The sequence below is a fragment of the Cryptomeria japonica genome, chromosome 2 (genome assembly GCF_030272615.1).
Source record: "Cryptomeria japonica chromosome 2, Sugi_1.0, whole genome shotgun sequence".
Taxonomy (NCBI): domain Eukaryota; kingdom Viridiplantae; phylum Streptophyta; class Pinopsida; order Cupressales; family Cupressaceae; genus Cryptomeria; species Cryptomeria japonica.
This window is the reverse complement of record NC_081406.1, coordinates 479,909,295-480,486,010: the sequence shown is the minus strand read 5'-3', so window position 1 is coordinate 480,486,010 and position 576,716 is coordinate 479,909,295. Positions and strand designations below refer to the sequence as shown.

The window sequence follows — 576,716 nt, the reverse complement described above, 5'->3', positions numbered from 1 at the left end:
TCTCAATAAATGGTAGAGAGTGCGTGATGGGTTATTAGCTTCTAGAAGCGACAAAGAATGAATGATGGAGAACGTCTTGAGATTTGTTCAAGATCATTTTACACTATGCAATGTGATTGAATAGTCAGGATTGGACCGACTATGTTAATAACCTAAATGTTTAGGGTTTATGCCACCGACCTATCTATTTCCTATAAGTTCGATGATGATTTGCATTATGAAATTGTTGGCAAATGTTATGTGTGTATCCAAGTGAAGAGATAATTGATTCTTTCCAAACCAGAGAAGTGTGTTGATACCTGTAGAGTGTGATTACAGATGTAAAGGAACTAAAATGGATCTGTCTTGGCATTGAGTGTTGTTATCAGATCAGTGTATTACCTGTTGACTTCTAACCATTTCAGTAGTTGGAAAATCCCTTAACCGGGTAGCTTTAACAGGCTGTCTGTAAATCCTTTAATAGGGTGACTCAAATTCATTGAGTTCTTCAAATCCTCTTGCGAGGTAAACTTTAGCAGGGTTCTAACCTTTAACCGGGTATTTAGCCATCCCTCAACCGAGTGATCCCTAGCAGGATCGGTTCCTAGTAAAACCTATTGTAAAGTCCTTAACCGGACTAGGCTCCTAACAGAGCGGACTTCAGAAGAGTTCAAAGAAAAACTTGTGGGTATTCATCCCCACCATGGTTTTTCCCAATTGGGTTTCCACATGAAAAATCAGTGTGTCATGTGTGATGCTTTTTCATGTGATGATTAGTGTTTTATGTTAAGTGGTAATGCATGCTGATGTAGTGGTCTATATATTTCTGAGGTATTACTTGTTTATGCATATGGGTGAAGTGGAAAGGAGAGATTAAGTTTTGTGAAGATCTAAGTGTTAGTGGTTTATGTGTTTCACAGTCTCACTGTGTTTTACCAGTAGTGCCCTATTTTAGATCAGTGATATTGTTTACCAGTTAGTGCGGTCTTTGCAGTCAAAGTGGTTTAAGGAAGTTTTTGTCTATACTGATTCACCCCCCCTTCTCAGTATCTATTGAGTACTTATTGTTCATAATTATTCATCATACTTCATTGTCGGTGTAATCTGGATGCCAATGAATATGCCTGCCAGTGTCGGTAGATGGTATCAATGTGGACACTGTTGTTGGTGTGTGTGTAGAGACCTAATATCGGTTGGTTGCCATCAATTACAACATCAACCATTCTCATATGAGTGTAGAATGCCAACAAAATCAACCCAATCATGAAATTTTTGACCCTTATAAATGTATGTATGTTCCCAAATCCTAAAGTCGACCCAGATTTTTACTGGTCTAAAACAAGACGAAGATAACTCAAACACTTTTTATCCCTAAGGTCATGTCCAATTGCAATATTTTCAGCCATCTTGATATTTCTTCAAATTTGGTACTACATACCTTATGTATCCTTTCGTGACAAGTAAGGATATGATATACTAAGTCTTGTGCAAGCATAATAGATAGATGATCCCTGTGATGGGGGAGTCACCACTTTCATAAAGCTACAAGTAGCCTTTCAAAAAGCCCTATTTCTACTCAAGGAAATATGTATGGTGAGTATCTTGGGAGCAAAACCATCTATTCTCTTGCACTGAACTTTTCACAAATATCCTCAATCAATAGGACGGGTTGGCTTCTAGAATAAAAGGTGTCTAGTAATGTTCGATGTCTTTGGATGTAAGTTCATTATGCAGTGACTCACTTAAGAGATTTGTAACTCATAGTGGGGCCCATATGTCCTTTCGACAAGTTACACTACAGGAACAGCTACACCCAAGGCTATGGGTTTCACTCTCATCTGATTTCTATAGCGGCTTGAAGGATTTACTGTACAAGGTCATCCCAAGAGTGATGTGTCTCTTGGCAGGCCTCTCTTAAAAATAGAAAATTTAGAGCATTACTAACACTTTTCTCTTGCACCTAGGACCACGAGAGCCAAGGGAGAGGATAGTGTGTGTTAGAACAGGGACCACTCTACAGATTTGCACAAGTGTGCCAAAAACAAAAGACACTTGTTCTTTTTCACCTTTTATTGTAATGTGATCTATTTGCTACTTGGATATGTTGCTCCAATAGACATGGTGTTCTTTTTATCCCACAAAGAAATTTGTTTTCTAAGTAGGAAAGTGAAATAATGGTCAACAAATTGAAAGCACGTTTGCTTGAAAGTAAATCTCTTTTGTAAGTAAATGGACAAGTTGAATGTTCTTTTTATAGCCCAAATTTGAAGTGTGAATTTGCAAAAAGAAATGTTAAGGTTGTTGTAAATTTTAGCTTTGCAAATGATGTTATTTTTAATCCCAAAAGACAAGTTTTGATTTGTTTAAAAGCACCAAAAACTAAAATGTGAGGTTCTTTTTATCAAAAAAGAGAAAATATGAATTCATTTTAACCAATTTTTGAAAAGAAGCTAAAACAAAATCAAAATCCTAAATTAAACTCCTCCAACCTGCAAGAAATCATTAAAAACCTGCAAAATAAAGAAGTTAGTAAAATCCAAAATCTTATGTGGGCTTCCACAAGCCTAAATTCAACTTTTCGGTTACAATTTTGAACTCTCTGGAACAAAACCGCTACTCTGTGAGAACACCTAAGTGCTACTTGTAACAAAAGTGCCAAAGTAATAATAAAAGTGCAACACTATAAACAACAACACTATACCAATAACAAAAGTGTTATATTAACATATTTGATAGAATTAAAAACTGACAGACAAAGAGATCAAAAGCGCTATATCATTACAAAAGCATCGATTAATATGCAAAAGTGCTAAAACACTAAATAAAGCACTAAAACTCTCTAATAAAGGCACCAAAGCGTGGAACAAAGGCGCTAAAGCTCAACCTGTGCATGAACATTCAAGAAAATCACAAAAAACTAAAGTCAAGATCAGAAGGTTTTGTGTTTGATTCACATCGGGTTCACCAAATGATGCAATGCAAAAGGGGCACAAGGCACAAAACACAAGTTCAAATGTTAGTATATTAGTTACAACCAAAATGAAATACAAATGAACTTAAAAACCTTAAGATTCATATCAAGAGAGATATAAAGCACACAATAAAGAGCATACATAAACAAAAAAGGGAAAGAAAACCCCCCAAGATGCTCTCCAAAATGCTCATAGATGTTCCTCCCTTGTTCCTCTCCTCTCCAAGTCCCACATGAGTGTAGCTCTTAGCTTTTAGCACTATCCATGGATCTCATATGAATATTCAAGATGGTTGTAAAAATGAAAACAAATGCTTATGCAAGTGTGAATGATTTACTATGAGAAAGCTCCTAATTAGTCTATGTGAATCTTAGTATAATAACAATGCAAATGCTTCTTAATGCTCTCTAAAATGACTATAAGTTTGATACACACAAGACTTCTGCTTTTGAAAATGAAGAATGAGAGCTCTATTTATAGGGGAAATATGGCAATGGATGATCAAGATTGAATAATCTTAACAAGGGCCAGGATTAAAAGTTAATCAATCCAGGTGATGGCTTTCACCCCAATCCCATGATGACAAATTTCAATAGGAGATAGCTTGAGAGGAGAGGGAAGAAGCATTAAATGCTTGAGATGACATGAAGGTTTCCCTGGGAGGGTTTGGTTAGGCTTGAGTTAGTGAATAAAGCTTTTATCCAATGAATAATGCCTTTATCCAATGGATAAACTCTTGTGCAAGAATTAATGGAGATAACCATGGTCAAAGCAATGAATGCTTGAAGAGACCCATGAGTTAAATGAGGGTTGAGTTAGAGGAAAAGTCTCTAACCATTGGGTGAGTTGAGTTAACCATTAATGTTTATGTAAGAGCCATAAATGGTTATGTAAGAGCCATAAATGGTTTAGAAGACTTTGGGGGTTAACTTGTTGAAGGATAAAAAACCTTTAATGCATTTCAAAGACTTTGGAGGCTTTGAGAAGTGAATTCTCTTTTCTTAGGAATGTGACAATAATTAGGAGATGAATTAGGCTAAATTGGAATGGATTAGAAGAATCTAGAAGGGGTTTAGGAGGCAACTGAGTTTGGTGGGTGAGAGAAAATAGGATTTTATTTAGAAATAAAATCTATTTATTGGTGCAACTTGCATCTGTAGGAGAATGCAAGTGGGAGGGTTTTAGAGATTTTATATAAATATTTATTTATTTTCAATGTGAAGAGGGGTTAATTAAACAAATATGCTTTATTCATTTAATTAATTGTTAGAGTATGGTTTTATGAATTAATTTACATAAATTGAACAATTTATTTAATTAATAGAAGAAGAGGTTTAAGATGAATTAATTAAATATCAATTTAATTAACTGTTGACTGATGGTTAAATAATCAAATAAATACTAAATAATCATTTAATTAAGTGGATAGATTTATGTGTCTACATTTACCTGTAATCAATCAATCCATGCAAAACTCCAAATGCAACATAATACTATCATGAAGTAATCAAGAAAATGATCATGTACTAAATACAAAGAGAAACATCAATATCAATGTCAAAGCTCCAATCACAGAATCGAGAACATAAAAATGACAATATGATCTTACCATCCCCTCTTTCTCCATATGAACATAACAAATCATTGTAATATTCTAAAACTCTAAGCATGCAATCAAAAGTGTACCATGACATAATAGAAAAACCATCCTATCAAACAAGGATAACATATCAAATGAAAGCATAAACTACATCTCAACCAAGCAATCCACGAGTCCTCCAAGATGTCAACATCCTCAAATATCATGATCACCATCTCCTACAAGTGAAATTGAAAATATGAAAGAACCTTCTGCAACAACCGGATCTAAGGAATCCTCCAACATCTACAAAATGAGAAGATCATCCACCATCCAATGGTGAATACACATCACTACCACAAGCTCCCACTAAATTGTGATATCAAGCTCTCCATAGCATCATGATAACCATCTCATAAATCAAGGGCATCTATATCTATACACACACAATTGAAATATCAATAACATAAAATAAATAAAGATCTCCAAGCCAAGAAGATACCAAAATACCAACAAACAAATAAGAACCAATCCTATGCTACCACATCATCATTATCAAAAGATCTCACAAAAAGTGTAAACAAGATATCCATGACATCATGATAAACAATTCTCTACATGAGAATCATAAAAAGTGCTCACATAAACAAAGAACTCAACAATGCATATCATGAGCTCTCAAAAGACAAAGTAACCATGATCCTCAAACAAGAAGATACACCACTATAACAAATCAATAATCCATAATTATCATCACCAATAAAGCACTTGCAAATCCAATCATGTCATGCCAAAATCCTTAAAAATAAGTAACATCCATGGTATCGTGATCACCTCCACTAAACAAGAATCTAACTCCTAATGTGTCCAACCTATAAGCATCACATTGTCAACAACATAGGTCCTCTTTCATGAGTGTACTTCATAACTCCATCTCTCATATTTAAAATGACAATTAAATCAGAAAACCAAGTGACTAAACCAAGACACTAATCTAAATATGCATCAACAATGAAAGGTCTATGGGCATAGACAACTCACATCCGAGTCATAAATGAAACATATAATTACATACCATCTACAACACTGCACAACTTGTAGACCCAACAATAGAACATACACATCTAAATTAAATATTGATAACCATGTCAACATGAGAGCAATCTAAGATAAAATATTGAGTATACAATAACATAAACTCCAAATCTCCAATATGTAACATGTCATAAACACATAATGTCACCATAACCAACAGGACCCATAAACAACTTAGATCAAAATATTAGAAAATAAATCTTGTCAAACTTGATCCATTGTGTGGTTCTCTGAATGAGCTTTCCATCGACTATTGGAAGTGAAAAATCTGACTTTGTTTGCTCAAGTTATAACCTCTCAAAGTCATAAAGGTACCTCTAACTTTCAGCTAACATTTCATTGTCAAAAAAGAAAAATATGAAAAAATTGATTATAACACAGTGTAATTCTCTAAGTTACCTTTCCAACAACTATAAAAAGTCAAAACAATTACACTCATGGCCCAAGTTATTCTCAATTGAATGAAAACAATCATTTAAGCTATATTCAAGCAATAGGTGTACATGGATTCCAAATAATTATCCAGTTTGATTAAATTTTCCTTTTCAATTTATTTTTAAATAAATAAATGGGGGTCAACTTGAACCCCACCCCCATTAGTTTTGGTTTAATATTTAATGGATAACATTAAGGTTTCAAAGTTTTGTTTATATTAAAAATAATAATAAAAAGAGGTGATAAAATTTTAAAAAATTGTTTGTTTATTTTAACAACTTTTAACCTGACGATGGTGAGTAGGTATTGGGAAGCCCACCCATCTAGGGGCTGGTGTAACCCACTAGCTAGGGTTTCCCCACTAGTGTGATTGATGTGGGTCAGCTAGCCCATACAATGCACTTGTGGGTGCATAGTACAGTGGGGTTGCGAACCCCCCACCTTTACCAAAATAATTTTTTTTTTTTGTTATTTGTTTTAAAAACAAACACCACCACCCCCAATAAATTGCAATGTATTTTAATTTTTAATTTTAAATGACTTTAATTTAAAAAACTACTGTGTTTTTTACTAATATGTACGCAATAATTTTATTTTTTTTAATGATATTTTCACGTGTTGTACAACTATATTACCAAAAAAAATTGCATCTCGGTTCATCATCACCAAAAGGGATAATTTTTTTTATCAAAATTTGTCTCTCAAGCCTCTTACATCCAACTATGGGGTTTGTTTTATCCCATAGGGTCAAATGTAAAGCCGCACTCCCAAAACCCTCACAGTGAATGTCTTAATCGCTCAAAAATACTTCAAGCCACCTGTTAGCCCCAAAATAGATTTCATTGAAGAACATCAAAGTTCAAAATAAAATTTTGAACAAAATTTGGTGGGTATGTTCTTTCTGTTTGTTGACTTTCTATCCTGGTCATCGGTAGGATAAGTTATAATTTGAGGGGGCTAGCATTGTTCAAAAATGGAAACCGACCCCGAACCCCTTGCCTACATGGTCCAATCGATAATATGTCAAAGGGTCAAAATCTTTCAAAGGGATGAATAAGTTTTGAAATATGATGACAAGGCGACACCTTGAGAATAAACTCGGTGCTCAGCCAAGGCTTCTCCTCGGCTTGGTAGAGTCCCAAGTTATCTCATGTGGACCGGGAGATCGGTCCTCAATGAGTTTCTCTTTTAATCTATGTGAGTGATGAGAGGAGTAATTTGTTGGCACTTTGAAATGGGACCACTTGAGACTCGATGAAGGCATTTTTTTTACTTCAGCGCGCCCAAAGTAAGAAGAAGATGCACATTGTGTAGTGGCCACCTGTATGTCCAAGTTGTCAGCTTGACACTCGACAAGGTTGATTAAAGGGCTTCAATGAGTCCCGAGTAGAGGGAGAATCCCTCGCAATTTGAATAGCTATCATGAAGAGAGCACAAACATAAAAGATAGTGTCCAATAAAATATAGACTCGATAATTAAAAAGGAAGGTTGGAACGAGTGAATCAAAAGATAGGAAGATTTGAGGCTCGGGCCTTGTGATGTAAAGACAATAAAATTATGACAAAAAGTGTCTGTTTGGAGTAAAATTGAGATGACTGACAGAAAATTTTGTGTTAGCCTCAGGCATAGGGATTTTAAAGTATTGACAAATCAGATTGCATGAGTATGGGTGGTTAAAACTTTTTGAATTGGTGGTTGGGAAGTATGAGGGGAGTTTTAAAGCATAAAGTAGAAAAGATAGTTTGCATGTGTGAATAACTTAGGATAGACCATTTTTAGAACTCTCGAGTGTTCTTATAAATTCAATATTTTGTTTTTCAACCAGTGGAGATTATGGAGATTATTCTACAGGGTTGTTTGAGAATAATTTTAGAGATGAGGAAAGTATCCATTGAACAAGACTATGCATTCATTACATACAAATTCTATGATATAGGGTGGAGAACATTCCATTGAGTGGTTTTATAACCATGGGGGTTTTGAAAATTTGTTGGATAGCTAGGGGGTCTTGAAAGGCCTTTTTAGTTGCCAGAATCCTTTCAAGGGTTATCCAATTATTCCCCTTCATCACCAAATGACAATGAGGTAGTGGAAGAGGGGACAAGAGTGATAAGAGAATGAGGTGGATGGTTTAGATGCAACATTTTGTTGATTCTGAGAGATTATGGAAGTTGCAAACCCCTATCTGATTAGAATACTTCTCTTTGAGATCCTCTTTCGACTTGAATGGCTTCCAGTCTAGAAGTATGACCTCCTCCTTTAGTTTTAGAGATGCTCCACTTCTTTTGTTGTGGAACTCCTCTTTAAGGGTGTAGAGTTCCTCTTCTAGTTGGAATGGTATGAATCACGGCTCCACTGAGACATCTGCAATGTGATGGTGGCATGACTCAAAATGGTTTATTCACAACAACAAATATTCTCCACCATAATAATTTTGTACGCACGTGATCTTTTTGTCTTGTTTGTACTAGTAGAAATTTCCTTTTTCCATGTATGGTTGAATGATGTTTCAAAAGGGAGGATAGCCAAATGTAAACAACCTATAGCTTGTGCATTCCTTGTTTTCTATAAAAGGAATACTAGGGTTGTAATTAAGGGTTCTGAGATTTTTGCATCTTTGGGGTGGGTAATTGCAATCCTTTGTTAATTTAGGGTTCTAGAGTAATAATGCAGAGAAAAGAGACATGACTTATACATTGTAAACATCAACTAGCAATGAAATAATATTTCTAGTTATTACATATTTTGTTTCCTATGTATTTTTCTAAATTCATGTAGGCTAATATATTAAGGATGTATTGGTTTACCATGATAATTTCTACTATTGTGTAATTTTGCTTATGGGTATCCTTCAAGGACGAAATTAAATTTTGTGTGCAAGTTACAGTGAATTTATGAAAGGTTTACAGGATTAACAAGAATGGGAGTGTAATAGATTAATGGATTCATGTTAATGTCAGGCATTAGCACAATACAGGTTTCGTAATTTGAATTATTTTATAGTTGTGGGTGTGTTTGTACTTATTTTTGGTGTGACTTTGTTCCCGAAAGTAGGCACTAGACTATGGTTTATCCTAGAGATATCTCAAGTTCTTTTCAATTAATCAAAGTCCTTTCCCTCTCCTTTCTCTCTCAATAAGAAAGGGGTTATGTTTTAGATGTGTTCTTGATGTTATCTTGCATCCATGAGCACCGCATGTGTCAATTTCTCAGTCAAATTTAATGGTAATGAGATTAGGGATATATGTAAGTTATATACATAAAGGATCCCCTGCATTTTAAAGAAATATCTACCATATTGTTGAAGTATGAAGCCATGAACTATTGGATATAGTTAAATGTTTTGATCTTGAATGGGAATACCCTCCTAAGTTAAGTAGAGCTTGAAGTGAAGTTGGCTTAGAAAAAGGCCTTGTCTCTATTGTATTTTCTTGTCCTTGACTAGTTGATAGCTTAGAACAATGTTGAAGGTCCTTTCTCTAACACAAATCATAGTGAATTCCTTAGGTTAAGGGGAGAAAGAAAAATCACCAAAATAAATGGCAAATCCTCTGGGGACTCTATGCTAAATCCATTGAAAGAAGAGTCTAGAAGTTGAAGAATCATAAATTTATTTCAAATCTAAAGTTTTAAAACCTGTAGAAACTTTTATTTTCACCCTATATGAAAAGAAGAGTGTGACTCTACTATTGAAAGAAACCCAAAATGAAGATATGTTTCAAATGGCTTTCAGATGTTCAAAAAAAATTCCTATGTTAAGGAGGTGGCAACTCAAAGTAAAGAACTTGATATTTGAAGGATATCTTCAAAAGTTTTAGTCAAAAAGAAGATAAACAACAGTTGCAATGCTCCAGGTATTCTCCAAAATTTATATGAAGATGTCAGGTCTTCCCTTCAAGTGAGTTGAGCACTAAGTTAGGGAAAGAATAAAAGTAGTTTTAGCATACTTCTCAATTGTCATTTGCATTCTTTGTGTGAAGAAGTATGTATGTTTTGTTTTGATCTATGCTCTTGAGTGAGGTTTCAAATTCCTATTGTAATAGGTCATGCTTTATATATCATGTGAATTTAAGACTTCTTGATTATGTGAAAATTGTAAGGGCATTGGTTTAGGATGTTTCAGTGCATGTATCCCAACATGGTTCCATGTGCAACCATGGTTTGTAATCAACATCCATTATCTTATTTGAAAAGATATTTCAAAGTGGAAATATATAAGCCCCTAAATTTTAGTGGTATTTATGGTTTTCCAAATGTCATACCATCTGGAATTAGAGATAAGATAACCAAGTTTAATGGAAAAAAGAATGAATCAGTAGACAAGCACCTTCAAAGATTCAGTGGCCTAATGGACAATTATGAAATTGATCTTGAGCATGTGATCATCAGACTATTTGTGCAATCCCTAAAGGATGATGCTAGGGAATGGTTTTTAATTTTTCCATTAGGATCAATCAGTACTTGGGATGAAATCAAGTTAGTTTTCAATAATCAATTTGTTGAAAGAATATGTGAGTTTTTCAGTCATTAGTGAGTTCATGGATATTCATATCAGGAATGGTGAAATGGTTCCTGAGTTTAACTTCAGATTCATGAAGGTATTGAAGAAGATCCCTAAGAATTATAGACCTTAGGATGCAATGGTGTTAGTGGTATATCTGGGTGCATTTGATAAAAAGATGAGTTGAAGATTGAGAAATGAGAACCCAGAAGATTTGCATGAAGGCTTTCAGATTGCCATGAACATTGAAAAGGTCTCAAAGTGCGGAATGAGTATAAGATTAAAGCCTGGTAAGAGAGCCCTGAGAGAAAGTGAAAAGTGTGTACCAAATAATGATAATGGTGTTTTAAGTAGTGGCCAACTTGCTGCCCCAAAGTGTAGATCTCATCCCAAAATATTGTTGATATTCCCTCAAATACTATTCAAACACCATTAAATGATGGAATAAATAGAACCAAAACATGTATGTTTCAGTCAAAGGTTATTCCTCATATTCAAGTATCAGATGCATGTGAGCAGCCTTAAGATCAAGTTGAGTTTTAGATCATTGATCAGCAACATGAAATGAATCTTGACTCATTAGAATATCTCCAAGTGTTAATTGATATCAAAACAAAAGGGATTGCCAAGAATGGAGAAGTTACACCAGAAGAAGTTCATTTGAAACTATGTGGTGTGACTTCATTGCATGACATGATGGAGACTATTTGTTATCCTAGTGTCCATTATCATTTATCTGAGATGGAATCGTTTGAAATATCTAACTCTAATGGTGATTCTTATAATATTCAGGAGGAATTAAAGGATACTAATCCTTGTGTTGTCCCTATTTGTGGAGAATGTCAATTTCTATGAAAATTTTTAGTACTTTGGAGGAGTCATCTGATATTGATGTTTTTGACTTGCGTGGAGATGATGCTAATATAAGAATGTTTGATAATGCATACTCAATAGTGGCTGATCCAAATGAACATTATGTTGATCATACAGATCAAGAATCTATGTAATTATTCATGGGATATCACAATAATTCTGAGAAAATTTCAAATCCTGAGTTTTCAAATTTATATAAGCCAACTTATGAAAGTCTTCATGAAGAAATGCCTTATGAGTTGGGAGAGAAACTTGATTACATGTTGGAATCGGAGATGGAGATATTCATATGTGATATGAACATTGATGACATAGTTGTGACATCCTGTTCAAAAACATGTAAGTGTTTCTAACCATTAGAAGTTGATGTCCAGTCAGGTGGAGACCAATGACACTGATAGAGTTGCTTGTAGAAGAGGTTCACACTAGGAAGAGTATTGTGATAAAGAGATATGTAATGGGTTGTTTTCAGAATTATTTGAGCCATCCTATGAATTTATGGATGTGGTGATAAATTTTGATGGGAAAGTTGAATTAGTTATTGGTAGTAAACCAGAGATGCATGTATTTTTGCAAGAGTGTGATGTTGAGGATTTGTTGTGTGCCTTACAGACTGATAGTCATCAAATTTCCATAAGACACAAACATGACAATCAAGAGGTCAGATATGATGACATTGGTAGCATGATGGAAAATAAGTGGTTCATTTTTTCATCCCAATTGGAGGAGATGCTTGTGGGGTGTGATGAAGGTATTGGTGATGAAGAATACCACATTGAAGATGAACGTGCACTATTTTTTTCACACAATAAGTACGTCTCAAATTGTGAGATATTTTAATATGTGCATAATCTATTGAAGACCTTGAAGACTGAATATGAGGAAAATATTGAATATAGTAAATGGATTGATGATACCAATAAAATTATGTATGATCACACACTTTTCAACAATCCTCATAATTTGATTATACTTTGGTGTGATGTGAATTACATATATGACAAGGGAAATTTTCAATTCTACCTTTTTGGTGGCCTAGGGCCACCAAGCATGGTTGAAATTTTAAATATTGAAAAAATTCAGCATTGCAGTGACTCTAAACCTAATGGTGTAAGCACCTAGTCTGCTTCCTAGAGATCTTGATTCTTGCCATACCCATAGGAGGCACACATCCCCAATTAGAGCCACTATTAGCCCTAGATTGGATTTCATTAAAGAACATCAAAGCTCAAAATAAAATTTTGAACCAAATCTGGTGGGTATGTTATTTTTGTTTGTTGACCTGCAATCCTGGTCATCGATGGGATAAGTTATAATTTGAGAGGACTAGCATCATTTAGAAATCAACACCAAACCCCTTGCCTACACGGTCCAACTGGTAATATGCCTAAGGGTCAACATCTTTCAAAGGGATGAATGTTTTGAAATATGATGACAAGGTGACACCTTGAGAAGAAACTCGGTGCTTGACCAAGGCTTTTCCTCAACTTGGTCGACTCCCGAGTTGTCTCGCATAGACTGGGAGCTCGGTCCTCAGTGAGTTTCTCTTTTAATCTAGGTGAGTGATGAGAGGGGTAATTTGTTGATGCTTTGAGGTGGGACCTTTCGAGACTTGGAGAAGGAATTTCTTCGACTTCAGAGATCCTCGAGTAAGAAGAAGATGTGTGATGTGCAGTCACCACCTAGATGTTCAAGTTACCATCTCAGTACTTGGAAAGGTTGATTAAAGGGCTTAAACGAGCCTCGAGTAGAGGGACAATCCCTCACAATTTGAATAGTTGTCATGAAGAGAAGACAAACATAAAAGATAGTGTCCAATCAAATGTAGAACTGATAATCAAAAAGGAAGGTTGGCACAAGTGAATCAGAAGATAGGAAGCTTTGAGGCTCTAGCCTTGTGATGTAAGGATGATAAAATCATGACAAAAAGTGTCTATTTAGAGTAAACTTGAGATGAGTCACTGAAAAGTTTGTGCTAGCCTCAGGCATAGGGATTTCAAAGTGGCGGCGAATCAGATTACATGAGTATGGGTGGTTAAAACTTTCTGAATTGGTTGTTGGGAATTATGAGGGGAGTTTTAAAGCATAAAGACGAAAAGACAGTTTGCATTGTGAATAACTCAGGATAGACTATTTTTAGAACTCAACAATTTGCATTTCAACCAGTGGAGATTATGGAGATTATTCTATAGGGTTGTTTGAGAATAATTTTAGAGATGAGGAAAACATTCATTGAACAAGATTGTGTGTTCATTATGTACAAATTCTATGATACAGGGTGGAGAACATTCCATTGAGTTGTTTAATAACCAAGGGGGTTTTGAAAATTTGTTGGATAACCAAGGGGGTCTTGAAAGGCCTTTTCAGTTGCAAGTAACCTTTCAAGGGTTATCCAATTCTTCCCCTTCACCATCAATTGACAACGATGCAGAGGAAGAGGGGACAAGAATGATAAGAGCACAAGCTGGATGGTTCAAATGCAACATTTTGTTGATTCTAAGATATTATGGAAGTTGTGAACCCCCCTCTAATTAGAGTACTACTCTTTGAGCTTCTCTTTCAACTTGAATGGCTTCTAGTCTAGAAGTATGACCTCCTCCATTAGTTTTAGGGATGCCCCACTTCTTTTTCTATGGAACTCCTCTTCAGTTGGAACTATGTGAATCACGCCTCCACTGAGACATCCACAACGCGATGGCGGCATGATTCAAAAGAGTTTAATCATTGCAACAAATATTCTCCACCAGAATAATTTTGGATGTGCATGATCTTTTTGTCTTGTTTGTATTGGTAGAAATTTCCTTTTTCCATGTATGGTTGAATGGCATGTCAAAAGGGTGCATTCCTTGTTTTCTATAAAAGGAATACCAGGGTTTTTATTAAGGATCCTAAGATTTTTGCATCTTTAGGGTGGATAATTGTAATCCTTTGTTAATTTAGGATTTTGGAGTAATAATGCAGAGAAAAGAGACACAACTCATACATTGTAAACATCAATTAGCAATAAAATAATACTTCCAATTATTACATATTATGTCTCCTATGTATTTTTCTAAATTCATGTAGGTTAATGTATTAAGGATGTATTGGTTTACTGTGATATTTTTTAATATTGTGTAATTTTGCTTATGGGTATCCTTCAAGGAAGGAATTAAATTTTATGTGCAAGTTGCAGTGAATCTATGAAAGGTTTACATGATTAACAAGAATGGAAGTGTAATAGATTTATGGAATCATGTTAATGTCAGGCATTAGAACAATACAGGTTCCCTAATTTGAATTTTTTTACAGGTATGGGTGTGTTTGTACTTCATTTTGGTGTGACTCTGTTCCTGAAAGTAGGCACTAGACTATGATTTATCCCAGAGATATCTCAGAGTATTTTAAATTAATCAAAGTCCTTTATCTCTTCTTTCTCTCTCAATAAGAAATGGGATATGTTTTAGATACATGCTTGATGTTCCCTTACATCCATAAGAACTGCATGTGTCAATTTCTTAGTCGAATTTAATGGTAACGAGATTAGGGATATATGTAAGTTATATTCATAAAGGATCCCCTACATTACTAAGAAATATCTACCATATTGTTGAACTATGAAGCTGTGAAGCATTGGATATAGTTAAATGTTTTGATCTTGAATGGGAATACCCTCCTGATTTAGGTAGAGCTCAAAGTGAAGAAGGCTTAGAATAGGCCTTGTCTTTATTGTATTTTATTGTCCTTGACCTGTCAATAGCTCAGACTAATGCTGAAGGTCCTTTCTCTGACATGAAGCATAGTGAAGTCCCAAGGGTTAAGGGGAGCAAGAAAAAGAACCAACAGCACCTATCACATTTATGACAAATCTATTTTGAAAGCTGAATAAAGTTCTTTATGTGTGGAACTTCTAGTTCTATTGTTGTGTAGTGAAAGATTCTGAGTAGAAGAACTAGTTCTAAGTCTTTTGTTTGTAATAGCCACTGAGTCATCTAAATTGGTGCTATTTGTATTTGAATTTTAAATAAGGGTATATTTACCCATTGCTAAAGCAAGATCAGGAGTTAGTCAAAGTTAACCCAATTATTCTATTATTTTTAGTATTATTTTTTGTAAACTCGTAGTAGACATTTTGTTGTACTCTCCTTTAGGGGCCCATTTTAATTCAAGTTTGAAGGAGTTGATCTAGATGGAGTGTTCTAAGTCCCTCTAGAGGTAGAGATGGGCCCACTCTTCTAAAGGAAGATGATCTCCCTATTGGCAAGAGACACTATATCGGTAAAGATTTGTGCATGAGAAATGTTTTTGGGTTGTCATTGATGGCAACTCAGATCAGAGATCGCATCCAGTATATGCATATTTGTTCTACCAGAAGTTTGATATTCATTTATGCTTAAGTCTGGAAGGTGGAATACAGTATGCAGCAGAGTATAAGCACATTGTGTAGATCTCAATTCTGGTTGCATAGTTTTTGTTGTTGTGAAAGAGGTAGTTGATTGGATGTTAGAGGCAACTTATTTTCCAATCCTAGTCTCTGGTATTGATTCTTGTGCAAAATAGAAGATTTGGTATCCAGTAATTCAAGAAGAAAAGAGTCATTTTGGTGTAATGTGTTGTGTGGAATCTTTGGGATGATTTTGGTGATTGGTTTTGAGTTCGAGGTGATTAAGATGACATGTGTGAAGCTTATTATAAATTTGTTTTGGTCTGCATATGGATTTGTAATCAGATTGAGCCGACTTTTTGTTACATGTTTCATGTTGTGTGTTATGCAATTTATTTTGAGCCGACATGAAAATTGATTTAATTTGTTAATGCGAATATATAAGACCGATTCACTTAAGTATTTTGGTATGAGATGTGAGTTTGCAAAGATTTTATGAGTGATTGTGCAAAGTTTTGTGTGTGTGATTGAAGGTTTTTGTGCTCTGATATATGACAGAGCAACATAACAGAGCAGAGAGACATAATAGAGGAAGAAGACCTTTTGCGCTTAGCCAAACTGCAATTTGGCATTCATAGATGCTATTGGCCAGTTCATACATTCTTGTTATCATTTGTAAGGTAGTGAGCCTTCCTCTGAGTTGTAGCCCTCTATTGTAATTGAGCAATGAGTTCTAGGCAGTGTGCTTGAACTGATGTGGATTCCCCTCTTGTAATATTATTATACTCCTGATCATAGTATTATAATATTGTGGGTTCCAATAGCACTGTGGTTTTTCCCTTTCTGGGTTTCCACATAAAAGAATTAGTGCTATGGTTTTGTGCTTGTTTGCATTCAGTTTCTGCACTTTGCTTTTATTCATTTGTATCTGGTGGTTAAAGAATCAGTTTAAGAAAGTTGTTAATTGTAGAACACTAATTCGCCCCCCTTCTCAGTGTTCATTGATTCCAACACTCCTTTCAGTTTATTATTTTCTTTTTCATGCATATTATTTTTAATATTTTCATCTTAGTACTTTTAGAAATGCATAGATCAATTGTTGTTTTGTTCTCATGATCCCAGGTTAATTGAATTATTCTTCATTGCATGTTTAGAGTAATTATCACTGTTAGAATAGATTTTGCTTCAAAAAATTTTATATATTCATTTTTTTAGTAAGCGTTAGAGTAGATTGCATAAGTAAAGAATAGATAAAAGCTTTATTGTGCTCACTCATAGAATCAATTTACTTTCTGCAGTGTGTGTTTTAAACGAAGTATGTTTATTTCCTTAATTCATTTGCATAATCTAGTAGAATAGGTGATTATGTGAATTGTTCATTAGAAGTCTTGTTTGGTATGAGCTAAGCAATTAATAAATTCTTAGGATATAATTGTTGGTTTGGTAGAAGTTGTGGAATATAGGAAATAGAGACCATTAAGAATTTTGTATTGAAAGTTTACAATTGATATCTCTTGACAAGGCTTGACTAAGAAAGAATTTTGTGCTCTAAGCAAAAACCACCCATAAATAGAAACAACCCTCATCGCATATAACTCTAGACACACCCAGTTTGACAAATATAAGTAAAATGATGTGAGTATTGTGAAAATAATAACCTCACTCATTACCATAGATTCAACTTCTAGGGTTATAACATCACAAACATGACTTTGATACCAAATGAAAGGAAACTTGCAAGCATACGAATGATAATTTCCACATAACCCAAATGACAAATCAACAAAAATAAGCTCTTATAATCCATATTCAAATAATATAAAACATACCCATCAAAGATGACACAATATATACCTTGAGAAATCCTTCGTGATGGAAAAAAATAGCCTCCAAAAGAATTCATCCACCATGTATTAATCATTAATGAAATGTTACAATACATCCATGGAAGCCTTTGAACCACGAGCCACCATCAAGCAATCCATGTGAACAAGTATGTAACCTCAAATCCCATGGCATGCTTCCAACCTCCACAATTCCTAATCCGACTAACCTACCAACCTTAAAAAAATATCTTTTGTTTTCTTTTATAGAGTCAAGATCCCACCAAACCGCCAAATGGTATTACATCAAAACCATGTCCTGAAACCATGTGACTAAAACCATGGGCTACCTAACCATTGACCCCAGATCTAATATTGGGTATTTTGTTAATTTACTTTCTCCAATATTAAATGATCACAATCTAATATCCCAATATTACAATACAACTCATCAAGTGACCCCGAGAATATCCCAAGGGAATCTTTACACATTACACTTCCATGTGCAACTCAAATGATAAAATAAATATTACAATTATAAACATTATTATGCAATGTGTACAACACCTATTTTCCTAACAATCAAGCATTCATTATCTTCATTTATACTATTCAATTTTTTCTTATTCATATTCTTCCACTATTGATCCTTTCATCATTCATTATTCAAGAGCTCACCCCCATCACTTTTGCATGAATTATTTTCTCCACATCAGCTCATAATCTTCTCTTCATACCACATTTGTTTATTCTTTCAATATTTACTCCACAAGACTAGGTCATATAATGGGGTTGATGCCATAATGTGATGGTTAAGTTATGAATTGTTAATTGTTCCGCCAAGATTCTATAAGGACCACCATAATTTCAAAATAACATAATTCACAAAATACACACAATTAAGAATAAATCATTGCCATGTGTCTAGATATACAAGGTTAGAGACAAGAAATTACATTTCAACATATAAAGTCAAATTACATAATTTGACATCAAGATAGACATAAGGAAACATATACCTTTACAATAGACCACAAGGTCAAATATAATAAATGTACAAGGACCAAATCATGATGATCACCTTGACAGAAACTCTTGACATCTATCTCCCTCAAGAACATCATGGGTGAGAACATTGTCAGAGTGTGTTTCCACCCTACCACGAAGTAGTTACACTTCCTCAGAATATTTCATGACATGAAAGATACCCATCCTAGCACAAGGAAGACTAACAATGTGATACTGATAGTGTAGCATCCTAAAATTGTGACACTTGCAATTTCGACTGCATTTGGGTCTTCACGATGGCGTCGCAACGTTGAACCTGAATGGAGACCGCGAAACCTGTTTACGACACCAAAAACTGCATTTTTCTGCACCCTGGCCTGATCCCTCCTTGCACCCTGATGTCCCAGGAGGTGGGACCATGGTGCCCAGCACCCTGGTCCTTCAGGACTAGGGCGCCCAGCGCCCTGGTCCCCCAGGACCATGGCGCCCAGCGCCTTGGTCCCTGGCCCTATTTTGGGCCCGGTCTCTTGTGGGCATCAGGTCTTTAAGTTTGCAATTCGGGAAATAATGTTTCCTGGTCGGCCTAAGGTTAGGAAAATCAGTCTATCAACCCTAATTGACAAGTATATAAACTACATTTCCTCTTCCAAAAAAAAGGAGGGAAGAAGACATATGTGGGCAAGACGCGGAAGCGATATTCAAACATCCAAGCATTCAAGCATTCCTTCAAGCAATTGAGCATTCTAAGTCTCCATTCAAGGCTAAGTGTTGCATTCAAGACAAGGATTCAACCATTGAAGAGGAGATCACTTACAACATACAACATACTACATACATTACACCTTCGCATGTAAGAATACAAACATTCTTACAACAAGGTATCAGTACTTGTTTACATTACAAACATTTACATTTACAACATTCTCATTTCTTGGTTAATTCCAAAACCGGGGTTTGACCTAAAGGCAAACGCCTCATCCCTAACCCCCCAATCATCCTCTCTTTTATGTGTGTAGGTTGCAAGTACGCGGCTGTAATTGAAGATCTGGAATCCTTGTGCAGAGACGAACAGATCCCCCTTTGTTTCACGGATTTTTCAGAGGACCGTGTGCATGCTAGGCGCCATCGTCCCATCAACTTTCGTTCAAATTTGCAGAACAGCACCGTCTTGACATTTTACTGCTAATTCCAGGTCCGCAGCTTCATCCCATATCCCTATCTCTGTTTATAAGTGAATCTTTCTTGCTTCTACATGCATTCCTAGTTCAATCTTCCTAGCTATATTCTTTACAAAAGAGGGTATCCTTGATGTCTTAACCCTTGAAACTCATTTAGAATCTAATCTTGCATTGCGTGGGATTGGATCTTGTGGGTTTCAACCCCTCTTTTGAATGTAAAGTCTCCCCTAAGTGAAAACCATCAACCCTAGTGACTCTCCCTTCTCTCTCCTTGGAGTTGGGGAGGGGAGAATGAATAGGGTTCGATTTTTCCGCTTTACAGATAGGAGTAATGGAATTGTGCAACTAACATGATATATCCACATTCTACACTAATGTAATGATGTCATGACACACAAGATGCATATAAAATATATATGAAGGTAGAAGCAACACTCCTTGCTTGACTATCTAAAAAACATACTAAATTAGAGTCTCATCTCAATCACAATCGATCCATGAGGTACACATAACATGATTTTATTACAACATTAAGAAAGCATCAGAAGGTATATAAAAGCACCTCAAAAACAAACATGAGCATTTATGGAAATACAAGAGCACATAAGTGCATATAAGTACTATAGTCTAGGCATATCCACAAGTCCTTAAAAGTACCCACAAAAGCATCTATGTATGCATCTATGTATGCATTACCTTCTTGATATCATTTTATATATTTGAGATCTATTTAAACCACATGTTAAATAAAATATATTCCAGATTACACTTAGTGAGTCAAATGTCATTAATATGAAAAGGGAAATTCAACCTCTTATTAATGTCAAAAGATACTAATTTAACATTTCATTTTCCAATCTAAAGTCACCATCACTATTAGTCAACCAATATAACACATGTACCAAGCTTATAATATTGATGTTTCACATATTAATTCAAAATCATGTCAACCTATTTCAGTGAATATTTTTTTTCCTCTTTGAGCCAACTGTATTCCTCCTAACCTTTGATTTAACAAGATATGCTTTGATTTCCATTGATTCTTCAAAAACTTGTGATATTACTATGAAACTTATAGTAATATCTTGAAGGAGTAATAGGGTATTGTTTTGATTAATTAAAAATAGGTTTTTGGAAGGAACCCAGAACCTTGATTACATAACAGGAGGAAGATAAAGCATTAAAGCAGCAAGAAAAAATAGTGCCTGGACACCCTTACAAAGATCAAATCTGAGAAAAACAAAGAGGGATCACAAGACAAAGAGAACATAAAAAAATAGCCAAAGGACATCACAAAGATAGGAACAACTAGATGTTTCTTATGATTTCTTCCGCATGAACCACCATCCACTTCATATTGACCACTTCTTCATATCATAGAGCTCTTTTTCATTGATGCCCACCTGCTTTTGGGTGTTGGCCCTTGTTCTTTTTTCATGACCCATCTTCTCCGTCTGATCCTTCTCATCTTCCCTGCCTTTAATCTATTTAAATTTATTTATCAGTATGTTAACATGGTTGACAGTGGCCTTAAGGATCTGGAAATTTTGCTAAGCAATATTCTTCACAGTAAGCTCCATTTTATCCACTCTATTGACCAGGTTGTTCAGGTTAATTCCCAAACCTTTTTCATCTCTGATTCCTTCCAACTCCTTCACCTTCTTTTCTGTTTCTAGAATAGTACTAACCATTGCTTCAATAGCCTCAACCTTATTAATAACAACCATTAATTCTTTGACGTTCATAGATAGAGGCTTCTCACCTATGGTTGCCCTTTTGATCATATTGAGTTCAGTATTCAAATCACCAATCTCTTTCACCATTTTGATAATGACCTCATAGAAACCCTTGATTCTATCATTACCTATGGCACCTTGGCAAACATTTTGATTGCCCATGTTGGTCACCTGACCCTCATTATGCATTCTCTATGTGTAGTAATAGGGTATTGTTAAAAGAACTAAATTAGATAATAATTCCCATTTTATGACAAGATATTTTAGCCATATTATTTTTTTGGTTTAGTGTAATATGAAATCATGTTTGTCTTTTAACTATGGGAAAAAATAATACTTCTATGATCGTCAAAATGATATAAAGTAAATCTATTTGAAGACTAGACGATGTGGAGATTAGATTATTCGGCTAGGAGTACAATCAATGCAAATCTTACACAAGGCATCTCAGAAAAACTAATAAGAATTGCTATTAGTATTATTCGGTTCTGTGATGGTCATTTCTAACTTGAATACTGCATCATATGTGCAAGACGTTGGTTCACAATTGGGAAAAGTGCAAAACTATCTCCATCTTTGATACTCATCATCAACAAGGAACATATGTTTCAAAGGTTGGGGTTTATGATGACACTGAAACAAAATTAGTGAATCTATACTTACATCTAGACTTGAACAAAATTCTTTCTTATAGCCTGCCTAGATCATGCATGATTTGTTTCTAAAACCAGTTTAAATATAACAAAATCATGAATGAATCCGAGCATGAGTTAAGGGTTACGTCCTATAGCTTATTTTTTATCAAATATACTAGAGGCGAGAGTCAAAACATGGTTATACTTGTATAAACAAATCTTAGGTATGGTTTACAGAATTCAAAACAACCCAAAAGAAAACCACTCTAATCACAAATAAGGTGAATTTAGCTTATGATTTTAGTGATCTAGAGGTTTGATCCTTTATGTAATAGATTACTTAGAAGAACTAATATGAAATCTACATCACAACTTAATTCAAGCAATTTATAAAAAATGATGAATTTACAGGCAATTTCTATCGTTGTTGTCTTCCCTTGTCTGTGGAACCTAGTTCTCCATTCCATGCTTCCTTCATAGTCTCTTGTTCCTAGTGGTTGCCTCTCATAAATTTTGAAGGATAGAAAAATAAAATCCATATACTCTTTTGGTTTGTTGTTCCCATTCAAAACTATTTTCTATCCCATGTGTGGCTTTCTGGTGATCACACCCTCTTCAAATCCACATTACTTCCTTCTTTTCATCACATTGAAACTTTTCATAAGATACCATAAGTGTATCCCATAATCATTCAAGAGTGATCCAAAGAAAATTCTTATGTCTATCAAAAAGGTTCCACCGTATTCCCCTCATAGTGGAAAATTAATTTATTTCTCGTGCATTTTACAATTAATGTCCACACATTTTCATATATATATATATATATATATACACGTATGTATGTATGTATGTAATGTCCCCATTTTTGTGAGCATCAGAGATTGAGGGATTAGCCTATTATTTGGACACTCGTATGCTAATATGTTTGGATAGAGAGACTCAGTAGTAGTTACTGGAGATTGTTGTCATTCCATGTCTTCAGTTTAGTCTTAGTTTTAATTCCAGACCTTTGCATACCAATGTTTGAGATTAGTTAAGGAGCTTACTATTTATAGTAAGTCAATCTGGCAGTGGAGCTATTTTTAGTCAGGGCACCTGGACACATGGGAGTTATACAATGTTGACCCCAACTTTAGATGGCTCGTCAAAAGACTAAATATTGAGGGAGTTATTAATATTTTAGTGGTTAAGTTATTTAATTAACTTATATGGATATTATAAAGTCATAAAGTGACTTTATATAAATTAAAAAGCCACTTAAATATTATAAAGTGACTTTAAAAATCACTTAAATGAATAATTTCGACCAAATTCATTTTATAACTATGTAAAGTAATTAAAATATATTTAATGTATTTTAAAAGGCAATTGGGAATACTTTCTTGGAATTCATGCCATTTGGGGTTATAAGGGAAAAAAGCAATTGAACCTCAATTCATTATTGATTATTTGACATTGCTTGCTTTTTGCTTTGTGGATTTTTTGAGACAAGGGTTTCATAGGGTTTTCTATTGAAGAACAATAACTCTTCATGGATGAGTGATTTTGAGGCTATGAAAGATCAGTTGAATTATTGCAATTGAGAGGGCTTCATTTAGGATTCTTATTGTGCTTCATCAAAGGTTTATTCCTTCAGTTGTTTGCTGATTTTCCAATAAGGAAAGGGCTTCCTGGTTTAGATGCGCTTATTAGCAAGAATTTTCATTCAATAAAGCAGTCATACTATTCTCTCTTGCTAGTCGTACATTTTCTAGCTTGGCACGTGGGGTCCAAAATAGGGGTGTTTTATTCTGAAGGGTTGAAACGCCTTCCTTCTTACAATATGGTTGCACCATTCACAACACCTAGCACATATAGGTTATTCCATCTATTTTCTGGCTTGGAGAATTTGCATTCTAGACTTGTGCAACTTGTTTTGTCAGTTTCACAGTTTTGGCTGGCAAGTTCTAGATTTTCTTATTTAAATAATCTGATGACCTTTAGGTATGTTTTATGTATTAGTTTCAATTGTAATAGTTACCTGATACTCAATATAGTTGCAGTTGCTCTATACTTTTTGTCAATTCAGTTTTATGTGCATTTCTTGCCTAGCACACTTGTTATTTTTTTCTTAAAATCCCTCAAACCCTTTGAAAATACAAAAAAAAGACAACATTTGCATCAATAGAAGAGTTAGAACCAACAGGGTTCTTACAATGGTAGCAGAGCTCTGATCCTACCTTCCTGGAGGGTTAGAAGTTCTTATGCATCAACGTCATTTTGGGCCTCACAAGTTTTACACACGCAAGAGGCTTGGTTTACAAGGAAACCAAGATCAATTTTAAGAGATACCATTGGGAATCATTGAGCTCACACGGTTGATATTGTAGTGACCAACACTCTTGCATTGTTATAGTATGGGTAAAATGAATTCTATATACAAGGACTCATCCCAAAGCTCATGCAGGCCTTCCAAAACTATGATAGGAGTTTTTTAACAAGGTTTGTACAACATCTGGAGATATTGGATCCTTTGTTTGCAAAAGAAAGGAAAACACATGCTAATGCAAATAATTTTACCAATACAAAAGATGCATTAGGGAAGGAGGAAGTCCTTGGAGATGTTGAAAACAAGACATAAAGGTATGACAATAATTCTGATTTTTGCAACTACAGCCAAACTATTGAGCATAATCATGATGTAGATGTGATGGTACATGAGGAAAATGATGAGGAAGGATCTACAAATATTGGCACACAAAATGGAAGTGTCAAAGTTGAAGAATGTGCAGAAAATATAAGTCCTAATAATTCTGATTTTATGAACAACAGTCAATTACCTTCACAAAATCATAAGGTGACAAATAAATCACATGAAGATGACCATACTATGGAGTCTTCTAACATTAGCATTGAAGTTTTGCATGTTGAATGTGAAGGTTCTATTATGGATTCAAGCCACAAATAGTCTGATGTTGTATATCAGACCTTAGAAAATGAGCTAGAAGGTTCATATGTTGACATCAAAATGGAAGTGTATGAAGATATTGCCATATCAGCAGCTTCTACCTTGCTAGTTAAGCCATTCGATGAGGTTCTTAGTAGTCATACCTTGGATTTTGATGTGTACATTGATGATAGCACACAAGTTGCTTCTAATCATGAGGTGAGTTATCTGGATACAACCTCATATCACAATGTAGATTTTGGGTTAGAACACTTGACTAGGAGTCATTGGTTTCAGATTCCTCATCATTAGGTTGGGAAACTTAAGGTTAATGATGGCATGATTGCCATAGCCTTAGAGAACTTTTATGTTTCTTGTTAGATGTTGGCCCTACATTTTGTTGGGGTACTCCTCTATCAGATGAGCATGGTGATAGTGGCCTTTCCCCTGCAGAGTTCCATTCACTATGCGAATCCATTGGGATAATTAAACATAATTACTTGCAACTACTTACTGATAGGGACTTTCTTCTCAAGTAGGATTGTATTTGCTACGATGTGTTGGGTGAATATTTTGTCACTAGCGTACCAATGACAAAATATATGATTCACACACATCTATGTTGAGAAATTAATCTCTCCTCTCATCAAGGGGAGGTTCCCTTTGAAATCTCTTCTCTAATTAATAAAAAATTAAAGTCCGTGGGTTAGTGTTTGGAATATAACTCTCTTTTTTCAGAGTTAATGTATTCTCCCTTCACTTTGTTACAATTTCCCTATCACTTTGATACTTAAGGAAATTAATGAATTTATCCAACAAACTATATCAATATTTAATAAACAAGAAGCACAAAATCTTTCTTGAATATAACACTAACTAAACTAATTATCACAATAATAAGGAATTCAACTTGCATCTCAAAGTCTTCAAGTATAATTCCTTAATCCTAAAAACTACAAGAAATAGTAGTAATACACAGTCTACTACCAATCACTTAACAATAGAAAATTTCTCAAATATTCAAGGAGCACAAAGTCTACTTTCACAATTCAAGAGCTCTTTAATCCACTTAACAATACTTCCTATATCAAGAAATTAAAGAACGCATATAAGTCATGAACATAAGAACATCAACGCATACAAGAAACTTTTTTTTAAACACAACACAAAGTTTGGGATCAAATAAAATCACTTTCTATATTTGCTTGATCAAATTTTCACAACAAAAGCTCAAAGTCTTAGTTGAGGCAAAAATTTAGCAGAGTTTTGCTTAGCATAATCCAAGATAAAAATATAAAAATGAGGGTCCCCCTTATATATAAGAAGAGTGGATAAAAATTTGGGCATAGTTGACTAATTCAACTGCACAGTCCCACTTGACTACAACTACAATAGAAAGAAAATATATAGCTACGAGAAAACTTGCAACATCTAATAATGCAACTACATGAAAAGAAAATGTCAAAAAGGGATATTTTATTCATTTTTCTCCTCCTCATTTGATTTGTGGAATTCTTTGAAATTAGTCAAGATGGCCCCAATATCTGCTTGTCTCGACATTGGGGTAGAATCTTCTATTACGCGAACACAAGAAATCATATCTTCAGCCTCTACATATTTCTTTTTCCCATCCTTTAGCACGGATGCGAGAACCTCAAAACTGACTTGGATCTCCAATAACTTATTGAATGCACCAAGTGAGAAATCATGTCCCATGCAGTGATCCATTAAGGAAAGAAATTCCTATGTGATGGCATCACTAGTAACGAGATTCTGATTGTCATCATATAGATAAAAAGGAAGGTCGGCAATTCTGGCAGAAATGAAATCAATCTCATCATCACCTTCCTTTTGTTCTCGATCCAGCTTTTCTATCATCAACCTTATTGTCTCTTTCTTATAAGACAATAGCGACAAGTTTTGGATATATTTTTCCCTTGAAGGAACCACTTTATTTTGAAACAAGGATGTCTATTTTGAATTCCTCCATTTTGCTCCAAAAGTTTGTACTTTTCTCAATATTTTCACTCTCTTGAGATAATGAATTTTTGACACTTTGTATCTAGCTTTGGATCACTTCAAAATTGGTCAATAACCCAACTATTGAACTTAGGAGATGATACCCTTCTGACTTCAGCCATGCAATCCACTCATCCACCACTCGGCCCTTGGCTCCTACCTATTCAATTTTATTAAGAGCTTCAATGTCCATTGAGGATCCTATGGGCTCAACTTTCTGGGAGGATTGTGTAACTTTCAGAAGAACACTAGTCAATTGTTCACATTTCTATTTTAATTCATTCTTCTCATCCCTCTCTTAATCAAGTCTCTATATCAAAGAGTTAAAAGTCATCTAAGAATCCATCTTAACACTCTCATGCGTCTCCTCCCCAAGCTCTACGGTTTGCATGGTGTAATCCTCAAGTTCTATATCATCTTTATTCTTATCCGATGATGGCACCATGACCTTAGCATACTTCCTTTTAGATTTCGGGTTTACTAACACCCGGGAAATAGTCTTCGGCTTCTTTGTACCCTTAGGCTTTGGAGGAACCAACTGCTCAAAATCAAACTCATCAGGCAAAATCACCTGTTTCTTCCTCTTAGGTGCTACTACCTCCATCCAAGGTGGTAATTCTAGATTGGTAGGTGGAGTAGTAGCTTCTTACTAAGTCTCACTTGGTATTTCAGGAGCATACTGGCTTGAACTTGCAGCAGTTGTAGATGTTGTTATTAATATCAATGCTGAAGTATCCAGTGATATACCTATCGATGTAGTAATAGTTGTTGATGCTAACCTTTCTTCAATTAAAGCCACAGAGGAGAGAGTGGAAGGTGCAATGGAAATAATTTGAGTAGTAACCAGAGATGGAATTTTTGTTATAACTGTTGTAGTAGAAATAACTTCAGTGCTTATCAGAGATGGAATCTCTATTATGACCACCATAGAAGGTAAATTCATCATTTGTTGTTCCGTGAATGCTTGCCCCATAGCTTTAGGAAAATCCAACATTGAAGATTCAATGGTGGTTGAAGGAATATCATCCAAGATGGAAAAGTTGGATAGTGCGAAAAATTGTTGAGCAATTTTTGACTGAGTCATGCCCATGCCCAGGTCCTCATTATCAAATTCATCTTCTTCTTGATCAAAATCAGAATTGATGGAATGGATAATCACTTTTGAATGAGTTGGTTCCTATGAAGTGGCTAGAACATCAACTTCACCATGATGTGGTGTTTCTTCAACCTGTGCTTCCTCTTGTTGAGGAATCTCACCTTCTTCTGTCTCCTTCTCTTTTTTAGTATCTCTAGCAGTCTGTTGTTTTGGTTCCTTTGTGGTTGTCTCCTGTGCTTCTAAAGATGATTCAACTTTCTTGGACCCTTTAGTTGTGAACTTGATTTTGGGTCCTTTCCCCTTGGATTGTGTTGTAGGGGCCAAGGATAATGCTTGTGAATCTACTTTGCCCTTGATTCTTGTTTTAGCCATAGTTGTCTTACCAACTAGGCTATCACTATTATCGTCATCTCCAGAAATAGAAGGAAACTATTTCATTCTAAGATTATTTTTAACAACCATGCATTGGTGTTTGCCAAAATAGGAGAGATTCTTTGAGTGATAGACTTTCTTTCCTTTTTTGACCATTGCACTGGTGGAAGTGGAGAGTCGTCAATCTTCTTTTCATAATATATTGGGTCTATTATGTCATCAGTGTCCTCCATGGTCATTGGGATCTTTTCCAAATCCAAGTTTTCAATCTGTTCTAGGGTAAGATGACTGAAATCCATCCTTCTTATATCTTCTTCATCTTTTCAGTTCGCCCATAGATCCTCAAACCTATAGACATGGGTGTAACTCCTCTTGAGCTTGTTCTTCATGCCATGAAAATCAAAATTATTTCATGCCTTGAATCTTCTCATAGTATTCCATTTCATTTCTTCCTCCATGTTCTTGGCCTTGGGGTTAGTTAGAACTGAGTACCTACCAATAGATTCTGGGAACTTCAATCCGATCTTATGTGCTTGCAATTTATTTTCATGCACATAGATTAGTTTCTAACACAACTCCATGAGAATGATCTTATCAAAAGGATACCTTGGTAGAATGAAGGGTTCACTTGAGAAACATCTGATCTGGATGTAAGTGAATTTTGGGAACTAAAGAAAAACACATCCAAAATGAGACACCCTGTTATATGCAACCTCTAATAATATTTTCTTCTGTAGGATTTTATCAAACATGCACTTCCACATAGTAAAGAAAGCATCATTGACTCCTCTAAAGTGGCTACCTTGATTCTTGATTATGAGTTGATCATAGTATTCCTAGACAAGCACTAATCTTATGTCACCTTTAGTACACAAACTTGTATATTGCCTCATGGAAGAGGCTGCATAAATTAGGTAAGACGTCATATAAAATTTCAATGTCACTTTGACTTCTTTCAACTGTGTGCAGAGTGCATCACTGATCTGCTCACCCCAATCAATCCTAGCAGCCCCTTTCTTGATTATATTTATGCAATAACACATCCAACTTTGAAAGTAATGAGAGTCCTTTAAACCCTTCACTCTTTCCAACATGGTGACCATATCATTGTACTCCTCATTGAAGTCACTCCTATGAAAATACTTAGGCCATCGTGAGGTGGTAGAATTTCTGGTAGCAGAGAGGTACATAGTATTGATCACTTTCTTGCATTTGACCTTATTTTTCTCATAGTACTCCTGAGCACTTTCTTGAGAAATGTTGGCTACTTCCTCAACTAAAGAACCTTTGAAAACACTGTTGAGGAAAACACTATCCAGAGTCATGATCATATTTTGATCAGCATCCCAAACCTGTCTTGTATTTGGATCTAAGTGATCTGCTACTACAAGTAAAAAATCTAGATCATGAGCTGCAACTGGGAAGGAAGCATATTTATGCAACTCAAATTTGATCAGGTTTGTTAGGCGGGCAGGAGCTTTCTCAACTTGATCAATAAACTCTTGCATACTGACATGTCCAATTTCTATATGTTTGAATCTACTTAACTTTCTGAGTACAAATTCAAGTACTTATCATACTTGTACTTCATCTTCTTTGCTAATGTTTTACCTAGAGGATTAGCTTGTTTGATAGTTATCATCATTAATAAAATCAAATTTTATTAATTGGATCAGAAAATCAGACTTAGAATAGGCTTGGGAGCAAAATTGTTAAAAATGACAGGTCGGGGAAAAAAGTATGATCTGCACCTTAGGAGTCAAAATTTGCAAGTCCGATGTGCAAAGATAAAACATTTTTACTTGCATATCAAACTTTAAAGTCCGATGTGCAAATTTTGTAAGGTTATCGGCACATCAGACTTTAAAGTTCGATGTGCAAGTTGGGGAAGGTTATCGGTACATAGGACTTTAAAGTCCGATGTGCAAGTTATGAAAAATCATTAGCACATCGGACTTTAAAGTCCGATGTGCTAGGGAAGGGAAACTAATTGACATGTTGGGTTTTAAAGCCCGACATGTCAATCGGATAATATCCTCTCACATATTGGACTTTAAAGTCTGATATGTGAGATTTACCCTCCTGCATATCGGACTTTAAAGTCCGATATGCGGAGAGATCTCCGCACACAGCCTGCAGATTAGGTTTTAAAACCCGTCATGCAAGCGAGGGAAGAGGGAAAAACAAATGGATTTTAATGTCTGATATGCCTCTAATCGATAGAAAACCTAAAGGAAAATGGCAGAGAAAAAGAAAATAGAAAATGATGCAAAGGGGAAAAAACCTGAAATAAATAAAAATAGAGCTAGAAGCCTACCTCGATCTGCAATGACAAAATAAAAATATGATGAAAATCCTACAAATCGACAAGGATGGTGAGCGAAATTGGAGGAGGGAGGAAGAGAGCACATGTAGAGGAGAATTCACAAAATGTAAATGAAGAAATAATCTCCAAAATTTAATAAATAATCTCCAAATTTAGCAATAAATGAGACATTAATTGCTAATTACGCAGTGCATGTAGGACTTTAAAGCCTGACATGCAGGACTAAAACCCTTGCAAGTCAAACTTTAAAGTCCAACATGCAACTTTTGACCAATCGACTTGCAGATCAGACTTTAAAGTCCGAACTCCAAGGGAAGGATTACCTGCAGGTCGGACTTTAAAGTCTGATCTGCAGGGATAAAACCAAACCTTTGTACATCGGACTTTAAAGTTCGATGTGTAATTACCTTTAAAAATAAGGAACCCTGCAGGTCGGACTTTAAAGTCTAACCTGCAGGAAAAACTGCAAATCTAAAGAACTTAGAAAACAATAAAAACCAAAAGCGAAAAGCTAAATGAGCTAACTGACGAGGTCGATCAAGCTCTCTCAGAGGTTGTAAGGTATGATATAGACCAGTTTTGTAGGGTTTCCTCATGATTTTGGTCATGCTGAAATTGAGGACAACATGATGCACTAAAGGGGAAGGAAGAGGAGGTTGACCAGCTCACTCATGAGCTTGAGGTGACTACAAACTCATTGGAGAGCACCTAGTTGGCCCTTTAGGAGGCACAGTCATGGTTAGAGGACTTTACCATGCAATTGACAGTCTTCACCATCTACAGTTATAGTACAGTTTCCTATAGTAGCAGTTGGCGATGATTTGATATCCACGGGTTGTAGTGGGGATGTGGCTACATCCTATTGGCATTTGCATGAAGATTTCATTAATGATATGTTATGTTGTCATTGATGTTAATTAACCAGTAATGATATTGTTGTAATGTTATTTTGTAACCGGTAGAAAGAGTTAGTGAAAGGAAACTGTAACCGGTAGGTAAGTTTGTGGAGTGAACCGGTATTGCTATGTATTGGAGAGTTGAACCAATAAACCCTACTTGTTTTTTTGATAAACCCTAACTGATTAATTTTGGTGAATTGGTTATATTGGTTGATGATCTGATGATGAGCGGTAATTATTATGACGCATATGCATATTGTATGAAGAGAGTTTCAAAGTGTATTTGGCGTGTTGAGGTAATGGTTTTTGTCTTGGGAATGAGAAAGTATACTGCATGTAATGCAAAGCGCATCATGAGTTACTAAGTTGGATGAAGTGGTGATCAAGGAGTGATCGAGGCTTTCCTGAATGATGTGTAGAGATTATTATGTAATCCAACGGTCATACTTGAACCGACTTGTTTGTAATCTCTATGTGAATTAGGTTTTTGTTATGTTACCGACCTAGTTGATTTGTTTATAAGGTTGATGAGTTGTTTAGTTTCAGTGTTAGAAAATTTTTAGTTGAGTGTGTGGTTGTCGAACCGGATGATGTATCTTTATTTTGAGTAAAGATAGATAGGAGCATGAAAAGGATCTGAACAAGCAAGTGTAGTGCTATTCAAACAAATCAGCAAACTCCTTTTATTTTCTAACAATTACAATAGATTGAAATCCCCTAACCAGTTAAGCTCTAACAAGCTTGGTGCTATTAAAATCCTCTAACAAGGTGATCCATTAGCTTGGATTCTAAATCCTTTACAAAGGTTACTCCTCATAGGGTATTGCTTCTAACAAGGCATTATAGTTGATCCCTTATTCGGGTGGTCCCTAACAACATCTATTTTTAACAGAGCTTTTTGCAAAAGCTTTAACAGGATTGGCTCCTAATAGAGAAGACTTCAGATGAGTTCAAATAGTTATCTTGTGAGTCTCATCTCACTGTGGTTTTTCCCATTTGGGTTTTCACGTCAAAAATATTGTGTCAAGTGGTGAATGTTTTTTGTGGTTATGTTTTCTATGGTTGATTTGCTTAACTACTTAATCCACTTTGATATGTCATGATAACTAGAAGCAACATGAAATGAAGCTTTATTTATGTTCAGTAAAAGTATTTGGATGTTTATGAGTTACAAGTTGTTTACTATTAACCCGTTGTAACAGTCAACCAGTTTAGCTTGACAGTTTTATCTTGACAGTGATATTGAATTGATAGTTCTAAGTTTACTTTGAGAGATTGATTTTGAGATTGGTGAATTTTATCATTTTTTCTATCTATTGATTCACCCCCTCTCAGTAGTTGACCAGATCCTTGTTATTTCATCATACCATCAATTGGTATCAGAGCATCTCAGGTCCTCTAAGGTCTAATCCTAATAGCTTGAGGTAAAGATCTTGTAGATCATGATGAAGAAAGAAGGTCTGAATTTTAATAGAGACAACTATAGGATATGGAGTGATAGAATAAAAATTTATATCAAGAGTCTTGGAAATCAATACTGAGAACATGTTAATACTCAATATGTTGCACCTAGTGGGATTATGATTGATGATAAAAAAAAAGAGCAACAAGAAAATAATCAAGCACTAGAGGCTATTATCAGTTATTTGTCTGATGCAGAGTATGCAGATGTCCATGGTCTGGAGACTGCATATGAGGTATGGAAGAAACTTGAAGAGATTTATAGCGGTGATGAACATGTAAATATTTCCAAGGAAGAGAGTCTAAGAGGAAAGTTTGATGACATGCAGATGGCTAAAGGTGATAATATCAAACAGTATGGTCAGAGTATAAAAGAGATAGTTGATGAGATCAAGAGTGTTGGTGGTAAAATGGATGATGCCACAGTAGTTAGTAAGGTGTTGAGAACCCTTCTACTGGTCTACGCTATCCGAGTTGCAGCCATTCAAGAGTTGAAATCTATTAAAAAAACCAAGGTAACCCTTGACTCCATCATTGGTAAGCTTACTGCTTTTGAATTAAATGGTTATGATGGTAGTATTCAGAAATCTAAATCAACATTTAGATCTTTAGTTTCTAACCCATCTATGAGGAAAAGTAGAGATGTCAGTCATAGTTATGAATCTAGATCCAGTAGAGAAGTTGATGATGAAGACAGTTTGGTTGAGCTTGAAGCATTATTGGCCAAGCGGTTTCCCAGAGGTACCGACAAATATAGAGGTAAATTACCTTTAAAATGTTTTGCATGCAACAAGATTGGACACATAACTACTAACTGTCCTAATGGTGATAATGAGCACAAGTGAGAGAAATTCAAGAAGTACAAGGGAAAAGGCAAAATATATTGTCTTATTGCAATTGATGGTGGTATCACTGATGAAGAATCTGATGGTGATGTTAATGAAGACATCATGTTTTCATCCATTAAAGAGGAAACATCTGATCAAAAGGCTTTAGTTTCACGAATGGATAATTCTGATGATTGGATCATTGATAGTGGTTGTTCACATCACATGACTGGTGATCAGAGAAAATTTCTCTCTAAAGGAATTTGATGGCAGAGTTGTAAGATTTGGTAATGACTCACCCTACATGCAGGTTAAAGGTAAGGGAACTATTTCTCTTAATGGAAAGAGCAGTGCAGATGATGTCTACTAGGTTGAAGGTCTAATGCACAATTTGTTAAGTTTTAGCCAACTCAATGACAAAGGATATTCATTGGAGTTTAAAAATGGTATGTGTAAAATATATGGGAGCAAAGGTGAACTGATTGCAACTAGCAAGCAGACTAAAGGTAACTTGTTTCACCTGAATCCTAAAATCGACAACTATTGAATTTCTAAAGTAGATGATAGTTGGCTTTGTCATAGGATATTTTGTCATATAAATTTTGATAACATTGTTAAAGTGAGTAAGTCAAAGACAGTGAGAGGCTTGCCTCAGTTGGACAAACCGGTTAATGCTCTCTATAAGGAATGTCAGTTGGGAAAGATGACATCCTCAACTTTCAAGAGAAAATCTTTTTCAGCGAAACATCTGTTATATTTGGTTCATACAGACCTCTATGGACCAATAAGGACTAAAAGTATTCAAGGTGATAGATATTTCATGATATTCACTACCGATTGCTCAATGATCATGTGGGTCACATTCTTGAAGGATAAAACATAGGCATTTAGTAAGTTCAAGGCATTCAGGGCCTTAGCTAAAAAGGAGAGTGGTAAGAAGACAAAGTGTCTGAGGACTGATCAAGGAGGAGAATTCACTTCTGAGGAATTCACTAGATATTGTGAAGAGAATGGTATCAAGCAGAAACTTTCTGCACCGAGGAAACCACAGTAGAATGGTATTACAAAGAGAAACAATTGGTCAGTTGTTGAAGCTGCTAGGACAATGTTGATACAAGGAGGTGTAGCGAAGACTTTTTGGAGAGAAGCTATCAGCACAACTATCTACACAATGAACATGATTTTGGTATAAAGAGGTAAGGACAAGACTCCTTATTAATACTAATATGGTATATCACCTAATGTTAGTTATTTCAAGATATTTGGTAGCAAATATTTTATTAAGAGAGGTGACTATATTAGCAAGTTTGAGGCTAAAAGTGATGAAGGTATATTTCTTGGTTATTCCACCAAGAGTAAGGCCTACAAATGTTATAACAACCAGACACAAAGAATCATTGAGAGTGATGATATTCGAGTGGATGAGTATCCTAAAGTCTCAAAGGAAACCAGTGTGGAGAAAAAAGATGAAGATCCTTGCATTTTGTTTTTCGAACCATAACCTGTGAAACCTTAAACTGGTAAAGAGAATGTTGTTGTACCGGTTCAATTAGAACAAGTAGATTCAGAAGAAGATGATGCTAACAATGAAGAAGAACCTTAAGATAATGATCATGTTATTTTGAGGTATGTGAGACTCAATCACAATCCTGAACAGATTATTGGAGATAAGGATGCTGGAGTATTGACCAGAAGAAGAATCAAAGAGAATTCTTGCATGATCTCCACTATTGAACCTAGAACTGCTAAGTAAGCATTTGGAGATGTTCATTGGGTTCAAGCTATGGAGGAGGAGCTTAAACAAATTAAGAAGAACAACACTTGGAATCTAGTACCCCAACCAGTAAATAAAAATGTAATAGGTACTAAGTGGGTTTTCAGGAACAAGTTGAATGAAGATGGTTTTGTTGTTCGCAACAAAGCTAGACTGGTTTGCAAAGATTATGCACAAGAAGAAGGAGAAGATTATGGTGAGAATTTTTCACTAGTGGCTAGAATGGAAGGTGTCAGAACTTTACTTGCATTTGCAGCACATAAGAGATTAAAAGTATACCAGATGGATGTAAAGTCAACATTTTTGAATGGAATACTGGAAGAGGAAGTATACATTGAGTAGTCAGATGGTTACGCTCTGACTAATGAGAAAGACATGGTATGTAAGTTTCATAAGGAATTATATGGATTAAAACAAGCACTGAGAGCATGGTATGAAAGGCTTCATTCACACCTGATGAAGATAGGTTTTCAGAGAACTAGTGAAGATAGCAACATATATCTCAAATTTGAAGCAGATAAGATACTAGTTAATGAAGTGTTTGTAGATGATATCATATTTGGAAGGAATGATGACATGAGCAATGAACTTGAAAATGAAATGAAAAGTGAGTTTTAAATGTCTCTAATGGGTGAGATAAAAAATTTCATAGGTTTGCAAATACAGCAAATGAAGAGTGGTATTTTCATTACACACTCTAAGTATGTGAAGGAGGTATTAAAGACATTTGGTATGAGTGACTATAAACCAGTAGGGACACCAACGGTTACAGGTTGTAAGCTATCTAAGGAAGATGAGGCCACATTTGTTGATGAGAAGGAATACATGTCAATGATTGGAAAATTGTACTATGTTGTTCACAGCAGACCAGATATAGCTCATGCAATTGGTCTAGTTGTAAGATTTTAGAAGAATCCAAAGGAAACACATTTGATAGAAACCAAGAGGATATTTTGAAATTTGAAAGGTATTGTTGACTATGGATTATGGTATCCATATGAAGGAAATTTTGATTTGAAGGTATACACGGATGTAGACTGGGCAGGTAATGTTAATGATGAGAAAAGAACAACCGGTGGAGCATTCTTTCTGGAAGGAAGACTTGTTTCATGGAGTAGAAAGAAGCAGAGTTGTATTTCACAGTCTACTGCTAAAGCTGAGTATTTTGTAGCTTATATGAATTGTACCCAAGCTATCTAGATGAGGCACATTTGAGAAGGTTTCAAGATTAAGTTTACAGAACCTATAAAGATCTTATCTGACAATACCAGAGCCATAAATATTTGAAAGAACCCTATCTTGCATGCACGAACCAAGCATATTGAATTGAAGTATAATTTCTTGAGGGAAAAAGTGCAAAGTAAAGATGTGATCTTGGAGCATGTTTCTACCAAGGAGTAGCTTGCAGATATCTTTACTAAACCTCTGTCTAAGACTGCTTTTGAGTATCTTAGAAGTCAGCTAGGGGTTGTACCCCTTCATGAGGTTAATTGAGCATGATGTAGAGTACATCAGTCTTGGAGCTACTTGCAAAATTTTATAGCAGGATTGGTATAGAAGTGGAGTTATTCCACAAGGGGAGCATCAAGTTGCAGGTTGTTGATGCTGAACTGTGAAGTTTTACATTGCATGTTTTACTTTCAATTTGGCATTGTTGTCAAAGGGGGAGAATAACTATGTGATTATGGGAGAAGAACCAGTGACAAGCTGAAGACATGGTAAAATGTAAACCAGGATTCCTATTCACAATCACATCAATGCCAAAGGGGGAAATTGTTGGCATTTGCATTAAGATTGCATTAATGATATGTTATGTTGTCATTAATGTCAATTAACTGGTAATGATATTGTTGTAATGTTGTTTTGTAATCGGTAGAAAGAGCTAGTGAAAGGAAACTGTAATCGGTAGGTAAGTTTGTGGAGTGAACTGGTATTGCTATGTATTGGGGAGTTGAACCGGTAAACCCTACTTGTTGTTTTGATAAACCCTAACCGATTAAGTTTGGTGAATTGGCTATATTGGTTTATGATCTGATGATGAGTGGTAATGATTATGACACGTATGCATATTGTATGAAGAGAGTTTCAAAGTGTATTTGGCGCATTGAGGTAACAATTTTTGTCTTGGGAATGAGCAAGTATACTGCATGTAATGAAAAGCACGTGATGAGTTACTAAGTTCGGTGAAGCGGTGATCAAGGAGCGGTCGAGGATTTCTTGAATGCTGTGTAGAGATTGTTATGTAATTCAATGGTCATACTTGAACTCACTTGTTTGTAATCTCTATGTGAATTAGGTTTTTATTGTGTTACTGACCTAGTTGATTGTTTATAAGGTTGATGAGTTGTTTAGTTTTAGTATTGACAAAGTTTTAGTTGAGTGTATGGTTGTTGAACTGGATGATGTATCTGTAGTTTGAGTAAAGGCGGATAGGAGCATGAAAAAGATCTGAACAAGCAAGTGTAATGTTATTCAAACAGATCAACAAACTCTTGTTGTTTTCTAACAATTACAATAGATTGAAATCCCCTAACCGGGTAAGCTTTAACAAGCTTGGTGCTATTCAAATCCTCTAACAAAGTGATCCATTAGCTTGGATTCTAAAACCTTTACAAAGGTTACTCCTCATAGGGTATTTCTTATAACAAGGCATTATAGTCAATCCCTTAACCAGGTGGTCCCTAATAGGATCTATTCTTAACAGAACTTTTTGTAAAAGCTTTAACAGGATTGGCTCCTAACGGGGAGAACTTCAGAAGAGTTCAGATAGTTATCTTGTGAGTCTCATCTCACCATGGTTTTTCCCATTTGGGTTTCCATGTCAAAAATATTGTGTCAAGTTGTGAATGCTTGTGTGGTTATGTTTTCTATGGTCGATTTTCTTAACTACTTAATCCACTTTGATATGTCATGATAACTGGCAACAATATGAAATGAAGTTTTACTTATGTTTAGTAAAAGTATTTGGATTTTGTGAGTTACAAGTTATTTATTGTTAACCTATTGTAGCAATCAACTGGTTTAGCTTGTCTGTTTTATCTTGATACTGATATTGCATTGATAGTTCTAAGTTTACTTTGAGAGATTGATTTAGAGATTGGTGAAGTTTATCAAATTTTCTATCTACTAATTCACCTTCCCCTCTCAGTAGTTGACCGGATCCTTATTCTTTCATCATACCATCACATCTATCATCGATACAGGTGCACTAGTCTCAAATGGGATGAGTATTTTGGTTGAGAGCAGCAGAGAACCACATGTTGCATTAGGTTCTCTCGGGGTTAGTACTATGAGAGATGATGTTGGTCAGATTGTTGATAGCTCTTGTATGGTAGTGGTACTAGATTCTCCTTAGATTTGTGTGTTAATTCACGATGTTACTCCATCATCTTCATAGGAGACTCATAGAGTATCATCTGGTTGGGAGTATGTTCCTCATGTAGATTTGTTTCCCTCTCTTGGAAGCAAATCTATTACTTCATCCCATTCAGCTGATTCTAAACACCAACTTGTTATGTTGTAGAGTCGGTGTGATCAGCTTAAGGTTGCAGAAGAAAAGGTTGATTCTGCCTCATATTATTTTTAGTACACAAATTTTTTATTGAGTACTTGCTTGAGAGTCTAGAGTTTCAGGAGGGGCCATTTGGAGTCACTAAGGATGCTCTCATCTGAGGTTCATGCAACATTCAACATTTGGTGGGAGTCATTGTAGATACTTTGAATACAATGCTTCCTCATAGAAAGTTTGTGGTTGGGATTGTAGTGAGGGTTACCAGAGCCCCTGCCCAATCACCTATTCAGAGTCAGAGATTTGAGCCATCTCCTAATTCTAGAGTTGTTAGTGATGAGCCATTGACAGAGGTTGGAGATTTCTACCATAACTACAGAGTGAGGAGTTCTCATCATTTTTCTTTTTCTCCACATGTGGAGGATTTGATGATGCATCAATGCAGATTGGCTCTAAGATTATACCATCCTTGGTGGGATGGGTATTCACCATCTTTAGTAGCTGGAATCGACAACTGCAAGCTAGTAGGGAACTACTTACAGAGTCAGCACATCCATGACAGTCTAGTTGAGTATGGAGATAGTGGTTATGATACAGACACCTTCAAGAGTTCTTATCTCCATAATACGGATGGATGTGACTCTCAGTTGCATTGGGACATAGGTGGTGACAAGATTAGCACTTTAGTTTAGGTGGGTCCTATTGGTTGGCTTCACCACTTTTGGTATGGTGAAGTTGGGATCAGTGTTGAGTAGCAGAAGTTTGAGGATGTTCATTTTGGCTATCTTCTATTAAGGATTTGGGATTCTAGCATTAAGTTAAGCATTGAGTATAGAGTTTGGAATTCTTTGGGTACATTGGGATTCCAAATAGGGTTTATAGTTGAGCATTGCAGCATGTTCAGTGTGCTGAGAGTATACCAAATCATCCTTGGCCTTCTTGAACATGTTTTGATGTTGAAGCACTATACTTGTGCGCATGGGTTGGGTAGTAGGCATGATGTTTTTCCTTGCACAATTGTGTTTATGTTGGTGCTACAAGGGTCAGTTGGAGATGTGTTGGACATTTCACAAATCATCTTTTGGACCTCTGGTGGAGTGGAATTTTTTTGCAGTAGAGATTGCTTGAGCACAAGAAATTTCAGGGTGGGAGGACTGTAATGTCCCTATTTTATTGAGCATTGGAGATCAAGGGATTGGCCTATTATTTTGACTCTTGTAGGATCATGTGTTTGGATAAAGAGTCTCAGTGGTAGTTACTAAAGATTTTTGTCACTCCATGTCTTCATTTCAGTCTCAGTTTCAATTCCAAGCCATTCTATATCCATGTTTGAGCTTAGTTGAGGAACCTTCTATTTATAGTAAGTGAATCTGGTAGTGAAGCTATTTTTAACATGAAAGTTTGCACCCCTGGTGATCAAGCTTGACCACCAACCTTGTGAAACATTGAATCAACCTCTCAAGTGTGGGACCTTGCATTGTTGTGAGGTTGAATCTCCGGAGAAGGTCATATTCCTCTTCAATCTGAATGCAGAGTGTTGGATCAACCCAACATTGATAAAACTAATCTATAGTTTGACAAGGAAAATGGAGAAGGAGGAAAGGGAGAAGGAGGAAAGAAAAACTGAAAGAGAGGGAAAGGGGTTTGCACCCAAACTGAAATGATGATCTCTCCTTCCTATAACTGCATAGAAAATGAATAAGACTACCCAAGTATGCACAATTTCCTATCTTAACTAGTCCCTAAAGTGTAGAGTGAAGGTTGGAATTCGTAAGATACCAGGAAGAACTGATCCAGTTCACAAATGATATCCACAATTAATCAACACATTCATCTATACTCAGGAAACAAATTAAAATGAAGTCAAACAAAGAGGTAAAATAAATACACAAATTGTCAAAACTGAAAGGAGGCAAAACAGGTGAATTCTATTCATGTAAGGGCAAGGTAGAACTTTACAAGTACAGAGAAACATAAGAGTTCTACATGAGAAAAGAAGGGAGAAGATCCTGATAAAAATGTACAAAATTGCCTTGATAGTTTAGGCATAACTCAAATGGTTACATTGAGAAAACCCTAACCCTACCCGGGTTAGGTTACAAAAAAAATTAAAGAGGAGGAGAAGAGATCAGATCAATATATTTGATGGTGTACTGTAACAGCTCTACAAGCTATTCCTCTGTCTCTAGAAGCCCAAAACAAAACCCCGCGATGAACTAATCCCTACCAACATTCATGGCTAAAAGTCTCTATTCTACATTATAGAGGGCATGGTGGCATCTTAAAATGGCCTACAGGGTCACGTCTGAAGTAATGACGAGCAAATCTAGTGGTTGGAGGGTGATCAAAACAGTTATGAGGTGTCAACCTGAGCAAGAAGAACATCTTGATAGTTGGGTCGACAACAACCCACCTACAAAAGTTCAAATGGCAATGGCCTCTATGAATTCAAATGTTGACCGTTGATTTGAGAGATTCATGCGAAGATGGATGCATGAGATCTCTCCATCTAGGCATCCAACAGGCTCAATCGATGATTAAAACATGGCAGTCGGATCAGGCATTATGAAGATCCAACGGTCGTGGGTGGTTGACATGGCACCTCGGGTCCATGCTTCCTTGGCTATTTTGATTATTGAATACACTGTATTCTTACCCCGCAACATCTCTACGGGTCCCTTTTAACCTCGCGGGATAAGAATATTGCTTTGATTTTGCTTTGCTTTTGTTATCCCGCGGGACAACTTGTGTCTTTATTTCCTCCTGCAGGATAAGGGAAAGCCTTTTATTCACTCTTGTTTTCTTATCCTACATGGCCTTTGATACCTTTTCTCGACCTCATGGGATAAGGCCTTAATATCTTTGCTTGCTTTTTTCTTATCATACGGGCTATTTGTGTCCTCGAATTTACCCTATGAGATAAGAAAAATGCTTGGTAGTTTATGTTTGCTCCTTATCCCACGAACTCTCTCATCTTTGTTTTCCTTCACAGGATAAGAGAAAGCCTTTCACTTTACTTCATCTTCTTTCTTTCTTATCCCACGGGATAAGGTTTTCTCTTTGTTTCACCTCATGGGATAAGCCAAAAGTCTACCCATCTTTGACTTCTCTTATCTTGCAGCCTCTTCGATGCATTTGTTCCAATTCACGGGATAAGAGAGGAGATACTCCTTTCCTTTGAAAATTCTTATCCCATGGCCTCTTTTCTATGTCTAAAAATCCAGCGACTAGTAAGAGAAAAGGGGAAATTGACCCATTGACAACCAGAAGCCCTTCCATCTGATTGAACCTAAGTGAGTTGACCGGCTAACCCAGTCAACTCAGAAAAAGAACTGGGGCCTGCCTTGCACTTTTCATTGTTACTTTTCTTCTCCCGCACGATCTCAACTATCTCCATTTATCTCTGTGAGATAAGTGATCCAAGCTTAGGTTTGTTTCTTATCCCACAGAACCTTATCCCATGAGACACCGCTATCTCCATGTTGTTCTTTGATGCCAACTAGGGCTTGCCTTGGTGGTCAATAACATGACCCGGTCAGTGGTCAATAACATGACCTGATCGATAACATGATTTTTTATTGACACATTAGTTGTCGATATAGCATATTAGGCATGAGGTCAATAACACAACCTGTTATTGACACACCATATAACCCTTGTGTTATATGACCCTGCAAAACTATGAAGGAGCAACTAACTCAACTGAGACTGATAACATGACATGTTATCGATATTGACTAACATGAAATGTTAGCCAGAGTAAAATCCCAAATCAGAGCTCTGCTAAGGTTGGCACAAAAATTCCCAACATTTCTGGCGACTTGGAGGGGATGGCAAGTCTTCTTGGCACATTGATTAGTAGCCTTAGATGCCCATTGGGTGCAGAGTCAAAACCTGAAGAAAAATAATAATCTTTTCCCTTGTAAAAGGTCAAAAAAATTTCATTCTGGAGAATAGCTTGTGCATGCGCACTTCTTGGAAATTAGAAGAACATAAATTATAGATATATACAAATTGAATTTTCCTTAAGCACATTCTTTAAGGTGAATGCCATTCACTACAATGGGAAGGTCTTTGCCACTTAGTCTGGCCAAATTGAAAGCATTAGCCTCCTTGTGACCTATGTTCACATAGGGACCAATCCATATTGCATCAAATTTGGAATGTTTCCTAGGCTTTGCCTTGTCAACATCCCACTTTAGGACAAGCTCTCCAACCCTAAAAGTCCTAAAAGTGGCCTTCCTGTCAAAACATCTCTTTACCTACCCTTGATTGACATTTAAATCTTGCCTGGCTTTCTCCCTGACATCTTCAAGATCTGTAAGTTTAGCATACCTCACTAATAAGGCATCATTTTCTAGGAGCTCCAACTAATGTGCTAGGTCCAGGGATGGCAATTCAAGGGATAAGGAAAGCCTTTCTTCCCTTCCATACACTAGCATGAAAGGTGAGATGCTCAAATATCTCTTGGGAGTAATCCTAACAACCCACAAGGTTGTTCCCAATTTGAGGTGACACGACCTTTGATTGTCTTCAAGAGTCCTCTTGATGATTCTAATGAGATTTTTGTTGGAGGAATCAACTAAGCTATTGCCTTGGGGATTGTAATTTGATGATGTTTTCAGAAAAAAAATCATGTTAGACTACCCATAGATTGATCAGAGATCCCATAAAGGCCTTGGCATTGTCTGATATGATGGTGGAAGGGGCTCCAAATCTGGTTGCAATCCCCTCAAGAAATTGAACCACTGAATTCTCAATTGCATCCTTCAAAGCAAAAGCCTTTGTCCACCTTGTGAAATAGTCTGTGGCAGCCAAAATCCACTTGTGGCTTGCACTTGACATTGGTTTGATGGGGCCAATGAAATCAAACCCCCATTATGCAAAGGGATGATAAATTGAAATGGGATGAAGGGGCAGGGCTGCTAATATTTGTTTTCTTGCCAAAAGTGCACACTCCTTGCACCTCCTGGCCCACTTGCGAGCATCATAAAATAGAGAAGGCCAATAATATCCTTCTCTCATGATCTTCATAGCTGTAGTTCTTTCTGATAAATGGCCACCAGAGGGCCCTTTATGAAATTCTTCTAACAACCTATTGGTCTAATCTCCCTAGATGAATCTCGGCAAGACACCATCCTGACCACTTTTCAATAATATGCCATCCTCTGAGGCATAAGGGTTGGATCATAATCTGAGATGTCTTCTCATAGTTCTATCAAAGTGATAAGGATAGCTACCATCCCTTAAGAAGGCAGACATAACTTACAACCAATCAGTTTGTGCATCTCTTTCATTATCAACCAGTTCTTCTTCCTACAACAAGAGCAAGGTCTCTGACTCTTTCTTAAAAGATGAATTGAACTGCTCATAGAGTTCTCTTCCTCTCACTAACCTGGTAATTTTTATGTCAAGGCCATACTCCATAACCTTAGTGATCCATCCATCTCTCTTCTCACCTATATCCTTGTTTAGAAGGAAATCCTTAACGCTGGCATGTGGAACTAGGAGTTGGATCCTGTTGTTTGAGAGCATGTGCTTGAACTTTTTTAGTGCTCACACAACTATGATGACTTTTTTTTCCACATAGTTGTACCTGAGTTCATATTCTTTTAGGCCTTCACTGAAAAAGGATATGGGTTTCTCCAAATCATCCTGATTTAACTGTGTTAGAAAAATAGATATACTTGCATCTCCTCCCAATGTATAAAAGATGAAATCCTTCTCATAGTTAGGATTTACTAAGGTAGGAGCCTAAGCAATGGCCTACTTGATCTGATCAAAGCCCTCCTTCCCTTTAGTGGTCCATTTGAAGGGTAAATCCTTCTTTACCATGGTTGTGAGAGGCTTAACCAAAGCTACAAGGTTTGGGATAAACCTTCCAACAAATTTGATTCTTTCAAGGAAGCTTTGAAGTCCTTTCTTGTGATGTGGAAGTGGAAGAGACACAATGGCTTCCACTCTCTCTAGATCTATGACCATATCATCTTTAGATACAATATGTCCAAGTAATTTGTCCTAATCAGTGGAAAATACACATTTGTTGGGATTCAAGGATACGCCATATTCCCTACACCTTTTGAATACTTGCTCAAGGTGAGTGAAGTAATCTACTACATGCTTGGAGTATACAGTAATATCATCAAGATATACTAGCACAAATTTTGCTAATACTCCCTTAAAATTCATATCCATGGCCCTTTGAAAATTTGCACTTGCATTGGTTAGTCCAAAAGGCACCTTACAGTAGGCATAAGAGCCCCATTTAGTAGTGAATGCAGTCTTGTATTGGTCAGATTCTTGGACTAAAATTTGGCTATACCCCGAGTATCCATCCAAGAATGAAAATCTTTCAGAGCCACTAAATTTGGCTAAAATTTATTCCATGCAAGGGAGGGGGTAATGATCCTTAAGGGAGACTCTGTTGAGGTCCCTAAAGTCCACACACAGTCTATTTCTCATTTTTCTTCCTAACTGGAACAAGATTGGCTACCCAAGAGGAATGCTTGATTGGAAAAATAATGTTAGAATCTATAAGCTTGGATAGCTCTCTCCTCATCAAAGGCTTAGTTTTGGGATTTACGGGCCTTTTATTTTGTCTAATTGGTTTAGCATTGAGATCTAACTCTATGGTATGCTGAGCTAAACTAGGATCAAAACCTTTTAGATCCTCATATGTAAAAGAAAAAATATCACTATACTCTTGATAGAGATTTACAAAAGTATTTTGATCTAATTGGGAACATACCTTCAACAAATTGAGAGCTTTTCCTTCTACCATGGCTATTGATTTGTAGTCTCCTTTCTTCGCGGCTAGGTTCATTACTTTCCCTTTCATTTGATCATCACAGTTGAAGATCTCCTCCAAGGTGATCAGCCCCTTGGGTAGCTTGTTATTGTCAAGTTGCATGATTTGATCTCCATATTGGTCCTCTAGCATGCCTTGCTTCCTATGGGATAACTCTACTTCATCTTGCAAGAAGTTCACAATTTGTTGATCAGATTCAAAGACCTACCAATTTACTTGGTTATCAGGCACTACAGGTCTCACCACAAGTCTGATATGTTGTTCTTTCTCAATTGCAACATGATATGGAATGTCATGTTGGGCACCAATTGCTGCTAATCAGTCAGCATGTTTATTCTGATTTCTAGGGATAATAGAAATATTGAAGGCTTAAAATCCATCAAATAGGTCCCATGCTCTATGCTTGTAAAACTTCATAAGGTTGTTCTTGGTGGTTTTTTGAGCTGTAATCTGATTTACAACCAACTTGTTGTCTCCATGCACTTTTAAGGATTTGATCCCTATCTTTTGTTCCATTTAGAGACCCAAAATCAGGGCTTCATACTCAGCTACATTGTTACTGCAACTAAAATAAAGTCTTAAAGAAAAGTAATATTCCCCCCCTTGGGGGAGGTCAGAAATACATCGGCCCCTAAACCATTCTTGTTCCTTGAACCATCAAAGATCATGTCCCATATCCCCTACATATCATTGTCTTCCTTTGAGATATTGGGAATGGGGGTGTCTTGCTTATGTATACAATATGTGCTCAAGCTGATATTATTGACATCATCAATGAGATCAAATTGAAATGCATTTTCCCACTCATAAAGTAGGCAATCAAGAACCTCATCCAATAGAGTTGTAGGCTCTCTTACTAAAATTTCTTCTTTCTCCTCATGGAGAGTACAATTCATGTTGATGGGACTTGGGGTATAGGGTTCTATATGATTATTGGAACTAGGTTAAGTCCTAATAGTTACTTTGGTACCATATCTTGTCCTAAACAACATGTGAGACCAATCAAAAGATAGGTAGGCACCTATCTTGGCAGTGAAATCCCTAGATAGACAAATAGCAAAATAAGAAGGGAGTTCAATCACTAAGATATCTTGTAACACACTACAACCCAGGTAGGCATGCAAGGTTACATTTAAATCTTTAATGACTCCCATAGTCTAAATTGATGTGCCATCAAGCTACACCACCCCTCTTGTTATAGGTTCATACTTGATACCTAGGCGACCAGCTATCCCCTTAGACATAACTGAACTACTAGCTCCACTATCTATCATGCAATTATGAACACACTTATCTCCTATGATTAATGACAAATAAAAAGGGGGAGGATTATTGATTTTCTTTGAACTCTCTACCTCCAAAGGTTGCACCAAGCTTGTGGAAGTTGAAGAACTGCAATGATAACTGGTACCTTCTGCAACATCCATCCCCTTTAGGGCCTCCTGAACTAGGTCTCTTTGAGATGGGATAGCAAGATCATCCCACATAGATACATTGAGGTTGGACCTCTTCATTTGTTCAACAATATTAAAGGGGATGACAGCCTTAGCAGGGACTTTTTCAACAGCAAGGTTTGGTTTTCATATTATAAGAGCCTTAGGTGTCTCTCTCTCCTTGACATTTTATGTCAAGTCATGCTCTTTGTTTACAACAGTCTCCTTATCAAATGAATTTGGCATTGAAGATTGAAAAATTGGTTGTGAAGCTTGATTTACATATGGAGTCTGAGCTATTGTTGTAGAATTGTCACTAGGATCTATGGCCCTCCTTTTTGATCTTGTGTTGTTGGCCACACTATCCCCTCATGTCCGATTCATTCTACAAAAATCAGCCTCCTGCCAATTCATAAAAGTTATATCTCCCTATGTATGAATGAGATAGTTAGGGATTTGTTATTTCCTTAATGTTGTTGGCTCCTCTTGTGCTACTAGGGCCTGAGAAAACTCACCATTCTAACATGAGGCCTGATTATGGGGTTGATTGCATGGAACACACCAATCTTGTTCTTGAGAAAGATTGTTCTAAACCGACACTATAGCCTTTGAGGATCTTGCAACTGTGGGATTCAAAATGTTCAAAGGCCTAGCATTGCTCCATTGGTTATGCCCTTGAAAATTTGATCTCAGTTGTCGATAATTATGGTTTTGTGACTAATAAGGCCTTTTGTTAGCCTGTGGTAATTGTTTCTTGATTGAGACCAATTCATTTCCATGTCCCTACAGTTGTTGTTGTAATGGACTGATCATCTTCTGCATCGATGTCTCAATAGAGGCCTACAGTTCCTTAATTTCAAAAGATAAGGAAGAGGGTGCAAGTGTAAGAAAATGGCTTGTGGAAGCCACTGGGATAGGAGCTAAAACAGGTTGTTTGGTAGGATCCTCCAAAAATAAGGGCATTGGAGGCCTAGGAGACAACTTTCCTGCCTGTATTAAGCAATTTTCTGCCCTTATAGTAGTTTCATAATCTAATGGGAGATTATTGTTATACAATTCAAATAACCAGAAAACAACTGAGAGGGGGGGGGGGTGAATTAGTTGTCACAGATTACTAGAATATTTAGCAATTAAAACTTTAATAGCGGAACCCAAAACATTAATACTAGAATGCTTAAACCAAATACTAGAATAGCAGTTAAACCAGTTAAGTATAAACAATAATCATAGAATAAATACCATCCACATGACACCAAGATTTATATGTGGAAAACCCGGTAAAGGGAAAAACCATGGTGGGAAGCCTACCCACAGTTAGATAATAGTTTTGCAGTAAGTACGTGAATTAAAATTGAGGGGCCTACACTTGCAGGAAGTCCAACAACCTAGAGCGCACTGCTCATCATAAAAGGAGTCTCATTGACTACATATAAATCCATACTACAATCCGGAGAAGTGTTTGAACTGCAAAGATAGCATCTCCTATGCCTGAGTATAGTTCTGATTAAGCTCTATACCAAAGGACAAAATCCTCTTACATCAACCCAATTCGATCTCCAATGATTGACTAAATCCTCTTCCTAAATGATATTACATTGTTTGCACATTACATATCCATATCCCTGACCATGATATCTACCATATGATCTACAATAAGATCTTACATCTATATATACAAACCCTCGACCATAAACAATCAACTCAACCACCAGATAATAAACCAATTATGTAATTACAAAACATGTCGGCCTTAGACCAAACAAATAATATCCAATACATAAGACATCCTGGAAACACATCGAGAGGTCCAATCCACACGTTACATTAAGTTGGTCCATAACCTAGATCAAACAAGACCCAATATAGGTCCACATGCTACAATAATGATGTCCATCAACCAAGTCTTGAACATGAACACCAATAGCATCTTGAAACTCCACCAGAAGTTTCACCAACACCACTTATGCAATTCATCAAATATCTTCATTAAAAGCTCTACCGGTGGAACCCTCATCGGAACTAGAAGCCAAGCTTCCAAGCAAACAGGATAGCATCCGATCACCAGACCAAAATGAGATGACTGAATATGATCATGAGTATCATGAATAAGCCAATTCCATAACTGAATCATATTGGAGCCTACCGGATCATGTCAGATCCAAACCAACCAAAAACAGCTTAACCTACCAGGACTAGAAGGGTGTCGGTAAAGCATCCAAATAGCTTGTGTTGGCATCAATGAAAAAATATCAATACAACACATAATTAATTCCTCCAAATGGCCAACAATCTCTCCCTTTGGCATTGATGGCAACACTAGATGTGAAAAACATCTAAGTACCAATAAATTCCAAACAAATCTCCCCCAATGGAAGATAGCCAACAATCTCCCACATAAAGATATAGCAATGAAATTATGAAACAAGGACCAAACTGCCCCTGTGAATAGTATCTTTGTAAAGATCTAAAATATACATATATCTCTCTCGCTGATGTATACAACCAACACCTTAAGTTTCTTTTTCACATCAATATCTCTCCCCCTTTAACATCAATGCCAGAAATCTAACAAAAATATCAAAGCAAAAACATAAACCACTGAGTCACAAAGTTGACTACTCCCTCTAAGTAGTAGCATCCCTACATCAGTGTGAGAATGAAAAATATCTTTGATAATGCATACCAGACTGATGCCAAATCACATCAATCAAGTCTCTACCAGGCAAAAACCCCTAATCTGTCTCTCGTGTACTCAAATGATTCTTTAGGAAAATGTTTAGTGAAAATATCTGCAATCTGCTCTTTAGTGTTCACATAAACCAATCTCACTTCATTTTCTTTCACCTTTTCCTTCAAACAGATATACTTGATAGATATGTATTTTGTCTTAGAGTGAAATATTGGATTCTTTGATATATCAATAGTAGCAGAGTTATCACAGTGAATAATTACCGGTGCATCACAATTCACCTTTATATCCTTCAGCATTTGCTTCATCCATAAAACTTGTGTACAGTTAGTAGCAGCAACAACATACTCAGCTTCAGCAGTAGATAAAGAATTACATGATTGTTTCTTGTTGATCCATAAAACCAACTTCTTTCCAAGAAAGAAAGCTCCACCAGAAGTATTTTTCCGGTCATTAAATTCTCTAGCCCAATCAACATCTATATATGCACATAAAGTAAAGTCATCATCCTTAGGGTACCACAAACAATATTTTGATGTACCTTGCAAGTATCTAAAAATGTTTTCACCACACTCTCATGATTTTCTTTAGGATCCCTTTGAAATATTGATACAATACAAACAACATTCATTATATCAAGCCTAGTTTGAGTAAAATAAAATAGACCTTCAATCATAGATTTGTATCTAGTAGGATTTACTAGTGCAAAAACATCTTTTCTTGTCAATTTCTCACTTGTAACCAAAGGAGTACTTACCGGTTTAGAATCTCCCATACCAAATTTCTTCAACACTTCCCTGGCATACTTAGTTTGATAGATGAAAATACCTTTATCAGTCTGAGTAATCTGTAAACCTTAGAAAAATTTCATTTCCCCAATCATAGACATTTTAAATTCATTCTTCATATTGTTAGAAAATTCCTTACACAACTTATCTTCACCTCCAAAAAAATTATCATCAAATACTTCAATAATCAGTATATCATCATCAATAATTTTATAATATAAATTACTGTCAGCATTACCCTTAGTAAAACCAAGCTTCAAAAGATATTTATCCAACCTTGCATACCAATCTTTGGGCACTTGTTTCAATCAATATAAAGCTTTCCATAACCTGCAAACCATGTTTGTATCATCTGATAGTGAAAAACCATCAAGTTGCTCAATATAAACTTCCTCATCAAGATCCCCATTCAAAAATGCACACTTAACATCCATCTGATAAACCTTGTAGTTTTTATGGGCAACATAGGCAAGAAATAATCTTACAACTTCAATCCTAGCTACACATCTAAATGTCTCTCCATAATAAATTGCTTCCTTCTGAGAATATCCTTTACAAACCAATCTAGCCTTATTCCTTATAACTTGACCATCCTCATTCAATTTATTCCTAAAAACCCATTTAGTTCCAATAACATTCTTATTTTTAGGTCAAGGAACCAAAGTCCATGTGTTATTTTTCTCAATCTGATCTAATTCTTCTTCCATAGCTTTCAACCAATATTCATCTTTATATGCCTCAATTACTGATACCAGTTCAACTTGTGAAATTAAACATACCTTATTAGTTGTCAGTCTTCTTCTTGTCATCACTCCATTGCTTTTGTCCCCAATGATCAGATCTTTTGAATGATTCAATCTCACATACCTAGGAGTCCTCTGACTCTCTGTTCCTTTTCCTTGTTCTTCAGTTACTGTAGAATTTTCCGATACTACCAAAGTGTGAGGCCCTACCCTGAATCATCCTAGCATTTTAGTGATTTTCATGTTGAGACTATTATGGATGCTTTATTTTTATGCATTATGGATTTAGAACTTATATGATTCCATGATTTGGATAACATTGATATATATTGATGCTTCATTTCTATGCATTATAGATATGGAACTCTATATGATTCTAAAATAGGATAAATTTGAGATGATGTATGTCATTATTGGATTTGTAGGACTTTACTATGATGATAGAAATAGGATGCATGTTTTATGTATGGATCAAAATTATGAGGATTATGATAATTACTTATGTGGATTTATTTGGATATAAGATATATTGATTTGTTTAATGTCAATTATATGTAGAGTGTTTGATGTGTATTCTTATTCATGTGTTTAATATTATGTGAGTTTAACTGGAATTACTAATGTGTAATTGAGTTGTGCAGGAAAATTATCCATGTGACCATGGAAACATTATGGAGAACCAAACCTAGACCTATGTACGTTCGTAGAACCAGGGGTTGTCTATTTGGAGAGACAACATCCCGTATGTATTGTATTTTATTTGTAATAGTAAATGATGCATGTGTGTTAAATTTTATTTATTGATTTATTTAAATCCAACAAGAGACAAAATTCATGTGTAATTTTGTAATGTATTTTATTGTGTCACTTGACACATGTGCTGATTAGTGTCATTGATTTTAACTTGTCTCTTGGAGGGAGTTGTTTTAACCAAATCCCTTTCTAATATTTAAATGTGGTCTCAAATTTTCCTTGGGTAGAGAGTCTTTGGAGTGGTCAACTCAAGTTTGACCCGAAAGTTAACTTTAGATGGGTTTCTAAGGGGTCAAATGGACTCCTAGGGGTAGTTTAAAGGTTTTTACTAAAGTCCATAAGGTATACCTATGGGTTAGGAGTAATTTTAGGCATGTGACTACTCCCATGTGACTGTTTAGTCACCTCAAAAAGTGATTTTCCTAAGGTGAGCGAAAATTCAATTTAGAAGGTTCCATCTAGGCTAGATAACCTTCCTTTTTGATGTGAGATCTTTTTCCCCACTTTCTCTTACTTTTTCCTTTTTCAGTTTTAGTAACCTGTGAGAACTCTCACTGAGGCCTTTTTAGGCAAGGATTAGAGATTTTGTGGGTAATCACCCACTCTCCATTTTTGGAGATCATTCAATTTTGAAAAGAATAGTTTTGGGATAGAAATTTGGCTAAGTGTAGAAGAAAGGATTGTGGAATTGGGTTGCTCATCCTCAAACTAGTTCTAGCAAACCTTTGGGCAGATTGAAGGTTGGATTCATATTCTCCCTTTCATGTTGCATGTTTATGTTGGAAAGATTGTTTGTATGTATAAGTTGTTTTCTTGTATTTTCCTTTGTGAAATTATTATGTGACCTATCTGTTATTTCTTTTATGCATTTTCTTGTGATTTGGGAGTAACCAAGGCCTCCTACTCTTGGGAGAGTAGGATGGCCTTGAGGGTGGAAGGAGTTTGATAGCCATTGAGTGAGAGGCTCTCTTTATGAGAGTGATCTCAAGGGTTGTATATGTGACCCTTGCTGCATAGCCTTGTGTATGCATTTGGGGGTCATAAGTAGAGAAAGTATGACATGGATACCTTGGGGGGCATAAGGATGTGGGGTTAATGTACTTATGATATATCTTTGTTTGCCATGAGATGGCTTTGTGATCTACCATTCTTGTAGTCTCCTCAGGGTATTTGGTCCACTTCCACCCATGTAAAAACATCACATTTTGTGATGAAGTGTAGCCTTGGTTGGGAAAGTGTTGTTGTGTGTTTTTCCCTTGCTTGTTGTGTTTGCATGTGTGTAACCTGTCTAGGGCTTGGTTCTCCAAGCTCGACAGTGGATTCTAGTAAGCCTAGGCTGGGAGGTGAGCTCTCCATGGTAATAGCCTTGTGATTTATTTGTAGGTTGCTTGGAAAGAAAAGAAAAAGACAAGCTAGGAGTTGCTGGTTTTTACTTGATTTGCAGAAAAAGATTAAGGAATGGAATACCATATTTTAGTTGCAGCAATATAAAGGAAGAACTATATGTTATATTTATTTTGAGAAAGAAATGCATTCATTTTATTTAAAGTCCTAATTTAATAGAAATGAGAGACTAGTTGGGTATTTCACCCATTTGTATTGTTGGCTATATTGTATTTTAAATACACTTTAAAGAAATGCATTATTTTTATTAAGTATTATTTTGTTGCAAAATGAAATATTTATGTTGGGTTTAAGTTATGTATTGTTCTTGAAATAATGTTGGTTGTATACATGGTATTTTGAAAATAAAAGTTCATTTTATCTCCTTATGCATATTGAAATAATGGAAATGAGTAAAGTAGAAAGCTTGCATGTTAGTAAGAGAAAATTAAGCATTAGTCCTAATTATTTATTCCCAAATACAAATCATGGTTTAATAGATTTAACATGTCTATCTCTAAGGTTAATTTAAATGATTCTAGACTAATGTAGTTGTTGAATATAGTTTAATTAATTCTGTCACTTTCTCCTTATTTATTGCAGAATTAAAATCTAATATTTGCACTATAGATTTATGCCTAGATTTAAAAGAAGAAATATAAATATTTGACTATTGCTATGCTGCCCTTTATTTTATTAATTTCCTACAAGTTAAAAATATGAAAATCCATATTAAACCTACCCATGATTCAACCAATGATAGATTTTACACACACACACACATATATATATGATTCTATATATATGTGTGTGTGTGTGTGTGTGTGTGTGTGTGTGTGTGTACACTTACAAAGATGAATATATATATATAAATATATATTTATATTGTTATTTATATAACAAAAAAAAAAGAATTTTTAAATTTTTTTTTTAACATATAAAAAAACAGGGGGGTTTCGGGAAGAGCCGAACCCACTGTGTAAGCACATAGTGGTCAGCGTGGCTCGGGCCACCACTATGGGCAATCATAGTGGTCGGCACGGGGCCTCCCACTGTGGGTAACCATAGTGGAAGGACTCCTGACCGCCACTGTGTTTACCCACAGTGGGCAGCGCCCGACTGCCACTATGGGGAAACACAGTGGCATCTAGGAACGCCCCCGCCCGGTGCTCATACAACCCTCCTCTGCTCCTCCCTCCATGGCCGCCGGTGATAACCATGGTCGCTGCCTCCTTTTCCCTGCAACAAACACACACACACACACACCCTACACACACAAAAAAGAATAACATAGTTAAGCCCTAGCCCAAAAATAGGGTTAGGGCAAGACAATAAGGTGAAAGAGAAAAATAGGGTAGAGGGTGGGGTTATTTTATAATATTTTAGTTAGGTTATATGGTGCTTTCTTTTTATAATAAAGATTGTTTAGGAAAATAAACATCCACATGTACAAATATATATGTGTTTAATAAAAAAAAATATATAGTTAAAAATATGAATGTATAAATTTAACTTTAATTTAATTAGTTTATTTAAACATTCATATTTTATAAATGATGAATATGATGTTTTAAATTTTAATTATTTTGGAGTTTAATCTTTTAGAAAATTTATAATGACTTTGTAAGTTATTTTGGCCATAGGGGATTATTTTTTTTAGTTCACCTAAATTTAGGCTTGTCGAGATTAAGCTTTATAGGGCAAATTTTATTATGGATTTATTTAACCCTTTAGTCAAATTTTTGACACATTATAAATATTGTTAAAATAATTCATGGGATTTAAAAATCCAATTGCTAGAGTTGATTTAATTAAATCCTACTATAATTAAAAAGATTAATTGAGAGTAATAATATCTCTAGGTAATTAATTTAGGGGTTTTTGCTTAAATGAATTTATTATTTATTAAACGATGAGATAATAATAAATTCTTTGGAGAGTTAATTTTCCACATGTAATTTAGATTATCCCGCTTACTTAATATAGTTGTTTAGATTAACTTTAGTTGGAGAAGAATTCAAACGTAGTTAAGACAAGACTTGATACTACGTTATTTTAATAAATTTAGCTTCATTAGGTTATGTTTTAAAAAAAAATTATTCCATTCGTGCCCAAAAGTTTGGGCATGACACATAGTAACATGTTCAACACTATGTTCCAGTAAAGATGCTACCGATTCAGATATAATCATTTCCACTATTGATTCCTTCTCATAAACTCTGATTTGACCTCTATTCAACTCATCCACTTTGACATTAGCACTTTCCACAATTCTTGGCAATCTCTTGTTATAACATCTATATGTCTTGCTTTCATTAGAATAACCAAGAAATATGCCGTCATCACATCTAGGATCAAATTTTCCAATGATATCATCTCTCCTGGTATAACATTTACTACCAAAGATTCTGAAATACTTAACTGTAGGTGTATTGCCAAACCATAATTCATAAGGTGTCTTACCAGTTTCTCCTTTGATATGTACTTTGTTGAATGTATAAACCGTTGTGCTCACTACTTCTCTCCAGTAGATATGAGGTAGACTAGATTCCATCATCATTGCTCTAGCAGCATCCAAGATAGTTATGTTCTTCCTTTCCACAACTCCATTTTGCTGAGGTGTCTGGGGAGAAAAAAATTGTCTTCTTATACCATGCTTTTCACAAAAGTTATTAAACTCACCGGATGTGAATTCTCCACCATGATCTGATCTCAAACATTTAATCTTCAATCCTCTCTCAGTTTCCACTTTAGGCTTAAAGATTTTAAACTTTTCAAATGCTTAAGATTTTTCTTTTAGAAAAGTAACCCACATCATTCTAGAATAATCATTAATGATTAACATGAAATATTTATCACCTTGAAAACTTTTAACTCTAGTAGGGCCACACAAATCAGTATGAATAAGATCAATAACATCATTAGATTTATCTTGTATGCTCCTAGAAGAAGTTCTGACCTGTTTACCCATTTGACATTCTTTACATACAGGATTATAGGGCTTCATAATCTTAGGTATATCTCTAACTACCTTAGTTGAACTGACCTTCACAATGCAATCAACATTCACATGACACAACCTTTTAAGTCATAGCCAACTCTCATCAATCTATGTAATCAAACATGTCTTCTAACCAGAGTTCAAATCAAATATATTACCTTTTGTCTGTGTACCGGTTGCAATATCCAAACCAGATCTATTAATGATTTTACATTTTCCATCCTTAAACTGTAATTGAAATCCCTTGTCCACCAGTTGTCCTACATTCAAAAGATTATGCCTTAAACCTTCAACATAATAAACATTGTCAGTATTGTTCTTATCATCCAATGATATAGTTCCTTTTCCTTTGATCATAATTACTTTATCATCTCCAAATCTAACTAGACCACCATCAAATTCTTGCAAAGATAAAAAATTCCCTTTATCTCCAGTCATATGATGTGAACAACCACTATCAATTACCCATTCATCCTTATCTTCAATTTTAGTAGCAAGTACCTTCTCTTTAGGTACATTCTCTTCCCATGTCGGAACATCTTCAGCTTGATAGCCAAGAACACTCATTCCTTCCCATTTCCAGAACCACTAGCATTGTCTTCTATTAGTTCATCATCACAATCAGTAATGCCTTCCTCATCTGCTATGTAGCATTACATGTCTTTTTTTTCCTATACTTATACTTGTTCTGATATCCAGGGTTGGGCTTAAATTATCTTCTATCTCTTTCTTCAAATCTTGAATTCCTTTCAGGACATCTAGATGCAAAATGACCAATCTTATTACATGAAAAACATTTAAAAGGTGCTTTTCCTTCATACTTACTTTCCTACCAGTCCTTTAGGTACTCTTCTAGAAAATAGTGCTTCAAGTTTCTCAAACTCTTCATCTTATATTTTTATCTCATCCAATTCCTTTGCATATAAAGATTTCCAATCTTTCTTACCGATTGCTGATGCAGATGCATGAAAAGTAGGTTCAGTCTTCACAGCTCCAGAGGGTCCAAATTCTTCAAGCTCAAAAGAAGATAGTTTCCCAACCAAAGTATTTGTATTAACAAATGTATTATTCATTATTCTCAACTCATTAATAGAAGTAGCCTTCATATTGTAAGATGGTGGTCAGGATCTCAAAACTTTAGAAATAATTTCATCTTCACTAAGAGTTCCACCACAACATTGAATTCCCATAACAATCTCATTTACCATTTCCATGAAAGCAGTAATCCTTTCATCTTCTTCCATTTTCAAGTTTTCATATCACCTGGTAACCATCAAGTTTTACAATTTTTACTATAGGGTCACCTTCATTAAGAGTCTCCAACTTATCCCATATAGCCTTTTCAGATAATTTGTCATTTAATCCCATTATTTGCTGATCAAAAAGTGCACACAAGAGGGCTTCTCATTCTCTACAATCATTCTCAAACTCCTTATCTAGGTTTGCCAAAGGAGGATTTCCAGATGCCAAATTATGAGGTATGACACCATTCTGTGTGATTTCCCAAATCTTTGTGCCAAGATATCTCAAATGAATCTCCATCTGAATCTTCCATACTATGTAATTTCTTCCATCAAGCCTAGGAATGTCTCTCTGAAAGATAGCTCCAGATGAACTGGATGAACTTGAACTATTAGATGCCATAGGATCTTCCTCAAGTGGTTAAACTTTCTATAGAGAGGACCAAAGATTTGATACCAATTGTTAGATAGTTCAAATAACCGGAAGACAACTAAGGGGGGGGGGGGGGGGGGGGTGAATCAATTGTCATGGATTACTAGAACATTTAGCATTTAAAACATTAATACCGAAACCCAAAACATTAATACCAAAATGCTTAAACCAAATACCAGAATAGAAGTTAAACCAATTAAGCATAAACAATAATCACAGAATAAATACCATCCACATGACACTAGGATTTATACATGGAAAACCCGGTAAAGGGAAAAACCACGGTGGGAATCCTACCCACAGTTATATAATACTTTTGCAGTAAGTATGTGAATTACAATTTAGGGGTCTACACTTGTAGGAAGGCCAACAACCTAGAGTGCACTGCTCATCACAAAAGATGTCTTACTGACTACATAGAAATCCATAATACAATCTGGAGAAGTGTTTGAACTACAAAGAAGCATCTCCTATGCCTGAGTACAGTTACGGTTAATCTCTATATTGGAGGACTAAATCCGCTTACATAAACCCAATTTGATCTCCAATGATCGACCAAATCCTCTGTCTAAATGATATTACATTATTTGTACATTACATATCCATATGCCTGACCACAATATCTACCATATGATCTACAATAAGATCTTACATCTATATATACAAACCCTCGACCATAAACAATCAGGTCAGCCACCAGATAATAAACCAATTACATAATTACAAAACATGTCGACCTTAGACCAAACAAATAATATCCAACACATAAGACATCCCAAAAACACATTGAGAGGTCCAATCCACATGTTACATTAAGTCGGTCCATAACCTAGATCAACTGGGACCCAATATAGGTCCACACACTATAGAAATGATCTCCATCCACCAAGTCTCAAACATGAACACCAAAAACATCCTGAAACTCCACCAGAAGCTGCACTAACACCACTTATGCAATTCATCAAATATCTTCATTAAAAGATCTCTTGGTGAAACCCTCGCCGGAACTAGAAGCCAAGCTTCCAAGCAAACAGGATAGCATCCGATCACCAGACCAAAACCAGATGACTGAATATAACCATGAGTATCATGAATAAGCCAATTCCATAACCAAATCATACCAGAGCCTACCGGATCATGCTGCATCCAAACCAACTAGAAACTGCTCAATCTACCAGGACCAGAAGGGTGTCATTAAAGCATCCAAATAGCTAGTGTTGGCATCAATGACAAAACATCAATGAAACACATAATCAATTCCTCCAAATGGACAACAATTATCTCCTCCCATAGATTGAACCATTGCAGCTATGTCATTGTTTAAATCCCTAAGAAAATATAAGAAAGCATGGTTTGATGAATTCTTTACTAATGATGGGATTCTACCCCATCTCTTTTGGAATCTATAGTTAAAATCACCCATGAAATCATGGGGTGCTCTTTTGATTGTAGTTAGCTACTCCATAAGTGACAAATCGTCACCTTTATCTTCAAAATGCTTGCACAATTTCTCCCCTAACTCATCCCAATCATGAATAGAGTTAGGAGCTAGTCCTCTGTACCACTGAAGGGCCTTTCCCTTGAATGAGGCAATAAGAATCCTCATTGCAACATTGTCCTTAGTGACATCAAATACCATTCAAATGCTTGCCATATCTTGTATATGCTCCTTCGAGGAGGTAGATGTCTCTCCAGTGAAAAATGGTATAGCCTTCAAGGCTACTACTGGAATGTCATTCTTTTGGGCTAGGACTAAAGGAATGCCACCATTTAAGGTGACAAAGGTATGTGCTCTTGAGATTTCCATATGAAATAAGAGCCTATTGATGTGAATAGAAGGGCCTCTAGGCCGTGTTAATCTTGTAATAGGAGGGGTAGACTAAGATGTAGGGGGTGTAGATGTATTTGCTTGAGTTCCCCTAACCAGTGACAAAGAAAGCCTACCTCTTCTACTCTTGTAATTTGAATAAGGAAGCTAGATAAATTGAAAAATACCTCTAGATGATGATCTGATGTGTCTGCTTGGCATAAAGCTGCAACTGGTATCACCGAGAGTCTGAATTACTTCTTAAGAGAGGCATCAAGTGCTTGATTGATTGCCTCTAGAGGTTGAATTGCTGAGGAAAAGCACTAAATCCTCAATAAGAATGTTAAAATTATGTCCCATCGGGCATGCCAAAAACTGTTAACACAAATTTTTGTACCCCTGGTGATCAGGCTTGACCACCAACCTTGTGAAACATTGAATCAACCTCTCAAGTGTGGGACCTTGTGCTATTGTGAGGTTGAATCTTCGAAGAAGGTCATCTTTCTCTTCAATTTGAATGGAGAGTTTTGGACACACCTAGCACTAATAAAACTAATCTATGGTCTAACAAGGAAAAGGGGAAAAGAGGAAAGAGAAACTGAAAGAGAGGGAAACGGGTTTGCACCCAAATTGAAATGATGATCTCTCCTAATGAGCACTAAGAAGGGGGATGAATTAGTATACCAAAAAATATTAAACTTGAACTCTTAAATAGTTTAGCAATTAACCGATATAACAAATTTACTAACAAACCAGTTCAGACAAATGCAAACCAAACAAAAAATAAAGCATTCACCCACAAGAGCACAATCACCATAATATGAGGTTTTGACATGGAAACCCAAAGGGGAAAAATGATGGTGAGTAGAAACTCACAAGTAACTATCTGCAGAATAGAAACCATATAGGTTAAGGTCAGACCAATTAAGGTCATACAATGTTCTTCACCAGAACAAATCCTATTAGGAATCTAGATCTATGTTAGGAGATAAGTCTTGTTAAAGACTACCTTGTGAGAGGATTTTAGATTCATAGTTGTGAACCACCTTGTTAGAGGATTTACAAAGGCTTTGTTGGGCCTACCCAGTTAAGGGTTTCAGACTTGTCGAAGATATGAGTAATCAACAAGTAGATGATATAGATACTAGCACAATATGCTTGGTTAGATCCTTGATAGCTCGTTGTTAATGCACATTTAGCATTACTTTAGTCTTCAATATCTCCACACTCTTTTTCTTCACACAGACCTAATCTTCTCTTCTATAATTGCACATGCAAAACCCTCATCAACACCTAAAACCCTAGGCATGATGTCCTTATAAGGAGTCTGATTTCATGTTGGTCCAATAGGATTACATTACAAGTTCCTAGGTTCAGTGCATCTAGACACATTTGGTAACATGGCACAAAATCGCCGCCAAAGTGTCGGTGGATGATAACTCATCACAAAAATACTGGTTGGTAACTCATCACAGAGTAGTACCAGTTCATTAACGATTACCGGTTCATACATTTTACCAATTACCGGTTGTCACAATGAAGAGTAGAAAAATGTTAGCTACAACTTTGTTCCTTCGTACCGCTTTGGGATCCTCAAACCGCTTGAGTTCTTCATACCGCTTTGGGTCTTCAGTCAATTTGTGACCGGTAAACACCTTCTGCAAAACACCAATATTCTAAAAGACTATAATACATAATACTGGTTGGAACAATTACCGATTGAGCATAACTCATACATAAGGAAGTGGTCATAAAACAAGTGTGTGTCCATCAATGACAATCACAACATCATAAAAAATGCCAACAATCTCCCCCTTTGGCATTGATGGCAACACTTAGGAAAATTTTGACATCTAAGTTTTTTACAACAAAAATATGCCATAATCAAAATTACTCCCCCTAAGCATATACACTATCCCTTTTTTCAAAAAATATGTATACTACTCCCTTAAAGAAATAACATAACATTCACCAAAATTTTAGATACTACCATCTCCCCCTTTGGCATTGATGGCAACACTTAGGAAAATTTTGACATCTAAGTGTTTTACAATAAAAATATGCCATAATCAAAATTACTCCCCCTAAGTATATACACTATCCTTTTTTGCAGAAAATACAATGTATACTACTCCCTTGAAGAAATAACATAACATTCACCAAAATTTTAGATACTACTCCCCCTTTGCCAACAATGACAAAGTACTGCAGAATAACCCCTGTTTCTCATTATCATTAAAATAAATAAGTGTTTATGACAATAATGAGTGAAACTTATCAAAAACTGATTTAAAATCCTACATAAAAGTCTTCATGGATAATGACCATGACTCAAGTAATGAGGTAGCCACCTCACTTTGCGTCTGCATCTGTGATACCTGTTTTTCCATGGCATCAATTGTACTCATCTCTTGAGTTACCGTTAAAGCTTCTAGATTGAGAAAGCACTTCTGAAGAATTTGCAGTCTGGGTAATAAAACTAGTTGAAGCTCATGCAAATCTCTTGTCTGGCTGCTAATCTCCAATTCTATCCTGATAGACTAAAGCTAATACCAATGAACAGTTTTCCCATATGTAGTGAAAGAATCATACAGGGTCTTAAAGTTGCTTATGTATGCCTGCAAATCAGATTGCAGTTTATCCTTTTCTGCAAGCACATCATCACAAAATAGATGGGGTTGGATTATTTTTCTCAACATTAGTTTTCTCTCATCCATAAAATCTCTTATATCCTTCTGCTCTTTCTGAAATTGAGACCGGAGCTCATTCAGTTTCTTTACTAAGGCAATGTTAAGTGCCTTTTGATGCTTCTTCTGTGCATTAGCTTCAACAACTTCCTCCAGGCATTGTACCTGGTCCTCTACCACTGTACAAAGAAGTTTTAGTTTGGCCAGAGAGGAATTCATACCAGGGAGGTTGGTACCTGGGATCAAACTAGTAAGGGTGTCAATCGCAGTGTGAATGACATCCTGCTCCTTTTTCCTTCTCAATGCTTCCATTCTTTCCTGTGCAAGCTTTATGCCTTGCAGCAGCTCTGATTCATCTGTAGATAGGAGGTCAAGAGGACTGGTGATGTTGGCCAGTTTGGCTTGACCACTAGTTTCCTTTGGAGTCTTTGTTTGTTTTCTCTTTTCCGCTTCCTTCTTCTCTTCCGCTCTTTTCTTTTCCTCTTCTTTTTCCCTTTGTTCCACTTCATGCATTTTCTTCTCTTCCTCCTTCTTTCATTCTTCTTCTTTTTGCTTCTCCTCTTCTTGTTTCTTCTTCTCCTCATCTTTCCGCTTCTCCTCTTCTTTATTTTCCTCCTCTTCTTTCCTCTTCTCCTCTTCTTTTCTCTTCTCTTCTTCTTGTTTCCTCTTCTCCTCTTCTTTTCTCTTCTCTTCTTCTTGTTTCCTCTTCTCTTCCTCTTGTTTCTTCTTCTCCTCTTCTTGTTTCCTCTTCTCTTCCTCTTGTTTCTTCTTCTCCTCCTCTTTCCTTTTCTCTTCCTCTTTCTCCACTTTCTCTTTGTCAACCTTTTCCTTGTCCAGATTCTCCTTGTCTGCTTTTTCTTTGTCCTATTTCGCATTGTCTAATTTTTTCTTTTCAGCCTTTTCATTTTCTGTGTCTAGAGTGATATCTTCAACATCCAAGGCATCAACATCAATAGTGTCCACCTATTTTGTAACTAGTTCTCCTTCGCCATCAAATACCTCATCTAGTTTAGCTAAAGATAGGTCAGGGTCTTGATCGGCCTTCTTGCTGGCCTCAGACACTTGATGCAACTAGACAACAACTCTGGCATGCAGATGAGTGTCCTTCTCTACTTCAGAGGTTTTCCCTTCTAGCAGCTTGAGTCTTCTTCTTCTCATGAAGAAGAGACTTTTATGCGTGTCCATAATCTCAAATAATTCAGAATTGGAGGCTTCAGGAAAGTACTGAGCAAATACTTTCTCCCTTATTTCTTGTTCTTTTTCTATGGAAATGCGCCATTTGTTGTCCAAAGAATTGTTGTATAAAGAATCAGGTGCCTCAGATCTAATTTATGATGGCATCTGATCATTCATACACAAATAATTAATGACTTCCCGCTCTGTTTCCTCTTTCTCACTATCGATAAAATCATCAAAACACTCCTTTAGATCACTAAGCAATTTTATTCTTATATTCTTGATAGTCCTTTGACAATGTGTCATTGGCTTATAAGAAGAGACGTCAATATTTACCGGTGCTGATGATGTAGGTGTATTGCCGGTAGTTTTTGTCTTCCTCCTTGTTTGCCTAGTCTTTTTAGGCTGCACATCTGATTTTGTATCTACAGATTCCAGTGAGTTTCTTTTGGTCTTCCGCTTTCTTTCAAATACTTTAGCGGGTGCAACTTTTGGTTTCTTCTTGGCAGGTGACCACTTGGTCACTTTTGGCCTGGCTGAGGTAACCGGTGCCGATGCCGCTGGCACTACCTTTCCCTTTTTCACAGAAGGTTCTACAACTGGTGTTACCCTTTCCAAGTAGGTGTCGGTTCACTTTTTCTTTGCATTTAAAGGAGAGGCAATTAGGGTGGAGGCATACCCATACAACATGTCATACATCACCTCATATCCCATAGGTTCTACTTCTTCTTGTCAAGGCTCTACCGCTTCCATTACACACTCATCTACTCTAATGGTAAAGTAAACGTCCTCTTCATATTTCTTAACAATGTCTCCAGATATCCTTATCCTTTGACTCATCTTCCACTTGAATTCATCAAAGTATTTTTTCAAGACTTCAGGATATCTAGTTCCCACTACTTGGAGACTTTCCCTAATTTTTTTGGTGACCGGTTGGTCAGTAGACCATTGAATATCACCGACTCCTGGGAAATAGCCTTGAAAGTAGAAAAATAGACCCACCAAAAGTTGTCCAAATTTGAATCTTAGGGCACTGTCCTGTTTGACGAACTTTAAGTTTAATAGAATTTTCTTCTGCAAATAGGTGCATAGATCAAATGAGGCGTCCTCCACGATCATTTTGTAGGCAGCATTAACCGCAGCAGCAGAGATAGAGTTTAATCTGTTGGCATAAAACATTCGGTATCCAATCACCATGCAAGCATACTTGAGCAACTCATCTTTGATGGTGTTGATGTTCATTCCCCATTGATCACTCAGAGAACCAGTGAGCTTAGTCATTTCTATCTTGATGACCTTCCTTAGGGCTAGCACCTCACCAATGTTGCAGAAACTGGTGATGGCATGAATTGCTTCAGGCGTAATGTCATGCGTCCTCTCGAGATACATCTTGTCACCATGTACTCTGCTTAGGATGATGCGGATGTGGTCTACCATGAACTCTTCAAGGAAGTAAAGAGAATTGTGAAGTTTCTTCCTCTCTAGAATGTTGTATTCCGGTTTGATCTTCTTGTCATCCCCACAAAAAAGACTTAGCTGGGAATGAATCGCTAAGGATCCTAGGTCTTCTAATTTGCAGTTGATGTACCATGAAATGTCTCCTTCGACAATGACTCCGACAGGTATTTGGGACAGGGAATTATATTTCATTTTTCTTTGAATGAATTCAGCTGAGTCCATAGGTGCACTAGAACTGGAGTGTGATGTAGAAGCCATGATTTAACTGATAAACAAAATTTTGAGAAATACCTTCACAATTTTGAAATTTAGGGTTTAACAAATGCAGCTCACACCACACCACTTTGGTTGCTTGATTAGTGTTTGATGTTCTTCACTTGATTGATTGTAAATATCTCCGTATACTTTTGCAAGATTTGAAATCTTTTTGAATCGCAAGTTGAATCTCCTTTTGTCACTCTGCTCTTGAGAAATTCTTCGCTCAAAAATTGATAATTGAAAATAACTTTGAAAATTCCTTTTAAACGAATTCTTCACCTACCATAATAAATGCTCCACTGCTAGGGTACAAACCCTAATTTTGCCTTTTACCACTTCACAATCTTCTATCGATTGATAGGTAACATATACCGATTAAGGTCTTTTACTGGTATAAATCAGGGGTTCGAAACATTTCACCGATTTGTTCCCCCTAAGCTTTTCTGAAGCCCAGTTTGTTAGTTCAGAGACTTCCACACTAGGTGCAGAAACCGGTTCATCTTGTGACACTTCTTCAGGTTTCTTTTTCCATGTTTTATTCATTCCTGCTTGAATGGTTTCAACATCAATCTTCCCTTCTGGAGTGACCGATATATCATCTGATAGGTTCTTTCTCATTCTGCAGGTTCTAGCAGGGTGTCCCGATTTGTTGCAATGATAGCATACCATTCCAGGTGTTCTCCATGGTCCATTGTTCATTCTACCATTCTTCCTCCTACATGTTGCAGCAGTGTGACTACTACCATGGCAGATCAAATAGGTTGTTCTCCAACCGGTTGCCACTTGATAACCACCACCACCTGATTGATGGTAATAGGTATTATACCGGTTTGGATTCCGATTCACAGATGATTCAAGAAAAACTCCTTGAGTCCTTTGAGGATATCTCCCAGTGTTGTGAATAACAGACCTGCATTCAAATTCTCTATGCCCAAACTTGTTGCATGCATAACAGTTTCCATTGAATCTATTGGATCTAAGCTTATTGTTTAGAAAATAAGGAAAATTATTGTAGGCCTTATTTCTACACACATTAGTAGTATGTCCTTCCTTGAGACAATTAAAGCAAATAGGTTTAAACTTTTGCTTACCTTTATCCTTTGATGTCGGTTGCTTCTTTGATGCTCCATCTTTTGTTCCAGAGGTCTCACCTTCCACATAACCAAAAAAACCAAGTCCAGTGGTATTCTTCACCGGTTTTGCTGATTCAAGCTTTTGTTCTAGCTTAACAGTACTCTTATTGAATTTGGCAAGTACTTCCTTTGACTTAGTGAGTTCCTTGGAAATAGCAGCATTGGATTCCTTCAAGGTTACATTCTCAAAAATAGCCATGTTTAGTTCACCTTGCATTTCTTCTTTTTCCACTTTACCCTCTTGGAGATGAGCGGTAAGGGTACTAATTTCTTGCTTCAGCTTGGAGAACTCATTATCTTTGTCTTTTACCAGGTCTTCAGCTTTCGTCCAATTCTCAAGATCTTGACACATTCTGATAGTCGGTCCTTCCAGTTCCCTTCTTAGGTTGGCATTAGATTCATTCAGTTTTTCAACTTCTTCAACTAGGGCTTCCAAGTCCTACTTCATCAGAAGAACTATTTTTAGTAAGCTCCATCAGTTTCTTAGCATGCTCTCTTCTTTTGCCAGAGAGGCCTTATATTTGACTTTGAGTTCATCAAGGGCTTTCTCAGTCTGAGTGAGACGATGAGTAAGTTCCCTCATAGTTTATTCCCCCATATCTCCTTCCAAGTGGTTAGACTTATAGAAAGGTTGGCTCTGATACCAATTGATGAGTACTAAGAGGGGGGGTGAATTAGTATACCAAAAAATACTGAACTTAAACTCTTAAACAGTTTAGTAGTTAACTGATATAACAAATTTACTAACAAGTCAGTTAAGACAAATGCAAACCAAACAACAAATAAAGCATTCACCCACAAGAGCACAATCACCATAACACAATAGGTTTTGACATGGAAACCCAAATGGGAAAAACCACGGTGAGCATAAACTCACAAGTAACTATCTGCAGAACAGAAACTAGACCGGTTAAGGTCATACAATGTTCTTCACTAGAATAGATCCTGTTAGGAATCTAGATCTCTGTTAGGAGATAAGTCCTATTAAAGACTACCTTGTGAGAGGATTTTAGATTCATAGTTGTGAACCACCTTGTTAGAGGATTTACAAAGGCTTTGATGGGCCTACCCGGTTAAGGGTTTCAGACTTGTCGAAGACATGAGTAATCAACAAGTAGATGATCTAGATACTAGCACAATATGCTTGGTTAGATCCTTGATAGCTCATTGTTAATGCACATTTAGCATTACTTTAGTCTTCAATATCTCCATGCTCTATTTCTTCACACAGACCTAATCTTCTCTTCTATAATTGCACATGCAAAACCCTCATCAACACTTAAAATCCTAGACATGATGTCCTTATAAGGAATCTGATTTCATGTCGGTCCAATAGGATTACATTACAAGTTCCTAGGTTCAATGCATCTAGACACAATTGGTAACACGACACAAAATCACCGCCAAAGTGTTAGTGGATGATAATTCATCACAAAAATACCAGTTGGTAACTCATCACAGAGTAATACCGGTTCATTATCAATTACCAGTTCATACATTTTACCAATTACCAGTTGTCACAATGAAGACTAGAAAAATGTTAACTATCACTTTGTTCCTTTGTACCACTTTGGGATCCTCAAACCGTTTGAGGTCTTCATACCGCTTTGGGTCTTCAGTCAGTTTGTGACTGGTAAACACCTTCTGCAAAACACCGATAGTCTAAAAGACTATAATACATAATACTAGTTGGAAAAATTACCGGTTGAGCATAACTCATACATAAGGAAGTGATCATAAAACAAGTGTGTGTCCATCAATGACAATCACAACATCATCAAAAATGCCAACACTCTCCTACCTATAACTGTGTAGCGTCCTAAAATTGCGACACTTGCAATTTCGACTGCATTTCGGTCTTCACGATGGCGACGCAACACGCAACCTGAATGGAGACCCCAAAACTTGCTCACGACACTGAAAACTGCATTTTTCAAGCACCCTGGCCTGAACCTCCTTGCACCCTGCTGTCCCGGGAGGTGGGACCAGAGCGCCCAGCGCCCTGGTCCCTAGGACCATGGCGCCCAGCGCCCTGGTCCCTGGGTCCTATTTTGGGCCCGGTCTCCTAAGGGGCTCGGGTCTTTTTGTTTGCAATTTGGAAATTACATTTCCTGGTCGGCCTAAGGTCGGGAAAATCAGTCTATCAGCCCTAAATGACAAGTATATAAACTACATTTTCCTCTCTCATTCGATATGATGGAAAAGGTGTGGAAACTATACTCAAGCATTCAAGCATTCAAGCATTCCTTCAAGCAATTGATCATTTCAAGTCTCCATTCAAGGCTAAGTGTTGCATTTAAGTCAAGGATTCAACCATTGAAGAGGAGATCACTTACTACATGCTACTACAATATACAACATCTAAACCTTCGCACATAAGGATACAAACATCCTTAGAACAAGGTATTAGTACTTGTTTCACATTACAGTCATTTACATTTACAGCACTTGCTCATTTCTTGGTTAATTCCAAAACCGGGGTTTGACCTAAAGGCAAACCCCTAATCCCTAACCCCCCAATCGTCTTCGCTTTTCTGTGTGTAGGTTGCAGGTACGCGGCTGAGATTGAAGATCTGGAATCCTTGTGCAGAGACAAACAGATCCCCCTTCGTTTCACGGATTTTTCGGAGGACCGTGGCGCTGGGCACCATCGTCCCGACAACTTTTGCTCAAATTTGTAGGACAGCGCCGTATCGACATTCTACTACTAATTCCAGGTCTGCAGCTTCATCCTATAACCCGAACTCAGTTTATAAGCGAATCTTTATGACTTTCTATGTATTCTTAGCTTAATTTCCTTAACAACATTTTTTACAAAAGAGGGTAGCCTTGCTTTCCTAACCCTTGAAATTCATTTAGCATCCAATCTTACATTGCGTGGGATTGGATCTTATGAGTTTCAACCCCTCTTTTGAATGTAAAGTCTCTCCCCTAAGTGAAAAACCATCGAATCCTAGCGAACCTCCCTTCTCTCTCCTCGGAGTTGGAAGAGGGGAGAACAACTAGGGTTCGATCGCGATTTTTCGCTTTACATTTTGGTGAACCCGACGTGAACATCCTTTCTGATTTTTCATGCTTAGATCTGAAAATTGATTCCTTGATTACATTTCCATGTTTGATCTTTTGCAAAATTTTAGAGGTGATTGCATAAAAACCCTAAAATTTCTTTTTAGTAATTAAACTTGCGAAATGTTTAATTATTAATGCTTGCTTCAGATCTGCTTTTCTATTATAAATTATCAATTCATATCTGTACTTTAATTTTGAAAATTAAGTGGTTAAATGTCAAAACCCTAATTTTTGAAACCCTCTTAATTCAACCTTTGTTTGACAATTTGACCGATCAAAACATCTCCAAATCAGCTGTAACTTTGGATTCTGTAATAAAATCACAATATCTTTCATCCCTGAAAATTTGGAAAAAAGTTGTAAGGACCGTGTTGCACTCCGAGCGCCATCGTCCCCGACATTTTTTCCAAAATTTCGGGAGCGAGATCTTGCTGTATTTTCCTGCTAAAATCCAGAATTTTGGCTGATTTTGTCAATTATAACACTTTCAAAATTACAGTCAAAGTTGGTCTTGCGATTACTTGGTCTAAGGCTTCTAATCATTCAAAAATTGTTGAAATTGAAATTTTGTGTCAAAATTGTGTTCTTACTATCATAAATCTGAAAAGTGTGTCTACATTCATTCGAAATTTCAATGCTTTATTCAAATTCTTGCATTTTGTGACTTTTGAAATTAAGTGCTTAATTACAACAACCTTGATTTCCGCTTTCAAAATTGAATTTTGTGTGAAATTGAGTCAATTTTTAAATTTCAAAACTTGCACTGCTTTTGACATTCCCTCTAAAATCATAAAATTCAAAATTTCAGTTTCCCTCTCTTTTTCAAAATTCAAAATTTTGCATTTTTCGACAATCTTGATAGGGTTCAATTTTGAGATTGCAACTTTAATTTGGCCTATCTACAGATCGTAAAATCACTCAATTTTTTCAGATTAGCTCTAAAATCATCATACCTTTTATCCCTGCAAATTTTGAAAAAAGTTGCAAGGACCGTGTTGCACTCCGAGCGCCACGGTCCCGAACATTTTTTCCGAAATTTCGGGAGACTGTTGTGATTGCATTTAACAGCTTAAATCTGGAAGATTGGCTGTTTTTACTGAAAACTGCTACCTCTAAATTCAAAATCTTCTCTCTCTCTCTAGTGCATGAGTTTTACAACAGTGAGCCCTACTTACACTATTCCCGTTAGACGAAGCCGTAGAATTAAGTCCTTCCGAGGTTTAACTACCGAGGAGATGGAACCTAATTTGAGTAGCCTTTTTAATGAGGACATGGGTAATTCCTCTAATCCTCCGAATGATGAAGAAGCTCTCCATGAAATTTCTGTTGAACAACTTTCGAAATTGGATAACCAATTTGACGATTTTCACCAATGGATGTCTCATGAGTATCCCGATAGTCAAGCTCTTCCTTTAATTGAGGGTCTAAAACGCATGCTTCAAAGTGATAAGAATGGAATTGATGTTTTACGTGGTATCGCACATATTGTGGATTCGAATGTGATGCCTATGAAGAGTTGTGCTGAATCTTTAGGTTATACACAACCTCCTACACAAGTCAATCATTCTATTCCTTTGACCACTCCTATTGCTAGTATACCTACCTTTACATCAAACATCATGGCTACCTCTATACAAGACATTCCTCCTGTGATTACCAGTCATGGGGGCAATCCTCCTTCTTTAATTAATCCTCTTCCTTCATTCAATCCAACTTCTTCGTACATTCCTTCAATGAGTGTTCCTATTACATCTTCACAAATGAACATGACGAGAGGGGGCAATTCATTTAACCATTCCATCCCTCCTTGTAGTGTTCCTCTTGTCCAATCATCCCCTATGATTGATTATCATAGAGTCCCACCACCTTATTCTCTACCTTCTTTCAATAACATAACACCTCCATCTCAATCTAACACACCTAATATGAATTCTTCGACTGAAGCGACCATTAACAATCTTGCACAAACTGTCTCTTCTTTACAGCAACAAATTGCCTCTATGAATCAATCTAAGTTTAGTGTGCCTACATTTGATGTTGTGAGCCCACTTTCTCTTGATATTGTTCGAGCTATTCCTCCTAAACATGTTGAAATCCCGCATTTGGAGCTCTATAATGGTAAAGGAGATCCTCTAACACATGTTAAGACTTTTCAAACAATATGTACTGATTTTGCTTATGACTCAAGGTTGCTTGCGAAACTGTTCACTAGAACATTAAGAGACAAAGCCCTACAATGGTATTGCTCGTTGCCTTCTTATTCTATTACTTCTTTCGAACAACTTGCAAATGCTTTCATTCAACAATTTCAAAACAATATAAGTCCTAAAGTTACTTTGATTGATTTAATGCATTGTAAACAAGGTGTTAAAGAAAAAGTGACTGATTTCATTGGTAGATATAAGCATTTGTATGCTCAAATTTCTTTTCCAGTGCCTGATAATGATATTCAAAGAATCTTTATTTCTAATTTGCAAAAAGATATTCGAGGCAAACTTCTATTTTCTGAGTTTACTTCTTTCCAACAGTTGTGTGCCACTCTTCACAATTATCAACTGACTGTGAATCAAATGGAACAATCACATCCTATGGCTCCGAGTGATAAGGGTGATAGCAGTCAACAACCATTTGGGAAGTTTAAACCGAACAGAGATTCCATCAAATTCAATGAAAACATCATCAACAACAATGTGAATGTAGCATCAGGTGTGCCTCCTATTTCTAAATTTTTCAAGAAAGAAAGAAAGTATACTCCTTTGAATGAATCATTGCATGGTATTATGAATAAGTTATTGGAACAAAATGTGCTTAGTCTTCCTCCTATAAGACAAATTGATCCTGCAAAGATTACTTCACCTTATTTTGATCACAAAGCTTTTTGTCATTTTCATCATCAGCCTGGTCATGATACTGAAAAATGTTTTTCTTTAAAGGGTAAAATTCAGGATTTGATTGATAATAATACTATCTCTGTTTCTGGAGTGAATGATAAAGGCAACACATCTGTAGCTCCTCCTAACCAAAATCTTTAGATTTTCATTGATCCATTACCTTCTCATACCTCTAATGCAATTGAGACTAATGATTCCTCTCTTTCATCTGATGGTCTCGTGTCTATGACTCCGAATGTGATTAACTTTGTAGAGCAGCAAGAAAACCCTAAAGAACCTTCCATCACATTTGATTCCAGTGAAACCATTAGGGCACCTGATGGTCCTTTATACATAGTTGCAAAAGTCAAGAATACACCTTGCCGTGGAGTGCTTATTGATCCTTCGTGCATGGTTAATGTTATTACTGAAGAGTTTCTTTTTACTTTGCAATTGAATCAAGTAATCTATGACAAAACAGATGTGGTTGTGAAATTATTTGATGCATTTTCTTCTCCTGCAATTGGTTCTATTACATTGCCTATTGAAGTCCATAACAAATCCCTTGATGTGAACTTTGCTATTATTCCATCTTCCGAACAATTTCGTGTGAAGCTTGGCTATCCTTGGCTATCTTCCATGAAGGCTATTGCTTCCCCTATTCATAAGTGTTTGAAATTTCCCTCTAATAGTGAAATTGTTACTGTTAATCATAGTCTCTTTAAACCAGCTGAAAGAACCTCTAGTGTTCCTATTGATTACTTTTGGCCTAAACAATTCCAATCTCTTCCTCCGCGAAGTGATCATCTTTTTAAATATTATCAAAAGTGGAAAACAGATATGATCTTATCTCTAAGTGAACCTAGAACACCTAAACTTGGCATTCCTATCATTCTTGAGAAGGAAATTCTTCCTTTGAAAGATAAAACTAATGTATTTCCTCAAGAAGATTCCCAACCCATCCCCATGGATGTGACTATGTCTATGCCTAATAAATCTTCTAAAAGTAGACTTATCCCTCCTCGTCATGATGGACTTGGTCTTCTTCCTAAACCAAAAATTCCTCCTTTATATGGAGCAGTTCCTCCTCTTGCCTTTTATAGAGAAAAGAGACCTTCTTCTTCTCCTATTATCCAGCCTAAGAGACCACAACCTAAACACCCAAGTGATAAGGATGAGAACATTCCTCCTCCTCTATCTTCTACACTTCCTACTAAGACTAGACGTAATCATTCTGCACGCGAATGCCGACGAAAGCGTCGTCTTAGGGCTCAAGCAGCTGCTTCTCAAAATTTACAATCTCCAAAAACACCTTCAACAAGCATTATTCCATTTTCTCCTCAGCCGGATATTGAGCCTAAATCTCCTACACACAAGATACATGATGGTCTTGATCCTGTGCGAGTTAAAGATCCTATTTTTATAAATCTTGATGATGATATAGATGAAAATGTTATGCATGATGAAAATGTTATTCCTCTTGCTTCTGATAGTGAATATGAACTTGTTGGTGTTGATAACCATTTATCTAATGAATTTTCTAAAGCACTTATCCTAGCTCCTAGACAAGAACAACGTTGCTTGGAACATGAACATAGCCCTTGTTTGGATCTTGTGATAGCTCCATCTGCTGTGTTGGATATTCCTCCTCTAGCGTGTTCCCTACCTTCCCGAAACATTGATCAGCAAGATCGGGGGGTAGATGACGTGCTAGACTAGTTACATTAGCATAGCAGATTCTCTCCTCCTCTCTTGTGTTACTTCTTCTATATGTTATTCTCATTCTTCTATTTGTCATCCTTAGTGTTGTCTACTTGAGGACGATGCAAAGCATTGAGATCTCTTTTGGTCTCTCTCATGTTGACTCAAAAGACACATGTGTTCCCTTCTTCTAGGTGACCTTCCTTGATTGGAGAATGAAGAACAATTATGCATACATACATATGATATATACATGACTTATCATACAGCATACTGACCCCGAGGAAAGCGAAGTCACCTCGTGCTTTGTGTTTGTGTTTATTATCCTTGGGTTTATCTCACACTTGGGGGCTAAATCCTTGCGATAACATGCTCCTTTCCTTTCTCATTTCTTATGTGTATCACTACGTTAAAACAATCACCCCCGTTGAGGCGTGTGCGATCGCTTTAACGTAGGGGGGCATACACCCTGTCTATCCCTTCACGATACTTGAAAATTTCTTGGCAAATTTAGCTTTGCCTCGAAAATTTTTGATATCTTTCTTGCATGACTCATAGTGAGGGAACCTTACTACTGACAGTCATGGTTCTCCCTCGTGATCTTCCCTTTTACTTTGTCAATCGAAGTCGTAAGATCTTTAGTCCACTGGGGGCTTGGTGTATCTTGCCTCCTTGACGTGGTGAAAGTCTTTCAATGTTGTTTCCTTGTACTTTACCGGAAGTATGAGCATACATACTCCCGCTAAAGTGGGGGCTAAATGTAGCATCCTAAAATTGCGACACTTGCAATTTCAACTGCATTTTGATCTTCACGATGGCGACGCAACACGCAACCTGAATGGAGACCCCAAAACTTGCTCACGACACTGAAAACTGCATTTTTCAAGCACCCTGGCCTGAACCTCCTTGCACCCTGCTGTCTCGGGAGGTGGGACCAGAGCGCCCAGCGCCCTGGTCCTTCAGGACTAGGGCGCCCAGCGCCCTGGTCCCTGGGTCCTATTTTGGGCCCGGTCTCCTAAGGGGCTCGGGTCTTTTTGTTTGCAATTTGGAAATTACATTTCCTGGTCAGCCTAAGGTCGGGAAAATCAGTCTATCAGCCCTAAATGACAAGTATATAAACTACATTTTCCTCTCTCATTTGATATGATGGAAAAGGCGTGGAAACTATACTCAAGCATTCAAGCATTCAAGCATTCCTTCAAGCAATTGATCATTTCAAGTCTCCATTCAAGGCTAAGTGTTGCATTTAAGTCAAGGATTCAACCATTGAAGAGGAGATCACTTACTACATGCTACTACAATATACAACATCTAAACCTTCGCACATAAGGATACAAACATCCTTAGAACAAGGTATTAGTACTTGTTTCACATTACAGTCATTTACATTTACAGCACTTGCTCATTTCTTGGTTAATTCCAAAACCAGGGTTTGACCTAAAGGCAAACCCCTAATCCCTAACCCCCCAATCATCTTCGCTTTTCTGTGTGTAGGTTGCAGGTACGCGGCTGAGATTGAAGATCTGGAATCCTTGTGCAGAGACGAACAGATCCCCCTTCGTTTCGCGGATTTTTCGGAGGACCGTGGCGCCGGGCGCCATCGTCCCGACAACTTTTGCTCAAATTTGCAGGACAGCGTCGTATCGACATTCTACTGCTAATTCCAGGTCCGCAGCTTCATCCTATAACCCGAACTCAGTTTATAAGTGAATCTTTATGACTTTCTATGTATTCTTAGCTTAATTTCCTTAACAACATTCTTTACAAAAGAGGGTAGCCTTGCTTTCCTAACCCTTGAAATTCATTTAGCATCCAATCTTACATTGTGTGGGATTGGATCTTATGAGTTTCAACCCCTCTTTTGAATGTAAAGTCTCTCCCCTAAGTGAAAAACCATCGAATCCTAGCGAACCTCCCTTCTCTCTCCTCGAAGTTGGAAGAGGGGAGAACAACTAGGGTTCGATCGCGATTTTCCGCTTTACAAACTGCACAGAAAATGAATAAGACTACCCAAGTATGCATAATTTCCTATCTTAACTATCCCCTAAAGTGCAGAGTGAAGGTTGGAATTTCTAAGATAGCGGGAGGAACTGATCCAGTTCACAGATGATATCCACAAGGAATCAACACAGTCATCTATACTCAGGAAATAAATTAAAATGCACTCAGACAAAGAGGTAAAAGAAATACATAGATTGTCAAAACTGAAAGGAGGCAAAACAGGTGAATTCTATTCATGTAAGAGGAAGGCAGAACTTTACAAGTGTAGAGAAACATAAGAATTCTGCATGAGAAAAGAAGGCAGAAGATCTTGAGAAAAATATACAAAATAGCCTTTATAGTTCAGGCATAACTCAGATGGTTACATTGAGAAAACCCTAACCCTACCCAGGTTAGGTTACAAAAAAAAAATCAAAGAGGAGGAGAAGAGATCAGATCGACAGATCTGATGGCATACTGTAACAACTCTACAAGGTGGTCCTTTGTCTCTGGAAGCACGAAAAACCCCCCTCGACAAGTATCCCTCCCAACAAGCATGGTTGAGCACACTTGCAGGGACAAAAAGTCTTTGTTCTACAATAAAGAGGGTATGGTGGCGTCTAAAAATGGCCAACAGGTCATGTCTAAAGTAATGATGAGAAAATTTGGTTGTTGGAGGTCGATCGGATCAGATATGAGGTGTTGACCTCAGCAAGAAGAACATCTCGTCAGTTGGGTCGACAACAACCTGCCTGCAAAAGTTCAAATGCCAATGACCTCTGTGAATTCAAATGTTGACCATTGATCTGAGAGATTTGTGCAAAGATGGATGCGTGAGATCTCTCCATCTAGGCCTCCAAGCAGCTTAATCGATGATTAGAACATGGTCATCAGATAAGACATTATGAAGATCCAATGACCGTGGGTGGCTGACATGGCACATCGGGTCCATGCTTAGATGATTGTGTTGATTCCTTGTGGATATCATCTATGAACTAGATCACTTCCTCCTACAATCTTACAAATTCCAACCTCCACTCTACACTTTAGGGGTTGATTAAGATAGGAAATTGTGCATACTTGGGTAGTCTTATTCATTTTCTATGCAACTATAGGTAGGGGAGATCATCATTTCAGTTTGGGTGCAAACCCTATTTCTCTCCTTTCATGCAACTCTTCTCTCTCTTTGTTTTCCCTATCAGACCATAGATTAGTTTTACTAGTGTTGGGTTGGTCCAACACTCTACATTCAGATTGAAGAGGAAGCTGACCTTCTCCAAAGATTCAACCTCACAATAGTGCAAGGTCCCACACTTGAGAGGTTGATTCAATGTTTCGAGTTGATAGCTCAACAAGGGTGCAAAATTTTGTGTTAACATCTATTTTTAGTCAGGGCACCTTGACACATGGGGGTTATATAGTGTTGACCCTAGCTTCAAATGACTCGTCAAAAGAATGAATATTGAGGGAGCTATTAATATTTTAGTGGTTAAGTTATTTAATTAACTTATATGGATATTATAAAATCATAAAGTAACTTTATATAAATTAAAAATCTACTTAAATATTATAAAGTGACTTTAAAAATCACTTAAATGAAACATTTTGCCCAAATTCATTTTATAACTATGTAAAGTAATTGAAATACATTTAATGTATTATAAAAGGAAATTGGCCATACTTTCTTGGATTTCATGCCACTCAGAGTTATAAGGGAAAAAAGCATTTCAACCTCAATTCATTGATTATTTGACATTGCTTGGTTTTTGCTCTGTGGATTTTTTGAGACAAGGGTTTCACAGGGTTTGCTATTGAAGAACAATAACTCTTCATGGATCAATGATTTTGAGGTTGTGAAAGATCAGCTAAATTATTACAATTGAGAGGGCTTCATTTAGGAGTCTTACTATGCTTCATCAAAGGTTTATTCCTTTAGTTATTTACAAATTTTTCAATAAGAAAAGGGCTTCTTGGTTTAGACACCCTTATTAGAAACAATTTGAATTTAATAAAGTAGTCGTACTATCCTCTCTTGCTGGCTATACATTTTCCAGCTTTGCACATCGGGCCCAGAATAGGAACATTTTTTTTGGGAGGACTAAAATGCCTTCCTTCTTGCATTTTGGTTGCACCATTCCCAATGGCTAGCACATACAAGTTATTCCATCTATTTTATGGCTTGGAGAAATTGTATTCTAGACTTGTGCACTTGGTTTTGTCTGTTTCACAGTTTTGGTTGGCAAGTTCCAAAATTTTCTTATTTAAATAATCTGAGGACCTCTAGATATGTTTTATGTATTAGTTTCAATTATAGAAGCTACCTAATACTTAATATAGTTATAGTTTCTCTATACTTGTCAATTCAGTTTTATGTGCATTTCTTGCCTAGCGCACTTTTTATTTTTTGCTTAAAATCCTTCAAACCCTTTAAAAATACAAAAATAAGACAGCATTTTCATCAGTAGATATATATGTACATATATATACATATATACACAAAGATGAACACTATTAAATTGTTAAAAATTATGAACACGATAGGGAAAACTATTTGAAGACCCATCACACACTAACAACTCGGGGTCTTCTTGCAACCCTCTCTCCAAATGATGCAGATGATAAAATCCTAACTTATCTCCATGAATCTTACCCCTTGTCACATTCAACAAATCCCCCCATAGAATGACCAGTTCACATCCCATTTCCACGTATTCAAGAACAACAACAATGGATTGTCAAGCATGCTCATAATTGTTGACCAGCTCTTTGTTTGTCCATACCCCTGTGATGATCATCTATTTCCAACCAGATCTCATTTCTACTCAAAATTATTCAAGGTCAATCTATAATCATGACAAACCAACTATTTGAATAGATTTTTCTTAGAAAACTATGGTCCAAAAGTTCATCAAAGCTCCAAAAATTTGTCATGGTAATAGAGGCTTCGAAGAGTAGTTAATAAACAAATCCCATCTTGGATTTTACCAAAGTATACATTCAACCTCATTGTGGACAAACTGGGTTGTCTTCTAATTTTCCTTGCCGACTATACAATCAACAAATTCTTTGGAAGGAACCCATTCTAGCTACACCAAAACATCTAGTTGACCTAGAAGGTTTCGACCATGAATCCTTGCCAAAGTAAGTGCTACGTTTTCACTGATGTAACTATTCTAAATCCCTAATGTATAAGTGTCTAATCAACTATTAAAAAAAATAGTTCCAGGCATAAATTTCCATATAAGATTATCTTTTATATAGGGAACTGTACTTCTACTATTTAAGCAATATTTTCATCTTACACTATCTTCTCATCAACTCCTTAAATACACAATAGCTCTATAACAAGCATCAATGTTAAAATCGATCAAAAAGCATTAGTCTAGAACATCACTTGGTTAGTTGGTTCCATCTCAATGTTACCCATGTTGTATTGTATTTCACTTTTCAGGTGACATATTAAATTAAACATATGTTTCATACGTACTATACAATACGTATTGATTTGTAAATTTGACATGGAAATACAACTTACATGTTATTCTTGTTGTCTCTAGATGAGGAAGACATATAAGATGAGTACTCGTGGTGGAAAGAAAAGAGCATCAACAAGTTGACCATCACATAAAAGATGTGTCAAGTTCCTAGTTGAGCCATAAACCCCACCTCCTAATGTGACCAAACTAGACCCTATACCCCCACTAGTGGAGGATCATGATCCAAAACCTATCCTACCCATAGTAGATGTTACTTCACCTTCAACTGCAAGAAAATTTAAAATGCCACAAAAGTTGTGGCCGACATCTACCATGGGCGATGTAGAGGAAAATGACATGTTCATTGGGTCTACATCAAAGAAATGGGGCATCCCAACTATGAAGACAACCACATCCAAGAAAGGGCACCCAACCATCCTCATCAATGAAGAGGAGGAACAAATTGTTGAGTGGTGCCAACAGATGGTAGCAGTTGGTTATGGCCTAGAGATCATCAACTTGAAGGCAGATGTGGCGTAGATATGTGAGGGTAGACCCAACCCTTTCAAGAATGGCATGCCTAGGAAGTCATGGTGGTCTGGATTTAAGGCTCAACATCCATAACTCATCTTGTGGATAACTGAAGGCCTTGACAAAGACAAGAAACTCAATCTCAGACTAGCAGTTGTTGTTTCTTTCTATGACACATTATCAATAACATTTACAACAAATCCATATGGTCCTGCTCGGATATGGAATTGTGATGAAACTAGTGTTATGAGGGGTAGAAATGGGGTTATGAGGGTACTTGCTAGGAGAGGAAGCCGAAATATGTCTTACATAATTTCAAAGAGTCATGAGTGTATTACCATTCTTTATTGCCTGAACGCTTTTGGGCAAAGCATTCCAAGCTTCTACTTGTTCAAAGGCAAGAAGCACTTACACAATTACATCTACAAATGTGAACTGGGTGCTTGCCTGGAAGCATAGAAACATACATGGATGACCAAGGAACTATTCCTTAATTGGTTGCACCACTTTGCATGATTTATTTTAGGAGGTGTATCACCCACCAACATGCACTTGTTGATATTTGATGACCATGGTAGCCATGTTGCAATGACAACCATCCAAGAGGCAAGGATGCTAGGTATAGACTTGCTCACATTGTCGGCTCACACCACTCACAAACTATACCCACTGGATGTGAGTGTCTTCTCTCCATTAAGGACCTACTTCAAATCAAAAAGAGCATCGTGGTTGGAAAGGTTTCCAAATGTAGAGATTAGGAGGGCAGAACTGGTAGAAATAGGCACCAAGTCTTTGATGAAGGTGTTGATTGTTTCTAACATTGTAACGGGATTCAAAAGGACACATATATGGCCCCTGAATCCCAATACCTTCACGGAGGACATACAACCCAACAAAAAATTTGATATTAACGATGGATAGGATATTTCAATAGTGGAAAACGTGCTTAGCCTATCGGGTGTTGTTTCAATTGAAGTTTTTGCAGAAAACATTGTTGAAATCTGTTAATTTGATTCCAATGCACAAGTGGACTATGATAGACTATCCAACAACATTGTTGAAAGAGTGAGTGAGAGTGTGGAGGATATTCTTTCTCTTCCATTTGAGTGAATACCACCGACATTGGTGGTTGAAGGGGAAATGGATGTAGGAGTTGACTTGCAAGGGCAAGAAGAAGACAAAATTTTCCCTTTCCCCTCATCATCCGCAACTGTCATGGTTGATGTTGTGCATTACTATGTCGATTGTGGCATATCAGATAGTCAACCTGATGTAGATTTGAAATAAGATATAACAGAATCTGGTAATGAGGATGAGGAAATCCTACTATCACAAGTCAGTGAGATGCCTGCCTCTCAACAGGAAACAAGACTTTCAAGATTCCTAAAGTTGCATGTTCACATTATCAACAAGAAACACGGGAAGGGTATTGATAATGGAATCCACTTGAGTTGTGATTCATAGTTGTTGACATCTGATGACTACATGGAAATGGTAATGGCTCGAGAGGTGAGGAGGAAAGAAGTGGAGGATATCAAAGAAAGAAAGAAAGAATATGCCAAAGAGAGTAAGGCACCATGCATATTGGCAAAGCAAAAGAAGTATCAAGAGAGAAAAGAAAAGGAGATACTACATAAGGAAAAGGAAAGGTTGAAAGAGATAGAGAAGAAGGAAAAGGAGGAAAGATAGAACCAAGAGAAGGCAATGATGGAGCATGAGGAAGAGGAAAGGGTCATCGAGGAGAAGAGAGTGATTCTGGCAAGAAAGAGGATGTTAAATATCCCATCCACTCCATCTAGACCCTAGCCTGAATGACATCCCATAATGTAGGATTTGATGAACACAATCATCCTGAACTTTCTAGCAACTTAAAATTGTCCACCAACTTCCCCATCCATGACCTTTTCTAGTCCTATAAGTTATATGGCAAGGTTGGTAGCATTTGTCGATAGCCTTGGGTATTGCAGCATAAGAGCAAGTCATTTGAACACCACTTAACCAAGAGAAGGTGACAAGAACATGTCACTTGTCACAGCCTCAGGGGTAGCACCCGCATTGCGAAGAACTTATTTTCCCCCTAGGTTTAACTGGCCTCTAAAAAGACATATCTGATTAATTTTTTGGCTTTCTAATTGAGAAAGATAGACCAAAACTGCAAATATATCTTATGAAGACATGGATTTGACATTATTTTTGTTTTGAATTATGCTTATTTGGTATCTTTTTAATATCTTTATGCAATACACAACAAGTAATGGGATGATTGAGAAAGATGTCAACTAGTACATGCTTTTTGTTTCCAATTATGTGCATTTCATTTCTTTTATATGTTGGTGCAATTTAGAACATGTAATGGGATGATTGAGCAAATATGTTAACAACTACATGCTTTTTATTTCTAATTGGGTGCATTTCAATTCTTTAATATTTTGATGTGATTCAGGACATGTAATGGGATGATTAAGCAAAGATGTCAACAACTATATGCTTTAGTTTTCATCAATTTGATTGATTCAGTATTCAGTTATCCACAATTGTCTCGCTAGCCAAGTAGATCGCCGAGTTGGCAACCCCAAATAAAAATTATGGATGTTGACTCATCTATTTGCCATGTGTCTGGTGACTTGTCCTCCAATTGGTCAAAATTATGCTTCGATGCATCGACCGAAATGTGGTTGGGCCCACACCCGAAACCTATTGTGCTTTCCATCCATATGGAATGAGGTGGCCGCATGGCAACCACTTCATCCATCAAAAAATCTTGTCGCCGCCTTCAAACTTCTAGTGCAATTACATTAAGTATGTGTCACCTCTACTTACTTGCACCTAAAGGCTCGCATTGATCAAGCAATATGCCTAACTCATCATGGATGGAGCGAAGGATCATTCCTTTCTATCCCACAAGTGCTTTCACCCATGAATGTATTTAATGTGGGAGTGTGCAAGCTGAGTTGTAAATCAAAGGCATGATTTCCATCTTACAAGTATTGATCTCCATAATCGACTATAATGAGAACACAACCATTTGAAGACCTTTATACTTGTGAATTATGTTGCACAAACCATTCAATATGAAGTTTTAAGTGCAACATAATTCACAAGTACAAAAGTTTTAAATGACAACATGTCCTCATTGTGTAGAATTATGATGATGGCAATCAAAAGACAAAGGAGATTTTGTGCATGCAACACATGGTTGATTGCAGAAGTGTGAGGGAAATTGCATTCACTCGGTGTGTATATGATCCATATATATTTTCTAATATGTGTAGGTCGATTAGAAGATACTAATATCCATGGGTACTTGTTCCAATTGTTGACACCTTGGCCCAATCATCATATTACATTTGAATGGATAGGATATTACACAATAGTCTTGTTAGAAATTAGTTTGTGGACATTTCAAGTTAGGGTGTGCATGTTATGGCCCCCACCCCTATCAGTTTTTTATTTCTGTTAGTTCTAGTCTCCTCAAATATATGCACACTAATATGTCAAACTTGGGTTGAAGGGTTTCAATTGTTTTGTTAAAGGGATTCAGTCTCATATATGTACACATAGATATGTACATACATATATGCATACATGTACATACATATGTAGAAATACATATACATACATATAGAGAATTTTGATTTGGGGTAGCCAACTCAATGGTCTACATGGGTAGTAGTCAAAGTTGGTCTGCCACATGGACCCTCGAAGTTAGGTTGCACACGTTTTGGCTCTTCTCCACTAGCCAACTCCAAAAACATATACATATGTACATGTATATGCATACTTATATATATATATATATATATATATATATATATATATATATATATATATATATATATATATATATATATATATATATGTACATACATACTTCTATATAAACAACTACTACATACAAACATATATGAAGTATTGGTATGTCAAACTTGGGTTTAAGGGTTTCACTATATAAGGGATTCATATATATATATATATATATGAATGTATATATTCTAGCATCCTGGTTTATATGCACAAGTGATAAGGAAGGAGAAGGGACACGTAGTTAATGATACTGAAAGAGTGTACTGTATACCCTTAAATCAATGCAAGGAATGATATATTGAATTGTGTTTAAGGGTTTAAGGATCTCAATTTGACAATTGTAGGGATTAAATTTCATACATACATACATACATACATACATACATACAATCACAAATAAATAAATATAGGCATACTCACAAATTCGTAAATAGACATATGTAATGGGTTTAATGTTTTTAATTTCATAGTTAATGTTAAAAGGTTTGAAGGTTTTCAATTTCACAACTGTGTTTATTTGGGTTTGAAGTTTACTGTTTGACTTTTAAGGGTGACGCCCATATAATGGGTGTAATGTGTGCAATTTCAGTGTTTAATCATTAAACATGTATTGAAGGATCTTGACTAGTATACAAGAAACTTGGAAACTATTTATAAAACTAAGAAACAGAGAAGTTCAACAAGGAATCTAAGTATGAAATAAACCCTTTTCATAATATTAAAGGCCTTTGGTCGTACAATTGAATGAATGTAAAGGATAGTAAGTGAATACAACATTGGTAAAATATGCAAATATATTTAATTGAATCCCTTATATTACATAAATTGAGCCCCTAAAACACGTCAATTGGAATTGAAACACTTTAACATTAAAATTAGAAATGCATATCAATGAAAATGAAATTGAAACCCTCAACCTCTTAAAATTCTAAGGTGAAATTGTAAACTCTTAAACATTAACTATGGAATTGAATTCCTAAACATGTTGAGTATAATCAGTGAAGAATACATAAATTGATTCCATGAAACATGTAAAGTGATTGCAACTAAGTAAAATGTGCAAATATATAATGGAACGGGGGAAGATTTCATAAATTGAACCCCTAAAACATGTTTCAAATTGTTCACCTAGAATCGAGGACTAGTTTTGAGTTGTTCACCAAGAACCATAAAGTAGGGGAAATGTAAACCCTTGTACAATGAAATTGAAACCTTTGATGCTAATTGAAACAGTGATTTTGAAGCCCTTGAACCCTTAAACAATTAAAGTGAAATTGTGAACCCTGAAACATTAACAATAGAAGTGAATCCATCAATCAATTGACATTGAAATCCTTCAACCCAAGGAGTATTTTCAAATTGTTCACCTAAAAGCATAAAATGATGGAAATGTAAACCCTCGGACAATGAAAATGAAACCATTGATGCCAACTGAAACAATAATTTAGAAGCCCTCAAACCCTTAAACAACAACAGATGAAGTGAATCCCTAAATCAATTGACATTGAACCCCTTAAACCCAAGGACTAGTTTTGAATTTTTCACCTTGAACCATAGAACACTGGAAATCTAAACCCTTGGACAAACAGATTGAAACCATTATTGCCAATCGAAACAATCAACTTTGAAGCCCTCAAACCCTTGTACAATAAAAGTGAATTTGTGAACCCTTATACATCAACAGTGAAACATTGAATTGGAAACCCTTAAACCCTTAAACAAGAAGGGTGATTTTGACAATGCACAAATGGAAACAAGTAAACCCAACATGAACAATTCATTTTAAACCCCTATGTAGATTAATTTTGCAATTGTAAACCCTTAAACATGAACAATGTAATTAAATCCCACACATAGTGACAATGAAACCCTAAACCAGTTTAATTGAAATTATGTGAAACTCTTGAACTCTTCAACCTTTAAACATTAAAGGTGAAATTAAAAATCATTAAACCATTAAACCACAATGATACTTGAAATTGTAACCAATAATCCCAATACTATCAATGATGCACGAAATGAAAAAAAGTATTCACAGCTCACCATTAAAATGATAGTAAAGCTAGAACAGAGGAGTATGATTCCCTTTTTTATGTATTTGTGTTTATGAACATATAATTTAGTGTTAAAAAACACAAAGACATGTAGAAACCTTGCAGGCCAAGCAAAAATAAGTTTGAGGAGGAAACGAGAGTTAGAGCACCACCATATCAAATAATAAACTAAAAGGATTAATGGCATAAAAAATAAATACAACACAAAAGAATAGACATGGTGAAATTCGTGAGCCTTAGTGAGGATAAATCCTCACCTGGGTTGAAGGGGAAAAGATCCATTTCGTCATCTGCAAATGAGGGTCTATTGTCCTCGTCATTTGTCTCCAAACCTGCAAAACGGAGCTCGCGAGGGAGTAATGCACATCAACACAGAAAATGAAACCCCAAAAACTTATTTAACCCCAACAAAAAACCAATGAATGTGCAGAGGTATGCATGCATTACCTAATTTGTAGTGTGCACATTCTGGTGGGAATTCGGTTTCAATGTGCCCCATGGCGAGTGGTTTGTGGCATGCAAGAAAACCAACAATAGTCATCACATAGGAAAGAAATGAACCAACATTAGCTCAATCCACAAGGAGTCGGGTGTATTGAATGCTGAAAGGCTTGAAAAATGCAAGCCAATAGGAGCAAGGAAGGCGAGGTGACACATAGTTAATGTCACTACATTGGAAGTTTGAATGTGGTAGCTAGACTTTATGACGAACAAGGTGGTGGATTGGGTGTGCATGTGGTTGATTTCCATGTGGCCACCCCGTTCCATGCAGATGGAAAGCATGGCAGGTTTCAGTTGTGGGCTTGGCCACATTTTGGTCGACTAACCAAAGTGGCATAATTTTGACCAATCACCGATGATGTGGAAAAAAGCCGAGTTAGCATGTTGAATTTTGATTTGGGGTAGCCAACTCAGCGGTCAAAGTTGGACCCCCAAAGTTAAGGTATGTACGTTCTAGCTCCTTTGGTGTACTCTTCTCTTCCATGCGCTTTATTTTCTTCATTTATTTCTAAAATCTGAAACTCTTATTTGAATACATAGAATCTCATAAAAATACTCCTAAAATAAGGTGGACTTAGTTAGTTTCTTTGTTTGTTTTTTATCAACACACATGCCTTTAAGAATCATTCCACTTATAATTTAAATATTAATTTTTCTTAGTTTAACTCAAATTTTAACTTGTACTTTATAAAGAACATGGGCTCCTCCTATATTGGGATTTCCTAATTTATTATTATTTTACTAGGCTTAGTTTCAAAAATAAAAAATAAAAAAGTCATGCATAAGATATTTATTATTTCTTTAATAAACTTTTGTTTTATTTAGACTCAACATGCATTAAAATAAACAAGTAAATCATTCATAGTTTTTGTCTTTTTTTCTTAAGAACATTTTTGTTTTATTTGATTTATTTATATTAAATTTAGTTTTTCTTTAACTAAAATTATATTCTTTTCATCTAAACTCTATTACGATTTTTTTTTTATAGTATTAATATAATTTTTTATTTATTATATTTAAGATCTAAAAGAAAAATCAATATACATATTAGTTAAAATACTAAATTCATATAATAAGAAATCACATTTTTTAATTAAATAAATATACAATTATTTTATTTATTAAATAATAATTATAAAAAAATAATAAGTGTCATGACATATTCAAATCTTTTGTATGCTGATTGTTAATTGTTGTGGCATTAATGTTGGTTGATAGGTGTTAAGGCATGTGCCAAGTCCCTTGTTGGGGGCTCATTGGTCTTGGTTGTTGTTATTGCATTAATGTCGGGGATGAGGTCCCCTATTTAAGGTCTCAGTGGTTCATAACTCCTATTGAAAAGCGTTCTCCAACCCATAAAAAGACTAGGTCATATCGTCGCTTTCTTGATATCCCATCCATTTCATAATCATTACTTTTTGTTATTTGAAATAATGGTACTCCTAATATTGTCTCAAATAGATGTAAAATATAAACACCTAAAAATAATTAACATATTTTCATCTAACACTTTATCATTTATCATCAATGCTTTTTCTAACTTTTCAAAAAAAAAATTATTTAATAAAATTAACATCATTTCCCTTCTATTGCCTTCTAAGGGAGATTCTAGAACTTTCAACTTATTTCTAAAATTAATTTCCTCGGGTGGATGGTGATGCACAACAAAATTGTAATGCAAGACAATCTCATCAAGTGTGGCTTCTTGCTACCATATAGATGCGCCCTTTATAATGATAATGAAGAAATGCCCCCCTCACCTTCTCCTACATTACACCTTTTCCCACAAATTATAGGGGTAATTGTTGTAGAATCTTCAGATTAGCTAGTTTCTAAACAAAGTGATACCTTCAATAATTGATTACTGGGTCAGCCCCTTACATCACCCCCTCATTAAATAATTATGGAATAAAATCCCACCTCACCTTGGCCTATTCCTTTGGAAGGAAATGAATAATCAAATCTTTAGAGAGGAGTAAATGAGCTCGAAGGAGGTGTTCTCATTTTTTTATAAGCTCCTGAGAGATAACATATTTGTTTTCCACTGGTCCTGCCTGACTTATCCCCCCACCTCCCTTGAGGCCAACATATCTTCTAACTAGGGCCTATCTCAAACCTTTTTAAAATTTGAAATCTCTAAGAAGATTGCCTAACTAAATAATGATTGGTTACCCCCTATTAGTTGGTGCAAAATTAATTTTGATGGGGCAACTTGTGGTAACCCTAGCCCTACTAGTGGGGGAGGGGAATTCTAATATCCCCCTTAGGGGCTATTGCGGCTAGATATGTTGGAGGCCTGAGTGTTAGCACTAATAATGTGCCAGAGGCTATGGCTCTTATTTGGGGGGTCAATATTGCCCTATCCATTGGTACACTAATGCATTTGAGCTCAAAATCCGACGAAAGTGAATGAATTTGTTGTTTTGTAGAATTCCTTTTAATTTTTTTAAATTTATGCATGATGTTCATCGGAATTTAGATGAAAGTTTCTGACGAACATTTCCGACGAAATTTCGTTGGAAAAGATTTTTGATAAATTTTTTATTTTTTTATTTTTTTGTACATACCTCACCCCCCTTTTGGGATTTGAACTTTTGACCTTTCTTTTAAGAGCACAAGTTCTCTACCATTAGGCCAACTTAGGCTGTACAAATTTTTCAAATTTTTTTAATTTTTTTATTATTTTCTAAAAGCATTGAGAGTTTTTTTATACATGATGGCATATTAATATATATATATATATATATATATATTAAGTAAATATATATGTATTGTGTGAGCTTGAATTTCATCCTCAGAATGTTACCTGTAATAAGTTAGTTTCACAAAATACAAATGGAAATGTATACATGAAATCCAAATTCCACCAATGAAACTACATGAAATACATACTAAAATAAAGCATTTTTTTACCTTCATGGCTTATGTCTCATTGTGTCCTAACTCCACTGTTCCTGGTTGCAGATGGTGTGCTCTCAGACAATGCACTATTGGCTTCCAAGATGGCATATGAAGAATGGACTGATAACTTGTAGTTAACTGATGCTATGATATGAAAAATGCTACATGGTTATGCTAAAATGCTATATGATATTTTCTATTACTATTTGCTAATTGCTTCAAAAACTCACGGATGCATATGATTAGCTTGCAAAATGCACTTGAAGTCTCTTGAAGTCTAAATCTCTCTCAATTGAAGCTCTTGATATTATAAACTTTGAGAGGATGAGATGATGTGGCTTAGATCAACGATCATGATCAGATCTGCAGATTTGAATGGTTGTGAGCAAAGGTGAAGGTTGAGAGAAAGGGGGAAGGAGAAGACAAGTGTCACTCATCTCACCTTGACTAGGTTGCTGATTGAGGGAATCTAGGGATGGTTGGAGGAAATTTAGGCATGAGAGGACAAGTGGACTCAAGTCCTTTCTAAGATGTAGGGAGTGTTGGAGAGAATATAGGAAATGGTTATGAAATATGTGTACATACACAATTTTCATTAAGTTTGGAGGTTGGAGATAAATGATGAATTAATATTAAGAAATATTGATTTCCTAAGCCACATGTTTGATGAGTTGGCGAAGGGAAGATGAAATGGAGATGGAGGGTGAGTTGGATAAGAAAGATTAAATAATTTAGGAATTATTTAATATTTGAGACTATAGGATAGGAGAATAACTATTAAATATTGGATATTTAGTTGTTTGGAGGAGATAATTAAATATTAGATATTTAATTAACTTGGTTAGATGAATAATTAAATATTAGATATTCAATTAATTAGAAGAACAGGAAAAATGAATTAATGAATAAAATATTAATTAATAGAAAGACATGAAAATGAATTAAATAAATTAATCTTTTCAAATTAACTATTTAATAGAAGAATAATTATTAAATAAATATAAAATATTTATTTAATTGCTCATAGCCAATTTTTATGTGTATACATTTTGCCCCCGTTTGAAATAATGTCAAGACAACATTGTTTCAAAGATTAAATCAAGTCTCAACAGTGCACCCGATAGAGATTGAAAATCCTATTTGTGTGCACCCTCAGGAGATTGATCGTGAAATTGTCAAAAATTCTAGTTTGAACAATTGATCTCATGATAATTGATAAAAATTTGGTCAATTAAATTCATTTGGAAAAAACAAATTAAATTGCCCAATTGAAATTAATTACTCTTCAAATAGTAAATATAAAATTAACCAAGGCTAATTTTAATTTCATTGTTATCCTTGTCAGCTTGTTTTGAAAATATTCTTTCTGAGGTGGCAAAATGGCAATTCCGGTGGAGTGTCATCGATTTGAGCGTGTTCGGCGATATCAGCAACCTGTCGAGCATGGATATCCGGTATGTATCTTATCCCGAACCTTGTTTCCAAGTTTTCGTTCAAATTTTCATATTTTAGGTGCGTTTTTGAATTTTCCAATTTTTTTTGAATTTTTTTGGCATTAGGTTAGCGCAAATGCAATTTGTTTTAGCGCATATGCAGTTAGGATTAGCGCAAATAAATAGATTAGCGCATATGTTAAAAATTTTAGCGCTTATGCATAGGATAGTGCAAATGCATCGTTTGTTAGAGCTTTTGCTAGAAAAGGTAGCACTTTTGCATGGGTTAGCACATATGCATTTGATGTAGTTTAGCACAAATGCTCAATAAGATAACGCTTTTGCTCAAATTTGATGTTTTTGATAAGTGCAAAGGCTAAAAATCATTTTGATGATTAGATTTAACATGTTTAATATGCATTGATGATGAGATAGGGTCTTGATTTAGCGATTGCATGATTGATAGATAGCTTTGATTAGCTTGATTGATAGATAGCTTTGATTAGCTTGATTGATTGATAGCTTTGATTAGCTTGATTGATTGATAGCTTTGATTCAGTTTTGATTTGATTGATAGATAGTGTAGTTTGCTTCAGTTTGATTGATAGATAGATATATAGATGATGATTCAGTTTTGATTTGATTGATTGATAGATTTGATGATTCAGTTTTGATTTGATAGATAGATAGATTTAATGATTCAGTTTTGATTTGATTGATTTCTCTTGACAAAATAGGAGAAACTTGATGTTCTCCAATGTCGGGAGAAATTACCCGCAATGCATCATTTAGTTTCGGAGTTGACCCAGGATGAGATTAAACATGTGGTTTACGCCATTTATTATATATGCCTGAGATTACGCATAATAGAGGATTATTGACAGCATTGGCCAAGAGATGGCACAATGAGCATAGCACTTTCCTCCTACCAACGGGTGAGATTAGTGTGACTCTTGAGGATGTATATAGGATTCTGCATATCCCAGTGACTAGTGAGCTTGTACAGTATGATTATCGGGATTGGGTTGGGATAGAGGCTTGCAAAGTTGTGTTTGTTGATGATAGCATTGGTAGAGGAGAGATCAGATGCGTTGATATGGTGATGTATTATGAGGCTCTTCCTGTTATTCTTGCTGGTTTGATTGGAGGATTTATATATCCTGATAGAAGATCATGAGGTTTTTCAGTTGGATGGGGTAAGATTCTCCTAAGTATGATGCAACATCATACTCGATATGCTTGGGGTGTTTGCATGCTGGCACATTTATATCATGATCTTCACCAAGTAGTGTATGATGAGAGTGTGAGTTTGTCTATTGGATGCACTTTATTGCAAATCTGGTGTTAGGAGCACATTGTTGTTATGCGGCCTATCCATCACAGAGTGCATAGAGAGAGGCAACCATATGTATATTTTTATGTAGGTATCCTTACTCAGCATAAGATGGGTAAGATGGAGTATTGGTGTTGGGTGTTGGATTCATTGGAAAACATTACTTGGAGACCATATCTTGATTGTGAGCCATGGATGGATGATGCAAAGACATTACCATTTATCATGCAGAGTAGATATCTCATTGGTCGGACACCTTTCATTATTGAGCGATAGTTGATTGGTCAGATTTTGAGACAGTTTGGTATCATCTAGCCTATGCCTACTAGTGTGACTATATATGCTCGACGTTATAGAGATAGATGAGATTGGGGACCTTCCTTGTCATTTGAGATTGCTCATGCAGAGTTTGTTGCTACTCTGAGAGTGGCTTATAATATGAGATTACACATTCTTGATCCTAGGGTTACTGCAGATTATGCCCAGTATATATTAGCTCATCCATTTCCTCGCATTACTGATCCAACAGATCCTCCTCCTAGTTCAGGAGATGATGAGGATGACTCAGATGATCCAGTTTTTAGGAGATGAAAATAGAGATGAGAGCTTAGAGCTACTCATGAGGCTGGGGGAGGTGGAGATGATGGTGGGGATGGAGGTGGTGGTGGTAGGAGACCTGGACGGAGGGGAGGTCGATTGAGAGTCCGTGGAGGATCGTTTGGACTAGCTGGTAGGATTGAGAGAGTGCATCCTATGGGTGGGAGAGATGTTGGATGGATTGGGAGAGAGCATGGCAGGATAGGCATGACATCACCAAGAGGGTTGCCATTGACAGGAGGCAGGGTGATTGGACTGGATGGGGGTTGCAGGAGAGGCATTGATTTTGGATAGATTCAGTCAGATCCAAGGGTTATTGCAGCACATGGTGGAGATGATGAGAATCCTGAGGATCATGTTCCCCTAATTAGATGATGGGTTTGGAGAGTTACTCAGACTGAGATTCCAGTAGTTGGACAGGTTGCTGGTGAGGGGATTGGGGTTCATGCACCATAGCAAGATGCAGCAGTTCATGATATGCCAGAGCAGGATGCACCAGAGCATGATGTGTCAGGGCAGGATACTATTGATAGTTTGAGAGCATAGATTGATCAGCTTTGAGCATAGGTGCATACTCTTATTACTGAGCGGGATAGAGCTATTAGGAGACAATAGGATACTCAGGGTCTTATTGATCATATTCAGCAGGTTGGATCAGGTACTCTCTTGGTGGATACTATTAGAGCACTAGTTCGAGCCAGGAAGGAGACTTCCCACTGGCGACGATGATATGAGGAGGCAGTTGCAGAGAGCCAAAGAGAAGGTAGTTATCATACCACCATGCTGATGGATACTAGCAGTGGTGGGGTCATGGGACCTCCTCAGAGGAGTGGTGAGCATGGGAGACAGGAATCTAGAGGATCTTCTCACCCACAACCACAGAGACAGACAGAGTCAGGTGGTAGTGGTACAGGACAGCCGTGACTTGATTTGTATTTGATGAGGCATTTATATTGTTTATTGGATATCATTGTATACTTGGACTTTTATTGTTTTTATGACGATCTATATGCAGACATGGATTCTATATAATGATGATCTTTATTATGCATGTTACTCTATTTGATGATGATATTTATGCTTTGATTATATGGATGCAGTGATTATATGTATGATGTTATGTATGTTATTCTATTTGATGATGATACTTCATATGATGATGCAATGATAAATGCTTTTGTATTTTCAATTTTGATGACCTTGGATGCAAATGGAAATGATTTCTAACTTAAATGATATGAATGCAATGATCTATATGGATTTGCACATGAATGATTGATTTGCTTTTGATTTATGATGATGTAAATGTAAATGATCTATATGAAAATGTTTTTGAGTTTTTATTTAATGTTTATAATGATTATGATTCTAAGTGCAAAAATGCAACTAAATGATCATAAATTAAATAATAACGTAAACTATAATGATGATACACTATATGATGACTAAAATGCACTTAATTGAATGCAAACTAATGCAATTTTTGAAATACAACTAAATGAGATGGAATGATTCTGAAGAGGAATGCATCTAAAATGAGCAAATGCAAATTTGTTTTTGTTTGTCCAAATATACTCAATCATGATTTATGACTATTGATCTGTTAATGAAATGATATGCTTATAATGCAACTAACAAATGAATGCGTATAATGCAACTGAATAATGAGCTAACTAAAAATTGTACTGCCATTCTTCATATGTGATCTTGTAACAGTGCTTGATTTCATCATTGAGCATTAAATGTTGTAAGAAAATACAAGCAACTTGACATAATGATTCAAGATGACCTAAGTATTCCTTACATGGATTTTGATATAGCAAGTTAATACAAGCAACTTGATATAATGGATCAAGTTGACATGAGTATTGCTTGCAGAACAGACAAGGATTATTTCCTTTCATGCATGACTTGGAATGTCCTCCTTGATCTTTTGCCGATCATATCCTGAGACAAGTTCATACTGTAGTAAGAGATAAACCACAGACAGCAATCAAAGAAAATAATCATGCCCCATCATAGCTTCTCTATTCATGGACTGTAATGCCTCACCAAGAAACCCCGAAGGGATAAAGCTAAAACACTCAAATGGAGTGTAAATATTTTTATTTTTTTTTAATAATATATTCATAAGACACAACATTAAGATGCATTGGAGTTATCTAACACTTAGATAACACAGCGGACGACTAAACGAACCTAAGGATTTTCCCAACGTGATTACGTAACCTAACACCTAACTCAACTCGCAACATCTGATCCAATTTAGCAGGATATCTTAATTACATGTTATTACTTGAAACATGGATATACTTTATTCAGTGGATTAACATTATAGAAATTAGGAAGCGTTCATCTATTATGGTTGAAGATGAGGCTAACATGAGGAATTTTACCCATAGAAGTTAAAACATAGAACACATGCAAATTCATCCATTAAGGATAAAATATGGTAATCTTGATGAGTCCATCCATTTTAGTTACAATATAGCTAATAAAATGAAGTTCATTTATTAAGGCTAAAATGTACATAACCAAATGGGTTCATCCATTATAGTTAAAATATAGTTAATAAGGTGAAGTTAATTTATTTACATTGAAATGTAAATAACCAATGAGTTCATCCATTATAGATAAAGTGTAGGTATTAGATGGAATGATTTTGAAGATGAATGCATCTAAAATGAGCAAATGCAAATTTGTTTTTGTTTGTCCAAATATACTCAATCATGATTTATGACTGTTGATCTGTTAATAAAATGATATGCTTATAATGCAACTGACAAATGAATGCATATAATGCAACTGAATAATGAGCTAACTAAAAATTGTACTAGGTTGAAGTTCATTTATTAAGGTTATAATGTGGATAATCCAATTGAGTTCATCCAATTATAGTTAGAATGAAGCTAATTTGATGAAGTTCATTTATTTAGAATAATACGTAAATAACTAAATGAATTCATCCAATTTAGTTAAAATATAGCTATTATGATGATGTTCATTTATTGAGATTAAAATGTAAGTAACTAAATGAAGTTCATCCATTAGAATTACAATTTAGGTAATATGACAAGTTCATCCAATAATTGTTATCCATTCATTTCGTTCAAATTTTTCCTTAACCATATACCATGCATCTAATTTCATTACATGCTTTATTTTCATCATAACCTAGTGTGTCTTTCCATGGTTACTTATTTTCATTAACATTAACAAAATACTTTCCATAATCATATCTACAATCTTTTATGATCCTAATTACTGCATTTAACAAGATGACTATATACATGCATTCCAAAAATTATCTTCATCTAATCCCCATTACACACTTCATAATGCATCCATACATTCCAACACTAACTATGAAACATGAGAGACAAAAGCATCACATAACATAGAAATGATCTCGGAGTTCACCCCTAGAGGGCTACATCTCCGGGTCTGCTCAACTGCAAGACCCCTCTGGCAATTAATTAAGTTAAGATTACATAAGGTTCATGTCATTTACATTCCTGCCTTTTAGGCGAACAACAACCAATATACAAACAACCACTTCGGTCGATAAATCCTAAATGATCCCTACATAGAAATGACTCCCACTAAGCATATTCAAAGCTAATACAAAGGTCTCTTGTCTGACCATACTCTAACTAGGATACTGACCAACCTAGGGCCAACCACAATTCAACCAGATGACAGGGTCTAAACATACATATCCGGGTATTGCCATGACTTTAAACAAAAGAAAATAAAAAAATTAGAAACTTACAACCGCAATAACAACAAAGAACAATCTTTTCCCATACTGATCCAAACATTTAAAGGTTGATCCAGTTTTCTAAAAGATCTAAGTTCTCAAAATACAATAACACAAAACACAAAACACCATTACAAGGTAATTTCAATACCACAATTGCACTAGTTCAATCTTACCTATTTCCCAATTCGGAGAAAAACATAAATTAACAATTTATTCTACTAAATGAAAATATCATTTACTTGCCAAATTTTCCTAACGATACTTTAATTAAATTCCTAATATTTCCAAAAGTATATTATCTATGTTTCTAAAAATACCCAATGATATAATATTCCTATTTTCCAATTATCCAAAATAATTATTAACTAGCACATATTTATTAACCCCTGGATAATAATACATAACCATTAATAATTTACTAATACACAATTCCAAATTTAAAATTCAATTAATATACATTTATATTAATCCACATTAATAAAATATATATATTAAAATAATTTAATAGTTCACCGCTTCCAAATTAATTATTATTTAATACATATTTATTTTTTTAATTTTTTAATTTTTTTTTTTTAATAAACTATATATTAATAATAATTAATAATAAGAGAGAATAAATTAAAAAAACTATTAAACTAAGTCATTATTATTATTTTTCTAAATAATAATAAATAAGTAAATAATACTTTTAAAAAGGCAAAACTGGGGAGGCCACTACGGGGCCCACCACCCATCACAGGAGTGGCCCGTAGCTCCCCCCTACGGCCACCGCGACGCCGCTCACTGCGACCATCACGGGCAGCCACCACGGGCGCCGCTCCCTGCAGCCACCGCGGGCAGCCACCATAGGAGTAGGGGAACCCTGCGGAATCTCTCGCGGGGAGGAGGGGAAAAGCACGGCGGCGCGAGCCGAGCTTCGGCTCCTCCGCCCACCAAACCCTAACCCCAAGAAATTTTCATCCCCTTTTTTTTTGTTTATTAGATTTTAAAAATAAAAAAAAACAATAACCCAAAAAAAATTAAAACAGTAATAAACGAAAACCCCAAACTTTCTTTCATTCACAGTCACTCAAACACATTTTTCCAAAATGTTTAAAACAACAACATGGGATTATTATTTGTTTTTTTGCAAGATCATGATTTTCCAATACACAATAACTTTCAAATGGGCAAGATTTGCTCAACCACAAAACAAATTTGGCTTCCTCAGATGGATTTACTCCCATTTATCCACTCCATTTTAACAATCTTGACCCAAAAATAATCAATATTCTCAAAACTAAAAACTTAAATCTTAAGAACATTCATGGATTTTTAAACCAAAATTTCATGAGGGAGAATCAAACACAATTTTTTTTTTATTTACAATAAAATGACAGGGCAAACAAGAACCCTACCTCTTTTAGCATTCCTAGCAAGATCTTGAAGAAGAGACCAACCTGGAGCTGTAGAAAAATCCATCCTTTTCCAAAACCCCCAATCTCCATCCAAGAAAAAAAAGAATTTCCCAAAAATTCAACAACCCCAAAAATATTTTCCAACCTAGGTTAAATAGAATGAATTTTGACCTAATTCCCAATTTTGAATTTTAAACATCTTTTAAATTAAAATGAGAAATCATTCTTTTCAACTATTCAAAAATCTTACTTGCTTTTCTAATTAAAATTAAAATGCTTCTCTCTCATTTAATTTAATTTTCTCAATATTAACAAGCTAACATTTCTATTTCGCAATATTGATGAGGGAAAAATATTTTGATTACATTAATTTCCCAAAATCAATCTTTCACACTAAATCAAAATATATATGAATAAAACTTACTTTTCTAATCAAAATTGATTTTCTTAAAAGGGTAAAATTAACCTTTCCTTACCAAAACGCAAAAGAGATTAAATTATTTATATTTCAAATAACTTTAAATCTTTCCCTTTTAAAATGCATAAACTAAATAAATTCACGATTTTAAATTAACCATTAAATTAAACTTGCTACAAACATAAATAGAGCGATCTTTTTTAATTAATGATTAATCACATAAAAGAAACTTATTTATTTTAATTCCTCAATTACTAATGCGTAAATGAACACATTAAATTAAATTAAATACTTAAACTTGCTACAACCATAAATATAGCGATCCTTTTTAATTAATGATTAATCACCTAAAAGAAACCTATTTATTCTGATTTCTCAATTACTAATGCATAAATGAACACATTAAATACTTAGGATAAAGCACTCCATTTTACCACATGCAAGGCACACCAACCAAGATAGCCCACCAATCATGTGACACGCAAACCCAAATGAAAAAGGAACCCAACGGACCATGCACGACGCTCACCTGATCATGGCTAAGGCAAGACGAGGGTTTTATGACCACCTAATCCAAATTCTAAGGATGAAAGAGGTATACTCAACCCTAGAAATCCTAATGGAGACGAACCTTGCACCTAGGTGATACTATACCTGCAATCTCCTGCACCCATGAGTCACGCAAGCATACATATATATACATATTCAATGAAGGCATTAGCTCGAGATTTATAACAAGAATTAGGGAGACAATTAAACTTACCTAAGAATCAATGCTAAAGCACATTAACAGGTATGCACAATATTCGTATTATCTAATCTACAACATTACACCATGGTAAATCAACCATTCAAGAATGCCACATAGGAAGTCAACCAAGGTCAAACTGGTTTTGCAAGGCTGACTAGGGTAGGGGCACTACATTCTCCCCCCTTAGGCTCTGACTTACTCCTGGAAGTCGCAAGGCTAGACAGAAAACATGCAACACGTATTAGCCCTGAATCTCATTTAACAATTATAAATTTGCACATATGAATCTTTCAATAAATAAATGAAACATTATTGCTAAAACCTCTATGATTGTCATTATCGATAGGCAAGATACATCTAAAGCCATACACTTCTTTAAAATATTCTAGGTATTATCCATAATCACAACAGAAAAACAAGAATTTTCTTCCTTTCATCACACCCATCAAAGCATTAAAAGAGGTAAGCATCAATTACCATACTCATTCTACCAAGTAGGTCAAGAAAACATGTTATCATGATCAATCTCTTTTACCATTACATCTTTTTACAAAACTTTATCACATAGAACTAGCTTCCAATATAAATTTCTACAACCAATTTAACTTTCAATGATTAAGAGCAATGCAAATAACTCAATTGTTTACACTTTCCAATGACTACGTCCCATAACATAGTGACAAGTTAACGCCATTTAATCTATGATTTCACATAATAACCATCCACATAACTGGAATTGCACAACACAAAAGGCCACCTGTGAGCATGTCTAATGCTCGGTCAAAGATAACATGCATGATCAACATCTCTATGCCTGATCTCAGAACAAATAACCTGATCATAAATATCCAACAACTCACTCAAGGGCTTGATGGTGCTAGGGTACACCATAGTAGTGCTACCTTCCATACAAGACGCTCGTGAACATCCCTTGTTGCGTAAGGTGTTTAGCCTCCAAGAGATAGTCACCACACATAGGTAGGTAGTGGATCCTAGCTGTCTCACAGCCTCACATACCCCCATCCTCAAGGTTCCCTACATCTACTTCCTCGTATACACTCAACCAAGACCGTCTCCTATGTTCTTGGAGAGGAATTCACATTTCAACACAAGACCAGCATACGAAAACAACAAGGATAAACCAGTTTAGCCACCAAAGTACAGAAGAGTAAAGATAATAATCGTCAATTCCAACAGTAAGGCAAGAAAATAATTCCAAAATTGCAACATCAAATCAAGTAAGAACAAGATTGCAAGATAGTGGCTAAACCTTCAAGGTCAAAATAAAATAAATTTCTGGCCCACAAGGGAATAAATAAATAAACAAATAATAAAAGAAAATCATAAGTGCACATTACATCACTATGTGACTAGCAGCTAGCCACCAACGAGGAAGGAAGGAACAATCGTCTAGCTATCGCAGTAGCTCATCATGTGGTGTGGCCTTGTCACACATCTGCATGGCATGGTAGTGTGCACCTCGACATCACCCCGCATCACATCGTCACGCGACATGGCTCTACCCTAAACCTATCAGTAGGTCGCAAGGCGATGTCTACTACATCTCGCATCGTGTCTCAGCACGACATGACAATACTCCAAGTAGAAAGGACACGCAATGGACGTATCCCCCATGGTAGTGTACCTCACGGAAAAGGGCACGCGCAAGTCACACCCCGCATAGCAACGTTCCTTTCAGGATACTCATCATAAGCCAAAGGTATACATGGCTAAGGTCTACCCACAAGTCCACCAACACTAGTCAATTGGTAGCTCATGTGAAAAATAACATGCCTCCCATGAAGACAAGGCAAAATATGCTCCCATAAAATCCATCATTATGCTCAAGAACTGTCATCTATATGCTCAAAATAAAGGATAGGAATTAGGCTAGCACACATGAACCTCATAAATCGGTTCATCACAAGGGAAAGTATTGAATACACCTATAATACAGTTTCATTATAGAACTATATTTTTCCTCGAAATAGGGAAGCTAAATTTGCTTTGCGTCGACATTACTCGTACGTCGTTCCATACTATTCAAGGAATGGTGACTTCTAATACTACCCCTTCACATACTGACTTATCAACAACCTGTGGGTTGGCACTCAGTAAGGGAAACAAATAAGCAACACCACATAAAAAGTATGGTCTCCCATACCCATAAGCAAACATATCCTCCATGGTTGATTACTTCACCATCCCATGGGCACACATAGAAAGCATGGGTTTCTTACAACACACAAGGTATAGCACCATTACTAGTTTAGTCACATTTACGGGGGTAATTTTCAATACGTTATCATCTACTCAAGAAGGGTTTTACCTATGTTTTCCACATGAATCACTAAATAAAGTTTACCCTAGTTACACGTACTGAAATTCTTAACAATTCAAATTTACACAAGGAAATAACGTCATTCTGATATATTTCTCAAATTTCACTAAGCATTTGCATTCACATTACTAACTATGCAATTTTCTTTTCCAAAGTGAAAACTTTCCTCTTTCAATTAGAAGCCAAAAGCAAACATACAATTTCACATGCGTTATAAAAATTCTTCTTAAATCACTGCATTCTTAGTAGCATTTCTAAAAAAAAGCCTTATGATCCTAGGCAAGGAGAAGGGGAAAGAGAGTTTGAAAATTAAACTATTTCCTACGAATACATAAGATCCACAAGGTTACACTATATGCTCAGATATAATTCTATCATTTTAGTTGCACGGTTTTCATTTCGCTATCTTTTAGGAGGATGTCAAAACAACCTAACATGACATTTCCAATTATTATGGTTGCAATAGAATGTTCTAGTTTTCCGAACAAGAATCAAGTCAAATAATCTTTCTATAGTACAAGACCTCTTGAGAACACTCACTATTCTAAATTTAATACGAAAACATATCAAAACCTGCAACCTATCATTGAAAATCAAAATACGACAAGAAATTAAATGAGGAGCTATCAACTAAATGATACACTTTTATGCATACACATCAAACAAGCTTTTCGTTAGCCCTTTCTAAACATAATAAGGCAATTATCTATATCCAAAGGCAAGTTCAAAGGAGCATTGCTAAAAATAGGTCCTCAATCAATCTGGGTGAAGAAGCACATAACCAATCTTTCATGGAACATCTTAAGACACTCTCAAAGTTACTATAACATGTTCCCTTTTGATACTTCCTTTTACAACTAAAGCAATTTCACAAAATCAACTATTCACATATTAATGCACATTACTTAAGATAGAATTTAATTGTGTTACTCCTATGAGACACATGGTGAATTCCTTAATGTAAACATACAATTTTTCTCAATAACCAATATTAACTTCCAAACCCAAAGCCCTTTATAATCTAAATACACATAAGCGTTATAAGGCTCACACAAGGGCTCAAGAAGTCACAACCTTCTCTCGCAAAAAGAAAACTCAAATAAGAGATAATTACACATATCAAAATGGTTTTACTTTCTAGAGAGAGAGACAGGAGGAAGGGTGATAATTATTCAATTTACTACATAATAGGCATTCAAAATCTACCACACTAGTCCTTCAAGCGAACAACACTACGCTACATCACAACCTTAAATAAGCACATTTCCTACTTTTAGATCCAAGACAACACTAACCAACCCAAATGGTCTAGTCAAAAGAGTACAATGAATCAAGAGGAAGGTACATACGACTTTCCTTCAAAATAAGAGAAATTGTAGACCAAGACCTCCAGAAGCAGACAAAGCACATACAATCACTCCGACACACCCACATCAAGAAGGTGAGGACAAGGTGTGAACACACAAGTTAAGGTCTGCTAAATCACACTCTTACAACAAGGAGGACAAGAATACAACATAAGGTTGATACACCACACAACAACTAAGGGCACAAGCAAAACCAGAGATCCTGATGTTGCAACATGGGCTCTGATACCAAGTGTAATGCCCCGCCAGGAAACCCTGAAGGGATAAAGCTAAAACAATCAAATGGAGTGTAAATATTTTTATTTATTTTTAATAATATATTCATAAGACACAACATTAAGATGCATTGGAGTTATCTAATGATTAGATAACATAGCGGAAGACTAAACGAACCTAAGGAGTTTCCCAACGTCATTACGTAACCTAACACCTAACTCAACTCGCGACATTTGATCCAATTTAGCAGGATATCTTAATTACATGTTATTACTTGAAACATGGATATACTTTTTTCAGTGGATTAACATTATAGAAATTAGGAAGCATTCATCTATTATGGTTGAAGATGAGGCTAACATGAGGAATTTTACCCATAGAAGTTAAAACATAGATCACACGCAAATTCATCCATTAAGGATAAAATATGGTAATCTTGACGAGTCCATCCAATTTAGTTACAATATAGCTAATAAAATGAAGTTCGTTTATTAAGGCTAAAATGTACATAACCAAATGGGTTCATCCATTATAGTTAAAATATAGTTAATAAGGTGAAGTTCATTTATTTAGATTGAAATGTAAATAACCAATGAGTTCATCCATTATAGATAAAGTGTAGCTATTAGGATGAAGTTCATTTATTAAGGTTATAATGTGGATAATCCAATTGAGTTCATCCAATTATAGTTAGAATGAAGCTAATTTGATGAAGTTCATTTATTTAGAATAATACGTAAATAACTAAATGAATTCATCCAATTTAGTTAAAATATAGCTATTATGATGATGTTCATTTATTGAGATTAAAATGTAAGTAACTAAATGAAGTTCATCCATTAGAATTACAATTTAGGTAATATGACAAGTTCATCCAATAATTGTTATCCATTCATTTCATTCAAATTTTTCCTTAACCATATACCATGCATCTAATTTCATTACATGCTTTATTTTCATCATAGCCTAGTGAGTTCTTTCCATGCTTACTTATTTTCATTAACATTAACAAAATACTTTCCATAATCATATTTGCGATCTTTTATGATCCTAATTATTGCATTTAACAAGATGACTATATACATGCATTCCAAAAATTATCTTCATTTAATCCCCATTACACACTTAACATAGTGCATCCATACATGTCAACACTAACTATGAAAAATGAGAGACAAAAGCATCACATAACATAGAAATGATCTCGGAGTTCACCCCTAGAGGGCTACATCTCCGGGTCTGCTCAACTGCAAGACCCCTCTGGCAATTAAGTTAAGATTACATAAGGTTCATGTCATTTACATTCCTGTCTTTTAGGCGAACAACAACCAATATACAAATGACCACTTCGATCGATAAATCCTAAATGATCCCTACATAGAAATGACTCCCACTAAGCATATTAAAAGCTAATACAAAGGTCTCTTGTCTGACCGTACTCTAACTAGGATACTGACCAACCTAGGGCCAACCACAATTCAGCTAGATGACAGGGTCTAAACATACATATCCGAGTATTGCCATGACTTTAAACAAAAGCGAATACAAAAATTAGAAACTTGCAACTGCAATAACAACAAAGAACAATCTTTTCCCATACCGATCCAAACATTTAAAGGTTGATCTAGTTTTCTAAAAGAGATAAGTTCTCAAAATACAATAACAGAAAACAGAAAACACCATTACAAGGTAATTTCAATACCACAATTGCACTAGTTCAATCTTGCCTATTTCCCAATTTGGAGAAAAACATAAATTAACAATTTATTCTACTAAATGAAAATATCATTTACTTGCCAAATTTTCCTAACGATTTTTTATTTAAATTCCTAATATTTCCAAAAGTATGTTATTTATGTTTCCAAAAATACCCAATGATATAATATTCCTATTTTCCAATTATCCAAAATAATTATTAACTAGCACATATTTATTAACTCCTGGATAATAACACATAACCATTAATAATTTACTAATACACAATTCCAAATTTAAAATTCAATTAATATACATTTATATTCATCCCCATTAATAAAATATATATATTAAAATAATTTAATAGTTCACCGCTTCCAAATTAATTATTATTTAATACATATTTATTAATCCTCATTAATAAACTATATATTAATAATAATTAATAATAAGAGAGAATAAATAAAAAAAACTATTAAACTAAGTCATTATTATTATTTTTCTAAATAATAATAAATAAATAAAAAATAGTTTTAAAAAGGCAAAACTGGAGAGGCCACTGCGGGGCCCACCTCCCAACATGGGAGTGGCCCGCAGCTCCCCCCCCCCCGCGGCCACCGCAGTGCCGCTCACTGGGACCACCTCCTTGCGGCCACCGCAGGGGCCACTCCCTGCAGCCACCACGGGCGCCGCTCACTGCAATCACCACGGGCAGCCACCGCGGGAGTAGGGGGACCCTGCGGAATCTCCCGCGAGGAGGAGGGGAAGGGCGTGGCGGCACGAGCCGAGTTTCGGCTCCTCCGCCCACCAAACCCTAACCCCAAGAAATTTTCATCCTCTTTTTTTTTGTTTATTAGATTTTAAAAATAAAAAAAAACAATAACCCAAAAAAAATTAAAACAGTAATAAACGAAAGCCCCAAACTTTCTTTCATTCACAGTCACTCAAACACATTTTTTCAGAATTTTTAAAACAACAACATGGGATTATTATTATTTTTTTTTTTGCAAGATCATGATTTTCCAATACACAATAACTTTCAAATGGGCAAGATTTGCTCAACCACAAAACAAATCTGGCTTCCTCAGATGGATTTACTCCCATTTATCCACTCCATTTTAACAATCTTGACCCAAAAACAATCAATATTCTCAAAACTAAAAACTTAAATCTTAAGAACATTCATGGATTTTTAAACCAAAATTTCATGAGGGAGAATCAAACACTTTTTTTTTTTTATTTACAATGAAATAACAAGGCAAACAAGAACCCTACCTCTTTTAGCATTCTTGGCAAGACCTTGAAGAAGAGCCCAACCTGCAGCTGTAGAAAAATCCATCCTTGCCCAAAAATTCAACAACCCCAAAAATATTTTCCAACCTAGGTTAAATAGAATGAATTTTGACCTAATTCCCAATTTTGAATTTTAAACATCTTTTAAATTAAAATGAGAAATCATTCTTTTCAACTATTCAAAAATCTAACTTGCTTTTCTAATTAAAATTAAAATGCTTCTCTCTCATTTAATTTAATTTTCTCAATATTAACAAGCTAACATTTCTATTTCGCAATATTGATGAGGGTAAAATATTTTAATTAAATTAATTTCCCAAAATCAATCTTTCACACTAAATCAAAATATATATGAATAAAACTTACTTTTCTAATCAAAATTGATTTTCTTAAAAGGGTAAAATTGACCTTTCCTTACCAAAATGCAAAAGAGATTAAATTATTTATATTTCAAATAACTTTAAATCTTTCCCTTTTAAAATGCATAAACTAGATAAATTCACGATTTTAAATTAACCATTAAATTAAACTTGCTACAAACATAAATAGAGCGATCTTTTTTAATTAATGATTAATCACATAAAAGAAACTTATTTATTTTAATTCCTCAATTACTAATGCGTAAATGAACACATTAAATTAAATTAAATACTTAAACTTGCTACAACCATAAATATAGCGATCCTTTTTAATTAATGATTAATCACCTAAAAGAAACCTATTTATTCTGATTTTTCAATTACTAATGAGTAAATGAACACATTAAATACTTAGGATAAAGCACTCCATTTTACCACACGCAAGGCATGCAAACCAAGATAGTCCACCAATCACGCGACACGCAAACCCAAATGAAAAAGGAACCCGACGGACCATGCACGATGCTCACCTGATCATGGCTAAGGCAAGACGAGGGTTTTACGACCACCTAATCCAAATTCTAAGGATGAAAGAGGTATGCTCAACCCTGCGAATCTTGATGGAGATGAACCTCCCACCTAGGCGGTACTGTACCTGCAATCTCCTGCACCCATGAGTCACGCAAGCATACATATATATACATATTCAATGAAGGCGTTAGCTCGAGATTTATAACAAGAATTAGGGAGACAATTAAACTTACATAAGAATCGATCCTAAAGCACCTTAACAGGTATGCACAATATTCATATTATCTAATCTACAACATTACATCATGGTAAATCAACCATTCAAGAATGCCACATAGGAAGTCAACCAAGGTCAAACTGGTTTTGCAAGGCTGACTAGGGTAGGGGCACTACATGGACATCCTTGAGTTGCATAGAGTACATGATTAGCAATAAAATCAAGATATAAACATTGAATCTTGTATGTCATTCACATGTTCTTATGGTCATTAATTGATATAATCATCTTGACAAATGATCTTTGATAATCCTTTATTACCTGCTGATTGATTCTTCAGTTTTTAAGTTTCATGATTCAGTTGTTGATGAAATGCCTTGATTTTTGTTGCTTTGTTGCTCGTTATCTATTTCAAAACCCTAGGTGTTTTTGGTTTTTTCTAAGTTTTCTAAATGTTTTGGATTTTTCAAAGATTTCAAAAGATCACCTTAGCAAAAAGGAATCAGGATTTTGCCCCCAATGGAAACAAAAATTTATTATGGATATATGAATTGATCAAGATTCAAACCATGGCGGGATACAAATGCAGATATGATTGATTCTGATAAAATCTAAGACAGTGACTGCAACAAGTATGTCAAAGATTTATAACTATTGGTAACCTGCATATTTCTTGCTAAATGATTCAGAGAAATAGGTGCGAAAAATAAAATGGATGAGCTAAGATAGATGGAAGTGATAAACGTGATAGGATGGAGTGGATAGGTGCGCAAAGCGATCTTCATAGATGGAGGAACTCACTTTTTAGATAGCACCTGTTTACCAGGTTTTCACTATCTAAATTTATTGCATTTTTTTTGGATTTTATATGCTTTTTATTGATTTTCTCAGGACTTTATATGCTTTTTATTGATTTTCTCAGGACTTTATATGCTTTTTATTGATTTTCTCAAGACTTTATATGCTTTTTATTGATTTTCTCAGGACTTTATATGTTTTTTATTGATTTTCTCAGGACTTTTTATCTCAAGCATAGAATTTATTGAGATGGATAGAATTTATAGGTTCATCAAACCAATCACCTTTAGGGGTAGATAACTTGTATGCTCCTGATCCATATGTTGCTACTATGACAAAAGGCCCTAGCCAATTCGGTTCAAATTTTCCCTTCTTTTCCCGGTCTTGCTGATTTCTTGGATTCTCCCTTAGAACTATATCCCCAATCTAGAAAATACACGGCTTGACTCTGTGGTTATAGCTTCTTGTCATTCTTTGTTGATATACCTTCAAATGTTATGTTGCAATTTGGCGACGTTCCTGAATTAATTCTAGTTCCTGGAGTCAAGAGACTCGTTGTTCTTCTTCTGGTATAAGACCGTGCAAGGATACTCATAGAGAAGGTATCTCTACTTCTATAGGTAATATAGCTTCTGATCCATAGACCAGACAATATGGAGTTGCCCCTGTTGGAGTGCAGACACTAGTTCAGTATGCCCACAGAACAAGATTTAGCTGAATGTGGCAGTCTTTTCCAGCTTCATTGACTGTTTTCTTCAAGATTTTCAAGATAGTTTTGTTTGATGCCTCAGCTTGACCATTACCTTGTGGATAATATGGAGTAAAGAACCTATGTTGGATATGAAACTGTTCACATAGCTCTTTCACATCTTGATTTTTGAATGGTCTTCCATTATCAGTGATAATGGTCATAGGAACTCCATAGCGATAGATTATGTAATTCAAGATGAATGATGATATTTTTTTTCTTGTCACTGTTGTTAAAGGCACTGCTTCAATCCACTTAGTAAAATATTCAGTAGCAATCAAAATGAACTTATGTCCATTAGAAGATGAGGGATTGATCTTTCCCACCAAATCAAGGCCCCATTGTGAAAATGGCCATGATCCTGTCATAGGATATAACTCTTGTGTTGGTGCATGAATTAGATTTCCATGGATCTGACATTGTTTACATTTTCTTGCATAGGTGAATGAATCGCTTTCCATAGTAGGCCAAAAGTAACCCATACAAATAAGTTTCTTAGCCAACGTTAAACCACTTGAGTGTGTACCACAAATACCTGCATGAATGCCATTAAGAACTCTCTCAGATTCATCTTTTTCAAGACATCTCAACAAAGTACCATCTAGACCACGCCTATATAGGATATCAGCAATAATAGTATAGCGAGAGGACTGATGGATAAAGTTTCTTTGTTGATTACGAGATAATTCAAGAGGAAGGATATGATCTTTCAAATATTGGTAGGTTTGACCATATAAGGATTGATTGGTTCCTGATATATGGCAAATTCAATAGGTATGTTGGGATTGAATGGTAGGGGTTAAGATATCTTCCATGAGAAATTCATAACGCTGTTGATTCTCCTTATTTTGCAAGAGAGATGCTATTGTAGTCATTGCATCTGATTATTTATTCTCATTTCTTGGAATTTGGGTGAATGTGATTTCTTTAAAGTGTTCTTTAAATTCCTCCACTAGATGTTTGTATGGCATAAGCTTATCATCCTTTGTTTGATATTCATCATTTATTTGATTAATGATAAGTTGTGAATCACCATAGACATGTAGTTCTTTGACATTCCATTCAATAGCCATTTTAAGCCCTATAGCCAATGCTTCATACTCTGCAGTATTATTGGTGCATGGAAATCGCAGTCTATACAATTTCAGAATTGTGTGTCCTTGAGGTGTGATGAAAAAGATTCCTGCACCTGATCCATGTTTAGTATAAGAACCATCAAAGTACAATTCCCAAAAGTTTGTACTTACTCTCAAGATATCTGCATCAGGAAATTCAATATGCAAAGGCATGTTATTGTGTAGAGGTGCATCAGCCAATTGATCAGCGATGACTTGTCCCTTAATAGCTTTCCAGTCAACATATTCTATGTCAAATTCACTTAGTATCATAACCCATTTGGCTAATCTCCTTGTCAATGTTGACTTTCTCAATAGATATTTGAGAGGATCTATCTTTGCTATTATTTTTACAGAATGAATCAACATATAATGTCACAGCTTCTGAGTTGCAAATACAACTACTAGACATATATTTTCAATTGAGGAATAATTTAACTCATAGCCAACAAGTGTTGTGCTAATATAATAAATTGTTGTTTCCTTTCCTTCATCATCATGTTGAGATAGGAGAGCGCCTAATGATACACTTGTTGTTGATACATAGAGTAACAATGGTTTCCCTTTGGTTGGTGATATTAGTACTGGAGGACTCATAAGATATTCTTTTATTTGTAAAAACGCTTCTTCACATTTTGTATCCCATTTGAATGGAACATTTTTATGTAGAAGATGGGTAAATGGAAGACATCTATCAGCCAATTGAGAAACAAATCTCCTTATTGATTGCAACCTTCCTTGTAAAGATCACAATTGACTTATGTTCTTGGGTGACTCCATCTCCATGATAGCTTTAACTTTTCCAGGATCTACTTCAATGCCACGAGCTGATATAATGTACCCAAGGAGCTTTCCATAGGTTACCCCAAATGCACATTTCTTTGGATTTAATCTCAATTGATATCTTTCTAGCCTATCAAAAATCTTGCTTAGAATGTTCAAATTTTCTTTTCTTGTGTGAGATTTTGCAAGTATGTCATCAACATAATCTTCCATGAATGTATGCATCATGTCATGGAAAATTGTCATCATAGCCCTTTGATAAGTCGCTCCTGCATTCTTAAGCCCAAATGGCATAACATTCCAGCAATATGTTCCCCATGCACAGGTGAAAGTTGTTTTATCTTGATCTTCAGGTGTGATTCTTATTTGATTATATCCTAAGAAGCCATCCATTAATGAAAACATCTCATGTCCGACTGATAAGTCTACTATGATATCAATGTTTGGTAGCGAGAAATCATCTTTTGGACATGCTTTATTCAAATCTCTAAAATCTGTGCAGACTCTTATGCTCTTGTCTTGTTTTGATACTGGTACAATACTTGAAACCCATTCTGGATAGGTCTTATGAAACCCACTTCTAATAGTTTCTTGAGCTCGGTTTGGACAAGGAGAGCAATATGCGGATGCATCTTTCTTAGTTTCTGCTTAACAGGTTTTGCTTTTAAATCCACATTAAGATGATGCATGATAAGATCTAGGTTAAGTCCTAGCATATCTGCATAAGACCAAGCAAAATTTATTTGTCTTTTCTTAAAGAATTCCATGTATTCTTTCCTCTCTCTTTCTGATAATGAGGCAGCAAAATGAAGTAATTTAGGATCTTTTGATGTATGAATGTTTACTGCTTCTGTTGGTTCTATCAAGATAGCAGATCTCTCTTGAAAATATGCTGGAAAAATGTCAAACTTTCCATCTTCTGGCACCTCAAGGAGGTTTTCACCATTAGATACGCCCTTTGTTTTCTCTTTTGATTGATCTAATGTTGCCATGAAATGGTTTTCAACAATAGGTCTCTTTCCTTGTTTTATTTCTCTTTTGCGACTGGAAAGTTTGGCATTCTCCTGACTATGAGAAACATCACTTGATTCTACAATGGAAGATATCTTAGGATGGATGGGTTTGACAATGTTAAGGTACATGACTAAGTCATGATCATTGGAAAAAACATTTAGTTCGGGGTTGTCTAAATTATCCCAATCAATTAGTTCAGGATGTAGAAGGGGTAAATCATAATCACTGTCATCATTAGGTGTTTCCATGTTCATGACATAATGGTCATAAATTGGCGTAGAATAGGTATTGTCATAGATTAAATGTTTTTGAGAATTGTCTTTCTCAAGCATTTCCGAATTAGTCAACAAAATTAATATTAGAATTTTGTAGTTCACACTCAAGTGGTTCTTCAACTGACGTTTGTCCCTTAAATGAATGGATTATATCCACACACACATCTTTGATACTACAAATCCTTTCTTGATTGATCTCATTTTCATTTTGGAGTTGACATATTTGTTCACATGGTAAAGTGGATTCTTTTAATAGATTTTGTCTTCTTTCAAACTCAACTTCTTCTGGACTAATAGTTAGTCCAACTTGACTATTTCTTAGCTCTTCCATGGTTCTTCCATATCTGATCTGTGTTTGTGCTTCCTATGGCATTGCTTCTTTGTCTTTGTCATTTCCTTTCCTTTTTGCATACACCTCTTTTCTCTGAATTCTCAGTTTTTCTTGCCTTCTTTCTAACTTCATCTTTTGTTCTGCTATAGACAAGTGTTCTTTCGTGATAGCTGCTTGATCTTCATTATGTTCTTTACTTGATGTAGTGGATAAGACATCTGGACTCCATTCATGTTCATTAGAATTTGTTTCTGAATCCTAATCTAAGATTACTCCACTATACCATACTGGAATGTTGTATGGTGCAAAAAGTTCTCTGATTTCTGTCATCTCTATTTTTACTGCTTCTGGAATATCTTGTTCAGACTTTGCCTTTGTTTGTATTTTCAGAACTTGTTGACAAGATTTTTCTTTGTCTTGGATGGTAATCTCCTCTTCTTTCTTTTCATGTTCTTCTTGCTTCTTTTGTTTATTAGTTACTATTTCGGCCACTTGATGTAACTTTTCTTGCCAGTTTTCTTCTTTAGACACTGATTTATTTCTCTATTTTTGTTGTTGATTATTATGTTGCTTTTGATTGGATTTTAGCTATCCCAGCTCAGATTTATCTTCTGTGGATTGTGAGTGCGGACAAATAGGTTCTGAAATACCTTGATATTGTTTACCAATTGGTCCTTTTCCTTCATATCCCATCTTTTGCATGATTTCATATCCTTTGCCATATTGTTTTATGAGAATATTGACTTCTGCTATTGTTGCTATAGTTTTATCTTCATCTTTGTATAACCAACCAAGAATATCTTTGTCTTCATTTTCCTCTTCAAGAGTTCCAGCACTAACAAAGGTTCCTTTAAACATAGGTTTTGATTTTCTTGATGTCTTTGATTGAATATATGTAGGCTTTCCATATGACTTAGGGGAAAGTGGAAAATTTTGCAAAGAATATTTTCCCATTCCTTCATCATTTAACTTGAGCTTTTCTTGAAAATTTTCCCATAGCTTTGTTTGAATTCTTTAGTAGGATATACTGATTCTCTATTATGTGGAACTCTTGCAATATTGACTGGAATCTGCAATTATAGTGATTTATTTTCCTTCATGAGGAAATTTTACACATTGATGATATGTAGAAGGAACTGCTTGCATCTTGTGAATCCATGGTCTTCCCAGAATAATATTGTAGAAGAGGTTCAAATCTAAAACTTGAAACAATGTATCCTTTTCTGTGGGTCCTATCTTTATTGGTAGCACAACAATTCCTTTAGAAGAACATTTTGCTTCATCATAAGCCTTGATGGTTATTTTCTTTTTTGGGTCTACTGCATTCTCTGAATATCCCAAAGCTTTTATCAAACTTAATGCACAAATATTTAAGCTAGCTCCCCCATCTATGAGCACATGTTTGACATGAGTTTTATTTATGGAGACTTCAACATGTAAGGGAGCATTTTGAGGATGTTGTAAGGACGCATCATCATTTTTAGAAAATGATAAGCAATGAGGAGCTATGAGGTGTCCTACCATATTTTAGAACTGATCTATATCCAAATCTTTTGAAATTATTGTTTCCACTAAAGCTTTCTCCAAAATGTCCTTATGCATAGGTGAAATCTTGAGAAGTTCCAGAATTGATATTTGAGCGGGTATTTGTTGTAATTGCTCTACTAAATTGTATTGTTGTGGATTGGGTGTTGGATCTTTTGCTATACCTGGAAAGGTAACCTTTGCTTTGCTTCTCATGATAACATTGATTGGCTCTGAAGATGGATTTTCGTTAATAATAATCACATTTACTACATCATCGTAGGTATAAGTGTAATTAACCTTGGTTTTTCCTTTGTCATATTTTAATTGGGATGATTCACCTTTGTCATAATTCAAAAGTGGTGTTTTAAAAGCCAAGTGTGATTCATTTGTCTTATGGCTATCCACTGCAATGGCTCCGTTATCAATTAGATCTTGGATAAGGTGTTTCAATCTCTGACAATCATTTGTTAGGTGTCCTTTATTCTGATGGTAATTGCAAAAACGATTGGCATTCCACCAATTGGGCTTGATTGGTGGTTCATAACTTCTTGCTTCTGGCAAAACAATCAATTTGTTAGCAAGTAAAGTTTTTTAGACCTGATTCCAAAGATTCTCCAATGTTTGTAAATTTCCTCCATGGATTGGAGAAAAAGGACTTAGCTTTATAGTTTTCTGGATTGTTATTGCTTGGGATTTGACTTGGTAGATTGAAAATTGGTTGTTGTTGTTGTTTTGTAGTACTATTATCGTCATTCCCTTCATTGCTGACATTCCTATTCTTTGACCAAAACTTGGGTTTGCCATAGCTTTTGTTGTTGTTGTTGTTGTATGTATTATTATAAAATTTTAGTTCTCCTTTCTTTACCATTGCATTCTCTATTTTCAGACCATTCTCGATCATTTTGGCAAAAGAGGGAGGACATTGCATCCTTAGTCGATAACTCATTTCACTAATAAGATTATCAATGAATATGTCCATTTTTTCTTGATCAGGTACATCTCTAGGATACCTATTAAACATGTGTTTCCATCGTTACAATAAAATCATAAAGGATTCACCATTCTTTTGTTTAACATTGCAAAGATCCAGCATTGTTATTTCATTCCTTATATTATAGGAGTATTGTGAAATAAACCTATTCACAAGTTCTTCAAAGGATTTGATTCTGGATGGTAATCTTGAAAACCACTCCATTGATTGTCCATTTAAACTCCTAGGAAAAAGATGCATAAGATAAGTTTCATCATGAGAAAATTCCATGCTCATAGTACAAAGCTCCCTAATGTGATCTTGAGGATCAGATTTTCCATCGTATTTGTCATATTTAGGAATCTCATAATGTTGCAGAAATGGTATCATATTCAGATTTTTATCAAAAGGATATGGGCATATATCCTCTAATTAATATTTCTTGGAGAATGTCCCATTTTGCATGTCTTGTATCTGTTGTTGTAGAGTTTGTATTTGTTGAGTAAGGTTTGATAATGGATTATCCACATAGTTTCTCCTTGTTTCTTCGTGAGCTTTCTTATCACTATGCTCTTTTCTTTTGTCATCCTTCTCTTTCCTTATTTCTTCATTGCTTTCTTTGTTCACATCTTTGTTATTTGGCTCATCTGTGTTTTGGGTGTTACTTGCCTCTACATCTTGTTTCAAGCTTTCTATGTTAAAGTCTTGTGGTAGTTTAGCTCCAGATTTTGCCAACATCAAGAGATATTTTTCTTTTTATTTTGCCAACAATTTTTCCATTAGCCTATCAAATTTGAAATATTGCTCAAGGTCTCTAATGGTGCTATTGACTACTTCTTCATCAACAATGGTAAATCCAAAAGTGTGGAATATAGGAGCATCTTCTTCCTCCATTTGTTGTTTCTTTCTAAGTTGCTCATGTTGGGCTCTAGTCCAAACTGGCATGTGATTATTTCAAAAGTTGTTGAAAGTTCCAAAGGACAAAGTCAATAGGTGATTATTGGTTTAGGAAGATATGCTTTGTTGATCTTACCACTATTGTTTGTTCGTTGGGATAAAGTGTCTCTTTGTTGAAAGGCACATCTTTGTAGAGTTTCACCATCAAATTTTGTACAAAAGCCACGTAGGTAGTGACAAAAATAGTGTAGGAATGTCCTATGTTTCAATAAGATCTTGCGATTAATATACAAGAATCTTATCTTTTTCTGAGTAGCTTTATAACTGTGTTTTCTTTTCTTAAGATGATACTTAAGAGTCATATAAGCCTTTGACAATTTACAAGTTTGTTTGATTCCAATGTTGGTGCAATTTTGGTTTTGATAGACCTAAGTTCAAAATAGGAAAGATATATCCAATATTAGGAACCTGGTATAGATTTGATCAAGCTTCGTGATAGAGGATTTGATTATCCTAATGAGAAACTTGACAAAGATGTTGATTTTTTTGCACTTAAGATGGTTGAATCGATAGCTTGTTAAATGTTGATGTTTATAGAACCTTTTGAGTATAACCTGTTCGGTTAGTAACCTAGTTGTTTGAGCTAGTTTGAAAATACATGATAGTTTAGAGACAAACCTACTTCAAGAATTATTTTGATATTGATGTTTTGATATTTTGATTTTGATCTGGCATTTCAAGTGTTGGAAAGTTTTTGTATTCCTCTTTTCAATCAAACTTTTTCAGAAATTTGTTGGATTTTTGCTCACTTGTAGATGATAATCTTTTTCAATTTTTGACCATTTGGAACATGTTACAGACATAGAAGACACAATGTTTAATAAACAAAATGCACAAGCAAGTACAAATCCCTATGGCAAGTCGAGACAATAGTTGTTGAATCTCACGTGGGGTTTCCCCTGAGGTTACGCTATTCAAAGCGGATATTTAGATGCTTGACCCCACTGGCTCCACCCTCGGCACTCACTTCTTTGGGGCAGCCAAGCACCAATTTCCATGAAAACTCCCCATGGCAAACTTTATATCTCTACTGTTTGAACTCCTATGCCAACAGCTAAAAGGATTTTGGCAACTAGTACAAGGTTTTTAGTAAAGGCTTCCGGTCATGTGGCCATACATGCGGCACTTTCAGCTTTGTAAATACAGAAGGTTCCCAGCCTATAGAGGTTATGCTCCATAGGGTTTATGGGGAAACATAGTGTCGGTATGAACTTATCAGCACATGTTATTTGAGACTTTCATCACAAACATGATTTATTTAGAGTGGATTGGAAGGACTCAGTATTAGCCCGTTTCCACTTTGGGTCATTCCCCTCTCACTGGCCCCCTCAAGGCAGCTCAGGAAGGTAGGCCCTCTAAAGGATTTAATTGCTTGAAAGTAAAGAAAGCGTAAAAGAGTGGGTTTGGCTTTTTGGTCACCCAATTAAGGGGAGAGCATATACCTATCACTTTTGAGACATGGAATACAAGCATTCTTTTTATCCTTTTCAAAGAAAATATTGGCTAAGTCCTATTTGGAGATGTTGCTCCAACAAGCATGGTGTTCATTTTAGCCTTTTTAAAAGTCTATGTGTAACTTTTTTTTTTTTAAGAGAAAATACTAAAAATGGAAGTTGCATGCTGTCAATTCATCCTGTTAGTTAAACTAGATGAACAAGATATGATATATTACTTCCAAAATGAAGACTTTTAATTAACTAAATGATGAAATGCATAAAATTTTCCTTAAATTTCATCCTGCACACGCACGTTAGTAATCTGAAAAATCTGATTTCTTGGACATTCGGACCTGCAAGAAAATTTTGTCAGTTTTATGAACAGAAGCACTAATCTAACATATGCGCTATTTTTTTTCTCAAAAGCACTAACCTGCAGATCATAAGTGCTAACCTAGACTACACAAGCGTTGTTTTGTGGTCACAAAAGCACTATTTCTTTGACATATGTGCTAACCAAGGGCACAAATGTGCGAACCTATAATGCAAATATGTAGATTCTAAGACAAAAGCGCTAACCTAGAATTCTCATGCGCTAACCTATGTTGCAAATGCGCTAACATAAAAGGCAAATGCGCTAACCTGCAGAACAAAAGCATCGTCAGAATTCACACATGCATGAATCTGCATTACAAATGCATTAATTTAACTATTTGCAATATTTTTAAAAGTATATGCGAGGCTTATGAGCCCCATGGTGGGCACCAAAATGTGTGAGCTTGAATTTCATCCTCAGAATGTTACATGTAATAAGTTAGTTTCATAAAATACAAATGGAAATGCATACAGGAAATCCAAATTCCACCAATGAAACTACATGAAATACATACTAAAATAAATCATTATTTTACCTTCATGGCATATGTCTCATTGTGTCCTAACTCCACTATTCCTGGTTGCAAATGGTGTGCTCTTAGACAATGCATTGTTGGCTTCCAAGATGGCATATGAAGAATGGACTGATAACTTGTAGTTAACTGATGCTATGATATGCAAAATGCTACATGGTTATGCTAAAATGATTATACTAAAATGCTATATGATATTTGCTATTACTATTTTATATTTGCTTCAAAAACTCACGGATGCATATGATTAGCTTGCAAAATGCACTTGAAGTCTCTTGACGTCTAACTCTCTCTCAATTGAAGCTCTTGATTTTATAGACTTTGAGAGGATGAGATGATGTGGCTTAGATCAACGGTCATGATCAGATCTACACATTTGAATGGCTGTGAGAAAAGGTGAAGGTTGAGAGAAAGGGGGAAGGAGAAGACAAGTGACACTCATCTCACCTTGACTGGGTTGCTGATTGAGGGAATCTAGGGATGGTTGGAGGAAATTTAGGCATGAGAGGACAAGTAGACTCAAGTCCTTCCTAAGATGTAGGGGGTGTTGGAGAGAATATAGGAAATGGTTATGAAATATGTGTATGTACACAATTTTCATTAAGTTTGGAGGTTGGAGATAAATGATGAATTAATATTAAAAAATATTAATTTCCTAAGCCACATGTTTGATGAGTTGGCAAAGGGAAGATGAAGTGGAGATGGAGGGTGAGTTGGATAAGAAAGATTAAATAATTTAGGAATTATTTAATATTTGAGACTATAGGATAGGAGAATAACTATTAAATATTGGATATTTAATTGTTTGGAGGAGATAATTAAATATTAGATATTCAATTAATTAGAAGAATAGGACAAATGAATTAATTAATAAAATATTAATTAACAGAAAGATAAGAAAATGAATTAAATAAATTAATCTTTTCAAATTAATTATTTAATAGAAGAATAATTATTAAATAAATATAAAATATTTATTTAATTGCTCATAGCCAATTTTTATGTGTATACATGTATATTTAATTAATATATATATATTAATTAAATATATATATATATATATATATATATATATGTTAGTTAAATAAACATATATATACACATACATACATATTTAATTTATATATATAATTATCTCAAAGGTTACATTTTATTTGTTTCAAATACATTATGCTTTTAACAATTTTCCCACTAATTTTTCCATTAAATTTTTCCACTAAATTTTTCCACTAATGGGATGTGCATTGAATCTCATCCATAAGATGAATTCAATCTCCACCGTGTTGGTTGAAAATTTTGTACACTTGGGGAAATATACAAAATTGTGGTTTCAACCACAGTGTATGAGTAAAACTCTCCTAATTAAGGGAAGGCTCCCCCTATCTATCTAATACTAAAACTAAAATAGGATGGAACATCAGTATTTCTTCTTTTTTCAAGAATGTCAATATCCTTTTCTCCTTTTACTTCATGCCAAACAAATGGGATACACTAAAATTCATGTAAAGGGGGATTCCTCTATTATTATTAATGCTTTTAAGTGCAGAAGCTCTTTTAATTGGCACATTCATTATGTTCTCACTCAAGTATGGAATCTATTAGACTCTTTTGAGTAAGTTCATCTGTCACACACATATAGGGAAGGAAATAGGCTCGTGAATAGGCTAGCCAACCTGGGCTACGATGGTGTAGTTGATGACTCAGCAAAAGATGGGTTTAATTTAAACTTTATCATTTTTTACCTGGATGATACATTAAAGTCGAATTCAGTCTTTGTAGGAAAAGAGTAGCCGCTTAAAAAAATACTCTAATCATTATTTCAAGTTTGTTTGGTTTCCATTGATATGATTTTTTGTAGGAAATATATTATGCGTACCGGGATATTATTCATAATCCATATGGTCGCATGTGCAAATAGTTATTAATTGGCCTATTGGCAACAACTCCCATGGAAAAAATCTTGATTTGTTATCTTCGAGCATGAGAAAACATTGCTCCATGTGCCAGTATTTACTACCCTCAAAATCCAAGGCTTGAGTAGACACATTGCTATTATTATTGTCTCCGCCAATTTTCTGGCAGGTTTATCCTAGTTTTAATCGGCGAGCTTTTTCGCTTGGAAAGCTAACATTTTTTTAATGTAGCTAGATAGGGACATTAAAGGGATGAGTGACATGCAAAATTATCCAGTATGTCATACATGTCAAAGAGATAATCTTGAATACATGCCTCATAATTACAAGGTTAATATTTCGGTGCAAGAATGGGAGCAACCTTTTTCCGAACACATAACAAATGAACATCTTGGCTTGGTTTTTCTTTCCCATAGTTATCAAGTGTGAAAGAGTATCAAAAGGATAATTGGGGAGCATATTCTATTTCCCCAATCAAGGAGAGTCATTTTACCCTCTCATTTGGTGTCAATTTTCCTTTCTAATGCTCTCGACCTTCTTAAATTCATGCATCTTCTAGAGATTATAGCTGCTAAAGTGTTTAGAGATGTTTTCCTTCTAGACAATAAGATTTTCCTCGCAGTGTAGAGGTATGACTTATGGGATGGAGCAACTCACATAAGTGGTATCTTTACATGGTAATCCCTCCTTAATAGACATTATAGGGACATTGGGCATGAAATGATGGTTCAAATTAAATAAAAAGTTAACGCCCATCATATTCTCCTTCATGCTCCTTTTGGTGTTACAAGAGACCTGATTGCTCAATCGGTTGCTCTGCATAATCCTATGCTAGACCTCAATGCTCCTCCTCAGCATGGCCTTATTTTGGATGGTGGCAAAATTGGTTCTACTTCACTTCAGCAGGTCACTGGGGGTATGATCTTACCTGTTGATTTACATGATGACTTGGAAAGGTATCCAGTGGTTATGGAAGAATAGATATCTGAAGGGCTCTGTTTTTAAAAAAAATGCTATGGTAGAAACTCGACATTTCCTTCAGCGGATTTTGGAATTTTTTGATTGGCCGACTTCTAAAAGTTTGCAATTAATATATGTCGGGATCACTTGGGCTTACTTAGCATTCTATGATAATTACTGATTATCATCTTTGTAAAAGGGTCATTGGCCTTGTTTTGGGAATGACCCCTTTTTTTTTATCTAGCCTCGGTATTTAGATATTAGGATTTAGGCTTTAGTCTTTAGTTTTTTTTTTGTTTTTTTTTAGGTCTCTGTTTTGTCGAGTCGAGCTATAACCAGAGCTTTTCTCCCCTGGCTCTTTCATGTTGGTATGCTCGTCGAGCCAGGTTTTTTGTAACATCTTTATTATTATATTAATATATTTAAGTGGTCTTCCACTATTGCAAAAAAAAAATATATCATTTTCTTTCCACAGAAAAGTGATAGCAATTTAACATAAAACAATAATAACAACTTTTTGAAATGAAATGAGAGAAAGGAAATGAAGTTTCCTGAAAGTTCAAAGACTTCTGTCACTTCCTTCAGGACTGGATAGCTATATCAAGCTCAAATTCTTGACTATGTGAAGTCCTATCTACCCTTTTCTATTCTAATGATATCAAGAACAAATTATCATAGCACAAAGTATGAAATAACTTATTTCTTTCTACACAACATAGCAAGAACTAGTGTGAGCTCAAAGTTTCACAGCTATTTTTTATTATAAAATCTACCTCTAATCTCTCTTAAGAATGAGTGTAAGCACAAAGTCTTACAACTTTTCTCAATAGAACTTCTACTTTAACTAAATTAATCTCCAATACTTGCAGCACAAAGTCTACAAATCAAATTTGATTAAGCCCTTTAAGAAACACTTGCAAGAAAGGTAATATTGAACATAAACTCAAGAATATAGCACAAAGTCTCAACACTCGAGTAATTTTCATCTATTCCTTTCAATTCTTCAATTTACAAATAAAAGCTCAAAGTCTTCTTTGCTGCAAATTTGGTAGAGTTTTTGCTTTCTTTTCAAAAAGATAAAGATTACAATAGACCCCCTCAAGTATTTATAGGAGAAGAGTCTTGAGAAAAAGGTGGGAGGATCCTAACTAACTTGAGAAATTCTCTCAACCACCATGACTTATTCAATAACTAACTGTAGTCACCTAAATATCTTCATTTAATTAAATGAATATTTACTATTTATTTGATTCATAAACCATCAATCACCATTTAATTAAATTAATATTTAATTAATTCATCCTCAAACTCTTCTCCTATTAATTAAATAAATTATTCAATTTATTTAAATTAATTCATTGAGCCACACCTCGGTAACATATATCAGTCATATAATCAAAAACTGTCAAACATCCAAACTCAAAAGCATATGAACAATATAAACCTCATAACACCAGATTTAACATGGAAACCCAAATAGGGAAAAACCACTGTGGGATTTTGGACCCACTAAGAAATATACTCTTCTAGAGTGTGCTCAGTTAAAAGCAAATCATGTTAAAGATTACAAAACACATTGCTAGATGTGACCCGGTTAAGGGATTTCCCTCAGATCTGTTAGGATCTTCACTTTGTTAGAAGTGACCTTGTCAAAGGATTTCAAACACTCAATCAGAATGTCACCTTGTTAGAGGATTTACATATAAGATTGTTAAGTCCACTCGGTTAAGATATTTCCTGTCACTTTCACAAAATAACAGTAATACAATCTATCTGCAACTTCACATCTAAAATGCTAAAGCAGATTCCTATTTGTTCAATACAATCTAGACATAGAACTAATCTTGTCTATCTGCTGGGCATCAATACTCTGTTATTATAACAGGTCTTCAAGCTTCTGTGCTCGGTAATCACTATGTAACATCCCTGTGTATACACTTGCCTGCATACATTGTTTATGAACAGTTCCTTAGGTATAAACAATCTTCTAACCACTTAATCTCCTTGATCACATTTCCCATGATCAATCATAGCCATCAGATCTTCAATCTTGTCTCGGTTCATTGTATCTTTCGATCTGAAAATGTTTTACCCCACCTCGGAACTTATACATTCACCTTGGAACTTGTGTTAGGGTAATGCGGTTTAATCTGAGCTGTACATCTTCTTGCCAACTTTCCATTGCCTTAGATTCGTTAACAAACTTCTTCTACGGTTTACCAATCATTGATCCACTCCAGCTCATCAGCATCTTTCATTAAATATCACATGTAAACATTTAATGCATTCTGTTATAGCTCAGTTACAACTCGGTGAATACTAAACTTTACTCAGTAGACATTTTGTCTTCATTAACCGACTGCGATAACCTTAGGGTTTACCGACTAGGTTCCTTAGGGTTTACCGACTAGGTTCTTTGCTTGATAACATAGTATAGTATTAACCTTTACATTTTACAACATATGTATGATGTTAAAACAATCTAAAACATCAAGATCTCATCATTGTCTGACTCAGTAGAGTTGCCTATTGAATAACTTATCCCCTTATTCATCATATTCTTTCCTGTGTCTTTACCGACTTCTTTATAATCTTCATATCATATTTCTTAAGATATGGCAACATCATACTAAATTAGAAAATCAATTTCTTGACATCAATGACAAAATAGTAATATCAAGACAGTAAAACATCTTTAATCAGTTATATCCATAATCATCAACAACCTTCTCAATATCCTTGTAATATTGCCAACAACGCTTTTGTGTTAAATAGCGCTTATGTTTTCACACAGAGTAGCACTATTGTAATAGAGAGTTGTAAAAACTTTTTTGTAACCAAAATAAAAATAAAAATTAGGCTTGTTGAAGCCCACCAAAAAATCTTTTTTTACTAACTATTTACTTTTTTGTGCAGGTTTTTTACTAACCCCCTTTGTAGGATTTTTAAGAGTTAAATTAGGAAGAAAGATTATTTTTTATTAACTTTTTCTTTCAAGGTTGGGTTTAAAATGAATTCACTTTCTATTTTGGCTTAAAAGAATTAACTTCACATTTCATTTTGGGCCTAAAATGAATCACATCTTTTAAATTTGGGTTTAAAAGGAATCTCACTTTTCAAAATAAAAAGAACCACAAACTCAAGCCCAACAAATTTGCTTTTTTGCAAGTTAGGATTCATTTCATTTTGGGATTTAAAACAAGACAAAACAACTTTTATTTCTTGCATCAAGCTAAAATCCACAATCAACACTTCATATGTGCAAGTTAAAAAGAACCCCCAATTTGTCAAAGTTTTTTTTTCAAAGTGATTTACTTCAAAGCAAAATGTGTTTCAAATTCAGTTGACCAGGATTTCAAGTTCCTAGATTACATAACATTTTGCCTTGAAGTTAAAAAGAACAACATTTTGTTGGAGCAACATCTCCAAATATCTTTTAGATCGCATTGTTATAACTTGGTTAAAAAGAACAAGTGTTTTTGGTGATTGGAACACTTGTGCAAAGTTTGTCAAGTGGTCCTACTTCTAACACACACTATCCTCTCCCTCAACTTTCGTGGTCCTAGGTGCAAGAGAAAGGTGTTAGTAACACTCAAAGTTTTATCTTTTTAGGAGAGGCCTGCCAAGAGACACATCACTCTTGGGAATGACCTCATGTGGTAAATCCTTCGAACTGCTATAGAAATCAGGTGTGAGCAAAAGTTGTAGCCTTGGGTATAGCTATTCCTATAGTGTAACTTTTTGAAAGGACATATGGGTCCCACCACAAGTTACAAGGCTCTTAAGTGAGTCACAATAGAATGAACTTATGTCCAAAAACATCGAACATTACTAGACACCTCTTTATATAGAAACCCACCCATTCTATTGATTGAGGATATCTGTGAGAAGTTCAGTGCAAGAGCATAGATGGTTTTGCTCCCAAGATACTCACCATACATATTTCCTTGAGTAGAAATAGGGCTTTTTGAAAGGCTACTTGTAGCTTGATAAAAGCGGTGACTCCCCCATCATAGGGATCATCTATCTATTATGCTTGCGCAAGACTTAGTATATCACATCCTTACTTGCTACAGCAGGATTCATAAGGTATGTAGTACCAAAGCTAAAGAAATATCAAGATGTGGGCTGAAATTATCACAACTAGCCATTTGAACTTATGGATAAAGTGTGTTTGAAGTGTCTTTGTTTTGTGTCAGACCACTGATAAATTGAGCCGACTTCAGGATTTTGAAAAAACATACAAAAACACTTGAAAAGGGGTCAAAAAGTTCAAAGATTCGATCGATTTAGACCCACACCTATTTGAACCTTTTGAGGCAACATTATTGTGCTTGCTCTATTTTCTTGTGAAAGAAATTCAAAACCAATTCAAACCAAGTATTCATCCAACACAAATTTCCATCCAACATTTGACAATCAAGCATCAAACAAAGTGCAAAAAAGATATCAAATTTTATGACCATCCTTCAAATATTGAGAAAAAGGAATCTTCATCAACATGTCAATTTGAAGAGAAGACCATTGAGTTCAAAGGCTTTTATCAAAAGAAGGAAATTTTTCTATCTCAATAGATAAATTTTTATCTCACACAGAGCCTTCTTTTGTCATATGCATCTATATCTTCAAGAAAAATCCAACGTGTTTGATAAAGAGCCTTTGAACAACAAATCTTTTACTCAGTATAGAGCTTTGAGTTATCACAAAAATAAAGGAGGCAAAATCAATCCTACTTTCTTTCCAAACATCTGCATTACATATAACATAGCTCGAGAAGAACCACCAACCCCTGAGAGAGAAGAGGAAGAATTTGTTCCCTTTGGAACACAAAGTTTTTATTGAGGTCCATATTCTATCCACTCTCACATTCATACATCATCAATCCATTCAACTCTTGAAACATAAAAAGGTCTTGTCCTAAGTTCTTTTTAGGCATTGCTTAAATCAAAACAACACATCACTTTTTAGAGTGTCTCTACATCTAGGATAAATCATCCTAAGAGGCATTTCTACGCAAGTTAAAACTAGTCTATGGGTGCATCCTCTCATTACTAGGTAGCTTGGTTTGTGACACATCTCAAAACTTGCTATACCTTATCACATCAACATTGTTGACAACACAAAGAGTAATTCATAAAAGAAATTTGGTAACATCAAACCTTTGGTGTTAGAGATCCATCTTCTAAACATTTCACAAAACATTTATCTCTCATTTCATCACCAACTCATAATCACTTTCACCAAACCTCAAAAATTTTGAACACAAAATGGCTCAAACCAAATCGAAAACTAGACAACCAGAGATCAAAGAAGAAGAGGACGAAAATATCAATGACTTTCAAGAAGCCATTGAAGGAGGTCAAAATGATTAAGATCCTAGTACCCCAACTCTTGAAGCAATAGAAAGAGCACAACACAACCCCAGGTTCAATCGACATTTCGATGAAATCCTTAAAAATAATGCAGATGCTCATTTTTTAAGACTTGCTCAAGAGGGAGCTAAACTGCCCTCTAATTTTCATACCGCTCAAATATGGAAAACATTAGAAAACCATAGCCATAACGAAGGTGGAAGAGGTAGAGATTACTTTAGATATGACCTTAATCAAGGAAACCCCCACCTCCTCTTCCTAACGAAATAGACATGTTGAGGCAACAAGTCGAGAATCTCGCCCAACAACTCCACAGTGGTGTGAAGACTACCCGGTTTTCATTCAATGATATTTGTCCCTATCCCTTTGATAGGAACCTATATATGCCCCCTTTTGTGGGTGGGTTTGAAACACCTAAGTCTGAAAATTATCAGGGAAAAGGAGACCCTAGAGATCATGTCAGGGAATTTCACTCAGCTTGCCTAGAAGTGGCATATGAAAACACATATCTAATGTGCCTCTTTCCTAAGAGTTTGGGAGGGACAACCACACAATGGTTTTCCTAATTAACCAGCGACATTAGGATATTCAAGGAACTATTCTTAAAGTTCATCGGGCATTATTCACACAACATAGAATGTGATGTTACCATGGTAGATCTGTGCAATACCAAGCAAAAGCCAGGGGAGCTATTTTCAGCTTTCCTACAACAGTGGAGGCAACTATCTAGTAGACGTTCTCTTCATCTGCCTGAACGAGAGCTAGTGGAAATATTTATTTCCAACTTGAATGATGAAATGAAATTCCACCTAGACATGAAGGGCACAAATTCTTTTGAATACATGATCACCCAAGGATTAAAATGTGAACGGGCCCTTATAAAAAAGGGACTTATCAAGATATACAATGAACTAAAAGATGGGCCTCGCCCGTGTTTTAATAGTGATAAACCTAGCTTCTGGAATAAGAACAAAAACATCATCAATGACGGGGTCGTAGATGCAAGGACCATAAAAAGTGTACAACCTGTGGTCCGATTTGCGAGGCAAAATCTCCCTCCTAAAAATAACACATTGCTCCTCCACAAAATCAAGGTCGCAATGCACCGCAAGAGGAACCAAGACAACGACAATAAAACTATAAACCAAAATGTACATACACACCCTTAGGGGAACCCATCAAAATGGTATTGCGTCAATTGGTCTCTTCAAATCTGGTGACCTTACCAAGACATCTAACTATGAACCTCGGGTCAAACCTCCATGGTGGAGAGATAATGAACATTGTGAATTCCACCAAGGGAAAGGGCATAAAACAAGTAACTGCCATAGACTGAAAGATCTTGTTCAAGATCTTATTGACCGAGGAGAAATTAAAATAGAAGGACACAACCCAAAAACCTCAAATAATGATCATCTCATGTTCAAGAATCCACTTCCATCACAAGATCAAAGGGATCCTTCCACCTCAGGGTGAAACATAGATACAACTAATTATACATGAGTTGCCTATAATTACACTGTGAATCACCTCTATGACACCAATGTACAAATTGTAACCCTCACCATCAAAGATCCAAACCCTACCTACAATGTTGTTACGTGTCGTAGAAAGATCACTATTAAAGAAGCTCCATAAGGCACAACATCCATCCCAAAGTAGTATAACCTTGTGGAACAATTGAACAAAATACCCGCACTTATATCTATCTTAGAGCTTTTGTTCCTATCCCCATCTCATAAAATAATCTTGGATCAAGCTTTCCAAGAAGAGTCAATCCCTGCCAATCTTAATACAGATCAATTTCAAGATATGGTTGGTAATCTGAGGTCATCACCATGTCTCACTTTCTCTGAAAGTGACAATACATCCTTCCAACAACATCATAATGCCTCACTCCATATTGAAGGATTTGTCAACCAACACAGGATCAAGCGAGTCTTGATTGACAATGGTGTCGGTTTGAATATATGTACATTATAGTTGGTCACAACATTGGGATATGCAATCAGTGTACCCCTGCAAAAAGATAACCATAAAGCTTATGATGATGCAGAGCGTTCTTCCAAAGAAGCAGTTGTGTTACAAATCCAAGTGGGCTCAGTGGTGAAGCACATCATCTGTCAAGTTCTGGACCTTCCTCTGCCATATAATCTCTTGTTAGGAAGACCTTGGATACATGCCATGCAAGTTGTTCTATCCACCTATCATTAGTGTATCAAGTTTCCCCATAACGGTGTAGAAATCACAATCCTAGGTGATGCAAATCCATTTGCATATTGTAACAATATTAACCATCAACCTGAGATCACCATTCCTAACAAAAGAGAAGCCATCCCATCCACATCATATGTTAGTAAAGCCTCTCTTTCTATTTCAATCACCCCTATACCAAAACAAGAGAAGTTGAAAATGAAAATGGTTGAGGAAGGTCCTAGGGAATATAATCTAAGCCAATTATTTTGTGTTGGGCAATTACCCACTTCTCCTAAAACTTATGGCAAGCCTCAAAGGTTACTTCAACCACCACTGGTCAAGCCAGCATACACTTTGGCACAATTCATCCCTGGAAAAAGTCAAGAAGAGGAGACTAGAGATGAGGACCTAGAAGAATGGATCTACAAAGACCCTATCAAAGACATCCCACAGGCTAAACTACCTACTAATAAATATGGAAAAGGTCTTATTATCATGCAGAGAATGGGCTACTATGGCCAGAGTGCTTTGGGACCTTGCAAGCAAGGATGACATGAGCCCTTACAACTAGAATTAAAACCAAAAGATAACACTAGAATAGGTTTTCAAAAGGAATCTCTTCCTAAGATCAGATTCAAAGGGAAACCCAGCAAACCTCTATATCATCCTAATACTCTAAAGAGGCCACAGTTGATTATATCGGCAACACCAACTTCCCCAACAAGGCTGAGAATCCCATTAGTAGCATCTACAACACCACTCACACCACTAAAAATACCTACAAAACCCATAATCCCACTAGCAGCACCAATAATATTACCTACAACACCGATAATCCTATCTACAACACAAATCATCCCACTTATCAAACCAAAAACCCCATCAGAAGTAGAAACCGCATCAACATCACCATCCACAGTATTTGTACCCCCAACAACATCGATAGAACTGGTAAACCCATCAGCAACATTAGTGGCACCCATAGTACTAGCAATTCCATCACCAGCAACACATCAACCAATCACAACTACAATATTCAACTCAAAAGATATACCGGTTTGGTATAGTAATTGGATACTAGAAAGCGACTCAGAGACTGACTCACATGAGTGGGAATTTGATTTTGTGCATCTCAATACTTCAGATGAGGAAGATACATCACCACCTCTACCTCGCAAAGAAATCCCTGTTTACGGAGAGGCACAAATTAAAACCTCTTGGGTTCCTGAACTGGAAACACCTTCCACAAATCCTACGTCACATCCTACGCCTGATTCTGACAAGGAGAGTACCATCAATGACCTTTACCATAGTGTTTTAACCCTCACTGAGACATCCCATGAACTTAACCGGATCGATGAGGTAATGCACATTATCCATCTTGAACTCATCGAATGGAGCCAACCTAATCCCCCATGCCTTGACCAATTCCAAAATGATGAGGGGATCATTGAATTTTTGGAACTATGGGATAACATACCAAGTGGGGATCATAAAGCTGGATTTGCCATCGAACTTAATAGCACATCATAGTTTGGGGTGGATACCAAACCTTTTAGCTGCAAAAATATCACAATAAAACATGGATCTTCCAATGAAAACCACACTGTGGCACTATTTGATCCCAAAAAAGTAAAAAGAAAGAGCATATCCAATGGCAAAAACCTCTCTGAGGCATCTGAGGATGAACGGTTTGACATCCTCCCCTCTAGTACACATCAGGAGTGATCGATGATCCTAATTGAGGAAACAAAAGAATTAAATGTGAGGACCCTGAGACTCCTCACCACATACATTTTGCATCTCTACTCACTCCAGAGGAACAACCAAAATTTGTAGAATTCTTCTAGAAGTGTCAAATCAAATTTGCATGGTCTTACGCAGACATGCCTAGTCTAGATCATGATTTGGTCATGCATCACCTCACCATGGTAGAAGGAGATAAACCTGTACAACAAAAGCTCAGAAAATGCACCTACAGATCATTATGCTTGTCAAAGAAAAACTCAAAAAACTCTTAGATGTTGGTTTTATTAGACCAATTGATTACGTAAAGTGGATCTCCAATATAGTACCTATTGGTAAACCAAATGGGGGCATTTATATCTATACAGATTTTAGAGATCTAAACAAGGCATGTCCTAAGGATGACTTCCCCCTACCAAACATCAACATGGTCGTGGACCTAACAGAAGGACATGTCATGCTTTATCTTATGGATGGCTTTTCAGGGTACAACCAGATAAAGATTTCTCCAGAAGATCAACATAAAATTGCCTTCACATGCCCATGGGGAACATACTATTGGAATGTGATGTCTTTTGGTCTAAAGAATGCAGGGGTGACCTATCAAAGAGCTATGACCATCATCATTCATGATATGATGCATACTATAATGGAGGATTATGTTGATGACTTACTGGCAAAATCATTAACAAGAGAAGGTCATCTTACCATATTAGATAAAATCTTTGACAGATTAGAGCAATATCATGTATAACTCAATTCAAAGAAATGTGTCTTTGGAGTAACCTTAGGGAAGCTTCTAGGGTACATTGTTTCAAGCAAAGGTATTGAAGTAGATCTGGCAAAAGTCAAAGCAATCATGGACATGCCACCTTCGAAGAACATCAGTTAGTTAAGGACATTACAAGGGTGCCTACAATCAATTTGGAGATTCATTGCACAATTAGTAGACAAGTGTCATCCCTTCACACATCTGTTACACAAAAATATCTGCTTTCAATGGGATACAAAGTGCCAGCAAGCATTCTAGATGCTTAAGGACTATCTCATGAATACACCATTTTTGATCCCACCAAATCCAGGTAGACCTCTCTTGCTATATATCTTAGCTACAACCAAAGAATTAGGAGTATTGTTGGCACCACATAATGCAGAAAGGAAAGAGTGTGTTGTATACTATATCTCTCACACACTGGTCAAATATGAACTCAATTACACACCTATTGAGTGAGCTTGCCTAGCAATCATCTTAGCAGCCACCAAATTATGACACTACATGTTGATGCATAAAGTACAACTCATTGCCAAGATCAATCCACTAAAGTACCTACTCAGCAAAGAAGTATTGGCAGGCTACTTAGCCAAATGGGTGATGATTCTGAGTGAATTTGACATTGAGCATGTGGACTGTAAGGCTATCAAAGGCCAAGTTATTGTCGATCAGTTGGTCGATGCACCACTAAAAGGCGATCATCCTCTTGTTTCTAACTTCCCCGATGAAGAGATTTTCATGATCACAACAAAACAACCTTGGAAGTTATACTTTGATGGCTCATATACTAGACATGGCATGGGGGTAGGCATTCTGTTTATCACACCTCAAGGTGACAACATCTTGAAGTCTTACAGGGTAACTTTTCCATGTACAAACAACATAGCAGAATATGAGGCCTTGATCATAGGACTCAGACTAGCCACACAATGGAAACTAAAAGAGCTACAAGTATATGGCGATTCCCAACTGGTCATCTAACAAGTCATAGACAAAAATCAAACCAAGGATGATAAACTTATGTTGTACAAACAAATGGTGGATAGTTTAAAAGTATCATTTACAACTGTCACCTTTGAGCAGATACCCTGAGATCGGAATCGAGTTGTTGACATCATGGCTACAATTGCATCTCTCTTAGATCTTCCATAGAATTCAACACGCTACGAGTTCTTAGTAGAACAACTTTGGATTCCGGCTTATGATATCCCTGAATCTGAGATGATATGTCACCTTACCGGTTTCGATTCCCTATGGTACGGTGAGTTCTACACCTACCTTCACAATCACACACTTCCTCCTAACTAATCAAATAACCAACACTAAACCTTCATCTAACAAACCACTCGATACACCATCATTGCTAAAACCCTATACTAATGCAGTCTTGATGGTACTCTCCTTCGATGTTTAGAACAGTATGAGACAACAAAGGCCTCGGAAGAGGTACATGAAGAAATTTGTGGGACTCACTCAAGCGGTCCATCCTTAGCAAACAAGATCATGCGCGTTGGATACTATTGGCCATCCATGGAAAAAGACTCCTACTATTTTGTCAGAAAATGCAAGAAGTGCCAAGTTCACAGAGACTTGATACATGCACCAACATAGGACTTGCAACCAATCACAACAACATGGCCCTTTTATCAATGGGGACTTGACCTTGTGGGTAAAATTCATCCATCTTCATCCCATGACCATAAATTTATCATTACCGCCACCGAATACTTCACAAAGTGGATCAAAGCCATTCCACTTACCCAAGTCACCGGCAAGAAGATCACCTCATTCATCCTTAATTATATCATCTGTCGGTATGGTGTACCCATGTCCATCATCACAGATAACAAACTTCCTTTCAAAAATCAGGATGTTTGTGAGCTTTGTGAGAAGTTTCACATCCAACACCGCTTTTCCACTCCCTATTACCCACAAGGCAATGATCAGGCCGAAGCATCAAATAAAAACATATTGAGAATCCTCAAGAAGACAGTCAATGATGTTGGTCATGATTGGCACGTTCAATTAAATCCAACACTATGGGCATATCAAACTAGCATTTGAACCCCTATAGGCGCAACTCCCTACTCACTGGTCTATGGAGCAGAAGTCATCCTTCCTATTGAGGTTGAGATACCATCTCTACAGGTTTCCTTACACAATATGATAGATAATGAAGCGCACCAAGTCTCCCATCTTCAAGACTTGGAACTACTTGATGAAAGGCGATAAGCTACATACAACAACCTCAAAGCCTATCAACAGCACATGAGCAGAATCTATAATCATCAGGTTAAACCTCGTACATTTTATGTAGGTGATCTCGTTCTCAGTGAGAACCCTCATAACCAACCAAATAGAGAACATCAAGGGAAGTTTGAATCATACTAGCTGGGTCCATATGTTATCACTATTGTATTTGGGTCTGGGGCATATCAGTTGGCTACTTAAGAAGGAGAACTGCTGGCAGATCCAATCAAAACTATGCACCTCAAACAGTTTCATACATAAGTTGTATAGAGCATCAGGCTCCAATACATACTAGAAAAACACCAAAAACATTTAGAAAAATGTCCTGAAGAAAATACAAAAAAATCATGCATCCAAACGGTGAGAAACCACTCCGGTGGCACCTTGGGTAAGTGCGATGGTAAAAACCTGGCAAATAAGCACCACTCATAAAGGCTATGGTTCCATTGTCTTTGAAACTTGTTGCAATCACATCCATTACATCCATTCATTAATCATTCAAACCATGGCTTGTTATTGATCTGGAATCAGGGATAGTACTTCATGCGTCCTACATCCTACTTTTCATAGTAATATCTAAACTGGGGGAAATGCTCTTAACCTATGGATGGAAGTGGATTCTACATTACTTGTGATTCATTGAGTTCTTCATTCAAAATTGTGTGGAAATAATACCAAAAACATTCAATAACACTCACAAAACCCAAAAACATGATAAAACATCAAAAAATCAATCAAAAAGATGGAAATGCATAAAATCCTTTGTACATACACATCGCAACAAACATCACACAAACATTTTGAGCTACTCAAATGATGATCACTTATCAAATCAATCAATCAATCAACACAGGTACACACAATTGTCTTAACAAGGATGCATCTTTCCTTCCAAAACAAAGACATGATAACATTTTCTTTGACAAGAAAATTATGTTTAAGCTATCTAGTACTTGGTTGGTTTGTTAAGATATTTATTCATTTATATCAAGTTCCTACGCTACTCTGGGATATCCACAAGTGATTAGAGTAGCCAAGATGGTTCCTGGGTATCATTTTGTTTATTGTCTGAGAATTATTCCAATGAAGTTCTGGGGCGTGTACTAATGGTGTCTACGTGGGAAGTTCACAAGGCTACGTGATCATATGAAAAAATCTAGTCATGGATCACTATGGCTTATTGACTATAGTGTATACCTCGACCATCTGCACATGAACCAGAAAGAGGGTCCCTATTCTTTTATCTATACTGCTTTCTTATAGGTACAATGCTCCAAACTTGGCTCCTACTGCCTCATCCAAGATTGATACTACCATGCTCAATGATGAAAAATAAAGCACTATGGATCGTCATTTCATCTCATCTGTTTATATTGCATTCTGTTGCATATCGCCCATCCATTTGATCATTCATTATTCATATTTATGGTTTGTATTCAAGTGTAAACAAGTTAAAATACAAGATTTTTTTTAATATGAATTGGTCTTGGATAAAATCATGACGGAGTTCTCCGATACATCATCATTGCATCATACAATTTCTCACCAACTTGCATTCATATCTCATAAACGCATGGCATTATCATTCCATTACATTTGGTTGCATGAAAATGCATCTAGTTCATTATCATTTACTTACATTTTAGATTCATTTAGATAGTCAGTTTAGTACATTGATTTGTTCATCCCATTAAGGCATTTAACATATCAGATGCATTTATTATCATTTACTTGCATTTTCATTTAAAGTGCATTTTATTATTAATAACATTCATTCATTTATAGTGATTCATTTTCACAACATTCCTTAGGCATTCCTTTCATGTTAATTGCATTAAGGTGCAATTATACGTTATTCTTTTTAATTGCATTAAGGTGTAGTTATTCATTATCCCTTAGTTGCATTTATTTGCATTATCATTTCACTTTCATTTATCACTTAGTCACATTTTATTTTTAATCATTTAAGAGTCATAACATAAACATTTGTATTTACATTTGTTTATCCATTTTGCATTCATTTTAGGACCATCTATAAACATTTGCATAACCATTGTATTCCTTACAATTCATCTTACAAACAATATGCATATCATCATATCATCAACATAAACACAAGTATTATTTATCCCATAGTCATCATCATTATGCATACATATTCATTAGGGCATCACATTCATAAAGCATTACAACAAAGCATCATGCATGTATTAACCTGCATCCACATGTTAGCACCACATCCATAACATGCATATACAAATTATAAAATCATCATCATACACATATAGAAAGCAAAATCATCCATAGCATGCATCTAAGCATAAATCATAATCATCATCCTGCATAAACCCATACATATCATCAATAGGCATATCATCATAAAATATGGGATCTCCTCATATATCATCTCGCAAAAACCTACATGTATTAGAGTACAATGATGTCAAAAATATATCGGCTACCAAGAGCGATCCAAGTCACAGTCTAAAATAACAATGTAACAAGTACATAAGCTCTCTCAAATAGCACTATGGCTAGATGCTACACCACCATCATTGCCTGCACCACCATCACCGCCTGCACCACCATCAATACCTGCTCCACCACTACCCCCTGCTCCACCCGCACTATCTCGCCATGGAGGACCATAACACCACCACTACTCTGCATCCTTTGAGATTGCTCTGATCTCGCTTGACGAATCTATGAATAATTCAGTGCTTTCTCACCGGATGGAACCACCTGCTCATATAAACCCCACCAATAGCCAACCTCTCCACCTGCCCGCCGTAACTCCCTCACCAATGAGTCAGTCGATGGACCCTATCCCGGAACTCTCTCCTACAGCTAGATCACCCTATCAACCGCATCTTCCTGCTCTCGCCTGACTACTATCAACTCTGACTCCAATGCAAACAACTGAACATCTCTAGCTGCAGCCTCTACCTCCATATCCTCCAACTCTACCTAGGTCATTGTCAAATGAGTCTGCAAAGATACTATCATATGCTCCTGCGGGTCTCCCCCTCCCATCCCCATAGGATCCTCTCCTCCACTTGTAGCTCCCTCTCCCATCTCCATAGGCACCTGTCCCTCCCTAATAACCTTGCCTCCTACTCTGGCTACTCCCTATATCAAAGGACCCTATGACAGTCACAATGGCTGCCCACCTCTCCCTCTCCTCTGTAATCATCCTCCTCCACCACCTCCACCTCCAAATCCACCCCCACCCACAAAACCCCCATCCCCACCACCTCCACCTCCCCCTCCTCCACCAAAACCTCCTCCTCCACCACCTCCATCTCCTCCTCCATCACCTCCATCTCCTCCTACTCCTTGGCCTCCTCTCCTCTATCACTGTCTCCTATCATCATCAAAGGACGGTATCAGCTCAACTAGATCTGAAATGCGTGGAATAGGATGTGTGGTACGATATTGTGTGTACTCTTCTGTCACCCCTACATCCAAAATCTCAAACCTCATATGCCATGGTCTTACCTATAAGGTCCGGAACTCAACTCGGGCCTAATCATATGGCAACACTGGCCCCCACTGGAATCTCTCTTGCACTGCCTGTGCATACTCCCTTGATCCCCTTAGCAACCCCTACCTCCATCCAAATTGTCTCATCACTCTACCTGGTACCTATCTCTCTACATTGTAGGTTGTCCTACCAATCAAAAACCATGTCATAAATACATACAATAAGGCCTCTACATCATCCTCCTAGGGATAACACTTAATATATGGCCTCCATATCACTATATCCAAATCATCCAATGCCTGTGGCCACCACTCCAACTTCCCCAAGTGGGGCTGACTCATCATACCTCCATACATATACACATAGGGCTGATTTGCCGCCCTAAATCTCAGACAAACCGGTCATGTCACTGGCAGGTGCTCCCACACCTAGATGTGTAGCAAGGTAATCTTGACCCCTAGAGAACTCGTCTCTTGGTATACAACCTCATGCAGCTCCTTGTACAAGTGTGAAAGCATGCATGGTCCCCATGCATAGCGGGTCCCATCTGTCACCATATGATCAATAACCTGGCACCAACCCACGACTAGTCCATGTGATCATTGATCGGGGCAAAGAAAGCCCTCGATAATGCCTGATAACATAGCTAGTAGTGGCTCATATAAGGCAGTTATCTCCTCCCATGCGATCGAGCCATCATGAATATCTATGTCCTTTGCAAACATACACTGCACAACTGTTGTCCCCAAACCTCGATCATAAGTCACCAGCTCCCCTCGAATCAGGATATGTAGTATCTGCCACACATCCTCTAGTGTCATGGTCATCTCTCCCATAGCCAGATGGAAAGTATAGGTCTCGCTATGCCAATGCTCAGCTAATGTTGTTAATAGTCTGTGATTCGTCCAAATCATGGGCATATACATCATGTCATACAAATCGGTCGTTGCAACACAATCAATCTCGGCCTCAATCAACTGCTCTCGTAGCTACTGCATGGCAGGATGTCACTCTCACATCTATAGAATAGGAAGATCCTCCTACACACACACATCAACATCATCATCAGTTGTTTTGTTTCAAACTTTCTTAAGTTTAAACCTAGACTATCAACAGATACTTTGATCAAGTATCTTCGGGTCTCAATAGGTAAGCAATCATGGCAAACCTAGACTACAACAAGCATTTATCATAATGACCTAGTCTCAATGGGGCTACTATGATTCAAAACAACTCATCCATCCATCCACCCAACACAGGCATCCGGAGATAATTTTACTTAAACACTAGGGCATTTTTATCACAATACACACTATTCAACTAACAAAAGCGCTACACTTTGTGTATAACAACACTTAAACAACAATAGCGCTACAACATGTATCCAATAGCGCTACAACTAGGACACGCATGCGCTAAAACAACAAAACCACTAAAACCACTAACCAATTGCGCTATTACCTGGCAATAGCGCTAACAGTATGCTACAATTGCACGCTTTTAACAACTGCGCTATTACTACTATGCAAAAGCGCCAACCCTAACGACTATGCTAAAACTACTACCCAATAGCGCCATAGCGGCACAAAAGTGCTATTTGGGCTGACAAAAGCACTAAAACATAGTTTTAGTGCTAGTCTCTTGGTTGGACTTTGAAACTTGCAAAAACACATCAAAAATGCACAAAACTTAAAATTCATAATTTGCATACAGCTGATCTGTAGTCATTTGGCCACTGGAATCAACAGATCCACTCTAATCAATGATCTGCTATAAGTACCGGCATGATGCTTGTTGCTTGCTCCTTCACAAAAGATCACTATCAGAGCTCAAAGCTGCAAGGGAGATAGGAGCAAATGAGGTTGTTTTACCCCTTCCCCTCCATATATACCCCATCCACCCTAAACCTAATTTCACCCCGCTCACCACCGTGGTCCTCATGAACTTCCAACGTCTCTCATTTCTTTGTTTTAACTCTGATTTCTTCCATTCTTTCACCATTATTGCTAATTTCTTCGATTCCACCTCCCCTCCACTTCTCATTTTTTTTCGAGAGATCGCCCGATTTTTTGGCCCATCTCTTGAGGAGGCATACCACCCATTATATTAACATTTATGGGGCATATTTCTTCACACTTATTTTTGTTTCTTTGAAATTACGCGATAAACCGCACCGTCTCAAAGAGGGGCAAATGTAGTCACATAAATCTGTCCATTTAATTAATTAAATATTTACTATTTATTTGATTCATAAACCATCAGTCACCAGTTAATTAAATTAATATTTAATTAATTCATCCTCAAACTCTTCTCCTATTAATTAAATAAATTATTCAATTTATTTAAATTAATTCATTAAGCCACACCTCTAAATCAATTAAATGAATAAATCATGTTTATTTAATTTAACCCCCTTTCCTCTTTTAAATAAATAATTAAAACATTTATTTAAATCCCTAAAATACCCCCCCCCCCCCGCCCCCGCGACTTGCATTCTCCTACAAATGCAAGTTGCAACCACAATTGAAATAAATTAATTTTATTTTGAATAAAATCCTATTTTCCCTCACCCACCAAACCCACTTACAATCCTAAATCCCCTTCTAGACTCTTCTACCTATTTTATAAGTTCTTCTAATCATTCGTAATTAAGCCTGATCCATCTTCTAAATATTGTCACATTCCTAAGCAACTTGAAGTCACTTCTCAAAACCTCCAAAGTCTTTGAAAAGTATTTAATGCTTTATGTGTTCAACAAGCTAACCCTTAAAGTCTTCCAAGCCACTAATGGCTCTTACATGATCATTAATGGCTCTTACATAACCATTTATGGTTAATTTCACTTGCCCACATGGTTAGAGGCTTAACCTCTAACTCAACCTCCATGTAACACATGTGTCTTCTCAATCATTCATTGCTTTTGTTGGCAATATTGCATTATAACAAACAATGAAAGATTGTTGACATTTCAATAAGGATATTGAGAAGGTTGTTGATGATTATGGACATAACTGATTAAAGATGTTTTACTATCTTGATATTATTATTTTGTCATTGATGTCAGGAAATTGATTTTCTAATTCAGTATGATGTTGCCATATCTTGAGAAGTATGATATGAAGATTATAAAGAAGTCGGTAAAGACACAGGAAAGAATATGATGAATAAGGGGATAAGTTATTCAATGGGCAACTCTACTGAGTTGGATAATGATGAGATCTTGATGTTTTAGATTGTTTTAACATCATACATATGTTGTAAAATGTAAAGGTTAATACTATACTATGTTATCAAGTAAGGAACCTAGTCGTAAACCCTAAGGTTATCACTATCGGTTAATGAAAGCAGAATGTCTACCGAGTGAAGTTTAGTATTCACCAAGTTGTAACCGAGCTATAACAGAATGCATTAAATGTTTACATGTGATATTTAAAGAATGATGCTGATGAGATGGAGCGAATCAATGATTGGTAAGCCATGGAAGTAAGTTTGTTAACTAATCTAAGGCAATGGAAAGTCGGCAAGAAGATCTACAGCTCAGATTGAACTGCATTACCCTAACACAAGTTCCAAGGTGAATATGCAAGTTCCAAGGTGGGGTAAAACATTTTCAGATCGAAAGATATATTGAACCTGGACAAGATTGAAGATTTGATGGCTATGATTGATCATGGGAAATGTGATCAATGAGATTAAGCAGTTAGAAGATTGTTTATAAATAGGAAATTGTTGATAAACAATGGATGCGGGCAAGTGTATGCACAGGGATGCTACATAGTGATTACCGAGCACAGAAGCTTGAAGACCTATTAGAATAACAGAGTATTGGTGCCCAACAGATAGACAAGATTAGTTCTATGTCTAGATTGTATTAAACAAATAGGAATCTACTTTAGCATTTTAGATGTGAAGTTGTAAATAGATTTTTATTACTGTTATTTTGTGAAAGTGACAGGAAATCTCTTAACCGAGTGGACTTAACAGTATTATATGTAAACCCTCTAGCAAGGTGACATTCTGATTGAGTGTTTGAAATCCTTTGACAAGGTCACTTCTAAGAAAGTGAAGATCCTAACAGATCTAAGGGAAATCCCTTAACTGGGTCACATCTAGCAATGTGTTTGTAATCTTTAACAGGATTTACTTTTAACCGAGCATACTCTAGAAGAGTATATTTCTTAGTGGGTCCGAAATCCCATAGTGGTTTTTCCCTATTTGGGTTTCCACGTTAAATCTGGTGTTATGAGGTTTATATTGTTCATATGCTTTTGAGTTTGCATGTTTGACAGTTTTTGGTTATATGACTGATATATGTGTTACCGAGGTTGAATCTGATGTTTTTATGGATGATTAAGTTTGTATGATTCACCCCCCCCCTCTCATCTTGTTGGCTATTGGATCTATACTTATATTAGGTATCAGAACTATCAGCTTTGACCATGGTTATTCCCACTAACTCCTGCACAAGAGTTTATCCATTGGATAAAGGCATTATTTATTGGATAATGGCTTTATTCATTCAACTCAACATTAACCTTACCTCCCAAGTTAACCTTCAAGTCATGTCAAGAATTTAATACTTCTTCCCTCTCCCCTCAACCCATCTCATGTTGACATTTTTCATCTTGGGATTGGATTGAAAGCCCTTACATGGATTATAAACCCATCAATCCTAACCCTTGTTGAGATTATTCAATCTCAACCATCCATTGCTCCATTTTTCCTATAAATGGAGCTCATTTCTTCATAATCCAGATCCAGAAATATTGTATGCATCTAAGTTATAGTGAAAATTAGAGAGAGCATTTAGGAACATTTATTTTTTGTTATTTTGGTTAAAATTAACATTAGATAATTAAATAATCTCTCACATTTTAGCTTGTTTACATTTGCATTCTCATAAGTTTTCATTCTATAATCTTGAATATCCATAAGACATCCAGTATAGTGCAAAAATCTATTGATAGCTACACTCATTTGGAACTTGGAGAGGAGAGGAACAAGGGAGGAGTAGCTACAAACATGGTGGAGGGCATTTGGAGATGTTTTATTGCATTCCTTAATTTTGTTAAGCTTTCTATTTTGTGTTTGGTATCTCTTTTGATATTCTTGCTTAGGATAGTCTTTGATTTGTGATTTCTAACACTAACACTTGGATTTTTTCTTGTGTGATTGTGTTTGTCTTCCTAACATATTCTCATCCCATTTTGCAGAGCATCACCAACTATGACTTATTCAAAGTTACAAGTCCTATTCTAAATTGACTTGTTACTCGTCTACTTGTAATTAAAAAAGTGCAAGTAATGACTTGACTTGCAATTTACAAAATTTTCTTACAAGTAAACTTGTCAAAAGAAAAACTACAACTAAGAGATTACAATTCTGAAAAATGCAACTAAGTGTTGAAAAACACTTAAGTTGCAGCATGTGAAGACATGAATCCTTTGAACTTCTGGATGATCATTCGTAGCTCAGCAGGATTTGACTCATGGGTGTTCTTGGTAACAATCATGGTCTTCACAATGGTATCATGGCATTGAAAAGCATAGAGTTGTTCTTCTCCAAAGTGGACTGGATTTCATGCAAGAAGATTTGATGTTTCATCAAAAGTTGAATTGAGGCAGCTGAAAATTGTTCACTCCTCCACTCATTATGAGTATTCATCTATAGATCTGCGAGCACTTCTTCTTCTGGTATCAACTCCCCATTCTAACCCATAATATTGCAAGAGGCCTTATCATAGTGAGAAACAACACCTTGGAATACTTCAACTCACAATCTCATTGCATCATCAATCTCTTCAATGAGGGATTTGAGAACAAGGGCTTTGTTCTCTATAAGTTCTTTAAATTCTAGATGCATGACCATGGAAAGAATAATGGCATGCTCCTAAAGAACACTCAATTGTTGTCGAGGCATGTTGTGCTAAACCGTCAAGATACCTTCAACCCTTTCCAAGTTTTGTTTGAAAGTCTCGGAGGTATGATTCAATTTTTCTTCAATGGTTTCCAACTTAACCATCATTTGGAATATGTCTTTTAGCACTTGCGCACACAAATCATGAAGTTGATCAACCCAAGATTTCAACGCTTGTACCTTCTAAGCATCTCTTTCAACTCCCCAAATTGATTCTTGTGAACCGGAAAAACTTGAAGGATTACTCCATTCGCCAGCAGGTTTTGTGATTTTATGAACAGCTGCAACAAGTTGCTTATTCTCCTCTTCTAGCTTGTCTTTCTTCGCCAAAAGTTCATCATACCATTGTACTAGTGAAGCTATGGATTGTTGGGCATCATGCTTGACCACTTCATGTGTTTGTTTACCCAATTCTATCCTTGTAACCCTGTAATCAGCAGTTTTAATTTCCTCACGTGGATTATCTATAAGAGGCTCAACAATTTCAGCCACTTTCATCTTGTTGTTGTCAACTCTTACCCTTGAGATTGTCTTGGATCTTTAGCAACCTTGGGCCCAGATTGCTTGAGTTGCTAATAATCAAAGACATCAAGATAAATTTTCTACTTCTTCCTCTTGGGAGTAAAAGAACTAAGACATGGAGATAAAATGACTAGTTTTCTTCTAGTAGCTATCGAAGATAAAGGAGAAGCATTTTTTGTTTGAATAGCTGTGGTCACCCTGGGAGAAGTATCTGTTTGGATGGAAACCATGGTTTTCTCGGTAACCAAAGGGCATGAAGATTGTCTCATAAACTCTTCAAAGCTAGAAGTAGAGGTATCAATCTCTGGCAAATGAATGCATGCAGGACTATCCTCAAAGATTTCCAACAAACTCTCTTGTTGATGATCAAGAGGTGGCTCAACTACTGAAATAGGAATGACATTTTGAGGAGACTCATCCACCACTATTTCAGGAGGAGATAGAGGTAGATCCATGGAAACTAAGGAGGGAATCTTATGAGGTGACTCCAAAGCTGGTGACTTAGGAGCATCATCAGATTGTTGTCCTTCCTCTAGATTATTAGGATCAATCACATGAATGTGAATCTGGGACTTTTCTTTCCATGAACTATCGTCTCCTCGGGAGAAAGCACTATTACCTGACTAACCCACAATTTGATCCTAGTGCTTGAAGATGATGCACCTTCCTTGTTGTTGATCTGAATCTTAGACTTATGTCCAAGAGGCCCCATAAAGTCATCTTATTTTCCAACCTTGATCTTAATGAGTCTAACACCATTTCCTTTGAGCCAAGTGTTGGTGTTAGCTAGGATAGGCTGAAATCTCTCAAGAATGGAAATGCATTCTTTATGTGACCATTGGATTAAAGGAAGTGGGGCTTCATCAACCCTTCACAAGACATACTCTGGATCAAGCACATTCCCATTATCAATCATCCCTTGCAGAATGTCCACCAGGTTCAAATCAATAACATGCTCAAGGGTGAGCTTGTAGTAGTCCATCTTGAGAACCTCCATTTCTGTACGGAGATCCACCCAGATATCCTCAATGTGATGCACATGTATGAAGGACTTTTTGATCTTTTTCTTCATATCTCAATAATCAAAATCTTTCCTTCACTTAAACCTTTTGAGTTTAATCTCCTACATCTCAATCTTCATAGCTTTGGATTTGGTGGATGTGATAAGGGAGTACCGCAATTTTTAATGGGTTGGTTGTAGAAATCCCCATCCCAACCTTATGTTTGATAAATTGATGTGCATGTACAACCATGATCTATCTTCCCAAATCCTTAAGAATAATCTTATTAGTTGATTATCTAGGAAGCGTGTATGGCTGCCCACTGTAGCATCTGACTCTTATATAAGTGAAAGTCAGGAATTGAAAGAACAAGCAACCATACTCATTCACTCTTTCCCATGCTTCATCTGACATCCTTCGGGTCTTTAGAGTCTTGTCAAACTGGAACATGAAGTAACCAAAGAATGCATCTTGAACCCCCCTGAAATCTAATCTTTTGGGTCTTAAGGGCAACTAATAATAGTATTCCCACACAGGTATAAGCGAGCGATCACCCTTGGTAGAAAGACCAGGGAAATGTCTAAGTGATGTTTCCAAATACACTAAGTATGAATTCATGTAGAAGGTCATGGTAGAAGGGACTGCTGCAAGTTGTTCACACAAAGAGACACTAATAATCTCTCCCAATGATATATGATGGGACTACCTTATTAACATGGTAAACTAATACATCTAGGGCTCAAAAATATTAGAGTGCTCAAGACCCATCATCCTGCTGAGGAGAGTAATGATGTCTCCAATTCCCCACTTGAAGTCACAATGGTACAACCTAGCCCACCTTGTGAAAGCAGCTCGTGGCTCATGAATCCATCTATTAATGTGGCATTTGCAGTCTTTTTCCCTTTTGACATAGTACTTAGTTGCACTATCCTTTGAAATCTCCATATACACAAGTGTTGATGGTATTCTGAATACTTTCTCAATAGTATCCACAACAAGGTGGATTATTACCTCACCATCATCATTTCTAATGGTTCTCATCTCCTTTGTCAAAGTGGTAAGCGCAAGGGAGAACAAATTTAGGTTCTAGGGTAGCCATTGGAAAAGAAGATGCATGATGAATGCGGCTATCCAACAACCGCTACATATTACTATCGTGCGGATCCTCCACCCTTTTAATGAATTCTGACATGTGAACATGCCCTATCTCTGTATCCTTGATATTATCCAAAGGAGAGGAAACTTGTGAAGGGGAAACTTCATTCTAGTACTTGTCATATTTATACTTCATATTCTTTGTAATGGGAGATGATGGTAAATCTAACATTGAAGAACAACCTGGTATGTTGCGATGAAGACTTAAAAGTGTTAAAGCAACATCATAATCAACTGCAACTAACTTTTTTCATTCTTCAAATGGGAAGAACTCCAACCCTTGCACTTCACAACTTTGTGAGAGAAAGATGGAAAATAAATGAAAATGTTTGAAACTTGACTTTGACCAATTTCGGATCTTGGGGAAAGTTTAACAACTATACAAATGGGGAAGAACAAACATGCGATCGGATTTTTGAAACTCGAATGCAAGTATACTTGTAAAATGAAAGATGGAGAAATGAGTGAAAAATAAAATTTTGACATGTGGGAAATGGCATGAATGGAATGTATGGATAAAGGCAATGAGTATGAACAAAAATGGAAGGATTTTGGGAATGTCATCTTCAAGAAAATGGGAAGAAATTTCAACATGTAAATTGGTTCTAAAAACCCAATTTTGAAAGAATGGGTATTTTTCAACTTAGAAAATTGGAATTTTACCAAAAGATGATTGAAATATTCCAACCATAGGGGAAGATTAATTATTTTCATCCTACTTGCAATCAGGATTTAAAATTCCGAATGCAAATAAAGAAGAAAAATGGGGAAGATCAATGCAATATACAAACTTCTTTGCAAAGGGGAAAATCTCTTACAAAACCGTTTTAGGCAAGAACTATCAAAATAAACATCTATACAACTAGACAGATCAAACAAGAAGAGAAAATAAACAAAGAAAGAAATAAAAATGAAAGAAAAACCAAAAGAAATCTTACCTTAACCAAGATGCATCTTCAAGAGATGAAACAATCTTTGGAAGGAAGAATCAATCTCTTAAATAGAAATAGACACCAAAAACCCTTGCCACATTTTTTCCAAACTCGGATTTGAAGAATAAACAACAAAAATGTATTACAAAATGCAAGTAGAATGAGTCAAATCTTCAAGGAAATACCACGTAGGAGAAGAACAATGGAAAATGCATAATCATAGAGTGAAATCATGGCAAGCAAACCCCAAATCGTGGCATGCAAAAATGTCTTTGAAGAAGTAAAACGTAGTTTAATGGAGCATGAAACGGCTACCAAATCAATGACAACATGTTGCCAAACTCACAAAAACCGCCTTGCTATCATATCGCCTCCTTGATCCATGAATTTCTCCAAAAAAATCGGGAAGAATTTGTGGCAAAATCAGTTTAGGAGAGGAAAAATACTTGGTCGGGTTCTTGGCAAGGAGCAACAAGTTCAAAAATGCCTTCAAACACATGCAATCAGGTTTCTAAAACCCTTTAGCAAGTTTAAAATGCCTTTATCTCCATTCTAGAGCAAATCGGGTTTTGTGAGAGAAATACAAGTTATAATAACTTGTAAGAGGAAAATAAAATCCCCTCAACAAGTTTTAATAACTTGACTTTAAAAAAGAACTTGTAATGGGGAAAATAAATTCCCTTTACAAATGACTTGAAAAACAACTTAAAAATAGAACTTGTAATGGGGAAAATAAATTCCCTTTACAAGTGACTTGAAAAATAACTTTAAAATAAAACTTGTTGTAGGGAAATAAAATCCCTATTACAAGTAAAAGTGATTTTATAAAACTTGTAATGGAGGAGAAAAACCCCTACCATAACTTAAAATCACTTAAGTGGAACTTTTAAAAAGAATTACAAGTTTTATTTAAACTTTATAATTTAAAGTTCACTTGTAATATGTCTAAAAAGTTCCTACAATGACTTAAAAGACAAAAAGAAACAAGGGGAAAATAAAAAGTAAGTTACAAGTTCTAATTTTATAAAGTGCACTTGTAATTAACTAAAAATTTCCCTACAAAGACTAAAACAAAGGAAAACATTTAAACTTGCAACTTTAGGAAAATTTCCCACCCGCAGTCAAGGAGAAAAAACTTGAAACTGAAGGAAAGACATAGCAAACGGACCCAAAATGTGATGAAATTTGAAAAGTGGTTTGAGGATGGACTAAGGATTAGTCCAGTCAAAATGATAAGGCAAAATTCTGCCTTGGGAGCATGCCATAGAGTAAAATTTTCATTTTTTGACCAAATTTTTATGTATTGGTCCATCATTTTTGAAACAAAAAAATGAGGACAACACACCGTTGGATTCTAGGGCTACAAAGAAACTTAAAATCAAACAACAAAAAGGGAAAGGAGTTCAAATGCTAACTTTATTTTTGCAAGTTGTAGCAACATTCCTCTCCTTGGAGGCATGATTGGGGTTTTGAAAAGGGATTGATCTAAGAAGAGAGTCATGGTAAATTTGTGTTCATGCAAAGTCCATTGGAGATTGTTTTTTCACAATTTATTTTCAAATGCATATGCTAACAAAAAAAATTGGGATTTTGTTTGCAGGTTGCTTGCCCTCTTTCTAGGGTTTTGTTTGCAATTTGAATATTCTTGTTTTCCTCTTATTAGTTGTAGTTTTCTTTTTATTTCGTATGAAGCATCTGGTTTTCCTCTTATTTCTTTTTCTCAAAGAAAACCCTAGATCTAATGTGTCTCTTCTTTTTTTTTAATTTTTTTTTACAAGCATCTAGGTATAGATCCAAACGAAATGAGATCTACAGAAAAAATGGCGGAAGAAATGAGATCTGCAGAAAAATGGCAGCTATTTACTTATTTTTCAATTTTTTTTCTATTTTGAAAGGGATGTGACATCCCCATGGAGGTGTCGCAGTCCCATGGAGGCTGCGACATCCCCCATGGTAGTGTCGCAGTCCATGGGGGTTGCGACACCACCATGGGGGTGCCGCAGTCCCATGGAGGGTGCAAAATCCCCCGTGGGGGTGCCGCAATCCCTTGTTTGCAAATTTTTAAAAAAAAAATTAATTTTTTATATTTTTTTATATTTTTTTAAATTTTTTTATATATAATATTATATATAGTATATGTATATGTATGTGTATATTATATTTTACTCATATACACATACATATATACATATATATGTATACACATACATATATACATATATATGTATGTAGATACATATATGTATGTAGATACATATATGTATGTATATACATATACACATACATATATACATATATATGTATGTAGATACATATATGTATGTATATACATATATACATACATATATGTTTGTATATATGTATATGTACTATATATGCATATACACAATAACTAGATCAAAATGATTTTTTTTATTTGCATGTGTGTGTGTGTGTGTGTGTTTTAAATTTATCTATGAGTTTGGTGTTATAAACATTCATATTCACATGTTGAAGGTCAGTTGTTCTCTAGATGAACAGGTGCTTTCTTTATTACAACAAGCATATTTTATTCAAATTCAAATTTAAAATTTGAAGTCTAATTTTTAATATTAAATTTCAATAGTTTAAGTTGAAACTTATTTAAACTTTAAATTTTTTTAAATATATATATATACACAGTACAAAGTTTAGCTTCTATCCATCTAAAAGAGAAGGAAGATTTTAATCAACAAATATATAACACAAACAACCAGTATAGGATGGCACTCAGGGTAGGGTTTCAAGCTGCTCAAGGTAGGGTTTCAAGAGATGCTTTTGTGGTCCCTGGCGGGTCCCTTCCGGGCTCATAGGGAACTAGATCGAGATCCATTGGATCTGTTGGCACTAAGGACAACCAAGGTGATGTAGATTCTAAAGATGGTGGGGACCCAAAAATGGGTTTTCAGGTGGACCCAGGGTGTGGGCATTCATCGAGGGTTTCCCCTATGGACAGTCCTCATGATATGTCTTCATCACGAGCTTCTCGGGTTGTCTAACCTATCACGGGGGCCACAAAATGTGCCTTTTTAGCAGGAGCCATGAATAATCATTGGGTTGCTTTATTTGTGGTTGAGCCGAGTGGAAAGTCTTCCTTTCCCCATGTCTCTGTCACTTGTGATAAGGTTAGCAGTAAGGTTGTTTTGTCTATCCCTGACTAGGTGATTGACCACAACATTGTAATAATGGCGCTTACTCTTGTTGGAAAGTTCTCTGGGCCAAGACCCAACATTGACTCAATGAGGACTTTTGTTAGTTGGGGTGGAAGATTAAAGGGAAAGTTGAGGTTTTGGCCCTCCCTCGAGGTTTTTTCTCCTTTGCATTCTCATGTGCTGAGGATATTCCTACTATTCTTTGTGGTGACCCTTGGATTATGGGGAGGTCCTCTTTAACCCTTAAGAAGTGGAATCTGAATATGGACATGTTTGATGCCTTTTTGAAACCATTCATGTTTGGGTCAAGCTGCCAGGGCTTCCTCTAGAATATTGGCATGAAGATATTTTCAAGGGCATTGTTGGAGTGTTTGGTGAACTTCTATCCATTGATCCTATGACGACTGCTAGGAAAAGAATGGTCTATGCTAGGATTTGTGTGGGAGTGTCTAGTTCTAAGGATCTTCCTTCGTCAGTTGAGCTGGTGTCAAAGTTGGGAATGTTAGTACAAACTATTGAGTTTGAATCGTTTCCTTTTGTTTGCTTCTTGGCAAAAAGGCAGGCCATTGGGCAAAGAAATGCCCTCAAAATACTAAGATATATTCTAACAAAGAACCTATTGTCTGGAAACCCAAACTTGTGGACATAGAAGCTCGAAATAAGAAGGGTGATCTTTTGCACCAGAAAAGGCCTGATGGGAGCCATGAAACCAATAAGGAAAATATTATTCAACCTTGCCAAAACAGTGAAGCGAAAGAAACAAATCAGGAGGAAGACAACAGAGAGAGTAGTCATGAAGATCAAAACCTTGAGGTTAAGGATATAGATCCAAAGATTATTCCAAAGGAGGCTCTTGCTTAGGATGAAGAGGAGATAACTAAGGAGAATGTGATCGCTGAAAATGAAGAAGAATAGGTATTGGTAGAGGATTTGGAGGAGGGAGAATTTTCACCCCTGAACCACCAAAGATTCAAGGATATGGAAGAATGTACCTTTAAAGATTGAAAATCTTCTCTGGTTCTTGGATCATCATTCGGTAATATTGAGTTCAGTGATCTAAAGAAGACCCTTGAGGATGACTCTTCTTCTCAACACTCCACCTGTAACTTCCTTGACTTGGAAATGTTGTTATTCAGGACACCATGTAGTCCCCGAAGGTTGATAGCACTACTAACTTGGAGGGAATCGAATTTGATGAATAAATGAGCTATACTAAGGTCGTGTCGAAGAAAAATAAATCACAATAGAAGCCTGGAGTTACTACTCGCAACAGAGGGAAGGCAGACTGCAGTGGGCCACCCCGAAGTGCAGGGAGAAAATCTAACATGTGGAAGAGAGAGCAGGAGTGTAGAACATAGTGGATGGATCATAGAAAATGATCCATGATAGTCTATTTAATTCCCCTGGTAAGAAATGAAGATCCTTTCTTGGAATATTAGAGATCTTAATAGTAGTCATAAATGGGACATAGTCTGTAATATTGTTAGGGATCATAGACCGGATATTTTACTTATTCAAGAAGCTAAAATGTAGAAAGATAAGGTGGAGAAAATTTAGTTTTCTAAATTTTGTGAATCTCAAGGGAGCATCTCTGATGAGGCTTCTGGGGGAGTTGTTACTCTTTGGAATACTCAGTTTATTCATGGCACTCCTATCTGTCATGATGGTAACCATGTGGCAACCTTGTTTAAACATTCAAGGGATGGGTTTTCGTGGATCCTATCCAATGTGTATGCTCCCAATAATAAAGTTTGTAGGAGGAAATTTTACCTAAATCTCTCTTCTTTTTAAAGTCGTTAACCCAATAATCCTTGGTTGGTAATGGGGGATTTTAATACCCCTCTTATGAAATCTAAGAAATCTGGGGGATCTGAGATACAGAATGACAACAAACTGGACTTTGCTGACTTCATCAATGGTCAAGGTTTGGTTGACTTGGATTTATCTAGAGCTTCCTTCACTTGGTCTAATCGTCATGTTGGAGCTAACCTGATTCAAGTTAGGCTTGATAGGGCCTTGATCTCAGTTGAGTGGATCCAACATTATGTATGTTCTCTGAATTCCATGGTTAGAATCGGATATGACCACTTTCCTATATGTTTGATGGTTGAGCCTAAAAATGGCCCGCGAAGGAGGTTTCCTTTTAGATTTGAGAAAATGTGGCTCTCCCACCCAAACCTTTCTAGTAGCATGAAGGATTGGTGGAATGTTCAAGTGGATGGTTCTGCTATGTTTTGAGTTGCTAAAAAGTTAAAGCATGTTAAGGAGAGGGTTAAAAAGTGGAATAGAGAAGTCTTTGGGGACATCTTCGTTCAAAAATCTGCTATTCAGGAGGAGTTGGGCCTGATCCAGGATAAAGTCCAAAATGAAGGTTATGTGAATGATAATTTTGCTAGGAAAGTGAGGTTCTGTCCAAAAAGCACAATATTATAGCCTAGGAAGAGACCTTTTGGAGGCAGAGATCTAGATCCTTATGGCTCAAGGACGGTGATAAAAATACCAAATTCTTCCACATCTCTACCCTTAAACATAGGATTTCAAATAGAATTGGCCACCTTGTGAAGAATGGGAGAAGAATTGATAATAAGGATGAAATAAGTGGAGCTATTGTTGAGTTCTTTGTTGATCTTCTAAAGAAAGATACTTTATTAGACCTGAAGGCTCAAAATATGTTGGTTGATATCATACCTAAAGTCCTATCTGATAGCCAAAATCATAATATTGTTGTCATTCCTTCAAAGGAGGAGATTAGGAGTGTTGTCTTTTCTTTTGGTGGCAGTAAAGCTCCAGGCCCAGACGGATTTCCTATGTTCTTCTTTCAACACTTTTGGGAGGTGGTGGGGGAAGATGTGTCCAATGTTGTTAAAGAGTTTTTTGGAACTAGCTCCGTGTTGAAGGAATTGAATGCTACTTTCATTGTCCTCATTCCTAAGAAGCAGGGGGTTGATTCTTTGGATTATTTTAGGCCTATCAACTTGTGCAACTCCTACAAAATTATTTCGAATGTCCTTACATCGAGGATACTGAATATTCTTCCTCTTCTGATTTCTCCTCAATAAAATGGCTTTGTGCCAGGAAGACAAATTCTTGACTCCATCATCACTGTTCATGGAAACATTCATTCACTTTTGGAGGCGAAGTCTCAAGGCTTTCTTCTAAAATTGGACATATGATAGGGTGGATTGGTGCTTCTTAAAAAAAGTTCTTCAGGCTTTTGGTTTCTCTAGCAAGGTTATCAGTCTAATTCGGCAGCTCATATCCACCACCTCAACTGCAGTTATTGTCAATCTATTTCCCTCCCACTTCTTTAGAACCTCGAGGGGTCTTAGGCAGGGTGATCCTATATCGCCTATTCTGTTCACTATAATGGCGAAAAGTTGGGGTAGATTCATTCATAAAAAAGTTGTGGAAGGATCTTTGAAAGGCCTCAAGCCATCCTCTGCCAATTTGATCTGCTCTCATCAACAATTTGTTGATGATACAATTTTAATGGGAAGCTCTTTTTTTGGGGAAGCCAGAGTCATCAAATCGATTCTCAACCTCTATGAAAAATCCTCTAGACAGATGGTTAATAGAACCAAGAGTTTTATCTACTTCATTAATAATCTTGAGTAGCACCAAATGAAGATTGCTAACATTCGCGGCTACCTCATTGGTAAGCTCCCCTCTACTTACCTGAGTGTCCCTTTGGGATCTAAACCTTCTGATTCCTTTTGGAAATCTTTAATTGATCGATTTAATAGGAAGTTAGTTGGGTGGAAAGGCACCCTTTTGAGTTAGGCTAGTAAAATTCAAGTGTTGAAAGCTACTCTTCAGAACCTCCCATGCCCTCAGTTTGTTCAAGATTCCCTGTAAATTTTTTGAAATTATTGATAAAATTCAAAAATATTCCTTTGGTCTAGGGTTGAGGAAAAGAAAATAATCCCTCTGGTTGCTTGGGAGAATGTCTGGAAGCCAAGGAGATATGGTGGACTGGGAATTAGAAGCATTAAAACATTAAATAATGCTCTTCTGGCTAAACAGGTCTGGAGGTCTTATGACTGTAGAAGGGAATGGAACACCTTATGGCACAATAAATATCTCTCTAATGTTCATTCTTTGCAAGATTTTTTGAGCTCTTCTCATATCCTCATTGAATCTCATCTTTGGAACAATATCCTCAAGGCTAGGGATGTGGCTAGTTGGGGAGCCTATTGGAAGTTGGGGAATGGCAGAAAAAATCTGGTTTTGGGATGATTGTTGGATCGGGAATCACTTGCTTGTTTTTTATCCCACCTTGGGATCTTTAAGGGATCTTTGTGTGGCTTATTTTGTCTTAATGGTGGCTGACTATTGGAAGGAGAGTAAGTGGGTAAATCATCCTGTTATTAATCCTTCTTTCACTCATTTGGAGCTTTCCCTAAATTCTTTTGGCTTGGAGAAAGCTGTGGAAGATGAACTTATTTGGAAATTCAATCCCAATGGGAAGTTTTATGTTTCTTCTGTGGATGGTTGTAATCAACCCCATGTGTCCTAGTGTTCTAAGGTGTGGATTAAGGACCTTTCTCCTAAGGTCAATATGTTTTTTTGGCTCCTCTTTCTTAATAAAATCTTAACTACGGACAATCTTGTTAAGTGAGGCTTTGCTATCCCAAATAGATGCTACTTGTGTATGAAGGATGTTGAATCTGTTGATTATCTATTTTTACATTTCTCTTACACCTCTAAGATTTTGGGTCTGGTGCTTCAGAAATGGGATCTTTGCTAGACTTTACCGGGGACTATTAAGGAGTTCGTTCACCAATGGAACCCGCCTTCAAGAAATCCTTTCATAAAGAAGCTATGGTCCTTCGTGTTTCCTCACATGGCGTGGGGTTTATGGAAAGAACGTAATAATCATATCTTCAGGAATATCCATCTCCCTCCTTATATTGTCTTCAATAAAATTTCTAGAGCCATCTTTGATAATCTCTCAGCTATTAGCTCCAATGTTCTCTCCCATAGTGGAATTCTTAAGGAGTATGAAGCCAATGTTGTCAAGGACTGGGATTTTGGTCATCATGTGGTAACACCTAAGGTCAACCCTAGGGACAACATTAGTTGGAACTTTCCACCCCAAGGATGGGTGAAAATCAATTTCGATGGTGGGACTAGAGGGAACCCTGGTCAAGTTGGTTGTGGAGGGGTGATACGGGATCACTATGGCAACTTCATTTCTGTTATTTCTCTCCCTCTTGGTAAACAGACTATTAATGTTGCAGAAACCATAGGAGCTTATCATTGTTTAAAACTTGCTAAACAAAACAAATGTAAGCTTGTTTGGGTCGAGGGGGACTCAAAGAACATTATCAACTACCTAAAGGGAAAATCTACTCCGGCTTGGAATGCTGATATTTGGATGAAAAAGGCTAAAGATATTATTAAAACCTTTGATAGATGCATTATTGTCCATGTATATAGACAAGCAAATGTGGTTGTCAAATTCCTTGCCAATAAGGGAGTGACGTGTAAAGCCCAACCTAGTTGGACCCGTGGTGACAGGCTGGACTCGAAATTTGCTATGCATTTGCTCCATGAGCGAAGTCAGGGGAGTAAATTTAATGATAACTTGTGCCATAATGACTTTGAGTGTTTCTAGAATTACTAATACCTTCCGTTTTGAGATAGGTGGCCAGAGAGGACATGAGAATCAAAGTGAATTTATTTCACATGCTTTGTGGGCAATTTTAAACATTTTCTTGAGTCTTGCTTTAACTCTGAAAATTCTTTGCAGAGAGTGTAATAGAGAGCTTGATAAAATGGATGGTGCGAGAAAAAGAATCAACCCACCTAGATGTGTGCAGTTGAAGAATGAAAAGATGTTATGGCAGATTTTGGAGAAAGGTGGGTTCACTCCCTACATTGAGAGGCTACAAGGGCGAAATCAAGATGTCACGAGCTATTTTGCTCAAAACTGGAAGGATGGAACAATTATTCTCCATGGTTGGAAGGTCCTGGTTGATGAATCCCTTATTGTACAGGTCACTAGGTTATCTATGGAGGGTATGAAGTATTACGGAGATAGAGTGTATATAGAGAAAGTTGTGCAGAACTTCCCCAAGGAGGCGGAGCAGGGTAAAATTGTTAAAAAGACGGCCAACTACTATGACATTGTGGTCATTAAGTCTTTCTGGTAGAAGCTTCTCAAGGTAATTATGAATTACCTTACTTTGGATGGTTGTTATACCAGGGTGTATGGTCACCACTTTGCTATTTTGAATCATTTCCGCCATGGTGTGAACAAGTATTTCCCTTCCTATCTCATGTCATCTCTTAGGGCTAACTTTAGTGACCACCGCAAGAACCCTGCCAAGTTTCCCATCGTGCATGAAGGCTTCCTGGTTCTTATTGATGCCCATTTCCATGTTCTTCCTCCCCTTGATGGTTATATCCACATTATTTCTGAGAATGATGAGACTAGTCTGAGTGACTCTAATAATGAAGCCTCTGGGTCTAGGTCTGAAGATATTTCCCCTCCCTTGAAAAAAGCTAAAATGGAAATTCCTCAAGCTCAAAACCTAAGATGAGGAAGGGTATCAAAGGTCAAAAGAACATTGTTATGTCCTCCCCCTCTACTTCTGCCGAGAATGGTTCCCTCACTTCTAGTGAGAAGGTAGAAGATGATAAGAACCCTAATGTCTCGGCCTCTCCTCCTTCCTATAAGGAGACTGGTAATGTGGGTGTGGTTGGTATTGCAAACCATCATCCCAAAAGTGATGAGATTAACGATAAGAGGGAGGATTATGAAAATGTGTTGGGTATGGCTCTTGAACATGCTTTTGATACTTTTAGCTTGTTCAAGTGGTTGTTTCATGAACTTAAAGAGATAAGGATTAACCAAAGAGCTCTAGGAAGCAAAATCGATGCTTTCCCTATTGTTTCTACTCATGGTAATTTGAATAATGAAGGGAATTGAACTAAAGCTAATAAGAAGTCAGTCATGGAATATATCAAGAAGACAAGGGAAGGGGTTGATCAGCTGAAGAAAAGGCTGGAGGAATGCATTACCTGCATCGAGGAAGGTTACAACAAGATCTAGGACACCCTCAAGACTATTATGGTTAGCAGCCACAAAATTGTCAAACAGTGTGCAATGGTTATGTATACCATGGTGAATAGTCTGGAACAACTGGATAAGGTTGTTGTTATTATTGGTGATGATGATGAGGCAGCTCTAAGTGGTGAAGGACCCTACAAAAAGACCCAAGGGAACATGAAGAAAAAGGTGGCTATTCAGAATTTGGATCATAAAGATATGAAGGTTGTTGTTGATACCATGAATGTCGTTAAGGCTAAGGTCGTTGAGACCCTCATAAGCCTAATGTAATTTGGTAGTTTTCTATTGTTTGTTCTATCTATGTCTAGGTTTGGTTTTTTTGATGTCTTTTTGGGCCCAACTGGGCTTTTGTTGTCTCTTTTGCTACTATTTCTTATGCTTATCCTTGCAGCCCGTTTTGTTTTGGATGTTTCTTTCTGATTCTATATCTCTTAGAAATCCAAAACAATTATATAACACAAACCCACAAACCCAAAACTCAATCAATGACTAAATAAATGACCAGTTAACAACAATTAATGACTAAATAAATGACAATATTTTGTGATTATTTTGGAAAAACTTTTTGTTGATTTATCGATGAAAACATAATACCACTATCTGACGAAAGTTCTTCAAAATTTTGACGAAACAAATTTCATCGAAAGAAGCAACGAAAAAAATGTGACAAATTTTTTTTGGGTGTTTCGTCAAAAAAGTGATGAACATTCATTGAAATTTCGACGAACTTTCATCGAAATTTGGAGTCAAATGCATTAGTGGTATTTGGTACTTCATCATTAAAGGGTATTTCAAACTAGTCATTATTGTTGTTAAAGATTTTGTCCAATTGAGTTGGGCTTTGGAGGACATCATTATTGATATACATAAACTTGATCTAGGCCTAGACATGTTTGAGCTAAAACAAACCTACAAAGAAGTAACGGGGTGATTGATGCCACGAAAAGTCTAGGGATGGTTAATTTTTCCTTAAGGTTTTGGTGAAGCTTCACTTGATTTCCTATAAATGTTAGGAGACTCCTTTCTTTAGAATGCCAATTCTATATCACAAACAATGATGGTTGAAGATGTTGGTAATGGGGAAGCTTGGTTCCCTCTCCTCTTCATTTCACAAGTTTTTGGTGTTGGGATGGGGTGACTCATTGTGAGTTGTAATCAACTAGTTGTTAGTTATGAGCCCAATTGATGCTTTTGCGGCCTGTTGACCAGATGTTGTTTCAAACTCAAAATTATGAATGGTTTACCTTGTAACATCTTTGTGTCACATGGTGGGCTCTATCACTAACATGACCTTCTTATATTAAGCCTACCAATGGGGCACTCAATTAGCTTGGTGTCTAATCTATTTGGTGACCCATTAGTGTAATGATGGATTTTGTATATCCTTGTCAATATTCTTGCCATTAATTATCTTTATATTTTTAAATCCTTTTTACTTAATAATGATGTGAGTTTTATAGTTGGCACATGAATATCCCTCCTTCATTTCATAACCTATACCTTTGCCTTTGAGTGACATGGTGTTAGGAATCCCATAGATGCTGAGAGGGGGGGGTGAATCAGTATCTAACCAGTAATTAGAATTTCTTAACTTAAAACATGCAGAACATATTATAACAGTGTACCGGTATGCAAGAAACAATGTAATAAACAGAATTAAGAACATCCACATGAAAAGCACACCATAACACAAGGATTTAATGAGGAAACCCGGTGTGGGAAAAACCTCGGTGGGATTTGTGACCCACAATATTCACTCACTAGCTAATTAGAGAATATTACTTACAATAGGGGCCTGCACATGCGGGAAGGCCAACTGCCTAGAGCTCACTGCTCAATGGAAAGTCTCACTGACTTACAATGTGGATTATACAAATCCAATATCTTGTACTGCTTTACAATAGCATCTATAATGCCTGATCTAGTACCGGTTGTTGCTCTGCTTCTTACATAAACCCTTCAACCTATATTTCGCATAATAGGTCTGCCTTAATATTTCGCATTCATCACTTTCTCCACTTACTTCCTTACTTTTTCACAAAATGTCTACAATGATCTCTTTTATATATAAGATTCATTTTACAACATGCCAAGTCATCTTACAAAGTTTTTCAATAATAAACAAAATAATATAACAAAATCCTGTCAGCCTCTGTGCTGGTATACTTTTGTTCTTTGTGCTGGTGCTGGTGTCCTGAGTGTCGGTGTAGATTGTGATCTGTTGATGCCGGTGTACTAACTTGCCGGTGTAATGCCTTGCCGGTATAATGCCTTTCCAGTGCCATAGGATTGCAAGGTTGCCATCAATGACAAAACCTTCAATCACCTACAATGTCTCATTGGAGTGTGCATATGCCAACAATCTCCCCCTTTGGCATTGATGGCAACACTCATGAGAAATTTCAAAAGTGTATCCAAAAATTATCCAAAAATGTGAAGTCCAAAAATGTTACCAAAAATGTGTGTGCTCCCCCTGAGCATATGATTCCTGTGATGTTGAATTTTCTCATCCCACTACTCCCCCTTTGGCATCAATGACAAAGGTTGTCAAGATGTCAGTAGAGTTTGTAGTTTCAACCTTGTAACTGGGTAGTTACAATTTGAAATAGATCCACCAAAATCAAGTTTATACTCTACATAAACTTTTTACTATCTCTTATTGTTGTCTCTGTTCTCTTAACTGTACCGGTGAGATGCTGCAAATGCTCTACTGGTGTTTTTTGTCCCTGTATTAGTGCCTCAGATATTTCCTTCAGCAGTGATGCTATATAGTCCAATCTTGGACTCAGTTTTAATCTCAGATGCTTTGCCTTATTCACTATTCTCTCCTTTTCTCTTTCTAATTTAAGTAAATCTTTCTCAAAATTTGTTATCTTCTGTTCAAAAACTGATAGTGTATCAAGTGAGTTGACCAAATTATCTGCAAGATTATTGATTTCATCCTATACCTCGGTCATCTTCTTATCTATATCTACAGTCAAAAGGTTTTTCTTACAGGTGTCTTTGTACAGAGTTTTGTACTCTTTCAATAAATTACACAATTCCGGTAGAAGTGTGTCAAAATCTCTGTTACACTTCTTTATTTGCTCATCAAAGAATTTCTGCTTTTCAATTTCTACTTTATCCTTCAATGTCTCTTCCTTTATTTTCTCAATGTTTTCTGCGATATATTTACACAAGGTATCAAGTTGTCCTAAAGAATCTTTATTGTCTATATTACAATTAGGAGCAATTACCTTCAAAATTGGTATGGTATCATCTATTGCCTTATAAGCTTGTGAGTTGCAATCTGTTATCTTTTTAATTGAGTCTAATAGTACCTCAGTCACATTAGTTGATTTGTAGCCTGATGATGAACCTAGATTCTGAGTACTGCTAGTGGAAGTAACCAAGCTTGTATTGACCTCTGGTAGGTTTGTTTGTGTCTGCATTTCCTTAAGCAATGGTTTTTCTACTTCTCCAGTTGTCGGTGGCACTGTTTCCCTCTATTCTTGTTCATGTTCCTGTTGTTGTTCTGAAGCCTTTTGCTCTATTTGTTACATTATCTCAGTCTGAGTCTGAGTCTCTACCTTTTTCTCTTTGTCATCTATCGGTTTCTCCTGTGTGTTATCAGTTTGCTCAGCTACCGGAGGCTCACTAGCCATGTCAGTCTTATCAGTTGTATCTTTGTCTACCACAATGTTGATCTTTTGAGTATCAACATCCACAATATATAAGACTTCAGGATTAGGATTACCATCTTCTACATCCATACTTTCAGCTGTCGGTTGATCTTTTGTAGCTGTTGTTTTTACCGGTGGAGTAATCAAAGGAGGTGGGAGTAAGTTGTCTTTAACCTTGATACTAGGTGGTCCACCAACTTTACCTTTACCCTTGCCTCTTTCTTTTTGATATACCTTTATAGGTTTGTGGCTCATGTATTCTTCTTGTTTTTCTTTTTCCACAAGGAAAATGTCCCATGCATTTTCTGTCTCCTCAGTCACCTCATTAACTCTTCCAACCATTAAAGCAATGTGTCGGTGTGCAGTAGAAAATACTGACTGGTTGGCTTGAGCAATTAAGTCATCAATTTCTTTGGGTGAATTCACCGGATATACAACAAGTAGCTTCTCTATCTTTATTTTCTTGTCCAGTTCAATTACTGCTTGTCTCCTTGCTTCCAGTCTCTTAAATAGTTCATCTGGAACTTCATTTACTACTTCCATCAAAAATTTCTTATACATATCCATATGTAATATAACACTATTTTCTACTTGTTCTTTTTCATCAGTTGTCAGAGTGTCATATATTTTCTCTATATTCTTCAATTTGCCTTCCTCTGTAATTTCATTCAACAGTATATCAAGAGGGGCCAAGTCCTTGTTTGTCCTCTTCTTCTTTTTGGGTGTCAGTTTCTTTTTCTTTGGTGTAGCCTTTCTTACCGGAGATCTCATTGCTTGTTGTTTTTGTCTTGTCCTCCTAGGTGAGGGTGTGGTTGCCGGTGAGGGATCTCTTTTCCTTACAAATCTTTTGAAAGTTGCAGGCATGTCGCTCTCCAAAGAAGTACCTACCGGTGATAGGTGAGTTTCAGGTTGTGGAACTGCTAACTCATCCTCTGTTATACCGGTTTGCTTTAACACATCTTCTTTAATAGCCTTTGCCTGTCTGGAACCTTTTCTTACAACTGCCTCAACCTTTTTCACTCTTTTCTTGGATTGTATTTGGCTTTCAATAGTTTTTGCACTACCAAATACTTCTTCCTTAGGTTCTTTAGGGGCTTCCAGAAGTTCTTTAGCATATGTTTCAATTATATGATCATCTATTTCATAGCCCATCTCTGTTACCCAAACTATCCTAGGGATGACTGCTTCCATCCAGATCTCATCCTTCTTGATTACAAAGCATATTTCATCCTTATATTTATCAACAATCTTTTGTGATAGTTGGATTCTTTTCTTCATTTTGACCTTTAGTGCTTGAAAGAAATCATGGATATTGTTTTCCTTATCTTCTCCCATATTATTGAATAGTTCTCTTAACTGTTTGCCTACCGGTATATCATATCCAATTTCTTTGTAGCCAATACTGGGAACCTGTTTTGTTATATGTAGCATCAAACATACTAGCAGATTTCCAAACCTGAAATTTCCTTTCTTGTCCTTCTTAATCTTGCCTAAGTTGTCAATTAATTCATCCTTCAACCACTCACATACATCAATCTTTGCATTATCTGTGACCATATCATAAGCACTCTTAATGCATAAACTTGAAACTGAATTAAGTCTATTTGCATGAGTAGCTTTATACCCTAATATCATGCTGATAAATCTCACATTAATTTCTGTTACATCATTTACTCTTAAGGACCTTTTATCAGATGTGGCACCAGTTAACTAAGTAACTAGGTCATTGGAAACCTTCTTAGTTTTGTCTGGCCTTTTACCGGTGGTCGGTAACCCTATGACAACTTTTACAGCTTCCTTAGTGATTTTGTGGATTGCATCTAGCCAAAAAAATTCACCATGTACCCTGCTTAAGACTATCCTAATCATATCCTTGGGGAATTCAGGAATACTAAGGATCTCTGTAAATCCTAGGGTTTCAATGATCTTATGTTCATCTTTTACATTGCTGGATTCATCACATATGACAGTTTTAAACATGGTTTTAATCTCTTCATCTCCTATTTCCTCAATGTTACAGTGAATGTAAATTCTAGGGTCTTCAGCATAAACAACTCCCTTAGGAATTTGAGAAAAAGCACCTAAGGTATCATCTTTCTTTGCTACTTCGAGAACTAATTGAAATACGGGCCTAGGTCTTTTTATGACTTCGACAATAGTAGGGTTTGCTATATATTCAATTGCAGAGGTGGATGCCATGATAAAATACCTTTTACTGCCTTTAGGATGGATGATTGCTTGGAGTGTTCTTGCCTCTTGCTCGAAATGCCTTAGCTCAGAATCTTCGCTCTCTTCGTAGGTTTGAAATCTTGGTGAAATGAAATGGAGCCAAAACCTCAATTTTATAGTGTCTTTTTGCCATCTACCACATTAAATGCATGCCAGTTAAGTATTCACTTAACATTGTCTGCCGGTAATAAGTAATTTCCAACTTCTTATCTCTAACCGAGGGAATAATAGCACATGTGTCATTAGATTGCCAAACCCTCAAGGAAACTTTCTTCAATTAGATGAAGAACTTCCTACCGGTGGAGCACTGCTCTGTCCTGTCGGTGAAGCATTGACTGGTTCTACCGGTGGAGGAGTATTCCCAATGTTTAGATCAACTTTTCTAATCCATTGTTTTGAGAATTCTTGCTTAACCTCTTCAACTTTTTCTTTACCCTTCAAGCTAGAACTTTTGTTGTCTACCGGTGATCCTTTACTTCTACAGAATTTTGCAATATGCCCAATCTTGTTACATGCATAACAAGTTACATTATTCTTCTAAATAGCTTTCCCATAATCTGTGTCGGTTTGTGTTCTGCATTGATTGGATAAATGTCCAAATCTTCCACAAACATAACATCTCACATTCATTCTGCAATTTTCAAAGTTGTGACCAACTTTCTTGCATTTTGAACATTGACTGGTGGGTGTGTTGATATTCTGATAATTTCTAGATCTACATTCATTTTCTCTATGACCATACTTATTACAGTTAAAGCATTTTCCATTGAATTTATAAGCATTGGGTTGTCTTACCGGTTTGCTGTGATCCTGAGTATTTGCAGTACCGGAGCTTTCACCAACTTCAAAGCCAATTCCAGAAGTGTCACCTTTAGGTTTTTGATTCTTCAACAAGGTGCCAAGTTCCTCTGAGCTTTTCTTGATTTTTTCTTTATGTTGATATGCAGTTTCTAGTTCTCTTTCTAAGACCTCTTTTTGTCTCTTCAGTTCATTGGAGTCATTCTGAGTGTGCATCAGATCTGTCTTTAACATGTCATTTTCATAGCTAAGTCTTGTGTTTTCATTTGCTGCATCACTTAGTCTTCTGGTCAATTATTCTTCATTCTTCTTCCTATCCTCAATCTCTTTACAAAATATCATAGTCATATCCTGCATCTCATTCTTTGTTGTCGTGTTCTCTTGTTTTATCTTGCTTATCTAATCATTAAGTGATTCCTTTTCATCATTCTCATTTTGCAACTTTTCACAAAGTTCTCTTCTCTTATTTCTTGCAAGAGTAAGATTCTCTTGAAGTGCCTGAATGATATCCTGAGCTGCCCTTAAATCATCTTCTAGTTTGATATTTTTTAATTTCTCTGCATAATAGTCTGAGAGAGCTCCTTCAAGTTGCTTCATCAGATTTTCCATCTTTACCGGTGTCAAGATCTTCCTCAATCTGTTAGGCTTCTAAAAATAGAGGAACAAGCTCTGATACCAATTATTAGGAAACCCACAGATACTGAGAAGGGGGGGGGGGTGAATCAGTATCTAACTAGTAATTAGAATTTCTTAACTTAAAACATGCATAACATATTATAACAGTGTACTGGTATGCAAGAAATAATGTAATAAACAGAATTAAGAACATCCACATGAAAAGCACACCATAACACAAGGATTTAACGAGGAAACCCGGTGTGGGAAAAACCTCGGTGGGATTTGTGACCCACAATATTCACTCACTGGCCAATAAGAGAATATTACTTACAATAGGGGTCTGCACATGCAGGAAGGCCAACTGCCTAGAGCTCACTGCTCAATGGAAAGTCTCACTGACTTACAATGTGGATTATACAAATCCAATATCTTGTACTGCTTTACAATAGCATCTATAATTCCTGATCCAGTACCGGTTGTTGCTCTTCTTCTTACATAAACCCTTCAACCTATATTTCACATACATCACTTTCTCCACTTACTTCCTTACTTTTTCACAAAATGTCTACAATGATCTCTTTTATATATAAGAGTCATTTTACAACATGCCAAGTCAACTTACAAATTTTTTCAATAATAAACAAAATAATATAACAAAATCATGTCGGCCTCTGTGCCGGTATACTTTTGTTCTTTGTGTCGGTGTCGGTGTCCTAAGTGCCGGTGTAGAGTGTGATCTGTTGATGCTGGTGCACTAACTTGTCGGTGTAATGCCTTGCTGGTATAATGCCTTGCTGGTGCCATAGGATTGCAAGATTGTCATCAATGACAAAACCTTCAATCACCTACAATGTCTCATTGGAGTGTGCATATGCCAACACATGATTGGTGATTAATAATGATATATATTTTGCTTGCTTGAAGGCTATCATCTTTTCATGGCTCATAAAACACTATGCTCTTTCTTTTAGGACTATGTATGTCATCTTTTTATTTAATTTATTTTCCATTTTTCTTATCGCATGATTGTTCTTTCTTGGTCCAATAACAACAAACTATTGTAAATATCTCTTGAACTTATATTTTTCTATTCTTTGAAAATATTGTTGTTGACGTCTTGAATCACTAATAAGAACAATCTCTATCGTTTGTCCTTTTTAATGTTGTACTCAATGTACTTTGATGGAAACATATCATGCCCAAACTTTTTGGGCAAAAACACAACCAACAATTTTTTTTTTTTAAAACACTAAAAGTACATGCAACCATTGCTTAACAAGTTGTTCCAACAAATTCTTAATTGAAATTAATTACTAACCTAACAATTTACGATAATTCCAATTATCAAGGGGAGCAAATAAATTTTATAAGGAAAATATTAAATTCCCTCAAAAGTTCTTTTCATTTCAGTTGCACTTATTAATACTTGTTTAGATCCAATTCTACTAAATAAAATACTTGGTTCGATATCGATTATTTACTAATTATCTAGTTTCCTCCATCCTGTTACTACATCCTTCCCTAGTAACTTAATTAAATAAGGCTTCTATTAATTCAACACTATTACTATTTCATTTCATTAATATTATCTATTATTTGAGTAGATTCAATTAAAGTGCCAATCAATATTATGATAATTAAATTATCAGATAAGAGTGTCCACTTGGGTTAACAAGGTTCGCAACACTCAGCCCCTTAATTTTTATTTTTTATTTATTTTTTAGAGAAATTATATTGCGCCATTACAATATTCTCTTAAATTAATTATTTTACTATATTGAATCATTTCGTTTAATTATAAAAATAAAACCATTTAGATCTTCAAAATGTAATTATATAATTTAAATCAAGTTGTTATATATTGTTTTTTTCCAAACATCATCTATTTAATATTTCATATTCAATATTTACATTTGCTTTAAATTTGATCAATTAAACTTCCCAATTATATTTACCCAATTATGGTAAAAATAATGTGGTAGAAAAATTCATTATTTTTTATTTTTTATTTAAATTCCAACTAGCTTATGGGAACCCTAAAATAGCTTACCAGATCCATTAAAAATTCTCTATAAGATTTACTCTAAAGGATGTTTAAAATTTATAACATCTATCATATTTTACAACTCCATATGTTTATATAAATCATATTTAAATTTAAAACACCCAATAAAACATTAAATCTACATTTTGCCCTACTCGTTCATATTTTAATTCCATATATATGTATATATATAACAATTATGTTCTCATATTATAAAATAGCCATGAAAAAGAAACCCTAACTAAAATATATAATATAATAAGTCTTTTTACATTTTTTAATCTCTCTTGTTTTGCACTACCCTAGCCCTACCCGGGCTAGGGTTTTATTCTTTTCTTATTTCATATTGCAAGGCGAAGGCTCCCATGGGAAATGATGGCATGTAAGAGAAGGCGACTGAGCTCGAAGTGGGGGAGGGGTGGTGGTGCAGGGGTTTCCCGTGCCACCCACTGTGTGTTCACACAGTGGCGGCCGCGGCTGCGGAGCCGTCCACTGTGTGACCACACGGTGGCGGCCGCGGGGGGTCGTCCACTGTGCGTCCACACAGTGGAGGCCACGGGCGCCACTGTGTCCGCATAGTGGTTCGGCCCCTTCGGCCCTCTCCCCCCCGAAAATTGCATTTTGCTTGGTATTTTTTTATTATTATTTTTTTTTTATAAAAATAAACTTAAAACTTAAAACCCCCCCTTTTTTTGGTTTATATATATATATATATATATATATATAATCCTTCTATGCTAAGTTCAGGGGTAAATTACAATGGGTTTTATTTCATAGATGAATATGGTCACATATATATACATATTTTAAAAGAAAAACTTATGAAACAGATTGATTAAAATAATCTGTTTAAATCAATGCATTTTTTATTTTTTTAAGTTTGAATACCAAAGATCAGAGATAGTCTATTTATCTATAGATTAATTTTCTGCAATTAAGTAATTAACAATGTTAAGCAACTGTATAAATATGTCGATATTAAACAAATTAGATAAACCATTTAATTTCAGATTTTAATTCCTCTAACAAGTAAAATGACAGAATTAAATAAACTTAAAACAACAACTATATTTAGAATAGAAGGTAAGGAAGTAATTCTTAGGAATAGACATATTATTTCTTTTGTAGATTTATTTTCTACAAATAACAAAAAAGAAATGACAGAGTTAAATACCTTTAGCAATTTCATTAATTTAGAATCATTTAGTTTATTCTTAGAGATATACATGAGGAAATAATCAGAGCTTTTATTTTCAAAATAAACGTGCATGCAAGCCTTTAAAATTTAAGAACAATGCAAGCTAATACCCAACATAATCTTTCCATTTATGCAATAACAAATTAGTAAAAATAATGACATTATTACAAAGGGGTGAAATACCAAATCTAGTTCCTCAATTCCTATTAAATGAGGACTTCATTTAAAATAGATACAACTTCTTTTTTTCTAACTAGGTACAACATATAGTTTCCTTTTTACATTTCTGCAACTAAGAATATCAAATACTCTATTTCCAAATCTTTTTCTGCAAACGATTAAAAATCAACAACTTCTACTTGCCCTTTTCTTTTCTTCCAACAACCTGCAAATAATCAAAGGATATGACCATGGAGTGCTCACCTCCTAGCCTAGGCTAACTAGTAGCCACCCTCGAGCTTGGAGAACCAAGCCCTAGACAATATTACACACATGCAAAACACAGTAAACAAGGGAAAACAATCACAAACACATTCCCAACCCAGGGCTACACTGCACCACACATTGTGACGTCTTTTCAAGGGTGGTAGTGGACCAAGTACCCTAAGGAGACTGCAAGTATGGTAAAACATATAGCCACCTCATGGAAAACCAAATACATCATAAGTATAACAACCCCACATCCTTATGCCCCCCCAAGGCATTCATGCCTTATTTCCCTCCTTATGACCCCCAAATGCATAAACAAGCCATGCAGCAAGGGTCACATAAAATCCCTTCTGATCACTCTCATAACGAGAGCCTCTCACTCAAGGGTTGTCACTTCTACCACCCACAAGACCATCCTCTCTCCCAAGAGTAGGAGGCCTTGATTACTCCCAAAACACATAAAATGCATACCAAAAAGTAAAACATAGAACACAATAATTTTCCAAGGAGAACATGCAAGAAACTAGCCTTTTTAAACAAGCAAATCCTTTCAACACAACATGCAATCTAAAACAATACAAGGAGGAAATATGACCAACCTTCAACTGGCCAAAGGTATGCTAGATTGGTTGATGATGAGCAACCCAATTCCACAAACCCTTGCCTCTCTACACTTAGCCAAATTTTCTAAAACCAAATCTCTCTTTGTTTCAAATTATTGTTCCAAAAATGGAGAGTGGGTGATTACCCGCAAACTCTCTCATTCTTGCCTAAGAAGACCTTAGTGAGAGTTCTCACAGGTTTCTAAAAATTGAAAAAAGAAAAAGAAGAAGAAGATCAAAAGGGATTTCTCAACAAAATAGAAAGTTAACTAATCTAGACGATGCCTTCTAAATTCAATTTTCACACAACTTAGAAAACTCACTTTTTAGGGTGTCTAAAAGGTCACATGGGACTCCTAACCCTTAGGTATACCTTATGGGCTTTAGGAAACACTCTTAAACTACCCCTAGGTGTCCATTTAACCCCATTTAAACCCCTGTGAAGTTAATTTTCGGGTCAAACTTAAGTTGACCACCCCAAAGATTCTCTTCCCAAGGCAATCATAGAATCACATTAAATTAATTGAAAAAGCTATGGTTAAACAACTCCCTCCAATAGACAATTAAAAAAAAAAAACATAAATCGATCACATGTGTCAAGCGACACAATAAAAATACTTTTTACAAAAATTACACTTGAAAATTTGTCTCTTGTTGGATTTACACAAATAAATAATTTCATTCTAACATTCATGCAACAATCACTTTCACGAATAAAATACGATACGAACGGGGTGTTGTCTCTCCAAATAGACAAACCCTAGTTTTACGAACGTACATAGGTCTAGGTTTGGTTCTCCATAATGTTTCCATGGTCACATGGATAATTTTCCTGCGGATCTCATTTACACATTAGTACTTCCAAATATCCTCATAAAATATTAAACACATGAATAAGAATACACATCAAACACTCTACATACAATTGACCTTAACAAATCAATATCTCATATATCCCAATTTATCCACATAAGCCATTATCATAATTCTCATAATTTCATTCACTTATTAGATACGCATCATATTTCCAACATCATAATAAAGTTCTGCAATTCCAGATATAGATGACATACGTTAGTTCAAGATTATCCAATCAATGAATCTTTTAGGATTTCAAATCCATAACACATCAAAATGTACACCACAAGGTGAAATAATTCTATAACTTGGTTCAATTACTTTTCTCACCAATCTATCTGTCTAACAAAGCCCATTCTATTGAATTATATAACATTTATTAATAGGGTCAAACATGGTCAACTAAGTTAATTAAAGCTTGGTTTGGGGGAGGCCTTACAAAACACTAACTAGTATGATACCATAGTTTGCTACTCTTCTACTCATTGCCTTGGCTTTGAGTGTGATCATGGATATCTTTGTTCATGGAACTCTACATCCTTAAATTTTATGATTGTATAAACCTATCTTTTGATAGAATGAGGAATTTCATTATGCCTTGAAGTCCTTTATCTTGCTCATGTTTGCATTCTCTATCAACATAAAACCTTGTAGATTACTATCCCTTCACTTGGTTTTTGTATTGTTTAGGTTATTCCTCTATAAGAGATTCACATTATCATCTATTAAGATCATACAAGCACATCCATACATTGACTATCATCTATGATTGTTAGCTATTAGTTAACATATGATTTTAACATGATTTTCCCACTTTTGCAAGATAAAATATGAGCCTCCCAAGTAACTTTTGGGACAAAATGAGATATAAGATATTAAAATAAACATATTCTATTCTTTTCATAACTTACAGTCCAAACAATTAACATTTCACATTGTATATGTTCTCTTTACATGCTACCCCTACAACTATTTTTCTTGCATGACTATTCATTTTTAATGCACCCTAGCATCATACTAGTGTTCTTAACATGACAAGTCTTCCATCTTGCTTCAGTATATTTGATATTGTCCTCTTTTTATACAGTGCTCTTCATTTTGGAGTGAATACCTCAATTATTATGTAGCAAGTTTGTTCATCACACGTGGCTCCCTTTTGTTATGAACTCCTTATCACCACCAATAAGTTTGCAAAGACACAATCATCAACTATTATTTACAATAGTAAAATTCATTGTAAATCCTTGGAACACCAACCTATACTTTAAAAACTCTATCATCAAACTCATTGTATCGTGATTATTGACTATCATGTTTTATCATGAACTGCTTCGTACAAGTATTCAAGGTTTTCTTATTGTGTGCAAGCCCTCAACTCCTTTTAAACTGTCATTTAAGAAGGATAATGAGATAAGTAACCATGGTTTTGACATTCTAAATACACAATACATTGTCTTATGCCTCATGATGAATGTATTGTGCTATTATAATCACAAAATACTATTATCCATTGTTACAAGTGAAAGGGAAAGATGAACCCATAAAAGCCATTCGAGAACCAGTATGCACCTTCAGTATCCTATATTTTTCTGTTAAATCTGAATTAAATAACTTGACACAAGAACATACTACTAAGCCATCAAAGTAGAAACAAATATGGTTAATTTCTCATCCATAAACCCTTATAGGAAAGATAATGTAGTTAGCAAATCTAAACCAAATTTGACAGCATAATAGCATGTAAATCAACACTTCAAGAACATGAAAGAAGAAGAATAGAAGATAGATAGACAAAAGAGAAGAAACATGATATATGTGGGGAAAACCACACACTCAATTTATCAAACCAATGTATTAATCTAGAAAAACCTATAACAATACAATTGTGAGATCATAGTCTTTACATGGAGTCTACATCTTTCTCTTATATAGGAAAACTAACAGCACAACCTTGAAAAGATCAATTTCCTCACTCCTCTCTTAAAACCCACTTAGAAGACATACAATATATAGAGAAATAAAAGTTTGAAGTGAATTATAGACAAATCCAAAAGAGGGTCATGAAAATCCTTGTGGCACATTTTCCAACCATTTTTAAGCATGCAAATGACACTTTTACATCATTTTTCAATCCCTCTCACATACCTCCAAACTTGGGAACATTTTTTTGCCAATAATAAGTATCACCGATGCTCTTTTGCACCTTGAAATTGCCATAAAATCTGTCATATATGACAAAACATACAACTGTAAAAGAATATGTCATAAATGAGTATAATTAACTGGCTCTCTTACAAATTGTCATAACTTAAGATGCCTTATAACACTTGCCCATCCTGTCATAGAAATATGTCATAACTTGTCCTAAGAATCCATCATACAATAATTATTTACACAAGTTTCTAAGATGCTAACATGTGACAAATTATCGCTACCAAAGTGGGATGCCTACTTGCCTATATAAAGACAAAATACATTCTTGTCATCTCCCATGTCGCCTCCCAATGTGAAGGCAACTCACCATGCCATGTCATACTAGATGACAAAATATGATGAGAAAGAAGTTATCATTAAGGTATTAAATAAATAAAAAAATACAATATTAGGAATGGCTAAGGTTGAGACATCTTAATTCCCAACATTCTCCCACTTGGCAAACACCTTACCATGACCAATTTGAACAAGATTTAACTGCAAAGGGTCAAACAAAGAGATGTGTTATAGCCATCCATGAAACCACATGAATCTTCAACATTCTCTTGTGCTCCAACAAGATATGTGTCATAACATATAAGATGTACACCATATCAAGCAACGAATCCTCTCATCCTCCAACATACCACCTATGGAAGTAAAAGAACAATTCAAGGTGAAAATGCACCAATTCAAAGAAAACAAGTGTAAAATCCAAGTGATAACAAAGGCTACTAACTATTCTCACAAGTCCATTCTTATGAGCTTTATAGAAACATCAATATATCTATCTTCAAGCTTGTTACTAGAACACAACTCTAAAGTTAAAAAAATTTCTCCTCGAACAAAGATCGAACACAAATGTCCCCAAAAAAATAGGTCAAGAACCACAATTGATTATTAACATCCAACTAAAAAATCCACATGATTGGAAATAGTAACCACAACAACTGCTAATCCATCCAATCATCCATACCTCAAAGGTATCTAAAACATCAATAAAACTCATGCCAATAACATATTCAATTCATAAATTGTAATCATGACTTCCCTATAATTGACTTGTCAATGAAGAAAACACACATCTGGTAACTCCCACTACAATGGATAATATCAAAACTAAAAGTTAATCATGGCATATGAATTATACCACTCAACACTTATACCAAATATGTGGCAAAATAATTAAATCATGTCCTAACTAAGAACAATCAAAATGATCCACATATGCAACACAAATTGCTACATAATCTTTCATAATATGTCACCATAACTCTCCCAAGTCCATTAGATTGAAACATGTGGCTACAAACCTATAGGAAGTAGCCATATAACAAAGAAAAAAATATGTAAATAATTTCACAATCATGTCGTTCTACAAACACTTCAAAGTGATAAGTTGTGTTAAGTAAAATGTCCTTCACAACCCTGATGAAACACCTCAACAACACCCAAACGCTCAATTTCATTAGATCAAGCAAAATATATATAAGATGTCACCATCATAGCTACAAGCTTCTTCAAAAAAAGGAAGATCAAATCCATATTAACCATTCCCATATTAGGAATAGAGCCCTATAAAATATCTCCTAACATCCTCATAATGATATCATAATATCAACCCTATACACAAAGAGATAATCATGCTATCCATCCCTTAGACGAATGCTCCAAAACTAATCAGCTATGCATAGCTCAAGATCCATATCTATGAAAGATAAGCATAAATCATAATGCATCTAAAATGAAAAATGCATAATACCTCTTAAGTATTAAACCACCTAGTAGACCAAGAGTGAGGAATGTGAATGCTCCTCCAATATATCCAAGACATTATGACTCATCTAAGAATACTCTCCTCATAGGTACATTTTTAACTCCTCTCCAAAAAAGGTGTAGGCTCCTCAGACTTCCCGCTAAAATCTCACCACTTGAGTAACCATATCAGCAATCATGTCTCTAATCACAAGATAACTCCAACCTCACCTAAGTCTCTAAGTATTCATGAGCACCTGTAACCAATATATCCATCCAAAACTCCAAATGCAATATAATATCACCATGAAGTAATTGAGAAAATAATTGTGTGCCTAATACAAAGAGAACCAACATTGATCAATGTCAAAGATCCAATCTTGAGTATCGATAACATAAAAAATGACATCGTGATCTAACATCTTCTAAAAGAAGATCATATTCTCTAATAAAAATATCATGTCCCCAATAGAATCTATATCATGCCAACACTCTAACCAATAATCAAGAGCACACCATGATATAATAATAAACCATCATGTAGAAAGAACACCTACCAGCAATCAACAAGTCATAAGCTAACACCTCAACCAAAGACTTCCAAGATCCCTCCATGGCTAACCAAGATGTCAATATCTCCAATGTCATGAAGATAACCATATCCTACTAGGAAACCTACAAAACATGAAAGACCCTTTTGTAGCAACAAGATCTAAGAGTACCTCCAAACATCTGCAAACACTAAAGAAGATCATCCATCACAAACAATGAATCCATGTCACCGCCAACAACTCCCATTGAACCAAGATACCAAGTCACACATGGAATCATGATAACCATCTCCTAAATGAAGATCAATTTTTCTAACACAATCAAATACTACACTTGCAATATCAACAACAATAAGTAGAACCAAGATCACCAAAACTAGAAGATAAACAACATGCTACAAGTCCTAGCTATTTACTATCTAGGTAATTAAAAAAATATCATCCATCCTCTCATCTCAAAATCTCATACCAATGTACAAATGACCACAAACAAAGCCAACAAATTGAATTTGTATTTGTTTGCAAAATGGTCAATGCTCCCCTCAAGATTCGTGACAAGGGACTAACTGCCTCCCGTGCAATCCATATCTCTACAATTTGTATTGGGTGTTGATAGATCGGTCTTTTGATGCAACAACAAATTGGTCCAACAAATCATATCAGAGCATTGGATCATGGGTTCAAATCCCCTTGGGTAATGCTTAGGGGGAGATTCTTAGCAAAATGGTCAATGCTCCTCTCAGCATTCATGACAAGGGACTAACCGCCTCCCATGAGATCCATAACATCAACACTAAATCAACTTGGTGGATATAGATAATCTACATCTGATTCATCCCTTTGCAATCGAATGAGTAGCCTACCCACATAAATGTATGCAATCCACTCTAGTCCAGAAACCTCATAAGGTAGTTTTGGAATCCAAATAGTCCTTGGTTCAACTACCTCCATAATATAACAATTATCCTTTTTCACCACGAAGGTAATGACATTCTTATAATTCTCCACCACATTAGAAGGTATCATATACCTTGTTTTCATGCCATTTTAAAATTTCTTAAAGAAGTCTTAATGCATAGTGCTACATTGTTTACTATCTAGAAACCTCCACATATGATCCCTAATTTGACTAGCAACTGGAATATTTCTTTGCCAGACCACACCCTTGAAACCAAGTAATTATTATAAGAAATAGAACATGAGACAAATGATCAAAGTGTCATACTTGACGTTGTAGTGCATATCTTTGGTTCTCTATAAATTCTCCATCAATTGTTGTTGTAAGAGCTCACAGAGGTCGTAATCCTTCCCTTCAACATCTAATGAGCGGTGTAGATGGTGGTGGTGATAACAAATCCTTCTCTATTCATGTAATAAACCTTGTATGCAATGCCTATCATGGAATTTCGAACCCCTAGGTCAATGACATCATCCATAGTTAGGGTTCTCTTGTCAAATTTTGATTTGATAAGCCTTATAACCTCATCATTTTTCACCACCTTCAGTGTTGGCACAAGTCTGATGGAGCATAAACCAATCACACATGTGATTTCTTCCTTTGTAATTACATAGGGTTGATTAAGGTATATAAATTCTTCATGAATCCGGCCCAAAACAATTCTTACCCATTTGCCTTCATAGAAAAAATTAGGAAAACCCTTCCACACATCTAATTGTTTTGCCTCTACATTTTCATACTCTAGCTTGAATAGTAAATTGTCATCCATCAACTGATTACTTTTTTACTCTTCCAAGTTTAGTTGGTTGTACTCATTTAGTTGTGAGTGAATATACATCTGTACATGTTTAGTATGCAGTAAATTGATCGGAGCATAGTAGAACACTTTATCCTTGTCAACCTTTGTTGATTTGTATGGACGATTTTTGAACTTGGGTCTTGGCTTCTCAATGATATCAATAACCCTAAGTGTTGCCATAATAAACCTTTCTGAAACTAGGGTTTTTGCAAGAAATATTAAAAATACCTGTGAATACTATTGTTAGGGTTTGCATGGAAAATATCTAAAAACCTTCTTCTCTTCCTTAGCTCTTGCTCACTCTTGATATCGATCAAATGAGATCAAATTTGATCAAGTAGGAGTTAAATATGTTTCACATGTGTTCTAGTTACTCCACATTAAATGCATTTAGTTCTTTACAAAAACAACTTTTCATTGCTCTGAGAATTCATAGGGACCCATGATCATTCAACAATCTTCTATAGAGAGTGTATTTGCTTCAAAATCTTGAGAAAATAACATGACATCACTTGCCAAACTAATCCAAACGATAAGATGTGACCATTTAACTTGTATGATGAAGACTTCAACATCTCATGCATTATATGGGTTTGAAAAAATTGCAATTGCAATCCCCCTTGAGTCAATACTTCCTTTCAATTATTGGGGGATTCTTTTGCACCAGGTAGAGGCAAAGATCCATTCTTTACCTCATTAACTATTTCTAACTTCTTTCTCCATATCTTTTTCATCTCCTTCTTTTGATGATCTAGATTAACCTTCTTTTGTGGAGCAAAAGGTCTCACATACTTCATCTTACAAAACCTTGCTACATGTCTAGAGTTATTGCATTTATAGCAAGTTACATCATGTTGCGAGGCATAACCATTGCTTCTAACATTTGATCTACAATCAACAACCCTGTGACCAAACAACATGTGTAGAAGTAACCATAGAAGGTTTGAGAGGTCAAATTATTGTTTCTGCTTGTGTAACTATTCCTCTCCTCACCTTACTTCTACAATCATTAGAGTTATGACCAAACTTTTTGCAAGAATAGCACTAACCATGAAAGGGTTCAGAATTTATGGCCTTATTCCTTACTAATTTGACTCCTAAAATCAATAGTCTTATGCCCAACCTTATTACAAGAATAGCAATTACCACTGAAATATTGAGAGTACCTAGTTGGAGCAATTTGTTTATGACTAGATTTTTTGAAGTTCATTTGGCTCCAAACTTGTGTGAAGTTATCCCTTTTTTCTTGTCTTCTTAGATTCATCATGTTTCTTCTCCTCCTTCTCAACCTTATCTTCAATCATATTTTTCTTAGAGATTTCCCCCTTTTTAAAACCAAGACCACCCTTATCTTTTAGAGGTTTTTGACTGTCAATTAACTCATCAAGCATGTTGGTGCTCTTCTTAAATTGTGGATCTTTGTTCACCCAATATTTGGTCTATTCTAACTCTTTTAGGGAACCAATTTCATCTTCAATCTTAGTGCATTCAACAGATTTGCCATAAATCTTGGAATTCAAACAGTCAACAACCCTCTTACCTTCTTCAACTTGAACTTTTAGGCTAATAATTTCATCTTTTGCTTTCTTGAGTTTGATTTTACATTCTTTTCTTCCTTAAATTTGAGCTTTTAGTTTGACAATTGTCTTTTCTACCTTATTAAATTTTATCTTGTATTCTTTGCACTCTGCCCTTGCAACATCCATGTCTTCAAGAGTAGATCAAAGTTATTCAATATATACTTTACTATCATCTAGATTGATGTCCCACATGCCCTCTGACTCCATCAACTCAAGATTTGCTTCTAGAGGAATTATATCATTAAACATTGCTTTAGTTCCCATGTATTCAAATGCAAGATCTACCTCAATTGTTAGACTGTTATCAAGGAACCTTGCTTTGATACCAATTGTTGAACACACCAAAATATTGAGAGGGGTGAGTGGGGATGGGGAAGGTGAATCAGTATTCACGTGAACTTAACAACTTCATTTGCAAATTGAACATCAAATCAATTTTTTCAAAAACAAGAACTGAAGCCAAAGCATGCACCACAACATTCCACACAAGGACACCAAGATATTTAAGTGGCAAAACAAATAAGGCAAAAATCACAGTGAGAGTTATCTATAAATATATAAACAAATTTCATAACATTGTTTTAGGACTACAACCCAAGGAAGCAACTACTCCTTGAAGAAATGTTTTATGGCAATGCCAAAGGAAGATCACCTATCCCCCACACACAAGCACACGTGCACACATGCACGCGCGCGCACACACACACATATCCTTTGCATCATCTCAAAATTCCAACTAGATTGGCTCCAAGATAGCTTTTAATCAAAAGCATATAACACTCTACCATATGGCCTTAAACACATGCATCGTGAAATATAATGAGTTGTAGATCAACTCAAAGCATAACCGAGCTCAAAATCATTACAACACATCCTCCAAAGAAAATATAACTAATCAAGACCAAACCGCAAGTGAAGTAAACAAGACTATCAACCCAACAGCAACAACTTCATCAAAACTGTCAAATGTACACCTTTGTGCCACCAAAAAGAGATGAAGAACACCATTCTCATCAAGATATGAGCATTGTAGTTTATGCGTAGTCTCCCTACAACCTTCTTCTGAAGTATCCAATCATTATGTGTTCGCACAAGTAGAGAAACACGTTAAACTGATGAAAACAGAGCACCCTAGATTGACTGTAACTCATTAACACTTTGGATATTGTACTGTGATACATTAAATCATCTAAAACTTGTATGAATGAAACCTTATACCTCTTAGATCATATCCCTAAGTCCACTCAAACATATCTATCAATCCAAAGGGATGTAGAGCATTCTGGTAAACTTTTGAGACACTTTACTTTGTTTTAGTGCAATCCAAAGAACGATCAATCCTAACCTCTACTGTAGAAGATGTCATGACATGAAAAGCTAGAAATAACCTCCTTGGTGGCTAACAATATTAACTCCAGAACCACAAGACCAAATCTTGCAAAGAAGAGGAATGCAAACCAAAATACAAAGACTATGTCTTTAGGAAATGCATTGTTTATGCCTTAGACCAATTTTCTCAATGCACAAGTATGAACAGAGACTCAACTATTATTTATCTAACTCCTTGAAACATGTAGAAACCAATCTATGTGATTGCATTCCTCATTTAAAGAATGAACTATGTGCTATTTTCTTCTTGTCATCTTATGATATGGTTACATCTACTTGGGCTTCCAAACTATTAGACTATCACCAAACATATTGATCCCATGTCAAACCATCTCTTTCAATCATGTTGGTTCCAACATCTATGTCAAACCATCTCTCTCAAATGTGATAGGTTGATATCAATGACAACATATTGCACATATTGGAAGAAGACAAAAATTTTGTAAGCTTTCGTTCTATTCTTAACGGGATGTTCTTTGGTCATAGATTAAACATTGATTTGATTCACAATTGGGTGTTTGATTCTTGGATTATTGCAAGTATGTTGATTGTGATGAAATTGATGAAATTTTTTATTTTATTCTCCTTCTGGTCCATTAAATGTCACACCTGAGTTCTTTAGGGAGGTCCCTGGTGTCTTGGTAAGGTATTCATCATCTAAAAAGATGGTTTGTCATTTTCAATTCTACCAAGATTAGCATGGTTCCTATTTGGCTTCATCTCTTAAAGCTACGCTAAGAGTTTTGGGATGAAAGTACTATTCATGGTATTGCTAATGCTATTGACTAGTTTACTACCATTAACAATGTCACAAAATCTAGAGCAATATTTCCTTATGATAGATTTTGTGCTGATGTTGATATTGATTCGTAGTTGCATAACAATGTTAACTTGTGCTCCAATCGTTGTGATTGGGAGAGGAACTTCATTATGAGACTTTTAGTTGTACCACTTCCACAATGTTGGACATTTCTTCTTGTTATGCCAAGATATTCATGATAAGGTGTACTCCAATGAGGTCAAGATCTCTAATGAGGAATGTCCTCAACCTCATTATATGGGGATGGTGTTGGAAAATATTAGGAGTGACCTCATGGGTAAGGTTTTAGGTTACTCATGCAAGGAAAATGTTGTGCTCAAAAGCCCCTCTTTCAAGAACAATTCTTCTTCAAAGATAGTTGGGCCAACCCTTTTCTATCATAACCCTTTTGTGAATAGGAAGAACTAGAAATCATGGAAAATGACCACATTGATGTGGGAAAAGGATCCCCATGCAAAGCTAAAAGAAAACTTAGTTAAAAAAATAGAAAGACATTTTGTCCACATCATGCCCCTCTTTTGAGGCATTTGGTGAAGTTTAATTTTGAATTGCCTTCAAAACCTTCTAGGTTTTTTGTTGGTTTTGGATTATTTTTAAAACGAGCCCCCAGTTCTTTGCTCCAATCAAAAGCACTTGTTGGTCCTCAATCCCTTTGTTAGTTTTGTTGCATATTTCTCCTTTTGTGAGACAAGTTTTGATCGCCTATTGAGTGGTGTTGTTTTTGGTTGTGGTTCTTGTTCCAATTCCTTGTTGATCTTGTAAAATGTTTTGGGATCCTTTTAAAAGCCACTGGTTCATAGTTTCAATCAAAAGTATTTACCTTAATCAAAATTTAAGTGCACAAAAGACCAAAATATTGGATTGCATGTTTGTTTTCATATAATATATCAAAAAACTTAAAGATAACACCCATTTTGCTTCTCATATAGAGAAAGGTGGGCATTAACCTCTTATATAATCTTGCACTCTACTTCATCACAAAGAATAAAATATCCATGGATCTACACAAGATGATATTTGAAAGAGTTAATACCACCTAATATCTTCATCCCACAATAATTACACATTGCTAGTCATTTTACTCCTATTAGGATCTATGTTTTTTTCAAACAAGGTCCCTAGAGTTGCTGCCAACTCTAGTGCTTCCCAATACCATATGTCAAACAAAAAATTGAATATGAAAACCTAACATGGAGAAAAAGAAATTAAAAATTAAAAAATGTTATCTTAGTTGCTAGTTAACAAAAAGAAAACCCTAAAATAAAGAAAAACAAAATAAAATTTAGAAAGTGAAAAACACAAATAGAGACATCATATTTTTTTTAAATGCTATAAAAAACTTGTCAAATCAAATCCAAGATCACATGCAATCCATTGAAATAACTTGCAAATGCACTGAATGTCGTTAATGCATCAAAAGAGAGAACTAGAAGAATAATTTGTGAAAATTATGGACTTATGTTTTTTGGCTATGATTGACATTTTGTCAATAGGTAATCTTTTTCCCACAAACAAGTTTTGGTAAGTTCTTTTAGGATCTTTGTAATAAATCACTAAAAACTAACCAATATATTTTCAAGTGAGTGGCTTGCCTTAAGAGTCTACCTAACAAGTATTCATGATTCAACAAATTTAATCGAATTTTTAAATTTATAGAAAATCATATAAATTTTTGTCTTAATTACCTTTCGAAGTCTCCAAATGAAAATAAAATAAAATACCATCATCAAACTAAATAATTTTCGTAAAAGTTATAATTACAAATAAGATTTGTGGTTCTATAGATATCTTTTGTTTATACCCACCTAAGCTTACCATATGACACAATCCATAGGTAAATATATATTAAAATTATTGCCTCTAAAAAGAGTAGAAATAATAGTATTTAAATATTGTAAACCTTAACACACATTTGCTAAAGAAAAAGTATGAAATAAATGTTTACATTTTAATTATAGCCCATTGCCCCTTCAATTGCCTAAAAGGAGCACAAGAAAAATCATAGAAATAGCTCTTAAGTTATGATTTGTTTGAAGCTAGAGCTCACTTCCTTCCTTTCCCCAAACAAAGGACAAATAAACTACTACCACAACAATAAATTGCTTAGGAGGTGTGATAATTGCTATCACTTTATACACATTTGTTTGCACAAACCATAATCACAAGATTCACTAAGACTTGCATAGACTCAACAAGTCATGTGGTAAGTCAAAATAAGGCCCAAGTATTTGTGATCTAGTACAAATCACAATAAGTACACTTAGCCAAGAAAATGAAAATACTTAAACATAAAGGCATGAATGTCTAAGAACTTAAAAGTACCAAACTTATGAAAAATGGCATGCACCATAATAGTTTGTGTGGTTTCAAAGGCTTTGGTTTAGGCTTGGTGGTGAAGGCTCTATCCCTCAACCTTGCCCTATATCATAATAAGGTGTGTTATCCCTGAAGTTTGCAAGGGGCACTACCCCTCGACCCCACAAGGGGCATTGCTTGAAGACCCCCACAATGAACTTTTCCCTTTCACCTCACTAGGGGCACTACTGCCAAATCCTTGCTCTAATTTTATTTTTTTAAAATGAAAATCTCTTTAGGCCATGTTGAAGAGCAGCATTTCTTTTATTTTTAAAGTTTTTTCAATTAAGTTGGATTTATACTTCAGTTTTGCATGTCAAACCCTATCCTAAGTAATGTTCCTGAAGCTATAGCAATATTTATAGATACAAGTGGATGACTACACATAAAACTAGTAGTCATGTGTATAGAAGATAATTTTTTCTATAGTTCATGACTTAATATTGTGAATTTTGTTTCTGATGTCATGGATATCATAATCCATGAACTTTGTATATCGTAAACACTTGACAATATTTATAGATCTAAAATGTTGTATACTTGTGTATGTGATCAAAACAGCTTTCATTTGTTTAATTTATTATGTCTTTAAATTTTATTTATTAAAAGATGCGTGAAACAAGCTTTAAATCCTTTAACATCTCCATATTTCATGGTTTTTTAAAATTTTCCAATTCTTGTAAACACTTTTTTTTTTTTTTTTTTTTTTTGATAAATCAACATTTCAATTGAAGCTGGTTGCTTGTTTGTTTCTAGATTCATAGAAAACACTTTTCATTGGAATGAAGGATTGATCATTGAAATTCTTTTGCATAGCTTAATGTTTGGGATTGTATAATTTGAATGGTATTATGTGTGACAATCTCAATAACAAGAAAAGGTTGCATCTTAAAAAATCATATTTTTTTAATTTGCTATAATTAATACAATCAGTTCACCCCGAAAAAAAAAACTTAATAAAAGAAATTAAAATACTGCAAAAATTTATAGTGGCAATTGAGTTGTATGCAAGTTTACACATTTATGCCTATTACAAAATGATATCAGCAATTGTACATAAGCAACGTCATAAAATCAATTTCTTCCACAATATGAGCTTCCCATTGACAAACACTAACGACATCACTACAAATTCAAATGAACACCAAGGTTCTTCGTTAATTAGAAGGCATTTGTTCAACAAAGAGTCTTAACACTACCTTTCATCGCATCAGAATGGATTTGTGCCAGGAAGGCAAGTTTTGGATTCTATAATTCTGGTTCATGAGAACATTCACTCTCTTATTACATTCTCATGGGTTAAAAGTCCATAGAAAAAATCTAATTCAACTTGATTATGAGGGACTCAACTTTGACACAAATTCATGCTCCCCTCTTGGGTAATTTAAAATCAAAAGAATAAGGTAATCATTATCAGTGCATAATGTACTCACGTCTCGATAAAAAATCAATTTAGGAAGTCAACTAAAGAGACATTCCAAATAAAAATGTGGTTGAAAATCCCTGGCTAATAGTGTAAAATTGAATTTCAGTAGTTGAATCTTAAAATAATTGATATGAACAAGAAAATAGACAGAAGACATTAAGTATTCTGGAAACATGAGAGTTATTTTAGCACAAGGGATAAAAGATTGAAGATTTAATTACATTATTTACAGATTGATGCTTAATCAATGGGATGCTTATCAGCTTGACGAGAAGTATAGTGAACTGTGAGAAGCAGCAAAGAAAGAAAAGCACTTGCTACAAATATTGCATCAAACCAACGATGGTAAAAATTAAATTGTATATCTCCTCCTAGCACATCTGTAATTATCAATCTGCAAAGTGTAAAGTTGAGTTTGGATAGGAGATTAAAAACCGATCACAGAAAAGAATGGGCTCATGTTAGAAATTATGTAAATAGGCACAAAATCGTTGTTTACCTGTACTCGGTTGCAAGGCTCTTTCTTATTAGCAATATCGAGGAAACAAAATACATTCCCATAATTTCAGACAAGAATAATACTACATTTGTGGACGATCCACTTCTTCCACTGGAGACTGCAAAGAAGAACTGCAAGAAAAAAGACCCACAAAACTTTTTGTTACCACTTCACTGTTTACCATATGACAATATAATCGTTACATGCCATCACACTCGTGTAAAAAAAGGTGACAAGAGGACTGAAAATGTCACCTTCATTAGGTTGGATAAGAAGCCTCTGACTGAAATTACAATTAGCATTCCTATAAATAACAGAGAGATATACTGCACCAAAAAAAATGTTAGATGTAAAGATCATCAATTCCATAGTCCTAAGCTAATTGAAATCACAAAGTATTTTAAACACCCAAACATCACTTGCAAAAGTGTAAAATTTTCTTTTCAAGTATCCAACATAGAAGACAGAAGATAATACAAGCTTAGACTCCTTTTGAATTCACTTCAGCATCAAGAATAGCCAATTCTCTTTCCACTTCATAGAGCAGTGTTTTTCACTTCGACATCCAAGTAAAAATGACCTCGGAATTCAGGTGGATCATTAAAAACGAGTATAAAACGATTTGTGTTGGAAACAGGGACTTCCATGTGTAAACTATTGCAAGAAGATACATTGTTATAAATATCTAAAAAAAAACAGTTTATTCTAAATTTCTAGAAAAATTTAATCTTAGAATGCAAATTGATTGTATTAGAAACCAAACCTTGAACCACTCTCGTAAGATGTTTTCATGAAATTCATTCTTGCTTTAAGTTTGTTATCATCATAATTTATAATTAATTGGAATTACTTCTAGGACCGTTAAACTTATTTTGGACAATTTCATATGTGCGAAAAGAACAAATCATGAAGAAACAGTTTTGTCCGAGATATTGATAATTTGATATGAGGCTATGTTTGTTGGAAAAAGGATATTTTCCATTTTCAAACAGAAAAACAACTTGTGCATTACAAGCCGTGATCTTACCCTAATCATGATGAAGTTTGTTATTACTTTTTTTGTTGAACCATTATCTTGCCCTAGGCATGAACAAATTTGTTGTAACCAAGCACTGTAATAATTTGGATTTTGTCTAAAAGAATAAGTTGAATAGACACGTTATGCACATGAAACAGCTCATCAAGAGTTAATCCCATCACGCTTTTGTCTAAAGATCAAACTGAAATTCTTTCGTGCACTATATGCACATGAAAGAGTCACATAGACTGGAATATGTTAATGGTGAATCTTGAAAGCATTTATTACACACACCAAATTAGTACTCATCGAGAAACTATGTTACTTTTATGATTTTAGTTGCTATAAGGAGAGCAAACTAGTATCAAAACATTAACATTTGTGTATTTATGAATTAAAACACTGCACTTATAAACATGACAAAGCACAATGCAAGCAATAGAATAGGAATATGCTGTTTTCGTGAACTAAGAACACAGTTCTTATTAGTATGGGCTTTAGATGTTCATGGAATGGATTTAAAACTTAGCATTGACTCGCCAGACTTGAGTTTTGCAGCAAGACAAGTAATTTGCTCACAGCTCATGAGACAAGTAAGCTACAGAAGCTCGCAATCCCTCAAGGCATTTCTCTGCCAAGACTGTCTCAGACCTGGTAAGTCAGACAGGAAAACTTGGTTGCTGCAGAAACATGAAAACCTCTGAATAAAACCCTGACTTTTTTGCTTGTCTTCAGCGATTTGGATCTTAGTGGCATGAATTGATTGTCAAGCAATTGATAGGACTAATCAATTGTTGTAGTGTGATTTGACAGGCATTTGCTTTGATTTTCAATTCTTTTTTTCTTTTCTATTTCAAAACCTGCTACTCACCTCCTTTATTTTCCAATGTCTAAAATTTAAATGCTTTAGGCAACACATTATGCAAGGCAGAAAGAGCTTTGCATGGAAGCATGGCATGCTGGGTGCAATCAAGGGCACTGTGACTTGCTATTATTGCAGGTTTAATAAGAAAGGAGGTAATCATCACTTCAAATATCACCTTGCTTGAATTGCTGGCCAAGATGTCGAGTTGTATGGCCAAGTGGAGGAAGAAGTGCAACAAGAAATGAATTCCGTACTTTCTAGCGATAAGGGAAAGAATAATAAAAAGATAAGTATGAGGAAAGTGGTTGCATCAGTGATAAATTTCATGGCCACCCATCTTGATTCCCCACCTAACTTTTTTGTTCCTTGCAATGTTCTAGGTGCACCAACTTCACTTGAATGAATTGCTTGGAGCCTAGAGAAGTACTATTAGGTGACAATGGTGGTTGCAAATTTTTTGTACTATAATGATATACATTTAATAAGGTGAGTAGCTCATACTAGGTTGCAGTGATAAGTGCATTGACCATGTCACCATTGTCAGTGCAAGGTTTACGACACCAATTTCACATGATTATAGAAGGCCATTGTTAGAGGAAGCTATAAAAAATGCACAGCTAATAGAACAAAAGAGAACATGGCAGAAAAGAGGCTGCAGTACTTTTTCTTGTGGACGGAAAGATGGTGGGAACATGGCCCTTATTAACTTTATAAAGGCCTGCGGTGGCACATTGGCATTATTCAAGTCAACAGATGCCTTCTACAAAGTCAAGGATGCAAGGAAACTTCTTGAAGAGAGTCCTCCCACCACTTTTTGTATTATTTGTGCTTCCCATTGCACAGATTTAATGTTTGAGGGCATTGGGAAGATTGAATAGATCAAAAGTATGGTTGAAAATAATAGAAAAAATCACAAAATTCATCAACAACCATACTAAGTAGCTTTGCTTAATAAGAGGGCACACCAAAGGAGCTTGTGTGATTGGGGACTCTACCTTCCCTCAAGCAGATATTTTTGGAGCTATCAATAGTTGAGTCTACATATCACAAAAGGGAAGATGATGACAATGTGTTTTCCAAGAGTATAAACTAGATACTTCAAAGTAACATATTTTAAATTTTTTTTGCCTTCTTTTTTTGTTTTTTATTTTTCAAATAATTTAAATTTTTTAGTGGCAAAACTTTTGATCGAGGTTCTACATTTAATTCATTAGAACAGAATGCCAATAGGTTATCTCTACAAGAACATGTATAAGGCAAGGATGCCATATTGCGTTATTATAGAGGAAACAAAAGAAAACATTAAGTCATTTGGCAAATTGTTGATCACAAATGGATCAAACAACTCCACCACCCAATACGTGTCATGGGGTACCACTTAAACCCCACTTTTTCTTCTTAGACTCATTTAAGGCTAATGAATAGGTTAAGGCAGACAATACAACATACATAGAGAGGATGACCCTTGACAAAACCCTTAGAGATGCAAATCTAAATGGCTGCAAAGGGGAGGCTCTTTTATTTATATCTATTGGAATAAGGGCAATCCAACCCAGAGATAACGCATCAAATCCTTTAATCACACATTTTTTATAAATGCAATTTTAGCTTAATCCATAATTGTTTTAATGTTTTATTTGATAAGGTGTGTGTGCGAAGATTATGGTCCTTGAATACCTACTCTTTAGAGGCTAGCTATTCTTGTTTTGTGCCAACCTTATAGCACTTCTAGATGTGAGAGCATTCACACCACGAAGAGAAATATGTTAATCCAACAGGACCTCGATGTCCTTGTTTTCATCTAAGTCAACCTTCTCATTCACGCCAAAAATGTCAAGGGGAAGAAGTCTCGTGATGCCATCAATTTGGATGACACCGATCCCAATACAAATTAGATTGTCAATGATGTGGATGTAATGTTCATTTACAAAGGTTTTGTTAAATAGGAAAAGAGCACTAGTAGCAGAAGCATTGAAGGATGATATATTTGAGAATTCATTCACTCATAATGATGATTCAGATTTACATTTTAGTTTAAGGTTAGAGAAAATTTTAAATATTGTACAACTACAATCTACACCAGAACTTTAAATAGATCATAATGTAATATAACACCATACACTACATGATTTCACTTTTCAGCACTTCACTTTTGTTTATGGGGAGAGAATTGCTTTAGTTTTTTCTGTGAATTCAACAACAACAAAAAAAAATCAACAAGGTTAGAAAAAATGGATCGAACAGAAGGAAATAAAAGACATTGCAGACTTCAAAGACACGGTTGGGACACTTCTAGCCATGGGAGACATCTTCATACCTGTCATACTACAACACTTAGCGTACATTGGGACAAATTGGGATGTAGGATAGAGACAAACAAAATTGGTAGGTATGAGCAAATTTGGGTTAGAAATTAGAATTCTATTTTGCAAATGTTGTGCCTTCCAAAATTACATCTCACCAAATTGCAACCATTCTAAGTTTTCTAACACATCAAATTGTTGTGAATTTCAATCAGTGGCAAAGAAATTATGCCTCCAAAAAATTGGCTTATTACTTTTTGAAAATGTCTCTTAATATTGTCCCGAACTACTACCGAGATGATTAGTACATAGTACATAATTGTAAAAACTTGGTTCGACTAATTTTGGACTTTCAAAGAAATTATACTAAGAATAATTAGGGTCCCGATTCACTCACATCGATTGTTTTTATAACACCTACTATGTTGTTAGAAACAAGATGAATATTCTATTTAAAACTCCAAGAACCAACTCTAGGATACTAACACTAGTACTAAGACATATGTATTGAATGTCAAATGCCTTGTAGTGACATACTGGAAACAGTTGAATATTTTCATAAAATGCAAGATTTTGCTACAAAATGTTAAACCCACAAAAAATTCTTAAAATTTAGGGGATTAAACCAAGCCTATAACGTATCTTTTCATTGGTCCCATTAGATGGAAATTTAGGATATTTCCTACGACATACCATTGCACATGCTAGTTGGCAACACTACAAGCTTCCTAATTGTGGTGTTGGGACTGCTTGCCCCTTAATTATATAGCAATTTGAAATGTTATTTGAGGAAAAAACTATTAAAATTATAGTGCTTAACCCTTTGGTGTTGGCCAGCTATTGCGACAGAGAAACTCCATTTAGGCATTCAACGATTCAATTCAGGAGAGAATCTCCAAGATGTATTTAGCTGTCACTGATTTGTTTTTTAATAAAGATTAAATGTAATGTCCTTGCCACGAAATTTTTATAGCACTTGCAATTTTCAAAATTTTAGCTCGTAGGTATTTCGTCAGTTGGTAGGACAGCAAACTAAACAATGTTTCTGAGTTTTAACAATGTATATCAACTGCAACCTTCATTTATGATAATAGACGTTCTCACAAACAATTTGAAAACATGGAATATTGCATTGACATTTCAAGAAGCATTTGGCATACAATTAACTGAAGCAAATATGCAAATATACAATGCCCAAATTAATGATTACTGACCTTTCAGCTGATATAGAAATAGATGGTATAATATTTTAGAGTCTAGTGAACAGCAAATACAAGGAAATGGAGCAACACTCTTACTCAACTTTAAACATTAACCGCTGAAAGTGTTTATGCTTTATCAGCAATAATTGTCGATTGATCTGCAACTTTTCTAACCTCTTATTTCCTTCCCAAAGATAGCAGTACCTCCAATAAACATTAACTATTATTTTGTGAAATGGCAGCCAGCAATGAAGATGACAATATACATAAAGAAGCTTGCAAATTTTTCACACCCATACTATGTATTGTACTCCTCAAACTAATGCCCTTCCTATATGTTCATACACCCATAAAAAATCAATAACTTGGATGGCTGGTAGGGTTACCTAGAATCTCCTCCAAACTAGGGCAGCTAAGAAAAAGCAATTCCTACAAATCTTCTATAAATTTGTTGCATGTGAATCTCCATAATAATTTTCAATCAACAACATGAGGAGTAAACTCAAACTAAAAGAAAACAATATGTCCTTCCCACATAATCTCTTTCAAATTTGCATCAATCTACATGTAGTCGGCATAAAATGCCTATTGTTATGTTTGATGATATTTGTATCTGCCAATGTATTAATTGTTCATATTAAGTGGGTTGTCACTCTCTAATGTGGCGGTTGGTTGACGGTTGTGTTCCTCTCAGCAATCGTTGGGTTCTTTATATATGTTGTGTACCGCCGAGGTAGTATGGTATAGTTGGATTAATTGTAATCCTTGGCTGACTATCTCTAGTCTTCTTCTCTGTAATAATGTCGTGCGAATAAAGATATAATTTACTGCTGTGTCTAGTAAGCATTGTCATGTATATTATTATTTCTTGTATTTGATTTATCAAATATAGCAGTAAACATTTGGTGTCGTTGCCTTATAAGAAATTGGGTCAGCGTTGAGTGATTAATGCCCTTAGACCCCAATAAAGGTGAGAAGAGGTCACAGGGTAGTCAAGACCAAGTGATTAGGTGATCTGCCAACCCTCAACTGAAGGAAGCATAGGGATGAGTCAAGGCCTGGAAGTACCCGGAGTGTTGGGGACATTGGAAATGGACGTGTAGAGGATGCGAGCGGGGCCGAGAGTGCAAGGAAAGCACTAGAACGTATTGGTCAGAATGGTCTGTTGTGACATCTTCACACATCGTCCCATTGCAAATGGTGACCCCCACTTTTTTGCTTTCTAGGTTGGTTGTCTTAGCTTAGCCTTTGATGGTTGTCGAGCCTTTGCTATTAGCCTTTCATTTGTAAGACATGCAGTTGCTCAAAAGTTGGTCAAGTCTCTCTCTTTGAGATGAAGTGAGGTTCAACATTTCCTCGGTCCTCCAAAGCTTCCGATCTGCCAATGGATGCCCAAGCCCAATCACTCCTTTTCCTACCTTTACCTTTACCTTTACCCCCACTACCTCTTCCACCTCCTTTAACTTCTATCTCCTTCCACTTCCTCTACCCACCTCCCTTCACCTATGCCTTCACTTATCTAACCCTCTTCCCATCTTAATATACCTACATTTACACCTACCTATACTATCACCTACACATACCTTCACTTTCACCTATACCTACCTTTGCCCACACCTACATCTTCCACCCTCCTACCTCTATACCCCTTAGCCTACCCCTATCCTATCACCTTACACCTTACACTTCCTACCTTTATAACTCCCACCGTCACCCATACCTCCCCTTTACCCTTTTTACTATCTACCGCAGCACCCTTCTTATATCTCCCACTCCACTTTACTCCCCACATATCCTAACTCCTTCCATTACCCCTTATACCTCCTACATCCTAGATCTACCTTCCCCCACGTATCCCCTATCTCCCACATCCATACCCCTTATGTCTCCCTTTCCCCCAACGTCCTCTTCTTCCCTTTCACCCGTGGATTTCCTCAACACCTCACATCTCTTCATCCATCCTTGCCTCATCACATCTTGGGCCCCACAAAATCTGAAATGGAGATTTAGAAAGCTTGTTTTAAGGTATAGTTTGACTTCCTTTACCACGTAGCCTTGATTGGGCCCCACCAAACTCTAAGGTGAAGGAAAAAGTTTTCAGGCATACTTTTTAAAGAAGGAAAGCAGCCACCTCATCATTCTATTTGGCTCCTAATATCCCAGCACATGCCACGATGAGACATAATGCAAGGTGTGGCAACAAAAGGATAGGAAGCTGGCCCTTGAAACAAAAGACGTGTCCCTTAAACAAAAATATTTGGGATTTAAATTCAAATTAAGTAAATTAAAGCAAATCCAAAATCAGATTATAAAAGAGCAGACTGTTTCAGTTACAACAGCAAGGAAAGCTCCAAACAATTACTTCACATAAGGTGCAGGTTTTAAGCCAGACTCAAAATACGAATTCCCAGCAGGAGGAGTGAACTGTGTGCAAAAAGCCATCACTTTCTTCTGTCAATCTTAAGTGATGACAGGCAGAGATAGATGCATACTTATTACAAAGCAGAATCGGATTTAGAGCAAGACGTTGAAGGAGATCAAGTCCAGCAAATTGATAGCAGAATTAAGGTGATTCAAGGGTGAATTTGTTCATGGAAGCCTATCTGGCATAAGGCAATTCAAATCATTTCAAAGCAGAGAAGGAATAGCTGAACATGCAAATTAGAATTCAAAGACAAGTATTGGATAAGGGAGAGGCCAACCAAGGAGGAGGATTTTGGAAGAAACGATAGGGCATTCATGCCCAGATTTGAGCACTTTGTTTTCATCATTTTTTAATTTTTTTTTTATTGTTGCATTTCTATAATTTCCAAAGTATGATTGAACAGTCAAGATTCTAATAACTTGATAGAGGGCAACTGTGAATGAGAAACAATTGGATTACATACAAATCTGAGTAGATTTCATTATCAACATCATCAGTTCCAGATTTTTAAACATCATGGAAAGGATTAGTGAAACAGTTGTTTACATAATGAAATTTGTTTTACAAACCTCCTTTTGGAGAGTAATTTCATAAAAAATTATTTTAAATGCAAGATTATGAACTAATGTTTTCATTGTTACAATTTGTTCTTGCATTCACAATCACGAGTGTTTCTCAACAATGCAATGAAAACTAGCTCAACCGCTTGGAGGTCTTCACAGGGCAGGTGATCAAAATCTGATCAAGGATAAAACACAATCAGGCTACCTTGTTGCAAACCAAATGGTAATGACCAAGTAAGTTGTCAAGTGCAGATGACGTGCTGGAGGACGGTTTGATTAATTGGAAAAGAGCAACTAAAGTTTGATCAATCATATCAACTCCTACAAATCAAGCCATTAAAGCCGATTGGTCTTAATAAGGTGAGATAATCGAAATCTGATCAAGTAAACTGGTCAATGCAAATGAACATGAAACTGATGCTTAGCAAGATATCAATCAAAGCAATCAAAGATTGATCAGATCTGATCAACTCACACAAATAAAGCCAATCAAGTGTTGGAGTTGCAAAGGGGAATCAAAATTCTGACGTGAAGATTAACTTGCAATGCTCTTTCAAATTTTCGCTAAGGTAATTGCTTGCAAAGACTCCCCTCATTTCCGAAACATGCAATGTCCCCCTTGATTTCCGAAATCCTGCAAAGACACCCCTCATTTCCGAAACATGCAATGTCCCCCTTGATTTCCGAAATCCTGCAAAGACACCCCTCATTTCCACATGCAATGCCCCCCTTGATTTCCGAAATCCTGCAAAGACACCCCTCATTTCCACATGCAATGTCCCCCTTGATTTCCGAAATCTTGCAAAGACACCCCTCATTTCCACATGCAATGCCCCCCTTGATTTCCGAAATCCTGCAAAGACACCCCTCATTTCCACGTGCAATGCCCCCCTTGATTTCCGGAATCCTGCAAAGACACCCCTCATTTCCGAAAGTTGCAAAGACACCCCTCATTCCCGAAACATGCAATGCCCCCCTTGATTTCCGAAATCCTGCAAAGACACCCCTCATTTCCGAAAGTTGCAAAGGCACCCCTCATTTCCGAAACATGCAATGCCCCCCTTGATTTCCGAAATCCTACAAAGACACCCCTCATTTCCGAAAGTTGCAAAGGCACCCCTCATTCCCGAAACATGCAATGCCCCCCTTGATTTCCGAAATCCTGCAAAGACCCCCCTCATTTCCGAAATCGTGCAACGACTCCCCTAATTTCCGATTTGGTAAAATGTTGCAATGATCTCCCTAAAAGTCGCCAACGTGGAAGGATCATAGGAAAATTTAATTTGTTTCTACAAAGTCGGCCTCCAAAGTGCAATTAAAGTTTCTTTTTCACAATGAAAGTCAGCCTAGGAAACTTTGAAATGAAGAGACACACACTTTCAACCCCAACACCTATATAAGAAAAAGTGGTGACCTTCATTCTAAGTATCAATCAAAGCAAACAATTACAATCTGCCCTGCAATTTAAAGACACCGAACTACATGAGACAACATTCAGATTGGTAAGGCGAACTCCTCCTATATCAACAATTGTGAAGAAGACATCAACTTCAAGGCAACATTCAGATTTACAATCAAGAATGGCGAATTTGTTTTCATTAGCAAAATGAAAGATCCCTATGGATCCCCTTGCTGATCTGCTGTAGTTTTTAAATAATAAACTATATCTTCCTGTGATTCTTTTGATTTGTTTTAGAGAATAGACAGAAGTTGCAGAAGGTTTGTTTCTTTTTGTGTTTTTGGATAGTTTTCAAACAAGTAATAATGAATAGTAAACATGAAAGGAGACTGAAAATAAATAAGAACATACAGCCAAATTCAGAATTGCTACAAGCTGTACCAGACAGATTTCTGATTTGTAAAACCAAATAATAATTCCAATGCAGATCCAAGGAACTTACATCCAACAATGATGCCAAACTGAAAGGTGAATAGTGATCATGAATCAAGAATACCTCTAAGGCTGAATACTTGCATTCCTTACATTCCACGTGGGATGTACCCGCTGCAAATGGCGGCCCTAAGGCTGCAAGGATCACGCCCAAGCTGAAGAATCAATCTGTCATGCTAAAACCCTTACTCTGCAACCTGAATCCACAATGAAGAATGGCGTACTCAATCTCTGTCAACAATGCACTCTGTCTGAAGAATCCAATGCCAATAACTGCTGAGGGCTACGTCCCAGCCAGTCCAAATCTTGGGGTTTGCATCCCAGATGAAGAATCGCCCACTCAGAGCTAATTCGCAAAATAAGTTTGATTGTGTAAAAAGATAATGAACAATTTGGTCTTCATCTCCTTATATCTCCTTTCCTTTCCAAGCCAAACCCTAAAAGGGAGTAAAGTTGGCGCATTATGAAAAAAGTGTTATTTTCTAATCATGGCGTCAACTATAGGAAAATAACACTAAATTGCAAATAAATAGCTTCAGGCATCCAAAAAGACTCCGAAAGGTGAGAATCATGTAGCAAAGTTCAAGACCTTTCCAACGAGCTATAACACATAGGCATATCAACCCAGATGAAGCCAGAAACCCCTTATTACTCCGAAATGACTAAATACATAGCCTTATTTTAATTTATTTAAATGCTAACTTAGGAAATATTTAAATATATTAAAATATCTCCAGATATCCAATAATAGCCCAAAATGACCAAACAATCATGAATATAACTTTGTCCCTATCTGTGACTGATGCCGGAAAAGCTGAGCTAACTGGCAGTCTCATCCCTAAAATCTAGGGATGCTCCTAGAAACTAAGAAACACACCCAAACTCTCTGAAACTGAAACCATGACATGGTCCCGTGGAACCTCCAATATGGGAACTGCCACAACCTCCTAAAAAATAGGGAATCTCCCTAAAATCAAGGAACTGCTCCCAATGGCCCTCAAACTATCTGAAATGTCAACTTTGGATACTGAATACCTTGCATGAGTCTCTATCCACCACTGCCAGCCTACGAGACCCCATAATAGGCTAACACACATGTCTCTACTAGACAAACTAAAGAGGGGACATGACAGTCCTCCCTTCTCGGAGATGCTTGTCCGCAAGCAACTGTAATGCTGGGTGCTGCAAAATGGCCTTTCCCTCCCATGTGGCATCCTCAATAGGAAGACCCTGCCAGCTAACCAAATACTCCCGGATCACCCGGTTCCTCAGCCGACGTTTTGTCACCTCCATGATCTCCTTAGGGACCAAAGTCAACTTACCTTCCTCATCCAAGGGAGGTAGATCAGGGGATGCTACAATATGTTGTCCCAGTGCCTTTTTCAGGCAGGACACGTGGAACACATTATGAATCCGACTGTCAGGTGGTAACTCGATCTCATAGGCAACTTCCCCAACACACCTGAGTACCCTGTATGGTCCATAAAACTGAGGCTTGAGCTTCTCAGCCCCACCCCTTTTAAGGGTGCTTTGCCGGTAAGGCTGCAAACGTAGGAAAACCATGTCATCCACCTCAAATGCCCTCTCAATCCTATGTCAATCAGCATAGATTTTCTGCTGATTCTGTGAATGCTGCAAATTCTCTCTGAGAGATCTCATGATATCCTGGTTCTCCTGTAACCAATCCTGTGCCAAAGGAGCCCTACTGTCTCCTACAGCCATATCCACAAAAGATAGTGCATCATAACCATAGAGGGCTCTGAAAGGAGTCATACCAATAGACATGTGGTGAGTAGTATTATAACAATACTCGCCCAAGTATAACCAACGCACCCATGCCTTCTGTTGTCCTGACACATAGTTGCGCAAATACCCCTCCACCCACTTATTAACTATCTCTGTCTGCCCATCTGTCTGGGGGTGGTAACTAGTGTTGGGTGTCAACTCCGTGCCTGCGAGCCTGAAAATTTCTTGCCAGAAAGAACTCATGAATCTGCTGTCTTTGTCACTCACTATGGTCTTGGGGAGACCATGGAGCCTAAACACCTCTCTGAAGAATAGCTCGGCTACCTGAGATGTTGTGAAGCCAACTGCAATCGGAAAGAAGTGGGCATACTTAGTTAATCCGTCCACGACGACATAGATGCAATCCTTCCCCTAAACCCGAGGAAGACCTGTAATGAAATCCATAGAGATTCCTATCCACTTCTGTTCTGGTATAGGTAAGGGCTGCAACAACGCAGCAGGGAAAGTATGCTCTGACTTATTCTGCTGACAAGTCATGCATTCTCGAACATGACGTAGGACATCATCTTTGAGGCCCTTCCAAGAGAATCTCTCCCGAATTGCCCTGTAAGTCTTACCATACCCTGGGTGTCCTGCTGTAGGAGTATCATGGTAAGCACGCAAATTTCTGTTCCTTCAACTGAGAACCAGGAACAAGATATACCCTGTTTTGTAGTAAATGACATCATCAACCACACTGTACTTGTCATCCAGTACCAATCCATCCATGACCTCACATGCATGCTGATCTTTGGAGTACTCAACTAAAAGTTGAGACTTCCAATTTGCTGAAATCTCACTTAATGAGCATAGGGAAGCAAGTGAGGGTCTTCTAGAAAGTGCATCAACAACAGTATTATTCTTCCCTTAAATGAATTCAATGTCCAAATCATACGCCTGAATCTTGCTTACCCATTTATGCTGACGATCATTGAGCTCTGTTTGATCAAGGAAATATTTCAGACTGTTGTGGTCAATTCTTACCACGAATTTGCTGCCAACAAGATACTGTCTGAACTTGGCCAATGCATGCATAATAGCCAACATTTCCTTATCATATGTAGAATACAATCTCTCATTATCTCGCAGCTTCCTAATCTCGTAAACAATGGGATGTTTGTTTTGCATCAAAACCGCCCCTATGCCCACTCTTGAAGCATCACACTCAAGTACAAATGGCTGCGAGAAGTCAAGGAGTGCCAAGACCGGACAAGTGCTCATAACCCCCTTGAGTCTGTCAAAGACCCCTTGTGCATGTTCAGTCCATCTGAAAGCCCCCTTCTTCGTGAGATCGGTCAAAAGTGCTGCTAACTATGAAAAACCTCTCACGAACCTCCTGTAATAAGCACATAAGCCAAGGAATCCCCATAACTCGGTGATATTCCTGGGAGAGGGCCAATCTCGGATGCCTGAATCTTCTCCTCATCCACCTTCACTCCGTCAGCACTGGTCACATGCCCCAAATATAAGATCTCTGTAAGTCCAAATTCACATTTGAACAACTTAGCAAATAGAGACTGACTCTCCATAATGCTAAGCACTTCCTCAAGGTGCCTGATATGATCCTCCCATGTATGGTTGTAAATCAATATATCATCAAAGAATACCATAACCGATTTCCTCAACTACTTGTTGAAGATATGGTTCATGCATGACTGAAAAGTAGCTAGTGCATTGGTAAGGCCAAAAGGCATCACCAAGAACTCATAATGCCCATAATGATAACGGAAGGCAGTCTTGTGTACGTCCTCAGCTTGTACACGAATCTGATGGTAGCCTGAATGCAGATCAATCTTGGAGAAGTAGATGGCTCCATGAAGCTCATCCAACAACTCATCAATGCGGGGAATAGGATATCTGTTCTTGATTGTCTTCTTGTTCAATGCCCTGTAATCAATACACATCCGCAGTGTCCCATCCTTCTCCACAAGCACCACAGAAGAAGCAAAGGGGCTAGAGCTAGGGCGAATGAAGCCCATGTCCAACAGCTCATGAATGGTCCTCTCAATCTCATCCTTATATGCTCTAGGATGACGATATGGAGTGGTAATTACTGGTTTAGCTCCATCCTCCATCTCTATCCCATGCTCAAACCCTCTATCTGGGGGTACACAGGGAGGTATGTCACCAAAAACTCTGCCATGACGGTCCATAATCGACTAAATATCAACAGGAAATGCCCTGCCATCCTGAAGTGTAGGTGTCTTGGACTTCACAAAACAATGTGTAGCCCAAATCACATCATCATGTCTAAGGATAGTCTCCATCCTACGAGAAGACACCTCCTTAGGCCCACCATCTGAAGCCGCCCTCAAAATGACCTTCTTTCCTCTGGACAGGAACTCTAACTGCATACGATGGTGATCAATAATATATCTCCCAATACCCTATAACCACTACATGCCCAAAATCACATCATAGTCCTCCAAGGGTAGCACATAGAAGTCATCTGTCAGGGTATAATCCCCCATCTGAATGCTAAGCTATGGAATCTGCCAAGTACAACCCAAAACTGCACCATCCGCAACCTTTACTCCAAAACCCTCAAACACCTCAGACTGTAACCCACACCTCTCAATTAATTTCTGATCAATAAAGTTGTCCGTGGCCCCTGTATCAACTAAGCTCATGACTCGCTGGCCCTGTACTGTACCCTTCAACCGAAAGGCATGAAATCTAGGATAATTGGAAAGGGTGGCCATAGTCACTTTGGCTGCTGCCAATGGCTCAGGGATGTCTATCTCCAACTGTGGCTGCTCCTGCCTAGTCTCCTTCGGGCAGTGTCAGTGTCTGGTATCTCCTCATCCCCAAACTCGGATGTTACCTCAATCAAATGAAGTTTGAACCTTGCCCTTGCCCATACAATGGTGCCCGAGCTCCCAAGGCTCTTTGCATGAGAAGCATAGTTTTCTCCTTCTCAGATCATTCCGTGTCTCCTGGTCCATCTTGGGAGGTCTAGCTATCTGTCCATCTCTAAACTGAGAGGTATTGGCCTTCTGAGGAGGCTGTGAATCCCTAAACGGCTTCTTATCTGTCTGATAAGAAGTAGGAGTGGTGTCCAGTCTCAATGTCACATCTATGGCATCCTTAAGAGTGGCCGGCTTGAAAGCATGTACCCATCCCTTAAGCCTGTCGTGTAGTCCCTCAATGAATAGCATCACACTGTGCCTCTAGGGTATATCAGGTACCATAACTGCAATACGCTAGAACTCATAATATACGCCTCTGCATGCCCAATCTGTCTCAGATGTGCTAACTCCCTATAATAGAGCTCTGTGTCCTTACGGTCAAACCTAGAAATGAGACGCTCAGTGAACTCTGCATAGGAGTGGACCATGGCGTGGTCTTGGGTGACCAACCCGTGGTGCCACTAGTCATAGGCAACCCCATCTAAATGTAAGACAGCAAATTGAATAGCGTCACACTCAGGCATGGGTCTCAGTGATAGATATATATAAAGCTTGTGCAGCCATGCTCGTGCACTCGTACCACTAGTCCCATCATATGTAGCCAATGTCATCTTCCCAGTAGCTCTACTGAGGTCATAGTTCTGCTGCTGAGGCCTATAGCCCCAGTCTCCCCTGAAAAATCCACCTCTGGTGGCTCTACCTGTATTGGCTGCTCACTTGGTATAAACCGAGGAAGTATTGGTCTATCCCTAACTGGTGTATGATGTCTCTCACGCCTAGGGGAATGATCAGAGCTCCCAGCTGATGTGTGAGATCCCTGACTATGCTGGCTTCCAGCCACAGATACTGATCTACTCCGTCTGCCTCTGTGTCTGTCCACTTCCAACCGCTCCAGGGTAACCTATATTCTGTCTAAGATATGGACAATCCTGGACTGGGTAGTGATGAGAGTCCTCATCAGCTCTCTCTCTTGTCTGTCTTCCTCGGCCTGATTTACTCCGACACCCACCTGTTCATCTGCCATGATAGGTTCATGTTCTCTCCCACTCTAACGCTCGTACTGAGCTCTTCTGCGAGTATAATATCTGTATATGTCACTTCTTCCCAGATGCATAAGAAAAAAAGAAAACTTAGCCCCACAGGCTGGTAGGCAAACAGCTCTGATACCACTGAAAGATCCCTGATGCATCCCCTTGCTGATCTATTGTAGTTTTTAAAATAATAAACTATATCTTCCCATGATTCCTTTGATTTGTATTAGAGAATAGACAGAAGTTGCAGAAGGTTTGTTTCTTTTTGTGTTTTTTGATAGTTTTCAAACAAGTAATGAATAATGAACAGTAAACATGAAAGGAGACTGAAAATAAATAAGAACATACAGCCAAATTGTGATAACCCCCGCGTTATCACCTGATGTAAAGTTATGTAATAATATTAAAGGATATGGATCGAGTAAATAAGATTATTGCAAATACATGATTAATACGATAATATAAGTATTATATTAAATAGAGGAAATATATTTATATAATAAAGGAAAGTATTATTTAATATGTAATATATTTAAATATATACATATAATGAAAGAAGTGTTATTTTATTATTTTAAATGTATAACAAATGAAGTGTTGTTTACTATACATATATATATAAAATAACAAAAGGCAAACATTATTTATTTAAATACATCTTAAAAAGCAAAACAAACAATATGATTAAACGGACTAACAAGCCCCCCCCCTGAATCACCCCGCACAAAGAGGTGCGACTGGGCTGCAATTACCACCGCACCCCTTCATGCGGAAGGGGATCGTGGATGGTTACAACCCTTCACGAGGCATTAAAAGGGAAGCAGCCGCAGCAGTGAAAGGAGGAGAATAGGCACGGGAGGTAGAGGAGTGCGAACGGGAATTCTGCTGCAAGCAAACAGGTAAGGGGTAAATATTACCATATACTAAGGACGTAATCAAGTAGTATATATATGTCATGGAATATAGGCAAGGTCATTGTTAATGTTAATTATTGTATATTCTAAAAGGATGCAAATAATTAATACTATAATATAAATAATTAATAGATGCAAATAATGAATATTATAATAAATGCATTAATCTAATAGATAGGTAGTGAAGGGGAATAATTAATGTAGTTAATGTATATATAATATTTATGTTAATAAATGCTTTAATGAAAGGATTTCGAATATTAAGGAATATATGTCAATGCTTAGTTAAAATATATGTGAATATGGGTTAATGAATGTTTTAAGGAATATATGGAAAAAAAATACATGTTAAATCAGGAATATGAACACATGGAATAGAGAATAGGAAAATATTAATGAAAGGCAAAAATATATTATCACATGATGGAAACTATAGGGAGGAAACTTCCTTAGTTTAAGGGAGGGATTATGCTAATCCCTAGGGCAGTATATACTGATTATTGATATGCATATGTATGGCTTGGTTGATTAAGTTCAACCAAGAGGAGATGGATCTGGCCGGTCCACTCTGAGGACTTGGGTGATGGGATGCATCACCCAAGGCAAGGAATGAACACATGGTCTTCCTTGGATGGCTTGGGTGTAAGAGGTTACACCCAAGACAGGAATCGAATTAACCTTCGATTTCCTGGAGGGCTTAGAAGTAAGAAATTACATTCAAGACAGGAGCCGAATTCACCTTCGACTTCTTGGAGGGCTTGGAACCAAGATGGGTTCCAAGAAGGCGAGCTTCACGGCCGCCTAAGGACATACTTTGTATGGCATTCATATCCTTTTTATTAGATTAAAAATATGATTATGTTAATTAAGTAATTTAAAGTTAGATTGCAATTTAGATTAGTTATATATTTATATGCCTTTTGTAGTCTGACAATTTGTTTTGCAAGATAGTGATCCCTAACTAGTGGGGACATTACAGTTGTATCAGAGCATAATCCTGCCAACCTGTGGGAAGGGTTCTTAGTTTATGATCACATATCAAAGAAAGAAAGGAGCATAAGCAATGGACAATCAATTGGCCAAACAACTTCAGACTTTCATGGAGCAGACCAATGAGAAATTTGAAAGAATGAGCCAATTAATCCTCCAAAGTACAAACAACAACAAATGAGATATGCAAAACCCTAGAAGAGAGGTACACTCTAATCACGCTAATAACAAACGATCTCCTTAGAGTTCTAGACAAACAATTCCCGAATTTCTACCTAGAGAGGAACATGTAAGGGAAGAAGAGGAACCAGCCACACTTGGGGTGGAAGAAATCGCCCAAATTTATGCTAGATTAGAGCCAGAAGTTCAGAGGGTGATGTCCTTCAGGGACTTCTATGAATCCAAAACTAGTTAAGGTAGAAGGAGAAAACCTATGGGTAATGACCTTAAAGCTAAAGTCAACAAAATGTCCCTACCATGCTTTGATGGGTTAGGGAAGGATGTCACCCAAGCTTGGGTACAAAAACTAGACACCTATCTTTCATACAGCCCCATGACCGAAGGAGATGCTATAAAATTTGCCATACTACATTTAACCGGCACTGCCCATAATTGGTGGCATAACGGTCTCATTACCCTAGGACACAAAAATGTCTCCACCTACAATGAGTTCACCCAAAAGCTCATTAGCCGATTCGACCAGAAAGACTCCGAATGGTACTTCCAAGAGTTAACACACCTTAAACAATTAGGAACCAGTGAAGACTGTATAGACCAATTCCGAAACTTGTCAATAATGGTTCCCGACCTATCCCAGAAAAGGCTCACCTACATGTTCTTAGAAGGCCTAAAAGACTCTATTAAGAATTTTGTGAAACCCCTGGAAACACAGAACTTAGGAGAAGCCATCAAGAAAACTAGTATGGTTGAATTTAGTGCTCCCATGAATACCTCAACCAAAACACCATATAGGAATGAAGGACCCCAGAAGGACCACAGGGAAAAACCCTGCCACTTGTGCAAGAAACCTTGGAGTTACAATCACCAATGTAAGGAGAGAGACAACTTGGTGGAGAAGGGGTTATGTTTCAAATGCAAGGCCCCATGGGGGAGAGGCCATGAATGTAAAAAAGGACAGTTAAATAACACAGAAGAAATATGGGATGAGGAAAGACGCTACAAAAAAGCTAGATTTGAAAACAACGAACCAAGTACCTTGGCAGTCGTCACTCAAGGGAGTGAAAATAGATGCTTCAAGCTCAAAGGAACTATCAAAGGACAAAAAATAATTGCGTTAGTGGACATAGGAGCATCACATGACTTCAGTAGCAAACACTTGCAGCAAAGAGAAGGTTGAAAACTCAAGAGTTTGGAGGGTTTGAAGTGATCATGGGCAACAGAGTCATAGACAAGTGCACTAAAGTTATCCCTCAATTGGAAGTCACCCTAGGGGGACATACAATTACGAGGAACTTCTTTGTGGTAAACCTAGAGAATGACATTATTTTAGGAATGCCATGGATAAACTCATTGGGACGATTCACCATGGATAGTCCAAATCGAGAGATATGTTTCCAACATGAAGGGACGGAGATAACATTAAAAGGAATTCCCGACGGCTCTCCAAAGATAGTATGTTGCAATAAAATGGAGAAAATTCTTAGACATGATCAAGGAGAGTGCGTCGCTCAATGTATGATCTTGGATAAATCTCAATCCGAAGGTCAAATCATTCAGAGTGATATACAACCCATCCTTAAAGACACAAAAAGGTCTTCGAAGACATCCCTCCAGGCTTACCCCCAAAAAGGGGATTTGAGCATTCCATTGAATTAGAAGGAGCAAAACCGGTAATTACCACTCCTTACCGCCACCCCCACAAATTGAAAGAAGAGATTGAAAAAACCATAAAAGAATTATTAGAAATGGGACACATCCAACCAAGCAGCAGCCCTTTTGCTTCTTCAGTAGTATTGGTCAAGAAAAAAGGCAGGACGATGAGGATGTGCATAGATTACCGGGCCCTGAATAAAAAGACTATAAAGAACAGATACCCTATCCCAAGAATTGATGAACTAATGGATGAACTTCACGGGGCAAAATATTTCTCTAAAATCGATCTAAGGTCAGGGTACCATCAGATCAGAATGAGGAAAGAAGATATCCCCAAGACCGCATTCAGATGTCACTATGGACATTTCGAATTTTTGGTTCTACCATTTGGCCTCAATAACGCACTGGCCACCTTTCAGTCATGCATGAATCATACATTCAGGCAACAATTGAGGAAATTTCTTCTAATCTTCCTCGATGATATACTCATTTACAGCAAGACATGGGAAGAACATCTCCTGCACATCGAAGAGGTATTAAATACTCTTGAAATTGAATCCTTATATGCTAAAGCCTCCAAGTGTGAATTTGGGATGAAAGAAATCATATACTTAGGACACAAAATTAGTGAGGTAGGAGTAAGTGTGGATGAGGAAAAAATCAAAGCCATCAAGGAATGGCCCACCCCTAGAACCTTAACACAATTAAGAGGGTTTGTGGGACTATGCAACTACTATAGACGTTTTGTAAAAGGTTTCTCCAAAATAGCAGCACCCCTCACCGACCTAACTAAGAAAGGAGCCTTCACATGGAATGACCAAGCCCAACAAGCCTTCGAACAACTTAAAATAAAATTGAGCTCATGTCCAGTATTGGCCATTCCCGACTTCTCTATACCTTTTGAACAACAATGTGATGCATCCGAGGAGGGAATTGGGGCAGTCCTCATGCAAAAGAAACACCCCCTAGCTTTTGAGAGTCGTAAACTCACCGAAGCAGAGAGACACTACTCTATCTATGACAAAGAGATGTTAGCCATAATGCACGCCTTGGCCAAATTTCGCCAATACCTCATCTGTGGGAAGTTCAGTGTGAAAACCGATCATAACAGCCTACGCTTCTTCTTGAGCCAAAGGGACCTTAATGATAGGCAACAAAAATGGGTGAGCAAAATACAAGCCTATGACTTCGATATAGAATATGTGAAAGGGGTGAATAACAAGGCAGTAGATGCATTATCCTGCAGAGCACACCTAAATGCCCTTACCAGCATCTCAGGGGACTGGAAGGAAGAAATCCTTAATGAATATAACCAAGATCCACAAACAAAGGAAATCTTAGAGGGAAACCCTCCCAATGAAGACTTTAAAGTTAAAGGAGACCCCATATTGTATAAGGGAAGGGTATACTTGACAAGCTCCTAAAGGAATTCCATGATAACCCCCTGGCGGGACACCAAGGATATTATAAAACTTATAAACACATCAAGGAAAAATATGCATGGAAAGACCAAAAGAGAGATATCCAAAAATATGTACAAGAGTGCCTAACGTGTCAACGCAATAAAACAGAACTCACTCACCCAGCCGGATTACTTCAACCATTACCTATTCCCAAACAGAAGTGGGAGAGCATCTCGATGGACTTTATAACAAGATTGCCAAGGACAAAAGGCAAAGATAGCATCTTTGTGGTGGTAGACAGACTCACAAAATATGTCCATTTCTTTGCGGTCTCCACCGAATACAAAGCCCACCAAATAGCCGATTTATTCTTCAAGGAGATTTTCAGACTCCATGGACTCCCCCTGAATATTGTCAGTGATAGAGATAGCAAGTTTATTAGTCAATTCTGGCAGGAACTCTTCAGAATGGCAGGAACGGTTTTGACCCCTAGTACCAGTTACCACCCTCAAACTAATGGGCAAACTGAAATAGTGAACAAATGGATAGAGGGCTACCTAAGGAATTATGTTACAGGGCAACAGACAGCCTGGATCAAGTGGTTACACCTAGGAGAACATTGCTACAACACGACACACCACATGTCAATCGGGATGAGCCCTTTTCAAGCCTTGTACAGCTACGAGGCCACAAGTTTTGGAGAACTAATAAACCAAGAAAGCAAAGTACCAAAAGCACAAGATTTCGTTCAACAAAGTAAGGATATCATGAAGACCTTGAAAGAGAATTTACAACAAGCCCAAAATCAACAAAAGATCTATGTAGACAAGAAGCGTTCAGAAAGGACTTTTGAGGCCGGAGATTTAGTGTTTTTAAGGCTACAACCATATAAGCAATCCTCCCTCAAGAAGAATGGGGCTCAAAAATTGAAACCACGGTTTTACGGACCCTATAAGGTCATTCGACGAGTTGGGGAAGTAGCTTATGAAATAGAACATCCCAAAGACAGTAAAATACATAATGTGTTCCATATCTCCCGACTCAAAAAAGTTCTCGGGCAACACTTGGTTCCTTGTAGTGAACTACCACCCCTAGATGATGAAGGGAAACTCACCTTGTACCCCGAGATCATTCTAGATACACGGCAGAAAGAGCTTAGGAACCGAACCATTACCGAACACCTGATTAAATGGAAGAATATCCCAAACGAGGATGCTACTTGGGAAAAAAAGGAAGACCTAAAGATGCTTGAGGACAAGCAAAATTGAGACGGAGGGACTGTGATAACCCCCACGTTATCACCTGATGTAAAGTTATGTAATAATATTAAAGGATATGGATCGAGTAAATAAGATTATTGCAAATACATGATTAATACGATAATATAAGTATTATAATAAATAGAGGAAATATGTTTATATAATAAAGGAAAGTATTATTTAATATGTAATATATTTAAATATATACATATAATGAAAGAAGTGTTCTTTTATTATTTCAAATGTATAACAAATGAAGTGTTGTTTACTATACATATATATATAATAACAAAAGGCAAACATTATTTATTTAAATACATCTTAAAAAGCAAAACAAACAATATGATTAAACAGACTAACAAGCCCCCCCCCCCCCGTCTCCCCGAATCACCCCGCACAAAGAGGTGCGACGGTAATCGCAACCTGGGCTGCAATTACCACCGCACCCCTTCATGCGGAAGGGGATCGTGGACAGTTACAACCCTTCAAGAGGCATTAAAAGGGAAGCAGCCACAACAGTGAAAGGAGGAGAATAGGCACGGGAGGTAGAGGAGTGCGAACGGGAATTCTGCTGCAAGCAAACAGGTAAGGGGTAAATATTACCATATACTAAGGACGTAATCAAGTAGTATATATATGTCATGGAATATAGGCAAGGTCATTGTTAATGTTAATTATTGTATATTCTAAAAGGATGCAAATAATTAATACTATAATATAAATAATTAATGGATGTAAATAATGAATATTATAATAAATGCATTAATCTAATAGATAGGTAGTGAAGGCGAATAATTAATGTAGTTAATGTATATATAATATTTATGTTAATAAATGCTTTAATGAAAGGATTTCGAATATTAACGAATATATGTCAATGCTTAGTTAAAATATATGTGAATATGGGTTAATGAATGTTTTAAGGAATATATGGAAAAAAAATACATGTTAAATCAGGAATATGAACACATGGAATAGAGAATAGGAAAATATTAATGAAAGGCAAAAATATATTATCACATGATGGAAACTATAGGGAGGAAACTTCCTTAGTTTAAGGGAGGGATTATGCTAATCCCTAGGGCAGTATATACTGATTATTGATATGCATATGTATGGCTTGGTTGATTAAGTTCAACCAAGAGGAGATGGATCTGGCCGGTCCACTCTGAGGACTTGGGTGATGGGATGCATCACCCAAGGCAAGGAATGAGCACATAGTCTTCCTTGGATGGCTTGGGTGTAAGAGGTTACACCCAAGACAGGAATCGAATTAACCTTCGATTTCCTGGAGGGCTTGGATGTAAGAAATTACATTCAAGACAGGAGTCGAATTCACCTTCGACTTCCTGGAGGGCTTGGAACCAAGATGGGTTCCAAGAAGGCGAGCTTCACGGCCGCCTAAGGACATACTTTGTATGGCATTCGTATCTTTTTTATTAGATTAAAAATATGATTATGTTAATTAGGTAATTTAAAGTTAGATTGCAATTTAGATTAGTTATATATTTATATGCCTTTTGTAGTCTGACAATTTGTTTTGCAGGATAGTGATCCCTAACAAGTGGGGACATTACACAAATTCAGAATTGCTACAAGCTGTACCAGACAGATTTCTGATTTGTAAAATCAAATAATAATTCCAATGCAAATCCAAGGAACTTACATCCAACAATGATGCCAAACTGAAAGGTGAATAGTGATCATGAATCAAGAATACCTCTAAGACTGAATACTTGCATTCCTTACATTCCACATGGGATGTACTTACTGCAAATGGCGGCCCTAAGGCTGCAAGGATCACGCACAAGATGAAGAATCAATCTGTCATGCTAAAACCCTTACTCTGCAACCTGAATCCACAATGAAGAATGGCATACTCAATCTCTATCAACAATGCACTCTGCCTGAAGAATCCAATGCCAATAACTGCTGAGGGCTACGTCCCAGCCAGTCCAAATCTTGGGGTTTGCGTCCCAGATGAAGAATCGCCCACTCAGAGCTAATTCGCAAAATAAGTTTGATTGTGTAAAAAGATAATGAACAATTTGGTCTTCATCTCCTTATATCTCCTTTCCTTTCCAAGCCAAACCCTAAAAGGGAGTAAAGTTGGCGCATTATGAAAAGAGTGTTATTTTCTAATCATGGCGTCAACTATAGGAAAATAACACTAAATTGCAAATAAATAGCTTCAGGCATCCAAAAAGACTCCGAAAGGTGAGAATCATGTAGCAAAGTTCAAGACCTTTCCAACGAGCTATAACACATAGGCATATCAACCCAGATGAAGCCAGAAACCCCTTATTACTCCGAAATGACTAAATACATAGCCTTATTTTAATTTATTTAAACTCTAACTTAGGAAATATTTAAATATATTAAAATATCTCTAGATATCCAATAATAGCCCAAAATGACCAAACAATCATGAATATAACTTTGTCACCTATCTGTGACCGATGCCGGAAAAGCTGAGCTAACTGGCAGTCCCATCCCTAAAATCTAGGGATGCTCCTAGAAACTAGGAAACACACCCAAACTCCCTGAAACTGAAACCATTACATGGTCCCGTGGAACCTCCAATATGGTAACTGCCACAACCACTTAAAAAATAGGGAATCTCTCTAAAATCAAGGAACTGCTTCCAATGGCCCTCAAACTGTCTGAAATGCCAACTCCGAATACTGAATACCCTGCATGAGTCTCTATCCACCACTGCCAGCCTACGAGACCCCATAATAGGCTAACTCACATGTCTCTACTAGACAAACTAAAGAGGGGACATGACACAAAACGAATCTGATCATTACACATTTGCAAGGAGTGAGAAATCAATTTGATATTCAAATCTGCACCTCCGAAAATCACAATTTTGAAGGCAAAGCTCTCTACAAGTAGCGATTTTAAGGGTTGGTCATTTCATTGATCAAAAACTCATCTACAAAGGGGCGGATTCACCTATATTGGTGATTTTGGATAGCAATCATTTCATTCATCAAACACATCTACAAGGAAAGTGGAATCAAGCTGAAGATCATTATTCTGATTTTAAAGGCGTTTTCAGATCAGAATCTCTATGTAATCAACCCTACATTTCCATATGTTTGGCCTCTCGGGTGAATACTTAAAGCATAAAGTACGTAATGCAAAATAATGCCATAGACATCAAACAAGTATCAGATATGTTATTCCATTCATAATTCGTTTTCTTTACAAGTTACATTCCGAAGTATATAAAGATACCAAGGGGGTGCGAGCGCCAACCATCGCACCGCAACTACCACCCCTCGGCTGCCAACTAACAAACCCAATTATGACTTAATTAACTAGTTTTATTCCCGTATACAATAATGCGACTAACATCATCCCCCCCAAAAAGAAAAGTCGTCTCCAGGCGACTTACAACAAAATCGAGAATACATGAAGCTTGCAAAAACCCAGAAATAAAAACTAACTGCAGAAGGCGTCCCTGATGAAGAAGGCGTCAGTGGTGGTGTAGCAGTGGACGCTAAGCGCCCACGGAGCTCATACACCTGCTCCGTCCTCCTCTTGAGATCCCATTCCGCGACCATCTACCGCTCCATAGCAGTCTTTACCATATAGGCTGCCTCGAGCACCTCCTTATCCTTCTTGTCCACACTTTCCAGGGCACTAACCAACCGAGTCTCCAACAGCTCCCTCGAGGCCCTCTCCTCTTCCAACTGTATCAGCAAGGCAGACTTCTCTGCTACTAAAGTGTCCATCGCTGTCTGGTTCTGTGCCATGGTAGCCTCTAGCTCTCGAAACTTGGTAGCCAGCTCCTCCCGAGCTATTACTGCTGCCACCCTCAAAGCCTCAACTGTGGTTGCCATCTGTTGTGACCTCCGAAGCTCCAGATAACCTTCACGGAAGGCCTTCTCTACCTCTCTCACCAACGACTGCATCCAGGTCTCGCCAACCCCCTCAGTGAGGCGCCAAGCCTTTAGCATCACCAGGCTCTCCGTGTCCGGCCACCTGGCACACTCAAAATACCTCTCAAACTCAACTCGACATCCGGTGCGAGCAAAGGTCAACAGCCCCTCCATCCGCTCAACCATGGTCGCATCGGCCTGGAGCGTGGCAGATGACACAAGTCGCTGTGCTCCCAGAGTCATCTCGGTAATAAACTGCTCCAACTTTGCACCGTGCTAACTTCCCACAGGCACCCCCTCTGCTCTGTACGGACTAGTTACTACCACTGCAGGGGGTGAGGCAACCCTCTTAATTGCCCTACTGTTCGGGGAACTCCCTTCCTCGAGATCAATGACATCCAACGAATACATGGTCCGCCCTGGGGATAGAGTGGCCTCTCTCGGTGCCACGGGTGCCATCTGGTAACGGCTCAACCAGTTAGTGAGGTCATCATGAAGAGTGCCTGCTGCCATCATTGCCTCCTGCATATATCCGGGCAACCCTGGCACATCCTGTCCTGTCACATCCAACACATCGTGCACCATGGAAGCCTCTGGCACATCGTGGGCCATGGAAGTCTCTACACTCACCAAGGTCTCCACCGGTGGTGGTGTCATGGCTATCGTCACCCGAGGCTGCCCAAAGCTAGGAACTGGTACTGTGGTGACTACACTCACTGTCCCGAAGGACCGCAGCACTGCCAACTGAGAAGTCTCCGGTAAGCGGGCTGGTGTAAAGTGGACCTGCACCTGTGATGCTAAAGTAGACCCTATTGTACCTACCGACTCCACTACCCCGTCTTTAGGCAACTGGTCGCCTCCTCTCCCTGTAAGTCAGAAGCTCCCTCCGCTTACCTGGGAGGTGTCTGCGGATTCCTCCCTACCACTTTCTGCATCCTCAGCCTTGGACTCTTCTGTGTCGGACTCCGTATCGAACATAGCGGCCTTCTTTCTTTTTGTGCCCAAACGTGCCTCCGTGCCATGTGCCAAGACGTCCAAGTGTGACCAATAGAATATGGGCGGCTGGTCTGGTGCAACACGCCCCTGCGGCTCCAATGGCTGTGAGCCTAGGGTGATCTGTGTGTGGACTGCGTCGAGGAATAATTTGATGGCGTGATGCGGCATGTAGAACTTTTTGTATTGCAGCGTCATGAACTCGTCCATCCTATCCGCCAATAGTGACGCCCAATCGTATACCACTCCATTGTGCAGCCCGTTCATCAACACTATCTGTGCAATGGCTATGTCCGACGCGCGGGTGGCACCTGTGAGGCGACTCTTCACCACCGACAACAGGCATCGCCATACTCCCTTGGCGAAAAATTGTTTCTTCACCCCCCGACTCTTGCCTGCACTCTTGAGGCTATCTTTTTCTCCTTGGGTAAGGTTATCGCGCAACATCAACTGCAGCAGTGTGGCACGATTTTTTGGGGATATTTTCTGTGAAGTGTCTATTTTTTTCCCTTTCACCCCCGGTATGCCAAATACCCTAGTGAACTCGCCTGCCGTGAATGACACTGTTATCCTCTGGTGTTGATAATCAAATACCAACTGGTGGCGATGTCTGTCATAGCTGCCAATCATGGCACGCAAAACCACCTCAAAGTCTTTTATTGAAAAAACTGGCATTTGGACGGCCCAGTGTACCTGTGCTTGGTGAAGGCTTTTCTTTATCAAATCATCCTGAGGTGTCTTTGCCCACCAGTTCCGACAGTCGATTCCATTCAAACCCTCAAACATAATATTATCTGCCGTTATTTCATCTTTGTTCTTTGTCCCCAAGGGTTTGGGATGATGCTTCTTGCTTTTTTGACTGGTGCTCATACCGAGACTACCTGCAATACGCACCCTAGATGGCAAAATCCGTTTGCCTGTGTCTGCACTGGTTTCTTTTTGCCCTCCCTGCAACTTGTCTTCTAACGACTGCAACCGTTTCCGCCAATCTGCCTTGTTCCTGTTTATGTCCATACTCCATTAGTCCCAGATTACTTCTTCAATTTTGCTTTTATAACCTTTTTAAAAACAAAAACCCGTCTGCCGCTTTTCAAATAACCTACGGCGCTCCCTTGTGCGGCCGCTGCGGACTTGTGCGACTTTGTGCGACTGCTGCGGATTTGCGAGGGTTGTGCGAGCTGTGCGTCGTATGCGGGCTGTGCGGGCGTGTGCGGGCTGCGGGCATGTGCGGCTGCGTCTTTGTTTTATGCTGCGTGGCGGGGGTTTTATGCATGGTTTGGTGATGTGCGGTGACCACCGCACGGTGGCATCCACCGCTGGTGGCCCCACGTTTTTGTTTTTTTTTTTAATTCCGTACGGTACGGTCAACGTACGGTTTTTTTTTTTTTTTTTCAGACATCCTGACTAGATGGTCCAGGCTCCCTCCGTTTGTGGTAAACTTTTAATTTCGACCCGTTGACGGTGTCTAGTATCTCTTCCCCGTCCAGCGTCCACAACTTAATTGCCCCGTTGGTATTGACCTCGCGTACCTTGAAGGGCCCTAGCCAACGCACTTTGAATTTCCCAGGTTTGATTTCGCTCCTTCCGTTGAATTTCAACACCAACTACCCAGGAGTAAACTTCATTCGTCGGAGATGCTTGTCGTGCCAAACCTTCCATCTTTGCTGGGTTGTCTCTGTCGCCCACTGACCCATCATCCTTCGTTCATCCAATTTGTTCAAAGCGTACAGTCTCTCTCTCAGGCTCTCCATGTCGCCAAGTCAATTATCGATGGCGATCCAGAGACTCGGCACCATGAATTCAAGTGGCACCACAGCTTCTTGTCCATACATTAGCTGGAAGGGAGTTTGTCCAGTAGTTACCTTGTAAGTTGTTCGGTATGCCCAAAGTACTGACGGTAGGCGCTCCTCCCAATCATCCTTCTCCACTCCGGAAGACTTATAAATCACCGAAATGATTATTTTATTGGTCGCCTCGGCCTGCCCATTCGCCCGCGGATAGTAGGGGCTTGATAAGGAGTAAAAATTTTGAACTCCGTTGTTAGCAATCTGATTATGTGATTTACAAAATGTCCTCCTCTGTCACTCGTCAGTTGGATTGGAATCCCATACCGCGTAATGATGTGTTCATAGATAAATTTTGCTGTATTAAGGCCCGTGCCTCCACCCACTTTGTCGAGTATTTTGTTGCCACTACAATGTATCTACATCGTCGGGCTCTACTTGGTTTTAATGGTCCGATGAAATCCAATCCCCATCTCTCAAACAGTTCCTGCGCATTCGATGGGTTGAGGGGCATAAAATCCCTCTTTAATGGTCATCTGGCCCGTTGGCATGTATCACAGCTCGTCACCCACTCTCTGGCGTCATTATGTAGTGTCGGCCACCACAGTCCTGCCAACAGAACTTTCCTCGCCGTGGTGTCGGGCCCCATGTGTCCACCTGCAGGCCCTTCATGTGCTTCCCTTAGGACGCCCTGAATTTCCTCTTCTAGTACGCATCGCTGTAGGATTGGGTCGGGTCCCATTTTATACAAGAGGCCATTAATGAGTTGGAATGTCCTGCTCCTCAGTACCAGTTTCCTTCTTTCTCCTGGTGGCATCTCCCTCGGAAACCGCGATGTCGACAAGTATTCCCCCACGCTTGCGTACCAGGCGGGGAGAACCGCGATGCGAAATAAGTGAGCGTCTGGAAAATCTTCATTCACTCCTTCGGCTGGTTCTCCTGATTGGATTCTCGACAGCTGGTCAACTATCACATGGCTTTTCCCAAGTCTTACGATAATGTTAAATGTAAATTCCTACAGCAATAGCAGCCATCAGCTGATTCGTCCTTGGATAATTGGCTTGTTTACCAGGTACATTAACACCTGGTGGTCCACATAAAATGTGAACGGGGTGGCCAACAAGTAATGTCGAAATTTCTGGACGGAGTACACCATCCCGAGGGCTTCCCTTTCTGTGGTGCTATAATTTTTCTCTGCCTTCGACAAGAGTCTGCTTGCAAAGTAGACCGGGTGATCTAGCCCGTGGTCGCCAACCTACGCCAGTGTGGCCCCTATGGCAAAATTGGATGCGTCAACGTGTACGTGGAACTCTTTGTCCCAGTCAGGATATGTTAGGATTGGCGCACCCACCAACCGTGACTTCAGTTCTTGGAAGGCCTCTTCCTGAGCCGTCCCCCATGTATACCGTTCACCTTTCCTTGTCAGCTTGTCCAGAGGGCAGGATACTCGAGCAAAATTTTTGATAAATCGCCCGTAATACCCTATGTGTCCTAGGAAGGATTTGACTCCCGTGACATCTGTCGGTGCCTCCATTTCCACTATCACCCGAATCTTGTCTGAGTCAGTCTTGAGTCCAGCCTTACACACTATGTGTCCTAACAGCTTCCCTTGAGGCACCATGAATCTGCATTTTTTGGGTTGAGTGCTAGGCGAGCTCACCTGCATCTTTCCATGCATTCGCCAAGTGCGACCAAATGTGTATCTTGGTTACTGTAGATGGACCAGTCGTCAAGGAACGCCCTGAAGTTCCCTACTGACATCTTTTCAAATATGTGAAGGATTATCCGTTGAAATGTCACTGGTGCGTTGCATAATCCGAACGGCATTCGACTATACGCGTACATGCCATCCTCCACTATGAAAGTGGTTTTTAATTTGTCTTCTTCGGCAATGGATATCTGGTTATACCCAGAAAATCTATCCATGAATGAATAAATTTCATGACCGGCCACTTCTTCCAAGATGCTATCCGTAAATGGTATTGGAAACGGGTCTTTTATGGTGACCACGTTAAGGCATCTAAAATCCACGCAGATTCGGATCTAGTTTGCCTCCTTTTTAAGGGATATCCCTATGGGTGACACCCACTCACTGGTCTGCACTTTAAAAATAATCTCGGCTTCGAGCATACGTTCAATTTCATCATTCACTCTTGCCGCATAATTTTTATTCATTCTGTACGGCCTCTTCCGTACAGGTACAAGTGAAATTTGGTGTACACACAATTCTAGCGGCACCCCTTTGAGGTCCTTATACATCCAAGCGAATACATCCTTGTATTCCATGAATATTTTAAATGCGGCAGCTTTCAGGACTGGATTCCAGTCATCGCCAACCAGGATGTTCCTTGGCTCTGCTTCCATGCTGAGGTTTATAGGTTTTACGGACTCTTCGTACCGGATTGGTTTCGTCATGTCAAACCTCTGCACTGGTACTTCGTTGACCGGGGCATCCCCTTCGGTGTATTCCCCGTATGCTGGCAGAAATTCGTTCTCGTCCGGTTCCTCGTCAACCTGCAACATGTTGCACCCATACAGCAACTCGTAGTCCTCCATTTGCTAGTGGAAGAGCCCATTAAGGGAATCGGTCTCGTCCCCGGAACATCCTTGGATTCCCAAGACACCTTCCTCGTTCGGTTCCCTTCCGTACTTTCCTCCGTCAACTCCACCCTCACCGTCTGATTCCGTTTCTGACGCGAGTTCTTCGCTCACTAGTTGTGTTTTTAGGTCGATAATAAATTTTCTCCCGGCTTTCTCCATTGACAACGTGTTACGCTTCCAGTTGTGATTCACTCTCGCTGCCACCAACCATCCTCTGCCCAGAATGGCGTCGTATCCTTTCTTGGCGAGCGGAATCAACACGAAGTCGAGGACAAATGGTTGTGTCCTGATGGTCACCTGTTGCGCCATGAGCGTTCCAAGGGGTTTGATACCATGTTGATCCGCTCCCAGTAAGTTGAAGGTTGACGGCCATAGTGTTGGCTTGCCAAGCTACTTCCAGGTTTCTTCCGGAAGCACATTCACTCCCGACCCGCCATTGACAATAGTGTCAGTCAAAATGGTGCCAAGTATTCCCATTTCTACCACCGCCGGGTGCCGGCCACTGTATAGTGTCAGGACCAATGGGTCTGTAGGTGTTCTGCCAGAAACATCCGTATTCCGGGTTGCCTGACTGTGCAGAGTTACTTGGACCGTACTTAGGAGTGTCGTACGTAGTTGCAGCATCGTTTCTAGGAGGTCCTTCATCTTCACAAGTACTTCAATATGCAGCATTTGCTTCAAGATATTTTCCTCCGCCTCAGAGCAGGAAGTACTTACCGCTTCCTGGGTGCTCCCTTGTGCCAACATTTCCTTCGCCACTTCAGCCTTGGCCTCCAGCACCCGCTGCTTCTCCCTGCGAGGGTCCGGATATGTAGCCTTCTTTGCCTATGACCGTGTGATTGCCAATACTCGTTCCTCCGTCTTGTCAATGTTGACCAGGTTCACTCCTGACTTTGGGCAAGTTCCATCATCGTGGTCTCCAGGCCCACACCATTTGCATAGTTTTTGTGGAGTTTCTTCTGAGGTGCATTCCCTAGCAAAGTGGCCCCATTGATTACAGGCTCGGCACTAGATCATTGGCCGTCCCTTTGCATCATATTGGATCTGGCTCCTATTATTATTATTGGTTTTCCCCCTCGCCAGTTGTTCCGGTATCCGCCAGATGATGCACTATTGTTGGCGGTTTGCGAAGTTCCGACGGCCGGCTGCTCTTGCGTGAAGAGAACTTGTTAGCTCCTGGTTTTCATAATGTAGGGACATTCCTTTGTCAAATGTCCCGCAATCTGACAAATATCGCAGAAAGCCTTCTTGGGGCAGGTCCCCTTGGTGTGTCCGTCACTCCTACAGTCGGTACACCACACGTCATTTTCTTCAGTCTTACTTGTACTCCCTTTCATGGCTTTGAATTCTTTCAACATTCGTTCCATGTCCTTTTGGAGAGCGTGCACCTTTTTACTCAATTTGCTACTGCTGCTGCTTTCCTCGTCAGAATCTTCATCATCGTCAGATGAATATTTATTACTTTTCTTCTTCTTTGATGTTTTGTATTCGCTCTCTAGGTCCATCGCCCTATTATAGGCGTCGTCATATGACGTCGAGGGTACAATTTTCATCTTTTTTCGTAGGGAGGATTTCAATCCTTCAACGAACCATCATTTCTTCAATCCCTCTATTGGTTGGCTTTCCATTTTACCCAGCAATTCCTTCAGCCCCCTGTTGTATGCCCGTACTGTCTCCTTGGTACCTTGTTTGGTACTGTATATCTCCGTTACAATTTCATTGTCATCACGGAGCAACCGAAACTCCTCCGTGAATTCCTTCTGTAGATTGGCCCATGTGGCCACTTTTTGCTTGTCCACATCAGAGTACCAATCTATGGCAACTCCACATAACGTGGCTGGGAACTGCTATACCCAGTCATCCTGATTTGTCACTCCGTTGGCGGACCAAATGGTTTCACATGTACGGCAGTGCCGTAAGGGGTCTTCCTTGCCCTCCCCTGTGAACTTTGGCAATTTTTGTTTACTCACCATCCCGGGTCGTCTTCCTGGGGGCGGCTGTGTCTGTGACCCTGAGCTGCTTCCTCTGGTGGCGCCAATGGTGTGTCCTGTGTGGGCGACTGGAGGTACGGTGTTTTGCCTGTCGTGTGTGGCACCTACACTTGTACGGTTACCCTCCCCTTTGCTCTCACCCGTGCCCACTCCTAGTTTCCGTTGGTGATCTTCACTCCGTGGTGTAAGGGATAAGTTTCTAAACTGATCCTGAGTCTCCTCGACTAGATTTCGCCGTAACCTTGTTTCTTCCAAAAACTCTTCGTGGCTCCGCATCCTACGATGCTCTGGCGACGCGTAGAAATTTTCGTCGGCTTCTGCACCCTCCGTGACACCTCCTTGGTTCCCCTCGGGCCACCCTTCGGCAGGTCGTCCTTCGGCAAGTTGCCTCAATCTCCGTCTACGTTCTACTTGATGTTCCAGAATCAAGGCCCTCTGCGCGGCCTCCCACTCGTCCATTTCTGCTTTTTTATTTCTATCTTTATTCAATAGGTTGGGCATTAATTGTCGCACATTTCTATAACTCACAATACATAAATCAAAACACGTCTTTTATTAATTCATTTCCTCCAATACAACTCGTGTCAATGACACTTTTATTTGAAATTAAAAAGTTCAAGGTTCAATTCCCTCCTGGCCTGGCGCCATCACGTTCCATTTCCCGTCGGCTGTTTTCTTCGTAGTGTTGAAGGATTTGTTGGCATCACTCTTCCTAGGCAATCTCCTCCAGGCGAGCCTGTTGTGCCAGCGATACCTGTGCAAGCAACCGAGGGAGGTGGTTCATCAACCGGTTTACGGCCGGGCTAACCTCCGGCGCTATCCACACGGCACTTGGTGGGATTTCCGCCTCTCGTCAGACGTAGGTCTGGATGGCTACCTGGAGCAGAATTGAAAATTCTCTCGTTGCCGTGTCTTCTCCTGTGTAAAGTTTTGTTCACACGTCGTCGGCCTTTGGGTTTATTTCACCAACGAGTAGGCCCATCGTGTCTGTGCACCATCCACGTCTTCCGTTCTCGAGTACGTCTAGGCAACGACGCCAAATGTTTGCCCTCTCGGGTGAATACTTAAAGCATAAAGTACGTAATGCAGAATAATGCCGTAGACATCAGACAAGTATCAGATATGTTATTCCATTCATAATTCGTTTTCTTTATAAGTCACATTCCAAAGTATATAAAGATACCAAGGGGGTGCGAGTGCCAACCATCGCACCGCAACTACCACCCCTCGGCTGCCAACTAACAAACCCAATTACGACTTAATTAACTAGTCTTATTCTCGTATACAATAATGCGGCTAACACCATAAATAAGGTGGAATGAGATCTCCAAACATGTGACTCAGACCTTGGAGCATTTCAAAATCAAATATGGAAATGAAAGATAAAATCATCATCTCATCATCGTCTTGAGGATTTACCAAATTGTAGCTTCGTGAAACCTATTATTTGTGTTTAATGCTATCTCTGTTTGTTTTGTTGGTGACAACAAGAGGAGTATAATACATTCAAGAGACTTTCATTGCATCGTGGCGACATGAAGAAGTTGGTTGATCAAGACAAACTCGAAGACCTTCAAGATATCATCTCAACATGAGGAAGTCGAGACACTAGAGCATGAAGGAGACAACTTCATGATGAAAGAAAGTTTTATAATCTTCGGGAATCCAAGAATCAGAGTTAGTGCATTAAGTAGTTAACCCCAACCAGTTGCACCATTCATCAAAGGGAGGATCAATCAAGGTAATCACATAGCCTACATCAAACATGTTCAAGGAAGTAGATAGTTTCAAAAGAATTAATCAAAGATTGTTAGATGATAAAAATGCTTCCCATCATCATCACATTGAGCAAACTGGATAATGTTGAATATCAAGAGATACTGCTCAACACTCTTTCGTGATGATGAATCAACTCTACAAGAACAAGCAGATTTAGGTGGCATCCCAGTCATCGTTACAACAATCAGAGGAGTTCCACCTCAGCATGTCCAGATTCAATGCATCAAGTTCATCCATGAGGGCACAAACTCCGATGTACCTACCCCCACTATTTGTTGGTCAAATATTCTAAAGAGGACGTGTCAAAGCATTGTAATTATTTCATTGACCAGAATAATTAGGGTTCCATTGTAAAATCTCGGCCCTTGATCTCAAATCAATCAGAGCAATCGAATTGTATTGAGAACACTATAAAAGGCTCAAATCTCTCATTTGTAAAGGTTAATAGTGAATAGATAATAGTAATAGCAATAGTGAATAGTTAATAGAAGGCTAATAGAAAAATAGTAGATAGCAGTTAGAGTAGAATAGGTGGAGAAGGCAGAAATTGTTGCCAAAGCTGTAAATAAACTTCCTTTTCATTGAAGTTATGGTGGAATGTGTTGTTTCTTTACAAGTGCATGGTTTCTTGTTGAATCTTCATGTTAGATGATAAGTAATTAGATGAATGAAAGGAATTGTGTATGATTAATGGTGAAACTCCTAATTCATACCACTAGCAGTTTGTTGATTGCAAACTCGCCTTGTGTGGTCAACTAGAATACTTGAATGAGCCTAAGTTCAATTATTATTCAATCGTTGATATGCATTCAATTAATGGTGTCTATGCTTGATAATGATTTGAAAAACATCTAATTTCCTTAGAAGATTGCACTAAGCTTTGTGGAGTTGTTGCTTTGCATGTCAAAGCAAGGCTTAGTGGAGTTCCCAAAAGATCATTCATTGTTTCTTGCATTCTGAGGAGTAGCGTAGTCTCCCTAAACCCGTGTCTTTTGCCATTTTGGTTATTCTCCAAGCAAGTAGTTAGAGTCTAAGTTCCAGCAATTCAAGCATTCAACAATTCAACGTAAGTCCCCTTGGATTACGAACAATCACATCAAACCACTATGCTTATCCACACGTCGTGACCCGACATATAGAAACCTTGGAGTTAACTCAAGTGATCCTTAAGCTAATCTTCAGCATTTGAAAAACTTTGATCAAGAGAGGATAAGATACTTTTGGGTATTTTATTCTATGTTCGCATGTGCATAAAAACACATCAACACAGTCCACCCAGGTCTGACACACCTGAAAGTACCCGGAGTGTTGGGGACACTAGAGGTGAATGTGTAGAGGATGCGTGCGTGGCTGAGAATGCAGGGAAAGTACCGAAAAGTAGTGGTCGGAACAATCCACCCTGGTTCGGCACACAAGGGAGTAAGCAGGCGAGAAACCAATTTGCACCGTATCGGGAACTTGTCCCTTGCCGAGGAACTGAGAATAGGGGGCTTGAGCCGAAGACTCCAAGGAGGAGAGAGTATAGAAATGAAGAAAGTGACTAAGGTGTAGAAGACGCAAAAGGTAGACGTTTAGAGAGCTCGTGTGTGGCCGAGAGTGCAAGAGAGACACAAGAACGTGGGCGAGAAAGATGATCCAATCTGGTCGAATACAAATGGTACCTTTTGAACGAAAACAATGTTGAACACACAGGAGAAGCAAAAACTCCCAAAATTCATAGGGGATAGATTAGAGGATCCCATACGCCATTCCAAGACTTGTATAACAATATGGGATGCGAATGGTCAGGATCACCAGGATTACTGGCTGAAGGCATTTCCCACCACCCTACGGGGAATTGCCATCGATTAGTATATAGACTTAGAGGCTAAGCACAAGGCAGGATGGACTAAACTAAAGGAGGCATTTCAAGAAGAATTCAAGCTGTTGAGAGATGACAATGAGATTGTTGTAAAAAATTTACAACACCAGACATGGGAAGAATGAGAACGTACAGGCATACAATCATAGGCTCAAAGAATTGTTGAACAACATGGACAACCAGCCAGTTGAGGGGTTGAAGAAGAGGTGGTTCACTGAGGGATTGATACACTCGCTACGCAAGAAGATGAAAGCAGTGCCTTCGTCCTCGTATGTTGATGCTTACAATTGAGCAATGGACATCGAGAGTGAAAACAAACATCCTCCCGAGGGGAGAGGAAAATTGACGATGACAAGAGCACCGAAGGTAGCAATGATGATGAATCCAAAACGATTCAATCCCTTCAACGGGGTATGTTGAGAATGATGAAATGATTGAAGGCCGAGAAAGGAACCAATAAAGAAAGTAATGAACTATGGTGCACCTAGTGCAAAATTGAGGGGCACACGAAAGATAATTTTCCTAAAAAGATGTTTTGTGAGATTTGCCATGTGATGGGTCATTCAATCAAGGAGTGCCCATACAATTTGAAGATGAGAAGTACACAAGTACTCTTCACACAAGGAGAGTCCACACAAGCGAAACCACATAATGCATTGCCAAGCAATTATCAAAACCAACGAGGGCAAAATCAAATACAATACGACTCCAGAGGACGTCCTATCATATAGTGCCGACAATGTAGTAAATGGGGGCACTTTGCGAGAGACTACCAGAATAAGGACAATGTACAACTATTGTGCAAATGGTGTGGACTAGGGAATCATGAAGACATCGACTGCTCAAAGCAAAAGGGTATTAATATGTTGGACATAGAGGAACAAGACAAGGCAGTTCTAGCAATCACGAGAGCATAGACGAAGAAGGCGGTGTACCTAAACCCATTTACGGAGAAAGAACGACTTCAAGAAGCCAAAGTAGAAGTGTAACAAGTGTTGGCAAAGGAATGAATAACCTCCAACAGAATTGCAAGTACATCATTGGGATCAGAGTTAGAGAAAAACATAGTTTGCCAGGTGTTACAGACAACCGTACTGTTGATGTGATTTTTAGCACAATCGAACACAATAAAATACCAAGGTATCTTATCCTCTCTTGAATAAAATCTCTCAAATGCTATGCTCTACGATCAAATGAGACAACTCCAAGGTTTCTACTGTTAGGTCTTGACTCGTGGATAATCTCAATTGGTTGATGTGATTGGTGGTAATCCAAGGGGAATTGCGTTGAATACTTGAATGTTTGGATGTTGTTGGAACTTAGCTTCTAACTATTTGCTTGGAAAATAAAATGACAAAAGAGGTAAGGTTCAAGGAGTCTATTCTAATCCTAAGAATGTTGGAACAATGGACAATCTTTGGTGAAGCTTGACTAAGACTTGCTTTGACATGCAAAGAAACAACTTTGCAAACCTTAATGCGATCTTCTAAGGAAAGTAGGAGATATTCAAATCACTATCAACAACAAGGATACCATCAAGGTGATGCATATCAAGGTACGAATATCTAACTCCACCAACTAGCTGAAAATGCTCAATATCATAAATAGGATTAGACTTCAGCATTTCTTCGAACATTTGATTACAATCAAAATTTCCATTCTTATCTTCAACTACTCCTTGGTTGTCCCTAGTCTCACACCCCACATCATCCACGTGATGACATTTCTCAACACCAAGATCATGATCAACACTATGCACTAATAGATCTGATTTATGTTCAAGAACACCATCGAACTCTTCAATATCAGGAGCCTTATAGACTTTTAAATCTGCTTCCACCCCATTGTCACTTTGATCAAACGAGAAGGCAGTCCCAAGATCAAGTTTAACGTCACCATTGTTTGCTGATATAGAATCCTCATCAAGTTCCATTTCATCATCCAGATCAGAGGGAGATTCATCCCACACAGTCTCCTCATTGTCCTTACCTGCCTTCACACCTGGATCCCAAATACTAAAAGGCTGATTACTTTGCTCAGTTAAGAAGTGCTCACCATAGCTCCAAGTATCATCCAATTTAGATCTTGAATCTTCTCTTGGTTTCCACACATTGTTATTTTCACCAAGTGCAATGCTAGAACCAAGTGATGTTCCATCTTCCCACTCAAAAAGTGGACTGTCATATGTTTTCACTATACCCATCGCAAACAATGGGTTATCAACAATCTGAAAAGTATTTCCTTTTTGCAAGTTAGACCAACTATCTTGCTGTTCTAAATCTGAAAATTCCAACTTAAGACACTGCTCCAAGTCAAAGACTTTCAAAATTTGGTCAAGCTCATTCTTCAAACTATGAGTCTCAACCCCATTATTCTAAAATGCAATTTCTGATTGGTCCTCTTAACCTGCCCCTTGAATGTCATCATCTTAGTATATTTTAAACTCACAAAATAGAACAGCCTCTTGGTCATTAGGAACTTCATCATTAGCTGCAATATTTTCAGATTCATGACATGAATCTCCATCCCACAATCTGTTAACTTTTTCCTCTTGTTGATATATTCAATTTTCATCTGCTCTTCCTCTAAAAGCACATGAGTGTATTCAACACTGTCACTAGCTCCATAAGAAACATTAAGAGATTCATCATGCACAACCTCAATTACTGTTTTTTCATCTTCTTCGGGCAATGGTCACAAGGACAAATAATTGTCCAACTTTTGAACCCACGATGTACAAGAATTCTTATCACTACCATCAAAGTTGGCCAGAGTAACCATTCCAAGGGCTTGCTGATAATCTAGTGGAGCATGAGGGCAATTATCATATCTTCCACCTCTTTTTATCTTTTGGTTCATAAACTGGTCAAAGGTGAGGATATTCCGGATCTCTGAGAAGCATACTCCATGTAACTATTCCTTATTTCATCCATTGTTGATATCTCAGCTTCAGCTAGAGGCACTTCCTTGGGTAGGAAGATGGGTTGCAAAGGCCTTGGTACTAACCCTCCAGGTGTTCCTCCATTGTTGTTAGCTTGGAGTCCATTAGTGGGCTAATTAGGAGTGCGACCATAATTCTGATTAAGTTTGGCCAGCAACTGGGACATCATGTTCATCATGATTTCAAATTCTCTTTCCACTCTAGCATAAGGACCCTCATTTTGTTCTCCTATTCTATCTGCCATAGAATCAACCATTGTTTCTCTGTCACTCAAGGAGAACTCTGATCACTCAGAACACACAGGCTGGCAGGAAAACCAGCTCTGATAACACTGTAATATCCCCACAATTTTTTCGAATTTATTTCCAGTTACAATCACAACAAGAACCTGTTAAGGTTAAGAAATCAAGATACAATAATGCTGAAATTGTAACCCTTCCACTTTCTGATCACCAAGTGCCCAATATGGGAAGGTGAGAGCATATGGTGTAGAGGGGATGGTTAGCTTCAAATAACTGGAAATAATACAATGCTTGGGCAGCAAGCCAGCCCCTTCCGCTTTTCAACGAGATATGGAAAATATTAAAAATCACTTGGCGGTAAACCAATCAAGGATAATGCAAGAAACTGAAAAACAATCACTCTACTGCTTATGCAGCGGGAGGACTAGAAATGAAATAGCAATCAACTCCACCACTTATTCAGCGGGAGGATTGAAAATGAGATTACAGTCAACTCAAACACTTATTTAGCGGGAGGACAGAATTACAATAGAAAAGAAGGCGGCAAGCCAGCCTCTTTGTAATGTCCCCACTCCTGTCAGCACACGACTTATTTAACACCATTCATGAATTTTGTGAAGTCTTTAAGGAAAGACGAAAATACGAAGGAGACAACCTTTATATGCAGACATATACTTCTCATAACCGATATTCATGATTCTAAGCACGGAGAGTTCCTATATGCATCGATCATTATCATACCCGATGATATAGAACTAACATATCATCGCCACAATAGAAGACGAGCAACAGATTAATCAAAGAATGATTACATTGGAAAAGTTCGAAAAGCATCATAAACCAATAGGTATTGATTTAAGAGTGCTACGGCTTAACAATAATTATGGATGACAGCAATTAAGAGATACGATTTACATAACAACAGATTTGATGGAACTATGCGATTAAGACATTAATCCCTGTTCATTAAAGGACACGATTAAGTAAGGGAGACATCTTTTCACATCCAAAGGACCTTTCAAGTTTGCAAGATATATAAAAGGATATCAAATCCATTCTCTTGGGGGGGAATAGATGGGAACAAGAATTCCATCACCAGTCCAAGCGAATACAGAAGCAAGAAAGATTAGAGAGCCAATATCGAATATATACTTCAGACATTCAAACCTCAAAGATAATTCCAGCAGGGGCCAAGGTCATATTGATCGAACTGAAACTGTCTACGATATCTTTACTGTACATTAATTTATCTAAACCACAAGGCAATGGCCACGTCATCTCCATAGTATTATAAACTAGACGTTGCAGGTTCCTCACTGTTGTAAGGAGACAGAACTAAGGATTATCAATAGCAAGTACATATATATTTACTTGTCCATATTGAGTTGATATTAATACACTCTGTTGCACAAGATATTATAATTTTGAATTGTCCCAGAACATAGTAGTATAGAAAGGGGACATTACACTCTTCCACTTATGCAGTGGGTCAAAGAACAACAATCCAAGTATATAGCAATTATTACTACTAATCAGCTTTACAATGCAAACATGGATTACAAAATTAGTAGAATCATTGTCCAAACTAGGCGGCGAGGCCAACCTCTTCCACTTATGTAGTGGGACTAAGAGAGTTCAAATAAATTGTTGTTAGTACTACTAACAAGCATTACAATATGATTCATCATGGATATTCAAATACAAAAACCCAAACTAACAGCTGCAACTTATTACCAAAACTCTTCACACCACACCCATTGACTCACACACCTCAAAACCAGCTTCAACCCCAAAAAACTAAATCTAATATGAATGAACAGCAGGCTGGAAATACAAGCCAGCAACATTAAAATCCTCACAAACACTTCTAAATCACTCCCCACACTCAAATTATCTCTAAACACACTCCAAAGAACCCACACACTCTAAAACCAACTCCACACAAGGAAACACTCCAAACTAACAATTTTTCAGATTTTGATATGCAACCCATGTGCTGGAAACACACAGTCCAACAGCCTAGAAAGTCACGAAAATGCACGTAACTCTATTCACACTCAACGAAATGACCCCGAAATAGATGCAAATGAGAGATACAAGATAGGCGATGAGATTAGAACCAACAAACTGCACCCAAAACCCCCAAATGAATTTATGCACGCATTCCCAAGCAGCCCAGCATAGTACGACTAGGAAAGAAGTACGATTTGCATTTAAAAATTAAATACTCAACATTAAGCTCTACAAACTTACAGACTTGATCGCCTGTGGCATAGGAAGAGAACGAGCCACTATCCAGAATGATCTGACACACGAACTGTGAGTTATGAACTAAAACGTGCTCCAGCCACACCAAAAACCAGCAACACTGAAATCCACACCACACTGAAAAATCTGAAAATGCACATTAAAATCGAACCACACATTCAGAAGATCCAATCACAGCTAGGAGTGATATCTCACACTCGAAGTCTGTCAAGAGCCCTAGGAGGTATTCACCCTCGAAGATTGTCTGGAGTCAATCCGACAGCATAACAGTGTAAATTGTCTGAGATGCCAAAATGAGAGCCCAAGTCATTTATTTATAACTTTTTGCCAACCAAATTCAAATTCAAATGCACTCCAAATACGCCGAAACCAAATGCCATTCCATTTCATCCACATTTAGCATCGCATTTCATTTCATTTCCTTGCACAGGTTCGCCCAATTCACATTCACCCAAAATCGCCCTTTTTAATAAATATAAGTGTCATAAAATAAAGTGTAAAGTGGGCCCCCATCTATGACTTCCAAATAAAAAATATTACTAAGGCAATATAATTAGAAAATCGCCCCATTTGCCTTGAGTTATAATTTAATTATTAACACCATGACGACCCCCTTGAAGTCATATGCAAATTTCGCCCAAATAGACTTAGGATAAAATTAATATTTTCTCCCTTCCTAAGTCGTCCATCCATAAAATAATCAAATATTAATACCTCATGCCTAAGGTATTAATATATTAAAAATACCTTCTCCTCAAATATTGATTATTGTCAAATTGAGTTGGAGACCGAAGTGCTCGAAATCACCAAAACTGAACTGGGTTGGGGCTCTGAACTGAACTACTAAAAATAGTCATCTGAGTGAATACAGGATCCTGCCAAAATAATACTGTCAGAAATAGCCACTGAGCTGAGTTGCAGAATCCTTGCCAAGAATAGCACCAAAAAATGCTGGAAGACCAACTGCTCAAACTGACCTGCCAGAAATAGCCATCTGAACAGGCCTGCTGACATCTTGCTAAAAATAGAACTACTAAAAATAGTACTTACTAAAAATAGCACACTGCTAAAAATAGTAAGTGTTTCCAAAGTGATTTTAACCACATTCTGAGCAGTCGTCGCACTTACTAAAAAATAGTAAGTCAGGAAAAAGTCACCCGATGCAGATGCATGTCGAACCATCCTGAAGCTCTCTAAAAACCCAGAAGGAATCCAGAATCCAAACTGTCAAACTCCCACATATACCCCTGAAAACACCAAAGAATCCTCCTAGAAAATAGGAAACCCTAATTTTTGCCCCTGACTAGCCTACGGGCCTCTGAACTAGGCTAACGGCCAACAGAACTAATCACTACGAAGAAGGGGACATTACATAGAGTGGATGCTGCGGTGGGATAGGAGTTAAGAAAAAGGAAGTTTTGGGGAAGGTAATAAAGAAGGTGCCAAGGGGATGGGAGTTATAAGGGATAAAGGATGGTAAGTTAGAGAGGGGTGCAAAATGTGGGTAATGAAAGGGGGGTTTAGGATATAGAGAGTGGGTTAGGTTAAAGGTATGGGTGTGGGGAATATAGGATAGGATGATGTGGGAGGTATAAAGGGGTTATGAAGGGAGTTAGGATAGGATAGGGGTAATAAGGGAGTGTGGGTAGTGGATGGGTAGGTTGATGGGTGTGAGATATAGGTTAGAAATTGTAGGGAATGGAAGGTATGAGAGGTAGAAGAAAGGTAGGATGATGTGTGAGGTTAAGGGATGGGGGGCGAAAGGCAGATGGAGGATAGGAAGGTAGGTGGGTTAGAAGGTATGGTAAATGGAAATTGGGAGGTATAAGGATTGTAAAAAAAGTAGATAGTGGGGGAGATGGAAGGAAGGGTGTAGGTATGAAATGTTAGGAAGGTGAGATGGAGAGGAATGAATGATTGAAAGGTAGTGAAAGGAGATGGGAGGGAAGCAATCAGGCTTGGGCATCCACTAGTAGTGCTGGAAAGGCAGGTCAGAAGCTTTGGAGGGCCGAGATAGTGTTGTACCTCACTTCATCCTAAAGAGAGAGACTTGATCAACCCCTGAGCACCTACATGTCTTACAAATGAAAGGCTAATAGCAAAGACATGACAACTACCAATGGCTAAGCTAAGACATCTAACCTAGAAAATAAAAAAAGTGGGGGTCCCCATTTGCAATGGGGCGATGTGTGAAAACGTCACAACATGTACCCATCAAGGTGATAGACCTTCTTCAAACTATGCCGCAATTGAGAATGGCAATTACCAACACGGTTGGTGATGACAACTCCAATCATCACAAACAGAACAAGCCACAAAGAAAAACCGCCATGTAAAGGGAATGGGGCGAGTGACCAGATGTTGATGATAGTAAGCATTGGCAGGAAGCCAGCCGTCATGGAGATGGAAATTATGGGACTGAAATTAACAAACACTATCATCGATGGAGGCTTGGGATTCAATGTACTACCGAATGAAACTTGGAAGAGCCTTGGAAAACCTATGCTTTGGCCACCAACCTTCCATCTAGTAGGTGTTGACCACCATGACATCAAACCACTTGTGATGCTCATGGCATAGAAGGTCACCATTGACACTCAACATTTCTTCCTAGACTTTCTCATCATTCTACTGGAGAAGAGGGCATACGACACCTTTCTTGGAAGGGGCTGGCTAATCCAGCAAAAGCAAACTACAATTGGAAGAAGAATATACTCTCCATCGAGAGTGACAAGAGTAAGTACATCATCGACCTATGGAGCCAGACAGTAAGCTAGGAGTTGACATTGAACTCAAAGTCCGAGAATGGAGAGTTCGGGATGGAGGAAAGAAGGACAATGGAACCCAATGATGAAGGGGTGTTGAAACTTGGAAGTAGCTTGGGGGATGAGACAAGCTTTCTCAACAGGTTGTTCCACCGGTAGATGGAGGACTACGAAGTCTTCCACCCGAAGTGCAACATGTTGCAGATCAGGGAGATTAAAGAAACTGGTACGGAGTGTGCCACCTTCCCCTCAAAGTATGAAGAGAAATTGCAACCACATGACAAGGAATCAAATCCGTAAGATACCATACCGAAGGCAGTATCAAGTTGTACCAACACACCATACGAGTTGAGAGGAGGGCATGGCAAGTTGCAACCGTTCAAAGAAGGTTCGTATGTCGTGCGGACATTACAAGGGAGGTTCACATGACTGAAGTCCGTACAGTGGAAATTTGTACATCGTACAAACGAAGCCCATTACTATAGCAATCCATATGCCGTATGGGACAAACGGCAGATCAACGAAGCCGAAAGTCAACCCAGCAAAAGTTATCTATACATTATAGGGAGTAAAAGTTGCATGTACGGAAGTCGTCCGTACGAATCAGAGAGGAGCTCATACATGAAAGAAGTTGTCTGTGCGGTGGGAGAAGCAAATCCATACGATGAGAGAAGTTGTCCATATGAACACAAAAGACACATATCGTACAGACTTGAGAGTAGAAGGTCGAACACCTTACAAACACTGTATTGGCAGACAAATAGAGTCATACGAGGACTAGGCATATCGTACGGAAGTGGAGGGTTGTTGTACTGTACGCCATATGGGGAAAGAAAATCAAAGCAATCCATATGGGTGGCAGGAATGCGTGAAGGGAGAGATGTTGTACGGGAAGTCAGCAAGTCCGCATGGAAAAGGGAAACATTTGTACGAGGCACCTACTCAGTCATATAGAGATTGTGCGCCAAGACAACAGGCAAATACGGGCCAACAAAACGTGAAGAAAGTTTGCATAAGGGACAACTTGGCAATTCGTAGAGTCAGGGAGGACTTACATGAGATGAGGGGAAAGCGGAAAAACTAGAGCAACTTTTAGTATAGCCATATTCTAAAGTGGAGAGTATGACTTGAACATAAATTTGACATCATATGTTGGTCAAACACTGCCAAATCTCCATTTTCTGGCTTCATCAGCATTGCCTCCGATGTCTTAGAAAATCAAAAAATTGATGCACGCTATGGAGCTCCATGTGGTTTTGAAGGTCTAAATTTGGTGTTGGCAACAGGAGCGCACCTTGGGCGCTGCCCCGGGACCCTGCAAGGGGCGCTGCCCCTTAACCCTGTTGGGGGTGTTGCCCCCAAACCCCCATTTGATTTTGCAGGTACACTACAAGTTGGGGCTGACTAGTCCAAGTCATTGTTTACACTCTAATCATTAGTCATTGTTTACATCTCTCAGGCTTTCTCTTGCATCATGGACACCATTGACTCTGTGATGCCATAACCAAGTTTCCAATAGTTTCCTTTTCCAATTTACAGTTAAAAAAGGAGATCAAATACAAACATTGAATCATTACAGAGAGCTGTCCCTCCCAAACACACAGGAAATCTTTCTGTGGAATCTACATCACTGTTGTTTCAAGATTACTGTTTCATTTTACTGGGCACCAAATTTAGACATTTAATTTGTGCTCTGAATTTGGGATTTCACCTGTGATTTGGCGGATGATGAACACCCTAATGCTCAAACTTCTAGAGCTATAGATTTGCACCCTTTTTGTTTTAATGCTGATTTTACTGGTTTCAGAGGTTAAGATCTAAATTAAAGAGATAACCCATGTAGTTCTATTTGGCAGACAAGTATAACCTTCATCTATAAAGCTAACTCTAAAATTTAACATTGAAATTCTATGTTGGATTAAATTAAACAAATGTTTTCTTTAAGCATTCTAATCTTCTGTACTTATTTCTGTCTACAATGTTTTAAAAACTTATTTTTAAATATTTTTATCGACCATGGGGTTTACCATTTTCGTATTTGTATAGGGTTTGAGGGATGCGTTCTTTTAAGATGTTAACATTTCAGAAATCATACCCATTTCCATGTTTCATGCAACTTGGCATTGTGACAATTAATCGGAGATTTCAGAGTTTGCAGAAAAATTTATATTAGCAATTCCAAATCTTGATAACAATTCTGCAGGTCATTTACACAAGCATTTTAAATTACAACCAATCATAGAATCCAAGCTAAATTTAAGATGCACAATCTTCAAAGGTTTCTTACCTGGGACCATAAAGCAGCATTTATGCCAATGTCAAAAAACTGCAAGAAAATGCTTATCGACATTGTAACTGGATCCACAGAATTTGTCTGTAAAAAAGTAATAGAATAACCATAATTAATTGAATGAACCTAAAATAACAGGTATCTCCATGGTTAAACAACCAATTAAGGAGGAGATAGCTCTCCACGTCTCTAAGTCATTATGACTAACATGAATAAGCTACACATCAGCAACATTATTATTTGACTTGGTTCAAAATATGCAACGTTGAAACATGAGTGAAAAGAAAAAATTTTAAACAGATACATCAAACACTTTGAGGATCCATACCTCCTTAAAGACAACACTTTGTAAGGCCTGCAGGAGAAAAAGAAAATAACTTAGTCAATTGTCAAAGCTGACAATTTGTTGAATTTGGGGAAAAGAATAACCCAATAATCATGTTCATACAAACCAAATGATCAAATACATTTTAATTTATTATGATACCAACCAAGCAAATGTCGATCTTTACAAAAGAAATCTTCCAAGAAAAGAAATCCATTAAAAGTGAATTTTCCTCCCAGACTTCATAACCAGTCTCTAGAATATGTAATATATTCCATTATCCCATTTGACTACAATCGCACAAAAATATGTACCCATCAAGCCCGATAAGTTGGGAAGCCGTGCATTGTAGAAAAAAGAGAAAACAAAGATAACATGCAAAAATAAAAAAGGCAACATTTCATTTTTCCAGCTTAGTCACATCTTCACAAAGAGACACCACGTATAGTCCTCAACCAAGTTATTGAGTATAGCCAGAAAGCATGCCTACTAGTCTTAGTGAAGCAATGAATGTACATAGGAAAACTGATGGCATAAATAATTATGGATAAGACATATACCCTTATTTTTCGTGTCTACAACTAGTTCGACTACAATCACACAAATATATGCACTAATCAAGCTTGTATAAGTTGGGAATCCATCAATCATAGAAAAAATAGAAAACAAAAGTTACAAGCAAAAACCAAAAATGCAAAATTTCATTTATCCAGCTTAGTCACATCCTCACAAAGAGACACCATGTATAGTCCTCAACCATGTTATCGAGTATAATAAGAAAGAATGCTTACTAGTCTTAGTGAAGGGATAAATGTACATAGGATAACTGATAGCATAAATAATAATGGGAAGACATACCCTTATTTTTTGTGTCTACAACAAGTTGTCAAGTAACGTTCAAGGGATAATTTTTACTTTTTGAGTTATGATTGGTGGTTGCTTATGAGATATTAAAGATATTGTCACCAATCCACAAGCCCATTGAAATCACTACTTGATGTTTGTTATCTATTGAGAGAGCTCAATCCGATTCTCCATTCATTTCAATGCCCATATATTTTGAAAACTGTAAAATCCCAATGTGTAAGTTTGAAAATTGCATGCTTCAGACTCTTCACGTTACATTTATGCACCATTTTGGTGTCCCCCACTCTACTCATGTTTAGGACTCGTTTTAACTATTTCCTAGCCTAAAAACTCACCACTGGTGTGCCATACAAGCCAACTCAGCTCTCCTTGCTATTACGAGCCCTCACCTCTAGTCTAGAGACCTAGCTCTCAAGGATGCTAGCACCCCCAACACTGGTGACCAGCACAGCACTAGTGTCCAATTCAAATTTGCATTTATTTCCCTTCAAAACTTTATTTACTCACTCTAGTAAGTTTCTAACAGCTAGTTATGCCATAAAAGCATATCTAGCATTCATTGTAAACTCTCTCTCTCTCTCTCTCTCTCTCTCTCTCTCTCTCTCTCTCTCTCACACACACACACACACACACCTAGTTTTCTTCATAAGCTTCCAATTACATTTTCTGAGATCTCCCTCATCAAGCCACCAGTCTTGCAGATCAACCATCTAAGAAGCTCCATGACCAAGCCCCATTACCACACACTGTGATCCACTAACATTTTATTATGTACTCCATGATACTACAAACACCACAGTAGTGGTAGCAAGCCCCCCAGAGTGTTATAGTTGCAACTCTTGCACACATTCACTACTACAATAGGACTCATGCTCCAATCTTGCCAATACTGTGGAGGCTGAAATATGCTAACCTAGGGAACTGACTCCAAAAATGCCTAATCATTTTTCCTACTCAAAACTCGGTTTGCAATATCTCAGCATAGGAAGGTCACATCCAGAATCTGCAGGCAACTCTTAGAAGTTACAGGTCATTCAGAGGCCAAGACAAGAGCATCTATAGTAGACACAGGTGCCCCTTCCTGGACACAAGCATCTGACACAGTTTCAGAATTTTCTACAGAGTTCTAGAAACCGTCCTCCAGCCCTGTCACCCTTCTACAGCCTCCTAACTGCATCAGACAAAAAAACAAGGATGCATTCCTAACCTTTTCCTCTTTCAATTACAATAGCTTTTTGATCTCAACATCCGATGTTTATGCATTTCATGCAGATCATATTTACATGATGGTTTATTGCTTTATTACACTCTTGAAATGGTACATTTGACAGTCAAGTACATAATCAAATAGGAAGTTAAGTAAATGAAACCTAGTTTGGGTTTTTCTTTTCTTTTCTTTCGCAATGTAATGCCATTTCCATAATCTGTGTCTGGACTATGAATTCAGGGCCTACAAGGTTGATTATAATTGTGTAAAAATGTGCTCTGTACATAGTTTAACTTTATATCATTTTATGTTTTTGCGTCCAGGAGATAGTGTTTATTAGTTATTACCAATGTAAGGACATATCCATGTGTCTGGACTATGACTTTGTGGCATGTGCTATTGGTTAGAATTGTGTATGATGTGTTTTGTTCGTAATTTATATCATTCATGTTTTTGAGAGGTTTGTTTTCTTTTCATAATTCACTGGGCTATATTTTTGGCATCAATGCCACTCAAATTTAGGGCTCGTGCAAATAATAGTCATGCAAACATCAGATAGTTGTCTTTTCTGTCACACATTCAGGATACCCATTCTTGTACCCTTGATTTATTATGGCTCAAAAACTTCAGGTACCAAGTTAAAACAAAAACTACTAATCGCACAAGTTATACAAAAAAAAGATCTGTATCGTTTCCTATTTAACAACAAATAGGGTAAATGGACAAAAGAAGCATAATCATAATTGCATTCACAATTGGGAAACAAAACCTTTGATCCGCAAAAAACCACAAGATGTGGAACCATAACTCAGAGTTTTATAAACTGGAAATTTCATATGATGGGAGGTCAAACACTTCAGGACTTGCATATTTATCCAGTTTTAGGTGGAATAAGGGGGATTCACAGGAAAGACAAAATATTCCGTCTTCCGCCACCATGGGTTCCCAGCACCACCATTTTCAATTCCCGATGCCCATTCTCATACCCTTGCATACTCCTGTCCCAAAAGATTGAGCTACTTTATTAAAACAAAAGCTACTAATGCATGCAGTATGCTCTTAGCAATGGGTTGTATTATAAACAATCTAAGAAAATTCTAACACTGCTTTTGCAGTTTTTTCCAAAGATGATAAAACCTGTTGCCACTCATTATCTAAGGAGTACCAAGCTCTAGCATTATTCAACAAATGCATAAAATTAGATACAGCAATGCCAAACAAATTTGGGATGGGCCATTTTATGATATCAGTCATGAGCTTCAACATGTTTCCAAGTAAGGGATTCACCAGAGAATAGAACTTAAAAAAGAAGTCAACAAGTTGTAGTGCCAACATAAACGTATATCTTCACTAAATCATTTGACTGTAGCCATAGTAGCAAACCAAGGTATAAATGGAATTCAATTACACAAGATTTAATCTCGTGCAGCTAATTTTTTTTTAAATTTACATTTTAAACTAAGCGGAGGTCTAGGGGCAGAGCCCCCACCATCAAGCCCAAATAAAAGCTTTGGAAGCTACAAGAAGCTTCTTGGTGCATTCATATTCTTTTTTGTTTTTTTTATATTTTTTAATATTAAATGATTGTTTTTGCAGTCTGCAGGGCACTTTATATTAATCTTCTTAATCCTCTCTTCCTCTTTACATGATTGCAATACAGTATGCGTTAGCATATTTATTATTTTTTTAGGATGAGGACGTTGGCAGGCCTCCTTTTAGATTTAGGTTAGGACTTCAGCTTTTTTTGTGATTTTTCAAGTCAGTAACTGTTTTTAAATTTTTCATGGGTATGGGGATGCCTTACCTTGCCTATGACAGTTGTGGGACATTTGCATGTCCTCAGTCCATTCAAGGAACACAATATATCTCCACATTCCCCCCTAGCAAAGTTGCCGGTACGGGTATGGCTACATGGGTGCGGTACATTGGTACGGCAATTTTTTGGGGAGGGGTTTGGGTACGTCCCTACAAAAAAATAAAAAAAATCATAAATATATACATATATGCAGCCTAAAAACTAGAAACAAAAACTAAATTTAGAATCCCAAATATCATCCATATGCTAAACAGAACTTGGAACTATCTAATTTGATATCCATTTGTCAAAATATAAATGTTATGATAAATATATCGAATTCATTGTTCATTAGTTCAACAATAAAATAACACAATTAATAATCAGCATCATATGGGTCACTAGGAAGATCAAGATCAACATCATGATTGACATTAGATGATGTAGCTAGATTAGTGGAACCACATGCAGGCTCACTGCCACTTGCACTAGAAGCAAATTGGCTATTGGACTACACAGAAACTAAAGATCGTGTGGCAGCTGAAAAATCCAAATCAGTTCGCTCTGGATCTACATCCCAAAACTTTGGGCTCCCATCCTTGTACTCAATTTGTTTATGAGTAACAAGGCGCAAGTTTCAATGCACATAAACTAGCTCCTCCGCCTTACTTGCTGCCAATAGGTTGTGTTTCACTGAGTGGATAAAGGAGTATGTGGTCCAATTTCACTCAGATGAAGAGGAACTAGCATCCTATTGAATAATTGACACAAAGTTAGAGGGCAACAATTATAAAATTAACATTAAATTTTAAATTAATAATAAAAATTTAGCGAGCAATAAAAATTAAGGAACGAACTTGCGATAAAAGTTTGATTGCAAGAGTTTGAAGGTGTGATGATGTATGGCCATTGAGGTACCTGTTGGTTGAAAATTTTGTACACTTGAAGAAATATACAAAATTGTGGTTTCAACCACAGCACACGAGTAAAAACTCTCCTAATTAAGGGAAGGCTCCCCCTATCTAACTAAAACTGAAATAAAAATAGGATGGTACAACAGTCTTCCTTCTTCCTTCAAGAAAGACAATATCCTTTTCTCTTCACAGAAAAGAATAGCGATTGAATATGAACAGCAGTAACTACTTTCAAGTGAAATGAGAGAAAGGAAATGAAGTTTCCTGAAAGCGCAAAAACTTCCGTCACTTCCTTCGGGACGGGACAGCAATATCAAGCTCAAAGACTTGACTATTGGAAGTCCTATCTACCCTTTGCTATACTAAATTTACAACGAATAAAAGACAATAGCTCAAAGACTGAAATGATTTATCCTTTTAACACAAAGACAAGAACTAATGCGAGCTCAAAGACTTGCTGCTATTTTTTATCAAACAGTAATTTTCCTCAAGAATAGACGCAAGCTCAAAGACTTGCTGCTCCTTCTAGAGATTTTCCTATTTTAATTAATCTTCTCCACTTGCAGCTCAAAGACTTCAAATCAGATTGGACTAAGCTCCTTTAGAAACACTTTGCATAGAAGAAATAAAAAGATTCAAACTCAAACATGTAGCTCAAAGACTCAAAACTTGAGTAATCCTTCTTTATTATTCTTCAAAACCTTCAATTCACATATATAAGCTCAAAGACTTCTTGCTGTAAATTTGACAGAGTTTTTGCTTGCTTTCCAAAAGACCATTGTTGTTGTAAATTTGGCAGAGTTTTTGCTTGCTTTCCAAAAGATCATAATTACAATGGACTCCTCAAGTATTTATAGAAGAGGAGCCTTGAGAAAAAGGTGGGAGGATCCTAACTAACTTGAGAGATTCTCTCAACCACCAAGACTCATTCAATAAATAACTGAGACTTCATTAACTAACTAAGAGTTACTCTAACTAACTAAGACTTATTCCAACTACAGTCCTAATCGGACACAACTTGTAGTTGTTTTACATGTAATTACAAAAGCGCAAGTAATGTGTAACTTGCATTTTACAAAAATTATTTTTACATGTAACTTGTCAAAACAAAATTACAACTAAAGATTACAAAAGAGGGAAAATCCAACTAAGTGTTGAAAAACACTTAAGTTGCATTTTGTGAAGACACGAATCCTTAAAATTTCTGGATGCTCGCTTGTAGTTCCTCGGGATTCGGTTCATGGGTGTTCTTGGCAACAACCATAGTCTTCACAATAGTGTCGTGACAGCGGAGGAGCGCGGAATTGTTTTTATCCAGGATAGACGGGATCTCATGCAAAAAGGCTTGGTGTTTCATCAATGCTTGAATTGAAGCTGCCGAGAATTGTTCGCTCCTCCATTCATTATGAATCCTCATCTGTAAATCAGCAAGAACCTCTTCTTCTGGGATCAGCTCTCTATCCTGACTTACTATATTGCAAGAGGCCCTTTCACAATGTGAGACAATACCTCGATAAACTTCATCCTAAAATCTCCTTGCATCACCGATCTCCTCAATGAGGGATATAAGAACAAGGGTCTTGTTTTCCATGAGTTCTTCAAATTCCAAGTACACGACCCTGGAAGAGATGATGGCGTTCTCTTGCAAAATACTCAGCTGTTGTTGGGGCATGGTATGCCAGATTGCCAGACTTTTCTCAACACTTTCCAGATTCTTTTTGAAAGTGTTAGAAGTCTGATCCAGTTTCTCCTCAATGGTTTCCAACTTAGACATTATTTGAAAAATGTCTTTTACTACTTGTACACATTGATCATGAAGCTGATCAACCCAGGAATCCAGTGCTTGTACTTTCTGAGAAGCCCTTTCCACTCCACGAATCGATTCTTGGGAACCAGAAGAACCTATGGAGTTATTCCCTTCAGCAACAGGTTTTGTAATTTTATGAATGGCTGCCATAAGCTGTCGGTTTTCCTCTTCTAGCTTGTCTTTCTTCGCAAGAAGATCGTCACACCTTTGCACCAGTGAAGCAACAGAAAACTGAGCATCATGTTTAATGACCTCATGTGTTTGCTTGCCCAATTCTATCCTCGTAACCTTATAATCAGCAGTTGACATTTCATCAAGTGGCTTATCTGCAATAGGTTCCACAATTTCAGCTATTTTCATCTTGTTATTATCAACAGTTACCCTAGAGATAGTCTTGGCCTTCTTAGAAACTTTGGATCTGGACTATTTGAGTTGTTGGTAGTCAAAGGCATCAGGTGAGATCTCTTGCTTCTTCCTTTTCGGGGTGAAAGAACTAAGCCATGGAGGCAAAGTCATCAACTCACTTCCAGTAGCAACCGTAGGTGAAGGAGAAGCAGTTTCTGTTTGAATTACCGTGGTCACCCTGGGAGGAATATCTGTTTGAACAACGACCAAGGTTTGCTCGATTACCAATGGACATGAAGATTGCCTCATGAATTCTTCAAAACCAGAAGTGGAAGTATCAATTTCTGATAACTGAATGCAAGTGGGATTATCTTCAGGAACTTTCAACACACTTTCTTGTTGTTGATCAGGAGAAGGCTCGTATGCTGAAATGGGAACTACATTCTGAGGAGACTCATCTACGAGCAAATCAGGAGGAGAAAGAGGCGTCTCAATGGAAACTGGAGGAATGACCTCATGAGGCGAGTCTGAAACTGGAGACTTAGGTGCATCATCAGATTGATGCCCCTCTTCTGGATTATCCAGATCGATCACCCGAACATGGAACCGTGATTTCTCCTTCCCACGAATAGTCATCTCCTCAGGAGGAAGCACTATTGCACAACTGACTCGTAACTTGATCCTTGTGCCCGAAGATGAAGCACCCTCCTTGTTATCAATCTGAAACTCAGACTTCCGTCCAAGAGGCTCTATAGAATCATCTTCTTTACCAACCTTGATTTTGATAAGTCTAACAGCATTACTTTTCAGCCATGCATTAGTGTTGGCCAAGATAGGCTGAAATCTGTCAAGGATGGAGACGCAGTCCTTGTGTGACCATTGGATCAAAGGAAGTGGAGCTTCCTCAACCCTCCGTGAAGTGTATTCAGGATCAAGTATATGCCCGTCATCGATCATCCCTTGTGGGATATCCGCCAAGTTCAAGTCAACAATCTGCTCAACAGTGAGCCTGCAGTAATCCATCTTCAGAACTTCGGCTTCTGTGCGGAGATCTACCCAAATGTCTTCAATGCGATGGACATGCACAAAGGATTTCTTGATCTTCTCCTTCATACCTCTATAATCAAAATCAGCTCTAGGTTTGAACCTCTTAAGCTTGATTTCCTGCAATTCAGCCTCCATGGCCTTAGCCTTTACAGATGTGACAAGGGAGTATCGACCAATTTTCAAAGGGTTTGTGGTAGAGATCCCCATTCCAACCTTGTGTCTAGCAAAGTGAAAAGTATGAACAGCCATGATCTGTCTTCCCAACTCCATAAGAATTATCTTATCGGTTGGGTATCTTGGAAGCATGTATGGCTGACCATCATAGCATCCAATCCTCATATAGGTGAAGGTGGGAAATAGCAGGAACAAACACCCATATTCAGACACTTTGACGCATGCCTCATCTAATACTCTTTTGTTCCTGAGATCCATGTCAAACTGACACATGAAATATCCGAAGAATGCGTCTTAGACCCTTCTAAAATGCAGTCCGTTGGGTTTCAATGGCAACTGGTAATAATATTCCCAAACTGGTATAAGCGAGCGATCACCCTTGGTAGAAAGACCTGGAAAGTGTCTAAGTGATGCTGCTAAATATACCAAATAAGAATTCATGAAGAAGGTTATGGTGGTAGGAACTGCTGCAAGTTGTTCGCACAAAGCATCGCTGATGACTTCACCCCATGAAATGTGATGTGACTGCCGTATGAACATAATGAATTGATACATCCATGGCTCAAAGACATTGGAGTGCTCAAGGCCCATCATCCTACCTGAGAAGAGTGATGGTGTCTCCCATCTCCCACTTGAAATCACAACGGTACAACTTGGTCCACCTTGAGAAGGAAGGTCGTGGCTCTTGGATCCACCTATTGATGTGTCGCTTGCAATCTTTTTCCCTTTTCACATAATACTCTGCTGCACTTTCTTTGGTGATTTCCATATAAACAGGTGCAGGAAGTATTTTGAAGACCTTCTCGATTGTATCTGCATCAAGACGAATTATAGCTTCACCATCATCATTTTTGATGACTCTTGACTCCTTGTCAAAATGATGGGCGCATGCAAGAACAAACTCAAGTTCTAGGGCAGCCACTGGGAAAGAAGATGCATGATGGATATGGCTGTCCAACAGCCGCTGCAAGTTGTTATCCTGTGGATCTTCTACCCTGTTGATGAATTCTGCCATATCAATGTGCCCTATCTCCGTGTCCCTGATGCGATCCAAAGGAGAAGAAACTTGGGAAGGTGCAACCTCATTCTGGTATTTGTCATATTTGTATTTCATTTTCTTTGGAGTTGGAGATGTCGGCAAATCTGACACTGATTGTGAACCTGGAATGCTGTGATGAAGACTTAAAAGAGTTAAGGCAACATCATAGTCAGCTGCAAATATCATTCTTCCTTCTTCAAATGGGTAAAACTTTGGTTTCTGAATTTCACGGTTTTGAGAGAGGAAGAGGGAAAATATGTAGAAATGGGAAAATCTTGACTTTGACCAATTTCGGATCTTGGGAGAACTTTCGCAAGTATACAAGTTGGAAAGCACATACATGCAATCGGGGTTTTAAAACCTGAATACAAGTACACTTGTAAATTCGAAAATGGAGAAATGGAGGAAAAATGAGATTTTGACTTGCGGGAAATGATGGAAATGGAACATGAATGGATAGAAATGGGAAAATCCGGAAAAGTCATTTTCATGAAAATGGGAAGAACTCTTCAACATGTAATCCGGTTTTTAAAACCCGAATTTGCAAGGGAGGGGTATTTCACACTTTTCAACTTGGAATTTTAACCAAAAATGGTTAAATTCCTTAACCGTAGGGGAAGAACAAGAATTTCCAGCGAACTTGTAATCGAGATTAAAAATCCCGAATACAAGTAAGGAGGAAATTTTGAGAAGAACAATGCAACTCAACAATTGCATACCAAGGGGAAGAACAAAAATTTCCTTTCACAAAAACCAATTTTGGGGGAAGAACAACACATGCCAAAAATGCAACTAATAATGAAAAATAAAGAAAACAAGAAAATAATAAAATGAAGGGAAGAAAAGAAAGAGAACATACCTTTCTTAAAAATGCAAATGCTTCTCCAATAATGCAACAATTCTTGGAATGAAGAAGCAAAACCGGTAAAAAGCAGCAATCCGGGAAGCCAAACCCTTATCCCTTTTTTTGCAAAAATGCCCCAAACTAATAAATGTAGCAGCAATCCCAAACTTGGAGGACCAAAATGCCAATGAGAGAGTGCATCCAAGTGGATTAGAGCAAAACGCCTAAGGAGGAAGAAGAAGGAATGATGCCAAATGTTGAAAAACGCAGCCAAAGGGAATCACGTGAAAAACGTGGCCACCATTTCAAACTCCAACGGCATCATTAAATGGCTCGAAAATCCTCCCACCCTCCACGCCTAGGTAGGAAAGGGCAAAACGATTTAGGAGAGTGGAGAAAAAACGCCCAAAAAGTGGATTAAAAGAACCACGTTTTGCTGATTTGGCACCAAAAACCAATAACAATAAACTCTAAATAGCGAAAAATGTGTTTGTAAATGCATGAGAATAGGATAGAATCCTAAACGCCTTGCATCTCTAGCAAATCTCCCCAAAAAATCGCTTTGACATCTTCAACAAATCCATTTTTCATGCAAATCGGGTTTTAGAAGACAAATGACAAGTTCGAATTGCCCAAAATCAAGCAAATCGGGTTTTGGGGAGAAAATAACAAGTTTTATTTTTACTTTTTCACTTATCAAGCCAAAATCGGGTTTTTTAAGACAAATGACAAGTTTTATTTTTTACTTTTTCACTTATCAAGCCAAAATCGGGATTTTTAAGACAAATGACAAGTTTTAAAATTCACAAAAAAGCACTTGCAAGGCAAAATTGGGTTTTTTGGAGCAAACTGCAAGTTTAAAAATACTTGTAAAAGGGAAATAAAATCCCTACAACAAGTTAGAAACACTTGCACATATGTAATGGGGATTTAAAATCCCTATTACATGTAAAAACCATTAAAGTAGGGGTTTTTTGACCAAAATGCAAGTTTACTTGCAGTTGAGACAAAAAATCCCTATTTTAACTAAAAATGACCAAAAAACAATAAAAAGATAAAAACAACAAAGGGGAAACTTAAAATAAATTACAATTAACATATTTGAAATAAAAGTGCACATGTAATTGGTCAAAAATTCCCCTACAAAGACCAAAACAATGAATATCATTAAAACTTGCAGTTTGAAGAAAATTCTCCACCTGCAGTCGAGGTTTTAAAACCCGAAATTGAAGGAAAGGCATAGCAAACGAACCCAGAATTGGACGAAATTCGAAACATAGTTCGAGAATGGACTGAGGATTAAGCCAGTCTAAGGATTGGTCGAAATTCTGCCTCGGGAAGCGTGCCATAGAGTAAAATTTTTCATTTTTTCATAAAAATTTCAGCGTAGTGGTCCTTCATTTTTGGAAACAAAAATGAGGACAACATTACCACCAAGCATGAGCATCCTTCTTATACTTGTCACGGAGAGCGGAAACACTTTGACCATTGGAGGCTACAAAATCAGCAAACTCACTTGTCATTAAATCCTCCATTTCAGAATCGGGGAAGAGTTTAGTAAGTGTTGTCCTACACCCTTCACTGACTTCTGAATCTCTATATTGTGGTACCCTTGATGGCTTAGCAAGCATTTCATCACTATAAAATTTGGGAGTCAATGCAAATGCAAGAAGATGTAGTGGGGTGGTCATTTTGTTCCACCGCTCAACACAAATTGACTGAACCTCTTTGAAGAAAGTTTCTTCGGGATCTTGCACTTTTGCATTGATGATGACTTTCATTTGCTCAATCATCGAGTCAATGCCATCGTATACCTCTCCCAAGCATGGGTGATCCATGTCAATATAGCGGATCATACTCATGATGGGCTCAGTGAAACTCAAAAGATATTCCACTTGTTCCCAATAAGTGTCATCTAGGATCGTGTGCTTTACTTTTGTTGCCCTTTCAGTATTGGATTGCCTCCATAGAGACCAACTTTGACTAATTACCATGCTAGCAAGTGGCTCCCACACCTTCACAAGTCGCCTCAAGACAATTGTGTTGGATGCAAATCAAGTCTCAACAACCTATTCAAAAATTAAAAAAGAAAATTAAAATACAAAGAAGACATGATCAAATTTAAAAAATAAGTTAGTGATTACCAAAGTGAAATGTAAATTTTTAAAATTGAAGTGTTTCAATTACCTTTAGCAACTCCAACTGTGAAAATGATCTGAAAATGGCCTATGAAATGCTATGGTTTGTGATGAACATTTGGATCTCTTCAGCCTCAACATAGATTTGTTTGATCCAATTTATTTTCTTACCCAACATTTGTAGCATGAGGTTGAGAGAGTGGACAGCACAAGGTGTCCAATATATATGTTCAAACCGTGTCTCAGTCAACATACCTACAACTCTCCAATTCTTTGCATTGTCCGTTATTACTTGGACAACATTTTGAGGTCCCACATCCTAAATGCATTGTATAAGGATGTTAGCATTAAATTGTGCATGCTTCACCTATCCCTCACAATCCACAACTTTCAAAAACATTGCCCCTTTAGGGCACACTGCAATTACATTAATTAATGGCCGATTTTTGGTATCCTTCCATCCATCAGAAATGGACACCCCTGTTTGTTTTCACGAATTTCTAATGGGAGCCAGTGCATTGTCTATGCTTTTTACATCCTTTGATAGTAAGGTGCTACGCACCTTCTCATAACCTGGCCCTATGTACCCTTGTGGATCCTCATTTACCCTTCTCAACATATCCTACCAATATAGTGATCGTACCACATTAAATGACAAACCATTTGCATATAGACATCTTCCAACGGATTGATCTGCAATCTCTCTAGCATCATTCTTAAATGCTCTCTCTAATGGTCCCCTGCTTCTCTTCACAATAACAAGTTCTTCTTCATCAATTGTGCCCAAGAATGGGTGGCTCTCTACCATGATATCAGAAAAATTACTATGAGATGGAGAAGTAGGGGGCCTCTTTGATCTACTTCCTCTTCCTTTCAACAAAGGATGTTTTGAGGCATTACCAACTATTGCATCTGCTTCCTCTTGCTCTCTAATATATCCTACTATTTGTTGAGGTGGCAACCCATTTCCATCCTTTCTTGGACATGGTTTGACTCCTTGTTGGGGAATGGCACAAAAATGGGCTTTGACATGGCTGTAGGAGCTAGTTTTTTTCACACTACAAAAGTTGCATATCCAATTAAATGTTCCACCACCTTTTACTTGGTCTATTATTTTGACATATTTCAATAAATGTGAATTTGGGTCGGTTTTGAAAGTCCATTGAGGAATAGAGCTAGCAGTTGTTGCCATTATGCTATCTACAACAGTTAAAAATAATTTAATTTAAAGTGAAATTATTAATAATTATGAAAGTAACCTATAACGATATTAATATATTTACAAACTTCTAAATCACACAATAATTAAAATATTCATATTTAAAATAAGCTAGTATTATTATTATTTTAACTATTTTCAATTTTGTAATTTAAAAATTTGTAAAAATATTATTATCATATATATGTTTACTTAAAAATTATGAATAATTCTATTTTCACATTAAATGGAATTTAAATATTTAACATTTATTATTTATATAAATTAAAAAAATTTATCATTAATTAACAAATTTATATTTCCTTTCATTGATTAAAAAATACTAATAGATTCTAAAATAATAAACAAACTGGTAAATATTAATAAACAAACTACAGAAATTTTTTGAAAGAAATTAAAAATGTACATACCTGAGCCTGTCATTGCCTGAGCCTGTCATTGACGTTGTCGTCGCTTGTGAGTCGTTGCCTATGAGCCGTCACCAAAGACAAATGAAGTTGCGTCACCTGTGAGTCGTCGCTGAAGACATCCGCAATGCATTTTCTGTCTAGTTATGCTGTCGCCAAAGAGAAATTGGAAATACGTTTTCTCTTTTTGTTTTAGGGTTTACATGACCCATTTTCCTTCTGCAAAAGTCAACAAAAAAACCTCTCGTAATTCGCGCGTGACGCAGATTCGTCAAAAAACGCCAGAAATACACCACGTCGACATCGGATTCATCGGGATGCATGGGTAAAAACACGGATACATTTCAAGAACAAAATGGAGGAACCCTGTTCAATTCCACAAGGATTCCAATTCGAATCCGAATCCGAGTCGAATCGTTTCCGAATTTGGGGGAAAACCTAGACGTACCGGTAACCTAGCCCCCTAGAGAAGAACATCCCCAAGGATGTCCCTAGTTTTACAAGAGATCTCAGGGATGCCCCCCTTTGAGGGTGGCACCTAGGGGAATGGAAGGGGTACATTTCATCCATATAGTTCTGCTAACAAGATGTTCCAGTCCCCAAAAACAAGGGAATTGCCTAGGACAAGCCCTATTGGACATGGCATCTAGGGGACAATGGGGGGATGCCTCATCCCCATCCCACTACTCACAAGACATCCATTTCCCCATAAATGAGACAATCTTCACCAAGAAACCTCATTGGAATCTTGGATAACACTGTGAGAAATTGGTCTTTGACATATATTAAAGTGACATTTACTTAAATGCATCTTATTACTAAATTTGTGTTTAATCCATCCCAAATTCAGTTTTACTATATGTGAAGACTTCTAAGTAAATGAGTGCAAACAATTTTGTAGAATTGTTGTGATTATACTTCTCACATAATTTGCAAAGATGAAGATTCCAACGCTAAATAGACCCAACATCTAAGGGATCTAAAACACAGCCAGAAATAAGGTTTGATGACTTATTTGATGATGTCCACAGTCAGTTGATGATTGATAGGAAACCACTCCCCAAAAGACTGGTTGATGATGCCTCAATCAATGGGTGGTTAAACTCAAGCCATAACCCAGAAAGCATGGTTAGTTTGCTATCCTTTTTCATAAGCAACAGTATCTAAATTAAATGCAGTAAAATCAAGTAGAAGTGGAATGAAATGACTGCCAAGTTCTGAACACTGAGGACTCTGCATCTTCATCTCAAATATAAATGGACTGAAGAAGAAATGACAGGTTTAAATCAGATTATACAAAATGTTAGCTTCTAAATTCTGATTCCTTTATCTTTGATGTCCGTAATTTTGCCTTCAAACTTGTTGTAAGCTGAAAGCAGTAGGTAGATATAATTTGTCTGCTACTGTCTTCATGTTTATTTATGTCATAAATTCTCAAGCCCATTCCCTAAATGTTAAATTTAGGCCTGCATAAAAAAACTACATTATCACAATATAAAAGGAAATGGTATGAATTGATCACAATTGCTGTGAAGTTATTTGATTTATTTTGAATGCTAACTTGTTATTGCTGAGTGTCCCAATTTAGTGATGGCATTTGGCAATGAATGACAAGCATGCTCATCTACAAAAGGTAGTCAGGTGATGATCTCCACTCATGACAAACCAATTGCATTTTGGTTACTAACATGAGTGAGGTATTAGCAGGTGTTGTAAACATTGACCTTGTCTTTTAGTCTTTCAGTGCAGCCATTAATGAAGTCCTAAGATACAAGATTACTTGTGTGAGGCATGTGCAGGTGTTGTATACTTTGGTCTTGTATTTTTGTTGCTGAGCACAGGTACTGATAGCTATGTTACTGGGTTCAGATAGTTAATCCTGGATACAGGATCAGGATGGCCCCAGGTTCACCCAAGGTCCAGCCAAGGTACAACAGGTTTCCTATGGGTCCATCCCAATAGAAGCAAAAAGAAAGGTCAACTGTTGTTCTGATAGGGATGTGAACACTGCCTTTCTGCAGAGTTGCCCCCACCTCGCATTTGTCATCAACTATTTCATAGTAGGCATTAAGGAGCTGGGAATACATGTGAACTTTCAGTATCTACATGACTAAGAGAAAGATGATGTCTTCTCCTCCTCTCTGTTGTTAAATCCTCTCTGCTGTTACACCTATATAGATTCTTCATTTCCCTGTATTTCGAGCTGCATTCACACCATTGTCTAGATTCATGAGGTTTAAGTTTCAAACTTCAACATTTAAGTGTAAAATTTTTAATATAATTTGTTTCATTCTTTAATCCTTTTAGATAAAAGCTTTCTGCTTTATAATTTTAAAATTTTCAGTTTTTTTAATTTAATTTATTTATTACTAGTTTTATTCATATGTTTTACAGAGTCTTGAAAGTGGGGACAGTGGAGCACAAGGACAAGGGCACCAAGGGCCAAGATCTGGAGATGGTGGAGGGGACGTCCGGGGGGGCATGGCTGGCTAGGGGAAAGGGGGAACCAAGTGCCTAGATTTTCACATTCAATTTTCCATTCCTAATGTTCTCACTTTTCCTATCCTAATGTTCTCACTTTTGCAGCCTTTCTCACTCTTACAGCTTGCTGTTGAAACTTGAAATTGATTTGGAGTGAGGCTGGGATCTTTATTTACTAGCTTTTTGTGAGTGCGGATGTGGGTGGGATTCATAAACCATTAGGGTTAGGATTAGTGACCTGAAAATTAAAAAAATGTCTGCTTATCTTTAAAAAAAACATTTTTTTAGCTGTTTGACAGAGGGGATGGCTGGCAGTTTCTGGTGCATTTGAGGGACACCAAAAAGACCCCTAAGAGTCCTAGGGGCATCCCTCTTCTTGCAGTCCTCCAAAACAGAAGAACATCCTAGAAACATCCCCACTTTAAGGGAGACATCTCAGGAACATCCCCTAACAAGCAGTGTTGGTGGTGGAATGGCCAGAGGATGTTTCCGCAAAGTCACCACATCCCAGGGAGTTCCGACCCTGAAAAAGCTGGAACTTTGAAGGGGACACCTCCCCATGGAACACTAGTTTTATGTTTATTTTTTATTAATATTAAATTTTATTTCTGTTGGTTACTTCTATTTATATATTATACTTATAATTTTTATTCTATATTATTTATGATTATATATTTAGAGAAACGAGACTCACCCGAAATCGCCCAAACTCAGCAAGTCCGAGTCCGAGTCAGGCCAAACGAGTCCCAGGGGCTCGGACTCGGACTTGGCCGAGTCTGGAGAGTAAACTCGCCAGACTTGCCGAGTTGGCGATTTTGGCTCAAAATTGCCAGACTCGCCGAGTCCTGAGCCCCAGACTCGGCTACTGGCTGAGTTAATAAAATGACCCAAAAAAAAACATTTTAAAAAGTAATAAGTTTTTTTGGAAATTTGACATTTTGGTCTCTCCGTCAGGATTATTTTATGGAATATAACATTTAAGTATAAGAATACTTTAAGTTATATTCCATATATATTGTCAGGATGTTTGAGAGTGGTTTTGGGCCTCCAGGAGTTATATTGCAAAATCTAGTTTTTGGAGGATTCTTCAGTTTTCCAGACTTAGTCAAATTTCAGGATTAGGACATTCCAGACTTAGCCAAATTTCAGGGCATTTGAAGATCAGGATGACATTCCAGACTTTATCACTCACCAACTTGACCTAGCTTGGACCTTCAAGAATGATACTCACTCACCAAGCAAGACCCAATTAGCAACAAGAGCAAAACCAGGCCCTAAGGAAGACTCTCAAAGAAACCCTAATTCAGACTTGTAATAAGTTTTTTTGGCCTTGCGGGGCGCTGCCCCTCGACCTCGCCCTGTATCGCGACAGGGAGCACGCAAGGGGCACTGCCCCTTGACCCCACCTTGGGGGCGCTGCCCCCAAACCCCTATCGAAAAATATGGGGGAAACTGCGTCGATAGAAGTAGAGAAAATTTAACCTCATAGTCTGACATTGATTGGATCGACCAGGTAGATATAGAGGTTGAGATTGTAGCCATGGCAGAGGAGGAGCAGAGAGCACGAGCACAGACAGGAGATTCAGAGGCAGATAGTGACACGGATGTTCCTGATGTTGGTGAGCATGGCATGGTGTCACGGGGAGCGGCTATGGCAGTCGAATCATCTAGGACCTACCTTAGACGCCTTTGCAGGGGGCTGGGGCTGGAGGGTGCAAGCTCCTCTGAGCCATAGACTTGTAGTTGTATTTACCTTTGGTATTTGTATGAAACATTTGATGATGATCATATGATGACATGGATTTTTTATTCCATGAGTTTTGTAATATTGTATACATTTGACAATATTTATATATCTATGTTTGTTATTTTCTTCAGCTACAATTTGCGTTTATGCTTATGTGATTGATGTATACTTGTGTATGTAATCAAATGAGCCGAGTTTGATGATGTTATTGTGTCTTTAAGGTGTATTCAATAAAGGGTGTCTGAAACAAGTTTTAAATATTTAAAAATCTCTAAATTTCTTGAGTTTTTCACTATCCCAAGTCCAGCCGAGTCTGGAGCCGAGTCTGACGCCGAGTCCCGAGTCCGAGTCCGAGTTGGCCTTGCCGAGTCCGAGCCGAGTCCGAGTCCCGTTTCTTTGATTTATATTATAGAATACATTGTATTTATATATTTTCAATATAATATTACGCTTGTATATTTTGAGTTCTCCATCTATATTGTATGGCTATACTCAAACGTGAACCCGGGAGAAAAAAATTGCTGCATTGCAAACCAAAACTGTTAACTTGGTGCAGGAGCTGCACCCCACACAGTCGCATCCTTTGGTAGATGTTCTCTAATCATTTTCAAAAGGCATCAAAGATATAGAACAAAAAGCATTAAGCCTAGAAACAAACAACAAAAAAATTGAAAAAAATCTTGGCAAACAAAAAATCTGAAACTAACAATCTATAATAACAAATGAGAAAAAACACATGAATTCCACACAAGATTGGGATAGGGTTGCACATTTTTTTGAAGAATATATTAGGTGAATGGAAAAACCATCCCCTTGTGGACTAACACACGCAGGGTCTTATACATCAATCTGCTGTCTCACTTAGTGATGACCTTATAAACGACCTTTACCTTTACCTTTTTACCTTGATATTGTCATCCCATCCCCCTATACTCGATCTGATCTTACTATTAAAAGTATTCATTGTTCACTTGTATTTATAAAACAACAATATCAAGAGTCCTTGTCATTTTACAAGCTGTGCAGAAATATCATTTGGAGAAATTTATTCACCCAGCAGCACTGCACCTCACTAGTGGTGATGTTCCAGTTGAAACTATAATAAGCATAAAAAATTCATAATTTCCAAAGAGTAAAACACCATTGGTAGAGATGGATGATAAATAGTTGTTCAAAACATAAAGGTCATACCTTCACCATCTTGTACACGCAATAAACAGAACACACATAGCCTAAGAGGTTCTTCACGTGTCCTCTCCAAGTTCGAGAATATGCTGCTGCTTCCTAGTTTTAAAGAATAAAAAGAAAGAAACAGTATCAGATTTAACCTGGCAAATTGAACATGGAGGCAAAATTAATCCAAAGTCAAAGCTTTCAAAAGAACCAGATTCTTGTAAATCAGTGCCAACAATTAAGAAAATTTATTCCTAATGGCATATACTGTTTTTCCACCAGTCATGCATTCCATGCAAAACTAATTTTAGAAAATTTAATATTCACAGCACTATCATGTTTGTATTTTCTTGGCTTCACAAGTGACATAATATGTACTTAGTAGGAATGTATACAAGATCTCATGCATTTGCCTCCTGCAATTCCTTGTGAATGTACTTTTTATGTTTTTGTTATATTTTTGCCTCGTACGGATACAAGTAGAAACACTCCCTCTATCAAATCTGATTTTTCACCTCAACAAACTCATACAAATCTGATTTTATTACAGCAAATTTAAAGTGCATAGAACACCATCAATATTGTTCTGGCGTATTCACACATCGCCCCATTGCAAATGGGGACCCCTACTTTTTGCTTTCTAGGGTTAGTCTTCCTGGTTTGGTCTTTTAGGTTCTTGGCTATTAATCTTTGCATTGAAGGGTCGCCAGAGGGCTTGTTAGGATAGTATGGTCTGCTTAGGTTCAAATTGGTCAATAGGTGGTCCAGGTTAGGGTCTCTGTTAAAAGCTTCCTTTTGGTTAGGCCTGGGTCTTGCTTTGAGGGTCGAGTCTTGATTCAGTTTAAGGAAGTTTTTGTGTCATGTTAGGAGTCTTGCCTTTTGAGACCTATGTCTCTGATTTAAGGAAGCGAATGAAGGTTTGTGAGTGAGTATCATCAAGGATTTTCCCTTTGAAGGTTTGAGTTGGTCAAGTCAATGGATGATGAGATCTTGTCCCCTAGGCATTGATTGGTATAAAATTGACCTATTTTGCCCTTAGAAAACCCCTAATGATCAAGGCTAAACTAAAAGTTTGAGCAAAAGGTGAAGAATTTGAGCTAGATTGTTAAATTTCACTCCTGGCCCTTCCAAAGGGACAGGACTAAAATCCTCCTTAGTTCCCTTTTGACTCCTATTTTGGACAAAACCTTCATCCTAAGGCATGACTTGAGGGGAAATTAGCTTGAATCCACCCTTGGAGACGCCTTGGACAAACTTAGACATGGAAATATGGAGAAAAGGTCATGAATTTGAGCAGAGTCACAAAATTTGCTCCTGACCCTTCCAAAGGGTCTAGAGCGAATTTCTCTAAAAACCTCTCCTGCTTCTAACATGAGTTAAAATCCTAACTCCTACGCCTTGACTGAGTGAGGAATGACCTACCTATGCCTTGTGAGCAAGTTGCAAGCAAGTGGGATGAAGAAAATTGGAGAATTTGAGCCAAAAAGCAAAATTTCGCTCTTGACCCTTCCAAAGGGTCCAGAGCGAAATTCCTCTTTAGGTCCTGTCCTTCCAAGGGTACCTAGGCGAAATTGTTAAGATGTGCTTGTGATCCAACATTTTGAGCTAGGCACTTCTTTAGGGTGATTTGTTAGCATGATCTAAAGCCAGGACAATATGAGTGAGGGTAAAGTTTGAATGTTTCAGTGATATTTAAGGCTAATTCCTCAATTTCACTCCTTACCCTTCCAAAGGGTCCAGACCGAATTTCCTTGGATCTCCCTAATTTGTATCAAGCTTAGGTTCCCTAGCATTAATTGAGGTTGATTGAACTTAGAGGCACCCTTAGACATGCATTTGAGTAGGTCATGGCCACTAAACGTTAAGAATTTGAGCAATTAGTCCAATTTCGCTCTTGACCCTTCTAAAGGGTCCAGAGCGAATTTCCTTGGATCTCTCTTCTTGGTCCTAATTTGCATTATAAACCTTGTCCCTAGGGCGTTATTGAGAGAGTATTAATGTGTGCAACAAAGTCAAGTGATGAGAAGGTCAATAATTTGGGAATAATTGCAAATTTTGCTCCTGACCCTTCCAGAGGGTCCAGAGCGAAATTTATCCAAGCTCCAGACCCTTCCAAAGGGTCCAGAGTGAAATTCCCTAAATGACCTAATTCCTCACTAGAAGCTTTGAATGGTGGTGATGCATGGCAAGGAAAGGATTCAAAAATCAAGTTTAAGATAAAGCCAAGTGAAAAAGTATGTGAATTGAGCCAAAAAGAGCAAATTCGCTCGACCCTTCCAAAGGGTCCAGAGCGAATTTCTTCATAAAGCATTATACCTTGCTCAAACCTATGAACTAATCCATTCCCAAGCATTTTTTAAGGCAAAACACTTGTTTTGATGAGGAAAGGTTGAAAATGAAGACAATGATGGAAAATTGAGCCTAAAACATCAATTTCACTCCTGACCCTTCCAAAGGGTCCAAAGCGAAATTCTTTCTAAGCTCCTGACCCTTCCAAAGGGTCCAGAGCGAAATCCTTCTAAGGACTTATTTCCTCAACATAAGCATTGAATGGACATCACTTTGAGAGCAAGTTGGCTTGAGTATGATAAGATAAGGGTGAAAAGGACAAGTCCTAGGCAAGTTGAGTGTGGATAGAGTCTAGAAATGCAAATTTCGCTCCTGACCCTTCCAAAGGGTCCAGAGCGAAATTCCTAGAAAGACTCTCTATTTTGCCTAATGCACTAAAAGAACCTTGTTTTAAGCTAAATTGATGGCAAATTGACTTGATCATGATAGGAGGAGGTTTGATAAGTTAAGTTCAAGGCGTAATGATGATGAATGGAAGATGAATGGTGTCAAAAGACAAATTTCGCTCCTGACCCTTCCAAAGGGTCCAGAGCGAAATTTCCTAAAACCTCTATTTGCTCCTTGTTTGGGATCGAAATCTTGGTTCCTAAGGCATGGTTGAGAAAAGATTGATGTATACTTGCCTTGAGAAGCGATTTGAGGCAAAGAGATGATGAATTTGACGCTAAAAGACAAATTTCGCTCCTAACCCTTCCAGAGGGTCCAGAGTGAAATTCACCTAAGCTCCTGACCCTTCCAAAGGGTCCAGAGTTAATTTCTTTAGGAAGTCTTGTACCTTGCCTAAGCCTCTGAACTAACCTATTCCTAAGCATTTTCGAGGGCAAAAGACTTGTTTTTTATGAAAAAAGGATGAGAAATGGAGTTTTATGAAGGAAAATCAAGCAAAATGTCAATTTCGCTCCTAACCCTTCCAGAGGGTCCAGAGAGAAATTCCTAGGATGTCTTTTGTTTTGCCTAGACCCTTGAGCGAAACCTATTCCTAAGCAATTTTGGAGGTGAATAATTTGATCTTGGTAAGGTAAGATTGAAAATGAAGTCTATGTGAGGTAAATTGAGCAACTTTGTAAATTTTCGCTCCTGACCCTTCCAAAGTATCCAGAGCGAATTTCATTATAGGGCCTGTCCTTGGAGAGGATCTAGAGCGAATTTCATTAGAGGGCCTGTCCTTGGAGAGGGTCTAGAGCGAATTTCATTATAGGGCCTATCCTTGGAGAGGGTCCAAAGCGAAATTGATCTTAATGCCTTCTTGTTAATGGTTTAAGGTAAGAAATGCCATGTTAGAATCAATATATCATGTATTCTTAATCATTTTTTGTTTGTTTTGCAAGTCAACAAAATCAAGATGGAGGAAGATCAGGCCAGAACAAGGGCGACCTCTTCAGGTTTCATCATCATCAAGGACACTTCAAATACGTGAGAGAGGACTCAAGGTGCTACTAAGTTGAAGGACTTCAAGTGTTCAAGGAATTGCAAGCAATGGAGTTGACAATCCTCAAGGACCTCATTCTGGAGAAAATCACAAAATGGCGGAGAAGAAAGATCTTACAAACATCTCAAGGCAAGATGAGCTACTAGAGAAGATGACTTGACCATGACTTCCTATCACCATTATGCAAAATCAAGAAGTACATCATTCATCAGGTACATCAAGGACGAAGGAGGATCAACCAAAGTCAGTGCAAGGGTACATTGAAGAGGCAGATAGTTTTAGAAGAGTTAATCAAAGTTAAGCTTATCATCGAATATCAAGAGAAACAAAGTTCCCTGACCAAGCACAAATGCAAGACAAGGTGGCATCCCAGTCACTATTTCTCTAGTCAAATAGGTCCACATTAGCATGTCTAGATTCAATGTACCTGACTCACCAATGATGGCACAAACTTCGAGGCACCTACCCCGGTTTCCTATTGGTTCACAAGCATTGAATGTAATTTTCTCATTAGCTAAGGGAAGTTTGTTGTAACAAACCCTAATTAGGGTTTTCATCCTGAAATCCTAGCCATTCATTGTAGATCAATCAGAGCCATTGAAATGTAAAGAGCTCTCTATATAAAGCTCTGGCTCTTCATTTGTAAAGGATAATAGTTAGTTGATAGTTAATAGTCAGTAGAATAGTCAGTAGCAGAAGCATAGTGAATAAAGTAGCAATTAGAGTAGATTAGGAAGAGAAGGCAAGAAATTGCTGCCTTGATTGTAAATGAACTCCATTTTCATTCAAGTTATGGTGAAGTGTGTTGTTTCTTTGCAATATGCATGATTTCTTGTTAAATCTTCATTTTAGATGATAGATAATTAGATTGAATGAAGGAAGTTACTAAATACACTCGCGTGGAATCTACCTAGTCCAAACCACTAGCCTTTTACTGACTATGAGTGCGCCCTGCGTGGTCAAATGGCATAGAATGAGCTTAATCTCGAGTCGTTACATGTCTATTGTTCATGCATTAACTTAAATGGTGATCAGTGTCTGATGGTGTAACGATTTGAATATATTCAAAGCATCCCTTAGAAGATCGCACTGAGTTGGTGTCAGATTGTTCAACCTGGTGGTGAGACCCAACCCAGTAGGACTCCACCTAGTCGTTCATCTATCTTCTTGCATTCTAGACCTTAGAACAGATTCTCTAATCCTTATCCTTTTGCTATTTTTTTATTCTTCTCGGTGAGTAGATAGGACTTGAGTTCTAGCAAATCAAGCTTTCAGGCATATAAACGTAAGTCCCCTTGTGATTCCAGCATAATCACATCATACCACAAGAGCTTATCCACACGTAGAGACCCTACATATAAGAACCTTGGAGTTATTTCGATAGATCCTTAGGCAAATCTTCAGCATTCGGATAACTTTGTTCAAGAGAGGATAAGATACCTTGGTATTTTATTTTGTGTTCGCATGTGAATAAAAAACACATCAACAAATATTCAAACAAACATCGAAATTTCAATTGAAAATTTCAGCATAGATTGATTACAATGCAACAAGCCTTTAGGTTTCACTCTTAGATGTTAAAATCTGATCTAAAACTGATATTAGACCTGCAACATGATGCTACAGCAATAATATGGCTTCCAAAAGCCTTCTTTCCAAACTCTCCAACCCTTTACCTGCAAACTGTCTTCACCACCAAATGGAAGAACCAACATGTCAATGCAACTCAACACATGAAATTACATTTAATTTGACCCAAATTAGCAACCCAGAAATGCTATGCCAAAACATGGGATAGGCTTCCAATTTGAAAATAGAATTTGAATTTAATATTTAAATGCATTTTTAAACTCCACACCAAAAATTTCTAAAAAGGTGTGCCAACTAGACTCCCCCTCCTCACAGATAGGACACAAAATAGAATATATTTGAAAACACCACTTGGGTGCCCATAATTGGAATCCCTATTTTATAGGAGAATTTAATGAGTTGTCATTACTTGTAACTCCCAATTTCATGCCAAGATAGAATATTCCTAAGAATATGCTTAGAAAATTCCATTACTAGGTGTCCAACTCACCATAACGCTACAACATTACAACTTGGCCAATATTTAACAATATTTTAGGCCTTTTTACATATGTTTTTTCACTAACAACACTATAGACTAACTATAACAAAATTTAAATTTAAATTCTTTTTGAGTGTGCAAGATTGTCATACACCCCTGGATGCTCCTACATCATACATCCATATAACCAGACATAGCACATGTTTAGAGTAATATATTTTTGTTATTTACAATCAAGTGTATATTCACTAGAAATGCTAAACTCAACTGCACATGATCCACTTAACTTCTCATCAATGAAAATTTGATGGTCCTGTAAAGTATTTTGTCATTGATATCAATATTGTTCAAGTATCTACATTTGAGCTTGGTTCTTGGTTGAGTGTCAGTGTTTTTGACATGTATGTGTTCTTCTTCATTTGTTGTGTGATCTGTGTTCTGAAGTCAAAAGAGCCAGCTTTGATGGTTGTTTGTATGGCACGTATTTTGTTTGTTTCTGAGCTTTGGTTCCTTTTGTTCATTTGTGGTTCTGTGTTAGACTTAAAGGGGACGCTATGACTTTCAGCACATGTCATGCTTTGTTCGCTGATTTCCACCTTGTGGAGTTATCTTCTACACCATATTTTTCTGAAGTCATGTGTTGGACATCCTTATCGAATGTGTGGCTGTAAAATATTTGGTTCTTGCTGATATGGATCGTTTGGAATTCTTTTTTGAATGGTGCAGAATTCTCTGTCATTATTGGCAATATGTGTTTCTTGTTGTAAAACGTGGCTTTAGGAAATTCATTTTGTGTTTCAGAATAACGCCTCTTTGTTTTTGTTCTGGAAAGGTTGGTTACAGCAGATGAGTTTGAACTGTTATGTCTGTATATGAAAGCGTGGAGATACGGCTATATCGGATATTTTTTTTGCTGTCTCTGGAGTTTGTATTTTTTTCTTCTGCCATCATTTGTATGGAGAGTTGGCCAGAAGTGTCAGAACTTAGAAATGTAATGTGCTCAATACTTTAATATTGATAAAATCTGCAATGATATTCCTGAGGAACGATTTTGTGCTGACATGACTCCATCCTATAGATGTTCTTTAACACATGCAGCCGAAAAAATGGGCTTATCTTTTGATTCAATATGAGTTGTATGTGTGATGAGGCTGGGTTGTGAGAATAACCGTTTTCGAAGTATTTAGAAAACAACAACTTCAGAAGTTCGTTTTTTTGTTTTTCATTCTGAAGGAAGCAGTTACGTGTTCTTGAGAAGAGACTCTTTTTTATGTGAACAAAAGAAGTTATGGAAGCAATTTTTTTTCTGAGTGATTATATGGCTGTGTGTGTGATTGGTAAGGATGTGAGGATAAATATCTTGTGAAATGAGGCAACGTCTCTAGACTTCTAGAGCCGTGTTTGTTCGAAAGTTGTGTGCACAGTGAACTATGTTGCTGGTATGAGTTTTTAATAAAAAGATAATGATGTTCTCATTTTGAAATTAGGGAGTCTTACTAACGGCGCCAAGGAAATGATCGATGAACTTGATATATGCCTTTGAGAAGACTGTTTTGTCATCCTCTTGTGGTCTCATTTTTAAGCAGATTGTGTTTTTAATGTAGATGAAAATGTGTTGAGTCTTGATATCGAATGGCTGGGTTATGTAATGTCTTAAGTGTTTTTATTTTGAGTTGCATAAGACAAAGGTCTCATTTTTGTGATCATGCTCTCAAATCTGTTAATTGGAGTTTATTGAGTTGGTGCTCAAATAGAGGTTGGAGCCTCTAGTGCTTTGAGTTGGTGCTCTTGTTTGTAACTGGGTTGGTGCCCATTTCTGATAATGATAGCTATTGTTTGTCGTGGTTTTTTTCCCGAAAGGGTTTTCCACAAGATAAACTTTGTGTCATCTCTATAATTGTTTGTTCTGCTCATTTACTTATGCTAAATCTGTTCGTAATTTTTGAAATACTGATTCACCCCGCCCCCCTCAGTATTTTTGGTTTGGTTTTCAATCGGTATCAAAGCAGGAAACCTTCTAGTAAAGCTTAAAATCTTGAAGGATTGATCCCATTACATCAAAAGATGAGTGCTCTTGAAAGGCTTGCAACATATAGAGCTCCTTTGTGTAGAGCTCGCACACCTCACCCCGTTTATGACAGGGGACCTGTTGACGTGTATTTTGTACACAATCAATCACAGAATAAAATACCCAAGGGTACCTTATCCTCTCTTGAATAAAGCCTCTGATTGCTGAAGATGTCGCAAAAAAGGATCAATTAGGATGACTACAAGGTTCTTTGATGTAGGGTCTCTACGTGTGGATAAGCACCAGTGGTCGTTGTGAATGCTATTTCATCAAGGGGCCTTACATTTCCGAATTGCAGGAACAGAATTTCCTAAAACTAACAAGTTCTCAAAAAGGATCAAAAGGTGGGGTTTGCAAGAGATGAATTCTAATCTAATCCTAAGAATGATTCAATGTAGGCTAGACTTGGTAAGATTCTACCAATTTCAGTATTGCCAAGGAATAACAACTCTACTAAAATTGATGCGATCTTCTAAGGTGACTAATGATTTTTCAATTCATCAAGAATCATAGACACTACCATGAAGGTACATATCAATAGTTCAATAATGATTGAAGGTTTAAGCAATCCAAATATCTCCAGTTGACCACGCAAGGCGTCCTTACAATCAGCAAGAAGCTAGTGGTTTGGAATGTGAATCTCACCAAAGATCAAGCTCAACACTTAGTCCTTCAAATTTAAATACTACTTCAATCAAGAATGATTCAAGAAAGTAAGCAACCATGAAAGTAGCCACAAGAATTGCAATAAAACACCATAACTTCAATATTTTATTGATCTCAAAGCCAAAATAGACAACAATTGCTTGAAATTCTCTCTTCAATGCTCAATCTTGCTACAAAATAACTTCTAACTATCTGACTCTAATATCTATTTCTCCTCTTAATCTCTCATTCTAATCTTACTATCCTAAAATGAAAATGAGTGAGGGTATATATAGCATCCTCAATTACAATGAACGGCCCAGATCAAAAGAAGATCAACGGCTGAGATTCTGACACCTAAACCCTAATTAGGGTTTATTACAAAAAGTTCCCCTTTTATTGAACAATATTAAATGCATAGCCAAATATTTAATTGGCACAAAAATCTAGGAAACATAGACCAATGATAATTAAGGTGCCACATCATCTATAACAACCTCTCTTCTAGAACCTTGTTCCCTTTCCAATGCTCCTTCTTAGCATATGCAATGAATCTGGACACAATTCCTTCAATCTCAGCAATAGGAATCTCGGGGAGATTCCTCATTCATTCCTCCAAGTGGATAACTTGATCGAAGGCCTTGAGAAGAGCTACATCCCATCCAGGTTCGAGTTCCTTGATTTTCTCAATCAGGAGCATAATAGCGAACATTTGATCCCTTTGCTCATCTGTGATAATATTCTCATCTTTGCAAAAGATGACCTTAACCTTCTCTTCCAACTCTTGAAGATTCACATCTGTCTCATCTTCAATTCTTCTACCAAGAATAGAACATAACACCTCAAACACCTTGTCCTGAATTGGATGGATGACCTCCTCAACTTGATTGCATTTGGTGCTAATGTCTTCGAAAAGAACTTCCTTCATCTGGAGTAGAGTTGACCACTGGAGTAAATTATGAGCTCCTCCATCCATTATCTTTTCTTGTACTAGGATCTTCCTTGGTGTTTGCCTGATTACTTGTAGAACAGGAATGATAACATCTCTAGTGTGGGCAAAGGCGGCTACTGTTATCATTAGGTTGTGAATGATCTCAAGGACCTGGATAGCTCGATGGGTGGTCTGCATCATTCTTGTTGTGAATTCAACGGCTACGGTATGGGACTTGTCAATCCAAGAGCTCATAAGCTGAACCAAGCTCTTAACACTTTATGCCTCGCCAACTGATTCAAGGGGAAGTGCTTGCACGGGAGACACTGCTGGATCCTGACGTCTCAAAGGCTGACTGAGATGGCTAAAGTAGCCTCTCCAAGCACCGACCTCTCTCTCAAGCTTTCTATTCTTTTCCATTTCTTCTTTAAGCTTGTCTTTAAGTGCCTCAAATGAATCAGTTGCGTCATCCAGTGTCTGCTCGGCAGTGAGTGGACCAAGTTCAAATGTTTCTACATCATACTCCTCTGCAAGGATTTCGCCTTCATATTTGTCCACTGCCGGTGTAGCTATCTGCAACTTCCTGGACCCTGTCTCATCTCTGATCATCTTGGACATCTTAGTAGCCTTCTTCCTTTCTGTTACTCCCTGAGAATTTCCTACGAGGCTCTCTAAGTCAATTACATTATCTTCATCTTCGATCACAATCACCCTTGTTAGCCTCTCCTTCAACCAATCTGGAATGGCGGATCTTGTCTCTCTAACTTGTATCTCTTTAGGCAATGGTTCTTCTTCTCGGAGAGGAGATGTCACTTCATCATTATTCTTGTCTTCATGTAGCTCATTAACTTGAGGAGATTGACTTGATGAACGTTGAGACGCCTGCCCTTCTTCGTGTGTATCATTCTGTACCATTGATTCCATAGATTCCTCAACTTCAGGTACCCTCTTCTCTTGTCCTACATTCTGACTTGTACTTTTTTCATGTCAAGAAGATGTACCGGATGAGCGATCTCGATTGGCCTCTTGTTTCTTCTTGGAGGGTTCCCTTTTCTCAGGTCTTTCTTTCCTCTTCGCACCTCTAAGATGAGGATTGCCTTCACTTGCACTTCTGGGATGAGGATTGCCTTCATCTGCACTTCTAGGATGAGGATTGCCTTCACTTACGCTTGCTCCTCCTTCTCCCGGCTTTTCCTCCAAAGTAAAAGTCATATGTATGTTTTGTTCTCTCAACTTTTGATGTTGCACATCAACCCATCTGCGAGTACAAGACAAAACTAGAGCCATCAAAGCATCTAGATCCAAAACCTCAGGCTCGTTCCAATCTATCCTCACTACTTTGTTTTCCCGGTCGTAAGATGATTGGAGATGTCTGCCACTGTCCTGAGCTTGATCGGCCACTCTGTAGACTTTGCATCTCCTAATGAAATCTAAAGGTAACCTAGAATGCATCTTTCTTTTCACTTCTGAATCATCTGAGAGATTCATCCAAAAATCCTCTATCTGAAATTCGTGCTTATACTTTCTACCAACTGTTTCTTCTATATACCCATAAGGATCAAAATTCTCCCTCAAGGCAAAGAATGAAAATGAATATAAGGCCAACTCCTCTGCGTCATCCATGGCTAGAGCATTAGGACATACCTCAACTGAATTCCCTAGTATGATAGGCACAGGAATTCCATTTCCATGCCTGTGTCTGAATGCCTTTGCATAAGCTGCCAACTGCCTAGTCACCTCAAGTAGCACTATCCTGTCTGTCGAATATCTTGGCAACATATAGGGAGGCGAAGGACACCCATGAACTCTAATATATGTAAATTTTTGGAATTGAATGAACCAAGCACCATACCTCTTCACAAGCTCCTATGCATCTTGAGATAGCCGATTGTGAATCCCGCCCTGCAATGTCCTGGTGATGTTCATCGTGAAGGTATCATTGACTAACTTGTAGTCACTTCCAGGTGGATGATGCAAATGGACATAAGAATCACAAACTCTGACTTCTCCGGGCCCTCTTCCGATTACTCCTCTGTGAGGTAGTCCTGCATATTCAAAACTCCTGATCAAGGCATATATGATGTACGAGCTCATGTGGAAGGATTTGGTAGCCTTCAGTCTTCTTAACTGCACATCCAAGCAATGGCTAATAATTCTAGCCCAATGAATTGTTCCTTTTCCTTGAACTATCACTTGGATGAAGTAGAACATCCACTTCTCAAAATAGAAGGCTTGAGGAGCCCCTGTAACTCGATTGAGCAAAGTTATCAAATCTCTGTACTCCTCCAGGAAGTCGATCCTATGTGGTGTGTTGGGAATCTTGCTCAGGCGAGGACGACTTTTGAGTAACCAATTCTTATTAATGATGCTCAAGCAAGTGTCTGGATCATCTTCATACATGGACCTGGCTCCTTCTAAGCTTTTGTAAATCATATCCCTATGTTCTGGAAGATGAAGAGCCTCACTAATAGCCTCTTCCGAAAGGTAAGCCAAAGTGTTCCCTTCCTTGGACACGATTGATCTTGATTGTGGGTCATAATGGCGGGCACACTCGATCATCAGCTCATGGCACTGGACTGCTGGAGGGAAACCGGCCGCCTTGATGATGCCACTTTCAATTATTCTCTTTGCGACAGGTGATGGTTTTCCAATGTAAGGGACCTCTCGAAACTTCTTCACACTAAAGTTTCCCAAGTTGGTATCTCCAATGTTGCTCCATTTTGACACGATCTTGGTCTCCAATTCTTCATTCCTTTGATCTTCCTTCATGAGAGCTGGACGACTAGTGGATGCTCCTGCCTTTGGGGTCGCCATCTTGACACCTACACAACATTTCATAATGAGTAATATATTTTGCAATTTAAACATATAGAGTAGAAAGGAAGATTGAAGCTTTTAATTTAGGAAACTTCATGAGAAATCTTTGAATTATCATTTCCTAAATTTAACTACGCAATTTGAAATTCAAAATTCAATATTTCAACATTGGACTAGGAAGATCTCGCCATACCTCCACTTGAGGATTAATTCTAAGAAATGATGCAAAATTAAGAAAATTCGCTAGGGAAAAGGTAGATCGAAGTCCTCAAAATGCGCTTCCTTTATCAACTCCACCACCCCTAGCCTTCAACAAAATTCGCTCCAACTTAGACCAGATTTTGCACCTTTTATTGCTTCTCCAAATCGCACTTGAATGAATGATTGAATGATTGATTAAAATGGTTCAAAATACCAATGTTATATAGGCGCTCACCACTTCCTTTTCCCATAGGCCGACTTGGTAAAATAAAACCCAAAATAAACAAAAATTAATAAAGGAAGAGGCCGACTTTACAAAAATATTAAAATGATACCCCAAGCGCTCTATCTTTTAATTTTTATTTAATAATAATTAATTTCGAGTGCCTTAATAATAATAAAAATCAATTTTCCAAGGCTTAAATTAATTATTAAATACCAACGCACCCTTATTAAATGCCAATTTAATAAAAAAAAAATTCCAAAATATTTCGAAGTTTTAGCGAACTTGACATCTAACGTGGTTTGGAGGATATTGGTGCCCAGGCATGGTGAAAAATGGTGGATGTCAATAACCTCGCTCTGGTCCCTGGGAGAGGGACAGGAGCACCTTTTCATTTTTGTCCTCAATCCTTCATTTTTTTACGTTCAAAACTTCATCCTTGACGTTCAAAATGGCATTTTATCTGGAACTTTAAGTTCAATTCATGTGATCTTTGGAAGGAGCTTGCCTTAAAGCATTTTCGTCCTAGTCCCTTGGTAAAGGACAGGAGCGATTTTTGTCTTTTGTCCTTGATCTTTATCTTCTAAATTGCCAATTCAAGTTTGGGGGTAAGCAATGATCTTCATTGTTCGCTCTCTGCATGTTCAACTCGCTTTCTCAAGACAAAATGGGCTTTCCAAAGATTTTCGCCCTAGTCCTCCAGTGAAGGACAAGAGCGATTTTTGTATTTGAGCCTAGGATTGTTGATTCTTGGAGGCGATTCCTTGTTCGCTATCTTTCGAAAGGCATTCCCCATCTTGTATCACCTTGTCTTGGCATGGTTTTGGAGGAAAATTGTTGATTTTATAGAAAATCGCCTTGGTCCTTCAATGGAGGACAGGAGCGCTTTTTAGTTTATTGCACAATCTCTTGACCACATCGACCTTCAGTTACTCCTAAGGCATAAAACAGGATTCCCCATTCCATCTTGAGTCTTGGAAACAAAAGTAGCATTTCAAAATGTTAGGCGATTAGGCATATTTGAAGATTTCGCTTTGGTCCCTTGGAGAGGGACAGGAGCGCTCTAGCCAATTTTCATTGAATTTTATGGTCTTTGCAACTCCATTCTATCTTGAAGCACTTTAAATATCATTGCAATCTCGTGCCTTGGCCTGGATTTGTCCAAATTTGGAGGGGGAAGCTAGAAAATGTGTTTTTCGCCCTGGTCCCTTGCTGAGGGATAGGAGCGATTTTGCAATTATAAGCTCACTTGTGCTTTGCTAGTCTTCGAAATTATCTCCAATGGACCGATTACGTCCTCTTTCATTCATCTCCAACACAAAACTTGCCTTAACTTTGCAAGATATTTGCCTTGTTAGAAAATCGCTCTGGTTCCTTGCTGAGGGACAGGAGCATCCTTTGAAAATCGCTCTGGTTCCTTGAGGAGGGACAGGAGAGCTTTTGTTACTTAGGTTGATTTTCTTCATTGTGGCCCACTCAAGTTATATTCAACGGACAGAACACACTCCCCTTGACCTCTTCAAATCGTAAAATCACTTAAATCTTGCAAGGATAATGCAAATTTGGAATTTAAGCTCCGGTCCTTCAGTGAGGGACAGGAGCGCCTTTTGCCCTCTAGGCCAAATCATTACAATTTTCATCTCGAAATTCCTTCGCTGGAGAAGATATCATCCTTTTACAAGCCATGAACGAGAGCCCAAGTCCAGGAAAGGTCCCAAAAGGTGTGTGTAAAGAAAATCGCCCTGGTCCCTTGGTGAGGGACAGGAGCGAATTTATCTTGCTAGGCAAAAGGTCCAACCTTTCATTGCTTTTAACTGAGTCTGGATGCTCCATTATGCTCATTTCATCCTTCATTGTGTCCTTAATGCTTCAATTTGATCAACCAAGGCCAAAAATGACCAAAATAAATCATTTCGTCCTGGTCCTTCAGTGGAGGACAGGAGCGAATTTATCTTAATCCTTCAAATTTCATCATTTTCAAATCTTCAAAATCCTTAAAATCTTCAATTCACGTCCAATCATCTCCCCTGGAGACCCTGCACAAAACAATTTAAACAAGTCAGTAACCAATATGCACCAAATAACATTTTCGCCTTGGTCCCTGGGAGAGGGACAGGAGCGATTTCACCTTTATAAGCCAAAATATCCACAATTTAAATCTTCAATCACTTCACCAGGCAGGGTTAGGTCATCTTCAAGGCCAGGGACCAGTTAGCAAGCCTTCAACAAAATTTTAATCAAAACTTACCTAGGCAAGAATACACAATTCCATCATCAAAATGCTAACACTTAGACATAGCTTGAATTTGCCCCAAAATCCTGATTAGACCTAACCTGAGACATACCTGACTTCCTGACAGGCTCATCCTATTTCAAAAATTGCAATCTTCGGGAGGATGCTTAATAATCTTCAAAATTTGACTGGACTCGGCTTGAAAATATCCAAAAGAAACCCCTAAGGCTTAACCCTAGTCCAGACAACTCACTCACTTACTCAAAACCCTAAAAGCAGAGAGAAGAACAGGCAAAACAAACGCAAAAAGAGGGGGTCCCCATTTTAATGGGGCGATGTGTGAAATGGTCACAACAGGACCCCCCCGTTTAATTTGGTCTTCCCTCTCTCAAGTGAGAATGCCTAAAGAATTTGAAACCAGAAAAGAGAAACTCGGGCTTCAAAGCAAAAATGAAAGATGAAAAATCGAGTATTTGCCTTCAAATGCAAGCGTTGTCTTGCTATCAGGCTTTCAAAAGTCCATAAAATGCCGAAATTGAAGGGATCTGCATTTTGACCCCAAAGCCTGAAGTTGAAGACTTAAGGCAAGAAAGACTCTAATGAAAATCGCACTTTTTTCCTCAAATAGGTCGAAAATGGAGTGAGAGCCCAAGTCCGCGAGTTTGAATCACGCATTTCTTCTGTCTGGGCCAAACGCACACAAAAAAAGACTAAGTCACACATTTCGTGTTTGTAGGCCGAAAATGGTATAAGTCTAAATCGCACACTCAGCTATCTCAAAGCCGAAAAACTTAGGAAAATGAAAATCACACCATTCCCCATTTCAGGCCGAAAATGCACGAAAAGCTCAAATTCACACTATTAAACTTCATAGGCCGAAAACCAAAGGTCTAAGTTCGCCTCAATCTCCCGAAAATAATAACAAAGACAGAAATCGCGAAAAGGTAAACATTCAGGCCGAAAATGGAGCAAAGTTAGAAATCGGGCAGAAGGGGGGAAAATCTCGAAAAGCTTGTAAAAAGCTTCAATTGGCCGAAATTCTTCAAAACTCGCGAAATAAAAATTTTGGCCAAAGGAAAAGACGTTAAACTAAAATCATGTAATATCATTATTTGGCCCGAAATTGAAGGAAATCGCGAAACTCATCAAACAGTTAAAAGTCGCGCGATATCATCATGAGCCAAAAATGACAGAAGAAGACATTCACGCGAAGAGAATGGAAGAACTGTAACATAAAGCTCACAAAACTCTTCATTCGGCCGAAAAACTAAAGGTTCTAAAGTCACGCAATTCGCCAAAATTGGTCGAAATTAGAAGACAATTTGCAAAATCGGCTTATGAGTCGAAAAGGTTAAAAGAGTTAAAATCGGCATTATTTGGTCATTTTGAAAGCAAGTCAGTAAGCCAAGAAGCTTCAGTGGATCCAAATCACCCAAACATCATATAGGATCGGATTTCACATTCGAAGAGAAACATTTAAAAGATGCATCTCACAAAGAGCTTCTCAAGCCCAAACTTCACCAAGACAAATCCCGACGTCATTTAAAATTTGATATATTTGTTAAATTAATTTATTTAATTTTTCAAATTGATTAATTAAAGGTGAAATTGATTGTTTGCAGGACGACGTCAAGGAAGAGCTAAGGCATCAACCTGAAACTCAAATTGAAGACCTGATCGTGACCAACGCTAGAAGCTGGAGAAGAAGATGCAGAGTGCGAGATCGAAACCAGACATTAGGAAGCATGCCGCCTGACAACAAGCTGAAGTCCACCACCGAGCCCAAAGACTAAAGAACATTCAGAATGCAGCAAGTATGCATTCTCGATAAATGCACAGCTGCATTTTATTCTAGAAGTTCAGTTTCAAAAAACTGAAATTGTTTAAAGTAAAACTGCCTGTGGGTCCCACTCAAGATATTTTGAAACAAAGGGGAAACAGGTCAGTTGTTGTCAACTATATTCAACTACCGGATAGACCCAAATTGAAGCCAAACAGTGATAGGTAGTTGAGATAGTTGTTGGGAAGATAGCTGAGAATTGAGTGGGCATGGGTTAAAGCTACCATGCTTCTGGAAGACAGATCACAACCCTTGGATGCAGTCAATCCTGGCCGCCGGTTCGAACTGTAAAATCTATAAAAGGCAAGATGCCTCTCTTTGTAAAGGGTTAGACTCTAGTTAGGCTGTTAGATTATTGTTAGATTTTTAGGCAGTTAGAATAGGCTAGATTGTAGAAGGTTAAATTTTAGTAGTAGCATAGAGATGTTGCAGAAATTGTTGTAATGGCAGCTGAAGCAAATATATGAACATTGAAGAATGGTGTTTATTGTCTTTGTTTTCTTCTGTTTGCATGGTTTCTTTCAGCATTTTAGATAGATCTTTCTTTTGGGTGTGCAGGTATTTGATGGATTCGGGCTCATACCATTGAGGATATACTGATTGTGTATCCTTGTGTATGGTTAGTCTGAGCCTTTAAATCGTGCTTAGTTCAATTGCAGGTGTCCGTCTGAGCTGCACCAAAATTGGGTGCTTAGCCATGAACCTGCAATCTGAAAATCTTCCAAATCCCCTTGAAGATTGCACCATTCCTGCGAAGTTGTGAGTTATTCTAGCTAAGCAAGGATTGGTTTTGTCAAATCTGTCTACCTGCACACCAGCCTTGTTAATTTTAGGTCTCCTATCCCTCCTCTTTTTCTTTTATTTTGCAGCTTGAGAATCATAGCATCGTAGGATGTAGACCAGCTTGTTGCAAAAACATAAGTCCCCTTGTGCTCCGAGCAAAACACATCGACCATTGAGTTATCCCGCAGTCAAGAACTGACATTTGGAACCTTGAGGTTGTCCCCTTTGATCGATTAAAAACAACATTAGGGCTTCCTTATACAAGAGAGGATAGGATACTCGACGAGTAACATTCTATTCTGCATTGGTCAGATAGAGTTGCAGCGATGTGACTTTAGACACCTCAACACTTTGTTCGATGGCTCAAACTTTGCTTTTTGGAGTGTTCAAATAAAGACCTATCTAATGTCACTTGGCTTTGATGTTTGGATGAGCGTGGTAAATGGTTACACTCTTCCTTCTCAAACTCCTACCGATGCGGATGGAAAGGAGTTTGAAAGTAATACTAAAGCCATGAATGCAATACTATGTGGCTTATCTGAATCAGAATTTGTAAAGGTTATGCACTGCGAAACAGCTCATACCATGTGACAAAAACTTCAAAATGCTTATGAGGGAGATGAAAAAGTTAAGAATGCTAAACTTCAAACCACAGAATGCAATTTGAAAGTCTTAGAATGCAGGAAGAAGAAAATGCAGTTGGTTATTTTTTAAGAATTGATGAAGTGGTAAACTTAAGGGTTTAGGAGAAAAGATTGAAGACAAGACAGTTGTTCCAAAGATCTTAAGACTATTACCTCTAAGGTTTGATGCAAAAGTCTTAGCTATTGAAGAGATGGTTGAACTTGATAAGTTGACAGTTGACAAGCTGCATGGTATTCTGACAGCCTATGAAATGAGAACTAATGCTTAATCTTCTTCGAAAAAATAAACTATCTTCAAAGCTTCGAAGAAAAGGCACATATCAAGTGAGAGATCTAATGGAGAATCTGATTGTGAAGCAACGCATTTTGTGAGAAAATTAAAAAGAGGCTCCGGAAAGTATAAGGGTAAGATGCACTTAAAATGCTTTAACTATGGAAAAACAGGACATTTTGCAGCCAAATGTCCGTATGAAAAAGATGAGGACAGCAGCTATAAGGAACCTAGTTTAGTAAAAATAAATTCATAAGAAAAGAGAAGACTCATAATTTTAAGATAAGTTTTTATTCTAAAGAAGAAAGTTGTTCATCAGAGGCAAGTGAAGAAGAGTCCTTGAATGATGAGATTTTATTTATGGCTCTTGAAGAAACTATGTCTGAAAATCAAGAAGAAGAAGACTACTTTGATGAAGGAGAAGAAGAAGTGGATCTTAAGCAAGAGCTGAAAGTGTTCTTAATGAAATCAAAAAGTTAAGAAAAAAAAAACAGAATTTAAAGTTGATGTTACAAGAAGAGTATCAAAAATTCTGAAAAATCTCTTGCTTTAGAGGTAGCAGAAAAGTTGGTACCTAATTTGAAGCTTCAAATGGAGGAATCAAAGAAGCTAGAAGAAGAAATTAAATGTCAACTCAAGGACAAAGAACAAAACTGTGAAAAGCTTGAAGCTGAAATAGTTTCTTTAAGGAAGTTGGATAAAACTTCATAGTTACTAAATCATGAGAAGATTAATCATAAAGGATCAATGTCTTTGGATGATCTTGTTGGTTCTCAGAAGCAATCTCTTGATAAAAGTGGGGTTGGCCATGAAGAAGGTCAATGTTCAAAATCTTCTAAAGAAGAACAGCAAAAATTTGATGCTGATAACACAAGAGATTCAATCTCTAAAAAAAGAAATAATGCTTTTAAAAGATTTCCTATTGCTGGATACACTCATATGGGCAGGTTTAATAATTCTTACTTTTATGGTTATTTCTTTACATGTAATAATTTTGGTCACAAAGCCATAAATTGTAGAGTGTTTGCTATGAGAGATTTCAGTTTTATAAACAGAAATTCATTTGCACCTTTGAGGAACTTTAATGTTATTTGTTATAAATGCAATAACTTTGGACATAATGCAGGAGTTTGTAAGAATGACTTGACAGCGTTAACCAAAAAAGTTGAAATGAAAGGCAAGGCATGGGAGAATACTAAATTGTGGAGAAAAAACTAAAAGGAGAAGTAAACTTCTAAAAAGTTCTTAATTGTGCAGGCAACCTTCCTTGCATAAAATGAAAAGGATATTTGGTATGTTGGTAGTGGCTGCTCCAAACATATGATAGGGGATAAGAGTAAAAATTTTATTCTTGATAGGATGAATGAAGGTAAAGTTAGATTTGGAGGTAATCCTACTACAAGAGTTGCAGGTAAAAGAACACTTTTGTTGAATAATGGTGAAACTCAAGTTGAAAATGTTTTATATTTTAAAAGGCTAAAACATAATTTGTTGAGCGTAAGTCAACTAAGTGATCAAGGATATGACTTGACCTTTAATTCAGACTATTGCATTATTAGTAAAATGGAAAGCATGTTGTTGATGTTAGTAGGGCTGCTAACAATCTATATATTCTTGATGTTACTAATGGTGAATAGTGTTTATTAAGTCAACTTGACGAAGATTGGTTGTGGCATAGAAGATTTGGCCACACGAACTTTGATAATCTGATTCAAATCAGCAAGAAGGAAGTGTTTACCTCACTGGGTAAACAGGAAGAATACAGAAACTAAACAGCAATGCACAATGCAATTACAAAGGATGTAGCTTTCCATTAATGTCAAAAGATGTTCATATTATAATCTGTCGTCAACATTACATGTCCTCCAACACCCGGAGGTGGTACAATATATGACAGCCGAAGGGGTGCGACACAACCGTCGCGACTCCAACTACCTACCCGTCGGCTAACTAACTGACCGCCGTAACACATTATTACCGACGACAACATAAACATAACAACATAACATAATGATTATTCCCGACAACATCATCCCCCCCAAGAAAAGAAGTCGACTCCGACGACTTAATACAAAATAGAGATGAACGGCAGGAACTACTGATGCCAGTCGGGCCCGGATCTTATACACTTGCTGCGTCCTCGCCTGAAAACCCTTTTCTGCTACCATCTGATGCTCAAGTGCGGATTTCACCAATATTGCTTCCTTTGCCATCACAATCCTCCTGTGCTTAACCCAAACTTGTCTGCAAAACACGTTTTTCAGTCTCAGCTTCCACCAACTGCTACTCACTTGATACTATCTCCCTAGCCACTTTGTCCTCGATAGCCACCCGTGCTGCTCTCTCGGCATCCAACTCCTGGGTACGCTGAACTAAGTCTCACGCGACTATTACCTCCAACCTGGTGGTCAGCTCCTCCCGAGCCCTCTGCGCATCCACCAAGGCAACCTCACGTCCAGCCGAAACATACTCCGAGTTCCTCAAAGCGTACCAGTCATGCCTGGAGGTGGCCACAATCCGTTGGCACAAATGCTAGGAGCCACCTCAAATCCTCCATCACACTCCCCCAAAGGCTAAAAACTGAACTGAATAACTCCCTGGTGTCATACAACTGCGCGGACCTGCAATGCCTTCCCTCAAACTCTGTTTGTTCCCAACCTCCAAATCCGTCTCCCTCTACGGCTTATGGCTTCCCTGCCAATGCTTAGCTGCAGGCACAACACTTCCCGTGGTCTTTTGTAGCTCAAAATAAACTGGGGGTCTGGGGGCAACGCCCCCAGCGGGGTCGAGGGGCAGCGCCCCTCGCGGGGTTTGGGGCAACGCCCCAGCGGGGTCGAGGGGCAGCGCCCCTCGCGGGGTCGAGGGGCAACGCCCCTCGCGGGGTCCTTTTTTCCTTTGCTCGGCGTGGCGGCTTCTCCTCTCCTCGGCGTTCGTTTTTTTTTCTTCCTTTGCACGGCGTGGCGTGGTGTTTTGTTCATCAGCTGCTGTGCGGCGTTTATATTCCCACGGCCTTCGGTGGCTCCCACCGCACGGTGGTGTCACCGTCTGTGGTTTCACCGCACGGTGGTGCCACCGTCGGTGGTTCCACCGCACGGTGGTGCCACCGTCGGTGGCCATTTTCCTCTCTCCTTTTTTCTTTTTTTTTTTTTTTTTTTTTAATTTTTAAATATTTTTGACCGTACGGTCGCCTGTCATACGACCGTACGTTTTTTGTTTTTTTTGTTTTTTCCTCATCTCCTAATTTAGATGTCTTAGAGAGTCGTCTGCTCGGGTCTCGTGTCTCTGGGATTGCCCTTCATCCTTCTCGGTTTTCCTCGCTCGAGAGTCTCTTGTTTTGGTCCTATACCTGGCGAGTCGCCTGCCTGGCCTCTCGAGTCCCCTTCCATCCCCTCGGGTCCTCCTCCGGACTCCCGGGTGTCCTTCCAGCCTCTTGGGTCCCCTGTGCGCTTCGCGTGGTAGGGTTTCAATTTGAACCTATTGGTGGCAAGTTTATTTTCCATGGCCATCCGAAGACCTGGAACCACAAATTCTAGAGGTACCACGGTCTCCTTCCCGTACATAAGAAGAAGAAGGATAATAAAGATTTTGAAGGCTGCGGCCTTCCACACAGGGTTCCAATCGGTGCCGACACTCTTCGGATTATTTACGTCGCCAGGGTTTGGGGCGTCTCCCTTCCAATATTCTTTGTATTCCGACAGGTACACCTCTGTTGGTTGCTCTGGTTCCTCTACTTCGAGCCTGTAGCTTTGGAACATTTCGTAATCCTCCATTTGCCAGTGGAAGAGCCCGTTAGTCGAGCATACCTCATCTTCAGAACATCCCTCCAATTCTAGCACCCCTTCACTATTCGGCTCCATCGCGTTCTTGCCCTTGCTTTCATCGGGACCCCCTTCCCCTTTATTAGAATCCTCTGAGTCCGAGTCTGAAGAGGCGAGCTCTTCGCTGACATCTTGGGTGTGTAGGTCAATGGTATATTTCCGCCCTCCCTTCTCCATGGAAAGGGTATTTTTCTTCAGTTGTGGTTTACCCTCGCGTTGATCAACCACGTTCTCCCCAGGATGGCGTCATAGCCTTTCTTCTTCGAGGGAATAACCACGAAATCTAACAAGAATGGTTGCGTACCAATCGTCACTTGCTGGGCCATCAACAGACCGAGTGGCTTAATGCCGTGTTGGTCCGCTCCCACCAGGTTGAATGTGGGTGGCCACAGGGTGGGCTTCCCCAGCCGCTTCCATGTTTCTTCTGGTAGTACATTCACCCCAGATCCACCATCCACAATGGTGTCCTTCAGAATGGTCCCACGGATACCCATTTCTACCACAGCTGGGTGTCTACCACTGCTCACAGCTAGTAACATCGGGTTAGTCGAAGGGCTGACAAAAACCTCCACCTGTGGTGTACTCTTCATAGCGGTGGCGGGAACCCCTACCTGTGGTGCACTCGACGATGCGGTGGCGGGAACCCCTACCTGTGGTGCACTCGATGCTACGGTGCTTTGCACATTGGTGAGGATGGCAGTCCTCAATTGTGGCATAGAGTCTAGAAGGTCTTTTACCTTTATCGGCACCTCCATCTGCAAGATTTGCCCAATGATGTTATTTTCTGCTTCCGTACGGGATGATGTACTCGCCACCTCGTTGTCCTGTCGTTCGGTCGTCATCTCACGTTCAATATTGGCCTTTGCCTCCCGTAATCTCTCCTTCTCCGTACGGGGGTTAGGATAAGTGGCTTTTTTTGTCTGGGCGCGAGTGATCGCCAGTACTTCTTTCTCACGAGTCTTCTCAGCCTTCTCAATGTTGAGGAGATTAACCCCTGCCTGCGGGCAATTTGCGTCCTCATGGTCGCCTGGCCCACACCAACGGCAGAGGTGCTGAGGGGTGGCTTCCTTCGTGCAATCACGGGCGAAGTGCCCCCACTGATTACAGGCCCTACATTGGATAATTGGCCGGCCCTTGGCGTCATACTGGATACGGCTTCCGTTATTGTTATTGTTACCTCTTCCTCGCCTGTTGTTTCGGTACCTGCCAGACGAGGCGTTGTTGCTCGCAGGCTGGGACGTGCCGGCTGACGCAGATGGTTCTGTAAAGAGAACCTGTTGGTTACGGGTCCTCATATTGTACGGACACTCCTTGGTAAGGTGTCCGGCAATCTGGCAAATATCGCAAAATGCTTTTTTCGGACAAGACCCCTTGGTGTGTCCGTCGGTACGGCAGTCCGTGCACCATAAATCCCCTTCGTCGCCTTTGCTTGTGCTTCCTTTGGTTGCCTTTATCTCTCTCATCATTCGCTCCATATCTTTCTGGAGAGCCCCGTACCTTCCGATTAGAGTCGTCATCACTGCTATCACTTTTGTCAAAAGAGGAATCATCCTCCGACGAGGATTTATTTTTCTTCTTCTTGGACGTCTTCTGTTCACTTTCTAAATCCATTGCCCTGTTATAGGCGTCGGAATATGAAGAAGGAGGTACTATCTTCATTTTTCGTCTAAGGGATTTCTTTAGACCTTCCACGAACCACCGTTTTTTCAGTCTGTCTGCCAGCTGGTTCTCCATCTTTCCTAGCAGCTCCTTGAGCCGCCGGCTGTAGGTTCGGACAGTCTCGTCCTTCCTCTGTTTCGTGCCATAGATTTCGGCTACGATCTCATTGTCGTCTCTTAGGAGACGAAACTCTGCTTGAAATTCCTTCTTCAAGTCTGCCCATGTGCCAATTTTAGCCTTATCCGTATCCGAAAACCAGTCGATGGCTACGCCCCTCAGGGTTGCGGGAAACTGTGTTAGCCACTTGTCCTCATCGGTAACACCATTCGCTCCCCAAATTGTTTCACAAGTGCGACAGTGGCGGACAGGGTCTTCTTTCCCATCCCCATGGAACTTTGGAAGTTTTTGTTTTTGTGCCATACCTTGCCTTTTTACTACTGGTGGCTGTTGTCCTACTCCGGATGGGTCAGATCCTATAAGGGGTGCTTGACCGCCGTGCCTCGGTGTCCCTCCGACACTCCTGGTAGCCCCGGTGTCTTCTCCCTCTCCTGCCTCCTCCCCACTCCCTGGAGTTTTGCTAGCCTCTGGTGTGTGTGGCACGTCCCTCAACTCCCTCAACTGAGTTTTGGTACACTCTATCCTGCGGCGGGTTTCCGCAAGTAACTCCTCCCGACTCCGTGGGTGGCCGCTGGCCTCACCGTCCCCTTCAGAGCGTTCCTCCTCTCTTCGCTTACACCTCTGTCGCCTTTCCGCTTGCTGTTCAAGGATCAAGGCACGTTGGGCTACTGCACGTTCATCTATATATTGTGGCTTATTTTTGTCTTTATTCAGTGTATTGGGCATTAATTCCCAGACCGCTTTCTATATACTTGACATAAAAAGTAGAACACTTTTATTCATTCATAATGTGGAAGACAAGTTTATGCCAACAATATGACATAATTATTACAATAAGTGTTCTTTTATTCCGTCCCGTATGGCTCACGGTGCAAATGCCCCTGACCTGGCGCCATCTCGTTCTGCTTCCTGTTCCTCGTACTGCTGCAAAATTTGTTGGCGTCGCTCGTCCTGGGCAATCTCCTCCAGGCGAGCTTGTTGTGCCAACGATGCTTGTGCTAGCAGTCGGGGGAGATGGTTCATCAACCGATTTACCTCCGGACTCACTTCCAACGCTGTCCACACGGCACTTGGTGGGACTTCCGCCTCCGCCGCCTCTCGTTGCACGCAGGTCTGAATGGCTACTTGGAGTAGAATCGAAAATTCTCTCGTCGCAATGTCTTCTCCTACGTAGAGTTCTGTTTGGGCATCGTCGACCTCCGGGTTCACCTCACCAACGGGTAGGCCCATTGTGTCTGTGCGCCATCCGTGTCTCCGTGTCTCCTGTTCCGAGTTCGTGTCAGCAACGGCGCCAAATGTTTACCTCACTGGGTAAACAGGAAGAATACAGAAACTAAACAGCAATGCACAATGCAATTACAAAGGATGTAGCTTTCCATTAATGTCAAAAGATGTTCATATTATAATCTGTCGTCAACATTACATCTCCTCCAACACCCAGAGGTGGTACAATATATGACAGCCGAAGGGGTGCGACACAACCGTAGCGACTCCAACTACCTACCCGTCGGCTAACTAACTGACCGCCGTAACACATTATTACCGACGACAACATAAACATAACAACATAACATAATGATTATTCCCGACAACAGGAAGTTGTTAGAGACATGCCACAACTTGCTAAACCTTCAGATATTGTTTGCAAAGACTGTTAGATGGGCAAACAAACTAGAGCTAGTTTCAAATTAAAGGAATCATCTAGTACTAGACCTCTAGAGCTTGTACACATAGACTTGTGTGGTCCTACAAGGACTGCAAGTCTATAAGGTGAGAAATAATTCATGCTTTTGATTGATGACTATTCACGCATGACTTGGGTAACCTTTTTAAAGGAAAAATCAAAAGCACTTGAAAAGTTTAAAGCTTTCAAGGCTCTAGTTGAAAATGAATTAGGACTGAAAATTAAATGCTTAAATTCAAATAATGGAGGTGAATTTACTTCTAACGCGTTTATTAGTTTTTGTGAGAAAAATGGTATTAAAAGACAGTTTTCAGCAACTAGAATATCTCAACAAAATGGTGTTATTGAAAGGAAAAACATATCAGTCCAAGAAATGGCTCGAAGTATGATGAATGAGTCAAAGGTAAGAGACACTTTTTGGAGAGAAGCAGTATGAACTGCTGCCAGAGGGATGATGAGAGCAAAGCACAACAAAACACCATATGAGTTGTGGAAAGGTAAGCCTACTACTATAAAGTACTTCAGAATTTTTGGTAGTCCCTGTTATATCAAAAGAGAAGACAACCTAGGTAAATTTGATGCTAGGGCAGATGAAGGTATCTTTTTGGGTTATTCTTCTAAAAGTAAGGCTTATAAATGTTTCAATAAAAGGTTACATAAGATTGTTGAAAGTGTTAATGTAAAAATTCACGAGTGTTAGTTGAAAATTTTGTACACCTCGACAGCTATACAAAATTGTGGATTTCAGCCACAATGTGAGTAAATATTCTCTTAATTCTAAGGGAAGGCTCCCCCTATCTAAACTAATTTAATATGGATGGGACAACAATTTTCCTCCTTCTTTCAAGAAAAACTATATTCTTTTCTCTTCACAGAAAAGAATAGCAACTAGAAACAAATATCAACAATAACTTGTACGATAAAATGAGTGAGAGGAAATGAAGTTTCCTAAAGCGCAAAGACTTCTGTCACTTCCTTCGGGACAGGAAAACGATATCAAACGCAAAGTTTTCAATATCTGAAATCCTATCTACCCTTTTATGATAATAAGAACAAGTGCAAGGTACAACAGCATAAAGTCTGAAGTATATTGCCACTTTAAACACAAAACAACAAGAATTAGTGTGAAGTCAAAGTCTCACAGCTGTTTCTTAACACAAATCAATTTCTACTCTAATTTCTTTCAAGAACAAGTGTAGACACAAAGTTTTACAGCCTTCCTCGATAAGAACTTTACTTTAATCTATATTAACCTCCAATATTTGCAACACAAAGTCTGCAAAACAAATTCGATTAATCTCTCAAGAATCACATGCAAGAAGTGCAATAATGAACAAAAAACTCAAGAGATTCAACACAAAGTCTAAATCCTTGAATGATTTTCTTATATTCCTTTCAACTTCAATTTACACATAAAAAGCTCAAAGTCTTCCTTGCAGTAAATTTTGGCAGACTTTACTTGCTTGCTTTTTTGAAAAGATAAAAGATACAATAAACCCCCTCAAATATTTATAGGAGAGGAGCCTTCAGAAAAAGAAGGGAGGATTCCAACTAACTTGGACCTTTTCAAGAACTAACTAAGACTTATTCAAAATTACAAGTCTTATTCTAAATTGACTTGTAGTTGGTTTACATGTAATTACAAAAGTGCAAGTGATGAGGTAACTTGCAATTACAAAATTGTATTTACAAGTAAACTTGTCAAAAACAGAACTACAATTCTAAAATTTAAACTAAGACACTTATAAAGCAACACGCTTGGCCATGTATTCTTCAAATTTTTGGATCATTCCTTGCAGCTCATCAGGATTTGGCTCATGGGTATTCTTAGCAACAATGACCGTTTTGATAACAATATCACAACAACTAAGAATTGTGGTTCTATGTTTTTCTAGAACAGTTTGAACTTCTTCCAGAAGGACTTGGTATTTCACCAAAGCTTGAATTGATGCAACTGAAAACTGTTCTGCTTCCATTTCCTGATGAATCTTTCTACTCAAATCAGAAAGAACTTCTTCTTCTGACAACAACTCCTCGTCCTGAATTATGATCTTGCAAGATATTTTCTCAAAACGAGAAACGATATCTTGCACCATTTCTATGTGCAATTTCAAGGCATCATCAATCTCTTGAATGAGTTCTTTCAAAACAAGGGATTTATTTTCTAGAAATTTTGCAAATTCTATATACATGACCCTGATAGGAATAATGCTATTCTCTTGTAGAACATCCAATTTTTCTTCAGGCAACCTACGCCAGACTTTTAAGTTGCTTTCAACCTTTTCTAGATCTTGTTTGAAAGCTTCAGAAGTCTACTTCAATTTTACCTTGATCATTTCCAACTTGACCATTACCTGGAACGTCTCCTTCAAGACTTGAGCACATAGATCTGAAATCTGATCTACCCAAGAATCAATTGCTCGCACTTTTTGAGCAGCTCGTTCAACTTCCCGAACTGATTCTTCTAAGGAAAAAGAAGTTGAAGATTGACCCCTTCCTCGAAAGATTTAGTGATCTTTTGAATCACTGAGATAAGCTGCGAATTTTCCTCTTCTAGCTTGTCTTTCTTTGTCAGGAGTTCATCATATCGCTGCACCAATGAAGTTACTAAGTGTTGGGCATCATGCATGATAGATGCATGTGTTTGTTTACCAAGTTCCACCCTTGTGATTCTGTAGTCAGAAGATTGCATCTCTTCATGTGGCTTGTCCACGATTGGCTCAATAATTTCTGCAACTTTCATCCTGTTGCTATCAACTATCACTCTTGAAACCGTCTTAGCACTTTTAGCAGCTTTGGGTTTAGAATTTTTCAGCTCTTGAAAATCAAAGATATCACGAGAAATTTCCTACTTCTTTCTCTTAGGAGTGAAAGAGCTTAGCCATGAAGGTAAAGCCATCAAACTTGTCTCAGAAATTGCTGGAGGTGGTGAAGAAACAGGTTCCACTTGGACTACAGTTGTTACCCTGGGAGAAGTTTATGTTTGAACAGCAATCATTGCTTGCTCAGTAACCAAAGGATGTGATGATGGCATCATAAACTTCTCAAAATTGATAGCAGAAGTATCAATTTCAGTCAGCGACAAGCTGGGCAAAGAGACATATGCAGGATTCTCCTCGAAGACGTTTGACAAGTCCTCATGTGAGTGATGAAGAGATGGCTCTGAAGCTGAAATTGGAATGATGCTCTGAGAAGACACACTCAATGGAACAGCAGCAATGTGAATGGTGGAAAAACAATCCACATCAATGTCAAGAGGAGACATAGGTACATCCCGAGGAATCTAAGAAGGAACTTTGTGAGGTGACTCCGAAGTTGTGGACTTAGGAGCATCATCTTGTTGTTGTTCTTCCTCTGGATCTTCGGAATCAATAATCTGAATATGAAGCTAAGGTTTCTCTTTTCCTTGAACTGTTACTTCTTCAAGAGGAATTACCATTGCTCTGCTAACACTTAACTTAATTCGTGTAGTAGAAGATGATGCACCCTCCTTGTTATCAATTTTGATTTCAGACTTGCGTCCAATAAGCCCTATAGAATCATCATCTTTTCCAATCTTGATCTTGACAAAATCTCTAGCTAGCTATGACAAAATCTCTAGCTATGTGTGACAAAATCTCAACTCTCTTAGGCTCTTTCTCCTTATTGCTCCTAGCTAAGTAGCCATCAATGTCATCAATAGGTTGTGCCTCTATCATTTTCTTACTTTTCTCCATACGCTTCATCAGCCAATCAGAAATAGCGGCCATATCCATACCATCATCGAGACAAATCTCAATCAAGCTCTCTCAATGCCAAGATAACATCATCATCATCGTCAGCATTAATCATGGTCAAATCACATACATTCTTTCCCAAACTAAACTCTGAAACGACGGTAGGGGATCCTGGCTGATCATCATCTTCATTAGGTGGAGCAGATGTCGTTGTGGCATGTAAATCCTGAATATTCTCTGGTAATATCACTGTGTTGGAACATTGCTCAAACTCCCTATTCTGTTCTGACATTTCAAATACCTTAATTGATGAGACATTGAGGGGTGGTGAAGGAATGATAGGCGAAGGAATGGTAGTCTTTTGTTTCTTCTTCTTGACCTCCTCAATCTTCTTCCCTCTAGCCTTGACTTCTCCTAGTGTGTCCTTCCTTCTCTTAGGAGCTTCACTCTCCTCATCCGCATGAATCCTGATAACACTGATAGTCCTCTGCTCATCTTCGGAAGCGGACTCCTCCTATTTCATCTTTTCATAAGTGAAGGTGACACCCATATCAACTAATTTGTTCATCTGAATATCCACCCATGCTCAGGAAAAATTTAAGACCTCTCTCATCAATACATTCAAATCTATCTCTTCTGATTCTGACCAATTAGGCAATAGAATCGCCTTCTTCATTTCATTTTCATATTGTGGATGTGTATGATCCATGTCATCTAACACTTGGTCAAGAATGAGAAAAAGCCCACACTTCCTCATGAAATCCACTGACATTCTGGACCACATTCTTCTCTTTATTGCTTGCTCGTCCATCAGGTTGGTCCAATAATCTTCTATGTCTACTTTGTGGATGAACATTTCTCCCCTGATCCTTCCAACTTTCTTATCTGGATCAAATCTTTCTCTTCTCTTATATGTTGCAAATTGATAGAATGCAAGTTCCTCACTTGTTGTGCTGGTTGCTAAGGTGGACTGGCAAACCTCCAATGTCTTCCCAACTGAAATAGGAAATGACATGCTCGTTCTGTGCCTTTCCTTCTGAATAGAATCAAACTCCAGAAGCTGTCTCACCACTTCCAACAAGATCACTCTGTCAGAAGGATACATAAGAAGCCTGTAGGGTTCGGATTGAAATCCTTGAATCCTAAGGTATGTGAAAGTGGGAAACTGTATATACCACGATCCATATTTCTCTATCAGCTTCGTTGCCTCCTTGGACAACCTCTTGTGGACTCCACCTTGCAACATTCGCGTTATCTACATTGTGAATACATCATTCACTCTCTTATAATATTCAAATTTGATACATGTTCAGCTGTGATAGCACTCATAACTCCTGAATTGTCCTTGTCCATTCCTGACTTCACCTCTGCATATCAATCCCTTGTAAGTAACAAATCATGCAAGCAGGTACACCAAATAGGAAGTCATGGTGAATGACTTGGACTGCTCCACATTCCTCAGCTGAAAGTCCAGATTGTCACTTATGATTCTAGACCAATTTATCAATGTTCCTTTTAGACAATCCTGGATGAAATAGAACATCCATCCATCGTATATTGCACCATGCGGCATCCCCATCACTCGGTTAAGCAGGAATACTAAATCACTATATTCCTCTTTGAAGTCTGTGCACATGAGTGTCTCGAGAGCCTTGGAATGATGAGGCCTAGGCTCGATCATCCACTCCTTGTTTATTATGGTCTTGCACGCATCCATCTTCTTCTTATATCGGTCTTCATATTCATTCTTGGTTATATCTTTCATGTCTACTCCTTGTGGAATTCCAAATACCTCAGCAATCGCATCCTCGGCAAGGTAGGCAATGATGGCACCCTTAGAAGTCTTGATCATTCAGGAGCGAGGATCATAACATCGTGCACACTCCAGGATAAGCTCACTGCACTGTATGGATTGCAGAAATGCAGCAGCCTGATAAATGCCACTCTTCAAAATGTTCACATAGGCTGGGGAAGGAATCTAGCTTCCAATTCCGAACATACGTTGTCGCATTTGGTTCATGTTCAAGAAATGCATGTTCATGTCCGTAATCTCCTTCCATCTGGATGAAATCTTGGATTCCGAATAGAATCCAATCTCAACTATCTTCTGTTGTTCTCTCCTTTCCTTGAGTCCGGACTTCGACATCGTACCAGTACGAAGCTAGAACTTAGAACTTAAGAAAATATAATATTCTTGATAAAATTTCTGATTTCTTAATGATTTGGACTAATTTGGGTATGGAAATCAGGAAAAGAGTCCGCATTCTCAATAGATTTTAACAATTGAATGCAAAAATGTGACAAGGTTAGGGTATAAAACTCTCATTAAGTTCATTAAAATCAATAATTTTCAGACCAAAGTCTAAAAACACCTCCTTGTACTAAGAAAGTATGTTCAAATTAGAGTGCAAAGGAGTATACCGGATCAACAATGACAAAGGAAAGGTGTGAAAGGTTGTGTTTCCACACAAAATAAGTTTGAAGACACCTTTTGAAAGTCAACAATGCCTGCCAGCAAATCTGAAGAAAGCCTGCAACTTCACAAATTAATCTCTAAAAATATGTTGCAATCACCCCAAATGTGCACAAACTTGATGAAAATTAACCTCAATGATGAAAGCAATCATATCCAAGAATGTAAGTATGGCTGGTAAAAATAATTTTTTATGAGGACAAGTCTGAAAATTAATTACTTCAGACTTACCAGCACCTTGCAAAGTAGTGAAAATCCCTAAAGATGATACAAAAAATGACTAAGGAATGAGCTCCAAACAAAATCCCCCAAGTGGGTAGTGTTGTGAGGTATTCACACATCGCCCCATCACAAATGGGGACCCCCACTTTTTGCTTTCTAGGGTTAGCTCTTTTAGTTTTGTTGTTGGTCGTTTTGTGTCTTAGCCTTTTCATTGAAGAGTTTGAGTTTCTCAAAGGTCATCAAGTCAGGTGGATCTCCTCGGGGTGGAGTGGAAGTCAAGTCAGTTGGGTGATTAGGGGTTATTTAGATCATTCCTAGGGTTTTGTGTACTATCTGGTCAGGCTTCAAGTTGCTACATCAAACCTTGGTTGAATGCATGGTGTCCTCCTAGGTCCTGTCCTTTACATCAAGGTCAGAGCAAACTCGCTTTAGAAGTCTGGAATGTCATCTTGATCCTGAAGTGTCCTGAAATTTGACTAAGTCTGGAAATTTGAAGGATCCCCCAAAAACTAGATTTTGCATTATAACTCCTAGAGGGAAACCACTCTCAAACATCCTGACAATATATATGGAATATAACTTAAAGTATAAGAGCTTATACTTAAGTGTTATATTCCATATATGAATCTTGACGGAAAGACTAACTTGTCAAACAACTTCCAACCTTGACCTTGTCCTTAGAGAAGTCTTAGAGCAAATTTATCATTTTCGCTCCCCTACCTTGCCAAGGGTCAAGAGCGAATTTTGTCTTTAGGTCTCGTCCTCCCGAAGGTCACAGAGCGAAAATTCCATTTTAGGGCCTGTCCTTGGAGAGAACACAGAGCAAAAATTCCATTTTAGGGCATGTCCTTAGGAAGGATGAAAGATCCCTGATGGATCTCTTTTACCAATCTGCTGTAATTTTTATTTATTTAAATTGATTTTTCTTGCTTATTAATATTTTCTTTCAGAAATAGACAGAAGTTGCAGAAGGGTTGAATTCTTTTTGTATTTTGATGATTTTTCAACAAGTAAATAATGAAGTACAAGTACATGAACAAAGTACTGAAAATGAAGTTCATATACAGCCAAAACAAATTCGATTCAAGGCAGATTTCTGAATATAAAATCAAATATTTGACCAAATGAAGATTTCCAATAATTTCAGGAAGATTACAATCAGGAATAATTCCAACCTGGATGCTGAAAGAGTAACATAACTAGGAATGAAGTTGTGGCAAGATTCCAGCCCTCCAAGTGCTGCACGTGGGAAGGAAAGTGGCTGCCAGGTACAGCCGTATGGTTGCCAAGTACACCCAACTGGTTAGAAACCCCAAACCCCACACTGAACTCTGTCAGAATTGCTGAACCTCCAGAAAGAATGTCGTACAATCTCCAAGATGCTAATAGCTGCAAACAAATCCAAACCACTGTATTGGGGGCTACGTCCCAAACAGGCAAGGCATTGGGGTTGGCGTCCCAGATGCTGAAAAGCTCTTCCAGAGCCAAATCTCAAATCCAAGATGTAAAATGTGTAAAAGATAATCATAGAATGAAGCTCCTATCCCCTTATAACCCCTCTCAATTGCAAATCGAACCCTAATTGTCTCCAAGTGGCGTGGTCTAGTGGAAATGTTATAATTTCTTATTTTAAAGTGGTCATGTTACTAGAAAATGACCTTTTTCCCCATAGACAGAAATCCGCTCACTGAATTGCCCTGAGACCAAAGAGAAAGATTTAAAGAATTTCAAGATCTTTCCAACGAGCTATCACACAATAGGATGCGCATCCAGATGAGACCAAAAATCCCCTTATTACTCCAAAATGGCTAACAACTTAGCCTTATTTAATTATTAAACGCTAACTTAGGAAATATTAAAAATATAACCCAAATAGCCACAAAATGCCCAACTGACATTACAAACCCTAAAATCATCCTGTCACCTGTCTGTGACTGAAGTCGGAAATCAAGGATTCACTGGTAGTCTCATCCCTAAAATCTAGGGATGTTCCTAAAATTTAGGAAACAAGCCCAATCTCTTTGAAACTGAAACCATCTAAAAGGTCATGAATAACCTCACGACTGACAACTGTCACGACCTCCTAAAATTTAGGGATACCCCCTAAAATCTAGGAACTGCTCCAAACTGGCTCCAAACTGCCTGTAAAGCCAAAATCCAATCACTATATGCACTGAATGAGTCCCAATCAACCTCTGCTAGCCTACGAGACTCCAATGATAGGCCAACTCCTCCGTCTCCGATGTCCACTCTAGAAAGGGGACATGACAAGCCTCCCCTCTCGGAGTTGCTTGCCCACAAGCAACTGAAACACCAATCCTCCACCATCCCAAATAAGATGTAAACAAATCATTGCATGTAACTGCTGCTCATCTCTGATATAAACAACATGCAATGCCCCGGTTTGGAATGGCTCCTCAAAATGCTGAAGCACCTGTGCTGTCAAATCAACACTGTCTGGGTCCCAGAGCGAAGCATAGCTCCCGCTGAATACCTCAAGTGAGCAATGGAAAACTATATCATCTCCATAGATCAAATATCCATAAATGCCAAGACCACTAGTGTGTTTGTGATCACCAACATGCATAACATCCGTCATAATATCCAATGAATGCCAATCCATGGAAGACCCTCTGTGATCTGACCCCATCTGACACAAGTGACACACAACTGCCACACACTGTTGCTGATGTGCCGGAAGATCTAATGCCAACTCACTAGACAATATATAATACTGACTAAAATCATCACTGTCCAAGCTGGCATCTAAAAATATGTAATCACCAACTAGCAATGAAACAATCACCCTGTCTAGAGAATCAGGTGAAATTGCCACATCAACTGGCTCAAAGTACTCACTAGGAGTAACATCACATAACTCATCCATGCCAGCTATCTGATGACAATCAACCTGTGGATCAACTGTCGTCCCACTCTGCTCGATAAACTGAGATGGATAGTGGGTAAACTCCAGCTCCATCCTCGTGATATTCCGAACATACCGTCCAAGTGTCAACAACCATTGTACACCCACGACTACATCTATACATCTGAAGTGAAGCAACCCATGTAGGATCCACGAAAGGAAGGTACCACACATGTCTATACCATGATCCCACACAAACCACCTGTAGGACATAAACTGCTCCTGCTGCTCTCCTCTGATATAAGTGCCATATAATCTTAATATCTGGAGCAACATACTATAATCCCTATAAGACGCTGTATCAAATGAATCAACACCTGGATCCCAAATAAAACTAAATCCACATCCATCTGTCATGAAGAGACAATGATAGTAAGAGGCATCGTCGATACCGTGTCTCTCTATAGCCACTGTGAAACCATAAATACCACCAATCTTCAATGTTGAAATGGACCCATCAATAAGACAATTTCCAACAAGCAAAGTGTGATGGAAACCTCTCCAAAACCTTTGATCAGCGGCTGCAACTTGCCCAATTTCTCCACAAGTTAGTATGTCTTCATTGGAGGATGCCAAATAAATATATTGTTTAGCCATGCACCAAATATAGTCTCTTACACGCTGATCTTCATAGCCCACTATCACATCTAAGAAAACTGAGTCACCAATTAATAAGTACATTGCTGCCCTATCATATGAAAGAGGTGACAAGTCCACAAATGAATAGTAGATGTTTTTGTACTGCAACATGGATAAACCTTCAGTGGCTGGTCCACTATGAATGCCACCTAACAACTCATAAACTTCACACCTAGTCTTCCCAACTTGAATGTTCTCAATGCAAGGTTTCAAATTTGACTCATTAGATGAAGGAAAATTGCTGATCAAACTCAGAAAATCAAACTGATTTCTATTTCCATTCAATATATCTTCGCTGTCCTTTTCTTCCCTTGGAAGAAATAAAGATCTAATGGATGATTCTCTTTGTATCCTTGCATCATCTAACCGATTGTGACGCTCTTTGACTCTTTGGAGGTGGTGTCTTGCTTGGGCAGCAAGCGTTTTTGCTTGGGCAGCTCTATGTAACCAATCTTCGTTCAACTTTTGGCAATGTTTTATATCAGCTGCCCCAAAGTACACAAAATCAGACTTATGGTGAGTTGTATTATTTGCATCAGCATAACCCATGCTTGTACCATAAGCACCCGCAAATGTAGAATGCAAATCTCTATTCTCTTCATGACCAAAGGCTGTCATATCTTGAGGGAGATAAGTTATGTCACTGCTGTTATGGACTTCAGAATTATGATCATACTGTGGTGACAAATCTTTGGATTCACTACACACCATTAAATTTCGACTTTCCTCAAGGTCTTCCCAATTGAGAAGAGGAAGTAGTGTGACAAATGAATCCAAACTTACGCTGTCCATTTCAACCTCATGTTCTTCATCAATTGCTGATTCAAAATCAGTCTTTGGGCAATCTGAAAACTCATCAAACCTCTCATGAATGTCTTGTGTATTGCTTGAAGTTACAAACTCTTCCTTCACATCTTCCACCAAAAATGATGGGACAGCGTTGTAACCAACCAAAGAGGCACCAATTGGATCTACATGTCTCTCAAAATCTTCAAATAGTTTCCTACCAATCTCACTGGTAAACATCATATCTGCTCCTCTTCCTTTGCTTCCCTTGCTCTCAATTGACTCTTGTTTTGTTATTGGTTGATGACGTGGACTTGAAAACATCAAGTCATCTTCAACTGGTACACCCATGAATTGTGTGAAGGAAAGGTGGTCACGTATCTTTTTAGGAAGAGAGCAATACTTATCATAGTTGTTCATAACTATATCATTGAATGTCTTGGCAGGAGACCTTCTCCTTGTACTTGTTGAAGGAGTTGTACCCTTAGACTGTCTGGAACTCCTTGAAGGTGTTTGTTCAAATTCTTTTCCTGCTTGTTTATTTCTAAACAACCCTGTCATGATGTCCAATTTGATTTTCAACCAAACTAAACTCAAATCTGAATTAGAACTCTTGATCTTCACCCAACAGGCTGGCAAGATCAAAGCTCTGATACCACTGAAAGATCCCTGATGGATCTCTTTTACCAATCTGCTGTAATTTTTATTTATTTAAATTGATTTTTCCTGCTTATTAATATTTTCTTTCAGAAATAGACAGAAGTTGCAGAAGGGTTGAATTCTTTTTGTATTTTGATGATTTTTCAACAAGTAAATAATGAAGTACAAGTACATGAACAAAGTACTGAAAATGAAGTTCATATACAGCCAAAACAAATTCGATTCAAGGCAGATTTCTGAATATAAAATCAAATATTTGACCAGATGAAGATTTCCAATAATTTCAGGAAGATTACAATCAGGAATAATTCCAACCTGGATGCTGAAAGAGTAACATAACTAGGAATGAAGTTGTGGCAAGATTCCAGCCCTCCAAGTGCTGCACGTGGGAAGGAAAGTGGCTGCCAGGTACAGCCGTATGGTTGCCAAGTACACCCAACTGGTTAGAAACCCCAAACCCCACGCTGAACTCTGTCAGAATTGCTGAACCTCCAGAAAGAATGCCGTACAATCTCCAAGATGCTAATAGCTGCAAACAAATCCAAACCACTGTATTGGGGGCTACGTCCCAAACAGGCAAGGCATTGGGGTTGGCGTCCCAGATGCTGAAAAGCTCTTCCAGAGCCAAATCTCAAATCCAAGATGTAAAATGTGTAAAAGATAATCATAGAATGAAGCTCCTATCCCCTTATAACCCCTCTCAATTGCAAATCGAACCCTAATTGTCTCCAAGTGGCGTGGTCTAGTGGAAATGTTATAATTTCTTATTTTAAAGTGGTCATGTTACTAGAAAATGACCTTTTTCCCCATAGACAGAAATCCGCTCACTGAATTGCCCTGAGACCAAAGAGAAAGATTTAAAGAATTTCAAGATCTTTCCAACGAGCTATCACACAATAGGATGCGCATCCAAATGAGACCAAAAATCCCCTTATTACTCCAAAATGGCTAACAACTTAGCCTTATTTAATTATTAAACGCTAACTTAGGAAATATTAAAAATATAACCCAAATAGCCACAAAATGCCCAACTGACATTACAAACCCTAAAATCATCCTGTCACCTGTCTGTGACTGAAGTCGGAAATCAAGGATTCACTGGTAGTCTCATCCCTAAAATCTAGGGATGTTCCTAAAATTTAGGAAACAAGCCCAATCTCTTTGAAACTGAAACCATCTAAAAGGTCATGAATAACCTCACGACTGACAACTGTCACGACCTCCTAAAATTTAGGGATACCCCCTAAAATCTAGGAACTGCTCCAAACTGGCTCCAAACTGCCTGTAAAGCCAAAATCCAATCACTATATGCACTGAATGAGTCTCAATCAACCTCTGCTAGCCTACGAGACTCCAATGATAGGCCAACTCCTCCGTCTCCGATGTCCACTCTAGAAAGGGGACATGACAAAGGACACAGAGCGAACTCTCTTGTGAGTCTTGTCCTTGGGCTAGACACACAGCGAAATTTACATTTTGGAACCTGTCCATAGAAAGGTTTTGGAGCGAAAATTGTCATATAGGGCTTGTCCTTCCAAAGGACGTGGAGCGAAATTGTCACCTTGCCTTGTCCTTGTTGAGGGTCCAAAGCGAACTTGAATATGTATCTTGGAGAAGTCATAAAGCAAACTTTGTCTAGAATCATGAGCGTACCTTGCCAAGGTGTTGGAACAAACAGCATTATAGGTCCTGTCCTTGGAGAGGACACAAAACGAAATGCATTTTAAGGCCTATCCTTAGGCCGGTCAAAGAGTGAACTACTTGTTTCAGACCTTGATCGATCAAATCAAATGATGCTATTTAATTTTGATCTTGTCCTTAGCATCGTCAAAAGCGAATTTATTATAGGTCTTGTCCCTAAGGCAGTCATGGAGCGGATTTAATCATTTTGCACCTGTCCTTGGAAAGGACATAGAGCGAGATGCTTATCTTGATCTTAATCACTCAAATAACATAAAGCAAATTCATAAGAACATGCTTTATAAAGGTCAGCTAGCAAACTTTATTATAGGTCCCGTCCTTGGCAAAGAAGAGTGATTGCATTAGATCCAAAGTGAAATTCAACGAAACAAGTATTTTGGCACCTAAACAAATTCGAAATTTCAAATTGCAAAGAAGAGATCAAGTCGGCCAGCACTTTGAAAGTTATTTTTATTCATACTAAATCAGGTCGGCCTTGTATCTTTATCCTAGATCGCATATAAAGGGAGGTCAAATCAATCATTCTAAGCATCAATTCAAACATTTTTCTCTCCATCAATGGCAGGTCAGCAAATTATTCCAGAAGGACAAGGAATTTCATCAGCATATTTGCGAATTTCATCCAGCCTATGGACAAAATTCATTATTGAGGGTGCAGGTCTGATGTCTTGAAAAGGCGAATTTATCATTTAAGTATTGAGGAAAAGAGAATTTACTCAGCTAAGAGGCCTGTCAACCAACAATTTCATCTTTAGAAAGCCTAGATTTGCCCTAGGGTATTCAAATTACCCAATAAACTTATTGATTGCAATCATTCAAAACCAGAGATTGTGTCAAGTTAAGAGATTATATAAGCTATATATCATATGATTTTGATACTATACTTGCTTTGTTTTGCAGATATAAAAGGGAAGATCATGCAACCACCATGTAAGAGACACAAGCAAGGATGGAGGGATGACTCGATCATGACAAACACTTCCTATCACCATTAAGTAAGATCAAGAGGAAGCTTCATCAAACACAAAGGTATTTAGGAGGGAAGAATCTCAAGCATTTTCACCACACCCTAGAGGCATGAAAAAGATTGGAGTAAGAATCTTAAGGAGAAGTCATACAATCACTCCAAAGCAAGCAAGGATGGAAGGACTCAGCTCCCTCAATATACCCCATCACCACTACTCCGAGCAAGCTTGTAATGTCGAGTATCAAATCTTCCAAACCTACAAGTGCAAGTTGAGGTGGAATCCTAGTCATCGTCCCAGTCACCACTCACCAATCAGGGAAGGTCTACATCAGCATGTCTAGATTCAATGTATTTGATTCCTCCATGATGGCACAAACTCCGAGGCACCTACCCCTGATATCTATTGGTCCACATTCGCTGAATGTAATTTTCTCATTGGCTAAGGAGAGTTTGTTGTAACAAACCCTAATTAGGGTTTTCATTGTAAAATCTTGGCCATTGATCTCAAATTGATCTGAGCCGTTGAATTCTATTGAGAGCACTATAAAAGGCTCAGGCTCTTCATTTGTAAAGGTTAATGGGGGATAGTTAATAATTAATAGTTGATAGCTAATAGAGAGGGAATAAATAGAGAATAGCTAATAACTAGAATAGCAATTAGAATAGAAGTACATTAGGAGAGGGAAGAATTGTTGGTATGACTTGTAAATGAGATACTCTTTTCATTAAAGTTATGATGAAATTTGTTATTTCAACAAGCCTCATCGTTCTACTTCTAAATTTATTTTCATGTTGATTAGATTGAATGGAAGAGGTTGTTGAATGTATTCATGTAGAATCCACCTAGCCTCTTGCTGCTTGTAAGTGCGCCTTGTGTGGTCAACTGGAATGATATGCGCTTAACTTTGAATCGTCCTACACTCATTGCTTATGCATTAACTTGAATGGTGATCAATGTTTGATGGTATTGGTTCGAATATCTTTGAAACGTCCTTAGAAGATTGCACTGAGCTTGTGTCAAATTGTTCAGTTTGATGGTGAGACCTCGCCCAGTAGGGTTACATATAGTCATTCATCTATGTTCTTACATTTTAGGAATTAGAATAGACTCTCTCAACCCCTCATCTTTTGCCATTTTTCAAACTCAAGTTAGTTTAGGATTAAAAGCATCACCATATTGTAACATCAGATGATCTAAGTTCTAGTAAATCAAGCATTCCGGCATTCAAATGTAAGTCCCCTTGTGATTCCAGCATAATCACATCAAACCAACTAAGCTTATCCACACGTAGAGACCCTACATTCATGAACCTTGGAGTCTTTCTTGGATGAACCTTAAGCAAATCTTCAGCATCCAAAAGATTTTGTTCAAAAGAGGATAAGATACTTATGGTATTTTATTTTGTGTTCACATGTGCGTAAAAAACACATATACAAGTAGGTGGTTGGAAAAGAAAATTTCAGAGGACAGCCCCCCTACAATGGAGTTTTCAGACCTGCAACAGCCTTCAAATGGTCTGAAAATTGACTGAAAATCACTCCAATCTGCCCTTTAGACAAAATTGCCTAAGGCACAAATAAGCTAGGAACACAATGTAAGTCTGAAAATCGATTTTCCAGCCAGCTATGGAATCACACAAGTCTGAAAAATGGTATGCTTCAGGTCTGAGAACAAAATATCAGCAAGCTACATCAATGGCGACATCACCCAAGGAAAGGAAACTACCAAAAATGGAGGTAAAACTCCTCAAACATGAAATCGCCCTCCTCCCAAAATCGCGCCACCTCTCCAGGAAAATCGAAATCTGAAAAATGAAGTTCCAAAGGCAGCCAATGACAGCTCAAACAAATCGCCTTGCTGGAAATGAAAAAAAATGGGCAGCAAAGCAATCTTCAACTCAATGTGTCAATTTGTCACTTTAGCAAAAATCGCTATTTGGAGAAAAAATCGCCCTTGCAAGTACACTTGGCAAATATAATGATACAATAATGCTAGGATCTCTCCTTTTAAACTTGCTTTCACCATCAACTTTCACCACACAAGCAATACAAGATAAAAAAACTTGTTCTTATACTTGCTTGCAAAAAAATCGATTTGCTTCTAGAAGGTAAAATCATTTAATGTTCATTCCAAACCATTTATTAACTGTTTTTATTATTTTTCAAATAATCGTTGCACTTCATTAAAAACAATTAAATGAGGCTCATTTCATTAAAATATTTCAAAATTTAAATAAAAAATGGCCAATGGGGGAAAATCGATTTAACTTGGGATAATTAAATCCCAACAAAATCATTAAAAAATCATTAAAACACCCCCTTAAGGGAAAATCGATCCCAATAGGGATAAAAATCCCTATCAAAATTCATCAACTTGCACAAAAATGGGTCTAGGGGAAAATCAATTCGAGTCTGGAATGAAAATTCCAATTAAAACTTCATCATTTGGCACAAAAATACCCCTGGTGGAAAATTGACCCTAGTCTGGATACTCATCTGGACACAAAATCATAAAAATTACTCTCAGTGGAAAATCGCATAGGGTCTGGAATGAGTATCTGCATTAAAAATCCTCAAAACCTTGTCACAGAAAGGGCCTGGTGGAAAATTGATCCAAGTATGGAATCATCACAAACGTCATCCGCAACCTTATCCATACTCCCAGTCGAAAAACGAAGGTAGTCGGGATAAAATCCCAACACTCAGTCAAAATTAAAGCATCTTGGGAAAATCGATTTGAGTATGGATTCTCAATGGTGGAAAAATGGGGCATGTCTGGATTCCAAAGGAAATCCATGTCCAGTCTGGATTTTGAGTGGGGGGAAATCATGGGTAGTCAGGAATATGAGGGGAAAAGCACCTCTAGTGTGGAATTTTAGAGGTGGAATTTTGACCTTTTAACCCTTAGAATATGGATTTTCATCCGGAAAATGATGATTTTTCCACTCAAAATCACTAGGAAACTTCAAAACTCAATAAAACTCATCTGGACTTACGCAAATTCACCAAAAATTTGAGCGAAACAAAAGGAATCCTATCGGAATAAAGCGCAAAATCAACTGGATAACTTCCTAGGAGCGAGAAAACAACTCCAAAAGGTCTTGAAATACCTTAGCACTTTAAAATCACCAACGAGGGCATCCAAAAACACATTGAAGCTCAAAAGATCTACACTTAGACAAAATTAGGATCATTTAAAATCTCAACTTTACATGTTTGATCCTATAACTTCAAAACCCTAAACGACAATAGGCATGATCAAAATTCTGAGACTCGGGCACGGGAAACTCAAAATTGCCCACTAAGCTGCCAAAACCCTAACCTAACCAATGCGGAAAGCAGGAAAAGAGGGGGTCCCCATTTGCAATGGGGCGATGTGTGAAAAGGTCACAACACGTCCCTGGACTTCTAGACGCGTGCTTGTTTGAAAGTTGTGTGCACAATGAACTATGTTGTTGGTAGTGTTTTTATTTTGACTTGTATAAAACAAAGGTCTCATTTTTGTGATCATGCTCTCAAATCTGTTATTAGTTTTTATTGAGTTGGTGCTCAAATAGAGGTTGGAGTCTTTGATGCTTTGAGTTGGTGCTCTTTTAAGAGTTGATGCTCTTGTTTGTAATTGGGTTGGTGCCCATTTTTGATAATGATAGCTATTGTATGTCATGGTTTTTTATCTGAAAGTGTTTTCCATGAGATAAACTCTGTGTCATCTCTATAATTATTTGTTTTGCTCATTTACTTATGCTAAATCTGTTTGCAATTTTTGAAATACTGATTTACACCCTCCTCCCCTACCACCCTTCTCAGTATTTCTGGTTTGGTTTTCAGGTCCTTGCTAATATGCCTTACATCAAAGCCCTCAACAACAGAAATCTCATTTGCAAATAATCCTCAAGCCATCTATTCTCCTACTACTAAATTGAAGAGAATATCTTTTTGAGTTAGTGATGGTCACCATTTTGTAGTCAATTAGGAAAGCCTTTTTGTAAGGAGAAGTCAAATATGACAGGTTTATAATCAAACTATGTATTATCCAATTACAGTCAACATCTATTTTGTCATGCAAAGGATATCCATTTTTGGGTCTAGGCTAATGATAAATGGCATCATCCATTTTGTCATTTATTGTGTAAATGTCTTAAAGCAGTAGAGGAAAGAGACACTTCACATCTACGAGAACTCCAATCAGCAACAGTAAACATAGAGATCAAAGAAGCTAAGCTAAAGGAGCAACTAGAAGAGGCAAAATCGTCAAAAGGAACTCATAGAAAAGTAAATTAAAGTGCAAATAGGGGAAGAAAGGCACCGGAAGGATAGGGCAGCAAATATAATAATAAAAGTTTTAAAAATTACGAAGAAGATGAGCAAACCAATAGGTTAATAAAAGACTTTCTAGCAGACAAGTTGGAGTGGATATCCATCAAGCAAGAAGAATTGGTAGTGTGTCACAAGACGCTAGAAATAGGAATGTAAGAGTAACATTGAAAAGCATAGAGGGCAAGAACAAAATTTTGAGGAACAAAAGGCTTCTTAAAGGTACATGATTCTCCATAGATGAAGATTTAACCCCTTTACAATTAGAAGAAAGAAGGAAGAAATGGGAAAAACTAGTAGCAGCAAGAAGTTGAGGTAATGAAGCATGGATGTATAGAGGGAAAGCCCAGATTAGCAACAAAATTGTACATAGTAAATAGGAAGGCGAGGCCCCCGCAATGGTCAACTGGAATCATAGAGGTTATCCTTGGAGGAGAGGGCTTGGCTTAGGGCCCATAGCAGAGGGCATGGACATAATTGTCCTTGAAACCCACTAGCATGAAATTTGTAAAGTTCCGAATTTTGACAGCTACATGAAGATATCAATATGGAATGAGCTAACTGAAAGTGGAAAGGGCCATGGAAGGGTAACAATCTTAGTAAGAGAATCTTGGGAAAAAATTATACAAGAAGAAAAGAAAGACCCAAATAAGCAGTACATATGGATAAAAATAGAGGTCAAAAAGCTCATCATATATCTTGCAACATGTTACTTTGCTCCTCATTGTTCAAAATCCTATAAGAAGAAGAAATTAGACAAAGAGGAACCTTATGCAATCTTGAAAAAGGATATATCAGCATACAACCACAAAGGTGAAATCATCTTAATTGGAAACTTTAATGCTAGAACAGCAAATAACCAAACTCTTTGCCTTAGAAATGAAGAGGGAATAGGAGACAATCCTTTATGGTTAGAGGAGGAAGGGTGCCAAAAATGGGAAAGAGTATACAGGATGAAAAAGGAGCGATCACACAATATGGGGCAGAATTGTTGGGAGTTTGCAGCTTACATGATCTGATTATATGCAACAATTTAAAAGCTTGGCCAAGCTCATAGAACATTATGTGACATACCTACAATGGTGTAAGTGTGGTGGATTATGTTATAAGTTCAAATAAACTTATGACAAGTATAATAGGTGAAGAGGTGAAGGATTGTCCCATAGAAATGAAATCAGATCACAGCCCACTATATGTAAAAATTAGCATGCAAAAAGATAATCAGCACCAAGAGAAGATGCAGCAAATAAAAAAGAAAGAGGCCATAGAAATGAAATCAGATCACAGCCCAATATATGTAAAAATTAGCATGCAAAAAGATAATCAGCACCAAGAGAAGATGCAGCAAATAAAAAAGAAAGAGGCCACTCAAACGACAATCCTTTTGACATATGAAAACTAAGAAACCTTTCAAACAATGCTCAAAAAACAACTACATGAAATGGGAACCAATGGGCTGGCCAATTCAAACAAGGAAACAATAGGCAGCGTCAAGTTGAACTCAATAATCCTCCGAGATCTCAGCTCATGCAAAAGGTCTAGGCCTAAAAGAAGCAACAAGAATAGCTTACCCACAAACCTGTGGTATGATGAAGATTGTAAGGCAGCAAGGAAAATGGTCAAAATATAGGGTAATAACAAAGAATATGCAAAACTAGTGAGAATCAAAAAAAAGGATTACATGCAAACAAAAAGAAAAGAGCTGATTTCGCTTGGGAGGCACAATCCAAGAGGCTTTTGGAAAGAGTTGCAACAAAGAGACACAATCAAAGAGAATAATATTGCAAATCTTCAATGGCTAGAATATACAAAGTAGCTATATGAGAGAGCTCAAGATAAAGATACCCCTCCAGTAATCAATTCAAGAACTGAACTCTTCTCTTTGGACAATATTAAAGGAGTTAGAAAGCTTGCGGTGGGTAAATCTTGAAACATAGATGGCCTACAAGTAGAATACTTAAAATGGGGCTTGGAAATCCTCACGCCACACATTAAAAGAATATTCAATGGAGTCATTCAAAATGGGTTTCCAACAAATTGGACAACTCGTGTTGTCATCCCCTTGCTCAAAAGTGGCGACATCAATAACCCCTCAAATTACTGCACTATAATGATCAATCCTCTTTTTGATAAACTTTTTGGGAGCATGATGGAAAGACGAGTTAGCATTTGGGCTGAAAAGGAGGGAAAGAGGATGAAAGAGCAAGCAAGCTTTAGGCCAAAGCATTATACCATCAATCATTGCATTACACTCAAAAACTTGGTTGAAAAGGTGTGGGACAAACAAGGAGGGGAAGTCTTTCGCTGCTTCATTGATTTCAAGAAAGCTTTTGACATGGTACCTAGAAGCAAATTTTGGAGTAGAATGGAAGAATTGGAAACCTAGAAGCGAATTGTGAGGTAGAATGGAAGAATTGGAAATTCCAAAATAATATAGGGCTATTGTTCATAGATTGTATGACCAAGTCTGGGCCAAAATCTGAACCAAACAAGGATTATCAAAATGCTTCGAAAGTGACATTGGGGTCAAGCAGGGCTGCCCATCATCTCCTTCTTTACTTGGGATATACATTGACAAATTAGAGGTCAGGATAGACAAGTTTGGTGGTTGGGGAGATCATTTGATCAATTATTTAATAAAGTTGCTTCTATATGTTGATGATCTTATTTTAAGGGCAAAAACAACACAAGATTTGAAAGAACACTTGAAAGCTCTAGAATTTTTTTGTCGTGAGGTGGGGATGCATGTGAACACTAGCAAAATTAAGTTCATGATCTTTACCTTGAAGAGAAAGAAGGTTTATAGAGAATTTGTTTTAGAGGGCAACCCCTTACAAATGGTCAATGAATATAAGTACCTTGGCCTTGACTTCCACAATAAACTCAGCTAGGAAACATGTAGAGCAAAAAGGATTCAAGGGGGATGGAAAGTTTTATACTCATTGCAAAATAAATGCAAAAGAGGTGAACTATGAGAATGGAAAACTAAGAAAACTTATTTTGGGCTTCTTGTGGTTCTAGGGATACTATACGGATGTCATGTATAGGGTAGCAACACTTCAACAAGGAAACGGAGACAAAGAAATTACAAAAACATTTAATAACAAATAGCCTCAAGATTAAATCATCTATCCCATACGAGATTGTCCAAGAGGAGGCAGGGGCTTTTCCTTTTGAAGCGTTGACTATGTTTCGGATGCTAAGTTATCTGAGAAGAGTAGAAAACATGGGATACATCGTTGGCCAAAAATGGCAGCAGAAGAGAGACCAGACAGAAGGAAGAGCACATGGATGAAACAAAACATTAAATGGATGAATAAGTGGGATATTAGCATAAGAGATTGCCCAAATAACAATGGAGAAATAAAAAAAGCATGTGCAAGAAAAATTCAAGGAAACATGTCGACAAGACAACTAGGGAGGAAAAAGGAATACTATATCAAACATTTCAATCCCACACTTGACCATATGCAAAAGAACTACAAAGGAAAGGAAATAAAATGGAAAGCAAAAATGTTAATTGCTCAGATAAGAACCTGCACACATCAACTTAGATGCGAAATTGGAAGATGGATGATACCTAAAGTGGAGTGGGAAGATACAAGATGTAGATATTGCATTCAAGAAATGATGGAGATAAAATGGCATTACATCATGGAGTGCCCAGCCTACAAGGATATTCGGATCAACTATACAAAGACACTAAATGTAAACACCATGAATAATCTATTTGAAGAAGAAAAGATAACAAGAGTTGAAGACTTCTTAATCACGATACACAGTAGAAGATCCAAGATGCAATAGGAGGAGGAGTTTTAGCAAGCACAGTTTTGGGCTTCGCATGCTTTTCTTTGCTGGCTATCCATGGGTCCTGTAGATTGTTTGGCCTCGTGGACGTTATTAAAAACATTCATGCATTCATTCTTATCAAACAGCTTCCATAATACATTTTCGATGTCATGATAAATGGTAGAAGGCGCTTATAGCTCACTTTAATTATCAAAAAAGAAAAAAAAAATGTCTTATTACTATATGTATAAAAATACCATACTTATAGAATGTACTTTTGTTCAACAAATAAATAAGATGGTAAAAATCTCTGTTACTGGGTATTGTTGTTTAGCCCTCTGCCCCTATGGATACAGTTCGACCTCATTAGATCCCAATATTGGTGGGATATGGTGATGGCTCTTTCCAATACAGCTTTTGATTATGTTAGTCCTAAGTATAAAAAGGTGCAAACCACCTTATTAGCAAACAAGAAAGCTTCAATAGAGGCATCATTGAGAACAAGAATGCATGGCTTGAAACAAGTTGATCAATGTTATAGCAATGTCCCCAAAAGGGGCGATGTTTTTGAAGGCAATGGATTGTCAAGGGCAAGTGAAAGATGCAACTTTCATTGCCATTATCCTCATAAAATCCATTGAAATGGTGAGCCCTAAAAATCTTGTCCACATCATAATGGACAACGCTAAAAATTGTAGGGCAATTGCTTGTATAGTGCAGGGTACATATTGTCACATTTTTTTGGACACCATGTGCAGTACACTCACTTGATTTGATATTGCAAAAGATTGGCACACAAAATTAAGTGGGTCAAACAAATCTATACTGAGGACGAGAAGATCCAAATGTTTGTGACTAATCATCAAAGCCACAAGGTATCTTCAAGACCTTCTCCAAGTTGGAGTTGTTGAGGGTAATTTAAATTTTTCTTTTTAATATTTATTTTTTACACCATGTTAGGTTGTCAAAACTCAAGTTGCATCTCACACAATCATCTTAAGACGACTTGTGAAGTTGTGAGAGGCATTGAGATATATGGTCCTCAACTGTGTTTGGAGTGTATGGAGGCATTCAAGCATAGAAAGAGCCCAAAAGATAAAAGCATTGATCCTAGATTGTGAGTGATGGCCTCATGTGGAATATGTTTTGAGTTTCACTAAGCCCATTATTTGCATGACTAGGTATGTTAATACAAATCGCCATGTTTGGGTGAATTTTGTGATGCCATGGACTTCATGGCTATGAAAATAAGAAATATAAATTTTTATTAGAAGCCAAGGAACATGACCCAGCAAAAACATTTTTCAAAAGTGTGCAAAAGATCTTCAATTACCCCTGGAACAAGATGACCACACCTATACATCTCTAGAATTTGTTTCGTCACCAAAGAATTATAGCAAAGAGATACTTTCCTTGTTGAGGAAGGTGCCACCATATAGGGATGAAGAGGTTTCTATTAGCTACAAGACTACATTAAGAAGGATATCTCCAAAAGAAGATATCCCAAGTGTTGACTTGAGTGAGTTTTGCCACTTCATATCTTCAAGGAATCAAGATGTTTTTGCTCTTCAAGACAACTATAGGAAAGATGCTTATGAATGGTGGTACATACATGGTTAATGCTCTATTTACATATGGCCTCCTACAATTAAAATTCTCTCTCAACTATGTATCTTTTACCTTTTTGTTTTATCGCTTTTCATTCATTGCTATTATGTTATGTATTATATTTTATAATAATATAATTTTATAGTTTTTTTTTTGTATTTATAAAATTAAATACTATATGTTGTATGCAAATTCAACAAGTTGTGAGTTCTTCAACTGAACGGAATTGGAGTACATACTCCTTCATCCACTCAGTTAAGAGCAACCATTTGAGTGCAAAAGAAGCTAAAGTTTTGGTCGATATGCACTCCAACCTTTGTCTCTTGTCACATAAGACACTTGAATACAATGAGGTGTGACAACGAATGAGGTTCTAAGTCTTGAGTGTGCTCATTTAAATGCTATAGTTGCACAGCTTGCTAAAGTCTCTATAGATGAGGCAACTTCTACATGTGACATATCTTGTGTGACTGGAACTCCAACTGATTGTGATTCAAATGATATTGAACCAAATGTTAACTTTGATACTTTTCATGGTGAGCAATATGAAGACTATTAAATATTGATTGTAATTTTCATTGTGTAATGACATTTTGATTTGACTAATCACTGGATTATGAATTTACAAGTATTTTCATCTTTGCAAATTATGATTATGAGGCATTTAATGTTCTATTTATAGGAAATTATGAGTATAACTATGTTTATATTTTATAATTTATAATTTTGAATATATATTTATATAGTTGAACCCATACGCATACCCATGGGGGAAAATATTGTCGTACTTGGTTCCTGGTACCCGTACTCACACTCATACTCAAAGGGGAAATTTTTTTTGCTATACTTGGTACCCGGTACCCACACCCATTCTTGCACCCATACCAGAACCAATAACTTAAGTAAAATTTAGGCATGTATCTATATTAATACAATGGCTGCAAACAATTTCCCAACAAAAGAGGATACAATACATAGCAATGGCTTTGTAGCCAAATGACAAACATTTTGACTATGATTTCCAGCTATTCAAATTAATCTCACTCCCACTAACAACTAGTATAGAAAAATGATGGCTAATCCAATGGTAGATACCACAAGTTACTATAAAATTAGTTAATAATATTAAGATGGCTATATGCACCCATCCAACGTTGAGTGTTCACTATATCACTGGAAGCTCTATCAAGGAATACTATAAAACTTTTTGCTACGGGTTTATAAATTGGTTAGGTTGTACTATCTATCCTTGAGGTGTTGGAAATGTTGTCATTGATGTCATAGTGTGTTTTGTTCAAGAAGGTTGATTGTTGGAAATATGGTCATTGATGTTAGAGTGGGATTGTTGGAAATATTGTCATTGATCACAAAGGTGGTTGATGTCAAAGTTTGGGATATTGTTTATTATATTGGCTTTAATTCGAGGTCGACTCATGGAATTTTATTATTTTGAAAGAGGTGTGATAGGAGGCTAACTCATGAAATTTAATTTTTTTGAATGAGTTGTAATTGGACGTTAACTCATAGAATTTTATTATTATGATTTAGTCTTGTAGGGTCAACCTATGTGTTTTATGTAGTTAATTTTGGCACCCAAAGGGGTATAAAAAGGTGAAGCATTTTTGTAAGTATAGTGTGTGAAAGAATGTTTTATCATTCGAATACAAAGTAGAGAAGATTTAATACAAAGCGGATATTGTAAAGTGTGAAAGTGCAGGAAAATAATGTTCATTTGTTGAAGAAGTAACATCCAGAAGGTGAAACTTTGCAGAAAAGGTTGGTGACTCCTAAAAGAAGAGACTGGTGTCGCTTGCTAAGTCGGTGCTCAGTTGTGGGAATTGGCGTCTGTAGGAACCCAACGGGCTCTAACTGCTGAAAATGTCAATGCTGTTTTTTGTTTTGTTTTGATGTTTTGTATTTTTCTTCAATTTTCTTGGGGTTTTGACATAAAAAGCAAATACATACAGCACTATAGAAAATTCTGAAAATTAAGAAACTAAATAGACAACATGATAGAAAGAGCTGAACCATTAATTGTCTTTATTCATTTATTTGGAAACTCCTACATTCACATGCATACCCGGATTGAAGGTCTGATTTCAGCTCTATGATCTTCTGGCAAAAAGCAACTGCTGGATGGATGGAATCTCTTTCAACCTGCAGTGATGGCTTCCAAATTTGATGTCAATGTCTTCTCCTAGGCGTAGCGACTTCTCCTTAATTTTATTGGAATTTATTGTGCACTTTCAATCAAAATCGCCCTCCTTAATCATGGCGCCACCTCTGCTGCAACTCTATGCTGGCTGCTACAATTCGTACAGCTTAGGAAACTATTGCCAGCAATGTGTAGGATAGCTGTTCTAAATCGATCCCCAATCTGCAGATGTAGCCCATTCAAACAGCTGAAGAAATCCTTGTATTTTCTCACCAATTTGCACAAATGGAACCCCTGTATGAAGCTCCCTCTGAATGCCAAATTCATTGGATATTTCACCAATTCAGATGGCTGCAACATTGAAGATTTTCCCGTTCTCCAATGGCTGATGAAGACTGAAACCCTTGGTCTCTGCTCTCCAAGAAGTCATGAAAAATAAATGCCAAACAATAATGATTTGAACTTCTTCATTTCAAAAATATATACTCCTCAAGGAAGTTCGATTTCTCCTAAAAAGCTCATTTAATAACATTAAATGTTATTACATTAATTGGCATCATTTAATGTAATTATGACCTTGGGTTATGTGCTCGCAATTAATTAAAAAATACAGCCCCCTTCTCATGATGCCAAGACCCTCAACTTAAGTCACTTAAGTTATAATATAAAATTATATTATAACTTTATAATATCAGCTCATAACCAAATAAACATTAATATCTCCTTTATTGGTCAGCATTTTTGCATGCCGTCTAAACTGGGAGCTGACATGAAGAAACTAGATATGACCATACCCCCTTACTAAAAATAGCAGGGGTCCATCTCTAACATCTCAAGACTTACTAAAAATAGCAAGTAGAGCAAACGAAGTCCGAATGATGCCAAATGAAGACCATACTGAAGCACTTTGCACACTGGATATGATACAAATCCTCAAGAGACCCTCTAACCAATCTCATTAGCCTACAAGGGCCAGGATAATAGGCTAATCCTAACTGAAGAACCAATGTCAACAAGAAGGGGACATCACAGTGTCTCCAATAGGTTGGTGCCAACAAATTTTGTAAGTGGGGATTGGTGTTTCCAATGGGTTGGTGCCTATAAATATTATAAGATCATTTTACTTTTGTTGTCACTAGATTTGGACAGTAGATCCAAGTAGTCCTTTGTGGTTTTCTCCCAAAAGGGTTTCCACGTAAATCATGCGTCTCCTAATTAATAGATCTTATGTAATTGCTTTATTGTGGTTGCTAAATATTAATAAGTAGAAGTTTGTCTTATACTAATACAACCCCCCTTATCAATATAAGTGTGATATGCTTCATAATGCATAGTTCGTTCCATCAAAAAAGTCTAACCACTAGAAGGTAGATCGGGGGGACACATGGCTTGTCAAGAAAGTTTCTCCTCAAATAGAGCTCCATTTTTTGATGGAACGAACTATGCATTATGAAGCATATGGATGGGAACTTTTCTAATGGCTCTTGGCTTTGATATTTGGCAATCAATAGTGAGTCGTTGTATAGCTCCAATAAGATCACCAAAAGATCAGGTTGGAAAGAAAGCTAGTGAATACAATGTAAAATCCATGAATGCTATCTTGTGTGCTCTATTCGAATCAAGGTTTTTCAAGGTTATACACTATGACTCAGCAAAAGAAATATGGGAAAAACTTAAAAACATCTATGAAGGTGATGACAAAGTTAAGAAGGATGAATGCTTGAAAATGAAACACAAAAAAAAATATTGCAGCCTATTTTCTTCATGTGGATGAAATCGTCAACACCATTGTTTGCTTCCTATGGTGTCAGTTTGAATTACAAAGCAACAGAATGGAAATATACAGATAACATTTAAACAGCAATTCACCGAATATACAAAATTCACATAGGCCGGAATGATGTCTTTTATTGCATCCTGAAAATTCAATACATGATCATCACTGCCTAGGTTCCCTTACACTACAATATAAATAGTACTTGGCAGTTGGCCGAGATACCAATCGTCATAACTGACAACTATTCCTATGGGAACCCACATGGCCAACTAACTACATAATAACGCATAACAAAAAGTATTATTCTATTTTACGCCTAACATCAGCCCCCCCAAAAAAGTAGCCGTCTTCCAGACAGCTGAACAAAATGGAAGCTGATCAAATCTTAAAACTAATGCTAGGAGGGATGAGAAGGCGTCCCTCGCAAAACTGACGACTGGGAAGTGCTCGCCTCCTGCTGGAGGTGCTAAGGACGCTACATGGCAACTAGTTCCCGTTCTCTTGCCATCTTAACCAATGAAGCATTAATCATTTGGGGAATTAATCGGCAAACCAAAAGTATAAGATTTTTTGAAACAATCGGCAAAAAATCGGATTTACAAAAAAAAGTAAAAAATTGAAGAAAAAAATCAAAAACTTTTTTTTAATAACATTGTTAAATAATTAAGTTCAAACATTTTTTATTATATATATAATTTATATATTTTATACCATATAAATATATGATTTTATATAATTATATTTTTTTTTTATCGGTGATTTTATATAATTATATTGATATTTATTATTTTTAAATATATTTATATCAATAAAATAATAGATACATATAAATAAAAAATAATATTGTATAAAATGATATTAAAAATATATAAACATATAGTACAATGAAATAATATTTAATATATAAATAAAAAAATAAAAAATATGACAAATATTATATATAATTAAAAATGTAAAATATATTTATTACAACACAAATGTAAAATTTTATTTATATATTTACATTAATATAATGAAATAATATTTATTATTTTTAATTATATTTATATATTTATATCAAAGTTCCCAAACTTGGACTCTGCTCTGACTCGGCAACGACTCGGCAAAATAAGAAAACCCTTGAAATTTAGAGATTTTTAACGATTTAAAACTTGTTTCAAACACCCATTATTGAATTAAGCTTAAAGACACTATAACATCAACAAATAGAAGCTAATTTGATCACATACATAAACATACATCCATCACGTGTAGAAATGTAAATTGTAGCTGAAGGAATTAGAAAACATAGATATATAGAGTTATAAATGTTGTCCAATGTATATAAAATCCATGACTTCAAATGTTCCCAAACATATATGAAACTGTAAAGTGTAAACAAAAACAAGTCTATGGCTCAAGCTTTGGCTCAGCCTCGTCTATCTGCCTCCTGGAAAGGCCTCTAAGGTAGGTCCTCGATGACTAAGTAGCCATAGTCTCTACCTGTGATGTGCCAGTCTGAGTAGCCATAGGTGTTGTGCTTGATCGTGCTGTATCCTCCTCCTTTGCCATAGCCACAGCCTCAGCCTCTCTGTCAGCCTGGTCAACCCACTCAAGGTCCTCATCAGTGAAGACTAGATCGGTGGACTCAATGAGCCAATCGAACTCGGGGTCGACTTCCTCTAGAGTGATCGGAGAGGAGTCAGCATCCAAAATCTGTCTGGTCCTGAGACAAAGGTTGTAATGAACAAAGACTAGATCATTCAACCTCTCCACAGACAGTCTATTTCGCAAATAGAAATGGCAAAAAAAATCATTAAAAAATGTTATATTTTTTTTGTTTTTTTTACTGCACTTTTTTAAGTGACGTCAACTGGGTCACGACCCTCGGACTCGGCGAGTCAGGGAGTGGCTCGCTGACTCAGCGAGTCAGGCAAGTCAGGCCCCCTGACCCGTCCGAGCCCGGGTCAAGGTCACCGTGACCCGGCAGGGGTCACCCAGCCCGCTGACTCGCATGATTCGCATGACTCGCCGCAAGTCACGGAACTCTGATTTATATTAATAAAATAATATTAAAAATATATAAACATATAGTACGATGAAATAACATTAGATATATAAATAAAAAATAAAAAACAAAATAACAAATATTATATAAATTTAAAAATTTAAATATAATTTTTTGTACAACACAAATGTAAAATTTTATTTATATATTTACATTAATAAAATGAAATAATATTTATTATTTTTTAATATATTTACACATTTATATCAATAAAATAAAAGATACATATAAATAAAAAATAATACTATACAAAATAATATTAAAAATATATAAACATATATAGTATATTGAAATAATATTAAATATAAAAAATAAAAAATAAAAAACAATTAACAAATATTATATAAATTTATAAATGGAAATATATTATATTTTTTACAACACAAATGTAAAATTTTATACAATATTATTTACATGTAAAATAATATGCAAACTCGATCAAAGAAAAACCCAAACCCTAAAATCAGGAAAATCCCTTAAATGCAACCATAAAAATTTATTTTATAGAAAAAACATGTGCCCGTTATACATACGAACGACAGGCGGATTGTAGGGTTTTTTTTCCGCCAATTTCGCAAGAAATGGAAAATGCGTTTTTTTGCAGGTTTCCATCACGATTAATCGGCCAAAAAGTCATTGACCTAAGTCAATGATTTTTACCCGATTATTGGGGAATTGATCAGCAACACTTGCGATTTTTATCCAAATCGCGATTTTTTCCAGAGTATTGGTTCTTTGGTTTCCATGTCTTCCATTTGCTTCCTCTAATGCCTTTAAATATTTCTAGCACTATTGAAGTCATCTGGTATATGAATAATAATAGAGGAATGGCTTACATTTATCACTAGGACAATACTCTCAAGATATTATCGGTCATCATATTACTCTTCTATAGGCATGCAAGGAATACAAGAGCCCTCACACAATGCATTTCTCCATGATCTTCAACTGATACACAGAGTAAGAAAGGTGACCAGAATGATGCATCGTAGGTTTAGTATCGTGTCACGGATATTTTTACAAGTTGTTAGAATACTTTGCTCTACCCATTATGAAAGAGGAATTCATAAACTCCCATGGCATCATCAAATGACAGTCATTACCATGTTTTTCTTGACGTTTCTATATCTGGCCGATAAGCCAGTAATAATAGATATTCTCGTCCAGTGTGAAATTCAAACAGCTTAACTTACAATTCCATTCCCGTCAGGAATGTAGGCCACACTTATATATAATATTATTCTTTTTGGCACGTATCCTCCCATGAAATTGGCCAACATTAATAGCAAATGATAATTACAACAAAACCTCTATATTCCATATTTTGAATAAACACCAAGAAATAATAAAAATAACAACATACCATCCATATTTTGTAGTTCCTAAAATTGGTCATCTATGAAGACCTCACTAATTTATGTGCATTGCCAATAATCCAACTGAGAAATCTGATAGATCTCTCCAAGTCCACTTAAGATAGAGCTTTCACTCACGAAAATGGTTTTTTCTCGGCAACAATCTTGAGAATACGAATTTGAGAAACTTATCAAATCAAATTGAAGAAATTATCAGGCATTCCCTGTTGAACAACAATCCCAAATCCTTTAACTAATATTAATTGGGTTTCTACACAGATATATTATATCAACTTTAATTAATCTTTGTCTAAATTCACTTTAATTTAATTATTTAATATTATCTTTTAATTTATCTTTTAGGTGCTTAAATTATATAGTTATTTCCTTTTTGCTACATTTTAGCTTCAAAAAATTTTTAAATGTTTAATTTCCAATACTGTCAAAAATAGGACCTTACAAGTCCTCCCACCCTAAGATTGCTTGCCCTCAAACAATTGGAACCTATAAACCAATCACCAAGATCCCATATCAATCTTGGAGTTCAATATAAGCTCCCGTTGAAAATATTGTGTTGTATTATACTGTTGATGTGTGTTTTATGCACATGCAAGCATCAGAATAAATGTAATACAGTCCCCACTTTGAAATAGAATTTAATAACATATGATAATAATATCCCCACTTTGAAGTAGAATTTAGTAATAAATGATAATAATAAAATTAAAATATAAAATGATACAATTAAATATGATTAATAAAAAATTAATCAAGTTAATGAAAAGTCAAAAGACATGAAAGGAAAAGTTGTGACTCCCTCAACAATGATATATAAAAGGGAGAAGAAAACCTCATTTGAGAGGGGGGATAATTTGGTGATGAGAAGTGCAGATTTGATTTAAATAATAAGTGCAGATCTGATTATGAAAGGTTGTGTCCCTTTCAAATGGTAGAAATAATGAAGAGTTACACTCTTTCAAAGGGTGCTAATGGTGAAAGGGCATGTCTCTTGCCGAAGGGCATACATGATGAAAAGGTGTGACCTCTCCCTCAACTTGAGAGATATAAAGGGAAGGAATCAAAAGCATCTAGTGACATCACCATTGATAAGATCATATCAGAATTGTTATCAAGTTACAGGAAGTAACATTTGTGTTCTTTATGGTTTGCCTCCCAATCTGTAGGCAACATCTACAGTGCGAACTCCAACCGCAGGCTACAATCTGCATACAGGTAAGAGGGGTTAAGAAGTCTTAAGGTATATATGTGTGTGGATGTGTGTGCCACACACGCACATATGCATTTTTATGAATACATATATCTCTGATGATTACTTATATGAATGTAGCAATAAAGATAGAAATCTATGTAGAATATGTATGTATATTTAGGATCATTAGAAAGATTAAAGAATATGTAAATGAAGACGTAAATTATGGAATGGAAAACAGTAATGAATTATAAAATGTAATATTAATGTGATTATATGATGAAGGTTATAGGGAAGAAATTCCCTTGGCCTAACGGGGGGATTATGATAATCCCTGGAGGGCAGTATATACTAAATATCTATATGCATATATATGGCTTGGTTGACTAAGTTCATCCAAGAAAAGACAGATCTGGTCGGTCCCCTCTGAGGACTTGGATGATGGGATGCATCATCCAAGGCAAGGAATTGACATAGGGTCTTCCTTGGATGGCTTGGGTGTAAGAGGTTACACCCAAGACAGGAATCGAATTAACCTTCGATCTCCTGGAGGGCTTGGATGTAAGAAATTACATTCAAGATAGGAGTCGAATTAACCTTCGATTTCTTGGAGGGCTTGGATGTAAGAAATTACATTCAAGATAGGAGTCGAATTCACCTTCGACTTCCTGGAGGGCTTGGAACCAAGATGGGTTCCAAGAAGGCGAGCTTCACGGCCGCCTAAGGACATACTTTTGTATGGCAATCGTATCCTTTTTATTAGATAAAAGTTGTGATTATGTTAAGTAAGTATATTAAAGTTAGATTACTTCTATATATATATATATATGTTTGTTGTATTCTAACAATCTATTTTGCAGGTTAATGATCTCTAACTAGTAGGGACATTACAATAAAATACCGAAGTACTTTACCCTCTCTTGAACAAAATCACCTCAAATGCTAAGGGTAAGATCAACTAAAATGATTCCAAGGTTTCTACAGTCAATTCTTGACGAGTGGGTAACTCAATGGTCGATGTGAATTGTTGTTTTCACTTGGTGACTTACACAATTGTTCGAATCAACTTTACTTATCATGAATATGGAATGGGTATGCTGCTAACTTAGGATTTGGCAATGAAGCTCTTGACTAAATTCTAACAAGACTTTCTTAAAAAAGGCAAAAGGGAATGGGGTTAGGAAATCTATTCTAAAACCTAGAATGCAAGAAGTGATGAACAAATTTAGTGGAATCAAACTAGGCAGGGTCTCACCATCAAGTCGAATAGATTTTGACACGAGCTTAGTGCAATCATCTAAGGTATATTTCATAGATTTTCAAATTACTACCATCAAACATTGATACCATCCAAGTTGATGCATAACAATGGACGTATAATAATCGAAGTTAAGCTTGCATAAATTTCTAGTTGACCACGCACGACACACTTACAATCAACAAGAGGCTAGTGGTATGGATTAATGGATTCCACACAAATATACTCAACAATTCTTTCATTCAATTTAACAAACATTGAAAGCAAATTATAATCTAAAATTCTAATCTAACTTGGACAAATTGAGAACCTTGAATGCAAGACGACGCTTAAACAAAAATCACCATCAAGTCGAACAATGATTTATATTCAAATCTGCAACATCTGCCAACAATTCTCAAAAATCTCTCTTACAAATGAGAGGCAATGGGGTATATATAGAGTCTCATACATAATGGATGGCCAAAATTAAATCAAAATCAGGGGCCAAGATCAAGCCAACAAAGCCCTAGAGTTGCCCTAATTAAGGTTTACATAAAAAATGGAGCCACCAACATATGGCCCAACAGAAAGACACCTAGTCATCAAATAGGGAATCTTCTAGAAGATTTTGTCCTACATCTCTTTCTCTCATAGAATAATCCAAGAATCTAGCCAATACAGAATCTAACTCCTCCATGGAAATGTTGGGTAAGGTATCCTGTTGTAGATCAATCACATCCAACGCATCCAAGCAAGCATCCAAAGTGTTCTCCCAATTTGGCATGAGCTTTTGCGAATTGTGAACATGAATCAACAAAGAAACCAAGTCATCCATCTGACTCTTCTTCAAAGAGTCCAACTAATTGAAATACATGAACTTCATTTTGTCTCTCAATTCCGCTAAGTGTAAACCACTAGCTTCACTGACATCAACTACCAATAATTCCTCAATTGAGGCAAGGATCCTCGACTGAATATCATGAATCGATTCTTCCATCTCTGCACAATTCTTTTGTGCGCTCTCATAAGTTGATTTCTTCATGGCCAATGAACAATACCAGCCATGGAAATCGTATCTATCTCCATTTTGCACAATATTCTCCCTGATCAATGTTGACATAGGAATCCTCTTCAACGCTCTGAGGCATGGAATAGTCTTCTCCTGAATAGGTCGAAATTCCTCCCAAACTCCCTCCAAGTATTGTATCCTGAATATGAGCCTTGTTGTCCTGTCAAAAGCCTGGACAAAGTAAGGAATTCATCTAGCTGTCTCTTAGTATTTTCAATCCATTTCTCCACTTCCGCGAGTGTATCTCTCGCTGCCTCATAATGTGTATGTACTATGTAGTCCACAATCAATTGCGATAGGGGAAATAAGGGTGGGATTCTCACGCCTTATCCCTGCAATATACTCTTTAAGTCTGATATTCTCTTCTTCATACTTCTCTCTCTTTTCAATCTCACAGTCTAATCTCGAACTGATTGCCTTGAGGGTATCACCAACCTCCTGAAATTCTCATTCCTTTGTAGTATGACCAAGGGCACCTGAAGTAATCTGGAAATCCATGGGAGTAGCAATGATTGTCGTCACATCTCCAATTCTTGTCTCATCTCTTGCTATATGTGACAAAATCTCAGCTTTCTTAGGTTCTTTCTCCTTGTTGCTCCTTGCTAAGCAGTCATCAATATCGTCAATAGGTTGCGCCTCTACCATCTTACTTTTCTCCATACTCCTCATCAGCCAATCAGGAATAGCGGCCATCTCCATACCATCATTGAGACGCATCTCTCAATCAAGCTCTCTCAATGCCGAGATAACATCATCATCGTCATCAAGATTATCCTTGGTCAAATCATATACATTCTTCCCCAAACTAACCTCCAAAAGGACAGTAGGAGATCCCGGTTGATCATCACCCTCATTAGATGGAGCAGATGTAGTTGTGGCATGTAAATCTTGAACATTCTCTGGTAATATCACTGTGTTGGAACATTGCTCAAACTCCTTATTCTGTTTTGGCACTTCAACTTCCTTGATTGATGAGACACTGAGGGGCGGTGAAGGAATGATAGGCGAAGGAATGATAGTTTGTTGCTTCTTCTTCTTGACCTCCTCAATCTTCTTCACTCTAGCCTTGACTTCTCTTGGTGTGTTCTTCCTTCGTTTGGGAGCTTGACTCTCCTCATCCACATGAGTCCTTATGTCGCTAATAGTTCTTTGATCATCTTCGGAAGCGGATTCCTCCTATTTCATCTTTTCATAAGTGAAGATAACACCCATGTCAACTAACTTGTTCATCTGACTATCTACCCATCCTCGGGAGAAACTCAAGACCTCTCTCATCAATACATTGAAATTTGTCATTTCTTGTTCTGACCAGTTAGGCAATAGGATAGCCCTCTTCATTTCATTCTCATATTGTGGATGTGTATGATCTTTTTCATCCAATATCTAATCAGGAATGAGGAAAAGTCCACACTTCCTCATGAAATCCACGAACATTCTGGACCACGTTCTTTTCACTGCTTGCTCGTCCATCAGGTTGGCCCAATAATCCTTTATGTCTACTATGTGGATGGACTTATCTCCCTTGATCCTTCCAACTTTCTTATTTGGATCAAACCTTTCTCTTTTCTTGTATGTAGAAAATTGATAGAATGCAAGTTCCTCAACTGTTGTGCTAGCTGCTGTAGCGAATTGGCAAACCTCCAATGTCTTCCCTACTGAAATAGGAAATGTCATCCTCGTTCTATGTTTGTCCTTCTGGATAGAATCAAACTCCAAAAGTTGTCTCACCACCTCAAGTAATATCATTTTGTCTGTAGGATACCTAGGAAGCCTGTAAGGTTCGGATTGAAATCCATGAATCCTTAGGTATGTGAAAGTGGGAAACTATGTGTACCATGATCCATATTTCTCTATCAGCTTTGTTGCCTCCTTGGAGAACCTCTTGTAGATTCCGCCTTGCAATGTTCACGTTATGTACATAATGAATGCATCATTCACTCTCTTATAATCTTCAATTCGATACATGTTCAGCTATAGATAGCACTCATAACTTCTAAATTGTCCTTGTCCATTCCCGACTTCACCTTTGTATATCAATCCTTTGTAAGTAACAAATTGTGCAAGCAGGTACACCAAATAGGAAGTCATGGCGAATGACCTGGACCTCTCCACATTCCTCAATTGAAAATCCAGATTGTCACCTATGATTTTCGACCAATTGATCAATGTTCCTTTCAGACAATCCTAGACGAAATAGAACATCCATCCATCGTATATTGCACCTTGCGACATCTCCATCACTCGGTTAAGCAGGAATACTAAATCACTATATTCATCCTTGAAATTTGTGCACATGAGTGTCTTGGGAGCCTTGGAATGATGAGTCCTAGGATCAATCATCCACTCCTTATTCACTACGGTCTTGCACGCATCCATCTTCTTCTTATATCTGTCTTCATATTTATCCTCGGTTCTATCTTTCATGTCTGCTCCAGGTGGAATTCCGAACACCTTGGCAATCGCATCCTCAGTAAGGTAGGCAATGATGGCACCCTTAGGAGACTTGATCATTCGGGAGCGAGGCTCATAACATCGTGCACACTCTAGGATTAGCTCGCTGCAATGTATGGACTGCGGGAACCCATCGGCCTAATAAATGCCACTCTTCATAATGTTTACATAAGTTGGAGAAGGAATCTGGCTTCCAATTCCGAAATCCGCTTCTGCATCTGGTCCATGTTCAGGAAATGCATGTTTGTATATGTAATCTCTTTCCATCTGGATGACATCTTGGATTCTAGATAGAATCTCGTCTCAACAATCCTCTGTTGTTCCTTCTGGATGCTAATTCCTAACTTCGACATTGCACCTGTATGAAGCTCGAAGTTTGCAACTTCGGAAAAAATTCCTGATAACAAGTTCTGATTTCCTAATGATCTAAATGATTTTAGGAATGGAAATCAGGAAATTTATCCACATTTTCAATGAAAAGATAGCAAATACGATAAGATTAGGGTATGAAACCCTGATGAATTTCATTAAAATCATCAATTTTCAAACTTAACAAAGTCTGAGGACACAAAATTTTATCAAAATTAGAGTGCAAAGGAGTATACCGAATTGGGAATTGAACTAGGACAAGTGTGAAAAGTAGTGTTTCCACACAAGAGTTGTCTGAGGACACCTTCCCAAGGTCAACAATGGCTGCCAACAAGTATAAAGACACCCTGCAACTCTATAAATCAGTCATCAAAATCATGTTGCAATCGCATGTTATGTAAAAATTTGATGAAAACAATTTTTCCATGATGAAAACAATCAATTCCGGGCATACATGTATGGCTGGTAAAATAAAACTTTTCTGAGGACAAGTCTGAAAATGGTGGTTTCAGACTTACCAGCACCTTATAAAGTGACAAGAAACCCCTAAAATGATAGAGAGATGACTTAAAAACACCCTCCAAGTGAAATCACTAAGGTAGGAAATTGGCTGGAAATGATGTTTTTTTATAAGGACAGCCTGCAACAATGGTGTCTCAGACCTGCAACAACACTAAAAGGCTCTGAAAAATGCAATGAGAACTCCTCCAAACAGCCTTTAGACAAAATCACCTTAGGTGGAAATCAGCTGGCAATGAAATGTATGTCTGAAAATGATGTGCCCAGCCAACAATGGAGGTCAATAATCTCAGCAAAAGGTGAAAATGTCAGGTCTGAAAATGTTGATCAGCAATCTCCCAGCTATGGCGCCACCAAACATGGATAAATTCACCCAAAAATGGAGACAAATGACCTCCAAACAAAAATCGCCCTCTCCCAAAAATGGTGCTACCCTAGCAAAAAATCTCCTAAGTCTGAAAATGTCTTCAAATATTCTCCAATGGCAGCCAAAGAAAATTGCCTAGGGCTGGGAATGAAGAAAAATGAACAATGGAACCAACTTCAGCCTCAAATGTGTCAACTTGACACTCCACTAAACTCGCCAACTGGAGGAAAAACTGCCCAAGTCAGCAACACACTTGGCAAATATAATAATATTATATTGCTGGCCTCTCTCTTTTAAACTTGCTTTTGCCTTGAGTTTTCACCACACAAGCAATGTGGGATAAAACATTGTTACTTATAATTGCCTGGGGAAAATCGATTTACTTCTAGAAGGTGAAATTCATTAAATGATTTTTTTTTGTATTAAGTATCATAGAATCACAAAGCTCATTTTTTGCTCATTCGAGCATCCATGTTACAAACTTATTACAAATACTAGCTCCTTTCGAGCAAACTTATTACAAATACTAGCTCCTTTCGAGCACCAAACTAGAAACAACAATTGGAAGACCAAGGGTCACAACTTAGAAATCCACTTTAAACAACAATGGAAGACCAAGAGTCACAACTTAGAATTCTACACAAAGGTGTCCCTCATGGGAGTTGAACATGGGTCTCCACATTGAGAACTCAATGCTTTAACCAACTAAGCAAAACCCCTTGGACAATTCATTAAATGTTTATTGCAAATCATTTATTAATTGTTTTTTATTTTTAAATGATCATTAACGTTTGTAAAAACAATTAAACTTGGGTCAATCTATTTAAAATATTCCAAAATTTAGATCAAAAATGACCTCTAGGGGAAAACTGCCCGATGTTGGGGTAAAAAATCCCAATGAAAAATTATAAAAAAAACATTAAAAATGCCACTTAGGGGAAATTCGACCCCTATTAGGATAAACATCCTAACAAAATTTCACCAAGTTTGCACAAAATGCCTCCAGGGGAAAATCGATCCATGTCTGGAGTGAAAATTCCAACTCAAACTTGCCACCTAGCACAAAAAATCCTCTTGGGGGAAAATCGACCCCTATCTAGATTGTTATCCGGACCCAAAATCATAAAAAAATCATCATTTGTGGAAATTTGCCTAAGGTCTGGAATCACAATCCGCATACAAATCCATGAAATCTCGTCATAAAAGTCTTGGTGGAAAATTGATAGGCATCAGGAATCATCATTTTAGTCCTCATTAAAGTCATCCGTAGTCCTAGTGGAAAATCGTGGGTTGTTAGGAAGAATTCCCACACTTAGCCAAATTTTGAGCATCCTGGTGGAAAATCGCCCAATGTCTGGACAATGAGTGGGGGAAAAATTAGGTCTATCAAGAATCCAGGGGAAATTCACCACCAGTTAGGATTTTGAGTGGGGGAAAATCATGGGTCATCGGAAATGTGGGGGGAAAAGCGCCTCCCATCTAAGATTTTGACATTATGACCCTTAGAACATGGATTTTCATCTGGAATTTAACAATTTGACCACTCAAAATCATCTGGACACTTAGAATTTTCAATAAAACGCATCGGGACTTAGGTGAATTTACCAAAATTTGAATGAAACAAAAGGAAACCTATTGGGATAAAGTACAAAATCAACTTGAATAACTTCCTAGGAGCGAGAAAACAACTCCCAAAGATCCTAAAATACCTTAGCACTGAAAAATCACCGATAAGGACGTTCAAAAACACGTTAACACTCAAAAGGTCTACACTTAGACAAAATTAGGATCATTTAAAATCTCAACTTTTACGCACTTGATCCTATAACTTCAAAACCCTAAACGACAATTAAGCATGATCAAAAATCCGAGACTCAGGCACAGGAACTCAAAATTGCCCACTATGCTACCAAAACCCTAAATTAACCAACGCAAAAAACAGGAAAGAGGGGGTCCCTGTTTGCAATGGGGCAATGTGTGAAAAGGTCACAACACATACCTACAAATGTTATCCTCTTGCCTCTCCTAGAAATCAATCAGATAATCATCTATATTTAACAATCAAACTCACCAATTTGTCTTTTGACCTTACCCAATGTCCGTTGTGCCACTCTAATTCCATTGTGACTCCATTCAAGAGTGTATGTGATGGCGCCTATTAAACCAACAACAATGGTATCCACTTCATTGTGCAACTGGATGATCATACATTTTTAAAGTGGACGAATATGCATCACTTATCAGACCATTAACACCCATAATCATACTCCAAGAATTTAAGTGACAACCATGTGCATAAACATTTATGCAATTAATTGCTGACATTAATGTATAATTTGAAGATTTCATGATCAACTTTATAGGGCAGCCACTAAATAAAGGGGTACATGCTGAAATCTTGTGAACCAAATCTGAAAATTCACCCATCCGTTGTATACTAATAGAGTTGTGCCAACTCAACAAACAAGGGATGATGTGTTCAATCATTAGCCAGCAATGAATGCTGAACAGAAGGATTGAGAATCAATTTTTCATGCTTAGCCATATAAACTTGAACATAGTCAGATTCATAATGCACACAATAATATGGAGATAATGGAATGTTGTTCATAATCATAGAATCAGCATTTGTTTCAACCTTGTATCGATTCTTCAAATTTTTCATGCATCTCACCTTTTAATTTTGATTGCTCATAATCAATTTGCTGATTCAATAAATATACCACATGAAAATATGCCTGCATGTCCAATTATAACAGCTATCTCATGGTTGCGGACTGCATAATCGTGTGTGGATTGATCATCAGAATTCATGAATTCAAATTATTCTTGTACCTTGCAATCTCCATCCACATATTGGATCTCCTCAGCATAACGAACACAATGCAACAATTCATCCCTATGGATTTCATATCCCTTCAACTATTTGCTGAATATTCCTAATCCTTGTATTACCTTCCTGTTCCTTAGGTGTTGCTGCCGCAATTATCTGATTTTCTAATTGGTATAAGGAGTAGTGAGCCATACTTAATAGCAGGATCCCTATCCATAAGTAGCTGCAAGTAATCTGATTTCATCGTTTCAAATGCTTCTTTGATTATTTGCAACTATGCACCAGTAATTCCACTTGCAACTCCTTTTTGCCTCTCCTCCATTTGAGTTATCCAAATAAGATCTTCAATGTGTTTATGAGTATTATTTGTCCTTGTTAACACTTGCTCAATCTTCTCCTCTATGACCAATAACAGTTCCTTCAAATCTTTCCATGCCAAAATTCTCTGTTTAATTACTTCAAAGTGACTAGCACTGCCACATGACGAATTTTCTGATTCACTTTCATTTGTAAGAACACTTTCCTTATCAAAATCAGTTGTCTCACTAGAGGATATCTACAATCCTCAGAAGCTGAGATAGCATTACCTTATCAAAATCAGTTGTCTCACTAGACGATATCTACAATCCTCAGAAGCTGAGATAGCATTATGATCAAAATTCATTTCTTCATTACACTTATCAATAATGATCTCTAAATCACCCACATAAAAAATTGGACATCCCTTACATGTAGCAACAATTGTTTCATTTTCATCAAAGATTACTTTGTCATTCTGCTGGAATAAAACTGTGTTAGCTACATCTGCCTTTTTGTTTGTGCAAACTTCCTTGGTAAAATTTGATCCTATGTTCTCATCAATGTACTCATTTGTAATAGAGGAAACGCACGAGGAATCATCTTCACCCTCAGAAAATTCAAAAACAATTTCTTCTTCCTGTATTCTTTACAAACTCCATTACATGAGGGCGTAAGAATACTGGTATCCACAGGAGGTTCATTATTGGCACACTGTTGAACTGTGATGTTTGGAAAAATAATAGGACAATCTTTTTGTTTCTCTTAACCAATTTCTCTTTTTGTCACTCAAGCTTCTTGCATCAGAAAAGTTCTTGTTGTTTGTCTCAGTTTTCTCTAATAACTCTGGATGCTCCAACAACTTTATTAAATTTTCACCATAATTTTGAAGACTTTGCTGTAGTTTAGTCAAACCTTCCAGAAAATTATTTTCAAGGGCTTCATTAGTCTTGCTGAAATAAACAATGTTCTGCTGCAATTGATTGAAAACAAATATTGAAAATAACTTTTTACAGTTCACCCCTTAGGCTGGCAGGATGCACAGCTCTAATACCACTGTAGAGTACCATGCCAAAGTGAACCAAACTTTCTACTTTTTTCCTCCAATCTTAGATACTGGACATTATGTCAAACACTTTGTTTCCCTCACTGATTTATTCATTATATTTAGCATTTTACACCATGGACATTTTGATGAACAGATTACATCCAATCTGTATGTGAATGTATTGTTTGCAGAGTTGTATATTTTCTTGTAGAGATTTTAGCTTTCGTAAAGATTGCATATTACATACAGGACAACCATAAAGTGCTGATAAGAATTCATTTATTTGAGTATAATGTAGGCATATTCATCATGGAACTACATATACAAATTAAATATATAAAATCTGACCTTTTTTATAACAGTAATTCCATATCCAGTCTATGAGCTGCAACCTGTGCACTCCAAGCTCCAATGTATAGACAGATTTTACAATGCTAACCTAAAGGAAACCTTCAAAATAAAAGAAACTCTCCAACAGCATCCATTACTCATTTGTTGCAGAATGGAATGATCACCATATAGTGCAATGAACAGCACATCAGATTCAATGCAATGCAACCTCACTCACAGCAATAATGTGTAGCAGTATTAAACAATCAATGCATGATATTGTATGTGTTGTATAGGTGCTAATTGTGACTCCTGTGCATATGAATAACATCAGCGCATGTAATTGTTGCTGTCTCCAACTATCCCAATACATCACCAACCACCAAGACTATGCCATCTTCCTCTTAGAATTTGTCCCTTGCCCCAAGTTTCAAACTCTCGTGGCAATATGCTCCTTCCCTTAAAATAGTATGTGTGCACTTTATAGGACGGCCCGTGATGATTCCGTCTCTTCCATCCGCTTCCTCTTATGCCTTCAAAGAATTCTAGCACTGTTGAAGTTGTCGGGTATAAATAATAACAAAGGAATGGCTTGAATTTATCTCTAGGACGATGCTCTCAAAATGTTGTCAGCCACCATATTACTCTTCTATAGGTGTGCAAGGAATACAAGAGCCGTCACACGATACATTTCTCCATGATCTTCAACCGCTGCACAGAATAAGAAAGGCAACCAAAATGATGCATCGTAGGTTAAATATCATGCTGTGGATATTTTTACAAGCCTTAGAAAACTCTGCTCCGCCCATTATGAAAGAGGAATTCAAAAACTCTCATGGTATTGCCAAATGATAGTCATTATCGTGATTTGCTTGACATTTTTGTAATTGGTCGATAAGCCAATAATAATAGATATTGTCATCCAGCGTGATATACAAACTGCTCAACTTATAATTCCATTCCCAACAGAAACATAGGCCACATTTGTATATAATATTATTCTTTTTGGCACCTATCCTCCCATGAAGTTGACCAACATTATTACTGAATTATAATTACGCCAAAGCCCCTATATTCCATATTCTAAATAATCATCAGGAAATCATAAAAATAACAACATACCATCCATATTCTGCAGTTCCAGAAATTGGTCTTCTATGAAGACCTCACTATTTGTTGTGCATCGCCAATAATCCAACTGAAAAATCTGGTTGATCTCTCCAAGTCCACTTAGGTCAGATCTTTTGTTGTTGAAAATAGTTTTCTCGGCACCAATTTCAAGAATATGAGTTTGAGAAACTTCTCAAATCAAACAGAAGAAATTATTAAACATTCCCTGTTGAGCAACAATCCCAAATCCTCTTTAAATAATATTAAATCCGATTTCTGCGCAATTATATTTTAGTGACTTTAATTAATATTTGTCTAAACTCACTTTAATTTAATTATTTAATATTACCTTTTAATCTGTCTTTTAGGTAATAATAATAAATAATTTACTTTAACTCCTTTTTGCTACATTTTAGCTTCAGAAATTAAAATATTTTTAATTTCCAATACTATCAAATACGGGACATTACAGTATCTCCAAATGTGATAGAGAAGAAACTCTTTTCATGGCAATAGAAACAAGGAGTGATGTCATAAAAGGTGAAGACAACCTTGTAAGAGAAGGAAAAGAAATGATGGACTCAAAAGAGGAGCAAAATGTTAAAATTGAAGAAGTCGATCATTAAGAAGAACTCATTTGTGCCTTAAACAAGATCAAGAAGTTTAAAAAAAGGAATTTGAAACAAAAATTGCAGCTTCAAACTATGAAGAAGATTGTGATTTAAAAGCAAAAATGTCACAAAGCTTTGAGGAATCAGAAAAGATCATCATCAACCTATATATTCAACTAGAAGAGGAAAAGAGGATGGAATAGGTGGTAAGAACTCAGCTGAAGAGAAACAAAGACTATGAGAAGCAGGAATCTGAAATTGTTTCCTTGAGGAAAGAACTGGAGAGAATTGTTGCTCAGCTAAACAAAATATTAAAGTTTGAGAAGAGTACAGAAATCCTAGATGACATTATCAATTGCCAAAGGCCACCATATCATTAAGACAGGTCTTGGTTATGAAGAAGATCAAGGGAATACCAAAGAGGATCAGAATCCAAAGGCTACTTAACCACCAAAGAGGACAAATGTAGAAAATCCTAAAAGCTATATAGATGCACTCAAGGGGATTATCAAGAATGAAATCAGAAAAAAGAAAGAAGATGATGTTCCTCAAGAAGACAAGGGTTTCAGAAGAACATTTCCTCTAAGACAACCTCACATAATCAAGTTCCAAAATTCTTTCTTTGGTTATTGCTTTTCTTGCAATAATTTTGGTCACACGGCAACAGATTGAAGGGCATGTGCAACAAATGATTATGTGTTGAACAAAAACATAAATTCTATAGGGTTCTTACTTCTTAGATAGAAACTACAATTCATTTGCTCCTTTGTTGGATTACAATGTCATATGTAATAAGTGCAACAACTTTGGCCATATAGCATATTTTTGTATAAGTGATTTTGTGGAATCTCCTAAACAGGACGAGAAAGCAGATACCCTTGCTGAACAAAAGGAAGAACTTGCAAAATTGGGGAAAAGGAAGCAAGAGCAAAGAAAACAGCAAAAAGAGAAGTCTATGCTTATGCAAATTGCTTTCCATGCCCAAGATGAAAGAAACCAATGGTACATTGACAATGGATGCTCAAGCCACATGACGGGACAAGAGCAAGTTTCTCACTTTGAAAGAAGTAGAAGGTGAAGAGCACTCAGCCATACTGAGAGGCGGGGTGAATCAGTATAACAACAATGTTTTAATTTTTCAAAACTTAATTAGACACAACACTAATATTTCAAAACTTAATCATCCACAACAATAATACACGTGTAAGATCTAGCAATAAGGAACACAAGACGAACACATGACTTATGCGGAAACCCTTGAGAGAGAAAATCACAGAAAAATATTCCTTATATAGATCTTCTTACAGGCACCAAGCTACTTCATTAACAAAGCTTCTTTTGTAGGCACCAACCCACAATAGACACCAATCCCCACAACTGAGCACCAACTTAGTAAGAGACACCAATCTCTTCTAATGAGAGGCACCAACCTCCTAATGAGCAATATTAAAAATTTAATTGTGACTTCTTCTTGGATCTTCTAACCTAAATCACCTTCAAAAATCTGCTCACTATTTCACCAAAATCCAACTTTAAAATCTCTTAAAATTTCTTAAAATATTCTGCCATAAAGCTTTGATAAATCTTCTCATATGTCTCTTATAATTCTGCTCATATATATTCAAAAATCTGCACTTAAATGCCTTTTAATTGTGCTCTTTACAAAAAAGATATACAATGAATTGCTTGCCTTCAAAAACTCCTTTCAATCTCTTCAAATATCTTCACCAAGGGTTACATGCCTTTTTAAAGTGATGCAACTCTCCATTTAAAAGCACCTCTTCACCTTCAAATTGGGCGCCTAGATAGGGTCAGCCCAAAACAGCAATCTTTTATATTTAATTTTAATTTTTAAAACCTTCAAAGTGGATGCCAACATGAGGAGGGTCGGCCACATTAAATTATATTTATTTTCCAAATTTAATTTACCCAAAATTGGACGCCACAAGGAGGGGGGTTGGCCACATCAATAAAAGAATTATTTTTCAATTTCTGAACTCCTCAAAGGGGAACTAGACATAGGTTGGCCCATGTAGACAATAAACTATTATATATTCAATTTATTTATCTCCTTGGTCAACGGAATCTCGATAATAGTGTACAATCTAACCTCTAATATTTTAGTCTTGCCCATTGACATCAATGCCAATAGGAAAAGCAGTACAATAACAAGAATCCCCTCTATTGCCAATATGACTAATGATATGACCACTGCACTCACATTTGTCACAACTTCCATCTCCAAGTTGCTAACCATAGGAAGAAGAAGAGGGCTAACCAGATGATTAGTCAACTAACATTTTAAAATGCATGCCTCACCATGATCAAGAGAAATCTACTAAGAAAAGAAAGAATAATCATGACTCAAGTAAGAAGGTCAAGAAACAAATAAGATTCAAGAAGCTCTCATGATGAAGAAACTCCTCACTCATTCATCAACCAACCACAAAATTACTCTTCTTATGCTCTTATCATAGCCCTCAGAAAGGATTCATAATAAGTGTTAATGTACAAGAGGTCGATTGATGGAATAATAAAAATGTTGTGTGTGCATACACATAAAAGTAACTACAAATCAAAAGTGGAATCAACAGCACTTGTACAGTGACGCTATCATCCAAAAGTCCAAAGAGCTAATAGTGATGCTATCATATTAAAAGGTGAAGAGAAGTATACCCTATGTAAAATGACACTCCTACATGCACGGTAAAACACCACTATGAGAAAATTAGGAGCCACAAGTCTTTATCTTTGATACCAAAATGATTTTCACAGAGGTGGCATATGGGAGAAAGGTAAATAGAATTCTACAGTGCAAGAAAACATTTAATGTGCTATGCAAGACAGAAGAATTATATTTACTAAAACTCTGAAGGAATGTTTACAAAAAAAATGAATTAAGGAACTCTTTTAAAGATTTCCACCTGATATATAACCAAATAGAATCTACTACAGAATAACGATTCTAAAACAACAAAAGGAATGTGGAAATTAGTAACTGTAATCATACAAAAAAATAGTAACACTGAATATAATACAGCATTTCAAACAGATAAACTACCAACACTAAATTGTTCACAACAAACACATACATTAAATATATATCATGAAAATTTCTGTCATTTTCTAATTATAGAAAATTCAAATTATGTGACTGATCTACAATTTGTAGATGCCCGTTAAAAAGCTTTTTTGACAACCAATGTTATGACACTAGAGCTTCAACATTTTTTCTATCCACTCTAATTTTGGAATAATTTACCTTAGCTTGGCGTAGTTCATAAACTTCCAAAAATAATTGCTTTGAAAGTTCCTCCAATGCTTCTACTTCTGCTTCCATGCCTTTTATATCTGCAGCCAATGTGATGTTCCATTGGTACCAATTAATAACAATAATTCCACTTACATTACAACAAACAATCATTCTAATAACTAAAAACAAATTAAACATAATAAGTAATCAGTCCTTTCAGAAACCATCCAGACAAAAACAGCTTCTAGATTCAATCAAATTCTCAAATATATATATGGTCTTTCAAGTTTGAACTTACAAATGATGCAAATAAGTTTAAGAGATGTTGATGCTGGAGTGAACAATGTCAGAAAAATGAGGGCTCCTGAAAGGTACTAAGAAGAGCTCTGTTATAGAGGATTCCCTCTTATTGTACCCAATCTGAAACTTAATGATTGTGTTCCATGATACCTGTTTTCCATAGTAAATTGTCCAATCAATTGTGTGTCAAATCTAAATCCATAGTCATTTTTGGTCGAGTGGTAAAGATGTTGTATCTTGGTCCAATTTTTGCAGATTAATCGCAGTCACATATGGTTTGAGGTCAAGATGAATTAATTCTGGATGATTATGGCTACAAATTAAGAGCTGCAAGAGAATGTAGTGGCAAATAAACGAAAAAGAGTATAAGTCCGAGAGTGTTATTTTAGAATGCTAGCATCATTAAATAGCAAACAGATTTGAGGAAGGCACATTTATGTTCAGAAAAGAGTAGCAACCACCCAAAGATAATGTGGCATGTATAATTGGTAGTTTAGTTAATCAAAAGACAAATTCATATCATCAGCATCCACCTCAAAGGAAAAAGGGAAAAAAAGATGTTGACACACTACTAGCAAGTCTTTAGCTATAATTAAAAAATAGTCACACCTAAGGAAATAATGTGTACTATTCAATATTTTTTGATCTTTTAAAAAGTGCAGATTCATGCAAGGGGTTCAACATCTCTTTTTGTGTTGGGAAATACAAAATAGAGTGAAATTCTGCTATTTCAAACTTGATCAAACAGTTCTAAAAGAGAATTTCCAATCAAAATCTTCTATAGATCTTCGATAACTTTCATAATTCACTGCAATTTCATTGCCATTCATGAGCAGCAAACAGACTTTATCTTTGTATTTTTGTAAGCTTCAAAAGCTGATTTGGGGTGCTAAAGTGAAATATTTTCAAAGCTGCAGCAGTTATAGAAAGAATATCAAAATCATCTTTTTTTCATCTGTAAGATTTTATTAGTTACCTGGAAAATCAAAGAGAGATCAATTGTAGAAAAGGTTTTCAGATTCAGAGGTTTCAAAAGTGATTGTCAAAGTATCAAAGTATTTCAAAAAGTTGGCCAGATTCTATCAAAACAAAGGATCTGCCATGAAAACTTTATCAAAATCATTCAAAGCCACTTATCCAGATTGATATGTTTAGCCCAAACTAAAAATAGCTCACATCATTTTCAAAGTGAAGAGTTTATTTTGAGTTCACTATTTTTTTCATCAAGTGAAACGTAAGCTTTGAGGGAATAAATTTTAATAATTTTAATTGTTAGTTTAATTGACAATTGCATGTTGGATAGGATTATTTTATAATGAAGTTTGCGAGTCATGAAAGCAATCATAGCTAGAATAGAAGTATAGTTAATTTATTTCACTTATTTTCAAGCAATTGCTTCATAAACAGTATAAAAAGTGCTACTTTGCAATTAAATGAGAATGGTAATTGTCAAGCCTGCTTATTGCTGAAATTACTTCTCACCAAGTATTACTGTTAAATTTATGATATGTTATCTGTTAGTGAATAGAATTTATTGCGCTTATCTTTCCTCTAAATATGTATGTATGCATGTCTATATACACATGCATATATATACAATGTACATACATGCATATAAGTATATGTGTATGTATGTACATATGTATATGTATGTACGTATGTCTGTCTGTCCATATGTATGTATGTATGTATGTACGTATGTATAAATACACATGTATAATAGTCCCTTTGCACAAAAAATCTTGAGATCAAATTTACTTAATCGAAGAATCTTTAGTTCCACTACACTATTTTGTCATAAATGACTAGAAGTTCTAGTGATATCAAACTCCTGATGGGAAAAAATCAAGGCAGACTAACCAAATCTCATGTCTTATTTCTCATATATGCTTCAATGTCCTAAATTATAAGAAGAATAGCTTGAAATTGGAAACAAAACTGCACACTCTTTTTCAATGTGATAATCACTTTTGTTTAATATTGGCATATAGTAATACTGCCACAATTTAATAAAAAAAACCTTATCATTCACAACTTACAGGAATAACACAAGTGCCAAAAATTGTTGATTAATCAGAAAACTAACATTGTGGTAGCATTAACCATTCACCATTTTTTATGTTGCTAATTGCTTACAAATATTCTACTCATACAAGCATCAACATGAGATCAATACAAGTTCTTGTGAGCACAACAATGAAACTAATACCAGCTCCTTTTGAGAAACAACACTAGAAACCACCTACGGAAGACCACAAGTCACAACATAGAAATACACTTATTTAGAAACCACCTCCTCACTAGAAGCCAACTATGGAAGACCAAGAGTCACAACTTAGAATTCCATATAAGATGTCCCTTTGGGATTTGAACTTTGGTCTCCACAATGATAACTCAATGCTTTTTAAGTTCAACCCCTTGGACTTAACCATTTTTTTAATGAATACTTGATTAAAAACTATATCTACACAATCTCTTTGTAAAGAGTTGGAGGATGTGTTACCTTGTTCTTGTTCATCCTCTTGAACCGAGCGTACAACAGTTCCAACAAGTCGTTTAAAAAAGGATCTTGCCTCAAGCTTCTGTAAAAATAATAAAAAATGTTCAATTTATTTTTCAGTTCAAAAGTAGGTGAATGGAGTTCATTCAATTTAATAGAGGGGTACCTGGGTAAAGGGAGTCTGGATTACAAAAAAGTAACTAAGTACTAAGCACTAAATAAACATAAAACCAAGCATTAGAATAAACCTAAATAGTTAAACACAATTCATACAAGTTTACTACAAATAGTACCAAGAAAAATATGACACAATTAACAAATGAGTAGCAATTTACTGTTAACCAAAAATATTAGGCATATATTATTTGATTGGTTAATTTTTTTCTCTGATCTAATTGGTTGGGGGGATAAAGGGTCACCTAATCTTCAAGAAATTATTACGGGGCATATCAATGGTCTAGGCAAATCATTTAATTTATTCTAGCTTGTTTTAACTGCTTATATTTTATGGATGTTATGGAAAGCTAGAAATGAGGATGCGTACCAAGGCACTAGGAGGATGCTTACTGGATCTGTAAAAGACTCATTTTTCACTCAATGTCTGTGCAGGTTATTTTGACAGTAGAGATATCCGAAGACAAATTCCACACATTACTTGAAGAGGGAACAAGAGCAGTCAACATGGAAGAAGTATGGAAGAGTTTAGCCATTTAACAGAGCTGAAGATGTACACTAGATGAAGAATTATTTGGCATTTCAAAAAATATATAATGAAATTATGAAAATCACAATTATGAGCTGGACAATGATCTCAACTGTCAGAGGGGACCAAGATTCTACTTTAATACTGGTGATGGACACGCTGTGGAGGCTGTAAGATCCAATGAAGATATTTCTGCCAAGATCTGCCCTTGAATGATGCTGATTCATTTTGCAACAGCAGAAATATTTAATATGTGCTAAAGAGATAAGGAAAATCTTTTTTTGTAAAAAGTATATATGATGTTAACAACAATATAATTGTTCGTACCAAATGTTAATTTGTAAATAATAGTATAAGACAGCAAAGATGACCCTGTATGGTCATATAGTTGATATAGGAAATATGAGAAAGTTAGAAAGAATGATCCTGCGGGATCAATAATGCACAGCTGAAACTTCTGTATTTTTGATACTCGATCTTCAATATTAAAAAAAAAAAGTAAAATCCTTGTCTCCTTAAATTTATGTCACTTGTGGAAAGTATTAAATAACTATAGAAATGGAGCCAGTAGGACAAACACCTATAAACTTGAATTTTAAATTTGTAAAGACAGTAAAATAAAAAATATAAAAAAATCCTTTCTACCTTTTAGAAAATAAAAAAAAGTTTGGACCGCCAAAGGAAAAAAAACTCTAATAAACTCACCTGCCGTGAACCTTGGATTCGCTCCATTTCCGTGCGAGATAGGATAATTTTCTTTTTCTTTGCCACACATGATTCCATAGATTGTAGTAGTTGCCTCTCCAAGGATTTAATATCACCTTCTTCAATCTCTCTAAATCCACAACCATATGATATGAGTACTAAATATCCAAACCATGTTGCCATGCAACAAGCTTCATAGAATTTTGCTGACAAATGTGTTTGGTTTATAAAATACAACTGATACTGAAATTTTGAGTAAATCAATAGAGTTCTGTTGTAACTGGAAATGCATAGTTTAAAATTCTGGCGATTCGCTAAAATTACATCCATTACAACTAACGCCATAAAACATTATGAAAATTACCAAGCATACAACTGCTAGAATATCTATAAGGTCATATGCCAATTCCTGACTCTGCTGCGCTGCTTTGATTCTGGGTCTTTGGAACATTTATGCATTAAGGGTTTTACAATATAAGACCTCTCTCAAACTACAAATATTGAATTTTGACTAGTGCTTTGTCTAGGAATCAATGTTAAGCATAAGCCTCAATGTGTGAAGAATTGATGTGCTACACAAAACCTGTCATGGGATTCATCTCAAGCTAGTATAAATGGTTTTCAGAAATTAAAATCATTTATGCATCCGAGAATCACAAAGCATTGGCATGCAAACTGGGCAAGTGTACTTGAGATATATGGAGGGAGTGAATGGGCGTGGATGCACAATAAGAGAGAGAGAGAGAGAGAGAGAGAGAGAGAGAGAGAGACACACACACACACACACACAGAACAGCGGCAGAATTTATGGAAAATAATTAACACCAAAAACATGCTTGTTTACTCCCTACGGCGTGTGGGTTCTCAGAGTACCGGAAGTAAACAGAAAATAACAAGTACATGAATAGTAACAACATATATATTCCACAGAACAATTATGGCAGAAAGATATTGCTTTTATTCCAACATGTAAATGGATACCAACTAACCCCTACGGAAACAATATAACATATAAATACCACCCAGCAGTTGGCTAGGATACCAACTAACCCCTACTGAAACATTACATTGCCATTTATTAAACTGAACATAACAAGTATTATTCATATGTCGGCATTTTACCACCAACATCAATCCCCCCCAAAAAAAGAAGTCGTCTTCCAAACGATGAAACAAAATGGGGCTAAACACTACTAAATTACTATGAAGAAGGGGTGTGAAAGGACGTCCCTGGAGTGGTGGAAGACGTCAGTCCGGGTGCACTCTAAGAGGTAGGAAGTTGTTGCCGGAGGTACTTGTTGTGACCTTTTTCATACATCGCCCCATTGCAAATGGGGAGCCTCTCTTTTCCTGCTTTCTAGGGTTTTTGTTAGTGTCTCGTGGCCTTCCGCTTCAGTTTTGTCAAGCCTTGCTCAGTTTTGAACAATTCGAGTCCTAAGGATTGAAAGTTAGTTTTTGCAAGCCAAGTGATTCTAGAGTCAGGAAACTGTCAAAGTGCCTAGAAAGGCCAAAGGACGAAGATCGCAATTGATTTGGACGAATTTGAACAACTTTCTATTTTTAGAAAGTTTGCTTTTTTGCTTTTTCTTATTTTTTAGGAAGTTTCGTTTTTGGCATTTTTAGCCCAATCCCTGGTATGGCTATTTTTAGAAAGTTTTCCCTATTTTTTAGGGATGTCTTCTTTTTGCTTTTTCGGAATGGGGACCTAGGGTTAGCACTGATACCACTGACCTGATTTGACCAGGATCCGAAATTTCCAAGTTTTGACCTAAAAAGCCAGTTTCCTACATTTTAGGGGTCATGATGCTTCGAATGGTTTGCCTAAGTATGGATTTCAAATTTCAAGATAATCTAGTTAAATTTGGTTGAATTGTGAAATTTTGAAATTTTGAAATTTTCCAAAAAATTTCTAAGTCTGGCTAATGGATGATGTTGAGTGTTATGGCAGGTGATAAAACTCCGCCCAAGATGGTAGCAATGGAGGTAGCATCAAAGTCCGCCGTGTTGGAGGTAGCATCAAAGTCCGCCATGCCTTGAGAAGCCTTCAAAGTCCGCCATGATGGAGTCCTTCCTAAAGTCCGCCTTGGGAGTGGTTCCAAAACTCCGCCCTATGCCTTGCTTGAGGTAGACCCAAAGTCCGCCCTCCTTGATAGACCAAAAGTCCGCCCCCTTGGTGATGCATTTAAACTCTGCCTAGCCAAGGTGTGAAGATAGCCATGTCATCAAAAGTCCGCCCTAAAGGTGATGCCTTCATACTCCACCATGTGTGGAGAGGTCACAAAACGCCATGCCTAAAGAAGCCTTCAAAGTCCACCATGCCTTGAGAAGCCTTCAAAGTCCACCATGTTGGAGACCTTCCTAAACTCCGCCTTAGAGGTTGTCCCTCCAAAGTCCGCCTTGAAAAGTAAGCCCAAAACTCCGCCCTATCATGGATAATGCCTAAACTCTGCCATGTAAAGGTAGTCAAAAGTCCGCCCAACCATGATTAAGGTAAGAGATGTATCAAAAAGTCTGCCCAAGGAGAATGCCTTCCAAATTCCGCCATGTGTTGAGGTCCATCAAAAGTCCGCCATGTATGTTGGAGAGGCTATGAAGAGGGAGCATAAAACTCCGCCCTATGCCTTGCTTGAGGTAACATCAAACTCGGCCCAAGGAAGACCTTCAAAAGTCCGCCCTAGGAGATGCACCAAAAGTCCGCCCTTGGTGATATGCATAAAATTTGGCCCAAGGTGCTAATCATGGTGAACTCCTCAAACTCCACCCTCCTTGATACCTTCAAAACTCCGCCATGAAGAGAGCCTTCCCAAAGTCCGCCTTGATGGTGAAGATGGTGAAGTCATAGAGTCCGCCATGCATGGTGAGAAGGAGAAAGGCTGCCCATGAAGAGAAGCTCCAAAAGTCCGCCCAAGTATGAAATTGAAGGCAAGCAAACATGAAATTGAACACTAAAAACTCCGCCCTACTCTTGGAAGTCAAACAAAGTCAACAAGAAGCCAAGTGAGGTCATCAAATCTTCCCAAAAATCGAACGCCTAATCAATTTAGAAAGTTGGAAAAAGAGATTTTCAAAGATCAACGAGTTGGGAAATGAAAATGGAAACTCGAAATTGAAATTAGAAGAAGACATTTTGCAAATCAAGATGATTTTCAGACTGAGTTCCAAATTAGAAACTTTTTTGGAAAATGCCAATTCATAAGCCTAGTTTGAATTTATGGACTAAAAACAATTTAGAAACTTGCCCAAGTAAAGATTTTCCAACGAAAAGAGATGACAACACAACTCAAAATTGGATGAAACTTTCCCAAAATTTAAGTTGAATTTAGAAACATTAGTTGGATTGTTTTTTTGAGTGGTTCTAATTATGAAATCAACTTCATTACAAATGGATCCTTTGTAACATCATTCTTACACCAAGAAGTTCGAAATTCCTTAGCAAGCTAAGGAAAATATTAAGAAGTATTTGCAGATTGGAGTTCACTTGGAGAAAATCTTGATATTGTTTGCATCTGGACAAGCTTCTTAACAAAGAATTCACAAATTTTGGAGTGGAGCCAACTGGTATAAGAAAGAATTGTTAATTTTTTCTAAGTTTTCTGAGAAACTTCTAGCCTTATTTCAATCTATTCGAAGGTGAAGTTGGATTTAAAATGCAGATTTGTTGCATTTTCTGAGTTTCTTCAGAGTCATTGAAAATAATTTTAGTGGATCTATTCGAATTCTTAGTGAAGGAAAATCATTTTTATTGACTTAGTAAAAGGAGAGTTTTGAAGTTATAACACTTGGTGTTGGATTGTGATCACAATTATCCTTAGGATTGAAGAGCTTACATATGAAAATCTATTTTTATGGCTAAGTATGAAAATGAAATAGAATCTCCAAACACTTAGCCATTCGCAGCCCCTATTTTCTTCAATTCATGAATCAATTTCTAACTTAAGCTTCATTGTTTAATTGCAGATTCTAGGCACTATGAAATTTCAAGTGGACAAAGATGCTCCTCCTGAGTCAAGGATGACTTCAAAGTGGAAGAATGTTAGCGACACTAACCTCGGGCACATCAATCTGAGGGAGTTCAAGAAGCGGATGTTTGGTTTGGACAACCTCGTGCCTACCACAACCGCACGAAAGATGATGAAGAGTGGCATCGTGCATGCTGCAGGATTTCTCCCCACCATGCAATGCACCAAATTAGTAGTTGAATGTGCTAGGCATTACAACCCCGCCGGTAGGGATATTGTCACACCCGATGGGAGAGTATTGGCGAACATCAGCGATGAGGCCATCAAAGAAGCCTTCAGAATCCCAGAGTATCATAACGCTGTGTACGTGACCAAAGATGAAGTTGATCGCATGTATCAGGACCACTTGGAGGAGTATGATGCCATCGTCAATCACTCCTGGCTGGATAAACCAAGGAAAGGTGCCTCCAAACTTCAGAGGAAGAGCTTGGTGAGAGCATACTTCAAGGAAGATATTGGAGATATGATCGTTCTGTTGAACAGGATAAAGGGGAATCCTCAAGGTGCTCCATTCGAGCCTTGGATGTATTATTTTATAAATGAAATAATGAATGGAGTGAAGATGATAGACTGGGCTCAGATGACAAGTGATAACTTGGATAGCCAGCTAAAGAACCTGGAAGCAAATAGGACCTTCTTCATGAGCTCGTACCTGTTCTATTCCCTGGCTAGAACCTACAGGTACAGAGGCCTCACCTGTAAAGGGGAAGTGGGAAACAAAGAAAACCAGTTTCCAGTCTATGATTGTTATCCCCAGCTCCACATGGAAGAAAAGTTCCATTTTAAAAGGGTGAATGACACATTTCTCATGCACATCACACGGACGTTGCAAGGTGGACTGCATCAGAGACTCTCTCAAGAGTCTATGGACTTCATCAATAGATTCAGATATTAGTATATCCAATACCTGAAGTTCACTTACCTTAGAATTCAGGGGTTTACTGGATCTCCCTATAAGCTTCCAGCTTACCCTACCAACTGAGTTGTGTTACTCGAGGTTGTGAGGCAATTGGAGGGGTATATGGCAATTCAAAGAGATAAGCAGAAGAAGGCGGGAACCTCCTCTCTCACGATTGGGAATGGACTAGAAACATGTCCATCATCACAAGTTGTTACCACTGTTGAGAAGGAGCTGGCTTGGTACCCTTTTTATCAGTACAAGGCGAGGAAGAATTTTTATCCGTTCCACAAAATAAAAAGGGTCGAAGGGATGACATTTGAGCACAGAGCTGATTTGGAAGATTATCGGGCTAACACAGCCAATAGTTTCGAGGTCAGGAAGAGATTTTGGTCAAGGATTCCCTTGAGCCTTGTAAGAGCGACGGAGGTGTTTAGAGTTGTTGACCAAGTAGAAGACAGCCTTGAGCTTCAGCAGCTTGGCTTTGAAAAGATGAGGAATGAACCACTAGCCTTGATAGATTGGTCAGAGGGAGAGAAATCAGATTTGGCAAACCTCATGAGGTCGGTGGTCGAATATTCTAAATGGTGGACCTCTGAAAGGACGAAACCATTGAAGTCTAAAGGTGTGGCCCTGACCTACGACTTGATGGGAGTAGATGACTCTCTCTCCTCCAACCATTGTATCTCTGCAGGCAATGCTTGGAATCCAGAGATTGTTGGGTCCCGAAAGAGGAAGGAGTTGGTTGGAAGCTCTGGAAAGGCCATAGGAAAGAAGGTTGTAGGGGAGAGACGGGAGTCCAACGTAGGTCATTCCATCTTGAGTGCCTCATTCGTCGTGCCAGATCAAAATGCAGTCGAAGAGCAAGCTATGGGCATCTATATGGTGAATAATGAAGTGATAGTGCCTTCTCCTTTGATTGAGGAAATAATGAAAGCAGTTGTCCAAAGTCCGGACAAAGAGCAAATTTTAACTGCAGCTATAGAAGTTGAAACGTCTGCATCTCACGTAGTCTTCTTGGATGGCATAGCTACAAGACCGGGAGGGATAGATGATCGGTTTGATCAGAATACCGTAAAGCAATCAACTATTCCTGATTGGCCGAGGGAAAGTATAAGGGTTAAGGTCCCTAAGGAAGCCCATTCTAAAGAGGTCACAACAGCATTAATGGAGAAGGTGAATGAGCCAGTCATAGTCAAGCCACCCAAACCAGCCAAAAAGTTCTCTTTGATTCAAAGGGATAGTGCGGGATTCAGGCTAGTTCAAATAGCAGTGCCAAAGGAAGGGAAAACTCGGGACAATATTGCCCCAGAGGATTATAAGATCACCACTATAGAGTTGGGTAAGCCTACCCAAGACCAAGAAGTCCAGTACTTTGACGACTCTTGTAACGCCCTCAAGGCGAGTTTAGCTCAGGAGAAAGAGAAGAGAAAGAAGGTTGAGGAAGAAAATCAGCAATGGAGGAAGTATGTTCTCCATCTTACTAAGCCACTCAACCAGGAGATACCGGTCACCCCTCCACAGCCCTTCAACAGGAGTCAATGAAGAATTACGAGGATATGAAAGGCACATTCACACAAGCCAAGGAGTGGATTTCAGATGCTTCAGCACAGGCTGATATACTTGTGGAAAATTTAGTATCAGCACATGAGTCTGCCTCTTCGTTGGTTCGCCGTATCCAGGACCTAGCTGCAAATTAGGAAGACGTGGAGGAAATTTAGGATGAAATACTTCCAAATTTGAAGGTTATTCGAGGCTTGTCGAAGAGAATTTTGGTGGATGTAGGTGTCATACAGGCTGGGGATAGGTATGACTTCAACACCTGGTATTATGCTTTGGTCACCCGGATTGAAGTTTTGAAGAAATCCGAGACTAAGTGCTTTGAAACAGAGGAGAGTGTCAGGGAGATTTTGAGTAAGGTGTTTCATGTAGCGTCTAAGATCTAGAAGAAAGAGAGTATAAGGGAGAAGCATTTGCAGGTGGAGAACCTGAGTGCGAGGATTCAGTCAAGCTTCTTCAAGGACTCGGGGATGATTGACAAGGGCGATCTTTCGAGGATTGCAAATTTTCTCTTCATCGATGAGAACTTTCTTGCCCAAGTAGTTGAGTTGGAAAGCATCCTCGCCACATGTACCGATGATGTGGACATCATCGACTTCCAGATTAGCAGCTTGCCAAATGTCACTATGGAGGAGGTCAGGCTTATCGTGTCCAGGTACATCGAATCTGCGAAAGAGGAAACTGGACATTCACCTCGGTGAGAGTAGCAGTTGTGCCACATGTCACTTTCTCATTCTTTCAAACTAGTAGAGTTTTGGGAAACCCTAATTAGGATTTGTAGCTTTCAATCTAGGCCCTTGATCACTATTTGATCTCGGTCGTTCATTTATTTTTGAAAAACTATATAAGGCTACCTCCTCTCATTTGGAGAGTGTGAGGTTTTGACATATTGTTGCGTGAAGGTCATTTTCGAATATAATATTACATGTGCGCTTTCTCTTAAGGCTTTGTAATCTCTATTGTTTGAATGATTAGCATGGTTTCAATTTCCTCAACACTTAGTTAAAATTAATCTAGATTTGCTTTCATTGTTGTTAATTTGAATGAAGGATTTGATAAGTGTTAATTGACGGTGTATCTCCGCTCATACTTTAGGTGAATGGATGATTTCCATCTCACTGTGCAAAGTTAGTCTGAGCCCATCCTCTGTGCATCCCAACATCTCGATCGAAAGCACAACCCATTGAAGATGCACCGGTTTTGTGTAGTTGTCCCTAGTGTGGCGAAGCAAAGTTTGGTTTCCCGAGAGCACCCAATTGATACCGTCTCTAGAGTTCGTAGGATTAGATTAGCTTTCTCAAACCCTATCTCTTTTCTCCTTTTTGAAAGTCTAAATCCCTGAAAATCTAAAGAAAAAAGAGCCTCAAATTGCTAATCCATCCAAGTCCAACAGTTCAAAGACATTTGTAAACGTAAGACCCCTTGAGATTTTCAGCAAACACTACCCAAGAAGCTATTTCATTAAAGTCTCTTGTTCGCACATATAGACCTTGGAATCAGTAGTGATTTTTCAGGAGAGGATAGAATACCTTCGGGTATCCTATTCTAATGTTTGGTAGATGATAAAACAAACACCAACAGTACTACACCTGCTCCGTCCGGATCCGAAGGTCCCTCTCAGCCACTTGCTGGTGGTACCTAGCCACCTTCAACAACTATGTTGCCTTCATAAGATCCTTCCTTGTAGTGTCCAACTGACTTCACATCTCCTAAAGTTGCATATCCCTCTCCACCAGTAGGGCCCAAATCTGCTCTAATTCTTTCTCCATGCCCACACACCACTCTTTCTCAGCTATGGTGAGGCATTCCTACTGGCCAATTCCCCCATTGTAGCCAATCTGCTACATTCGACTCCTGTGTTGAGTGTCTAATTTTCTGGAGCTCATAAAAATTAACCTGAAATGCATTGTCTATACCTCGCAGAGTGCCTAACACTCCACAAGGCCCCTCACCACTGTATGGTGACTCCAAGATTCCACCATCTCGAGTGTCTCTATTTTTGGCCACCCCTGGGCTCTGAAGTGTCGTGTGAACTCGTGCTCGCATCCAACCCTCATAAAGTAGAGGATCCTATCGACTTCTGCTGGGACCAAGCCTATGTCAGCTCCCCTTGCCAGCTCTACCACCTCCCGAGTGACTACATAAATCCCCTCCATCTCTGTGAGGTACCTTTGGATGGTACCGATGGCCTCTTGAGGGTTGGGTTTGGACACTTGGAGATGTCCATCTTGCACTCTCCCAGTAGACGCCTCAGCTGCTTACCCCATTCGTTGTGGTGCCACCCTCTCAACCTCGAGGTGCGCACTCTATTCTTCTATCTCAATGGCCTTGGCTGTCACCCTGTCTCCCTATCTCATGTCGCCCATTCCTTCGCTAGGGGTGCCTCTATCTATGTAGGTTGCTTCCCACTGTCATGTTGGGTGATGCAGGTGGGATGTCTGTTCCACCCATGTCAAACTTACTCAAAAAACTATCCAATCTTGCATCCAGGTCTCCTGCTAGTATGTCTCCTTCTACCACTACAACCTCTTCCACTGCCCCTTTAGCCATAGGGATACTCTCCCATACTACTATCTCGACCGTAGGGACATTCTCCCGTACCACTCCCTCGGTCGTAGAGACATTCTCCCATACCACTCCCTCGACTATAGGGGTATTCCCTTGCACTACCCCTTCGACTGCAAGTGTAACCTTCTGCAAAAAGGGAACAACGTGATGTCCTACTTGCATTGGTGCCAAGGGTTCCCTCAGTCGTAGCAAAACACCTACGAGAGTGGCCTCCTTCAGAGGTGTGGCTATACAAAGTGATTCAATTGGTACCAAATGTGTTGTAGAGGGTAATTTCGCTGTTACAAAATTAATTCTAGCAGTAATCGTCTCTATCGTAGGGGTAGGTGTTGTTCCCCTCGGTGTCGATACTTCCCCTTAGGCCGTTGTTACTGCCATCACCAAATGTTCTTCTCCCCCTCCGGATTGTGGCCCCTCCACTTCCTCTACGTCCTCCCTTGAGTCAGTGTTGTGAGGTGCCAATCTGAAGTCATCGCCACTTCCGCTCTCTAAGTCCTCCATGTCCTCTTCCTCTTCTCCCTCTTCTGAGTTGTCCTCTACGCTTGGCTCACTCTCCTGCCTTCTCCTCTTTCTTGTCGGCTGGACATGGTCGCTCCCTCCATTCGTGAGAGTGTCCAAGTGTACCCAATATTACACCTTGTCATTCATCAACCCTATCATCCATACTGCTATATCTGAATCCCTACTGGCTCCTATGAGTCGTTTCTTCATAAAATCCATGAGGCATCGCCAATCGGCAAAGCTAATGAAAGTTCTCTTCAACCCTCAATTGTTGTTGCTCGCCCATAAGCTATCCCATTGTTCTGTCGTCAGGTCACTACGGCATAATAACCTCAGCAGCCACTCCTTCCTCTCCTTCATTTTCGTACCCGGTTTTGCCAGCTTTTCTCCTCTATTGAGAATGCCAAATACCTACTGGAATTCCATCAGCTTGAAGGTCATTGTGATGGTGGCCCCCCGGTACTGCACAATGGATATATGTGAATGGTAATCATATCCTACGACAATGGTTCGAAGAACCGGCTCCAATTCCTTCACATCAAATACTGGCATTTGTATGGCATGATCCACTTCTGCTCTACGGTAGTTTTTGAGAGGATGGTCTGGCAAGTTTTCTTCCCACTAGTTACAGCATTCAATGTCGGTGATACTCTCAAAGGTCAAACTCTCCACTGTCACCCTCTTGTCACGCTGCACCCTCGACCACACCTTCTTGGTGCCACTGCTACTGCCACTGGCTCCTCGTGCTTTGGTCATCATGACTCTATGTGTGGGGATTTGGCACTTGTCAATTTTATTATTGTTACTCGCATGACCGTTATGACCGTTATTATAGCAGTTCCCTTTGTTAGCCCTATTGGGATTGCCCAAACTTCACTTTACCATGCTAAATTTATTGTCGTCCCAATCTCTACCTCCAGGTTGTGTGATTTCTTCTTTTCCATATTGTGAAGCCTGTATCCCTCTATCGGCGTACGGTATTATCCCGTATGGTTTTGTTTGCAACTCGTTCGGACTCATCCCTTCACCGTATGGCTGGATTGTCCCTTTTGTCTCGTGTGTTCCTACCGTACGAACTCTTTCCATATGGACTCTGCTCCCACAGCACAACCTATTTCTACCATATGAGCTCTCCTCTATTCTGTCATGTGGGCTCCAACTCTCTTTGTCGTATGGAGTCTCTACGTACGAATGCCTCTTACTGCACAAAGTTGTCACGTACGGCCTGCATTTGATTTTTACATCGTACCATCTTGGCCCGATTATGTCGCACGAACTTCTCTCGTATGGTCTTCCTTTCCCTGCATACGGTCTTGATGTCCCCTAGTACGGTGTGGGTGATTTTGCGTACAAACTTTGGTTGCCACTTTCCTACAAATGATGTTGCCTGAGGCTCCCGTACAACCTTCCTTTGTCATACGACCTCCTTCCTGCACCGTATGGGTTTATCCTTTCGTCGTACGAACCTTCACTTCCTTCGTATGGACCACCACTGTACGACTGTACGACCTTACCTCTCCCTGCGGATTGTTGTAACCGTACGGCCTTTACCCTTCCTCTTTGAAATTTCTTTCCCTTCTAGCTCTTTGCTGCAACTGGCTGGCTCAAAATGCCAAAATGATTGATTCAAGACGTTTTATAACCAATTCTGATTTTTAGGGTTAGGAGTAGATAATTCATTAATTTTTATAAAATGCCTTACATTTTATTTTTTGTAATTTTTCCTTCCTCCGCTTTATTATTTTTCCCATTTGTTTTAATTTTTTAATGAAATCTAACCCCTTCCTTTTAATGTTTACAAGCTTCCTTACTTTTTCTAACTTTAACATTTTCCTTTGAAAATATTTTTTCCAAACTGTACCTTCGCCAGAGTATTTAAATGTGATTTTCTATACCTTCAGCATTCTCCGATAACTTTCAGCTTTTAATTCCCTTTGGGTGCTTCTTCGACATGCTTTTGTTTGTACTACCACCTCTATCCCTGCAATTGTTTTTTCAATTTGCACAACTGAATTTTCCTTGCAGGTCATTTTGTCACCCTTCTTAGCTTTGTCAACTTGCTCCCTTCCCACCTTTGCTTTTTGTTTGGCCCTTTTGTATTATTGTCAGCCTCCATCTCTCGTTTTGTTCTATGACGTTCTTCTTGTGGTCTCATTTGTACCTCAGACGAGTACCTCCACCAACATGTCGGTGTCGGCCCTATCCCCTTGTACCTTCCATCCACGTGTCGGCCTCCGTACTGCTGGTACCATGCCACTTCTTCTCCATCAACTTTCAGAGGCTCTGCTGGATTAGGTATCACCCTCTAAAGTGAGTTTGAGACCGGTAGAGTGATGAGTGTCTAAATATGACATTTTTAATGATAATTTATGCTTAAAAACTCTTAATGTTTTGTTAATTAATGTGCCTAGCCGTAGACTATATGCATGCATGTTTATTGCTTTTTCTTTTTTACTCCGCTAATTAGATGATATGTATTAGAAATAGCATTTTGTGTAAACATGTTACTTTATGACTGATTAATGAAGAAACAGCTGATCTTTTGAAGTTTTGTTGTTATATCTTGTGCTATCTTTCTTGGATATGTTTTAGATATGCTTGGAAGTTATTGTAAGACGTGGAATCATGAACTTCTTGTTCAAATAGCGTGGAATGCTTGGTCACTCTTGATCGCTTCACCTAGACGAAACTTTTGTCTTCCCCAAGTCTGTTTTCATCGGTTGTTTTGTGAAACTTCAAGTTTCGTTCGAATAATTAATGCATTGTAAAGTCTTCAGTTACTTAGGCTAGTTGATGTTACTCCTCTAGGCGAGTAACATTGCATTTTGAATTTCAATAAGGATATGTATATATATCCTATGGCTTTCGTCAGAAAGAGAGTTAGCTAGTTCGTAAGTTAGCCATTAATTCAGAGTCTCATTTTCTATAATTCCAAAACTTGTTTTACTCCCTCTTGGGAGCCAATTGCAATGAAAATTTGAAGTTGATTTGAGATATCTATGTTCACGGATCCCACTAGAGGAAGAGCAGGGCCCGCTCCACCGAAGGGAGGTGATCCTAAGTTAATTCTTTGTTTTATTCAAATATTGCATGTCAAATTTAGTTACATTCTTTTATGCATGTTCATAATAATTTTAAAATTCAAAAATCAATTGCAATCTGTAGTTTTCATTCACAAGTTGATTCAATAGCTTTTGAGATAGAATAATTCATTCACATAGGTTCAAATTTGTGCTTTCTTAGTTTAGTTCAGATTAATCAAATATTGCATTCCAATTTAATGTTAATCTTGTTAAAATAGATGGCAATGGTGATTGAAATTGTGATTAAGACAGAGGCTTTGTTAAACTTGTTCATGGGATTTAGTTTGCTTTAAATGTTCTGCAGAATAGATTTTATTTTCCTATAAGCATAAAATAGATTTCATTTTTCTGCAAGCGTAAAATAGATTTCATTTTCCTGTAAGTAAAGTAGGATTTGAATTAGTGTTGTAGTTTATATGTGGTTTAGTCCTAGTTACATAATTCCATAAATCAGTTCTAATTAAAGTTCTATTTAGATTGCATTAGAAGCACTAGAGTCCTTAGAACAGATTAAGTATCTTTAGCTCAGTTCTAGGAAAATATCATTAGTATAAGATTTAGTTCTTCGAAAGAGATCTTGAGAGCTCCTGACGGAGCATGACCGAAGCAAAAGTCATTGTTCTCAGTGCAAAAACCCCCCAACTTAAACTCATCCTTATCGCATACAACTCTGAGACACAACCCGGTTCAATATTGAAAGAATTAAATGACGCGAGTTGGGACACCAACGGCCTTGCCCACCATAGAGGTGGGGGCTCCTTCCCCTTCGCTACACACCACCTGATCAACTCTTCATTATGTCCATCCCAGAGAAACGGGAATCGCCCAAAATTGCCGAGTTTGGGCGATTTCCTAGTCGAGTCATGCTCACCGAGTCCAATGGGCTCAGACGAGTTTGGGTCAAAAAATCACCCAAAATCGCACTCGCCCAAAATCGTTGAGTTTGGTGAGTTCTGACTCCCAAACTCAGCCGGTGGCATGTAACTTTAAGTTAAAAAAAAAAACACAACTTCTAATATGTTTTGATTTTTTTTTTTTGGTTTATATTATGCTTTGAGCCTAAAAGTGAACTTCATTTCATTCATTTGGCAAAATAGGAGGAGAAAGGTGAGTTGTGAGGAGAAACAATAGAAAAATAACACCCGACGCCTTTATAAAATAATAAGAGTCTTTTGGCCTTGCCGGGCGCAACCCCTTGACCCCGCAAGGGACGTTGCCCCTTGACCCCAACTTGGGGGTGCTGCCCCCAAACCCCCGTCATAAAATTAGGGAGGAAATTGCACTGACAAAAGTAGGGGAATTTTAACCTCCAAATCTGATTAGGCTTCAATTCCATATAACAACATATACTTTCATTTGGTGCATCAAGAGTTGGAAAGGAAGAGTTTGCATCTCATTTGATCATATGATGACATGGATTTTTTATTCCATGAGTTTTGTAATATTGTATACATTTGACAGTATTTATATATCTATGTTTGTTATTTCCTTCAGCTACAATTTGCGTTTATGCTTATGTGATTGATGTATACTTGTGTATGTAATCAAATTAGCTTCTATTTAATGATGTTATTGTGTCTTTAAGGTGTATTTAATAAAAGGTGCATGAAACAAGTTCTAAATCTTTAAAAATCTCTAAATTTCTTGAGTTTTTTACATTGCCAAGTCCAGTCGAGTCTGAGCCAAGTTTTGACTTTGAGTTCCGAGTCCTGAGACAATTCGGCCTTGCCGAGTCCGAGTCTCATTTCTTTGGTCCATCCCTCTCGGCGATGAACATATCATCCGCTTTTATGATCATCTTCAAACGTGGGCCCGAGGTTTTAGCATACTCCAAGTCAATTTCCTCTTCCAGATCAAGTAGCTCCTCTTCTTTTCCAGCCCCCTCTTCTTTTCATCGTGCCTCAGCCTCTTCATCAATTTCGTAGGCCACGTACCCTTGGCAGGTCCATTCACATGGGGCCCTCCGCATTCAATGCCTGTCATAACTCTCCCACAAGGCAGGGGTATCGAAATATGCATTTGTAGGATGTTTGTGAATGCATGGTACTGCAATACCCTCAACGTGCTTCGGCACAAACCTTTCCTCCAGGAAGGTTACTGGATCAACCCAATTTTCATCCAGTCGATAAGGTTGCTCTTGAACCACTGGGGCTTCTTCGAGCACCTCATTCCTCCCGATCGTCCAGTCACAGGTTGCGTAGCCCAACATGTTGATTCCAATCAAAAGATTCTCTATTTGCTTATATATCTTCAACTCCGATCCATTCACAAGGTCTCTTATTGGATTACCGTTCGAGGTTGATAGCTTTACCGAGCCATTCTGGCAAACCACCCTTACTTTATAGGGTCCCAACCAATGGATTCAAAACTTCCTAGGCTTCAGTTTGTTACGGCCGTTATACTTGAGGACTAACTGTCCTGGTCAAAAATTCATCTACCGAAGGTGCTTGTCATGCCAGAATTTCCTCTGGAGCTGGGCAATCTCCGTCGCCCATTGTGCCAGTACTCATCGCTCATCCAATTTTGTCAAGTTTATCAGTCGCTCCTTCAAGCTCTCCGCCTCCCCCAAGTGGTTTTCCACTGCCACCTACAAGCTAGGTACGGTATATTCTGTCGGAACTACTGCTTCCTGTCCGTACATAAGCTGGAACGGGGTATGCCCCGTTGTCAACTTCTAGGTCATACAATATGCCCAGAGTACCGCCGAAAGCCCCTCCTCCCAATCTTCCTATTCTACTCCACAAGATTTGTATATTATCAACACCGGAACTTTGTTTGTTGATTCAATCTACCCATTGGCTCAAGTGTAGTACGAACTTGACAAGTTATGAAATATCTTGAACTCCATCATCATTGCCCGGATTACATGGTTTACAAAGTGCACCCCACGGTCACTTGTGATTTGTATAGGTATGTCAAAACATGTTACAATCTACTCGTACAAAAACCTCGTTGTGCTAATGGAAGTGTTGTCTAGTAGAGAGCTCTTGCCTCTACCCATTTCGTAAGATACTCCATCACCACAACAATGTATCGGCACTGATGCATACTGCTTGCCTTCAATGGCCCTACGAAGTCTAGACCTCATCTTTCAAATAATTCTCGTAGTTGTGACGGAAATAAGGGCATGAAGTCCCTCTTCAATGGCTTACCCACCCTTTGTGTAATGTCCCCACTTCCTGAATGATTTACCAGGATGGAGATTCACCTATCATTCATCTCCACAGGCGAATTTAGTGGCTGGAAATGAGTTGCTTACCAAAGGAAGTTCTATACTTAGTCATTTTTATGACTTTGGTAAGTTAATAAAATAACTTTATAATTTAAAGTTATAAAAGTTACTTTATTCTAAAATTAGAAAAAGTAAATAAGTTATAAGAAGTTATTAAACAACTTTATGTTTTCACCATGGCACATTTTCCAAAGTTGTTTATTAACCAAAAGTGGCCCCACTTTAATGACTTAACAACCCTCATGACTGATCGAACTTATTAGAGGAATGGAGATTCTAAAGGAATCTTTGAAACATGCCAAAAGAGGTTGAATTAGGGTTGAGGATGAATATAGGTGTTGGGAGATGTTGGAGATTCATTATGTATTATTTTATTTTGTGAATTTATCCATCTTCAGCAGGTCTGCATGGTTTGCAGAGGTCTGAGATTAGATTGGGGGCGGCAATCTCCAATTTGCAGGTGTTTGGACGGAAACCCATACATCTCTAGTTGGGCGGCATCATTTGGAGCCTCATAATTGGCCATTCAGGGTCATAATTCAGGGGTTTATTGCTTGTGACAGGGTATATTGGCATTAATTTTGATCCACTTAAGGGGTTATTCCAGAAGAATAATTGCATTTATGGCAGTCGTACCTCTCCAGGTAGCTGGCCGTACCACCTAAGGAAGCCTCTAGCTTCCATTAAATAAACCGAGGGGTTTTGACTCCTCCATTTGTGTGTGAATTCATTGTTGGGGTATAAATAAGTGATCATAGTTGGTTTGGTGTGAAGGAAATATCAGATTTGGGCAGCAGCAGCAAATCATTGAGGAAAAGAGACATGATTTTGGGATCTTGCCTAGCAAGAATTTGGAATTCCAATTGGGTCTGAATAATTCTTCAATATTAGTTTTTGGTAATTACCCTAGAATTAAATAAAGTCATTTGCAGCCATTAGTAGCAGCTAGAGGTGCTTGGTTCAGTCACTGCTTCATACCAGGCTCAAACTCCACCCTCAAACCCCAGCGTTGGACTCCTGGTAGGCCTTGAACGGCTTAATTCTATCAAGAATCCTCTTTGTTATTTATTTGTACTTGCTGCAATTAATAATCAGAAGTCTGGAAACTATTATCAGTTCTATATTTATTGCATTGCATTTATTATTTTCCATGTATTGTCAAAAATCCAAAAAACTACAAAAAAATTGAAAATACAATAAATTTCCAAAAACACTTTTCGCTGGTCAAAGAACTCGAATTTGTACACAATCAGCAGTTTGGATAAGAATTTTAGTCAGGGATCTTTCACTTTAAGTGTCACATCCCAATACCCACTCTCTGGCGTCAATATGTAGAGTCAGCCACCACAATCTTGCCAATAGCACCTTCACTGTTGTGGCGTCGAGTCCCATGTCTCCTCCAACCAACCCCTCATGAGATTCCTTCAATACCCCCGGAATTTCTTCTTGCATCACACATCTTCGTAGAACCTGGTCGAGTCCCATTTTGTACAACAGCCCATTTATCAACTGGAAAGTTCTGCTTTTGAGTGCCAACTTCCTTCTCTCACTTGGCAGCACATCCCTCAAGAATGAGGAGGTCGACAAATATTCTTTGATGCTCTCGTACCATGGTGGCAGTGTTGCTAATTGGAAAAGATGAGCATCCAAAAAGTCTTCATTCACTCCCTCCGCCAGCTCCCCAGACTTGATTCTCAACAACTGGTCCACGATCACATGGTTCTTCCCCATTCGTACTATAATGGTTTAAGTGAATTCCTGAAGAAACAACAGCCATCTACTCACTGTAGTTGCATTCTGCTTTTGAGAGTAGGCGACTAGCAAAAAATATTGGATGATCCAGTCCCTACTTGTGTCGGTGTAGCGCCAATTGCGTGATTCGATGCGTCAACGTGCACATGGAATTCTTTATCCCAATCTAGGTACGCCAGGGTCGACGCACGCAGCAGTCTGGACTTGAGTTCATTGAATGCTTTCTCTTGCTCATCTCCCCATGTGAACGACTCTCCTTTCCTTGTCAGTATGTCGAATGGGTAAGAAATGTGTGCAAAGCCCTTGATAAACCTTTTGTAGTAGCCGACGTGCCGTAGGAAGGACTTCACCCCTATGACATCTTTCAAGCTCTCCATCCTAACAATGACACTTATCTTATTCGGGTCGGTCTTCAGTCCTTCCCTGCATACCATGTGATTGAGCAATTTCCCTTGAGGCACGATAAATCTACACTTCTTAGGGTTTAGCATTAACTGTGCCCTCCAGCACCTTTCCATACACTCCCTCAATGCAATGAGGTGAGTTTCCTGCCACTGTATATTGACCAATCATCCCAAAAGGTTTTGAAATTCCCCACGAACATATTTGTAATATCCCCTGTTGTTGTATGACTGAAGTGTGCAAGGAATATTGACTAACAGTTGTCCTACAACCCTTAAACCTGTTGTTACCAAAAACTGATTGCTTTCTTGATGTTTATGACCCAAGGTATAATATCAAACATTTCACATACAACAAACAGTTGTCTTTTAACCTTCAATCTGTTGTTCCAAGTTTCAGTCTGCATAACCCTGCGTGTTATAGACACTGGACAGCCTTTGCATAATTTTGCGTGTTATTGATTCTGATGCAGTTTTTGGTTTTTGATTCAAGAAATATTGTCAAACAAGTAACATACAATCTGAAACTTTTATAAACTGATTTGCAAGCATCTAGGAAACATATATCAAGCTAACCTTCAAGAAAAATAACTCAAAATTGCATCAATTCTGAAGTTGACATTTTGTCAAATGATTGTCATACATGTTTCAGAAATAATGAAGTCTAAAGTGCACTACTGATGCAACTAAATTCTCAGATTCTATTTCAAACTTTCTACAATAAACAATGTCAATTATTGATGTAATAACAAGATGTAACTGAATCTCTAATGGCTGCCCCTAATTTTCTGAATACCAGTACCTTAGGAAATAATTGCTTCAATAACAATGAATGCTCAAAAACCTGGTTTAGAAATGCCGAATTGAAGAGGAGGCTGTCCCAATGAAGACTGATTTTTATTGGAATTTTCTGAGCCCTCTAGATGCAAAATCACCCCCCTACTAGAGGCCCACCCCCTGCCCTTGGATTGCAGATGGAAAATAAAATAATATCAGCAGTCTTCCGTCCCAAAAGTGTGATGGAAATGATTGTCTGGGCAACATGAAGTGCATGAACCAATACCCACAACCACTGGATGCCTCAATACGAAGATATGAATAAATATGTCTTGCCAATGGTGCCCTTGCTGTAGCATATCAGACCTGATGAATTAATAAATGCAGCCTTGAAACTCTCCCAATTTGTTCCTAGCACAATCTTCAAGCAGCTACGAAGAGTCTGAGCCAATGCCCACAAAATTCAGATGCAAGGAGGTGCCAAAACGAACCAAAATCTGAGTATGAATATGCAAATTGAAACCCCTTCAATGGATGAAAATAAGCTTTAATGAAAGATCTGTAAGATCTCCAATGTAACACAAATTGGACCTATGAATGAAGCCCACCCTTTGGCAATAATTCAGTTGATAGTTTCACAGCCTCAAAATTGTGTAATCAATGGAAGTTTTCGTTCCCAAAGACTCAATAATGGTAAAAACCCAAACTGGTTCCTTCTCCATACAAGAACTCCAGATCAAATATCAAATCTTCAATGAATAGAAGCTTAACTTGACCTTCTTTTATACTTTTTTCTCCAGCCTTTCAAGAAGCTTCTAGAAATAATATTAAAATAATATTATTTCACTTACGTGACTTTTATGATATAATATTAATTTAAGTCACTTTATTAAATTAATTAAATATGAAGTTACCTTTTAATTTTTATTTATTTGAAAACTATATAAATAATTAACTTAATATTTTTTAATTAAAATAATCAATTAACCTATCCTTAAGAGCTAGGATACTGGTTCTTGGCAAAATGGGCTGGGTCCGGGTCCTGGTTCTTGCCCGGTCCTGGTTCTTCCTGGGTTCCTCCCGAGTCCTACTCAGGTGGCTGGGTTCTCTTTGGGTCCCACCACGAAGGACCCACAAAGAACACGGCCACCTGGGCAGGACCCGGGAGGAACCCAGGGAGAACCCAGGCGGACCTAGGAGAACCAAGGCCCATGGGTTCCCAAAAGCGGGCCCCACGGGTCATAAAAACACAAAAAACAATAAAAAAAACACTTTTTTTAATTTTTTTTAACATCTAAAGCCTAATTTTGCCCCTTGTGATGCATGAAATCCATCAAAACATATATATAATTTTGATGTCTAAAAATATATATAATATATGTATACATATATATATATATATATATATATATATATAATTAAAATATATATATGTGTGTACGGACGTACCCGTACCCGTACCCAAGAAAAAAAAATTTGTCAAATCCGCAAATCCATACCCATATCTGTTGGTGTAAATAAATATTCATTTAGGATATTATTACACTTAAGTTAACTTAGGATAATGCATCTCTTCGTAGTTTGGATTTGAGACACTTAGGGAAGTGTGCACATAGGGATAGAGCGTGTAGGAGAAATTCCACCTTTTGTGGTCTTATTTTGCTGTTACACTCCACATTCGGTGGGTCATCCACCTCTTGTGGAATATTATATTATTTCTCCTACCTACCCCTAGTATTTCTTACCTACCCTTGTTTCTCATTGAGCCACATGTCATATTTGTGTGCTCATACATCCATATGGCCTTGCCTATATAAGCAGGCCTCTATTCATTGTATTGGTTAATCCAGTTGATCATTTTGCATATTGATGAGAATACAGTTTGTTCTCGTCATTCTATTGTCTCTTTTATGCTTTTCATTGTGCCCTTGATCTTGGCAAAATCCTACACGGTATCAGAGCTATTGGGGCTTCATTGATCGGTTTTTGGAGACATCGTGGAAGGCTTCTATTTTCGGATTTGGGGATCTTCATTTTTTGGGGGCGTCATACAGCGATTTGGACATCACCGTTGAATCCGGGAGGCCATTTCCATAAATTTCGACTATAAAGTCGACCTATTTTGGTGAGAAAAAAAAATTTCCCCATTTTGGCTATTATCGTACGGATTTCGAAAAAAATTTTCAAAAAAAAAAAAAAATTATTTTTCAAAAATTTCGAAAAAAAAATCAAAGGCGAATCAAAAAAAAATATTAAAAAAAACAAAAAATCAAAAAAAAAAGATTTTTTGCTGGTTTTTGGGGGCTCTGCAGACCCCCCCGTACCTGCGTGTCGCAGGTGTTGCAGGCACCGCCGGCCGTTTCATCCTCCCGCCGCCGCCCGCGCCGGTACCCGCCGAGTCACGTCACCCGCCGCCCGAGCGCCCATGTCTCCCCGCCGCTCAGCACCTGTTCTCCCTGTCGGCGCCCAGGTCTCCCCGCCGCTCAGCGACCGCTCGCCTGTCGGTCTCTGCACGCCGCCGCCGGCTTCCCTCGACTCCGGCCGCTTCCTCCGCCGGCGACCACCAAAGACAGGCAGCCCCGCGTCCACCACGTGGCAGGCGGCCACTGGCCCGCGGGCTAAACCGTACACCCTGCACAGCCACGTCAGATCCGTACGCTCTGTCAGCAGATCTGCACAGTCAACTGCCCCGTCAGCAATCCGTACAGTACGGACACCCAATCAGCAGGGAGGTGAAGTTTTTGCGACGGTCATACGGCCGTCAAATTTAACACAATGACTTGCTGACGTCAGTGCCACATCAGCACTTTTTGAAAGAATTTTGACCCCTCTCCATTGAGCTTTTCAGTTTTGCAGTCCAACTTTGAAAGGCCATATCTTGCTCATTTTTGCTCCTTTTTTGGTGCAATTTTTTTTGAAATGGGCTAAAATTTCGTGATCTTCGCAGTGGTGTGGTTATTTTCTGATTTTGGTGCACAGGTTTTTTGAAATTTTCGGATTCTCTCAGTTGTACCTGTCCAATCCTCAATTCTGCAACTTCAAAGGCCTCATTTGAGCTCATACGACCTCCTTTTCAGGTGCCGTTTTTTTTTAAAGTGCTTATTTTTTCGTCTACTTTCATAATCTATGATCAGATTTTAGAAATTTTGAGTGGAAATTGTACTTTCAGATATTGGTCTTATTTGGCCTATTCAGTACTTGTAAATTGCTTGGATCTTAGTTAGATCTCTTGCATTATCAGTTTGAGTCTCTTTTGGCCTTATTAAGGCAGTTGTAAAATTGTAAATCAGAAGTCCACTTTGCCATTTTTTGCAAGTGGCTCATTGTATACGCACTACTTATAAAGTGCCAAAATCATCACATTTGCGGGGGTTCTTTGATTGAGTGAATTTGGGAGGGTGTCTTGTGTGATTGTGCCTCTCTTTGTGCTCTTTCCATTTTTGTTGCAATGAGTCCTAATAAATTTCCACCTTTAACTCCACATAATTATGCATCATGGAAAATTAAAGTATGGAGTAAATTAATGGAAAAGGGTCTCACACACTACATAGATGGAACAATAACAGCACCATCTGATCCTAAGGCTGATCCAATTGCTCAATTAGAATGGCTCACAAAGAATTGCATGGCTCTTGGAACTTTGCGCAAGTATGTATCAGATGACCTCATTTTTCACATTGAGAAGTGTAAAACAATCAAAGAGGCTTGGGATATGTTTCAGAAATTGTATGGACAAGTTGATGAAATCAGAGGCTATCAGATTGACAATGAGCTCACCAACTTGGATCCCAAGAGTTCTGATACAATCCAAGATTATGTCACCAAAGCAAATGAGCTAAGAGCAAAGCTTAAGGATTGTGGAATTGACAAAAAGGATGCTCAGTTGATCTTCAACTTGTTGGACAAGCTTGCACCAGAATATGCAACATTTGTGTCTAGCTTCCAAACTCATCGTTTGACAGTGGGGAGTTCCTATGTTATGCCTTCATTTGATGCTTTCACAGAAATGTTGATATTGGAACAATCTAAGTTGTTGAACATGGGGTTTCTCAAGTCTTCAAAGTCCAAGGCTTTGGCGGCTAATCAAGGGAATCAAGGAAGTCAAGGCAAAGATTCCAACAAGAAGAAGAAGCACTCTAAGTCTAAGCCACACCAGGAAAAAGGACAATCATCCTCTCCATCACAAGGCGATTTTTCATCCTCTTCCAAGAAGGGGACACCACCTAAGAAGGATAAACCAACTTGTGCATATTGCAAGAAGTATGGTCATGATGAACATCGATGCCACGCAAAGCAAGTTGATGAGTTAACCAATCTTCTTAAGAAAAACAACATCAACTTGCCATCCGCCTACACAAAGAAGGATTCAACTCCTTCCTCTTCCTCACAGTCTAAGGGAAAAGGGCAAGCATTTGTGGCTACAACAGGTTCTTCACAGCAATGGATACTTGACTCGGGTGCCTCATATCACATGGGTTCTACACAGGAGCAGTTTTCTTCGTTGGAGCCCTCTAAGGTACCTCACATTTACATAGGTGATGACACACAAGTAGAGGTTGAAGGGAAAGGTTCAGTTGACATGGATGATGGAACATTTGAGAATGTTCTCTATGTTCCTAACTTGAATACCAACTTTCTCTCCATCTACCAAATCACTCACTATGGGAATGGGAAAAAGGTTGAGTTTACACCAGATTCAGTTGTGGTAAAGGAACTTGATGATGATGCCTTGGTAGCAGTGGGATAAGTCAATGACAACTCAAGGCTTTATTCATTCTCCCACTTTGTGCCAAGTTCACCTTCTAGGGCCTTGCTTACTCATTCAAATTCAGAAAGTAAGCTATGGCATGAGCGGTTTGGTCACCTCAACTACCGCTATCTTCAGCAGCTAAGCACTAAAGACATGGTCACAGGTCTACCTCGAATCAATTTTTCAGAGGGTGTATGTTCAGGTTGTTCCATGGGCAAGCATCCCGAAGAGAAGTTTGATAAGGGGAAACCTTGGAGAGATTTGGAAGTTCTTCAACTTGTTCACAGCGATGTAGCAGGTCCATTTCCAGCACCTTCATTTAGTAAGGCCCGCTATGTTCTTACCTTCATTGATGACTACTCCCGCTTCACTTGGATCTACTTTCTCATTCATAAGAGTGAAGTATTTGACAGATTTCAAGACTTCAAGACTCGTGTGGAGAAGCAATCAGGGAAAGTGGTCAAGATTCTTCGCACAGATAATGGAAGGGAATATGTGAACAAAAGACTTGAGGATTTTTGTACATTTGAGGGGATTGATCTTCAGCATTCTGTAGCATACACTCCACAACAGAATGGGGTTGCAGAACGCAAGAATAGCACTCTCAAAGAAATGGCTAGCTGTATGATACATGCACGTTCTCTTGATCCCGCCTTTTGGGCAGAGGCTATCAGTTGTGCCACACACATCCAGAATCGGGTTCCTCACAAAGCTTTGCAAGGTATTACTCCTTTTGAAGCTTGGGCTGGTAGGAAACCGATTGTGAGACATTTCAGAAACGCAAGGCACTGGAACCTCAAAGTCGGCCTTGCATATTTGTTGGATATCCTAAGGGTGTTAAGGCATACGGATTGATGGATCCAGAGACACATGAGGTATTCATTGAGAGGAGTGTTCACTTTGAGGAAAGCTCTCCTAGCTTAGCCTCTCTACCTCCTCCACCTTCCTCCATTGTGGATAGTGATTCAGATGATGAGACTCCCTCAACTCTGACTCGCAGGGTTACACCTCCGGAGGGTCCACTTGCAGTTGAGGAGCCTCGTTCTCCACCTCCATCTAGACCTCGATGGGCTCGACAGACACTTGAGTCCGCGGGTTCTCTTGTTGGGGATCCTTCAGATACACGGAGAACTCAATCACAACATCAGGATCTTCCACATGCATTCATTGCTACCGCTTCCGATCCACAAACATTTAGGGAAGCATCAGGGGTTCCTGAGTCGAACCAAGCTATGGAGGAAGAGTATAGTTCCTTGATGAGGAACAACACATGGGATCTAGTCCATCTCCCTAAGGGGAGAAAGATGGTTCGATGTAAGTGGATCTATCGGACCAAGTTTGCAGTGGATGGTAGTGTGGATAAGTATAAGGCTCGGCTTGTTGCGAAAGGTTTCTCCCAGGTTGCAGGTGTTGACTATACTGAGACCTTTGCACCCGTAGCCAAGATGAACTCCATTCGTTTGACACTTGCTATTGCTGCAGCTCATAGTTGGGCTGTACATCAGATGGATGTGAAGAGTGCTTTTCTTCATGGTGATCTTGATGAGGAGATTTATGTGGAGCAGCCACAAGGATTCATCTAGGATACTTCCTTGGTTTGCAGACTAAGGAAATCTCTCTATGGCCTTAAGCAAGCCCCCAGGGCTTGGTACGCCAAGATGGATTCCTTTCTTCTCTCCGCAGGGTTCACCAGGTGTCATTCCGATCCAAATGTCTACATTTTGCGACAAGATGACTCTCACTTGATACTTGTGCTCTATGTTGATGACTTGATCATTACAGGGAGTACTTCATCCATCATTCACAGGGTCAAATCTACTTTGCATGATAGATTTGCTATGACTGACTTGGGTCTTTTGCACTACTTTCTCGGGATAGAGATTTCACAGTCACCTTCCGGGATTACACTATCGCAGCCCAAGTATGCTCTTGATCTACTTGCACGCTTTCATATGGCTGATTGTAAGCCTGCCCCGACTCCCTTTCTTTCAGGAGTCAAGCTTGAGGCTCAGTGTTCTTCTCCACTAGTTGATGCCACTTTGTATCGTCAGCTTGTGGGTAGTCTCATCTACTTGACTCATACACGCCCTGATATTTCATTTGCACTTGGCATGGTTTCCCGCTTCATGCAGGAACCACATGAGCTTCATTGGAAAGCCGCCAAATGCATCCTTCATTACATCCAGGGTACTGTTGACGTGTATTTTGTACACTATCAAACACAGAATAAAATACCTAAAGGTACCGTATCCTCTCTTGAGTAAAGCCTCTGATTGTTGAAGATATCGCGAAAAAGGATCAATCAGGATGACTCCAAGGTTCTTGTATGTAGGGTCTCTACGTGTGGATAAGCTCTCTGTGGTATGATGTGATTTGCTGGAATCACAAGGGGACTTACATTTGATGCCTGAACGTCTGATCTGCTTTTAATATTGCTGGAACATAGGCTCTTACTGGCTTTGACTTGAAAAAATGGAAAAAGGATGAGGGCGAAGAGAGGATCTAATCCTAATACTAAGAATGTAGGAGCAATGATTGATCTTTGATGAAACTCTAACTAGGTCTTGTTTTGACATCGCAGGACCATCTCCACAAGGCTAGTGCGATCTTCGAAGGGAAGCTTTATGATGTTCAAATCATCACTGCAGGCATAGACACCATCAGGTTGATGCATATCAATGAAGAAGCGACAATTGAAGTTAGGCTTAAGCTGAATGATTCCAGTTAACTACACAAGGCAAGTCTGCAATCAACAAACTGCTAGTAGTATGGATATGCGAATTTCACCATCAATCAAGCACATTTCTTCCACTCATCTAATAACATGAAATCAAATATGAGAAGTATAAAGACCATGCAAATTGTCGAATCGACCCATAAATTTCACCATTTCTTCAATGAAGTTACAAGTCTTTTACAACAACATCTTGGCAACAATCTTTGCCTTCTCTCTCTACTCTAGTCTAATTGCTATTCTATCAACTATATTCTAACTCTTCCAACTATCTTCTAACTCTCTAACTATTGCTAATCAGCCTTTACAAATGAAATGCCAGGGCTTATATAGTGCCCACAATACAATTCGATGGCCTAGATCAATTCAAGATCAATGGCCAAGATTCAACAATGAAAACCCTAATTAGGGTTTGTTACAATCATTACATAATATTTAATGCTTGACCAATGAAATAATTGTATTGCTTGGACACATGTCCTCTCTGGAAAATTCCACCAATGAATAGCCGGGGTAGGTACATCGGAGTTTGTGCCACCTTCCATGAGTTAGGTATATTGAATCTGGACATGCTGAGGTGGACCACACTGACTGGAGAAGTGATGACTAGGATGCCACCTCATCTGACACTTGTAACTTGGTAGATATTCAACTTGATGTTGTTGAGAAGCTATCTTTAATTAACTCTTCTGAAATTATTTGCTTCTTCAACGAACCCTTGTTCTGACTTCTTGTGTCCTTGATGTGCAGGATGATTGATGTACCTCGCCTTGAAACGCTGGATTGGAGGAGGCCGCCCTTGTCCTTGCTTGATCGTCCATGAGGAGACCGTCCTTGATCTGGCTTGATTTTCCTTGAGAGTCTTCCGACTTGTAGATCTTTCGAGCTTGGGAGTCGCCATCTTGATACCTACACAACATTTCAAAATTAGTAATATATTTTGCAACGTGGAAATATAGACTAGAAAGAGGATTTAAGTTTTAAATTAGGAAACCTCATGATAAATCTTTGAATTATCATTTCCTAAATTTACCAAGCCACTTGAGATTGAAAATTGAAAATTCAAAATTGAGACTAGGAGAATCTCGCCATACCTCCACTTGGGAATTAACTCTAAGAAAAGATGCAAAATTAAGCAAGTTTGCTAGGCAAAATGTGGATCGAAGTCTTCAAAATGTGCCTCTTCTATCAACTTCACCACTTCTAGCCTTCAACGTCTTGAGGAAAATTCGCTCCACCTCTAGCCTTCAACTCGCACTCCTTTTTGGACCAGATTTCGCACTCCTTTATTGCTCCTTCAAAATCGCACTTGGACAAATGATTGAAAGATGGATTAACATGCTCAACACACCCCTCTTATATAGGCGCTCATCTTGATAATTGCCCCTAGGCCGACTTGGAAAATAGGCCCAAAAAACAAATAAAATTTAATAAAATAGGGGGCCGACCTTGCAAAATAATACCCCAAGCGCTCCCTTTTTTAATAATAATTAATTAAATGCCTTTGTAATTAAAAACTTTGATTTTTTAAAGGCTTTAAATTAATTATTGAATGTCCATGCGCTAATTTTAAATACCAATTTAATTAAATATTTCACATTTTTATCGAATTTGGCATTTTAATGTAATTCGAAAATATTGGCGCCTAAGCATGGGAGGAATAAGGGACACTAACCATATCGCTCTGGTCCCTGGGAGAGGGACAGGAGCGCTCCTTCATTTTGGCCTTGTTTTTCTTGTTTTTCACGTTCAGAGTCATGTCTTAGACGTCCAAAATAGCATTTTAATTGGGAATCTTGAGCTTAATTCGTCCCTTTTATGGAAGGAGTGCGCTTTAAAGTACTTTCGCCCTGGTCCCTTGGTGAGGGACAGGAGCGAACTTGCCTTTTTCCTTGGGTCTTTGTCTCTTTAATCACCAATTTATATCGCAAGGCAAGTAACAATGTTATCCATTCATTCCATGCATACTTTACTCGTCCTTCACAATGCAAATTTGATATTTGAGTGAATATCGCCCTGGTCCCTTGGTGAGGGACAGGAGCGAACCTTTGTTCCTTGTGCTCATCCTTGTTTATATCAACTTGCAACTATCTTCACGGTGTAAAATGATGTTCCTTACTCCCTTTTGAACACTTGAAATGCGAGTGGCAACTTAAACTTGGACACACTTGAACATTTCGCTCTGGTCCCTTGGTGAGGGACAGGAGCGAATTTGGGCATTTCCATCACCTTTGCGGTCTTTGATACTTTACTTTCTCTCCGAGGCGTTCCAAACATCATTGCCCCTTTGTGTCTTAGCTTGGAGTGATTTAAGCTTGGAGGGAATATTAAATAACCTTGAGTTCGCCCTGGTCCCTGGCTGAGGGAGAGGAGCGAACTTTCACTTGTAGGCTCAATCATGCTTTGCTAACTTTTAAAACCATCTTCAATGGATCCGCTATGCTTCCCTTCACTCATCCTTGACATGTAATTTGCTTCATCTTGGCGAGAGATTTGTCTAAGGAAGAAATCGCTCTAGTCCCTGGGAGAGGGACAGGAGCGCCTAGGACAATATGGGCTTCACTTGGCGTTTTTGCAATCTTCAAATTATCTTCAACGGACTCATTACGCCTCCTTTGCTTGCCTCAAACTTAACACTTACTTGATCTTCGCCCAAAACCTGTCTTATAGGGAAAATCGCTCTGGTCCCTGAGAGAGGGACGGGAGCTATCACTTAAATTCGCCCTGGTCCCTGGCAGAGGGACAGGAGCGATTTTGCTTCTAGGGTCAATTTTCCTCATGATTGCGCTTTCAAGTTATATTCAACTGATAAAATGTATCTCCTTTGATCTTCTCAATTCGCGAAATCGTTCAAATCTTTCAAGGACAAGGCAATTTTGGATTTCAAGCTCCGGTCCTTCAGTGAGGGACAGGAGCGATTTTTGCTCTCTAGGCCAAATCGTTACAATTTTCATCAAAAAAAGTCTTGGCTAAGGAAGATATCATCTTACTTCATGCTATGAATAAAAGTTAATGTCCAAAAAAAGGTCTAAAATTGTGCATATAAAGAAAATCGCTCTGGTCCTTCAGTGAGGGACAGGAGCGAATTTGACCTTCTAGGCAAAAACTTCATCATTTCATCGTTTTTGATCAAGTCTGGATGCTCTATCACGTTCATTTTGTCCTCCATCATGCCTTTGATGTCTCAATTTAACCAAACAAGGCCAGGAATGGCTCAAATAAGTATTTTCGCCCTGGTCCCTTGGTGAGGGACAAGAGCGCTTTGCCTTGGTCCCTTGGAGAAGGACAGGAGCGAGATTTGACTTTTGAACTCTCTATCAGGATAATTTTTATGGAATATAACATTTAAGTATAAGAAAGAAGAAACAATACTTTAAGTTATATTCCATATATACTTTCAGGGTGTTTGAGAGTGGTTTCAGACCTCCAGGAGTTATATTGCAAAATCTAGTTTTTTGAGGTTTTTCAGTTTCCAGACTTAGTCAAATTTCAGGATCAGGACATTCCAAACTTAGCCAAATTTCAGGATCAGGACTTTCAGACTTAGCCAAATTTTCAGGACATTCCAGACTTAGCTAAATTTCAGGATCAAGACAGACTTAGCCAAACTTGCTTATCCATGTGATCACCTGGGCGACACTCAAAATGCAAAGGCTAACTAACAAAACCCTAAAAGACCTAGAAAACAAACCCTAAAAAGCAAAAAACATGGGTCCCCATTTGCAATGGGGCGATGTGTGAAAACGTCACAACAGGTACACATCACTATGGGATTCACTATGCAGCAGGCACAGAACTTCGCTTGGTTGGTTACACAGACTCCGATTGGGCTGGCGATCTAGTTGATCGTAAGTCTACTTCTGGTTACAGTTTTCACCTTGGTTCGGGCCCCATTTGTTCAAGAAGCAACATGCTATTGCTCTCTCTTCGACTGAGCCTGAGTATCGAGGCGCTGTTAACGCAACGACTAAGACCATTTGGCTCCAGCAGATTCTCACCGAGTTTGGATTCACCACTCCACGACCGACAGTTCTACATTCCGACAATCAGAGTGCTATTGCAATCTCGAAGAACCCAGTCCAGCACCAGCGGACCAAACACATCGAGATTCATATGCACTATATCCGAGAGCTCATCCAGGAGCAGGTCATTAATTTGCAGTATTGTCCTACAGCAAAGCAGGTTGTTGACATATTCACCAAACCTTTCACCGAGAGTAAGTTCCAGCAGTTGCGAGCTCTCTTGGGGGTGCGGGATGTGTCATTAGGGTGGGTCAGCTGACTTCTCCTTCCTCTCTTATGGGGGGGACTTTTTCCTCTTTGAGGTTTTGTCCTTCTTCTTTGAGAGTCTTTTGTACATTCATCTCTCTTTTGGGGGGGAGTTTTTTCCCACTGGGTTTTCTCCCTTTCTCCGTTTGTGAGAGATTGCATTGCATAGTTTTGCTTGCATTTGCATATTGTACATGGGTACCTATCATGGCCTAGTAGACGGGACCCATCTTGCATTGTTGACTTGTGTCTTCATTCCCCTAAGTTGCACTTAAGGGGGGGTGTTGGTGTAAATAAATATTCATTTAGGATATTATTACACTTACTTAAGTTAACTTAGGATAATGCATCTCTTCGTAGTTTGGATTTGAGACACTTAAGGAAGTGTGCACATAGGGATAGAGCTTGTAGGAGAAATTCCACCTTTTGTGGTCTTATTTTGCTGTTACACTCCACATTCGGTGGGTCATCCACCTCTTGTGGAATATTATATTATTTCTCCTACCTACCCCTAGTATTTCTTACCTACCCTTGTTTCTCATTGAGCCACATGTCATATTTGTGTGCTCATACATCCATATGGCCTTGCCTATATAAGCAGGCCTCTATTCATTGTATTGGTTAATCCAATTGATCATTTTGCATATTGATGAGAATACAGTTTGTTCTTGTCATTCTATTGTCTCTTTTATGCTTTTCATTGTGCCCTTGATCTTGGCAAAATCCTACAATATCCATACCCGAATCGGTAAATTAGCTTAAGAAATATCATTAATTGGGACAACTTAATTAATTTAATTAATTAATTATTCTGCCTTCAAAAAAATGGGGACATTACAATATTATCAAAAATATGTAGTATGATCCTCTAGAAGGTGGTTGGGGCATTGCACAAACTGAACGACATTTTGTTGTATGCATACACCCTGTCCTCCACCACGAACATGGTCTACAACTTGTCCTCCTCCGCTATACTTCTCTAGTTGTACCCTAAGAATCCATTCATAAAGGAGTACATTTTGTGGCCTGCCACGTCTTCCAGGATACTATCAGTGAACAGGATCAGCAAGGGGTCCTTGATCATGACTGCATTGAGGCACCTAAAATCTACACAAATCCTTATTTGATTGGCTTCCTTCTTCAAGGATATCACTATTAGCGAAACCCACTCGCTCGTTTCCACTTTAAAAGTTATCCCTGCCTCCAGCATCTTGTCAATTTCATCGTTCACTTGGCTCATTTCGCACAAGCAACATGACTACAAGCAAGGGGAAATGAAGATGTGGAATATAGAACTAGAGCATACTGATTTGGATGCTTTCACTTCTTAGCTTGTTGCATTTGATGACTCGGATAGCAAGCAAACTTATAGTGCAAGTGCAAGTGTAAGTGGCATTGGCATTGGTTCATCTAATGTCAATGTCAATGATGATTAGGAGAATAAGGATGATGAATTAGAGAATCCATTTGATGATTAAACTTTAAATTGTTGAAAGTTGAAACAATGATACTTGAATATTTTGTCATTTTGATATTAAACCTGATGTAAATGATACTATTATGGTATGATCATGATGCTATGATTACAAGTTTATGCTGGTTTTGTTGTTTATATGATGCTATGTGACATACAAATCTTAATTCATGCTTATAGGCTATGGCTATATATATATATATATATATATATATATATATATATATATATATATATATATATATATATATATATATATATGTTTTTGTACTAACGAACCCAAACCGATGCCCGAACCCGAACCGGCAACTTAGACAAATTGTATAAGAGGGACTGGTGTCTCTTGTGGGTTGGTGCCTACAAAGATCATAACAGAGATTTATATATATAAGCAATATTTTTCCATGGTTTCTTCTCATAAGTGTTTCCATGTAAATCTTGGGTTCTCCTTGTGTTGTGTAATTGTTACATCTTATATTGTGCAATTGATGTTATTGTGATTGTCAATTAAAAAAGTAAAATATTGCATTATATTGATTCACCCCTCCCCCAGTATAATTGTGTGCTCATCAAGCGACCCCAAAGAGATTTGAACCCTTGTCCTCCTCCCACCTGAAAATCATCATTGTTCAATTTCTCATCGCCAATTGGAATCCCAGGAGATTTTCTACCAAACTTGGCAACTTTTCTTTTCACATAATATCACACTCATTTTAGTGGCGTCAATGCAGAAAGCACATTCCATTCCCTTATACCCTTAATGCTCAAGCCAAAAAAAGAGCCAACAGAATTTGCATGTGTGTGAATATATATATATATATATATATATATATATATAAAAGCAGTGGAAGTGGAAGGAGTTTGCAGAATACTGATGTTGAATGAGTGCAGCTATGGTCTGCTGCTTCTCCTCCATTTTGACTTTCTTTCTTAATGTGTTTGTTCAGCAGGGGCAGATTGGTTTTCTGTTGAAGTTTGTGGTATTATTTCTGGAAACATGATTAAATTTAACCCTGGGAAACCACAGGAGGATCAGGATGAAAAATAGTTTTGTGAATCACAGTACAGGCAAATGGGGCAGACAGGATCCCACTCACAACAGCTAATTCCACAAAAAGTTCCACTAGACCTGGAGTAACTTAAGCAGAAAGTCAGTCCAAATGCATTAAAAATAGTGTCCACTGCCTGGAAACACCCTGGAATCATTTTGGAATTGCCTCAAAACTCCTGGAATTCCACACATATGCCCAGAAACGATTCCAAAAAATTCTCATTGAAAAATATCATGCCCTGCTCAGATCCAGAGACAAATCAGTTCCAATTCCAATTTGGAAACATTTGATACCCAATATTGTCAGGGTTTCAGGTCAAGTCAATATTTTAGTTTTACTGATCACACTCCTATATATAGACTTAACCATTGTCATTTGTAAAATAACAAGAGATGATCTACTCTGCTCTATATTTACAATAGGCAAACTTCCTTTAGGGTATTCTAAAGGTTCTAGGGTAAGGAACCTTCACCAAAGAAAGTCAAATTTCAAGTAAAGGCCTGGAAGATTCAAGAAAATTAGATCTAAGAGCAACGTATACCAAGTCTTAGTAGTTCCCTACTATGGTCTCCTAGGAATTCTTCCATCCATACCGATGTCCACGAATGCTCAAGCCAAGGGGAAGGTTGATGTGCTCAAGCCAACGGGAAGGTTGGTGTGCGAACGAGTCAACCTCAAGTAATAATCTCTTTGTCCTACCTCCTTTATTCATGCAGATCTGTTTTCTCTGATATGCTCATTAAATTACATTACCCACAGTCTGGCATATTGTCCTTACTTTATTGCAATCCTTATTGTCATACTTATATTTGTTGGCTTAACCATATTTTTTATTCTCCTCTTTATTGTCCTTTAAGACTGTCCACTAAGAGAGGCCTCCAACCTTTTCTCTATTTGGAGGTTGATCTAATAGAGACTACATCTTTGCTTATTAAATAGCATTCAAAATTATAACCAGTTACACTAAAGAAGAACAAGGGTGAGAGTGTCCTGAGCTTTGAAAGTTCCCAAATGAGAAAAAAAAAAAGAAAGCAAAGAAACAAAGCAAGAGAGGGCAAACCATTATAGATCAAAATTTAAAACCCCTAAACCATGGCATGTAAGTTTCAGATATCCAAGTGAGGGAAACACCCTGCAATGAAGCAATGAAACATGGAGCTGAGGACGACTCAAATGTCTGACAAAGAATGAAAAACAACATTGTCATGTATCTGCAGCAAGATTCACACCAGAAGAACCAACAGCACTATCTGACATCAACCAATGGCAAATTGCTGCTGAGAAATCATAAGAGAAGGAAAAAATATGATAATTATGTAACATCAAGCTGAACGATTTTCATAATGATCCTCTACTATGATTTTACAAAGTGATCATATAAATTTATAATCCAAATCAGGTAGTTCTCCACTGTGGCTAGCTCCCTTCTATCAATATCAATGTCACATTAAAATGGTTCAACAATGCAGTAATTAATAACGCAGCCTGACAGGCCAGCATTCGCATGTTGTGATGGTTAAGTTGTGATGTTGTTCTTCTTGCCATGTGTTGATGTGCTTTTCATGCACATGCGAACACAGAATAAAATACCAAGGTATCTTATCCTCTCTTGAACAAAGTTTCCTCGAATGCTGAAGATTTCGCCTAAGGATCATTCGAGAAGACTCCAAGGTTCCTATATGTAGGGTCTCTACGTGTGGATAAGCTCTTGTGGTATGATGTGATTATGATGGAATCACAAGGAGACTTACATTTGACTACCTGAGTGTTTAATTTGCTGGAACTTGAATCCTATCTGCTAGCTCGAAGATAAAGAAATGGCAAAAGATACAGGGTTTGGAGAATTTAATCTAAGACCTAGAATGCAAGAAGATGGATGAACGACTAGGTGGAGTCCTACTAGGCTAGGTCTCACCATCAAACTGAACAATTCAACACCAACTCAGTGCGATCTTCTAGGGTAGTTCTGAAGATGTTCAAATCATTACTATCAAGCACTGAGCATCATTCAAGTTAATGCATGAACAATAGACGCGTAACGACTTGAGATTAAGCTCATTCTATGCCAGTTGACCGCACTTACAATCAGAAAGAGGCTAGTGTTTTGGACTAGGCGGATTCCACGCGAGTGCATTCAACAATTTTCTCTATTCACTCTAATTATCTACCATCTAAAATTGAAGATTCAACAAGAAACCATGCATATTGCAAGAAAGAACACATTTCACCTTAACTTCAATGAAAATGGAGGTCATTTACAATTTAGGCAACAATTTCTTGCCTTCTCCTAATCTACTCTAATTGCTATTCTATTTGCTATTAATCATTAGCTATTCTAACCTCTATGAACTAACTATTAACCTTTACAAATGAAGAGCCAAAGCTTTATATAAAGAGCTCCTTACATTTCAATGGCTCTGATTGATTTACAATCAATGGCTAGGATTACAAGACAGAAACCCTAATTAGGGTTTGTTATAACAAACTTCTTTAGCCAATGATAAAATTACATTTCATGAGAATGGACCAATAGATGTCAAGGGTAGGTGCCTCGAAGTTTGTGTTATCACTGGTGAGTCAGGTACATTGAATTTGGACATGCTGAGGCGAAGCTATCTGACTGGAGGAACAGTGACCGGGATGCCACCTTGTCTTGCGTTTGTGCTTGGTCAAGGAACATTGTATTTTTTTGATATTCAATGTGATGATGATGAGAAGCTAACTTTGATTAGCTCTTCTGAAACTATCTACTTCTTCAATGTACCTTTGCATTGATTTTGGTTGATCCTCCTTCGTCCTTGATGTACCTGATGAATAGCATACCTCCTTGACTCCAATGTGTTTGATGAGGCCTCCTCACAGTCAAGTCACTCCTCCTTCTCTGGTAGCATACTTCACCTTGAAGTGCTTGTAAGATCCTTCTTCTCTGTCCTCCTGTGATTTTTCCATGTGGTAAAATGAAGATCTTGAGGATAGCTTGAAACTCCTTGAACACTTGAAGTCTTCCAACACTTTAGAAGCACGTTGAGTCCTCCTCCACGCATTTGAGGTGTCTTTAATGATGATGGAACTTGAATAGGTCGCCCTTGTCTATTCTTCCTTCTAGCCCAGTCTTGTTGACTTGCAAAACAAACAAAAGATGATTAAGAATACGTGATATATATTCATTCTAACATGGCATTTCTTACCTTAAATCATCAATAAGAAGATATTTGAATCAATTTCCCTTGAAGCTAGGAGGAAAAGACACACTTTTAGAAGAAATTCGCTTATGTACCTTAGAGAGGGTCAGGAGCGAATTTGACATTTGTGTTCAAATTCATCAAGTTTACTCATTTCTACTAGCTCAAACCATGATTATAGGTCCTTAAGGCTTGGATGAGGTCATTCTTCCTTATGCAAGGTTCTTGAACCAAGGATTCCACCCAAACTGGAGGTGAGATGTAGATTTTGAAAGAATTCACTCTTGTACGTTTGGAAGGGTCAGGAGCGAATTTGATCCTCTAAGCTCAATTCATACTCCTTTTCACTTAGCCTTGTCTTAGACTTGACCTTTCAATCCCTCTCTGTAAAGTTCTTTAACTAAGACTATTTGCAAATAGATGAATATACCCAGATTTAAACAGAGACGTGTTATACAACACAGCTAGTGGATTATTGACATGCCAATGACTATCTTTTAACAGTATTATTATTCAACATGTGCAGTCTCAAATTAACATTCAGGCTTACTGTTAAACATAGCATTTTTCAAATGAGAGAAGAACTGACATTATTCAACAATCAAATGGTTTAATGTTACACCCGGAAACAGGTCAAGGTTTTCTTTCAAGATGCAACTGTCAGTTCGCAGAGATTGGTGATGCCAAACTTGTTGTTGTAGCCTCCCAAAGACTCCTCATATGTTCACCGGTTACAAAGTAAAAGTGACATCTACACTGCGTGTGTTACAACCCGAACTTTGTCCTGCGGAATGCTTGATGGATAAAACTGGAACGCTGCACCATTATTGTTTACTGCTCTCCCGAAAACACTGCACGACACTTGCGACTCGTACAGCAATAGAAATACCCACGCACTATATCCCGATATTGGGTTTCAGGGCCATAGAGGGGAAGGTTTGACGTGTCGACTTTCGCCTGCGTCTGGAGTTCGTTTTCTCGTCGCGTGCCAAAGGAATGTGCACAAGTCTGAAACACAGGCCACCACTGTTTATATTGAACAAGGCTTTATTTCCGAACTGTGACTCACGCCACCGTTGCATATGCCAAACACGGCTACACTTCCAAACTGCGTCCAATAGGTCAGCTAACAACTGACGAAAGGACGTTTGCTTCTGTTTGTATCCTGTTTCACAAATGATTCCAATCTGCCCCCCATTTGCCGAGTCTCTTCCTTATTAAATCTGTTCCCGAGATGGTGGTTCCTCAACTGAATCGAACCAATTCTCTTAACCATCGAATCAATTCTCTTAACCATCGAATCATATAAACTTTTATTAATTATCTTATATAATTAATAGTACAATAGACATTTACTAATTAATTAATTTATATTAGTGAATTGGAAACTAATATAAAAGAATTAATATATTAATATGATTTTGACTTAGAATTTGTTAGGGGATATTACACTCTCTCCTGAAGACATCATTGATTTGACCCCCAAAAAGGCCTAAAAGAAGGATTTCGCTTTGGACCTTGGCCAAGGACAGGACCTATAATGAAATTCGCTCTAAACCCTTTGGAAGGGTCAGGAGTGAAATTGGCATTTTTGGATAAATTCTTCACATTTTGTGACCACAACTCACTCAAATGCATGCCTAACAATGCTTCTAAGTTCAGTCCACCTCAATCAACGCTAGGCTTGACACAAAATTGGGAGCAAAAGAGGTTTCAAGAAAATTTGCTCTGGACCCTTTGGAAGGGTCAGGAGCGAAATTTGTGATTTAGCCTCAATTCTATTATTTCCTTTGCTCCAAATCACTTCTCAAGGCAAGAATTAACAATTCTCTCCCAACAATGCCTTAGGAATCAAGATCTTGATCTCAACAAGGAGCAAAATATAGTTTTTAGGAAATTTCGCTCTAGACCCTTTGGAAGGGTCAGGAGCGAAATTTGCATTTTGACACCATTCTTCTTCTTTTCAAATCTTCCTCTATCATCATCAAGTGAATTCACCCTCAATTTGGCCTAAAACAAGATCTTTTTGGGTGCATTAGATGAAATAAGGAGTCCTCCTAAGGATTTCGCTCTGGACCCTTTGGAAGGGTCAGGAGCTTGGAAAAAAATTCGCTCTAGACCCTTTGGAAGGGTCAGAAGCGAATTTTGTCTTTTGACCTCAAATCCATCATTGCCTTTACTTCCATTCACTTCTTTAGGCAAGTATATATCCATCTTCTCTCAACCATGCCTTAGGAACTAAGATTTTGACCTCAAACAAGGAGAAAATTAGTGTTTAAGAAATTTCGCTCTGGACCTAATTGATATTACACCAGTCAATCCTGGAGCTAATCGATATTAACAACTAAAATACAAAATAAATGATGGTAGGATTAAAATAATCTCTTACCTGATAAAAAGGGACAAATAGCTGTAAGGTAAATTCACTGCTCCAAAACCAGAAAGGACGGCCATGACTGTGACACCTATAACTCCAACCCTACTGACTAGTTGAGCCATTGTGAAAAAACCTGCACAACAGATATGAAACAGCACATTATTCAGATCCTCATCATTTAAACTGCACTGAATCCACAGCGAATGATCATTGATAATTTAAGTCATACAAGTAAATAGGGGTTTAAACAACAGCATTTGGCATCCACTTTCATGTTAGTGATGAATTAACAGATCCAGAAGTAAATTGAGATTTACGGCCATGCTCAAATCAATTACTAATTTACTACATTTCAAGGTTTTGTGGATATGTGACTTTCTTTTTACAAAGAGATAAGTGAGAGAAAGAAGGAATACGCCACATTAAAGTAAACAATTCATAGAGGGATTATAATTTAAAATCTGCAACTGAATAATATACATTGGACAGAAGCCATTAAACAAACATTATAGGTATAATCTGATGCTAGTCCCAGTAGTACGACCCTTCTCAACTTTCTACTCCACTTGTTCTGCTTACAACCCCAGATTCAACCCAGGATTAAATAAAAGGGCAAAAAGTTTACCATCAATACGATCAAACAGGAAGTCAAGTTTGTGCTCATGTTTGGAAAAAAAAAAATCAAAAAAAATTCAACTGTATTTATAAAAACTTGCTAATTATACATGAACACTAAAAAACATACTATTTTCTTATAATTTCACATTTCTTAATAAAATATATTTAAACATTATTTTGAAAATATATGTTTCAAGAGTTTAAAGTTTAAACATTAATATTTATACACTAGAAGCGTGTATCATATAAAATTTAAGGACAAAATTATATAATATAAGTTAATATGGTCTAAACTATTATAATATATCTATTTAACATTTTAAATTTTAGTCATTCAAATTTTGATCTTTTAACATTATATACTTATATTAGCATATCATATAAATATAAGTGATATAAACTTAAGTATAGATTTATATCTACATTCCACGGCATTTCAGGTATAGGGGGAGGGGATGGCAAGGCATGCGTTTTCAGGACATCCCCTAGAGGGCCATTTTTGGGGGACGGCAAGGCACAGTAGTATACAAATATATATATATATATATATGAATATTTCAAAATATATATAAATATATTACAGAGAGAGAGATGTCAATGAAACTAAGCCTCATTAGGGCTATCAATAACCAAAGACTCAGAACCATCTAAGTCACTATCACCATCTGGCAGAAGTGGATCATCCAATGGCAGCCTAACTAGTCCTGGTGGCACATCCTCATCAATCTGCCTAACATCTTCAAAATCAACATCCCATCACGTTCTTAGAGTCTTTCGATACTCAGTAATCTGTTAGTCCTGAAGTCTCAAGGCACTATGAACTGCAACTAGTTTTTTAGCTCGTTTTTAAGTAAGCCTATTTCTCTTAATGGAGTGGATGAAGCCATAGGTGGACCAATTCCTCTTTGCAGCAAAGGAACTAGCAATCTGGGAGAGCAAACTAATGGCGAGTTGTTTCAATTCCGGTGTGTCCCTCCCATGAAATTTCCACCATCCAATTGGGTTTTGTTGTGCAATGGTGGTCCTATCTGTCCTAGCCTTTGGTTTGCTGAATGTAGGGCCCTGAAGATCGGCAAACTTAAGCCACTTCCCTCATAGAAGGGTTGCCTAGTCATTGCTATACATTTTACCAAGGGCTGTTGTAAGCCCCTCTATCACCTCTTCATCCTCAGAAAGGAGCACTCAGCCAGGTCTAGGTGCATACCACTTCAGACTAACAAGATAGGCAAGCATATGAAGAGGGGTGTTCATTGTGTTCCACCTCTTTGTGACAATAAGCCTAATATGCTCCTCATAGAATCACAATTCAAGATCCTTTTGATGAACTACTTGCTTCATTTGATCAAGCATGCTATCAAAAGTCTCATAGATCTCTCCCAAGCTAGGAGAGTCAGTATCTGCATGGTGAATTACCCCCACAGCTAGTGATATGATAAAGCAAATATACCTGCGATCAATACTTAAAATTGAAACTTTTAAAATACAGTGTAAAACAAAGTATAACAAATTCAAATAAAATCAATTTTCAGATTTCTTACTTGATATTGGCCCACCATGACTCATCAAGTACTCTTTCTCTTACTGCCTTCCCTTCATCTGTCTTTGATTGAGGCCACCTTTTCCAGTCTAGAAAAACAACCACGGATTGTAGAGCACCCTACACCTCCAACATCCTCTCCAACATAATAAAATAGCTAGCATATCTAGTCTCAACTGGTTTGAGAAATTTTTTCTTTGAATAATACCAGATTAGTGCAAGTGAAGTGTGATACTTACATACAAACATTTGTATGTCTCTAACCTCTGCCACTGCTACCTTCACCCAATCTATTTTGCCAATGTCTTTCAAAGCATTATTCAAAGCATGTACACAACATGGAGTCCAGAAAATATATTTGTAAGCACTCTTAATCATCAAACCACCTAGCTTACAAACACGAGTTGAATTTGTCACAACCTGCAGAACATTAGAAGGCCCAACCTCCTCTATGGCCTCCCTCAAAATGCCAAACTGGAAATCAGCATCCTTAACTTTTCCAGAATAATCAATTTCTCGAAGAAAGTATGAACCAGTAGGGCATGTAACAATAACATTAATGAGTGGCCTATGTCAAATATCAGTCCACCCATACATAACAATGGAACAGCCAGTCCTGATCCATGTTTGCCTCATCTCCTCCATCATCATGGTAGCTTTTGAATATTGTTTCTCAAGGAGGGAGGTACGCAATCTATGTTCTCCAGGGGGGCATAAGAGGGTCCAGCTGTCAATATATCTCTCACCATAGTTTTTAAATAAGGTGACCTTGCCAAATGAAATGGAAGAGCACATGTGCATAAAAGAATTTGGCCACTACATCATCAACTTGCTCACATTTTTGCACATTCATTAACCCCATCACTGAAGTTTTCTCACCTGCTTTCCTCTTCCCTCCATCACAACTCTCTCCAAATGATACATTGGAAGAGGCATGTAAATCAATAGATGGTTGTTTCTTATTGTGGGTTGTAATGATTTTGCCCTCACTTACTCCAGCCAACTTTGCCATTTCAACCTGTTGTTCCAATGTTATTGCCTCACAAACTCTAACACCTTTTCCACTCTCACCCACTAGATGGCCTATAACCCTACTATAGCTCCCATGGTAATGAGTGTTGGAAACATGACAAAGTCACTTCTTGCTGCCCCCTGTATTTTTACCCTTGTTGGCGGTCACATTTGTGGCAAACTGAAGCAATGATTTTTGGGGGTTGGAAGGGCCTTTTGCAAACTTTTGAAGAGAGGGTGTAGGGCATGCAAAACGTTCTTGTGCAATAGAAGCTGAGATTGGATTTTCAAAAGTAGAAGACGGGTCTATTGACATTCTGTTCACTTCATTTTCATTTTCACTTTCACTACCCTCATGACTGTCACTGCTGTTGCTGCTCATTTCGTATGTTTTTGTTTATGGTTGAAAATCTGAAACCAAATGAACGAAAATATTTTTCAACCTACAAACTCACTAGCAAGCTAAAAACTTAGAAAACTATAAAAAAATTAGCTGGTGAACTTGTTTCAGACTTGAAGCAAAACAAAAATCAGTCCAATATCTCCTCTAATCAGTCAAATCTTCTCCCCTAGATTATGCCAATCTCTTCTCCTACGAGCAAACTCTCACAGCAAGGAGCAAAACCTACGAAAATGAAAGAGAAATATGATGGCCGGGTTAATGTTTTGTTTTGGGTTTAAGTCTATGGCATTTTAGGATTCAATTTTGTGGTTCCAATGTCATTGTGGGCCCCCCATGTCACTAAACAAGCAAAATAATTTTTTTTTAAATTGTTTTTTAATTGCTTTTCATGCCTGAAAGCATTCCCAAGCGTGGGGTGTCCCCAGGATAGCGAGGTAAATTTCCAACATCCCCCGATCGTCCCAGGGATGGCGAGACATCCCCAAATGCCTAGGGACGCTTCCCAGCATTTCCTATAATTTTGCTGCATCAAGGACGTCAAGAGGACATCCCCTTGATGTCTCACCATCCCAAAAACGGCTAGGGGATGGGGATGGGGATGGGGGGTTTTGGGACAGGGGACATGTCCCCGTGTAAGGTAGATTTTTATTATATAAACTTATATCATATAAGTTTAATTCCACAGGAAACTTATATCCTAGGTGAAACTTATATCAAACCTTGATGAGGCTGAATGGCAATTCCACAATTCTTTGTTCTCAAAGATGAACGCTTGCTATCTGCTTGAGTGCCCTACAATTTTTTTGTCAAAGAAAAATACATATGAATTTAGAATGCCCTTAGGTGACCTTGCAAGTGTTCAATAACAGGACATCAGCAAATCCAACAATCAAGTTTGTTGTTATATTTTTAAGGTTTGAATTGGTACCAATAGATGAGGATAATAGGAACAGCAACAAGTACGGCTGCCAAGAGAGAGAAAAGATGAAGCGAAAAAGTAAATAGTAAATTAACTAATTCTTCAAACCTAATCAATATAATCTATATTTTGTAATGATCTTAGTTTTTAAATGGGTGGGAGAATTAAATCTCCAATAGAATGACTCTCATGGCCTCTATAGAATATTTGTGAATTTACAAACTTGACCCTTAACATTTGCCAGCCCTATGACATAGCTTTCAACTACAAACTTGCAGAACAGAAGCATGTCAAAAATTAGAAATTCCTCTGTTTGGAACCATTTTCAGATTAATGATTATATGTTTATGGGCCAAATTAAGTGTAAATGTCAGAACACTTATAATTTATAAACATAAATATCCATATGTTTTAAACAGATCCTACACATAGTAAGGTAGGTCACCAAAGAAAAGAAGAAAAAATGAACAAGCGCATGAATGAGACATCTGTGTGATGCATGGTGCTACAGAATTTAATCAACTAGGTAATGTTATCGGGAAAAAGTGTATAGTTAGTAATGTTAATTGTCAATAGTTAGTTAGCCGACGGGTAGGTAGTTGGAGTCGCGACGGTTGGGTCGCACCCCTTCGGCAGTCATATATTGTACCACCTTCGGGTGTTGAGACATGTAATGTTAGCCGTGTCAGATGTAATGTTGACGACGGATATAATATGAACATCCTTTGACATTAATGGAAAGCTTATTCTGGTACTTCTTTTATATTTGCATTGTACATTGCTGTTCGATTTCTGTATTCTTCCTGTTTACCCAGTGAGGTAAACATTTGGCGCCGTTGCCGACACGAACTCAGGAACGGAAGACACGGATGGCGCACAGACACAATGGGCCTACCCGTTGGTGAGGTGAATCCCGAGGTCGACGATGCCCAAACAGAACTCTATATAGGAGAAGACACTGCGACGAGAGAATTTTCGATTCTACTCCAAGTAGCCATTCAGACCCACGTGCGACGAAAGGCGGCGGAGGCAGGAGTCCCACCAAGTGCCGTGTGGACAGCGTTGGAAGTGAGTCCGGAGGTAAATCGGTTGATGAACCATCTCCCTCGACTGCTAGCACAAGCATCGTTGGCACAACAAGCTCGCCTGGAGGAGATTGCCCGGGAGGAGCGACGCCAAGAAATTTTGCAACAGTACGAGGAACGGGAAGCAGAACGAGATGGTGCCAGGGGCATTTGAACCGTGACCCATACGGGACGGAATAAAGAACACTTATTGTAATAATTATGTCATATTGTTGGCATAAACTTGTCTTCCACATTATGAATGAATAAAAGTGTTCTACTTTTTATGTCATTAAAGCGGTCTGGGAATTAATGCCCAATACACTGAATAAAGACAAAAATAAGCAACAATATATAGATGAACGTGCAGTAGCCCAACGTGCCTTGATCCTTGAACAACAAGCAGAAAGGCGACAGAGGTATAAGCGAAGAGAGGAGGAACGCTCCGAAGGGGACGGTGAGGCCAGAGGCCACCCACGGAGTCGGGAGGAGTTACTTGCGGAAACCCGCCGCAGGATAGAGTGTACCCAAACTCAGTTGAGGGAGTTGAGGGACTTGCCACACACACCAGAGGCTAGCAAAACTCCAAGGAGTGGGGAGGAGGCAGTAGAGGGAGAAGACACCGGGGCTGCCAGGAGTGTCGGAGGGACACCGGGGCACGGCGGTCAAGCACCCCTTATAGGATCTGACCCATCAGGAGTAGGACAACAGCCACCACCAGTAGTAAAAAGGCAAGGTATGGCACAAAAACAAAAACTTCCAAAGTTCCATGGGGATGGGAAAGAAGACCCTGTCCGCCACTGTCGCACGTGTGAAACAATTTGGGGAGCGAATGGTGTTACCGATGAGGACGATTGGGTAACACAGTTTCCCGCAACACTGAGGGGCGTAGCCATCGACTGGTTTTCGGACACGGATAAGGCTAAAATTGGCACATGGGCAGACCTAAAGAAGGAATTTCAAGCAGAGTTTCGTCTCCTAAGAGACGATAATGAGATCGTAGCCGAAATCTACGGCACGAAACAGAGGAAGGACGAGACTGTCCGAACCTACAGCCGGCAGCTCAAAGAGCTGCTAGGAAAGATGGAGAACCAGCCGGCAGACGGATTGAAAAAACGGTGGTTCGTGGAAGGTCTAAAGAAATCCCTTAGACGAAAAATGAAGATAGTACCCCCTTCTTCATATTCGGACGCCTATAACAGGGCAATGGATTTAGAAAGTGAACAGAAGATGTCCAAGAAGAAGAAAAATAAATCCTCGACGGACGATGATTCCTCTTCGGACAAAAGTGATAGCAGTGATGACGACTCTAATCGGAAGGTACGGGCTCTCCAAAAAGATATGGAGCGAATGATGAGAGAGATAAAGGCAACAAAAGGAAGCACAAGCAAGGGCGACGAAGGGGAGTTATGGTGCACGGACTGCCGTACCGACGGACACACCAAGGGGTCTTGTCCGAAAAAAGCATTTTGTGATATTTGTCAGATTGCCGGACACCTTACCAAGGAGTGTCCGTACAATATGAGGACCCGTAGCCAACAGGTTCTCTTTGCAGAACCATCTGCGTCAGCCGGCACGTCCCAGCCTGCGAGCAACAACGCCTCGTCTGGCGGCTACCGAAACAACAAGCGAGGAAGAGGCAATAATAACAATACGAATAATAGAAGCCGAATCCAATACGACGGTAAAGGGCGGCCGATGATACAATGCCGAGCTTGCAATCACTGGGGGCATTTCGCTAGAGACTGTACGGTGGAGGAAGCACCACAAAAACTTTGCAAGTGGTGCGGTCCGGGGGACCATGATGATGGCAATTGTCCCAAATCTGGCGTGAACCTATTGAATGTAGAAATGGAGGAGGCACTCGCCATAACAAGGTCCAAGACGAAAGCAGCCACTTATCCAGACCCCCGTACGGAAAAACGAAAGGCACTGGAGGCACGAGCGGAATTGGAGAAGGAGATGTTAAGGAGCAAGGATGCACAAAGGCTGGCGGGTACTTCTCGCTCTGAAGGAGAAACAAACATTATAAACCAACTGTTACAGGTCGAGATACCTGTCAAAATGAAGGACCTCCTGGAAAGTATGCCGCACTTGCGAGCGACGTTGTTGCAATCTGCAATAGTAACCCCAGTAGGCCAACCAATACATGGCAAGGACAACCTTGGCGAGACAGCAGCAGACCCATTAACCCTGACGATCAACAATGGTAGACACCCAGCAGTGGTGGAAATGGGTATATTGGGCACCATCCTGACCGACACAATTGTCGACGGCGGGTCGGGAGTAAATGTCTTGCCAGAGGAAACATGGAAAAAATTGGGTAAACCTACTCTCTGGCCGTCCACCTTTAATTTATTGGGAGCAGACCAACACGGCATCAAGCCGCTTGGCACACTCATGGCGCAACAGGTGACGATCGGAACACAGCCATTCGTCTTGAATTTTGTGGTCATCCCATTGAAGAAGAAGGGGTACGACGCCATCCTCGGCAGAGGCTGGTTGGTGGCGGCCAAAGCAAATCACAATTGGAAGAAAAACACCTTGTCCATGGAAAAGGCTGGCCGAAGGTATACCATTGACCTCAAAACTCAACTGGTCAGTGAAGAGTTGGCGTCGGAGTCAGAGTCCGACGAAGACGATACCGACGAAGGGAAGGAGGGCAGGGAACCAAATGATGAAGGCATCTTAGGAATTCAAGCCTGTTCTGAGGATGAGACGGATTCTTTGAGAGGGCTCTTCCATTGGCAAATGGAAGACTATGAATTATTGTACGGGTGCAATATGTTGGGGATCGAAGGACCTGACATGAACGAGTTTCCGCCAGAGTACGGACAATACAAGGAAGGGGATGTCCCTGAGGATGACGCACCAGCGCACAAGTTTGACAAAAGTAAGCCCATAAGGTATGAAGAATCCGCACTTCAAGTTACAAACCTTGGAGAAACTTCAGAACAGAAAAATATTCTAGTCGGCGACGACTGGAATCCCGTCTTAAAGACGGCGGCGTTCAAAATCTTCACAGAATACAAAGATGTGTTCGCTTGGACATATAAGGATCTCAAGGGGGTACCACAAGAACTTTGTGTACATCGGATCCCTTTGGTTCCCGGAGCCGTGCCCGTACGGAAGAGGCCATACAGAATGAACAAAAATTATGCGGCCAAGGTAAATAATGAAATTGACCGCATGCTGGAATCAGGGATTATCTTCAAGGTCCAGACGAGTGAATGGGTATCACCCATTGTGATATCTTTGAAAAAGGAGGCCGATCAGATAAGAATCTATGTAGACTTCAGGTGTTTGAATGCTGTCACAATTAAAGATCCGTTTCCCATACCATTCACAGACACCATTCTCGAAGAAGTCGCGGGTCATGAAATTTATTCGTTTATGGATGGATTCTCCGGATACAATCAAATTTCCATTGCAGAGGAGGACAAATTGAAGACCACCTTTGTCGTAGAAGATGGCGTCTATGCATACAACCGGATGCCATTTGGGTTGTGCAATGCGCCAGCTACCTTTCAACGGATAATCCTCCATATCTTCGATAAAATGTCCGTGGGAAACTTCAAAGCATTCTTGGATGATTGGTCCATTTATAGCACGGAGGAGGCACATCTGGCCGCACTTGGCGAATGCATGGAGAGATGCCGACGAGCCCGCCTCGCCCTAAATCCCAAGAAATGCAGATTCATGGTGCCTCAGGGCAAGTTACTAGGGCACATCGTCTGCAAGGCTGGACTGAAGACGGACCCTGACAAAATACGAGTCATTGTGGAGATGGAGGCGCCCGACGATGTCACCGGCGTCAAGTCATTTCTTGGACACATCGGGTATTATAGGCGGTTTATTAAGAACTTTGCCCAAGTATCATACCCACTTGATAAGCTGACACGAAGGGGGGAGCCGTACGTCTGGGGGACGGCCCAAGAAGAGGCTTTTCAAGAGTTAAAATCACGATTGGTGGGTGCGCCAATCTTGACATACCCAGACTGGGACAAAGAGTTCCATGTACATGTCGACGCATCCAACTTCGCCATAGGGGCCACCCTGGCACAGGTCGGCAGCCACAGGCTGGACCACCCAATATATTTTGCAAGTCGACTCTTGTCAAACGCGGAGAGGAACTACAGCACGACGGAGAGAGAAGCCCTCGGCATGGTATACTCCGTCCAAAAATTCCGACATTATTTATTGGCGACACCATTCACATTTTATGTGGATCACCAGGCGTTGATGTATTTGGTGAACAAGCCAATCATCCAGGGGCGGATTAGTCGATGGCTGTTGCTGTTACAAGAATTTACATTCAACATCATTGTCAGACCTGGCAGGAGCCACGTCATAGCCGACCAGCTATCACGGATCAAGTCGGGAGAGCCGGCCGAAGGCATTAGCGAGGATTTTCCGGACACCCATCTTTTCCGCATTGCCATCCTTCCTCATTGGTACACGAGTGTGGGGGAATATCTGTCAACATCAAAATTTCCGAAGGAAATGCCACCAGGTGAAAGACGGAAACTTGTATTAAGAAGCCGAACATTCCAACTTATAAACGGTCTTCTCTACAAAATGGGACCTGACCAAATCCTACGACGATGTGTCTTGGAAGAGGAAATCCCAGGAGTATTGAGAGAAGCCCATGAAGGGGCTGCTGGAGGGCACATGGGACCGGATACGACAGCAAGGAAGGTCCTACTAGCTGGCTTGTGGTGGCCGACACTGCATAATGACGCCAGAGAATGGGTGACAAGTTGTGATACATGTCAGCGTGCTGGGCGACCATTAAAAAGAGATTTCATGCCACTTAACCCGGCGCATGCTCAAGAATTGTTCGAAAGATGGGGGTTAGACTTCGTTGGTCCATTGAAACCGAGTCGCGCCCGACGATGTAGATACATTGTCGTGGCGACAGAATATTTGACCAAATGGGTGGAAGCCAGGGCGTTGGCGGACAACTCCGCCGTCAGCACGGCGAAATTCATTTATGAACAGATTATCACCCGGTACGGAATACCGATTCAACTGACAAGTGATAGAGGGGGGCACTTTGTAAATCATATTGTTCGACTACTGACAACCGAGTTCAAAATTTTTCACTCTCTATCGAGTCCGTACTATCCTAGGGCAAACGGTCAGGCTGAGGCAACCAACAAAATCATCGTGTCGGTAATTTATAAGTCCTGTGGGGTGGAAAAAGAAGACTGGGAAGAGCAACTGCCTTCGGTACTTTGGGCGTACCGCACAACTTACAAAGTAACCACCGGGCAGACACCTTTCCAATTAATGTATGGCCAGGAGGCTGTGGTACCGATTGAATTCATGGTGCCAAGTCTCAGAATCGCTATTGACAACAAGCTAGGCGACATGGAAAGCCTTCGAGAGAGACTATACGCCTTAAATAAATTGGATGAAAGACGGACAATGGCACAATGGGTGACAGACGTGGCCCAGCAACGCAGGAAATACTGGCATGACCAACACATTCGGCGGGCGAGGTTCACGCTGGGCCAATTAGTCCTAAAGTATAACGGAAGGAACGAGATTAAGCCCGGCAAGTTCAAAGTGAAGTGGCTAGGCCCTTACAGGATCCAAGAGGTCGCAGCCAATGGATCCGTCAAGCTCTCGACCCTCGACGGACAGGAAATCCCAGAGGGCGTCAATGGGTCGAAACTGAAAGTGTATCACCAGAGGGTGGAAGCACGCAGGAGCAGCCCGACAGGAGGCGCACAGTCGCAGTCAGGCAATAAATGAAAAAAAATTGAAAAAAAATTGAAAAGAAGAAGAAACAAAAAAAAAAAAAAAAAAAATCGAAAAAAATTGGAAAAAGGGAGAAAAAGGGACCACCGCACGGTGGCCACGTAGTGGCACCACCATGCGGTGGCCACGTGGTGGCACCACCCACGGTGGACACCACCGTGCGGTGGCAGCCCGCGGGTTACACAAAGCGCAAAGGATATAAAGCGAAGAACACAGCACGAAGCAAAGGAAATAAAACACCGCACGAAGCACAGGCTCCGCACGAGATAAAGGCACCGCACGAAGCCACCGAGGGTTAGGACAAAACGCCGCACGCACCATCACGCCACCACGCCGAAGGGAAAACAAGAGCCGCCGAAGGGAGGAAAGCCACCGTGCGGTGGAAACCGAAGCCCGTCGGAGGTAAAGGCGTGGAAAACACAGCCGCAAAATTCCCTTTCTGGTTCAATGCAGAGCGCCTCTGTGCGCAGCCATTCTTCCCACGAATCCAGCTCCTCATCAGAGATTCTTTCCACAGTGGGATACTCTGAAATCGGACACGCCCCCAATTTCATGCAAGATTCATAAAAGGCGGCGGGCTAGTGGCTCTCGAAAGCCGCTTTGTTTTCAAAAGCCGAAACGCATGCGGGTTGATTGGTTGGGCTTGTGGTTTATGGCAGAGATATCGGGGGTTCAAACTTCCAGAAGAATTTGTTAACCAGAGGTGCAATGAAGGCCCGAATTTGGGCATAAAGTCTGAAATTTTCCCGCACCACCGGTTCAAGCGCCACCACCACCAAACGATTTCCCTGTGCCGGTTCTGCTGGAAGACCAGCAATTGCACTGTCCAAAAGTCTCTGAAATTTGGGGGTCCTGTCCATCAAACTCACCGAAGAAAAAAAAAAAAAAGCTACCGTACGGTATAATGTGGAGGTGGACAAGAAGATTTTTTGTTCAGCTTTTTACTAGCCGGAGGTAGTTGGGGATTACCGTCGTACGGCCTACCTGCCAGGAGGTAGTTAGGTGCCTTCCATCCGACAAGGGCAAATCAAGAAGTGGTTAGCAGGTCAATGGAGTCTGCGGGAAAAAGAAACTGGAAAAAACAATTGCAGGATAGCAGCCATAGGAAGCCGGATGCACGTATTCTCCCTTCAGGTGTTCGAATAGCAAGCGGCACGATGGAAGCCAGGCAGAAGAAAAAAACACCACAGCAGCTCACTGTACGAGGGAAGAACACCTCCACTTCACAGAATATCACTTTTGAGGGATTGAATGGGGTGGAATGTCGGAAATGGTGGCAAGACACGCCGGATGATAATTTGGTGAAAACAAGTCTTCGCCGAGCAGGGGTAGAATGGGCTATACGGATGCCTGTGTTCACCATTCGCGAGTACGAGGGAGCATTGCGGTATATGGTTGATACCTTTGATAGCCGCTCACGGACGAGCACATTTGAGTATTTGGGGAAGGATATCACCATATCCTTCAAACCTGCAGATTTCACCAGAGTATTTGGCATCCCAGGCATACATGGCAAGAAAGTGGACTTGAAGCCGAAGAAGATGACACGGGAAGAAAAAGAACATTGGATTAAGCGAGTGTCCCGAGACTTGACCCCCGCAGAGTTGGCGAGCATCGTAGACGCCACGAAGGGTCGTGGGATGCGCAGGTCCTTTGTCGCAGAGGGTCACTGGCGATGCATTATGGACGTCATCAAAAGCAGGTTGACAGGGTCGGGTAGGGCATCAGACATCGCTCTACCACAGATAGTATTGATGAACGGGTTGATGAACGGAGTCGTCTATGATTGGGCTACCTTGTTATCAGAGCGGATGTGCGCATTCCTGATGATGGAGCAGCGCACCTTTTACATGCCCCACTATGCCATTGGATTGTTTTTGGAGGCTACGCGGGAAGCAGTGCCAGAGGCTGAGTTGGAGGTACGGCCACAGGAACCCTTGGCGGAGGGTGAGCCTCCTATCATGCATTGGCGACATCTGGATATTGGACACTCTTCCGCGAAGCGGAAACGGGTATTAGAGACCACCGCAGCAGAACCAGATAGTGGGCGAGAAACTTCTAGCAGTGCAGAGGATTCCGAGGATTCGGAGGATGAGGACGACAGTAGTAGTCGGGACACAGACGAGGGGAGGATGGACCCCGTCGGAGAGCGAGTGTTGTTTGCACCACCCACACTCCAACTTGGCACACTTGTGGGGTCGTCCGCGGGCAGTACTTCGATTCCGGCATTTGGACAGAGCCGCACGCCCGTTACACTCAGGCCCATGCAGCCGGCCGCAGCACCTTCCGTCATACCAGCCGCAGGACCGACTCCCGCAGAGGCATGTCCTGACAGCACGGCAGAGTTGTGTGGTCCACCGCAAGGAAGTGTGGCAGAGGAGATAGTTGAGACGGAGCCTCAGGTGCGACTGGATGTCGTGGGATCCGATGCAGTGGTGACGGTTGCTGCCTCCTTGTTGGAGGAGCCCATTGCGGGACATGTTTCCGAGGGGGAGAGAGGGTCGGAGGTGTTGAGTGCAGTTCCATCGGTGGCGGCTATGGGGAGTTGGCTGACCCGGAGATTCCAGATGACAGTGACGCCACCCGTAGGAGCAGCTGTACTCTCACCTCGGCGAGAGCCTCCCACTGAGGTGGTGGATCTGGAGGATTCCTCGGCGGAGACGCAGGCACCAGCAGAGGGACAGGTCCTTGGAGAGGGTGTTCCTACCGGCCCAGAGCAGGCGACTGCTACACTTGAGGGGGCGGGAGAGACACCATTGGGCCAGCAGGATGCAGTTGGTGTGGTTGAGGAGACTTTTGGGTTACCACGTGGGCTTCCTGTACCTTCATCGGGGCTAGAGGGAGAGGACATTGAGGTTTATCTGGCAGATATGGTGACGAGGGGTCGGCGAGTGGTGGCCGCAACTCAAACACGGGCTCTACAGCAGGTTGCGGAGGAATTAGAGCACGTCCTCCAGTTTATGCGAGACGGCTGTCCCGCAGCTTTCACCTCATGTTTTGAGGCACGAGGATGGCCAGTTACCCAGACGGATGCGATGTTGGAGGCTTGGCGTGTGCCTCAGCCCGTCGTGGAGAGTAGGGTGACAACTCTCGTCCGGGAGATTGAGCAGGTTTATAGGGAGGCCTACTATACCTTACGCCAGACACAGCATGAGTCCGCAGTTCGCGAGGCTGCTCGAGTGGAGTTAGAGCAGGACATGGCTAGGCAACAAGCCTCGTGGGCAGCCGAGAGATCAGAGTTGGTCACACAGCTTGAGACAGCCCGTGCAGAGAAGGTTGCGGTGGACGCCCGTCTTTCAGAGGAACAGGGTGCGCGGCGTCTCGTCCAGCAGGAGTTAGATGGTGTTCAGGCCCAGTTGGTTCGCATGACAGAGTCCGTCGATACCAAGGAGAGGGAGCTACTGGAGGCTGCGCTTATGGTGAAGACTGCCTTAGAGAAGGTGTTGGTCGCAGAGCGGGATGTGGCAGCGCGCACCCAGCAGGTCTATGAGCTCCGCGCCCGCCTGGCGGCCCAGACACCCGCATCTCACCCTTCGACTTCAGGGACGCTTCCTCAGCCCCCTCCTTGACTTTCACTTGGTTGTATATTTATATTACATTGTCTCCATTTTGTTGTTAGTTGTCGGAGACGACTTCTTTTTTTGGGGGGGATGATGTTATCGGGAAAAAGTGTATAGTTAGTAATGTTAATTATCAATAGTTAGTTAGCCGACGGGTAGGTAGTTGGAGTCGCGACGGTTGGGTCGCACCCCTTCGGCAGTCATATATTGTACCACCTTCGGGTGTTGAGACATGTAATGTTAGCCGTGTCAGATGTAATGTTGACGACGGATATAATATGAACATCCTTTGACATTAATGGAAAGCTTATTCTGGTACTTCTTTTATATTTGCATTGTACATTGTTGTTCGATTTCTGTATTCTTCCTGTTTACCCAGTGAGGTAAACAGGTAATATTGAGATATACAGTGTCAAAATCTAAAAATTTAATAACTAGGCCAGTCAGCACAACCATGGAAAAACCAATTACTTTAATTGATAAATCACATGGAACCATCTGCATTAAGGCGAACGCTCCACAAACAGATGGCCAACCAAGCAAAGACAATAAATAGAAAGAAGGAAATTATATTAATGTCCATGAACGACCAATAAAAGGTAAAAGGAGCTGGAATGTACATCTGTTACAATAGCACAGTACTAAAGCAAAAATGTGCCCTAAAGAGAAACAAGACAAACAAAGAAATAGACAAGTGGGCTTAAAGCTACAATGATAATCCCAAAACAAGTACAAGTATAAACAGGTGTGTGGAGGATAATCTCTGACTCTCCACAAAGATATGAGAACTGATGAAGACCAAACCTGGCAACCCTAGTAGGAAGCAAGAAGCATCAAGTGTCTACTCCAGAATGCGTTGATGGAGCCAATAGTATTAGCATAACCCAATGTGGTGTACTTATACAAAATCTAAGAATGCTTGATGAGGAGAGTCCATAACTAAGAGAGCTACAGTAGACAATACTAGGAGGCAATTGATTTCACTAACACTCAAGGTTGAATGACTACGGGTGGTATAAAATAAACCGGTGATGGGAGCGTGTCCCAAGAGTACACTAAATTGCATATTGCTAGTAACAAATGGTATTACATATTTGTAAGAAAGATTATAAAAAAGAGAGCGAGAGAACACGATCTTGATTTTGCAACTTCAGTTGAAATTCACCTTTTGTCTCTCACAAGTCACAATAGCCTAAGGTTTATCAGGCAGGATGGCTTACCCACTCCTCTGTCTTTTACCCATCTTCACGCTCCCTTCCTCCCCCGCCCCCCCCAACACACACACACACACACACAAACATATATGACACAATATAGAATTGTCCATATACTTCGACCATATGGCATCAATGACCTGATAAGGAAATGTCCTTATACGGCAACCATTGATGACCACTGACTATTAGTTAGGTTCATTGCATGCCCTACTATGTTGGAAAAGTTTAATCATCAATGCACATTTAGAAAAGAAATAAGTTCTTGATAAATTCTTAGAATAAGGATTGCATTGGATCAAAGATCAATCCATCCCACATCAATCTTGATAGGCATTAAATGTCTTCCTTAGTCAAAATTTAAATTTCACTCACTTGACTGTAAGTAACTTGGAGTCACAAGTCTCTCTCGTAGTTCTAATATTAGAATATAGTAAAACAAGGTCAGAACAATGCAAAATATACAATATATAGATTGATATAAAATTTTGAAGAGTCAAAAAGTGCATACTTCACACATTTCCCTTTATGTTTAGCAATTAATTTAGCTTCAGCTAGAGTGTAAAGTTGTGGGGAAAATGCTTTGTGTTACTGGTTTGAGGTTAATTTTGACTTTTTTGTTGATGCAAACATAAAATTGCACCTTGGTAAGATTGTGTTTTTGATGTATTTTATTTGTCATATAGAACGCTTTCTACAAATATAATGCACGTGATTTTGTGTCTTTCTAAAAATATAATGCATGTGATTTTATGTTTCAGCATTTTTAGGCATCAGTATGCCAAATAATGATAGATCTAAATTGAAGCATTTTCCATTGAATGGATAAAATTTAGTAGAACCATTCTTGATCAAATGTTTGAATGACATTTAGATAACTTTCAGCTATGAGATAATCCAAATAGAGGCTAAACACTAATAAATGCAGTGTTCCTAACTCAGAAATTGTTTTCCCATTAATTCTGGTTAATAGTAATCAATTTTGGCATATAAACATCAGAGTCAGATAATTGAATTAAAAGTTGAATTGTTACAAGTCCCTAGAATGGATGAGGATCACCTAAAAGCCTAGTAGACTTGTAAATTTTTCAAAAACTACTTGTGGACTTGAGAATACCACTGGTAGGTCGTGAATAGGCATTTAATACCCTGTAAGTCCCCACCAGATTCCTATGCATGGTTTTATATGTTCTCAACATTAAATTGTAAAACATAATTTCTAACAAACAAATTGGCTACTGCTGGTAAATTGTTTGAACATGATTTTTTTGGAACTGTTCATTTTATATAATTCTAGTTTCTCTTAATAATAAAACTATTAATTTAAGCACACTCACAAAACAAAATCCAAATGTCAATTATATTAGTAAATAAAATAGACCTTGTTACTTCTGCAGTGCTCTATGAAATTTAGAAAAATTAAACCTTTGTCTGGAGAAGGCATGGGAAAGTGAATGCCCATGCGCCAAAATGCATAGAGAAAAGCCAAGAGAAATAAAATAGCCCCTAGCCCTGCTCGCTCTTTGCCTACTCCTGCAATAAAAGAGATATGCAGTAGACAATAGTTAAAAAGTTAAAATACAACAAAAATCATATGAAAATAAATGCAACCAAATATGCAGCCATATATTTCAGTTCAACAAAGCATGTGTATAAATTGTTTGTTATGTTTTTCCTTTCGTACTTTTTCATCTCCCAAGTTCCCCTTTCAACTTGATACATTCTATTTAATTATTTTACCTCAAAACGAATGGACCATAGGTACCCTTTTAATCCTTTGGGCAAACTTCACTTAAACAAGAAGCTATCAAAGTAATGTCATCATTGCCACATTGTCGAGCCTCTCGATTAAAAGTGAGAATAACTCTATTCATATTTCTAAATCATGTACTTATATCTCTACTTTACGGGGAAAAAAAAAACAATATCATTTTGTTCATTTGAAGAATATCATGTGTAGAGCACATAAGCATATCACTAAGTGAGGAAAGTAGACTAAGCATGCCAGCAAACATATTTTCAGTCCAAAAGTATCATGGGTTTTGTTTCACATAACTCCCTACAACTATTTATCCAAGGAAAACAAAAGGTGGGAATTTGTTAATTGTATTATAGTTATTAAATTATTTGTTGCCCCATAAATAGAGCCAATTTGTAGAATCCAGATATTTGAAACAAGTAATCACCAAAATGAGAAATACCATGCATCCAAAAGGTTGGGAACTAGCAGCTGGGCATGCTCCCTATGTTATAGTGCCTGTGATAATTCTAAATAAGGACAATATCATGTAAGTTTCAGGAAATTGGACAAGATGGATAATTCTCAAAAGCAACTTCTAGGCCAAAAAATGAGTCAAGAGGGTTGCTATCTCCATCCATTTTTACAAGACAATGGATGAAGGTCAAGAGATATACCTATCAAAAACAAAAAAATATCAGACTGCTATCAAATTATTGGTTGCTTTTTCCATGAGTACAAACTCTTAGCCTCTCTAATGATAAGCCAGAATAATGAGGAAAAGAGGGTTGTGTTGGTGCCTTTTTATGCTGAACAACAAAATCAGCAACCAGTGTAGTCTGCAACCCAATTTTGAAAGGTAGCTAACCTAAACTATGATTTCAAAAGACAAACTGGACCAACTTAACAAGGATATTAATCCTTCTTCTCTTCAGGCTCTATAAGGCCTAGGCGGGTTTACCTATGATGCACTTTAAATACAGTCTAAAACTCACACACAACATCACCATTAAAGCAGAAATCTCAGACATAGCTCAACAATAAGGAAAGTATTGCAAACTAGCTACATTCACATTGACTCTCAACTACACTGGAGCTTGAGATAGGTGGGACATTACCACAAAACAGAAAGAAAAGATACTATGATTTGATTTTTTTAAATGCTGCAAATAACCTCTGACTGTAACAGATCGGTGCCTCAATCTGGGCATAGAGTCAATACAAATAACCATAAATGAAATCCAATCTGCACATCAAACTCATTGAAAAGATCTCCATGTATTAATGCCCAACATTAATACATTCTAAACTCAATCAAAGGATCATACATATACAAACAGAAATTCAAATTCACAATTTCTACTCATTGAATTTAAATCCTTTCTGTAAACGATGCCTAAGAACAGGAATTACACTCTCACTGAGGAGGATAAACCCAAACTCCCTTGAAGACTGGATTTATTGAAATTGAAGAATGCCTGAAGACAATCCAATGGACTTGCATGTATGTCTTACATATATGTGACCTGCAACTAAAAATTTACAGCTAAATGCATCTATATAATGACCGGAGAATGGGAACATCAACGGTTACAACTGGGAACCCTTACAAATGAGAAGAATTGAGAATAAAAAGAAGAGGGAAAAGATCAAAATCTGCATAACACATTGCCAAGTGTCCCATTTTTCCAACTGAAGATTTTCCTTGCATCCTTCCCGTGGAAACTGCTCTCAAAATATCTGAGATCTGTTGAAACTAACTGCAGAACTAAATTCCTCATTTCGAGAGCTTTCCAACGGTATACAATATGTCTATATTTGCGTAAAAATAACCCCTTAGGTGAATTAATCTGAATGCAGACCCATCATTTAAATTTTTGGATTTTGACCTATAGTCTAAACTATATTATTTAACTTTGATTTTCGCCTAGTTTACCCTCTGTGCCTTGCCACGTGGCAGCCTGTGATTCGCCCGTGAATCCTACCGGAGCGCCACCTCATCGCCATCTCACCTGCCTTACCACTTGTCTGCCTCACCGGGACCCGCCAGCTAACCTGCCACTCGGACCTGCCAGCTCATCAGTCGTTGGTTCGTGAAGGGTAACTTTCGTGCACCTTCGCATAGCGACACAACGACCACCGTCCGATCATCTCAAACTTGCTCGATCTTTAATCTGCCCTCTTCTGCACGTGCCATGTCGCTAGTTCGCGAAGGGTAACGGTCGAGCAACTTCGCATTGTGAATCAACGACGGCCGCTGGATCTTCCTCAACCTACTCGATCTTTAATTCGCCCTTCTGCTGCAAAACCTGGGCACCTCGAGAATCGTGCACGCGTGGGGTCCACCTAGTCACTAGCTAGCTCCACTTTCTATCAAAAGCCTTTATGCTTTAGACATTATAGATACGTGTGCTTTTGCATTTAAATATCAAATATTTCCTATGCACAGCCAATGTGGGATATATGCCTGCGCCTATTCCCCTATTTTGTTCATTCGCATGGAAGTTTTAATGGCTTTCCTGCTGCCAATGTAATTTACTTGGGTTTCAAAATCCTTCGCCATTCCACACAGGAGGACTTTGACTGGTTTTACACCTGCGAATTGCATTAGTTTGAAAGTTTATTAAAAGCCCCTCCTTTCAAAAATCACGCAGGATGGGTTTGGCTGGTTTACACCTGCCAATGGCATTTGCTTTATAGTTTTATCCTTTTCAACGCCACGCAGAGGAGGGGTTTGGCTGGTTTTACACCTGCCAAAATTCATTTGCTTGAGAATCTAATGCCATCGCTTTATTGCCACTTGCGTTTGTTAAAAAATCTTTAACGCCTCTTTACCTAGCCACATTTTGCGCAGGGGGAGGACTGGTTTTACACCTGCCGGTGCATTTGCTTGAAAGTTTCTATTGCCCTTCACCACCACGCAAAAGAACTTTGGCATTTGCACATGCCACATGCATTTGCTTGAAGACTTTTAAAATGCCTTCACCACGCAGGGAGCTGCCATTGCATTTGCTTTGGACAATGGGTTTTACCTATTACACACCACACCAGAGAGAAAACTGACAAGGGTTTTGGATACTAAACTCCACCCGCCAAATGAATTTGCTGAAAGTTTCAAAAAACCTTCTGCATTGGTATTACGCCTGGCAATCACATTTGCTTGGAAATTTATAAAATTGTTGCCCAACTAGTTGCCACGCATTCACAAGGTCAGCCATTAATTGTAAAAGCGTCTGATACATTTGGTGCACCATCGTGAGTAGGAATTGCTTCATTAATGATATCAATGGGATTGTTGTCTGGGTGCAGTTGCTTTGCCTTAATATAATAAGCTTTTCTTAATCTCATAAGCAAGAACATCGGTCTCCATTCCTAGAATATCATAGTACCTTGCTTCCTTCACCATTGTAACCACACATAAAGGATCATAATGAGGACCGAGCTGATGGTAATATGCATTAGCATGCATGAAGAACACTTTACCATAAAATTAATGCATGGGCATGAGCCAAGTCGGGCCCCAAAGTGGGCCTGACTAAAAAAAAATTTCATTTTCATTCAAATGACCCTTGAAATGCCTTAGGCACCTTGAACATACCTTTGGAGTTGATCGGCACAGTTTTCTGATCATTAAAACTCAACTTGCAACTTTCAAGCACTTGTGCCCAAAACAATGGAATGGCCTCAGGAACTGGCTCTGAAAACCAATTAAAACGTCTTTCTGTATCCCGCCATCTGAAGGACAAGTAGTCTGATATATTGACTATCACCCTGCAAAACCGTTTCTCAAGACGAATCCCAGGTGAAGAAATAGTAATGGTCGAAGATGACCAAATGGCTCTGTCAGCACTATGAACCTGATAAAATCAATGTGCAGGGACCACAAAGTGCCTTTACTAAAAATATCAAATGATCTCCGTAGATCCCCAAATCTGGGGCATAGATACTTTGAAGTACAAGGAAGACCGTGGAATGTTTAGTTCGACCAAAAGGCTGACTGGGTGCAAATGGTGAGCTCATGAAAATGGCAACTTAAAAAGATGCAACAACAAAAGTGCAAAAAACTCAAAAAAGTGGCTCAAGAAATCATCTTGGAAAACTGATCAAACGGATTGGCAGGAGCTTCAAACTGGAAACATAACTTGTCTTTTATACCAGCAGTACCCTGGAAGAAATATTCTGATATAACACTCAACTGGGCATTTTTTAGACGTGCAAAGTATTGCTCCGACTAGCTGTTGAAACAGGGACTTTTCAAAAAGCACAAGTTACAAATGGATTGGGCTTACCAAACTGAGCAAATGGATTGATAAAGACTTGAAACTTGGCGTGGAGGCACACTTATAGGCATACAATTCAATGCACTTTGAATTTCAACATGACGATCAACTAGTCAAAAGTTATAGGCGCTCAAAGTAGGCCACTTAATAAAATCTAAATATGTGCATAGAACAACTTTCCGCTTACCCCTTGAAATGGGTACTTGATAAACTGATCTAAACTCGAATCTGAAAGTTGTAGAACACTGCATAGGCCAAATGAAAGGTGTACAATAAGATTCCAAGTCTTTACCTCTTGATAATCAACTAGCTCCATTTTACCCTTCTTCAAACTAGGCCACTCAGGTTGACTCATTAGGTGGTCCTTTGAAAGTGCAGAGTAAAATTTTGAAATGGGCCTCTCAAAATACTCAAATTTTATGAGTCCCAACAAGTTGATTCTCACCAGGTCTCAAAAAGACTCAAATAATCAGATGTCTTCATGGTAGTGTAACTATAATCTTTACTCTGTTGAGCCTGAGAGCAAAAAGTATGTTTCTAGCTTTAGATTAATTTCAAAGAAATAGGTTTAAAATTGTCCCTTTTTTCGAAAAATTTAATTAGATTGCCATCATAAGAATACAATTTTATAATGCTTGAACAAAATCATACCATTCATTTGCATATGTCCAAAACAAAAGTACCACTTAAAAATCCATTCACATACACCATCAACATACACATTGTAGTCGGCAGATTATGCCAAGTTGTTCATAAATAAATATTGTTTAGCCAAAGTGTTAAGTGTGTAGTAATTAGTCGTCTATGTTATGTAATGATGTTTATTTGTTCCCAACAAGTAGTTGTTGATTGGTAATCTTAACCAACCCCGGGCTACTATTTATGTACTCATTTTGTGTGTGTCAGAAACCGGATCATGGTTGTACACATTGCCTATTGGAAAAAATGATCTATCTTTCTGAAACTACATTATACTTTGTATTGCTATGTTCTGATATTCTATGTTCCTTACGTGATATTTCCATTTACTCTGTATGTTAAATACCATTACCCTACCTGATCTGAATTATTTTGTCAATTCAGAGGACAATACCCAAAGCAGAATTTGTGGTATTGTAAACACATAATAAATCATATAAAATTTCGTTTCATTGAAAATATGTAAGAACCATACAATTTTTGGCAAACTCTGTGAAAGAGAGTTGTGTGCCCTTGAATCTATCCAATTTGGGCAAACTTTGTAAAAGAGAGTTGTATGCTTGGAATCTATCCAATTTGGGCAAACTCTGTAAAAGAGAGTTGTATGCCCAAGCCTGTACAATTTAGGCAATCTTGTGAAGGAGCATATGCCTGTGGACTTCATGAGAGCTGATACAAATTGGCTAACTCAGTAGACGAGATGCATGTCATAGCTTTGCAAATTCGTCCTAAGAGTTGTATGCCTATAACTCTGTAACTCTATAACTCTCCAACTCCTTGCAATTGGATTCGAATTGAGCTTATTTATAAGCTTTCAAAGAAGCTGAACAACCACTACATTTATGTCCTCATCGGAAGTCGAAAAGGCAATCCAGTATTGAAAGGTTATTACATTTATATAAAGACAAAAATTGATTAAATATTAAATATTTCATTTTATTGAATACTCTGACTTATTTCTGATCACTACCTGAGTAAACACACATATTCCTCAGCAACCTTTGTGCTTAGTTCACCAAAAGTACAGTCTCACTAACATAACAAACCCTAGAATTTGACACATGAAAAGAATGCAAAAAAATGCTCAAAACTTATTATCTATTTCCAACACTTGACTATAGCAACTAAGTAAAACAGTATGTCATATCAAACAACTTATTCATTTTTTTTTAATTCACAAATGTCCCTTAAAAGATTTCCTTTAATTTAGATGCCTGAATAATTTACCACTTAATTTCATCCTATTCGACAAACAATTTATTCTTATGTTCATTTAAAGTTCTATCCATTATTTGGTGGGTCCTTCATCTAATGTTAATTCAACTTTGGGCTGCAACATTGTTCCACACCATACTAGTTGTGAACCAAGGTACATGATGTGGACCAAGCAGTTAAAGCTTCTTCTGCCAAAGCTGTAATCTTCAAGATGTTGATGCCAAAACAAGATTATAGTTACATTTTGTTGTACCCATACAAAAAAAATTGTCCTAAGCCACATTGTAATTATTAAACTTGTCATTTGTTGCTTGTAAACTAAAGTCCTTGTTATGATAATCAATGTCCTTTTGCTGTCTCTAGTTAGTGTCTTGGGAGGGCCATTAGAAGGAGCTTTCCAACGCATCTAATAAAGAAAAAATCAAACCTCCAATGACAGAGATAATGTAAAAACATTTCTAAGGTGTGAAAAAATGTTCCCCAATGCAAGGGCATGCACCCAATAAAAGAGTTCAAGACTTTCCAAAAGTCAAAAAAAGTGCATCATTGTGCAATGGCACGTGCATGACCAAGGGGTAGCACAAGTTAAAATCTGAACATACGTTTGCCAATGCAATGGCATGCACCTCACCAAAGGGGTACATCAAGTTTTAAGAGTGTGGTAACTTGGTAAGTGAAAAATATTTGCCAATGGAAAGGTGCGTGCCACTCCAAAGAAGTGCATCAAATTCAAATTTGAAACTTAACAAACCAATGTAAGGGCATGTGCCTATGCATTGGAGTGCAAAAAGTAAATTACAAAACCAAAAAAAAGAACGAATAGAACATTGCACACCACTCCAAAGACGAACATAATGTTAAAATTTGAAAAATGTCAAACAATATAGATGTATGAACCTCACTAAAGGGCTGCATTAAAGTTCAAATATGCAGAAGTCCTGTTTATGAAATGGTGCACACCTTTCCATAGGAAAACATCAAATTGGAATTCAAAAAATGCAGCCATATATGGAAGTGCATGCTTGTATGAAGAGATGCAACATGGAGGAAAATTGAAAAGTTGCAACTCAATGTAAAGATGAAAAGGGCTACAGCAGATTCTAGGCTATAGAACAAAGACAAAAGTACTAACAACAATTTCTCAACTGTTGGCAAAGGTACAGAAAGCTTTCAACATCCAACTTCCCTTTAATACACAAGTGCTTAGGATTTCCAGCAGTCCAGGTTGAGTTTTCAGCCAATAAAAAACAAATTTTCAGTCATTGCATTGGGTGCCTGTCAGGAAATGTTTCTCTCTACTCAAGTGGTAGAGTTTCAACTTTTTTCAAGGATTTTTATGTACTTGTTTTCAGTAACCTCCATGCAGATTTGCCAAGTGTTGATAGAAATTTTTTCAATTTTCTTCACAGATTTGGGATCAGCATTTTTGCCAACACCTACAGCAAATTCAAGTGTGTTTCACTTTTGGTTGCTGATTTTGCAGACATAAAACAAGGGTTTATGTGGCAAGATTAGTGAAAGCAGTGGCAGTCATATTAGAAATTTGTGCAATTTCTTGATCATTTTCATACATTCCAGGGTTTCGAAGTGCTCACGGATTTCAGTTAGGGTTTGGTGTAAAAGTCAGCAGAAGGCTTTTTCAAATTTAGGGTGCCAAGATTCATCTTCAAAGTTTTAGGATTTCTTCTAAGGCCTTGCCATGGTCAAAGCAGTACACTTGTACAAGAATCACTGCCAGGAGCTACTTGTCAGATTGGTTATTTTTAGCTCAAGCCATTTATAGCCTGTATTAATTTTAGTCATCACTATCTGAGAAGATAATCATATTTTGGGACATCTATTTTAGACCACTATTTTTTAGATCAGTTAAATTTAGACGACTTTCTAGGAGATTGATTATTTAATTGATAGTTATCCTTGTCAAAAATCTGAGGTTTTTCTAATTAGGGTTTGGAATTTGTAGACTACATTGTCCAATAAGCTCACTTTGTGCACAAACAAACTATTGATAACATAAAAGTTCTAGTTAGTTTTTTTATTATTCTCAGGCAAAACTTTGTAGATGCCTATAAATAAGTGCCAATTGCACTTAGATTTACAATGGAATTTGATATGCTTATTTTGCTGCTTAAATTACTCTTCAAGTCTTATGAGAGATCTTCTGTATGCATTTTTAGGCAGATAGAATTGCTTTGTTGAAATTGCAAGCTTTATATTGCATACCTTTACAAAGTTGGCGATTGTGGCTTTGTACCTAACACCTTAATTTCTTTTATCAAAATGTATTTCTTTTGTTCAAATCAAATTCAAGCCTTGTGTTGTACTCATATTTTTTAATCTTTGCTTTTAGCCAAAAAGAATGAGCATTCATTAGCTCGTATAGATTGTTTTCTTTAAGTAAAAAAAGATAAAAAAACTCTCATCATGAGCAGATGTTCTGATAAGCCTTCTCCTCTTGCCCAAAAACTAAAAGATATGCAATTACTTTGTTTCTTTTTGCAATGTATGTTCAAAAATGCCAAGAGTTAAATTGTATAAATTGTGAAAAGATAGAGGGTGTGTCCTTAGGTTCTCAGGCTTTCATTTTATTTTTTGTTACAGGGAGCTTCCCCTGCTGCATTGAATAGATGTTTATCCTCACATGCTGTCCTCTTTTGTGTTTGACCAGAAGGTCCAAATTAGAATGCTAACACACTCTTATTTTCCAAATGATGCTGATACAATGAAGAGATCCATTAAGATCTCTGTCTTATTGAAACTTTACGGAAAAAACAGGCCAGTACTTAATAAGGTCCCTTGCATCATGATGTGTGTATATAGGAAAGTTTATTATAGTTGGATTTTGTGTGCACTTGTGGATTGACAAAAAGAAAATAAGTCTTACAATTAAGACAGAGATCTTAAATGCATAATTACATTCATGCTTCATAATGAAACACAAAATATGATTCATTTGTGAACAAAAATCAAGTTAAAATGCCTAAGCTCTATGTTGGACATATCCCATGGAATTGTAACAAGGGCAAATTAGCAGTGTTGAGTCCAATATGTAGCATATTTTGATATAGAACATACCATACATCATGAGCTTGAAATTGGACCACTGGATGCAACCATCCAGCAAATGCACACACAGTTGCCAATGTGAGAATAGTAACCTATTTCCATGGCCATGTGTCTTAAATTATTGTTACTTACATATCATACTATTGTAACAAATCATTCCATTCTCATTACCTGTGCACAATGTGAAAATACAGATGCACAAATTTAATTTTAAAAACACAAAAAACATAATGCAAAAAAGAAGCATCATCAAACCACATCTATAAATGTGTTATTTGATGTGCTTATTCATTAAAACTCCAATTTTGGGCTTCAACAAACTAGTCTCCGTCACATTCTTAATTTAAGAAAGAAAGATAATATCTAACATAGTTACTAGGAAAAACTAATATTGCAACTAGGACCACATCCTTATAACCGTATGTTGTGAGGTATTCACACATCGCCCCACTGCAAATGGGGACCCCTGCTTTTTGCTTTCTAGGGTTGGTTTTCTTAGCGTAGTGTCTTTGCTATTAATCCTTGCATTGAGGAGTTTCCAAGAGGCTCATTAGGATAGGATGGTCCCCTTGTGTTTTGAGTAAGTTGGTGAGTGGCCCAAGTCAGGGTCACTTTTGAAAGCTTCCTCTAGGTCAGGCCTAGGACTAGTGTCAAGGTTAAGTCTTGATTAGGGAATGAAGGAGTCATTGCACCATGCCAGGGGTCTTGGTGTAAGTCTTGGTGTGGCTTTTCCTGTGAGACCTATGCCATCGAGTCAGAGAGAGTCAAAGATTTGAATGAAGTGAGAGCAAGCGTTGTCAAGGACCTCCTTTAGAGTTTGAGTTGATAAGATAAAGCAAAGATTGAGTACATTCACGAAGGATGAAGGCAAATGAAGGGAATTGGATTGGAAAAGTCAAATTCGCTCCTGTCCCTTCCAAGGGTATAGGAGCGAAATCCTTAGGAGCCTCTCTATTGCCCTTAAATCAAGTCAAAGTCTTGTTTTGAACCCTCATTCAAGGTGAAGTTGACTTAAGTGATGACTTAGAGATGAATTTAAATGAACTTTTGATCATGAACAATGAGGAATTTGAGTGAGAACACCAAATTCACCCCTGACCCTTCCAAAGGTACAGGAGCGAATTCTTCTAAGGCTCCCTCTTGGCTCTTATTTTGGACAAAACCCTCACTCTAGGGCATGGATTGGAAAGAAATTAGCTTGAACTTGCCCTTTAAGATGAATTTGAACAAGATTGGACTTAAAAATTTGAAAGAAAAGTTAAAAATTTGAGCTTAAGAGCCAAATTCGCTCCTGTCCCTTCCAAGGGTACAGGAGCGAATTTCCCTAGAACCCTCTCTTCTTTCTAACATGGATCAAAGTCCTTGATTCTACGCCTTGATTGAATGAAAATTGATATATCCATGCCTTTGAAGTAAGTTGCAACAAGATTGGATGATGAAATTGAGCCATGAAGCCAAATTCGCTCCTGACCCTTCCAAAGGTACAGGAGCGAATTTCCTTGAAGCCTCCTTTGTGCCTCTAATTTGGATCAAACCTATGCTCCAAAGTGTTGATTAAGGTGGAAATAACTTAGACATAACGTTTGAATGAACCTTTGATCACAAGAAGTGAGGAATTTGACTCAAAAGCCAAATTCGCTCCTGACCCTTCCAAAGGTACAAGAGCGAATTTCCCTAAGAGCACCTTCTTGCCCTTTACTTGGATCCAAATTCATGCTTTCAGGGCTTGAGTGAAGGGGACTTGATTCATACATGCCCTTGAAGTGAATTCAAACAAAGTTGAGTGATGAAATATGAAGAATTTGTGCAAACTTGACAAATTCGCTCCTGACCCTTCCAAAGGTACAGGAGCGAATTTACTTAGGGGGTCATGTACCTCTCTAAGGTACACAAACGAAAAAGATAAGACATGTTTTTGATCCAACATTTTGAGCAAGTAAGCCTTAAAGGTGACTTATTAGCATGCCTTAAGACCATAGCAACGTGGATAAAGGAAAAGAATGAGCATTTGGTAGACATCTAAGCTTCGTGTTCCTAATTCGCTCCTGACCCTTCCAAAGTTACAGGAGCGAACTTCTTGAAAAGACCTAGTACTTCGTCTAGAACATTGAATGAATATCATTTTGAGCAATAGTGAGAGCAATTTGGCTTGAGTATGGTAAGAAAAGGATCAAAGGTCAAGTCTAAGACAAGGTGATGAGAAAAGAAGTGAGGAATTTGACTCAAAAGCCAAATTCGCTCCTGACCCTTCCAAAGGTACAGGAGCAAACTTCTTCAAGAGACCTTGTACCTTTCTTAAGCCCTTGAACAAACCCATTCCTAAGCAATTTTAAAGGCAAATGACTTGATTTTGATGAGGAAAAAGTTGAGAGATGAAGTTCTATGAAGGAGCAATTGAGCAAAAAGCCAAATTCGCTCCTGACCCTTCCAAAGGTACAGGAGCGAATTTCAGTAAACCACATAAGCAGCACCTAAGTTAGATGAATTTTTCCTCCCAAGCTCTTTTCTAGGGTTGAAATGACTTATCTATGCCTCGCGGAAGCACAATTATGAAGTTTGAAGCCTTGAAGAGTGAGTGGTCATGAGAAATTGAGTGGAAATTGAGTAAAATGCCAAATTCGCTCCTCACCCTTCCAAAGGTACAGGAGCGAATTCTTTCAAAGTCTACATCTCACCTCTAGTTTGGGTAGAATCCTTAATCCCAAGAACTTTGCATAGGGAAGAATGACCTCATCCAAGCCTTAAGGACCTACAATCATGGTTTGAGCTAATAGAAATGAGTAAGTTTGAAGAATTTAAACACAAGTATGAAATTCGCTCATGTCCCTTCCAAGGGTACAGGAGCGAATTCCTCCTAAAGTGTACCCCTTTCCTCTCAATTTCAAGCAAAATGGATTTAAGTGTCTTCTTATTGATGATATGAAATGAGAAATATCATGTTAGGATGAATATATCATATATACTTAACCATCTTTTGTTTTCTTTGTAGATCAAGAAGACTAGAATAGAGGAATAATGGACAAAGACGAGAAGGACTTCTTCAAGCTTCATCTGCATTAAGGACGCCTTAGATACATGAGAGAGGACCCAAGGTGCTGCTAGGGTGAAAGGACTTCGAATGATCAACAATTGCAAGCAATGGAGCTAGCCATCCTGTAATGTCCCTACTAGTTAGAGATCACTGTCCTGCAAAACAGATTGTTAGAATGCAACAAATATACATATAATTAATCTAATTGCAATTAAACTTCAATTACTTAATTAAAACTAATCTCAATTCTTATCTAATAAAAAGGATACGAGTGCAGTACTGGGACCTGTCCTTAGGCAGTTGTAATGTTCGCCTTCTTGGAACCCATCTTGGTTCCAAGCCATACCAGGAAATCGATGGATAATTCGATTCCTGTCTTGGATGTAACATCTTACATCCAAGCCTACCAAGGAAGACCATCATATATGATCAATTCCTTGCCTTGGATGGTGCATCTCACCATCCAAGTCTACCAGAGAGGACCGGCCAGATCCGTCTCTTCTTGGGTGAACCTTTGACACCCAAGCCATAACATATATGCATATAAATACTCAGTATATACTGCCTGCCAGGGATTATCATAACCCCCGCATTAGGCTAAGGGAATTTCCTCCCAATAGCCTCCATCATATAGCCACATTATTCATATTACATTCTACGATTCATTATCATTTTTCATTCCATAATTTACGTCTACATTTACATATTCCTTAATTCTCTTTATTGATCCTAGATATACATAAATATTTTGCATACATACCTATATTCATTGCTACATACACATAAGTAAATATTCAGTAATATATATTCAGAAATATGCATTAGTATATGTGTGTGTGTGGCACACACGTCCACACACATATATACCCTGAGACCAATAACACCTCTTACCTGTTCGCAGTCCGCAGCTTGCCGTTTGCAGTTCGTAGTCCGCAGTTTGCTGTTTGCAGATTGAAGTCCGCAGTTGCCGTTGCAGTACTCCCGTCTTCCTCCTTCCCCACTCCCTTGCCGTGGTCTCTTACCTTATACCCCATGGAGGGGAAGGGTTGCGTCCCTCCACGGGTCCCTTCGCGAGAAGGGGTGTGACGGTGGTCGCAGCCCAAGCTGCGACTACCGTCCCACCACTTCTCGCCGGGGGGGTGTAACCGGGAGGTATTCGCCGTCCTTATGCATCTTAATTGCATTTAGCTTTATTCATTCGACAATACATTTCATTATTAAATATATTAAATTCATTACATGGTTTAATGTATTAAATATATTAAATACATTTCATTATTAAATATATTAAATACATTACATTTATAATAACCTTATTTAATATATTAATTTTTAATGATTTATTTCTTTTTGCAATATTTTAACATTATTTAATCTATTAACATTATTTTAATAATTGCTCCTTCATAATATATGCTTTTATTATTATTGGTGTGTTGAATAAAGTGTACATTAGGTGACACAGTAGGGGTCATCACAAATCCTCAAGGACCTCATTCTATCACATGAAGAAATCACAAGATGACAAAAAGAGGTTTTACAAACACTTCAAGGCGAGAGAAGCTACCAAAGAAGAAGGAATGATTTGACCATGAGATCGAGAGGAAGCTTCATCAAACACAAGAGGGTCAAGAAAGGGTACACCATTCATCAAGTACATCAAGGACGAAGGAGGATCAACCAAGGTCATCACAAGGGTACATTGAACATGATCGAAGAAGCAGATAGTTTCAGAAGAGTTAATCAAAGTCCTCTTCTCATCATCATCACATTGAGTATCAAGAGATATTGCTCAACATTCCTTGACCAAGCACAAACGCAAGACAAGCTGGCATCCCAGTCACTATTCCTCCAGTCAAAAAGGTCCACATCAGAATGTCCAAATTCAGTGAACCATGCTTATACCTGAAGGCACAAACTCCGATGTATCTACCCCTATTTCCTATTGGTTCACAAACATTGAATGCAATTTTCTCATTGGCTAAGGGAGTTTGTTGTAATAAACCCTAATTAGGGTTTCCATCTTGTAATCCTGGCCATTGATTGTAAATCAATTTGAGCCATTGAATTGTAATGAGCTCTCTATATAAAGCTCGGGCTCTTCATTTGTAAGAGCTAATAGTGAATAGTTGAGGAATAGCTAATAGTGAATAATTAGTAGCAGAGAAATAGCAAATAGAATAGTAATTAGAATAGAGTAGGAGGAGAAGGCAAGAGATTGTTGCCCAAAATTGTAAATAAACCTCATTTTTCATTGAAGTTATGGTAAAATGTGTTGTTTTTTGCAATATGCATGGTTTCTTGTTGGATCTTCATATTAGATGGTAGATAATTAGATTGAATGGAGGAATTGGTTGGATGCATTTGTGGGGAATCCTTTAGTCCATACCACTAGCCTCTTACTAATTGTAAGTGCGCCCCGCGTGGTCAACTGGCATTGAATGAGCTTAACTTCAAATTGTTATGCGTCCATTGTTTATGCATTAACTTGAATCGTGATCAGTGTTTGACGGTGATGATTTGAACATCTTCAGAACTCCCTTAGAAGATTGCACTGAGTTGGTGTCGAATTGTTCAGTTTGATGGTGAGACCTAGCCCAGTAGGACTCCACCTAGTCGTTCATCTATATTCTTACATTCTAGGTCCTAGAATAGATTCTCTAAACCCTATGCTTTTGATATTTCTTTATCTCCCAGTGAGTAGTTAGGACTTAAGTTCCAGCGAATCAAGCATTCAGGCATTCGAATGTAAGTCCCCTTGTGATTTCAGCATAATCACATCAAACCAACAGAGCTTATCCACACGTAGTGACCCTACATTCAAGAACCTTGGAGTCTTCTCGAATGATCCTTAAGCAAATCTTCAGCATCCGAAAGATTTTGTTCAAAAGAGGATAAGATACTTATGGTATTTTACTTTGTGTTCGCATGTGTGTAAAAAACACAAACACCGTACCCACAATTTCTATGATACGTTTATAGGATATAGCTGAACCTTGTACATTTTCTCACATTATTTGAATGGTGCCCCTATCCCCATCCCCTTACTTGTGATCCCACATCTATAAGGAACTATGAGATTCTAAGTGTTTTGTTTAACAATAAGTTACCGATCCTAGTACTAGTTCTAGTTTGAGTTTGAGGGTTTAGTTCACAAATTCAGTCAAAAAAAATGGGGTTGAGTTTGTTTCGGGTTCATCTATATACAAACAAATATAAAAATAATAAATATATGCATATTTGTGGCCTAAAAAGTAAAATCAGAAATATTAGAAGTAATATGTATATTTCCTAAAAATGTAATGTACAAGAATATTAAAAAAACTTTTTTAATACATTTAAAGTTACTAGATAATATTATAATACAATAATAAGTTAATATGAACATACATTATTAATTTTAAAAATTAATTAATTATATGAATATTAATTTTTGGTAATTTATTTATTAATTTCTATCATATATTCTTCAATCTTGTCAATGAAGGATCAAAACAAGAGGAAATATTTCCATCTCACTATCTCTTTAATGGCAACTGGGAATCAATTTAATGAAGGGTCAAGGGATGTTCAATTCACTGTTATTACTAAAGTGTTAATGAAAAAGCAAGAAACAAAGACCACGTGATAACATTGAGACTAACTCCTTTGTCACGCAAACAATCAAGAGTCAGCAAGAGTGCAATGATGGCATCTCAAAAGAATTCTAGTTATTAATGATAAATGCAAATATTACAAATCAGATGCTATTAATGAATAAAGACAAATAAAGATCCTACTAATAGACAAAGTAAAACGCAAAAAATGATATAGAAAAGAAAAAAAATGAAAACAACCACCATATTGACACAGGTTTGTTCCTGTTAGAGCGGGCTTTTGTGGACTTGTTGTGAATTCATCCAAACAAATCCACATGCTTAATGTAGACTCCTAGATGTGATGGTATGATGAAGGAATAAGTATCCGGTAGAATACAGAGAGGGAGGGGGTGAATCAATATATTGAAAAACTGATACAAAGTTCCCAAACTCAAACTCAGTCAAACAAAGTAAACATATCTTAGTCAAGATCGATATTCATAAGAATACTTGACATCAACCGGTTTAACTGTTATGACAACTTTAACAGTAAACAACTTCAATCTTGTAAACATCAACAATGCTTAATCATAACTCAGCATATTCAACTCTCAATGCTTCCACATAACATGTCTTATCAGAAATTAACCACATCAACAAATAAGATCACAACCACAAAAGCATTCACCACTTGACACAAATGTTTATACGTGGAAAACCCAAATAGGTAAAAACCACGGTGAGATGAGACTCACAAGCATAGCTATTTGAACTCTTCTGAAGTTTGCCCTGTTAGGAGCCAAGCCTGTTAAAGCTTTACAATAAGTCTGGTTAAGAACTAATTCCGGTTAGGAATCACCCGGTTAAGGGATTTACAAATATGCCTTGATTAAAAGCACAATACCCTGTTAGGAGTAACCTCGTTGGAGGATTTAAGAATCCAAGCTAATAGACCACCTTGTTAGAGGATTTAATGAGTAACCAAGCTTGTTAGAGCTTACCCGGTTAAGGGATTTAACTTTTGCTGTAATTGTTAGAAAACAACAGGTTTTCTTGATCTGTCTGAGTCGCACTACATTTGCTTGATCAGATCCTTCTATGCTTCAATCTACCTTCACTCAAAGTGCAAATCCATTCACTGGTTAGGCAACTACACACTCAACAGGTTTTCATCAATCTTGCCAACAACCTTTACAAACAACTTCAACGACCTTAAATAGAAATCAATTAGGTCGGTAACACAGCAAAAACCTAATTCTCATCATCGAGATTACAAACAAGTCGGTACAATCTTGACCGTTAGAAATCGTGATAATCTCTTCACATTCTTCAAGAAAATTCCAACCGCTCAATGATCACCGCTTCTTCGGACTTTGTAGCTCATCACGCGTTGTGCATTAGATGCACTCCACTTTGCTCCTTCCCTAGATAAAAACAAAATCGCCAAAGCAATTTGAACATATCCTCATTCAATGATCACACGTGTCTCCATCATTACCGCTTATCAGATAATAACCCATCAAACTTGATCGGTTAGGGTTTAACAGCTGATAGGGTTTACTGATCACATTACATAGAAAGGTTTAACCCTTTACACCGGTTCACCGGTTCAACTCACAAACTTAACATACCGGTTTACAACATCTTCCACAAAGCTCTCCTTACCGGTTACTACCCAATATCAAAAACAACAATATCAGCAATAACATGAATACCATTACCGGTTCAATTGACATCAATGACAACATATCATTAATGCAATCTTTATGCAAAATACCAACAAACTCAAAATGCCAACAATCTCCCCCTTTGGCATTGATGCCATACAAATATCAACGCCTCTGATTGTTGCTGAGATTGGTAAATAGGAATCCTGGTTTACATTACCAAGTATTCACCTTGCTCTGTCCTCTCTTCAACCTGCCGCTGGTTCACCTAATCAGACACATAATTCTTCTCCTCAATCACATAATTCTTCTCCCCCTTTGACAGCAATGCCAAAGTGAAAGTAAAACATGTAATTCTGCTCTCACTGTGTATCAACATCATTCTGCTACTTGATGCTCCCCCTATGGAATACATCCACTTCTTCATCAATCCATGTAAAATTTTGCAAGTGGTTCAGGGACTGATGCAATCAACATCATGCTCAACTAACTTCATGAAGAGGGACAACCCCCAATTGACTTCTAAGATACTTGAAAGTGGTCTTAGGCAGAAGTTTGGTAAAGATATCTACAAGTTGCTCCTTGGTAGAAACATGCTCCAAGATAACATCCTTACTTTGAACTTTTTCCCTCAAGAAGTGATATTTCAATTCAATGTGCTTAGTCCTTGCGTGCAAAACAGGAATTTTAGAAATGTTTATTGCACTTGTATTATCACACAAAATCTGTATTGGTTTTGAGATTTCTATCTTCAAACATTCCAAAATGTGCCTCATCCACATAGCTTGTGTGCAATTCATATAAGCTGCTACATATTCAACTTCAGCAGTAGATTGTGAAGTGCAACTCTGCTTTTTACTACTCCAAGAGACTAGTCTTCCTCCTAGAAAGAATGCTCCACCGGTAGTACTCTTCCGGTCATCAATATTTCCTGCCCAATCAGCATCTGTGTATGATTTCAAATCAAAATTTCCACCATATGGATGCCATAACCCATAGTCAACAGTACCTTTCAGATATCTAGAAATTCTCTTGGTTGCCATCAGATGTGCCTCCTTTGGATTCTTCTGAAATCTAGCAACAATAACAACTGCAAGGGCAATATCCGATCGACTGTGAACAACATAGTGTAATTTGCCAATCATTGACCTATATTCCTTTTCATTTACAGACTTAGATGCATCTTCCTTGGACAATTTACAACATGTAACAATTGGGGTTCCAACTGGTTTACAGTCACTCATACCGAAAGTTTTCAAAACCTCTTTCACATACTTGGATTGAGTAATGAAAATACTATTCTTCATTTGCTGTATCTGTAAACCTATGAAAAAATTTATTTCCCCTACTAATGACATCTCAAATTCATTCTTCATTTCATCTGCAAAACAATTACTCATGTCATCATTACCTCCAAATATAATGTCATCCACAAATACTTCACTGACCAGTATTTTATCTCCTTCAGACTTGAGATAAATGTTGTTGTCATCACTGGTTCTAGCAAAGCCTATCTTCATCAAATGAGTATGAAGCCGTTCATACCATGCTCTGGGTGCCTGCTTTAATCCATACAAAGCTTTATGCAATTTGCATACCATGTCTTCCTTATCTGTCAATGCATAACCATCAGGCTGCTCTATACAAACCTCTTCTTCCAGTATCCCATTCAAGAATGCAGACTTAACATCCATCTGATATACCTTGAACTTCTTATGAGCTGCAAATGCAAGCAATGTTCTGACACCTTCCAGTCTTGCTACTGGTGCAAAATTTTCTCCATAATCTTCTCCTTCTTCTTGCGCATATCCTTTGCATACTAATCTTGCCTTATTGCGAACTACAACACCATCTTCATTTAATTTGTTTCTGAACACCCATTTAGTACCTATAACATTCTTGTTTACCGGTCGAGGTACCAGGGTCCAAGTGTTGTTCTTCTCAATTTGATCCAACTCCTCCTCCATAGCTTTCACCCAATGATCATCACCAAATGCCTTCTTAGCACTTATAGGTTCAAAGGTGGAGATCATGCAAGAGTTCTCTCTTATTCTCCTTCTAGTTAGTACACCGGCATCCTTATCTCCAATTATCTGTTTAGGACTGTAATTCAGTCTCACATACCTAGGAATAACATGATCATTCTCTTCAGGTTCAGCTTCTTCATTATCATCTTCTTCTAAATTTATTTGTTCCGGGTTGAACAAGTACATCGGGATTTGCTTTACCGGTTTCTGATTTAACAGTTTCAGGTTCCAAAAGCAAAATGCAAGGATCTTCATCCTTCTTCTCAGAACTGGTTCCTTTTGAAATTTCAGGACATTCATCTACATGAACATCAACACTGTCAACAATTTTTTGTGTCCGGTTGTTGAAGCATTTATAGGCCTTACTCTTGGTGGAATAGCCAAGAAATATGCCTTCATCACTCTTAGCTTCAAACTTGCTTATGTAATCACCTCTTTTAATAAAACATTTGCTTCCAAATATCTTAAAATAGCTAACATCAGGTGATCTCCCATACCAGTACTCATATGGGGTCTTGTCTTTACCTCTTTTCACCGAAACTCGATTCATTGTGTACACAGTTGTACTTACAGCTTCTTTCCAAAATGTTTTTCATACACCTCCTTGTATCAACATAGTCCTATGTCATGTCCCCTCTTTAGCTCTGTCTAGCAGAGACATGTGAGTCAGCGTATTTTGGGGTCTTGTAGGCTGACAGTGGTGGATAGAGACTCAGTGAAGATATTCAGTGTTTGGGATTTGGTATTCTGGCAGTAGTGGACCAGTTTGGAGCAGTTCCTTAATTTTAGGAGGCATTTCCTTCTTTTGTGGAGGCTATTCCTACTATTTAGGAGGATTTGACAGTACCTAGGGTTGGGTTACCATGAGACTATTCCTTGGGTTCAGTTTCAGGAGATTTGGGTATGTTTCCTAGCTTCTAGGAGCATCCCTAGATTTTAGGGACAAGATTGCTCGAGGATCCATGATTTCCGACAACAGTCACAGACAGGTGGCAGGCTCCGTTTCAGACTTGAGTCAGATGAGCATTATACGGCTATTTGGGATATATTTTTAATATTTCCTAAGTTAGCGTCTTATTAATTAAATAAAGCTATTTATATAACTAATTGGAGTAATAAGGGGATTTTGGCTTCTTCTGGTCAGGTAGGCATATGTGTTATAGCTCGTTGGAAAGGTCTTGAATTATTATAACTTATTTTCATCATCCGGAGACCTTCTGGCACCGTGAGTTTTGTTATTTGACGAAAGGGGTGTTTTTCCTATACATAAAGGCCTTTTTAATTAAGAATATGCCATTATTTAATAAAGGTAAAAGCATATTCTCCCTTTAGGGTTCGAGTAGCTTTGAGAGGGAGATAAAAGGAGATGTTGGCTCATTTTTTATTATCTTTTTACATCTTCAAACTTGGCATTTGTGAATTTGCTCTGAGGAGCGATTTCTGGAGAACTGGGACGCAAACCCCAGGGCATAGATATTGGGATGCAAACCCCAATAGAAGGTTTCAGCAGCTTCATTTGGTTTCAGACTTTGATTGGAGTGCAAGTTTAGCATTGGAAGAGCTTTGGCTTTGGACGTTGGGTATATTGCTTGGCACGTGGGAGTTCCTTGGCTGCCTGGACGTGACTGCAGCAGTCGTACGGCCTCCTTCTAGCTGGCATGTGGGTTGCTGATTGGTATTCATCAGCCATCTCTTTTTTGTGCGTGGATGGTCTTTCTTGCAGCTGGCAACATTATTTTGGTTGGTAGATACTTTGCTGGCATATCATTTATGTATTTTGCCTGGTATGATTTGTAGCTATTCTGGGTTGGCTGAATATCATATTATTGCACATTATTTTCCAGCCTATTTCATATTTGTTGTTGTTGTTATTCATTGTTTACCTATATCTGGAAAAATACAAACAAAAACAAAAGACACAACCTTTCTGCAGCTTCTGTCTCTCTCTGAAAGATCATTTAATAAACAAGAAGAATTTATTTTAAAACAAATAATTAAAAAATTACAACCTGTCAGCTTAAAAGATCCATCAGGGATCTTTCAGTGGTATCAGAGCCTTGATCTTGCCAACCTGTTGGGTGAAGATTAGTAGTTTGATTTTATATTGAAGCTTGGTTGCAGACCAAATTGGTCATCATGACAGGGTTGTCTAAGAATAAACAAACAGGGAAAAAATTTGAACAAACACCTTCAGGGAGTTCCAAACACTCTAAGGGTACGACTTCATCAACTAGTACAAAGAGGAGGTCTCCTGCAAAGACATTGAATGATACAGTTATGAACAACTATGACAAGTATTGTTCCCTTCCGAAAAAGATACGTGACTGTTTTTCCTTCACACAATTCATGGGAATACCCGATGAAGAGGACTTGATGCTTTTGAGTCCACGTCATCAACCAAGGAGGCGACATGAATCATTTGAAAACCAAGGAAGAAGTGGAGGAGCAAAGGAAATGATGTCTGCAAATGAGATTGGCAGAAAATTAGTTGATGACTTTGATAGCCAGGCAGATTTGATTGGTGAAAATGAAATCTCAGCATTAGGGAATAATTCATATGAGACTTCTACATCCTTGCAAGGTGTCTTATAGGTGGATTCAGTTGGAGAGTATGACAGTAGAAACAGCTCTGAAGGAATGAATGTTGAGTTACATGAAAGAGATGCATTCTCTAGTGAATTAGTTGACTCTATTGTTGAGACCAATTCCATACATGAAGAAAAATCAGAGGTTAGCATGAATGAAACAACCCATCATAAATCAGATTTTGTGTACTTTGGGGCAGTAGATATAGAGCATTGCCAAAGGTTGAATGGAGATTGGTTAGATAGAGCTATGCAAGCAAAGATGCTTGCTACCCAAGCAAGACAGTACTTGCAAGAGTTCAAGGAAAGATGCAATCAGCTTGATAATGCAAGAAGACAAAGAGAGTCATACATTAGATCGTTATTTCTTCCAAGGGAAGAATGTGTAGATGAAGAGCTTACAAGGGAAAAGCTTCTTGAGGTAAGCCCACAAGAAGAGCATGTTACATTGTGTGAAGAAGAAAGGAGGTATGATTCAAGAAATTCAGTTTGGTCTAGTTTGCCTTATGAAGTCTATGACTTCCCTCTTTTAGAGAGCCCCTTGAAGACTCAAAACATTAATGCTGATATTTACACACTTGATGGACTAGCCACAAGTGACATATCCATTTGTGTGGAATGGAACATATTTCATTTCAAATTGGCTAATTATGCATCATCTACAATGAAAGGACAGTTATTAAGGTCACATGAGGCATTTTATCTTAAAGAGCTTATTATGGAGTCCAAGAGATTGTCTACTAAGAAGATCTTACATTTTGATAATGTTTGGTTTGTTTTGCATACTACACCTTGGAGACAATTGGAAAGGAAAAGCATAGCAATCATGGAGGTGAAGGTATGGATTAGATTAAAGGCAGCTATGGAAGCTATAAATCCATGTTACTTGCAGTAGGGTAAACTTCATAGGTCAACATTCATGAAAGGAGGCCCTACCCTCAAGAACAATACAAGGAATGGCAATGAAGACACCTTGGGAAGGTTTGAACATAATTCTGATTTCCTAAATTGGGACATAAGTATTTTGACTTCATATGGGCACAAATCCAAGGAGGATAGTGAAGACAACTATAGCATGGTTGACATTTATGAAAGGATAAATAAGCATGAGGTTGTGGTGGGAACTTCTATTTGCCCACAATCTGATTTTATAATAGCAGTTAGAGAAGAACACAAATCAGATTGTATGTTGATGTCTCACCTTTATGATGTTGACACTTTGCTTGAGTGTAAGGATGTCCTAATCTCAAGTCTTGATATGTTACTTGATTGGACTGCCAAGTGTATGCAAGTGTACTCTTGCATTGAAGTTTTCCAAGGTAATGGAAGAAAGGCTACAATCATAAGTCTATGATTAAGGACAGCAGCATCATCCTCTTTCAATTACATGAATTTGCAGCTCCTATTCATGGAGCAAGTAGTGAAATTGAATTTTCAAATGTTGGTATACATGATACATTGGTTAAGCATGGTTATTTTGATGACGTCTCTTCCAAGAGGACTGGATTTGTTTATATCAAAACAACAGTATTAAATCAGTCTGAAGAAGTTTGTGACGTACACTACTCCATACATAATGAGGAGCAAGACTTATCTTATGCTGAGTTTGTAGTTGATGTTGACAGCAGTACTTCAGTTGAGACAAGAAAAATCAATAACACACCGACAATAGGCATATCAGCAGTGAACAAAGAGCCAAGGAAGCTAATGGTTATTGTTGAAGATGTGGCAGCCAAGAGTGTGCAGGTACAATTCAGTGTTGAAAACTTCAAAGGAAACACAAGGAAAGGTAATAACAGTGAGCTAGCAGCCCATACTCATGTAGAAGACAATGTTATCGAGTCATCTAATGTTGGCATTCAATTTTGGGAAGATAGACATGGGACAAGTCAAGAGTTGCTGATGTTTGATGATTCGAAAGAAAGTATAAAGGAGGAGCCCAAAATTCTGATTAGAGACAACAGTTGTGTACATTCTCATTCTCGAGAGTTTGCCACCATGATACATGGAATAACAAATGAAGGATATTCTATAAGTGATAGCACTCAAAATGTTTGTGTTATTTTCAATAAAGAGGTACTCGTAAGAGTTGATGACATGACACAAATGCATGACAGTCATTCTGATTTTTATAACAGCAGTAAAATACCTTTTCTTTTTCAAGTTAATGCAAATTCTAAGCATGAAGAGATGAGTGCTAGAGATTCTACCATGGGTGTTACACAAGGTGAATTCATGTTGTGCGATAAGCTTGATGATGCATCTCACCATGGGACTGATTTTATGCGCTTTGGAGCAGCTCAAATAGAACAGTCTGGAAGGTTGAATGAAGGGGGTCTAGAAAGAGCACGGCAGGTTAAGTTGTTTTCTGTCCAGACAAGGCAGCAATTACAACAAATCAAGGAGCGCCAGAAACGTTTAAATCAGGCAAGACAACAAAGAGTTGCATATCTTCGATCACACTTTCTTCCAAGAAAAGAAGACTTAGAGATTGAGCATAAGCAAAGTAAGTATGTTGATTGCAAACCAATTTTAGAGGAGTCACATATTGCATCATTGGATTTTCATGATGATCACAAATTTGAAGGATATGCAATCATGGATGAGCACAGTGACTTTATGGATATCATTCGTAGTGGAACAGCCACCCAAGAAACAATTTTGTTTGGTGATAAGGGCATCTACAATTCTTCTTTGGATGTGTCAGAAATTTCATGTGATATGGCAGCTATGTGTTTGTTGGTAGGTGATTCAATCTTCCTTGACTCTCCGGTAGTTAGTGGCTGTCCTACTGCGATTTCCCATGCACTTGCAGATTTATCATGGTCTACATCAGCTCTTGAGTTGCATGGGAGTGTGAAGAGATATGACTACTTGATGAACATTGAGATCGGGATCGATATCCTTGGTTGGCATTGGTATAATAACATTTACAACCTCATTCATGATGCTGGTCTAAGTTATAACAATAGCTTATGGGGAGCTGAGAAGCTCAAACCTCGTTTTTACAGACCATATAGAGTATTCAAGCGAGTTGGAGAGGTTGCTTATGAGGTTGAGTTACCACCTGGCAGTAAAATTCATAATGTGTTTCACGTGTCATGCCTGAAGAAGGCCCTGGGACAATATATTACAGCATCACCCGATTTGCCTCCCATGGATGAGGAAGGTAAATTGACTCTGGTTCCTGAGGAGATTCTTGAGGTGAGGGAACGACGGCTGAGAAACCGGGTGATTCGGGAGTATTTGGTATGCTGGAGAGGTCTTCCCATAGAGGATGCCACTTGGGAGGGTGAGTCTATTTTGCAGCATCCAGCTTTGCAGTTGCTTTTGGGCAAGCATCTCCAAGAGGGGAGGACTGTCATGTCCCCTCTTTAGCTCTGTCTAGCAAAGACATGTGAGTCAGCTTATTTTGGGGTCTTGTAGGCTGACAGTGGTGGATAGAGACTCAGTGACGATATTCAGTGTTTGGGATTTGGTATTCTGGCAGTAGTGAACCAGTTTGAAGCAATTCCTTAATTTTAGGAGGCATTTCCTTCTTTTGTGGAGGCTATTCCTACTATTTAGGAGGATTTGACAGTACCTAGGGTGGGGTTACCATGAGACTATTCCTTGGGTTCAATTTCAGGAGATTTGGGTATGTTTCCTAGCTTCTAGGAGCATCCCTAGATTTTAGGGACAAGATTGCTCGAGGATCCATGATTTCCGACAACAGTCACAGACAGGTGGCAGGCTCCGTTTCAGACTTGTGGAGTCAGATGAACATTATACGGCTATTCGGGATATATTTTTAATATTTCCTAAGTTAGCGTCTTATTAGTTAAATAAAGCTATTTATATAGCTAATTGGAGTAATAAGGGGATTTTGGCTTCTTCTAGTCAGGCAGGCATATGTGTTATAGCTCGTTGGAAATGTCTTGAATTATTATAACTTATTTTCATCATCCGGAGACCTTCTGGCACCTTGAGTTTTGTTATTTGATGAAAGGGGTGTTTTTCCTATACATAAAGGCCTTTTTAATTAAGAATATGCCATTATTTAATAAAGGTAAAAGCATATTCTCCCTTTAGGGTTCGAGTAGCTTTGAGAGGGAGATAAAAGGAGATGTTGGCTCATTTTTTATTATCTTTTTACATCTTCAAACTTGGCATTTGTGAATTTGCTCTGAGGAGCGATTTATGGAGAACTGGGACGCAAACCCCAGGGCTTACATATTGGAACGCAAACCCCAATAGAAGGTTTCAGCAGCTTCATTTGGTTTCATACTTTGATTGGAGTGCAAGTTCAACATTGGAAGAGCTTTGGCTTTGGACGTTGGGTATATTGCTTGGCACGTGGGAGTTCCTTGGCTACCTGGACGTGACTGCAGCAGCCGTACGGCCTCCTTCCAGCTGGCATGTGGGTTGCTGATTGGTATTCATCAGCCATCTCTTTTTTTGTGCGTGGATGGTCTTTCTTGCAGCCGGCAACATTATTTTGGTTGGTAGATACTTTGCTGGCATATCATTTATGTATTTTGCCTGGTAAGATTTGTAGCTATTCTGGGTTGGCTAAAAATTATATTATTGCACATTATTTTCCAGCCTATTTCATATTTGCTACTGTTGTTATTCATTGTTTACCTATATCTGGAAAAATACAAACAAAAACAAAAGACACAACCTTTCTGCAACTTCTGTCTCTCTCTGAAAGATCATTTAATAAACAGGAAGAATTTATTTTAAAACAAATAATTAAAAAATTACAGCCTGTCAGCTTAAAAGATCCATCAGGGATCTTTCATCCTAGCAGCTTCAACCACTGACCAGTTGTTTCTCTCTACTATACCATTCTGTTGTGGTGTCCTTGGTGCAGAAAGCTGTCACTTGATACTGTTATCATCACAATATTTAGTGAACTCTGCAGAAGTGAATTCACCGCCTTGATCTGTTCTTAGACATTTTATCTTTTTGCCACTCTCTTTCTCAGCTAAGGCTCTGAATGCCTTGAATTTACCAAAAGCGTCATTCTTATCCTTCAAGAATGTGACCCACATCATCCTTGAACAATCATCAGTGAAGATCATGAAGTATCTGTCACCTTGAATGCTTCTTGTTCTTATTGGTCCACATAGGTCTGTATGAACCAAATCTAACAAGTGCTCTACTGAGAAGGACTTGCTCTTAAAAGTTAAATAGGTCATCTTTCCTAGTTGACATTCTTTACAAAGAGCATTAACCGGTTTGTCTAGCTAAGGCAAACCTCTTACTATCTTAGACTTGCTTACTTTAACAATATTATCAAAATTTATATGACAAAATCCCCTATGCCAAAGCCAGCTATCATCTATTCTTGCAATCAAACAGTTGCTAACTTTAGGATTGAGATGAAATAGATTACCTCTGGTCTATTTCCCGGTTGCAAACTATTCACCTTTGTTGTCAAAGATTTTGCACATTCCATTTCTAAACTCCAGTGGGTATCCTCTGTCATTAAGTTGTGCCACACTTAAAAGATTGTGCTTTAGGCCTTCAACCCAATAGACATCGTCAGCACTGCTCTTCCCATTAAGAGAAATAACTCCCTTACCTTTAACCATACAGGGTGAGTCATTGCCAAATCTGACAACACCGCCATCAAATTCCTTCAGGGAAAGAAATTTGCTCCAATCACCGGTCATGTGATGTGAACAACCACTATCAATGATCCAATCATCAGAGTTATCCATTCTAGATACTAGTGCCTTTTGATCTGATATTTCTTCCTTAATAGCTACAAACACAATATCTTCACTAGCATCATCATCAAATTCTTCATCAGTAATACCACTGTCAATAACTACAAGACAATCTCTCTTGCCTTTACCCTTGTATTTCTTAAATTTGTCTCTGTTGTATTCATTTTCACCATTAGGGCAATTTGCGGCTATATGACCAATCTTGTTGCATGCAAAATATTTTAAAGGTAGCTTACCTCTATATTTACCAATGCCTCTACGCAGTCATTTTGCCAACAATGCTTCAAGTTCCACTAAGTTGTCTTCATCTTCAGCATCTCTGCTGGATCTAGATTCATAGTTATGGACGGTATCTCTACTTCTTCTCACAGATGGGTTAGAGACAGAAGCTCTAAATGTAGATTCTAATTTCTGTACACTACCATCATAGCCATTTAGTTCAAAAGCAGTAAGTTTGCCAATAATAGAGTCAAGAGTTACCTTTGTCTTGTCAATGGATTTCAGCTCCTGAATAGCTACAACTCGGATAGCATAGACCGGTAGCAGGGTTCTTAGTATCTTACCGATTACTGTGGCATCTTCCACTTTCCCTCCTACACTCTTTATCTCACCAACTATCTCTTTAATCCTTTGACCGTACTGTTGGATATTCTCACCTTCAAACATTCTCATGTTGTCAAACTTTTCTCTTAAATTCTCCTCTTTGGCAATCTTAACATTTTCATCACCACTATAAATCTCTTCTAATTTCTTCCATACTTCATACACAGTTTCAAGACCATGAACATCTACATATTCAGCATCAGACAAGGAACTGATAATAGCTTCTAATGCCTGGTGATTTTCTTGTTTTTCTTTCTTCTGATCATCAGTCAAGGGTCCAGTAGGTGTAGTATACTTATTTTCCATATGATCCCAATACTGACTACCAAGACTATTAATGTAAATCTTCATTCTGTCACTCCATATTCTATAGTTATCTTTGTTGAACTTCCGACCTTCTTTCTTCATCATGATCTACAAGATCTTTTCCTCAAGCTGCTAGCCTTTTAGATTAAGAGGACCTGAGATGCTCTGATACCAATTGATAGTATGATGAAGGAATAAGTATCCGGTAGAATACAGAGAGGGGGGGGGTGAATTAGTATATTGAAAAACTGATACAAAGTTCCCAAACTCAAACTCAGTCAAACAAAGTAAACATATCTTAGTCAAGATCGATATTCATAAGAATACTTGACATCAACCAGTTTAACTGTTATGACAACTTTAACAGTAAACAACTTCAATCTTGTAAACATCAACAATGCTTAATCATAACTCAACATATTCAACTCTCAATGCTTGCACATAACATGTCTTATCAAAAATTAACCACATCAACAAATAAGATCACAACCACAAAAGCATTCACCACTTGACACAAATGTTTATACGTGGAAAACCCAAATAGGTAAAAACCACGGTGAGATGAGACTCACAAGGATTGATAGTTTTAATTAGGGAGAAGAGCGGATTCCAATTGCCTAAGGCAACATTGGAATCCGCTCTTTAGGGCTGGGCCCTTTTCCCTCACACACCACTCTTAGGGCTAGGCCCTTTTCCTTCACATGCCACCTCTAAAGCTGGGCCCTCTCTCTCACGCCAACTTCAAATAGGGCAGACCCTATCCTCACGCCACTTGATGTGGTTTTATGAAACATGCTAAAGTAATAAATAAATTTTATTTATGCTAAGCCGACTTTAGAGGTTTTTAACATCTAGAGGAAGATATATATGTGGGTGCATCAAAATGAAGTAAAGCAATTTAATATCTCATATAATGCGATCTGCTCTGCTCCTAAGTGTGATCTGCCCTCCTACACTTGGCGAATCTGCTCCTTGGTGAACTGCAAGAACATTTAGTTATATGCTGCTTCAGCCTGTTGAAGTTATCTTCTGTTGATGGATGTCTTGGTCATCTACAGCTAGGGCATCACTCTACATCACATTGACAACTTGTTGATTGGACAGCAATCAAAGATAAGTATTGTAATCAGAACATTGTGTTAAAGCATAATCAGATCTGAGGATCTTTCTTGCTAGGTTTTTCCTCCTAGGAGGTTTTCCCAGGGTACTTGTGTGTTGTGTGTTCATTCTCTTCATTTCTCTACTTTTGCTTAATTCTGGAAATTCCTAAACACTAACAGAAATTAATATTAATCTGGAAATTAAAATAAATCTCTATTTTTTGAGTATTGTATTAATCTAAAAGACTAAAATCAACAAGGATAGCTATCTGAACTCTTCTGAAGTTCACCCTGTTAGGAGCCAAGCCTGTTAAAGCTTTACAATAAGTCCTGTTAAGAACTAATTCAGGTTAGGAATCACCCGGTTAAGGGATTTACAAATATGCTTTGATTAAAAGCACAATACCCTGTTAGGAGTAACCTCGTTGGAGGATTTAAGAAACCAAGCTAATGGACCACCTTGTTAGAGGATTTAATGAGTAACCAAGCTTGTTAAAGCTTACCCGGTTAAGGGATTTAACTTCTGTTGTAATTGTTAGAAAACAACAGGTTTTCTTGATCTGTCTGAGTAGCACTACATTTGCTTGATCAAATCCTTCTAAGCTTCAATTTGCCTTCACTCAAAGTGCAGATCCATTCACTAGTTAGGCAACTACACACTCAACTGGTTTTCATCAATCTTGCCAACAATCTTTACAAACAACTTCATCGACCATAAATAGAAATCAATTAGGTCGGTAATACAGCAAAAACCTAATTCTCATCATTGAGATTACAAACAAGTCGGTACAATCTTGACCGTTAGAAATCATGACAATCTCTTCACATTCTTCAAGAAAATTCCAACCACTCCATGATCACCGCTTCTTCGGACTTTGTAACTCATCACGCGTTGTGCATTAGAAATCCACTTTGCTCCTTCCCTAGATAAAAACAAACGCACCAAAACAATTTGAACATATCCTCATTCAATGATCACACGTGTCTCCATCATTACCACTTATCAGATAATAAACCATCAAACTTGATCAGTTAGGGTTTACCAGCTGATAGGGTTTTACCGGTCACATTACATAGAAAGGTTTAACCCTTTACACCGGTTCACCGATTCAACTCACAAACTTGACATACCGGTTTACAACATCTTCCACAAAGCTCTCCTTATCGGTTACTAGCCAATATCAAAAAAAAACAATATCAGCAATAACATGAATACCATTACCGATTCAATTGACATCAATGACAACATATCATTAATGCAATCTTTATGCAAAATACCAACAAACTCAAAATGCCAACAAGATGCACCCCCACCCACATTAGACTAGTATCCAACCCTAAAGTAGATTGTACCCAAATATGGCATTTTTAATGTACAGGAATATTTATCAACCTTATACAATATTAATATAATTATTATACTATTATAATAGAATAATAAGTTAATATGAATATACATGATTAATTTTACAAAATTATTAATTAAATAACTATTAATTATTTATTTTAATATTAATATTCATAATTTATTTACATAAATTGTTTACTATTAATATTATTAACATGACAAATATATTAATTTGATAAGTATTATTAACTTTTAATATATATTCTTGTCTTCAAAGAATTGAAACAAGAGAAGATATTTCCATCTCATTATCTCTTTAACGGTAGGTAGGAACCAATTTGATTAAGGCGAGATGTTTGATTGACTACTATTACTGAAGTGACAAGAAAAACTACTAAAAAGACCACATCATAACATTGTGAATACTCTATCACACAAACAATCAATAGTCGCAAGAGTGGTATGATCACACGTCAAATGAAGTCTAGTAATTAATGAAGAATACAAATAGTACAGATCGAATACTATTAATGAACAAAGACAAATAAAGATGTTACTCATAGTCAAAGTAAAATAAAAAAACTGATTTAAAAAAGCAAAAAAAATGGAAAGCAACAACCAAATTGACACACGTTTGCTCCTATTAGAGCTTTTATGTCACAACCCAAATTTTTATTTTAATTATTGAAAAGAAAATCAATTAAGTAAATTGTTAGTAAATTGAGATATTTCTGAGACATTATTATAAAGAATCGTGATATAGACCATTCTATTTTGTTTGTAAGGAAAACTAAAATCATCAATTAATTTATGTTAATGAAATTTATTGTGGATTGATGATTTAAGGTTCAGTTCAAGTAGGAGTAATGTTTCACTGAACCTACTTGCGTGACGTAAGCAGTAATGGTTGCATTCCATCTATGACAACTTGGAGTGGTGGAGTGGAAGTTGTTTTCAGAAAGGAACCACTTTTTAGTCTTTTGCATGCTAAATTTGAGGTGCATGAGGAAGAAGAAGATTGTTATCTTGATAACAAGTAGTGGCACATCTGAAAAGGAATGGTGGCAATGATTATAACAATCTCCCAAAAAAAAAGCATCCTGAAAAAAACAAATTGCAGGGATCTTTTGCATTTTTGCCAATGAAATATACAGGTGAACGGGGTAAGGTGTACATAGAGTTTAAAAGAACAAAATTCAGAATCAAAAGATTGGTAAGAGCTTGAACTCAATTTCTCACCCAACCGGCCATCTACATAGCACGAGCTGAACAAGCAGTAGATCATAACAACACAAAGTAAGTCTAAAATAATTTTCTGCTTTGTAATTCCTATTTTATTTCCTATGTCTGATACTTCTTCTTCACAGTCCAGGGAAATGTTGTTGTTTTCTTTGAGAATTTTTATTTTATTTTCCCGGATATGCAAAATCGATCTGGCTACTGCATATATAGATGAAAATTATGATTTTATTTTAGCTTTTTTTAGGTTAAAACTTATGAATGACTCTGTCCAGAAGACATATCCTTTCATAAAAGGAAAATGAAACCTGATTGAATATATATATAGGTGACACTATGCAGATTGTTATTGCATTGTTGTAGTAATACGTTTGCGGGTTTGATAGTCTGAAATTTGTTATGAAATATTGGTGTTTGACTGCCTGCAACTGTCAATAAAAGGATTTTAATTAAATTTACAATTCCGTGAGATGTACCTCTTTGAGACATTCTGTCAAGAGGCTTTTGTGCCTCGTTGGTGCTTCCACTATTGCACACATGACTACCAGAGCATTTCCAACCATAGTATTCGACAAAAATCCATCTGCCAGTATGCTTCGATGTATGTCCGTACCCTTTTCCAAGGCTCCTTTCCGTTACAGGATACTCCATTATGAAATTATGCCAAATAAATCTTATAATTTGGTCTCCAAATCCATATCAAATTGTGGGTTTCTGAATGAGAAAAGATTTCACTTAAATCTTCTACCTATGCTTAATGCCATTGTAGATCTGTCATGTTCCAACATCAGTCACTCCTCTATAATTATATTTATGTAATCTGCATCTATTCATGCTAATCAGATACAGTAATATCTTGTAATATATGATTTTAATGATTTATTAATGATTAATATCAAATATTTAATATGTATCATTCAATATACATATAATAAGAAAAATGTGTTGTTAATTAAATATTTATTGTTCAATTAATATATAATAAAAAAATGTGTTGTTAATTAAATATTGAATATTTAATATGTATTGTTCAATATATATATATAAGAAGAATGTGTTGTTAAGTAAATGATCATTCAGTCGTCGGACGTGTAGTGTCGCGGTTTAAACACTTCGTTGGTGAAGCGGCCACCAAGGTTCAAATCCCTGCTGGGCCATTGTGCTTGCAAGGCCTTGTGCCTTCGCTAGGCCATTGTGTTCGCGGATTTGAACAAGTGAAGTGTGGGGACGAGGTCCCCGTTTGTGGCCTCACCGGTTCATAGCTCCGGGTCAAAAGCGTTCACGTGGAGCCGGAGGGCATGTCGTGACAGCGTCACCGGTCACGTTAAAATGTTTACCAGGCATAGTTTTAAAAAAAAAAAAAAGTAAATGATCATTCAAACAAACTGAATGTGTTGTTAACATCAAACAAAATGATTATTTAGTACCACGATCTCTCATTTAGTAATTAGAGATATCGTCTAAATTGGGAAGACGTGACTCAAGAATAAGTCACGCCTCTCCCAATGTTCATACCTTTTCTCTAACAATAAAGGGTAGCCTACGTGGGAGTCAAAAGGACTCATAGAGGGGGAGAAAAAAAAAAAAAGGAAGAGACAAACTATCTTCAAGACGATATCGGGCCTAGTAAACATTTCAAAGCTTGACTTTGTTTCACCGAACAAGTAAGGAAAGTACTGTTTACCTCACTGGGTAAACAGGAAGAATACAGAAACTGAACAGCAATGCACAATGCAATTACAAAGGAAGTACCAGAATAAGCTTTCCATTAATGTCAAAAGCTGTTCATATTATAATCTGTCGTCCACATTACATTTTTCCCAACACCCGGAGGTGGTACAATATATGACAGCCGAAGGGGTGCGACACAACCGTCGCGACTCCAACTACCTACCCGTCGGCTAACTGACTATCAATAATTAACATTACTAAACTATACATTTTTTCCGATAACATCATCCCCCCCCCAAAAAGAAGTCGTCTCCGACGACTAACAACAAAATGGAGACAATGCATATATACACCCAAAACAAAGTCAAGGAGGGGGCTGAGGAAGCGTCCCTGAAGTCGAAGGCTAGGATGCTGGTGTCTGGGCCGCCAGGCGGGCGCAGAGGTCATAAACCTGCTGAGTGCGGGCTGCCACATCCCGCTCCACCACCAACACCTTCTCTAGAGCCGTCTTCACCATATGCGCAGCTTCCAGCAACTCCTTCTCCTTGGTATCCGCGGACTCTGTCATACCGACCAACTAAGTCTGCAACAAACCCCGCTCTGCAGTAACAGCATCCAACTCCTGTTGCACAAGGCTCTACGCACTCTGCTCCTCCGACAAGCGGATGTCAACCGCAACCTTCTCTGCACGGGCTGTCTCAAGCTGTGCTAACAACTGCGTCCTCTCGGCTGCCCAGGAAGCCTGCTGTCTGGCGAGATCTCTCTCTATCTCTGTACGAGCAGCCTCGCGGACCGCAGACTCCTGCTGCGTCTGCCGCAGTGCATAGTAGGCATCCCTGTAAACCTGCTCAATCTGTCGGACGAGAGTAGTCACCCTACCCTCCACGACGGGCTGAGACACACTCCAAGCCTCAAGCATTGCATCTGTCTGAATAGCTGGCCACCCCTGTGACTCAAAGCATGTGGCAAAAGCTGTCGAACAGCCTACCCGCATAAACTGGAGGACCTGCTCTAATTCCTCCACAACCTGCTGCAAAGCTCGCGTCTGAGCCGTTGCCACCACTCGCCGACCCCTCATCACCATATCTACTAAGTAAGCCTCAATGTCCTCCCCATCCTGCCCCGAAGGCTGGGACCCCGATATAGGTGCAGGGGGCTCGAGTGGGATCAAAACTGCTGCATCCTGCTGGCACCAAGGTGTCTCCTCTACCCCCACCTGCTCCTGGATAGCAGGGATGACTTCTCCTATCTCTTGCCCTACTGCTGGTACCGGTGTCTCACCCGATGAATCCTCCAAGTCTACCACCTCCGTCAGAGGCTCTCGCCGAGGTGAGAGTACAGCAGCTCCTACTGGTGGCATCACCATCATCTGAAATCGCCGGGTCAGCCAACTCCCCATAGCCACCAACGATGGATCCGTACTCAACACCTCCGGGCCTCTCTCCACCTCGAAAGTGTGTCTCTCCAGGGGCTCCTCCAACAAAGAGGCAGACACAGTCACTACTGCCTCGGATCCCACAACGTCCAGCCGCACCTGAGGCTCTGCGTCGACCACCTCCCTGTGCTCCTCTTCTGCCACTACTTGCTGCGGTGATCCACACGACTCCGCCGTGCCTTCTGTGCGTGCCTCTATGGCCGGAGGTGGTCCCGCGGGTGGCGCACTAGCCTGCGGAGGTGGTACGATGGAAGGTGATGCCACCTGCTGCATTGGCCCAAGTGCAACGGGTGTGCGGCCCTCCCCAAAAGCTGGAATCGACGTGCCTCCCACTCCCGCGGATGACCTCACAAGTGTGCCAAGTGGTAGTGAGGGTGGCGCAAACAAGACTCGCTCCCCCGCGGGCTCCATCCTCCCCTCTTCTGTCGCCCTACTGCTACTATCCTCCGCCGAATCCTCTTCCTCCGAAGCCTCTTCGCTGCTGGAAGTCTCTCTTCCACTATCAGGTTCTGCCGAGGGGGTCTCTACTATCCTTTTCCGTTTCGCGGAAGAATGGCCAATGTCAAGGTGTCTCCAATGCATGATAGGAGGCTCACCTACAGTCAATGGTCTCTGCGGCTGTATCTCCAATTCTGCCTCCGGTACTACTTCTCGCGTGGCCTCCAGAAACAATCCGATGGCATAGTGGGGCATGTAAAACGTGCGATGCTCCATCCTCAAGAACTCGCACATCCGCTCTGATAACAATGTAGCCCAATCATACACAACGCCATTCAGAAGTTCATTCATCAATATGATCTGCGGTAGAGCGATATCTGATGCCCTACCAGACCCCGTCAACCTGCTCTTGAGGACGTCCATTATGCACCGCCAATGGCCCTCTGCAACAAAAGACCTACGCATCCCACGGCTCTTCGTGGCATCAACAATGCTCTCCAATTCTGCTGTGGTCAAGTCTCGGGATACTCGTTTAATCCAATATTCTTTTTCCTCCCGCATCATCTTCTTAGCTTTCAATTCCACTTTCTTGCCATGCACTCCTGGAATGCCAAACACTCTCGTGAAATCTGCCGGTTTGAAGGATATCGTGAAATCCTTCCCAAGGTACTCAAAAGTACTCGTCCGTGAATGGCTATCAAAGGTATCAACCATGGACCGTAGTGCTCTCTCGTACTCACGGATAGCAAACACAGGCATTCGGACGGCCCACTCCACTCCTGCTTTCCGAAGGCTCTTCTTCACCAAATCATCATCTGGTGTATCCTGCCACCACTTCCTGCATTCGGACCCGTTCAATCCCTCAAAGGTGATATTATGCGGAGTCCATGTGTTTTCCCTCTTGCGGCATGCTGCTGTGGTATCTTTCTCTTCTGCGTGGCGTCCATTGTGCTACCTGCTATGCATACACCCGAAGAGAGAACTCGCTTATCCTTATTCATGTGGCTGCCCTCCTGCAACCGTTTTTTCCAATTCCTTTTTCCTGCAGACTCCATTAATTTCCTCCTCTAAATGATTCTTGATTTTAGCCGTGTCGTTGCAAAAGCCGCTAACTGCCTCCGGGCAGCTAAGACTGTGTGGAGGTGATCCCTTGTATATGCCTATGCGTTGCGCGTGCGATAGACACCGGGAGGAGCCAATTCAAACTTATCGCTGTTGTCCCCGTGCGTTCCCTTTTTGTATCCGTTATTTTCCGTGGGGTATGTGCGCAGCCTTTTGTGTTTTATTGACCGCACGGCGTTGGCGTTGTCTCTTTATATCTCCTCCCTGCTGGCTGAATTCGAACCTGTGTTGGCATAGCATATAATTGTTGTTTTCCCTTGGGACTTGCTTACCTACCCCCGCACTTGAACGCGCTTCCGTTTGGATGTGCCCACCGCATGGTAGCTCCTTATTCCTTTCGCGCTGTTCGGTGGGGGTTGTCGATGGTGCAGGGTTCGGCGCCTCCTTTCCTTCCTCGGCGGTGTCTCTTCCTTGCGCGTGGTGTCTCCTTCGTTCCCTCGGCGTTCCTTTTTTTTTTTCCTTTGCGCGGCGTGGCGTGGTGTTTTGTTCATCGGCTGCTGTGCGGCGTTTATATTTCTGCGGCCTTCGGTGGGGGTTATAGGTGGTGCGGTGGACACCGCACGGTGGTTCCACCGCGTCGTGGTCACCGCACAGTGGACCCCAAGTTTTGTTTTTTTCTTTTTCTTTTTCTTTTTTTTTTTTTTTTTTTTTCAATTGTCGAGCTGCCTGCTCGCCTCCAGCCTCTGATGATATACTTTAAGTTTTGAGCCATTGACAACCTCCGGAATTTCTTGTCCGTTGAGGGTCCAGAGTTTGACGGACCCGTTTGCTACGACCTCTCGGACCCTGTAGGGGCCTAACCACTTGACCTTGAACTTGCCAGGCTTAATCTCGTTTCGTCCATTATATTTCAAGACTAACTGCCCCGGGGTGAACCTTGCCCGCTGAATGTGTTGGTCGTGCCAATGTTTCCTTCATTGCTGGGCCACGTCTGTCACCCATTGTGCCATCAGCCTTCGTTCATCGAGTTTGTTTAGGGCATACAGGCACTCCCTCAGGCTCTCCATATCGCCAAGTTTATTCTCAATAGCAATTCGGAGACTTGGCACCATGAACTCCATCGGTACTACCGCTTCCTGTCCGTACATTAATTGAAATGGTGTCTGGCCCGTCGTTACTTTGTAGGTGGTGCGGTATGCCCATAACACCGACGGTAGTCGCTCCTCCCAATCTTCCTTTTCTACCCCGCACGACTTATAGATGATCGAAACCAGAATCTTGTTGGTCGCCTCCGCTTGACCATTGGCCCTCGGATAATACGGACTGGACAAGGAGTGAAAAATTTTGAACTCCATCGTAAGGAGTCTCACCATATGGTTCACAAAATGGCCTCCTCTGTCACTGGTTATCTGGAGCGGAATTCCATATCTCATGATAATTTGTTCGTAAATAAATCTGGCTGTACTCACCGCGGTGTTATCGGGTAGGGCCCATGCTTCGACCCATTTTGTCAAGTATTCCGTAGCTACCACAAAGTATGTACATCGCCGCGGTCTGCTAACTTTTAAAGGCCCCACAAAATCAAGCCCCCAACGTTCGAATAACTCTTGTGCCGCTGAAGGGTTTAATGGCATGAAGTCTCGTTTTAGTGGTTTTCCGGCCCTCTGGCATGTATCACAGCTTCCGACCCATTCTCTGGTGTCGCTGTGTAGCGTCGGCCACCATAGTCCGGCTAACAGTACTTTCCTGGCCGTCGTGTCCGGCCCCATATGACCTCATGCGGGTCCTTCGTGTGCTTCCTTCAAAATCCCCGGTATCTCTTCCTCCATCACGCATTGGCGGAGTACTTGATCTGTCCCCATTTTGTAAAGGAGTCCATTGATCAGTTCAAACGTTCGGCTCCTTAGGACCAATTTGCGTCGTTCCCCTGGTGGCATGTCCCAAGGGAACTGGGACGTCGATAGGTACTCGCCAATACAAGTGTACCAGGATGGTAAAACCGCAATCCGGAATAAGTGCGCATCCGGAAAATCATCATTCACCCCCTCCGCTCGTTCTCCCGACTTGATTCGTGACAGTTGGTCAGCAATCACATGGCTCTTCCCTGGCCGTACTATAATGTTGAATGTGAATTCTTGCAGTAATAACAGCCACCGACTCACCCGTCCTTGAATACTAGGTTTATTCACCAAGTACATCAAAGCTTGGTGGTCTACATAGAAGGTGAAGGGTGTCGCCAACAAATAATGTCGGAACTTCTGTACTGCGTAAACCATGCCAAGCACTTCCCGTTCAGTTGTACTGTAATTCCTCTCAGCTTTCGAGAGTAGTCTACTGGCAAAGTAGACCGGGTGATCCAACCCATGATTCCCAACTTGTGCTAATGTTGCACCTATTGCATAGTTGGAGGCGTCGACGTGCACATGAAATTCTCTGTCCCAGTTTGGGTAGGCCAATATTGGTGCCGCCAACAGTCGTGATTTCAATTCCTCGAAGGATTCCGACTGCGCCGTTCCCCATACGTACGGTTCCCCTTTTCTTGTGAGGTTATCCACGGGGTAAGATATCTGGGAGAAATTTTTTATAAACCTTCGGTAATATCCGATGTGTCCCAAAAAAGATTTTACCCCGGAGACATCCTGTGGGGGTTCCATCTCTACAATCACCCGAACTTTATCCGGGTCTGTTTTAAGTCCGCTTTACACACTGTGTCCGAGTAGTCTACCCTGAGGTACCATGAATCTGCATTTCTTAGGGTTCAGTGCGAGTCGTGCCCTTCGGCACCTGTCCATACATTCTCCGAGTGCCTTCAGATGCGTCTCCTCCCCACTGTAGATGGACCAATCATCCAGGAACGCCTTGAAGTTACCCACGGACATCTTATCAAAAATGTGGAGAATTATTCGTTGGAACGTTGCCGGAGCATTGCAGAGACCGAAGGGCATCCGGTTGTAAGCATATACTCCGTCCTCCACCACAAATGTCGTCTTCAACGTATCTTCCTCTGCTATTGATATCTGATTATAGCCGGAAAATCCATCCATAAATGAATAGATTTCATGGTCGGCCACCTCTTCAAGAATAGAGTCCGTGAACGGTATGGGAAATGGATCTTTGATGGTAACTGCATTGAGTCGCCGGAAGTCGACACAAATCCGGATCTCGTTACCATCCTTTTTGAGAGATATTACGATGGGGGATACCCATTCGCTATTCTCCACCCTAAAGATAATCTTGGCCTCCAGCATTCGTTCAATCTCTTTTTGTACTTTTGCAGCATAGTTTTTATTCATCCTGTACGGTCGCTGCCCTACTGGTACTGCGCCTGGTATCAACAGAATACGATGAACACATAACTCCAGTGGGACTCCCTTCAAATCCTTATAAGTCCATGCGAATACATCTTTGTACTCGGTGAAAATCTTGAATGCGGCCGTTTTCAGCGCTAGGTTCCAGTCATCTCCTACCAGAATGATTTTCTTATCCGTCTCCGTACCTAGATTCAAAGGTTTCACCGTCGGTTCCTCATACTTCATGGCCTCCTTGTTTCTAAATTGATGTGTGGGTACGGTGTCCATTGTAGCTTCTCCTTCCTTATACTCCCCGTATTCTGGAGGATATTGATCCGGCTCCTCTCCTTCTCCTTCGACGCTTAATACGTTACAGGAGGGTGAGAACATCTCATAGTCCTCCTGCTGCCAATGGAACAATCCGTTTAGTGAATCTGTGTCATCCTCCGAACAGCAACCTCCGATTTTTAATATGCCTTCGGCATCTGGGTCCATCCCCTCTCTCCCTTCGTCTCGTGGGTCATTTTCCCTCTCGGATTCAGATCCCGAGGAAGAGGCAAGTTCCTCGCTCACCAACTGCGTCCGGAGATCAATAGTGAATTTCTTGCCTCCGCTCTCCATCGAGAGTGTATTTCGTTTCCAATTGTGGTTTGCTTTCGCTGCCACCAACCATCCTCTTCCAAGTATGGCGTCATACCCTTTCTGTTTCAATGGAATGACCACGAAGTCGAGTACAAAAGGTTGTGCACCCACAGTGACTTGCTGTGCCATCAACATGCCGAGGGGTTTAATCCCGTGCTGGTCTGCACCTAGCAGATTAAACGTAGGTGGCCACAGAGTGGGCTTTCCTAGCTTTTTCCATGTGTCCTCCGGAAGGACATTTACTCCGGAACCGCCGTCTACTATAGTATCCGTTAGGATGGTGCCCAAGATAACATTACTAAACTATCAATAATTAACATTACTAAACTATACATTTTTTCCGATAACAAGTACTTCCCTGTGTTTAACAGAATTCATAGCAGACTTCTGTATCTATATTATTCAGAATTAGTATCAGTATAATTAATATCATATTATTCAGATTAGTGCCAGCACTAATAATATTATATTAATTAAGATCAGCATCAGCATTAATAATGTCATATCATTCAGATTAGTTTCAGTAATAATAAAATCTAGAATGCTGGTAATGTTAAGTATATGTTTATAATGAAATAATACTATTCTGGAAGTTTATATATACTGTGTGATTATGTCTGATTTCTTACCGTCAGAGAGATTCTTACCGTCTGAGAGCACATACTGTGTAATTATGTTTAAGATGAATGCTATTTGTTCAGTAAGGAGTTTAGGACTGTAAAATATCCATCTTGGTGATAGTATGGAGAGGGTTTCCAGTGGTGACGAGGGGCTTTCATGTGATCATTGGACCCATGAAGTCAAGGAACCAGTTACTTTCTCCATACCAGTCTTACCAAGTTGCAAAGGATCTAATTGCTATAGGTATAGAGCTTGGAAGGATAGCAAACAGGGTCGCCAAGTCTAGCAAGGGGGTTAGAAGCAACCATCCCTTGGTCTTGGTAGACAACGGACCCAAGCCGTCCCTCCAGCTCTCTTATACTTTCTCACTGTCTGTATGTTAGGAATATAATATCTTATGCTGATCAGAAACAATTATATTTGTAGGTTTTTGTGTGCATCTCTGTGGTTGCAGGTTCTCACAAATCAAGCTACCTTTTCTCCAGGAATAAGCTAAGATCTGAGTCTCATCTTGTTTTCCTTGGTATTATAAATTGAATGTTAAGTAATTAATTGAATGTTATGGCAATAATTGGTTCAGAATTCACCGTGTTAAGTTTAAAATTAAGTTGTCTCCTAAATTAAATGAATTGTTTGGAAATTACAAGCGTATTGAGTTAGACTATTATTGTTAATCAGGTTAATTACCAGTAGGGGACATTACAATTGGTATCAACATAATCCTGCCATCCTGTTAAAAATAATTGATGTCAAGAGAAGGAAACAAAATGGGTGAACAACTAAGCAATGAACTAAGGGCTTTCATGGAACAAACAGCCTGAACTACCGAAGCCATTTCAGAACAAAATCAGAAAACAAATTAGTTATTAATGCAAACTCTTCAAAACATGAGTCATAATCAGCCTAGGCCCAATCAGAGTAATGGGAGAGAAGTTCATTCAAACCATTCAGAAAACAACAACCAAACTAGTAGCTCCAGACCCACCAGGCCTTCCTTTCTACCCAATGAAATACAAGGGGAAGAGAGAGGTGAGGAAAATGCACCCTCTCATGATAATGTGGATGAAATCTTGGAAGCCTATTCTAGATTGGACCTTGAATTGAGAAGGCATGTGTCTTTCAAAGACTACTGTGATGCCAAAATGATGGCCAACCCTCACATGAAAAAGAGGAAACAATCAGATAAAGACCTTAAAGAAAGAATCAGCAAAATTACATTGCCTAACTTTGATGGGACTGGAAAAACTTCTGCACGCACTTCGGTGCAAAGATTAGATACATACCTATCTTTAAGCCCTATGACAGAAGAGAATGCAATCAAGTTCGGAGTAGTACATTTGACGGGGACAGCCCACGAATGGTGGCATCATGGTCTTATCATGCAAGATCATTAGCACATTTCTACTTACGATGAGTTCACACAAAAACTCATCAAGAGCTTTGACCAGAAGCATCCCCAATGGTATTTCAAGGAACTAACTCAATTAAGACAGCTAGGATCAGTGGAAGAATTTGCTTCAAATTTTCAAAAGCTAGCTGTCATGGTTCCAGAAATCTCACAAGAAAGACACACCTACCTTTTTGTGGACGGGTTAAAGGAATCAATCCGTAATATAGTGAGTGCTATGGAGCCCCCAAATCTTGAGGTAGCCATCCAAAAGGCCATGAAGTTTGAAACAGATCCCTCAAGTGAGAAAACTAAAAATTTTACATCAAAAAACCATAAAAATGGAAAACATAGAAAAGGGGATAAGACAAGCACATGCCATTTCTGCCATGAGAAGTGGGAAAAGGGACATACTTGTCAAGAAGCACTTAAGCAAAAAGATGAGTTGAGGAAAAACAAATTATGTTTTAAATGCAAAGAACCTTGGGGTCCCAAACACCTATGTAAGGGAGGCAAAGTGTATAACATAGAGGCAACTACTGAAGAGGGAAATCCTAGCAAAAGAATGAAATGGGATGAAGAAGAGCATGGAACTCTTGCTACCATCTCCCAAGTAAATAAGCACCGCCTGTTATCGGGAAAAAGTGTATAGTTAGTAATGTTAATTATCAATAGTTAGTTAGCCGACGGGTAGGTAGTTGGAGTCGCGACGGTTGGGTCGCACCCCTTCGGCAATCATATATTGTATCACCTCCGGGTGTTGTGGTATGTAATGTTAGTCGTGTGACATGTAATATGTACGACAGATATAATATGAACATCCTTTGACATTAATGGAAAGATTATTCTGGTACTTCTTTTGTATTTGCATTGTGCATTACTGTTCGATTTCTGTATTCTTCCTGTTTACCCAGTGAGGTAAACATTTGGCGCCGTTGCCGACACGAACTCAGGAACGGAAGACACGGATGGCGCACAGACACAATGGGCCTACCCGTTGGTGAAGTAAACCCGGAGAACCGACGACAGCAAAAGACGTGTTGTGTTTTGATTTATGTGTGGAGAAACATGAAATTGTACCACAATTAATGCCCAATTTACTGAATAAAGACAGAAATAAGAAATTAGAAACCGACGAGTGGGAGGCTGCGCAGAAGGCTTTGATTCTGGAACAACGTGTAGAACGTAGACGGAGGCTGAGGCAACTTGCCGAAGGACGACCTGCCGAAGGGTTGCCCGAAGGGAACCAAGGAGGTGTCACGGAAGGTGCAGAAGCCGAGGGGAATTTCTACGCGTCGCCAGACTACGGTAGAGCGAGAAGCCTTGAAGAGTTTCTGGAGGAAACTAGGTTACGGAGAGAACTAGTTGAAGAGACTCGAGATCGGTTCAAAAACTTATCTCTCACGCCACAAAGGGAGGATCACCGAAGGGAGCCGCGCACGGGTGACGACGAAGCGCCACAAAGGGAGGATCGCCGAAGGGAGCCTGGCACGGGTGACGACGAAGGGGAAGTTAACCGCACGATAGGTACAAGGCAGAACACCGTACCTTTGGTCACCACCACAGGAGGCATCAGCGGCATCAAAGGGAGCAGCACCGGAGGGCAGACACAGCCACAACCACCTCCAAGTAGACGATTTCCATCAATGGCGACCAAACAGAAGTTACCCAAATTCAACGGGGATAGCAAAGATGATCCCGCACGGCATTGCCGTACATGCGAAACCATCTGGACAGCCAACGGGGTGACTGACCAGGATGAATGGATGAAGCAGTTCCCCGCCACACTGAGAGGAGTGGCTATTGACTGGTACGCAGACTTGGATAAAACCAGTGTAACTACATGGGATGAATTGAAGAAGGCATTCGAGAAGGAATTCCGGCTTCTCCGGGATGATAACGAGATAGTTTCCGAAATCTACGGAACAAAGCAAGGAAAGAAGGAGATTGTACGGGCGTACGGGCGCCGACTAAAAGAGTTAGTCCGGAAAATGGAAAGCCAACCGGCCGATGGCTTGAAGAAGAGGTGGTTTGTCGAGGGTTTGAACCCTAAGCTACGACGAAAGATGAAAATTGTGCCTCCAACATCCTACGACGACGCATACAACCGGGCCATGGACCTGGAAAGTGAAAATAAGACGGCCAAAAAGAAGAAGAATAGACCTTCATCATCATCTGAAGATGATGACACATCGGAAGAAGAGAGTAGTAGTGACGAGAAGCCGAGGAAGAAAGTCACAGCCCTTCAAAAAGATATGGAAAGGATGTTAAAAGAATTTAAGACAATGAAGGGGACTACAAGTAAGGACGATGAACTATGGTGCACGGAGTGTAAGGAGAGCGGCCACACGAAAGGTGCCTGTCCCAAGAAGGCATTTTGCGACATCTGCCAGATTATGGGGCATTCTACGAAGGAATGTCCATACAATCTGAAGGCACGTAACCAGCAAGTGCTCTTTGCGCAGGAGCAGCCATCCACATCGGAGGCAAACAATAATGCATCATCTGGAGGATACCGGGACAACAGACGCGGCGGTGGAAGGAATAGCAACAATACCAATAACGGAAGCCGTATCCAGTATGACGTCAAGGGCCGGCCAATTATCCAATGTAGGGCCTGTAATCAGTGGGGGCACTTCGCCCGTGATTGCACGAAGGAAGCCACCCCTCAGCACCTCTGCCGTTGGTGTGGGCCAGGCGACCATGAGGACGCAAATTGCCCGCAGGCAGGGGTGAATCTCCTCAACATTGAGAAGGCTGAGAAGACTGGTGAGAAAGAAGTATTGGCGATCACCCGCGCCCAGATGAAAAAAGCCACTTATCCCGACCCCCGTACGGAGAAGGAGAGATTACGGGAGGCAAAGGCCAATATTGAACGTGAGATGACAACCGAACGACGGGACAACGAGGTGGCGAGTACATCATTCCGTACGGAAGTGGAAAATAACATCATTGGGCAAATATTGCAGATGGAGGTGCCGATAAAGGTAAAAGACCTTCTAGACTCTATGCCACAATTGAGGACTGCCATCGTCACCAATGTGCAAAGCACCGCATCGTCGAGTGCACCACAGGTAGGGGTTCCCGCCACCGCTACGAAGAGTACACCACGGGTGGAGGTTTCCGTCAGCCCTTCGACTGACCCGATGTTACTAGCCTTGAGCAGTGGTAGACACCCAGCTGTGGTAGAAATGGGTATCTGTGGGACCATTCTGAAGGACACCATTGTGGACGGTGGATCTGGGGTGAATGTACTACCAGAAGAAACATGGAAGCGGCTGGGGAAGCCCACCCTGTGGCCACCCACATTCAACCTGGTGGGAGCGGACCAACACGGCATTAAGCCACTCGGCCTGTTGATGGCCCAGCAAGTGACAATTGGTACGCAACCATTCTTGTTAGATTTCGTGGTCATTCCCTCGAAGAAGAAAGGCTATGACGCCATCCTGGGGAGAGTGTGGTTGATCAACGCAAGGGTAAACCACAACTGGAAGAAAAATACACTTTCCATGGAGAAGGGAGGGCGAAAATATACCATTGACCTACACACCCAAAATGTCGGCGAAGAGCTCGCCTCTTCCGACTCGGAGGACTCTAATAAAGGGGAAGGGGGTCCCGATGAAAGTAAGGGCAATAACGCGATGGAGCCGAACAGTGAAGGGGTGCTAGAATTGGAGGGATGCTCTGAAGATGAGAGATGCTCACTTAACGGGCTCTTCCATTGGCAGATGGAAGATTACGAAATGTTCCAAAGCTACAGGCTCGAAGTAGAGGAACCAGAGCAACCAACAGAGGTGTACCTGCCGGAATACAAAGAATATTGGAAGGGAGACGCCCCAAACCCTGGCGACGTAAATAATCCGAAGAGTGTCGGCACCGATTGGAACCCTGTGTGGAAGGCCGCAGCCTTCAAAATCTTTATTATCCTTCTTCTTCTTATGTACGGGAAGGAGGTCGTGGTCCCTGTAGAATTTGTGGTTCCAGGTCTTTCAATGACCAGTGAAAATAGATTGGCCACCAACGGGTACAAATTGAAACCTTACCACGCGAAGCGCGCAGGGGACCCGAGAGGCCAGACAGACACTCGAGAGTCCGGAGGGGGACCCGAGAGGATGGAAGGAGACTCGAGAGGCCGGGCAGGCGACTCGCTAGGTATAGGACCAAAACAGGAGACTGTCGAGCGAGGAAAACCGAGAAGGATGAAGGGCAATCCCAGAGACAGGGGACCCGAACAGACGACTTTCTAAGACATCTAAATTAGGAGAGGAGGGAAAAAAAAAAAAAAAAAAAAAAAAAAAACCGTACGGTCGTATGACAGGCGACCGTACGGTCAAAAAAATTATTAAAAAAAAAAAAAAGAAGAAAGAAGAAAGAAAGAAAAACGAAGGAAAAGAGACCACCGTACGGTGGCACCACCAACGATGGACACCACCGTGCGGTGGCACCACCGAAGGTGGAACCCACCGTGCGGTGGAACCCACCGATGGTGGAACCCACCGTGCGGTGGCACCACCGAAGGTGGAGCCCATTGTGCGGTGGAAGCCGCGAAGGGCCGCGTGGGCATAAACCGCCTACCGAAGGGAAAACCGCCGAAGGAGATAAAAAGCTACCGAAGGGAAAGCCGCACATGCCGAAGGAGATAAAAAGCTACCGAAGGGAAAGCCGCACATGCCGAAGGAAGAAAAGCAGCCGAAGGGAAGACAATCACCGCACAAATGCAGAAAGAACCAATTACACCGCACGAAGTAGGGAAGTCACCGCACGATTGGAGGTGGTATGGCGGGACATTACAGTGCCTAAAAAAAAAAAAAAACGACGACGGATTGAAAAATGATTCGATGACATCTGGAGCCTGGACACTGAAAATATTGGAGTGTAGAAGAAGGGTTTTTGACATCATAAAATATCACAGAAATGCAGTGCGCCATGGACTTTCATGGGGTTCTGAAGGTTGTAAATTGGTGTTGGCGGCGGGGGCGCTGCCCCTCGACCCCGCCCTGTGGGGCGCTGCCCCAGGACCCCGCGAGGGGCGCTGCCCCTCGACCCCGTGGGGGCGCTGCCCCTCGACCCCGCTGGGGCGCTGCCCCAGACCCCGCGGGGGCGTTGCCCCTCGACCCCGCTGGGGGCGTTGCCCCCAGACCCCCAATTTATTTTGGAGCTATAGAATACCACGGGAAGTGTTGTGCTTGTCCGTACTGTGAGAAGGAAGCCTGCAGCTAAGCATTGGCGGGAATGCCATAAGCCGTAGAGGGAGACGGATTTGGAGGTTGGGAACAAACAGAGTTTGAGGGAAGGCATTGCAGGTCCGCACAGTTGTATGACACCAGGGAGTTATTCAGTTCAGTTTTTAGCCTTTGGGGAGTGTGATGGAGGATTTGAGGTGTCTCCTAGCATTTGTGCCAGCGGATTGTGGCCACCTCCAGGCATGACTGGTACGCTTTGAGGAACTCGGAGGATGTCTCGGTTGGACGTGAGGTTGCCGTGGTGGATGCATAGAGGGCTCGGGAGGAGCTGACCACCAGGTTGGAGGCAATAGTCGCGTGAGACTTAGTTCAGCGTACCCAGGAGTTGGATGCCGGGAGAGCAGCATGGGTGGCTATCGAGGACAAATTGGCTAGGGAGACCATATCAATTGAGTAGCAGTGGGTGGAAGCTGAGACTGAAAAACGTGTTTTGCAGACAAGTTTGGGTTAGGCACAGGAGGATTGTGATGGCCAAGGAAGCCATATTGGTGAAATCCGCTCTTGAGCATTGGCTGGTAGCAGAAAAGGTTTTCAGGCGAGGACGCAGCAAGTGTATAAGATCTGGGCCCGACTAGCGTCAGTAGTTCCTGCCATTCATCTCTATTTTGTATTAAGTCGTCGGAGTCGACTTCTTTTCTTGGGGGGGATGATGTTATCGGGAAAAAGTGTATAGTTAGTAATGTTAATTATCAATAGTTAGTTAGCCGACGGGTAGGTAGTTGGAGTCGCGACGGTTGGGTCGCACCCCTTCGGCAATCATATATTGTATCACCTCCGGGTGTTGTGGTATGTAATGTTAGTCGTGTGACATGTAATATGTACGACAGATATAATATGAACATCCTTTGACATTAATGGACATACTTGTCAAGAAGCACTTAAGCAAAAAGATGAGTTGAGGAAAAACAAATTATGTTTTAAATGCAAAGAACCTTGGGGTCCCAAACACCTATGTAAGGGAGGCAAAGTGTATAACATAGAGGCAACTACTGAAGAGGGAAATCCTAGCAAAAGAATGAAATGGGATGAAGAAGAGCATGGAACTCTTGCTACCATCTCCCAAGTAAATAAGCACCGCCCGTTTTGAATAAGAGGTACACTAAAAGGACAAAAAATAATCACAATGGTAGATAGTGGGGCTTCTCACAACTTCATCAATAAAGCATTAGTGTCAAAAAGGAAAAGACAGACTATCTTCAAGAAGAAATCGGGCCCAGCAAACATTTCAAAGCTTGACTTTGTTTCAACGAAAAAGTAAGGAAAGTACTTCCCTGTGTTTAACAGAATTCATAGCATACTTCTGTATCTATATTATTCAGAATTAGTATCAGTATTATTAATAGCATATTATTCAGATTAGTGCCAGCATTAATAATATTATATTACTTAAGATCAGCATCAGCATTAATAATGTCATATCATTCAGATTATTGTCAGTAATAATAAATTCTAGAATGCTGATAATGTTAAGTATATGTTTATAATGAAATAATACTATTCTGGAAGTTTATATATACTGTGTGATTATGTCTGATTTTTTACTATCTGAGAGCACATACTGTGTAATCATGTTTAAGATGACTGCTATTTGTTCAGTAAGGAGTTTAGGACTGTAGTATGTCCATCTTGGTGAAAGTATGGAGAGGGTTCCCAGTGGTGACGAGGGGCTTTCATGTGGTCATTGGACCCATGAAGTCAAGGAACCAGTTACTTTCTCCATACCAGTCTTACCAAGTTGGAAAGGATCTAATTGCTAAAGGTATACAGCTTGGAAGGGTAGCAAACAGGGGCGGCAAGTCTAGCAAGGGGGTTAGAAGCAACCATCCCTTGGTCTCTAAGTTGCCGGTACGGGCACGGGTACACAAGACATCCCCACATGCCCCCCTAGCAAAGTTGCTAGTACGGGTACGGGTACGGGTACGTTGGTACGGCAATTTTTTTGAGGGGGTTTGGGTACGTCCGTACAAAAAAAAAAATCATAAATATATACATATATGCAGCCTAAAAACTAGAAACAAAAACTAAATTTAGAATCCCAAATATCATCCATATGCTAAACAGAACTTAGAACTATCATATATGATATAAATATAACAAATTTCCTATAAGTCTAATTTGATATCCATTTGTCAAAATATGAATGTTATGATAAATATATCGAATTCATTGTTCATTAGTTCAACAATAAAATAACACAATTAATAATCAGCATCATATGGGTCACTAGGAAGATCAAGATCAACATCATGATTAACATTAGATGATGTAGCTGGATTAGTGGAACCACATGCAGGTTCTCTGCCACTTGCACTAGAAGCAAATTGGCTATTGGACTCCACAGAAAGTAAAGATTGTGTGGCAGCTGAAAAATCCAAATCAGTTTGCTCTGGATCTACATCCCAAAACTTTGTGCTCTCATCCTTGTACTCAATTAGTTTATGAGTAAGAAGGTGCAAGTTTGAATGCACATAAACTAGCTCCTCCGCCTTACTTGCTGCCAATCGGTTGTGTTTCACTGAGTAAATAAAGGAGTATGTGGTCCAATTTCGCTCAGATGAAGAGGAACTAGCAACCTATTGAATAATTGACACAAAGTTAGAGGGCAACAATTATAAAATTAACATTAAATTTTAAATTAATAATATTAATTTAGAGAGCAATTAAAATTAAGAAACTTACTCGCGACAAAAGTTCAATTGCAAGAGTTTGAAGGTGTGGTGATGTATGGCCATTGGGGTACCACCAAGCATGAGCATCCTTCTTATACTTGTCACGGAGAGCGGAAACACTTTGACCATTGGAGGCTACAAAATCAGCAAACTCACTTGTCATTAAATCCTCCATTCAGAATCGGGGAAGAGTTTTGTAAGTGCTGTCCTACACCCTTCACTAACTTCTGAATCTCTATATGGTGGTACCCTTGATGGTTTAGCAAGCATTTCATCGCTATAAAATTTGGGAGTCAATGCAAATGCAAGAAGATGTAGTGGGGTGGTCATTTTGTTCCACCGCTCAACACAAATTAACTGAACCTCTTTGAAGAAAGTTTCTTCGAGATCTTGCTCTATTGCATTGATGATGACTTTCATTTGCTCAATCAACGAGTCAATGCCATCGTATACCTCTCCCAAGCATGGGTGATCCATGTCAGTAGAGCGGATCATACTCATGATGGGCTCAGTGAAACTCAAAAGATATTCCACTCATTCCCACCAAGTGTCATCTAGGATCATGTGCTTTACATTTGTTGCCCTTTCAATATTGAATTGCCTCCATAGAGACCAACTTTGACTAATTACCATGCTAGCAAGTGGCTCCCGCACCTTCACAAGTCGCCTCAAGACAATTGTGTTGGGGATGCAAATCGGGTCTCAGCAACCTATTCAAAAATTAAAAATGGAAATAAAAATACAAAGAAGACATGATCAAATTTAAAAAATTTGTTAGTGATTACTAAAGTGAAATGTAAATTTTTAAAATTGAAGTGTTTCAATTACCTTTAGCAACTCCAACTATGAAAATGATCTGAAAATGGCCTATGACATGCTATGGTTTGTGATGAACATTTGGATCTCTTCAGCCTCAACATAGATTTGTTTGATCCAATTTATTTTCTTACCCAGCATTTGTAGCATGAGGTTGAGAGAGTGGACAGCACAAGGTGTCCAATATATATGTTCAAACCATGTCTCAATCAACATACCTACAACTCTACAATTCTTTGCATTGTCTGTTATTACTTGGGAAACATTTTGATGTCCCACATCCTAAATGCATTGTATAAGGATGTTAGCAATAAATTGTGCATCCTTCACCTATCCCTCGCAATCCACAGATTTCAAAAAAATTGCACCTTTAGGGCACATTGCAATTACATTAATTAATGGTCGTTTTTTGGTATCCTTCCCTCCATCAGAAATGATGGACACCCCTGTTTGTTTTCACGGATTTCTAATAGGATCCAATGCATTGTCTATGCTTTTTAACCCTTTGCTAGTAAGGTGCTACGCACCTTCTCATAACTTGGCCCTGTGTACCCTTGTGGAGCCTCATTTACCCTTCTCAACATATCCTGCCAATATGGGGATTGTACCATATTAAATGACAAACCGTTTGCATATAGACATCTTCCAACAGATTGATCTGCAATCTCTCTAGCATCATTCTTAAATGCTCTCTCTAATGGTCCCCTACTTCTCTTCACAATAACAGGTTCTTCTTCATCAATTGTGCCCAATAATGGGTGGCTCTCTACCACGATATCAGGGAAATTACTATGAGATGGAGAAGTAGGGGGCCTCTTTGATCTACTTCCTCTTCCTTTCAACAAAGGATGGTTTGAGGCATTACCAACTCTTGCATCTGCTTCCTCTTGCTCTCTAATATATCCTGCTATTTGTTGAGGTGGCAACCCATTTCCATCCTTTCCTAGACATGGTTTGATTCCTTGTTGGGGAATGGCACAAATATGGTCTTTGGCATGGCTATAGGAGCTAGTTTTTTTCACACTACAAAAGTTGCATATCTAATTAAATGTTCCACCACCTTGTACTTGGTCTATTATTTTGACATATTTCCATGCAGGTGAATTTGGGTTGGTTTTGAAAGTGCTAACAGTCGTTGCCATTATGCTATCTATAACAAGTTAAAAAATAATTATTAAAATTTAAATATTTAACAATAAATTTAATTTTATATAAATAATAGTTAAACATTTAAATTTAATTTAAAGTGAAAGTGAAATTATTAATAGTTATGAAAGTAACCTATAACGATATAAATATATTTAGAAACTTCTAAATTACACAATAATTAAAATATTCATATTTAAAATAATAATAATACAAATTAAAATTTAATATCAATATGATATTTAATTTTTATTTTTATTATTATTAGTTTAAATTATAAATATGTATATTTTAACTATTTTCAATTTTGTAATTTAAAAATTTGTAAAAATATTATTATCATATATATGTTTACTTAAACATTATGAATAATTTTATTTTCACATTAAATGGAATTTAAATATTTAACATTTATTATTTATATAAATTATAAAATTTATCGTTAATTAACAAATTTATATTTCCTTTCATTCATTAAAAAATACTAATAGATTCTAAAATAATAAACAAACTAGTAAAAATTAATAAACAAACTATAGAAATTTTTTGAAAGAAATTAAAAATGTACATACCTAAGCATGTCGTTGCCTGAGCCTGTCGTTAGCGTAGTCGTCGCCTGTGAGTCATCGCTTGTGAGCCATCGCTGAAGACAAACGAAGCTGTGTCGCCTATGAGCCGTCACTGAATACAAATCCGAAATGCGTTTTCTGTTTGGTCGTATCGTCACCAAAGAGAAATCGGAAATACGTTTTCTCTTTTCATTTTAGGGTTTAAATGACCCATTTTCCTTCCGCAAAAGTCAACCAAAAAACCTCTTGAAATTCGTGCGTGATGCGGATTCGTCGAAAAAATGCCAGAAATACGCCACGTCGACATCGGATTCATCGAGATGTGTGGGTAAAAACGCGGATACGTTTCAAGAACAAAATGGAGGGACCCTGTTCGATTCCACATGGATTCTATTTCGAATCTGAATCTGAGTCGAATCGTATCCGAATTCGGGGGAAAACCTAGACGTACCAATAACCTAGTTTGGTCTTGGTAGACAATCGACCCAAGTCGTCCCTCCAAGTCTCTTATACCTTCTCACTATCTATATGTTAGAATATAATATCTTATGCTGATCACAAACAATTATATTTGTAGGTTTTTGTGTGCATCTTTGTGGTTGCAGGTTCTCACAAATCAAGCTACCTTTTCTCTAGGAATAAGGTAAGATCTGAGTCTCATCTTGTTTTCCTTGGTATTATAAATTAAATGTTAAGTAATTAATTGAATGTTATGGCAATAATTGGTTCAGAATTCACCGTGTTAAGTTTAAAATTAAGTTGTCTCCTAAATTAAATGAATTGTTTGGAAATTACAAGCATATTGAGTTAGACTATTATTGTTAATCAGGTTAATTATCAGTAGGGGACATTACAAAATCAGCATCAAACTTCGTTTTGTTCTCTTCAATCACTAGCAATGAATTTGGCTTTATAACCACCAGTTGCATTTGTTTGGAAATTTCAAAAGCCTTTTCCACAAATCCACCTCTGTAAATCTTGCACTCATTACATTTATAAGGCGATGTCTCTTGAGGCACCCTGTCAAACAGTTTGCATGCCTTGATCGTGCTTCCACTTTTTGCTTGCATATCTACCAAAGCAATTCCTATGACAACGTTTAACAAAAAAATCCACCTTCATTGTGCTTCAATGGATGTCCATACCCTATTCCACAGCTTCCATTATGTTGACAAGGGTTTTGGAATTTGGCTTTACACCGCCTTTACATTTCTAGCAGGGCACTTGTAACTAAACATTTAGCGAAAAAATTCTGTCTGCTGTGCCTTGACGGATTTCCCTTCATTATTACTGGATGGCTGAAACAATGCACATAATTATAGCGCAAATCCTCCATTTACTTTTGAATTGTTTCATTTAGCATCACAAGGTATATCCACAGGAACGTTGTCTGTGATTCAAATGATAGAAACAGTTCATAACTCTGAGAACAATTTCTCCTGCATTTCATCTTGCCTCAAACTCAAGAATCTAATAGCTCTAGGCCCCCTATATTTTAGATCTACTTTTCTTTATAGCTAGAAGATTGTAGTAGCTGCTGGAGGAGACTGTTTTTGGTTCATGAAAATGGAAAAGAGCAAGAATCATAGTGTTGTGCGTGTGGTGGGAAAAATGAATATAAGATTCTATTTAACTTATGTTGAGCTCTACCCAACCGTACCATATCATACATATTTTGAGAGGTCATAGTATTCTAAGCCCATAAAAGGGGGGATACATATTTGCAGGCATTCAAGCCTTCCGCAGTCCCAACTTAGCCTATTAAGGCTTCCTAAAGTTGACACAGCATTAAAATGGGGAGTCACAACACTTATTGAGGCTGTTGTACATGTTATGGTATTGTCATACTATTCCACAAAGGGAGCCGTACAACTTCAAGGCTGGACAAAAATATGTGTTGACTGCTGATTTGGATTGCTAGTCATCTTTCAGTGAGGACAGCAAATAAAATTATGAATAGTATAATTTTTCTTATTTATACGAACAGTTCTGTTTAAATTTCTAAGTAAAACAGTATGCTACAGCCATTCAATTTCCAGTAGCAGTCTCTCTCTCGCCTCGTGTAGAGTAATACTCGTCTTCCAATGTCAATTCATTCATACTTATAACCACAGTATTTCCTTTTAAGACACTCCATTTGCTTTGTTATGAGTATGACATTCAAGTAGTCAACCCTATAAAATAAGAGATTTTACAAAATAAAAGGGTGCATGGTCAGTGAACAATATCGTTGAGTATTAAATAAATAATAATAATATGTATGACTTTGAGAGTCGTGAAGTAGTTGTTAGTAGCTATTTGAATTTTAAGTAATTAAGTTCAACCATGATTTTTCATGTAAGAATCAGAAAGAAAGACTATTTTTAGTATTATTGATGTTATTGAAAAGAGTGTAACTTGAAAGGAATTGATGTATTCTTCCTATTATTTTATCAAAGTCTTATTTATAATGAATGTTTTAGAATCATAAGGATTTCTAGGAATAGAAAAACATATATTGGTCTTCCGATTATTCTGAACTTATTGAGAGAAGACTTAAAAGAGAACTTATAATCTCAGACATGAAATTCAATTTATGATTTGATATGATAAGAGGCTTGTGTTACTTGTTTTCTTATTTGACTAGATATTGACTATGTCATAGACCAAGATCTAGAGGATACTCTAAAGTTCACCTAATTTTAGGTAATATAGAGTCTAACCTTATAAAAAAGGGATCATAATAAGATAGGGGCTCATTGACTATGAATGATAAACGTCTTAATTAATTTTTTATGATGTTGAACTCTTTCGGCAACCTAGCCTCTTCTTCTCCAAAGAAACTCATTATTCTTTTGTTAAAACATTCCCAAAAGATCGCATGATTGGCATTTTCACAATGTTTATCCCAAATGTAAGTCCAATATTGGACAGGGAGAGGAAAAACTTAACTGTCAACATCCTTTACTTGCAGATCTTTATGGCACACACCTTTTCCTTCATATAGAAACATTTGGCACAGCAAGGAATACCACCTAAAATCTATCTCCTGATGACCACCAATTTGTTTATGCATATTTTCTGCAATATATGTGGTGTGACCATTTCACACATCACCCCATCAAAGATGAGGCCCCCCTTTTTCTTTCGCTTTCCAGCAGCATGAGTCAAATGATTAAGTGGCTAGCAGTCCAATTTAGGCTCCAAATCAGAAGTCCTGCCTTAGGATATGATCAATGAACTCGTTTGCAAGTAAGAAAGTCTTAGGGTTTGAAATGGTATGAATTAGGGTTTTGGATTGACATAGGTCGAAATAAGGAAGAGTCATCAAAAGGTTGCTTTTAAGGATGGATTAATTGTGAAATCTCATGTCCTAGGTTAAGTTCAGGTTTTGAAGTGAAAATTGGACAAGGGGCATCCATTTGCTCCAGAAGAGTGATCTAGATGAAGTATTTGCTAGACAAGAAGGTTCTTATCCAAACAAACCTTAAAAGGCCACCCTAGTTGATTAAATGCAATTGATCCTCCAAGTGCTGCCATCTTAAGCCAAAATTATCATCTAATGCAAATAAACCTTGGAATGGCAATTAGAATGTGGTACGAATGAAGGTGAAAATTCCACCCTTCAAGTTGGAGAGTTCAAGACTTGGAAGTGGTGCGAATGAAATGAGGAACAAACTTGGTACAAATGAAGGTGAAAATTCCGCCCTTCAAGTTGGAGAGTTCAAGACTTGGAAGTGGTACGAATGAAATGAGGAACGAACTTGGTACAAATGAAGGTGAAAATTCCACCTTTCAATTGGAGAATTCAAGAATTGGAAGTGGTACGAATGAAATGAGGAATGAACTTGGTACAAATGAAGGTGAAAATTCCGCCTTTCAAGTTGGGGAGTTCAAGACTTGGAAGTGGTACGAATGAAATGAGGAACGAACTTGGTACGAATGAAGGTGAAAATTCCACCCTTCAAGTTAGAGAGTTTCAAGACTTGGAAGTGGTACGAATGAAATGAGGAACGAACTTGGTACGAATGAAGGTGAAAATTCCGCCCTTCAAGTTGGAGAGTTTCAAGACTTGGAAGTGGTACGAATGAAATGAGGAACGAACTTGGTACAAATGAAGGTGAAAATTCTGCCCTTAAGTTGGAGAGTTCAAGACTTGGAAGTGGTATGAATGGAATGTGGAATCAACAAGGTACGAATGGAGGAAAAATTTCTGCCCTCCCAAGTTAAGATTCCACGAAATGAAAGAGGTACAAATGAAAAGGAAAATGTCGATTTTCTTAAATGATTTATACTTGATCAAGTCAAAATCAAATTGTGCAAATAAAGATACAAATACCGATTTGATGTTGCAAATGAAGGGAGAAATGCCGCCAAATGTTTAATGCAAATGGAGATGCAAACATCGCCCAAATCATGATACAAATAACATAAAAAATATCGATTGGATAATGCGAATTCAAAACAAAGGATGAATGCCGACTAGCATTGTGCAATTGGAAGCATAAATGCCGACCCCTTTGAACATCATCAAGCAAACAATAGTAAGTCGGCTGTCATAAGGTGAAGCGCCTAGAAAGAATAAGAACAATAAAAATATTTTATTTTAAATGCAAGTCGACCTAGTGAGGTTATGATGAAAGGTGGTGAGTCTGGTGACTCTTAGACATTCAACGCATATATAAGGAGGAGTTCGAATTTCATTTCAAAACACAAAATCATCATCTTAAACAATTTTCGAATTCTAATCTGCAGTTCCAGGCAGCGAACTTTCAAGACAGCGATTCTGCATTTTGATCATTGCATTTGATCAAAATACATGTGAAGGAAGCAAATTCTACTCAGACGATTTTGATTGCAAGGATCAACAAAATTTCTTAATTATTCCATTGATCACAGAAGTTGGTTCTGATTAGGAAGATTTTGGATTCATTTCCAGTCCATTTTCAGAGAAATCTGGGCAAATATTCTGTGAGAATTCACATAGTATCAGGCCTATTACAGCATAAAGGGTAAAATTTTAGTCAAATCAAACCTTGACATTTTCTGAAATCTCATTTGTAAGACCTTATTTCAATGCAAGGTTGCTTTATTAGAAGCCCTAGGTCTTATAATTTGCTTTAAGAACTTGAAAATCTGAGTTCAATATTCATTTCCAGGTCTGATTTTGCTTTTCTAAGTGCTGTAGCTTTCAATTTTTTTAAGGGTTTCAATTGTTCTTCACCAAGGTCTGAAACGGAAATTAATAAGATAAATTTGTTTGAAACATCATAATCTAAAAAATTGTTAGTAGTTGCTTTCATCAGATTTTATTAGCAATTTGATTCACATTTCAAATCGAGACTAAAATACTAAGTTACCGGGTTCGCCCTTGGACCCCCCTGGTACCGGTCCTGGTTCGAATAGGTTCCTGGTTTGGGTGCAGCTCGAACTGGGTTCAACCAGGGTTCAAAAAACCCAAAGGTGGTTCAACCCTGGTCTAACCCAGTCGAACCCAGGCGGCTGGGCGGCCCAAAAAGGCAAATTATATGCAAAATTTTATTTTATTTTTGATTCCGCCTGCTAAAAGTGAAACTTATACGCTAAAAGTGACTTCTAAAACATTATATTCACTCATTTCACCTCATTTGTGTTGCAAACAAAAGTTTTATGAGAGCAGGTTGAAGAAAGGGTGAATAAAATTTGGCTTCCAAGATCAAAGAGGAGTTGAAGACTAATTTTTGAAGCTTCAACAAGTGTTGCAGCATCATTTCCATACATTTTCAAGCTTCCATTGGCTGCAAGAGGTAGGTTTTTTAACATTTTTTTCCAGCTATTTTTGTTTCACAAATTGTCAAACATGAAACTTGATTTTTTTTTCATTATTTAGTTTTTGTTTTTGAATATGTTTATATTATTTCTTGCCATAGGAACTAGAATGGTATCTACATCTTCCTCCATTGGCAATGAACAAACAATTGCAAAACAAAGAAATGATCCAAATTCTCCCTTATGGAAGTATGTTGACATTATAAAACAACTTCTAGGAGGTGGGGGATTCCGTTGGAGATGCCAAGGATGTGGTATTGAACGTAATAGTTCACATTATCGGGTGGTAGGCCATTTGTGTGGAATAAAAAGAAGAGGCATCAAAAAATGCCCTGGAAAAGATGGTAAACCTATACCAGATGAGACAGTGATGAAATATATTAGGGAGCATGAGGGGGTAGAAGAGAGAGAAGCCCGTAGATTAAACCAAACCGCATCAAAGAAAACAAAGGGAATGCAAGCCTCTTCTATTCCCAATATTGTAGTAGAAGACCACCTTCTTTGCCACAAATGAACCTAAAAATGAACCACCCTTGACACGCAAAAGAACAAAGGGGCCTTTAGAAACCGCATTCCAAAATGAAAGTAGAGACATTGCTGACGAAGATATAGTAAGGAGCATTTATGCAAATGGGTTGTCTTTCAATGTTGTTTGCTCCCCATATTGGAAGCAAATGATAAAAAGTGTTAATGAGGCTCCAAGAGGGTATAAGGGCCCAGGTTATGAAAAGGTATGTGGAACATTATTGGAAAAAGGTGAAGAGGGTTGAAGATGCATTGAAACCCATAAGGGATTCATGGGTTGAGACAGGTGTAACAATTGTTTCAGATGGGTAGAAAGATGCTAAAAAACGTCCCTTGATCAATGTCATAGCGGTGTCCCCTAAAGGGGCAATGTTTTTGAAAGCTGTGGATTGTGAGGGCCAAATAAAAGATGGCCAATTTATTGCAGAAATTCTCATCTCCGCCATTGAGTCAGTGGGACCTCGCAATGTTGTCCAAGTCATAACGGACAATGCAAAAAATTGTAGAGTTGTTGGTTTGTTGGTTGAGCAACGCTATGATCACATCTTTTGGACACCTTGTGCGGTACATTCACTCAATCTTATGCTACAAAGGATTGGGCAAAAAATAAAATAGATCAGAGATGTGTATGCAAAGGTTGAGGACATCCAGATGTTCATCACAAACCACCGCATGTCTCAAGGGATTTTTAGAACCTATTCGAATTTGGAGCTATTGAAGGTAAGTGAAATAGTAATTTAATTTTACATTTTCTGATTTTTTTAATTTTCAATGTTCATAATATCATTGTGTAAGCTAATATTGTGTATTCTTCTTTAAAGTTTGGCTTCATTTTTTAATCATTTGGCATTAATTAATAATTTGTGTTATAGGTTGCTGAGACCCGTTTTGCATCAAACACAATCATCTTAAGACGACTTGTGAAAGTTAGAGTGGCACTATGCAATATGGTGATCAGCACCAATTGGGTTGTATAGAAGGAGAGTAGCACTGAGAGGGCAGAAAAAATTAGAGAGAGAATATTGAATGAGAAATGGTGGGATCTTGTTACATATCTCCTAAGTATCACTGAGCCCATCATGAGCATGATTCGCTATACAAAAATGGATAGGCCTTGCATAGGTGAGATTTATGATGGCATTGACTCAATGCTTGAAAAAATAAAGGTCACTATAAATGAAAAAGAGAATGACCCCCAGGAGAAATTCTTCAAAGAACTGGAAGCAATTATTGTAGAAAGGTGGAATAAGATGACCACTCCTTTGCATCTTCTTGCCTATGTCTTGACACCTAAGTACTATAGCAATCAGTTTCTTGATAAACCAGGAAGGATTCCACCATGGAGAGATCTAGAAGTATCTGATGGGTACAACGCAGCATTTCTTAGACTATATCCTGATGATGATTTGCGAGATGTTGTTACAAATGAGTTCATAGAATTCGCAAATGGGAATGGAAGTGTTGATGCACTTCGTCATAGATCCAAAAAGGACTCATAGCTGGTGGTACTTCCATGGCACATGCTTCCAACACCTACAACCCCTTGCTATAAAAGTTTTATCACAAGTAAGTTTAATTAATTAAAATTTTAAATTTACAAGTTTTAGTTTATTTATAGTTTACTTTGTCTTCATAGGGTGCTAGTAATTTTACTTTTATTAATGTATAACTTTAATTGTTTACTTTGTCTTCATAGGTTTCTAGTTCATCTGCTTCAGAAAGAAATTGGAGCACATACTCTTTCATCCACTCAGTAAAGCACAATAGGCTGCTATCAAAAATAGCGGAGAATTTAGTATATGTGCATTCCAACCTACGTCTTCTTTCACACAAACAATGTGACTACACACAAGGGGAAACGAAGATGTGGGATATAGAGCTAGAGCATACTGATTTGGATGCTCCTGCTTCTTAGCTTCTTGCATTGACACTTGATGACTCGGAAATCAAGCCAACTTATAGTGCAAGTGGCATTGACTCATCTAATGTCAATGTCAATGAGGAGGAGGTGGGGGAGGGGATGAATTAGATGATTCATTTGATGATTAAACTTTATATTGTTGAAAGTTGAAACAATGATACTTGAATATTTTGTCATTTTGATATTACTTGAATATTTTGTCATTTTGATATTAAACTTGATGTATATGATGCTATTATGGTATCATCATGATGCTATGATTACAAGCTTATGTTTGTTTTGTTGTTTATATGATGCTATGTTACATGCAAATTTTAATTCATGCTTATAGGCTTCACAAATATCAAAATATATATATATAATTTACATGCTTTTGTACTAACGAACTCAAACGAACCCAACCCCTTTTCCAAATTTTGCCATACCGGCGTACCGGGTTCTCCGAACCCGAACCGGTAACTTAGCTAAAATATTAAGGATAAAACCTGATTCTACATCAATTAAACACAAAAACTGAAACCTACACCTATTTTGTGATATAAGTATCTTGTTTGTAGGTAAATGTCTGGAGAAAAGAACAAGGGGAAAAAGAGGAAAGCTCAAATGAGGAATGAATTCAAAGGTGTACTCTTTGAAACTAAGCTCACCTCCAGATGGCAAAAGATTGGTGATACTAACTTTGGGCAAACAAATATTGACGACTTCCGAAATCGAGTGTTCGGGAAAGGCAAATACAACACCTCCAAAATAGTGAAGAAGCTCATAAGGAATGGCATCTCTCATATAGCTTGCTTTCCACCGGCAGTCCAATGTAGTGAGCTGATCCTCGAATGTGATAGGCATTAAAACCCTGAGTAGAGGAAAATTGTAGCACCAGATGGCAGAAAGATGGTATATTTCACGGAGTTATCAGTGGCTGAGGTATTTAATGTACCTATATATGAAACAATGGTTTGCAAAAGAGAGGATGATGCATTAGCCTTATATGAAAGCAAACCCAAAGTGTGTGATGACATCCTCAACAAGAATTGGTTCATAGAGCCTAGGAAAAGTCACACTAGGCTACCAAAGAAGACACTTTTCAAATCAGACTTCAAGGAAGGGTTAGTTGAACTTCTGATGATGCTAAACAGGGTCATGGGATCACCTCAAGCTACATCATATGAACCTTGGGTGTGGTACTACATCGAAGAAGTCACTAAGGGAGCTAACATCATCAATTGGGCAAGGTTAGTAAATGATAATCTACATGAACAGTTGAAGAATGTGAAACAAACGAAAACTTTCTATATGAGTTCATATTTGGTATACATTTTTGCTAGATATGGTAAATACAAGGGATTGAATTGTAGAGCACCAGTTGAGGCACTCATATTAGGTTATCTAAGGAGTCTATGAAGTTAGTGAAGAAATATGGTTTTTGGTATACTCAAATCCCAAAATTCACTTATTTGAGAATACAAGGATGCTCCTCTTATGCCTATTGTCTTCCTAGATATCCTATTGATAGAATGGTGTCATTAGAAGTGTCTAGGCAATTATTAGAGTTTGATGCAATTGAGAAGAGAAAGAAGAAAGCTAAAACCACCTTCCCAATCATGGTAGGAAAATCACTTGAAACATGCTCCACCCTTTCAGCAGCACAAGGATCAGAAGAAGAGCTACAATACTACAATCTCAGGACTCAAACCTCAAGAAGCAATTTTGATCCTTATCACAACATCGGGACAGTAAATAAAGAAAGATTTCATTATTTCATGCATGTTGAAGACCATTGGGCTAATGCAGCTGATGATTTTGAGATAAGAGAAAAGGCATATTCAAGACTATCTCTTAAGCTGATCAGACAAACAAAAGTGTTGCGAGTACCAGATCAAATTGAAGGGGATGAAGATGTAATATTGCCATATCATAGAAAGTAGAAGGACAAGCCTCTTTCATCATTAGATTGGTTCACTCCTGAAGTCACTCAACCAGAAGTAATCAGTCAAATAGTGCTAGACAACACTAAAAAGTTACTTTATCAAGCTAATAAGCTAAGAGCAAAGGGCATCACTCCAACATATGATCGAATGGATAATGAAGAAACATCATCTTACCAGTATGATAATTCAGAAGAATCTAAGGATGAAAGCACGGGAAATGAGACAAACACACAAGAGGAGAGAAGCCAGCAAGACATTCCCAAAAGTTCACAAGCCCAAAGAAAGAAAAGAAAGGGAGTGAATGATGATCCAACTCAGCGAAAGAAACAGAGGTCAGCAAGTACTCCATCTACTACTAGCACTCCTTCCGAGAGGGAAGTAAATATCTTTGTAGACATGAATGCAACTTCAGAAGGAAAATACATCTCACAAGAAGATGAAGGGATCACTCAGAATGTACAAGATAGAAGAAGTGTCAATGAATCTAGTGATACCAATCAGCAAGATGATGAAGAAGTTAATTCACCACCTTGTGATGAAAAGCCTATTTATGATCAGCAATTCAATACAGTTGAGAAGGTACAAGGCATGGATGTTGATGATCAGAATCAAGAGCCTCATGAAGACACAATCACAGCTCCGAAGGAAATCAGCAACAATCTGGATTAGAAGAGAAAGATGATCAAAACAACCAAGTGCCCGAATGGTTGAAAGAAAGAATGAAGAAGAAAACAGTGACAATAGTTGATGAGGTAAGAGATCTAGATACTTTGCTTGCAAGAGTAGAACTGAATAAGGAAAAGAAGCCTAAGAAATACTCCAGAATTGTGAATTGTGAATGAAGCTTCTGGCTCTCGAGTAGTACAAGTGGCTATTCCCAAATTTGATAAACCAAGAGATCAGATCACAGCAGAAGATTGTGATATGAGGGAAATAGACATTGGTCCTATCACTCCAACTCAAGTAGTTGAGGAATTTGGAGGATTAGCCTCTAATATGGAAGAACAGTTGAGGATATAGGTCAGAAAAAAGAAACAATTGAAGGAGGAGAACAAGCAATTGATGGATTATATCCATCATATGTCATCCCAGCAAGAAGAAGATACACCTTCCCCACCTCAGATACTCTCCAAAGAAGCAGTTGAAAGAGTAGAAGAAACCAGATTGATAGCACAAACTACCAAAACATAGATTGAAAATGCTTTCCAACAAGCTAGTGCATTTACTCATGAATTCATGCAAACATATGAGAGGGTTACCACATTCTTATGTGGGATTCAAAAAATCATAGAGATGTGGGAAGAATTTCAGTTTATCAAAGGCAAGACCATACCGTGTTTCCAAGTGTTGAAAGAAGCTCCTAAACAACTACTAATAGATGGTGGAGTAATGGAAGCAAAAGCAGTATATGACTTTAATAGATGGCATTGTGTTTTGATGACAAGGAAAGAAATTCTTGATAAGACAAGAGATGATTGCATCAAGATGGAGAAACAATTTGAATTCAGTTCATCACCTCAACTAGGGAAGTATTTCTACAAGACATGTTTGATGAGGACAACTTTAATGTTGATGAACTACATAACAAAGTAAAGTCTATCTTCTTCTCACCCACAGGTTTCTCAGATGCTGTTTTGAGTAGAGTATGTTCATTCATGGTCTTCATGGGAGTATTTTGAAAACAGGAGGTAGAATGGCAAAAAGTCTTTGCCACTCGTGCTGACACATTAGAGATCACTGAGTTCAAACTTGACAACATGCCTAGCCTGTCCATGGAGGAGCTCAACGCAGTGATGTCTAGATTCGTTGCATTTGCCATCAAAGAGAAGGATCAAGGGAATGAGCTTCTAGAAGAAAGTTTGTTGTGATTCCATGTGATGATAATTTTCCTATTGGAGGAATCTTCCTCAAAGTTCGTGCCAGAAAGATGTTTTCTATTGGTTAAATTTGAAGTTGGTTGGTTGGTTACAACCAAAGATGTAAATATCTTAATCGGCAATAAATCTTTTGGCCGAAAATTTTTTAAAAATCAGCAATAAATCGGCAAAATTATCGAACATTTGAAAATATATAATTTCTTAAAATATTTTTAAAAACACATGTATACAGTAAATATATAAATAAACTAATTAAATTGTCAAAATAATTTAACATTTTAAAATTAATTTGAAATAATATAATAAAATAAAATAGATTTGAAATAAAATGATGAAATTTATTATTTATTAAAATAAAATAATATTATATCAAATTTAAAAACTAATATAAATATTTTACATATATTATATTAAAATTATTAAAAATAAAACTATATAATGATTTTTTTTATACATTACAATAAATTTTAAAAACATTATAATTTAAATTGTTTAAAATTTTATTTTTTTAACTTATTAATATAAAAATAATAAATAGTAAATACATTACATATTATATATTAAATAATAAATACATGTTAAGATTGCGATGAAGTTTCCCGTGAGCTTATAATGTATTTATTATTTAATATATCTTTGGCTATACATTGCGTTAGGGTTGCGAAAATCTCCCAAGGCATTTTTTGCTGCGGTTTTCATCAGATCGACGGCGTCTCTTGCAATCATACCATTGTTCGTGGCACCTTTCAGCAGGTTTGTGGGGGCAAAAACTCTAATTCGAACACCGTGTGAGGCGGATTTCCGATTTCGCCTCTTTTTTTGTTTTTAACTTCAACTTTTTTACTTTTTAAGGTTCCGTCGTTTTAGGCGCGCGATTTTTAGTTAAACGATGCAAGATTTTTATGAAAAAATCGTTTCGATTTTTTGCACGATAAAATCGACGGGTTTAATGACTCGGGATATATCGCGATTTTCACGATTTTCTGCCGATATTTACAACCTTGGTTACAACTAACCCTAATTAGGGTTTTAATCTTAGACGTTCATTTTAGGGCAATCTTGGCCCTTTATTTTATTTTTGGAGCTCTATATAAGCTGCCATTTTTCATTTTGTAAAGGATATGAGATAGACTTGAACAATTGTTGCTATTTTGCTGTTGGATTAATAAAGACATTGAAGTGTGGTGTTTTCTATTCAATCTTTGGAGCATTTGCATGGTTATTCATCTTCTCAATTCAAATTTGATTTTTTTTTAATTATCTTAGTTGAATGATAGAACGTTGTGTATGATTCATGGTGAAACTCCTATATCCATACCACTAGTGATTTGCTGATTGTAAGTTTGCCTTGTGTGGTCAACTAGAATTCTTGAATGAGCTTAAGTTCAATTATTATTCAATCATTGGCATGCATTCAAATAATGGTGTCTTTGTTTGGTAGTAATTTGAAAATCATTTAATTTCCTTAGAAGATTGCATTAGCCTTTGTGGAGTTGTTCTTGTATGTCAAAGCAAAGACTAGTAGAGTTCCATCGAAATTGTCCTTCGTCCTTGCATTCTTAGAGTAGTTTAGTATCCCTCAAACCTTTCAACTTTTGCATTTTTTTTATCAATTATCTATTAGTAATAATAAGAGAGCCATATTGCAAATCATTTGAAAAGCATTCCTTGAAACTAAGTAATATTTCTTAAGAAACATATACGTAAGGCCCCTTGGATTACCAACAATCACATCGATCAATTGAGCTATCCACATGTCATGACCTGACTATAGAAACCTTGGAATCGTCTTGGTTGATCACATCATTTAGCATCCAAGAGGATTTTGATCAAGAGAGGATAGAATACTTTTGGTATTTTATTCTGTGTTTGAGGTGTCTAAAAAACACATCAACAATATGTAGCATAGTCATATTCACTGTTTGCCATTAGATCCTGAATATCTACAGCCATATACATAATAGGGATAGGCAATTTTTGCTTCAGCGTCTTCTCCCAAGACCTAACACAAAGTATGATAAGTCTTTAAAGTAGTCCTCAAATGGATCAATACTAAGAGGCTCTACTTCATTTTAAGTAATTTTGATAGGCTTCTTATACAACCCTCTCAACCTATGCTTGGGAAGAAGCACGTTTTTGTAGCTGCTCTTCTTCAACTGATATTTCTCCTTGAAAGCCTCAAAATTGATGCCATGATTGGTGGCTAGGCTCAACCTGACGACCCTGAAAAATGTATTCTTTTGCCAAACTAATTAACTCTCCTCCATTGTGGTCCAACACCATTTTATTTTGTGCATCAAATCGTTTGGCTACTAATCTAATGAAGTTAGCATCTACAAAAATATTTGGCACCATGACCTTAGCCAAATCTAAAAAACCAAGCAGTTGACAAAGGAGCTTGGGATTGCCTTTTCCTATACCAAGACTCAAATAGAGACCACCCAATAACACGAATATTTGCATCCTGCACCATCCTACACTAACAAGCAACCTATCTGCAATACCATCTGAACCATGGACATTTACTAGTCTTCTAGAAGATCCTTGAAATTGAATGAGAAAGTCTTCATCTAATGTTCTTTTTGAAGTTGAGGGTTGAGCACTTGAAGGACTCATTTTATTGAGTTTCAAAACTTAGGCTTTTAGGTTGTCGTTAGGGTTTAAAAATTATTTCTGGCTCAACCCTTCCTTTCTCACAATTCAACTTAAAAAAAACCTACAGAAGCTCAAAAGAAGATAATAAAAAGGAATTCAACAATTTTTGGCTTAGAATTACCACTTACTTGAATTTAGTTGCAAACCCTAGGTCTTGCCACAACGCAACGAAGACCTCAAATCTCATTGGCATTCTTCCTGCAATACAAATTAGACATTATGGAGACCCCAATACATTATTTATTTGGTTCAAATGGCCTAGAATTGTATTGATAACAGTCCCATCTACCACTACTACTTGCCTGATCAAAAAAAGTGTCTACAACTAACCATACTAGAGTTTGAATGTGCACCGTTGACTCTAGATCAATGCGGCAAGATCAACAACTATCAATGACTTGATTTGAAAAATCCATTGTGTACTTTGAAAAGTCTTCGCCAATTGCCATTCACCATGTGAACAAGCACTTTACACTTCGTCCTACGAACCATTATGCACCAATTATCTCTTCTGACATGTGTCATCATTCCACACACACTCGGTGTTGGGTCCCTCAATCCTGTCTCTATGAGCTTGCACTTAATCGCCATGTGGACCGGACTATCAAATGTTCCTATGAACATTGGTGAGCCAAAGAAGTGTGGCATTAAACCTTGGTTGCACAATGCCAACAAGGATCTGACAATTGTACCTCCATGCTTGCACGCAACCAATTAGGAACTGCTTGGTCGGAAGAATATTCATTTCAATTCTATCGAAGACTCCGGCCCACTTGATAGGTGGCATCATAGCACAACGTTGCACTCTAACATAGTAGAAGTCTCTAGAGCCCGCAAGCATGTGCTAAGCTGCCAAGTGTGAACATCACACAACATCGCTCATGACATAAGGACTTAGGAAAAGTAGACAATATTAAAGGGAACTAGGACAGGCCTATCACTAGGTCGAAGGGTCCAATAACCTAAGAACATTAAAAGACTCAATTCACAACTTAAAAGACCGGCTACATGCAACAAGACACTGACGAATTAGAAAAAAAAGTAACTAAGGTGTGAATGACTTCTAGAGTTTCAGACACTTAACCAAAATGAAGAACCTACAAGGTGCTTGGGAGGGACCCTAGGCAAACCTAGGGTGAACCCAAGGGATCCCAAGGGCTACGCCAAAAAAGAACATACATATGTATATTCCCATGCCCATACGCAAGGAAAAAAATATTCCGCACTGCTGTACCAGAACCCGTAACTTAGCTTGAAATGAAGTTGATTGGTACTAGTATGAGTTTGGTGACTATTCTATCCACTAAAAATTTGACATCCTTCTTGTGCCCTTTTAAACAGTTTTTGTTGTTCTTATCCATTTTAAGCCCCACATATGGACATATACTACAGCCCAAATAAGACTATTGTAGTGCCTTTTTTGCAGCCTTAAACCAATCCTGAATAACAAAATAAGTTACTCTTTGCATTGAGATCATCCTCCAACAAAAATAGCATATATATATATATATATGTGTGTGTGTGTGTGTGTGTGTGTGTGTGTGTGTATGTATGTATATATACATATACATATACATGTATATATGTATGTATATATGTATATACATATATACATACATATATACACACACACACACACACACATATATATATACATACATATACATATACATATGTCATTTTAAGGTAAGTCTTCAGTATATAATTGTAATTATTCTATCTTTTTGATATTAGCATAACTTAAGCAACACATTTTCTTCTTCAAGGATAATTACCTGGAATTGTCTATTGTGTGAAGAGAAACAAATTTATTCCAAACTTTATGACACCTATTTTGAATACGCACACATGCATACGCCTAAAAAATCACTTGGTCAAATTTGGCAACAATAAAATACAAACCTGTCACATTCTACATAATTACAAAACCCCCTTGTATTCAATTTGATCAATGTATCACATTCCACCACCTCTAATGACTAGATTATAACTACACATTGACATTGAAAAGGTACTGAGACTCTGATTATCAATGAACAAAGTTACAACTCCTCTAAGTCTAGGATACTGATTCGTAGAGAAAAAGTCCCAGGTCCCGATCCGGTTTGAACCTGGTCAAAGGTCCCAAGCCAATCCATTGTGACTCTGAAAAGGGTACTAACCACAGACTACCGGTCCGACCCTGCCAAACCTAAGTGGACCCGAGGTGAATTTTGCCTCAAAACTAAGCCCGTTGCGAAACTCGTGTAGAATTTGACCATTTTTTGACTTTTTAAAACTTTTTTTATTACAAAAAGTGCAATTCACCACCCAACCCTAAATTTTTCCATACAAAACATCTAAAAGGCAAAACCTATCTCATTTTTGCTATTGTGAATTCAAAACAAAAACATTTTGCTCCATCGCCGAACTTACTTTTTGCTTGCCATTGCATGAAGAGAGTTGAAGATTGATCATTGAATGCTCCAAGCTAGTTGTTGTGCTATTCCTATGCATTTGCAAGTGTGGTTTGTTCTCAAAGAGATCGTAGAGGAATATTTCTTCAAAAGAGGTAGGTTTCTTTAAGTTTTTGGGTTTTTTTCCTTACATTTTTTTTACAAATGAACTCTTTGGTTTTGTTTTCAAGTTTTTTCCTATGTTACCCAGGGAAGTGTTTCCGGGCCTAAATCCCCCATCTCCATCCCGGGGACGTTTTGGGGATGTGGGGACAGCCAAGGGACTTCCCCTGTCGTCCCCAAAATTGCAAAAATTCAAGGAAACGTCCTGAAAAACTTGGGGACAGGAGTGATTCTCAAAGGGGACGTTCCCCCCGTCCCCAATATGGTTGGGGACATCTGTGGCGTCCCGTAATCGTCCCAGGGACGACCAGCCATCCCCTATTTCCCAACACATTTAGAAAAAGAAAAGACTCAAATGCTTTAAAAAAATATTTTTTAATTTTATTATACGTCTATAAAAGTGGATTTTCACTAAGACGACGGGTAAACATGTCTGAATCGCTTCCAAAAGAACTTAGAAATAATGAGCAGCAGCCTAGTAATAAATTTCACAAACACTCAGAACTCGGTAGTGCGTAAAAAAGTGGATGCAAGTCTGCAATATTGGACTTTTCACTGATATGAAAGGTAAACAGGTCTGAATCATAGCCAAAAACATCAGAAATATGAATAACAACTTGGTAATGAATTTCACAAACACCCAAAACTTGGTACGCATAAAGAAGCGGTTGCGGGTCATAATAGTAATGGAATACTATCAAAATATCCTCCAACCAGAAAGAAACGATGAACTACATGCAAACAAGTGCTGGCATATTGACAATGAATTTTCAATTATAAATGTGTATTGAGTATTGACAATGAATTCTGAATTATGAATGGATATTGAGTATTGACAATGAATTCTGAATTATGAATGCTTATTGAGTATTGACAATGAATTCTAAACACAAATGTGGTATGTTAAGGTTTTATAATGTACATATGCATGCTTTATCCATGTTTTCATATGACTATAATGTATATATACATGCTTTATCTATTTTTCATATGAACATTTAAAATTTCCCTATATATTTTAATATTTTCCTATATTTTATATAGTCGTCCCCTCACCGTCCCCAAAATTGTCAAAAAAAATTGTCGTCCCGAAAAACTCGTCCTACCATCCCCAGCCGTCCCCGTCCCAGAAACTCGAGGTAACATAGGTTTTTTTCTTTTTGGTTTGTTTCGAATGTGTTGTTTATAGAACTTGTTCTCTTAGGTTTTAAAATGACAACTATTTCTAGCTCTAGGAGCCAACCCTACTTCAAAATAGACCCACACTCTCCCCTTTGGAAATATGTTGAAATGGTACAACAACTTCCAAGTGGAGGAGGTTACACTTGGATTTGTGGTCATATAAAAGCAAAATATAACAGGTCATACAGTTGAGTGAAAGCCCATTTCTACTTTATCCCTCACCAAGGCATCAAATATTGTCCTGACAATCCAAATAGTAAGGTCTTCTTGCAAAGGAACAAGTCTTGGCATATATTGAAGAAAAACGGCACCAAAAAGTTTAATCCTGAAAAGAACTTACTTGATTACTCAAAGTAAACAAAGATACAAAAAAATACCATACATATCACACAATAATACCAAAGAAAAGTAATTGACACCAGAAGATGGCAGAAAGATATGTTCTTTTATTACCAAAGTGTAATGTGTATACAATCATGAATGTTTCTCGATACCACAATCAAAGTATATATAGTGCCTGGCAGTTGGTTAAGACTGCCAACTATTGGCAACTACCAGCAACCTCTCGGGAACAAAAGTAATTATAATGTCAGTTATAATGATAACAAATTATTTACGACTACGGCATAACTACCGCCTACAACAAGCAAAAGTAGACCAAGCAACAAGGAAACAAGCTACAACTCATCCTTTGCTAAAGATTAAGGATCAAAGGCTCTCCATTGCCTTCCAATCTTCAATCTAGAGAGGGCCATTCATTTTTGTCCATACCTAAAGAATAATCTGTGACCTCTACAAATAAGAGATCAAAGGGACCATTGGAAACGGCATTCCACAATGAGTCTAGACAGATTGCTGATCAAGACATAGCTAGATGTGTCTATGCTAATGCATTGGCATTCAATGTTGTTTGCTCACCATATTGGCAAAAAATGGTGAGATCAATTAATGAGGCTCCAAAGGGGTACAAGGGCCCAGGTTATGAGAAGATACATACTACCTTAGTGGACAAAGAGATGAAATATGTAGAGGACTCCTTGAAGCCATAAAAAATTCATGGGTCAAAAGCTCAAAACAGGGGTGTCCATCATATCTAACAGATGGAAAGATGCAAGAAATTGCCCATTGATCAATGTTATTGCAATATCCCCTAAAGAGGCAATGTTTTTGAAAGCAACGGATTGTGAAGAACAGATGAAGGATGTTGCATTTATTGCTAATATTCTTTGCCAAGAAATTGAGAAGTGAGCCCTTGAAATGTTGTGCAAGTTATAACAAACAAAACCAAGAAATGTAGCGTTGTTGGATTATTAGTTGAGGAACGTTATGAACACAATTTTTGGATCCTTGTGTTGCCCACTCTTTCAACCTAATGCTACAAAAAATTGGCACCAAACAAGTTTGTGTTAATGCCGAAGAGATAAATGTTCATCACCAACCACCATATGTCACAAGGCATATTTAGACAATTCTCGATATTGGAGCTGTTGAAGGTAAGTTAAATAATAAATATGTTTTACTTTAGTGAACTCTTAATTTTATTTTAATTTTAAGTTTTGTAAATGTATTTTTTTTATTTTGATTTTGAAATAGGTTGTGGAGACCTGTTTTGCCTCCAACACGCCTTGAGCATCCTTTCATCCTGATGATGGATTCAAAGTGTGACCTGAAACGTTGATGCAAAAAATCGCACACAATCAAAACCAGAAACAACAATTCAGCAACCTCTAAAGATTTGTGAGGCATCATCTAACATGGTAATCAGCCCAAATTGGTCCATATGGAGGTAGTCTAGCACTACAAGGGCAGCAAAGGTTAAGCAAATGATCCTAGATGACATTTGGTGGGATCATGTTGAGTATCTCCTCAATTTCACTGAGCCTATATTGAGCATTATCTGTTATACTGAAATGGATAAGCCTTGTTTGGGTGAGGTATATGATGGCATCGACTCAATGATTAAGATGAAGAAAGTCATCATAAATGTAAAAGAGCAACATTGAAACTCCATCACGGTACAGTAACTCTTGGAGATGATACCACCCATGACATCAAAGGTATTGGTGACACCTCTTTGAAGTTTGGCATTAATCGTTGCAAGATTACCAATGTCTTGCATGTGCCGAAACTTACCAAAAATCTCCTTTTTGTTAATCAATTTCTTGATCACAACCTTAGGATTGAGTTTGATAGCAATTAGGGTAAAAAGATTTGTCTTATCAAAGATAAGTCTAAAAATGACATGATTGTTGCCAATGCTACTAAGATTGGAAAAATGTTTAGGCTTGATACAACTACAAATAATCAAGCCTTAATGACTAGGGATAATGATCTTTCTATGCCTTGGCATCGTAGATTTGGTCAGTCGAGCACTAGTTACTTGCTAACACTTAGTAAGAAAAGCATGGTCAAAGGGCTTCCTTCACTTGAGAAGTCGAGTGCTACTTGTTCTAGTTGTATTGTTGGAAAACAACATAGAGAACCCTTCTATCCAAGTGAGCATCGTGCAAGCCAACCTTTGCAGCTGGTGCATACCAATCTGTGCAATCCCATGCCACCTAGTCACAATGGATACAAGTACTTTCAGCTTTTTGTTGAAGGAAAATGTGGGTATATTGCTTGCAGCATAAAGATGAAGCTCTTTCCTATTTCAAAGAGTTTTGCACTCAAGTGGAGAAAGATATGAATCACTGTATTCATGCCCTCCGCTCAGATCGAGGTGGGGAGTATACCAACATAGAATTCTCCACGTATCTGAAGGAAAATGGCATTCGGCATCAACTGACTGCAGCATACACACCTCAACAAAATGGTGTTGCAAAATGGAGAAATCACATCATTGTGGAGATGGTTCGAAGTATGTTGAAGGATTCTCAACTAGAGCATGCATATTGGACTGAAGTTGTTCACACAGCAGTTTATCTTTTGAATCGTGCACCAACCAAAGCCCTTGATGGCATCACTCCAGAAGAAGCGTGGATAGGGGTAAAGCCTTCTATCTCACATCTTCGTGTGTTTCGATGCACTGCCTATATGCACATTCCTAAACAAAAAAGAAAGAAGCTTGATGAAAAATCCATGAAATGTATTCTTCTTGGTTATAGTAGGGAATCTAAGGCATATCGCCTTATGGATCTGTTGATGTGTATTTTGTACACGACCAAACACAGAATAAAATACCTAAAGGTACCTTATCCTCTCTTGAACAAAGTTCCCGACTACTGAAGATCTCGCCGAAGGATCAGTCGAAGTAACTCCAAGGCTCTGTTATGTAGGATCTCTACTCGTGGATAAGCTCTTCGCGGTATGATGTGATTTTGCTGGAATCACAAGGGGACTTACACTCGATGACCTGAATGTCTAATTTGCTGGAATCACAAGATTTCACTGGCCTAGATTTTGAAAAAAAAAGGAAAAAGGATGAGGGCGAGGGAAGGATCTAATTCTGATACTAAGAATGTAGGAGCAATGAATGACCTTTGATGAAATTCTAACTAAGTCTTGTTTTGACATCCCAGGACCATCTCCACAAGGTTAGTGCGATCTTCGGAGGAAAGCTTTATGATGTTCAAATCATCACTACAGGCATAGACACCATCAGGCTGATGCATGTCAATGAAGAAGCGACAATTGAAGTTAAGCTCAAGCTGAATGATTCCAGTTGACTACACAAGGCAAGTCTACAATCAACAAACTGCTAGTAGTATGGATATACAAATTTCACCATCAATCAAACACATTTCTTCCACTCATCTAATAACATGAAATCAAATCTGAGAAGTATAAAGACCATGCAAATTGTTGAATCGACCCATAGATTTCACCATTTCTTCAATGAAGTTTTACAAGTCTTTTACAACAACATCTTGGCAACAATCTTTGCCTTCTCTTGCTATTCTACTCTAATTGCTATTCTATCAACTGACTGTTCACTACTAGCTAACTATTCACCTCCTATCAACTATTGACTAACTATTAGCCTTTACAATTGAGGAGCCAGGGCTTATATAGTGCCCTCAATACAATTCGATGGCTCAAATCAACTTGAGATCAATAGCCGAGATTTTACAATGAAAACCCTAATTAGGGTTTGTTACAACAAACTTAATTCTGACCAATGAAATAATTGCATTATTTGGACACATGTCTTCTCTGGAATATTCAACCAATGGATAGTCGGGGTAGGTACATCGAAGTTAGTGCCATCTTTGATGAGTCAGGTACATTGAATCTGGACATGCTGAAGTGGACCAGCCCGACTGGAGGAGTGATGACTGGGATGCCACCTTGTCTTTCCTTCAAATGTTGGACTGGAAGAGGTCGTCCTTGATGAGGCTGGGCTGGAGAAGGTCGTCCTTGTTGATGCTAGGCTGGAGAAGGTCGTCCTTGTTGATGCTGGACTGGAGAAGGTCGTCCTTGTCTATGCTGGACTGGAGAAGGTCGTCCTTGTCTTGGCTTGATCTTCTTTCATCTGCAAAAACAAAGCAAAAGATGATTAAGGACATAATAAATTCATTTCAACATAATATTTCACACCTTAAATCATCAACAAGAAGATATCAAAATGAAGTTTGCTTAAAATTCTTTCCAAGGACAGGCTCCATAAGAATTTCGCTCTGGACCCTTTGAAAGGGTCAGGAGCGAATTTTGCATTCCTGGCTCGAATTCTTCTCACCTTGTGATCATACTTGCTTAGATACATGCCCAAGGACGTCCTCATTCTCAACCAACACCAAGCTTGATGTAAATTTGGGGCAAAAATGGAGGTTTTAAGAATTTCGCTCTAGACCCTTTGGAAGGGTCAAGAGTGAAATTCACCTCTCAGGCCAATTTTCCATATCTCCTTCACTTCAATTCATCAAAATTCGATCAGTTTGAACCCACTTCTCAACTTACTAGCATTGGTTTGATCTTCACAAGGCGAAAAAGGTCAATTTTGCTCAACAACCTAGCCAGGGATAGGACCTATCCAGAATTTCGCTCTGGACCCTTTGGAAGGGTCAGGAGAAAAATTCTCTCTTGAGCTCAAAATTCACATTTTTTGAAGGTCCAAATCTTTCCAAGGCATTCTAAATAGCTTCTTTCACTGTAATCCAGGCCTAGTTTTACTCAAATCTTGAAGGAAAAGGTATCTTTAGTGTTTTTCGCTCTGGACCCTTTGGAAGGGTCAGGAGCAAATTTCTTTGCTTGTAGCTCATTTTTCATCATTCCAACTTCAATCCACCTCACAAAACTAGGAAATAGTTCTCTTCTTTCACCCAATCCAAGTTTGATTTGTTTTTGCAAGGCAAAATAGGAGATTTTAGGATTTTCGCTCTGGACCCTTTGGAAGGGTCAGGAGCGAATTTCTTCCTTTGGCCTAAAATCATCACTTTTGGAAACAAACATCAACTCAAAGGTAGTCTCAAGGGCATTTTTTTACCTTAGTCTAGTATTGTCTTAGCATAAATTTGAAAGGAATAAGTAGGTTTTAGGATTTTCGCTCTGGACCCTTTGGAAGGGTCAGGAGCGAAAATCTTGTTTTAGGGCTATTTTGCCATCCTTTCAACTTCAAATCACCTCCAAGGCATAGAACATCTTGTCTCACTCCTCTCCGGGGTATAAAAACCAAAATCTTGTCTCACTTTGCAAGGAAAAAGGGGAATCTTAGAAATTTCGCTCTAGACCCTTTGGAAGGGTCAAGAGCGAAATTTTCATTAGGCTTTCAAATTTGCATTCTTGGCAACCAAAATCCACTCTAAGGCAATCCAAATGCCTTCTCACACCCTTGTCCAAGCTTGGCTTTGCTCAAAATTTGAAGAAAGGATGATTTTAAGGATTTTCCCTCTAGACCCTTTGGAAGGGTCAAGAGTGAAAATCACTTCTAGGCTCAATTCCTTCATCTTTCATGGTCTCTAGCAACTTATAGTCACTCTTAAGGGCAACTTCCTCTTGATTTTACCTTATCCCACACTTGATCTAGCAAAAACTTGATAGCAAAAAGAAGTTTTGAGAAAATTCGCTTTGGACCCTTTGGAAGGGTCAGGAGCGAAATTTTCATTTTTGACCCAAAATCATCATTTTTAAACTTGAAACTTCTTTGGAAGGTAGGATTTCATCCTTCATTACCCTAGGAATAAGGTTTCATGTCCAAGAAAGGTCAAAAGGTAGGTTTATAAGGAATTTCGCCCTAGACCCTTTGAAAGGGTCAGGAGCGAAATTTCCTTTCCTGGCTAGAATCCTTCATTTTCACAACTTCTAAACATCCCCAAGGATTTCAACATGTTCATTCTTCTTCTCATCATGTCTTGGACACCAAAACTAGGCCAAATAAGGCAAGAAATGTCTCTTAGGGAGATTTTCGCTCTGGACCCTTTGGAAGGGTCAGGAGTGAAAATCACTTCTTGGGCTAAATCCTTCATTTCTCCCTTTCAAAACGACCTCAAGAGGCAAAAGCAAGTTATTTTTCTTCCATCCATGCCATAACAAATCAAAAACTTGACTTCCTTTATTGCAAAAGTAAGAGCTTTTTAGGAATTTCGCTCTGGACCCTTTGGAAGGGTCAGGAGCGAAATTTCCCTTTAGGTCCAAAATCCTTCATTTTCAACACTTTCAAACCTTTCAAAGGCAATAAGAATGTCCAAGATTCCTTCCAAGATACCCTGTAAATCAAAAATTAGCCAAACTTAAGATGAAATGAGCTTTAGGAAGATTTTCGCTCTGGACCCTTTGGAAGCGTCAGGAGCGAAAATCTCATTCCTGGCTAAATTGCTCATTTTTCAAGCTTCAAACCACTTCACAAGGCAAAATTAGATCATTCTCCACATTAGGAGCAAGGTTTCTAATCCATTCAAGTCAAGAAACAAGGTTTATGATGAATTTCACTCTGGACCCTTTAGAAGGGTCAGGAGCGAAATTCTCCTTTAGATCAAAATCTTGTCCTTCAAAAATCCACCAACTCCATCTCAAGTCAAGATCAAATCAATTCACCCTCAAACATGCCCTAGAAGGCAACACTTAGCCAAAACTGAGAAGAAAAGGTGGTCTACAAGGATTTTCGCTTTGGACCCTTTGGAAGGGTCAGGAGCGAAATCCCTATTCTTGGTCAAGATCCTGACTTCATTTTCACATTTCTTCATCCAAACAAGCGCTTTACCTTCATTCAAGCCTGGGAATGCGTTAGCTCTAGGTTTTGGTCAAAGTAGAATGTCTTATGGAGAATTTCGCTCTGGACACTTTGGAAGGGTCAGGAGCGAAATTCGCTTTGGACCCTTTGGAAGGGTCAGAAGCGAAATTTGACATTTTGGACTGTTATGATCGGTTTTCACCCCAAACTTCCCACAGACGAGGTATTGGCGAAATTTGGCCAAGGCATGCATTATGGCTAGCATTTCTTTGTCATAGATGGAGTAGAGTCTTTCTGCTTCGGTAAGTTTACGGCTCTAAAAGGCTAGGGGGTGTTCTTTTGCATGAGGACTACCCCAATTCCCTCCCCAGATGCATCACATTGTAGTTCAAAAGGTATAGAGAAGTCAGGAATGGCTAATACTGGGCACGAGCTCATGGTTATTTTCAATTGTTCAAAGGCCTATTGGGCTTGGTCATTCCATGTGAAGGCTCCTTTCCTAGTTAGGTCGGTGAGGGGTGCTGCTATTTTGGAAAATCCTTTGACAAAACGTCTATAGTAGCTGCATAGTCCCACAAACCCTCTTAGTTGTGCTAATGTTCTAGGGGTGGGCCATTCCTTGATGGCCTTGATTTTTTCCTCATCCACACTTACTCCCGCCTCACTAATTTTGTGTCCTAGGTAGATGATTTCCCTCATCCCAAATTCGCACTTGGAGGCTTTAGCATATAAGGATTCAGATTCAAGAATATTTAATACCTCTTCAATGTGCAGGAGATGTTCTTCCCATGTCTTGTTGTAAATGAGTATATCATCGAAGAATATTAGAAGGGATTTCCGTAATTGTTGCCTGAATGTATGATTCATGCATGACTGAAAGGTGGTCGGGGCGTTAGTGAGGCCAAATGGTAGAACCAAAAACTCGAAATGTCCATAGTGACATCTGAATGCTGTTTTGGGTATATCCTCCTCTCTCATTCTAATCTGATGATATCCCGACCTTAGATCGATTTTAGAGAAGTATTTTGCTCTGTGGAGTTCTTCCATTAGTTCATCAATTCTTGGGATAGGGTATCTGTTCTTTATAGTCTTTTTATTCAGGGCCCGGTAATCTATGCACATTCTCATCGTCCCATCTTTCTTCTTGACCAATACTACTAATGAAGCGAACAGGCTGCTGCTTGGCTGGATGTGTCCCATTTCTAATAATTCTTTTATGGTTTTTTCAATTTCTTCTTTGAATTTGTGGGGGTGGCGGTAAGGAGTGGTAATGACTGGTTTTGCTCCTTCTTCTAGTTCAATGGAATGTTCAAATCCCCTTTTTGGGGGTAAACCAAGAGGAATGTCTTCGAAGACTTTTTTGTGTCTCTTAAGGATGGGTTGTATATCATTTTGAATGATTTGGCCTTCGGTTGGAGATTTATCCAACACCATACATTGGGCGACCCACTCTCCTGGATCATGTCTAAGGATTTTCTCCATTTTATTGCATGATACTATCTTTGGAGAGCCATCGGGAATTCCCTTTAATGTTATCTCCCTCCCTTCATGTTGGAAGCATATCTCCCGATTGGGACTATCCATGGTGAATCGTCCCAATGAGTTTATCCATGGCATCCCCAAAATGATGTCATTCTCTAGGTTCACCACAAAGAAGTTCCTTGTAACGGTATGTCCTCCCAAGGTGACTTCCAATTGAGGTATAATTTTGGTGCACCTGTCTATGACTCCGTTGCCCATGATCACTTCAAAACCTTCAAACTCTTGAGTTTTCAACCTTCTTTTTGCTGCCAAGTGTTTGCTAATGAAATCATGTGAGGCTCCTATGTCAACTAATGCGATTACTTTCTGTCCTTTGATAGTTCCTTTAAGTTTGAAGCATCTATTCTCACTCCCTTGGGTGATGACTGCTAAAGTACTTGGTTCGTTGTTCTCAAATCTGGCCCTTTTATAAGGTCTTTCCTCGTCCCGTATTTCTTCTGTGTTATTTATTTGTCCCTTTTTACATTCATGGCCTCTCCCCCATGGAGTCTTGCATTTGAAACATAACCCTTTCTCCCTGAGTTCCTCTTTCTCCTCACATTGGTGATTCACACTCCAAGGTTTCTTGCAGAAGCGGCAGGGCCTCTCCCGACGGTCCTTTTGGAATCCCTCATTCCTATGTGGTGTTTTGGTTGAGGTACTCTTGGGAGCACTAAGTTCGATCATCCTAGTTTTTTTAATGGCCTCCCCTAAATTTTGTGGTTCCGGGGGTTTTACAAAATTTCTAATAGAATCTTTCAAGCCTTCTAAAAACATGTAGGTAAGCCTTCTCTGAGATAGGTCGGGGACCATTACTGACAAATTTTGGAATTGGTCTATATAGTCTTCAATGCTTCCTAATTGCTTAAGGTGTGTTAATTCTTGGAAGTACCACTCGGAGTCTTTCTGGTCGAACCGGCTGATGAGCTTTTGGGTAAATTCATTGTAGGTGGAGACATTTTTGTGTCCTAGGGTAATGAGACCATTGTGCCACCAATTATGGGCTGCTCCTATTAAATGTAGTATGGCAAATTTTATAGCATCTCCTTCGGTCATGGGACTGTATGAGAGGTATGTGTCTAGTTTTTGTACCCAAGCTTGGGTGAAGTCTTTCCCTGACCCATCAAAGCATGGTAAGGACATTTTGTTGACTTTAGCTTTGAGGTCATTACCCATAGGCTTCCTTCTTCTACCCTCATTAGTCTTGGATTCACAGAAGTCTCTGAAGGAAACTACTCTTTGAACTTCCGACTCTAATCTAGCATAAATTTGGGCAATTTCCCCTACCCCAAGTGTGGTCAATTCCTCTTCCTCTCCCACACGTTCCTCTCTAGGTAGAAATTCGGGAATTGTTTGTCTAGAACTCTGAGGAGATCGTTCGTTATCGGCGTGATTCGAGTGTGTCTCTCTCCTAGGGTTTGTCATATCTCTATTGTTGTTGTTTGTACTTTGGAGGATTAATTGGCTCATTCTTTCGAATTTCTCATTGGTTTGCTCCATGAAGGCCTGAAGTTGTTTGGCTAATTGATACGCCATTGCTTTTGCGCCTTTCTTCCTCTGATAGGTGATCATCAACTAAGAATCCCTCCCACAGGTTGGCAGGATTATGCTCTGATACCATTGTAATGTCCCTACTAGTTAGGGACCACTGTCCTGCAAAACAAATTGTTAGAATACAACATATACATCAATTTGTTACTAAATCAACTTGCAAATTAGTATATATATACTGCCTTTCAGGGATTATCATAATCCCTCCATTAGGCTAAGGTAGTTTCCCCCCTATGGCCTCCATCATTCAATCATATTTATATTGCATTTGACAATTTAGTACTATTTTCCCATTTCATAATTCACATTTTTACTTTAACATATATTCTTGACTATTCATTTTATTTGTTAACCTATATATATATCAAAATATGCTTTACCATTATTCACATATGTATTAGATTTTCATTAATTCCATTCATCACATCTGTATTAATAAATTCATTCCTCAATGTGTAAATTAAGATATTAATTACTTGTATTCATTAGTATGTACATATTAACTATCTATGTTCATCGATATATATATAGTAATGAACCTTAACATATTAATTAATGATATTCATTAATAAATAAAGTAAATAGCCTAACGTATTAATTACCTATATCCATTGGTATATATATATAGTAATGAGCAGCAACGTATTAACTACTATATATTCATTGGTAAATAAACAATACTATATCCTTACCTGACTGTTCGCAGCAAAGGTTCTGCTTGTAGTTTGTCTCTATGCTATACTTCCCGCTCTCCTTTCTTTTCCACCGCTGGTCCTCCCCTCCTTGCCTTCTCCCTTCCCCATATTATTTGTATCCCGTGAGGGGTTGTACCCCTTCACGGTGCCCTTCTGCATGGAGGGGTGCGGCGGTGATCACAACCTAGGCTGTGATCACCGCCGCACCCCTTGTGCGGAGGTAATCGGGCCGGGGGGGGGGGGGGGGGCATTAAATGTTTTTATTTAATTAACTTGCTATGTTTTATTTATCCTTATTTGCTTTGCTTTGTTCAGTTTAGTTTTTGTAAAAGAATTATTAAATATTAAATAATTCACTTTTGTCATATTTAAATGTATTAAATATTTGATTGACATTTATTATATATTAAATATATTTTATTAATTTAATCATTTGGAACTTATTTAATTAATTTATAAATATATTGACATTATGTAAATACTTTTACATTATGTGATACCTTAGGGGTTATCACATGAGGCAACCAAAAATGATCTCAAGAAGGCTTTTGATATGACAAATCTCGAGCTACTGCACTATTGTCTAGACTTAGAGGTATGGCAAACATATCACCATATCTTTGTGTCACAGAAGAAATATGCCAAGACACTACTTGAGAAATTCAGAATGATGTATTCCAAACCCATGTCTACACCTATGGAATTAGGTTTGCAATTATCTACTTCTGATACATCTTCTCAGGTGAATGCAACTCTCTACCGTCAGATGATTGGAGGTTTGATTTACCTGACTTATACTAGACTAGACATTAGCTTTGCTGTTAATTATTTATCAGGATTCATGCAAGAACCAAAAATGTTGTAATAACCCGAATAGAATATGCACTATAATTCTGAAAATAATTTCCTGAATTCTGGCCTAATTAAATGGAAACATATATATGGAACAAATCTGAAACAAGATTATTCAGTCTGCTGCTACAAATCAGAAATTTTGAACATGCAATTACAATCAAATAGATAGGCCAAACATGCCCAAATACAACTCATAAATCTGCCATTACACATCAGACCTATCAATAGGTTTGTACATACCAGAATGACATAGAATGATGCTTAAAACCCTTCTGGCAATATTTCAACCTGCGAAAATATAACTCTAAAACTCTACGAATCTCTCCAAACTGAACAATGAAGCGCAACTATGAATTCTGAGATGAATTCACCAAGTGGGTTGATCTGGTTTTTCGTCCAAACAACCAAAACCTCCAGGGTTTCCATCCTAGGGTTTACTAAACCTGCAAGCTAAGCTCTCAAGGAAAAGTTTCTTTCAAAATAACAAGTCAAGAATGAATCCTCATTGCACTTTTTCCTCCTTTAATAATACTTTTCCTTTTAGAAAGTAATACTTTATTTTATTTCTCTTTTAATTTACTTTTCCCCTCAAAAGTGGCTTTACTTTATAATTTGTTATTGACATTATTATAGTCACTTTATAAAATAAAGTATGTCCAAATGCTAATTAATTAAATTTACATAATCCCATAGGACTTAGGACTATTTAATATTTAATTAATTAATTATCACTCGAAGAAAAGAGGACATTACAAATGTCTCATTGGAAGGCAGCAAAAAGGGTCTTCGGGTATATACATGGTACAATGGATCATGGTTTGGAATATAAATGGAGTGAACAATTCTTCTTAACAGGGCATACAGATGTTGATTATGCAGGTTCAGTTGATGATAGGAAATCCACATCTGGATTTGCTTTCTTCTTGGGTTCTAGTCCTATTTCCTAGGGAAGTAAGAAGCAAGCCACACCTGCTCGTTCCTCAACAGAAGAAGAGTATCGTGTGGCAAGTGCAGCAGTTTGTGAAGCAATTTGGTTGCACCGCATATTAGAAGGATTGGGGGTACCATAGAATCAACCTACAGTCCTCTATTGTGATAATCAGAGTGTTCTCAAGCTTGTTCGTAATCCAGTGTTTCATGAACGAACCAAGCATATAGAAGTTGACTATCACTTCATACGAGAACACGTTCAGCAAAACAACATTCAGCTCCAGTTCTGCTCTACACAGGAACAACGTGCTGATATCTTCACCAATTTTCTTGCACGTGTGAAGTTTGAAGTTTTTCAAGATTCTCTTATTAGTATTTTAAAGAAATGATGTAATAAGGGGGGGATGTTAGGTATTCCACCATTTCAACCATAGAATTGTTGGTTTGTTAGTGTGTGCATGTTTGTTAGAATTATTTAGAATGTTTGTTACCATTTGTTAACACTGTGAGTGCCATTTAAAGCACGCAGTTCACCGCCATCACATGTATATATACCCATATGATAATGAATTTTACAAGGTCGATTACTTTACAAGATCTGATAACCTGGACTCTTCTGGTTTAAACATTTTGTTTAAGAAGCCCAAGGAATAGCTACATTATTATTTGGGATGACTGATTGAAAGGCTGGGGAAGATTTGATATGAAATAAATAAGCTACACTAAAACAATGAGATGGGCAGAGTTTCAAATTTGCTTACATGATTTTTAAATATGATCATAAACTCAAGTTATGCAAAACCCATCCTACAGTGGATTATTAAGTTTATTCAATATTCAAAGCAAAAAACTTAGGAAGGGCTCAATTCAATGTTGAAAATGCAATCTTTTATCAGCCTTAGTCCATTGTTATCAAAAAATGCACCATCATAAAAGTACTTCTTTTCCAAATCCTTCAAACAAAAAACATTTCAAAATACCATTCAACATATTTCAGAATAGGAAAACAGAACAAATGAATTCTAAAATCATAGAAAAAGAGAGCATAAAAGTAAGAGAATATAGTATGTGGTATGTACCATTATTGCGAAGCATCAAATAGCAATGGTAATATGGTAGCACAAAGACCAGCAATGTAATCAGACAAAACAAATCCATTTTCCAGTTTATCCACCTTGCCCTGCCATCACATATCCACATAAACATGTTATGTACAACCTATAATTAAGCCCATGAAATAGGTATCTCTTCTAAATTGTGGAATTGAATACTTTGAAAAGCTTTCTATAGCTCAATCTGGCAGTCAGAAATCAACTGTGCTGTTGTAATTACAAGCCGTATTTTATCTCTAATACCTGCAGATGTTATAACATTTAAAAGCCAAATCACCCATTTATTCACAAAATTGAAAAAAACTTCATTGCCAAAACATTAATGCTTCTCATATGACATTGATACCATAAAGCCTCAACATGATAATATCATGAATCATGTAGGACCTTTTGCATACAATTAATGGTATTTCAAACTTTTAGTCAGATGGTATGTTTTCAGGTAGCAATCAAAGATTTGGTAAGGCTTTATGAATTCATTTTCTGATGCACACCATTTGGAATTTCACAAATTTGATCATTATAGATCTAAGATTTTGGCACAAATATAATTTCTCAATTCTTCGGGATATCTGTGCTAGTTGTTTTTAACCAACATGAATTATAAAACAATCAATACAGTTATCCAAAAGTATAAAAAAAATTGTTCATCTCTATACATTCTTCTCTCTAACCTTCTACATAGTAAAAAGACTCGTCGTCAACAAATACTGGATCACAAACATGGATAAGAGAAAAATATCCACAGAAGAACAAACCAAAACCCTGGAAAGCAGGGAATCTATGTGGAAAGACTATATTAATCATGAGAGAAATAGAAGTTGGCTAAAGCACACAGAAAGGAAAGAAGCAGTTTAGAACTTGTTGATAAGAGTGAATATGAGCTCTCGTATGGACGAAAAGTACCAAAAAAACAATGGACTAACTCAAAAAATTATAAAATGAATACAACAGCACAATGCTCATACATTTGAGAGCCAACATACCTTGATACACAAGAAATTGACAGGCGAACTAATGAAAAGTTTCAACACTTATCGATCATGTGGAAGTAAGGGAGTGCAAGAAGGGCAACGGTGAAAGATTCCTCGCTAGGTATGATGCCTCGTAAAGATGGTTAAGGACCACGAGGCCACCTCATGATGATGGTTGAGGACCATCGGTTAAAGACCAAACGAGGCCAAGGAAGGTAAGGTCTTGACCTTGGGCCTAGGGTTGAGGTTCAAGGGCACCCTATTGCAGCTCCCCTACTATATCCACATTGATCAATTGTTGAAGTGAATCAATCATAAGAGGTGAGAGGATTACGAGAAGGGGAACGTGTTGTGCGTTGCACACGCTCCCTGTCGCCGACAGGGTCCCCTTTTCCTGTTTTGAGTTTTCGATCGTTGTCCTGAGGATCCAAGCAGAGTTTCTCGTGTCTCTTCGAGCGAGTTCGTGACCAATCCGTAAGCTGATTGACGTTGGAGTAATGGACCAGTGAGTCCTCCTGACTGGTCCAGCTCTCGGGCGTGAATGCCAAGGGCTTTGTTCCAAAATTTTGAAGATTGCCTTGGATAGGCGTAAGTCGGTAAGAACTAACGAACCCCGCCAAGCCAGAGCTATAAGGCCGATTGCATAAAGTTTGCTACCCGACCCTTGCAAGGTTTGGGCAAGAGATGATTTTCGCCTCCTAAAGGATCAAATTGCTCGGCCGAGTCCCTCGGTATTTTGATGCCTCCCAAGGCCAGATTTGTGGAGTCTGGCGAAGCTGGTGGGAGGTCCGACATTCTGTGCAAGTTTCCAAAATTCTCTAAAGAGCAGATTCCGCCCCCCCCCAAGATCACAAAAAAACGATTTTCGGACCTCAGGTCCGAAGTTTTTAATGAAGGCGGAATGTTCTGAAAAGGATGCATTAGGTCCGAAAGTCCGAAAGACACATAAAAACCATTTTCGGACCCCAGGTCCGAAGTTTAAATCATGCAATATTTTGAAACAAATGGTGCTTTGCTCCGAAAGTCAAGTAAAACATTTTCGGACCCCTGAGTTAAAGTTTATATTGTGAAACGTTTAAAACGGACCCCAGGTCCGAAGTTTAAAAAGCAAACCTTTATTTTCGGCCCCCCCGAAGAAAGTTTTAACAGAGGGCGAAAAACAAAAAGGGGCGCTTAGGGTCCGAAAGCCCGAAAAGGCGTTTAGTTCCCAATTCTCGGACCCCAAGTTCGAAGTTAGCGCGACGTCTTTTAGAAACACCCGAAGTCACTTAAGGCGCTCACTTTCGGACCCCAGGTCCGAAGTTCGTAAAACGCAAGGAGCTCATTTTCGACCTTAGGTCCGAGGTTGCGAAGCAAAGTTAAAACGCGTTGAGGTCCGAAGTTTTAACGCAAACTAAAAGTTTAAAGCGCAAAGCAAAGTTAAAACGCGTTGGAGTCCGAATTTCGGATCCTTTAGGAAAGCTAAAGTTTATAACGCGAGGCTCCTTTTCGGACCCCGGAGAGCCAAAGCTTAAAACGCGAAGCCGAAGTTTATAACGGAAGAGCCGAAGTTTTAAACCCCAGAGCCAAAGTTCGCATCGCGAAGCCAAAGTTAAACCCAGGTCCGAAGTCGCGAAGAGGAAGTGCGAAAAGTTTTTAAAAACAAAACCCCGAAGTTTGGACGGGCATTCAGCATAGACGGCGAGTCCTCCGAGCCTTCCAGATTCGCCAAGGCTTGAACGGGCTCTGGGATCTCCAAGGTTTGCCGAGGTTCAAAAAGCGCTCCCAGCTCCGAAATTCCAAAGTTGCCAAGGCACGCAAGGTGAGCGCTCAGGTCCGAGTTTTTTTGAAGAGCTTCAAAAGACGTTCCCAGCTTCGAAAGTGTCTCCAGCCCGCCTAAACCCCAAAGACTTCCGAAATTCGCCAGCAGGTTGAGATCTCCATGGTTGCAAATAGCATCCAAGCTCCGAATTTCGTGCAGGCCGAGTGAAGCCAAGTTAAATTCCGAAGCCTCCAAATTTGTCAAAATCCAAAGTTGAAGAGAGAATGCAATTCAAAATTTGAAAGAGCTCTCAAATCCGAAAACAAGGAGGTAAGACGCCGCATCACCCTCCCCGTCGACCATTTAAATTCATATTGCCAAGGATAGAACCATTTAAAATTGATAAATCCTCTTTCATCCGCCAAGCCGCGAAAATTTAAATCAAAAGGATAACCGTTGGGATTCAAACTTTGCAGGATCGTCCGTTCACTTCACGCGACGAGGTCGGGTAATCTCTCGCCATCCGCTCCCATCAGGTAAGCACGCTTTAACGCGTATGGTCATTTGAAATGTGTAAATCAAATAGGCGAATGCTTGAATTCTTGAAGTCTACATCTCTTTTTTGTAAAGCGTTATTCAAACATTCGAAATTTAGAATTCACTCCCGAGGTTTAGCCAAAAACTGCATCTCTTTTCAAATTCAAATTTCTCATGTTTTGCCTTTGTTGAAAATTAATCCAAAATCCGAAAGTGATAATGCGTAGTCGTAAATCTTCAGGAATATGATGCTGTTAAAGTTAATCAAGTTGTTAGCTAAAATGATATTTAAGCTAATCCCGGCCTGCTGAAACACTTCTGTTGTTATCTAACCCGCATTATCGTTCTTGTATCACCTTGTAATCCGCGTCTGGCTGTGCAGGATAAATGCCTAAATCGGCGGCAGAATCATCAAAAACACCCGCTGCAGCCGAAACTTCACGAGCATCCAAATCAGACATCCCGCGGAAAGTTGAAAGAATGAAGTATCAATATCAGAGGGGAGGATTAAGAGAGTCGAAGGTTCAGAGCGTCTGGGACAACATTGGTGACACCAACCTTGGCCACATTGATATTCAGGACTTCAGGAATCGGGTCTTCTCACCCAACGCATATGGCAGGCCTAGGCAAATGGTGGAAAGTGGCATCGCCCAAGCAGCAGGTTTTCCTCCAGCAATCCAGAACTATGAATTAGTAGTGGAGGCTGCTCGGCATTACGAACCAAAGTCCAGATTAGTGCTTCTGGAAAATATGACTATCGCCGACTTCTCCCCTGAGGCTATCGGTGATGCATTTGATATCCCCTTTCCAAATAATCCCATAGCTACAACAATGGACGAAGCACAAGGGGCATATGATATGAATCCGGCCCGATGCAGGGCATTGATTAACGAAGAATGGTTCAAGGAGAAAAGGCCTCCGAACACCAGGATTGTGAAAAAGACCCCCAGAAGTGACTTTCATAATGAACATGGGGACATGGTCACCTTACTCAGCCGAGTCATGGGACTTCCTAGGTTCAGCTACTTTGAAGAGTGGATGTTCTATTTTACAGAGCAGGTCTTTGCCGGAAAGTCTAAGTTTGACTGGGCCCAGATCATAAGTGATAACATCCACGCTCAACTGATTGAGCTCGAAATGAAGAAGTACTTCACCATGACCTCCTATTTGGTCTATATGTTCGCAAAGAACCAGCCACTGCCAGGGTTAATAATGAAAGGTGAGATCGAGAATGGGCCTGGTCAGGTGAAGGTCTATGATTGCTACCCGCAGCTGCATTACCAGGATATAGCTCAAAGGGAAAAGAACAGCCCGGCTTACGCGGTTGGTCAGTACGAACGCGTCAACGACGCCTTCACAATGCGCCTGGTCAGGCTAATGCAGGGAGGGTTACACATAAGGCTCTCGGAGCAAGCTACCACCTTAGTGCAGAGGTATGGGGCCTGGTTCATTCAGTTCCCAAGGTTCTCCTACATCCGAATAGCTGGCTTCGATGGTGCCCCCCTTCGACTTCCGCGATACCCAACCGATAAAGCAGTCCTCATGGAGGTGGCAAGGCAATCACGCCCCGCCGGCATATTACTACGGGAGAGCAAGCAGGCTGGATTCACATTTCCTATGATCATAGGCAGCCATGACGTCCAATTGAGAACCCCCACCCTAGCAGAGGAGTCCCTTACAGAGCTAGCCTCTTATGGCCTACAGGAACATTTCCCAAGGAAATGTTTTGATCATGACAATTTGGCGAAGAGAGCCTACGGTAGGTGCTACAGAGCAAAGGAGTCAATTGAAGACTATTGGAAAAATTGCTCCGATGACTACGAAGTCAGGCGACGGGAATATTCTAGGTTGAGTGTGCAGCAGATGCGACTCTTTGAATACCGTCAGGTCCCGGATCAGCTCACGGACTCGAGGAACTGCCTCCAAGTCCGAGAATTCAAGGCAGTAAGACACCTCTTGCCAGGCGTTGATTGGTCTCAAGACCCAATCACGGATTTTGAAGCAGTTATGGTAGCCCCGGCAAGATACACAGATCAATGGTTGCATCTCCAGATCGAGAGGCTAGTCCATGAGGGGGTCCAGTTTACTTACCATTTGATGGGCAGTCTCGACTCTCAGTCTTTCGAAGACGAAAGGACATCAGCTGAGAAACCAGAAAAAAGAAAGAAAGCTAAGGCCTGTAGAGGGACTCGGACGTCCAAAAGAACAAGAAGGGAGAAGATTCCCATAAGGAGGCCAGAGGCCACTTCATCTTCAAAGGACCCCAGTTCGTCCGACGACGCCATAGAATTGGATTGCGTACCTGCTCCGCCTTCCCAGAGCGACATCGATGCATTTGAGGCCAATGATCCTCCTGCACCTGATATACCGGACACCGAGCCAAAGGGCCCCAGGTCGGCCAAGCTGGGTGACCAAATAAAGGAAGGAGAAATCCCATCCACCCAGGGGATCGAAGTGCATGAACCTACCCAGCAGAGCCATCACGAATTGCTACTCCTCAATACAGCCAAGGACGACTCGACCGTCGAAGGGGAACAAAGAACAGACGAGATTCATGAGCTCGAGAGAACCGAGGAGCAACCTTCACAGGAGGATGTTAGACAATTGTTCAGTGAAATAGGGGAGAACTCAGATGCAAGCAAGGAGCTTCCTCCTTCTTTCACCCCTCAGATGGCGGGGCAGCTGCTAATTTGTGATCAGCCGGTTGAGAGCATAGGAGAACAGGGTGCTAACTTAACCCTATCCTCAACCCAGACGGTGCCTCAAGAGTGGCTGATCGCCAGAGCTCAGCGCAGGGCCGCCGCCAAGGCACCCATCGATCTAGAGGACATCTTCTCACGAATGGATCAAGCAAAAGCTAAAGGGAAGAAGAAACCAAGAGCATACTCTAAGGTAACCAGGGATGAGCAAAGGAACCGCACTCTTCATATTGCCACCCCGCCCGTGGACAAGCCAGTAGATCAAATAACACTGGCAGATTATAGCATTACGACTGTCCCCATCGGACGAGCTACAAAAGAGCAAGAAAAGGAGGAATTTAAGGACTCAGTGCAGAACATACTTAGACAGCTCGAGGAAATCACTGCCGAAAAGGATATGTATCAGGCCCGTGTTGAACAAGCCGAGGGATACATCGATAAGCTCCTACGGCCATTACACAACCCCTCTGAATCCCATATTCCCCCAATAGCATTGGCACAAAGGACCACCACTGAATTTGAAGGAATTCGGGATACCGCAAAGGCCGTCAAGGAATGGATGCAGGACATCAAGAAAAAGGGAGAACAGATCCTTAGAGAAGTAAAGGAAATGGCTCTCCATCGAGAGCTCACTCTAGTCAGGCTGTTGGAGGTAAAGAGGGAATCCCTTCACATGCACGAGGTAGCGGCCTCTACCCTTCCCCTCATAAGAGCTCTTTTCTGGACGCATACACAGATTCCCACACTGCCTGACATCCTAGATCCCCATGGCATCAGTGTTCTCAAGGAATGGTACTGGACCGTCACCATGAAGAACGACGCCCAGGAAATTATTGACAAAGAAAAGGACGCATGTGAGGCAATTCTGGGGAACATGCAAGAACTAGGCAAGACCATCCTCCGATCAATGGTTTCGGGGTGGATAAATGACCTATCTGACAGTGTAATCCGGCCGGATTGGGAAGAAAGGTTGGGAGCAGATAAGGTTTCTTATTCCGTTGAAGACTTGAGTTTTGCTGGTCAGTTCCATTCAGACATATTGTGCTTCGAGCGTAATCGCTCCAGCTGGAAGGACGGTTTAGGGCACGTGGACCAGTATCTTGAGGGCATGCAGTACAAAATTCGCCACCCTCCCATGCCACCTTTTAGCCTCCTCTTCCAGTTATGTATCAAGTTTCAGGAATATGTTCGCAAGGAACGAGCGGCAGGTCGTGATTTATGGCGGGAATACCTGCATGACGAGGACCAGTTTCTAAAGAAAGAATGTGAAACCAAAATAGAGAAAGTAGTTTCTCAAAAGTGCCTTTTTCCCTCCAAATCTTAAAAGTGCACTTTTGTCCCAAAAAGGTGACAGTTGACTTCTGGTCAACAAATTGTAAAACTTTTATACACCTTTTTTTGGATTATTCCAATTGTTGTAATTATCCTTTTTTGGTAGTTATTACTCCCTTTGGGGGTGGTTGTTGATATTTGCCTCCCATTTATGGGTATGGGCAGCCCTGCTTTATAGATGAATCTGGGCCACTTATGAAGATTTAATCCAGGCCATTCATTTTTTTTTTGAGGCCTATTTAAGGGACTGGTTTTCCCTCATTTTGTAAGAAGTTCTTGGATTGTTGCGAAAGCTCTGAAGGAATTTGCAGGAATTAATACAATGGATTAAAACTATTTTCAAGTCTCCTTGTGAGTGCATGGTCTCCTTCTTCACTTAATTTTGAAAGCTTTTTTAATTATGTCTATTCATTTTGCACAACAGTTTTTTTAATCAAGCATCTGATAGAGCCTTCATAGTCCATACCATTAGAGGATAGCTGATTGTTTTTCCTTTCCGCATGGTTAATCTGGACTATTTTATGATTCAATTCGATTATCAAATATATATATCATGAATGTAGAAGTTCTAATATCATATTTGGTAATGTGAAAATCTGGTTTCTCCTTTGAAGATTGCACTAAGTTTATGCAAACATTGCGTCTGAATGACTGTTGATGCCTAATTTAGTTTCCTGGAGGTGTCTGTCTGCTTGATTGAATCTGCTGTCCTAGTTAGAATTTTCAGTTCATCTCTCTCCCTATCCTTCCTTTCTTTTCTCCCTATTTTATCTTTTTTTAGAAGTCTGCAGTCCTGCTAAATCAGCTTCAAATTAACCAACATCACCTGAAGGAAAACAGTAAAAGGTCCCCGGGAATTTATACATAGAATTGCCAATTAAACGTAAGTCCCCTTGTGTTTCCAGCATAAACACATCAAGCCACTAAGAGATCCCGCAGTCAAGACCTGACAAAAGAAACCTTGAGGTTATCCCCTTTGATCAAAACGTAGAAAATAGCATTAGGGATTCCCTTATTCCAAGAGAGGGTAGGATACTCAGTGAGTTTATTCTATTCTGCGTTGGCCGTATGGAGTTTGCAGCGATGCGATTTCATCCACGTCAACAGAACGGTGTTGGGGTCATCTTCTAGGTACGCCACCTCATGGTATATGATCGGGGAGTCCCATGGGGCCAAAGGGGTACAAAGGGTACTGTGTTTGAGCTTAGAAAGGATGGACTTCCAAGGCACCTTATTGTGAATGCTCCTCATGTTCTCTATCATGGTAAATGAATGCATTAAGAAAGTTCAATCTTGGGAAGTAGGATAGAAGTGGCAAGATTGAGGAGAACGGTTATAGGATACCTCACTAGGTACTCCACCTCATATGGATGGCATGGGCTACATGAAGCCAAGGGAGGGATAAGGTCAGCCCTTGGGCCTATGGTAAAGGATCTCTAGGGAACCTTATTGAGTCACCCTATCTTAGCTCTTCTATGGTTGAGCCTTCTCAAACTGATTTAAGCAATCTTGTGATTAGTTCTATAATTCTAATATATGCTTGATGATTTCTGATTAAAAGATCTATTTTATGAATTATGATTGTAAGTGATTCCTAACTTGTTTGTAGGATCTCAATCAAAGTGAAAGGTATCTCTAAGCCTACTTTGTTTCTAATTAAAATTTGTGATCTAAGGCAAAAATTTGGGAATTTATATTTTGGGGACATTACGTACATGCAGAAAAATAATAGCTTCCAACACAATATGACCTTTGAATGAAATTTGTTTTCAAGAAACTAAAGGGGTTTCATCGTCTAATCTCCAAATCCAAGGTTTTTGTCCTTGAATTAGTAGTTAAACACAAGGCTCAAGCTAAGAGAGAAATTATATGAAAAATGGCAGATCTCTCAAAGTCCAACAAGCTCCTCAATAAATAGCACAAGAAGGGCACAAATTCCAACACCCTATTTTCCCTTCTCCAAAATTACAATGAATAAATATAACAATATTCTCTCCTCAAAATGCCCCCCTACTATGTCATGAATGCCTACTCCCCATCGATGAACTGTCATAGGATCTTTCATGATCAACATGCCAAGTGTCTCGGCATTTACAACAATATTTTATGTCATGTCCCCTTAAAATTCTGTCAATGTATTATTGCAAAGGAATATAGTATTTATTGCAAAACAGTATTCTATGGTTTTCAATTGTGTAAGCTAACTAAGTGTCGGTTTAATATAGAATGGAATTAATTAATATAGCGAAACACTAGTTACAACCGCTGCTGAAGAATGTTAATATTATAAATCGTTATTACTAACCACAAGTCGATAACTAATGGATCGCGTGATGTTTAAACAAGGTTATCGGTAAAACAATGGGAGGGGTCGCGACTTTCCAAGGAGTCGCCACCACTACGTCTAAGCGCTCCATGAGCGCAACCCCTCAAAAGGACGCAAGACTTATATAATTGAACTCCACCTTGGACAGGAAGAAACGAAGACCATTTTGCAGGAAATCTTACCTTACATTCTGCATAAATCGAAAGGGACAATATATGTAAACCACAACGATCGGGAAAGCAGTGAAATCCGGTGCGTGGATAAGAGCACGAGCAGATTCCTCCAGGTACGAGTTTTTTCACGTATAATCAGGCATTTGATAAATTCGTGAACTAAGAGGGATAATAAACTAAATAAGGCACAATATATTACTATAATGGGTATTCGATAAACTGGTGAATTACATTAATTATGAAGGAAATGGTAAATTAAATAGTACGCTGGGCAGTGGTATTGTTTAACTAGTGAATGGTAGTTAATTGACAATTGATTTGGTAAATTCAATCTATGATATATATATATATATGTGTGTGTGTGTGTGTGTGAACATCTTCAGGAATAAATAATAACTGATACGAATCTGTGCAATAATTATTACGAATCATGATATGAATGAATCAATAATCTAACAATGGATTAAACTGAATTCATATCTTCTAAGTAAGGAGAATAGCCAATACTAACCTATAAGACACATCCAAAAGGGAGAACAGCCATAGGGCACCCCACACGATACGTTGAGTAGGGAGAACAGCGGTAAAGGGCACCCTAGAGTGGTGTTGCATAGGGATAGGGCACCCTACTCTAGGAGATATGCATTCATCTTTGCAATACTACATAAACTATCATAATTTAAATATTCCGTAAAATCATAGAATAAGTATTGGTTTTTCAATTGATTCCAGGTATTAACAATCAGAATATAATCTTGGGTAACCTTGTTGATCTAAAACTGCACTATTCATAATCAGATTCATTAGGGGACATTACAAGTGGTATTAGAGCATGTTCCTATCAACCTAGGAAGGGCCCTAGTTAATGCAATTGAGTCGGCGAGCCATAAGAGCTTTAGAAAGAGAGAAAAAGAAAACCTCTTTAGTCATGGAACAGGAATTTAGAAACTTTATGGAAAACACTGCCCAAGCACTCCAAAACATCACATCAACTATAAATTGTCTCAAATCAAATCAGAAAATAGAAGGGACAGGTCACCAAGCCCATCAGAAGGAAATGACAGAGCTACCCAAGAATCTACCCATAGAACCAATAAGCACTCTTTTTTTATTGGAGAAGAAACCCCTAAAGATGATGGAGGAACTCGTATCCCTAGGTTAAGAGAGCTTGTTGTAGAACGTGAAAGATTGGACCCTGAAATTAGGAGGAGCATTCCCTTTTCTGAATATTGTAGAGCGGATTCTAGTAGGGGTCATAAAGGAAGGAAAGCCCAACCTAACCGTGAGATACAAAGCAAAGTAGGAAAGCTAACCATTCCCAACTTTGATGGAACCGGGACAGTTACAGCCCGGTCATGGCTTCAAAAATTGGAGACCTACCTTTCTCTTTGCCCTATGAAGGAAAAGGATGCCATAACATTTGCTATACTACACTTGGAGGTTACAGCCCATGAATGGTGGCATAATGGCCTCATCACACAAGACCACAAAAATATCAAAACATATGACACTTTTAAAGAGAGGCTCATTGAAAGGTTTGACCACTCTCATCCCCAAAAGCGCTTCAAAGATCTTATGAGGATTAGGCAAAAAGGGACCCTTGAGGAGTACATTTCAGAATTCCAAAAACTGGCAGTTATGGTCTCGGGGATATCAGAAGATAGGCTTGTGTACCTATTTGTGGACGGGCTAAATGAATCAACTCGAGGACTTGTGAGGGCATTTGAACCTCCTACCCTCCAAAAGGCCATTCTCAAGGCTACTCATCTTGAGACCACTCAACAAAAGGGGGATCACCATAAGAGGACAGCCCCACGAGACAAGCATCCCTATGACAAAGGGGGCAGCAAAAAACCTTACATATCACGGGAAGAGCGGGAAGAATTGTGGAAGAAAGGATTATGTTTCAAGTGTAAAAAGAAATGGGAAAGGGGACATGTTTGTGAGGGCTCCAACTTGTGCCAAAAATGCAATGAGGAATGGAGTCCTAACCATGACTGCAAAAAGGGGAGGAAGAACAAGAAATGTTTTAAATGTGGGGAAAGTTGGGAACCATGCCATAATTGTACCCTGAGGAGTCAAATCCACTACATGGGAGCTTCAGAAGAAAAAGAGGAGGAAGACACTCCTTGCAAGAAGATGAAAAGGAATGAGGATGAAGAAGAGGGGACTCTGCGAGGGGTAATTAAGGGGAAAAAGGCAGCAGCCTTGATAGACAATGGAGCCGCACATAACTTCATAGATGAGGAACTAGCCAATTGACTGAAATTAGAAACACAAGATTTCAAGGGGTTTAAAGTTGCCTTGGCAGATGGATTCACCACCCCTTGTACTACGAAAATTCCTTAGCTTAACATCTCTATAGGAAAGCATAATATCAGGGACAAATTCTACACTATCGAGTAGGGTGGGACGGATCTGATTTTGGGACTCCCATGGTTAGACTCATTGGGGGACATGAACATCAACTTCTCCAAATTGGTATTGAGCTTTGAAAGCAATGGAGAGAGGATTACACTTCAAGGACTTTCTGACAACTCCCTAAAGAAATTTCAGCCAAGAAGATGGGGAAAGTCCTTAGTCACAACCAAGCAGAGTGGGCAGCCCAATGTTTAAGTTTGGATAAAAATACCCTTGGCAAAGGAGTCCACATTGATATTCAGCCATTATTGAAGAAACATGGAAAAGCTTTTGAAAACATTCCCCCGAGTTTGCCTCCAAAGAGGGGGTTTGAACATTCCATTGAGTTAGAAGAAGGGACAAAACCGGTTGTCACTACACCTTACCGCCATCCACACGAGTATAAAGAGGAGATTGAAAAAACCATTAACGAGCTACTAGAAATGGGACACATCCAACCTAGTTGCAGTCCTTTTGCTTCGTCCGTGGTACTCTCGAAGAAAAAAGATGGGATGATAAGAATGCCTATAGACTACAGGGCATTGAACAAAAAAACAATAAAGAATAAGTACCCCATTCCTAGAATTGATGAACTCATCGATGAACTCCACAGGGCAGTCTATTTCTCCAAGATAGACTTAAGATCCGGATATCACCAAATCCAGTTAAGGGAGGAAGACATTCCTAAGACAGCTTTTAGATACCATTATGGGCATTTTGAGTTCCTAGTTCTACCATTCGGATTGACAAATGCACCAGCCACCTTCCAGTCTTGCATGAATCATATTTCCAGGAATCAATTGAGGAAATTCTTGTTGGTATTCTTTGATGACATATTAATATATAGCAAAACATGGGAAGATCACTTAAGGCACATCGATGAAGTCCTTGGAATACTTGAAGATAACTCCTTATATGCTAAGTTATCCAAATGTGAATTTGGGATGGAAGAGATTTTATATCTAGGGCATAAAAATCAGTGCCCAAGGGGTAAAAGTAGATGAAGAAAAGATTGAGGCCATTAAAAGTTGGCCAAAACCCAAAACTCTCACCCACTTGCGAGGATTTTTGGAACTTTGCAGCTACTACAGAAGATTTGTAAAGGGATTTTCAAAGCTAACTGCTCCACTCACAAACCTCACTAAGAAAGGAGCTTTCACATGGAATGAGCAAGCCCAAGCAGCATTTGAGGAACTCAAGCAAGTAATGAGTTCTTGTCCCGTTCTAGCCATACTTGATTTTTCCTTGCCATTTGAACGGTGTTGTGATGCCTCGGGAGAGGGCATTGGTGTAGTACTTATGCAGAACAAACACCCAATAGCATTTGAGAGCAGAAAGCTCAAAGAGCAAGAAAGGGCATTCTCTACCTATGATAAAGAGATGTTGGCAATAATGCATGCCTTAGCCAAATTTAGGCAGTATCTTATTTGTGGCAAATTCATTGTAAAAACCGATCATAATAGCTTGAGGTTTTTCCTAAGCTAGAAAGATTTGAATAACAGACAACAGAAATGGGTGAGCAGATTACAGGCATATGATTTCGATATTGAATATGTGAAAGGGAAGAACAACGTTGTAGCAGACGCTCTATCTCGAAGACCCCACCTTAATGCCATAACAGCAATATCAACTGATTGGAAGACTTCCATACTCACCGAATATGCCAATGATGCATTCTCTAGTGACTTGATTGAAGGGAAGATACAAGATGAGATTTACCAAGTCAAAGATGATCTCATCATTTATAAAGACCGTATATTCATTACTCCAGGGTCCAAAGTAAAGAAGGAGATATTAAAAAATTTATCATGACAATCCATCCGCTGGGCACCAAGGGTACTACAAAACCTACAAGCAAATCAGAGAAAGGTTCTATTGGAAGGATCTTAAGGGTGACGTACTTAAACATATCAGGGAATGCATAGTGTGTCAAAGAAACAAAGATGAGCATACATTCCCAGCAGGATTGCTTCAGCCATTACCAATTCCCAATCAAAAATGGGAGAGCATATCCATGGACTTTATAACCGGGTTGCCCAAGACTCAAGGGAAAGACTGCATCTATGTGGTGGTGGACCGATTGACAAAGTATGCACATTTCATAGCCATTTCTACCGAATTCAAAGCACCCCAAATAGCTGAAGTCTTCTTCAAAGAAATTTTTAGATTACATGGGCTACCCCGAACTATTGTGAGTGATCGAGATAATCGATTTCTTAGTAACTTTTGGCAGGAGCTTTTCAGACTATCCGGGACAGAATTGACACCCACTACAAGCTATCACCCACAGACAGATGGGCAGACTGAAATAGTTAACAAATGGATAGAGGGATACCTGAGGAATTATGCTACAGGACAGCAAAATGCATGGGGCAAATGGCTCCACCTAGGAGAATATTGTTGTAATAATACTCATCACATGTCCATTAGGATGAGTCCTTTTAAGGCCTTATATGGATACACGTCTACATCATTTGGAGATCTTATTCAGACAGAGAGCCAAGTCGCGAGAGCCAAGGATTTCGTACAAGGAAGCATGGACATAATAAATGAGCTTAAGGACAATTTACTCCAAGCCCAGAACTAGCAAAAGGTATATGCAGATAAAAAGAGAACTGAGCGGACCTTTGAAATTGGGGATATGGTCTTCCTCAAATTGCAGCCCTACAAACAGTCATGAGTCAACCTTAAAATCAAGTGGTGCAGAGAAGCTTAAACCCCCCTTCTACGGACCCTATAAAGTAATTCGGAAAGTTGGGGAGTTGGCCTATGAATTGGAGCTTCCTCCAAGCAGAAGAATTCACAATACTTTTCATGTCTCTCGTCTCAAGAAGGTATTAGGGCAGCACATTACTCCATGCGAGGATCTACCTCCGCTTGATGATGAGGGAAAGTTAATCTTAGAACCAGAAATAATACTCAACGTAAGAGAGAAGAGATTAAGAAATAAAACCATTGAAGAATACTTGGTAAAATGGAAAGGTCTGCCTACTGAAGATGCTACTTGGGAGGGACCTGAAATCTTTGATCATCCAAATTTGAAATTGCTTGAGGGCAAGCAAATTTGAGGGGGCAGGATTGTCATGTCCCTTAAAATTTTGTAAATGAATTATTGCACAGGAAAATAGTATTTATTGGAAAACATTATTCTATGGTTTTCGATAGTGTAAGCTAACTAAGTGTCTTTAATATAGAATGGAATTAATTAATATAGCGAAACACTAGTTACAACCGCTGCTGAAGAATGTTAATATTATAAATCGTTATTACTAACCGCAAGTCGATAACTAATGGATCGCATGATGTTTAAACAATGGGAGGGGTGGCAACTTTCCAAGGAGTCGCCACCACTACGTTTGAGCGCTCCATGGGCGCGACCCCTCAAAAGGACGCAAGACTTATATAATTGGACTCCGCCTTGGACAGGAAGACATGAAGACCATTTTGTGGGAAACCTTACCTTACATACTACATAAATCGAAAGGGACAATATATGTAAACCACAACGATCGGGATAGCGATGAAATCCGGTGCGTGGATAAGAGCACGAGCAGATTCCTCCACGTATGAGTTTTTTCACGTATAATCAGGCATCTGATAAATTCATGAACTAAGAGGGATAATAAACTAAATAAGGCACAATATATTACAATAATGGGTATTCGATAAACTGGTGAATTACGTTAATTATGAAGGAAATGGTAAATTAAATAGTACGCTGGGCAGTCGTATTGTTTAACTGGTGAATGGTAGTTAATTGACAATTGATTTGGTAAATTCAATCTATGATATATATATATATATATGTGAACATCTTCAGGAATAAATAATAACTGATACGAATCTGTGCAATAATTATTACGAATCATGATATGAATGAATCAATAATCTAACAATGGATTAAACTGAATTCATATCTTCTAAGTAAGGAGAATAGCCAATACTAACCTACAAGACACGTCCAAAAGGGAGAACAGCCATAGGGCACCCCACAAGATACGTTGAGTAGGGAGAACAGCGGTAAAGGGCACCCTACAATTACACGTTGCATGAGGGAGAACAGCTACAGGGCACCCTAGAGTGGCGTTGCATAGGGATAGGACACCCTACTCTAGGAGATATGCATTCGTCTTTGCAATACTACATAAACTATCATAATTTAAATATACGTAAAATCGTAGAATAATTATTGGTTTTTCAATTGATTCCAAGTATTAACAATCAGAATATAATCTTGGGTAACCTTGTTGATCTAAAACTGCACTATTCATAATCAGATTCACTAGGGGACATTACATTTTATTGGGCCCACATACATGAAGTTGTTTTATTTATTATTATATTATTGATTGCTTCTATTTCCTTAAACCATGGTGATGAGAGCCATCCATGTCTCATTTTATGCCACATTTTAGCCATTTTCATATGCCTTCAATCACATTCTAATATTCCATTTCTATTTCATTCCATACCATTTCACCATTTTATGTTGCATATGATTTAATATAAATAAGTAATATCTAATTTAGTTTTTCAATAAAATATATGAATAATAAATATTAGATTGTATTTACTAATATTCACTTCTATTATGTTGAGAAAATATATCATGCAGCAACTTCATGTCGCCAACGTGGGAGCATTTTACAACACATTAATTTCGATCATGAAATTATTTGTTCATAAAATAATTTGGTTCTATAGTTATAACCAATTAATATTTAGTTTTAATTTGGTGGAGGATATCTCCTCACGTTAAAACTAATATTCTATTTTATTTTGTCCTTAATTGTAGAACAAATTTTCTCCACCATTTCAGGTTCCTCTATTTTAGGATCCTATATTGTTTCCTTCATTTTAGGGTGATTTGTTTCCAACAAATAAACCAACTAAATGTGAGCCACAAAATAATAGAAAAGTGGCATGAAATAGGAGCAAATGCTAGAAAATAGGTGTCGGAGAAAACCATATGAATAATGTTAAAAAATTAAGGCAAAAAGAGATTAGAATTTGTTATATGCCTTCATTATATAAAGGCTAAAGGAAGGGGGGAGACAACTTGTTGATGAATAAATGATGAACAGTTAGTACCAAACCGGTACTGAGAGGGGGGGGGTTGAATCAGTACAGGCAAAAACACTTTCCCTGAACCGGTTTGACTGCACACACTGAACTTTGACTGGCAAGCAATAACACCGGTCTAAATCAGATTACTACCGGTAAAACACAGTGAGAATGTGAAAGACATAAACCGGTAACCCTTAGCTTTCCATACAATCTAATACCTCATTTCCACTTCACCCTTATGCATAAACAAGTAATCTATCATCAAAAATATAATGATTGCTAGTTCAACATATTTTACCAGTTTGACATAAAACACTAAACCATCACATGAAAGGCGTCACACATGACACACTGATTTTTCACGTGGAAACCCAACTGGGAAAAACCACGGTGGGGATGAATACCCACAAGCTGCTCTTTGAACTCCTTTGAAGTCCGCTCTGTTAGGAGCCTAGTCCGGTTAAAGACTATTACAATAGGTTCTGCTAGGAACCAATCCTGCTAGGGATCGCCCGGTTAAGGGATGGCTAAATACCCGGTTAAAAGTTAGAACCCTGTTAAAGGTTACCTCGCAAGAGGATTTGAAGAACTCATTGAATTGAGTCACCCTGTTAAAGGATTTACACAAAAGTCTGTTAAAGCTACCCGGTTAAGGGATTTTCCAACTGCTAAAATGGTTAGAAGTCAACAGGTAATACACTGATCTGATAACAGCACTCAATGCCAAGGCAGATCCACTTTAGCTCCTTTTCTTTTGCAATCACACTCTGCAGGTATCAACACACTTCTCTGGTTTGGCAAGAATCAAGTATCACTCACTGGGATACACACATAACATTTGCCAACAACTTCAAAATGAAAAACATCATCGACCTTATAGGAAACAGATAGGTCGGTAGCATAAACCCTAAACCTTAAACATTTAGGTTTTACAATCCTGACCGTTAATCACACTGCATCGAATACAACAGTCTTGAACATATCTCAAGACGTTCTCCAACATTCATTCTTTGCCGCTTCAAGAAGCTAATAACTCATCACGCGCTCTCCACCGTTTATAGAGACTTCGCACATTCCCGAGGTAGATAGGATCAATCTCCATGCAAGATCCTCAAGGAAATCCTTCACGCGCACAAGGGTGACGTGACAACACTTATCTGGTCTTCATTACAATGCTAACTCATCACAAGATGTCATCGGTTGAATCGCACAATCTTGGAATGCATCAACCGGAAACCCTAAAGCTGAGACTACCAACCGGTAGTCATACCAAATGAAACCCTGATACAAAACTTCCATTTACCAGTTCTCATTCCAACATACCGATTCACCTTGAACAAACATACCGCTTCACTTTTTCACATATACCGGTTCACAATATCATACCAGTTCTCTTGCCAGTTTGCTTACTACAATATACCGGTTCATACTTCAGCATATTGACATCAATGACAACATACAATATCATCATGTCATCATGCTCTGCACATATGCCAACACTTGTATCATTTTTTATAATAAAATACTATTATTTATTCTAATCAAACCAGTGTAGAAAAGCTTCTATTTCTTCCGCCGTGCAGGCCAGGAGCAAGGGCCCACTTCTTTGGGAAGCTCAGTGATGCTTATTATTTTTGTGTGTGTTATTTCTTTTTTAAATTTTATTTGATTATAATAGACTTTAAATTTAAAGGTAGTGTGATGTTTATTATTTTTGTGTATGTAGATTTGAATGTAGTGTAATTTATATTTTAGTATTTTCACTAAAGTTTAGTTTGATAGGAGATTTTGTAATTTAATTTTGATTTGTAATTTTCATTAATGTTTAATTTGGTGAGGTGTGTTTTCATTTTCATTAATATGTTACTGTTGTTACTATCATAAATCTTATTGTAGAATTAGAATAGAAGACTTAAATTATATTTTTATTAATATATTTTTTGTGTGTTTTCTTAGCTGCATTCCATCCCCACTCAGCTCACTATCTTCATCCCTTCGGCAAATAGCCACAATACCTTTCACAAGTCTACGATCCCCGGATTGACATTTTAGGAACAAACTGAAGAAGTTAATGTAAAACTTTTATAGCAATTTAATCTCAAGTCTCGATCCACAGTTTTGTCCATCACATGGCCCTTTATTAAAAAAGTTTTCATATCCTCATCTGGAAAATAATTATAGGAGCCACATAGGATAATTAATTAAAAAGGGACATTGCAGCACCTAAGCTGAAGACAAACATAAACACTGATAGAAAAGTGCTGGGGTAAAAAGAAACCTAGGTTCTCAAAAGTAAATAAACACTTAGACTACGTGCACATAACAAGAGTAGGTATTAATAAAGCAATTAATCCCCAAACCATGTGATCCAAATGTAAGACAAACAGCCATTGCAGATGAAAACCCCTCAATGAAATTCCACTAGTGGACCGCTTATGAAACTCTATCGTGCTCACCAGTGAACTTGCTCTTGGCAAAATTTGGTAATCTTTTGGCATAATATGAAATACTTCACAGTTTTGTCAGAAAAAAAGGACCGCATAAACTTCCCATTCTTCAAAAAAAATTGAACTTTCTTCCTTCAAAGAAAATCGGGCTGCAAATTTTAATTCAATTTTTTGCAAATAAGAAGTACAGAAAGCTTTTCAACAGTAATTCTGATGCAGCTTTTCACAAAAAAACATCGTGTAAAATAAACAAATATTTGATGAAATATATATTTTACTTTTAAGATGTTTAATACGTTGCACTGTAATAGCAAGGGAGACACAAAGTAAGATCGAGAACCAGTTTCAGATCCACCTTAACTCCAGTGGACACGTGACTAAAGTTGGGGTGGTGCAATCAGGCAGCCATAGCTCTAGAGGACATGTGACTAGGTAAGGTGATGTAACTAATACAGAGTACATTGAAGCATGATCTCAAGAATGCAGTTGAAGCTAATCTTACATATGCATGCTTTACCGAACTAAGGAAAAAAGTTTACTTCTGTGACCTAATTGTCATACAATCGAGCCACCTGAACTAATGAAAAAAATTAACAAAATACTCAACGGTGGTATTTAGAAAAGCAATGCATAAAAGAAAACGCAGAAAATTTCACAATGCAGTGAGGTCAAGTGGTAAAAAGTATCTGATATTTCATGACAAAGCCAATGGTTGAAATCCACATAAGAGAAGGTAAATTGTTAAATACGATAAAATAATGCATCCGATGAGCTGGAGTAGTAAAAGCATTGAAGCTTGCAACAGGGCCTGAGTTTGAATCCACAAAAGACAGACTAAAGTGCTGAAATTGGGCAAAATGGCTTATCCAATTGATTCAAGTAGTTAAAGCATCGGAGTTTCCCGACAGAACCCCAGGTTGAACTCCATTGGCAATATGTTCAAGTGTTGAAATCGGATAAGATAACCCATCGATAAGTTCATATGGTATAAGCATCAGAACTTTCACAACAGGGCCCCAGTTGAAATCCCAGGCAGGCATGGCTAAGTGTTGAAGTTGAATATTAATATACCACAGCCAATTGAGAATGGTGTACCACAATGGTGAGGCAAGGTGCAAGTTCGATAAAATATTGCATCCAAAAGTCGTTGGATGTGGCATACAACAACAGGGAAGGACAATTATAAGTGAGGCAAATTTTAAGGGATGGAAAAAAAATCACATATGGAATGGTAGGTGAATCCTAGAGTGATTTGTGAACCTATCCTGCTCCAAAAATATGTATGTAATGGTGAATCAACTAGCTTTTAATAAATTTTATATGCAAATATGGCTAGATTCTACAGAATGCCTGCCAAATAACCAATCAAATTTTAAAATAATTTATACGAAAAGTTAGCCAATTGACTTTAAAAAATCCCATAGAAATATCCAGGTGCAAGCCCCAGGAGACGTTAATAAATTACGAGATCCAACTCCTGAATGCTTCAAACCCAAAGAGAGGCGACAAGGTTGAAGTCCATGGTCAGTTCAATAAAATGCCTAGTCCAACTCACTGGATGTGGCGTACCCAAGGGGCAATGCCAGGCACAAAACCTGGATGCTGCATCCAAATCCCAAGAACAAAGAGTGGGGTTCTGGCAACTTTCAAGAGGCTACCCCACAAGAAGAATTTGCGTAGTTAAAAAGACAAAAAGAAATCAAATTGAGCTTAAAATTAAAAGAAATTTATCTTACTCTTTGGACAAAAAGGGAATGATCTCGAACAAGACGAGTTGGAGAAGATTACAGGAGAAAGCGAAAACGATGCTGAAAAGGATCTGCACAAGCGCCCTCTTTTCTTCGTACTCCTTGTAGAGCTTGCGATTGAGGAACCACAGTCCTGTCCATCCCAGGCCTCCCAACGATCCTGCCACTACCAATCCTTCATACATTGCCCATCCCCAGCCCATATTTCGTCGATTATCTGTTACTAGCTGCGTCTAAACATGTATTATCTTCTGAACATGACTGTGTTGTGGATCTTTGGCGTTGGCTTTGAATTCAATTGTTTGATTGATGATGTATTTGAAAACACGAAGCAGGAAGATCAAAAAGCAAATTTTCTAGCGTAGAGACACTAATTTCCTTTTTAAGGAAAAAAAGGCTTCTTACAAATATATTTGGATGAAATAATGAATCCACGTTGATAAATAATGATACATAGTTATTTTCAAATGTGTTATAGAATTTTGCAATATATGTATGGAAGAAAATGTGTCATAGAATTTTGCAATATATTTATGGAAGAAATATGTATTGAAATTGATAAGGATATTTAGTTTTAGAAATTGATGTAAGATATTTTATTTATTTTGTTCAGTAAAAGATTGAATTTATAGAGTTCTAGGAAAAACAAATGATATAGGGAGCATGTTAAACAAAACTTCCAAAGCATATCATACTATCACGCGAAAACAAGGCTTATCATACCCAAGTTTTACCAAAAACAAAAAGATAGAGGTAAAGATAGAGAACAAGATTGCTATGGGCAATGCAAACAAAGATTTCCTTACTTCAGTCCACATTGGATATTTTATAATAGATGGTGTTTAGTAATTTATTTTAATATTCATTGTTTGGTACTTGTTTAAATGATATTTTTTGAATTGGGAAATTAATTGTGTTTCATTTTGGTTTAGATTTATGTATGTGAAGTTGATTTATGTGTTCTTAGAGCTAAATTATGTTTGTTGGATTTGAATAATGTTTGTAGAAATGATTTGTACACTTTCACTCACCTAAAACTTGTCTACCCTATTATCTAGAATCAGGTCTAAAGATAAGTATTGTTCAAGAACATCTTTTGGACTTTGTTAAGCGATGGTCTTCTTCTTATGTCAAACCCTGGATATGATTTAACAATTTTGAAAAAAAAGATTGAAGACATGTCAAGCAATCATGCGATATGCTTAGGACGTGTATATATTGATGTCATGTAATGTTATGCTATGAAGATTATGCAAGGCGTGAATGAGCTCATATGCTAGCTCTTAGGTAATCCAATAATAATTTGGGATTTGTCCTTTAATACAACACTCTGGCATTGAAATTAATAGATTTTGAGCTCAAAACAACAAGTAAGAACTAGTGGGAAGGGAATTGGATTGGGCTCAATTTTAAATTTGAATTTGAAGGTTATGTGGTCATTTTCGTATTGTAAATTTTAATCAAGTTCATTTTATGCATGCAAATTTGACCCATGTAAGAAAACAAGTAAAACACAAATTGAGTCCATACTCTTAGGCTACATCGAGATATGATTATAAAACAAGTTATTTGTCAACCTTTTACACAAAATATGATACTTGCATAGTAGTCATTGCATTAAGGATAACCTAGTCAAAACAAGTCCAAAATAAAAGTGGAAAAGTGCAAGTTATGTAATTTTCACCCTTACATTTTGCTCCCATTTCGACTTGCAATGAACTATATTGTGAATTTGTAAGTCAAAGTAGAACAAACAATTAATATGAAAGTAAATATTCATACAATCATAAAAAGGGTATAGATAAGGATGATAATATTTGCAAATTCTCCATGCAATTTGATCACTGCATATTAAAAATTACAAGCATAAAAGAAAAAAATTCAATGAATAGCATTTTAATTTTTTCTACAATAAGAATAAATAGTTTTCATGAAGCCTATAAAAGAGCATGAAGTTGTAATATGGCATGAAGTGTGTAAAAGAGCGTGAAGTTATAATGTGTCATGAATCCTATCAATGCAATCATTATCAAAGAGATATAATAATATTATATGCATCATCCAATTGGTTACATGTAAGGTATGTAAGGAATTGAAGTAGAGGAGAAAATTAGTTGTAAAATATGCAATCATGTAAATCTCAATAATCATGAAACAAGTATCATAATAACGTTATGTGACAAGCAACTAATAAGATTCAATCAAAATATAATTTTGTAAGCATATTTGTCAAAGGGTGAGACGATGCTATGAATAGGAGAGACACGTGAGAAAAAGTACTAGACAAATAAAGCATGTAAGCCCAAGGAAATTTCATATAAGATGTAAGCATCAAAACATAGATAGAAAGTGTATCATGTAGGATATCAATATGAGGCACAAGGACTATATGAGGATGAGATCGCTAGAAGTCAAGAATATAGTATTGTTGACACATAGGTGAGAAGAAAAGGATAATAATAATGGGTCATAAGATCATGGAAAGAACTTCAGTGTGCCCCCTAGTGACTATAAAATGAGACATCTTTGAAATTATGATCACATGAATTGTAAACCTACTAAAACCCATTTGAAATTAGAACCATCTAAAAAAATAAGTCGTCTAAAATTAAAACTATGACCATCTAAAAAACGAAACCCATCTAAAACTTAAATCATATGAAAATATAAGTCATAAGTTCTTGTTCATAATTATATCTAGCATTAAATAGTCTCAATCAACTTGGTCAAATAATCCTCTTAATTCTTATCTTGCATTTAGATTTTTAGGCTTTCTCAAAGAAGCAATTGACCATTCTCAAAATATATTTCTATGATATATTTACTATAAATTTCATCAATTATCATTGGTAAACTATCATATTATCCAATACATGAACATGAATCTCACCTAATCTATCTAGCTCTTGCAATTAGTGTTCTTACATATTTCATCATTAATAATGCCTCAAAGGGATATGTGCAATGATGATTTTTTAACTCAAGAGACATAATGTCATTACTACTATAACCAAAGAATAGGGAGTGTAACAATATGAATGTTGTATGCCAAACAACAAGTGAAAGTTGTGTGTGCCAATTAGGACTATTTCTATTTTTTCCTTAAAATCTAATCAATTATTTTAAAAGTATTTTCAACTTGGCCATAACATTATTGATAGCTTATCAAGAAAAAAGAGTTGTTAAATATGAAACTTGACTAATAATTTAATCACTTTTTTAACTTTGAAAAAATGTGTTATTATTAGTAATCATAGATGAAGACAAATTGAATCTTGAAGTAATATTTTTCATAAGAAATATATAAATAATATAACTTATGGTAGATTTAAGAGGGGTGACATATACCCACTTGTAAAATAGCATGTAGCTGTGATAATAATAATGTTCCCTTCAAATAAGTAATACAATATTGCCTACTAAATCTAACAACCATATTGAAAATGGACAAGGAAAATTGAATGGTTGAAGATCCTAGGAAAGAGCATGGTTGAGATTAAGTAAGCTAAACATTTTTAACAAGAATGACACATCCTTTTCCTTTTTATAGACTAATGTTATCCAATGCGAATATTTTTTGTGCTAATATTTCACCATTGACATGACTAGTGTAAATGCCTCAATGGACCTCTTGAGTAGGGATATCTTTCTCAAATTTAGGCTTAAAGTTAGGGGTTCAATTATTGAGCTCCAATCTAATAAGAGAGAAAAATATAATAAAACAAAACTAACTAAAGTAACCCACATAAACAACCCATGTAGAAGCATAACAATATTAGGAATGGTGTCTCGACCTTGCATCCTATTATTCAAATATAAAATTGAGGTTATAAGGTTATTTTTGGCCCCCAAAATTATTGAAATGTGCATGGAGTTCTTTGAGATATCAAATTAAAATAGAAAATTAGGCTTGTTCAGTGAAAATTTTGCCAACTAGGGAAGTTTACAAAATTGTGGTTTCAACCATAGTATGCGAGATTAAATCTCTCCTAATTGTAAGGGAAGGCTCCCCCTTTTGCTTACTACTCTCTCTATTTGAAATACAAATTAAACTATGAATCCTATTCTAAACTTGGGTGGTACATCATCCTATTCTCTCTTTAGAATAGATGTTATTCTCTTCTCTTTTTTAGGAAAGAATTTACAATGCGTAGTAGTAATGATTAATAAAACTTCAAAGTTACAAAGAAATAACTTAAAGTATATGAATGAAAATACAAATAAAGAAGAAAAGTTTATGTGAAGGCTCAAAGTCCTCTGTTGCTTCTTCAGGACGAGAAAATAGTGTTCGAGCTCAAAGTCTTGTAACCACTATAATCTTATCAACCTTTTTAGAAATACTTCTATAACCCACGGCGTTTAGTAAGATAACAAAAGAAAGCACAAAGTCTCTATCTTGATATGGTATTACAAATTTTGTTAATCTTTTTTCGAAATAACAATATGAAGCACAAAGTCTTCAAATTACTACCTCTTTTACAATATCTCTTTAACTAAAATAACTAAAACAAAACATAAAGTTTTTGTCTCAATATCAAACTACTAACTCTATTTAACAAGTGTTGAAATATGACACAAAGTTCGCAAATCAGAACTTTCTTTACTCTTTAATGATATTTTTCTACAACACCTTTACTTAATCAAAATAAGATTTAGTAAGAACACTCTTAACATAAACACAATGAAGTAAAAACAAAGTTTGAATGCAAAAGGTATCTTCTTATTTGATCAAGTTTGTGCAAAATAACAATAGGAACACAAATCTTCAATTTTGCTCTTCAATTCGACAGAGTTTTGTTGTATAAGATTAAAGATAAAAAATTAAAATAAGCAACCTCATATATATATGCAAGGTGCGATGAGATAATCTAGGAAAAACTATGACTAAATCAAAGAAGAATCCTATTTGACTTAGAACTCGTGCATGCTCTAGATGTAAAAACTCGGATACAAAATGACACTTGAGGTGTCAAAGTCTTATTACAAAAATGCACCTATAACTTCTAAAATATTAAAAACACTAAGTGTCACCAAACACTACATTTTGGTCTTGTTTCATGAAATCCTTGAATTTTTGTAGAACTACTTTCATATGTTCTTCATCGCGTCCCTTGGTATGGCTTGTAATGACTTTGACCCTAGTGAGAGAATCTTTGAGACTCGCGTAACATTTCTTATGCTTTTTCAAAAGAGAGGCTAAATCATCCAGATTAACTTGGATGTCTATTAACTTGTCAATAGAAGATAATGAAAACACCTGTTTATCAACCTCTTCGCCAACAAGCAAGTTGAATTCTTTGATAATAGAATATTCATGAAGAGGCTTTTGATTTTCATAAAGGAATGTACAAGGAAGTGATGATATCTTCTCAATGATCTCCTTTCCCTTATCATTACATTCCTTTTGGGCTTTTCTCATATCTTTGATAAGTATTTCCAAAGTGTTCATTTGATGTTCCAATGCCTCTCTCTATTCAATATACATTTCCCTTGAGACCACTACTCCATTATCAACTAGAACATCTAATTGGAAATCTTCTAACTATTGGCATTGTGTTGTCATTGATGTCAACCGGTATGGGATGACCACCGGTAGATGAGATGTATGTGCAACACTCCTATGAAGGAGTACAGGATGTGATATCTTGGATATCACCTTGGGTTGCAGAACATCGGTAAGGTAAGGAAGATGACCTCAGGAGTCACCTGCACATAAGTTAATGCCCGACTTGTGTGATGAGATAGAGAGTTGTTTGAGCAGTTGTTTATGATGAAGAGGTAGAATGTTATCTGAATCACATCCACACCGGAAGAGAAGATTGAACAGGTCACCAGTATGTTGTGAGGTTGCAGAACAACAGGACTCTCACCATATGAAGATGCAGTCATCATGAGAAGCAATGACTGACAGTGTATGTGCTTACACCAGTTCACATATGCATGTTTGAAGATTTGTTGCACAAACAGGGAACTCACATGAGCAGATGACAAGGTGTTCCTCCACCAAGTAAGTGGATCTTATCCCCTATATGTATTAAGTGCATTATAGTTTGGTGGGATAAGAGTAAATAGGTAAAGGTAAGAACTTGAAGGATCACTCTAGATCCATGGGTAAATTGAGGGAATGCCTTAAGTGCATGAGATCAGGGTTATGCAATGGACCGACAGAGAAGACATGTTGAGATGCTGGTACAACAGAAGAGTGATGTGTTTGTCATTCAGACAAACCGGTTGAGCAGATACAGTCAGAGGAGAATGGTATGACCGATGAAGGAGTCTAGTGAAGGACGATGATTGCTATCATCAAGAGTGATAACCGGTGTGTAAAGCTCACTGGTAATATGAGCAAGGTGCATAATGCAGATATGATAAGGTTACCAGTACAATATGTGGTACCAGCGAGGTTAATGAATCGACAGGAAAGAGGAACCAATTGAGTGGTTGGTTGGTGATCCTATTTAGACCAACATGAAGTGCCAAGATGGCAGTTAGTTGATATGGATGCCACATGGAGTCAACGTGGTGAACATGTGTGTGGATAAAGATGGAATGTACATTGACAGGGTTGTTGCAAAGTTGGTCAACTTTAATGAGAAGTCACTCAAATCACGGGACATGTTGCAGAGTTATTGCAGGGGTTTGAGGCTCGAGGTCTGGAAGACAACTACGAGTCAGCTAAGAGAGATTGAGAAGATCAAGGTGATGGAGGAAACATCACGACAGTTCTTTCATGATTGACCAAGGGATCAACTATTTGGGTAAAAAGCAAGTCGCCAGAGATGAAAGGTGTGATCTAGGAGATGTGAAAATGGCGGAGTTGTGCAATTGGATGTCAAAAAGATCAGATCATGCAAGATCTAATTGGATTTGGTTTGCCTCGAGGATGGTGAGGAAACCCTAACCACCTAGATTTTGAATTCATTTTTGGAGGGAAAACCTGGCTATAAGTGTGGGGGCCGAAAAGAATGTTTGTTGTTGCTGAATAGAAGAATATTGTGTGCTTGCGATGTTGAAGACTTCTGCAAGTAAGAGAAAATCAGCCAAGCGCTCAACGAGCATCTATGAAGAGAGTGGGAGTGAGAGAGAACCTGGTTGAAGCATTCAACTGGTTGGAGAGAACAACCAGTAGTATTCATACCAGTAGAACAGAGGTGAAGGAGACTACAGAGAAGATAGACAGAGAACCGACAGAGAGTTGAATCAGTAAAGAGCAGAGCAATGAGCAGGAGATACAGTGAGAGTAATTTAGAAGAGAGATAAACCGGTAGGGCTTACCAGCAGAGAAGCAGCAGGTGAAGAGAAGCAGAGAAGTGAGTTGGTGAAGCAAAGATGGTACCTCACCAACTGAGTAAGATATATCTAGTGGTTGCAAGATTCACTTGTACAAGATAACTACTTATGTATTTGATGTTTACATTGTGAACACTGAGTTGTAGCTTGGTGCAGGGGTTGTAGCTCCTTGGGTTGGTGCCCTAAAGTCAGGGGTTGGTGCTCCTTGGGTTGGTGCCTTAAACTTTGTAATTGTGTTTATTGTGAGGTTGGATTGGAGCAGTAGACTCCAGCAACATTGCTCACTGAGGTTTTTCCCATCTTGGGTTTTCCTCGTATATGCTGGTGTTATGTGATGTCCCCTTGTAAGTGTGTTTGCACTTATGTTAGTCTCCTCCATAACTGGTAAGCCTGCATTGAGTTAAATCTATCAACTAGTATGCTCACATAGGTTTGCAAAAGAGAATGAGATTTGAGTACCACTTATTCACCCCCTCCCCCTCTCAGTGGTGCATTATGTCTAACAATTGGTATCCAAGCGTAGGTTCTTGATTAGAAGAGTGTTCTCCAACTTGGGTAGATTCCGGCTTAAGGACACAATGGTTTGTTTAGTGTCTATCTCTGCTCCAGTATTTGATGGTTCAAACTTTTCTATTTGGTGTTGCAGAATGGAAGTTTTCCTATCCTCTTTAGTGTTTGATGTATGGATATTAGTAGTTGATGGTCTCCCTAGAAAGGTCAATCTTCCTACTGGATTTGTAGAAGAAAGAAAAATCCAGTGCAATGAAGAAGCCATCAAGGCTATTTTCAGTGGACTCACCGGTGATGTCTCTTCACAGGTGGACAGGTGTAAAACAACAAAGAGCTTATGGGAAAGATTGAAGAAGCTCTATGGAAATGAACCCTCAACTGTAGAACCAGAAATTGAAGCAAATATGAGAAATACCTCTCATATTTATCTGGATGATGAAGATAGATCTACTAGCAGCCGTAGCAGTGATGAAGAAGGAGCTCAACTCTTCGTGGCCCAAGAATCTGAAAGTGGTTGGGCAAACAGTTCCCCTCAACAAGATGTGTTTAGCAGTGATGATGATGAAGAGGAAGACATGGTAGATAGTTCTAGCCATCAAGACCCTTTTGATGATGAAGAAGTAGCAGAAGTTGACCTTGAAGAAGAGCTTGCAAATACACTTGAAGAACTCAATAGAGTTAAAAGGGAATACAAGTTATTCAAGAATATTGCTATTGTGGAGCAGAACCGGTTACTCAAATACCTTGAAGAATCTAAGAAATGCATCTCAGAGTTGAAGACCCAGGCAGAAAACACCAAGAAATGTTGGTGTGAAGATCTAACCTCTCAGCTAGAGATAAAAGACAAAAAACTTCAGTGGCTGCTTGGAGAGAACAAAAGCCAGACCTCCCAAGTTAGATATGCTCCTTGAAATAAGGTTGACCTGACCACAACTGGTGTGGACTTGCAGACAAAAGTAAAGATCAATGCTGAAAAAAGGAATCTTCATGCAGATCCCAGAGGTAAGGGGAAGATGGAAGAAGAAAACTCCACCGGAAGCAGGAAGATGAGGAAGCAGCAAAGGAGACCCTCTACCAGCAGAGGATAGAAAAATGCTACCACCCACAGGGGGAATCAAGTGTGGGAGAAGAAGAAGAGATCAGATGAAAGAGGTGCTCAGAATGGACAACCAAGGTTCCATTCTCAAAAAGGAAAAGATGGGGATGCAAAACCGGCAAGATCTCCTCATGCATGGCAAAGTAAATATGTAAGTCATATGCCATCATTTACCGATTATTGCTTTACTTGTAATAATTATGACCATATGGTAGGGGAATGTAGAAAGAGATCTAGAAAGGATAATGTAGGATCTCATAGAAATCATGCTTATGGGAAAGATGTATCCAGAAGTAGATACATGCATTTCCCTTCTCTTGGTTATGCAAAGATTGTCATAACTACAATGGATATGACCATAGAGAGTTTGAATGCAGGAAGAGGAACCTGCAGTCACATGGGGGTCGACAAAATGGCCATGCTCTACAGAAAAGTGAAAACAGAGCATATGGAAGGCAGAGACCTACATGGAACCAAAGGAGAAATGTCACTGCAGGAGTAAGAGGTTCACCGGTTCCGGTCACTAGTCAAAGCAACATGACCAGGAGAAGATGGTCAAACAGGTATGTCAAGAGATTTTCCAATCATGAAGTTGGGATTGAGGTTGTGTGCTACTATAGCACTACTTTAAGTCGTAATGAAGAATCTGGAAATGGGAAGAAGGGTGAGACCAAGCAGATATGGAGGAAGAAGATTGTGAACCAGCACCGTGCACTCAACGCACAAGTGATATCTCCTAAGGCCTAAAGGATATGCAGGATCCTAGGGGGAGTAGCATATTGAACTTATCTTCCACCCCCTCAGTGAAGGAGGCAACATGAAAGAACATGATGTTGTTGGTATGAAGGATGAAAATATAAAGATAGGTGTGTATAGATGTTGCCTTGACTACACACCTACAGATTAGTGATGGCTCACCACTGCATGTTTCAAATAGTGAAGGTTAACAATTGGCATCAGATGTTAATCGGTATGTGCAGGATGTTACCAGCATGTATGCTAACAGGTACTTGCAGGTTATGTAAGACAATAAGGTTGGAGAGCATTGCATTAGCCCCGGTAGCATGGAGTGAAATTATGTCTCAGGAGGTGTTGATGGAGACCTGAATGGCATATGTTGGCCCCAGTTGTTGTTCATGCAAGCTTGCATGTATTTGGGCTAACCGGTTTGTCTCTTGGCATGATGATGTCATTATATGGCATTGGGAAAATTTAGGATCATGTCATAGGATGTGGTGGTTACAATGGAGTTGAAGGATCATCAGATGATCACATATGCACAGCTAAACCTGTATATGAAGAAGATTGAAGCCCCGGTACTGTACCTGACTGGAGATAAGCACCTGAGATGTATGACTCAGGGGGAGTTCAAGTGCTCATGATAAATAGTTGGCTTGCTTGAATTTGCAAGGATACTGACTGGCCAAGCTGCACGTCAGTCATTCTACAAATTGAGCTCAAATTGCATTGGACGTGCATGCTCAATTGGTGTTAGTTGATGGTTAAGCTCCCCACCACAAGTATTGTGACTTGAGAATATGTAACAACCGGTGACAAGATGACAAGTGGTATCAAAGGAAGTGTTATGTACAATAAAGACAAAGGGGGAGAAAAGTATTATGTCAGTGAATGGTACATACAAGAGAAATAATATCCTGACAGTGCCCTTTGCCATTATTGTCAAAGGGGGAGAAGGATTCTGCAGTATACCGCATACTACATGTGTGTAAATCCATGGATCACAATAATGGGGAGAAAGACTATGTAGTATGTCGGATATTACATGTGTTGACATCAATGCCAAAGGGGGAGATTGTTGGCATTGTGTTGTCATTGTTGTCAATCGGTATGGGATGACCACCGATAGATGAGATGTAGGTGCAACACTCCTATGAAGGAGTACATGATGTGATATCTTGGATATCACCTTGTGTTGCAGAACACCGGTAAGGTAAGGAAGATGACCTCAGGAGTCACCTGCACACAAGTTAATGCTCGACTTGTGTGATGAGATAGAGAGGTGTTTGAGCAGTTATTTATGATGAAGAGGCAGAATGTTCTCTGAATCACATCCACACCGGAAGAGAAGATTGAATAGGTCACTGGTATGTTGTGAGGTTGCAGAACAATAGGACTCCCACCAGATGAAGATGCAATCATCATGAGAAGCAATGACTGCCAATGTATGTGCTTACATCGGTTCACATATGCATGTTTGAAAATATGTTGCACAAACATGGAACTCACATGAGCAGATGACAAGGTGTTCCTCCACCAAGTAAGTGGAGCTTATCCCCTAAATGCATTAAGTGCATTATAGTTTGGTGAAATAAGAGTAAATAGGTAAAGGCAAGAACTTGAAGGATCACTCTAGATCCATGAGTAAATTGAGAGAATGCCTTAAGTGCATGAGATCAAGGTTATGCATTGGACCGATAGAGAAGGCATGCTAAGATGTTGATACAGCAAAAGAGTGATGTGTTTGTCATTCAGACAAACCGGCTAAGCAGATACAGTTAGAGGAGAATGGTCTGACCAATAAAGGAGTCTAGCGAAGCATGATGACTGGTATCATCAAGAGTGATAACCAGTATGTAAAGCTCACTGGTAAAATGAGCAAGGTGCATAATGCATATATGATAAGGTTACCGGTACAGTGTGTGGTACCGGCGAGATTAATGAATCGACAGGAAAGAGGAATTGGTTGAGTGGTTGATCGATGATCCTATTTGGACCAACATGAAGTGCCAAGCTGGCATTTAGTCGATATGGATGCCACATGGAGTCAACGTGGCGAACATGCATGTGGATAAAGATGGAATGTACATTGACAAGGTTGTTGCAGGGTTGGTCAACTTTAATGAGAAGTCACTCAAATCACGGGACATGTTGCAGAGCTATTGCAGGGGTTTGAGGCTCGAGGTTTGGAAGACAACTATGAGTCAAATAAGAGCGATTGAGAAGATCAAGGCGATGGAGGAAATATCACGACAATTCTTTCATCATTAACCAAGGGATCAACTATTAGGATAAAAAGCAAGTCGCCAGAGATTAAAGGTGTGATCTAGGAGATGCGAAAATGGAAGAGTTGTGCAATTGGATCTCAGAAAGATCAGATCGTGCAATATCTGATTGGATTTGGTTTGCCTCAAGGATGGTGAGGGAACCCTAACCGCTTGGATTTTGAATTCATTTTTGGAGGGAAAACCTGGCTATAAGTGTGGGGGCTGAAGAGAATGTTTGTTGTTGTTGAATAGAAGAATATTGTGCGATTGTGAAGTTGAAGACTTCTGCAAGTAAGAGCAAGTCAGCCAAGTTCTCAACGAGCATCTATGAAGAGAGTGGGAGTTAGAGAGAACCTGGTTGAAGCATTCAACCGGTTGGAGAGAAGAATCGGTAGTATTCATACCGGCAGAACAGAGGTGAAGGAGACTACAAAGAAGATAGACAGAGAATCGACGAAGAGTTGAATCGGTGAAGAGCAAAGAAATGAGGAGGAGATATAGTGAGAGCAATTCAGAAGATACATAAACTGGTAGGGCTTAACAATAGAGAAGCAGCAGGTGAAGAGAAGCAGAGAAGTGAGTTGGTGAAGCAGAGATGGTATCTCACCGACAGAGTAAGATATGTATAGTGGTTGCAAGATTCACTTGTAACAAGATAACTACTTATGTATTTGATGTTTACATTGTGAACACTGAGTTGTAGCTCGGTGCAGGGGTTGTAGCTCCTTGGGTTGGTGCCCTAAAGTCAGGGGTTGGTTCTCCTTTGGGTTGTAGCCCATAAATCAAGTAGGGGTTGGTGCTCCTTGGGTTGGTGCCCTAAAATTTGTAATTGTGTTTATTGTGAGGTTGCATTGGAGCAGTAGACTCCAACAACTTTGCTCATCAAGGTTTTTCCCATCTTGGTTTTTCCTCGTATATGTTGGTGTTATGTGTTGTCCCCTTGTGAGTGTGTTTGCACTTATGCTAGTCTCCTCCATAACTGGTAAGCCTGCATTGAGTTAAATCTATCAACTGGTATGCTCACATAGGTTTGCAAAAGAGAAAGAGATTTGAGAACCACTAATTCACCTCCTCCCGCTTTTAGTGGTGTGTTGTGTCTAACACTAACTTCAATGACAAGTCAAACTTCTTCTCTTGTGTTTCCAATTCTTGTGAGAAAAGATCCAATGTTTTGTCAATTTTAGACTTGACTCCTTCCAAATTATTTATCAAAACAACTGCAGAACTTATAAATGACTCCCTTGACTCAACAACCTATCCATCCGCATACCAACTAATCTTCCACTGCTCCTTCATGTGTTTACTTGCCTAAGTTAATTCTATTGATGACATAATCTGTGGGTTATACTTTATCAAAAATTTGTGTTCGAAGGAGGAATTACATGTTGGAATCCAAGAACACTGAGAGGGGGAGTGAATCAATGTTCTACCAAAATGATTAATTTCAACCTTATTAAAGCATGCATACACCGACCGGTATACCAATACATATAGAATTCCAATAAGTAAAGCAATCAATAAGCCAATCACATAAATGAATACCATAACACACAAAATTATATGTGGAAAACCTCAAAGAGAAAAAACCACGGTGGGATTTGTGTCCCACAATATCAATCCGCTCGCCATATGAAGAGATATTACAAAATATAGGGGCATGCACTTGCACGAAGGCTTACAGCCTAGAGCACATTGCTCACTCATAAAAGGAGCCTCACTGACTATATTCAAATCTAGACTACAATCTAGAGAAATTATTGAACTGCAAAGATTGAATCTTCTATGCCTGAATACAGTTTCGGTTAAGCTTTGTCTGTTTCGATCTGAAACCCTTAACCCTATACCGGAATAACCCTTTACAAAAATATCCTCACATACATAATATCTCTCATATATTTTGCAGCTCCTTCATTATTTCCTTCCTTATACATATTCTCATCCATATCCTATCATATATCAAAATGATCTAACCAATTGACCTATATACCCTTTAGAATTCATCATGCCTTATGACGGCTTACAAAGATATTTACAATATGAATATACATGTCAGCTAGATAATATAAATACATGAATATCAAAAACAATTGTCGATGCCGGATCCAAAAGATGTCGGCCTCCAATACCGATAACCTGATTCTAAACCATGTCGGCCTGCGTTGTCGATATCCAAAGAATTCCTTCCAACCTGTCGGTGCTAGTGTAGTGTCTGTGAAGTGCCCACCAATACACAACTAACCCAAAATATGAAGTCCGAAGAAGTTGCCATGTTGCCATCAATGACAACATATTGAAACCAACCAATTTAGTGTCAATTGCCAACAATCTCCCCCTTTGGCATTGATGGCAACACTCATGTGAAAAATGGTCATAGTTTCCAACTATCGGTTCCATCCTGAGCCTACTCCCCTTGAGATGAATATTCTGAATATTTTCCACCTATACTCCCCCTAATGTATACAACTCCCTCTTTTTCTTTTTCACATCAATATCTATCCCCCTTTGACATCAATTCCATCAAAAATACCCAAAAAAGTACCAAAAATTGAAAACCGGGACAAAGAATGAAAGACTATACAATGAATATGTCCCAAAATACCTTACCGGAGCTAGATGTATTTGAAAATATCCAGAGAGGCCTTCTCCAATAGCTCAAGATAGGTATCCCAACTAGATTTGAAAGTTTTGGAAATAGATATAAGTCCATGTAGCATATGGGCAAATGACTCTTTCTCATTTAACTCTGTCGGTGTGGGCTTGCCAACCATATCTATACACTCCTTATGTACACTAAGTGAATCCAACCGGGGACTCACCAAACCTCTAAGACTTCTGGCTCTTCTTATGATTTTGTCTTTTTCCCTCTCAAGAGCAAAAACTCGGGCTTCCAAAACCAAAATCTGACCATCAATGCATGTAGTTAATGAATTTACTCCATAAAAGAATTGGCTATACCTGCAATTTTCTTCTGAATGTCCCTAATCTTTTTATCCAAATCAATTTCAAGTAAACCTGTGTTACAACATACTCTGTAAATATTGGTACACTGCCTCAAAGTAATATCAATCAACTTCATCTTATCATTGATTTCCTTCCTCTCCGACTCAATCATTTGATCAAATGTAGCTCTCTTTGCCTATGTGAATATCTCTAGTACTTGTTGGTTTGATATCTGCTACAAGGACTGAAAATCCTTTGAAACGTGTTCAATGATTATCTTAAGCTTGTCGAATGGGCTCACTTCATTGCTAAATTTACACTCTAGGACAAGTCTATGTAAAACAGTGATAGACTGATCAATAACCCCTTTATCCATAGATCCCTCCTTCGTCATTTTATGTGCAACCATCATCATGAGCTCAGTAGAACTCATCTCAGTTATGCTTTTCTTTTCAACCTGTGAGGTGTCAATTAACAACAATGATGGACTCACTACCGATTCCCTGTCGGATTTCTCTTTCTTCTCCTCTGATGATTTAACCTTTATAGCTTCCTCACTTGCATCGGTGGATTCGCCACTTGGTGCAGTCTCAATAACTGTTGGTTCCTCCCTAGGAACTTTATCCTCATCCTACACAATCTGATCTGGAGGACTGTTGTCCTCAACATTAGTAACCTGTTGATTATCAACTTGTACACTCTTTGTATTTGTCGGTATCTCAACATTTGTCTACATATTTGTATCTATCAAGGGCTCAATTTCCACTATCTTAATGTTTTTCAAAATTGAGGGTGAATTACCCATAATACCTTTACCCTTCCCTTCAATCGAGATGTCTGCAGTATCTGTCTTAGATTCTGGTGAAGTATAAAAACTATGGTTCTCTTCAAAGAACTTAACCCATGCCTTGTGGGTCTCCTTGATTATCTCAATGACCCTTCCTAACATAAGATTGATTATTCTATGCTTGTTGTTAAAGAGTTTCCTATCTGTAACTTCAAGTTTCTTATCCATCTCCTCTAGAGCAATAGAAACACAAACAGATAACAACTCTTGAATCTTTATATGCTTGTCCTCTTGCATTGTTGATATTCTTCTAGCATCTAACATATCATACAACTGTGTCGGTATTTGCTCTTCAATTCCTAATAGGGCTTTCTTATAAATATCCAAATATAACAAAATTGCTTCCTCTACCTCTCTTTGTTCATCATTATCTAAATACTCATTAATAAAACTGTACATTCTTTAACATACCATCTTTAGTAATTTCATCAACTAACTCTGCACAAGTCTTTGGTGGAATAGTAGTTACATTACTAGATTCAAGTGCAAGATCAATGCCATCCTTCTTCTTTCTCCTTCCAGTACCAGATGGGGCTGAAGGTGTCTCTTTTGGTTCTCTTCTCTGTGTCGGTACCTCGATAGTAACTTTCCTAACCGGTTGCTTCTAAGCCTCTACCTTAGTTTCTTCAGTTTTCTTCCTTATTACCCTTTTGAATGACAGGGGTGTATCATCATCAGATGCAAACTCTATTGCAATAGGCTCAATGAACATTTTTGGTTCTTTCCTCTTCCAACCTTTCTCTAGAACAACATCAATCAATGATTTGATGTCCTGTGAAACCTTTTCAACAAACTTACTTGCATTACCTTCCTGCTTCTCTCTCTTCTTCTGATTGAACTCAGTTTCAACCTCTTTCTTCTTTTGTTTAACAGTGCCAAAGGTTTTGACAGTTTCATCTACTGATGCCTCAATTAGCATTTGTGCATAAGCATCAAGAATCTGTGCATCAATTTCATAACCTATTTCCTCAATCCAAATCTTCTGGGGCCTAACAGCTTCCATCAAAGTTTCATCTTTCTTGTCCATGAAGCATATGTCGTTTGAGTACTTCTTGATAATGTGTTGTGGAATCCTCATCCTAGAATTAATAGCCTTTTTAAATGCTTTAAAGTAACCAAACACTTTGCCATCTCTCTTACTACCCAATGTAGCAATAGACTGTTTTAATTGCCTCCCTACCGGGACATCGAATGCCCATTTTCTCTTCCCAAAACCGGGGAGTCTCATTGATGAAAAATAACATTAAATAGATAATTAAGTTACCATACGAGAATGTTCCTTTCTTTTCTCCTTTAATCTTTCCAAGGTTAATCAATAATTCATCCAACATCCAACCACATAGATCTAACTTATCATTCTCCCTCATCATTTTATGAGCTGTGTAAATGCATGAGCTAGAAATAGAATTCAGACGGTTTGATTGAGTTACCTTGTAACCAATGACCATGCTTTTGAATCTGATGTTTCTATCTATGATGATGCTAACCCTCATCGATTGTCAGTCTGAAGTTGTGTCGGTGAGCTTGTTAACATGATCATTAGAACTTCTTTTCTGGATGCTAACCAATCTGCGGTAAACCAGTGATTGCCCTGATGGACTTCTTCGTAATCTTATATGGTTTATCCAACTAGATAAACTCTCCATGCACTCTTCTCAAAACATACCTAACAATTTCATCTTCAAATTCTAGAATATCCAGAATGTTGGTAAACCCTAGATCAACAATATGCTAGTATTCAGGCTTAATCTTTCCAAAATCTCTCATTAACTCATTCATGTACATTCTCTTGATATTAGTCATTCCCAAATCCTCAATATGACAGTGAATGTAGGCTCTTACATCTTCAACATACACGACTCCTTCCGGGACACGGGAAAAAGCGTCAACCGAATCATCCAAGGTAGCAACATGCGGATATCTTTTGAAAATCGGCCTGGGATGGTCCTTGACCTCAACAACAGTTGGATTTGCAACAAACATGGGTACAAATGATGATCATGCTTCCATGATTGAAGATAAATACCTATGAATCGCTGCTTGTGAAAGACCCTAAAAGACCTCTTCCAATCGTTGGTGAAATCGCTCAAGATGATATCGATCGCACTAGTTCACCTTACACTTCCTTTGAATCGCTCTGAATTGCTTTGAATGCAAAGTGATAAAAAATGAAGTGAATTCGACCTTTTATCCTCCAAGAAAAACCATAATCCATCATTGATATAAATGACTTCAGGTGAGAGATATCAGATCTCGGTTAAACATTTCCATATCAAATAAGCATCTCCAATGTCTAGAACATCTTCCAGAACCTCTTCCCAGGGAATATAGAGCATCTTCATGAATTTTTCCTACCCCTAAGGCATTTGCCTCAGTTACCGAATGAGCTTCCTGCTAGTGCAGGAGCAATCTCCTCTTTCAGTGTTCTTCTGACTTCCTGACCCATCTCTGGGTATGATCTTGTCGAATTTCATTGACCCTTTCTTTCCCTTTCTCATTTGATCCTCCATTACCAACCGATGGATTTCTGCTTCTACATAATTTAGCAATATGTCCAACCTCATTACATGCATAACATGTAACATTGTTCTTTTGAATTGCTTTGCTAAAACCGGTATAATTGCTAGACCTGCACTGATTAGCCATATGTCCAAATTTTCCACATGCATAACATTTAACATTCATTTTGCAATATTTTGTCTTATGTCCATACTTATTACATTTAGAACATTGACCGGGAGCAGAATCAGGGTTCTGATTTGCTTTATTTCTACATTGCCTAGCCATTCGACCAAATTTATTACAAACAAAACATCTACCATTTAATTTATAAGCATTAAACTGCCTTACCGGTGTCTTATGGTTTTGATCTTCATTTGCAGTACCAGAACTCTGTCCTTGTTCAAATCCAAGTCCACTGGAATCTCCATTCTGCCTTTGTCTCTTCAATAACTCATCTAGTTGTGCTGAACTAATCTTGAATTTTTCTTTATACTCACTTGCAATAGTTAGATCATCTCTCAGAATTATCATTTGTCTCTCAAGCTTTTGTTCATTACTTTGGGATTGTACTAAATCTGTTCTCAGCATATCAGTCTCATGAACCAACCTACCACATTCTTCAAATTTGTTCTTTAGAGATACAACAAGATTTTCTTCCTTTTTCTTCCGGTCTTCAATCTCCTTAGGCATTCTCATAGTTATAGCTTACATTTAATTTCTCATGACCATGTTCTCTTGACTCAGCTTCTGACATTGTTCCTTAAGTGCATCTTTCTCTTCATCATCCTGATTTTGTAAAAGTTCCTTCCTCCTAGATTGAACAAATGATAGCCTCTTCTGTAGGACAAGAATCAATTCCTGAGTAGAATTAAATTCATTTTGTAGCTTCAAGTTCTTTAACCTTTCAGTATTATAATCTTTAAGTGCCACCTCAAGTTGCTTTTCCAAACTCATATCCATGGATTCCGGATTCGGCATCTTCCTCAATTTGTTAAACTTCCTCTGAGGCACAAGGCTCTGATACCAATTGTTGGAATCTAATAACACTGAGAGGAGGGGGGGGGGGGGGGTGGGGGGTGAATCAGTGTTCTACTAGAATGATTAATTTTATTTTAACCTTATTAAAACATGCATACACCAATCGGTATACTGGTACATATAGAATTGAAAGAAGTAAAGCAACCAATAAACCAATCACATAAATGAATACTATAACACACAAAATTATACATGGAAAACCTCAAAGAGGAAAAACCATGGTGGATTTGTGACCCACAATATCAATCCACTGGCCATATGAAGAGATATTACAAAATATAGGGGCCTGCACTTGCAAGAAGGCTTATAGCCTAGAGCACATTGCTCATTCACAAAAGGAGTCTCATTGACTACATACAAAGCTAGACTACAATTCGGAGAAATGATTGAATTGCAAAGATAGCATCTTCTGTGCCTGAATACAGTTCTGGTTAAGCTCTGTCTGTTCCGGTCTATAACCCTTAACCCTATACCAGAATAACCCTTTAAAAAAATATCCTCACATACATAATCTCTCTCATATATTTCTTATCTCCTTCATTATTTCCTTCCTTATACATATTCTTATCCATATCCTATCATATATCAAAATGATCTAACCAATTGACCTATATACCCTTTACAATTCATCATGCCTTATGTCGGCTTACAAAGATATTTACAATATGAATATACATGTCAGATAGATAACATAAATACATGAATACCAAAAACAATTGTCGATGTTCAATCCAAAAGATGTCAGCCTCCAATACCGATAACTTGATTCTAAACCATGTCGGCCTGCATCGCCGATATCCAAAGAATTCCTTCCAACCTGTTGGTGTCGATGTAGTGTCTAGGAAGTGCCTGCCGGTACACAACTAACCCAAAATATGAAGCCGGAACAAGTTGCCATGTCGCCATCAATGGCAACATATTGAAACCAACCAATTTAGTGTCAATTGCCAACATTCCCATCTCTACATATTTGTTTTTTGACTTATCCACCTTCACCTTCGATAAATTTTTGGCTTTATTTGTACCTTTGGGCTTGATAGAAACCAACTAAATGAAGTCTAAGTCATCTGGAGAAATGGCTTCCTTTTTTCTCTTGGGAGTGTTAGACACCAGCCAAGGTGGCAAAGGTGTATCATCATGTACTCTAGCAGTTAACACTTATGATGTCAATTATTGAGACTGAATACTTGAGGTAACTATTGGTGGAGTGGAGGTAACAATGGTAGGTGGATTTTGAGCAACAAAAAATTTAGGAGGAAGCTAAGTTTCTGATGTAAATTTATCAAAATCTTCCATCATGGAAGAATTTACCTCAGAAAGATTAGGAAGAAAAACACTTTCAATGTTATCATGGGGTGTGTCAAGGGCAAACTCACTAGTAGTTGTGGAAGGAATGATATGAATCACATGATCCTAAGATGAATATGAGATAGTGGAACCAATTGGAACAGTGTCATAAACTGAAACTGAAGTAGCACCTATAGCTTCAAATTCTTGTGTCATAAACTAAAACTGAAGTAAACTGAGATGGATATGACATAGGAGGAACACCCTCTTGTGTCTCTTGAGACTAGGAAGTACTTGGGATTTCTAGTAATCTCTCCTCATCAAATTCCTCTCGTTCCTTTTTTTGCTCTTCTTCTTCTTCTTTTTCACCTTCATCATCTTCTTCATCAGCTCCATCATGAGCTTGAGTCTCTTGGGTAGATGATTCCCCTTGACTCTTAAATTTTCCTATTATGAACTTGAAATTGGGAGCCTTTGGAACTACTATGTCCTATCTATTCTTTGTTCTCAACTCAAAAGTCTTTCCCATAGGTCCTACAGTGTCATTTTCAGACCTGATCTGAAAAGGCTTCAATTGAATACCTTATCAAGTTAGCCAAACATTGGTATTGGCAAGAATGTTTTGGACCCTGGTCCTTATTGAAGTGTTTTCCTTTTGGTATCATTGAATCAAAGGCAAAGGTGAATTGGCAACCTTGTTATTCTCATACATAGGATCCAAAACATCACCATCATCCTTGAAATCTTCAGGAATATCGGCAAGATTCAGATTCTCAATTTCTTCTACCGTCAGACAACAATAGTCAAGCCTCCTGATATCCTTTTATGTCCTATAATCAATCCACACATCCTCAACTCGATGGACATGAGTGTAAATTTTCTTGATTTTATCCTTCATGCCTCTATAGCCAAAAAAAAATTTGGCCTTGAATAATTTCATTGTTACCCTCCTCATTTCTGCTTCCATGGCCTAAGCCTTATAAATAAAATTGATAGAATATTTCCCAATGGTGATGGAGAACTTAAGACCAGTCTTGTGAGCACCAGATTGGCATTCATGCACTGCTATCATCTGACGATCCATCGCCATCAGAATGATTTTATCAGATGGGTACCTAGGAAGCATGAAAGGGTCACCATCGAAGCATCCAATTCTAAGACATGTGAATGTTGGGAATTGAAAAAAGATGCATCCATATTGGTTAACAACATTCCTGGCCTGATCTGATACTCTCTTCTTTTTAAGATCCTTGTCAAACATGCACATGTAATGAACGAAGAAAGCATCATTGACTCTCTTGAAATGATGCAAACTCTCCTTGAGAGTCAATTGTGTAAAATATTGATAAACGAGAACTTAAATCTCATCTCCTGTGGTAGATAATCCTGGAAAATTCCTCATTGAGGCAACTACATATACAAGATATGATGTCATGTAAACCTTCAAGGTGGTGGGAACTTTGGTCAACTGTTAACACAATGCATCAGCGATCTGTTTACCCCAGTAGATTTTCTTCTTATTTTTTTGAATTATATGGATGTATTGATACATCCACTTATGATAAATGTATGATATTGGAATTCCCTTTATGCTATGAAGAAGAATAATTAGATCGTTTACCTCCTTAATGAAATCATTTTGGTGAGTAGGCTCGGGCCATTTTGCAATAGTAGGCCTTGGAGTCTTTAACCAATTCTCATTGATGTTTCTTCTGCACTTGTCTAAATTATTATCATGGTAGGTTATTGTTGACTGCATATCAATATTGGCATATTGATCTATATGCAAACACTTGAAAATAGTGTCAAAGATATCATCATATAACTTGATGAGAGTCTTCTTTCCTTCTGCATCCTTTACTGATCTACTCACTGGAGCATATCTGTTAGCGAGGGCTAACACAAATTCAGGGTTTTGTACTAATATAGGAAAGGCTGCAACTAAATGAATTCCACTGTTGATAGTAGGCTCCATTTTGTATGACATTGGTGGCTCTTTAACCCTTTTCAAGAATTCATCTAGATCAATGTGCCCTATCTATGTGTCCCTAATGTGGTCGATGTTTCATGACACTGGTGAAGCAGGAAAGACTGAGTGTGGATCTTGCTTCTTGAATTTAATTTCTCTTTTGCTCGATGATGGCTCTGTCATTTAAATATGATTGCACTGTAACATTTGAAAAAGGTCATCACAATATTTGAGCCAATTAGTCTCCTTACAAGGATTAACAAAATCCCAATTGATAGAACAATAGTCTCTGATTGAGTACAAATTGATTTTATATTCTAAATTTGCAAGTGTGTGCATTTAGTGCAAATTGGACTAATAAGTTTGATTAGCACCTAAAAACTAGTGAAAAACACAAAGAAATGCATATCGGACTTATAAGTCCGATTTGCATTTTAGCGAAGATCAAAAACCAAAAAGGGTTGCTATCAAGCTTACAACCCCGATATGCACTTCGAGAAGGTCAAAAATTACATAGGTGCAACCAGCAACCCTGATATGCACTTATGTTAAAAAGCACAAAGAAAATAAACTGCAAAAGGTACTAGTCGAGGTTGTATCGCCAACTAGCACTTTAGAAGGAATCATGATGCGAGTGGGGGATATAGCCCTGACTACCTACGGAAAGCACTTAACAAAAGGCAACACACAAAGGAAAGGTGCGTGATGGGGCCATAACCCCAACATGCACTATGGAGCAATGCTCCAGTGCATGGTGGGGTCATGACCCCATCATGCACCATTTCAGAAGGTCGCTTAAATAAAAGTGATGTGAGTCAGGCGTAAACCTGACATGCATAAAAGGTAGGGCTTTGGTGTGTATCGGTTTTATAATCCCGACTCACACAAAAAACTTAGGTCAAGCAAAAAAAATGATGTGTGTCAAGGTTAAGAACCAGACACATCCAATATGCATGAAGCAAAATGACAGTGTAATGTGGGGGGAATATTTACGATATACATCAAAGTAAAAACTTTAGTGTATATTGTAAGTTCCAACTCGACTTACATAGTCAATAAACAAAGCCAAAGAATTAATAAAAACTCGAAAAGGACAAAAGAGAGGTAAAGAAAAAATCACATACTAGGTTGAAGATAATTTCGCCCTTTGAGAAAAAGATCTTTGCACCCGAGGAAGCCTCAAGTAAATGAGGAAAAAGAAAGACCAAAATCAAAAAATAAAGGGAAAGAACCCGAAGTAAAATCAAACACTTGAAAAATATTAAATGCAAATCATGCTCCATTATGGTGTAATTCAGACTTATAAGTCCAAAATGCACCATAAGATGAAATAGAGGTATAAGTCGGACTTACAAGTCCGAATTACACCTAACTTAGACAAACAAATGCACCATCAAGTTTTAGGTCTGACTTTACACCTAACTTGCCTAAAATAGTGTAAAATCGGGTTTAAAGTCCGATTTTGCACCATAACATTAAAAACTTATTTTAATTTAAATAAAAATTTTAACTAACAAAACAAGATTTTAAGATTGAATACTAAGAATTAAATATCAATTAGGTGATAAAAATGCCTTGAAAAGCTAACTCTTAGAGAAATGAGGACGAATTTAACAAAAAATTGTAGGGGGTTATCCTGTTTTCACCTAAAATGAAAATAAGGATAACAAGGCCTCCCACATTAGGAATGTAAAATCATAGATATGACACATAAGAGAACTATTAAAGAGAGTTACACATGTTGACCAAAAATATTCACCAACGTATGACATTTCATTATGACTCACAAAGCCTCTTTAAATAAGACACATTGGAGCACCCAAGTTGGGACGATAACTATGACATGTTATGATATATCCTTAGAGGACATATCTTGAGATTTGAGAGAAAATTTGACTATGGGATTTGGCACCACTTTTGTTGGTATGGGCTCATGGTTTTATGATTCCCCTTTAGCGGTTTAATGTATTTGTTAGGCACTAGGCATGGAATTTACATAATGTATTTTACAAGTATTGTTATGTTATCAATATTACTCTAGATTTGTGTATTGGTGTTGCGTCCTATGAAAGCTCCTTGTTTGGATCATATTTTAATATCTATTTTTGCTGAGTAATACACTAATTTAGAGTATGGAGGTTGAAATTTTCTCAAATGACTTTCTCCAAGATACATCATTGTTCTATGGTGAATGATTTTATTGTATTATTTATTTCTTACAAATTATTTTAAATCATATTTTTAATTCTCTCCTCTTATATTAGTGTAAGAATAATTTTCACACGAAATGGTTGTAGACACTTAAAAATGTCCTCTTACTAACAACATAATTATTCCTCTATATTAATTAAATAATTATTTAATTAATCTAAGTTTATTCTTCTAATTTAATAATCATCATTTCCAACGCAAACTAGTTAATTTATTCCCAATCGTTTAATCATTTAACCTTCCTCTCTTATAATTAATTAAATAATCAAATAATTAAATTAATTACGATATATTTAGTGTAATTAAATAATTTTTATTATTTAATTAAGTTCAATTTCCAATTTCCCATAATTAAATAATTTCTTCAAATTATTTAATTATCTAAATTATTTCCTCCAAATTAAATTAATTTCACTTTCTCTCCTAATTCTAATTAATTCAATTTTCCCCAAATTTGAATTTCCTCTAATTTTAAATTAGTTTTATTTCTAATGAATTTGCATGTCATTTTGCATTTTCAAAAATCAAATTAAAATTAAAATGCAATTTCATGTCAAATTTCCTATAGCACATGCCTAAATTGTAAAGTCCACTAACTTCGAGTTTGACTTCCAATCAACTTTTTCTAACTAGTTAATCAATTTAGGCAACTGGTCAGTTAATTTAGTTAACTATCCATCAACTTTTTCTGACTAAGCAATCAATTTTGTTCAACTCAAAATGAATCCAGTTATCAATCCTTAATCTAATCAGTTAACTAGTCAATCAATTTTGTTCAATTGATCAATCAAGCTAGTCATCTCTCAATTAGTTTAGTAATGTAGTCAGTTCTCGTTGTAATCATCTCCAATTAGCTTTGTCTCATGAAATATCAACAGTTTATCGAACTAGTTTGCATATGAATATTAGTCATTCGATTTATCCTTCCAGACTCTATAAATTCGACATCATTCTCCCTTTTTCAACAATCACAATCTCTGAATCCTTGTCATCTCGTTATAGGTTAGCAATGCAACTCTAGGAGCCAAGATTCCACATGAAAGAGAAGAGCAATGGAATTGACACACATCAAATCGATAGGGAGTTTTAATTAGTTATTTATTCATTTTTTTGTTGATTTGTATGTGTATTTTCATTGGAGTTATGTTTGAAATTTGTTGATTAGAATAAGGCTTTCGTGATTCCCCTATTTATCTAATTGACTTTGATTTCAATGATTTCAGGTGTACGACAAATGGTGAACCCGGGTGAAGGACAATGCATTATGATTTATTTACCTTTTTTTGTTTTCACAAGAGATAGGTACAAATTCTCACATTTGTGCTTAGAATTCTGCATTCACTTAGCAAAATTTTGCATTCAATAGTCTTGCATTTCACATTCGATATTCTTGCATTTCGCAATTGCTATTTGGGAATTTCACATTTGTGAAAGGTAAAATTAGATAAGGTATCAATGTCAACTTTTTAAATTTAATGTTCGCAATTTTATTTTTTATCATAATTCAGCCTCAGATTTGTAAATGTCAGAGAAATAAACCCTAACATTTGAGATTAACCTAACAATATGTGTCACAAGATAAAAATTAAGCCTGTAGATCACTACTATTGAGCAGAATAGAGGCATCTCAACAAATAGATCCTACGGATCTTGTGAGTAGAGAAATTGCTAATCGAACCTAAAGAAAATCTTGAATATACTGATATCAAATATGTGATCTCGCCTACATTTAGAAATATGACATTCATCTTGGTTCCAGCTTGAGATTTTGATTTTGCTTTTTGCTAACTTTCTGTTTTATAATTTTGATTTTCAGCCTAACAAGAATTTCGCATTCGATAAGGAGATATTTTGCATTTGATGGTAAACTATTAGGCATTTGATGTCTTTCTATTTCACATTCGGGTTCATCAGTTTTCACATTTAATGTTTCTTTGTTTTGCATTTGTTAGTACCACGTTTCACATTTGTCTGGTGAAGAAAAAAATAAATGTTTGTTAACTTTATTTCTTGTCAAGGATTCTGCCACTTTCTCTACTACTGATGTTTTGTTTCTAGCATGTGGCAAAGTGGAATTTTAACGAGGAGGACACTCAATTAGTCGAAGACAATAAATTGAAACTACTAACAAGTTGTTCTTGTAGGGGTAGTTAGATGACTATTTTTCATTTCTAGAATAGATAATACTTCCATTGGTGCATTTAAAATTAACCATTGTTTGTTGTGTTTGGGGCACTTTCCCACTTTTTTTTGTTTAACCCATTGGAAGGCCTACCTCTCAATGCAATAGGCGGCTGAGAGAGCAAGTGGTGCTTAATCCAACCCACTATATAAATAATTGTGGAGGTTACGAAAGTCGTCACCACTTGGTGCCGCTATTCTATACTGACGGAAGTCTCCCTCAATATCCATGAGATGTGTGAGAACCCTTGTTCTAAGGGCTTGGAGGCCTCTTAGTTGAGCGTATTGCCGCATGTATATACACTAGTATACCTTGGATTCTAACTAGAAACCACCATTCTTAGAGGCCCAAATCCCTACATTTGGTGTTTCAGGGAGTGCAGATTGTACCTTGTAGATACCCCTCATGTACCCTTTAGAATGAGACAAGAATTCCTCAGTTACAAAATCTCTAGATCTTTGGGGTAGGAGATTTGGTTTGCCCATGTCATGGTGAGGGAGCTAGTGTTACCAATATCTCTATCTGTCTGTTCTGTCTGAGGTATTTTATTACCATGGGGGGCTCCACTGGATGGTTTTATTTGTATCTTGAGTAGGCCATGTATTTGTCTTTGTTGGGTGAAAAATTTGTAAACTCGGGGAGGATAACAAAATGTGTATTTTCACCATAGTGTGTGAGACAATAGCTCTCAGAAAGCAAGATATGGTCTCTCCTATTTATAAGGGAAGGCTCCCCCTTTTTACTGGAATCTCTATCTGTAGAAGCCTAAAAATTTCTCGTCAATCATGTACTAATTAATCGTCCTATTAGTTAAATAATTCTTTAATTATTTAATTAAGCTAATTAATTCTTTTAACTAATTCAAATCATCACCTTCAAGCATTACTAACTATTCAATTTCTATCTCCTCCATCAATTAATCATTTAACCTTTCTCAAATATTAATTTTTTAATTAATTACAATTTATTACTTAATTAAATAATCCTTATTATTTAATCAATCCCATTTCTAATGATTAAATAATTTTATTATATTATTTAATTAATTAATTTATTCTTTCAATTCCCCAAATTCGAATTTCAACTAGTTTAATCTAATTTCAAATTCCCAAATATAAATTTCACCAAATTTCAATCTCACCACATTTCAAGTTAATGTGCATTTCAATTTCATCATTCGAAAATCAAAATCAAAATCAAAATAAAATAAAATTGAATTTCAATTAAAAAATCATACAACACATGTTAAAATCATGACTGATCAATCAAATCAATTAACTAAATAGTTAACTCAGTTAACTCTACAATCTTTGTTAGGATTCCCAAAGATACTGAGAGGGGGGGGTGAATCGGTATTTGACCGGTTATATAATTTCTCAACTTATAACATGAAAAACATATTAAAACTATGTACCGGTAAACCAGAAATAATGCAGCAAATAAGTATAACAACCACAACATGAAAAGCACACCATAACACAGTATTTAATGAGAAAACCCGGTGTGGGAAAAACCTCGGTGGGATTTGTGACCCACAATATTCACTTACTGGCCAATAAGAGAATATTACTGCCTACAATAGGGGCCTGCACATGCAAGAAGGCCAAGTGCCTAGAGCTCACTGCTCAATTATAAAAGAAGTCACACTGACTTACAAAAATGGATTATACAAGTCCAATGTCTTGTACTGCTTCAGATTAGCATCTGCTATGCCAGATTCAATACCGGTTTAAGCTCTGCTACATACATAACCAATCTATTCAGTCATTTCTCAATCAATTCAGTCTTCTCCTCATATTATTCAGTTGACTAGCTAATCTATTTAGTTGACTAATCAATCAATTGAGTTATCTTTCCAATCAATCCACTTAACAGATCAGTCAAAATGAGTTGACTAATCAATCAAATCAGTTCAACTGTCAATTAGCACTTCAGTTCCATTTCTCACCCAATCTATCTCAAAAATCTATAAAAGCAAGATCATTTCTCCATTTTCAAACAATCGCGACCTTTGAAATTATTATGTCGAATCTGCAGGAATCCCAGTGCAATATCTGAGAGCCACCCACACACACACACAATTTTGGAGAAGGACAATGGAAGCTATAATGTAGAATGAGGGAGTTTTAATTGTTTAAATCATTATATTGATTTGTTTAGAATTAGCTTAATTAGTTAAGGAATTTCGTGATTGTTCCTTTTTGTCTAATCATCTATGATTTCTATGATGATTTTAAGCATGAAACAAATGGTGAACCCGACGTGAAGAAACAACTTTTAACCTTATGGGCATGATTTTTTTGTTTTTTTAGCAAATTTTGTACACACACACAAGAAGTTCTATGCATTCGAGCTAACAGAAATTTGCATTCGCTCACATCACACCGCATTTGAGCTGACAAAAAATTGCATTTCCTTGCATCCCAATTCGCATTTGCCCAAACAAAGATTCACATTCACTAATTTTAACCATATGCTCAATTTCTTTTATCGTTTCTATTCACGATCTATTTGTGCTTCTAACCCATAAAGGATTTCTAAATCTGGAAGTTTTTTTTTTTGCTTGAAATGCATCTAATCTCATGGCAAGGAAGGTGAGATTCAAGATCTTGTATGCGAGAAGTAAAGTAGAAGACAAAAGACAACAAAGGCTCATCGACGAATAATTAGGACATAAAGGAGACTCCAAAACCTAGAAGAATTAGCTGCTATATCCAAATACTATAGCCTTGTGCATAAATAATTGGAGAAACTTGACATATTCGATGATATTGAGGTCATGGGCAATATCATTTTGGACTGATCCTTTGTATTGCAGATTTATCTTGTCTTTTAATCCTATCTATTATCAATTTGTATTTGCATGGACACTGAGCTACATTCACTCAAACAAAAATTTGCAATCGGTGTGACAAAAATCCGTATTCGATCATACAAAAATTTGCATTCGGTTAGAGGATGATTTGCATTCACGGGACATTTTCAGGCACTTTTTGTTTTATACTTTCTGAGATATTTTTGATATTCTGATCTTTTTAATTATCTGTTTTTCCAACATATCAGTCACAAACAACAAGAAAATTTTTGTAAGCCAAAGGAAATTCTAGGCTTGTCAGCCCACAATATCGACTAATGTTTCAAGGGGTTATGCAGGTGCTAATGTTTGTTGTAGGTCTGATGGAGTTAGATTAGCTCACATTTGTCTTTTTGGTGCAAATTAAAAAGAAAAGGACAAATTTTACTTTTTTGCTACAAAGGGATAAAAAGAACAAGCCACACTTGAATTGATAAAGGAAAAGAACATGTCACATTTCCTTTTGTTACAAGGCTTATTTTCTTGCAACGCTTTTTAAACTACTCTTAAGATTTATTATTGTAATGTTTGGGCTTAAAAAGAACATTCACTATTTCTATCTAGGTTAAAAACAACACCATGATTGTTGGAGCAATATCTCCAATTATAAATTAGATCACATTGCAATGATGGGAAAAAAAGAACTTTGTTTATCTTGTTTTGAAAGTGATAGTTATATGCTCTCTTCTTAATTGGGTCATAAAAAAACTAGATTCACTCTTTATGCTTTCTTTCCTTTATTGCAATTAGGATAAAACCTTTAGCAGGCCTGCCCTCCCGAGAAGCCCATAAGGTCGGTGAGAGGGGAACGACCTAAGTGGGGGATGACTAAAGCCAAGTAATCCAATCCACTGTAATCAAATGTGGATGTGATGAAAATCATGCGTAGTTTTGCATTGATAGCCTTCCCCCAGTATCCTTGAGATACGTAAAGCCTTTGTTCTAAAGGTTGGGAAGCCTCCTAAGGAAGTTTATCTTTGACGCACTGAACAAAACCCTTCTAAGAACCTTAAGCATAGTGGCCAAGCTGAGTCAGTATCCAAACATTTGTAATATCACAGTGCAAGGGTGGGGAAGAACTCGCCCCCAGGACACTAACCATACATCTCCCAAGAAAATGATCCAATTGAGAAGCACTTCTCTTTGGTTCAACTTCTAGCAAAAGGCAAAGTAACGGGCGCACCTTAGGGTGTAATAGGGCTATTTGAGCTGAAGGAGTATCAAGATGTGGGTTGTGGTATTATGAATGACCTTAGACATTAGGAGAGTCTAACTAATTTGTGTTTGTCTGGCCAAAATCTATTGAAAACAATTAGGGTTTGAAAAGATCCTAAAAACAACGAGGATTTGAAAAGATCCTATATATTGCATAAACTCTTTTGTTTGGATTATATCAAATTGTCTTCTTACTTGCTACTGTGTTTCATTCATATTTTTCAAGGCCAACTATCAAACAATCAAACATCAATCAAAACATAACCGGGAAAATCAGTCAAACACAATCAAGTTTTGTCAACAATAACCCAACAAGTTGAACAAGTTTATCACTTTCAGAAGGATGGAGAAAACAAGATTATCTCTTGTGATCTTAGGTCTCATACATTTGCATAGTCCATGCATAGTCACAAATTACGTCCTCATGTTGCATAATTTTTTGCACAAGTCCTCACTTCACGCCTAGAAATAAGGTCAATCTTTGTCAAATAGTGGCATCTAAAATTATCTTTGCATTGCCATCATTTACGTCCCTCTTAGGATAGAGTTAGTCTTGCATACTACAATAGACTACATCAAAGTCCATGTAGATCATTTTAGTCTCCAAATTAATCCTTGCATAGTATTCACTCATGTTTATCAGAGTCCATCATCTATAAGAAGTCTTAAGCATATCATTTGCATGGGTTTACTAGGTGATGGTGCATTCCCTTTTGAACAACCCAACCTTGCACTAGACGATGATCAATAAGAAATAATTGATAGTTTGGATAACCTTGCTTGGGAGTTGAGAATTTATCTTCCCTTTTATGAAGAAGTCAAATGTGTTATAGACAATGAAATCCAAAAATCAGTCCTAATTGAGAGGCAAGCCGCACAAGAAATTGTTCGATAAAGAGAACAAGAAATTGTTTGACAACAACTTGAAAGGCTTACCATAAAAGAACAAATTCGTCCCTAGTAGAGTGTCAGAGTCTAGCATCATTCCTTTAGATTGCATTATAACTTATCCAAGGTCTTGCATATACTAGGTGTCATAGAAGTCATTCATGCCAGTTACTAGATCACAAAGAGCTAAAATGAATCTAAATAACAACTCATTGTTCAGCCCCACGTGGAACATGGATTTATAAACTTACTAACAACCATAGGCTAGATGACCTATAACATTTCCAATAAATACAAACAAGTTGCCATGAATAGACAAAATACAACAAAATTTGACACAAGAAGAATTGGAGGAAGCTCAACAAGATCCACAACTCCTCATGGTATTAAACATGCTTATCAATAATGATAGAGATCGATATCTTTTAATTTTGATCCAAAATGGGGCCAAGTTATCCCCAAATGTTGATATTTCAATGATATTACCACCAGGAGTAACCTTGACTCAAAATATGAGTCAGACACCCAACATTACACAAACATAAGAATCGTCTTCAAGCTCAACTCAGGGTGCATCTCAAAATGTACAAGCTGCGGTAGCTCAAAATATGATGATGTCAACTCATAATTCTCAATCAGGAGTTACATCCCAAACTACTCCCAATGTTACTTCACAAACAATGACAATAACAATGGCTAAGAATATTGCAACCACAAGTGCTACCCAACCCTCAATATCAGTTGGGCCTACCTACAATAGTCAGAATATGAATCAAAGCTTTGATGGAATGTACAAATCAAGCCAGCTTAGTGTCAGTACTCAATTTGCATACTTCTCAATGCCCAATGCAAATCAAGGTACACAATTGCATACTTAGTCAATGTTCCAGCAAGGTCCAACATACTCAAATACTAGTGCTTTTATGGGAAATACCTATATGGCTAGTACACCTTTGACCTAAATAGAAATATTATCTTAGAAAGTGTAGAATCTCCAAAGACAAATGACTCGTATGCAAACAAGAAGTGAAAAGAAGAGCTACACCATGGAAGATCTTCGTCCTTATCCTTTCGATAGGACAATGTATATGCCTCCTTTTTCACAACATTTTGAGACCCCAAAGTTTGATAAGTACAGAGGAAAAGGTAACCTCTTGGATCATGTCAAAGAGTTTTATACCGCATGCATTGAAGTAGCCCATCAAGACACATATTTAATACATTTATTTCCCAAAAGTTTGGGAGGAACATCATTAGAGTGGTTTTCACATTTACCACTGATAATTACCTCATGGAGTGAATTGGTAGAGTAGTTTATAACAAACTTTTCACACAATATAGACAATCAAAAAACTTTAATGGATTTATGTGCTACCAAGCAAAGGGAAGGTGATATATTCACTTCATTCTTATAATGATGGAGAGATTTATATCGCAGATGTCTCAGTCACATTCCAAAAGTTGAACAAGTGGATATATTTATTGATAACCTCATTCCACAAGTTAAATATCCATTACAAATGCAATGTCTTCATACATTCAATGAAATAACAGAAAAGGGTATAAAGTGTGAAAAGAGACTAGTAGAGAAAGGGATATTGAAATGTCACAAAGACAATGGACCAACCAATAATTCAAACAATGAAAAACCAAGTTCTGGTCGAAGAATAAGAATGTAAAAAGTGATGGGGCTATAGACGCCCGTGTTGTCCACAGAGCTCAACCAATGGTATCACTTTAAGGACCAGTTGATTCTTTTGTCTTCAATAGAAATTAGTCTCAAGGCAGTAATACATCATTAACAAATGCCAATGTAGTCCAATCCGATAATCAAAGGCCTCCAATGATCAATACACCTAGAAGGAATTATACACCCCTTGGGGAACCAATTGAGTCCGCTCTTAAAAAGTTGATTCAAACCAATATCATCACTGTACCAGAAGTTAGACCATATGAGCCAGGTCCTTTCAAACACTCTTGGTGGAATGACAATGAATTTTGTGAATATCATCAAGCCAAAGGCCATAAAACTGCAAGTTGTTATAAGCTCAAAAATTTGATACAAGATCTCATTGATCAGGGTGACATAAACGTGGATGCTAACAAGGTATCCACTAACACAAATCGTACCGTATTCAAGGATCCTTTTGTCAAACATGACAAAGGAAAGGCTTCTAGTTTAGGGACACATAACAATACTGCAATTTATACCGATGTAGCATATGATTATGCAATCAATACAATCAGTGCAGGGGATGAAATAGTGGCTACCATTATAAACAATCCAAGGAACCGAGATTGTGCAGTTATTACTCATCGATCCAAAGTCACATTGCAAGGGGTACATGTTGGCAATTGGCACTCATTTGATTGGTTTCAATATGTTGTCATTGATGGAAACTTGGCAACATGTTCCGGCTTTCACATTTTGGTTTGGTTGATTACCGATAGGCAATTCACCGACACCGACACCAGTAGGTATCTTCACCGGTTGGAAGGAATTCTTTGGGTACCGGCATTGCAGGCTGACATGACTTCATCAGGTTATTGGTACTAGAGGGCGACATCATTTTGGGAGATCCGACATTAGCAATTGATTTTAATATTTATGTATATATATTATTGAGCCGACATGTATATTTATTTTGTAATTATCTTTGTAAGACGACATAAGGTATGATGGACTGTAAGGGTATATAGTTCAGCTGATTAGATCATTTTGTGATATGTATTGTATTGGAATGTAAGGATATGTGAGATATATGAGAGAGATCATGTATGTGAGGACATTTATGTAAGAGGGTATTCCGGTAAGGGTTTAGGGTTTTAGATCGGAACAAACGAAGCTTAACCGGAACTGTATTCAGGCATAGGAGATGATATCTTTGCAGTTCATTCATTTCTCTGGATTATAGTCTAGATTTGTATTTAGTCAGTCAGGTTGCTTTTGTGATTGAGTAGTGTGCTCTAGGTTGTAAGCCTTCCTACATGTGCAGGTCCCTATATTTTGTAATATCTTTTAATATGGCCAGTGGATTGATATTGTGGGTCACAAATCCCACCGTGGTTTTTCCTCTTTGAGGTTTTCCACGTATAATTGTCTGTGTTATGGTATTCATTTGTGTAATTGGATTATTGGTTGCTTTACTTATTTCAATCTTATATGTACTAGTATACTGGTTGGTGAATGCATGTTTTGATAATGTTAAATTTGATCATTTCGGTAGAACATTGATTCACCCTCCCCTCTCAATGTTCTTGGATTCCAACAATTGATATTAGAGTCTTGTGCCTCGGAGGAAGTTTAATAGCTTGAGGAAGATCTTGAATCCGTAATCCATGGATATGAGTTTGGAGAAGCAACTTGAGGTAGCACTTGAAGATTATGATGCTGAAAGGATGAAGAACTTGAAGTTACAAGATGAATTGAATTCTGCTTAGGAATTCATTATTATCCTACAAGAGGGGCTGTCATCTGTTCAAGCTAGGAAGAAGGAAGAAAATCTTGCTATATCTCTGAAATACAAATTTGAAGAATGCACTTGGTTGGTTCATGAGAATGAGATGTTGAGAATTGATTTAATGCAATCCCAGAGTAATGAGGAAGAACTTGAGAGACAAATGATAATTCTTAGAGATGATCTGACTATTGCAAGTGAGTACAAAGACAAATTCAAGGTTAGTTCAACACAACTTGATGAATTATTGAAAAGACAAAGACATAATGGAGATTTCGGTGGACTTGGATTTGAACAAGGTCAGAGCTCTGCTACTGCAAATGAAGATCAAAACTAGAAGGCACCAGTAAGGTAGCTTAATGCTTATAAATTTAATGGTAGATGTTTTGTTTGTAATAAATTTGGTCAAATGGATAAGCAATGTAGAAATAGAGCAAATCAGAACTATAATTCTACTCTCGGTCAATGTTCTAAATGCAATATGTATGGCCATAAGACAAAAGATTGCAGAATGAATGTTAAATGTTATGCATGTGGAAAATTTGGACGTATGGCTAATCAGTGCAGGTCAAGCAATTATACTGGTTTTAGCAAATCAATTCAAAAGAACAATGTTACATGTTATGCATGCAATGAGGTTGGACACATAGCTAAGTTTTGTAGAAGCAAAAATCCACCGGTTAACTATGATGGATCAAATGATAAAGTAAAAGAGAATGTCAATGAAATCCGACAAGATCATACCAAAAGATGGGTCAGGAAGTCAGATGAACAATCAATAGATGGAAATGCTCTGGTTACTCAACTGGAAGAGGAGGTTGCTCCTGCACCGGTAGGAAGCTCAGTCGGTAACTAAGGCAAATGCCTTAGGGGTAGGAAAAATTTATGACAATACTACTTATGCCCCAGGAAGAGGTTTTGGAAGATGTTCTAGACATTGGAAATGATTATCAGGCATGGAGATGTTTGATCAAGATCCGGTATCTTTCATTGGAAGTCATTCATTGCATTAACGAATTAGGGTTTTTCTTAGAGGTTAAAAGGTTGAATTCACTTCATTTCTGATCACTTTGCATTCAGAGCGAGTCTAAGGCAAATCAGTGTGATCGATATCTTCTTGAGCGATTTCATCAGCGATTGGAAGAGTTCTTTGGGTTTTCACCGGAAACTATTCACAAGTATTTATCTTTCATCATGGAAGCAGAATCATCCTTTGCACCTACTTTTATTGCAAATCCTACTGTTGTTGAGGTCAAGGACCATCCTAGGCTAACTTTCAAACGATGCCCACATATTGCCACCTTGGATGATTCGGTTGGCACTTTTTCACGTGTCCCAAAAGGAGTTGTATATGTTGAAGATGTTAGATCTTACATTCAGTGTCATATTGAGGATTTGGGAACCACTGATATTAAGAGCACGTATATGAGCGAGTTAATGGGAGATTCTGGAAAGATTAAGCCTGAGTACAAGCACATTGAGGATCCAGGGTTTATCGACATTTTGGATATTCTCATTTGAGGATGAGATTGTCAGATACATTTTAAGCAGAGTGCATGGAGAATTCATTTGGTTGGACATACCATATAAGATCTCGAAGGAGGCCATATCTTCTTGAGCGATTTCATCAGCGATTGGAAGAGTTCTTTGGGTTTTCACCGGAAACTATTCACAAGTATTTATCTTTCATCATGGAAGCAGAATCATCCTTTGCACCTACTTTTATTGCAAATCCTACTGTTGTTGAGGTCAAGGACCATCCTAGGCTAACTTTCAAACGATGCCCACATATTGCCACCTTGGATGATTCGGTTGGCACTTTTTCACGTGTCCCAAAAGGAGTTGTATATGTTGAAGATGTTAGATCTTACATTCAGTGTCATATTGAGGATTTGGGAACCACTGATATTAAGAGCACGTATATGAGCGAGTTAATGGGAGATTCTGGAAAGATTAAGCCTGAGTACAAGCACATTGAGGATCCAGGGTTTATCGACATTTTGGATATTCTCATTTGAGGATGAGATTGTCAGATACATTTTAAGCAGAGTGCATGGAGAATTCATTTGGTTGGACATACCATATAAGATCTCGAAGGAGGCCATTAGGGCAATCACCGGTTTTCAGCATGTTGGACAATGTCTAGAGAAGAAGTTTTCTAATGATTAGGTCAACAAAACCACCGGCGCAACATCCGACAAGCGATCAATGAGGGTTAGCTATATCACCGATAAAGATATCAGATTCAGAAGCATGATTATTGGTTACAAGGTAACTCAATCAAACCATCTGAATTCTATTTCTATCTCCTACATTTATGTAGCTCATAAAATGATGAGGGAAAATGAGAAGTTAGATCTTTGTGGATGGATGTTGGATGAATTGTTAATTAACCTAGGGAAGATCAAAGGAGACAAGAAGGGAACATTCTAGTATGGAAATCTAATTCTCTGTTTGATGTTATTTTTCATCAATGAAACTCTCAGTTTTGGGAAGAGACAATGGGCATTTGATATCCCAGTAGGGAGGCAACTGAAACAATCTATTACAAGTTTGGGTAGTCAACGAGATGAAAAAGTATGTGGTTACTTTAAGGCATTCCAAAAGGCTATGAAATCTAGGGAGAGGGTTCCAAAGAAAATTGTTGAGAAATACTCAACCAAGATATGCTTCATGGTTAAGAAAGATGAAACTTTGATGGAAGTTGTCAAGCCCCAGAAGATATGGATTAAAGAGATGGGTTATGAAGTTGATGCATAGATTCTTGATGCTTATGCATAGTTGTAAATTGATGCACCTACCGATGAGGCAGAAAAATCTTTTAGTACTGCTAAGCAGAAAAAGCAACAGGTTGAAATTGAGTTCAACCAGAAGAAGAGGGAGAAGCAGCGAGGCAAGGCAAGTAAATTTGTTGAAAAGGTTTCACATGAAATTAAAGCATTAATTGATGTTGTTGCAGAAATAGGGAGGAAGAGGAAAGAGCATGAAATATTCATTGAGCCAATTGCAGCAGACTTTGGATCTGATGATGACACACCCTTAGCATTCAAGAGGGTATTGAGCAAGAAAGGAGAAGAGACTAAGGAGGAATCTAGGAAGCAACTGGTTAGGAAAGTTACAATCAGGGTACTGACACAAAAGCGAGCTCCAAAGGAAACACCTTTAGCTCCATCTGGTACTGGAAGAAGAAGGAAGATGGATGACATTGATCTGGCACTTGTCACTAGTAATGTAACTACTATTCCACCCAAGACTTGTGTAGAATTGGTTGATGAAATCACTAAAGATGGTATGTTGAAGAATATAAAATTTTATTATGAGCATTTGGATGATGATAAACAAAGAGAAGTTGAGGAAGTAGTCTTTTTGTATTTGGATATATATAAGAAAGCCTTGTTAGAAATTGAAAACCAAATACCGACACAGTTACATGACATTTTAGATGGTAGAAGATAATCATCAATAGAAGAGGACGAGCATATAAAGATTCAATAGTTGTTAAATACTTGTGCATCCATTAATCCAGAGGAGTTGGATGGGACTCTTGAGGTCGCATATAGGAAAATCTTTCACAGCAAGCACAAAGTAGTTAGTCTTATGTTAGGTAGGGTCAATGAGATAGTCACTGAGACACACAAGGCATGGGTTCAGTTCTTGGCTACAAACCCTACTTTTTACACATCACCAGAACCTAAGATAGATACTACAGATATCCCAGTTGAAGGGAAAGGTAAAGGAATTGTGGGTACTTCACCCTCAATCTTGAAAATAATTAAGATATTGGATATAGAGCCCCTGGTAGAAACTAATGAACATGCAAGTGTTGAGATACCAGCAAAATCAGAGAGTGTAAAGGTTGCAAATGTACAGGTTACTAATGTTGAGGACAATAGTCCTTCAAATCAGAATGTACAAGTGGAGGTCACAGTTCATAAGGAGGAACCGATAGTAACTGATATTGCACCAAGTGACGAAGCCACTGGTGCAAGTGAGGAAGCTATAAAAGTTAAACCATCAGAGGAGAAGAAAGGGGAATCCGACAAGGAACCGGTAGTGAGCCCATCATTGTTGTCAATTGACAACTCATAGGTTGAACAAAAAAGAATTACCAAGATGAGTTCTACTGAGCTCATGATGATGGTTGCACATAAAATGATGAAGGAAGGATCTATGGACAAAGGGGTTATTGATCAGTCTATCACGAAGTGTATTGATATGGTTGGTAAGCCCACACTGACAAAACTTAAGGATAAGGAGTCATATGTCCATATGCTTAAAGAACTTGTATCTATTTATGACACACTCAAATCAGGTTGGGATACCTATCTAGAGCTTTTGGAGAAAGCCTATTTGAATATTTTCAAATATATTCAGCTCCGGTAAGATATTATGGGATATTATTTGTACAATCTTTCATTCTTCATCCTGATTTTTGTTATGTTTGGCATTGATGTCAAAGGGGGAGTATAGGTGAAAAATATATTCTTGGCATCGAGAGATATGGAGTATTTTTGTATTGATCATGATCACAGATGGATATTCAGCTCAGGGGGAGCAGTCTCAAGATGAAATCGGTAGATGGACACCATTATCATTTTTCACATGAGTGTTGCCATCAATGCCAAAGGGGGAGATTGTTGGCAATTGACACTCATTTTATTGGTTTCAATATGTTGTCATTGATGGCAACTTGGTAACATGTTCCGACTTTCACATTTTGGTTTGGTTGATTACCGACAGACACTTCACCAGCTCTGACACCAACACCGACAAGTATCTTCACTGGTTGGAAGGAACTCTTTGGGTATCGGCATTGTAGGCCGACATGACTTCATCAGGTTATTGGTATTGGAGGCCGACATCATTTTGGGAGATCCGACACTGGCAATTCATTTTAATATCTATGTATATTTGTTATTGAGCCGACATGTATATTCATTTTATAATTATCTTTGTAAGCTGACATAAGGCATAATGGATTGTAAGGGTATATAGGTCAGTTGATTAGATCATTTTGTGATATGTATTATATTGGAATGTAAGGATATGTAAGATATATGAGAGAGATCATGTATGTAAGAGGGTATTCTGGTAAGGGTTTAGGGTTTAAGACTGGAACAAACAGAGCTTAATCAGAACTATATTCAAGCATAGGAGATGATATCTTTGCAATTCACTCATTTCTCCGGATTGTATTTTGGAATTGTATGTAGTCAGTGAGGCTCCTTTTATGATTGAGCAGTGTGCTCTAGGTTGTAAGCCTTAATACATGTGCAAGCCCCTATATTTTATAATATCTTTTCATATGGCCAGTGGATTGATATTGTGGGTCACAAATCCCACTGTGGTTTTTCCTCTTTGAGGTTTTCCATGTATAATTCTCTGTGTTATGGTATTCATTTGTGTGATTGGCTTATTGATTGCTTTACTTTTTTTAATCTTATATGTATCGGTATACCGGTTGGTGAATGCATGTTTTGATTAGGTTAAATTTGATCATTCGAGTAGAACACTGATTCATCCCCCCCCCCCTCTTAGTGTTCTTGGATTCCAACAGTACCATCTAATCCACCTCGACCAACTAGTAACTATAGTGTAGTGGATCAACTAAGAAATACCCTAGCACAAATTTTATTGCTTGAGTTGCTTTGTATCTCCCTGGCTCACAAGGAAGTCCTAGATAAGGCTCTCTAACAATCTATTGTCGCCCGTGACATAGACAAAAAGACCCTTCAATTCATGGTTGGAAATCTAGCTACCTCCGAGGTAGCATTTCGAGAGCAAGATATACCAACATACAAAACTATGCATAATGATCCTCTTCACCTAGAAGTACTTGTTCATAGAAGAAAAATCAGAAGAGTCTTAATAGATGGTGGAGATGGACTCAACATATGCACTCTTAACCTGATCAAAGCATTGGGTTACTCACATTATCATATTGATATCACTAAGCAAATAAATATTAAAGCTGATGATAATGAAGAACACCCATCCAAGGGTGTGGTGACCTTATTTGTATAAGTAGGACCTGTCACCATCGATATCATCTTTCAACTTCTAGACCAAGAATTGGAATATGATATGCTACTAGGGTTCTCATGGATACATGCCATGCAGGTAGAACCTTCCACTTTCTACCAATGTGTTAAGTTCCCTTATAATAGCATTGAGATCACAATACAGGGTGATCTGAACCCCTTTCAACATTGTAACTACCTCAGAGCAAGCACAAAGAATCAAGTCCCAAACAATCAAGTGACTCCAATCACCATGCAAATGGAATCCTTGAATATTTCAAATACACTAGCACCATCATCTCGCACACCTACAACACCACCTCTCCAAATCAAGGATGAAGGATGTGGCAAATATTCATGTTCTGGAATAGTATCAGTAGGCCAATTGTCTCCTAGATCCTTTGTGAGAGACTTACCAAACCCCACAAGTAAAAATAAATGGAAATAAATAGTCCAATTTTTAGATAATTGTTCCTTCATAAGATAGGGAGAGCTAAGTGAAGAATCCTTAGAGGAAGATGTCAACAAATGGCTCTATAAAGAAGAAGATGAACATCCAAATGCCAAACTCCTTTTAGATCAATATGGTAATGGATTCAAAATGCTACAAAGGCATGGTTATGATGGCACAACAGGATTGGGAGCACATGCTCAAGGCATTATTGAACCTATATTACCATAAAAAAAACCCAAAGAATTGGGGCTTGCGATATACAGGTTTGACAAGAAGAAGGACTTCTAGACCAACTACTCTGATTATTCAAAATTTACCAGCAAAAGCACAACTCACAAATGAAGGTGAAGATCTCGGGTCACCAAGTCAGAACAACACATCAATGATGGCCTTCACACCAGCATCACATGCAAATTCAATGGAAGAAACAAGAATTGCACCAGCACCTCATGTCAATATAGCAATGAAAATAGGAACTGCATCGACAGATGAATCAAATAATGCTTCTACATCATCAGTATCAACCAGTGTATCAAGGGAAACAATAATAGCACTAGCTAGAGATGGTAATTCTATATTACCCCTATCTCTCATTCAAGCCCTAAATGAGGCCTCTATTACAAAAGAAGGGTATACAAGTCATAAAACTCTCCTATTCATCATCAACACTGCTGAAATGCCTCTCCCTCAAATTGAGGAAATTGATGAAGATGGATCAGACAGAGAGACATATATTGAGAGTTGTAATGTGGAGAAAAAGGTGTTGAGGGGAGATCAAGTGGTAAGCTTTACTCCCCTCAAGTGAGGGATGAAAGGTTCACAAAGGATTCCCTTCAATTTCTCATGCACATTACATTTAAAAGAGGGAGGTTGAATTCACTAGATCCAATCTCAAATGGGAAGAGTTTGAATGCTAAATGAATTGACAATAATTTGGAAAGTAAAGTAACCCTCTTTTAAAATAGACAAGTTGAATTAAATGAATTGAAGCTAAGCATGAAGATGACAAAGAAATGATTATAACTTGAGATAGAGATGCGGGATGAAGTTGTGCACCTGGAATTAGCAGTAAAATATCGAGACGAAGCTCCCTTGTAAATTTAAGCAAAAGTTGTAAGGACTGGGTTGAAAGTGTACTTGGTCCTTCGAAAAATCTGCACACCGAAAAGGGTTTTTTTTGTCTCTGAATATGAAGCCCAAACCTGTAATTACAACTGTGCACCTGCAACCTACACATAGAAAAGAGAGGAAATATTGTTGGGATTGGGGGTTTTCCTTCAGGTCAAACCCCCTTTTGAAATTAACCAAATGATGAAAAATACTTGCAGGTAAGTGAAAGGAAATGTTTGAAGTAGAATTAACCTCGAGAGAGGATGTAATTGAAATGTAGATAGAGTTGTTTGAAAGGATATGTGGAATTGAATGTCTTGAATTTTGATAGGGATCTCCTCTTCGATGGTTGAATCCTTGAATTGAATGCAACACCTAGCCTTGAAAGGAGACTTGAAATTCTCAATGGATGCTTGAACACTTGCACTTGATTTTGCTTGATTGAACTTAATTTCACTTATCAAACTTATTGAACTCCTACAAATAGGAGGGGAAAACACTCCTTATATACTTGCCAATTAGGGTTTTTAACTGATTTTCCATCTTAGGCCGACATAGGAAAACCTTTTCCCGCTTGTAATTGACAAGCCCAATGCAAGATAGGACGAAGGGGGGCCTAAAATAGGATAGGGACAAGGGTGCCATGCCCCTATCCTAGGAGGAAAAGGGTGCCACGCCCCTGTCCTTCCCTAATTTAGGATAGGCAGTGAGAGCAGGTAGTGCGGGGTACAAGAAAATGCAAGTTTATGATGGTATGAGCATGTCTCGGGTCTCCAGTCAAGCTTAGGGATTTGTCCGCCAATACGAAGACCCAAATGCAGTTGAAAATTATAGGGTCACAATTTTATGACACTACAAGAGTATAACCAATTCTCATGACTATACATTCTTATCTATCCAAAGTTGTAACACATATTCAACATTTAGAGCCTATGACAATCAATCACCTGTAGATGATGACATCGAATACGAGGACATACAAGTTGATCCAAAGTCAGTCAAGTATGTTTTGGATGACAAAATATGTATGATATCAGCAACATCTCCTCCTAATGAAGACAAAGACCTTTGTCTTGTGCATTCTCACCTGATAGATTGGGGGTGAGAGGAAAAAACACATTCTAATTAGTTCCAAAATGATGAGGCTATAAATGAATTTTTAGGTACTACGGATGGATTTCCCTATGATGATCATAAAGGTTTCGCCATAGATCTGGACATAACCGCCTACTTTGGAGAAGCAAGCTCCTCTACTAATCCAGAAGATGTGGATGAAATTGGAAATGACACTAGAAATAAATTGGATAATCTTCCTATAGATCAAGAGAAATCGACATTGCTAGTAGAAGAAACTGAAGAAATCAACATTGGAAATGCTGAGAATGTACATAAAATACATCTAGCTAAATCTTTAAACCCCATTGAAAAGGAAAAGTTTATTCAATTCTTCATGTAATGACTGATAAACATGATGATTGTATGCTGACATGCCAAGGTTCGATCCAAAATTGATCTTACATTATCTACCATTGTTACCGAGAGTGAAACCTTACAAGTAGAAACTCAGGAAGATGCACCCTCAAATATCCCTATTAGTCAAAGTGGAGCTGCATAAATTGTTAGATGTGGGTTTCATTAGACCCATAGGCTATGCAAAATGGATTTCAAACTTAGTACCAGTGACTAAACCCACTGGGGGCATACAAATCTATACTGACTTCAGGGACCTAAATAAATCTTGTCACAAGGACAATTTTCCACTTCTTAATATAGATATGATTGTGGATTTGACAACAAGAAATGAAATGTTATCACTCATGGATGATTTCTCTAGTTATAATCAAATTAAGATTACGCCAGAGGACCAACATAAAATAGCTTTTACTTGTCCTTGGGGAGCATATTGCTGGAATGTGATGTCGTTCGGTCTCAAGGATGTCGATGCCACTTATCAAAGAGAAATGACCACCCTATTCCATGACATGATACAAAACATCATGGAAGATTATGTAGATGACTTGTTGGCTAAATAAAAAACTAGGGATGACCATCTTGATGTTTTAGCTAAAATCTTTGACAGACTTGAGAAGTGCAATGTTCGACTCAACCCAAAAAAGTGTGTGTTCAGAGTAACATATAGTAAACTCTTGGGATCTATTGTATCTAACAGAGGCATTGAGATAGATCCCACAAAGGTAAAAGTAATCTTGGAAATTCTAGCACCCACTACACTCAAGCAATTGAGAAGTTTGCAAGGGAGACTATAGTCCATAAGGTTGCTTCATTGCACAATTGGCAGAGAAGTGCCAACCCTTTCAATACCTTCTCAAGAAAGGTGTTACTTTCAAATGGATAGAACAATGCCAGGAGGCATTTCAAGCATTAAAAGATTATCTTTTGTCAACACCAGTACATGGAAAAACCTCTGCTATTGTACATATCAACAAAAAACTCTTCTTTGGGAGCTCTATTGGCACAACATGATGAGCAAGGAAAAGAGGGAGCTATCTACTACATCAGTAGAACACTCATAGGACATGAACTTAACTATACCCTGATTGAACGAGCATGTTTAGTAGTGATATTGACATCCCAAAAGCTTGGACACTATATGCTGAGTCATAAGGTCCAATAGATTGCACATTTTGATCCTCTCAATTACCTGTTAAATAGAGCAACATTAACAGGAATATTGGCCAAGTGGGTCAATGATTCTGAGTGAATTTGACATAGAGTATATTGACAAAAAAGCAATAAAAGGTCAGATTATAGCCGATCAATTGGAAAAGTGCTTATACAAGACAACCATCCAATATTGATAGACTTTCTTGATAAGTGTGTGTTTACACTCACAACATCCACAAGTTGGAAACTGTACTTTGATGGATCATAAACAAATCATGGAATAGGATCGAGAATTTTCTTTATCACCTCCCAAGGTGACTCCATTCCAAAGTCATTCAGAATTAGCTTCCCATGTACCAGTAATATAGTTGAATATGAAGCACTAGTCACAGGACTTCAAACTGCCATACAATGGAAGATAATAAATTATAAGTCTATGGAGATTCCCAACTCATTGCCAATAAAGTTAACGGTGATTATTACACCAAAGATGAAAAGATAGCACCATATAAGTAGTTAGTAGAGGAACTAAAACAACATTTCTCAAATGTGACTTTTGAGTAGATTCCTAGAATACATAACAGAGCAGCTGACACAATGGCCATTGTGGGATCTCTCCTTGATATGCCCAATAATGGAACTCGGTTTGAGTTCATAGTAGAGTAGTTGATGGTACCATCCTATGAAATTCTTGTTTCTGAACATGTTTGTGTTATAGTGGGACCTAAATCCCCATGGTATCAAGAAGTGTACACATATCTACACAACCAGTACATGCCCCTTGACCTTTCCTCAAATCAAAGAAAGACTCTAATATGACAGGCTTCTATATGCACAATCATTGTAGACACTTTGTACAGAAGCAACTTCGATACTACTCTTCTTAGATGTCTCAATTCTGAAGAGGCGCAAATGGAAATTAAAGAAGTTCATGATGGAATTTGTGGTGCCCATGTTAGTGGCCCAACACTGGCCAAGAAACTATTGAGTGTTTGCCACATACGGGTAAACGATTAAATGCAGAAAGTAAATGCACAAAACATAATGGAAATATATTAAATAACTAGTCTTTTTATTAATTCAATAGTCCATGTACATCTAGTGCTTACAACATTACATCAGACACGACCATCATGATGATACTAAGAAGGAACAATATGCAATATATAATACCCGAAGGGGTGCGACCAACCGTCGCGTCCAATTGCCCTTCAGGATGACTAACTAACTGACTGTCGTAACTCATTATTACCAATGACAAAATAAACATAATATAATGATTATTCCCGACAACATCATCCCCCCAAGAAAAGAAGTTGTCTTTGGACGACTTAATACAAAATAGAGATGACATTAAACAGAACCAAGGTAGAGAACTGCAGAAACGGTTGACGCCAGTCGAGCCTAGAACTTATACACCTGTTGTGTCCTCACCTAAAAACCCTTTTCTACTACCATCTGATGCTCAAGTGCAGATGTCACCATTAGTGCTTCCTTTGACATCACAGTCCTCCTGTGCCTAAACCAAACTTATCTGCAAAACACAGTTTTCAGTCTCAGCCTCCACCAATTGCTACTCAAATGATACTGTCTCCCTAGCCAATTTGTCCTCGATAGCCACCTGCGCTGCCCTCTCGACATCCAACTCCTGGGTACACTGAGCGAAGTCTCACGCTACTCGTGCGTCCAACCTGATGGTCAACTCCTCCCGAGCCCTCTGTGCATCCACCAAGGCAACCTCACGTCCAGCCGAGACATACTCCAAGTTCCTCAAAGTGTACCATTCCTACCTAGAGGTGGCCACAACCCTCTGGCATAAAGGCTGGGAGATGCCTCAAATCCTCCATCACACTCCCCAAAGACTTATAACTAGTGCCGTATGACTTCACGTTCTTGTAATGCCTTCCCTCAAACTCTGTTTGGTCGCAACCTCCAAATCCGTTTCAAGATTCTTTCTCATAGTACGGAACAATCCAACGCCTAGTAGGGTCGAGGGGCAGCACCCCTCACGGGGTCCGGGGGCCACCAACACCAATTTACAACCCTCAGAACCACACGAAAGTCCATGGCGCACATCATTCCTGTGATATTTTAAGATGCCAAAACCCTTCTTCTCCACTCTAATATTTTTAGCGTCCTGGCTCCAGACGTCATCGAATGATTTTTCAATCTGGTCGTCGGGTTTTTTTTGGTTTTTTTTTTAGCACCCATCACCACCATTTATCCCTGTCGTGCCATGGTATTTTTCCTTTCACCCTCTTTTAAACCACCGTTGCTGTCACCATGCTCCTTCAGGCCTACGGACTGTAATATCCCGAGCCCGTACAAAGGTTATCTGTCATTCGATGGAGTGGTCTGTTGTACGGTGGCTGAACCGTATCGCGATTGGGGTCACCCAAAGCTTGGTGTCATACGGTGTCTGGGAAGGTCACCGTGTGGGTGTACGGTAGTGGCCATATAGTAGGTGAATAGCCTCCAAGGCCGGTGCCCTCCGTCAACGGTGGTCCACCATATGGTGTCCCATCGCATGACAGTGCTCTGCACGGTGTCCCACCGCACGGTGGTCTGTCGTACAGTGCCCTACCGCACGATGTCTTGCCGCATGGTGGTTCCACCACATGGTGTCTTGCCACATGGTGATTCCACCACCACTTTTTTTCTCAATTTTTTTTTCTAATCTAATTGTCGAGTCTTCAGCTCGGGTCCCATGCCTCTGGGATCGCCCTTCATCCTTCTCGGTTTGCCTCGCCCAAGAGTCTCCCGCTTTGGTCCCGTGCCTCTCGAGTTGCCTGCTCTGCCCCTCGAGTCCCCTTCCATCCTCTTGGGTCCCCCTTCAGACTCTCGGGTGTCCTTCCGACCTCTCGGGTCCCTTGCACGCTTCTCGTGGTAGGGTTCCAATTTGGACCCGTTGATGGCAAGTCTATTTTCAATGGCCATCCGAAGACCTAGAACCATAAATTCTGCAGGAACCACGGTCTCCTTCCCGTACATAAGAAGAAGAAAAAGAATAAAGATTTTGAAGGTTGTGGCCTTCCACATAGGGTTCCAATCGTTGCCGACATGAATGATCTTGGGATTATCTACGTCACCGAGGTTTGGGCGTCTCCCTTCCAATATTCTCTGTATTCCGGTAGGTACACCTCCTCTGTTACTTGCTCTGGTTCCTCCACTTCAAGCCTGTAGCTCTGGAATATTTTGTAATCCACCATTTGCCAGTGGAAGAGCCTGTTCAATGACCCCATCTCCTAGTTTGAGAATCCCTTCGTCGTTGGGCTCCCTGCAACCCCATCCATCGTCCCCCAGGTTGCCTTCTCCTTCACCCTCTGATTCTGAAGATGATGCCAGTTTCTCACTAATCAACTGCATCCCAAGGTCTATGACAAACTTCCTTCCTCCATTCTCCATAGACAAAGTGTTCTTCTTCCCGTTGTGGGTGGCCTTGGCTGCCACCCTCTCCCTAAGATCGCATCATACCCTTTTTTCTTTAGTGGGATTACCACGAACTCCAGTATGAAGGGTTGCATCCCGATGGTAACTTGTTGGCCCATTAGTGTCCCGATGGGTTTGATTCCATGCTGATCTGCTCCCAGCAGATTGAATGTGGATGGCCATAGCGTCAGCTTCCCCAGCTTCCGCTAGGTTTCTTCTGGAAGAAAATTCACTCCTAATCCACCATCGACAATGGTATCGGTTAGAATGGTGGCAAGGATACCCATATCCACAATGGATGGGTTCCTTCCAGTGTTAACTACCAACAACATGGGGTCTATCGCAGACCCCCGAGGAACATTTGTGTGGTGGTTGGTATTGGTGCGTGGTTGGGAGAGATTATTCAGCAATGTCGTTCATAATTGAGGCATCATCTGGAGGAGGTTGTGTACCTTCACAGGCACCTCCAGTTGTAAAATTTGATTTAGTATAGCCTACTCCGCCTTCGATTGGTTGGAAGTACTCACCGTACCCTTCGCCTTTGCCCTTTCTCATATCTCTTTCTCAATTTCTTCCCATGCTTCCCATACCCTTCGCTTCTTCGTCTCCAGGTCTGGGCACATTGCTTGTCTGGCTTGGGCGCGGGTTACGACCAACACTTCCTCTTCTTTGGTTTCCTCAATATTGAGAAAGTTGACACCAGATTTCGGGTAGGTGGCATCTTTGTGGTCTCCCAGTCTGCACCATTTGCACAAATATTGTGTGGCCTCTCCTTTCGGGCAGTCTTGAGCAAAGTGCCCCCACTGACTGCACGTTCTGCATTGTACCATCGGTCGACCTTTGTATTCATATTGGATCTGACTCCTTGTATTGTTATTGTTGTTATTGTTGTTTTGTCCTCCCCACCGGTTATCTTGGTAGCCTCCCGAGGTTGCATTATTGCTTGCCTGGGAGCTGTCGGTATCGCCCGATGTAGTTGGTTGGTCTTGCATAAGCAATACTTGTTGGCTTCATGTTTTCATGTTGTAGGGGCATTCCCTAGTGGGATGCCCCATCAACTGGCATATATCACAATAGGCCTTCTTTGGGCAGGAGCCTTTTGTGTGGCCGTCTGTCTTACATTTCGTGCACCATAGCTCCCCTTCGTCGGTCTTGCTCGGACCTCCCTTCATAACCTTTAGCTCTTTCATCATCCTTAGCATGTCCTTCTGCAGGGCTTGCACCCTTTTGCCAGACTCGCCATCGCTGCTGCTTCCCTTGGAAGAGTCATCATCCTCAAACGAGCTATCCTTCTTCTTTTTCTTCTTGGATGTCTTGGTGTCGCTCTCGAGATCCATCGCTCTATTATATGCATCTTCGTACGAGGTTGGTGGAACAATTTTCATCTTCTTCCAGATGGAGTGTTTTAGCTCCTCCACGAACCATCTCTTTTTCAACCCATCCGCTAGTTGACTCTCCATTTTCCCCAATAGTTCCTTGTGCCATTGACTATAGGCTCAGACCCTCTCATTCTTGTTCTACTTTGTGCCATAGATTTCGGTGACTATTTCATTGTCGTCTCTGAGGAGGCAGAACTCTATCCCGAACTCCTTCTTTAGGTCGGGCCATGTGCCGACTTTGGCCTTATCCATATCTGAGTACCAGTCTATGGCCACTCCCCTTAAGGTTGCTAGAAATTGTGTTACCCATTCGTCTTGGTCGGTAACACCATTTGCTGACCATATGGTTTCGCAAGTACGGAAATGGCAGACGGGATCTTCCTTCCCGTCACCGTTGAACTTCAACAGCTTCTGCTTACTTGCCATCCCACTGCTGGGTCTCGCTCCTCTGGTGCCTTGTGTGCTTGTACCTAGTGATCCTCCACCTCAGCCTCCTGCACCTGACCCTCCACTCATGGGTCCTCCGGAGAAGGTTGTTGACCCCGAATTGAACAAATTGCCTCCCGTACGGTGCCCTTGTGCTCCCTCAGCACCATCAGCTGTACCGCCACCTTCGGTCATCTCCCTCTGGTTGTCCTCCAAAATGGACAAGTTCTTTAGTAGGTCTCTGGTAGCATCAATTAGGTTTAGACTTCGCCTTGTTTGTTCCACCAACTCTTCGCGACTTCTTACCCTACAGTGGTATTCTGGCGAACTGTAGAGCTCTCCTTCGACACCCTTCGTGACTCCTAGATTCCCTTCGGGAAACCCTATGATAGTGTAGAGAGTTTAATTCTCTCCATCTATCTCTACCTCCGCAACCTCCGTGACACCTCCTGGGTTCCCTTCGAGCAACCCCTCGGTCGGTCGTCCCTCGGCAAGCTGCCTTAGCCTACGCCTTCATTTTATTTGTTGTCTAAGATTCAACGCTCTTTGTGCCACTTTCCATTCGTCACTTTGTATCTCACCGACAGGTAGGCCCATCATGTTTGTACGCCATCCACTCCTTCCTTTCCTGAGTATGTTTAGGCAACGACGCCAAATGTTTGCCACATACGGGTAAACGATTAAATGCATAAAGTAAATGCACAGAACATAATGAAAATATATTAAATAACCAATCTCTGTATTAATTCAACAGTCCATGTACATCTAGTGCTTACAACATTACATCAGACACGACTATCATGATGATACTAAGAAGGAACAATATGCAATATATAATACTCGAAGGGGTGCGACCAACCGTCGCGTCCAACTGCCCTTCGGGACGACTAACTAACTGACTGTTGTAACTCATTATTACCGACGACAACATAAACATAATATAATGATTATTCCCGACAACATTGAGAACATGATATTACTGGCCAACAATGGAGAAGGATGCTTATGAATATTTACAAAAATGCAGACAATGCAAGATACATGGAGATTTGATTCACGTACCTACACAAGACCTTAAACCCATTAAATAATCATGGCCATTTTCACAGTGGGGACTTGATCTAGAAGGTAAAATCAACCCTACCTCTTCTAATGGACATAAGTTTATTCTTACTGCCACTGAATATTTTACTAAGTGGTTTGAGGCAATCCCTATGACTTACACTATAGATAAACAGATAGCAAAAATTCATTCTAAATTACATCATTTGTAGATATGGAGTTCCAATGTGCATCATGACAGATAACAGGTGCGCATTCAAAAACCAAGAAGTGAGTGAACTTTTTGAATAGTTCCACATCCAACAATGCTTTGCAACTCCTAATTACCCCCAAAGCAATAGGCAAGCAAAGACAACCAATAAAATGATACTGAAAATCCTGAAGAAAGTTGTCAATGAAGCAGAACAAGATTGGCACATCCACGTCAATTCTGCTCTCTGGGCTTAAAGAATAGGTGTACGCATAGCTACATGTGCTACACCTTATTCTTTAGTATATGGTACATAAGCTATTTTACTTATTGAGGTAGAATTGACATCACTAAGAGTCTCTTTAAGAAACATCATATCAAAAGAAGACTATAGAGTTGCAAGATTACAAGAGTTGGAACTACTGGATGAAAAGAGACAAATTGCTCTAAATCACTTGCAAGATTATCAAAATAGGATGAGAAGAATCTATAACAAAAGAGTGAGACCACACTGCTTTGAGGTGGGAGATCTTTTTCTTAAATAAAATCAAATAAACCTAGCAGAAAGGGAACGACCAGGTAAATTCGAACCCAACTAGTTGGGTCTTTTCGTGGTAACAAGAGTTGTTGGAAATGGTGCTTATAACTTAACAACAATGGAGGGAGATACACTCCCTTATCCTATGAAAAACAAGCACCTTAAGCGATATTATATCTAACGGTTGGATAATTGGACTTTACTTTCTGCACTTGCATAGCATTTTCTTTAAAACATTGCATCCCATATAGTTTCTTTTTCTTTCAAAACCACATCACCTTCACAATCTTCATAACATATAGTCTTTGCATTGTGCATATAGTTGCATCAATAGAACAAGGTGATTGTTTGAGTCATTTACTTATCTACATTGAAAGGAGAGAAGGTTGTCTCATTTCTTAGATACTAGTACACAAATCTTTTAGGAGGTCTTAGGTCATTCATCTTCAATGCCACCTTGCGATTGAGATTTATTCATTGTCAGGTAGAAGTTTCACTATTGAGTATTGTTACCCAAAATATATCAACTGCTATATCTCACACATTAATTGTTTTCTCTAATTCATTACATATACCTAGTTGGCCATGTGGCTAGTGAAAAATCCAAAATTCTACTTCAGCGTTGTTGTAATCATCATACCTAAGTAGGTTTCATTACTTACAAGTCAAGCCAAGAAAATAAAAGAAAAAAGTGTTATGCCTAAATCCATATCAAAATATCAAGGCAAAAGAGAAAAAGATATATAACTAAAATATCCTGAGTACAAGTGCAATAAAAGCTTGACTATGGGAACATGGGAGTAAATCCATTAGGGCTATGGATGCCTACGAGAAATGGAGCAATATTCGAGAGATTATAGTGTATAACTTTGCTAGGGCTATAGTGTTGGCATTTGCATGAAGATTGTATTAATGATATGTTATGTTGTCATTGATGTCAATTGAACCGGTAATGATATTAATGATGTTGCTAATATTGTTGTTATTGTTGATATTGTCTTATAACAGGTAGGAAGAGCTTTATGAAGGTTATTGTAAACCGGTATGTAAGTTTGTGAGTTGAACCGGTAATTGGAGTAAAAGGTTAAACCATTTTCATGTTATGTAACTGACAAACTCTACTAGTTGTTTTTTGTTAAACCCTAACCGATTAAAGTTATTGAATTGGTTATTTTGGTTGAGTGGTAATGATGGTGACACGTAAGGTTGTTGTATGAAGAAAATTTTAAAATGTTTTGGCGCATTTGTTTGTCTAGGGAATGAACAAAATGTATTGCATCTAATGCAAAATGCGTGATGAGTTACTGAGCTCGACGAAGCGATAATCAAGGAGCGGTTGAGGTTTTCTTGATTGATATGTAGAGATTGCTATGAAATCCAACAGTCATGCTCATACTGACTTGTTTGTAATCTCGATGAGAGGATTAGATTTTTGTTGTGTTACCAACCTAATTGATTTGTACTTAAGGTTGATGAAGTTATTTTGTTTAGTGTTGGCAAGAGTTGGCAAAAATAAACTGAGTGTGTGATTGCCAAACCAGAGAATGAGTCTGCAGTTTGAGTAAAGGCAGATAGAAGCTTAAATGGATCTGATCAAGCAAATGTAGTGTTATTCAGATAGATCAAGAAACTCTTGTTGTTTTCTAACAATTACAGCAGAATTGAAATCCCCTAACCGGGTAAGCTCTAACAAGCTTGGTTACTTATTAAATCCTCTAACAAGGTGGTCCATTAGATTGGATTTTCAAATCCTCTACTGAGGTTACTTCTTACAGGGTATTTGCTTCTAACAAGGTATTTGTAGTCAATCCCTTAACCAGGCGATTCCTAACAGGATCAGTTCTTAACATGACTTTTGTAAAAGCTTTAACAGGCTTGGCTCTTAACAGGGAGAACTTCAGAAGAGTTCAGATATTATCTTGTGAGTCTCATCTCACCGTGGTTTTTACCTATTTGGGTTTTCCATGTATAAATACTTGTTTCATGTGGTGAATATTTTTGTGGTTATGATCTTATGATTGATTTGATTAACTATTTCTGATAAGGCATGATAACCAGAAGCATTGAGAAGTGAAGTATTCACAAATGATAAAGCATTTAGATGTTTACAAGTTAAATGATATTTACTATTAAGTTGTTGTAACAGTCAACCGATATTTTTATGAGTATTGACCTTGATAGTGGTATTTCATTGATAAGATTACTTTGCATGTTTGAGTTTGAGTTTGGAGAGTTTGTATCAGTTTTTCTAGTTACTTATTCACCCCCCCCCCCCTCTCAGTAATCTACCGGATACTTATTCTTTCATCATACCATCAATTGGTATCAGAGCTATTCAGGCCTCTAAGGTTGAAGCCTAACAGCTTGAGGAAAAGATCTGCTAGATCATGATGAAGAAGGGAGGTCCAAAGTTCAGCAGAGAAAACTATAGGATATGGAGCGATAAAATGAAAATTTATGTCAAGAGTCTGGGAAGTCAGTATTGGGATCATATAGATACTAACTATATTGCACTTACTGGAATTATGACCGATGATCAGAAGAAAGAACAACAAGAAAATCATCAAGCATTGAAGGCTATTATTAGTTCCCTCTCTGATGTTGAATATGTAGATGTTCATGATCTTGAAACTGCATATGAATTATGGAAAAAACGTGAAGAGATTTATAGTGGTGATGAACATGTTAAGATTGCTAAAGAAGAGAGTCTAAGAGGAAAGTTTGATGACATGAGGGTGTCTGAAGGTGAGAATATCCAGCAGTATGGTCAAAGGATAAAAGAAATAGTCCATGAAATTAAGAGTGTGGGAGGGAAAGTGGAAGATGCCATAGTAATCAGTAAGGTACTGAGAACCCTGCTACCGGTCTATGCTATTCGAGTTGCAGCTATTCAGGAGCTGAAGTCTATTGACAAAACTAAGGCAACTCTTGACTCCATCATTGGCAAGCTTACTGCTTTTGAATTAAATGGTTATGATGGTAGTATACAGAAATCTGAGTCTGCATTTGGAGCTTATGTTTCTAACCCACCTGTGAGAAAAAGTAGAGATACTAGTCATGGTTATGAATCTAGATCCAGTAGAGATGTTGATGATGAAGACAATTTAGTGGAGCTTGAAGTATTATTGGCAAAGCGGTTGCCTAGAGGCACTGTTAAATATAGAGGTAAATTACCTTTAAAATGTTTTGCATGCAACAAGATTGGTCACATAGCGGCTAATTGTCCTAATGGTAAAAATGAACACAAGAGAGATAAATTCAAGAAGTATAAGGGTAACGACAAAATAGATTGTCTTATTGCTATTGATAGTGGTATCACTGATGAAGAATATGGTGATGATTCTAGTGAAGATATTGTGTTTGTAGCTATTAAGGAAGAGATACCAGATCAGAAGGCATTAGTATCCAGGATGGATAACTTTGATGATTGGATCATTGACAGTGGATGTTCACATCATATGACCGATGATCGGAGCAAATTCCTTTCCTTGAAAGAATTTGATGGTGGTGTTGTTAGATTTGGCAATGACTCACCCTGCATGGTTAAAGGTAAAGGAGTTATTTATCTTAATGGGAAGAGCAGTGCAAATGATGTCTACTAGGTTGAAGAACTAAAGCACAATCTTTTGAGTGTGGCACAACTTAATGGTAAAGGATACCCACTGGAATTTAAAAATGGTATGTGCAAAATCTTTGACAACAAAGGTGAATTGATTGTAACTGGGAAACAAACTAAAGGTAACCTGTTCATCTTAATTCTAAAGTTAGCATCTGTTTTATTGCAAAAATAGATGATAGTTGGCTCTGGCATAGGAGATTTTGTCATATAAACTTTTATAACATTGTTAAAGTGAGCAAGTCCAAGACAGTGAGAGGTTTTCCTCAGTTAGACAAACTGGTTAACGCTCCTTGCAAAGAATGTCAGTTAGGAAAAATGACTTCTTCAACTTTGAAAAGAAAATCCTTCTCAGCAGAGCACTTGTTAGATTTGGTTCATACAGATGTTTGTGGACCAATAAGAACAAAAAGCATTCAAGGTGACAAATATTTTATGATTCTCACTGATGATTGCTCAAGGATGATGTGGGTCACATTTTTGAAGGATAAGACTGAATCTTTTGGTAAGTTCAAGGCATTCAGGGCCTTAGTTGAGAAAGAGAGCGATGAGAAGATAAAATATCTGAGGACAAATCAAGGTGGTGAATTTACTTCTCAGGAATTCACTAGGTATTGTGAAGAGAAAGGTATCAAATGACACCTTTCTGCACCAAGGACACCACAACAAAATGGTATCGCAAAATGGAAAAACCGGTCAGTTGTTGAAGCTGCTAGGACAATGTTGATACAAGGAGGTGTAGCAAAAACCTTTTGGAGAGAAGTTGTCAGCACAACTATCTACACAATAAACTGGGTTCTAGTAAAGAGAGGTAAGGAAAAGACTCCTTATGAATATTGGTACGGAAGATCACCTGATGTTAGCTATTTCAAGATATTTGAAAGAAAATGTGTTATTAAGAGAGGTGATTACATTAGTAAATTTGAGGCAAAGAGTGATGAAGACATATTTGTTGGCTATTCCACCAAGAGTAAGGCCTACAAATATTTTAACAATTGGACACAGAGAATTGTTGAGAGTGTTGATGTTCAAGTGGATGAATTTCCTGAAGTCTCAGAAGGAACCATTTCAGAGAAGAAGGATGAAGATCCTTGCATTTTGTTTTTTGAACTAGAAACTGTGAAATCTGAAATCGGCAAAGAAAATTTTGATGCACCAGTTCAACCAGAATAGATAAATTCTGAAGAAGATGATGACAACGAAGAAGCTGAACCTAAAGATGATGATCGTGTTATTCCTAGATATGTGAAACAAAATCACAATCCTTAGCAGATTATTGGAGACAAGGATGCTGGAGTGCTAACTAGAAGAAGAATCAGAGAGATTCTTGCATGATCTCCACTATTGAACCAAGAACTGCTAAGGAGGCATTTGATGATGATCATTGGGTTAAAGCTATGGAGGAGGAATTGGATCAAATTAAGAAGAACAACACTTGGACCCTAGTACCCTGACCGGTAAATAAGAATGTTATAGGTACTAAATGGGTATACCAGAACAAATTGAATGAAGATGGTGTTGTAGTTCGCAACAAGGCAAGATTAGTCTTCAAGGGTTATGCACAAGAAAAAGGAGAAGATTATGGAGAAACTTTTGCACCAATAGCAAGACTAGAAGGTGTTAGAACTTTACTGGCATTTGCAGCCCATAAAAAGTTCAAGGTATATCAAATGGATGTTAAGTCTACGTTTTTTAATGGGATATTGGAAGAAGAGGTATACATAGAGCAGTAAGATGGTTATGCTTTGACTAATGAGAAAGACATGGTATGCAGATTGCATAAGGCTTTATATGGATTAAATCAAGCACCCAGAGCATGGTATGAAAGGCTTCATACACATCTAATGAAGATAGGCTTTCTGAGAATCAGTGATGATAGTAACATATATCTCAAGTCGGAAGGAGATGAAATACTGGTTAGTGAAGTATTTGTTGATGATATTATATTTGGAGGTAATGATGTCATGAGCAATAGTTTTGCAGATGAAATGAAAAATGAGTTTGAAATGTCTTTAGTAGGGGAAATAAAAAATTTCATAGGTTTGCAGATACAACAAATGAAGAATGGCATTTTCATTAAACAATCTAAGTATGTAAAAGAGGTTTTGAAGATATTTAGTATCAGTAACTGTAAACCAATTGGGACACCAATGGTTATAGGTTGTAAGTTATCGAAGGAAGATGAATCCAAGTCTGTTGATGAGAAGGAATACAGGTCAATGATTGGCAAATTGCACTATGTTGTTCATAGCAGACCGAACATAGCCCATGCGGTTGGCATAGTTGCTACATTCCAAAAGAATCCTAAGACACACCTGATAGCAACTAAGAGAATCTTTAGATACCTAAAAGGTACTGTTGACTATGGATTATGGTATCCATATGGCAAAAATTTGATTTTAAGGCATACACAAATGCTGATTGGGCAAGAAATGTTGATGATGGGAAAAGTACAACCGGTGGAGCATTTTTTCTTGGAGGAAGGCTTGTTTCATGGAGTAGTAAAAAGCAGAGTTGCTTTTCACAATCTACTGCTAAAGCTAAGTATGTTGCAACTTATATGAATTGCACACAGGCTATTTGGATGAGGCACATTTTGGAAGGTTTTAAGATGAAGATTTTAGAACCTATAAAGATTTTATGTGATAACACAAGTGCCATAAATATTTCCAAGAATCTTGTTTTGTACGAATGAACCAAGCACATTGAATTGAAGTATCATTTCTTGAGGGAAAAAGTTCAGAGCAAAGATGTTATCTTAGAGCATGTTTCTACCAAGGAGCAGCTTGTAGATATTTTTACCAAACCTCTGCCTAAGACTACTTTTGAGTATCTTAGAAGTCAGTTAGGGGTTGTCCCTCTTCATGAAGTCAGTTGAACATGACGTTGACAACATCAATCCCTGAATAACTTGCAAAATTTTAGAAGGGTTGATGTAGAAGTGGATGTATTCCATAGGGGGAGCATCAAGTTGCACTATGTTGTTGATGAACATTGTAAATTTAACATTACATGTTTTACTTTCAATTTGGCATTGTTGTCAAAGGGGGAGAAGAATAATGTGATTATGGGAAGGAAAACCAGTGACAGACTGAAAATAGAGAGAGCATGTGAATACTTGGTAATGTAAACTGGGATTCCTATTCACAATCACAACAACAAAGCAATGGTGTTGATATTTTGTATTGCCATCAATGCCAAAGGGGGAAATTGTTGGTATTTGCATGAAAATTGCATTAATGATATGTTATGTTTTCATTGATGTCAATGAACTTGTAATGATGTTGTTGATATTGTTGTTATTGTTGATATTGTCTTGTAACCGGTAGTGTCATGCCCAAACTTTTGGGCAAAACGGAACAACAAATTTTTTTAATTTTTTTTTAAACAACATAGATACACTAAATAATCTACATTAAAAAGTGGAATGAATAAGTCTTGTCTTAACTAAAGGTTAACTCGGGATTAAATAGAATGGTTTCCTAAAGTTAATTTAATTATCTTAACCACACAAGCGTTAACATTTTAATGCGGAATAATTCTCCAAAAAGTGTCATTACCACTTTATTAATTAATAGATTAATTTAACCAAATAATCCTTTAATTATTAATCAAGAGATATTAATTATCTCAACTCGAATTTAATTGCGCTAGGAATAATTAGAGTAATGTTATCACTTATTTCATCAAATTTTAAATAATTAATTGAGCAATTTTATTAACGTTTTTTAAATTCGTATATTAAAATTAGCTAAAATCACATATAACAATAATCTCCTTTTATTGTCGAAATAAACTCCCCAACATTAAATATTAAATATTCAACATTCGATATTTAAATTACCTCTTAGTTTAAATTTAATCACTAAACTATATAAAAGAATATTCTTATTTAAATATTTAATATTCGGCCAATATTGACCCTATAGATTAAAATAACCATTTACTTTTATTAGTTTTCTAATAATAAAATTTCCAAAAGAAATTTAACCTAAACAATAAACACACACACACACACACACACACACACACACACACACACACACACACACACACACACACACACACACACACACACACACATATATATGCATTCATATAAATATTTATCTAAAATAAAATTTACATTAAGAATAAATTACCTTTTAAATCAACAATATAAATTAGTCATTTCTAGAACATTGACTATATACCAATTTTTTCATTATTCATTTTATTAGTCATTTTTATTAATATCCTTTTTTTTCATTAGTCATTTTTATTAATATCCTTTTTTTTTTTCTTTTTTCTTTTTTAATTTGTGAACCCTAACTAGGGTTTGTGTAATTCTATAACTATCAATTACTTATCTATCTTATCCAAGCTAACCGTAACCCAAAATTGGGTTAGGGTTTTCTTTGTTCTAACATGTTATATATTTTTTTGTTGAATGTGTGTGCAGGTGGCGGCCATGGCGACCGAGCAAAGAAGGGGGTCGAGTGTTTAACCACGGGGCTGGTTGAGGCCGTGCCTGTGGGTCACGACCCATAGTGGCGGCCGAGGCCGCCACTGTGAGTCATAGCCCACAGTGCGGCTGAGACCGCACTGTGGGTTCGCACCCACAGTGCCATCGGCACTGGGTCTGCCCTCGGCCCCATAACAAAAGCAAGGGTTTCGTATAAAGTTAAAAAAAAATAAAATAAACAGACTAATATATATATATATATATATATATATATATGTAAACATACAATTTCTCTTAACACGGTCTGCATTATGATTTAAATATTAGAATAAAAAACATTTATATTTCTAGTTTTGTATTGATTTAGTTATGCAAATATATTATTATTATTATTATTATTTTACAACAACATACATATTAATCATTTAACTATAAGAACAACAGTTTAGATGTATAGTTTAACACATTAGGCATAAACTTTACTATATATATATATATTTCTTTGTTTAAAACTATTTCTTTTCAAAATATTATAGTAGGATATTTTCAAATAACAGAATAGAATAAATTTGTTTCCCATCAATATATATAGCTAACTTTTGATTTAAATAACCATAACTAGATTTATTTACTTCCTACCATGCATGCTTTTAGAAAATGAAAAATATGATAGTAATATTTTTATTTACAACTGCAACTAACTATTTCAGAAATCCTCTAATTCAATAAACAGTAAGATCTAATGCATTATCAATATTAACTCTTAAAATATCTATCTATTCTTCCTTTGAGTTTGAACTATAGATGTAAGCAAATATTTTATTTATGTTTAAAAGTGACTATTCTATTAACATTTAACTTTGCATTTATTTTTTCAATAAAAATTAGAAACAGAATATAATATCATTCTTAATCTTTTTCAAGCAACTATATCAATACAGAAATAATCCAAAAAAATGTATTCTTCTCTTTGCAAGAATATAAATACTTCAAATTTAAAATACATCTTTATTACATGGTAAAAACTATTTCAATAGTTACATTTAGTACATCATAGTTTCTTTTACTAAAATAAGAAGATAACTAAATCAAGCCTCTCATTTCTACTAAATGAAGGCTTATCAAATACATTTATTTTTGCAACTAAAACAATAAGAAATAGGATCATTCCAAGGCTTCCTTTCCAATCCTTTCCCAAACAAACCTGCAATAAAAAAAGTTGTAGGTTGTGACCATGGAGGCTCACCTCCCAACGTAGGCTTACAAGAAACCACCCCCAAGCTAGGAGAACCAAGGATAAACGGGTTACACTCAAGCATAAACACATAATCAATCAGAAAACACAACACAACACTCCCAACCCAAGGATGAACAAAGTCACTTAGTGACTATAATTTGTGGGGTGAAGGTGGACCAAATACCTAGACGAGAAATCTGCAAGTAGAATAACATATTGCCTTTGCTAGGCTTCCAAGAAGAGTAACCACAAGTTCCAAACTTGTCCCAATAATTCCTTATGTCCCCCAAGTCATACAAGCCAAAAAAATCCCCTTATGACCCCCATTGCATAAACAAAACAGTATGCAACAAGGGTCCCATAACCCCTTGTAAATCACTCTCTTCTAAAAAGAGCTTCTACACTCATAGGCTATCAAACAACCCTTCACCCCAAGGCCACTCTACCCTCCCAAGGGTGAGTTTGGCCTTGAAAACTCCCAAAACAAAACTCAAAATTCACAATAACAAAAGAAAAGAACACATAGGGAAGAACTCAACATCTTCCTAACACACTAAGATATCAACAATGAAAACAACTATAACAAGCAATCTTTTCAAAAATACAACAACATACAAGAGCTAGAAAAACAACCAGTCTTAAATCTGCCAAAAAGATGATGAATCTTGTAGAAGAGCTGCCCAAATCCACTATCTTTTCTCCTAAAAAATTAGCCAAAAATCTTCCAAAAACTTACAAAAATTACTCAAGAATCTAATGCTCCAAAAAATGGAGAGTGGGTGATCAAACTTCTCCCTCCCAAACTATTCCCTAAGAAGACACTCCTCACTCTTTCCAATCCTCTTGGGAAGGGTAAAGGATATTCATAGGTTGGTCTTCCCAACACCTTACAAACTCTCTAGCCAAGACACCTCAAAAAGGTAAAAGGAATGGGGAAGAGCAATGTCACTCATGAGGAGGGTTGTCTAACCTAGGTAGGCTTCTCAAAAGTTGAAATTCGGCCAACTTGGGAAACTCAACTTTTGGGGTGACTAAACAGTCCCTAGGGAGTGGACACATGGCTAAATTTGGCCTTCATCCATAGGTACATAATATGGCCCACTAAAAATGCCCCCAACTTGACCCTAGGAGTTAGTTTAACCCTCTAGAAACTCACCCAAAGTTTACCTATGGGTCAACCCTGAGTTGACCTTTCTAATGGCTCCCTATCCAAGACTTTCTTGGGACCATACTAGGATAATTGAAAAAAATGCATTGGTAAAACCAATTCCTTCCAAGGGACATGTCATTGCCAAATCACTTTTCAATACATGTATCAAGTGACAACATAAAAAGAATTACACATCACTAAAATACACATGGCAATGCCCTTTTTTGGAATTAATAAATTAAACAATTTTTAAATTAAACACACATCCAAGCATAAACATTTACAAATGAGGTATTGTCTCTCCAAATAGACAACCCTTAGCTTCACAAACACACATAGGTCTAGGCTTGATTCTCTAAATAGGTTCCATGGTCACATGGAATAATTATCCTGCACATCTCACTTTGCACATTAATAATTTCCAAAAAATCACATATAATATTGTCATATGAAAAGAATACAATTTAGACATTGCATACAATTTCAATTATAATAATTAAGTTTCCAATTATCTAATAACATCCACATAAAATAATCTACTAAATGGCATCATCATAATCATCATGGAATTAAATCATTTATAGAGCATTCATCCATAATTTCAAGCATCAAAACAAAGTACTGCAAATCAAAGTAAATGTCATAATCATATCAATGTTATCCAAACACTGGATCATATAAAAATCTATGTCCATAATGCCTCAAAATATAGTATCAATAGTAGGTCCAACATGAATATAACTGAAATGCTATGACGGCTCGGGGTAGGGCCTCACAGGTAGGAAGAGCTTTGTGAAGGTTATTGTAAATTGGTATGTAAGTTTGTGAGTTGAATTGGTAATCGGAGTAAAAGGTTAAACCCTTTCTATGTTATGTAACCGGTAAACCCTACCAATTGTTTTTGTTAAACCCTAACCGATTAAGGTTGTTGAATTGGTTATGTTGGTTGAGTGGTAATGATGGTGACACGTAAGGTCATTGTATGAAGACAAGTTCAAAATGTTTTTCCGTGTTTGCTTGTCTAGGGAATGAACAAAATGTATTGCATATAATGCAAAATGCGTGATGAGTTACTGAGCTCGATGAAGCAGTAATCAAGGAGCGGTTGAGGTTTTCTTGATTGATGTGTAGAGATTTTTATGAAATCCAACGGTCATGCTTGTACAAACTTTTTTGTAATCTTGATGAGGATTAGATTTTTGTTGTGTTACCGACCTAATTGATTTGAATTTAAGGTCGATGAATTTGTTTTGTTGAGTGTTGGCAAGAGTTAGCAGAAATCAGTTGAGTGTGATTGCTGAACCGGAGAATGAGTCTACAGTTTGAGTAAAGGCAGATAGAAGCTTAAATGGATCTGATCAAGCAAATGTAGTGATATTCAGAAAGATCAAGAAAATCCTGTTGTTTTCTAACAATTACAATAGAATTGAAATCCCCTAACCGGGTAAGCTCTAACAAGCTTGGTTACTTATTAAATCCTCTAACAAGGTGGTCCATTAGATTGGATTTTCAAATTCTCTACCGAGGTTACTCCTTACAGGGTATTTACTTCTAGCAAGGCATTTGCTGTCAATCCCTTAACCGGGTGAATCCTAACAGGACTTTTGTAAAAGCTTTAACAGGCTTGGCTCCTAAAAGGGTGAACTTCAAAAGAGTTCAGATATTATCTTGTGAGTCTCATCTCATCATGGTTTTTACCTATTTGGGTTTTCCATGTATAAATACTTGTTTCATGTGGTGAATATTTTTGTGGTTATGATCTTATGATTGATTTGATTAACTATTTCTGATAAGGCATGATAATCAAAAGCATTGAGAAGTGAAGTATTCACAAATGATAAAGCATTTAGATGTTTACAAGTTAAATGATGTTTACTGTTAAGTTGTTGTAACAGTCAACCAATATTCTTATGAGTATTGATCTTGACAGTGGTATTTCATTGATAAGATTAATTTGCATGTTTGAGTTTGGGAAGTTTTTTATCATTTTTTTCTAATTATTGATTCACCCCCCCTCTCAGTAATCTATCAGATACTTATTCTTTTATCATACTATCAGACTAAACACTAAGTGTATTGATTGATTATGATGTGTTTTTCTCTTTTTTGTAAGTTGAAATGTTGATTTAAGGTAAATTATTGAAATTGGAGACAAAACTAAGAAAATAATGAGCTACAAGTTTAGGATTTTGTTGTGCACTTAAATTTGAGTAATATAAGTTGATTCAGATCTGCCTTGAAAAAGTAGGGACCGTGATGTGGCACTGCGGTCCTCCAAATTTTTGTCACACCAAAAAGGGTTCTTCAGTCTCTGTGTTTGAAGCTTATTCTGAGAAGTACAACTGCACATCTATTTCCTACACACAAAAAGAAAGGGAAATAGGTTCAGAATAGAGGCTTGCTTTAGGTCAAACCCCAATTTTCTAATTAACCATGAAAATGAGATAAATGTAATTGAAATGACTGAAAGGAAAGGTTTTCCTTTTGAGGGAGATGTTGAACTATGACTGAAAATTAAATGATTATACCTCCTTGTGAAGTTTTGTTTGCCTCTACATGGAATTGGGGATTTATGAAATAGGATGTATATCTCCACTTCAATGCTTGAATCTTGACTCTATTGATGTTCCAAAGCTTGAAGGAAGACCAAAAATGCTTAATTGATCTTGAATGCTTGAATGATTGATTGCTTGATGTCGTATGTGTTCTCTTTGCAATTGATAGATGTTCAAATGAGAGGGGAAATCCTCTTTATATACTTTCTCATTGAGAATACTAATTAATTTTTTGACATGAGCCGACATGGAGAGGGAAATCCTGCTCAAATTTGAAATGCTTAAATGGGTTCAAAGAGGGCCCAATTTAGGGAGGACCATGGCACCACGCCCTGGTGCTGCCCTATTTTGGGTCAGGATCAACATGCTCAAGGGGGTGTCAATCAGGGTTTTTAATGTTTGTGATATGCATGTGAATAATCAAGTCTTCAATGAGGCCAAGGGGCACAAACACTAAGGTGAAGATCCAAATGCGGTCAAAATTGCAACGAGTGCAATTTTAGGATGCTACAAAATATATACAAAGTATCTCAAAGACTAACAAGGTGGCTAAATGCCTCGAATAACAAACCCTTAGAGAAATGAGATCGAATTCAAATAAATATTTGTACGGGTTATCCAGTTTTTTCTTTAAGCAAAAACAAGGATAACACATTACTTACATTCCCATTGTGTATAATACATGTTGCTAGTTGTACTAGTTTGGTTTCTAAAATAGTGGAAATAGAAAAATCTAACCTAGAGATTCACCATTTCTAATATTTGGTATCATTTCATTAAGGGAACAACTAATTAGGCTCATCTTTAGACTTAAAGGAAAGATGAGCAAAGCGACTAATTATTTCATTTTGATTGATTTGATATGAAGATGCAAGAACTATGTAAAATGGTGAAAAATGAACAAGATTCAACATTAATAGACATATACAAAACATAAAGTAGCCACAAAAGGGTAGATGTGGAAATAAGAAGCAGAGAAGAGTCTGATATTAAAATTTGGAGCTAAAAGTGGTGGTCTATGTAGATAGGCACCCTAGACCTAGAGGTGCTTGTGTTAGCTAAAACTTCAAATTTTGGATCACGATGTTCAAGTTTATCATTCCCTCCAAAATTGTTCACCCTCAAAGTGTTGATCAGGCATGCAAATTGGCATAGACATAGGGTTTTTGCTCATCAAAAATATGAAATTGTGTGGCTCAACTTGCTTTGCATAATTTTACAACTTTTGATTATTAGATATGTAACTTGCACACAAAAAAGAGGGAAAATAATTATGCTTTATATGGGCTTGCCTAAGTTAAACCCCATGTTGGTGTTTTTGTTTCAAATATGAGTTCTTGGTGTCATTTATATGTCAAACTTGTTGATTCGAATATATAACTTGTTAATATCCATGATCTGGATGTGATTTGGATTAGTGCAGTAACAAGGGAATAGTTTAGTGGTCATGCAAATGGTTGGTGATTTACTGTAGTCACTTAAAATAGTATATCAGTTTTTTATATAAATTTTTTGGATCTTTGGAGATGATTCTAATGGTTTGTAGTTAGTGTTAGTGAAGTATGATTGTTTCCATGAACAACTTATCAGAGTTCATTTAGAGTTCGGTCCACATTATTGCACATATGTTTCATCAATTCATGTGGTTGGAGCATGATGTTGGTGGATGTAAAAACATGTTATATTCTAGTTGTTAGACTCTCATTTGATCTATAGTTGGAGTTATTCCTATTTGAGTTCGGTGACAGAGTGATAGTGTAGAAGAATGCATTGTATTCCTTCGCCTTAAGGTATTTGGTGATGCAATGCTAAATTTTATTTTGATAGTCTGCATTGTAATTTGAGTATGTTGCATTGGTGTGCCTTAATTGTTGTATCATTTTGAGCCAACCTATAATGTTTTGGTTTCTACGGTAGCATGTAGATCTATAGGTGATAATTTGGGATGGATAAGAAGGTGTGTTGGCATGGTGTGATGCCTCACATATTTCATTTTTCCTTTTGTAATGCATTGAAGATTATTTTTGGGTCGATTATTTTGATTCTACACATTACACCAAATTAGGATGACCTAATTGATGTTATTTTGGTTGCAAATGGTATAAAAAGAATTAAAATATTTTGTAGATGGAATTATGTGTTTTATGAGTTGTGTGAAGTTTTTGTGAAGTTGTGCAAAGGCTTGCAAGTACAATAGTATAATAATGAAGGTAGTTTTAGATATGTTTTAATAGATCATTGTAATCAATATATCACTAGATGTGGTTTCTTGTAGGTAAATCTTATTGATGCATCTCCTTTATATGCAATGCATCTTTCCCTTCATAATAGATCTTAAATGTACACAAGTATTTTGTATCTTTCCATATCAGGGTCAATGAGCTCCTTGGCTTTCAACCTAAACATTGTAAATTGTTCTTCATATAATGGGATAGTTCTCACCATGGTTTTTACTGCATTGAGTTTTCCACATAAAATATTATGTTCATGTGTGGTTGCCTTTGTGTGTTTTTAGTTCTTTATTTTTGCATATATGGTAAACAAAATGAAGGATAATTGAGTGGTTAAATGCTTTATTTTAATGTATGTTGATTCACCCCCCCCCCCCCCCCCCTCAACATCCAAATATTCTCAACAATTGGTATCAAAGAAAGGTTCCCAAAGAAACAATCTAATAACTGAGGTAGATATGAGATTCTAACACAATGTTGAATCTGAGAAGGATTTGGATCTTATGGAACCACATAAATGAGACATTGATGTTGTAGTATAAAAAGAAGGAGAACTGAGAGCTTCTCTTGTTGATTTGGATGAGAGTAAATGAAAGAACAAGAAAGTAGAAGAATACATTGGATATCTAAGAAAGCGAGTTGAAGATGGGAAGAAGGTCACTGATGATCTTGAAACAAAGCTACATATCAAATCTAGAGAATGTATCGAACTTCAAGAAGTGGACATGTTGAAGAAAGAGTTAAAAGAAGCGAAATAAAAAATTGATAAGGGCTTGAAGCTTAAAGGTGGCAGGGAGATGCTTGATGTGATGCTAAGTGATTTGAAGCAACTAAAGATAAAGACAGGCTTGGTTTTGAAAAGTGAAAGCTCTAAGACTTCCAAAAAAGAGAATAAAGAAAAGGAAAAGGTAAAGGATGAATTGATGAAACCGAATGAGGATATAAAAATTCATTCTAGTTTGGAACAAGAGGAATTTCAATAAGCCTCCTCTTGCTCAAACTAGGTATTCAACATCCTTTAGGGCAACTGTTTTTCATATAATAAGTTTAGACATAGAGCTAGTGAATGTGGAAGTTACATTAGATCGTATTCATTTAATGGTCAATGCTACTCTTGAAATAAGTTTTGACGTAAGGAAAATGAGTGTGGAATGGATATACAAATTATGGTAGAAATGTTTAGTCATTCAATGGATATTGTCATGCATGCAAAAAATATGGGCACAAGGCTATTGAGTGTAGGTATAATGTTAGGAGTGAAAATGATCCGCAACAAGTTCTGATTTGTTATAACTATAATAAATCAGGACATTTTGCTAAGTTCTATAGAGGAAAGAGTGAGAAGACTTTTGGTTTGGTAAAGAAGATTGATGTCGATGAAGAAAAGGATAATATGAAGATGACATCTGTGAAGAAATCTGGTGATAATATGGAAGAAAAGGTAGCGAATGGATCTATACCTACTGAGGGTGCATATACTTCCTTGAAAAACTAGACAATATGCATTGTTTGAGGGGGAGAACTATTAATTGAAGATCTTATATACCCCCTTGCATTTTAGATGTTAAATTATTTTTAGCATGACAAATATTATGGTCATTTTCAAAGCTTTCCAGATGTTTGCGGTGGTTTGCAAAGATTTTTATGATTGTGGGTAAAATAGACTTTCAACTTTTTGAAATATAATGGTAAAATACATTTAGGATGAAAAAGACTAAGTGGGCGGATGCAAAAAATAAATTGGATTTTTGAATTCGTTTTGACCCTTGTGATCTTGTGAATTCGAGAGATATTGAGTGCAAAAGAGCTTCCCAATGCGAAAAGTGCAATTCAAGGTTTTCGTACAAACGCTAATTTTTTTTGTTCTGGTTCGTGTGGTGCATAATGGATACTCCAATTATTGTTGATATGTCTTTGAAGCCATGACCATTATTTAAGCCTTATCCATTTGTGGCTATGTTGAGTGACAAGGAAGGAGCCTTTTCAATGGTTCCAACAAACATTATTTACACTAAAGATGTTAGGTCATATATTCATGCACCCTTGACAAAGGTAAGTCATGTGAAGTTTAATGATTTATGAGATAAATTAATTGAATATGATTTCATGGCATACAAACCCCAATACAAGCACATTTTGGAGCTAGGTTTGAACATTTAAAAATATTTGCTCGACTTCAGCAACAAACATGCATAAATATAGATAATTTTGAGTTAGACTCACGAGGATGTGATGTATCTTGATAGGCCTCACAAAACAACGAAGGATGCAATAAGGCCTTAACTGGGTTGTGCTCCACCAATATTATCTTAGTGATGAAGATGGTGAACAATGATACAATAATACAATCACTAGTTTGGTATCAAATAAGATATGAATGATAGTAGAGTTTATATAGTTGATCTTGGTGTCAGGAAGTCAAACTCTTTGCTGCAATATTCACATCCATTATCTGATTTGAGACACTTCAACTTATTTCCTATCTCATTCTCAACCAAAGATTTGCATTTCTTAAAATTGTTAAATAAATTAGTGTAGTGTCATAAAATTATGACCCTAGAAATTTTTGACCACATTAGGGTCCTCACGCACGCGAGATTGAATCCTCCACCCTGATCGGAGATCAGAGACTGCTCAACCCTTGAAAACTGCTTCTCTCTGACCCTTTGCACCACCCTGTCTGCACTCTACCCTAGAGAAAAGGGTAGAATAGGAGCATGGAACCCCTGTCCCTGCCCTATTTTGGGATAGGACCTTTCCTGAGTTTACATAGAAGCTTGTGCAGTGATCGAGAAAACTTCCCCGATGTCGGCCTGTGACAAAAATCAATTTCATTAACCCTAATTGACAAGTATAAAAGTTGCATTTGTCCTCTAATTTGCATAAGTTGGATGAGTGGAACGTTTATATGAGATCAAGCATTCAAGAGCATTCAAGCATTCCTTTCGAGCACTGAGCATTCTCAAGTCTCCCTTCAAGGCTAGGTGTTGCATTCAAGACAAGGATTCAACCATTGGAGAGGAGATTCATTCTAACAGTCAATTCCACACAAGCAAATCTACCTACATTCTATCTACAACCTCCCTTGAGGTGATTTATTACAGTCTCTCATTTAGATTTACTTGCAAGTACTCTCTTTCATCATTTGGTTAATTCCAAAACTGGGGTTTGACCTAAAGGCAAACCCCCAATCCCAACCCATTTTCCTCTCTTTTCTATGTGTAGGTTGTAGGTGTGTAGCTATACTTTCAGATTTGGACTCCATTTGCAGAGGCAGAATAACCCTTTTCATTTCGCAGATTTTTCGGAGGACTGTGTACATTCCCGCCACAGTTCGGACAACTTTTCCTCAAATTCGCAGTGCAACTTCATCTCAACATATTACTTCCAAATCCAGGTGCACAACTTCATCCCACACTCTGATCTTGAGTTATTATCAGTTCTTTGTCTCTTTTCACTTAGTATTAATACATAATTCAATCAATTTCTTTCCATTCCAAGTAGAAGAGGGGATTAACTTATTATTCTCAGTTCATTCAGAATTCTATATTCTTCTGTGGAGGTTGAATCTAGTGAATTTTCTCCCCCTCTTCCAATGTAATGCGTTAAAAGTGTTTGAGGGGAAATCCTTAGTGAAACTCTCATCTCTCCTTGGAGGGAAAGGGTAGCTTTCCTCTTGATCTCTCATTCACACATTTTTCACCCACCATTACATTTTGGTGCCATTACATTTTGGTGAACCCGACGTCTTGCATGCTTTCCTTTGAACAAAATTGCATATTTTGTTGGCAAATGCACACTCCAATGAGAAATTGTAGGTGATTGAAGGTTTTGTCATTGATGGCAACCTTGCAATCATATGATACCGGCACTGACACCGACATACAAACTCTACACTGGCACACATGACACTGATAGTGAAAGGAAGGATATCGACACCTTGGCCGACTTCAATTTTATTTAAAATGAATTTTGTAATTAATTGTAAAATCATTGTAAGCCGACATGGTGAGTTGTAATATGACTCATATATGTATGAGATCATTTTGTAATAGGAAATAGGTGAGATAGGATGCGAGATAAGCAGACCTAATATGCGAAATATTGGTTAAGGATTTATGTTGTAGCAGAGCTTAAACCGGTACTGAATCTAGCATAGCAGATGTTGATCTGAAGTAGTACAAGACATTGGATTAGTATAATCCATTTTGTAAGTCAGTGCGACTTCTTTTGTAATTGAGCAGTGAGCTCTAGGCACTTTGCCTTCCTGCATGTGCAGACCCCTATTGTAAGAGTAATATTCCCTTATTGGCCAGTAAGCGAATATTGTGGGTCACAAATCCCACCGAGGTTTTTCCCACACCGGGTTTCCTCATTAAAATACTATGTTATGGTGTGCTTCTCATGTGGTTACTGTTATTCTTGTTTACTGCATTATTTTTGGTTTACCGGTACACAGTTTTAATATGTTTTTCATGTTTTAAGTCAAGTAAATTTATATACTAGTTAGATACTGATTCACACCCCCCCCCCCACTCTCAGTATCTTTGGGAATCCTAACAATTGGTATCAGAGCTTGGTCCTCTATTTTTAGAAGCCTAACAACTTGAGGAAGATCTTGTCACCAGTAGAGATGGAAAAATTGAGAAAATAATTGGAAACAACTCTTACAGACTATGATGTAGAAAAAGTGAAGAATATCAAACTTGAAGATGATCTAAAGGCTGCTCAGGATATTATTCAAGCACTTCAAGAGAGTTTTACTATTGCAAGGAACAAGAGGAGAGAACTTTGTAAAAAGATGCAGAATGAGGAAAATGAAAAGGAAACTCTTAATGACTTGATAAACAAGCTAAGACAAGAAATCAGTACAATAAAGAATGAGATGCAAGATATGACTATGAGATTCTGTAAAGAAATTGAAGACAGAAAGAAGAATGAAGAAGACCTGGTTAGAAGACTAAATGATGTTGGAAATGAAAACACAAGACTCAGTCATGAAAATGATATGTTGAAGACAGATCTTATGCATGCACAAAATGACAGAACTGAACTCATAAGACAGAAAGGAATCTTGGAGAGTGAACTAACTGCTACAAATCAACACAAGGAGAAATTCGAGAAAAGTTCAGAAGAACTTGGTGACATGCTGAAGAATTAGAAACCTAATGGTGATACAAATGGCCTTGGCTTTGAAGTTGGTGAAAGCTCTAGTACTGCAAACAATCATGATCATAGCAAATCGGTAAGACAACCTACCGCTTACAAATTTAATGGTAAATGCTTTAACTGTAACAAGTATGGTCATAGAGCAAATCAGTGTAGATCTAGAAATTTTCAGAATACTAATACACCCACTAGTCAATGTTCTAAATGCAACAAAGTTGGTCATAATTCATAGAATTGCAGAATGAATGTAAGATGTTATATTTGTGGAAAATTTGGACACTTATCTAATCAATGCAGAACACATACCGACATAGGATATGGGAAAGCTATTCAGAAGAACAATTTGACTTGTTATGCCTGTAACAAAATTGGACATATTGCAAAATTTTATAGAAGTAAGGCATCATTGGCAAATAACAAAGGTCCTAGTTTGAAAGGTAAAGAAAAGGTTGAAGAGGTAAAACAAGAATTCTCAAAATAATGGATTAGAAAGTCAGATCTGAATGTTGATGGGAATACTCCTCCACCGGTAGAACAAAGTAACACTCCACTGGTAGGAGACTCTCATCTAACTAAAGAAAAATCCTTTGGGGGTTTAGCAACAAAATGAAAAACTTGCTATTATTCCCTCGGTTAATGGTGAGAAGTTGAAATTGCTTCTATACCGACAGATGACTTAAGTTGTGACTTAACCGACAAGCATTAAATGTGGTATTTGAAAAAAATAACATTATAAAGCAAGTGTTTTGGCTCCTTTTTCATTCACCAAGCATTCAAATCCTCGAGAGCGCGAAAATTCCCAAGCGAAGGTATTCTAAGTGAAGAAGTGAAGCAATCCATCAAAGCATTCAACCCTAAGGCAGATTGAGGTATTTATAGCTATGGAATCTTCATCCACTCCTGAATTTATTGCAAACCCTACTGTTGTTGAGGTTATTAAGCACCCTAGACCCATTTTCAAACTAGTTCCCGAAATTGCAAAGAAAGATGATAGCATAGGTGCATTTTCTCAAATCCTTAAAGGAGTAGTATATGTTGAAGACTCTAGGATGTATATACATTGTCATATTGATGAATTAGGTGATGATGAGATTAAGAACATGTTTAAAACTGTGATTTTTGATGAATCCAGAAATGTCAAACCTGAACATAAGATAGTAGAAACCCTAGGTTTCACTGAAATTCTTAGTATCTCAAATTTTTCCCAAGGATATCATAAGGATTGTGTTAAGTAGAGTACATGGTGAATTTTTATGGTTAGACTCTATTCATAAAATCACAAAAGAAGCAGTAAAAGTTGTAACACGATTACCCTCCACCGGTAACAGACCAGACAAAACAAAGAAGGTCTCAAATGACACAGTGATAAACCTAACTGGTGCAACATTTGATAAAAGATCTCTAAGGGTAAACAATGTGAAGGATATAAATGTCAGATTTATCAGTATGATCTTAGGTTATAAGGCTACACATGCAAATAGGTTAAACTCATTTTCTAGCCTATGTATCAAGAGTGCCTATGATATGGTCAATGATAATGCAAGAATAGATATATGTGAATGGTTTAAAGATGAGCTGATAGACAATTTGGGAAAGATTAAAGGAGATAAGAAAGGAACATTCAGATTTGGAAACTTACTTGTTTGTTTGATGTTGTACATAACCAAACAAGTACCCGGTATTGGTGCTAGATATTTTGGCTTTGACATACCGGTAGGAAAACAACTATCACAAGCTATTGTGGATAAGTATCAAAAATAAATCTGTTTTGTGATCAAGAAAGATGAAATCTGGATGGAGGCAGTTATCCCTAGAACTATTTGGGTAACTAAAATGGGCTATGAAATAGATGACAACATCATAGAAAATTATGCAAAAGCCCTCCTTGAAGCTCCAAAGGAACCGAAAGAGAAAGTGTTTGGTAGTGCTGAAACAATAGAAAGTACTATTCAATCTAGGAAAAGGTTTAAGAAAGTTGAAGCAACTGTAAGAAAAGGAACCCGATGGGCAAAGGCAATCAAGGAAGATGTTTTGAGACAAACTGGTATAAGTGAAAGTGAGTTGGAAGCACCTCAGCCAGAAACTCATTTTTCACCTGTTGGAACTTCTTTTGAGAGTGATATACTTGTTGTATTTAAAAGGGTTGAAAGGAAAAGAAAACCCTCATCGGTACCTTCTCCTACACCAAAAAGGACAAGACAGAAGCAACATGCAGTAAGGCCTCCGACGAAGAAAATGACTCCTAAGAAGAAGAAGGTGAAACAGACTATTGCTCCTCTAGACAAACTTCTTAGCGAAATTACAAAGGATGGTAAGCTGAAGAACATCAATAAAATGTACAATACACTATCAGCTGATGATAAGGAAAGCATAGAAAATAGTGTAATTCTACACTTAGATATATACAAGAATTTTTTGATGCAAATTGTTGATGAAATTCCAAATCACTTGTATAGGAGATTAGAAGCTAGAAGATTAGCCATTGTTGAACTAGATAAAAAGATTAAGATTGAAAAATTACTGTCAGTGCATCCAGTTAACTCACTTGATGAAATAGACAAATTAATCAGTGAGACTAACCAAACAGTATTTTCTACTGCTCACCGACATGTAGCACTAATGGCTGGCAGAGTAACTGAAGTATCTGAGGAAACAACAGATGGATGGGATATATTCTTTGTGGAAAAAGAAAAAGAGGAAGAATTACTTAGGCCAAAAACTATCAAAGTATATCAAAAGGACAGAGATAAGGGGAAAGGTAAGGTAGGTGGACCACCAAGCCTGAAAATAACTGACAATGTGCCCCCACCTCTTTTAGATACTCCACCAGTAGACACTACTGAAAATCAACTGGACACTGAGAGTATGGAGACTTTGGTAGAAGATACAAACCCTGAATCAGAAATTTTGTATACAGTAAATGTAGACACTCAGGAAGTTAATGTTGTGGTTGACAGAGAAACCACCGAGGATAAGGAGAAAAATGTGACTACCGAGTCACCGACTGCAGAGGTTGAGATGAACACAGAAAAACTAGCATAGACAGAGCAACCGATAGAAGATACTACTGAGAAACTGGTAGAAACAACAGATAAACCATCTGAAGAACCAACTAAAGAGAGTTCAGAGGTACAAACTGAGATTACATCTAAGAAATCGACAGTTAAAAGCTTAGAGAAACCCTCTGAGACACAGATAGAGAAACCAAAACTAGTACATGTTGAAGCACAGGTTCAGATAGACATAGTGCCACCGACCCAAACTAAAAAGCATACAACCTTTGTTTGTAGAAATGCAAACACAAATAGACCTACTAGAGGTCGAATCAGGTAAGGTAATAACCACAACCGGTAGCATGGCTATTATAAATATTGTTGGACAAACATCTGGTACAGCTATGACAGAATTCAGACCTACTAATGTAACAGAGGTCTTGTTAGATTCAATAAAGAAGATCACATAATGAAATGCACAAGCCTATAAGGCTATTGATGATACAATACCAATTCTTAAATTGATAGCACCAAAGTGTAGTGTTGAGAATAAAGATTCTTTAGGTCAACTAGACACATTGTCTAAGTTCATTACCGACAACCTACTAACTATTGATCAAATAAATGAGAATACATTTAAGGAGAGACTGATAAAAGAAAAAGAGAAATTATTTGAGGATATTGTAAAGGAGAACAAGGAAGAAATGGACACCCTTTTACCAGAACTTGGAGAAATAATGTATGACTTCAAGAAACTATACATGGATACTTGCAAAATGAATGTCCTAACAGAGGATATTGACAAGGAGATCAACAAAGCACAAGATAAGATAAATAATATTGCTGACAATTTGATTGGAACATCAGATTCTTTTTGGAGTGAGAAAAGAAGATTGCAGAACAGGAAGAGAAAATCAAGAAGTTAGAAAATGACAATCAGGGAATAAAGGATAAGGCAAAGGACTTGAAATGTAGACTTAGTCCAAGACTTGAATACCTTACTTCTTTAAGAAAAGAAATATCTGAAGCTTTGGTTCCCAGACTGAAGACACCAGAAGAGAAAATGCACATACTCACTGGTACAGTGCAGAGAACACAAGAGGCAATAAAAGATAGCAAAACTTTCAGCAATGGTATAAACTTAGTTTTTATTGATATCTTTTAGATTGTAACCCATTGGTTACAAGAATCCTGATAGGACTCCACTGACAGTGAATGACAACCTTTGTCATTGATGTCAAAGGGGGAGTAGTGGGATGAGAAAAATGGTCGGAAGGAAGGGACTTCATCTGCTCAGGGGGAGCATACAGTTTTGAGCCAATTTTGGAAAGACAATTTTTTGGCAGACTATTTTTGGATATGGACACTTTTGATTTTTCTCATGAGCATTGCCATCAATGCCAAAGGGGGATATTGTTGGCAAATGCACACTCCAATGAGAAATTGTAGGTGACTGTAGGTTTTGTCATTGATGGCAACCTTGCAATCATATGATACCGGCATCGGCACCGATAGACAAACTCTACACCGGCACACAGGACACCCACAATGAAAGGAAGGATACCGACACCTTGGCCGACTTCAATTTTGTTTAAAATAAATTTTGTAATTAATTGTAAAATCATTGTAAGCCGACATGGGGAGTTGTAATATGACTCATATATGTATGAGATCATTTTTTAATAGGAAATAGGTGAGATAGGATGTGAGATAAGCATACCTAATATGCAAAATATTGGTTAAGGATTTATGTTGTAGCAGAGCTTAAACTGATACTAAATCTGGCATAGCAGATGTTGATTTGAAGCAATACAAGACATTGGATTAGTATAATCCATTTTGTAAGTCAGTGTGACTTCTTTTGTAATTGAGCAGTGAGCTCTAGGCACCTGGCCTTCCTGCATGTGCAAGCCCCTATTGTAAGAGTAATATTCCCTTATTGGCCAGTAAGCAAATATTGTGGGTCACAAATCCCATCGAGGTTTTTCCCACACCGGGTTTCCTTGTTAAAATACTGTGTTATGGTGTGCTTCTCATGTGGTTACTATTATTCTTGTTTACTGCATTATTTCTGGTTTATCAGTACATAGTTTTGATATGTTTTTCATGTTTTAAGTCAAGTAAATTTATATATCGGTTAGATATTGATTCACCCCCCCCCCCCCCCCTCTCAGTATCTTTGGGAATCCTAACATATTTTTCATTTGCAAGTTTCAAATTTCTACAAACTTAGTGGTTAAATCATTAAAAACCCTAGTCTTTAAAATTAAAATTGAACTTGTGATTTGTAAAAATTGCTTGTGGTTATCTTAGATCTGAAAAATTGTTTTGTTTGTCAAATTCAATTTCCTCATTGTCTTGTTCAATTTGCAAATCAAATTTACAAAATTAAGCGGTTACTTATTAAAACCCTAATTTTCAAAAATCATCTTGAACTTGTGCAAAAATTGGATTTCCATTTAATTTTCACATTTGTGATTGTTCTCAGACTTGTTTTCATTCCTACAATTCAAATTTTCAATTTCCCTCCTTATTCCCAAAATTCAAATTTCAAAATTAAGAGGTTGGGTCATAAAACCCTATTTTTCAAATTTAATTGGATTTTGTGCAAATTTCAATCAATTTCATTCAAACTCAAATTTCTAAAATTTTTCCAAGGTGTCCCTATCCATTAGGTTTGAACTTTTTCAAATTTGCAATTCAATTCCTTTTTTTCTCCAAAACCCTAATAGGGTCCTATTTTTAAATTTGAACCTTAATTTTGCCCATTTTTTGGAGTTAGCTTTGAAATCATCGTAATATTCATCCCTGAAAATTTTGAAAAGAGTTGGTCGGACCATGTGCATTCCTGCCACGATCCTCGACTTTTTTCCTGAAATTTTAGGAGACTTTTATGACTGTATTTAATAGCCCAAATCTAGAAGATTGGCTGATTTTGTCGATTTTGATCCCTCTACAATAGAAAATACCTCCAAAATTCAACATTTCAAATTTTAAGAAAAAATTAAAATTAAGAGGTTAATTATAGTTTGCCTTGATTTTAAAAATTTTGATTTTAAAATTAAGTGGTATTCAATTGGCCAAAATTTTAAAATTCCAATTTCCTTTCATTTTTGGAAATTGTGTCATCCTCTTCTTCTAGCAAAGTTCAAATTGCTTAATCAGTATTTTCTTAAATTTTGCATTAATCAATTTTGTAAGCTTTCACTTTGTTTCAAATTGAAAATTCAAATTTTCTCTCTAGTGCATGAGTTTTACCACTATTAGTCCTACTATACTATCCCCGTTAGATGAAGCATTAGAATTAAGGCCTCCAAGGTTTCATTATTGAGGAGATGGAGCCTAATTTGGGTGACTTCTTTAATGAGGATCTTGCTAATTCTTTCCATCCTATACATGTGCATATTCACCCCATTGATGAATCCCATGATGAAGAAGAAGCTTTAACTAGAGTCTCTATAGATCAACTTTCCACATTGGACAATCAATTTGATAACTTTCAACATTGGATGTCTCAAGAATACCCTAATAGTGAAGCTCTTCCATTAATTGAAGGCCTTAAGTGCATGATTCAAAGTGATAAGAATGGAATTGATTTATTGCATGGCATTTCACATATTGTTGATTCTAATGTCATGCCTATCAAGATTTGTGCCGAAACCCTAGGTTATTCACAACCTTCAACACAAGTCAATCCTTCAATTCCTTTGACTACTCTTATGACTAGTATTCCTACTTTTTCCTCCAATATCATGGATCCTTAAACTCAAAATATCATCCCTACAACAATTAGTCATGGGGGAAATCCTTCTTCTTCATTAAATCCTCCACCTTTACCTATGTCTTCAATAAGTGTTCCTATTATCCCTTCAACAACTTTGTTCCTCCTTTAAGTGTCCCTTTTCCTACCCAATCATTACCTATGCCTACTTATCATAATGTCCCACCACCTTATTCTCAGTCCATGCCTTCTTTCAATAACATCACACCACCTTCTTAATCAACTATGTCTAACATCAATTCTTCTACCGAAGCGACAATTAATAATCTTGCTCAAATTGTGTCTTCCTTACAACAACAAATTGCTTCTATGCATCAATCCAATTTTAGTGTGCTCACCTTTGATGTTGCGAGCCCACTTTCTCTTGATATTTTTAAAGTCGTGCCACCTAAACATGTTGAGGTCCCTCAATTAGAACCCTAGAATGGAAAAGGTGATCCTCTTACGCATGTCAAAACATTTCAAACCTTGTGTACTGATTTTTCTTATGATCAAAGATTGCTTGCAAAATTATTTACAAGAACACTAATAGATAGGCTTCACAATGGTATTGATCTTTTCCTTCTTATTCTATCACTTGTTTTCAACAACTGGCAAATGCTTGCATCCAACAATTTCAAAACAACATTGGTCCTAAAATCACTTTGATTGATTTAATGCATTGTAAACAAGGTGTTAAAGAAAAAGTGACTGATTTCATTGGTAGATATAAGCATTTGTGTGCTCAAATTTCTTTTCATGTACCTGATAATGATATTCAATGAATTTTAATTTCTAATTTGCAAAAAGATATTAGGGAAAAGCTTCTTTTGTCTAAGTTTACTTCCTTTCCGCAGTTGTGCACAACACTCCACAATTATCAACTGGTTGTGAGTCAAATGGAGCAATCCACTCCAATGGCTTCGATTGATAAGGGGGAAAGTGTTCAACAACCATTTACGAAGTTCAAACCAACAAAAATCTTCATCAAGTTCAATGATACAATCAACAACAACAATGTGAATACTACAATAGACGTGCCTTCTATTTCTAAATTTTTCCAAAGAGAAAGACAATTTACTCCTTTGAATGAATCTTTATATAGTATTATGTCTCAGTTGTTGCAAAGAAATATTATCAAACTTCCTCCTATAAAACCAATTGATCCTTCTAAACTTGCATCCCCTTATTTTGATAACAATTCATTTTGTCAATTTCATTGTCAGCCTGGTCATGATACTGAGAAATGTTTCGCATCGAAAAAATAAGATTCAAGATTTGATTGATAATAATACTATATTTGTGGCAGGTGTGAATGAGATTGGGAATAAATAAGTATCTCCTCCTAATCAAAATCTTAAGATTTTCACCGATTCCTTACCTTCTCATACCTCTAACGTTATTGAGATTGTACCTACTTCTTTCTCTTATGAGGAATTCACCTCTATGGCTCCGAACTTGGTAAATATGGTAGAAAAACAAGATACGCCTAAGGATCCTTGTATTACATTTGACCCTAGTGAGACCATTAGAGCACCCAATGATCCTTTATACATAATTGTGAAGGTTAAGGATAGAACTTGTCATGGTGCCCATATTGATCCCTCTTGCATGGTGAATATCATCACTGAGGAGTATCTTTTCACTTTACGATTGCATAAACCAATATATGATGCTTCTAATGTTCTTGTGAAGCTATTTGATGGATTATCTTGTCCTACCATTGGCTCTATCACCCTTGTTGTTGAAGTTCATACTAAATCCATCGATGTTGACTTTGTTATCATACCCTTTTCTGAGCAATTCTGTGTGAAGTTGGGCTATCCTTGGCTATCTTCCATGAAGGCTATTGCTTCTCCAATCCACAAGTGTCTGAAATTTCCTCACAATGGTGAAATTATAACTGTGAACCATAGCTTATATAAACCATCTGAAAGAAGCCCAGGTGTCCCTATTGATTTCTTTTGGCCTAAGAAATTTAAATCTCTTCCATCAAGGAGCGATGCTCTTTTTCAATCTTATCAAAAATGGAAGAAAGATGTGATATTATCCTTAAGTCAGCCTAGATCTCCAATACTTCACATTCCTATTATTCTTCGAGATGAGGTTCTTCCCCTCACAGATAGAACTAATCTCCCTCCTAAGGAAGATCGTCAACCTATTCCTATGGATGTGACTATACCTTCTCTTAAGAAGAACAACAATATTCTTCCTAAGGTTAGACATGTACCTCCTTCTCATGATGGACCTGGTCTCCTTCCTCCACCTAACATTCCTCCTTTATATGGCATGGTTCCACCTCCTTCCTCTTATCGAGAGAAGAGGCTTGCTTCTCCTCTTGTTCAACCTAAAAGACCTCAACCTAAACCTTCAACTATCAAGGAGAGAAATATTCCTACTTTTTCAAATGTTCCTCCTCCTTATAATCCTTCCACTAAGACTCAACGAAATTGTTGTGCAAGAGAATGCCAACGAAGATGTTGTGTTCAAGATCATGAAGTTGTCCCTCATAATACTCAATCTCCTAAGACTCCAACAGATGAAATGATTCCCTTTTCTCCTAAGCAAGATGTTCAACCTACATCTCGAAATCATAAGTTTCACAAAACATGTGATGTCTTTACTCCTATTCGTGTTCTTGTTCCTCTTTCTCTAAACTTTGATGAAGAAATGGGTGAAAATGTTATTCATGATGGCAATACAACTCCTAATGCTTCTAATAGTGAGTATGAATATGTTGATGTGGACAAGCATTTATCAGCTGAATTTTCACAAACCCTAATCCTAGTTCCTAGAATCGAAAAAAGTGACTTACAACATGAGCATAGTCCCTGTTTGGATCTTGTGATAGCTCCATCTTCTATGCTCGATGGTGCTTCTCTTGCATGTTGCTTGCCTTCCCAAAATAGTGATCAGCAAGATCAGAAGGTGGATGTCGTGCTAGATTAGCAATATTAGCACTATAGATCTTCTCTCTCTCTCTCTCCTTTCTTTCTCTTTTGTGACCATTCTTTTATGTGTATCCCTATTCTTATATTATCCCCTTAATTTCTACTTGAGGATGATGCAAAGCATTGAGATCTCTTTTTGTCTCTTTCATGTTGACTCAAAAGACTCGTATCTTTCCTTTCTTCCAAGGAAATTTCCTTTCTTTGGGGAATAACAATTATTATATGCACATACATATATGATATACATGATTTATCAAACAACATACTGACCCTGGGGAAAGCGAAGCTACCTCGTGTTTTGTGTTCACTATCCTTGGGTTTATTCCTTGATTGGGGGCTAAATCCTTGTGATGGTGTGCTCCCTCTCTTCTCTCTCTCTTGGGTGTATCCTACGTTAAAGAAATTGCTCCCAATAAGGTGTTCACTATCACTTTAACGTGGGGGCATACACTCCAATCATATTTTCCTTCTTGATACTTAGAGTTACTTAGTGTACTTTCTTTCACTTTGTAATCTTTGGTATCCTTGTACTTTACCAACAGTATTGGCATATGCTCATACTCCTACTAAAGTGGGGGCTAAATGTAGTGTCATAAAATTGCAACCCTATCAATTTTCAACCATATTAGGGTCCTCACGCATGCGAGATCGAATCCCCTAGCTTGATTGGAGACCAGAGACTGCTCAACCCCTAAAAATGGCTTCTCCCTTGCCCTCTACACCACCCTGTCTGCACTCTGCCCTGAAGAAAAGGAAAGGAAGGGGCATGGCGCCCCTGTCCCTACCCTATTTTGGGATAGGAACTTTCCTAAGTTTTCATAGAAGGTTGTGCAGTAAGCGGGAAAACTTCCTCGATGACGACCTGTGACGAAAATCAGTTTCATTAACACTAATTGACAAGTATAAAAGTTGTGTTTGTCCTCTCATTTGCATAAGTTGGATGAGTAGGAAGTTCACATGAGATCAAGTATTCAAGTATTCAAGCATTGATTTCCAGCATTGAGCATTCTCAAGTCTCCCTCCAAGGCCATGTGTTGCATTCAAGACAAGGATTCAACCATTGAAGAGGAGATTCATTCCAACATTCAATTCCACACAAGAAAATCTACCTACATTCTCTCTATAACCTCCCTTGAGGTGATTTACACTACAGCCTCTCATTTACATTTACTTACAAGTACTCTCTTTCATCATTTGGTTAATTCCAAAACTAGGGTTTGACCCAAAGGCAAACCCCCAATCCCAACCCATTTTCCTCTCTTTTCTGTGTGTAGGTTGTAGGAGCGCAACTGTACTTTTGGATTTCGACTCCATTTGCAGAGGTGGAAAAACCCTTTCTATTTTGTGGATTTTTTGGAGGACCGTGTACATTCCCGCCATGGTTTGGGCAAATTTTCCTCAAATTCGTAGGGCGGCTTCGTCTCGACATATTACTTCCAAATCCAGGTACACAGCTCTTCATCCCACACTCCGATCTTGAGTTATTATCAATTCTTCATCTCTGTTCAC

The 576,716-nt window shown here is 38.0% G+C and overlaps 1 protein-coding gene across 2 annotated transcripts; it reads right to left on the bottom strand.

Moving 5' to 3' along the window:
• Positions 1-183,068: 183,068 nt before the first annotated feature.
• Positions 183,069-492,989, bottom strand: LOC131050211 (GPCR-type G protein COLD1). 2 transcript variants are annotated; one of them, XM_057984420.2, is made up of 13 exons: positions 492,565-492,988; positions 471,100-471,200; positions 385,171-385,278; positions 367,666-367,786; positions 329,026-329,155; positions 327,621-327,699; positions 324,827-324,915; positions 251,211-251,303; positions 231,992-232,018; positions 231,661-231,747; positions 184,122-184,193; positions 183,868-183,998; positions 183,069-183,762 (listed from the first exon to the last, which is right to left on the bottom strand). In XM_057984420.2, exons 1-13 carry the CDS (start codon positions 492,777-492,779, stop codon positions 183,609-183,611), a joined length of 1,407 nt encoding a protein of 468 aa, XP_057840403.2. In that variant the 5' UTR covers positions 492,780-492,988; the 3' UTR covers positions 183,069-183,608. The 2 variants fall into 2 exon arrangements, with proteins under 2 accessions (XP_057840403.2, XP_057840471.2); XM_057984488.2 differs by lacking the exon at positions 251,211-251,303 and having other exon boundaries at positions 492,565-492,989.
• Positions 492,990-576,716: the final 83,727 nt, after the last annotated feature.

Bases quoted from the DNA above. Each gene is read 5' to 3' on its own strand.
- LOC131050211 (XM_057984420.2), bottom strand. From the start codon at position 492,779: ATGGGCTGGGGATGGGCAATGTATGAAGGATTGGTAGTGGCAGGATCG. The intron at 329,156-367,665 runs GTAAGAGATTAT...TTGTGGATTTAG, and splicing joins TATTTGTCCCTTTTTATCAG to AGAGATTGAAGAAGGTGATA. The intron at 232,019-251,210 runs GTATGACCTTTA...TTTCTCCTGCAG, and splicing joins GCGTGTACAAGATGGTGAAG to GCCTTACAAAGTGTTGTCTT.